This window comes from Lepidochelys olivacea, assembly GCF_965140295.1.
Source record: "Lepidochelys olivacea isolate rLepOli2 genome assembly, chromosome: 8".
In the NCBI taxonomy this organism is placed as follows: Eukaryota; Metazoa; Chordata; order Testudines; family Cheloniidae; genus Lepidochelys; species Lepidochelys olivacea.
The window spans coordinates 101161140-101737855 of NC_140418.1; the positions used below are offsets into that span (position 1 = coordinate 101161140).

General features: G+C 43.9%; 1 protein-coding gene, 1 long non-coding RNA gene and 1 pseudogene across 5 annotated transcripts; 2 read left to right on the forward strand and 1 right to left on the reverse strand.

Moving 5' to 3' along the window:
• Nucleotides 1-25459: 25459 nt before the first annotated feature.
• On the reverse strand, nucleotides 25460-58853 carry LOC311525321. Its single transcript, XR_014712756.1, has 4 exons — nucleotides 58764-58853; nucleotides 45751-45793; nucleotides 42186-42264; nucleotides 25460-25530 (listed from the first exon to the last, which is right to left on the reverse strand). It is a non-coding gene; the product is annotated as an uncharacterized lncRNA (long non-coding RNA).
• Nucleotides 58854-59195: 342 nt separating this feature from the next.
• Nucleotides 59196-480109, forward strand: TRABD2B (TraB domain containing 2B). 3 transcript variants are annotated; one of them, XM_084637375.1, is made up of 7 exons: nucleotides 59196-59652; nucleotides 61467-62024; nucleotides 301770-301916; nucleotides 320058-320232; nucleotides 424539-424629; nucleotides 455435-455704; nucleotides 479634-480107. In XM_084637375.1, exons 1-7 carry the CDS (start codon nucleotides 59545-59547, stop codon nucleotides 479854-479856), a joined length of 1572 nt encoding a protein of 523 aa, XP_084493501.1. In that variant the 5' UTR covers nucleotides 59196-59544; the 3' UTR covers nucleotides 479857-480107. The 3 variants fall into 3 exon arrangements, with proteins under 3 accessions (XP_084493501.1, XP_084493500.1, XP_084493502.1); XM_084637374.1 differs by having other exon boundaries at nucleotides 61464-62024; nucleotides 479634-480106; XM_084637376.1 differs by lacking the exon at nucleotides 301770-301916 and having other exon boundaries at nucleotides 61464-62024; nucleotides 479634-480109.
• Nucleotides 130876-164077, forward strand: LOC311525654 (diablo IAP-binding mitochondrial protein-like; annotated as a pseudogene). The gene is made up of 5 exons: nucleotides 130876-130959; nucleotides 151156-151305; nucleotides 162483-162659; nucleotides 162750-162881; nucleotides 163700-164077. The product of its transcript is annotated as a diablo IAP-binding mitochondrial protein-like (transcript).
• Nucleotides 480110-576716: the final 96607 nt, after the last annotated feature.

Here is a 576716-nt window from a genome sequence, read left to right on the forward strand (position 1 = left end):
TGACTAGGATCAGAGATCTGGTGTGTGTGGGGGGTGGAGAAGGTATGCAGGTGCAGAGACCACTCGTGTTTGAGAGGTAGGACTCTCCGGTCGTCATCAAAGGGCTAAATAAAGACTGACATCCAGGGGTATGTTTCCAAACCTAGGAGACTAACAGACAAAAAGACATTAAGCTGATAAGTTTTATGCAAACATCTCTTGTGAACATGTCAACTTTAAAGCATTTAGGCTTTTCCTGCCCTTAATGAGGTTTCCATTCTAGGCCAAGGTAGCCTGTGGAGCATCTCACATATTAATGTGTTCAGGATAATGGGCCTTTAAATCAGCAGCCAGCACTGGACAAGCACGGTATGAGGTCTGCCTCAAAACCATAAAATACATTCAGCTGTGTCTGAACTGGTGTCAGCCAGGGACCCATTTTTCACCAGGAACAAAGCTGGTTTCTTTGAAAGAGCAGAAGGAAGATGCTTATGTAAGTCACTATGTGAACCTGGGTAAGGAATATAGGCTCCCTGTCTGTAAAATGGGTCTAACGAACATGTAAGTATCTTGTGAGACTTGCCTTGGCCATGAGTCAGCAAGGTACTTCAGCATAAGCCTAACATTAAGTTCACCATCTCGCTGAAGTCCCCATTATTGTAGTAGATGAGTGACTCAATCTATTTAATGGACTTACCAGGAGAGTTTTTTCTGACTTAATTGACACTACCCACATGCTTAAAGTTAGGCATATGCTTAAGTACCTTGGTGACAAAATACTAATGAAGTGTTGTGAAATTCTCAAAGAGAAGGTGCTCTATTAGTATAATTAATAGAATCTTTTCCATTAGACTGAGTACAGAAATAAGGGCATGCAAAAGAATTTCATTCAATGGAAAGTGAACAGTTTGCAAAACAGTAAGAATAATCAATGAACATGCACACTGGGTGAACTTTGACAAGATGGAGGTTGAAGTTCAGATCACCAGCCAAACATTGAGATGCTTACATTATTTCTACTGAAGTGTAACTTAAGAGCCCCAGTGTACTAGATGCTGTAGACACAACAAAAAGGAATCTCTGCCTCAAAGAGTTTACAGTCTGGTCTGTAATATTGGACTGAACATCTCCTCAGGACAGGGCTTTCTGAAAATGTCTGCCCTTGGTGGTCCAGAAACTAAAGAACAAGATTTTTTTGGGGGGAAGGGGGTATTTATCTTCTCGATTCCTCGCCTACCCAGCATAATCTGAGACAACAAATAATCAGGAGTGTTTTCCAGCTTGCCACTATAAGGGAAAAAAAGTTTGAATTTGATTGAATCTGAGTTTTAGACAGATGTGTGGGTGACTTATAATTTTATTTAAATTGGTATGCTGATTCCTAGAATACACCTTCTAAAAACCTTCTCCACCAAATGTTATAGTCAGGAGTTAATTTGAAATGCTGATGTGAGATCTGATCAACCCTAATCTCAGTTGCATTGCACAAACTGCTGTAATGGATAGATTTCTCATGGTGAGCTGCGATGAATGTCATGCACCTCAGGTTTGAATCCAACCACAAAATGACTCAGTTCTCAAAGAGACTAAACAACATCTCTATATTGCACAACTGATTGACTGGAGTCAGGGGTAAAATTTGGGGCGAGGGGATGACACAGTGGAAAAGAGAATCAACTTTGTGGAGTTCAGTCCAGAAATCTTAAACCCAAATCCAAGAAGATTTTCATCAGCATTTCCAAAGCCTTTGGGAAGAGTACAGGAGGTGAGCAACTTGTGGGCTGAAATGTGAAGTCACTAAACCTAAATGCTAAACCATGAAATGAGTAACTTCCATAGTGAATTCCCTGGAGGGGATGATACAATTTTATGACGTGCTGTGTCTATCATGCAAACTGTCTGACCACTTTGCAGAGTTATGAGATAACAGCTGGGGGAGAAAGCTATTCAGAGGCATAGACAAAGGAGAAAAGATGAAGACTTCAGATGAAGCTGGAAAGAGATGGAGTCAATGAGGCAGACAGCAGCTGGGAGGCTGTTCCAGATGATAGACACTGCAGAGGGGAAGGTTCTTGGGAAAAAATAAATGAATAAAACACCACCAGTGATCTTATTATGAGAAAGAAGAGTGGAGGTTCAAATAGAGAGAGAGAGATGAACTTGGGGAGGTCCATGCAGGGTCGCCCATAGGTGACAGGTACTTCAAAGAAAGGAGTGTTACACTGGATCCCAAAAGGACTGCAAAACCAGTAGAGTCGTTTGAGGCTGAAGATGGGGTGATGTATTTTCCTTTTAATTGTCAGAAGGTGGGCAGCACCATGATACACGTCAGACTCTGGACTGGAAAGGCCAACAGAACAGCAATAGTCAAGGAAAGCAGGAATGGAGTAATTGATGGGGTGTTCAGCAACAAGTAGAATCAAGGCCGAAGAACATACAAACAAAGTTGGAGAGGTGCTGATGCATTTTTCAGACATTAAAGATGTGGGAGTAGGTGGAAAGTTCAGCATGACACCAAGTTTATATATACAGTAGCAGCCTGAGTGGAGGAGGGGGAAGGAGGTTTGCTTCAGGAGCTCCCCTCAAAGGGAAACATTCCATTGTTGAAATATTTCGCTGAGCATAGGTGGAGATGAAGACAGGTTTATATTATAAGGGCAGGGTCACAGGATTCCCTCAGCTCTAGCACCATCTCCTGCTGGCCATCCTGGGAATTAGCTCTGCCAAGCATCATGCTCTCCCTCTGGCTGTCTTTCCCCCCCACCCCCATGTGGTCTTGCCCTGCAGCCCCCTCTCACTCCAGGGATTGCACTCTCCTCTTCATAGTTTGGCCCTCTGGCCAGGTCACTACCATCCTTCTGCTTCCAGGGAATTCAAAGTCCTTCCAGACCCATTGTCTGGCTGGTATCTCCAATGGCCTTGCAACTTCTCAGTGGCTGGTACGGAAACCCAGGTCCACCCTCTATACTGGGTTCCAGCCCAATGACCCTATAACAAGCAACCAAGGTCTCTGCACTGTCTTACGCTTTGCTGCTGTTTCCCTCAGCTTCTTCCTACTTTCTTCCCACTTATCTGGCTTCCCCTCTCTCTGGGTTTGCCAGCCTCCCAACTCCCTCCACTCAGGGAGTGGCTGCAGCTGACTTCCCTGCCTTTCTGCAGCCCCCACATCTGTAGCCAGCTTCCTGGTTTTCTAGGTCTCACCTGAACCTGCACAGATGAGCCTGTCTGCAATCCATTTTAGTTCCCTGCTCCTCCTCCAGTTGCTGTCTGGGAAATTAATTGGCCAGCCTAACCATCTTAACCCCTTCCAGATCCTGTGTGGGGCGGACACCCATCACAGACAGCAAGAGGGCATGAATGCCTCAGACACCAGCTGAGCAAGAGCCTGGATGGCTTCAGGATCGTGGTGAAACAATGAAGTGAACTGCAGCTCACGAAAGCTTATGCTCAAATAAATTTGTTAATCTCTAAGGTGCCACAAGTCCTTCTTTTCTTAATTCAGAAGAATGCATCTCTTGGGCCTGAGATACCAATGTATTAAGGTACCCAACCCTTATCTCTACCTCCAACCACCCCAGTATTTGCCATCAGCAAGTCATGTCCCAGGGCTTAAAGAACAAAATTCCCCACCCTGAGTCTCCACATGCAGACTACAAGGCGGCTCTTTCCTTTCAGCCTTGGAAAGGGTATCAGATTGCCCTTAGTGTTACATCTATCAATGGTGGGCCACAAAAAAAAAAAGTTCACTTCGGCAAACAGAAAAATCCCCTTGTGGGGAGTGATATTATCCCTCTATGTCTTGTCTTAAGAAAAACAGATGTGATCTTGGATAGAAACCTATTTCAGTTACATTTTTGACTTGACAGAAAGTTCCCCTCCAAACAGATCTACACGAACACACACTTAAAAGCACTTAAAAAAAGTGACGGAATGGGGAAAAGTTTTGCTGCAATTCCAGCTCAGGAGATATCTCTGGAATGAAGGGTAATTACAAGAAGGACGGCAATGTTGGCTCTGGCAGCTGCCATCAGTGGCCCTGGCCTGTAAAGCTTCAGCCTTCACATTGGATTCTCCTCTCCTGGACACAGAGAGAGGTCTCCTGGAGCACACTGGGATTTCACTTAGTCAATGATACATATATGGATTATAAGAAACAGATTTAAGAAAGTTTAGGATACCTTATGGGCCTTGCTAGTTGGACAGCTACTATTTTGGCTCATCCAGACATAGCAGAATATCCCTGCTACCAGAATTTTACTGCTCTCTAGGAAAAAACTGAGGTTATTTCCTTTCTGGAATCATTTCACAAGCAGCGATTGCATGTTGAAGGTAAACTTTTGGGGTAATGAATGTGTCTCCTTCTGTCTAGGAGCCATGGCCTTCTGTTGTTGACACTACCAGAATGGAAATGGTTGGTTTTGGGGTGAAGGCACTGGAGTAGGCCTTGGGTAAAATAGATTCAACTCCTGGCTCGGTCACGGATGTCTTTTGTGATCTTGGGTACATTGCTTCGGGTGAGAGTGTCACAACTGACTTATTACTGTTTGCTTTACCATAGCACCTAGGAGCCATAGTCATGGTCCAAAACCCCATTGTGCTAGGCACCGTACCAACACGGAACAAAAGACAGCCTGTGCCCCTAGGAGCTTACAGTCTCAGGATAAGACAGAAGGATACAGGAGTGCAAGGGAACAATGAGACAATAACCAACGTCAAATGGTAGCAGAGCTAGGCCAGTGTGAGATTGCTGGTATTGTATTCCCAGCCCAGCAAGAAGCAGGAAGGACTGGAAATATCACAAGAAAGAGTCTAGGCCAACACTGAGTGCTTCAGAGAACTGCACCTTCGATGTCTAAGTTCCCGCACCTTCTCCTGTGAAAGGGGGATGTTAGGATATAGATGTTCAGGCCTGTCTGCAAAGGCCTAGACTCTAAGAATTTAGGTGCATTCTCATCACTTGGCTAGTTCTAGAGGTATAAAAGAAAGAATCAAAATCACTGTCTGCCGGTGTAAGGGCCTTCTCTTACTGTGACAGTCTGAGGCCCTGTGCTTAGGCTCAGGCCTTTGGCTAAGCAGCAGAGGCAGCCATAAGCTGGGAAGCGACCGGTCCCCTCCTCACATTCCAAACTAGTCACATTGAAAGAAGGTGCTATTGGGCTGTTAGGATACAATCCTGTCCTGATAGTGCCTATCGCCTCCAGAGAAAGGGAAGTGCCTAGAAAATGTACAAGGAAACTTAGTTTGATAGCATCCTGTCTGGCAAGAACTCACTTATCAATAGCTGGGATGTGAAATCCTCACTTCTGTATTGTTTTGTCATTATAGTTCCCACTTTGCTATGGTTTGTCTGTATAATCTCTGTCTGGTTCTGTGATTGTTCCTGTCTGCTGTATAATTAATTTTGCTGGGTGTAAACTAATTGAGGTGGTGGGATATAATTGGTTACATAATCATGTTACAATATGTTAGGATTGGTTAGTTAAATTTCAGGAAAATGATTGGTTAAGGTATAGCTAAGCAGAACTCAAGTTTTACTATATAATCTGTAGTCAGTGAGGGGGCGTGGGCGTGGGTGTGTGAGATGGGAACAGGGAATGGGGGTAAGAAAATTGGAATCATGTTTTGCTAAAGGGGGAAATGGGAACAGGGAATGGGAGTAAGGAAGTTGGAATCATGTTTGGCTAAGGGTAGGAATGGGAACAGGGACACAGGTGTAAGGCTCTGTGGTGTCAGAGCTGGGAAGGAGGACACTAAGGAAGGAAACTGGAATTATGCTTGCTGGAAGTTCACCCCAATAAACATCGAATTGTTTGCACCTTTGGACTTCGGGTATTGTTGCTCTGTGTTCATACGAGAAGGACCAGAGAAGTAAGTGGGTGAAGGAATAAGCCCCCTAACAGGGGATAACACTGTCCCCTCCTCATTGTTTCTCTATTTAAATTGTAAGATCTTCAGGCACTGTCTCTTGTTCTCTGCCTGGTGCAATGGTGGCCCAGTCTTGGTTAGGGCTCTTCGGTGCTACAAATGATAGAGACATCATGGGTGTCAGCTGAGACCGAACTAGCATCGCCCACCTCTAGCCGCTGGGCTCTAAGGAGAAGCCTGGTCTAAGCACCAGGCTCCTGTATTCTCTGAGGTCACCACTGAAGGGAGACATGATCCCGCACAGAGAATGAGTGGCAGTGAGGCTCTTGCACCATTCTAACGTCATTACTACAACATAGCTTTCCCATAGGACTACTGCAGATTCTTTGTGGCACTGCTTAGAGACTGAGTGAAAGAGAAAAATACCACATACTGGTCACATGCTGTGGGCACAGTAGACAAACCTTTAAAGCCACATTCGATACCATATGACCTTCAACTCTCTTTCCTCTCCCACATTTGGTCGGTCTTGCTTATTTAGAGTGTAAGCTCTTTAGGGCAGAGACTATCGCTCACAATGTGTTTGTACAGGGCCTAGCACAATGGGGCCCAGATCTCGGTTGTGGTTTCTAGGCACTGCCCTAAAACAAACCAATTAAATTGTAATAAATCCAGCAGCATAACTTCATACATGTAGTCAAGATTAAACTCCCCCAAAAGATTAAAAACCTCAAAATACCAGCTCTGAGCAATCTCCCACCTTCTCCCAATGCTGAGGTAGTCCAAATCACAGCATCTCTTGGAGGTCAGCAGATTTGGGATTGTTTCAGACCTGGGGGAGGGGGTGTAGGGTTTCCAAAATGAAGGCCCCTCACAGAAAACACCCTGCCAGCAGCCCTCTCCCAAGGGCTAAAGTTTGCCTAAAGCTCTGGGATGAAGAATGATCAACATCATCGCTCCTCTGGCACTAAGGAAGTTTTTTTTTTTTTTTTTGTTTAATATACAAACATAACAAAATGACAAACGATCAAGGGCTCAGTTTTATGCCTTAGATGGCCCCTCCAGCAAAAACAGACCCATCCCTTAAATACCAATCTGGCATTATTGGCTCACTACTGTTGGAAAAAGAGAGACCCCGATAACAGCACTACTTCTTGTAACCCTGTCAAGGGGTGATCCACTCACCGCCTCGCTGGTGCCTCCTCCTGGTCACTCAGGGGATTAGCTCACAAGGCCAACACCCCACATCTGCAGTTTGCACGCTGTCACTCCGACTCTGATCTCCAGCTCCTTTTGCTCAGTGTCTCTTTCGGGACTTAGCCCGCTACCTAGGTCACTCAGTGTTCCCCCTTCCAGGGTTCAGTCCACCAACAGTCCTAAAAAGAACAGGAGGACTCGTGGCACCTTAGAGACTAACCAATTTATTTGAGCATAAGCTTTCGTGAGCTACAGCTCACTTCGTCGGATGCATACCGTGGAAAGTACAGAAGATGTTTTTATACACACAAACCATGAAAAAAAATGGGTGATCATCACTACAAAAGGTTTTCTCTCCCCCCCACCCCACTCTCCTGCTGGTAATAGCTTATGTAAAGTGACTCTCCTTACAATGTGTATGATAATCAAGGTGGGCCATTTCCAGCACAAATCCAGGACCTTGATTATCATACACATTGTAAGGAGAGTGATCGTTACATAAGCTATTACCAGCAGGAGAGTGGGGTAGGGGGAGAGAAAACCTTTTGTAGTGATAAACACCCATTTTTTCATGGTTTGTGTGTATAAAAACATCTTCTGTACTTTCCACGGTACGCATCCGACAAAGTGAGCTGTAGCTCACGAAAGCTTATGCTCAAATAAATTGGTTAGTCTCTAAGGTGCCACAAGTCCTCCTTTTCTTTTTGCAAATACAGACTAACACGGCTGTTACTCTGAAACAACAGTCCTAGGCAGTCTTCTGATTTACTGCCCCAGGGCCACTCCTTTGGTGGCTGGTAAGGGAACCTGAGCCCACCCTCTACTCCAGGTTCCAGTCCAGGGACCCCACAGCTCAGCAGCTCTAAGCCTTCCTCTCTCAGCCCTCACTGCTCCTTCCTACTCTCTAGTTCCCTTATCTCTCTGGGTGTACCAACTCCAAACCCACCTCCCTCTTCCCAGAAAATAACCATCCTTTCTCAGTGTCCTATCAGCCATCTTCCGCTACCTAGCTTTATAAGCCCTGCCTGTTCCTGCACAGGTGCGCCTGTTCCCTAATTAGCTGCCTCCAGCCAAAGCTCCCCTATTTGCAGCCTGATTAGCTGATTGGGCCCACCTAGCCCAATTCAGCTCTTGCAGGGCTAGCGTGGGGGCTCGCACCCCATCACAAACATCTACCTTTTTCTGGAGTTCTCCCATCCAAATACTGACCTGGCACACTGCTGCTGAGCTTCTGAGATGTGATGGGATCACCAATAGCAGATAAACCCCACAAATCATATCCATTTTAATATGCTTGCTATCCACTGTAGGGCGTTCAAATCAACAAGGAAGACATTTGATGGGAGAGATTATAGGATTTTCTTGGTTTTATGGCCCAGTGAATGAATAGACTTCAGTACAGCTGACAGCACTTCACATCCAGCAAGCCTGGCAGTTCGGCCACATGTTACCAGCACTGTATCATTCAGAGATGAATTGGATTAAGGCTAATCTGTGATGTGAAATCCTGTTAGAATTGCCTTTGGATCTCTGCAACTTCCAGGATATAACTCTTCTGCATTGAAACAGATGATGTTTGTTTGGACAGGTGTTGGACATGAGGTATGGGGGGGGGGGCAGAGAGAATAGATGTGTTTGCCATGTGATGTGACCCAAGGAAAAGATGAAAGAAAAATGTTGAATATCTCCAGCACTGTATCTCCTATTCCACTATAACCAATCATCTGGCGTGACAAAAGCCAGCTAACTCCCTTCTCCAAATTGATTTAAGAGACAAAACGCTGCACTCGGTCACCTGCACTGTGTGATTTAGACTTTGTCTTAAATCCTTGGGACAACAAATACAAAAAACCTGCAGGTTGCTAAATCAGATCTCTGCTTTTCCTACTTCAGTTTACTTCAATCTCAGAAGGGTTTTTTGCTTGTTTGTTTTTTAAGTGCTGGCTTGACAGCTCTGGAAATTGAAAAGTTTTCTGTTTGTCCACAGACCAGCTAAAGCATGGACAGAAGCCATGCAAGTTTATCAGCAACAAAGTGGGGCAATTTTTTTTTTTTTTTGGTACACGGTTTTGGGTTTCTTTTATAAAAAAAAAATGCAGATTTGCATGGCACAAAACAATTTGCAAACTGGGGTTGATTTCAAATCGTTTCAACAAATTTTTTTTTTGCAAACCTCAAAATGGTTCGTTTTGGCATTTCAAAAACAAAATGTGTTTTTCCTTTTGGAATTCCCCTCGGTTGTATTTTTTTTTATTTAAAATGTTTAATAACCCCTCAAAATAAAAACAAAAGATTTCAGTTTGAGTTGACTGAAATGTTTCAGTTGACACTAAACTAAACTTTTTTCAATATTTTGTTTTACTGAAAATTTCAAAACATTTTCATTTCAGGTTGACCCAAAATGACTCCTGCCCCAGTTTTTCAGACCTGAACTATTTGCACAGCCCTACTAAGCACCACTTGCCACACAGGAATAACCAGATTGGATTAGAACTGTGGTCCATCGATTTAGTATCCTGTCTCCAACAGTAGCCAGTAGTGGATACTTCAGATGAAGTCATTTAAACACCCATAATGGACAACTATGTACTAATGTGCCCATAGGGTGAAAGTTTCTTCCTGACCAGTATCAGTCTGTGGTTGCCTTATGTCCTGAAGCATGAGGGTTTATATCCCTTACACATTTTTATCCTATCTTAATTTTTACATGCCTCAAACCTGACTACATGGAGTCTCATTTTGTTCATTCCTTACTGCCCACAAGGCTGTGTATTAGTTAATACTAGCTGGAAATGAGAGCAGCCTGTTCTAGGGTTTAGGGCCCTGAACTGGGCATTAAAAGACATCAGTTCTATTCTTGCCTATACAATTGGGCTGCTGTGACGTGTTGGACAAATCAGTTCCCCTCCCTTTATCCCCTCCCACCTTTGTCTGTCTGGTTTACCCAGATACATATATGCACTGCAGTATCTGAGCTCCTGTTGTAAGATGTTCAGGGGCCGTCTCTCACTATGTGTTTGTACAGTGCCTAGCACAATAGAGCCCTAATGTTGACTGGGACTTCTAGGTCCTGCAGTTAATATAGCTATTTATATATGTACTAGTTATGTGGAAACTAGACGAACAACACAAGTTCACTTCAGCTGGGTTTGCAAAACTGGCCTGGACTCTTTCTTGTGATATTTCCAGTCCTTCCTGCTTCTTGCTGGGCTGGGAATACAATACCAGCAATCTCATACTGGTGAATCCAATCCCAGCCAGAACCCGTCAGTCTGCGGATGCACACAAATTAAAAATAGTGAACAGTGAACAAAAATGTTGGAAACTTTAGACCATATTTGAATGATTTTTTTTTTTTTTTAGTTTGTGTTGTGATCTTCTAATTCAGTGATTCTCAAACTGTGGGGTGGGACCCCAAAGTGGGTTTGGACCCCATTCTAATGGGGTCACCAGGGCTGGCATTAGACTTACTGGGGCCTGGGGCTGAAGCCCTTGGGCTTTGGCATTGGCCCCCGCCCAGGGCAGCGGGGCTTGGACTTTGGCTCCCCTCTCCCTCCCCCCGGCGTGGTGGGGCTCAGGCTTCAGTCCCCCCTCCTGGGGTCGTGTAGTAATTTTTGTTGTCAGAAGGGTGTTGCAGTGCAATCAAGTTTGAGAACCCCTGGTCTAATTGTAAAAAGTGTGAATGCACCAGTGCCCTCAGGTGGGCAGAATTCAAACTATTCAGCTGTGTGTCATTGGCCCTAGTTGCTAACAGCTAACTGAGATTTTCCTTTAGCTCTTGTCATAAGACCCTGAGGTTTTGAAGCAGGAGAGTTTGGATTCCACATGGGCTCTTACCATGGAGTTCCATAGTGACCGAATCTCTTCTCACTTCCACTAGTGTAATCCAGGAGTAACTTCCCTGAGGCCAATGGATTTACACTGGTGTCAGAGAGGGCAGGGGGACCTGACCCCAACTGTGAGGTTCACTAGTCAGTGAAGTGGAGATGATGCAGTTGTGGAACAAGCAGCTCAGCTTAGTAGATCCACAGTCAGTCTCCACTTGAGTTTCAAACACACACACACACACACAGGTAAACAACCCAGGGGAGATTCCTAGGCTTACTTTTCATTAGAAAAAGTTTGCCAGTACTGTATATCTATACTAGCAAACCCTCCTAGTGTAGATGACAGAGCTTACATAGGCAAAGGAACTTACATAGGCATGCCTTTATAGTTTGTACTTTTCCCCTGAACAAAACAAGCTGTACCAGTAAGTGTACTTTGCTTTTTTGGCAAATATATCTGTATCTAGACTAAGGCTTTTGCCAATATAAATTTATCATTTTAAAAAAAATCATCCCCCCTAACTCACATTGCTACAAGGGCAAAAGAGCCTAGTGTAGACCTGGCCTAAATAAGAAGCAGGACTTGAGCTAAATTGACATACCCCAGGTTTCTATAGATTGAAGAGTCCACACCGCCTTTTAATTAAATCCATTTTAAGTCACACCTTTAGTTCAATCAGTGCACCACTGCATGTGGACCAGCCCACAGATTTACCACACTTAAGTAGCTGCAAATTGGTTACATGGTTTTGATAAAACAATCTTGCCCATCAGGGCAGCAAATATCCCTAGAAAACTAAAAGGACTTTGCTCTGAAAGCTTAAGCAAGAATAAAACATAAGGAAGATGGTAGGAAATCCCCAACTTTCTCCTGGGCTGTTTTCATCCAGCTAAGAGGCCCTGCTACAAGGGTTTGGAGAATTCAACATTAATGAGAACTGCCAAAGAAATAAAGAATATTCTTGACAGTTAAGGGGGGGAGGGAATGTATGCCTCAAATATTTCCATCTCAGAATTAATTAGATTTTAAATGTGTCCATTTCCTACCCATCAGACTCTGTGCACTATGGATTCAGTGCCAGAATTATGACAAATGACATTTATTCGGCTCGCTGGAACTTTTATCTGAATTATCTACCAAGTTAGAGGTCACGGGCATAACACTTCATTTTTCTCCAGGCCGCAGATACACTGAACAGGAATGCCAGATTGTAAGCCATTTCACAGGCCTGCTGTCATGAAATCATGCTAAAAAATGTTACTCACAATTAGCTTCCAGGGTTTCTGAGGATGAGTTTTCCTCCACACTGATTTATCTGATCTTTTTGGAAAGCCAACACTCGGACAATGTGTGGTCAGATATTCACATGACTAGCACAGAATAAGTGCAGGGTGATAGATTGCTCAGGAGACAATAGTTTCTGTGGAGTTGATTCTCAGATACTTCAAATATTTCATTATTCATTTGGTAGCTTCTGAACCTTTTTCTGGTTGAAATATAACTCTGAAATGGGTTGTCTTGTTTTAAGCGATGAGTGGGTATGCCTTAACCCTAAACTTTGCTGGCCAACTGATTTGCATAATGAGGGACTTGTGCCACACCTCTAGAGAACCTTAAATACAATGATTTTTTTCTACACCCACTCTAATGTCAGAATCTTAGAAAACCTTGTAAAGACTAAGCTGGTGTAAAGACTAATGTCTTCCTCTCAATTAAAGTGGCACGTTCTTGTCAAACCTTGAGAACTCCAGAACATTAGGAAAACAAAACAAGAACTTGTGAAAAGTGGAATTATCCCAGATGGTCCACTTTAAATGGAGCTGGCAAAACTAGGACCCGAGTCATGCTGTTAAATGGATTGCTGTGCAACTGGGTGTATATTATCCGTATTATTGGCCTAATATTTCAAGCTGAGCTTCTGCTTACAATGCATGTCAGCACATAGATTGGCTTATTCAACTTCCTGAAAATATCTTGTGGAGATAAAACATGTGTATATGTTGTAATCCCTGGTAAGTCAATGTCATCTTTTGCAAAATGGTGACATTTACAGGGCACTGATCATTCTCAGATGTTTTTATTTAATTCAGCTGAACGGCGAGTGAGACATGAACGCACACACGCTGTGTTGAGCTTTTCACAGCAGGAAACTGTGTATCTCTGGACAACTTCCATGGTTGTTTACAGTGATGTTGTAGCCTTATTGGTCCCAGGATATTGGAGAGACAAGGTGGGTGAGGTAATATCTTCTGCTGGACCAACTTCTGTTGGTGAAAGAGACAACAGATGTTGGTCCAATAAAATATATTATCTCATTCCCCTTGTCTCTCTCTAATATCCCTAGAAAAGTCACCTCCCCAAAGCGCATGTGGATTTCTCCCTGTCCCCACTGCTTCTACATGTAGTGAATTGAACAGTTGACACATCACCAATTTTGGAGCCTTCTGCCACACTCCAGGGAAGGCAGACCATTGTCCTCCCATCCCCATGGCTCTAATGATAATACTTTACCTTTAGAGTTTCAGAATAACAGCCGTGTTAGTCTGTATTCGCAAAAAGAAAAGGAGTACTTGTGGCACCTTAGAGACTAACCAATTTATTTGAGCATGAGCTTTCGTGAGCTACAGCTCACTTCATCAGATGCATCCGATGAAGTAAGCTGTAGCTCACGAAAGCTCATGCTCAAATAAATTGGTTAGTCTCTAAGGTGCCACAAGTCCTCCTTTTCTTTTTACCTTTAGAGTGATGCTTTCCTCTGAGGATTTCAAGTCACTCCTTTTACAGATGAATTAATTCAACCCTTAGGTTCTGGTAGGCAGGGATTATTATTCCCATTTTACAGATGGGGAAACTGAGGCAAGGGTGGCATAGCAATTTGGAGAGCAGGAAAATCAAGGGTGAGAGTAAATAGAACATAGATTAGTTACGTATGTAGCCAGAAGAACATAAGGCATGTCTGCCCAAGCACCCTCCCTTCATCTGTAGTTCCCTCCACTTCTTCTATTAAGGCACAGTACATCAAAACCACCATTTGACAGCCCATGTACAGCAGCAGCTGGCATCCTCTTTTGCATATGGGTAACACTGACAGACCCCGGTCGTCAGCGGGCAGGATCAAACCGAGGACCTCTGGAGCTTAGCGCATGAGCCTCTACTGTGTGAACTAAAAGCCAACTGCCTGTTAGCTAAGGCTGTAGAGCAGACTCATTTATCTCTCTCTCTCTCTAAGTGGTCTCAATGCCACTAGATGGGACAGAACACCACACCCAGAAGGTGTGTGAGTTACACATGCTCTTAGGGATTGGGTAGCAGAAAGCAAGGGAGAAGTTAGTGCCCCGAAATATGAAGCAACCAGGGCAGCGGAATGACCCCACTCTGTAAGAGGAGATTGCTTGTTAAATTTTAAAGAGAGGATCTATCCATCCAAGCTACTGAACTGCCAGGATGTCACCTGAGAAAGAAGGTTCCAGCCCATTGGAGCAGTGGTTGCTGCTTATTAAATATGTGAGCGGCTCCTGGAACAAGAGATGTCTCTGCGGAGTCACGCTGGCAGGCAGGAGCCATGAAGTTAGAGATGATTGTCCCTGCACTCTGCTCACCGGAACTTGACAGCCCATTTACTCACCTTGCCTTTCTCCCATCCGTTTGGGATGATCACTTAGGAGGTCAGTGCTAATGGGGTATCTTTAAGACAGGCGCTGAGTCTCATCCATACCCCTTGCCCGTGCAAGTTCAGCCCACTTGGAGTAAGTCCCAGAAGAGACATCACTGCAGCAAATATAGAACAGGAGATCGGAGGAGGGGAAAGAGAGAGAGCACTTTACTCAGGGACTGTATGGATTAGATCATCAGCTGGTGCAGAGAGGCATGGTTCCATTGAGCTCATCAATTCCAGAAGGGAGCTGTGCTGCTCATGCTGAGGACAGAGGGGTAGATTTTCAAAGGCAAGTGGCATTCAGGCACCTAACTCCCATGGACTTTCCATCTAGCCAGGCTCTTCTATGGAGCGCTAGACCCAGGGCCAGATCCTAGCTGTCCCTTGACTGAGTGAGGAAGGGGACTCAGGGAGCCTTTCCAACCATCCCCTTCTTCCCCAGTTATACAGGAGCAACCCGAATCCCTGTGCTCGGGCTCTTTGAGTGAAGTGATAGCAATATCTGCTGCACTAGACACCCCATAACGGGCGTGGCTGGGCAGGCTAGGGGCAAGGGGTGGAAGAGCTGCTTCTAAGGCGATTCCCCTGGGTCCTCGGGAGCTCACTCATCTACCGACTGCATGCAGGCCTGACAACAGTGGAGATATTATTTTGCTGGCCTGGTTTCTGCCCAGATTTCCCCTCCCTGCTGCCATTCAGAGCTGGCCCAAGAGCAGCTGAGGTAGAGCTTGGCTGATCTCGGCGTTACCTGGCCCCTGATCTCCAGCCAAGCCCCCAGAGCAGCAAAGATTCTTAGAGAAAACTTCATTTGCACACCCTTTTTTTTCAGTAGAGAAAAGGCAGTCTCCCATGGAGATCCACCTGAGAGACAGAGAAGAGATTGAAATTGCTGTTCCCCAGCCACTAGCTATGAAAAGGCCACCCGCGCCCGCATCTTGTAGCTTCTTTCCTAGGGACTGCTCTGAAATCTGACATGCAAAGCACAGAGAAAGGGACATTAGCGAAATGATACAAAGCAGAGCTAACCCTCACCCCCAAGTAAATCCATTTACCACCACATGCTGCTCCAGACCCCCCTGGTCACCCTCCATCCTTTCAGCCCTAAGCCTTGTGGCCCCGACTGCAATTAGGACCCCAATACAGCAAAGCATTTAAGCATGTGCTTTACTTTCAACAACACTTTGCCAGTTCCGAGCCTAATTTGGGGAGGTGAAAAAGAGGGAACTTTGTACTGGCCCAAGCTAAGTGTAGGGAAAATGCATGGTATCCTGTTTAGACACTGAGGTGATAGGTTGCCAAGGACAAACAGACTGGAAATAACCAAATGGTAACTGTTGGCATGTGCTGACTTTTCAGTGGCAACTCCGGCATCAGCTTTCAACTGTTACAGCCTCTTAACTGAAGGTCTAGTCTACACTAGAAATGGTTTGCTGACATACCTAACTATAACTATACTGGAAAAGGTTCAGAGTAGCAGCCGTGTTAGTCTGTATTTTCCACTGAATGCATCCGATTAAGTGAGCTGTAGCTCACGAAAGCTTATGCTCAAATAAATTTGTTAGTCTCTAAGGTGCCACAAGTCCTCCTTTTCTTTTTGCGGATACTGGAAAACTCTCCTAGGCTGGATGCAGCTTTTAGCAGTATAGCTTAGATCAGTTCCCTGAACAAAATAAGCTGCATCAGCAAAAGCACCTTGTTGCTGGCAGAATTGTGTCTACACTATGGTTTTTGCCAGTATAGAAATGCCATAAAAAAACCCAGTCACACCCCTAACTGGCCTTACGATGCTGGCTGGCAAAAAGTGCTTGTGTAGCCTGAGGGTGCCAATGGGGTATCACAGCAAGTATAATTGTTTTGGTAAATTTTGTTTCTTAAAAATGGATTGCAATCCACTTGAGTCATGGTTCTGCCAAGTTCCAATGTAATGTAAAGTCTGTGCCATCATAGATAGGATCATGACATCCACTGGGCAACACACAAAACCAGCCAGCTGAGTTCACTAGCTATCCTGCCTCTTCTTCCAGGACAGCCACAAAAAGCAACAAGAAAGTGACGTGACTATCAAGTGTGTGAGTAGCTGAACAGAGCAAAGGAAATACTGAGCTTCCAAATATGGCAACAGACACAGTGCTCAAGCAGAGTTGAATTTCCTATGATGGTTTACACCACTCCTATTTTTCCTGAGCAATTTTGCCCAACACAGCACGAGCTTCTGAATTTGGATCCTGACATTGTGTGTGTGAATTTTCAAGTGAGTTTTACTGTCTCCTTCCAGAGGGAACATGTACAAAGATAGACAACTCATTAACATACACACACGCACAAGGGTCCTGTAGACCAAATGTTGATGTAAACCATAATGGAAAACAAGCTTTGGTTTGAGGAGTATTCTCTGGAGACTTGTGAGAAACTTTCCCTTCACTCTTCTTAATTATAGGTTTCAAATTGCAACTCAAGGTCCCCTAAGATCTTAAGGCAATTTCAGCAGACTTGTCATTTACGGACATGAACAAACAAACAATGTATGTTGCAGCAATAAAATATCAGTGTTTCATTGGCATGTCCTCCAATGTGTCAAATGCTGCATGTGTGAAAGCATGGGGGTCTTTACTGTACAAGCAGCTGGCTGGATAGTCTTCAGATTTTGAAGGCCCATTGCTCTGGGTTTCCTTAATTCATCCACCTGACGACAGAAGATGTCAATGACCCACAAAGACTTTTTGTAAAAATGTAACATCCCACTGGGAATATATGCATGGAAAAAAAATCTAGCCGCTCATGATTTGATATAAAGATACAAGTGATATTGGGCAACAAAATAGGTCTGACTAAAGCCTGCTTTTAAAGAGTCCATTTAATAAAGGAACGGCTCACCTATTTTGCCTTTGTCTGGGCTTGTTAACCTTCAAGCCAAGAAAACCATGGCTGTAGTTAGGCAACCAGTTCCCACTGAATTTCGCCCTAATGTCCTTAGGCCTCTTTAGAAAACCCAGCCTGTGTATTTAAAGCATTTCCTTGCCTCTGTCACTGCTAACACACTAGGTTGGATGACAGTGATTATCTCTATATAACATGCTTGGTGCTTTGTAGACTCCTGCTTAATTGGGAAGGGAAGTCATTTATATTCAGACTGTTTCAAATTTGTTTGGTTTGCTGAATATTTGGTCATTTGAGCTCAGGCAGGTTTGGGATAAAAGACGTCTCTGATAAAGAGCCATCAACCTCAGAGAATACTCACAGTTCACATTCTAAGCCTTCCAAAAAGTGCTTCAGTGAAGCCCAGGAAGATCTGTTTAGGCTCAGCCAGTGTGCCTAGCCCTCAGCCATACTTCTCAGACCAGATTTGGTATTCCTTTTATTTCTAAAGGTAGATCCCCCCGCCCCACAAAATTTTTTTTTAGATTTAAAAAAAACCCACAGACTCAACTTTGAGGCCTTCTCGTGAAGAAGCATAGAAGATCACCTTATTTGTCTGTGATTTATTGCTATTGCATTTAAGCAATTAATAGTTACATTATTTAAAGTGAAAACATTGAAGTCCCTGAGTCTTTGGGAATTCTTCATCTTCAGAAAGGCAGGGCTAAGTGCATTTCACAATTCACATACCAATGCCCCAGTTCTGCCCTGAGCTAAATTCCATGGGAGTTGCGCATGTTCTGAGGGAAGCCAGAACTGCACCCCAATGTCTCACTTGGAAAAGGATCAGTTGAATGTTCTGAATTCAGAACAAGACCGACAGCCAAATGCCACCCTCTTTGAACGCTAAATAATTTAGCTATTACCATGTACGTCTGCAAAAACATTGGCACCATCCCCAAAATGAGGGCTTAGCGTTGTTCATCTTCATTTAAAAATAGAGATCCTTCTTCATTTGAGCCTCACAAAAGATGGATCTGTTTAAAATCTTCAGGTCTGACTTTTAAAATAACAATCCTTCAACATTTTTAATCTTCCTCCTGTAGGTGGAGATAGATGTGTGTTGGATTTCCTCAGGGAATACAAATGAGTGATGCCACTCATAAAATAACCCCATAGGCATCTAACATTTCTAAATGACATACCTGCAATATTTTCAATAGGACCTTTGTGTTTTGCTCCATTTACCACTCTCTTTTCTCACACATGCAGAGCATGCAGGGGGAAGGAGAAGAGAAATTTGCCAAGGATCCTGGTGAGACAAGCCATTTACAGCTTTGGTTTTGAGGTTTATGATGTCCTAAACCCACCTAGATGGATCCATGGGAATCAAAATCAGAAGTGACCAGAAGGTCCTATAACTTCTCATTGGTTTTTTTTTTTTTTTCCATTTTCACACTCCTCTCCACTGCCTCCATTTCAAAGTAGGAGCTCAGACTTACCATGGGAAGGGCTGTTCTCCAGCAGACTTCCTGCTCAGAGCAGTGGCCAAAACATCAGTCAACAAAACAATGACAGTTTACAGTATGGATCCAGCTCTAAATATGCCTTTAGGTGCCTATCCAAACTGTTCCAAAATATTCAAACCTTCTGAGCTTCTTCCACCACTATCAGCAAATACTTTAGGGAGCTGTTTTCTTATACAGTATTTCACACCAGCTCATCCATTCTCCTAAGCTCTTCTCCCTGGTTGACTTGCTACTGTGGAGAAATCCACAGAGGAAGTCTCCATGAGGTTTCCCCCAGAAAGCTTCCTCCTGAGTTGTCCCATTGGTAGAGCTGGTGGCCAGAGTTTGACACCCTGCAGAAGAGAGGCCACAGACCTTACAGATCCTGGAAGATCTGACAAAATCCAAGGCCATCAGCACAGAGACCATGTGCTTTGGTCCGAACCATGAGTCCCTTCCCCATTCCCTAGCAATGCAGGACCTTTGGAGCCCCACTACTAAGTTTTCTCCTGGCTGGTGGCTGCCCTGGGGGCACATTAAAAGGGGATTCCTAGCATGAGGCTGCAGAAAAATAACAGACCCTCAGGCAATCATCAAGTGATCCATCCCCTGTTGCCCATTCCCAGCTTCTGGGGAGAGCCTTCTGAAATGTCCAGGGAGTGTTGGAATGCTGATGCATTAGGGCAGACCTGTGCATTACAAATTCCCATCTATGCATGGATCCCAAGGTACAACTGGGCCCAGAGACATTAACAGGTTAGGGATTGGACTATAAACATTCCTGTCGTGCATTGAACAGTTACTGTGCGAGAATTTAGATTTTTTTTTTAAAAAAAGAAACACCATTAGAATAACCATTAAACTAAAGAGCAACAGAAGATGAGGACTCAAATCCTCAAAGAATTTATAACCCAACCTGCAGCAATCCTTGGATTGACAAAGGATTAAATTGAGCCTAACAAGACTCATCCACATCTTCTTAAGGAAGTTATTAAAGTGCATTAAAGGGTGATGTGGATTTTCCCTTCAGGTTTCCTTTTCGGTTCCGTTTTGAGAAGGATTTTCTCTGGAGAACCTCAGTTGTCAATTTTAATGGTTTAATCGGCGTTGATAGATTCTGTTTATGCTGGGAGAGGACTCCGGTGGCTCAACCTAACGTAAGCTTTACATTGATTGTAAGCAGCAGCTTTCTATGTCTACGCTTCATTTGGGGCTTTGTCAAAGCATTAGTGGACCTATGCAAAGGAATAAACTTGGCTGATGGCAGGGGGTGGGCCAGCTGGTTAAACAACTCATTTCCATCTCAAATTCCTATGATGCTACAAATGAACTAGGGACTATTTCCTCTACTGTCAACCCCAGAACGGAAAGATTATAGGGGCCATATTGTGGCCTCCTTCTCCACTCTGGGAGCAGAGGGGAGTTGGCATGAGTGGAAGCATGGCCCAGTGGTTAAGGCATTTGCTTGGGACTCCTGGGTTTGAGGCCCTGCTTGGCCACAGACTGAGCATGATACGTTTATTCATGACATTATGACAGGATTGCCAGGGCACTACCCTTGATGACCCAAGCGGGCCCTATGTGCTCAATGAAACCCAACTGGGGAAAGAGGGATGCCTTGTCTCCTGTATCCCCCTAAACTTCCCAGAAGCAGCTCTGGGGCAGCTTCCAGCTTTTCCCACAGACTTCACTGGGACCAAGGCCTGCATTGAAGGGCTTTGCTGAAATGGGGCCTAGACCCCAACACTGTCGCTCGCTGTACGACACAAAAAGGGCTAGACTGCATGGCTCTTACTCATGTGAGTTATCCTATGAGCTTCCATGGGGTTTTTCTCAAGTGCATTGGAGCATAAGAACATAAGAACAGCCACAGAGGGCCAGACCAATGGTCCTTGTAGCCCACTGTCCTGTCTTCCAACAGAGGCCAGCGTGTCAGAGTTGCAGATTCTATCCCAAAACGGGCCAGCCCCAAAGAGTTTGCAATAAAATAAATAAATGAAAGGCCCAAGTTTTCAGAGCACTTTCCAACTTGCAGTCTCCATTACGGCAAGTGTGATCCCATTTTACACCTGAACACATTTATTTCTGCTTTTTATTTGTGTTTGCTACTTCTATGACACCTATTACCATAGTATCTGAGCACCTTGCAGTCTTTAATGCAAGGACCGTGCAGTTATACCCATTTTACAGAAGGAAAACTGAAGCGCAGAGTTTAAGTGACTTTCCCACAAGTCTGTGGCAAAGCAGGGAATTGAACTGGGCTGTTTTTAAGTCCCAGGCCCCAGCCACTGGCCCATTCTTCCTCAAACAGACCAGTGCTCTCAAGTGAAAATGAGGTCCCATTGTGCTAGATGCTGTAAATACACATAGCAAGAGACATTCCCCACCACAAAGAGTTTCTAATCTAAATAGTAAAAGCAGACAAAGGGTGGGAGCAGAAACAGATGATATGACTGCTTAAGGTCGCAAGGCAGGTGATGGACGGAGGTGGGAATAGAACCCATGTCTCCTGAATCCCACTCTAGAGCCCTCATGTGGCCCCTCCCTGAAATCTCACCTTCCTTTCTGTACTACCAAAGCCCCAATGTACAGCTGTTTCCTTCCGGGAACTGCTCCACCACACGTGGACCTTCAGTATAACGTGTAGTTTATCTTTACAACCGTTTATTAATGCTCTGGACTGATTAGCTGGCAGGGGCACAGAACGCTGGAGCAGAGAGGCTGGTAGAAAGCACCACAGTGGGCGTGCTCAAGCAGAGAGAAAAGAGCGGTCCTGTGATCGTGCCTATACAGGCTGACTTGGCTTTGGCAATGCTGACAGCCTCTTGGCTCAGGACTCCTGATTTGTAGATGGCAAACGATGGCTCCTCATGTTTTGCTATGGGAATAACCCTGCTCTCCCAGCATGGCATGGCAGAATTTCAAATAATGAGCAGCCCAAGGCAGCGTTCGATGGAGAAATCCCGTAAACCTCTTTAAAAGGGGTTTGCTATCATAGATCCAGCTGGGAATGGACGAAAGGATTCTATTCATAAATGGCTTAAGGGTCTGTTAGTATTTCTTATTTGATTGGGCAGGACAGAAACATGGTCCAGTGGGCTGAGTGGGTATTAAGGTTAAAATTCTATGCCAAGCTCTGCCACTGAATCACTGTATGACCTTAGGCAAGTCTCTTCACTTCTGTTTTCCCATCTGTAAAATGGGGATAATGATATTTACCTTTTTTCTGCATGGTGTTTGGCAGTGGCAGAGCCAGATTGTGCAATCAGGGGGGCGACGGATCATTGGTGGTGCCTCCATATTCAGTGGGTGCACACCTCTTCCTCCACCACCACCTTCTCCTCGTCCCCACCAAGGGGGCACAGACCACTCTCTGCAGAACCTCCGCCCTGGTACCCCAATCACCTCCTGGTGCAGAGAGGAAGGTTGGTGGGGGGAAGCTGGACAGCATGCCCACCTTGTACACACCTGATAGTGAGGGCTTCTGTCCTGCTAGGCTGGGCCCAGCTGCACCCTCCAGGCATTGCGACCTGGTCCACGGGGTCTCAGTGCCACTGAGTTCGGCTTGGTCATCACTCTCTCATGATAGATGAGTGGCTGGACAATACTTGAGTGAGTGACTTTGCAACATGGCACATGAGGTGTTAGTACCCCATCCCCCAGGTTGCAATGCTCAGAGCAGGGAGCCAGGCCCATCCCCGCAGGGTAGGAGACATCACTGCTGGGTGAGTGAGGAGTGTGCTTGCTCTCCAGCTGCATCTGACAAAGCATCATGCAGACAACTAAAGGCCACCAGGGTAGCGATCACGCCTCTTCCCCCCACCCCCACCCCTCTGCCCCACACGTTAACTCTGCTACTGGTGCTTGGACAATAAGCACGACACAAGGGCTCAGTATTATTACTGGATATGAGTCAGCAGTGTGCCCTTGTTGCCAAGAAGGCCAACGGCATTTTGGGATGTATAAGTAGGGGCATTGCCAGCAGGTCGAGGGACGTGATCGTTCCCCTCTATTCGGCATTGGTGAGGCCTCATCTGGAGTACTGTGTCCAGTTTTGGGCCCCACACTACAAGAAGGATATGGAAAAATTGGAAAGTGTCCAGCGGAGGGCAACAAAAATGATTAGGGGGCTGGAGCACATGATTTATGAGGAGAGGCTGAGGCAACTGGGATTGTTTAGTCTGCAGAAGAGAAGAGTAAGGGGGGATTCGATAGCTGCTTTCAACTACCTGAAAGGGGGTTCCAAAGAAGATGGATCTAGACTGTTCTCAGTGGTAGCAGATGACAAAATGAGGAGTAATGGTCTCAAGTTGCAGTGGGGGAGGTTTAGATTGGATATTAGGAAAAACTTTTTCACTAGAAGGGTGGTGAAGCACTGGAATGAGTTACCTAGGGAGGTGGTGGAATCTCCTTCCTTAGAGGTTTTTAAGGTCAGGCTTGACAAAGCCTAACTGGGATGATTTAGTTGGGGATTGGTCCTGCTTTGAGCAGGGGGTTGGACTAGATGACCTCCTGAGGTCCCTTCTAACCCTGATATTCTATGGTTCTATGATTTACTGAGGGCTGGGTGACACCTTCAGCAACCTACAGCATATACAAGAGACACAGGGACTAATCCACACTTGGAAAGATGACGCTGTTTTCGAATATGACATTGCTTGAGAAAAATCTGAGTGGTTCTGAAGAGGATTTATTACTTCACTCTATTGCTCCTGAACCCATGAAATTTTAAAACAAAATACACAAGGGCTGTGGCTAACCTGCCTTTGATCGTAAAAAATGCATCTGCGAGCAAACGGTATCTATGATAACTGATGGGAACTAGTGGTGTTTTTTGTGGGTCTTCCCTTAAATTGCCTGAGGTGTGTCAAAAACTTCACTTGACACATATTGACTTTCTCTCTCTTTTCTCGGGCCAGGTTCTGATACCATTACTGCAGTACCTTAGGCTTCCAGGAGTCCTATTGAACCCAATGAGAGTGCTTGTGGAGTAAGGTGCTACTCATTTGGCCAGCCTGAATCCTGGGCGACTAGTTCCTCCCACAAGTACTCTTGTGGAAGTCAATAGTGAGAGTAACTGCTCCCCAGCATGTAAGTAAAGGAGTCAGTGTGATAAAAGGTATTAGAATCTGGCTTGTTTCCTCCCCCCTGCCTCCCGCCCCTCTCCGTTTTGCTAGTTCATACACATTGAAGCTTACATGTGCAAATATAAATACAGTTGTACGAGGTGGATAATAGCAGTGCCTGAACTCACAGAGTTCACAGAGGTATTAGGAAAATCTTTTAAAGATTGTGAGCTGCTCAGATACTATTAATAATCATCATCATCATCATATGTATTATTGTAATACTTATTAGCCCCAGCTGTGTTCCAGGACCTCAATGCACTACACATTGTACAAACCGTCTCTGACCCCAAGCCTTATAAGTACCTAGAATAGATAAAAAAGTGCTACAGGGTTATTTATTTCTCTTCTTCCATCATCATTTCTTGTTAAGGAACCATGGGTAAGAGATTTGCTGTTTTTCAGAGCTCATCAGCTCCTGTCACTTGTTAGGGACCCAGAAGTGGGCCATCCAGCCTGGTGGACAGAGCAGGCATCAAGAGCGAGGAAACGGAACTGAGGGTCAGAACCAGAGTCAGAGGCCAGATGCCAGAGCTGAGGGTCAAGCCGGAGTCAGAACCAGGAATTGGAACCGAGAGTCAGAACCAGGTTACCTGTAGTCAGGGAAAGCAGGAGCAGGGCTGGGTCTAAGGCAGGAGCAGAAGCTAATGGAGCTGAGGGTGAATGCTTTGAGCAGCCATTGCGTGGCTGCTGGTGGTTTTAAGAGTAGGGTTTGCTGGTCCCGTCAGCCAGTCAGGCAGTTTGGCCAATCAGACAGCTCAACCGGTACCCTGCTGTGCTCATTAGACCACCAGGGGGGTTAAGCTAACAGCTCCTAGCAGGCTAGCTGCAGGTCCTTCCTCCTGAAACTTGTCCTCTGTTAACAATGTCCTCCTGCATTTGTGATATCACATTGCAAATCTTCATCCAGAGCTCCATCCACTAGTGATGCTTCCCACCACATGCCTTTGAGCAATTTGTCGTGAGATTACGCAATGGTTGTTGGTAGCGCAAGATGATATTTCCATCGGAATAACTGGGTTGAAGTCACAGTAAACTCTGGTAACACACGATGTTCCCATTACAAAATCTGGGACGGGAATACAATTAGCTCATGCTACTGTCCCATTAGATGAATGGCCTGCAAATGAACATGAGAATGCATAAAACTGAAGAGGATTCTGGGGAATAGTGTAAAGGGACCTTTGGCTGACTGCCACAGGCTTTAATAGGAGCAGAAGCAGACACACTTTCAAGATAAATCATGGCCCTGCTGTTTTCAGGTAGGTGCTTAAATGCTTGCAGTACTGGGGCCATAGACTGTAAGATCTCCCAGAAGCTGGACTGGATGACTCACTGGACACACAAGACTTCCCTTGGCTCCCAAACTTTTCTGAGGGCAATGGAATGAAATGGGGGAAAAATGAGCTTTTTCCAATTAAAAAACAATTCATTGGAACATTCCTGCCCACCTCCAGTTGCTGCTTTGCAGAGATATCCGGCAGGAGGCCAGGTGCAAGGTTCTTGTTCTCAAACCCTAAAACAGTCAAACACAAGGGAGAACAAGAGAGAAACACAAATCGTTACTGGACATATTCCGTGTTCTTAACATTTGCAATTTTTCCCAAGGCTGCTTCATGGGGACCAGAAGGGAGAGATCATAGAGATTGTTTTCACCTGAGGAGCTTGCATTTCACAGTTCCCGTTTTGCTAATTACTGACTTCACATCTGTGACACACTGTACCTCAAAGTAGCACCCTGTAACCTCCATATTCATCATTCGTATATGGTTGTGATATTTCATACAAAGCATGCCATGTAAGATACCATTTGAAAGGTCATGACCCGCTGAAACCCATTGTTCTGTCAAAATACGTATATTGTTAGTGGGTAGGAAGTTATGAAATTTTGCTCTATGGTTATTATTGAAATATGTTGTGAGTCACCCACTGCTAGCTTTCAAATGACAACAAAGGAGGTGACCCCCCACCGAGGTGGACATTAAACAACTATTGATCAGCACGGGAATTGTAAACAAAAGATCAACAATTCAATGGTGATTGGTCAACTCTGTGACTCTACAGGGCCCACTAGGACATGTCTGGGCCAGTATCTTTCCAGGGACACGGATTGAGAGTATAAAATAAGGTTCCGTAGCATCATGAGACCACTTCTCTCCTCCCCCACCTGTTCTGAAGGCAACAAAAATGCTGGGAAGACAAAGACTTTGAATGAGGAGACTGGTCCCAGGCTGAGAAGGAAAGTGAGCCTGTGTGTTAAGAACTGTAACCTGCCTGCAACATCCAGTGGGGTGAGAAAAGCTGTTTGATTAAAATCTTGCTTAGTCTGAAAGTTTAAGGTTTCGAATGCGTGTTTACCTTTTGTTTTCTTAAGTAACTATCTCTGACTTTTATGCCTACCACTTCTAATCACTTAAAATCTATCTTTCTATCTTTAATAAACTTATTTTAATGTTTAATCTTAACCAGTGAATTTGTCTAAAGTGCTTGGGGAATCTGCTCAGGATACAAAGGCTGGTGCATGTCCACTTTCCTTTGACAAAGTGGCAAACTAATGAATGAACCTGCATTGTTCAAGAGAAGGTCTTGAGCAGTGTAAGACAGTATATTCCTGGGGTACAAGGTTGGGGGCTTGGGAGACTTGCTGGTGTTTCCCTGTGCATAGTTCATCAGTAGCTTGCAGAGCATTCATGCTGCTTAGCTGGGTATGCCTCTGCAGGCTGGTGGCTGAGTGAGAACAGCATCTGGTGGGATTTACTGCTTGTCACTGGCAAAGCATTGAGAGACAGCCCAGGCTGGAGAGTTAGGGGGGCACAGTAGTCCCACAATTCCAGGTTGTACCCCAGGGATCCCATCACAACATCCAATTGAAACACCATTCTGACTTTGAAGGTTAAATGGCAACATTTAGGATTTGTTTCCACAATTATCAGTGCACATCGCTGGCAGGCTGTAGTTCAATCAGTTATTGGGTCTGAATCACTGGGAAAATTCTCTGGCCTTTGTTAGGCAGAAGGTCAGACTAGATGATCGTAATGGTCCCTTCTGCCCTTGGACTCAGTGGGTAAAAGCCTGGCTCATGGAAGTCTGGGAGTTTTGCCATTGATTTCAATGAGGCCAGGATTTCACACTATAAGTCTTAAAGAACCCTACTGTCCTGAGGGTGAAATGCCTCAATGTTTGCAGCTTGCATTCCAGTGCCTCGTGTTTTGCAGCGTGCGTTTCAAAAACCGTTTGGGCACATGCACACACAATGAGACCTTCTGAACACAACTCCTTCGAGGCTGGGAAACATTGCGCCAGGATTTTTAAACAATGAGTAGCAGCGGTACCGCTGAGGGGAAACCAAAGTGCAGCATCTGCAAAACGGTTTTTGCAAATAGGATTAAAAGGAAAACAGAGGCCAAGTGTTTACACTGGTGGAGAAGTTCATTTAGGAAAGCACTGGCACAGCAGGGCATGGAGCATGTGCTAGAAGAGAGCCACACCGCAGACACAGTGTGAAAACACACAGTGGAATGGATTAAAGCAGCTTTGGGCAACTCGCCTTATACTGAATATATTCAGAACTATGAAGGGCAGCTGTGTGCTTGCCTGGTTGTTCTTAGGAACCATCTCACCTAGTGCAGATGCTCTAAGCCAACTGGAGAGAGCACTCCCGTCGACTTAATTAATCCACCCCGAATGAGCGGCAGCAGCTAAGTCGGCAGAAGCAGCTCTCTGGCCAACATAACGCTGTCCACACCAGAACTTAGGTCAGTGCAACTTACATCGCTCGAAGGGGGGTGGCTTATTCACACCCCTGAGCAACATAAGTTATATCGACCTAAGCTGTAGTGTTGCCATAGCCTAAGATAAGGGGGTCAGCTGCATGAAAATAACTGAATCCAGCCCAGTTTCTGCTTCAACTGGGCCAGGTCCGCTTCCAGCCACTGCAGCTAGAATGGTGCCTTGGTAGGGCAGCTGGGGATTTCCTTTGCATGGTGGTATCCCTGAGGGGTGAAAAGCTAACCCTGTGCCACTAGTCCCCAGCATGTGCTCCAGTGATCCTCAGTGCATAGCATGGCCCCTCAGATTGCTCTGTTATACCAGAGGCCAAAGCAGTCCTTGGCTCTCTGAAGGACTACAGGGTGAGTGTACAGGTATCTTAAAGCCAGTCTTCTCCCACAACATTGGGACTTTATGCTAACCACAGCTTAGCTGCACTTGGGGATCTGACCCACTAATTATACTTTTGTCAGCATTAAATCTAGGACTCCCGTTCATCTCCATCATATACTCAAATCCAGAGAGGAAAGAATGCTTAAATTTGTCCACAACTGTTCCTTCTAATTTTAGTTTTGCTTCTTTCTGCATTGGTGGCGTTTACTTTCTCGGTGAAATTCACAATGTGCAGAAGGCCATGGAGGAAGAAGAAAAGGCCAAATTTGGATTGTATCAAATGGGGTTCACTAGCTTTTTTCTCATAAAGATTCACCCTTGTGTGGTAACATAAAGTCGATGCAGTGCAAGGTCCATGCACCACTTGGGTATTAAGCAGGATATAAGGGGGTGCATAGATCTCAGGCTGACTCTCCGCACAGTGGTCAGCTTTAGCCCCACTTCCTCCCCCTTCTCTCCCCTGGAGTATTCCTCCATCTCTGCATGATTCCCCTAGGAGCAGGAAATGTGCTTGAACTACACAACACCTCCTGAGCCCTTTCCAGAAGAGATCGACGCACAGTAAACCATGAACACTTGCACAATTAGCAGGAACAAAGCTAGCTACAATTATCCGTGTGTACGGCAATTAGATTTGATTACAGAGCACACTTTCTGCAAGATGCTTTGTGCCATGTGCCATTCATCTATTCCCTGTACAGCTGTTTTCACCTGCCTCCCCATGTGAAGTCTGTCTGACCTCATGCACATTTCTCCCGCCCCAATCACAAGACAGCGTGCACCGAATTCACAACTGGTGCATGTCGGTGACTTCAATGGAGTTAGACCCGCGCACGCCAGGTCTGAATTTAGCCCAGTTCAGTTTTTGTTATAAAATGCCCTTCTTCGACCTAATGAATTTGGATGATTAAATCATGAAGATTTCCACACCTTTGCTAGAAAGCCCTGTTTATGAAGATAAAGTAGACACAGGCTGCTGCCATGCAAATGTCACGCTTTACGATTAAAACAATCATAGTCAATGGGTTTTTTTTACACTGGATCGGCCCATTCCCTGGGTCTCTGTACCTGTCCCCTGTGTGACACATAAATGGACACCACAAGTCTCTGTCTGGGCCAGTTTTGGCAATGGTGCCAACAAGAAGAGAAACAGCCTGTGCTCTAATAAAAGAAATATTTATGGCTTGTCCTGGCCAACATGCCCTCTCTTTATAAAAATATATTTTGCTTGAGGATGTTGTCTATGATCTCCCTGACTGGTTCTCATCTCTCCCCTGAAAGGCCTAGTGTCAGGGACTCCTGTTCTTCTGGAGCCTGCTGATACTACCCATGAGTTCATTAACTGTTAGAATCATTAATACTTGATTAGTGCCCTGGCTGAGCGTGGCATCCCATTGTGGAAAACAACACACATATGCATAGCAAGATTCAGGGACATGAACATGGTTCCATCCATTTTTGTCAGTTTCACCAAATCATTTCAGTGGAAAAAAACTCAATCCAAACAAACAAATTCAGAGAAAATCAAAATGTTTCATTTCAAGCATTTTTTAAAAAACACATCATTTTGATTTTCCAGTTCAAACTGGCTTTGTTTCAAAATGTCCTTTAATACATTTTTTACATGGAAAAATGTTTAAAAATGGTCAACACTGAAACCAAAAAAGGGTTTCAATTTCATTGAAATTAGTTTGTTCAGCCTGAAATGAATTGGTTTCTCACTTCCAATTTGCCAAAAAAGTCCAACTTCCTCCCCCCCCAAACCAAAAAAACCCAACAACCCAGTTTGACCAGAAACAGTTTTAATTTCTTTTTGGTTTTTGCAGAATTGCCTGAGAACCAAAAAAACAACAACCAACAAACAAAAAACAAACCAGTTTCTCACCCAGCTTTAATGACTAGCCCCATACCCATTTACAGATGGGGAATGGAAACACACAGCCATCTTGCCCAGGGTCACCCAAGAAGTCTATAGCGGAGCTGGGAATTGGAGTCAGATCTCACGCTCTAGGCTGGTGCCTTTAACCAGCATACCAACCTTTCCTTCACTGGAGAAATAACTATCTTGTCATATGAAGAGCTCACTCTCCTCTGGGACCTTAGTACACTGAGGAAGGGAGGAAAGTTTCAGACTCAATCAGAACGCCTTTTTAACAAGCTCCCTAAAACACAACAGCCAATCACAGGAGTTTTGTGCTGTGCTTTGACTGGAAGGGTACGAACAACCACCGCGATTAAACTGGCATCTGTACTTAAAAAATACTCACAAGTCAGAACAATGCCATCTTCTTGCATTTTCCCTTTAGTACCCTTCTCCAAACCTCCCCATGCAGCTCTCAAGCATGTATTAGGTTTACCCACTACTACTCTATGCAATTATCATAATGTACAGCACCTTGCACCCAGTCCTGTTCCACCGATTTCCAACTACTGTCGTACTCACAAAACAACTTTTGTGGGCAACATGTCTCAGTCACCTTAGGAACCCTGAGCCTGCATCCCTTGAAGTCCATGGCAAAATTCCCATTAATGCCAATGGAGCAGGGGCTTGGAAAGCTGGCTACACATCAGTTGTGTCTCTGATGCTAATAAAGCTCACTCAGCTGCCCACACCAAATAGCAAGGCCTCTAAAACAAAAGAAGCATATTGCTTATAGTCCAAGAGTTTGTCCCTGGGGATTGCTTTGCTGGATGATAAACTCAGTGGCATAAAGGCAATGGGAGAGAGCAGTTACTTGGTGGAGATAAAGATTTCTGTGCTGAGTTAGCAGTGAAGCTTGTCCTCTGTCTACATGCTCTCCTGTTTGAGACTGGAAGCTTGGATGTCCCCAGCACAATGGAGTTCCCAAAGGGCATTTCAGGTTGTTAACAAGGAGGCACCGAGAAGTCCTACTCCCAAGGACACATCTTCCCGATTGCGGACCAAGAACTTGGAACAGTCAAGATGTCCAGTCACGGATAACACATTGTATTCATCTGGCCCTCATTGTATCTGAGTCTGTCACAACACACCTGAGAGATACCAAAATCCAGGTGGATGGTAAATAACCTGGGGCCCGAATGAAAAAAGGGGTAACAAGCTTTCAGTCCATCACTTTACATGATCCAAGCCCACGCTACTAGGATAAAGGAGGGAGAATCTTTCACATTTCTAAATTCACCGAAATAGGCAGGATCTGCTGCTACAGACTCCCTGGGTTCCAAAGGCTGGCTCTGGGTACCAGCATGGGCTGAGGGCATTCGAGTTTTCTCTACATAGCCTCAGCCAATTTACCTCAGCTTACTCCCAAGGGGCCTACAGCTAGGGAGGTAAGGGTAGGTCAGGTACCAGGGCCCATACAATCCTGGGACTCCCCATTTAGACCATCAAACAAAAGAGCCAGACCTGAAGAACAGCTTGGTGCAGTTTGAAAACTTGTCTCTTCCACCAACACAACTTGGTCTGTGACACGACCTCATCCTCCTTGTCTCTAACAAGGGAACTAGGTAATCTCAGGAGTGTTGGTAGTTCTTTCTGAGTTGGACACAAACTCCCTGGGAGTGGGATAGTCACCCAATGACCCTAGTCATTGGCCCAGCCCCAGGGTTAGAGTTCCTATCTGGAGGGCATTTCTGGCTAGGGTTATGGTCCCTATGGGTAATGGTCCACACCATAAGGTTAAGGCTATTATTGGAAGGTCTCATCTAGTTGGGATTGGGGTTCTTCTGGGTAACAGTCCCCGCCATACGTTTAGGATTGCTATGGCGAGGGCTCTTCTTGCTAGGATTAGGGTTAAGGTCCCCTTTCTAGCTCACCCAGCTCTTTTTTTTTTTTAAGGCCGCTGTGGATACTAGCTTTTTAGCTTGTAGAATTTTTTTTTGAATTTTTAAAGCTTTTTTAAAATGTATTTTAAATTAATTTGTTATAGTTTTTTTATTAAGCATATAATTTATAATGGCTTTTAATAGGCTAACAATTTTAATAAGTCTAGCAACAGTGAATAATTTATTATTTTATTTATTAGCAAAGCAATTTTAGCAAATGACTTACAGACACAGGCACTTCTATACATATACAGCTAACCTTAATCTATGAATCTGTCCTTTCACTTTATTCATTTTAGTTAGTAACACTGCAATTATGCAGATATTTTTGTTCTGTTTGCCTAAGGCCAGATTTTCCTGACTCTGTGATGTCCTCACTTCCAGCTTATGGGGCCTAAGTGTACAAGATGGCTGCGGGTTATGTCAAATCTAGTTGTCTCATAACACTCCCCTCCTTGAGGGTTTTATAATATGAAGACCTTCACTTATAATGAGTTCAGTAGGTTACTAGTGAGGCAGTCCAGAATAGGCTCAAGACTCTTAATTGAGACCAAGCAAAGATCTTTTTGCCAGCACCCTTAACTTTTGCCACTGATTTTGCTTTATTAGTGACTTTATAGTCGTTCTGGGGAAAGGTCCATGGTCTGTAAAAGCAGCAGCTTTGTAGCAGGTTGATTTTTGTTACTATCCAGCATGTTAGGGCCAGGAATAAAACCACCACCACCACCTGGAACATTAGAATTACTGTAATTGGATGCAAGGCCAAATTTAAGATTTCTGTTGCCGTGGGAGACCAATTTAACAAAGACTTTCATCATTTATGTTTTACATTTTTGTTAAGTTTTTAAATTATTTAATTTTGTGGGTGGAGTAATGGACAGTGACCATGATTTTGTGTGCTTTTTGTTTAGCAGCAAGTAAATAAGTTTTAAACGGGGGTGGCTAAGCAATTATTTTTAGAACAATTGCATTTATTTTAATGGATACAGGTATTATATTTGAATACCATTTGTATTTTATTTTTAATTTTAATTGGCTATATTTTAATTGTGATATTTAAAATTTAAAATTACATTTTTAATAGCTACATTGTGCCAAAAAATATTTGTTTTTATATGGATTGTAGGTTATATTATGCACATAATTAATTATGAGCATCAGGCTACAGCTTTTAAAACATACAAAATTTTTATTTACATATATAATTATAAATGTATTTGCAAATGGGTTAATAGTATAATGGCATTTTTTGTTATTTTTAAATATATATTTTGTGACTGTAAGGCATTTTTATTCAATTTTAGGTTTTTTTAAGCAGGCTTTTAATAGTATTTTTTATTTTGGGGCATTTTTGTTGTTTATATTTTATGTGTTTTATTATTGTGCAGGTTTTTTTTTAGTTTGGTGGAATGGTTTTTAATGACAACTTTTACGTTAGTATTTTGGCTTTGTGCTGGGGGTGGAAGTGGCTGGCTGGAGGCAGTATTGTTGTGTGGCAGGCATTCGAATTGGTATTTTTATTTCATTTTCCTGTTGGCTCACCGTATGACACACACAGTTTTTTCAGAGATTTTTTGAAGTGTCACAGTGATGTTTATGTGGAGCCATTTATTTTACATAGTTACTGTTATTTACGGGAAGTTTTTTTCAAGCCTCAAGTTCCGAATTTACATGATTAGAGGAGTAGACCTACAATTCAGATACCAGCAAAAGCACCACACAGGAATGCATTATATTTAATATTTACATTATTTGTCATTTGAAATACAAAGCAAACTTTTTTTAATATAGCAGGAGGCACTATTCTATATTTAAATAGCATGTACTTAGACTTATTTGGGCCCAAGTCAGTATTTGCCAAGCTGTGGGCTTTTGTACTTCCAACTGTGCTTTCGAGCGTTCAGTTGGGGCTCAGCAAATTTATTAGCCCTGATTTACTACGGATGGCTGGAGTGATACCCTTAAAAGGTAAAAGCAAACTTATAACAACTGGCCCAATGTAAAGGGATAGCAAAGAAAGCATTGGCCAAATTTAAACCTTTTTACAGGGGAGGCCATTACCTTCTGATACTTAACCACTACAGAGGTCATCAGTGGGGTCACCCGATTACCGGGGCGAAAATGTAGCCTACACCTCTTGGTGCTTTTTTAAAGCATTCGTTTTTAGGATTTTACCTTTTAAATTTAGTAAGCCCTCTAATAGTTGTAATAAGGAGGATAAAAATCAGGGCCTCCCTTTAGCCCCCCTCGCCCCCGCTTTCCCCCTCCTGCCCCACACCCGACCCCGAGCACAAGCCCTTTTGATCACAGCCACTATTTCCCTTTTCTCTCCCAACTCCGCTTGGAGAGCAAAGATCTGCATTTTACATTCCTCACGGTCTGCCTCAGTCTTATTCTGGGAAGTTTTTAGTGAGCCTTTAACCACCGCCTCGCTTTTTTTTGTTTTGTTTGCTTTTTTAAAAAAACATTTTGACCTTTTGTTTTAGCTTTTTTATTTACTTTGTTATTGTTACACACTTGCTTTTGCATGCCACTATTTGTGCTGCCTGAGTCAGAGCTGTAGCCCTTCAGGTATTTTATATTTCCTTCAGGCTACTGCTCTTTTTTAATCTTGTTTTTTATTTTTGCTTTTAACTGATTAATTTTTTTTATTTACTATTATTTGCTTACAGGACGGCAGAAACACCCTAGGGCCAGTGAAGGTTCCAGGCTTTCAGGGTTTATTACCATATTTATACAAAATCAGTCAAGCTGTTATTTAAAACCATTTTAAGGTTTATTTATTTTTAATATTTGTTTTTACTTGACCAGGCTACCAGCCTGAGTCCCAGTAACAGAATGTACCCATAAATTGACTCGCAGACTATGACACAGGTTGCAACTACTGGTTGCAACCCTGCCCTGCCATCCTCTATTGCAAATAAACTGTGTGTGTGTGCACCAATCATCTCCTTCCTCTCCAAAAACTTCTGGCTGGCTCACTAAATCTGTTACCCGAGGTTATTTGAACCCAAAGCCATGGTAACTAGTCTCTGTTTTCCAGGCAGTGTTAGGAAATAAATCAGTGTGGGATACAGCACATCCATCTGATAAAATGATTGGTACACGCAAGAGTGCTTCCACACCAAAATCCTTGGGTTATTGAGTACAAAGCACACATCAAAATTAGCAATAGTCTAGGGCACCCAGATAGATATAAAAAGAAAAGGAGTATTTGTGGCACCTTAGAGACTAACCAATTTATTTGAGCATAAGCTTTCGTGACCTACAGCTCACTTCATCAGATGCATATAGATATATATGCAGATAGATATAATTATGCAAAGTCTGAGGTGGTGTTGTGTGATTCAGCAGCAGGGTTCCGGTGGCCAGCCTTTCTCTGAGCCACTAGGGAGTTTGATGCCAGCCTCTTAGCTTGTAGAAATGGCATCATGTGACCTCCAGAAGAAGAAAGGGGAACGTCCATGTACCAGCAACGCAGATACAGGTAAGTAACCGTTTTCATGTTCTCTCCACAGGTACCAATGCGGAGAATGGACCAGATGATACATCTGAGGGAAGGGAGCAGAAGGAGACTCCGCCAGTTGGAAGGCATGAGATGCACTGTCCTAGGGTTGGGGGTTCCACGACCACCGCTCCCAAGAGAAGGAGGCGGGTGGTGGTGGTCGGGGGATTCTCTCCTCAGGGGGACTGAGTCATCTATCTGCCGCCCTGACCAGGAAAACAGAGAAGTCTGCTGCTTGCCAGGAGCTAAGATTCGCGATGTGACGGAGAGACTGCCGAGACTCATCAAGCCCTCGGATCGCTACCCCTTCCTGCTTCTCCACGTGGGCACCAATGATACTGCCAAGAATGACCTTGAGCGGATCACTGCAGATTATGTGACTCTGGGAAGAAGGATAAATGAGTTTGAGGCGCATGTGGTATTCTCGTCCATCCTCCCTGTGGAAGGAAAAGGCCAGGGTAGAGACCGTCGAATCGTGGAAGTCAACGAATGGCTACGCAGGTAGTGTCGGAGAGAAGGCTTTGGATTCTTTGACCACGGGATGGTGTTCCAAGAAGGAGGAGTGCTAGGCAGAGACGAGCTCCACCTAATGAAGAGAGAGAAGAGCATCTTTGCGAGCAGGCTGGCTAACCTAGTGAGGAGGGCTTTAAACTAGGTTCACCGGGGGAAGGAGACCAAAGCCCTGAGGTAAGTGGGGAAGTGGGATACCAGGAGGAGGCACGAGCAGGAGCATGTGAGAGGGGAGGGCTCCTGGCTCATACTGAGAAAGAGGGGCGATCAGCGGATTATCTCAAGTGCCTATACACAAATGCACAAAGCCTGGGAAACAAGCAGGGAGAACTGGAAGTCCTGGCAAAGTCAAGGAATTATGATGTGACTGGAATAACAGAGACTTGGTGGGATAACTCACATGACTGGAGTACTGTCACGGACGGATATAAGCTGTTCAGGAAGGACAGGCAGGGCAGAAAAGGTGGGGGAGTTGCACTGTATGTAAGAGAGCAGTATGACTGCTCAGAGCTCTGGTATGAAACTGCAGAAAAACCCGAGAGTCTCTGGATTAAGTTTAGAAGCGTGAGCACCAAGGATGATGTCGTGGTGGGAGTCTGCTATAGACCACTGGACCAGGGGGATGAGGTGGACGAGGCTTTCTTCCGGCAACTCGCAGAAGCTACTAGATCGCACACCCTGGTTCTCATGGGAGACTTCAATCACACTGATATCTGCTGGGAGAGCAATACAGCGGTGCACAGACAATCCAGGAAGTTTTTGGAAAATGTAGGAGACAATTTCCTGATGCAAGTGCTGGAGGAACCAACTAGGGGCAGAGCTCTTCTTGACCTGCTGCTCACAAACTGGGAAGAATTAGTAGGGGAAGCAAAAGTGGATGGGAACCTGGGAGGCAGTGACCTTGAGATGGTCAAGTTCAGGATCCTGACACAAGGAGGAAAGGAAAGCAGCAGAATACGGACCCTGGACTTCAGAAAAGCAGACTTTGACTCCCTCAGGGAACTGACAGGCAAGATACCCTGGGAGAATAACATGAGGGGGAAAGGAGTCCAGGAGAGCTGGCTTTATTTTAAAGAATCCTTATTGAGGTTACAGGGACAAACCATCCCAATGTGTAGAAAGAATAGTAAATATGGCAGGCGACCAGCTTGGCTTAACAATGAAATCCTTGCTGATCTTAAACACAAAAAAGAAGCTTACAAGAAGTGGAAGATTGGACAAATGACCAGGGATGAGTATAAAAATATTGCTCGGGCATGCAGGAGTGAAATCAGGAAGGCCAAATCACATCTGGAGTTGCAGCTAACAAGAGATGTTAAGAGTAACAAGAAGGGTTTCTTCAGGTATGTTAGCAACAAGAAGAAAGTCAAGGAAAGTGTGGGCCCCTTACTGAATGATGGAGGCAACCTAGTGACAGAGGATGTGGAAAAAGCTAATGTACTCAATACTTTTTTTGCCTCTGTCTTCATGAACAAGGTCAGCTCCCAGACTACTGCACTGGGCAGCACAGCATGGGGAGGAGGTGACCAGCCCTCTGTAGAGAAAGAAGTGGCTCGGGACTATTTAGAAAAGCTGGACGTGCACAAGTCCACGGGGCCAGATGCGTTGCATCCGAGAGTGCTAAAGGAGTTGGCGGATGTGATTGTGGAGCCATTGTCCATTATCTTTGAAAACTCATGGCGATCCGGGGAAGTCCCGGACGACTGGAAAAAGGCTAATGTAGTGCCCATCTTTAAAAAAGGGAAGAAGGAGGATCCTGGGAACTACAGGCCAGTCAGCCTCACCTCAGTCCCCGGAAAAATCATGGAGCAGGTCCTCAAGGAATCAATTCTGAAGTACTTAGATGAGAGGAAAGTGATCAGGAACAGTCAGCATGGATTCACCAAGGGCAAGTCATGCCTGACTAATCTAATTGCCTTCTATGACGAGATAACTGGTTCTGTGGATGAAGGGAAAGCAGTGGACGTGTTGTTCCTTGACTTTAGCAAAGCTTTTGACACTGTCTCCCACAGTATTCTTGTCAGCAAGTTAAAGAAGTATGGGCTGGATGAATGGACTATAAGGTGGGTAGAAAGTTGGCTAGATTGTCGGGCTCAACGGGTAGTGATCAATGGCTCCATGTCCAGTTGACAGCCAGTATCAAGCGGAGTGCACCAAGGGTCGGTCCTGGGGCTGGTTTTGTTCAATATCTTCATAAATGATCTGGAGGATGGTGTGGATTGCACCCTCAGCAAGTTTGCAGACGACACTAAACTTGGAGGAGAGGTAGATACGCTGGAGGGTAGGGATAGGATACAGAGGGCCCTAGACAAATTGGAGGATTGGGCCAAAAGAAATCTGATGAGGTTCAACAAGGACAAGCGCAGAGTCCTGCACTTAGGAAGGAAGAATCCCATGCACTGCTACAGACTAGTGACCGAATGGCTAGGCAGCAGTTCTGCAGAAAAGGACCTAGAGGGTTACAGCGGACGAGAAGCTGGATATGAGTCAACAGTGTGCCGTTGTTGCCAAGAAGGCCAATGGCATTTTGGGATGTATAAGTAGGGGCATTGCCAGCAGATCGAGGGATGTGATAATTTCCCTCTATTCGACATTGGTGAGGCCTCATCTGGAGTACTGTGTCCAGTTTTGGGCCCCACACTACAAGAAGGATGTGGAAAAATTGGAGAGAGTCCAGCGGACGGCAACAAAAATGATTAGGGGACTGGAACACATGACTTATGAGGAGAGGCTGAGGGAACTGGGATTGTTTAGTCTACAGAAGAGAAGAATGAGGGGGGATTTGATAGCTGCTTTCAACTACCTGAAAGGGGGTTCCAAAGAGGATGGATCTAGACTATTCTCAGAGGTAGCGGATGACAGGACAAGGAGTAATGGTCTCAAGTTGCAGTGTGGGAGATGTAGGTTGGATATTAGGAATAACTTTTTCACTAGGAGGGTGGTGAAACACTGGAATGCGTTACCTAGTGAGGTGGTGGAATCTCCTTCCTTAGAAGTTTTTAAGGTCAGGCTTGACAAAGCCCTGGCTGGGATAATTTAATTGGGGATCGGTCCTGCTTTGAGCAGGGGGTTGGACTAGATGACCTCCTGAGGTCCCTTCCAACTCTGATATTCTATGATTCTATGATTAAATACTCTCAGACTTCTTTCCCAAGCCTTTTCAAAGAACAAACTACACTTTTTAACTAAACTTTTTATAGGCTTTTTTTGACCAACCACATAACTTATAATGGCCCCTAATACGCTAACAATCTTTCTAAAAAAAGATCTAGCAAGAGCAAATAATAATTTATTCTTCTACTTATTAGCAAAGCAACTTCTGTAAGAAACTTACAAACAAAGGCACTGAAATCAAGGTCAGCTATTTACTCTCCCCCGCCCACCCGCATCATGAATCTGTCCTTTCGCTTTATTTGTTTTAGTTATTAACACAGCAATTGTGCCAATGTCTTTGTTCTGTTTGCCTAAGCCTCCAAGGCCAGATTTTTCTGACTGTGTGGTGTCCTCACTTCCAGCTTATGGGGGTTAAGTGAACAAGATGCCTGTGGGTTATGTCAAATCCAGTTCTCTCCCCAGAGCTATGGTTAGGATTCCCATGTGCAGGGATCTTGTGTACTTGGGGCTAGGTTTAGGGTTCCTATGAGTATGGCTCTCCTCCCTAGGTTAAGGGTCCTACAGGTAAGGTACTTGGAGCTAGGGTTCGGGTTCCTATGGGTAGAGCTCCCTCCCCTAAAGTTAATGTTCCTCTGGGTAGGGATCCCCTCCCTAGGGTTAGGGTTCTTATGTGCATGCTTCTGGCTCGGATTTGTTTTCCTATTGATAGGGTCCCCGCTCTACAGTTACGATTCCCTTGGGCAGGTTTCTTGCGTTAGGGATAGGTTTCCTCTGTGTATGACTGGTTCTCAGATGGGAAGAGACTGTGTTACCACTGACCCCAGCTTGAGTTAAAATAGACTGCCTTTGAAGTAAATGGCTTCACACCCTATGAACAATGCACTGAGTCACTCAATCGCCCCCTCTCATGTTCTCACCTCCCAGGAGAAACCTACAAGAGGAAAAAAAATTCACAAGCTTCTTTACTTCATATGGAGCTACAAGAGGAAAACACACTGGGGTACAACTATGAGAAGGGGACATGCAAAGTAAAAGCGACAAAATCACTGCTTGTATTTTAAACAAAGGGAACTGAATGCACACAATTCACTCTGATACATTTTGGCAAAGGAGACTGGGGCAGAACATTTTCTAACTTCAATGTACTGCACTCCTAGGAGGTGTTAACAGCTCGGCGATCCTATATTATTTCACATAAACAGAGGAGGCAGAGCAGAACAGCAGGGATTCCCAGCATACTGACCAAGATGGAAAGGCTGTAGAGTTATGTAGGATTATCACTAGGAAGTGGAAAACGAGGGTGAAAGCACATTAACTTTCCTCTTGATCCAGTAGCTTGGCAGAATTCATTTTTTAAAATAATTTTGATGGATAATTTTGATGTTTATTTTTAAACATTTTTTAAATTTTTAAAAGTTAACTTTTCTCAGTTGTGGGAAGCTCCAGGGAGGGTCAGATGATAATTATTGATTGACACTATATGCTGAGATTTGAAAAATTAAAGCATTATAACTGTTAAAACACAAGTTGTCAACATCACATGTCAAAATATACAAAGCAAATATTCTTAAATCAAACTCTGAAGTTCTCAAGCATCATTTTTCTTACTTTGCCTATCTGTAAATTTCTATTAACAATGGAAACACGTTTTTCATTGGTTTTCATGGATACAGTGAAGTTGGCATTTACCAGCAATTACCAATATCAATCTAATTCTTCCAAGCCTACAGGAGTGGCTCATAACCCTCTGTGATAGGATCTGCCTCTGGGGTGCCCCCTTGTAGCCCAATAGGGCACTGCTCACCCTATCCCAGGGTCTCTGATGGTCAGTTGCTGCTTTGGTATGTTTACACTGCTATGGAAGGCTAGGGTTAGTGGAACTTGAGTAGGCAGACACAGGGTTAGAAAACCCAGGGCTTGAGCATCTACAGTGATTATCAACCCTCGGTTAAGAGTTTTCTAACCTGGGCCCGAACCCAGGGCTCCAATGTCCACACTGCAGTATATAGATCCAACCAACCATATTCCAGACTTTCTAGTGTCATTCCAAATTGTGGCTGCTCTGGCCTTTTGTTCGTGGTGCAGCATGGGAAAACTTGACTGTTCACCAAACTTGACTGTCCAGAGGACAAAAAACCTCAGCCTGTGGGATTGTGCGATACTTTTGGTGGATTCCCAGAGCATGAGTCCAGTGGGGGCCGCACCTACACTACAAGGCATAGGGCTTGAACCCTGGATCCTGGCTTGACTCAGGCTCAGACCCTCCACCCCTGTGAGGTCCTGGGAGGTACGAGCTCTGGTTTAGCATGATTTTTGTGTTTAGACTGAAGGGGTGTGTGACAGGGTGCTCTACTCACCACAGGATGGCGCCTCCTCCTGACCGTTCTGGGGATTCACTCTGCAAGGCCAACACCCCTTCCTGCCTTTGCACCTTGTCTCTCTGTTGCTCTCGTGGTGTGCAGCCCCTCTCTCATTCCATGAGTTGCTGCTGCCTCTTTATGACTCGGTCCTCTGGCCAGGTCACTATACACGTGTTCCCCAGTCAAGATGGTATATCCAAGTCCCTTCTCACCAGCAGTCTCAGGCAGTCTTCCCTTTCACTGCCCCCTGAAGCCACTCCCTTGGTAGCTGGTAAGGGAACCCAGGTCCACCCTCTACTCCGGGTTCTGACTCAAGGACCTCTAATTAGAAGTCTATCCCCTCTTAGACCTTGTTACTTTTCCATGAGACCCTGCCTACATTCCTGGTGCCCACCTGTCTGGGTTTGCCAACCTCCCAGCTTCCTCCTCCCAGGGAGGAACCGTAGGCTATGTGTCTCTGACGCCTTGAAACATATTTCCCTTCTCCCAAGGAGCGACTGCAGACTTTCTCAGCTGCCCCTTTCTAGTCTCAGCTCCTGGGCTTTATATAGGTCCTTCCTCTTCCTTCACAGGTGAGCTTCCTCCCAATTGGCTGAGTGGGCCCACCTGGCCTAATTCAGCCCTATCAGAACCAGTTTGGGGAGGACACTCCATCACGGGGGGGTTAGGCTTGAGCCTGAGTTCAAACCCTGGGCTTATACGGTTATGTAGACATACCTTCATAGTATGTTGTTGTGGTCCTTTAGCCCTCTGGCTGAGGCACACTTGAGTCCCACCTCTTGGCATGCATGAACGTCTAAAAATAAAGGAATGTTATGAAGTCAAGAACAGAACCATCCTTTCAGTTTTCAGCAGAACCCAGCCTTCTCCTCAGGGGTTGTCTTCATGCAACCAGCCCTTTTAGTCCGTCTTGCTAGGCCTATCCACCAGCAGGTTTATCCAGGCAGCAAGCTGTTTCTGACTCTTGGGTGAAACCAGGCTACCCTTCTTGGTCAACCCTACACTGAGCTGGGCCTTCTCCTTTTAACTTTCCTTTCCAATTTTTTTAATCATGTGATTATTTTTTTTAATCACTTGACAGCCCTAATGTAAAGGCATTGCATGAGTGGTTCCTATATGAGCCTTAATCCATTGCAATTCAGAATTAATTAATGCTGCTATGGAAGCATAAATAATGGGCCAAATTTCGAAAAAGAGACTTCCAGTTTTGCAGGCATGAGTCATTGGGGGAACAAATACCATCACCCATTTCACTACCTGGTTTGTAGGCACAAGAAACTGTGCCAAAGTCTGGAAGCCATTTTGAAATATCAGGTGCATGTGTGAATATCCACATTTCCACCTTAAGTACCAGCTCACACTGTATTAATGACCTGCCAGTGATAATGAAATTAGTGCTGTTGAACCCTGGCAGCATTTTTACTGTGCTCAGTCAAAATCTCAATGTAAGGAATACTACCACGTGCCTGATCCTGCTGTCACTTACACCAGGGGTTATCAACTGATTTCTTTCTGAGCACTCCACCCTCCCATCCCCAAACATGCTATAAAAATTTCACGGCCCATCCTTGCCACAACAACTGCTTTTAATGCATATTCAGTAGATTAAAAGCTGTATTAAATTTATAGTTTTACAGTTGAACACACAAACACACACACATACATATATATTGAAATGTATTAAATATTTTTGGATGTTTTTCTACATTTTCAATATTGATTTCAATTACAACACAGAATACAAAGTGCACAGCGCTCACTTTATATTATTATTTTTGATTACAAATATTTGCACTGTAAAAATGATAAACGAAAGAAATTGTATTTTTCAATTCATCTCATACAAGTACTGAAGTGCGATCTCTTTATCGTGAAAGTTTAACTTACAAATGCAGATTTATTTTGGGTTACATAACTGCACTCAAAAACAAAACAACGTAAAACTTTAGAGCCTAAAAGTCCACTCAGTCCTACCTCTTATTCTGCCAATCACTAAGACAAACAAGTTTGTTTACATTGATGGGAGATACCACTGCCTGATTATTTACAATGTCACCTGAAAGTGAGAACAAGCGTTCGCGTGGTACGTTTGTAGCCTGCATTGCAAGGTATTTACGTGTCAGATATGCTAAACATTTGTATGCCCCTTCATGCTTCAGCCACCTTTCCAGAGGACATGCTTCCATGCTGATGATGCTCGTTAAAAAAATAATGCGTCAATTAAATTTGTGACTGTTCTCCTTGTGGGGAGAAATGTATGTCTCCTGCTCTGTTTTACCTGCATTCTGCCGTATGTTTCATGAGCAGTCTTGGATGATGACCCAGCACATGTTCCTTTTAAGAACACTTTCACAGCAGATTTGGTTGAAGCATGAAGGGACATATGAACGTTTAGCCTGTCTGGAATGTAAATACCTTGCAACATCGGCTACAAAAGTGCCATGCGAATGCTTGTTCTCACTTTCAGGTGACATTATAAATAAGAAGCAGGCAGCATTATTTCCTGCAAATTGTAACCAACCTTGTCTGTCTGAGTGATTGGCTGACCAAGAAGTAGGACTGAGTGGACTTGTAGGCTCTAAAGTTTTACATTGTTTTGTTTTTGAGTGCAGTTTTGTTTTTACATAATTCTACATTTGTAAGTTCAACTTTCATGATAAAGTGATTGCACCACATTACTTGTATGAGGTGAACTGAAAAATACAATTTTTTTGTTTTTTACAATGCAAATATTTGTAATAAAAAATAAATATAAAGTGAGCACTGTACACTTTGTATTCTGTGTTGTAATTGAAATTAATATGTTTGAAAATGTAGTAAACATCCAAAAATATTTAAAATAAACGGTATTCTATTGTTTAACAGTGCGATTAATCGCGTGATTAATTTTTATAATCGCTTGACAGCCCTAATATATATATGAAGAAAAGGATAATATAGGTACAAAAATAAAAAAACCTGAATATTATGTTCAAATGTTAATATGTTCAAGCCCCGCCGCCCAGGGCTGAAGAGAAGCCGGAGGCATGCAGGGCCCCTGTCGTGTGGGGCCCCAGGAAATTACCCTGCTTGCTACCTAGCTACCCCCTAATGCTGGCCCTGCTAAAGCCAATAGGTTTTAGCATATCATGCAGGAAAATTAACACACACTCTCCTAAAAATAAATAAAATAAATAACTATATAAAAGTACACTGTGTCCATATAGTGCAAGGTGAAATGGCTTTTATTTTTGCATGCTCTCTGGTTTATTTTGGCAAACCCCCTAAAACCTGCATGTTCCCCCGCCCCGAGGCTGCGGACCCTCATTAAGAACTGCAGACTTACACAGCCTTTACACGCATGTCATTGACTTCAGCTGATTTACACAAGTGTGAGTGCAGAAGCAAGAACACCATGTAAGTCTTAAACATATTAGTTCACAGTTGGTTAGTGCATTCACCTTTCACCTCTGGAGACCTCCTATGTGCAAATCATAATTATATCATAAGGGGGAAGGAGGTTGAGGTTTCACCTGAGTCTGTTGGGTTTTTGTCCATATCCCAGAATCACCCCCAAATCTGGAATATGTTGGAATATGGATTAGTTCCAACTATGTAGGAGAGACCCAGGAAAAGAGTGCATGATGTGGAATTAAAACTTCAGTGCATCAGCAGAGTTGTTGTGAAGATCAGGGATTGAAATTGGAATAGCTGAGGGAGCTGTGCAGTGTTGCCAACTTTCACAGTAGCAAGTCTCATATGACATTTGGTATTTCTAAAGCCCCAGCTCTTGGAGTCATGTGACTCAGCTTTCTTTCTTGTCTATTTTTTTTTTTTTTTTTTAGTGGTGTGGGGTGGAGGGTAACTTTCTAGCCCTTATGGTGGCAGAGAGAAGCTTGAAAATGTGAACAAGGTGCACCCTGAACACCACAAGAACTCAGAATATATTTAAAAACTAATGATTTGGGGCCCCCTAACTCATGGTTTTTTAACTTTGGGGTTGGCAATACTGGAGGTGTATCCACAGTCTGTGGAAACCGAATTAGACCAAGAGGGAGGGTTGGCGGTCAGGCCTAAGAAGAAGAAATAGAGGTGACTTGCCTAAAATCACACAGCGGGCTCGTGGCAACTTGGGGACCAGAACACAGATCTTCCAATTCCCAGTCCAGCATTCTAGCCAGTCGACCCAACCATCTCCCCCTGAGAAATGCTTGTACGTTGCCTGTCTTCAGTGTGCCTGGATCTCGTCATATGCAGTACAGTACTGTTGTAGCCCTGTCGGTCCCAACTTGGTCTCACTCACCTTGGCTCTAGCCGGTGCATTTAACGCCTCACTTTCAGCAGCACTGTATTTAATTTTAAATTAAAGAAAATAAAATTAGGCAGGTTTTGTCAGGTCTAATGAAATCACATGCAATTTTTTTTTAATAGCCTGAAAGGAAAGGAAATGAACTGAAATACGTCTGAAGGAATGATTTCGGAACACTTAATAAAAAGGCCCAAATGGAGACAGATGGAAACGAGAGACTGGCGCAATAGCTCTTCAAGCTGGGTTTTACTGCCCTAACAAAAGTGCATATTTAAAAGCTGCCGCACGGGGCATCCATTCAGACACAAGCCTGAGGTCAGGGAATTAAAAGGAGGATAGTGTTTTGAATTAATCTAGAACATTTTTGCAGATTAGTTTACAAGCACAGAATGCCCCCAGGGGCTGCAGAGAGAGGAGAGCATTGAAGGCAGAAGTCTCTGCCTTTTTCCTTTGGCTGGTGATTAGTTCATATCTCTTTGACAGCCATGTTTACAAGTCCCTAATTGCTTCATTAATACCTCATTATTACTTAGCAAGTGAAGAAGCTTTTTGCTTTGAAGCTGCTTTGCTGCACTTAAAGGCAAATCCAGGGTGAATGTTGAATGTGTTAGTACTAATTAAAAGTGAAGTCTCTTTCCTGTTGCTTGTGGGTGGTGTTAATAGCTTCAAAGAAAAAAAAAAAAACAGGCCTCAATTTATATTATACTCTCTTTCTCACTGTCACACCCACACCATTAAACAGCGTAAGGACTGATTACACACATGCACATGCACAAAGAAATGAATGCAAGGTCCATGCTCATATACAGGATCATCCCCACATTTCTTTCTTTTTTTTTTTTTACAAGTGCTTCTGGATTCCAAACCCTGAGATTCAGGGAAATCCATCCATTATTCTTTAATGGCTATACAGTCTACAAATACTAATGACCATTTGACAAAGAGGGTAACTGTCTAGCTTGGCTGGGACAGGTGCATTGGGTGGATAAAAGCACACAAGAATCTTCTTTAATGCTCCATGCGGGACAAAAGCAGGATCTCGGCTTGAACTAGAGCTGGATGAAAAATACCAATTATTTGTCCACAGGGAAATTTTGAAAAGAAGATTGTTCTTGCTGAAGTTTCTCATAAAATTTTCTTTTCATTTAAAAAAAAACCCTAAAGACAACTTTTCAGATTGGTGAAAAAAAAAAATCTGCTTTTGAAAACCCATTAGTGATTACAAATCAGTTTTTGGGAAAAACAAAAATGCTGAAAATGTTTAATGTTAAAAAAACCCAAAACCCTATAATATTTGATTGAAAATTAAAGTTTTTCTACTGGGGGGGGACCTGTTTAGACAAAAAGTTATTTTTCATCAAAACTACTTTTCAGTGAAAAAAATCCAAACAACTCTAGGTTTAACTTACCCTTGAGCAGCATGCAGTGAGCTTAGCTAACTCATCCAGCACCGCGTCATGGCCCCACTGGACTTTGGGCAGCCTGCTCAGTAGCATAAACTCTTCAGGGACAGGTAGCATCTTTCTGTTCTGCGTTGGTACAGCACGAGCACAATGGAGTCCTAGTCGAGTAATAAATAGCCATTCCCCCATCTCTAACTACTCCCTTCATTATATTCCCCTTCTGCGTCACGTGCCTTCTGTAGGCGAGGGTCAAGTTTTGTCTTTCATCTATTTCTGTATTACTAATCAGAGATAGCCACAGTTTAAATAAAAACACTCCACACTGGATTTTTATCTTGACAGTGTCCCTTTAAATATGGGACTGTAAAAAATAATAATGCAAATACAAAGCAACAAATTCACCTACTAGCCTGGTCAAAAATCTCATCTACTGATGGGTGGGGTTAGAAAAATGTTCCGTTTATTTACATTATCTTTGAGTTATACCAAACAGAAAAAAAAAACCCAAACAAAACTCATTAAGGCAAGCCAAGATCCCGCTCTTGTCAGCATGTGAAGTTTGTCCAATTGGACATATTTAGAATATCAGTCCATTCTGTGTATTTATAACCTAAAGCTGTGACAGCTTAGAATGACTCAAACACACTACAGCCACTCTGGTCACTTGGCACAAACAAACCCAGAGTATGAAAGGCGTCCTGTGTGCTCACTTTGGACAATGTGTCCTTGTCTGAAGATCCGTGGTGAGATGCTGGGATGGGAGCATCATTACTTAAACATCATGTGAAGATTCACCATTGGGGAATAGCCCCCCAAAACTCTAACGTTCTTGCATTCCTTCCTAGGGCAGATCTCAGGCTTTTCACAACACTTTTCAGGGTAAGACTTGTCAGCAAACCCTGAAAACCTCTCACAGCTTGTAATTTAATTGTGTTGATTGAAAACACGGTTAGCATCCTGCTGGAGACATGTCTGAAGACTTGCACGTGCCTAGCCAGACAAGGACTGGTGAGAACATGGGGACACTTGCCAAAAATGTTAATCTAGGTCAGCAGAAGATGAGCTATAGCTAGGCACTTGCACAAAAAGTGTCCTGGGAAAAGAGCATATAGAAATGCACTGGATTTCCTCCAGCCACTGACCTATGGAGATTTGGCTTGCCTGAGAAGCAAGAGGGAATAACACTTTGAACTGCACTGGTGCAGTAAAGCAAGTGAAACAGCATCTTCAGGCTTCTTTTGAGGGCAGGATGCAAATCAGTGGAAGTATTTCCATTGTCTTCAATGGGCTTTGGATTGGGTCCTCAATCGACATCTCATTTACCCCTCTGTACAGAGGCCAAGACATAATGGTAGAAGCCAAGAAAAATGGAAGAGTGAAAGATCATCCAAAAAAAATCAAATGGATTGATGGGTCAACATGCTAGGACTAACCAATAAACTCATAGCCTGCTGGGAGTAGAACATACTTCCTTTCCGGAGAGCAACCGTTGAGCTGATGGGTCTTGATATGTAAAAGATAACGAGATCCTTGCCTGCTGGGAAGACAAGGCCGCTGTAAGCCAAGGAACCCATTGAGGAGGAGCTGGACATAAATAATGATACCTAGTTCTTATCTAGCACTGCTCAGCAGTAGACATCAACACATTTTTCAAAGGAGATTACTATGATTATCCCCATTTCCAGATGGGGAAACAGATTGCTTTGGGTTTTGGCACTAAAGGGATCCAGTAGGAAAAAGGGCTTATTCACCATGCTGGCTCTCCAATTCCTCTAGGGCAGATAGCGGGAGGACTTGTCTCCAGTTTCCCCAGCATAGGGCCAGATCCTGAGCTAATATAAATCCTTATCACTCCTATGATGTCAAAGGACTTCACTCCTATGCCAGTTTACACCAGCTGGAGATCTGGATCATTTGTTCAGGGCATAATCTATTCTCCATTAGCCCATGCAGCCTCTTCTACATATGTATATTAGCAAACGGCAGAGACACCCTTTTGTGGCCTGTGTCTTTCAAACGCTCTTAGGAAAAGAGAACAGGTACTTTCATGTGATTCAGATGGAATGTACCATTATGGTAGGGGTGTATCTGTGTTTTCCTCCTTTTAATTAAAAGTGCACGCTTCAAAGGTCCCTAAACACTGGAATAGATATGTATTTATTTTTTATAGAGTGGATTCAAGTGCTTGGTTTATCTGGCAAAATGCCATTTGAGTTTTCAGGGATCTGTTACTGTTCCCTGTAGATTTACTGCTTGAGGAATAATATTTCATTTGCTTTATGGTTGGTGCCTTACAGAAGGGTGAAAATATATTGAAGCCATCCACAGGTCATCTCCATGAGCGCACGGAAAGGCAATAAAAATAACTCACAATATAGCATGTTACAGTTCAATTGATCAAATCAAGCATTTACACAATGAAGTGAGAATTAAATGCCAATATATTTGTACCGTAGGACAGTTTAAGAATTTGGCAAAGCAGTTTCTGAAGAGGAAAGTAAACTCTAGTTTAAATGGAGTCATTATAAAACTATGCACTTTTCCCCTAAGTCTGCAAAGAGCTCCACATAACATGAATTGACCCTCAACATCCCAGTGAGGTGGAGAAGTGATATTGTCCTTATTTTACAGATGGGGAACTGAGGCACCGAGAGATTAATTCTGTGGGAGAGCTGGGACTAGAACACAAGACTCGTAATCCTGTGTCTGATGCTGTCTAGGTGGTTAGATGGCCCATATTGCTGCAGGAAAACAGCACCTCATAAACATGCTTTAATTTATTCCTCCCCAATAACCCCTTGAGGAAAGAGACTATCATTATGCATGGGCTACTGAGGCACAGAGAGATAAAGTGATTTGTCCAAGGTAACCCAGGGACTCTGTGGCAGAGCTGGAAATTCAACCCACATGACCTGATTCCCAGACCAATGTCTTACTGGCAAGACCAACAACTGAAAAGTCATTGAAGGATTATTGCCAGTTTTCATAGAATCATAGAATATCACGGTTGGAAGGGACCTCAGGAGGTCATCTAGTCCAACCCCCTGCTCAAAGCAGGACCAACCCCAACTAAATTGTCCCAGCCAGGGCTTTGTCAAGCCTGAGCGTAAAAACCTCTAAGAAAGGAGATTCCACACACATACACCCCCCAAGTAACCCTTCCAGTGCTTCACCATCCTCCTAGTGATTTTTCCCCCCTAATATCCAACCTAAACCTCCCCCACTGCAACTTGAGACCATTACTCCTTGTTCTGTCATCTGCTACCACTGAGAACAGTCTAGATCCATCTTCTTTGGAACCCCCTTTCAGGTAGTTGAAAGCAGCTATCAAATCCCCCCTCATTCTTCTCTTCTGCAAACTAAATAATCCCAGTTGCCTCAGCCTCTCCCCATAAGTCATGTGCTCCAGGCCCCTAATCATTTTTGTTGCCCTCCATTGGACTCTTTCCAATTTTTCCACATCCTTCTTGTAATGTGGGGCCCAAAACTGGACACAATACTCCAGATGAGGCCTCACCAATGCCAAATAGAGGAGAATGATCACATCCCTTGATCTGCTGGCAATGCTTCTATTTATACAGCCCAAAATGCCGTTAGCCTTCACTGTTGACTCATATCCAGCTTCTCGTCCACTGTAACCCCTAGGTCCTTTTCTGCAGAACTGCTCCCTAGCCACTTACTCCCTAATCTGTAGCGGTGCATGAGATTCTTCCGTTCTAAGTGCAGGACTCTGCACTTGTCCTTGTTGAACCTCATCAGATTTCTTTTGGCCCAATCCTCTAATTTGTCTAGGGCCCTCTGTATCCTATCCCTACCCTCCAGACTATCTACCTCTCCTCCCAGTTTAGTGTCATCTGCAAACTTGCTGAGGGTGCAATCCACACCATCCTCCAGATCATTAATGAAGATATTGAACAAAACCAGCCTCCGGACCAACCCTTGGGGCACTCCACTTGATACCAGCTGCCAACTAGACATGGAGCCATTGATCACTACCCGTTGAGCCCGGCGATCTAACCAGCTTTCTATCCACCTTATAGTCCATTCATCCAGCCCATACTTTTAAACGTATTCATTTACAAAATGTCTAAGAATATGGAATTTGATTGTTCAAACTTTGACTTATGAAAGAGCTTGGCACTGGACATAAAAAAGAAAATATCACAGTCAGAAAATCCTACATAATAATAATAACATTTATTTCCACAGGGTTTGCAAATAAACAAAACATTTTTTGTCCGGAAAAGACAGTTTCTATGCACACACGCCAATTTGCAATGCAAAACAATTCTTCCAGACAAAGATTTCCTCAGTGAAATTCACAACCTCTGCAAAGAAGCGTTTCGTTGATTTCATTACACACCCTCACAAATCTATATTTACTGTCAAAAATGATCCCATTTCTCTGAATTTCACGAAACTATAAGTCTCTTTGTTCTGTGTTTGTACAGCTCCTAGCACAGAGGGGTCCTGGTCCCTGACTGGGGCTCCAACAAATAAAATAAAAATTTATAACACAGCTCTGCAAAGCTCACTCTCCAGTTGAATCTAATTGGGTTTTTAAAAATATGTGAAAAGCCATTTCCAGTACTGAATGCTCAAGCCATTACATGTAGTTTTCTCATTTTTCTCTTTTCTGTTTCTGTGTGAAAGACCCACACAAACATCAGAAGAAACTCACTTACTACATAGGGGACATATTGAAAGTGACTAGGCACAAAATGCTATCAAATGCACAGAGTAATCACTGATAAAAATATATTCTCTTTAATCTCTGTTATAGAAATTTAAGCTATTTTAGAAAGTTGTAGGTTAAAAACAGTGTACAGAAACATGTTATTTTTAAGCTTGACTCCAGGGATAAGTTGGGTTCCTATCACCAGAGAACTAATCAAAGAGAACGCATTGTTGAAACTAATGTTCTAGCTTGTTCCTGTGTTTTAATAGTCTGAGGACAGAGCTGGGCAGAAGAAGAGTTTGAGAGCTTTGTAATGGTGGGTGCTGTTTGCTTTCTGAAACTCAGCTGTTCTTTCTTTCTGGGTTTAGTATTAATTTGTCTTGCTAAGACAATTCAAATGGGAGTTTTATGGTTCTATAATAAACAGAAAGCGGACAACTGAAGGGCATGCAAGAAAAGACAGAAGCCATATATACCATAAGCACTGCATTATGTATTTCATATCACCTACCTTTCTGACATCTTTTCCTATTAACTTTCAGTATGTATCAACAAAGTTGCCACTCTGTACTGAGCCGTCTTAAATCACTTTAGTCAATCGATGTTTGACACTTTGTACCCTTTGAATTAAGGTTATAAATATATGAAAGCCATTTGGAAAGATCTGACCTGAGAGGAGTGAAAGGTAAAGATTACTATGGCTGAAATGCCACAGCTTCACTCCGATGATTAAGAACGGACTATTCTACACATACACTCCGAAAACAGAAGAGGTGTTAACTCCAGAAGAAATAAACAAGTAGCTGAAGGAAACTAGACCATATTTTTATAACTCGTGGGGAGAGGTGTGTGGAAAGAGTCTAGGAATCTCCAAATTATTATGTTTGAGAGTCTGAATGGAGAAAAAACTAAAATGTTATCATGCAAATCTGAGTGGTGGGAAGAATTTCCCCAGTAACTTCAACTGTACACATATGTATTTGGCTTTATTTTCAGTTGTGCTTGTCTCATCTCTACCCACATTCCATACATTTTAAAGCACTATTTTTCTAAACCAGACCACTCTGGAACCTTGCAAAAGAGACTTCCTCAAGGAGAGTCTGAGCTCATCTGAAATCAATGCGAGTCCTTCCACTGCTTTACCAGGCAATGAATCAGGCCTTAAAAAAGCAATCTTCCCAGTCATCAGTGGAGTCTTCATTACAGCTTCTATTGTCACCTCCACCACGTTATCTTCCCTTCCACATCTTATTCCATTTCCCCAGAGGAAAAACTGGGAGCCTGGGTGAGTCTTGCCGTGTTTTCTATAGGTCAACAATTCTGGACTCTTTGTGAGCTTACAATCTATACCACCCGGCCTCCAAAGATTTACATATGTGCTTCATTTTAAGCATGAGTAGCCCTGTTGGCATCAACTATTCATTCAGCAGCACCCTGAGTACTTTGGCATGCAGTGAGGGGCACTTGATCAACCAGATATCACGTGTGTGACACGAATAATAATAGCAATCGACTGGCAACTAGAGGGTAAAATTCCGTAGGCTCCAGAGCATGCCCATCCACTCCCAGAAGAAGAGATTCCCCATGTTATCAGGGGAGCGGCCAGCTAGCTTTACAAAAGCTTTCCACATATCCAGAGGGGCTTCACATTTCAGTACAGCACAGTTTGCATTAGTATACTGCATTTGTAGAGTGCCTAGCACAAACACATCTCACCCCTCACCCCCCAATCAACTGCGGCCTGCAACACAAATAAATAATATGAGCCCATGACAATGTTATATGTGCTGTATCCTGAATTATTAATTAACAATGAAACCAAATCCTCCCAACCCAAACACCTCTTTGATCTTTGGGAAAGTTCAGATCTTAGGCCCAGGTCCATTGCTAAAGAAACAGCATCAAGAGAAATGCTGGGAAGACAGAGTTTTGTCATGTGATGTTAGAAAACATTTCACGGTGGAATTTATTAACATACAAGGACCTTGCGAGACACAATGACCTACTAAACTTATAACTAACTAGGCTTTTGTTTATCTGATCAACAGATGGTGTTTTTCTAATCTCACAGCTATTCCGCATCACAGCACTGAAGTGGCTGCTGGAAAAGGAAATTCATCTTGGAATCAAAAGACCCACCAGTCTAAAAATGAACAGGCCCACACATGGAAATACAAATGCAACAAACGCGAGCCATATTTCACAGGCTGTAAAATAAAATAAGCGGTGGTGTTTTTTAAAAGCAGAGCTGCTAAATAGGTGAATTTCATATGTGTATGGTTTTGTATACAAAAGGTAGCACTGAAAGTCCACTGATGATTCTTGCAAGAATAGAGATGTTTTTAAAACCCTGAGTCATAGCCAGATTCCATGATGGGCATTATACTCTGCCTATCTACGTTCCTTCTTCATTGGATGTGGCACTTTTCATTTTCTGTCTTAAACTGCTGAGTACTGTACGCTGTTAAACAGCTTCCTCGCCCCACCCCAGAAGTGGTTGCATTTCAGTAGTATTTCAAGTGATTCCCAATAATTAGCAAAACAATTTGGGAGCATTCAGGATGAGACACATGTTATAAATATACACTGATACTATTCCATATTATACCCAAAAAAGTAAAATGCCACATTAAAAATGAAAGATTCTAGATTTTTTTCAAAAGCATGATTATTTTAACTGGAATTCTTGAAATTCAAAAAGAAAGTCCCTGTTCCAAAATAATTCATTTACTTTTACAGTTTGTTCCTCTGGGCAATTTTTATAGCTAGCCTTTTCTACCAGCTAACTGCTAACCATCAAACCATTAAGCTTCTTTAACAGGCTTTGGGGTTTATCACAGAGGCCCTGAACTGCTCCAGCTTGAAACCTACAGTAGCAGGTAGAGAGTTATACATGTTCAAAGATCAGAGCAATTATTTAATGATTTTGGTAAATATTTACATTAGAAGGGGGTTAACATTACTTCAGATTTGCCCTGAACGGCTGTGTTTAAATGAGAAGTGCAGGGACATATGGAACTGATCTTAAAAGAAAAATTACAAGTACACAAAAGAATTAATTTCCCTTGCTGCTGCAGAAGCGATGGCCTTGTAAAAGTCATCGGTCTGAGGCGTGCCTTTAAGTCCTAGGTGAGACGTCATGATGGATGGCATGCGATTTGCGGTCTGCCGTTTCTGCTCCCTGGACCGTTGACTGAAATTTCCACAACCCGACTCCGCCACTTTAATAGGACAGTTCGGCTTCTGTCTCATGCTGGGATGTACGTTCCTGTTCTTTTTATGGTTACTTTAGTCATCTCACCCGCAAGCAGCATAAATCAACAAGAGGCTGTGCTTTCCCAGCTAGACGGCGCTTGCATTAATGGATGGCTCAGGGATTTGCTATAAACCCGGGTATATATTGATCCCAGTGCACCTGCCTTTTACCTAGCAATGGCTACCTGCATTGCCCTTGTGCACAGATAGAGCTATTCGTGTTAGGAGCACTGCGGGCTGGGCCCATACACAACTAACTATCCTACAGGATGACAGGTTTCAGTGGTAGCCGTGTTAGTCTGTATCAGCAAAAAAAAACCGAGGAGTTCTTGTGGCTAAGAGGCTGTGGGGGAGCCCAGGGGCGGGGGAGTGCTTGGGGGGAGCAGAGTATCACCCTGCCCTTGGATCTCCTGGCTGGCCCCAGAGCGAGATGTTGGGGGCTCATCAGAGGGTATGGCATGGCACCGTGTGGGAGCAGCTCCCCCACTGGCAGCCGCCTGTCCTACTGCCCTTCCAGCGGCCCACACCTCCGCGGGGATGCGGTTAAAGTGTCTCATCAGGGCTGAGCATTGATGCCCCACTGAGATTAATTGGGGAGACCCACCAGCCATCATTCCTGCAGACTCAGGCAGGTGGCATGCTGCTGGAAGGCTGGCTTCCCGCCCATGCCAGGGCTAGAAAGAGGCTGCCTCTTCTGGCTCCTTTGGGATTTCCCTTGGCAGCATGTCGGGGATAGATTGTCATCATGCAGCTCTTTAGATTTAAGCAACAGAGAAAAGAAAAGGGGCACTTGTGGCACCTTAGAGACTAACAAATTTATTTGAGCATAAGCTTTCGTGAGCTACAGCTCACTTCATCGGATGCATTCAGTGAAAAATACAGTATATCATGAAAGCTTATGCTTAAATAAATTTGTTAGTCTCTAAGGTGCCACAAGTCCTCCTTTTCTTTTTGCGAACACAGACTAACACGGCTGCTACTCTGAAACCAAGCAATGGAGAGACATCCAGATTAAAAGCTTCAAGTGTCCTAATTATCAATTCAATTTACACTTGCATAGTGGCAGCCACCCAGCAGCGGTAAATACTTATCTACAGGTAACGTTTACTCAGCCAGCCACCAGCATTAACTAATCCTATACAGGTTTCAGAGTAAGAGCCGTGTTAGTCTGTATTCGCAAAAAGAAAAGGAGGACTTGTGGCACCTTAGAGACTAACCAATTTATTTAAATAAATTGGTTAGTCTCTAAGGTGCCACAAGTCCTCCTTTTCTTTAATCCTATACAGATAACTCAGCCAGCCAGGAAGTCTCCCCAGGAACACACTCTTGGCTTTCCCCCGAGCCCTACCAGCTTTTGTGGCATGCCGTGAAGGTCACCAATGATGGGTTATTTTCGACCAAAGATGGAAGCACGTTCCAAAGTCCTCACCGAGGGGTGGCTTGTCAGGCCAGGCAAGTGAGGCGCAGCCTAACTGAGAATTCCCCCAAGCTACAAAGTACATTTTGCATAGTCTTGGTCACGTCATTGATAAATATCTCCAGCTTGGACAAAGGACAGACTGTGATTTGACGTAACGGTCCCAACCGACTCCCTCCCCGAGTGAAACGCAACGCCAGAAAGTTCAAAGTGAGACTCCAATCTTGGAATAGGTAATGGTGCCTCAAGAAGCGGCCTTGTTACCACAGCGATTTACCACACCTAGGAGTCACTTCATAAGGACATTGCTATGGTAGCCATGGCTGGGTGAGGCAGGAGAGCAGCAGTTAAGCCTGCCAGGCATTTACAGGGGGTAGGGATGGGCCCGGCACCCTGTGCTCCCCCGAATCCCTGTGTGTTTGCACAAAGGGGCAATATCGAAGCATCCAGGCCCTCCTGGCACGCCCTCCCACCCCTTGCACCAGTCTGGGTAACGGTGGCAGCAGCTCCAGCTTCTTCACTATAAATAAGGGTATGTTTCAGTAGCTATTACACCGTACATGGGCAGGGGTGGAAAGAGCTATAGAAAAAGGCTGAGGACTCCAGCTTAGAGCCTCTGGTGAGCGCAGCTGTGACAGCGTGCACCAAGGAGAAATGCAATCATCTTGCTGCACATGGGTATAGTAGATATGCATGTTTACAATTCCAGCCCCGCACCTGCAAAGAGCTCTGCATGGGAAACCCCTACAGCCCCCTTCCGCAATTTGCAAGGTTTCCAGAGTGCTTGTAACCAATGGTCCTGTACAGACTTACACACGTAAGTAACTTGACACACACGGGCAGCCCCATTGAAGTCAGTGTAATTCTTTATCAGATCATGGCCTTAGTTGGAAAAAATCTATCCTCCTTTATGCGTTTCCTATCTCCAGGATCTTGTCTGATAAATCCGTGGGTCTAATTTTCCTCTATAAAAATGTGCCACTGATATCAAAGCTATTGTTAGGAGAACACACTGTTTTCATGTCTGGAAGCCAGAAACGGAATCCAAGCAAAACAAATTTGATTTGCATTCAACGTCAAAGCTCCTTCAATCGTCTTGTGTAGTTACATTTGTTTAATAGTAACCACAGTGACTGATACACGTGACGTCATTTCAGGCTTTGCCCGGGTTTTAGAAGAATCTTATTTATAATTAATCAGAGGGACCCGATCCTGCCAGCTTTACCCTGGCAAATGCCCATTACCAAAAATGGGAGTTTTGATTAAGGACTCAGGAAGTTGTTAAAAAACCAGTCACCTTTAACTCTTTACAGCGCAGCGTGTATGTAATATACACACAGAGCGCTCAATGCCTACCCTAGGTAGATTTTATGTTTTAATATGTTAAAAGATGACCTGAGCATTGATGCTTAGATATAAACTTCCCCAAAGTTTGGGGAGTGTTTAGATCCAGGATTTGGATTACTGCAGATAGGGACCAGCTGTACAGTTCTGACCCAGAGCTCGTCTGTTGTGTTGCGTGGATGTGGGTGGTTCCAAGCCACTGTATATACAATTGATATACATTGTCCCTCCATTTTAGATATGGGGACGCTCATGCGCAGAGGGATTATGTTCAATTTGCCCACGCACATGCAGTAAGTAAATGGAAGAGCTGGGCATAGAATCTAAGTGTGAAATCTCGGCCATGCTGAAGTCAATGGCAAAACTTTCACGGACTTTAGTTGGGCCAGGATTTTGCCTGAAGCCAGCTACTGGCCAAAGCTGTCTCACATAGCCACTTCCAAGTGGTGACAAGCCACACATGTTTTGAGATTCTTATGAAGTGTCGGTATCAGAGCCTCTGAAGTTTGCAAAACAGGACCAGAGATCTCTTTAGAGAAGCTTACTTTCTCAGGAGGCTTTATATCCCGATTCCAACCCAGGGGTGCAAAGGCAGCTGCCAAGGGGAATGGATGTGGGAAAATACACATTCAACTGTTTCAAAAGCTTGAACACAAAGTTGTGGTTTGATTCTATAATGAAGGGCTGGAGGATTCAGGGGTGGGAAGGAGGGGCATATGGTCATTTTTTACAGTTGTTTGGAGAGAAGGACGGAAGGCAAACACACTCGGGGATAGTGAATGCTACAAACACCTGCATGTGACCCTGCCCAGATTAAGAAATAAAACTGAAAGGGGGGGGCATATTTCTTCTTCTATAGCAATGAGGAGAGGCCCTGGAAAGTTTGGCAATGATTTAAGAAGAAACTCACCTTTCAAAAGGAACCGCTAATTGAGGGGGTATCTTGGAGCTGCACGTTCAGAGAGTTTAACCCCCATTCCCGCCCCGTCCAGCTGCAGGTGGAAATCGGGACAACTGAGGCACTGAACCTAGGAAACCAGCGGGCTGATCAAACCGGTCCCTTTGCCGGCAGGGTAAAGCTGCCTATGGACTGAGCCTTCAGCGCCGGCTGGTGAGATGATTGAGAAACAGGCGCCCTCTAGTGGCGTCAGCGCCTCCCTGCGGCGCACCAAAAAAAAAAAAAAAAAAAAAGTTTGGGAAAGTTGGAAGTTGCTGTAAGTTTTTGCCTCCTCGCTGCGTGTGTGTGTGTGTCTGTGATATTGACATGCAGATCAGTACCCGCCTTCCTGTGCCTGTTCAAATAGCCGTCCCCAGCTCCATCCTCACCAGCGAGGCTCCAAGCCCCCCTCCTGGAAAGCTCCTTTTGCTCTCCCACCTCCTTTCCCCAGCGCCGAAAAACTGCTCCGGCCAGCTCAGAAGTGGCTCCTGCGGTCTGCAAACAGAGCATGGCGGAGGCTGGGGCTCCGCCGCAGAGCCGGGCGCATCCTCGGAGCAGCCTTTCCCCCTCTGACAGGCCCTGAGCAGAGAGGGGGGCTCCGGGCGCCGGCTCCTGCTCTGCACTTGTCGCCTGCGGACGGGACGGGCGAAGTTTGTCTGAATAACCAGACCGGGGCAAGGACGGGGCCGGGGGCGGGGAGGGCGCTTGAGACCCCGAAGAGCCACCAGGGAAGGCTCCGCTGGGGAGAGGCAGGATGCAACCCACCCTGGCGCTGCTCTACTTCATCTTCGGGGGGATCCTGCCAGGCGCGACATCCAGGAGGAAGCAGACGGAGCCCGGGCCATGTGAGCTGCCCCGATCGGTGAGCGGCTTCCCCTCGCCCCAGCCCGCGCCCTGCGCTCCGGCTTCACGCCCAAGCCCCAGGAACGACCAGACGACCCGCCGTGGGGGGGGGACTGGCCCTCTGCCTGCCATTCTCCTCCAGGTGCCGGCGGGGGGAGGGAGGGTAAGGGGTTAATTGCTGCTTTCTACCCTCCCCGCCCCAATCAGTTCCCCCTGCCAGGGCATGGAGACATTCCCATCCCAGCCCTGTTTGCCTCCCTCTCCTCTGATGGACCAGGGGGCGGCTGCGGGGCTTGGCTCAAGGGGGACAGGGGGGTTGCCCAGTTTGCCCAGGGCATGCCAGCTGCCAGGCGCTTTCTCCCCGAGGAGCCCTGCAGGGAGATGGGGCGGGACTGCGGCTGCTCCAGGGCAAAGCTATGGGGTGGGTCTGATCCCGCCAGCCCAAGGGGGTCACTTTCCCTCTGCCTGCCTGGCTGGATCCACACGTCCAGCGCTCCTGTGCAGAGAGCTCATCCGGCTGCCTCCCCACACGCACCGGGCAGTGCCTCTAGAAAGGCAGGGCTGCGTGTATGGGCTCATGGCTCTGAGCGTACCCCGCTGTGTGGGAGCATGCACGTCCCGTGGGGAGAGTTTATACCTGGGTGTAGACCCACGCACATTAAATACAGTTTCTGCACATGTCTTTCCATATCTACACACTGCCTCCCCTGAGCACTGTGTGTATATAGGGGCACATATAGATACTGTATATATTTTTCATCCAGCTGTACCTGTATGTGGGTCTAGCCATCACCACCTTTATCTGTGTGGTTACATGCTAATTGTGCAGGGGGGTGTATATATAGCTATAGAAACATAGCTAAGTCCAGTTACTGAAAAGGGATCCACTTTTATGAATTTGCCAAGGTGCCAGTTAGATTTTAAAGCGGAAATCCAACAAGCTGGGTTTGCTAATTGGATAAGCGTTGTTAGAGCCAACATAGGATGGACTCTAATAGCGTTAGCCTTCTTTCCACCTTCTCTGTATGTATCTATCTATCTTCTTACTATATGTTCCATTCTATGCATCCGATGAAGTGGGCTGCAGCCCACGAAAGCTTCTGCTCTAATAAATTGGTCAGTCTCTAAAGCGCCACAAGTCCTCCTGTTCTTTTGGCGGATACAGACTAACAGGCTGCTACTCTGAAACCTTCTTTTATTGGATGCGGGGAGTGTTCACTTACTAATTTTAAGGCTGGATTCAACTTTCAGGGCCACTTTGAACTTGAACTGTATTTCTCAAATCAGGGCACTTGCTTATTCGTAACTAGCCAACAAGTTATTAATTCGCCCAGAACCACATTAGTTACACAACCCACAGTTCATCACTCACATGGGAGACAGAACCAATGTTTTGGGTGTGCACGGCACACACACTACAGTCAATCACAGACTAGAGTTGAGTTATACCAAGGAACAATGCACATGACAAGATTTCTTATTCACGTAGGTACACGCACAGGGACTGTATTTTATCTGGCCCTGTGTATTATAGCGGCTCAGTGTGCATATGCCTGGAGTGTGTGTTTGTGTGCCCATACATACGGAGACAGTTTATGTGTGGTTTATTTGTGTTGCGTATGGATTTATGGAGATAGACCATTTCAGCGTATACCTCACAGACATCTCTACTGAGGCACAGGGTGCGTTGTAGGTATAGTGGGTGCAGCAGAGTTGCTGTATATAAAATTCTCTCTCTCTCTCTCTCACATGCTGTCCTGTTGTTTTGCTGGCCCTGAGCCTCGTCCCCAAAACGGGCTGGCTCTCTGACTGTCTCTCCCCCATCCCCAGCAGGGAGAGCTAAACTCCTTCTTGTGGACCATTCGCCGGGACCCCCCGGCCTACCTGTTTGGTACCATCCACGTGCCCTATACGCGGGTGTGGGACTTCATCCCTGAGAACTCCAAGGCAGCGTTCCAGGCCAGCTCCAGCGTTTACTTCGAACTGGACCTCACTGATCCCTACACCATCTCAGGCCTGGCCAGCTGCCAGCTGCTGCCCCACGGCGAGAACCTGCAGGACGTGCTGCCCCGGGAACTCTACCGCCGCCTCAAGCGGCACCTGGAGTACGTCAAGCTGATGCTGCCGCACTGGATGACCCCAGACCAGCGGGGCAAGGGGCTGTATGCCGACTACCTCTTCAACGCCATTGCTGGCAACTGGGAGCGCAAGAGGCCCGTCTGGGTGATGCTGATGGTCAACTCCCTGACTGAGACGGACATCCGCTCCCGAGGGGTGCCGGTACTAGACCTCTACCTGGCCCAGGAGGCTGAGCGGACGAAGAAGAGGACAGGAGCTGTGGAGAGGGTGGAAGAGCAGTGCCACCCACTGAATGGGCTCAACTTCTCCCAGGTAAGGGGGGCTTGGGCCCCTGGGCTTCTCTGCCCATCCCAGCGGGAGGGGGGGGGCGGGAGGAAGGGAAACTGACCAGCGCCAGGGTAAGGGAGCTCAGGAAGACAAAGCATGAGCCAAAGCCCATTGAGGCTGCGATGGCCTTTAGAGCAGGCCCTCAGCAACCCAACGCAGCGCTCAAGTGGCATAACACTGATGGTGCTGTGTATCTGCAGAGGTGACTCTTTCCCTCTGTGTGTGCACGGGATAGCCACCACAACACAAATGTGCACACACATACACTCTCGCTCTCTACTACATGTGATATTAGGGAGCCAGAGGCACCGAGATGTGGTGTCTACAAGTTTGTAATTTGCAAGGGAATGTGTCAAACCTAGTATGTAATTTCTCCAGCAACTTGGTAAAAAGTTTTTAACACCATCCTCTCATTCCCTGCAACTCAGAAGTAAAAACGTGGACTAACTGCATGAGGGGAGTTTTAATGCCATTTTCAGTGTGTTTAATGTTACGCAAACTGCTTGGGTGTTCTTACTTTATTATTCCATGTCTAAAGAAATGGACTTTCATATAAGCTGTTGTGTATTGAGATAAGTTGAATTTTCATTTCTTGAATTTGCAAGGGGGCGGGGGTGGGCTGTGAAGAGGAGGTAAAGCTTGGAAAGTGAAGGACAGATTAAGGAGCAAGTGTTGGTGCAGCTTGAATCCAGAATGTCTCTTTCTGTGCGTAGATTCAGCTTTCTAAACCAGATTTCAAGCCAGGATCTATTTCATTTTAGTGGACTAGCAGTAATACATTCACAGCTCTTGACGTTGTTTTGTGAAACTGTCAAATTAGACATACTGGAAATTCTGAAAATGAGCAAAAAGAGTGGGAGGGGGAAATATTCCAGAGCAGACCATAACTTACAATTGCAATGCATCATTTTTTTAACCGGCTTCTGTCATTACTGTTAGTGCAACTATTTCCTGTCCTACCCTGCTGTCCTTATTTGAACAAAAAAATCCTCAGTGACCCTTTAAGTGGAGAAATTGCCACCAAGTGATGCATTTTCCAGAGATCTAATGGGGGTTTTGCTTTACAGGGGAAAATCACTTTTTTTTTTCTTTTAGCAAAAATAAATTTCTTTAATGTTCCTAGTTGTAAGCGTGTACACAGAGTATATAGAGTCCCCACAGCAAATCTCTGAGAGCGTGGGGTCTGAGAGCATGGAAAGTATAGTTTGAGTTGTTAAAAAATTCTTATTTCTAAAACTACAGACATCTGTGTTTTTTGACAAGGAATTTGCTTCTCCCTTTCCCTCAAAGAGTTAACTGCCTTTTCTTTTTTGTTGACCACATACTTCTTTAAAACCAAAGTCTAAATAATTAACCACGGTATCCTCCCAATATTGATCCAATCCTAGTTGGCTGTAGTAAGTCAAATGGTACTTAAAATAAAACACATGAAAGACCTTAGTTAAAAACCTACACTTGGAAGCCTTTTAAATGTGAATCATATTACACATTTTTGTGTGTGTGCGGGAAAGAGAATTGCAAAGAAATGTTCTTACCATAGTACTCAGGGGATGAGAAATCAACTTATTTTCCTTTTGGTCATTAGTTTTTAATGTGTACATAGAATCCCCCTTCCTTTAAAAAAAAAAAAGAAATCAGGACTATTACCTATTTAGTAAAGGAGTTGTTTTATAGACAGTAAAGGGGAATTTTGTGGAAAATTCTGATTTTTATTAACAAAATGTTAGGTTTTGATTATTATGGATTGGTGACGTTACTATGAAAACAGGTCACCGTTCAAGAGTAACTTTAAAAATATTATTTTTCTTAGCTTGACGCCACTTCTGGAAAGGTGGCTGTCAAAACAACATGAGACAAAATTAAGTAAAACAAACCAGATAGCTCTTTACTTGCTTCCTTTAAGGTGAATACATTCTGGCACTTGGCAAATTGTTTGGCGGTAGTAATTTGTAATGTTATCACTCTGTCTAGCAGTCTCACTGCTTGGGGTATTACTGTGCTAATTGAGAGGAGCGGGTTCCTATAACTAGGTTTCTCCTCTTAATTCTAAATCTTGGAACCTTCTGTAAGACACACATAATTAAACGTACTAAAAATGGAAATCAGAAATTGACCAGTTCTTATATTCCACTCTGTGTGTGTGTGGTTTGAGAACATCTCCGCTAAATTACACTCCCATATCTGCTAAGGGCATCAGCACTTCTTACCTGCTTTCAGCATTACTCTAATATTGCATATAATATATAAGAATATTTGGAAATCAAGTCTTGTGATTGTGCCTCATTTAAACATCTCTATGCTTTTGTTTTCTAGGGAAAAATCCAGCATGTTTCCCTTAGTAAGTTTTAAAAAATAGTCATTTGCTTCCTCCCTGACGACATCCCCCTACCCCCCCCCCCCCGCTGCCATCCCCCCATATGAAAGGCAGCTTTGTGTTACTGAAAATTTTGTTTAGGACTTTGTACACCAAATCTGTTAATCTGATACCATGAGGAGGGGAAAATCAAGAAGTGATCACCCTGTTGTACTTGGTTTTTGATTGTTTCTTAAAGAAACGGGAGGATTTTGCATTGTTAACCAGGAATATTCCATGCCCAGAGTTCTTTCAATTTGTGAATTGTTTTATCAGATGAGAAAATTAAGGTGTACAATGTAACTCACTTCTTCTTTGAGAACGTGGTCTATCATTTTCCCATTAAGAAAAGGAGGACTTGTGGCACCTTAGAGACTAAGCTTTATTTGAGCATAAGCTTTCATGAGCTACAGCTCACTTCATCGGATGCCTTGGCAATATAACATTTGTAGTCTGAGCCTCCATTCTGCATGGAACTTCTGTACAGTATTCCCTGCTGATATATGGAGACCATGTGGCTGATATATGGCAGCTTTACCATTGATTTTAATTGCTTTCTAAGTGTTCTTGAGATTGAGAGGGACCCAATCTAGTGTTTACAAGCACCCACAACTCCTAGTGACTTCAGTGAGAGTTTTGGTTACCCAAGAAATGCAGGGTCGGGCCCTGGATATTAGTAAGTACCAGCACTAGCAAACAACACAGTGCATCACTTGGTAGTGAAGGTTTCTAAATCCACGTGTGATAAGTAAAGGTGGGTCAGAACCTCATATTCCAGCATTGGGAAAGTTTGGATTCTGATTCAGAACAGATCAGAACAATATGGATCCATCTTAGTAGCTTTGATGAAGAGTGAAGTTTATGGGAAATAGCTCAAAGGTTTGGTGCCTAAATCCCTTTGAGGATCTGGGCCTGAGTTCTTAACAGACACTGCCCTGAATCTCCAAGCTCAGGTCCTGCTTCACATCCATATTTTGAACTCACCCGTGTCTTGTGGAGTTGCGTGGAATCTGCAGTGCCAGTTCAGGCCCATCTCTAGTTTTTAGGCTCCTAGTCCCAAATTAGGATGTTCTGTGGGAAGGGAGGAGGAAAGGCAGCCACATGAATGCCAATGGGAGCAGAAGTGATTTGCCCACAAATGGTCCATGGAGTGAGAGAGAGGATAATGCTTCCTGGAGCTCTAGAAGGAGCAATATCTCCCGGTGCTCTTGGGACCCCACTATCTAAAAGCTCCAATATAGTTATAACAAGGGCTTTCCAGGAAGTGAAAGTACCTGTTTGATTTTGGGTAGATGTGGGCCGACCCCACACCTGATCACATTGAAATTTGGGGAACTTCACCTCCAGATTTGGATCTGAACTTTGCAGCCGGCTCCTAACTCTGTTAGGGGACCTGGGTGAAATCAGGTGTCCATTAAAACAAATGGGACTGTTGTCATTGACTTCAACAGAGGCAGGATTTCACCCCTGTATCTGAGCACCCCTGATTCCAAAGGAAGATTTGCAAATTCGCTGTTCAGTCCTGTTTGTAGACATGGAACCCAGCATGATTGCCAAGAAGGTATTTACTCCCCTCCCTCTAATTCGTTCCTATATATTATCCACTTCACTCTCTTTCATCTCCCATCACTAGTTCTTTGTCCACACAGTTAATCCACATTCAGTTGGTGGCAAAGCCTTTCATTACTATGCGTCCTGTTTGCAAAGTAGCCTTGCTAAACACCCAGTGTTGTCCTGATGATTTTAAACCTATCCATACATGGGAAATAACACTGATTGAACGAAGGCTGTGTTCATTATTCTCAAGATGTCTAGGTTTTCCTACTTAGTCCTGAATCTGATTATTATCTAGATTGTATCACTGTAAGATATGGTGGGATAAATTAAATGAGAGACGTAATATCAAACTGTAATTGATTGGCTCAGAGACAGCCTCGAAGAAAGGAGCTCCAGATAGTGTCAGATTAAACATCACACTTAGCTATTCTCTTCCTTTTATTTCTCTTCCGCCTTACTCTTTCCACAAATAAACATTGTTTTCCTATTTCCCACCAAGGAGAGTCAGAATGAAGTGGGAGAAATGACTTTGTTAACAAAGTCAGTCTTCATTTCCCAGGTCCTGCTGTTCCATCAAACTCTGGGACATGGCAGCTCTGATTACGCTATTGATAGGATTACAGAGAGTACAAGTGCTGTTTAATAAAAGGACTATGGGTGGTCCATCATGTTTGGCTGGTGACATCTATCTGCACTCTTTACGCTGGGCTCTGAATAGCAGAACCACATGAAATATTAATATACAGACAGGGCAATATTTTTGTACACCCGCATTCCTCCCCTGCCTTTTTAAAAATGATTAAATATTTTTGCATCTACAAGGACCATACTCTTCAGATGGTACAAATTGCTGTAGCTCTGATTTCAGTGGAGCGATGCCAGTTTACACCAACTGAGGACCTGGCCCAGTTTAAAAAAAAACAGATGAAAGTTAAAAATTTTAGAACCGGACAAAATTTTATTGATGAAAAAGCTTTTTACTTTTTTTGGGGGGAGTAGGGTTGTTGGGAAACTGGGATTTTGACAAACTATTTTTCTCTCTCAATTTTTTTTTCAACAACAATAAAGACAAAAGCCCTAAATATTTCAGATATTGGTGGCTGAATACCAGAAGATTTTTTGGTCTATCTTTGCCAAAGGTTCTTCCCCCCCAAATAAATGTTTTAGTCTGTTTTATTTTTTGAAGAAAACCTGAATTTCTCAGGTGTGTGTGTCTGTGTGTGTGTGTGTGGGTGTAATTTCCCAGCCAGCACTATAAAATTTATAATGATAAGGAACAAAGAAAAATTAAAATTATTCTGTATTGTCTGTATTCTGAAAAGAGCTCTTGAGATGGAGTCACTTTAAAACCTGTGCTGGGCAACTGTTTAAGATAAACATATGTATTGAAAAAGAAATCAATAGTTTGCTACAAATAGTTATACCCCAAGTTATCAAAACCTGAAAGATTTATAAAATCAAATTTACTTTTCATACGGATCTCTAGGGCCATGCTGTTTTCCTCCTTGAGATCTTTCTTTTGCGTCCAGCTCTGGCATCATGCCTATAAAAGAAAAAGTCAGCCAGTTAAAGACAGCTTGTGGAGCAATTGGCAATTAATCTGCAGTATTGCTATTCAATTGCAGATGTATATAACTAATTGTATATACTTGGTTGTACCACTTTACTAACCCCCACAAACCTTCACATATCGCTTGCGTTAGAATAGAATATTAGGGTTGGAAGAGGAGGTCATCTAGTCCAAACCCCTGCTCAAAGCAGGACCAACCCCAACTAAATCATCCCAGCCAAGGCTTTGTCAAGCCTGGCCTTAAAACCTCTAAGGATGGAGATTCCACCGCCTCCCTAGGGAACCCATTCCAGTGCTTCACCAGCCTCCTAGTGAAATAGTGTTTTCAAATATCCAACCTAGACCTCCCCCACTGCAACTTGAGACCATTGCTCCTTGTTCTGTCATCTGCCACCACTGAGAACAGCCAAGCTCCATCCTCTTTCGAACCCCCCTTCAGGTAGTTGAAGACTGCTATCAAATCCCCCCTCACTCTTCTCTTCTGCAGACTAAATAACCCCAGTTCTCTAAGCCTCTCCTCGTAAGTCATGTGCCCCAGCCCCCTAATCATTTTTGTTGCCCTCCGCTGGACTCTCTCCAATTTGTCCACATCCCTTCTGTAGTAGGGGGGACCAAAACTGGATGCAATACTCCAGGTGTGGCCTCACCAGTGCCGAATAGAGGGGGAAACAATCACTTCCCTCGATCTGCTGGCAATGCTCCTACTAATGCAGCTCAATATGCCACTGGCCTTCTTGGCAACAAGGGCACACTGTTTACTCATATCCAGTTTCTCATCCATAAGCCCCTGTCCTGCAGTCACATTTGCTGGGGTGGATCCCTTCATATCTGAGGGGTCTTGATTAGCGGATCCATTGGTAGGATCAGGGTCTCAGTTTGCCAACACTTCAGGGCAGGGATTGGTTCTGCATGTGTTTTCATGGCACCCAGTACAATGGTGCGCTGATCCTTGTGCTTAGGATGCACAAGGTTCTGATTGGTGTAGAAGTGCCTAGATAGATGGCGGGGGGAGGAGCCAGTTATATCTTCTGTGTGCCATGAAGTTTGGCTGCCCCAAGCCAGCATGGGGAAAAGGAGACCAGAAGAGTGACTGGAGGCACCATTATGCAGAGCCAGTGGCCCTAACATGTCACACAGCATGGCATGAAGAAGCTATGGCTTCTTCTTCAGGGCTAGCAGCTGCAGAGAGGTTAAGCTACAGACTCTTTCTCTGGTGTCAGATTGGGAAGGGGAACATAATGAGCCTCACATTCTCTTGTGCTTAGCCCCATTGGCAAATCTCTGGCCTAAAATAACTCATCAGCATCCCTCTGAAATAGTGCTCTCGATCAAGGGAGACTTTGCTGTAGCCAGACAGAACGGTCTCCCATTTGTGCAGTTGAGTACTGAAATGCATCAGACTGATCCATCAGCACTGGGTGATATGTTAGAGGCACAGTGGCGTGCCATGGAAACACAGTGTGCTCTGCAGAGACAGGCCACCTTGTTAGACGGCGCGTCGCTCTGTTGAATGGGAACTGAAAGGCTTTTTCTGACGATTCCACAGTCCACTTTCCTCTGTAACACTTGGAATTGCACTGCAATCCCTGATCTATTCTGGAGGCCAGCGATGCCACCGACTGTTGCAGGAGGCAACTCTTGTTTTTAAAACTGCACATCCAGGAAGGGGGGAAATGTATCCACCCTCTTATTTGGGAAGCATGCTCATTGGGGCAGGGACCGGCTTTTCATTCTGTTTGTGCAGTGCCTAGTGCGTTAGGGTCCTGTTCTGTGACTGGGACTGCTACTGCAATACAAATAATTAAAAATCCTCTGTGTCTGGAGAGGGCCCCTTGGGAGCAGAAATGGTATAATTCTGCTGTGTAACGGGGAGGCAGGCATGTCCTGCTGTACAACCCTGAGCCCTGTTTCCCAGAGCCTGACTGTGCAACAGTGCATGGGGATCAGGTGACAGGATTTTGCAAAGAGCGCTGCTTCACGCACTGGAGTAAAGGCACCTGGGGAAATGACCCCTCCCACCAGCTGCATGCCACACTGGGGATATGGGCGCAGATCCACAAAGGTACATCAGCTCCTAACTTCCACTGATTTCAAGGGAGGTTAGGACTCTAAACACAGTGTTGTGTTTAGACCTTAAGAACCTCAATTCAAGTACAGTTCAACCTCCAGCCCTCAGTGAAATCTTTAACCGTCTTCCCTCAGTCCCTGGTGCATAGCAGTCTACATTATAAAGCCAACCCACATCATTCCGGCTGGTCAGTGGTTCCTGTACTGAAATGATCTTAAGCAAGGGCACTAATTCACTTTGTGCTCCCGCTGGGACTGGGGTCTGCAGCAGAGCTCTTGGCAAGGCAGGGCTGGGAACTTCAGAGTGATATACTGTGCTGTAGACGGCAGAACAGGCTTCCCCTGTAATGCACTTCAGGTTCCAATCCCTCCATCATTAACCTCTTCGCTTTCTTTAACAACCACAGACAATGAGCCATGTGAAGGAGAAATATTGGTTAATCCACGCCCAGATTTAATAAATAGGTAGGATTTATCCTGTCTGTCTATTGGCTTTATTGCATGCTTTGACCAGGGCTGTCATGACATTTCTGATTTCTGTCTCACACACACTGTACATACACACAAACCCCGTGTTACAGTGTAAGGACTGATTATACATACACAGATGCCATTTGACAGCATGAGGATTGATTACACACACACACACACACACACCATTTAAGAAGAATTTCAAAGGTGACCAGTGATTTTGGGTGCTTCAGTTTCTGACTTCCCAACCCGAGAGACTTTAAAGGGACCTCCGTTTGAGCCAGCCCCCATCTGCTGAAAACCAGGCCCCTTGAACATGTGGCAAGTAGGGTATTCAGCATCATTAGTTACTTTTGAAAATCTTGGCCTAAAACGTTTGAAAAAAAGCCAAGCTCATCATAAGACTGAAATCAAAAGGGATGAATGAAAATACAGTATATTAGCTGTAGGGATGGATGGGCCATGCGACTGAGGTAAGATAAAACCTCCTGCACCTTGGTTTAAGTTTACAACAAACTTTGCTGAAGTTGAAGAAGTTGGCGGACCCTCTTTATTTTAATTTTTGTGAGCCTTTGTACTTCCAGGCTCCAGTCACGATAGCGCCTAAGCTGATACAACAGTAGAGAGGCAACCAGAAGGAGGAAGTATCAGAAATCTCACTTTTGAGCCCGTCCTCCGTGCTATTTATTTCCAGGCTAGGTTTTCAGACCTAAGAGTTATGGATAAGCTTTTGTAACCCCCATCCCAAATGTCGGGTGGCTTTCCTGAACCTCCAAACCTTCTAAGGATCACATTGTGAGAAGACATTTATTAAAGGATGGGAGCAACTGGTAGAGCTAAGGTTCTTTCTACAAGCGTGATGGCCACCACACTGGGGATTAAATTAGTGACTCCAGAGCTAAAGGCATGAGGTACTACAGCTTGAGCTAAAGAGACACAACTCTGTAAATGGGACTCAGATTTGGCGCAGAGGAGGACCCGTAACACATACTCATCAAGGGGTTACACAAACTCAACAAATACAGTTCTGCCTTCTTCTTCTTCTTTGGCTTTCCGTCCTCTGCTCCCTCTAGTGTTCAAGTATGTATTGCAGCTGCTTACTCCTGCTCTGCTCATTGAGGATCACATCTAACAATATTTTGAATCCTTACAAAGTTATAAACACCATTGCTGATGCCTCTGCAAACGGAACCTGGTCCAGAAGCTCAGATGTGAGTACGTGCAAATCAAAGGTTCATTTCAGTCATTTCAATTATTCTAACCATGTTCTTTAACATTTGCATTTCCACTCTTTAGAGCGTCTATGTTTCTATGAGGTCCTTGGAAAAAAGTTTCTGTTGCAAGTCATTTCATTATCATAACGTGATATAAATGGAAGCTGTTAACGTCTGTAAATTAAAACCGTATGTTTGGCACTTTGGGATGGCACCACTGCATGTTGTTTGAATTGCGTAAATCCATCAGCACAAATATTTTTTATATAAATGAATAGAAATCTTTTACATCTTCTTCAAATCTCCCATTATAAGACTGATTTAACATGGGCTTAAACACCCCATTCTCCAAGACATACATGCCCATTACCTGAGTTAATTTCTTTAAATACTCACATTCTGGGTAACTTTAGGGTAACTTTTAAAATATATTTGTTTATTGATTTCCTGTTAATGCATCCCTACAGACAACCTTCACCTGAACATCTGAAGGCAATGGGAGTTTTGCAATTGACTTCTTTGGACCCAGGAGAGCATCCTGTATGTGTAGGGAGTGAGCCAACCTTCCATTTATTATGGGCCAAATCCCACAGTTCTTACTCCCTCAAAAACCTCCTTTAGAGTCTGTGTGGAGGCAGGAGGGACAAGCTGGCAAGGCAAAGTTTGCCTGAGAAAAGCCAGATGGAAAACCCCAGGGAATATGCATGGTTGAACACAGAAGGGATTACATAAATGTCTATTTACCTACTTATCTGGCCCCTATTGCAATAGTATATGAATGCCTCAGTTTCAACAAAATGTTGTATCTTCACATCACCTTTGTGGGGCAGGGAAGTGTTATTATCCCCATTTTGCAGATGGAGAGCTGAGGCACAGAAATACTAAATCATAGAATCATAGAATATCAGGGTTGGAAGGTACCTCAGGAGGTCATCTAGTTCAACCCCCTGCTCAAAGCAGGACCAATCCCCAATTAAATCATCCCAGCCAGGGCTTTGTCAAGCCTGACCTTAAAAACTTCTAAGGAAGGAGATTCTACCACCTCACTAGGTAATGCGTTCCAGTGCTTCACCACCCTCCTAGTGAAGAAGTTTTTCCTAATATCCAACCTAAACCTCCCCCACTGCAACTTGAGACCATTACTCCTTGTCCTGTCCTCTTCTACCACTGAGAATAGTCTAGAACCATCCTCTCTGGAACCACCTCTCAGGTAGTTGAAAGCAGCTATCAAATCCCCCCTCATTCTTCTTTTCTGCAAACTAAACAATCCCAGTTCCCTCAGCCTCTCCTCATAAGTCATGTGTTCCAGACCCCTAATCATTTTTGTTGCCCTTCGCTGGACTCTCTCCAATTTATCCACATCCTTCTTGTAGTGTGGGGCCCAAAACTGGACACAGTACTCCAGATGAGGCCTCACCAATGTCGAATAGAGGGGGACGATCACGTCCCTCGATCTGCTCGCTATGCCCCTACTTATACATCCCAAAATGCCATTGGCCTTCTTGGCAACAAGGGCACACTGCTGACTCATATCCAGCTTCTCGTCCACTGTCACCCCTAGGTCCTTTTCCGCAGAACTGCTGCCTAGCCATTTGGTCCCTAGTCTGTAGCTGTGCATTGGGTTCTTCCGTCCTAAGTGCAGGACCCTGCACTTACCCTTATTGAACCTCATCAGATTTCTTTTGGCCCAATCCTCCAATTTGTCTAGGGCCCTCTGTATCCTATCCCTGCCCTCCAGCGTATCAACCACTCCTCCCAGTTTAGTATCCGCAAATTTGCTGGTGAGGAACTAGCAAGCAGACCTGATGATGCACGATTCAAAGACAAGGTGTTTCAGAAGAGTGATACTGGTGTAATAACAATAAGCCCTAGCTCTTTTCATCAGTAGATATCAAAGCACGTCAATATCACTATCCCCATTTTATAGATGGGGAAACTGAAGCTGAAAGCAGAAGTGACTCATCTAAGATCATTCAGAGGGCCAGCGACCAAGCCAGGAATAAAACCCGGAGCTCCTGAGTCCCAGTCCAATATCCTACTCACTAGGTCATGCTACCCTACCATAGAGCAGCCTTACAGTATGTCTCTATCTCAGACCTACGCAGGTTAATGATAACTAAAGAGGGGATAAGCCCCAAAATTCATAACTGGATCTGAACATTCCCAAACTCAGGGGCATTTTGATTGGGAAGGTGGGCTCAGATCCATTTGTAATGGTCACTGCAATTTGTTATTGTCGAACGCCTGATCAATGGCCTATTTGAATTGATGAGTTCTTAAAACCCCATGAGTGGCCAAAAACCCTCTATCACAGCTGGCACCCTTGATAACTGTCACAGCAGAGAGGCTGAAGACTGGCAGAGAGGGACACAAAGAGGTTTTTAAAGGCACAAGTGATAGTTAAGTACCTAGGCCCAGATCCTTAAAGGTATTTACCTGCATAATTCCCCTTGATTTCATAGAATCATAGAATATCAGGGTTGGAAGGGACCTCAGGAGGTCATCTAGTTCAACCCCCTGCTCAAAGCAGGACCAATCCCTAACTAAATCATCCCAGCCAGGGCTTTCTCAAGCCAGACCTTAAAAATATCTAAGGAAGGAGATTCTACCACCTCCCTACGTAACGCATTCCAGTGTTTCACCACCCTCCTAGTGAAAAAGTTTTTCCTAATATCCAACCTAAACCTCCCCCACTGCAACTTAAGACCATTACTCCTTGTTCTGTCATCTGCTACCACTGAGAACAGTCTAGATCCATCTTCTTTGGAACCCCCTTTCAGGTAGTTGAAAGCAGCTATCAAATCCCCCCTCATTCTTCTCTTCTGCAGACTAAACAATTCCAGTTCCCTCAGCCTCTCCTCATAAGTCATGTGTTCCAGTCCCCTAATCATTTTTGTTGCCGTCCGCTGGACTCTTTCCAAGTTTTCCATATCCTTCTTGTAGTGTGGGGCCCAAAACTGGACACAGTACTCCAGATGAGGCCTCACCAATGTCGAATAGAGGGGAATGATCACGTCCCTCAATCTGCTGGCAATGCCCCTACATATACATCCTAAAATGCCATTGGCCTTCTTGGCAACAACGGCACACTGTACACTCATATCCAGCTTCTCGTCCACTGTAACCCCTAGGTCCTTTTCTGCCGAACTGCTGTCTAGCCATTCGGTCCTTAGTCTGTAGCGGTGCATGGGATTCTTCCGTCCTAAGTGCAGGACTCTGCACTTGTCCTTGTTGAACCTCATCAGATTTCTTTTGGCCCAGTCCTCCAATTTGTCTAGGGCCCTCTGTATCCTATTGCCACCCTCCAGCATATCTGCCTCTCCTTCCAGTTTAGTGTCATCTGCAAACTTGCTGAGGGTGCGCTCCACACCATCCTCCAGATCATTTATGAAGATATTGAACAAAACCGGCGCCAGGACCGACCCCTGGGGCACTCCACTTGACACCGGCTGCCAACTAGACATGGAGCCATTGATCACTACCTGTTGAGCCCGACAATCTAGCCAGCTTTCTATCCACCTTATAGTGCATTCATCCAGCCCGTACTTCTTTAACTTGCTGACAAGAATACTGTAGGAGACCGTGTCAAAAGCTTTGCTGAAGTCAAGAAACAATACATCCACTGCTTTCCCTTCATCCACAGAACCATTAATCTCATCATAGAAGGCGATTAGATTAGTCAGGCGTGACCTTCCCTTGGTGAATCCATGCTGACTGTTCCTGATCACTTTCCTCTCATGTAAGTGCTTCAGGATTGATTCCTTGAGGACCTGCTCCATGATTTTTCCGGGGACTGAGGTGAGGCTGACTGGCCTGTAGTTCCCAGGATCCTCCTCCTTCCCTTTTTTAAAGATTGGCACTACATTAGCCTTTTTCCAGTCATCTGGGACTTCCCAGACTTTTTGATGTTTACCATGGAGTCCTAACTTCTTGAAGAGGAAACGTGTAACATAGGTCTCTGGAAAGGCCATCTTCTAATGAGGCTTTATTGAGCCAATCTTTAAATAAGGATAAACAAAGAAATGATTTGCCCAAGGTCACACAGGAAGTCTGTTGCAGAGTACAGAATTGAACCTGGTTTTCCCAGTTCTAGGAGTGGGCCCTAACTACTGGGCTAGCGTTCCCCTGAAGTGGAAATGAGGGAGAATTTTTTTATTTCTCTTTTTCTTTTCTATATTTTGTGAACAAAAATTTGGAAACAAAGGCTAGGATTTTCAAGAGACCAGTGAGCTCAGGTGACTTCATTTTGGCGGGCCCGTCTGGAGACTTGATCTTCAGAAAGTGCTGAGCCCCAAACTCTGAAAATCAGACCCCCTCCCAGGTGTCTCCACTTGAACACCCCAAAACTGAAGCACCTAAAATCATCAGTCACTTTTGAGTATCCTGGCCAAAATGTTTGCCATACCAACATAGATTCTAATTGTTATCTAGTTGTTTAATCTTTCTTCCAGTACCTCTCTATCCAGGTTCTTCTACTGTGCCCACTGCTGTTGTACTGGGGTTCCTGTAAGGGACAAAATTACCCATAGTTCATGAAAACTAGAAAAAGAAACTGTCTACAAACAAAGTGAAACTGACCAGGCTAGTTTCATGTGCAGTGAAGTGCAAAAAAGTAAACAAATAGTCAATAGGTTGATTTTTAAAGATCTTTCCATCTGCATAAGTTAGCTTGCTATTATTAGTAACAAAGGGGAGAATATTTCCTTATTTAAAGATTTTATATCTTGACTGCATATTGCCAATATTTTAGAAACTGCATTAATGCTTATAACCAGCCTAATGACTTACCACATTTGTTAGCAACCAGGGTTGCTAACTGATACTGATAACTTGCAGTATGCTTTCTGCAACTAAGACATTTTTGTTTCCTTTTTGATTTTTTTTCCATGGACATTTCCTATTACAGGTGACAATATAACAGCGATGAAGATATCTATTCAATATTAGGCCAATACAGCGCTCTCAGTATAAAGAAGACGCAAAGTCAGCAAGCAGAGTGAGAAAAATGAGACTCGAGGAACATAGCTGAGTTACTGACAGCCTCTGTATTTTCTGGTCTGTCGCTGCTTTACAATGTTAAAACAATCAAGATAGTGAATTTTATTCCACTAGTCAAATGTACTTGGAGTCACGGGGCCAGATTCCCATCCGATACATATCGGTATGGTTCTACTGATCTAAGTGGAGCTGTTTCAGTTTACAGGTGAGGATACAGTCCATGAATTGAGTTGCATGGCGTGGTCAGCAGGAATTATTGACTAAAGTGCAGTTGACTTCTGGTTCTAGTAGTCTTTTGTGTTTTCTGGGATACCACAAAAAGGACAAACGTTGACGAGATAACTATGCTAACTGCTTATTAGAACATTTAATCACTTAGCAGGGTTAAATATGAAAGAGCAGGGCTTGATTTCTCTTCCCCACCTTACTGAGTAGAATGGAAATCAGACTTAGAGAAGGACTTTTTCAAGAACAGTTTCAAGAAACGAGTAATAAAACAGCTTGTCTAGAAATAGGCCCAATGGAAAATCAGGCTACTAGTCCTGTGTTGTAGCCAGAATTATTTTGAAGTCACGTCTGCTTCATATGGTGTGTTCCAGAGAACTGTGATAGTTTGTTGTCACAAAGAACTATGAGTTTGAGGTTAGTTTTTTCTTTGCCAGTTTCACTGCTCAGTAATGAAAATCCCCTCCAGAGTTCTGATGTATGTCCAAGGGAATGGGGCACTCATCTGGCCCTATGGGAGGATGATTTTGAACACAAGTAGGCTGGCTTTGTCTCAAAGGAGTGGCTTTGGAGAATAGGTTGGTAATGGGATTTGAAGCTTCCCAATGCTAGATTTCTAGTATGACATCAGTTCAAGGGACAAAAACCTTGTTACCATTTGATGACTGCTTGGTCAGGTTGTCAGATGAATTGGTTGTCTCAGCTGAGTGCCCACTAAAATAGATCTTGACATCAACAAAAATGACAGGTGCTTATCAGTACCTATGCTGGCATTCTTGAGAGAGAGCGAGCAAGGATTCAGTGAGCCTTGGAGACTGAGCTACCGTCTTTGATGTGATGCCATCTCTCTAGATCCGGATTCAGTTATGTTGGTGGGACAGTGCCAATGGGTTTTGCATTGTTCTGACTCCTGCTGTGCCTGTTCTATGGCTAAGAGAAGGACTCGATCTGCGGGGTTGGCAGGCTGGCACCATTTGCCAAGATTATATTCTCTTACAGTGATTTAGGCTGGCGTTAAGCTGTGACTCTGGCGGTTCCTTCAGACATAGTCTAGATGAGATTAACCCCCTTTTGTGTCCTGTATGCCCACAGGCCACAACCAGATAGTGGCACCAATAACCCACCCATCCCAGCATGTTTTGTAGGTCTGACCTAATATTTACCAAAAGGACTTATATAAACCCCATTGCTGTAGTGCCTGAGCACCTCACCATCTTTGATGTATCCTCACAATGCTCCTGTGAGGTAGGGACATGCTATTAGCCTCATTGTCCAGATGGGGAACTGAGCCACAGAGAGACTAAGTGACTTGCCCAAGGTCACACAGGAAACCTGTGGAGGAGCAGGGACTTCAAAATCTAAGGTGCAGTGCCCTAGGCAAGGAGGTATCCCAAGTGGGCATAACCGGCTGGCGCTTAAGAGGTCAATTGCTAGTAACCAGTGTCTTCCTTGCCGCTCCAACCAATGTCCCATCTTAAATCTATATTAAGTGAGTTCCTCAAATGTTTTTTTAAATTCCAAATGTAGAGCACAATGTCACAGTTTGTTTGTTTAAGGCAGTTATGTAAGTACCAGGAAGTCAAATTAGGCAAGTTAAACCATCTTGGAATAATTCACCCTTTTTGTCTGAGAGGAGAATTGAAAGGCTCAGGGCAGGAGTATTCCTGGATTTGTGCTGTCGTCTGGCTGTGCGTTTGGTTTGTAGCAGTGACTTACTGCCTGCCTATGCTGACTGGCTCTTTACCCAGCTAATTGTATGAGGCCAAAGAGGTTTTTCATTATTAACTCAAGTGGCTTGGCTGTGAAACGAGACATACTGTACAGTACATAACTCAAACGTGCTTGTAAAGGCATTCATTTCATTCTCAGTGAAGCAGGGTGTCCAGAGAGATGTGAGCCTTTAATGTCTTTGCATCTGAAAGTCTTTCTCTCAAAATTGAATAATTTAGCTGCAGCATTCACACTGGTTCTTGTCCTGGTAATGGAATAGAGCTCTATATCTTAATATATAAGGGCCCTTCTGAAAAATAAACTGACTACTTGGAGCGCATACTGGGTGTTAATTATGATTGGACAAGCTCACGAGAAATTTAATGTACAAAGCCCTGAGCCATTTATTGCCATGAATTTGAGCGAAAGCAGAGACAGGCCCTGGCCACTCAATTCCGCCCTGATACTGGTTTTGAACATTTTAAGTTTCAGGTTATCCGGGATCAGGGGTTGGGTTTTGAGACGTGTAAGAGCTGAGCCACAGACGTCCTGTTCTGGCCATGCATAGGTGCTGTCTCTGAAGAGGAAAGATTCAAGTGTGATCTCTGGAAGAAGAATGCAAAAGAACCTCCAGAACTACTTGCAATTCCTGTCTGCCCTTGATCCAAGGCACAGGATCAAACCTGGCATAGGTTGATTTTTATTACACGGGAAATATTCTTTTATTAGGGGATTACAATGGCTTTTAATTGATAATTAATCATAATGGCTTTTAATTGCTGTGCAACACACCAAGCAGTGACGTCATAACCCATTGTAAATTGTGGTTTGCTCACTCCAGGATTCTAGATGAGTCAAGGCACCAGTCATGGCCACAGTTCATGCATGGCTCTGCAGTTCTCTTTGATACATCACTTGATGCGCACCAGCTTAAGCCCTTGGTATGCACAGTCAACATTGGTTAACAGGACAGTAAGTACAAATAGCAAAGACCTGGATGAAACAAAACTCTTGACAGATGATTCACAGAATCCATACTTAGCAGTTTTAGACTATCACAGAGCTTTGTAGCATCACCCAGTTCGGAGACTCATGGGCACATGGACAAAAAACCCCTCGCTATTAGCATCTAACAAGCTGCTTGTCCCTGGGCATTAATACATGCCTCTAACCAGCTGTTTTAACCCTTTGTAGCTCCAAAAGAGCTATATAGCACACAGTTAGACTGGAAGAAATACTCCAATAAATATTCAATAGAGTTATCCCCACTGCAAGTGAGAGTGTTACATTTGAAACAAAGTATCAGGCAACCTTCCAATATAACAGTTATGTCAATTGCATCAAGGTCATACAGCATCAACAGCCCCTCCCTCCACGATCCCTCCTAAAGGCAGCCCAAAGAAAATCAAGGTGGACACTGGTTCTCTGTTTCTTAGGGCTTTCCAGAATGGTATTTACACACTTTCCCCATTGCTTACCATGAAAAACACCAGAAGCCGCAAACCCAGGTGACAGATACTTCTCAGTGGCTGAACGGGTTTCTTTTCGGGAAAAATAAGTAATGGCCATGTGATCAGGAAATCACTGAGTTTCAGAGACAGTAGTTAGAATGAGTCTGTGGTTTATTATTGTGGGTTGGTGGTTTTTTGCTTTATTTTTCATTTTGGTTTCATTTGGAAAGTCATCTCTGGTGTGGAAGAATGCCGAGCCCTGTCATGCAATAGGGATATTGATATTTATTTCCAGGACCCAGTCATATGATTGGGATCATGGTGACAAAGTGTAGTGTTCTTACTAGCACTTCTGTGTATCATACCCTTATTGCCAGCTCTAAAAGAAGGAAGCAAGCTTGGTAGCTAAAAAGTGGTGGTGTGGTTATAAAGAGAACACGGATCAATTGTTTTCCGTTTCCTCTGAAGGTAGCACAAGAAATATTCAGCTTAATTTGCAGCAAGGGAGATTTAGGTTAGATATTAGTAAAAAACTTCCTAGCTATAAGGGTAGTTAAGCCCTGAAACAAATTACAGAGAGAGGTTGTAGAATCTGTCAATGGAGGTTTTTCAGAACAGGTTAGACAAACACCTATCAGGGACGGCCTAGATTTATTTAATCCTACCTCAGCACGTGGGGATAGACTAGATCAGGGTTTCTCAAATTGGGGTCCGCGGACTGCTGATCAACTCCTCCCCCTTCCTTCCCAATGCCTCCTGCATGCCACGGAACAGCTGTTCTGTGGTGTGCAGGAGACGCTGGGCGGGAAAGGAGGGGAAGGTGGCACGCTCTGAGGAGGGGGCAGAAAGAGGTGGGAAAGAGGAAGGGCAGGGATGGAGCGGGGGAGGGAAGAGATGGGGTGTGGGCGGGGTCTTGGGGGAAGGGGTGGAGTGGGGGCAGGGCCTGGGGCTGAGCAGGGGGCTTGGATGTCCGGAAGATTTTTTAAATCAAAATGGGGGTCCTCAGGTTGCTAAAGTTTGAGAGCTGGTGGACTAGATGGTCTCTTGAGGTCCCTTTCAGCTCTACAGTTCTATGATCCTGTGATATATATAATCTGGCTCACAACCAACGAGGTGAGAAAAGGGTGTATTTTGTTTTGAGCGACAAAACCATCAGCCTTGGGAGTATATTCACTTTGAACAGAGTAACGGGTATGTCCGACAGGATTTGCAGTGAGCGTTTTATGTAGCAAAGCCAGGAGAACCATGAGAATTCTTGTATTTCAGCTTCAGATCTAGATGGGTAACACAACAAGGGAGTGCCTCAATGGTGCCATTTTAGCACTTTCAAATTCTGACTAGAATGCAGAGCTGAAGAAATATGCGGAAAACAAAACCTAGTGGGAACACGAGGGGCAAGGGAATGACTCTGGTTATGATAGCAACAACACAGGTGGACTGGCCGGGTCAAAGGCCAGAGTGCTATTCCACAAGCATAGAACACAACAAATGTTCAAGAATATAATCTATTGCTTGTGTGTATCATGTCCTCCTGTAATAACTAGTTCTTAGAAGGTAACTGCCTGCTATTGTTACTAGCTGGAGAAGCTGCTTCTTTAGCTCTAGTTGTATTTGCTTATGCTTTAGGGATGAAACCCACAATGTTAATCCATGCTGGAAGGGAGTTACAGTTGTAATACAAGTAATGGAATGGTAAGGTCTAGCATCTCGAGGACTGCCAGGAATCTTGAGTAGGAGTAGAGAAGTTATTTTACCTCTGTATTTGGCACTGATGAAACCGTTGCTGGAATCCTATGTCCATTTCTGGTGTCCAAAATTCAAGAATGATGTTGATAAATTGGAGAGGGCTCACAAGAATGATTAAAGGATTAGAAAAATATGCCTTATAGTCATAGACTCCAAGAATTCAATCCATTTAGTTTAACAAAGAGAAGGTTAAGGGGTGACTTGATTACAGTCTAAAAGTACACAGATGGGGAACAAATATTTAACGATGGGATCATCAATCTAGCAGAGAAAGGTCTGACACGATCCAATGGCTGGAAGTTGAATTGAGACAAATTCAGACTAGAAATAAGTGGTACATTTTTAATAGGGGGAAAATTAACGATTGAAACAGTTTACTCAGGGTCATGGTGAATTTCCTATTACTGGCAATTTTTAAATCAAGATTAGATGCTTTTTCTCAAAAATCAGCTCTACGAATTATTTTTGGAGACATTTGATGGCCTATAAAGGAGTTAAGACTCAATGACCACAATGGTCCCTTCTGGCCTTGGAATCTATGAATACTTCATGAGTACAATATGAGCACTAGTTGTTCAGACCAGGCAAAACACAAGTTGTTCCAATTAGATTTTACTTTAGGTACTTGCTTAGGTAAGAACATAAGAACGGCCATACTAGGTCAGACCAAAGGCCCAGCTAGCCCAGTATCCTGTCTTCCGACAGTGGCCAATGCCAGGTGCCCCATAGGGAATGAGCAGAACAGGTAATCATCAAATGATCCATTCCCTGTTGCTCATTCCCAGCTACTGGCAAACAGAGGCTAGGGACACCATTCCTGCCCATCCTGGCTAATAGCCATTGATGGACCTATCCTCCATGAATTTATCTAGTTCTTTTTTGAACCCTGTTTTTGTCTTGGCCTTCAGAACATCCTCTGGCAAAGAGTTCCACAGGTTGACTGTGTGTTGTGTGAAGAAATATTTCCTTTTGTTTGTTTTAAACCTGCTGTCTATTAATTTCATTTAGTGAGCCTTAGTTCTTGTGTTATGAGAAGGAATAAATAACACTTCCTTATTTACTTTCTCCACACTAGTCATGATTTTATAGACCTCAATCATATCCTCCCTTAGTCGTCTCTTTTCCAAGCTGAAAAGTCCGAGTCTTATTAATCTCTCCTCATACGGAAGCCATTCCATACAAGGTAAAATGATACCATAGGTAGTATCTTAGCTCTATGACTGCAGGATGTGAGCACTTCATAATCTTTAATGTATATATCCTCCACATCCCTGTGAGGCAGGGCAGAACTATAATCCCCATTTTACCTATAGGGAACTGAGAGAGAGAGAAAGGGCTAGATTCTCAGAGGCCTTTAAGCACCTAACTCCTATTGAGGATCTGGATCTAAGTGACTTGTCCGAGATTACATGGGAAGGCTGTAGCAGAGGAGAGAATTGAACCTGGGTCTCTTGAGTCCTACGTTAGTACCTTCAGTGCCCGACAATCTTTCATACTAGCAACCTAAACACCCTGAGGCAGCTTATCTCTAGGAAAGAGTTTGAGATACACCATCATAATTCCTTCTCTTTGTTAATGTATTAGTTTTTATGATAAGAAAATGTACTATTTGTGGGACCTGATCCAGGGAATTGGTGAGGAAAGTTCAGCTGTGGAAAGCTTGACTGATTGCTAACTTCAGTGGGAATAAGCACTGCAAAATGGAGACCGAGGATGCTAAAAGGCTGGGGTTCATGACACATTCTTCTATCCCTTGGTGACTATTTTGTTTGTCTTAGTCCAACGCAGACTTGATTGCAATGAATTCTTTATTCCCCAGCGCCACTTCTCCACACACACACGCACAATTTCTGGCTGAATTTCATTCCAATTTGTAATGAAACAAATCCACAGTTAAGTTGCTTTCTCTGAATCATACTCTTTCTGAAAAAGAAAGTGCCCCAGGTTGTGTAACTCATAACCAACAGATTCCCCTTGTGTTATAACAGTATCTATCAAGGGGGATATTAATACAGGTTGATTTGATTTTCAACAGCTGATTTTTGGCATGGGCTGTGTAACCTGAATGGCCCCACTTTGCCTGTCTCGCTTTCATGCAATGAGCAACTCTGTTCCTACATGCTACAACATAGCATCCAGTAAGCTTCTTCCAATATCCTTGGGTTTCCAGATGTCATAACAAGAGAGTTAGCCATCTTCCATTTGTTTATGCTGGAGTTGCTATGTAGAAACCAAACTGTGGTGCTGCACAGATTTTCAAAAGGACTTAATCGGCCTCTCTGTAAACAGCTCCAAATATTTGCTCGAGTGACATTTATCGTATCACACATCTTGTGCTCGCATTTAGTTCTTGCTTTGCCTGTGTGTTTGCGTTCTCCTGTAAACATTAATGAAGTGCCTGAATACAAATGAATTATTTCACCTCAAAAGAAATTAAGAGAAATTCAGGGGACAAAAGGACCTTAAGTAATAATGGTTCAACCCGTAATCATTTCTTACATTTTGATCGTGACCCAAAATGCTTTATTTACTAGTTACATATGTACACATACAGGAAACTCTTCACTCCTGTCTGAAATGCAGCTATCTCTGGGGCAAGGCATGAGGCAGTTACTTCACTGATTAATAGATTTCAAAACCAGAAGGGACCAATGTGATCATGTAGTCTGACCTGCTGTGTATAACAGGCCATAGTACTTCCCCAAAATAATTCCTACAGCATATTTTAACAGTGTGCAACAACACTATACAGCAGTTTAACACTTGAAGGGAACGAGAATTCCACATCCAGTTGAAAGAGAAATGTACAGTGTAACCATCTAGCGCTCCGTTATGATTAGTGCTGGGTGGGAACTGGTGTTCCTGTCCCACAAGAATATTGGCGCTTTCAAAAAAAATTCCTCTCCTGAACCAGGATGAAAAGTTGAAATCTTGAAAATTTTCACAAAATGAAAATTCACCCTCCCACACACACACATTTCAGATTGGGTCAGTCGAACGATTTCAGTAATTTCAAAATGTTTAGTTTTGCTCTCAACCTCCTTAAATAGTTTACATTTTTTTAACCTGAAATTATGTGACATTTTGAACATGCAAAGTCCCATTGACCCAAAAACTGGAACTGTCTGGTTCAGAAAAATCTCAAAATGTCCCTTTTCTAGAACTTCAAAACACACTTTTTTCAAAGCAATTTCTGAATGAGAAATATGTCAAAACTGCCCCTTGCCCGCAAACCATTTTGGTTTTGATGAATCTGCATTTTCTGACCAAAAAAGAAAAAGTTGAAAAATTCCCAACCACTTCTCATTATGACTTGGACTATGTATGGTTGTGTCCAGGAGTAACCACTTTCATAGAACATAGGATCTGGGAGCATATGACTTAGCAGGACTCCCTCCTTGGAGCATGTTGGCAGAAAGTGGTTTGGGAATGGGCCTGGCCTCTACAGCCCCCTACTCCCTGGCCAGCATTGCCATAACATGCTTTTAATATATGCAAAAGGCTATTTAACTGCACCATGCCCACTGCTCCCCCAGAGCTAGCAGGGATGGAATTGTGTCTCAGTGGAACCAAAATGCTTCCTGGAGCAACTCCTGTGGTGAAGCATCTCATATTCTTCCCTTTGTGTAAAGGTGCAATCTAGTCCTAAGACTGCAACCCTATCTAGGGACTAGATGGGAAGAACATTGGGATAGCACCAGTCTTGGGTTGGCACTTCTCTTGTGAAAAGCACTACAAGACCTTCACCGATGAATGGCTCTCCGTTGTTTCCAGCTGGGAGTCATGCAGCTATTGCCCCTTCTGAGATGAGACTGCTTCTTTATTTAATGTTTCCAGCTTCACCAGCCAAGCTTGTAAGAGCAGCAGTCGGGCTTAATTAAGGCCATGGAGAAAAGAGATTCCATGGTAGTCAAGAAGGTCTCTACAGTAATTCCCCAAGCCTATGCAAATAAATATCCAATTCCTTGGGGCTGGGAGATGTGTGACAGCAAACCAGGCCTTGCATTTATGCTGTAAGGGGAACAATCTTAATCAAGGTCCGGAAGGAAATCAAAGCACTTTTTTAAAGATGATCTCTTCTTCGTATTAATAATAATAATAATTAATAATAAAAATCCCATGCATGACATCTGCAAACCACAAAGCCACAGAAGTCAGACACATAAGGTTTTATTTGTTTATTACTTAATAATTGGACTCTGCATAGCTCTCAATATAAGGAGTGGGACCGGGGGCAATCCCCCAGCCACCTTAATCTGACTGGGTAGGTCTAGAAGGGGTTAAGAAAATTAACATGCTGATCTAAAGATTGTTTCAGTTGGACTCAGCTGTTCCTATTTTTTAATGCAACAATAGTCATAAAATACCCTTTCATCTTTAATAATTACTGAATTGGCTTGTTAAATCTGTCCATTCCAAGAACCCCCTCCACACATAATCAGCATCAGAGTTCCCTCTTGTTAATGGGTTTGTTTGTACAAACCGGAACTCTTAATCTCAGAGTCAAAAAGTCTCTTGAAAGAATTCTCTTAATCTGTGCCTATGGGGACCCAGACTAATTGCTATTGATAGGATGCCCATTTTTATTTTTAGGTCTATCTGGAAAAGGGATTAGGTGGTAGCTTGTCACAGTTGTCCACCCAGGCTAATAAAACGAGAGATTAAAATTGTTGTGATTTGCAACGACTGTGTATGTAATGCACTGGAGGGGGGATGAGGGGAAGAAAGAGATATTTTTCTCATCCTGGTGTTCTGATGTGCTGATGAAGGACTCTGCATTAATTTATATACAATGCGCTCAAGGGTTCCTGTCTCTCCAGCGTGCTCTCCAAGGCCACCTCCTTTAGGTGAAACACAAAAATGAAAGTGTAGTTGGAACTCGCTGGAGTCTTCATTTTTTTCTTTTGAGTCTAACTGCCAGATCGGAATCTAATCCACAACATATGCTTACAGGGCAGTAGGCTGTCTCTGTGTTGAAATTAACAGCGATACAGTACGAACTAGAGTAAATACCTTCAGAGACCTTTTATCGTCCTTTGTGTTTATGCCAACAGCAAAAATACTCCCTTGTATCAGCAATGTGCCCTTTCCCTTGTTTATGGCCCTTTGAATTTCCTGCTGCGTTTGCGATGAAGCAGATTGCGTCTTTGCACTTGCTCCCACTGCTCTTGCTTTTAAAACAATCATCTTGACATCTGTAACGAAGTTCCGTGACAGGCCGGACACCCTTTCCTTACAAAGCTCTAATATGGGGAGGGATCACCCAAGGTTTTCAAATTTCTGGGGACTCACTATGGTGTTCAGTGGGGTAACCCTGGGGCCCATTTATAGGGCCCATTTATAGTTTGGAAAGCCTGGGGAAGCCCAGTAGCATTCGAGAAGCCGTTAATTGATATGGCACATAAATTAATACAACCACCCCGGGAAACAAAACTAATGACTTTTACGCAGCTCTAAATGAGACTCTTAAAACCAGCTGTTTGCTTCAAGACCCATCTCCTCTTTACTCTGTTTCCATGAGCAACTGCAGAAATGCTGTGCCGTGAAGAGACTAGAGTTTCGCGTGGCAGTTAGGACTCCTTGGTTCTATTCCTGACGCTGCCACTGATTTACTGTGTGATGTTGGGTTGGTTATTTTGCCCATCTGTGCCTCCATTTATTCCACTGTAAAATATGGATAATAATATGTATAAATTGCATATGAGTGCTGGGAGGCTAAGTGAATTAGTGTTTGTAAAGTGAGCTCTCTTTAGATCACCAGTGAAAGTTTGTATACAAGGGAAAATTAATGCCATTATTTAATAACATGTAATGCTTTACAGGCATGAATTCATCTGTGAAGAAGGCAGGAGAATGAATATCACTACATCCCCATTTTACAGATAGGGAAAATGAGGGAGAGTAACTTCATAGTAACTTGCCCTAGTCAGCAAAGGGAATGGGTGTCAGAGGGTCTGAGTTGCATCTCAGTTTAACTCTGTTTATTCAATAGCGTCATCACTGATGTATAAAGATGTGAGACCAGAATCAGGCCCAGAGTTCTCATTTTGCTGTATGAGTCAGTGTGTAAGAGATGGAATCATTTCTGCATAAAGGATACCTGCAGCAGGCTGCCAACAAAGCATGAAGAACTAGAGAAGGAAGGAAAGTCCAGTGGTTAGGGCACTAGCCTGGAACTTATGAGATCTTGGACTCAATTCCCTGCTCTGCCACAGACTTCTTGTGTGACCTTGGGGAAGTCACTTAGCTTCTCTGTGCCTCAGTTTCCACATCTGTAAAATGTGGATTATATAATTTCCCTACCTCACAGGGGTGTTAGGATAAATACATTAAAAACTTTGTGGTGCTCAGGCACTACAGCAATAGGGACCATATGAGAAACAAAGAGAGTAAAGCATTTAGGAATGGGATGGCCTATCCATCTATGGACCTGATTCACAACAGACGACAGTGGAGTTATGTCAATTTTTACCAGCTGATGATGTGGCTCTATATCTCCGACTCTCGGGAAAAGGAAGCATTTTGAGGTTGTTGGTTTTTTCAGTGTATTCTCATTAGATTGTGCTGTCCTTGCTCACATTAAATAGTACTGTGCACTGAGTAGTCTCATTGATGTCAAGGGAGCAGCAAATGAAGTAAGTTTCTATTCAATTGCAGTCTCACCCAGTGCTAGCTTACAGCCCACTGATAGTCCTCTTGGGGAAGTCTGTGCCAGACCTTAGCTACTCTGCATCCAGAGCTCTCCTTTCAAGAATAAAAACAGTCTGGGCTAGATTTTCACTTGCACACACACACAATGTCAGTTGGAGCCATATGTGTGCATGTGTAAGCCACTGGTGAGTGTGTGTTATAGGTCCCTCTCTGCCCTGACCCATAGAGAATATGGATTGTTACAGTCCCACGCTACTGAGATGTCGCTCTTTAGTTTAAGCAATAGCAGGTCATGCTTTCTGGAGGTTCCTGGTATAGTCCATGGTGTCGGCCCTCACACATGCCAGAGCAGAGTCTATACCTTGCCAGGCATCTCACTGCACCAATCCTTTGCCCCGGTAGCTTCCCGAATGTGAAAACCAATATAACAAAATTTTTCTTGGAATTTTGGAAGCCATGTTTTATCTTCCCAGGGAGATTTCTGGAGTCCATCTTTGTCCCTTAACATTCTCTATGTGTCTACTCTTTGGGTTCAGGTTTTCAGTTGGAATTTACACCTTTTTCCATGTGATATTTGTTTCCGTGATGTGCTGCTTGGGCAAGGACATTTCAAAGTAATTGACGAATCAGTAACCCATTGACTCAGCTATTTGTAGATTTATCTATACCACGATAAGTGAGAGTAAGATAAGTGAGAGCCAGCCGGTAAAATCTCAGGCTGACTAACACCCCAGATATGGGGAACTTGTTCACTCTGTCATCTGATCTATTGCAATAAAGCAATTTCCTCTGCCTCAGTGATGGTCTAGCTCTTAATTGCTTGCTTCTCAGGGAAATCTTTTATTTGTTCGTTAAGTAGCCGCTGAATGTATCTGAATGAATTCTTCTGAATGGTTAGGGTTAACAGAGATTTCAAATTCTGAGCAGCATTACAGGTTTTTGTTTTACTGGTGAAATTTACTAAATATTGCTAAATAGTGTACAAAATAAAATGGTATAGGGGAATCTCAGGTCTAGCTATCCAAATGTTTGTTCTGCATTCATCACCGGGGGTCTGATTGTGTATGGAAGCAGATATAAGCCAACACCAGAACCATCTGACTGTACTGCCTCTGACATGGATCTGAACCCATATCTCTAATGCCAGAATCACCACCTCTGGTCAGAAAGGACCTCTTGTATGATTCACTCCATACCTTTGTAAGAGTTCAGGATTGGCCACGATTCTAATCACTTAAATGTTTTATTATACAATTCTACACCTCTTTCTAGTGCTGCCTGAAGCATTCTCCATAGGCAACTTATTCCATTGTCTAAGTGGCTTCCCATATTTGGACTTTCCCCCCCTAACACATTTAAGATTTTCATTTACTAGTTCTGGATGTAATTCCTTGTTATACTCTCTTATTGACTTTACATATTGTCTTCTCTTTTGTATTAGTACTGCTCAGTAAGTTGTATATAGTTGTCATGATATACAGAATCATAGTCTCTCTTAAATAGGAGGCAGTTATTATTATTTAAAAAAAAACAGTTACGAACTAGACACAAACGAATCTTCTTCAGAGTTTGAGTTACAGTTTTGTCTTGTTTGTTAACCAAGAACCTTGCAGTCCCTGGAAATCTACAGCTCACAGAGACACCTAGTGGCTAACTGATCTACTATAAGTATACATATAATTAAATTAGAGACCCCACACCCTGGAATTTTTGAAATTCCCCTCCACCCAAACAAAAAGGGAGACAGAGATTCAATGTCAAGTCCATGTTGTCCGCCCGAGTGCAAGAACCGTTCTAATTACATTGACGCACTACAGCTGATTTTGCTGTTAGACCTGCCAGGGTTCTAGAGTGCATCTCTAGATTCCAGATTTCCATATCAGAATGGGGTGTAAGAGAGGGATGAGGGGATCAGTCAGAATGGACCTGCTACAAAAGAAGTGCTGAGTATCCAGACCTCCAGTTGAAGTCAGTGAGAGTTGTCAGTGCTCAGCTGACCCAGAGGGAATCTATCATCAGGTCTTATGTAAAACAAACCCAGGCCAATTGCTTTAAGTTTCAGTTCTTCCACCAATGTTCAAAATGTGACTCCTGGTAGCATTCATGGGGAAAAAACAGACCGATGAGCAACTGTAATTGAAAAAGGGAAACCCTGGAGTTTGAATTCTGGGCTGGCCGAGTTTGCAGCTTTCCCCCTATTTAGATAGAAGCATTTTTTTTTTTTTTTTAAAGAATTGAAAGCTATAGAGGCAAGTGTTCACCCCACCTGTAATCCTCATGCCCAGCCTGACTCAAAAAGAGTCTCCTGCGGCTTTGCTTTTTTTCTTGCTTTTTTGAGCCTTGTCACCCATATTCCCAAATCACATTATGCAAAGTATTTTCCCCTGCCCTTCTACTGTCAGATTTTTGAAAGCAGCAAAACCCCTTTTGCTGTCTGGGCAGCTTCCCCTTTTGCAGTTCAAAGGCCTTTCTCTTACAGTGGTGAGAGGGTGGGCTGTGTTGTGACTTTTCCTGCCTCCTGAACCCGTCTTCTTTGGGTAGGGTTCTTTACAAGTGATGGAACTAGGTACTCTAGACACCCCAATTTCTGATGCTTCTCCAACCTCTGGAGCATCTCACAGCTGTGAGGAAAGCGGGGGAGGAGTAGGGGGAGGAAGGAGACTGGAACTGGAAGTTTGGAGTTGGGGGTGGAGGATGAATTGTGTAAAGTGAGAATTTAGAGTGTTACACACACAAAAAAACAATGTCGTATCAGCCCAATACACGTGTAGCTAATCAGATGCATTTCTGTCATCATCCTCATTACTTTGGGCTCGATCATGCATTGGGATCTCTTTGGGGACAGTGGGTTTTCTGAACTGAAAGCAACTTCACACAGACATAAGTCTTTCCTTTTCCGAGTCAAGGGCTTTGCCTCCCCCCAGCCATCTTCTGTCTTTGTCTTTTAGACTCTGATCTCAAAGGCAGAGCCTGCCTCTTCCTCAGTGGTGGGCTTACCACACTGGGGGCACTACTGCAGTTTGCTTCACCAGTAACAATTACTGCTCTAACACACACAGGGCCAGATCCTGACATGGTGCGAATAACTGACTTCAATGGAGCTAGGGCAGTTTACAGCAGCTGAGGATCCAGCCCCATTTTATTCCGATGGATTTTCCAAGCCTATCTCTGATGTCAGCTCTTGTCCTCTCCAGGCATTGAACTGAAAGCCCACCCAGCACTGCCTTCTACCTTGTAAAGGGCACATTATGCGGGGTAGTGCTAAGGTTCTTCAAGCATTAAGGTTTCAAAACAGCCCCCGTGTTTATTTCAACTTTCCCTTTCGAAATTGCTTTGACAGCCCCGTGCTTTTCTAGCTCATTTTGTGGAATATCAAGTCCACCACTGGAGTTATTTGAATTGTGCTGAAAGAAAGAAGGGCCTGTTTCTCTTAAAATTCCATATATTGTGTCGCGGGGCTTTTCATGTTCCATAAACAATACCCTCTTTTTCTATCCCTTTGCCAGAGCCTTGCTTTCGCTAATTTTCTTGACACGGACAACTTAGTATTTATGTGGACAGCGAAGCCTGATTTTCTGCAGATTTACAAACAAGGAACCCCCAAAATGTACAGGTTTGGGATGCAAGTAGCTTGATAGAAATGAGACTGATTAGTGCCACTTGAACTTAAGGATGTTCTATCCGTGAATCCAGCCTAAACTGTTCTTTTCCAAACTTCCATAACTTTGTGTTATCAGGTCTCTTCAGTTACCATGAGAGGTAAGTGAAAAATTAACTTTAAAAAGTGTTGTCCTTATACATCTTTATGAGCGTACAAGGAAACTACTCATGATCATAGATGCTGGGGTTTTGCATTTTACTGATGTCCCCATGAAAGCTCTCTAGAGCAGGGGTCTCGAACTCAATTTACCTTAGGGCCAGTGCCAATTCTCAAGTACTCTCAGAGGGCCAATAACGTCACTCATGCCATCCAGAACCCGCCCCCCAAAACTCCACCCCCCATTGCCTAAGGCTCTGGGACGGAGTTTGGGTGCAGAAGGGGTGAGGGGTTGGGCTCTGGGAGGGAGTTCGGGGTGCAGGCTTGGGCTGGAGTTTGGGTGCTGGCTCTGGTCTGGGGCAGGGGGTGGGAGTGTAGGAGGAGGGGGTGGGGTTGCAGGCTCTGGGAGGGAGGAGTGCAGAGGAGGTGCAAGCTCAGGGAGGGAGTTTGGGGGCTGGGAGGGGTGGGAAGGGGGTGTAGGGTTTGGGGGTGGGAGGGGAGGAGGTGTGTGGGGACGGGGTGCAGGCTCTGGGAGGGAGTTTAGGGGCTGGGAGAGGTGGGGAGGGGGTGCAGGCTCTGGGAGGGAGTTTGGGGGTGGGAGGGGAGGAGGTGTGTGGGGAGGGGGTGCAGGCTCTGGGAGGGAGTTTGGGGGTGGGAAGGGGTGTAGGGTTTGGGGGTGGGAGGGGGTGCAAGCTCTGGGAGGGAGTTTGGGGGTGGAAAAGGGGAGGGGGTGTGTGGGGAGGGGGTGCAGGCTCTGGGAGGGAGTTTGGGGGCGGGGGGGCGGCGCTTACCTGGGTCTCCGAGGTGGGGCGGGCCGGGGGGCCTCCGCGCGCGGCTTCCCCCAGGCCCCGCCCCCCGCAGCTTCCCATTGGCCGCAGGGGCGCTTGGGGCGGGGGCAGCGCGCGGAGGCCCCGCCCCATGGCTGCAGGCAAGGCGGGGCCGGCAGGCACGTGGAGCGAGCTGGCAGACACCGCCCAGCTCCGCTGCGCGGCGGGGGCCTCGGGCCGTTGTCAATCGCCGGCGGGGGGCGGGGCCGAGGGAGAGCCCCGCCCCCAAACCTGCCCGGGCCCCGCGGGCCGCGAGTTTGAGACTCCTGCTCTAAAGTCTCCTCCTGGTCACAGCGGGTTCTGGGCCCAGCATTACCATTAACGTGCTGTGGGGCGTAACCACCTTGCACCTCAGTAAAATGATGTTGCTGGTATTTACCAGCACAGTTTAAGAGGGGGGCGTCCCTGGCTGGTGCCCAGCAAGGGTTTTGCGGTGCCCAAGAGAGAGTATGGTTGCATCTGGCCATGCATTTGGCCTCATTTCCCTGGCACACTCAGCAGCAGTGAAAGGGTTAACATGGCATCAAAGGGCACTTTTAAGAGGCGGTTTTCAGAAAGCCCATCCCTGGTAACCTGGAAGCTGCCGTGAGTATTTTTGCCCTGCCATAAAACTGCAAACGAGACACCCTAAATATTTCTAAATATTATAGCTGCTGGATGCTAATCCTTCTTTAATCTGCAGGCTGCTTTTTAAACTGCCTCTCTGCCTGGATACTTTGTGGTGGACCTGAGAGGTCCTGGGTTAATGCAATCTAATGCATCCTAATAGGGAGTATAATTGTAACTGCCGTACCAGCTGTCCCCAATGTATTTAACTCATTTATATGAAAAACACAGCATGGCAATTTTACTGTTCAACATGAAATACTATCATCTCCCTGAGTAATGCATTTTAATTGCAGAAGCAAGACATTGTCTATATAGAAATACCAGGGCTATTCAGTTGTTTTTTACATAGTATCAAACTGCCCTCTTTAAGCACAGAGAGCTGAATAAATAGAGACACACGGAACCTGGCAGAGCATAATTCAGAGAGGGGGGGAAAACCATGGAGATAGATGACAGGAATGCCAACAGGCCAGGCAATGAGCTGACGGGTGACAAGACAGCTAGACAGAGAGACGGTGACAAGCTTCCAGGCTGATGTGTAAGAGCCATTTTGACTGTCATGGGTGCAAATCTGGAGCGAAGCCATTAATTTACACGGGCATAGGAAAGCGATCAGAATCTGGATTGAAATGACTTGTATCTTAGATGACAAATTAGCTGATGCTTGGGGTCCTGCAAAGCCTGCCAAAGGAGCATTCCTGCCCTTGCTCGCCTAGTTTACGAACCTCTCCCTCATGCAGCTGACGGTGTGCTTCACAGACTGCGCAGCATAGTGCTCTATTCATAAGGGGCCAAATTCGGGAGCCTGGATGCGGCTTGAGTGCACAGACTATGTGCAGGGGGCTCTGCGCAAAAGTTGGGAGAGAAGAAATTCCCTCCACCCAAACCATATAGTATAGTTGAGCCCTTCTGGGAGAGAAAGGATGGCCCAGTGGGTAGGGTGCTAGCCTGAGCCTTAAGAGACCTGGGTTCAATTCCCTGCTCTCAGACTGCCTGTGTAAGTCAGTTAATTCTCTTTGGGCCTCAGTTTCCCCATCTCAAAATGGGGCCATTAGCATTTCCCTGTGTTTTGGGGATAAATGTAGTGAAGACTGTGAGGAGCTCAGATATCTGGGCTTCAATGACCGTTGTCAGTAAGTGGAGATGGAGAGATTCTGCAGGAGCAGCAGCGGCTGGGCCTGGTGTGTTTACCCAGGCCCCTCTCTGTGCGCTGAAGGCTGCTGAGCTCTGCACAGTGCCAATTCCCTTTGTGGGCTCCCCACATCCTGCCTTTCCCCATGCAGCAGCAGCAGCCGCACACAGATCAGCTGTGTTCTGCCCCTCCGTTGCCTGTTGGGTTGGCTAAGGAGAGGTGTCTAGGAGGCAGGGTGTTGAGGAGTATTTGTGCCTCAAGTATTAATTAGGAGACAACAGGCTTCAAAACACTGAGCTAGCAATAAACTAGTAAAGCTTAATACTCCACTGAAGTATTATTCTGTGAAGTCACTCAGGGAGAGAGAAGTATGCCTAGCTTGGAAAGACTAACACGCACTGGCATTTCATCACATACACCTGGGACGGGCTTCCAAGCCACACAGTCCTCCTTCATACCAAACACCTCGAAGCAGAGAAGAAACACATCTTTAAGGTATTTCCTTGCCGTGCATGGAGATCATTCAACTTTAGCTGAATGTAAAAATGCTGCAGGGTACAGGACCAGGTGGGAGAGTAAAATGTGGGCTGTGGTGTCTCCAAGCCAAACAATGCCATGTGAATGATATAGCCAATGGATGGAGTAATCTCTGTAATCTCTATCAGAGCCTCTGATGAGGTCAGTGGATACACTCCAGACTTGCCATTTCTACAGCCAGGTGTGCTGGCACTAGGCTGCATTTCATTCTTGTGAAGAATTTTTTCCCTTCCCTCCCAGTAAATAAAAAGGAGATTTGCGTGCCCTTCCATTTGAATGTCATAATTGTGAATCAGTCAATTTCTAGAGATTTCAGATATTCTGCAATGGGTGAAATTGAAGGAGGAAAGTTTACATAGTCTCATTCAGATTTAGGTGTCAATACATTTAACTGAAGGCTCTGTTCCCCACAGTGGTGACTGGATAAGCTGTAGGGGTTGGGTGAATTTATCCCCATTTTTAATGTAGTTTGCTATTTTGTAAAGCTCACTGAGGCTTGAGAAACGAGCTATGCAAGGAGCCAGAGCCCAGGATTTTGGCATTTTCTTGGTTAGTCCGAAAGAGAAGTTCTGAGTGCATGTGTGTCTAGAAGGAAGGATGATCTACTCCTTTCTTTGTCTCTCTCTTCACTCTTCTTTCAATGGGGGCATCAATCTGTATTTCTGACACTACAAAAACATTCCTGATGAAAAAGACTGATCTCACCAATGAAAAATTACGGCCTGATGCATTGTCATGGGAAGGGGAAAGGGGATAGAAAGTGTGAGAAGAAATCTGAGTCTACATAACAGAGGTCTGAGTCACTGCTTGTTACAAGGGAAAGGATATGAGGGTGAGGTAAAGAAGCCTGGGACGTTGTTTGCAGGATACCCTCCCAAATTCTTCTCCTCTAAATACCCGCAGCCACTCAGTGTGGAACTCTGTCCCCATCTAGCACTGGCTGGAGGTTCATGAGCCTTCTATAGAATTGGATAATAGGCATCTTTTAGCTCCAGTAATGGAAGCTCATGGTTTTAGATCCAGAAGTCCTAGCTTCTATTTCCCACTGCTGCCAACCCACCCCGGGGTGCAACATTATACTTACATCCTCTTAGAGTAATTTCTCCCTATGTTACTATGTGGAACCCTTTTCTCTTTCTTTGATGATGTCTGTTCTTCTCATGTTGAGTGAAATAATCCATCAGAACAACTGTACGACCACCAGGGAGCATAGCATAGTGTGCGCAGGGAATGGTTGTACTTACATCAACAATAACAATGTCTGAATGAAACATACTTGAGTTACAGTTGTATTTTATTACCATGGTTTTTTTGCAAATTGATTTAAGTTTACTGACCTTTTTGGAACATCCAAAAAGGTCTGGTCTGGGTTTCCTTTAAGTGCCGGGTTCAGATTTAGGTAAATTTGTATTTGATCTGAACTAGTTTGGATATATCCTTCATACTTTCAGTCAAGAGACAGACTTCCAGAGATGATAGAATTGCTCATTGCAAATAGTATTCATTGTGAATTTAGCTTCCTTGTTCTGTTCAAAAATCAAATGAGAAGCAGACCTGATTTCTGTGTATGTATTAGCTATTCATAACAATTTGCTGGACATTTTGGATGAATAATTTTCAGTCTGGGGTTTGTTCAGTCTCCATTATTGGTGGCATGTGATTGGTCACCTAAGTCGCATGGCAACATTTCTCAACTCTGATTGGGTGACAAATGTTCTGAAGGAAGAGACTAACCAATAGTGAATGACTATTTGGGTACATGCAAGAATAGCTTTGTTCGCAGGTAGATATAGACTTTGGTAAACAGAGACATTTCTCAGTAACCAGTTAACACACATGTTTGTGAATAGCAGTTAGTAAGGGACCATGAACGCGGCTGAATCAAACAGCAGTTTGGCAGTTGAACAAATGCTTCTGAAAATGTGATGTCGTGGTGATGGAACAGCACCAAAGTAGTCCCTTCTGTCGCATCACCTTCCTTGGTGCCGTGCTGATCTTTAATCTTCTCCGCCCCTCCCCCCCATCTTGGAACCCTTTCCTAGCATAGACTCAGAGACTTTAGGGCCAGACGGGACCATCACGTCTGACCTCTTGCACGTTGCCAGCCACAGAACCTCACCCACCCACCCACTCCTGCAATGGACGCATAACCTTTGGCCGAGTTACTGAAGCTCTCAACTCATGATTTTAAAACTTCATTTACAGAGAATCCACCAATTACTCTAGTTTAAACCTGCAACTGACCCAGGCTATAGGGGAAGGCAACCTCCTCTCCCCGCCCCCCGCAGCCTCTCTGACCTGGGGGGTGGGGAACTCCTTTCTGACGCCAAATAGGGCGATCAGTTAGACCCTGAGCATTTCAGCAAGACCCACCAGCCAGACACCTGGGAAATAATTCTCTGTAGTAATGCACAACCCTCCTCATTCGGTATCCCATCACCAGGGATACATTAGGGGTGCCTTTTCTGAGGATGATTCTTTGCCTTTGGGGGAACAGACCGTTGTGGCACTGAAGTGGCCATCTTGCAAATGGCAGCTGCTGGTTCTCTCTCTCTCTCACATTTTAATTATCTGTTATTCTTCTCCCTGATTATTGTTGACGAAATGGCATAGCCTCCCCAACGCTGTTTGTTAGTATTTCACCAGCTCTAGCTGCAGTATGAGGAGTGGGACTGAATAAGGAAGGTCAGGTTTCAGGAGGCACCTAGAATGGTGAGACACCACGGGTTCCAGAAGGCGAGCCAGGGCCAGGCTGTTTGACCAAACTCTAGAGTCAGCATGCTTAGTACAAATCTCTTCCCTGCCGCTCTGCCTGCTCTGACCTCCCCTTCCAAAGACAAATGTTTTTTTCCCTGAATTGTTTTGTTAAGTGAAGCAAGACTCTTAAAAAACATCTTGATCCGAATTACAAACACCCCTGGCTGAGAAATGTGAAAATACATTTACATTTTGAAAACAAGTGATTTTTTTTTCATAGCTGTAAAATAATAAACGTTAACTATGTTCATAGGCAAAATCCAAGTCCATTTCAGATCTAGGGAAAATTACTTCTCCACTGTTAGAGGTAGTCTGGTGTAGTGACTAGAGAACTGGACCAGGAAACCCGGGTTTGATTCCCTGCTGTGTGAGGTCGCACATCCCCTGTGTGCCTCTCTTTCCACTATTTGCCACCCTTTGTTGGTCGTGTCTGGTTAGACTGCAAGCTCTTTAGAGTAGAAGCTGCCTCTCCTCAGTTATTAATACAGCACCCAGCACAATGGGACCTTGATCTTAGTCAAGGCCTACAGGCAGTACTATAATATAAAAAGCAGAGCTGTCATATGGCATAGCATTCCACTCTTAACAGACGGAGCTCTGGCTGATACTTGAATGAAAAATAATCTTGGTTTGAGATTTGTACATATAAAGGGCGGAGTCTAGGATTAGAAAGAGCCCAGAGCACCAACCCCCCCAAAAGCTTATATCTCTATGTGAAGCAATAATTGTAAGAGAAATAGATGAGATGTTCCAAACAGGCAGGGATCTAAACAGCAGGATGTTGAAAGCAACCAACAGACTGCAAGGTTTGCCAGTTCTTAGTGTGTTGTGTTGTGAAATTCAAGAGGGCTGAAAACAAGTCCTACTGATGACACATTTGCACCCAAACAAACATACACTCAAGCAGTCTACAAACTGGCCGACCTAAAAAAGAACAGGCCATTTACTTCAGAATGAGGTTTCTGCTCTTCTCTTCCCTCTGAAACGAAGCACAGCTGGGAGCCTTGTTTAGCTTTGCTATGTATAAGGGGACTGTTGCCCCCTTACTAACATTCAATGCGGGTGTTTTGGTTGGCTAGCTCCCAGTACTAAAAGGGGAAGGGTCTATGGGAAACCAGGACCCTGAGACTGATTAGTCCCCAGGAACAATGGGGAGAGGCAAATGCTCCAGGTCAGCCTGAATGACAGGGCGGGCAGGCTAATCAGAGAGTCAGGAGGCCAGGGAGGTCCCATCCTGTCCTCTGTGTGAGCTGGATTTGCCTGGGTCAGACAGAGTGGGGCTGAGCTAAGGAGAAAGCAGGCGCCCAAGCTAGGCTGGGGAGCAGAGCTGTGCCAGGTCCAAAGGGACCAGAAAAGCAGTCCAGAGAGAGCAGACCCTGTCCTGGGAGCAGAGCTGCAGCCCCAAAGCCAGAGGCACAGCCCAGAGAGAGCAGACTTGCCCTGGGAGCAGAACTGCAGCAACCAGAGCCAGAGGGGCTAGAAAAGCAGCCCAGGAAGCAGGTCAGTGCTGGGAGCAGAGTCACAGAAGCAGCCTGCAGAGCAGACCTGTCCTGGGAGCAGAGTTGCAGCAACCAGAGGCAGAGGGGCCAAAGCAGCAGCCCAGAGAGCTGGAGGCAGAGCAGCAGTAGCAGGGCAGAGACCGAGTGGTGCGGCTGGGGCTGGAGCAGTCTGGAGCTGGGTGTGGTGAGCAACTGGGGAGAGCGAGGGGGACCCTGGGCAGCGGGCCCAGCACAGGGAGACGCCTCAGCCAAGATGCTCTGCAGGCCAGGCTTGGATCATAACCCCGACAGGGCGGGGGCGACACTGGGAAGAAGGGTCCTACCACTTAGAGCCTGAGAGTGTGTGGCCACCACCAGATCAAGTGTCCAACCCACAGCATCCCTGCAGCAAAGCCAGGGCCTGAGAAGGAGGCCTGGGACTTACAAGGAACAGACTGTGAACTGCCCGGACGTTCCAGAGACACTGTGAGGTTCTCTGCCACAGAACGGGGTGATGTGTTTCCTTTAACCTTTCCCATTTTTCCTTATTCTTTTTAAAATTAATTGTTGATTAAATAACTTGCATTTGCTTTAACTTGTATGTAATGGTCAGTGGGTCAGAGAAGTGCCCAGTGCAGAGAGAGTACCCTGGAGTGGGGACACCCTAGCCCCTGTCCTAGGTGACTGCAGCAAGGTTGGGGGTCAAGCCCCCCAGGAATCCTGGGCCCAGCCTTGTTGGGGTTACGAGGACTCTGCCAAACAGGAGAGTAGAAGGGGAGTCCTCAAGGGCAGGGAGGCCCCTGGGTAAAGGAAGTGAGAGTGAGGACTCAGATCCTTTCACTAGCCCACTTCATCGGGGTAGTGCAGAAGCCAGGAAAGTTCCCCACAATAGCGGAACCATTCCCCCCGCTTACATATGTACAGGGGGCCATATAGTTCATCCCAAAGTTATGCTGCACATGTTTGAAGAGAGCTGGAGTCAAGTTCAAGACTCCACCCCTGGAGGCAACGTAGCATGAGGAGTAACACTTAACTTTCCTTGCAACGGGAGAAAAATAGGACTCGGTGAGTGATTCTCCTAAGAAATGGCCAAGAGGCTGAGAAAAGTCTCCCAGTCTCTTCAAAGAGGGGAGAGATTCAGAGGCCTGTTTTCCCCAATTGTTTCAAGATTAACTACCATTCATGTTCCCTGTTATGTTTGCTCCAACCTTATTTGATCTGAAGCAACAGGTTTATTTGCTTAATTTATGGTTGCTCTTAGACTTTTACCTCCTCAAATATAAATTAAAGACTTTGCTGTGTGTGATATAAAGCAACAGTGTGCAGGAGGGTGAATCCAGCATTTGACTTGGCTTCATGTTTTTCTCCGGGCTATTGAAATGGCCATGTAGTTCTTTAATGTGTATCGTTAGAATGGTTCTCTTTTTAGAAAACAAATACTTAGATGCTTATTTTTTCTGAAATAAAAATCTGTGCCAGCTACCAACCACTAATGAATGAGAAGTGCTGTAACAATAAACCTGTTTGTGCTAATCTAGTGTTAATGAGCAACCTACAATAACAAATCAGTGTTACGAACAGCCCTGCCATAAACTATTGTACAAGTGCCAGGGAGAGAACATTTTGGCATGAAAAGAAAGTTTGCTTTTAAGCTTCCAAGGGGTCATAATGAACAAAACCCCAAAAGTTTATTAAAAATCTGAAGTTTTTCTAGATAGTATAAAATTAACCCACTCGATTGTCCAAAGTACTTTTTTTCAACGATGAATGGAGATTAATGAACAAATGGGGAATTGATGGAGATCTGTTGATTGCAAGGAGAGTGTTGCAAGATTAAATGAACTTCAGCATAAAGATTTAGTGTATGTCACGACAAGGGAGGAATTAGAAGGAGAAAAGTCGCTTTCAATGCCATAACAATTTGTTTCTGTATTTAGAGTGGGATTTTCCATGGAGGGTATGGCAGTTAGGTTCTCATCCTCTGTTGAAATTCAAGGGTATTTAGGTGTCTAAGAGTTAAGCGCTTTTGAAAATCCTAGTGTTACACAGATGTACAGCAGTTATTGTCCAATATTGTCAGAGGGAGGCAGAGTGGCCTAGTGGATAGAACACTAGACTAGGACCCAGGATACCTGGATTCTAGTCCTAGCCTGCCGAGTGACCTAAGGCAAGTCTCTTGCCCTTCTCCATGCCTCAGGTTCCCCACCTGTAAAATGGGGATAATGATACTGACCTTTGTGAAGTGCTATAGAAGAGCTCTGCAATATTAGTACAGCAGAAGCAGCAAGAGGCCGGGATTGAGAAGAAAGAAGTATGCAAGTGACAAGCATGATTTTTGATGAGCAGATCTTTTCATGGTCCCATTCTTCTCTCGCTCTCCTCTTAAAGCACCAGTAATTAAATTTGCCCATCCTTCCCCCAAAGGTAAATTCCAGATTGTCAGTAACTGGCACATTGGCTTGAAAACAATAAGCCAGTCTGACACAGCAGCTCTAGCGTAAATATAGGGATCAGCCCACAAAAAGCCAACAAAATCCCCCAGACCAAGTGATAACCACTGTTTCACTTGCTGAAATCTCCCAGTAATCTAGGGGAGGAACAGGCTTCATATCTGAGAATTGTTCATATATCCAATTTACGGGGGTTTGTTTTTTAGTATCCACTTTTATTACACGTTTAAAAAAAATCCTTGCATAAGATTTGCCAAAGAACATAAGGGTTTGTCATAATGGATCAGACTGCTGATCCGTCTAAGCCCTCTATCCCATCTTTGCCAGTGGCAAGCTAGTACAGCACTGGATGCTTTGGAAGAAAGCTGGAGTTTTCATGCTGGATGGTTGTGCAACAGTATAGGATGGCAGGAAGCAGATGGGGAGTTTGCTAACTCGTTGCTGTCTTACTAATGAGTGTAATTGTTAAATCTGTGGGAATGCATGTGTGGAGGTATCTGCAATCTCCGAGGCTCTCAAAGCGCCCACTGCTTTCAAATAGAGTGATTCATCTTTTCCCCTTTCCTCTGGAAAAGATAGGTAAGGGGACATGTATGTGACATATATTTTACGGGCATCTGGTTGCAAACCAAAATTCTCTCCTTGTGGTCAGGGGTCCAGCTGGGGGTGTGAAAAGGTGGTGGTGCTGTAAACTTCACCCACAAAATAAGCTCCATCCATGCGAGTTGCCAAAATGAGACTCAACTCACAGTAGATTGTGCAGATGTTCAAAATACGATTGATTGTGCATGTTCTCTGGCTACCCTCTTGGTGGGTGGATAGGTCCATGGGTTCTGCTAGGGCTTCTTCATGATTGGGGTGGGGAAAAAGAAACATATAAGTGGTGGTAACTCCCACATGCTACTTGTGGCATCAGTATGAGGCACCACACGTAGTAAACTATGCAGTTTGCTGCAGCCCCCACCTCCCTCTTTTCTTACAAGGGGCAATGAAATAGTTGATCATGTTGCCGAATAAATGATCATCACTGTGCATCAGAGTCAACCCTTTGCTGGGATGACTGGGGCAGTTCACATCTCTCCGAGCTATTGTTCCAGGCACTCTGCAGGCTCAGGCAGACATTTCTGTATCAGTTACACTCAGGTCACATTTCTGAGATTTTCTTCACAGCCATAACAGCTAGAGACTTATGTTTTCATTGAATGAAAGTTTAGATTCCTGAGACCATCACAGCAATTTGAGAGAGGTGCCAGTCAGCTGTAGCTCTGTGTACTGGCCCAGTGTGACCTGCCTGTTATACAGCCCAATCAAGGCAGTGTAGTGTAGTGAACAGAGCATTGTTCTGTGAGTCAGAAGACCTGTTCTCAACTCTGCCACTGGTGTGCTGTGTGACCTTGGACAAGTCACTTCCCCTCTGTGTGCCTCTGTTTCTCCTCCCACCATTTGTCTGTCTTGTCTGTTTAGACTGTAAATCGTCTCACAGTGACGACTAAGATTCTGGGCCCTCATCTCTTGGAAATGACTCAGAATATACTCTGTTTGTGAGAGACCAAAAACATCCTCACATTTTGTGTGGGGAAAAATCAATCCCAGTTGTGATCTACTGGTGGGCATTTAGGTCAGCAGAAGAAAGGTGATCCTGTGGTTAAGGAAGAGGATTGCATCAGGAGACAAAGTTTGGCTCCTGGCTCATCCACAGATTTCCCATAGTACCCAGATAATTCCTTGTGGCTTGGTTTACTCGTCTGTCCAGTGGGAATAATAATGCCTACATCAGAGTGGAGTTGTGCTGCTAATTCATGTGGGTGCATGCTGTGTCAGTTATGAACATTACTGCTTTGAGATCCTTGGGTGAAAAAAATGTAAAAGATTCTTTTGTAGTTTAGTTTTGTATACCATAGATTCATAGACTTCAAGGTCAGAAGGGACCATCATGATCATCTAGCCTGACCTCCTGCACATTGCAGGCCCAGGACTTCACCCACCCGCTCCTGTAATAGACCCCTAAAGGTATCTCATTTTATTCTATCCATTTCTAAGTACGTTTACAGTTATAAGGCACTGGATGAGTACAATGATATTTTATTGTAGATCTGCGCTCACTTCAAACAAACATTAAAGATACGCATTGAGCTTGGAAGCCCAATATAAAGGTTGTAAGCCCAACATCTACACATTCAGTGTGTTCTCACTCCTAATTGGTGGTTATTATCTAATTACTAGAATTACTGTCTTTCTTTGCTGGCTGAAAATTGGTTATGTCAGTCTGTTGATCTCCGATATTCACAGCACAGTGATGCTTACTGCCTGGACTGATACTTGAAGACATCAGAGCTTGTTTGGCTCTGGAGAACTGAAGTACTTTTGTGCTTATCACTCCGTGGAACTCTGGAATGGGATTTTGAGACTCAAATCTGTTTGTTTGTTTTTAAGCACTGTTTCTATTAAGAAAATTGCTTAGCTTAAGAACTAGAAGGAAAAACAACAAGCTAGAAGTATGGATTCATTAAACCTGGCCTGATCGGGAAAGAATATTTCAAATATAGCATTTTTTGGGTTCAGGAGGCAATGATCAGTACCCAGTTAGCTGAAGAGAGGGGAAGTTAGCAAGCTAATAAGATACATATCCAAAAACTCTGGATCCAAACACCTTTGGGCTTTAAGAGCCTCTAGATGATTATTTGTATTACAGGAGCTCACAGTCACAAGGGGCAGGGCCCTGAACTTTGGGGTATCCAGATCCTGATTTTGCAGCTAAGCCATCTTTCTACAATGGTTGAACCAGAAAAGCAGATTGCTCGACCCCCCCCACCCCCACTCTTTCTCTGCATCTGGATAGGAGGAAATTCAAAAGCCAGATCCCAGTGTGCGCCTTGTGGCTCAGGTCCATCTGACATCCAACTGCTTTCCTTTAAAGGATATATGTAGTGACTGTATTTGGCAAACAGGTGCTCGCTGTTCAGAACACGCGGGACAGGCTAGTACTCCAACATCAGGAGAATTATGGCGAGGAGGTCAACTCTGCCGGGAAACAGACACACAACAGACCTTATTAACCCCCAGGATTGTTGTGTCAAAATTGCAGTGAGTCGTTTATTTTCCTAAAAAAAACTGCTGCTGTTGAGATATTTGGATTTGGATCCAGGATCAGGGCAGAGAGCAGCTTTGAATAGTGTCCCTTCATTTGATTTTTCCTTCTCACTGGTCTGTATTGTTGAGCTTTCATAGCAACATCGGGGTTGTCATACAGGATCTGAGCAGTGGGCCATCGGCCCTATCTCTGATACGAGTCAATAGCAGCTGATTTGGAGGAATGGGCAAGAAATCAGCAATAGGCAGGTAGGGATAGACTGTCCCCAAGGAAAATTTCTTCCTGACCCTCATTAAACATAGAATCATAGTAATATAGGGCTGGAAGGGATCTTGAGAAGTTATCAAATCTAGCCTGCAGCTGGAGGCAGGAGTCAGTTAACCTAGATCATCCCTGTCAGGTGTTTGTCCAACCTGTTTTTAAAAGTCTCCAGTGATGGGGATTCCACAACTTCCCTTGGCAGCCTATTCCAGAGCTTAACTACCCTTATACATAGAAAGATTTTCCTAATATCTGATCTAACTCCCCCTTGCTGCAGATTAAGCCCATTGCTCTTTGTCCTACCTTCAGTGGATATGGAAAACAATTGATCACTGTCCTATTTGTAGCAGCCCTTCATGTATTTGAAGACTATAATCACGTCCCCCCTCAGTCTTCTTTCTCAAGACTAAATATGCCCAGGTTTGTTGGGTTTTTTTTAACCTTTCGTCGTGGGTCAGATTTTCTAAGCCTTTTATCCTTTTTGTTGCTTTCCTCTGGACTCTTTTCAGTTTGTCCACATCTTTCCTAAAGTGTGGCACCCAGAAGTGGATGCAGTACTCAGGACCAGCGGAAGCCTCCTAAAAGTGGGGGGGGCACTAGTGCCCGAACTGTGGCCCTGCCCCCTGCCCCGCCCCTTGCCCACGAGGCCCCTCCCCCATGCTGTCCCTTATCCCCAAGCTCCTGCCCTCCTGCTGCCGCTTGTCGCTTCTCTCCACCCCCCCCCCATCACCTTTACGGCTGGTAAAAAGTGGGAGGTCGTAGCCCTCCCACTTTTAAAAGTGATGGGGCCATGGCCCTCTGGTGCCCCCTGTGCTTCAGTTGAGGCCTCTCCAGTGCTGAGGAGAGGGGCACAATTACCCCTGACATATGACACTCCTATGTATGTTCATACACTCCTCAATATTAGCCTTTTTTGCAACTGCATCACATGGACTCATTCAATTTGTGATCCACTAGAACCCCCAGATTCTTTTCAGCAGTGCTACTACCATGCCAGTTATTCCCCCAATTTGTAGGTGTGCATTTCAGTTTTCCTTCCAAAGTGAAGTACTTGGCACTTGTCTTTACTGAGTTTCATCTTGTTGATTTCAGACCAGTTGTCTGATTAATATGGAGTGGCTTAAGCCCTCAAGCAACAAAGTTTATATGCCTTCCAAAATCTTAATTTAAAAAAAAAACCTACAGTAACTCTGGTTTTTCTTGTTATCCATGTCATTGACTGGCCTCAGTGCCATCTTAAGCATTTGACCGGCTGATTGCATGGAAAAAAGTATTTCTTTCGATCAGCTTTAAGTTTGCTCCCTGCAGCACTGCTGAACGTGTGATTTATTAAGATTAAAATGCTGGCCTAAAGGTAACGGAGGATATCTCCAATGCAATGAGTTGGAGTTGCAGATCCATAATGGATCATCTAAAGAGTTAAAAAGAAACCATACATAAAGGTGGGGTTCAAATACAAGAAGACAAAAGGTTGCTGCCAGCCAGAGTTCACAACAGAGAAACCTAAAGGGCCTCTTGTACCCAGCATCTTCCCCCATCTTCCCTCGCAGAGTGACTCTGGGTCTCAGGTCATCCCAAAGCTAAAGAGATTGCCAGCCATTCATCCTTCTTATCTTTCCACCTGATGGAGTCATTCACTCCAGCTGAGTCAAGACACTCTAAGCTTTATTGTGGCTGGGTTGCCTGGTAGGAGCATCAGTAATGAAGACAGGCACCTGTGTGAGCTGAAAGATGGCATTAACCCTCTCCCTGTCAAAATGGCAGGAGAAGTGAATGAGTTCCAGACGCCTTGCTCAAGATGTGGCCTCTTGTAGCTTGGCTTTGTGCCACAGGGACGTTAATCTGTATTAGTCATGTTGGGGAAAAAATAGAGATCTGTAATATTTGGATTTGGACCCAGATACTACCCCCCCATTCTTAACCCCCCCCCACACACACACATGTTTTGGCAACATTCAGATATGTGCTATTGGATCAGCCCATATAAAGATTGGGGTTGTCTGTGAAACATTGGCCTGGATCAAGGTTCAGATTTTGAGGGTACCTAGGTCCACCCCCTCCCCCAAATCTGAACACAGCTGAACTTTGGGGTATTTAAAATCTAGACAAGATATTTGTCTGCTTCTCATATCCTATACCCAGTATAAGATCCTAATTTTCATTCCCCCCATGCTATTATTGAGCTTAGCAATTGTTAAGTCTGGAAAGCTTTTGTAGGTAAGGGATCATGTCTTCTAGGCATATTCCAGTGTAACAATCTGCTTGCTAGGAGTTGAGATAGCTGAAATGCTGTGCACTCAGGCCCAACTCCAAAACAAGCCCTATGCTACGAGCTGTGTGCAGGGCTGCGACAGAGCCCTATCCAGTTACCGTTGTTAGTGGACCCCAGCTGGAATTCTCATGGTCACACATCTGGAAGCTCAGACCTCCAGTATCTGCAGCTCATCCAAAGTTAGCAGATCCCAGGTTAATGCAAATGAAACTACCAGTTGTATACAGAAGGCACTTCCTCAGGCACAGAGACAGGCTGTGGGGAATCTATCCCTGTGGAGTGCATGTCTGAATCCAGGGGAAAGAGACGAGTGATGAGGAGGAGGCATAGTTTATTGTATTAAAGGAAAACAGTGAGGACCTTCTAGCTGTGATTATTGACACAAGCAGCACCCGTCACTCTGGGCTTCCCCTCCACTTATGAGTGACAGACGAAACAAACCTCTGACCTGTTTAATCAGGGGCCTTGTGCAGACAGATTTCTTATGGAAAGATGGATTTACTAGGGGGATTTGACAGGGGGAAGGGACAGCTGATAGCTGCAGGGTCACTTTGCAAATATTCCAGAAGGGAAGAAAGAGAAGCTTAAGCAGCCTATGAGTGTGAATTTGTATGAGCATCATCCAGACAAAATCTGATTTGATTTCTCCATTTTGGATCATGGAACAAAGACTTTCTGATTCCAAAAATCAAGCATTATTCATATCCGATACAATTTCAATTTTATATAGTCTTTTTCATGCACACTGTACCCTCAAAACAGTGGGATAAAGGCTATAATGGTTAACTTATTGATTTAGTTATTATTTATGTATTTGTTTAGGTTTTAATAATAAAAAAAGTTAATGGAAGAGCTCTGGAAGGTAACGGAAGAGGTTTTGGGTTTTTTTAATTAATGTTAACGGTTTTGAGCAATAACCATCCAATTGTATATTTCAACTGTGAAGAATAATCTTACGCCAATGAATTAACAAAGCCAGCCAATGAACCAAAGTAGCAAAATGGCCCTTTTAATGAAGCCACACCCCTAGCAATAGGTCCTCAATCTTCTTCTAAAACCCTCTCAAATCAATGGCTTTTGCAGTGTGTCTGGTGGATCATCAAATCCAGGCTATTTTGGACCAATGCGGGGAGGAGGGGAAGGCATAATAGGAAGGAAAGAAAGGGAAGGGTGTAGATAAGGGAACAACGAGACAAGCTCAGGTGAGGTATGAAGAGAAATGGAAGGTTAATGGAAGACAAATAATGGAAAGGCTCTAGGAGGAGAACCTGTCAGGAGTTGCAGAAGGCTCCCACTCCAGCAGTCTCCAAGAACGTGCAGACGGGTAAGTGCTAGCTGAAGAAGGATTGTGGAGGGGGTTCAGAGAGACAAGGTCTGTTAATTTAGAAGGTCCATGGAGGGTTTTACAAACAAAGGAGGAAATTTTGACTAGAGGATGCAGTGGAGCTGTTTGAACATGGATGTGTGTGTTTGAGAAGGTGCGTAGCTTCATACAGTTTAAGGCCAGAAGGGGATATTAGACCATCTGCTCTGACCTGTATGTTACAGCTCATTAAATTTCGCCCAGTTGGCACTGTATTGAGCCCAATCATTTGTGTTCGAATCATAGAATATCAGGGTTGAAGGGACCTCAGGAGGTCATCTAGTTCAACCCCCTGCTCAAAGCAGGACCAATCCCCAACTAAATCATCCCAGCCAGGGCTTTGTCAAGCCTGACCTTAAAAACTTCAAAGGAAGGAGATTCCACCACCTCCCTAGGTAATGCATTCCAGTGTTTCACCACCCTCCTAGTGAAAAAGCTTTTTCTAATATCCAACCTAAATCTCCCCCACTGCAACTTGAGACCATTAGAATCATAGAATATCACAGTTGGAAGGGACCTCAGGAGGTCATCTAGTCCAACCCCCCGCTGAAAGCAGGACCAATTCCCAATTAAATCATCCCAGCCAGGGCTTTGTCAAGCCTGACCTTAAAAACTTCTAAGGAAGGAGATTCTACCACTCCTCGTTACTCCTCGTTCTGCCATCTGCTACCGCTGAGAACAGTCTAGATCCATCCTCTTTGGAAGAAGCTATCAAATCCCCTCTCATTCTTCTCTTCTGCAGACTAAAGAATCCCAGTTTCCTCAGCCTCTCCTCATAAGTCATGTGTTCCAATCCCCTAATCATTTTTGTTGCCCTCCGCTGGAATTTTTCCAATTTTTTCCACATCCTTCTTGTAGTGTGGGGTCCAAAACTGGACACAGTACTCCAGATGAGGCCTCACCAATGTCGAATAGAGGGGAACGATCACGTCCCTCGATCTGTTGGCAATGCCCCTACTTATAGATCCCAAAATGCCATTGGCCTTCTTGGCAACAACGGCACACTGCTGACTCATATCCAGCTTCTCGTCCACTGTAACCCCTAGGTCCTTTTCTGCAGAACAGTTGCCTAGCCATTCGGTCCCTAGTCTGTAGCGGTGCATGGGATTCTTCGTCCTAAGTGCACGACTCTGCACTTGTCCTTGTTGAACCTCATCAGATTTCTTTTGGCCCAATCCTCCAATTTGTCTAGGTCCCTGTGTATCCTATCCCTACCCTCCAGCATATCTACCTCTCCTCCCAGTTTAGTGTCATCTGGAAACTTGCTGAGCATGCAATCCACACCATTCTCCAGATCATTTATGAAGATATTGAACAAAACCGGCCCCAGGACCAACCCTTGGGGCACTCCACTTGATACCGGCTGCCAGCTAGACATGGAGCCATTGATCACTACCCGTTGAGCCCGGTGATCTAGCCAGCTTTCTATCCACCTGATAGTCATTCATTTGGTTTGGCTAAAGCATGTCTTCCTGAAAGGCACCCAGAGTGGATTTGAAGACATAAAGAGATAAGGAATCTACCACCTCCCTTGGCAGTGCGTTATAATGGTTAATCGTCCTCACTGTTACAGATGTGCCCAAGGTGGTACATCATTAGGTAGCAGCAGCAGCAGCAAACTGGAGAATTAGTTGTGATGGAGGCGACAGACAGGGAATGGGGGTGAGGTATAGTCAGAATGAGAAGAGTTGAAGGCATGGAAGATTTTACTAGGAGTGGAAATATATAGGCTACTGCCTTATGTTGCCATGAGTTCTGTGCAACATCAGCTATGCAAATGGGGCTTAGTAAATAAGTTCAGATCATCAAGGTTTTGACTAATTGAGGGACTGTCCACTGATAATTAATTAGCCACTGAGGGGACACCACCTCTTATGAATAATAGTGAGTTGCAGGTATTTGTGATTACCCAGTAACCAAAGCTAATGGTGACACTTCTACGTCGGAGTGCACTGGGTGTTTTAATGTGTCAGATTCAATGCACATACAACACGCTGAGAAAAAAGCCATTGTATCAAAGCCGCAGTTAAACAGGACAGTAAACCAAGGTCGGCAGAATACAAGCCCAGCACTGTGTAAAAGAGCAAAACATGTTTCCTTGGTGTGCTATTCCAAGAGCAAGAGACGCGGGGTGTTTGTTTACGAGTGTGAAGCATTAACAAACAGAGCATGGCTGCCAATCACAGATGAAAACCATGTGTGAAGCACAGCAGGTGCTCTTCAGACCTGAATGCAGAAAGAATCCACCAGGAAGGCGCATTTTTCTCTGAACTTTGTGAGCTAAAAGTCAATGAACAGTTTCTTGGCTGAATAGGGAATAGCAGGAAAATAGCAATTCCCACAGACTAACGGTCCATCCTGCCTGGGATCATGTATCTAACAATAGCCAAGGGTTAGGACTCTACCAAATTCACAGCGGTGAAAAACACGTGCCGGGCAGTGAAATCTGGTCTTTTGTGTACTTTTACTCTCTACTTACAGGGTAAAAGTATACAAAAGTACACAGTGTTTCTCAAACTGGGGGCCCTGACCCAAAAGGGGTTCACCAGGCTAGTGTAGGGGGATCGCAGTATCACCACCCTTATTTCTGTTCTGCTGCTTGAGGCAACACTGCCTTCAGGGCTGGGCAATCAGCCAGCAGCTGCTGCTGTCCAGCTACTCAGCTCTGAAGGCAGCGCAGAAGGAATGGTGGCAACACTGTGACACCCCTCCCACTCCCCCGCCCACAATAGATTTGTAACCCCCTTTTGGGTTGGAACCCCCAGTTTGAGAAACACTGAGTCTTAAGGGCTTTACATGTTTATATTTTGCCTTTTAAAAATATGTATTAATGTTTTGTTACAGCACCATGACATTTAAGATTTAACTATCTAAAGCCATGAAATTCAAGATTTTTAAAATGCTATGACTGTGACGTTTACGAAAATGGACCATGAATTTGGTAGGGCCCTACCAATGGCAGATGCTTCAGACAGAGCTGTTTAAAAAGTGGAATTTTCCTTTTGTGGGAAATAATGATATTTCAAAATTACTTTTTGTTTTGAATGGGAGTGAAAAGTCAAATACATATTGCTAAAAAAAAGTTCTAAAACGTTTTGAATGGGAAGAGTTGAAATAGGAAATATTGACATTTCTGACCAAAATGAAATGCTCAGACATATCAAAAATAAATGTTTTGTTTCAAATTGATACGTCACAACGAAAAGTGCAATTACAATTTGAAATGTCAGTTTGAAACTGCACTTTTTGTTTCAGTTCTCCTGATTGGAATTAAAAAATAATAATAATTGAAATTGACCTTTTCCTGTGGATTTCCACTAGCTGAGGGTTTGGACCATTTAACATAAGTTATCTCTAGTGTTCTGGGGGGCTTCAGGGCTGAGAGCCTAAGGAAGTTGGACTTATTTGAATCAATGCTGCTTGCAACATGCAGTGTGAATTCAGTAGTTCCTTGCAGCTGCAGATAAGAATGATGTCATGTAACAGAATGTATGCACCACAATGCATTATTACTGGGAGAATCACATCTGCAAGGAGAACAGTTAGCATCATGTATAATTGGATGAGATCAGGTGATTGTGTTTCTGAAAGGAGTCCAAGTTTGTATAATATGACTGTTAATAAGTATTCCAGTGTATAACAGTCAAGAGTCCATTTCTAGGAGTCCTGTGTTGTGACGGGGATAGGTGGTAGGTCATTTTGCACCTTCTGATTGACATGTGTGCCATTTGCAAGCAGTGGGCCATAAATCATGTTAAACGTATTGTGTCTCACTGACATCCCATTTTTGAAACCTTTCTGCCGGGAATGTTTTTCATGCTTTTTTTATTACCCTAAGTAGCAGCAACCCACTTACATTTCCAAGAACTTATGTTGCTGACTTTAAGGATCAAATACAATTACTTTCACTGGAACTACTCATCTCAGGCAAGCAGCACTCTGCCCTAAGGAAACTGTATTTCTTTAAAAGTTTCTGCTGCTTGGTATTGCAGTATTCAAATGATTCCCGTTTCCATATCCCTAAGGAGACCTGATTCGATAGAACACCACACTACACTCTGAAATCTAGAACTTGTTTTTATACCAGATGTGCACAGGGTGAAAAACAAGAGCCAAGAATTTCTAATATGGGTGCCTGCCATTGGGCAACGAAGGCCAAGATTTTCAAAAGCAACCAGTATTTAGGATACTTCAATTTTTTGGAAGCCCCACTTGAGTCACCTTTAAAGAGGCCTGATTTTCAGAGAGCGTATGTTCAGCACCTTCTGAAATTGGGCTCTTTTAAGGTATCTCAAGTTGGTCACTCAAAAATTAAGATATCCAAAATCACTGATCACTTCTGGAAAACTTAGTCCTAGATCCATATTTAGGGCCCTAAATAAATGGTGTGATTCTGACAGATTTTAAGGGCAAAAGAGTACATTGTGGTCATCTGGTTGACCTCCTACATAACACAAGCCAGAGAACCTCATCCACTAATTCTCATATCAAGGGTACAACTTCTGTCTGAGCTATAGCAGATCATTTACAAAGTCTTGACTTAAAGTCTTCAAATGGTGGAGAAACTACCACATCACTTGGAAAGTTGTTCCAATGGTTAATTAATTTCAAAAATATTGAGCATTCACTTGCTCCTCTTGCCTAGGGTGACCATAATTCCCAAGGGAAAATGGGACACTGTGTGGGGCTGGCCTGGGTGCCTCCCCCATGCAGGGCTGTCCGGAACCCTGTCCGCCCTCCTTGTGTGGGGCTGGCGTCGCTGCTCGTCTAAGCTCTGCCTCTCCCGTACGCAAGCTCTGCCTCCCCCGAGTGTGGGGCTGGCTCACCGTTCACCCCCCACAACGTTCCTGCACACTCCACTTTTTGACAAAGGTGGGCATTTGTCCCATTTGCTCTTGCCAACTGATCAAGTTGGCAAGAGCAAATGGGACAAATGCCCACCTTTGCCAAAAACATTGGAACGGCTTAAAAAAGGGACTGTCCCAGCCAAAAATGGACATATGGGCACCCTAACGCTTGCCCTTAATGGGTGCTGCTGGGTGCTCAGCGCTTTAGAAACTCTGGACAAAGCAACTTTTTTATTTCTAAATGATGGGAGTCAACAAACATACTAAAGTCACTTTCATATTATACATACAGGGATTCTCTAATAAACGTAAATTTCCTGTCTTTTAAACCCTAAGGAATTTAAGTTGCATAATCAACACCGCATTCGTCATCTGCGGGGACGAAAAAAACATGATACTTGTACTTTCTTTTTCTGATAACATGGCATAAGCCGCTCATGATTCGCACTGCTGACATATGGCAACAGTGTCCTGTTTATTGTAAACACGAGTCATAACCCACGGAGTATTTTATTGCTTGTGGTTTTTATTTTGTCATATGCAGCAATTACGTGCATGGCGCCATCTTTCCATGTCAATAAAAAATGTTTCATTTTCAGAGAGCAATGTAATAATAATCCTAGCATCTCTTAATGTGCCACTGTGCTAAGCTAAGCATTGTTCTAATAACCAAGATGAGCATTGTAGACACAGACTTGTTAAAAGAGTAGCATTTTTATGGAATTTCTTTTTATGCCAATGAAGAAAAAGGTTTTTCAGTTATTTTCAAAATGAACCATTTTGACATTTCCAAAATTTCTGTTTGCAAAGGGGTTTTTTTGTTTTTTGTTTTTTTTGGCTGAAGCTATTTGCCCAATTTGACCCAAGTCCATGAATAGTTCTGGTGCCCCCTAAAATGCACTTTTGAGCAAATTTACTATTTGCTGAACAAAAATTTGCCCAGTTCTACTATTGAGGTCACTATGTTGTTTTACAGCAGCATAGGATCTAGCTCAGTAAGTGTGAAATGGTGATCCTGTCATGAGGTTTGCAGGAGAAAGTGAGTTTACAGGAAAACTTTGAAAACCTGGAGAGAAACTGGAGGCATCCAGTGACTTTTCAAAGAGCAGGTAAAAGAGATTCTTCTGTGTTTTAGGTCTGGTACCTTCTGTGGATGAAATCATCTCAGAATGTGACACGGGGTCATGTGTGATGTGGGTTGGAAAAGTACCCCATACCTTTAGTGTCACCTGTGATGGCATCAACCAAGGTAATTTAAACACCATTGTAGAGATCACCTTGGTTTTTGCCATAATTTTAAAAATGTTTTCGTTCCTATGCAGAAGGTGGGAGTTGTACAAAGTAGTAATAGATAAATAAAATCCAGAATTCTGTATCTCAAATCTATATATAACTAGGAACACGCAAATCAATTAGATAAAACGTGACTATCTGAACCTCCTTCCCAGAGGTGAACTGAACCTTTCCCCCCAGGTTTGATGAAGTCACTTAACTTCATCTTCACTCATCCCTGACTTCTTGGTTCAGACAGGAACAGGGAGCAGGATCATTGAACCACCACGAGAAAGGCAGGGCTCCGGTATTCCTGACTTGACCAGAAATGGGAAGTGTAGTGCTGGGAATCTCCAGCTCTGGAATGATTTCTAGCTCAGTTTTGCTGATCCAAGAGCTTCAGATAAGCTAGCTAAGATGCATATAAACATCCCAACTTCCGGGTGCTTGTCCAAACCCAAACTTTCGACACTCATACACCTTGACTGTACATGAATTTGCCTTTAGCAATGGAGATTCCACCCACTTTCTCCGTCTTGCACTGTTGGCAGATGTGCAAGAATGTACACAACAGCCAATGAAACACCTAATCCTTTTTGGTTCTCACACCCACCTGCAGGCAGCCTTTTTCTCTTCCACAAACTAGTCTCTCTCTTTCTCCCTTTTTTTTTTGTTAAATCATGAGTGGAGACCCTGCAAATGCCAACCGTGTTAATCAGGTCGCAGAAGCAGACATCTGCTGAAGATGGGCGCTTCCTTAGCATGGCAGCTGATTTCCTTGTGTTTGTAGAAATGTAATGTGGTGCGATGGCCCTCATCTCGGAGGCCGCAGTCAGTATTCATCTATATATTTCTCATTGCACGTGCTCACTTTGCTGCATGGGTTCATTGGCTCTGCGATTCATTTCCTCACATATGAGCTAAACGTTACCATAAAAGGTATGTCTACACACCAGCCAGGTGTGATTGCAGCATGTGTAGGTAGACCTGAGCTAGCTTTGATCGACCTAGCTCACTAAAAATCGCAGTGGAGCCATGGTGGCCCAGGACCCTAAGTACGTACTCAGGCAGCTAGCCCATGCCGTGGGTAATTTTAGTGAGCTAACTGAGATGCTGCCCACCTGCCTCAATGGATCTGGCTTGATCTGGCTGGTGGTGAAAGGAAACAGTCCCAGCCGCAAGAGAAGGAGACACTCACTGTGGGAGACCAGGTAGCTCCTTCCCATCCTTGGAGGCTCGGGCACCCATTGGCCATCTGCAGGGGAGAGGGGCTGATTGGCCAACATTCCTCAGTTCCCAAGATTTAACCTGCAACTGGACCACATGGGCCCTCTTTTGGCTTCGTTCCAGCAGCCCTACCTGACTCACCCTGAACTAGGAATGGGAATCCAGCCTGACAGATGCTGCAGGTCTAGCCGATTGTCTGTTTGGGAGTTGGGAAGGAATTTTTTCTCCCATTTGCCAATTGGCAAAGGAGCAGGGAGTTGTTTTGCCTTCCTCACCGCACCTTCAAGTCCCAGTAGGTTAGCTAGGAATGCGGTACTTGGATCAAGTTGTTTGTCAATCACAACTCACCGCCAGTTCCCAGTGCAGTTAAAAGAATAACGTGAGCAGCTCCCAGAGGTAAAAGACCTGGGATTTTGGTGATGAGCCTTGGGCTCATGGGACAGGGTAAGATCTTGTGGCCTTTGCAAGCTGAGGTCAGAGCTTGTGGCCCGCAGAGGCCGAGGTCCCCACATTTCTTCACCCCCACCCTTCTGCTGAGGAGAGTTAACCCCGAGTTATGGGTTAAATGGTAAAAGTCCTGTAACCCCCAGACTGGAACCAATTAAATACATGGCATAGGAGAGTATGGGTGATGGGCAGGTAGCATTCCTCCCCTGCGTCTGTCCTCATTTCGCTGCTGTGTCTGCATCAATCAAAGCTAGCTCTGGTATGCCTACTGGTGCTGTTCTGATTGCAATGTAGATGTACCCAAAGACTGAGCCACACATTTGAGAATTCCTTCAAAAACCTGTTTAGAAACCTGTTAGAAACCTTAGGTTTCTAGATTGAAGTGGATTACAAACGGGCAAAAATGCTAACTTGACAGGCAGCCTTAGAGAATTAAATCCTCTGTTTTTTTTGTCATCAGTCAGAAGTGAAGCTGCCTTCCTTAATCCTTACCTGGGAGAGTCACCTCTTCAGAAGAGACTAGTTCAGTCTCCATGCCCCAGTCTCTAGCTATCTAGCCATCCATCCATCGCCTCTCCTTCACTAAACATTTCAACTTTTTGATTTTTTTTTTAACCGAAAACCAAAAATTTTTACAGTAAAATGTTCTGGTTCTTTACTGAAAAATCAGAAAATTTTCATTCAGATGAAATTTTTCTGTGAAAATGTTCATTTTGATCAAAAATATGTTTTGATTAAAACATTTCAACTACCTCATCTTTTAAGACTCCCAGCACAGATGCAAATTACTACAAACTGTGGCATGAACATATGTACATCGGTTTATTTCATGGAATCCTTTGAACCAGACGTCAGATGAAAAGAACTTTTGATCACTATCAGCCTGACTTGGATTAAACCAAGAGACAAACCAAAAGTTTCTATATCCCATGAACCATGCAGTTCCCTTTATTTTTACCTTTTTATCACAATGGACTGAGACAGTTTTGAGTAGCTTGCAGAATGTGCTGAAATATGTAAATAGTAATATTTTGGGGGCATTTTTCTGGGATTTTCAAAAATGACACTCTTCAAGTATAACTGTGTTATTTTTCAGGTATAAAACCATCTAGACTCAGGACTATTAGGGGAAAGCAATAGAAAATGTATTCAGGGGAGTTTTAAGAAAGGACAAGGAACATCCTAATGTCGAGAGGAAAATAATTCTGAGTCTCTGTTTTTCTCAGCTGGTTCATTCATCCGTAATTTTTCAGTGTTCTTCCTGACCACAATAATATTGTTAAAGGGCAGAAAAAGCTTATGACATAGGCTGATGGAAAAGTTTGCGGTGAAAAAAGATTTGATGGAAAATTGGATTTTTGACTAAATGAAAAAGATCATGAAAATGTCCTTATTTTTTGAGGGTGTCATCAAGTTTGAAAAAAATTATCTTCTTCTTGCCCTCATTTTCCATGTCCATGTCCTGGCTGTGGCTGGCAGCTGATGGAACAGAATACTGTGAGAACAGGACAGTGTTTGCCACATTCTGCTCTATCTGAACCTACAAAGTACCAAAAAACTCACTAGAAAGCCTGAGCTTGTGGGTTGGCTTGTAGTGCCTTAACTAGTACCATTTGAGTCCATGGGAGCTTGACCATTGACTTCCATGCCGGCAGAGGTAAGCCAACTCGGAGTCCTTTCAAACATCCCTCTCATCCGATGAAGTGAGCTGTAGCTCACGAAAGCTTATGCTCAAATAAATTGGTTAGTCTCTAAGGTGCCACAAGTCCTCCTGTTCTTTTTATCCCCAGTGTTGTTAGTGTACTTTCCAGACCAAAGAGGGTCTGATTCATTTGGTTAAGCATCCAAAATTTGGACACCCATCCTAACCAAACATAACCTGTAAACCTTTCAAGTTTTGCCATCGTCTCTAGGAGAAATATTTGCAAAGCAAAGCTGTCTGCTTGCAGATGTTAGGTAGTGATAAATAGTAGTGGTAAAGTGGCTGGCTGGATATTCTCCAGCCCTCTCCTGATTTAGGGTTATTTTAAAATCCTTCATACATACCCATAGATATATGTTTTCAATGACTCCTGGTTTGGGTTCCGTAAATCTGCTTGAATTATTGGCTCATGAGTGATAGTAAAACCAGAACACTCTGGGTTCAACAACCTGGCCCTTCTTTTAGGAACACATTTTCAGAAGGTAAAAGCCCAGGTATGAACATGGAAAATGTGTGTGCAAAATATGCCCCTTGTATTGAATGGGGCTAAGGTACTTAACCAGCTGTTGAGGGAGGGGGAGGGCAGATGTACTCAATTGGCACACGCAATGGCAGTAGCTGTTAACCATTTCAACTGCACTTTTGTGTACATGTTTTTTTATGCACGGGTTCCAGATGTCCGTTTTGAACACTCTCAGCTAGCATAAATTGCTGAGTCTCCATTGAGGTCAGGTGAGGATTTGCCCTCGTCATCCCATGTGGTGTTAACCGTTCTTTAAATGTGGAAGCTCAACAGTACTAATGACTTCCCAGGTGCTCATTCAGAATGGGTGAAAAAGACCTAATTAAACTGCCTCTTTGATGTTGCTGGCTGAAAGTCAGAAGGATCTATTTTTACCCACCTTGTGTTTGCACATAAGCATCCATGTGCAGCTTTCTGTTGTTCCTGGAGTCTTTCAAGCATATGGCGAATAGAGTTTCAATGGATTACAACCTATTGCTTTGGGAAATATTGTTACAAATTGTTTTTCCGCTACAGCACGTTGAGGATTTTCCATGCCACCTCCAGCGTATATTCTAAAATTCAAGTGACCATCAGAGAAAGGAGCAGCCAGAAAGGTTGTTGGCAATGTGAAACCCGTCAGCCTCTCGGAGAAAGTTGTAAAGGCATCACAAAAACATGTCAGAATTTAGAAAAACAATAACACTGCTCCTTTTCCAAAGCTATTACTCAGAATTCAGTGAAACCATGTTTCTCTAACTAACTAGATTAGCTTACATCTTGCAGCAGAGGGAAATAAAGCCAACCTAAAACAAGTCTGATATTTATTTTTGTGCCTTAGGCTGGTTGGGTTTCTTATGTCTGTGTTCATTAGCCATAGTAAAAGATTATCACTGTCTTCAGGGACCCTCCTCTCTGAGCCAAATCTAACCCCTCAGTTGCTTTTGCATAGAAATTGGATGGAAATGGCTATGGGCAGTATACAGCTCTTTGATTCCTGATCATCATCTGCCTCTTACCTCTGCTTGCCTTCTCACTTCCATCTCTCTGGAGCTGATGGGAGTTCTTCCATTGACTTCCAAGGATGTTGACCTTTATTGCCAAACCCTCTTTTCCTTTGTGCCAGATTCCTATTCCTTTCTTACACAGATCTTACCTTCTCTCAAGGCCTTTGTGTCTTTGGATCAGGAACCTTTCACAGAAAAGCTGCTTTTCCACATAAAGTCTTCATCCGATTTCTCCCACAAAATAATGGAACCAGATCCTGAGCTGGTATAAATGGACACTGCTCCATGATATCAGGTTTGGTGAAACTTGAACCCAGGCCTGCAGGGCAACCAGGTAACCAACATCCCCTCAGTGTCATCTGTAACCTGCCCATTCTCTGTGACCCACAATCCACAGAGATTCAATGCCACAGGAAGTTCCGCCTTGAGGATGTGACTGACAGTGGTCCTAGCCATCCCTGATTGGCTCCTTGTCCCTATATAAGCCCCTGGGGCATACCAGGTGTCCCAGCAACAATGTGGATCCCTAGCTAGCTGCCATAACCGCCTGCTTTTCTGCTCCTGAACTCCCAATATTGACATCAGCTCTAACTTACATTGTGACTCCCAGTTGACGCCTGGGACCCCATGAGGGGCCCTTATAACTGGTATTGACCCTTGCTCACACTCCGGCTAGACCCTCAGCTTGACTCTTGAGCCTGCTACTGGCTCTGCCCTCTGGCTTCCGTTCCGGAATCCCAGGCTCCTGCCACTAGTCCTGCCTCCCTTCCCCCAGGACCCTGACTTCAATGGAGCTTTCCCCATTTACACCAGTTGGAAGGTTTCACTCCATGGTTTTGAGACCTAAGAAATCAAACTCAATATCCAACACAACAGGCTGTCATATGTAGGAGTAATGTACAGATCGCAAGGAAATAAGGAACAGCTTTATTTCATACGGGAGTCATCCTTGTATGGAGCCTGGATAGAAAAAAAAGTTTAGTCTCATTGAAAAAGTTTTTGAATCCACAGTGCTGGGGTGAATTCAGATTTGTTCTAACTTTAGGCATCCAACTATGACTTTAAGAAAATGGAGGAGGGCTTATTTTATACGGTGAGTGTAATTCACTTTCCCGAGATTGCTCAACTGAGATATACTAATAGCTTTTGGTAAGGGCTTGCTTCCTTTTTTATCCTGGCTTGGCTAAAGGGTGAGGAGGTCAAAGGGCTTTCACAGGATTCATCAATGGCTCAGTTCAGAAACTATCCCTGAACAGCCTACTGCAGGGATCAGCTGACACTGATGAAAAAAGAAGCTTACAAGAAGTGGAAGGTTGGACATATGACCAGGGAAGAGTATAAAAATATTGCTCGGGCATGTAGGAATGTTATCAGGAGGGCCAAATCGCACCTGGAGCTGCAGCTAGCCAGAGATGTCAAGAGTAACAAGAAGGGTTTCTTCAGGTATGTTGGCAACAAGAAGAAAGCCAAGGAATGTGTGGGCCCCTTACTGAATGAGGGAGGCAACCTAGTGACAGAGGATGTGGAAAAAGCTAATGTACTCAATGCTTTTTTTGCCTCTGTTTTCACTAACAAGGTCAGCTCCCAGACTGCTGCGCTGGGCATCACAAAATGCGGAAGAGATGGCCAGCCCTCTGTGGAGATAGAGGCGGTTAGGGACTATTTAGAAAAGCTGGACGTGCACAAGTCCATGGGGCCGGACGAGTTGCATCCGAGAGTGCTGAAGGAATTGGCGGCTGTGATTGCAGAGCCACTGGCCATTATCTTTGAAAACTCGTGGCGAACCGGGGAAGTCCCGGATGACTGGAAAAAGGCTAATGTAGTGCCAATCTTTAAAAAAGGGAAGAAGGAAGATCCTGGGAACTACAGGCCAGTCAGCCTCACCTCAGTCCCTGGAAAAATCATGGAGCAGGTCCTCAAAGAATCAATCCTGAAGCACTTGCATGAGAGGAAAGTGATCAGGAACAGCCAGCATGGATTCACCAAGGGAAGGTCATGCCTGACTAATCTAATCGCCTTTTATGATGAGATTACTGGTTCTGTGGATGAAGGGAAAGCAGTGGATGTATTGTTTCTTGACTTTAGCAAAGCTTTTGACACGGTCTCCCATAGTATTCTTGTCAGCAAGTTAAGGAAGTATGGGCTGGATGAATGCACCATAAGGTGGGTAGAAAGCTGGCTAAATTGTCGGGCTCAACGGGTAGTGATCAATGGCTCCATGTCTAGTTGGCAGCCAGTATCAAGTGGAGTGCCCCAGGGGTCGGTCCTGGGGCCGGTTTTATTCAATATCTTCATAAATGATCTGGAGGATGGTGTGGATTGCACTCTCAGCAAATTTGCGGATGATACTAAACTGGGAGGAGTGGTAGATACGCTGGAGGGGAGGGATAGGATACAGAAGGACCTAGACAAATTGGAGGATTGGGCCAAAAGGAATCTGATGAGGTTCAATAAGGATAAGTGCAGGGTCCTGCACTTAGGACGGAAGAACCCAATGCACAGCTACAGACTAGGGACCGAATGGCTAGGCAGCAGTTCTGCAGAAAAGGACCTAGAGGGTTACAGTGGACGAGAAGCTGGATATGAGTCAGCAGTGTGCCCTTGTTGCCAAGAAGGCCAATGGCATTTTGGGATGTATAAGTAGGGGCATAGCGAGCAGATCGAGGGACGTGATCGTTCCCCTCTATTCGACATTGGTGAGGCCTCATCTGGAGTACTGTGTCCAGTTTTGGGCCCCACACTTCAAGAAGGATGTGGATAAATTGGAGAGAGTCCAGCGAAGGGCAACAAAAATGATTAGGGGACTGGAACACATGAGTTATGAGGAGAGGCTGAGGGAGCTGGGATTGTTTAGCCTGCAGAAGAGAAGAATGAGGGGGGATTTGATAGCTGCTTTCAACTACCTGAAAGGGGGTTCCAAAGAGGATGGCTCTAGACTGTTCTCAATGGTAGCAGATGACAGAACGAGGAGTAATGGTCTCAAGTTGCAGTGGGGGAGGTTTAGATTGGATATTAGGAAAAACTTTTTCACTAAGAGGGTGGTGAAACACTGGAATGCGTTACCTAGGGAGGTGGTAGAATCTCCTTCCTTAGAGGTTTTTAAGGTCAGGCTTGACAAAGCCCTGGCTGGGATGATTTAACTGGGAATTGGTCCTGCTTTGAGCAGGGGGTTGGACTAGATGACCTTCTGGGGTCCCTTCCAACCCTGATATTCTATGATTCTATGATTCTATGACTGGTAGGGACAGGATACTGGACTTAGATAGCCCATGGGTTGATTCACTTTGGTAAGTCCTATGTTCTTATGGATAAAAAGGGCTCATTTATCTCCTAAACATACGAAGTTCTTGAAAATCATTACCTCCTGGGCAAGAATAAGAGCACCTCTGAAATGTTCAGCACAGACTGCTGTAAGTACATCTTCCGGGGATTTGCCTCACATAGATGAGACATGTACTGCACATCAGTCGAGCCATCCAGACTGAGTTGTGCTGCCCAAACAATCCGGACTTGGGTAGGAACCAGTGGAGGAGCTTAGTCCTGAAAACCAGAAAAACCAAAATGTTCCGGAACAGAGGAACAACCTCAATAAACCTGGAGCAGAAAGAAGGCTCCCTGGGGATGAAATCAAAATTAAACAAATAGAAGAATACTTCTACCTTGAACGTCTGCTAGAATCAAATAAGAAGCAGATGGAAGACTTTTAGAAGAAATCCAAGCTGGCTGGATTGCATTCAGGCAGATAAAAGACATCGCTGAGAACAATCTTTCAATTAATGGGGAGAGGAAGTCCTACAATTCATGAAGGCTTCAAGTGATGACACGTGGTTCAAATAACACCGTGCTCATCTAAGAAAACAGTGCAAACCCTTGTCACCACCCCTAAAGAAACATGCAGATGGCAGTGACGCTGCTGACTCTATTCTGCAAGATGGAAAACACAGCCAATGTATCTGATGACAACAAATGAACCGATCATTTGTTATGGGAGGCAATTAGTAAGCAGTGGCCAGAACGTGTTGTCCCTAAAGAATTTATCCTGACATTGAGTAGACATGTGGGGCCAAAATTCATCCGCTATTTAGCTCCATTAAAGTCAGTTGACTTACCCAAAAAAGGAATTTGGCTTATGTGTCCTCAGAGCCTTGCTTTGTGTAAGACTGTCCACTTGGTAAAATTACACTGGTGCAGCAAAATAAAACCAAATTTATGAGCAGATTTCTCATTGTTTGCTTTTTTTTTTGATCAGTTCTACCACCAAGACTGCACAACTGTGTCTAGGAATATTTGTTAACATTTCAAACAGACCTCCTCTTGACTCTCTGAACCTATTTAGTGTTCACAGTCTAGTAATGTTCCAACAGACTGGCAGAAACTGTCACTGAAGTAGCAAAGTTTAAGAGGCTGTTGCAGAATGTTCATGGAAAAGCAAATTCTGAAAATGTAGATGCAAGTATTAGCATCAGAAATCAGATCCTAAAAGATATGCTCACCCAGTCAGGGAACAGAAGCTCAGCTTGGGAGCTGCTGTCTGTATCTAGTCAAAGCATCTTGAAGTTCAAATATTGAATAGTCACAACAAACTGCTTACAAACAAGCTGCATCCCTGTAATTGTTTGCATAAATTATTGAGCAAATCATTTTAAATAAATAAATGTAAGGCAGTATAGATCCAATTTGTGGACAATTCACAAAGAGGAAAAGAAATACATTTAATTGACAGCAAATTATTCACGATGAATTATTCCCCTAGCTCCATTCCAAATTCTGTGAGAAGGATTCAAAATATATAAGAAAAGCTCTTCTTTGAATATTTTCAGTCCTTCCAGAGGCAGTAAGTATTGGAATTCCTAGGAGAAAACTCGTTCTTGTGAGCTGCACAGTCAGATTGAGCCTATATTTTGGATAATTGTTTCAGATTTGGGGGTGCTTATGAAAAGCCAAACCTGAATTCTGAGCCTTTTAGGGGTCACCATTACAATTACTGGAGCAAATATCTCACCAAATTCATACCCCAGGCTGAGCACAATTGGTTAATAATAATGAATGTTGAGTGATGTATGGTAAGTGAAATATGAGAAAATGCAGCATCTCAGGCTAGAGCCCTAGAGAATTGCAAGCAGATAACTGCAACCTCACTTAACTCTTGGAGATCAGGAGAATGCTGATATTGATTTGACCTTTGGCTCTTTTAAAGGGCAGCAGCTTCTTCCGTTCCCAGTGGGCTTTTCCACAGTGGTAATAGGTTTCTTATCAACGCAGAACACTTCACATCATGTCTTTCCACTCTCTCATTATAAAACCCTGCTAAGCGTCAGGGGTCTATTAAGGTGCCATGTGTGTGTGTGTGTGAGAGTGTGTGTGAGAGAGACGTGTTTAATCCACATATTTTCTACTGGAGGGGATGTGAAAGTGTGAGTTTAGAATTTGAAACAGAGCAGTTTGGGATTATAAAAATTTAGCTTGGCTCACAAAGGCTGTGTGTAAGCAGAGGCTTAATTGAGTTCTGCTGCCTGTGATGGGCCTCTGCCAGCCATTCAGGCTGGATCGACTGGCTGTCACGTCATCTGTGCACTGGGGGAGTCGGACCAATAATTCCACAATTCAGGCCTTTATTTTAATCACCCCAGTGGGACCTTGGAGGGTTAGCCTTCAGATATGTAGGCCCACTTGCGAAGTTCTTTGTGAGCAACACCGTTCACCTGTGCTGCCTTCTTGACTCCACTGCTCCTGTTTAATCTGCAGCCCGTGCCTGGTTCTGACACCACATTCTTTCAGTATCATGTCATGTGAGCTCCTTTTTTCAAGCTGTTAAGTAAACTCTCCACTGCCACAATAGAGCTTCCTGAAGAGCAAAGCCTTTGGAGTGTCACGAAAGGAGAACTTTATAATGGAACTCAAAACAACTGTAGGTAGAAACTGGTGTCTGACAACCTCACATCCACTTAAGTAACAAAAGGAATACAGCCCCAAAGCCTCTGTCTGAATGAATGCTCGCGATTCCTATGCTGAGGGAGTTTCACTGTTTCCCAATATTGTTTATCAAAGTCCACTGAGAGACTTTTTCTCTTCATAACTGGCTTCATATTGTTGGGGTTCTCAGGCCCTTGACCCTGGACTGTCAGCAGCAAACTGTGAAACCACTCTACACGGGAAAAATGTAGAAAGAAATAACTTCAAGCAAAGTTTTATACCAAAATTCTAAATCTTAGCCGGACAGTTGTCTGAAGATGGACATCGCTTAGTTTCCTGGTTACACTGAAATATGGAGTTCCACCAAATGAGTTGAGGCCAAATTCTGCTCTCACACGTAGGAGTGAAGCCAGTGACTTGTCCCAGTAGCTGTTTATTGATATTGTGAAGCAATGTCTGTCCATTTGGCTCATCACTTGGCCAGGGAATGCTGAGTGTCTTCCAAGTATTTAGGGGTACATGCACAAACTGGATGCCCTTAGGCACTTTTGCAAATCTCACCCTGAAAGTAGCATAGCAATATCTTTGACTATGTCCTCACTGACAGAAAAGGTTTGGTTTTACTATGAGGTAATCAAAGTGCATTGGCTAGCCCATTTCAAAAACATAATGAAGAGAAGGCACTGTAGTTTTGAGCTTAAGGTATACCAGGTAAGGTAAATCATGGGCAGGGAGTATAGGGCTATCCTCCCTAGGCACCTCACAATAAACATGACAGGTACCTTGTCTCCATTTAGAATTTTACAGCAAGATGACTTGCCCACTAGTTACTATGCTGTAAAAAACCCACCCTTTTGTCAGTGAAAAGAAAGCCTTTATCTTCTTCATACTTCCCAATTTATAAGAGAAATACCTTAATAGAGTTTTAAATTTGTCCATTCAATTTGAGTGTGTATGTCTGTCTGTCTGTCTGTGAGCATGTATGTGTATGTGAAGAACTGATTGATGGAAAGCAATGTTGAAGAAATGAGTTTTTTGCATTTAGTTCTGCAAATTGTGAAGTCCATGGTCATTCTTATTTCATGTGAATATAGCTGATCAAAACATGCCAACTATATTTTGTGGGAAATTTAGGATTTTTTTTTTAATTTCCTGGGGGGGAAATGCCTCCACCCCCCGCCAGTCAAAAATACAAATACATACCTGCTTCTTTTTCTTTGGTTAAAATGTTTGGTTTCCAAAAACTAAAACCTGGAATTTTGTACAAAAAGCTTAAATTTTATTTGGTTTCTGGTTTTCATTGAAACCAAAAAGAAAATTTTCCATGGAAAATTTTGTCTATGTTGAAAAGCCACTTATCTTGATGAACTCTTGATGCTGACCAACTGCACTTGTGAGTTCCATAGTGTTCATGTGAAAAGTGATTTTTAATGTTGCTTTAGTGCTTAGAGCCTTACACTGTTACATATGGGATGATATTTCCAAAATGAGCCAGGGTGTTAGCCACACAATCCCCTTCGAAATTAATGGGATTTGTGTGGCTAAATCACCTACTAGGCTTTGAAAATCTTAACCAATGATTTGAAAGATTTCCCTACAGTTTAGTTTCCTATGTGGAAGGGGCATAGCATTGTTTTGCTTCGGTTGGGGAAGAATGTTGTTAGGCTATAAAGAAGATTATTGTATGCAAAATTAAACAAGAAGAGCTGGACTGAAGAATCAAAACAATGGGAAGAAAGTGAGGTCTGCAGAACAAGGGAGACGGGAAGAATTCTCTACTATGTATCATTGTTTCGGAATCACAGAATCATAATGTTAGGAGGTACCTCAAGAAGTCATCAAGGCCAGCCCCCTGCTCTGAGGCAGGACCAAGTAAACCTAAACCATCCCTGATAGGTGTTTGCCCAACCTGTTTTGTAAACCTCCAATGATGGTGATTCCACAATCTCCTTTGGAAGCCTGTTCCAGAGCTTAACTATTCTTATTGTTAGAAAGCTTTTCCTAATATCTAACCTAAATCTCCCTTGCTGTGGAATACGCCCATTATGTCCTGTCTGCCTGGTAAAGAATGATTTGTTAAACACAATGTACAGCACTGAGACAAGGGGCATAACATGGGCGCCTTCCCTTATAAATCTGAAATTTGGCCCAGGTTTATCAAGGTCCATTAACCTTTCTACACGCCTGAGCCAAATCTGCAGTATACTTGAGGTGACTTTTGAGTGAACTTGGGATGAGGTTAGCCTGGAATGAGTTATGGATCCATCTGGAGAGACTGTAAAACATGGTGGTTTTGTATGGTTAGGTAGAGGCCCATAGGGGCCTGAACCCCTAAGTGTGAGCACTTAGGCTGAGATAAGCAACTGAACATTTCACTGCTTGTCCAGATCTTCTGAGACTCATCCATCGCGACAAAGACATACTAGTAGTTAGAAGCTTTTCAGGTTGTTATTTGTATCATAGTAGCACCTAGAGCTCCCAACCCAAGATCAGGGCTCCACTGTTCTAGGTTCTGTACGTACCCATAGTAAGAGACAGTCCCTGGTCCAGAAATTACAATCCAAATAGAACAGACAAAGAGTTGGAGGGGAAGTGACTTATCTAAAGTCACACAGGTCAACAGCAAAGTTGGGAATTGAATCTGTGTCTTCCAAGTCCCAGGCCTTACCATTGGATCATGCTGCATCTTCAAAAGTTGCAAAAGGGTTACAAGTGGATTCTTCCTGCGGAGGGTTTTCTCCCTTCCCCATGAGTGAATATGCATGTGGCCTAGAAAGGAAGATGTAAACAAAATGACCAGTTAACATCTAAAATTGGAGGCAGAGCGAATAATAAGAATAGAAGAATGGCCATACTGGGTCAGTCCAATGGTCCATCTAACTCTGTATTCTGTCTTCCGACAGTGGCCAATGCCAGGTGCCCCAGAGGGAATGAACAGAACAGATCATCATCAAGTGATCCATCCCCCGTCACTGTAATGTGGAACAATGCAACTATATGCAAAACGTTATGGATCATTCAGGGGAATGGGAGTGTTGGTGGCAAATTCAGTTTAGTGAAGGTAAAAATAAAATTGTCTGGGAGCAGTGAGCCAACCTAGGGAACACGGGCGAAGTGAAACAGACATCAGGGAATGAACTGGGGAATTATTGTCAAAATATGGCTGAATCAAGCCAGGGCAGAGCAAAAACGACTGATGACACATTGCACTATGGTGTAATAGCAGAAAGAGTGAATAGGAAATAAAATGCAAAGAAAGGAGAAGGTAGATGAGGAGCTTCTGTTAGCTCTATCTCTTAATTCAATAACAAGAGGACATTCAATGAAAACTAAAGGGAGGCAAGCTCAAAACTGATAAAAGGAAATACATCTTCACACAGTGCACAATGAGTGTGTGGAACTCATTGCTCCCAGTGAATCATCGAGGCCAACAGCTTAAAAAAAGATTAGACATTTATATGAATAACAAGAATATCCAGTTATATAAACCCTCATATTTCAGGGCATAAGATGACCACTGACAGTTGAGGGTCAGAGGGAAATTTTCTCTGGGGCCAGGTTACTCCATACCTGTCTACAGCAAAGTTTCTTCACTGAAGGTTCTGGTACTGGCCATTGTCTGAGACAGGATAGTGGACAAGACAGACTATCGGTCTGATCCGCTATTGCAATTTCTATGTTCCTGGTGTTGCTATTAAGATGTCTGACACCTGATATACCCCAGTCTGGAGCAGAACGGAGTGGGAAATGGTTTTTCCATCTCACAAGAATTTTCTGAGATTTTTCCTGTCCTAAATTGAGACAAGATCTTGACGTTTATTTATGAACTGAACTCCACCCCCAAAAGTATATATATTTATGGTCAATTAAAATGTTTTGTTTCAATAATTTTGAGACCTTTTGATTTCAACCCTTTTAAAAACATTTTTTGCAAATTTTCAAAATAGGAAATTCATCAAAACCAACCCTTTCTTGCAAAAAAGTTTCAGTTTTAACAAATTGGCATTTTCTGATAAACAAACAAACAAACACTCCATTGAACAATTCCCACGCATCTCTAATCTGCAGTATTATGTGCCATAGAAAAATATCATCACCATTAGAAGATGCAGTCTTGGGTAATGGGGAGAAGAGGACTGGTGAAAAGACCAGGATTAAGGAAAGGGTAAAATTAAGAAGATTGCTGCGAAGTAGCAGATGGATTGAGCTTGATGCCCTTTTCCTGTTCCTAAAAGTTCCTCATGAGAGGAAGAGAAAATAAACCATGGAATGGTAGTGCACAAGGTTACGTAATCAGTGTTAAGGTCCACTGACCTCACTGCTAATGGTTTATGGGCAGCCACGGGCATCCTCAACTGAATAGCAGCCTGGTATTTTTATTATACCTTCTCTAACACTTGCCAAATGACTCTGACCCATTATGCAGAGACTTATTTGAGTGCTTTGTTTAACACAAGGAGCCGGGTGTGGAGTAGCCTTGATTTGGCTTACGACTGAGGAAAGATGAGTTAGTCTAAAGACAATAAGGGGTGTATAGAACTGCGTGAGACCTTTATAAGGCCCAGTCTTTTGACGTCACTGGATGTTTGACCCATAGCAAATTCCACATCTACTGAAGCAGCAGGAAACTGCTGTATTGTTTCACTGCATTGCAACACACGAATGGCACCACTGCACGTAGCCCCACGTCCTGTCTCCAGTGCTCAGTCTGAACATCTGGGCTGGGGAGCTCCTTAGGGAGTGGGAAAGCATTCTCGCTGCAGGCAAGGAACAACAGTTGAGTAGATTTGCACCTATCACTTCTCCCTCCAGGCTGGTATAGCCTCCAGGTCTCCTGTGCTGTCCCATGCATAAGGGACTGATGGATCAGTGTGGGTGTATGTGTGCTGGGGGAGATATACATTGAATCCAGCACTCCTCAAACTTGCCCTGGATCCCCACTATACAATGGTGCTGTGAAGCTGGGATGCGTGGCATGTAGGGAGATGCACCATCCAACTCTTCAAATCATTCTGTTGGGTTGGAGACAGGAAAATGATTTGACAACTGGGCCTGATGGAAAGGCCAGTGAAGTCTTGGATCAGGCGCTATAAGAGGATTTCAAAGTATCTCATACTCTGACACACAAACCCTCTCTGAAGGAACCATTCTGAAGTGTCCCCAAAAGTCTCCAGTGCAATTTTGTTTGGCCTTTCCTTAATGACCACGTATAGTAGGCAGTCAATTTTGCTGGTCCCTTGGGTAGTTGCTAAGATGCTGCAGCTGGAATTGAACAGGTTACCTGGAAGTATGCTCTAAGACTGAAATCACAAAGGTCCCAGTTCAGTAAAGCATATTAAATGTGTGCTGAATTCCGTCCATTGCAAGGAAAGATGGTCCAGTGGCTAGAGCACTTGCTTGGGACTCGGAAGAGTGGAATTCAGCTCCGTACAAATTTCTTCTGTAACCTTGGGCAAGTAAGTCTTGTCCTATCTGTGTCTGAGTTCCCCATGTGTCAAATAAGGATAATAGCACTCCTGTACTTCACAGTGATGTCATGAGGATAAATACCCTAAGTTTGTGAGATGCTCAGATGCCATGCAAATGGGATACTTGTCAGGGTCTGAGATCCCTATGTAGCAAACCATTGACGCCAATGCTTATGTCCCCTTGAAGTCAATATGGAAGCTTAAAGTGAAGCCTGTACTTAAGTGCTTTGCTGGATTAGGGCTGTAATACCTACTTTTGTTGTTTAACAAATTAATTGATAAAATTCTAAGTATATAAATAGTCTTAGCTATCATGTTGATGACATCTGGCCTTTCAAATGTACCTTCTGGGGAAAGAGTGGATCTAGTGTGTTCATTGAGTGCTCAATAGGTACATCTTTCTCTAAATGCTGCAATGCCACTTTGATGTCTGATGCTTCTGGGACATCTGTATGGACCTCTAGGTAGACTCAGGCCTCAGACGTTGCTCTACAGAGAGAGCCATCTTTTTGGCAGTGAAATGCCAGTGATTTCCCCATTTTCCACCACATCTCTACTGTATTTCTATTTCTCTCTAGTAGTGAAAATGAAATAGGCAGTGGCAGCATATTTATGGCTCAGATGTCTTTTTTTCAGTTCAATTGTTTATTGCCTTCTAACATTGATTTTAGAGAGGGAACTGGATAGTATGAAACATGGCTTGCTTATTTTTGTTTAAGCCAAGGATCTGTATATTAAAAACAGAGTGTCCTGGTTTGGATGGTTGCAAGACAGATAGATGATGCTGATGTGCTTAAGCATCATTCATCTGTCTTGGCTATTGTGACAAAGTTTTCCTCTACCTTGGTGGGTCTTGCGCTTATTGGCAGATTTGCTCGCCTTGGAGCTTCACGGCAGCCCTCAGTTTGGCTGTTTTCATTAACCCACAGTCCAGGTCAACTCCTCCTGTGTCTGACTAGGAGTTGGGAGGTTTGTGGGGAACCCGGGCCCGCCCTCTACTCCGGGTTCCAGCCCAGGGCCCTGTGGACTGCAGCTCTCTAGAGTGCCTCCTGGAACAGCTGTGTGACAGCTACAACTCCCTGGGCTACTTCCGCATGGCCTGCTCCCAACACCTTCTTTATCCTCACCATAGGACCTTCCTCCTGGTGTCTGATAGTGCTTGTACTCCTCAGTCCTCCAACAGTATGCGTTCTCACTCTCAGCTCCTAGTGCCTCTTGCTCCCAGCTCCTTACACGCGCACCACAAACTGAAGTGAGCTCCTTTTTAAACCCAGGTGCCCTGATTAGCCTGCCTTAATTGATTCCAGCAGCTTCTTGATTGGCTACAGGTGTTCTGATCAGCATGTCTGTCTTAATTGTCTCCAGAAGGTTCCTGATTGTTTTGGAACCTTCCCTGTTACCTTACCCAGGGAAAAAGGACCTACTTAACCTGGGGCTAATATATCTGCTTTCTTTCACTCTCCTGTAGCCAACTGGCCCGACCCTGTCACACTATATAGATTATAAACAGCAGGTCAGAACTCAGAATTTCCATTTAGCAGGAAATTCTGACATTTTCGAATGTCCTCCTGTCATGAATCGCAATGAAAAGTTGAAATTTCAAAATTTCTGAAATATCAAAATGACCTTATTAAAATATTTCATGGTGAGAAGGTCAAAGCACTTGTTTTGAATTTATCATTTTTACTTTTGTATTATAACTTATAATTTGAAAAAAATTGAAAAAAACACTTTGACCGTATCAGATTGAAAATGTTGTCAAAATTGATACTTTCCCAGGAAACATTTTGATTTAGTTGAACCAACATTTTCACATGGAAAAAACTTCCAAAAAGTTCATTCTAAAAAGAATGAATTAATAAGCTTCAGCTCAGCATCCACGTGTGTATCCCTGTTGACAGTCCTCTGACCCTTTTCTGGTTCTCTCATCCTTAGTTTTCATCACAGGCTACTTTTCAGTGCCTGCTTGTTGGGAGAGGCCTCCCAGCCATTCCTGAGACTCTCTGAACAAATCCTGAGCAGCAAAACACCCCAGTTTAATTAATAAGACAAGAAAAAAATGGAAGGACCCTTGTCTGCCTTTAATAGGTGACATGTTTCCTCAGGCATTATGGCAATGGTGCTTTTGCCGTTAGGATGGTTAGTGGCAATGGAGGAGGTAGTGGCATATTCCTTTATTGCACATTACAAACTACCAGCCGAGAGGCTTGTTCAAAGTGCAGGTCACTGGGCACCTATATTTTGTCTTTGACATTCCAGCCAAAGACCTTCCACTTCCTCATCTTCCCCTCCCACTCCCCCAATGCTGCTTTCTTTGTGCCAGGGGATCAAGGGCTGGTAGTGAAGATATTAGGTTTCCACTTCAGTCAATACTTTGATGTTCAAAGCTGTTTCATATTCATTAAAGATGCTCTTCAGATGTAATTGCAAGAATTACACTTCCCTTTTTTATGCTTATCTGTAAATGTTAGGGGACAGGCAGTTAAACCCATTGACGCCACTGAAGGGTTTTTTTGATGAGGGAGAGACATCAAACATATAGGACTTACTCAGAGTTAGCTCTCTCTTTCGCTATGGGATGATATCAGGCTTGAGGCCCTCCTTGCCCCTGCCCTCCAAACATTTACACTTAAAAAGGGTCAGAATGATAGAAATTGGATCTATTGGGTGGTCTTATCCATCTCCTGCCCCACTCTCTACTACTTCTGTAATGTTCCCTACAATATCTCTTCTATCAAAGAGACCTATATGGCTCCCCGTTTCCATAGTGTCTGAGCACCTCACAATGCACCTCTGAGGTAGGGCAGTGCTATTATTCCTGTTTTACGAATGGGCAATAGAGAGAGAGAAAGCAGGGAATTGAATCCATGTTTCACAAGTGCTAGTTTAGTATGCAAACCACTGGACCATCTTTACTCTTCCAGGTCAGGCTTTTTTGTAAGCTTTTCGGGACTATCTGGACAGAAATTCAGTGGGGATAACTTTTCTCAGGGTACTTTCTCACTTCCACTTCACTTCCCAGCTGTAATTGGGCAGTCCAGATAGGAGAATAATAATAAATGCAAAGCTAAAAAATATCAGGGAATGGGAAGGCAGTGGGCTGCAGAGTAAATGAACTTGTCAAAACTCAGAAGAGGTTCCAGTCAGGTTTGGGTTCCGTGCCGCATGTCTGCAGATGTAGCTATCAGCTGTGTTTCCCCTGACCCCCAAGAAACACAGCTGTTACGTGCTTTTCCACTCTGCCTGGTGAGCTAAAGGAATGGCTTCACTGCCTCAGCCAGCAGAGGGAACCTGTAAAACCCTGTAACCCGCCTGAAGTTCTGTAGGCAAAGGGCAAGTGTATTTGTGCTCACAGGGAAACTCATTGTAGATAAACACATCCACACCTAAGCCACCATACTTCTTGAATAATACAAGGATGTGCCTGTAATGTGCCATTGTCCTCAAGGTCCTGTTCTGATCATCCAGTCCTCTTTTTTGGAACCATCACGCATCAACCACTGCTTGCTAAAACTGCTAATGGCACAAGTGCTTGCTCACACCCCTCTTCTTCTCTCATGGTTTGGTCTCCTTCCTGCATCTGGTTGTCTGAATATGACTGGGGCGGAGTGCACTGTCAATAATTTTGGTTTGGTTGGGAAGTTTCCAAGCCATGTCATTAACAGGGGATTCCTTTGTCCCTTTTCCAGGCTAGGGGAGGCAATTGCAAACACCTGCATGCTCCTTGAAACATTTAGAACCTGTGCAGGTGGCAAGAATTTCTGGAGAAAGTTTTCCCCCTTTGATGTTGCAGTTTGTATTGGGATCTCGACATAACTCAACTCTATGCTATAAGGGCTGTTGCTCAGTTCAAGATGCCGTCCATCAACTACAAAAGAACCACTGTCCATGGCTTAATCAGTTGGATTGTATGTCCTTAGTGGAGTCTGGATGAAGTACAGTATATTCAGCCCTAATATAGGCAATTAATGTCACTCAAATATTACTCCCCTTCCATCTCCTTTTGAACAAAAACAACAAGCTTAATTGCAGAGGTTCCTTTGCATTCAAAAGTATGTTACACTTAATGGAAGTTTTGCTTACACTGAAAATCGGCTGCAGCAATCCTGTTCCTATTAAAAACCTATTTTCAGCAGCAATTCCCCTCCATTCTAGTCAAACTTTTGCTTCCTTCATCTCAAAACTATGTGCAGACCAGATGGCTTCAGCCAAAACTAATTTCCTTAGCTGTCTTAGTGAAGAGCTCATGTGAAATCTTTGACGTTCGACAAGGTGATATTGTTCCCTGTGTGTTAGCATAGCTTCTGAGCCATATGCTGGGGGTGAAAAAACCCTCTTGATGGATTGATGAGATGCCCATGCAAAGGAAAAGGTAGTTGGCACATGCGGGGGAGGTGCAATTACACAATGTTTACACGACAGAGCCTATGATGGTATAGCCATGTAGCATAGACACTGAGTATACCCACAGAAGGACTGCTGCTAATGGAGGAACTATGGGGTTTTTGTCGGCATAACTGTGTTTGTGTTTTTTTCACAGCCTGGACCATCAGAGCTCTGCCAATATAGATTTTAAGTATAGACCGGGCTTTCAAATTGAGACCAAATGTTTTTTGGTTTCTGGTTTTTTTAAAGGCATCTTTAAAACTGCCCTTAATTTAAAAACTCAGCCGCCTGAGTAATTCCCAGATTATTTTTCCTCAGTTCATTTGCTACAGTTGTGTTTTGTAACCAGCAACAAGGCATCTCACACTCTCGACTCAGCCACACAGGTGCGAAACAGTGATCCACTGGGTTCTGTAAATCTGAGGTTGGTCAGCTGACTTCAATTCCAGCTCCCAACAGTTAGTGACTTAGACGCAAGTTGGGCACCATACCCAACCTGCAGGCTGTTGCCTTTATCATCAGACCGTGAAGTATTAGTGAGCGCGGGCCAAAATATGCCTAGCCCTTGCCATCCCTCTTGAGACAGTCTAAAAATTGCTGCTCTCCTAGCAGAAACTGAAGCTTTGAAACCCACGACTACACTTGGGCAAAGGATTAGCAACCTGCTTTTCTCTGCCACCACTCCTGCCTTCCTTAGGATAGGCTAAGGATCCTGCAGTTTCTTCCACACTAGTGGGACCTACCTCCTCCTTGGGCTGAGACTCTCCCAGGCTGCCCCGCAGGCTGGATCCAATGGGAATCGTCCTGCTGATGTCAATCATAGAATCATAGAATATCAGAGTTGGAAGGGACCTCTGGAGGTCATCTAGTCCAACCCCCTGCCTGAGTAGGACCAATCCCCAACTAAATCATCCCAGCCAGGGCTTTGTCAAGCCTGACCTTAAAAACTTCTAAGGAAGGGGATTCCACCACCTCCTTAGGTAACGCATTCCAGTGTTTCACCACCCTCCTAGTGAAAAAGTTTTTCCTAATATCCAACCTAAATCTCCACCACTGAGCTATGGATCAAGCCCTGTGGCATCAGGGAAGCCACATTCTGATTCCCTTAATGTTATACTCCTCTGTATAGAAGTTGGAACTAAACAGTGAACATTTATCTAGCTTTTAGTAGTAGTCTTACGGTAGCACCTGGAGGCCAGGGCCGCATTGTGTCAGGCGCTGCACAAACCCATAACAAAAGACAGCCTCTGCCTCTTCTTTCTGAGCGATTCGGTGTTTAAAGGGGATTCAAACAGGCAGGGAGGAGCACTCAAGTCCAGGAGAATGGGGTGCTATGGGGGTTGCAGTAAGTCTGCTTTACACTGCTCTGACTGTGTAAATTACCTTTGCGCTCACTCTGGGGCCCCTTTCCTCTGCATGAGTGGTGTAAAAGGAGGCTTAGTGTAACAAAGAATCAGGCTTATTGGCTTAAACATCCTACACTGCAATGAATTTCCTGCAGCGAAATAATCAGGACCCAGTGACCTCGTCGTGCTAAAGTAAACGTTCGGCATCAGGCGCCGGAAGTACAAAGTGGTGCTGTTATTAATAATGAACTCAAAGCTAATAGGCATATCTGGGAATATACATGGATAAGGGGTCATGCATTCTGGAGCAGTGAGACACCGGACTTGCACAGTTGCCAGCAAATGAATGCTTGTATTTTAAAAGGTATGTTTTCCTTTAAGGAATTGGGCAGAGTTGTATATAATACTAAAGTAATCGTACCATGTTAATATACAGACAGTGTTTTATTACGAATAAGGCCGCTGTGCTCTTTCAGAGGGCTCTTCCCAAACGTGATTTACATCCTTAAAATATCCCGAGTACATTTGCACTAAAAACGGCTCCACCGGCTTGAATAAACTCAAAGAGCTGCATCCACAACTGGTGAACGTCAGAGTAGCTCCATCGATTCCAATGGACTACACCAGCTTACATTGCCTCAGGACATGGCCCAGATCCCCTTCTGTTCACCCAGAGCTGGGACCAGTACCCAGACCAAAGCTTTGATGTTCATGGACGTTTGATGTTGAGAAAACTTGGTTACCTTCCCCTGCCCCGCTATCTTATTTTTCATGTCTCTGTATTTCCTGGTCTTGGCCAGGCCTGGAAGTGCGAGTGTTGACGTACTTGAAACGGCTGTTCTCATGGCATTTCCGGACTGATCAAACGCAAAAATGACTAGAAATGTCATGAAAGGGCCTTTTTTTCTGGTGAATTCCTGCCTGCCTTTGTAAATCCAAGAGGCGTATATAGTTTACAGCCAAATGCTGAGTTCTAATGCTAACAGAACCCCAAACCTTAAGTTTTGCCATCACACTGCTCCCTGTGGATGCTCCCACTCATTCACTTTTTCATATCCTTAAAAAAAAAAAAGGAATACATTTCGGGGCCTGAATGTGATATCGCTACTGGATAGGATGTGATGCAGAACCACACCACCTAGATGGAGCTTGGGGATGCATGGCGCTTCTCAGAGCTCTTAGGAAGGAGAATTGTTCTACCAGTTGTCTGTCTGTCTATCATTTTAGGGTTTTACACTGCCACCCAACACCACAGTATTTCAGCTTCTTCCACATAAAATCAATGGCAATAGGAAAGTCTCTGGCAGACTCTGTGTGCAGGGATCATGACTCCTTCCCACCCCTTTATGAGAAGCTAGTGCCCACAGGAAGTCTTGGCCAGAGGTTCCTTTGCATTTTGAAGAGCACAAGAGCTGTATAGACTGGTCATAATCTATCTCTTGATCTCTGTCCCCTTCATAAAATTATCTTAGTGTCTTTGAAGAAGATTTTTTTCTTTTTCCTTTTTAGGCAGCTGAAGATGGAAACCCTTCTGAGATCAGAGATAAAATGTGGTGCAAACCAAGATCTTTTCAGAGAGATCATGCAATAATTTTACAGGTCATATCTATTGGAAAGATGGGTGGGGAACTTCCATGTGGTCTGGAGTGGAGTATTGCTTGGATTGCTCCTCTTGTGTGGAATCCATTCTGTGTACAGTGTGTGCACTGATGGAATGCACTCCTGAAATGATTTATACTCTGTCTCTCTTTGAAAGAAAGAGGTTTGCAATAAGGCAGAAATGCACATGTATTTTTTTCACATGTAGGTTTAGATCTCAGAGACAGAACATGCTTAAGAAGGCAGAAATGATGATGAGGGACTGCATGGTTCCTAGCTAGAGTATTCCCTTGAGAGTGTAGAATATGACGTTTACCTCGTAGGAAAACTCTCTGTTGTAATCAGAGCTGTTCAAACTCAGCAGTGAAAGGCTGCTTGGCTTTGGTTTAACTTTGTATGGGTTGGTGCTTTCTCAGTTTTGCTTTGAGTTTTGAATGAAACCTCAGTTTCACTTGGTACAATGAGTTCTGTATTGCTTTTGATATTGAACCATAAACCTGCCCAGAGTTCACTGGAAGTGGGCCAAAGCTCAGTTCAGACATTCATAAATGAGTATTACTTAGTTTCAGGGTTCCTTGCAAAACATTTTGCTCTTCCTTAGGCGCAAGTAGGGCCAGGAAAAAGAGATTTTACCTATCTAATAGTGAGAGATGGAATGAACCATAGGTGACAGATGTTACCCACTTAAAGAAGAGCTCTGTGTAGCTTGCAAGCTTGTTTCTCTCACCCAAAAAAGGTGGTCCAATAAAAGATATTACCTCACCCCCCTTGTCTCTCAGATGTTAGTCATGTCACTTAATGCACTACTAGAAATGGCTCAGATACCATGGTGACAAGGGTGGCGTAGTAGGGTCCTCAGTGGGCTTGGTGGCCTAGTGGATAGCATCCACTCAGCTGGGGGAAGGGAAATGGTAGGGGAGCCCAGGCTCATTCACTCCACTGGGCTCTGACCCAGGGTCCCAGGAGGGTCAGCAGCGTTGACCCCTGGGAAAGATTGTGGACTGTCTGCGTTACCCTTCCTGGGTCGCTTCTAAGGTTGCCAGGTGTCTGGTTTTTGATCAGAAAGTCTGGTTGAAAAGGCAGTGTCTGGTCAGATGTACTGACTGGACACCAAAAGTGGGTGGGGGTGGAGGTGCTGGACATCAACCCGCACCAGCCCCTGCTCAGCCAGGGCCACCTCCTACTTGCATCTCATCATGGGCAGGCAGGCAGCTGGCTCCACATCAGGCTGCAGATCCCAGAGCAGAGGGAGCCCAGCTGGGGTGCAGAAGGAGGTGGATAGGATCGTGCAACAAGGGATGGGGGAGAGCAGCAAATGGGGACTCAAGGGAAGAGGCGAAGCAGGGGCAGGTCCTTGGGGGAAGAGACAGGAAGGGGGCGGAGCCTCAGGGGAAGAGGCGGGGCAGGGAGGGTCTGGTTTTCATACATTATGAAGTTGGCAATCCTAGTAGCTTCCTACCACTGCTCTCTTTGCTTCCAGTCCAAGATAAGAAGAAAGAATATATAAAAGGGAAGCCAAACCGGCAGCCCCAACGGGGCTCAGCATACAGTCCTTGGTGTCTTAGGGAGGCATCTCTAACTCCTTTTGCAGGAGCCTGCAGAGTAAACCTGCACTCCCAGCCTTCCCCTTCCGTGCTAGGTTGCTCCCTCTTCAACCCTGTCTCCAGTTGGAGCTTGCTCTGCAGGGTTGGAGGGGCGGGGCTATCTGGACCCATTATAGTCTTTTAACCCCTTCCGTCCCAGTGTAGGGTTTGTATACCCCATCACAGGTACTATAAAAACCTCTATATCAGTGATCCTTAAACTGAGGCTTGTGAGTTGCCAGTGGCTCTTTTAATGTGTCTCCCGCAGCTCCTACCTAAGTCATCCCAGACAGGTGGCTTTCCAGCCTCTTTTTGAAACCTCCAGTGAAGGAGCTTCCACAACTTCCCTAGGTATCTGTTCCATTCTCCCTCTGTTCTTACAGTTAGGAAGGTTTCCATGAGATTTAGTCTAAATCTGCTGTGCTGTCGTTTGAACCCATTGCCCCTTGTCCTGTCCTCTCTGGCAAGAGAGAATAATTTTTCTCTATCTTTTTTTATGGCAGCCTTTCCAAGTATTTGAAGACCACTGTCATATCCCCGTTAACCTCCTCTTTTGCATATTAAACATACCCAGTTCCTTCCTTCAGCCTTTGCTCACACGGCTTGCATTCCATCCCTCTGATCATCTTTATCACTAACCTCTGGGTCCTTTCTAGTTTCTCTACATCCTTTCAGTACATTGGTGACCAAAATTGGGCACAGTACCCCAGCTGAGGCCTAACCAGTGCTGAGCAGAGCAGTACTATTGGCTCCCATGACTTGCATGCTACGCCTCTGTTAATGGAACCCAAAATTGCATTTGCTTTTTTTGCAACAGTATTGCATTGTTTACTCATGTTGAGGTTGTGATCCACCACAACTCCCAGATCCTTCTCAGCGGTGCTGCTGCCAAGATACTTATCTCCTGTTCTGAATTTGTGCATTTGGTTTTTCTTCCCTAAGTGTAGCACCTCACCTTTGTCATTGTTGAGTTTCATTTTGTTGTCTATAGCCCAGTTCTCCAATTTATTAAGATCCCTTTGAAGTGTTGGCAACCCCCAATAGCTTTTTGTCACCTGTAGGCTTGATCAATATGCTCTCTCTTCCTATATCCAGGTAATTAATAAAGATGTTAAACAACACCGGACCCAGAACAGATCCCTGTGGAACCCCTCTTGATACCTCCCTCCAATCCAGCATCATTCCATTAATAGTTGCTCTTTGTTTGCGGTTGTTTACCAATTATGTATCCATTTAATGGTAGCTCCACTGAGCTCATATTTCTTCAGCGTACTTCTCAGAATGTCATGTGGGACTGTGTCAGAAGCCTTGCTAAAGTCCAGGTATATTATGTCCAGTGCATTCACCAAATCCAGCAAACCAGTTACCCTGAAAAAGAAGGAAATCAAGCTGGTTTGGCATGATTTGTTCTTAGTAAATCCATGCTGGCTGCTACTGATCACCCCTTCATCCTCCAGATATTTGCAAATTGAATGTTTTCTACATTGATCGAGTAGCTTCTCAGGTATCAAAGTCAGGCTGACTGGTCTATATTTCTCCGGCTCCTCCTTTTTCCCTTTTAAAAAAATAGGCACCATGTTAGCCCTTCTCCAGTCTTCCGGGACCTCTCTGTCATCCATGAGTTTACAAATCTTATTGCCAGTGGCTCCAAAATTATTCTTTCAGCCCCCTGGGGTGAATAGCATCAGGGCCTGCTGACTTGAATTCGTTCAAATTAGTCAGATTGCTGACATGTTTACTTAGCCCAATCAGCATCTCTTCCCCTTTATCGTCTATGATCACTTCGCTCGTCACATTATTTTTTGTGTGAAGACTTAAGCGAAGTAGGCACTGAGAAGCTCCTTCTTATCATCTTCCGTTAACAGCTGACCTCCATTGAGCAGCGGACCCGCACGATCCCTGATCTTTCTTTTTTGTCTGACATATTTGTAGAACCCCTTCTTGTTGTCTCTAACATTTCTTGCCAGCTGTAACTGATTCCTTGCCTTGACTTTCCTAATTTTTCCCCTACACGCTCATGCTATTCCCATGTATACTTCCTTGGTGACATGCCCCTCCTTCCATTTCCTTTATTATAACCCTTTTGTTTTTTAGATAGCTAAAAAATCTCCTTGGAAAAACGCTCTATGAAACAGAATAAATTAGATTGACACTGGATAATCCCAGCTGCATATATCCTGGAGCTCTGTGTAACAACGAGACTTCCGCAGGTCCTTTCTGCAAACGGAGGACCAATGGGAGGACTAGAATAGACTTTACCACCTAGCAGAGTTCTCTGTCTAATGCCCGGGTTTGCTGTGTGTATATGTCTGTGTGTTAGATTCAATTCAGGCTTATCAGCTCATGCTTTTAGCTCTGGAGGTCCCTTGTTCAGGTCTGTCAGCCAAGATGGCGGCCATCACATTTGATTCAGTAGCACAGGGAGAGCTGAATCCATGACTCCATAGAGTCTGACAGAGCATCTTAAGTGGATTGGCTCAGCTGGAAATCACTTTTTTGCATATGTGCAGATTATTGGTGATGTATTGAAGAAGCCCAAAGATTTTTTTTTCTAGTTTCTAACATGTATACATTAATTATGTCTTAGAACGTGTGCACAACATTTAAAACTGTAATTAAGAAAAATATTTGCAGATTAGCAAAAGTTTATCCAAACTATCAAAGCCCCTTAGGTTGCCAAACGGGGTTGGAAAATTTGGAGAACCAGGCTTTTCTCATGGGCAAAAAATTTCAAAAGCAATTAGTGATATTCGTGCATGACTTGAGATATCTTAAAGAGGCTTGATTTTCAGAGGACTGGTTATCAGCAGGTTCTGAAAATCAGGCCCCTGTAAGTATCTTGGGTTGGGCACCTAAAGTCGCTAGTTGGTATTGAAAATCTTGTCCACGAGGTTTCCAGTCCTTGCTGCTTCCGATGAGACCCAAAGTATCACAGCAGTAACCTTTCTTGGGATGTTTTGGCAGTTTCACTCTTAATCCTGGTAGGCACCAGGAAGTGCAGAAGAGTGAAACTTCAGATACACATCTAAAACTTCCACGAACTTTGTGCCTCAGACCCATCTCCGTCTACTTATCTGGCCGTCATCTCTATAGTATGTAACCTCCTCACAAGCACTGATGGACTTATCCTCCACCCTACCCCTAAGAGGCAGAAATATATTATCCACAGTGCAAGATAAGATACAGGGTAGGCTTGCCCAAGCTCTTAGACAAAGCTTTTGGCCAAGACTGGAACTGAATCTAAGCCTCCCGCATCCTCATCCACCAAACTATTCTTCCATCCTCAGGTTTGCGCTGTGCTCTGAAAAAGGAAGGGGATTCAGAATGGGGGGCCGGCTGATCTAGCTAGCTGGTGGAGCAGTATAATAGAATCATACAACTGGAAGGGACCTCGAGAGTCCAGTCCCCTGCACTCAAGGCAGGACTAAGTATTATCTATCCCATCCCTGTCAGGTGTTTGTCCAACCATCATCAGGACTGACCTGTGACAGAGGGAATATGGAGTGACAGAAGACCAAGCAGATGTAGCAAGTGAGGGAAGGGGAACGTTAAGAGACAATATCCCATAAATACGTGGCTGTTTTCACCATGAATGGGCAGGGGGAGACCATGGATAACCAAATAGAGGGCTTTAAGGAGCGGCGACTAAATGCCAGTGGTTGTATCCAGTTGATTACCTCATGCCATGCTCCAAAGTGCAGGCGTTTTATTAGCTGAAACTGTTTTCTGCTTGTGTTCTCTGCAAACCTTGCCACAGGGACAAGAAGTACCTTGTTTGTGCGGGGCAAAGAATGGCACTTAAGCATGGTGTGTTGAAGTACCCCTCACATTTAAATTCTACTCTTCAAAGCCCTGCTTCCTGGATACAAAACTTGTTATGTTTCCAACAGAAGGTTTACATAGGTAAGCATCAGGTAAAGCACAAGGGTGTGAAGCCAGCCGTGTATATAAACCATTAAACAATTTCAATGCAAAGCTGCTCAAAATGTCTATTAAACTTAACAGTACTATTAAATGTTCACGTTTAAGGTTTCTTTGTTTCTAGCAAAGGCGCTTTGAAACATGAATAAGGCATAAAAAATTAGCCTTTTCTCAGTACCTACTTTTACACCAAAGACAAAATGTCCCGGTCCATCCCCCACAATTGGTCTTGGTCCAATTCTGTGCTTGCTTTTAAATTTTCTGAAGTGTAAATGTTCTCTTTATGAAATGGGCTACAGTCCTTGCCCATGCAACTCTCTCCTAAAGAGGTGTTATTTTTAATATCTGAAGGGCAGTCATTTCATTTCATAAAGATAGCTTGTTCAGAGGGGGAAATAAAAATCTCACTTGACGAATGCAGCGTCTCCCGGTAATCTTCAACTCCAGGGGCATAGGGGAACGGGACAGAGGGCAGGGGCCATAATACTCTTCTGTATTCCCTGTCCTACAGTACGTGTGGCTTTGGATATCATTCCCAAAAACTAATTCTGTGGTATAACTGTAGCCACATAATAATGTTTTTAATACATGCACCAGCACAAGAATGCAGCGTAAAGGATGATATATTAAAGGCTGCTGAGGCTCTGTTAAGAGAAGGCGATGGCCTTTAACAGACCCATTCCGTTCTGTATGTTCGGTGGTAAATGGTTTAATAGGAGCCTGTCTGATGGGAAGGGGAAAAAAACAAGCAGAAACCCAATACTTGGAATCAGCTAGTAAGACAAAACATCTCTGTTGGTGCAAATGGGCACACCTCCATTGCCTGCAGTCGAGTTTTTGATCATTCAGACCAGTAGTTGGCTCATCATCCTTCCAGCTTAAATGGGAATTTCTTACTGAAAACCTGTGTGTGGGCTCAAGGTGCAAAGCGTGGATTTGGCTCTATTTCCAGATTTTAGGGATGTAGGTCCCCTAGGTGTTAGCAGTATGTTCGACCCATTATAAAGGTTTGCAAAAAGTGGAGCCCAATCTGGATCTGTCATCTGAATACTTCCCAGTTAATATTCTTTATTTCTGGGGTTTTGGTTTGGACTAATTGTTAATCATTTCTGATTCTGGGTCTAGGGGACATATATCTGGTTTACCGTTTTGGGAAACAGCTTAGACTAGAGGAATGGGAAATCTTTAGCCTTACCTATTAAATCAACACAGGAGCCATTCTCCAGAAATTGTTGGGGACTGACTGCTGAGCGGAGGAGAAATTGTGCAAATTTATTCTGACCACATTTCTCAACATCATGTTTGTTGTGTTTGGAATGGACTGTATAGCTTTGCTCGCTCTCTCTCTCTCTCTCGGCACATAGTAACTACACTATATGCTTACCAGACTGATGAACCAAGGTTGTTTCATCTTTCCCGTCATTTGAAGAAAAGGGAAGGAGGGGAACACCCTAAGCAAAACAGTCAGTTGTTCAATAAGCAAAAATGCTTTCTCAAGAACAGCATATATCTTACGAAATGTAACCCTGGCTGTGAAAGAAAATAGCTGTGGATAGCTTGCCAGATTTATCTGGGTATATATATCACACTTCATCGATTCCCTGCCATTACAGAGGGCTTGTGGCATTGGTGCATCTCGGTCTCTTCTCTTCTCTGCCAGTGGCACACAATGTGTTAGTCTTCTGAGGGCTGTAATACTTTGATCTAAATTTGGTTGTTGGGTTTAGTGGGTGGGTGGGTGGGTGTTGTTGATGGCCTGTGATATATTGGAGGTCAGTCTAGATGATCTGGAGGTTCCGTCTGGCCTTAAATTCTATGGCTGTATGACTCTAGAAACAATACATACGATCTTTCTCTTCACCATTTACAGATTAGAGCATAATTGAGAGGAGATGATAATAGAAATGGCAGAGCCAAAGAGGGACCCACAGTCCAGAAGTCCTTTCACTGCATTATGCGGCCATCCATCATCACCAATGCTTCAAGCCCTGGTGGAAGAAGTAGTCTGATCTGATGCTTACAGAGATCCTTTGATTATCACCCATGTCTCAGGAGACTAGCATTTGACTCCCAATATGAACAGCCAAAATATAGAGGAATTTATTTTTTAGTGTTAATGTCATGGGACAAGGTAGGAACTTCTTTGGTAACAGAAAGAATAATTAGATGCCAAATGAATACTGTTTTTTTGGCACTAATATAGCAGTTCTGTGATAAAATGACTTGTTATTTCTTCCAGGTTTTTTATTATTTACATGTAAAATAGCTGTGTATGCAGCAGTATCCTGAAAGCAGAGACTGCGACAGAATGACCTTTCTCAACGGAGTTATGAAGTGTGACCTTCAGATGATTAGTTTCAGGGAATTTCTCCTGAACATTTGCTGGTTTTATTCTCAGGATTTATTGTACCCCAAATTTACCTTTGTGTGAAATTTCAATCAAATGGCTATTTTCACTTCAAAAGCACACGAAAAGTGCAACAGTTAAAGTTTCTTTTTTCTCATGCAAAGTTCACTTCCATCCAAGAAGCAGGCCAGATTTTTGCCTTAAAAAGAACCTCTGTTTTCTTCTAAAATTGGCAACGGGTTTGCTTGAAATACCTTTGCAACATTTTTTTTTTTTTGCCAAGATCAGCTCATTTTAGTTCATCACAAAGTGCAAAACCACATGAGTTTTTACACTGTTTTTCATTTTCTCATGGCTATTCCATGCACCTTTTACTCCTGCATAATTCAAATCTTTCTTCTTCCTTCTCAGTTTAGTTGAAGTAGAATTATCCAGATAATAGATAAAAAGCTTTTTTTTAAATGAACAATAGTTATATTAAAGGTTGAAATCTTACAGATACAGAAACAACAGCCGTGGTTATATATTAATGAAGGGGAGTGAGATGCACTATAAGAATATGTCATCTAGGAGAAAAAAAAGGAATGGAAGATGCTGCAAGTTTAAAATGCTTAGGAAGCTCATTTCGTTCACCAAACCAGTCTGATGGTTTGGAGAACTAGGTTCTGTTCCTAATTTTGCTACTGATTTGTTGCATGATCATGAGCAAACCACTGCACCTCAGTTTTCCCATCTGTAGAATAGGAATAATGAGCCTTACCCTCTGTTGCAAAATACTTTTGAGATTTCTGGCTAAAAAACCCCAGAAGGCTAAAATGAGAGATGACTATTTTAGTTAAAGGTTTCAGAGTAGCAGCCATGTTAGTCTGTATCCGCAAAAAGAAAAGGGGTACTTGTGGCAGCTTAGAGACTAACAAATTTATTTGAGCATAAGCTTTCATGAGCTACAGCTCATTTCATCGGATGCATTCAGTGGTTAAAGTGTCTCAGTTTAGAGGGAAATGCAGGCAGAGATATTTTATTCACTATATCTACATAGCAAGAAGAATGCTCAGCACTTCTAAAAAGTGAGACCAGGGTGTCCTGTATTTCAAAAGTTAGAGATAGTAGAAAAAGGCGAATAATGCTTGATGCTTTTCACAGAAATATTTAATCAACATTTCAAACGTTTGGAAAATGTTGACCACTCTAGTAGCTGATTGGAAAAGATCGAACCAAAAAAATGCGAAAAAATTCTGGACACATTTTTGGGGAAATTTTGAATATTCAAAATTGCATCCAGCTCTAGTGACAATGTAACAGGAAGTCTAATGACAGTGGTGACCCCCGTTTACCTGATTCCCTGTTCCATGCCTTAACTGAAACTATCCTTCCTCTCTGCAAGGGACTAAGAGGATTCTAGAATCCGCTGTATAACCACTTTGAAACTCTCTGTCATATCCATACATTCAAAGGATGAGATGAGCTGAATTCCCTAAACAGAGATTAACTAAAGTCAGTGGAGCTGCAAGGAGTTTCACTCACTGAGGATGTATTAGGGCCGGATCAGTGAGGTCTGATTCTCCATTGCCTTGCACCTTGTTTAGTCATTTACACCAATGCAAAGTAAGGGCAAGTTGTCCCTGGTATAAATGACAATATAAGGTAGAAGGTACAGTGAATTAGGGCCTGGGAGTTTTGCCATTGATGTTAACGGGTTCTGGGTTGGGCCTCTAATCTATTTCCAGCAAAGCCTGGAGGCTGATGATGCATCAGCAAAATGGCAGCCCAATTTGTGAGAGACACCAGGACCATACACATCTATAGAGACAGTGACACAGTATTTCTTAAGGTGGGGGAGGGGAAGGGACAACAACAAAAAATACCAATCTCGTTTTATAAACTCATTCCTTAATATATGCTCTTATATGGTAAATATGTACTTAGCCATGTAAGGTAAAATTAATTGCTTCAGTTTTCCTTTCACTCAAAGACTGGAGATTCCCTCTACCTTAAAAAATAAAAAAAGTCCAATTTTGTTTCTTTGCTCTGCAGGAATCAGTTGCGGGGCCGGGGGGCGTGTGTGTGTTTCAGCTGCCGCCTGGGTTTTTCCGGGTTAATTTTCACCATGTGAAATTATGAAGTATATACTCAAAGGTTCAAACAGAGGAAAATTGGTGATTGCTGCAGACTCCGTTGGGTGGGTAGCAAGCAGTCTCTTTTAAAAAAAAAGTTTTCTTTTTTCTTCTTCTTCCAAGAGACTCTTTGAGAATGAACTGGAAGAAGCATTTTTTTATTATATCCTGTAATCATATTTGAGTATCTTATTTTGGCTCTTTGCTGCAAGACCACCCTGAAGGTGGCCATCCTCCCACGCACACACATGCACAATTTTGCTATGTATAAAGCCATAAATTTATCACAAAAATATAGGAACTGAGGTTGCTGGAGGATTGCAAGGCAGTGTGCATCGAGATGGGAAGTCTGCATATGTTGGAAGGAATGCCATTGATTACATGCGTTTGCATTTTTATCACCTGCTTACCATTCCCACATAGGTAATAGAAATATACCCATTGCACAGAGCATGGCGGTGTAATGAAAAGGTTTTATTGGCACAAGCTGGGATGGCTTGAGTAGCAAAGACATGAGTGAGTTCTGAAGGCATTCCCAGATGTGTGCCAAGAAAACATTTACACCCTATTAGACAATGAAGAAGATTCACAGAGATAATACTTGGGATAAAAAAAAAATAGGGACATAAACCCTCATGTTTCAGGGCATCAGCCAACCCTAATTGTCTGGGTTTAGGGAGGAACATCTGCTATGGGCATACTGTTCCCTAGCTGTTCTTTGTGGTGCTTCTTGCACCATCCTCTGAAGTATCTGGCACTGATCTCTTCAGAGGCAGGATACCACACTAGATGGACCAACTGGTTTGACCTGGTCTGGCAAGTCTTATGTTCTTCTTATGAATTCTATATAGGTAATATATTATACATATTTTGTAAAAGATGTGATTGGGGCTCTTTCTCATATCAGTCTGCCTATAATTCTGGTTTCTTAGTGACTGTTCCAACTCCTATTGAAATCAGTGTGCATCTTTCCTTTGACTTTAGTAGGAATTGACTTTAGTAGGAATTGTCCCTTAGTTACTATGAGTCCAAAAAGAAGGGAAATTATAACTAATCCATTTTAGAAACCTCTAAAACTGATCTAAATTGGCTTTGTGATATCCTGGGCTGGAAACAAAAAGTCTTAACACATCAGAAAAGGAAGTTTCTGGGGTTTCTAATAGCATAAAGCTGCTGCTCCAAGCCTTAGGTTGTTCTGAGATATTAGACTTTAAACACGGCACTGGTCCAGAATTGAATCTACAGTTAACCTATAAATGTGCACCTAGGCTCTACAGTGGGATTCGTCCTGTTGAAAAACGTCATTTTGTTTCATAAACGCTGACTGAAGTTTGAAAATGTGCTTGTAAATGAGCCTCATTAGAGCTGGTAGAAAAATGCCGAACAATTGTGTGAGAATTTCAAAACATGCTTACAAACATTTTTAAATTTGTTCATGATTCTTTTTTTTTGTCAAAATCTTGAAAATTTGTTGTGTGAGCTACCAACACCATGGGTCCACAGAGCTACCATATTCCTCCTTCTATGTTGTGTGGGCAGGAGTGAAGCCCAGAAAATGGGCAGTCTTGGTTCCCCCCCCATTCCACTACATAGAGATCAGCATATCTATGCTGGTGCCCTGGGGGAGGTCCACCAAGTCAGGCATAAGTGGGGTGCAGTGTACTTCTCTCTCCCCTGGAGCAAGTGAGACACTGAGTGACCCCCTCCCAAACTATTTCAACTATTTCAGGATATCCCACCACATGGGAGCTATAGTTCCTCATGTCCCCATCCTTTTCTATGGGCTGAGCTTCCCAGCCAGACTACATATCCCATGATCCATCATGGCCAGAGACTCCCAGGATGCAACCACATCCCCTCACCAGTGAGGTGAGACCATGGTGCATTATGGGAGATGTAGTCTGACCAGAGAGTCCAACCTACAGAGGAGAATGGGATTATAAATGACTGGAAGTACAGCTCTGTTGAGGCACCATGACAGCATTTACAATTTGAAATATTTCAGTTATTTATGTATTTATTTTCTTTTTGCCAAAATGTTGATTTTTTTTCCCGCAGGAAAAGGACATTTTCTGACCATCTCTAACTGAAAGTCATGGTCTGCCTCTTAGTTTGCCCCTGGGGCAGCACAGTGTTTGCCCGTGCTCAAAGCTTGTGGCAAATACATGATTTACACCAATATAATTATGCTGGATTCTGGCAAGAGAAGGAGGACTGGAGAACACTCCACAATGTATGTGCCACATGCCAAAGTCAGTGTTAAACTAGGCCCAGTTCTGCAATGAGCTCTGTTTGCGTTGGGCCCTGCAGAGCCCCATGGTTGTAATAGGTGCCGTAGATTGTAAACTCTTTGGGGTGGGGATCTCTTTCTAAATGCTTGTCTGGAGCCCAGAAAGTAAGACACCCACAAGTGTGAATGGGGCCTAGTGTGTACTGCAATATAAATAACAGCAGGATCTTTCATTTTGCATTTTATGCTAACTGTGCAGTGCTGACATCCCAGTAACTTATGATCTGACCATGCAAAGTACCCTTGCCTTCAACAGGAATGGAGGGGGCTCCCCATAAGGGAATGCTGAGCGCCTTGAGAGATTGGTCCCATTGCTTTTTGCACCTGGGCTAACTTTGGTGGGACCAAGAGGTCAAACCACGCTCCTGCTCTCACTGAAATCAGTGGCAAACATTTCATTGACTTCAGTGGGGGCAGGCTAGGCCCTGATCCTTTTGAAGCATGAACTGTTGCATACTGGGGCATGAGAAGGCCAATCAGCAAGTGAGGGGAAGCGGGATAATCAGGCCATGCCTTTCTGAGCCTGTGTGCTGCTGGGAAATGCATTAAAAAGCCCCAAATGTGATCATTTATGGGTGTATAATTCTTATGGTTATAGTTTTATGGAGCTCCTGACATAAAGTCAAATGTAAAACATCCGGCTCTGGTGTCTGATGCCCCCAGCCAAATCAGTAAGAGTTTTGGTATAGATTTCAATAGGAATAGGATTGGGCCTTTAGAGAATACCTGTGAGAACACCATTCCTCAGGTGAGATTTTCCAAAGGGGCCTCACTGAGTTAGGCACCCAATTCATTCAATAGGCACTGGGTGTCAAAGGGCCAGATTTTCAATTACTGTGTATTTATGTGCCTAAAGATGCAGATAGTCACCTACTGGAATTTTCACAACCACTTAACCACAACCACTGGCACCTTAGAACACGTGGGTTTGATTCCCAGCTCTACCAATCCTTGTTAGGTGACTTTGGGCAAGTAACTTCACCCCAGTGCCTCAGTTTCCCCATACATAAGACAGAGATCCTGATACCAACCTCCTTTAGAAAGTGCTTTGATATCTACTGATGGAAAGTGCTATATAAGAGTTAGGTATTAATAATGAGAGTAATTAGCTTCAACTAGTGTGGATTTAGCTTGTGGCCAGCACTAAGGTGGTCTGGCGGTGAGTCAATAGGGAAGTGAATAACAACCTTTGACACCATTTGATCTGAATATGCTGGCCTGAAAATTCTCTAGTGATTAAGGAGTGGTATATCTTTTCAGCTCTTTTTTTCTTTCTGTGTGTCAGTGATCTGGAGCCTGCCGTAGAGTAACAGACTGTAGTAATCTCTTTCAGATGCTTCAGTGTCTGTCTGTCTATACCCTGGGCCAGATCACGAGTGAATAGGATCATGAAAACCAAAATAAAACAACACAGCAGCCATTCAGTATGAAATGATGGAAATTGGTGGGGGGAGAGAGGCTGTTTTCTTTAATTTGGAGAGTTCATCGCTGCTTCTCAGTTGTCATTTATTAGGCTTAAGTGTGCTGCAGCTCAAATAAACCATGACGTAAATAAAATGGGGAAATATTTTGTCAGTTTCAGAAACTAGCCATGTGTTGCAATCAGATGTGCATGAATAAAAAAAAATACCACCAAGAAAGGGCGGTGTATAATACCAATGGAGGACTTGGCTCATGCTTTGAAGAACAGAACTGTGGCCCTTATTACTGGCTGACTTTCTCCCAGCACCCCTGCTTAAGTGTTTGGTCTTAAACTAGGTTCAAAGGGGGCAGATGACAAAAGCACACAGGTAAGCATAAAAAAGGTGACCTTAACAGAGGTCTAGATGCTGGGGACGACATGGAAAATTATAGTAGGGCCTGAGGAGTGACAAGAGGGAAATCAGTGGGGGAATCTGCTCAACATCTTAAATTAGAGAGACAAGGTGGGTGAAATATTTGTCTTGGACCTACAGAAGATGGTCCAATAAAAGATATTACCTCACCCACCTTGTCACTCTAGTTTCCTGGGACGAACACAGCTACAACAACACTGCAAACATCGTAAATGCCTATGCACAAAAGCAAGTAACAATATTCCCTCTAATTTTTGACAGGCCGTGTGTGCAAAAAATTTCTTCTGTGCAAATTGTTGTGCTTCTGTACAAATTTGTGTGTGTGTGGTGTTTCACTGTGTGCGCGGGGTTTAGGATCTGTGTGCGTGCACACACGCGCACAGCTTAGAGGGAACAGTGGCAAGGAGTATGGGGAATAAACAGGAAGAACTGGAAGTATTAGTACATAAGTGAAATTGTGACTTAATTGATGTCAAAGAGAGTTGGTGGGCTAAGTCTCATGACTGGAACTTTGGTATAGAGGGGAACAGCTTAGTCAAGTATAAGCAGGATAAAAAGGGAGGAGGTGTTGCATCATACATCAAAAATATATACACTTGTTTTGAGGTCCAGAAGAAGGTGAGAGGCAGACCAGTTGAAAGTCTCTGGGTAAAAGTAAAGGGGTAAAAGATAGGGGTCATGTCATGATGGGGGTCTAATATAGACCAAATCAGGAAGAGAAGGTAGATGAGGCATTTCTGGAATAAATAACAGAAATATCCAAAACACAAGACCTGGTTGTAATGGGGGACTTTAACTATCCAGCCATCCATTGGAAATGTAATATGGCAAAACACAAAATTTCCGATAACTTCTTGGAATGTATTGGAGACAACTTTTTGTTTCACAACGTTGAGGAAGTAACCAGGGGGGCAGCCATTTTAGACTTGATTCTGACCAACAGGGAGGAATTGATAGCAAATCTGAAAGTGAAAGGAAATTTGGGTGAAAGTGATCATGAAATAATAGATTTCATGATTCTAAGAAAAAGAAGGAGTGAGAGGAGCAGAATAAGGAGAATGGACTTCAAAAAAAGCTGACTTCAACTCACTCAGACTTTAGCAGAACTGGTAGGTAAGGTACAGTTCTGTTCAAAATATTCATCAATGATTTAGATAATGGCATAGAGAGTACACTTATAAAGTTTATGGCTGATACCAAGTTGGAAGTGGTTGCAAGTGCTTTCGAGGATAAGATTAAAATTCTAAGTGATCTAGACAAATGGGAGAAATGGTCTGAAGTAAATAAAATGAAATTCAATAGGGACAAATGCACAGTACTTCACTTAGGGAGGAACAGTCAGTTGCACACATTCAAAATGGGAAGTGACTGCCTAGGAAGGAGTACTGCGGAAAGGGATCTGAGGGTCATAGTGGACTACAAGCTAAATATGAGTCAACAGTGGAACACTGTTGCAAAAAAGCAAACATCATTCTGGGATGTATTAGCAGGAGTGCTGCAAGCAAGACACAAGCAGTAATTCTTCTACTCTACTCCATGCTGATTAGGCCTCAGCTGGAGTATTGCGTCCAGTTCTGGGCTCTACATTTCAGGAAAGACGTGGACAAACTTGAGAAATCCCAGAGAAGATCAAGAAAAATGATTAAAACTCTAGAAAACATGACCTATGAGGGAAAATTGAAAAAATTGGGTTTGTTTAGTCTGGAGGAGAGAAGACTAAGAGGGGACATGATAATAGTTTTCAAGTACATAAAAGGTTGTTACAAGGAGGAGGGAGAAAAATATTCTCCTTAACCTCTGAGGATAGGACAAGAAACAACGGGCTTAAATTGCAGTAAGGGCGGTTTAGGTTGGACATTAGGAAAAACTTCTTAACTGTCAGGGTTCATTCCCTCTGAAGCACCTGGAATAAATTGCCCAGGGAGGTTGTGGAATCTCCATCATTGGAGATTTTTAAGAGCAAATTAGACAAACACCTGTCAGGGACACTTACTCCTGATTCAGCACAGGGGACTGGCCGATATGACCGCTCGAAGTCCCTTCCAGTTCTATGATTATATGTTAGTGAACATGTTGCTAAGGGCAAATCTGATCTTTCATGGGAGTGTTGAACTGAAGAGGCAGGAGAGCTGGCAGGGATGGATTACAGGGATATCCCTGATGGATTGATTGATGACATGATATCATGTATCTGCAAAGGGACTGCTAATCCCATGCATGCTGCAGAACTGTTCATGGGACAGGGGTATTCAGCAACCACAAAAGCTATTGCAAGTAGTGGGATTACTCATCTAAAGGATGACTATCCATATGAGCAAGAACTGGGCTTTTAGATTGTGGGCCGAACCCTTGTCTGCAATTTGTTCTGTACAGCACTGACCATGCTGTATGTTATATAATATACCAAACAAAACAAAAAGAAAACCTTGCATTAAAAGAATGTTAAGGTTGCAATGTCAAGCACTCAAAAGTTGGGAAATGCCAGATTTAAGATTGACCATGTTGACACACTCCATGGGAAATTTCAGTGTGAAGAGGTAACATTAGGTGATACCCATGTCATCAGTGGCGGAACTCTGCGATCAATTTTAGAGACATGCGGTAATTTATCATACACCTTTCACCCTCTGCCCTCTCATCCATCTCTTTGACAATTTCAAATAATCCCATTTTCCAAAAAAATTGCCCCCCACAAAAATATTTCTTCTTTGTTCCCCCAAATGTGGATTTCTTGATCCTAATCACAACTGCTGGAGGACCATGATGGTCAGGTTTCAGTTATAGATCAGTGCCAACTTTCCTAGACATACAAATGTCACCACATTCAATGGGAATTTGGCACCTACCTGCCCTTTGTGCATTAGAAAATCTCCTCCTTAATTATTTTCTTGATGAACAGGATCTTGACATCCCATTTTTTTATTAATTTTTTAAGTTTAGGAGCAACATTTTCAAAATCGGCTACTGACTTTGGGTGCCCAGTTTGAGACACGTTAAGTTTCTCAAGTTGACCACATCAACCCAAAGGTAGTGACCACTTTTGAAAACATTAACATATCCTATTTTCTGAGTGATACAATAAGGGAAGTTCATTCCCTCTGAAGCACCTGGCATTGGCCATTGTCAGAAGACAGGATACTGGGCTAGATGGACCATTGATCTGACCCAGTATGACTGTTCTTATACTCTAAGTGGGGGATGGGAGGGAAGAGACTTTTTAGTCATTATTTGTAAAGAACTAATAAAGACTGGGAGATGTTACAAGAAGTCTAGCTAATAAAAGCAGCGTCAGTAAATAGGTAGATAGCATAAGGCCATCGATTGGTGCATAAGTATAGGGTCTGTTGATTCAGTAGAGGAGTTGTTATGCACTGCAAATAGCTCTCTTTGGGCAGCTCTTAACAGGAGAGTCTTTGCAGATGTATCAATAGGGATTTTGCCTGAGAATGGACTTCAGGATTTGACTTAGCAATGTGAGACCTTGCTACAGCTGTCTGCAATTGAATCTTTGCTGGGAAGCGGAGAAAAATCACTGCTTTGTATTTTGTGAGAGGAGATGCTCAGGTTTGTGGATTAGCAATGTGTGAATTAGCAAGGTTTGGCTGCATTTAAATGTCTGCCCCCATGCATGACACAGTGTGTCTGTTTTAAATGGGAATATCGCACTCTGCCAGATGATGTAAATTTGCCAAGCACTATTGACTTCAGTTGAGCGATGCCGATTTACACCCACCGATGTTCTTGCCCCTTTGCGTTTAGACTGGGCCTTAGCAGAAATTTAATACTGCTCTAAAGTTTTTTAATTATGACCCTACCACGGTTTCTGCATGATTTCCTGGAATTCATTGTACGTTCCGTAGGGCGTGTAAATCAGAAAGCACAGCACATGGCAGAGGGGGCTGAGCAGGAGGAGTTCCTGGATGCCCTCGTAAAACTTTAAAAGGTTTGAATGTCAAATTGAAACCCTTGGGGCCCTAAAACTTGAGTCTCAGGGCACTTCTACCTGCTGTTTCATCACATAAGCCTTTCACTGTTCATGAGCTGCAAACCCAAGATGATTATGACTTCCATTTCCCTGCAGTGTATTTAATTTCCCTTTACTGTTGTCATCATGCCCATGTCTGAACCACCTTTCATCTCCTCCTACCACTCATCATCCTTTCAGTTGCAGCCAGTGATGCATAGTCTTTTTAAATAGAGTGTTCCTTGTAGGCTCTTATATCAAAATCTGTTTAACCTCTTGTGCTTTCAAGCTTAAGGAGAAATCAGTGTGCATTAGCAGCTTCATGTGTAACTGCACTCTGTATGAAGAGTCAGGGAATATACAAAGGGATACTGGAGTGTACAGGGATAAATGCCATCAGGGCTAGCTGGCTGGCTTGCTCTCTCACTTCAGTGGATTAAATGTTTGCACGCTGACTTTGACCCATTCCGACAGAAAATATCCCTGCTGGGCCAGATGTAGAAGGCTGTGGACGCTTGCTGTGTGCTGACCTGTAGAGGTTCTTGGAGGAGGACAAGCCAATGCAAATGCGTCCAGCACACCACCCACCACGCCCTAGACTTGGTCCATTTGATCATTCTCCACTGGGACTGTGGGGGATTATTCCAGATAGGGCTGTGGGCATGAAAGATGGCTGCAGTCTGACTGCATGGCTGCGATTGCTTCAAAGCATGATATAAAAATACCTGGTAGAGTTAGGAAGACTCTGATCCCCTCTCCCATCACACCAAAAGCAGTTCTCCAGGGGCCCCTTCATTCCTGATCGCCATGGTTTTGTTTAAGGAGGAGAGTGCCTCATCCTCAGTGCTGCGGGGAGTCTTCCTCCTTCCTCTCTACTCCCCATTCATCTATCTATTTATGTGGCTACTACAAAATGGGGATGGACCTCATCCACTGTGGCTTCTGCTATGGTGTAATATAGCAGAATGACCCCATGGGGACACAGATGCTTCAGAGATGATTTATCTGATTGCAGGGCACCACTGGGGCTCACTCCTGGGTCAGTGAAGCAGCCGCAAAATAGCTGAACTAACTTCCTATCAACACTCCGGGTTTCTGCTAGAAGTAGCTTTGGGTCGCTGCTCTCAGGTTATATGAAGTAGAATGTCCTTGTCCCACTGCAGGACGGAGGTGTTACCAGAGCAGTATGAAACTGTTAGTTTTCGCTTGGCCACCTGCAAATGTTTTCAGGGAAAATATACGAGGTGAAAACAAGTCAACCCCAACCCCAAATTAGCTTTTTGCTTAGTCAGGAAATGGAGCTCTTTGGGGGGCATTTTCAGGGACAGCTTGAATTTCTTCACATGGGTGAGCTTCCTTCAGTGCCTCTTACTGGACCAATCCTCGTCCAAACCACTTGGAAGCCCGCAGCAAGCTCTCACGGGGCAGTTTGTACAATCGGAAGAGGGGGTTCTGAATTCAGCTGTAATATCAAAGTTGGGAACTCCCTTATAAACTCTGAAATTCACATCACCTGAAAACAATAAAAGAGAGAACTCTTTTTGACCATTCTCCCTTTTTTTTCTAAAATGTTCTGCAAATAACCTACTTAGCAAAACACATTTTAAGTAGAAGTTAGTGAACGTCAGTTTCCAAACTGGATCCTATCATTTGACGACAAACCTGCAAGCGAGATGGAAAATATGTGATAAACTAATCTCCCTAAACCACGTATTTCCTAACACCAATGAGGCTCCTATCAAATTAGGGCTTCTTGTACATTTCCGGCCCACCCATTTATTTTACCAGCCAAGTTTTATAATATTATAAAATAAATAATTGAGTAGGTTTTCGTTATGAGGTTCAGAAAGCCATCAGTATGTATTGGCTTGTCGTGTTTCAAAGCACTTTGTTAATGAGGGATGGTTAGAGAAAATAATTCCACCTCTCTTAATGTTTCCTCATATTTGGACCCATTTTTGACAATTTTGAAATATTTGATTAATTTTTGTTTTCACCAATGAGTTTTTACTTCCCCCTCACCTCTGACCTCCGCTTCTGGGTTTGGACATGGATAAGAGCAGCAGCGCTGAAATATCCTGGAGTGGGCTGATCCCTGATGTCTGTGGTCCAACCAGAAGCTGGGAGTACTGGAAATCCTGTAAGAGAATCTGTCTCAGAAAAATTAGTTGTTGGGGCTTGAATTTGCAAACCGCAAGAGGGGTGGCTTCAGTCTGGGTTCCATTATATTCAAACCACCACTGTTTGTGGGAAAGAGATACTCCGCTCAAAATGTCCTGCTTTATCCTACCTTTAATTCTGATCCAACCCAAAGCTAAAATGTGAATCCTTCAAGATGTCTCTATCACTGACATTAATACGGTACATAAAATGTAGCAGTGCATTGCCGCGGGTTTAGTAGACAAACTAGCAGACAAACATTGAAGATGTTCATCATATGGTGTATGATTTCCAGGTTCTCTTTCATTTGACCAGTGTGGTTTTCCTTTTAGCCGCAGAAATCCCCCCCACACATTGGCCAACTTCTATTCCCATTTATGCTGTGAGCAGAGCCTGGCCTCTCTGTTCCACATATTGTTTTACTAATAGCCAAGTGAGTGATTCCTCTTGACTGAGCTCAGTGTACCTTCTCAGTCCTTAGAAATCCCACTGAGCTGCAGCTTAGAATCATAGAATCCTAGAATATCAGGGTTGGAAGGGACCCCAGAAGGTCATCTAGTCCAACCCCCTGCTCAAAGCAGGACCAATTCCCAGTTAAATCATCCCAGCCAGGGCTTTGTCAAGCCTGACCTTAAAAACCTCTAAGGAAGGAGATTCTACCACCTCCCTAGGTAACGCATTCCAGTGTTTCACCACCCTCTTAGTGAAAAAGTTTTTCCTAATATCCAACCTAAACCTCCCCCACTGCAACTTGAGACCATTACTCCTCGTTCTGTCATCTGCTACCATTGAGAACAGTCTAGAGCCATCCTCTTTGGAACCCCCTTTCAGGTAGTTGAAAGCAGCTATCAAATCCCCCCTCATTCTTCTCTTCTGCAGGCTAAACAATCCCAGCTCCCTCAGCCTCTCCTCATAACTCATGTGTTCCAGTCCCCTAATCATTTTTGTTGCCCTTCGCTGGACTCTCTCCAATTTATCCACATCCTTCTTGTAGTGTGGGGCCCAAAACTGGACACAGTACTCCAGATGAGGCCTCACCAATGTCGAATAGAGGGGAACGATCACGTCCCTCGATCTGCTCGCTATGCCCCTACTTATACATCCCAAAATGCCATTGGCCTTCTTGGCAACAAGGGCACACTGCTGACTCATATCCAGCTTCTCGTCCACTGTCACCCCTAGGTCCTTTTCTGCAGAACTGCTGCCTGCCTAGCTTAGTAATGGACTGGTGAGCCCAAGGTGGTGGCGTTGGTTATATACTGGATGTGAACCACATTGAGCATCTAAAGAAAATCCCATATAACTTCACTTCCAATTTGCGCACATCAACAAGTTAATAGCAAGCAGGAACCTTTTATAAGTCACTTTACTTTAATTGACATATCATTTTAATTGGCAATTATCTTAATTGATACACAGGGCATAAATATTGTGCTCTGGAAAGCTTCCAGGCCTCCTTTATTAGAGTATTAAGCCACAACATATGCAGATTATATTGAAATACCACTGTAGCATTTGTTGCAAGAAATCTCTCTCTCTCTCTCCCTCTCTCTCTCTTTCTTTCTAATATTGGAGACAGATGTAAAATATAAGACTATATTATATATATTAGCAGAAAAATGATCATAAAGACATATTGAATATAATTGTCAACATAGTCTCTTAAATAATTTCAAATGATCCGTTCTAAGGGGTTTCTACAAGTTTTAACACTCTACTTTTGTGGAAATCGGCTTTCAAGTCAGTCAGTGTGGAGATTAGATCCAAAGATTTAAAACCCCCAGAGATCAAAAGCAGATGCTCTTAGAAGACATTTCAGCCGAGACAGGCCGTCTGGGGACATTGTTTCAGCGGGAAAAGACAATTTATCATTAAAACATGAAAGCCTCAGTTCAATAATAACCAGATGTATATGAAAAAAAGATGGGTGTCAGGGTCTTGATTCATTTGTCTCCCCTTAGAAATCATCTTTATCCAGTACTTAGGACCCGAGTGCAGATTCTTTGATGACATAATATAAGGAAAACTGAAACATTTCACGTTGTAAATCCTCAGCAATTGTCAAAGAAATTTTAATCATATAAAAATCCGGGCTGCCCTAGGTAAAGATAAGCAGCAATCAACTTGAGGAACAGAGTCTGTGGGTTAGAATAAAGAGAGAGATGGTCTGGCAAGTGTATTCCAATGTTTTTTCCTTTTTTCCATCAACTGTTCTTTCACATTCACAAAATTAAATTCAGCAACAATGCATTGCCTTGACATATAGGACCTTTTTTCTAAATACTTTGCAAGCATTAGCTAATCCTTTCTCTATGTAAAATAGGTATTGTTGTACCCATTCACATGTAGGGAAACTGAGGCACTGAGGGAACAAGTGACTTGTCCACTGTCAGTATGAGAGTCAGGTAGCAGAACCCAGCAATCCCAATTTCCCAATCCCCTGCTCTAACCACTAGAGAGCATTCACTCCACAGTAAAGTATATAGTACTGTCACACAGGAAATCCAGCTGTAGTTCCCTATGTGTGGCAAGTAGATTGTCCTCTTCATTCTGCATTTTAGTTTTGGCTTACCTGCCTTGCTATGGGATAGCAGGTGTAATTAATGACAATATTTGTTATTAAGTGTTCGAAATGCATTGGAGCAATCCTAATTCAGTGGGCTTAAGATGCAGTTTAATAGTGTTTTGGGAAGGAGTGCAGCTAAGCAGTTAGAGCAGGCAACTCTTGCTTTTTAGTCTTGGATCTGCTACTGAATAGGTCTCAGATCACTCTATGTGAGTCTCCGCTAACCCATCTGTGAAATGAATAAAAAAAAATCTTGCCTATCTCATAGGAGCACTATAAGGTTTTGTGGATGAAAAGTGCAACATACATATTCTACTTACTGCCTCAAGAACTCTGATTTCTTATTGGGCTGGACAGAGCTGGTCTGGACTTCTCCAACTAAACATTTTTTACTTTAGAAAATACCGATCAATTGAAACACAAACTGTTTATGGGAAAAGATCTGCTTGGATGCATCGCCTGATTTGAAAAAAAATGGACAACAATGGTTACAAAGTGTCAAAATGTTCCATTTTGACATTTTCAAAATGAAAAGGTTTGTTTTCTGGTTCAAAACACCCTTTTTCCAGTTTGAAATTTTAGTTTATTTCTACTAACAGCAACAACAAAGGTTAGAAAAAAAGAAGTCAAAATGAAAATGAAATATCTTCAAAATTATCAAAACAAAATGTTTTGACAAACCAGATCTGATTATTATTTTATTTTTGATTCATGAAAATTTGGGATATTTCAAATGTTTGTTCCAGTTTGGGACAGGAAAAACTAAAAATCTCAAACACTTGAAGGATGGGAAAACCACTTTCTTTCCAGCTATAGCAAAGGGCTGAGCAATGTGCCAAATTGATTTTGCATACAGATGTGTGATCAAGAACCTACAAGGTATGTTTGTGGGGCAGGTGCTGGGCCAACTGTTCCAACTAGGCAGGCAGGGCTGTATCCTGTACATTTTAATATTCAAGGAAGGATCTTGTATCCACTTCCCATCCTAGGGCACTCACATACTCTTCCCCCACCACTCCCAACCAACCTGCTCTCACAGAGTCCAGGCAACCTTTATTGTTTCTAAGGGTTTGGGGGTGGTTGCTTCATTTTCTAGTCTCATCCCCATTTTGGTGTCTGGAGGTTCCTGCCCCAGGATTATCAGAATGTGCTATTGGCTAATCTTGCTGGGAACTCAGCTGCCTCTGGGCATGGTTGCCTAGCAACCCAATGACGTGGGCTGGGCCCAATATACCTGACTAAGTGACTGTGCTCCCTGATTGGTCAGAAGAGCTGACAGATCACCATTTAAGCCCTGGAGCCACAGCAGCACGGTGGCCTCTCAATGCATTCCACGTGTGCAGCTGCCCCAGACCTGCATCTTGTCCAGGCCTTGCTCCCCCCCGCCTGCTTCACTCCAGCACTGGTTCCAAGGAGATGGCGGCTGCTGTGCATGTGTATGGTGGCTCCGGGGCTTCTGCGGACAAGAGTTCCCTGTTCTAGCTAATGCTAGGAGATGCTATTTTTCGGGACTGAGTGGCCCATGGAATAAAGTGGTGGGAGTGGGTTTTGAAGCAGCCCTATGTGCAGTCCCTATTGTACAGGAAAAGATGTTTTGGTGAACTACTTCCTGAAATGTCGGCCCTTCAGAGAAGCCATTACAGGATTTATTAGAAGAGAATGGAATGATTGGAAAACATGAGCCCACTTCTCTCAGTCATGAAGCCTTGATTAGAAGGGCAGTTTTGCTGGTAACACACGGTACTTGTACTCTTCTCTCTCAAAAAAACATATGCATTAATTGAAGCATTAACAGAGTTGTCAAGGTTCCTTCCTCACTCTGAACGCTAGGGTACAGATGTGGGGACCTGCATGAAAAACCTCCTAAGCTTATCTTTACCAGCTTAGGTCAAAACTTCCCCAAGGTACAAAATATTCCACCCTTTGTCCTTGGATTGGCCACTACCACCACCAAACAAATACTGGTTACTGGGGAAGAGCTGTTTGGACGCGTCTTTCCCCCCAAAATACTTCCCAAAACCTTGCACCCCGCTTTCCTGGGAAATGTTGGATAAAAAGCCTCACCAATTTGCATAGGTGACCACAGACCCAAACCCTTGGATCTGAGAACAATGAAAAAACATTCAGTTTTCTTACAAGAAGACTTTTAATAGAAATAGAAGTAAATAGAAGTAAAGAAATCACCTCTGTAAAATCAGGATGGTAGATACCTTACAGGGTAATTAGATTCAAAACATAGAGAACCCCTCTAGGCAAAACCTTAAGTTACAAAAAAGATACACAGACAGAAATAGTTATTCTATTTAGCACAAGTCTTTTCTCAGCCATTTAAAGAAATCATAATCTAACACGTACCTAGCTAGATTACTTACTAAAAGTTCTAAGACTCCATTCCTGGTCTATCCCCGGCAAAGACAGCATATAGACAGACAGAAACCCTTTGTTTCTCTCCCTCCTCCCAGCTTTTGAAAGTATCTTGTCTCCTCATTGGTCATTTTGGTCAGGTGCCAGCGAGGTTACCTTTAGCTTCTTAACCCTTTACAGGTGAGAGGAGCTTTCCCCTGGCCAAGAGGGATTTCAAAGGGGTTTACCCTTCCCTTTATATTTATGACAACAGTATACAAAGGTGGGTCACACACCGTCAATATACAGATCTTCTTACGAAAATGAATTCCAAAGAGATGAATGCAGTATGGCAGGTGATCATAGGAGCAAGAGCTGTGAAGACAACAAAGCAGCAAGAATTCCTGAAATTAGAATCCAGTTGGATGACTGCTTTACGTCTTTCTGAGATGGCAACGGAAGCTGCGTATCAGTCAGGTCACATCAAGCTTCAGTGACCACTCGCAATCACATCCAGCTGGTGAAAACACAGGTACAAGAGGTATGACAGCTATCACGGAAAGCAGAGACCACGTTAGCGGAAGCTCAGACAGAAGAGCTCACTGACACAAAAGTTGAGGAATCATCACAGCCGGGCAGTATCCAGCCCTAATTCCTGCCTGCCTCTGAACTCCTGATTCCAAACTCCTGGCTTCAACCACTGGCTTGTCTCCTGACCACTCCTCTGGTTCCACTCTTCAATTTTTGCTTTGACCACTAGGTCAGACTCCTGCTCCAACCCCTAGGTGGTATTGCTTACACCTTGGGGTGTGTGACAAATCTTGTCTTGTGGCTTTGGGGTGGGTGAGTCACCAGCTGAGAGCCCATGTTTGATGTGGGAGCAGAAAGGAGTGATACACTCCCTTTCTACACTTATCAGCTCAGTCTTTGGCTGTACTGTGCAAACAGCATATAGCATCCCATAATCCCTAGTGTGCCATACTGACTGTCTAGGTAGATACTTACTTATCCAAGGCCAGTGTAACTATAATACCCAAGCACATGTTTAGCAGTAGTTCATGAGGAGCTTTACTAGGGATTATGAGACAAATACCTAGTAGAGCTAGGGTTTAGGGAGAGTGTTTCCCTGGCCTGCTGCCCCACATGCATTCTGCCCCCATGAAGGCCTTAAATGGATTGAGGGTGCTGGAAATGATGGGCCATAAAACATACAGTACAAGGTATTCCATGGGGTAAAGGGAGAAGAGCCATCTGGACAGAGGAGGAAGGCCTGTATCTCCAATAACCAGAGCTAAGTAGCAGGGTGAGAGGAGGTAGCTGGGTAAGATAAAGGGGGTGGAAGGGAGGATGGGCAGTGTGATTAGAAACTGCCCAGCCACGCTGAACATTGTAGACCTGAACCAATGTTTAGGATCACAGTAGAAACCAATATCTGCCCTGTGTCCGTTGGCTGCAAAGTTTGCTCTATTTCAATTTCTTGTAAAGCATATTAGGCCACACTCAGCCAAAAAAGCTTCAGCTACAATGAGAGAAGATGTCTGGTGGTTAGAAAAATTATCCAGTGAAAACAGATACCGCCGTTGCCAAGGCTGCGGTAAGACTTCTTGAAGCTCGTCAGCTTAGGAAGGATCTAGAGTTGCCAGTTAACTAGAAATTGTGGAAGCTTCCAACAAGACAGTGCTGTCCATTATGCCAGTGTGTGGGGGCAGGGTGGGAAGGGCAGGGGGGAGAAGCATATTCTAGGCTAACAAGAACTATTATGTTAGGAAACTGACAGCTTTCCAGAGAATGGTTTCAGCTGAATGAAGAATTTCCATCCTGGAAAAATGCAGTGATTTATATTTTTGCTTTCCCATCTGGGTTCCTAGTGCTCCATGTTTTGTGAGACGCTATCAGTCAAAATATTGAGTTAATTGTAATAACATAGGTGCAAATGATTTGGGGAAGCATGGGAGGGACATCTCTCTCAATATTTTACAAGCTGGTTCCTGTCCCTCCTCTATGCAGTTGCGGAATCTAAGTGTTCTCTCTCCTGGTTCCCCATACCCTGATTTTTGTAAGTGGTTGCCCCCGCGATAGCTTTGCAAAATGCTACATGCAAGTATTGATGGGTAGAAATACGTTTTATTGTCCTGGAGCTTTGCTGTTGGAGGAGGAGGAGTTCTGTGGCAAGTTCTGTGCCTCCATCAGAAATATTTATAAACAGAGCTGGGCTTGAACAGTAAAAGCTGGATCCAGATCTAGAACCCCACTCCCACCACAAAGCAGGGGTGCCAATGGAGAGTTTTCTTGGGGGAGAGGAGGGAGGCAAATTCTGCTCCTTGCCTCCACTCCCACTGGCAGGGACCACGTTCTGATCCCTGCTCCCCCCTCCTCCTGCAGGGACTCCAAGCCTCCCCTCTTTCATACTCACACGGTGCATGATCTGATGCCTCCAGCAGTTGAGTTCTCAGTGGAGTCTCCTGCCCACTGGCGTACAGGAATAGACTCCCTCCGTTTCCGTTGGTAACACCATTTGGCCCAGCTGCTCCTCCATCTAAACAGACGAGTGGTCGGGCCAAATTTGAGTGGCATTGCAGCCCCGTGACAAAAACCTCTGACTGAAATTTGGCCTGGCCACCCACCCGTCTGAATAGAGAAGCAACCGGGTCCAATGTCAGTGGCATTGTGACTAGCTGGAGCGATGTTCCGCACTGTTCTGGCAGCAGCCATACTGATTTGGTACGGGACCACTGCTTTAAAATGGTCGGGCCATGGCCCCCTCGGCTCCGCAGCCTATGAAATTTTGAGTAAGTGCACAAACTTGGACCCTTACCCTCAAGCCCCCTCCAATTGGGAAAATGTGCATGGATAGCCACTGCCTCAAAAGGCAGGGTGTATTGGCTCTTCCTACTTCCAGCAATCGAATGAAAAATTGAGGGGGGGGTACACATGTCTGGAAAACCAGGGGTCAGAAGATGGATGTCAAGTAGAAACTTGAGCCCCACATGGGCAGTTTTGGTTGCACACATGCTTTTGGTTCACGTCTACGTTTGCTTATAATTAGAGCAGGTCAGGAACTGGTTGATGAAATGCTTTTCCACCAGAAAATGTCAATTTGCTGACATCAAAACTGTTTGCTGAAGAGGATCGGTTTAAATTAATTTCCACTTTCAAAAGATTTTTTTGGGGGGAAAAAATGTTTTGAAATTGTCAGAATGTGCTGTTTTGACAATTTCAAAACAAAAGAGGTCAGTTTTCTTGTTCTAAACAAACTTTTGGTTAAAACTTTGTTCATGTAAGATTAAGAAAAAAACTATAACAAAATACAGAAGGTTAATCTTCAAATGAAACATTTCAAAATGATGGGAAACAATATGCTTTGATCAACCCAATCTGATTTATTTGTTTATTTGCATTTTCAGTTTGTGAAAATTTTCAAGGTTTCGAATCTTTGGCCTGATTCAGGACAGGAAAATATCCTGAAAATTCCCATGGAATGGGAAAACTGTTTCCTGACCAGTCCTACCTCTAATGCTAAACTCCTATTGATCCATGTAGGTATGCCTTCTGAGCCTAAATGTTAGTGCACAAGTGTGTATACAAAAATTCACATGGATATCATGCCTCTGTTTTTAACAATCAGCACATAAAGCATATAAAATAAGCATATTTTTACAGGCTGTTCAACCAAGGTTTCAGTTTGGCAGACAAAAACACACAATATACTGGAAACATGAGACTTCATTCATATCTGGAATATAAAATACTCTAGAGTCTTCTGAGTCTGTGCTTAAATTTAGGTTTTTATTTAATTTTAGACACCCTCTAGCCTTGATTCATCCTTCTGCAGAAGGTGCCTTTAATATTCAGACTTCCACTGACAAATATGTTCCAGGCGGGTTTTTCTCAGTGAAACAGATCTTGTAACCAAGAATTTTCCCCCTTTCAATGTAAATGAATAGTGTAATCTGATCCAAAATGTCTCATTTCTGACACGCATTACGTAGTTTTGGTGTGTGGTCACCAAAGTTTGTTGTTTCAAAACACAAATTTGCCAGTTCAGAACTTTTGTGTCTTTGTGATAGTATATTGGGTTTAGATGCACGTTTACTGTACCTCTCTTTCATGAAAGATTCCCAGCATGCTTTAATATATGTATTAATACATAAATACATACATTAATATATGAGAGTAATGTAAATCTCACAGCACTCCTTGGAGATAGGTAAGTATTTTCATGCCCGTTTTACACCAGGTACACTAAGGGGATGCATCCGATGAAGTGAGCTGTAGCTCACGAAAGCTTATGCTCTAATAAATTTGTTAGTCTCTAAGGTGCCACAAGTCCTCCTGTTCTTTTTACTAAGGGGATGATTACACTATAGCCGTTACAGAACTGCACATGGACTGCTGTAGCACCATGGTGTAGACTTTTCCCACATCAGTGAAAGGGGATTTTTCCATAATGTAGGTCATCCATCTACATGAGAGACAGTAGCGAGGTTGATGGAATAATTCTGTTGTGGACCTTGCTGCATCTACACTGGGGGCTAGGTGGACCTAACTGTGGAGTCAGGGCACAACATTTTTCACAACCCTGAGCAACGTTGCTAGGTAGATCTAATATTTCAGTGTAGACGAGCCCTAAGGCTCATCCAAGTCACAACCAATATTTTCCACAGTGTTCTCTAATTTAAACATGTCTCAGTGTTTGATCCCTCAGCTTGATACTTCGGGCCGATTTTCAGCAGCGCTCGACAGCAACAGCTTCCACTGACTTGCAGCGAGCGTTTTAAACCAAAAATGTCTCAAGTTGGGCCTCAAAATTTATGGACGCGTTTGAAAATGTGCATGGATAGCAAGCCCAAAGCCTGGAGTCAGAATGAGAATGCAGGAATGTGAAGGATAGTCTTGTTAGGGCTCTAGAGTAGAACTCAGGGTTCAGTTCATGGCTTTGCCACAGACTCCCTGTGTGACCTTGGCCACGTCACGTAGTTCCTCTTTGTCTCAAATCCCATCTGTAAATTGAGGATAATAATACTTCCTTTCTTTCTCTTGTATATTTAGACTGTAAGCTTATCAGTGCTGGGACCATTTCTTACAACACTGAGCACAGTGGGGCCTTGATCTTTGTCAGGGTACTTAGGCATTACTACAATACAAATTAATAATAATAATAACAACCCTAGAAAATGCTCATTCTCTTTCTCCTGCTGCTCCTTTTCCATCCCTACAAATCCTTTTAAAAGTCACTGGGACTACCCCCATATTTGTTGTATTCATTCTAGATGAGACCCTTATTTTTCAGAATCTTCCTTCGCCCACTTGCTTGACTGTAAAGGCCTGGGTTACTGCAGTGGTGACATAAAATAAATGTGTTTTGCTGATAAATGTGCATAATGGTTCAAGACTACTCCAGTGAATAAACATGATTTCCCAAAGCCAACTGATGCATGAGAGTGGCCTTTGATTAAACAGGCTAAGTGCTGTATGCTGCTGGTGCATGAAGCTGTTATTTATCAGCCAAAAACTTATGCTGGAAATGAACATAATTCATTGAGCCTTAACTGGAGACCACTTAAGCTTTCCTCTCATCGTACCACTTTGTGGAAAGAAGTGTAATGGAACTTAGAGTAAAGCCAGACAGAGCAGGGGATTGTTAGTTGGGGAGATCTGGGGAAAATTTCATCTGAAACATTTTTCTGTGGAAAATGGAGATTCGGAAACACCCAAACGTGTTTGCAAATTTGGGTCAGTTTCATGAATTGTTCATTTTGGGAAAAAAGCTAAACCGAATCAAACAAAAAAAATGTTTTGTTTCAAAATGAAACATTTCAATATTTTGGTCTGAAATGACGTTTCATTCCAAAATTGTCTTTAATTTGACTTTAGTAAAATCGAAAACATTTTAAAATGATCAAAATTAAAATGAAACATTTCAGTTTTGTCAAAGCAAAATGTTTTTTTTTACCTGAAATGAATTTTTTTGACTTTTTTCAAAATGGCCAGTGACCTGAAAAATTTGTTATTCGCCGAACTGTAATGCTGGATTCTGCTCCCAGCTCTGTCCCTGCGGGTATGTTTACACTGCAAAGAGAACCCCACAGTGCCAAGTCTCAGAGCCCAGTTCAATTGACTTGGGCACCTGAGGCTCAGGCTGTGGGGCTGAAAACAGCAGTATAGATGTTCCCGTGTGTGCTGGAGCCTGGGCTTTGAAATCCAGCAAAGGGGTAAGGTCTCAGAGCCCTGGCTCCAGCCCAAGGGGGAATGTCTACACTGCTATGTTTTAGCCCCAAAGTCCTAGCCCCATGAGCCTCAGTCAACTGACCTGGGGTCTGAGACTTGGCACCGCGGGTTTCTCTTTGCAGTGTAGACATACCCCGAGTCTGTAATTTTCCCGAACGGCCGAGTGTTCAAAAGTAGCAATGGGATGAGCTGCTTCTAAGAACATCATTTGCCTTCAAATATCAATGTGCTGTGACCTGGGGTTGGTTCTTTGTACACCCACGTCTAGTCCTGGTGGCTTGAGTTATGTGATCTAGTTTCTGAACATATGGAAAGGTCCACTGAAGTGAACAGCTGGAATCAGGGCTGGAGCCTCACCCATGGCAGAGCACACGTAGCACACTTTAGGGACTAACTCTGCACAGCTGTGATCCTTTCTCAGCTTCAGTGCAGGACTGGTCCCTCTCCATGGAGCTAAAGCAGCAAAGAGAAGAGCTGTTTTCACTTATACTGGCTCGAAAAAGGGAGTCAAAACGGCAGCAGGGGATCAGTATGACATCATCACTCCTCCTTTCTTCTGACCACTCCCTTTTTCTCTACTATGCAACAGGAGGGTGATAGGAGCCATGTCAGGCACCCGGTCCCTATGCCACTGTTTTATCTGAACTGAGTTCTCATACTGTTTCATCATTCTGCCAGAAGCTGGGAGCGGACAACAGGGGGTGGCTCACTGGCAATCACCTTGTTCTGTTCATTCCCTCGGAAGTATCTGGCACTTTCCACTGTCAGAGGCTAGATGGACCATTGGTCTAACCCAGTGTGGCCATTCTTCCATTCCGCTCCAGTAAATGAGAATGAGATCAAATTACTGGCTCCAACCAATTTATTTGTAGTTACTGCTGGTGTGAGCTGGGGTTTTAGATTGAGCAAAGCGATTGCATGCTGTTGGTTTCACCAGGGAAGGTGCATTTCACAGTGCTAGAAAGGACGCTTAGGGAGTGGTATTGCTAACGAGATCTTTTTTATCAGTCTGTTTCAATAAAATTCTCTAAGGAGTTTCACTGTGATAACCGGAGGCTCTGTTTACTAAAAGTGATGCCGCTACCCGTACCATGACTTCCCTAGTAAAATGGTAAGGAAGGATAGGCGAAATCCATCCCTGATGTAACCCAGATGAAAGTTAATGGGGTTACACCAGCAAGGAGTTTGGTCCCACCTTATTCACGTCTCAATATAAATCAGGGTCAGGAAGCAGTTTACTCTTTTCCCAATAGTCTCAAAACCACTGTGAGTAAGTTCCTTCTCAGCCACTTTGCATATCCAGCTGAACACCAAGAACACAAACCAAAAGAATTTCCTGTCTTTCACATCACTTTATTTCTGTGTTCATGCACACACACATACACACACAAAAGAGAAATAAGAAAATTATCTAAAGGTCAAACAAAACTAACTGGTCAAAACCAACTGGTTTTAAAGGGGAATAGGAGCAAAGGCAGATATTTTTGGCAAGAGAGGCCTATATGGGAGTGTGGAATTTGTAGCCAGGCATAGATGCAATTGTGGGGATTTCTAGCCACTGGAATAACTAGCTATGCAGATCACAAGCTATGCCATGACAGCAGTCTGTTTGCCCCGGGATCACTGTATAGCCTTGGAATCATAAAAACGTAAGACTGGAGGGGACATCAATACGTCATCTAGTCCAGTCCCCTGTGCTGAAGCATGACGAAGTATCATCTAGACCATCCCTGACAGGTGTTCCTCTAACCTGTTCTTAAAAACCTCCAATGACAGAGATGCCACAGCCTCTCTAGGGGATTTGTTCCAGCGATTAACCACCTTAGAGTTTGGAAGCTTTTTCCTAATGTCTAACCTAACTCTTCCTTGCTGCAATTTAAGCCCATTACATCTTGTCCTGTCCACAGTGGATAAGGAGAACAATTTATCACCCTCTTTTTTATAACAACCTTTTGCATACTTGAAGACTGTTATCGTGTCCCATCTCAGTTTTCTCTTCTCCAGACTAAACAAACCAAATGTTTTCAATCTTTCCTTGTAGGTCATGTTTTCTAGCCCTTTAATCATTTTTGTTGCTCTTCTCTGAACTTTCTCCAATTTATCCACATCTTTCCCAAACTGTGGTGCCCAGAACTGGACACAGTACTCCAGCGGAGGCCTTATCTGTGCTGAGTAGAGTGGAAGAATTATTTCTCATGTCTTGCTTACAACCCTCCTGCTAATACATGGCATAATGATGTCTGGGTTTTTTGCAACGGTATTACAGTATTGACTCATATTTAGTTTGTGATTCACTATAATACCCAGATCCTTTTCTGCAGTAGGCATCTGTCTGCGTTCCTGATAGGGCAGTGGATCTAGGAATGATTCAAAATATTGTGGGGATGGATGGGTGAATGAATGCCTACCACAACTCATGAAGAACTCTCATACTTCCCAGAGTGGACAGCTGATGCGCCATTGCAGTATCACCCTCATACTACTAGGGGGGGACTCTGCTGTCCTGGAAAGGGAAAGGAAGGAAAGTCATTTCATCCATTCTGTTGTGCAATTTTAGTGTGTTGGGCTCTGATTATGGGGGAAAGGGGGGTGTGATTGTTAGGGCACAACTGACCTTTTGGCTTTGACTACTCTGTTACCATGGTACAGCTAAGTGTTGTCAAAAAGAGCCTGAGCGGTTATTCTGGATGAGGGAAGGGAGAGCAGGTTGGATGAGGTGAGGAAAGCTCTTTGTGGCAGGGAGGTTAGCTGTGGTGAGTTGCAAGGGATTGTATGTAGCTGGAATGGGGCCAGAGTTGAGGATATCCTGGCATGTCCGTGAGTTTTCCTATGCTAGGTGATGAGAGGCCCATGGCACCATAAACTGAGTGAGGACAGGGAATGGGACCAGGGGTCTGTCCACTGTGTGGAAATGTACATCCTGATAGATCTACACCGGCATGGCCTTACGTGTTCTTGTTTCAGTGCATAAAAACCCTCTTCTAAGCCACACAGGCCAGTTTGGATCAGTCCCTGCAAGAGGGCTATACCAGTGCAGGATGTGTCGGTTGGCCTTAGGGACAAGTTCTGTTCTAACGTAAATAGGCATGGTCCTGTATACCATGACTGCACTAATACAGGAAGAAGGATGACCCATTGGGTGAGGCCCTTGACTGGGACTCAGGAGCTTCAGGTTCCATTCCCAGCTCTGCCACAGACTCCCAGTGGGCAAATCACTCACTGGGTGTCCGTTCTGTAAAGTGGGGCTAATAGAAATGCTTCCTTTCTCCCACTCTCTATATTTAAATTATACTTTCTTCAGGACAGACACTGTCTATATCTAGGGGTTTCTACAGTGTCTATAGAGCAATGGTGTCTCACTCTAGGTTGGGATCTATGGCATTACCGTAATACAAATCACTAACAACATTGCCACATGCCAGACCTTTGCAAGAGATAAATAGTAAAATAGTTGCATCTATACTCCATAATGCCACCAAAGAAGCCATGCAAAGGGTTTCTAGTCCCTCAATATTTCTGTCTGATTGGGGAGTAAAAAAATTATAAACCTGAGCTTCTTTTGAAATATCCATTAAATTTTTTCCAGTGTAGTTTACAGTCACTGTCGCTAACATTAACAAAACATTCATGTTAGCGGCATTTCCCTGCTGAGCCCCAAAGGAAACATTATTGGAAGGGCCAGAGACTGCTGTTTTATTTTATGTTGCCAATTAGCATGTTTGCATAACTTAATGGACACCGTGTCAGGCACAAATTCCAGAATGGATCAGTCTTTGAATCCGCGTTTGACTTCATGGGCAAGCAGCCGTGGTTCCATGAGGCAGCAACAGCTTATACTGAAATGGCCTTCAGGGTTGGGGCTATCCATCAATGTCTTTGGGACTGTTTTCTGTAAGGGAACCACGGTGAATGAAAATATAGAAAACTGTCTACTGAAAAGCTGACTGATCGCTGTTTGGAATGGAAGCTAGGCGATACATCCTGTTGGGAAAAATAACTCCACCCCGTGAGGAATGGCATCAAATACTTGAATATGTACATACCTCAAAAGACCATCCTTTACCGGGATCCAAACCCAGCCCCACTGCTGTGGGAATCCTTTTTGTGAAACTCCAACTTAGGTCTTTGCACTGTGTTGTCTCAGCTGCAGTGTATAAACTTCTGGTGAGGAGGAAACCACCCATGAGTGTGCTATTTCCTGCCCCGTGCACTGCAATTTTTCCTTTTAAGAAAACAAGCTGGGTTCTTCCAAAACTTATTTTCTGTGCTCAAAATTTCTCTGCCAAGTTTACCTGATCCAGCTCTCAGTAAGGTCAGTGCAAGAACGTCCATTGCTTTCAAGAGGGGTTGAGGCCTCAGGAATATTTTCTTGAGAATAAAGGACAAGACATTGGTAAAAGTTGCCTTCAGGGGCAATTCTGGCCGCCATTTTAGTGATAATTTCACTCTGTATTTAGTTGCCTTCCCAAACTTGCTAAAAGCTAATTACACGCAGGTGTTTGCATTATTACTGAATATTTGATGCTAGTTATTTCTTCTTTGCATGATGGTAGCATCTTGCACAGCCCCCGTTATGGATGAGGTCATCATTGTGCTAGGTGCTGTACAAACACAGAACAAAAAGACAGACCCTCCTCAAAAAAGCTTGCAATTATAGGAACCAGATTATGACACCTTTGTTCACCTTGAGTACTACCTGACTCCACATGTAATCCCAGGGAAGTCAATGGGAGAAAGGATGGTCTTCTGGTTAAGGCTTTGGACTGAGACTCAGGACTCAGTTTCTCTTAAGAGTCTGTGGCAAGCTAGGAATCACTTGGAATGTTTCCTTGACAAACTGGTAGACTTTAATGTTCAACATTGTCCCTCTACCTTCCTTGCAGAGTTTCATCAAATATTTTGTTACTTTTTACTAGAGCTGGTAAAAAAAAAATCTGTTTCTGTCCCCAAAATATTTTCTTGTTTTCCCCACAGAATTGGAATGTCTGGAATGTCAACATTTTTAAATTCAAAATTTCCTCTAGATGTTGAGATCTGAAATATTTTGACCAGTTCTGCTGCTTGCAGAGTTTCTCTGTCCTGAAGCTGACTGCCTACATATTGGGCCCCACAACCTTTCCGTTGCCATTCTCTTCTTTCTTTCTGCCCAGGTCCTGCCTACTTCTTTATATATATAGTCAGCCTCTCTCCTCAGCCAATCAAATTCCCTTACCCGCTGTTTATCACTCTGTTAGTGTTTTGCTACTACATTTTGTTTCACTTCAGTTTGCTCCTTAAAAGGCTAATGGGAGGCATCTTAACCAGGCAATGATTTGAATAATGAAAGGTCACCATCATGACATGGTAAATCCTAAAGCATAGGTGCTGGAATTAGGGGTGCTGCCACACCCCCTGGCTTGAAGTGGATTCTATTATATACAAGATGTAAAGTTTGATTCAATGGCTCCCAACACCCCCACTATAGAAATTGTTCCAGCACCCCTGTCCTAAAGATAATTTTTTGTGCCTTGACACATAATTGCAGAATGTTTTGAAAATTACTGATAGGCAATTGTTCTACAATGCTTGTCTTGTCCCTAATTGGTAGTTAGACTTGATGATTTAAGTTTAACAAAATCCTCAAATATCTGAGGATGTGCCTGTAAAAAGGAAATACTTCATTTGTACATTTACTCCATAGAACTGGGGGTGGGTTTTATTTTATTTTATTTTATTTGATCATATTTTACATGTATATGTGTAGGAAATATGTAACTAATATAAATTATCTACAAATAGCATCTATCCAAATTCTGGTTTTTAATAAATACCATTTCTGGTACAAGAAAGTGTTTTATTTGGACCAACTCCTTTCTGCTGTATTGCAAATTATGAAGTGGCTTTTGATGTCTGCTTTCTAAATGGCTGTATGCGATGAAATATCCATGCTTATACTGCCTCGTGTAAGTACAGATTTAAATGTTTTCTTGATCTGGTTGTATTATTCATTACAAAATTATTTAAGACCTTTAGACTGTTTTTCCTATTCACAAATGCACAAGAATATTTGCTATTTGTAACCATTTCCTCACCAACTTATGTGAACTCATTCTAACCTATAGGTTCTTCATAAACTGTTATTGATGATTTTTCCCTGTATATTGATTTGTGATTGGTGATCTAAATCACATGATGTTGACTTTGCTCCCTGATTGGGTGATTTTGGTCATATATGCAGATAGGTGTTGGGAAGAAGAACGGCTATTCTGCAAACATTGCTGGGAACAAAAGCCCTTTCACATGAATGTTCACCAATAGTGAACAGAATGGAGTGTGAATACGTTTGTGGCCATTTGTGTCTGTAATCATTGACCAGCTCTACCCTTTTGCATATTTTTTTCACACAGTGGGTCCAATCCTTAGCTGGTGTAAATCATCATCACTCTTAAGTCAATGGAGCTTCACACATGTAAACCACACCTGTATCTTGTCCACTTTATATTTTCCCATTGCACAAAAGCAAAAACCCTTGGGTAGTTCATTTAAGGGTTACAGTTCCACTTCTTTGGTAGCAGACATCACTCAGTCTTCAGCCTCATGCCTGCACCCTTCAAATATGTGCTAAAAAGGCCTGATCCAATGTCCATCGGAGTCAATGGAAGTCTTTTTATTGTCTTAAATGTCTGCTGGCTCATACTCTAATTGCCTATATAGGCACTTAGTGACATCTTATTGATTTATGGGAGAACTGAGTTCTGGTCATGAAATTGGCGAGAACTGGGCCTGTGAAATCTATTTCACTCAAAGATTTGGCAGATTAAGTGGGGCACCCCATTCACTCCCCCAAATACTACTTGATCCATATAAGTCCAAATCCAGTAGCTTCCTTCACCAGCCCACTTCCAATGGCTCCCCCTCTGCAAAAGTTTATTTTGAGGCTGGTATGGAGCACCTGTATGGTATGCCAGGGTATGAAGACTTCTTATGTGGTCCCTGTGTCTGAGAGCCATGGAAGAACAATACAAAGCTTCAGTGATGTGGAAAACCTTCCTTAGGCCTTCTGCCCCTGGGTAAATTTCACCCTAAATACACCCCTTGCAGCACACACATTGAAAATATAAATAGCAACTCTATTATCTGACCAAAGCAGAGTAGAAAGTAAAACGTTCATAGTGTCTGCTAGTTGGCCAACTATGGAGGTGAAGGTCCGAGCCATTCAGCAATCTCTGTCGTGAAACTGCCATTGATACATCTTTGCTATATCAAAGTTGTATGTGATTTTGCTACTCTATTAATGTGCTGTTCTGACAAAGTTCTTCCAGTCTGAAGGATGGGGGAGTGGGAGATGGGGAGAGAAAACGTGGCTCTTTTTTTAATTTAATTTAATTTATTTTTTTTTAGTGGCTGGGAATCAAGTTGCTCTTTCTGTAGCTGGCAAGTAACCGGGCTAAGAAATGCTTCGAAAAACCTATATCCCTTGGAATGCTTGTCTTTCTTTCCAAAACTGTGGCAGGACATCCTGATGCTATGAAATTACATGGAAAACAAAATCGCTAGCAAAAAAGGGTCTCCTCTCAGTCAGGATTAGGAGCTTTACTACTGAAATGTATTTGATAAGTTAATACATTGCTAGAAATTTTTTTATGGTGAAAACTAACAACATCTTTTTAGGGCTCTGTGGGATTTTGATATGAAAAATGCCAAGCTCTGGAAAGTTTTAAATAATAGGCAATTTACATTTAATAACTCACCACCCATGACCCACAGGTACTGTGTTTGCCCTTACAACAGAAACATCTGGCTCTTCTGCTGTCCTTATTAAATAATCCCAGGGATACAGGGAGAAAAAAGACAGGGGGGATTGAGCGGGGGGGAGGAGCAAAAATAGATGAATTTGCAGCAATAGGCAGTGAATAATTCATGGACTCTCATCCAAATTACACTCTAAAAAATCTTTTAATGAGAGTGAGAGCATGTGGACCAGCTGTTTTGCAGATGACCAGAAATTTGGGACACGCTACTTAGACAAAGATTTAATTAAGATTTAATTTTGTTAATGCTCTCCTCTTTTCTTATTGTTTTAGCACACATGGCATGCGTAGGGACCAATAATCATCATCATTAATAACAAGAACAACTGCAATAGACTATGTATGTATGGGGGTGGGGGGGATGTGAGAAAACCTGGATTTGTGCAGGAAATAGCCCAACTTGATTGTCATGCACATTGTGTAAAGAGTTGTCACTTTGGATGGGCTATCACCAGCAGGAGAGTGAATTTGTGTGGGGGGGTGGAGGGTGAGAAAACCTGGATTTGTGCTGGAAATGGCCCACCTGATGATCACTTTAGATAAGCTATTACCAGCAGGACAGTGGGGTGGGAGGCGGTATTGGTTCATATTCTCTGTGTATATATAAAGTCTGCTGCAGTTTCCACGATATGCATCTGATGAAGTGAGCTGTAGCTCACGAAAGCTTATGCTCTAATAAATTGGTTAGTCTCTAAGGTGCCACAAGTACTCCGTTTCTTTTTGCGAATACAGACTAACACGGCTGTTACTCTGAAATCAGAATCCCATTCAACGCTCACTGAAGTATGGGAGGCTTTCTGGTGATTTCATTGGGCATTGAAGCAGGCCCATCGAGAGACCTTTTGATCAAACAATAATATCAGTAAATTTTTACCACATTCCTGTTTGTGGGATTGTAACAATTGTATGGGCATCTCTACACTGCCTGAAAGTTTGGATTACAGAGATGTGAAAAGTGCTGCACTATAATTCCCCTGTGTGGACGCTGTGGGCTTGAACTGAAGAGTTCCGACTTGGCATTAATGTAGTCCTGTTTGAAGAGGACTATGTGAATGCCAACTGGGAACCTTTTCTTCGTGCCTGCAGCATCCCTATGGGTGAGTTACAGCACAGCATTTTGGTGCGTACTGCTATTTACACCCCAGAATGTTGGGCAGTGTAGGACGGGTAAGACATGCCAAATCTTACCCGTCCTACAGCTGGGTGAAGTGAGGAAGAGAGAGGTCCAGTGATTGGCTGACAAAGTTAGGGTCAGAACCTAGAAACTCAGAATTTCCATCACCTCTTCTAACCACTAAACTCTGCCTCTTCTGTACAGCCTCTTGTGTGCAGCGTGCTTTTGAAGTTAAATTTTAAATAGACTTGAAAAGACTCCAGAAAAAGTTTCCTGGTGATCTCCTAACAGATTACCTTGATGAGTTTGCTGGGTTCATTAGCCTCATGAATGCCAAGGAAGACTTTTAAAAGGGGTGTGGGTGTGTGTATGATAATTAGGGCATATTAGACATGAGAGAGATTGGATCTTTTCTATAACTTTATTATTAATTAACATTTATATTCTTATAGGACCTACAGGCCAACTGGACAAGGCTCCATTGTCCTAAGGGCTGTGAAAACACACAGTAAGAGACATTTCTGGGCCCCCACATCTTACAACACGTAACGGGTGAATAAAACAAACAAGTTGGTTAGGGTAGGGACAGTGGAGGTAGTGTAGAAAATAAAATAGGATAAGCACGATTTTTAGCCAGTCCACTCACCGCTTGCCTAACTATAACTTCCATAACTCATTGCTTCAGCTGCTGTCTTCTCCATAATAAGAACTATTTTCTATATGTAAACAAAGCAAAAAGAATCTATGGCTTGAGGGGGGGAAAATCAGTTTTACTGCATGTTGAACCACAATGTATTATCCTTTGGTGAAAAGAAAAAAATTACCCTAAAGGAAAGGTACTATTATATCAACACATGAATAAGACTGACAATTTTGCATTTTCCCAATGACAAAATGGAACTTACTTCAGATTCTTGGTTTCTCAAGATCTTCCCATGGTTATTGAAATCCAAACTACCCATCCTTGATTATTTTTTCAAGGACTTGCATTTATGATTAAAGAGACCCTTGGAATAGATTTTGTAATTTCGAGTAACTGAGTCCAGAATAAATTTCATCCCACAAATCTGGTATCATTTTATTTGGTAATAACTGTGTCTGTTAAACTTCTAAAACATTTTCTAAAGGGCAAAGTGGTTATTTTATTTCTGTTCTTCAGTATATCTTGAGCCTGGAACAAACAAATCCAGACATGCACAGTATAAACATTATTATGCTAATGGACTCTTGGTATATTAACAGCGTGAGAGATCCAATGCATAGTGAAGTCAATGGGAATCTTTCTGTTGACTTTACTGGGCTTTGGATCAACCGCAAAGGCAGATTCATGCATTAGATCAAAGTCATGCTGTATAGTCTCATCTGACTCCCAGAGGAGTCAATGGATATCTTTCCATTTATTTCACTGGCCTTTGGATTAGGTCTTTAGCGTTGATCATATAGATCACTATGGGTATTACAACTCAAACTGGAACTACTTAGGAAATGAATGTCATACTAGATTTCATTGGGAAAACAAGTTTCCTTTGATTTGCCATAAAAACTCAACTTTGACTAATCACAATAATACTTTTAAAAAAATTAATGATGTGTTTTCCATTTCCATCCAAGAACGGAATACTTAGAAACATGGACCTAACTTATGTATTTACCAAATGCTGCAGGCTCTACACAGGCAAAACTCCCACTGACTCCATTAGCAGTTTTATATCACAGCAGCACATGGGGACTGCCACAGAACTCAGGGCCCCATTGTGCTAGGCACTGTACAAATGTAATGCCGACAGACCCCAGTTGTCAGCGGGTGGGATCAAACCGGGGACCTCTAGAGCTTAGTGCATGAGCCAAAAACCAACTAGCTATTAGCTATCTCTCTCTTTCAGTGGGCTCACTCTTTAAGTGGTCTCAGTGCCACTAGATGGGACAGAACACCACACCCAGAAGGTGTATGGGTTACACAAACACCTACCAAGAAATGGTCCTTGCTCTAAAGAGCTTTATTAGACCAGGAGTAGTAGAGGAAGCAGAGTCACGGGGAAGTGGAGTGACTTTCCTGGGGTCAAACAACAGGTCAGTGGTGGAGCTAGGAATAAAACCCAGGTCTCTTCTCTCTCAGTTCAGTGCTGTATCCACAGGCCAAGGAAAGTATATAAGGTGGTGTGCCCTTTACTTTTTGTTACTTAGCACTGAATTGTTATATGAGTGCCACTTGACCAGCTTTAAAAAATCACTTTGATGTCAGTTAGGGATAGACACTTATCTAGTTTTATCCTTACAGCATTGCACATTCTGTTACATTTTTTAGTGGCCGGGCTGTTTTTCTAAGCAAATGCATCTCTTAACTGGCCTGCAGCCATATCTCCTTGGCCTGTATTTGCATCGTATCTTGCAGGCTAATCAAGTTCAGGCATGTAGTGTGGTCCACTCCTGCCTTCTAGCCCCACAGAAACCAGCTCAGACTCCACTGACTACATATCCACTGTGTTGTTCATTTGCATTCCCTCCATCAACACTTTCACAGTCCAGTGGGACAGAATTATTTACGATATCCTCTGTATTTTCAGCCCTCTCCTCAGGACCTCAGTGGAGGAGAAGTTTCCCTTCCCTGAGGCTTCTGTGAAACTGGCTCAGCTAACTTGGCATGTCCATCCTATAACCCTTTCTTGGTCTTGAGCCAATCGGCTAGGCTTGTTAGCTCACCCAGCCCACCCGCCTAATCAGCTTTCTCTAGGATGGGTGGGGCGGGGCGGGGAACTGATGGGTGTCAGAGTGATGAGAGTGCATGATCACCTGTAAACTCCCTGCACTCTGTCTCAAGGTGTGATCAGTCTGTGGAGGGGAGGGTATCTAGGAGAATCCAAGTTGCTCTAGGAAATGCTGAAGAGGATTTAATAAGCAGTATTTTTCCCTGTGAGTCAGCAGTGAGCCAATGACTTAGCACGGTTTTAGGAAGTGCTGCCTTACAGATGAGATGAAAATCTGAGGTGCTTTCCCGTTGTGATCATTAATAATCTCTTGGCTCTTTAAGAAAGAGAATGCCATACATTTAACAAGAAATCAGAGTGCTACAGAGGTTTAATGATGAAGAGGAGTGAACATGATAAAAGTCTGTAAATAATTGATGGGATGGAGAAGGTAGAGCGGGAATGTCTGTTCTCCCTGGCGCCTAGCACAAGAGCATGGGGACATTCAATTAATTTAAATGGTGGGAAATTCAAAAGTGGTAAAAGGAAATACCTTGACGAGTCATTGAGGCCAAGAACTTAACAAAACTCAAAAAGGAGTTCGATGTTATATGGATGTCATCTTTAAGGATTACAAACATTCAGAAGAGATATTAAACCTTGTGCCTGTGTAACTATTGGAGACCAGGAGGACATCTACTGTGGGGGTTATATTATCTCACAGCTGCTCCTGCAGGGTTCTTACACCTTCCTTTGAAACATCTGGAACTGACCACTGTTGGTGATAGGAGACCGGACTACAGAAGTGGCTGCTCTGAGCCAGTCTGCAAATCCTTCTGTTCCTATGCCAGTGTTCCTGACTCCCCGTCCTAGCCCATAGTGTCCATTACACCACAATATCATCTCATGTCTTTTAGGCAATACACCTTAATGAAATGCATTTGGAAAATAAAAGGTTTTGTTGCCCAGAGATCACTTTCTAGAGTGGAATAATGTGGGACTTGTTCCTACGTCCATATGTTCTGGTGAAAGCATGCATATATTTTTTCCAGTGCTCTGCTGGTGTCCATTTGACACGACTGCCTTCCTTGGCTGCTGTCTCATTGCTACCATTGTGAAAACTACTTTGAGAGACAGCAATGGTGAAAGCAGACCCAGCGTCAAAGTAGCTGACAGCCTATGGAACAACATTCAACAATAAAGAGATAACAGGAGATGTTAAGGTAGAAAAGAAAATCAAACTAACATCTGTTCCCTTTATCAGCCTGGTATATTTTGTCAGTGGTTATTTGCTTTCTGGGCCTCAATAATTTATTGTCCATTTTCTGTCCAATAGGAGAGATGAATGAGACTAAATTCTTCGATGAACTGAACATACATTTGGAAACATCATTTTAGTATCAAAATGACATTTCCATATGACATTTCTGAATGAAGCTGTAACTATATGTCTTGATCACTCGCTAGGCAAGGAAAATGCAGCCAGGCTATTTCAGAATTTTCAGGGCTAAATCTTTGTGTCGTTCAACTTTTTCTTTAATATTTATTTTAAAACAAAACAAAATTTATTGCTTGTGGAAGAATGTTTCATTGGCCTGGAAACGAAAAGCCCTCTGTTTATCCACTGTGCAGATGTGGTACAATCAGATCAGTGCAAGCAAACCCCCTATGCTGCCCTTTGATGTGCTTCAACTGTGTTGTGAAGCAGAGGGGCGGTTAGTTGCCACATTGAGCCACATATTGAGATTTTCACAGGCACAGGTGACAGCTGGGTGCCTCAGTGCTGCTGAAAGTCTGTGGGAACTAGGGCCGAGCCCCTCAAAGTTGTATAGGAATGTATGTCCCAGTGTAGGCTCCTTACTGAATGAGGGAGGCAACCTAATGACAGAGGATGTGGAAAAATCTAATGTACTCAATACTTTTTTTGCCTCTGTCTTCACGAACAAGGTCAGCTCCCAGACTACTGCACTGGGCAGCACAGCATGGGGAGGAGGTGACCAGCCCTCTGTGGAGAAAGAAGTGATTCGGGACTATTTAGAAAAGCTGGATGAGTACAAGTCCATGGGGCGGATACGCTGCATCCGAGAGTGCTAAAGGAGTTGACGGATGTGATTGCAAAGCCATTGGCCATTATCTTTGAAAACTCATGGCGATCTGGGGAAGTCCCGGACAACTGGAAAAAGGCTAATGTAGTGCCCATCTTTAAAAAAGGGAAGAAGGAGGATCCTGGGAACTACAGGCCAGTCAACCTCACCTCAGTCCCTGGAAAAATCATGGAGTAGGTCCTCAAGGAATCAATTCTGAAGCACTTAGATGAGAGGAAAGTGATCAGGAACAGTCAGCATGGATTCACCAAGGGCAAGTCATGCCTGACTAATCTAATTGCCTTCTATGACGAGATAACTGGCTCTGTGGATGAGGGGAAAGCGGCAGACGTGTTGCTCCTTGACTTTAGCAAAGCTTTTGACACGGTCTCCCACAGTATTCTTGCCAGCAAGTTAAAGAAGTATGGGCTGGATGAATGCACTATAAGGTGGATAGACAGTTGGCTAGATTGTCGGGCTCAACGGGTAGTGATCAATGGCTCCATGTCTAGTTGGCAGCTGGTATCAAGTGGAGTGCCCCAAGGGTTGGTCCTCAGGCCAGTTTTGTTCAATATCTTCATAAATGATCTGGAGGATGATGTGGAGCGCACCCTCAGCAAGTTTGCAGATGACACTAAACTGGAAGGAGAGGCAGATATGCTGGAGGGTGGCGATAGGATACAGAGGGCCCTAGACAAATTGGAGGACTGGGCCAAAAGAAATCTGATGAGGTTCAACAAGGACAAGTGCAGAGTCCTGCACTTAGGATGGAAGAATCCCATGCACCGCTACAGACTAAGGACCGAATGGTTAGACAGCAGTTCGGCAGAAAAGGACCTAGGGGTTACAGTGGACGAGAAGCTGGATATGAGTGTACAGTGTGCCGTTGTTGCCAAGAAGGCCAATGGCATTTTGGGATGTATATGTAGGGGCATTGCCAGCAGATTGAGGGACGTGATCATTCCCCTCTATTCGACATTGGTGAGGCCTCATCTGGAGTACTGTGTCCAGTTTTGGACCCCACACTACAAGAAGGATATGGAAAACTTGGAAAGAGTCCAGCGGACGGCAACAAAAATGATTAGGGGACTGGAACACATGACTTATGAGGAGAGGCTGAGGGAACTGGGATTGTTTAGTCTGCAGAAGAGAAGAATGAGGGGGGATTTGATAGCTGCTTTCAACTACCTGAAAGGGGGTTCCAAAGAAGATGGATCTAGACTGTTCTCAGTGGTAGCAGATGACAGAACAAGGAGTAATGGTCTTAAGTTGCAGTGGGGGAGGTTTAGATTGGATATTAGGAAAAACTTTTTCACTAGGAGGGTGGTGAAACACTGGAATGCGTTACGTAGGGAGGTGGTAGAATCTCCTTCCTTAGATATTTTTAAGGTCTGGCTTGAGAAAGCCCTGGCTGGGATGATTTAGTTGGGGATTGGTCCTGCTTTGAGCAGGGGGTTGAACTAGATGACCTCCTGAGGTCCCTTCCAACCCTGAGATTCTATGATTCTATGAAATCAAGGGGAATTATGCAGGTAAATACCTTTAAGGATCTGGGCCTAGGTACTTAACTATCACTTGTGCCTTTAAAAACCTCTTTGTGTCCCTCTCTGCCAGTCTTCAGCCTCTCTGCTGTGACAGTTATCAAGGGTGCCAGCTGTGATAGAGGGTTTTTGGCCACTCATGGGGTTTTAAGAACTCATCAATTCAAATAGGCCATTGATCAGGCGTTCGACAATAACAAATTGCAGTGACCATTACAAATGGATCTGAGCCCACCTTCCCAATCAAAATGCCCCTGAGTTTGGGAATGTTCAGATCCAGTTATGAATTTTGGGGCTTATCCCCTCTTTAGTTATCATTAACCTGCGTAGGTCTGAGATAGAGACATACTGTAAGGCTGCTCTATGGTAGGGTAGCATGACCTAGTGAGTAGGATATTGGACTGGGACTCAGGAGCTCCAGGTTTTATTCCTGGCTTGGTCGCTGGCCCCCTGAATGATCTTAGATGAGTCACTTCTGCTTTCAGCTTCAGTTTCCCCATCTATAAAATGGGGCTAGTGATATTGACGTGCTTTGATATCTACTGATGAAAAGAGCTAGGGCTTATTGTTATTACACCAGTATCACTCTTCTGAAACACCTTGTCTTTGAATCGTGCATCATCAGGTCTGCTTGCTAGTTCCTCACCAGTGTTTGAGGTTCAGTGGTGCTGTGCAGTCATCCAACAAGAAAAACTAATTGTTCTGAAATATTTTGCGATAATATATATTTCAGTATACATAGGCACTGATCCAGCAAAGCACCGAAGTGAGTGTATAACTTTAAGCATGAGTAGTTCCATTTTCTTCAAAGGTACTATGCTGTTCTTAAAGTTACACATGTGCTTATGTACCCATGCCTGCTTGGTATGGCATTCTGTCCCCTGCTAGAGGCACCTAGCCCAGCCAGCGATTGATGGCTTTTAGCTTATGCAGTAGGGGCCCATACCCTAAGTTTCAGAGGTCCAAGGTTCGAGCCCACCTACTGCCAAGCAGGGGCTGTTGGTGTTACACTTAAGTGTTCTACAGGGTCAAGGCCGTAGTGAACTAGTGTATGTGTACACATGTGCACGACTTCTCCTTACTGACTGAAATCAAAACTGCTTGACTGCAAGTCATAGGTGCTCTACTTCAAGTAACACTTTCACAGCAGAAAGATCTGAGCTGTCTTTTCCTACTAATTCTGTCCTAGCCATCCCCTGGTAGTTTGGAGGAGCCATGGTCTGCAGTGTGGAGAAAATTCTAGGTGGTTACAGGATATTCTTTCCATATTTTGTATACTTCAAGGGCACAATACTAAGCGTTTCAAAGTGTATCATTTTTTCATCAAGGGTGAAAATCAAACAGCCATTTCAGACTCACTAGAAATTATGAGGCTTCTGGAATCTATTAAAGCATAAATGTCAAAGTAAAATTAATGCTGAGTATTTTCTGAACCTTCTTGTTTTACTCCCCAATGTCTGTCTCCCTTGTTTTGTTATCTGCGCTTTTGCACAGAGGTTGCAGAGACAGAAATCTATCCTGAAAGAGACAACAAAATTATTAACTATTTTCCATGTCTCCGCAATGAACACATCGTATTTTTTCCATCAAGATAACCCTGCTTAGAAGAATGTTGTGGTATCTCAAAGAGAGAGAGAGAGAGAGAGAGGGAGAGAAAAGAAAAAGAAATCGGGATACCAGAAAACCAGAACTAAATTGCTTTCCCTTCCTCCCCCATGAATATTTTTGAATTATTCTAGTAATGCACCATAACAACAAACAACGTGTTTTCTTAAGTGTAAGTAGATTTTCTGTTCAGGAAATCCATGCCAAAACTATTTTTGAACAAGCAGATGCCAGATGCCTAAACAGATCCTCAAGTGCATTAGCCATTACACATTTCACTTCCATTCGAAGGCCGGGTCTGAAGACAGAAGGCTTATTAAGTTTTACTAGGTTGTCTGAGGAGAGCTTCCTTTTAGACCACCACTCTGTGGGAAATTGATTATGGCAATGCATACGAGGCCTTTCCAAAGCTCAGCATGTAATAACTGATTTTCCTTTTAAAGCTCTTCATATTTCCTGGCTACAGCTACAACAAAGTTCCCTCAGAGGGTATAAATCCGAGTAGCTCCATTGGCTTCCTTGCTGCTAGCCCAGTTTATATCAGCTCAGGATCTGACCTGCGGAATTTGTCTATTGCACTATTTGTAATGGCTGCCTCAGTCACAGTAAAATAGAGAGATGAAAGAAACCAGCAGGATCTACAGAACAAATCATACCCCTTGCACTGAAAAGGTTAAAAATAAATTTCAATTTTGTTTGTAACAACCAGCAGGATCCCAGCGATTCTGGGAATATTTACGAGGATGAATAGATTTTAGAGGTTGAATAAATTATAAACTTTCTTTTCTCCAGTTTCTTTCTGGACAGATGAGTTACATTTACACTGGTACCAGGGAGAGCAGAATTTTGTTCTAAATTCAATCCGTCAGAATATTGGGCCTGATTCTCATTTATGCCACGACTCCTTCACACCACGGTGGCAGTGTAATTTATGGCTGGAACAGTGCAAAAAGGCCTTAGTGTAAACAAGACTCTGGCCTGTTTTATACCAAACACACTGAAGATTGGCGGGCTACTTATTTTCTGTGTTTGCATAATACATATGATCTGAAATTCACAGAAGTGATGGTTCTGGATCAGGGCTACGGAGAGATTCTATCAGTGTCCATTGGTTTCCAGATTGTACTGATGCGTTAATCTATTCAAATACCCAGAAACAGTATGCTTATCAAAGATCCAAACTTCCTGGATACATACAGCACTGAGCTGCAAGAGATGAAATCATCTACCAAGATAGAAATGTATTGAGTCCAATATGATCAGTGTAAGTCAAAACCAAGGATCACTAAAACCCAATAAAATAACATTGTGGTACTTAGAAAATGAGCTTGGTGAGACCGCAGTTGTACCACATCCCGGCGATCAATTCAACCATCCTTAGGTTATAAAAACGTACAGTGTCATTAGAATAGGTTCCAATTTGTATGAAACCTTGTCCAGATATTGTCACATATGCTGTTATTACCTCATTAGTTATATTATAGTATAAGCTTATTAAAATGCTGCAGGGAAATGGATTTAACAATTTTAATAGATGGGGCAACATCTTAATTTTATTATGTTCCTTCCTCTTTTGTGGCCTACAGTTTCCTGGTACAGATACTACAGTATTAGTGATAGAAATGTGCATATACACTGAAATGATACCAGAACCTCACAATACATGTACAGCTGCACAGATGTGCAGTGAGACTTTAAAAAAAATGCACTAACTTTTTAGGAGTAGAGAGACAAGGTGTGAGAGGTAATATCTTTTATTGGACCAATTTCTGGTGGTGAGAGAGAAGCTTTCAAACATACACAGAGCTCTTCTTCAGGTCTGGGAAATGTACTGAGCATGTCACAGCTAAATACAAGGTGGATCAGGTTATGCAGCATAAGTAGTTAACACATAGTTTGAGATACCATTCAAGGTGAAGTGACCCTTTAACACCCCTCCAGTCATAGGGGGAAAAGGAAGGAGGGAAGGAAGATGGGATGGGGGTTGATAGTTGGTTACAGATTGTTGTAATAAACCATAAATCTGGTGTCTCTATTCAGTCCATGATTTTTAGGGTCCAGCAAAGTTATGAATTTAAGCTCCTAGGCTCATCTTTTGAAAGTGTTGTGCAGGTTTCCTTTGAGGATGAGGACTGAGGGGTCAGATACAGAGTAGTCACGTTGTGAAGTGTTTTCCCACAGGTGATCATGGTGTTTTTGTCTTTTATCATTCTCCTGTCCCAGAGCGTAGTGATTGTCTAGTTTCATCTACATAGTTGTTATTGGGGCATTTAGTGCACTGGAGGAGGTACGCCACATGTTGGGATAGGTATGTGTAGGACCCATGGATCTTGACAGGAGTTTTGGGGTGGGAGTTGATCATTGTAGCGGTGGAGACATGTCTTCAGATTTTTCATCTGTTGTTCTGGCAGGGTCTATTCCACTTTGATTTGGTGTGCCCTGGTCTGCAGGAAACTTGCTTCTGATGATGATCTTGGAGAGGTTGGGGGCGTTGTTTGAAGGCCAGAAGAGGGGGTTCAGGATGGCTTTCTTTCAGAACGTGATCCCCATCAAGTATGGGTTGTAGCTGTTTTATTATATCCCGCATGGATTCCAACATGGGGTGGTAGGTGACAACAAAGGGTGTGTGGTCAGAGAGGAGTTTATTTCTTTATTGAAGCAGGTTCTCTTGGGGTATTTAGGTGGCCCTTTCCATGTTGTGAACTACTTCTCTGGTGGCATGTCATTGTTTGGTGAAGGCTGCTCAGGGAGAGTTTCACTGCACCCAGCGGGACAGTGTAAGCCCGATGTTCTGTAGAGATGTGACACAAATCCATGCAAGCCAGAGGATAGTGGATGGAAGCTCCCAGCTCTGCCCCTCTGCCTGATCCCCAGGAAAGGAAGATAAAGGAACAACACTGGACAGCACAAAAGAGCACTAAGGAAGGAAGAAAGGTAACACGAGGGTCTGACTGGAGATGCTATGCAGTGCTCATCTTATTGTCACCTTTTGCCTGGTCTCAGGTCTGTGCTACAGGCTTATAACAGATCACATGCTAGGGCTTACCTCATCTTTACTCCCCTAGCTTAGACCTGTACATCCACCTCACATCTTCTGCTTAACCCATCTCACCTCCCTGTGCCCCAGCTCCAACCTGGCTTGCCGCTCCCCTGGACTTCCATCTCCCTTTGTGCTCTGCTTCCTGGCCTAGACGTCTGCTGCAGCATTACGGGAACAGTGAGTTGAGCTGCCAATACCAGCAACAAGGAGCTCATATAAAACTTTCCCTCTTGGCCAGTGATAATACCCCAGGACCAGATGTGCGGGGGTTGCAGATGGGCAGAATGGGGACGCTACTCACTTGTTTCCCCAGTTAAATGAAACCACGTTCTCATAACCATATCCAAGGAAGGAGGCAGCACCACTTGGCAAAGAGATGCCTATTAAGTGCCTTTGCTGGAAGCGTTAAGACAGGGGTGGCCAACCTGCGGCTCCGGAGCCACACGCGGCTCTTCAGAGGTTAGAGGCGGCTCCTTGCCTAGGCACCAACTCCGGGGCTGGAGCTACCGGTGCCAACTTCCCAATGTGCTACTGGGTGCTCACTGCTCAACCCCTGGCTCTACCCCAGGCCCTAGCCCCACTCCACTCCTTCCCCCAAGGCCCCCACCCCTTCCCCTGAGTCTACCACACCCTAGGTCCTCCCCCCGCCCCCGAGCCTCCTGCACACCACAAAACTGCTGATTGCGGCAGGCAGGAGGCGCCGGGATGGAGGGTTAGGTGCTGCTGGCAGGTGGGAGGCCCTGGGGGTGAGGGGGGAGCTTACGGCGGGGGCAGCTGATGTGTTACTGGGGCTCTTTGGCAATGCACATTGGTAAATTCTGGCTCCTTCTCAGGCTCAGGTTGGCCACCCCTTGTCCCTGGAACTCACTGAGTATGGAGGGGAACAAAGTGTCCAAGTGGGGAGCAGGTCTTCTCTTGGAATTATTCTAAAGACACCTAACATCTAGCACAATTTGGGGTCCTCCCCTTCCGTTTGCTCTTTAGAAGCGTTGTCATGAGTGCCAAGGAGAAGACATTGTTGCAAAAATATTGGTATGGTGGCAAATCTTTGTTTCTAGTATGGTGTCCATGCCTGAGCAGCTAATGTTTTCCAAGCCCCACTTTACTTACATGAGTAGACCCCCACGGACCTCACAGCAGTTACTCACATGAGTACAGTGTGAAGAATTACGATCTTCAGGGAAATCAACCCCCACCTTTCCCTTCTGTTTGGCGGTAACATTTACAAGGGGCACCAGGGAGCCCCATCCAGCACAGGAACACCCCCACATTTCCATCTGCCGTTCACTGTTCTCAGAAGTGAGTTCTTCCCAACCTCCCATCTGGAGCATGGTGAAGGCTTAAATCCAGCTGCAACAATGCAAATCCAAGTTCCATGGTTTTTTAACCAGCAGGAAGCCATTTCCAACACAGCTTAGGGCTTTTTCTTAGTCATTACAAAAGTGTGAATATTACCACCCAGGAGCTCTTAGTTCCATTTTTGCTGCTAGACTTTTGCTCGGGTTTTCCCTTTTCTCCTTGGGAAAGCAATGGCTTCACATTAGACCTGCAGCCGGCTACCCAATTAAATCCAAGTTCCTTGCATCCTCTCCCCAGAGGAGGGGATACATGGGATAGAGGTCTTTTTCAGGCAGCATAGAGTATCAACAAATGATTGTTTCATGGTGGTCAAGAAAGCAGGAGACCTGCAAAATCGTTACAATTCCACTGAGAGAGGCACAAGGAAACATTTGCAAAGAACTTCTATTTTTTTATATACAAACCAAACTCTCAGGCTTCCAAGTCTTCTGGCTTTTCTGAAAAAAAGCTTTGTTACATCCCAAAAATTCTCTGTTTGCTTTCCGGGCAGCAATGTAGGTTGCCAAATTCTTTTTTTAGGATTGATGAGAGCGAAACGTCCAGCGGCGTGAGGGACTCCTTTTGCCTTTGTGCTGAAGAGCAGTCATTAGAGATAAGTTGAAGCTCACACATAGAGAGTTGGTCTGGTTTAGAGAAGCACCTATTTAATAATGCTTTGCACTTTTCATCCACTGGTCTCAACTCATTTAATAAATTAAGGTAAGTATAATGGTTCCTGCTTTAGAGGGGGATAAATGACCGTAAAGAGTTAAAGTGTGTTGCCCAGAGCTTCATAGCAGAGTCAGGAATAGAAACCACCTCTTCTGTCTCATATTCCATGAACCATCCACTGGACCATCCACAGCTCCCCTTTCACCTGCTCATCTGAAACGTACACAGACCTCTACAAGGTTGCAAAAAAAATCACTCAGAAGATGGCAGGCTGGGCATAGCATTTCTGCACAAGACTTGGTGTCAAGTGATTAGCATTTTATTCCTGGCTGTATCACAGACTTTCTATATCGCCTTCTCTAGTTGAAATTGCTGATTCAGCAAAGACAGAAAACTAGCCCAATGCCAGTTGTGTAGGCTTAGTTTGGTCAGAGAAGAAAATGAAGCATTAAAAGTAACAGTGTAGGCCCATAAGAATGCAAGAATTGTTGTATGAGGACTTGGTCCATCCAGCCCCGTATCTTGCTTCCAGCAGTTGCCAATTCTGGATGCTTCAGAGGAAGGTGTAAAAAGCCCCAATACACTATAGGGGAAATTTCTTCCTGACCTGAGCTGGTGATCAGCTTATGCCCTGAGGCATAAGAATTGATATTCTTTGTGATTTTATCCTAGCTTATGTCATTGCAGATGCAGTCTCCATCACGGCAAGCAAATACTGTAAGGTAATTGGCCACAGTGTGAGAGATGTGTTGAAAGCCAAAGGTGATTGTGGGTAAAACAAATCAAGTTCAATTATCAGTGACAGAGGACTCTGTTATAATGGGAAGACAAGGTTTGTTGTTCATGAAAGCTGTAGAGGTTGGTCTTCTGCCATTTCCGTCTCCTCCATTTCTGCTATCGCCGCTTTCTGTCATTGCAATTTCACTAGCTATAGCAGCTGCTCTGAAGCCAGAACCTGGTTATTCAGAGACATTTTGGAGTAGGGCAGTATAAACTATTTTAACTTAAGGAGGGATGTGGCTCAGTGGCCAAAGGCTAGTGCTCCTCTCCCATGCTTGCCTTCCAGTCTCAGTCACTTCATGGACTAGCAACCCTGCAGAGGCAACATATCCAGTTCCTGAGTGGTCGTTATTGGGCTTGATAATGTTCACTCACATATAAAGGAAAAAGTATTCTTTTCATTGCAGGAATCCCTGGATGAAATTCCTTGGCCTGAGCTGTGCAGAAGTTCAGTCTAGATCTTGACGGCACCCTTCTGGTTTTAAAAACTATGAACTTCTCACTAGGCAAATAAGTTTTGGAAACCAAACAGTATAGTCTATTGTTCTTTAGGCTCTGTGGACTACTGGCTTATCAACTGATACCAGTAAAAAGTGAGAAGATCAGTAGGAACCAACCAATACAGGGTCTGGAAGGAGGGCCTTCCATTTCTCCTTAGAGGACAAAATGGCAGCTCCCATGTAGTTTGTCTTCGAGGATGTCAAGGAAGGGAAAATGGAGATACCGAGAATGCCTACAGGGTAATGGAGGATTTAATCAGGGGGAAAACCTGAGATGGGAAAACTTACTCAGTGCAAACTCAGATGATTATATAATATGCTATATAAGCCAAACTCATTCTGAGCTGGTTCCCTGCAGGCAAGGATTCATACAGCTCAATGCGAGCATCTGTAATCAATCCATCTTGCCAGAAAATTCATCCCAAATGGTGCAAAATACCTTGTGTCACTCCTTTGAGTTCTCTTATCTGTCACTTTATCATTCCCCCTGCTCACACAAGAATATAGTTCCCATTCATATCCATTAGCCATGTGGTTAAGATGCCAGCACTGTATGTGTTCTGTGGCATGTTGTATGTATTGGCCGAGATAGGGAAACTGTATTTCTGTTTCTCCAGCTCTACAAACCATACCCAGAATCAAATGCTCCATCAAACCCCTAAATTCACTTTGCCCATTAGGAAATTTCCTTCCCCGCCAAATACCTTGTTAGTGGTGGCCTCCATTCAACCCAAAAGCAGTTTTTGATTGAACAAAGACGGCACTTATGCAGCTTCAGCATTGTGGTGAAAATTCCTAAGCAAATACCAGCCTCCGTTTTGTTTTGTTTTTATTTTAAACATTTCTTCCTTATTACTCCCTGCTCCGCATGTGAGAGGCCTGTAGCATCATGGGGATTTATGGCATTTCAAAATGTTGTGGCCCTCGTGGTTAGCAAAAAAAAAAAATCCCCCTGGAATGGATGTGGCTAACCATCTGTTGAAACCAGGGTCTGTGCTAGCCTGAGCAATGACAGGGAAAACCATCTAACAAGCACACTAAACGACTCTGTACAGATCTTGCATCTCTCCCGCATCCGCTTCCATCCCCACCCCACCCACGCACACCACCTACGTGCTACTTCCGAACGGAGGATCATTAGCCCAGCGGCTGTTTGCTTTCATTGGGTTTGTGCTTGTAAAACTCTAGCCCACAGTGTTAAGAGGTTCATTTCAGTGGTGTGGTTGCTTCCCTCCTGGCGGTCCATGAACTAAGCAATGCATTCCCAAGCACACACAAACGTTATATAATATAGCCATAGAATGGTGCTTTTCTTTCCGCCAGTTCCCAAGAGCAGGGAGGGCTCATGACTATTGTTATTTACCAGATGCTTTAGGTGGGTGCAAGGCGCTGTATAGATAAATAGTGCCAAATCCCAGAAAGTGCCTGCAAGTATCTTCTTGTTCCATTTACACCACCCCTTGGAGAATTAAGTCCATTGAAGACAACATTGTTCAGAGGATCTATGGGCCTGACCCTGCAGGGTTCTGAGCACCTCCTACAAAGTGCAGAGCATCCTCCACTCTCATTAATTTGGAAACGAATTGATTGGCAAATAGGGAGAGTTGAGGGCATTCACCGTCTAGTGTGAGGTGCTGAGCACCCGGAATTCCAGTCTTTGCTTCTCACAGACTCACTCTGTGCATGAATAGTATCATGAGTAAAAGCCTGACAAACTGGACCCAGGGCAGGTGTAGGAATGACAACAGAGGATGCATGAGCAGAGATTAGTAGTGGAAAGCTAACTAAAAGGAGTATTGGGCCAAATTCTCTTCCCTTCAATTAAGCAGCAGTAGAAACAGAAAATGACTAGGGAGTTCATTAGTCTTGTTGGTGTTCATCAGAGTAGGAAGTATGCCTTTCTACCCCCACACATCCCACTATCAAGAGTGAACCAGAATGGAATAAGGTAGCATCCTGCTGCCTCCCCCCCCGCCCTAGTTTTATTGTTTAATGTTTAGTGTTGATTTTGTGAGTGATTTTGTGGCCAATTCCATAGAGATGGTGAGCATCTGCAATTTCCATGGGAGTCTAGTGGAAGGTGTGTGGATGGTCTGGCCTCTCTCTTGATTTAACCCTTAGTGTAAGAAAAGTAAGGGACTAAGAATCTGATCCTGCCGAGGTGGTGAGTTTATGATCGCCCCAACTCCTACCGAAGGCAAGTGAACTGCCCAAAAATTTGCAGTTCAGGGCCTGATACTGTAGTGCTGTCTACAGCCATGCTTACTGCCAGCAGGCACGTGTGATGTGCCTACTTCCACATGAGGTCAAACCTAATAGCAATTCCCATGGTGAATCGCTCTTGAGCACAGATGTGCCGTCATGCCCAATCCTGCCAACAGACCTTTGCAGACAGGGATAATAAGATCGCTGAAATATTTTTCCTTTTCCTTAACCAAGATGGCTGCCGTTAGAGCTCTTCCATTGGATAAGCAGCTCATATGCCCCTGTGAGTTTAAAAAATCAAAAACAAAAAAAGAGATCCATCAGCTGACAGTAAGTGAAACTGAAGCACATTTGGAGAGGAACACACATTTTTAAACGGCATAATAAAACATATATTGAGTAGGGTTTTTAGTTTATAAGGTATCCCATTGTCCCTTGGGTTGAAAAACTTGAAAGCAGTTACTTTTTCAACCTGGAAGACATTACTTTTCTACCATAAACCTCAACTCTTATTAATGAACAGTGTGTATGTGTGTAAGCAGATAAATAATTGCATGTATGATTGCATACAGAATGTAGGGTTGAGACCTAAACTTAGTCTTAGAAGTACTTAGAACAATAGTGTGAACCAGATGGCGGTATAATCCCACAGGAGAAGATAATGCAATAATGCAGAACTTCTGGCATGAGGAGGAGCGCAGTTCTAAGAGGAGGCTAAATCTCATATTTAGGCATGATGCCTAGGCATTAACTTTCCTTTTTTAAGTGAATAGTTTAAGTGATATTTATTTTGTGAGGTAATCTTATTTCCTCTCAAAAACCTAGCGCTCGGTGTAGCGCTGCTGTGATCATTACATTCTCCTGGTTTGCCTTCTCCAGCGTATTGTCTTCTGATCATTCAGAGGCCCTGAACATGGCAGTGGCCTGCTCCAGACATCAAAGTCAGCATGAGTACCCATCATCTTCTCGCATCATCTTTTGCTGATTCTCTCCATATTTTCCCTCCATGTTTTATTTTGACAAGACTGAAGCCACTGGGCTTTAATGAGCCTCTGTATCCAATTCATGTGGTGTGTAGCATCTGCTTACTAAAGTTGGCAACATTTTTAAAAAAAGTATGTGAGAAAGGGACAGTCTGACATTTCACATTTACTGTGTGTTGTGTAAATAGTTGATGCTTCTGATTTTCCCTCTCAAGGATTTAATATATACAATCTATAGGCCATCTCTTCTACTGGTGTAAACTGAAATAGCTCCACTACTGTTAATAGAGCCAGCCAGATTTACACCAGCTGAGAATCTGGCCGTGTGTGTGTGTGTGTCTAAGTGTCCATATACTTTCCACTATGAATAAAATTCATGGGAATGATTTTCCTGCATAGTCTCCCGGTAACCACCCGGCATTAAAAGTACTGCCAACAGAGGCATTAAAATATCAGTTGTTTAACACTCAAGCCTCTGTGTTATATCTACGGGAAGGATACCTGTGTTCCCAAACGTCTGTTTATCAGAGAGGTTTGCCCAGGATTAGGCTTGTGAGCTTGTGTGGGTTTCATGGTAATTAATTTTAATAGAGGCATCTGTGTGTATTTGCAAAGCTGTAAGAAACTGATTATATCAAAGCACCAAATCCCGCCTTTAGCTGCATGCACCCTGTACCCGCTGAAGTCAGTGCTTTCTGAAAAATGTTACATCCACTCTGACAAATATTTGTCTAGCTGTATGTACAGGATGAATATTCAGTAGCAAGGGAAATGCATCTCTTGTTTGAATATTTAACTTTTGCTCATATGCGAGGGTGCAAACACAAGCCGGGTGTAATATCAACCAGGGAGGGATTGCACCCAGGCAATTGGAAGTCACTGGGGATATTGCCATTGACTACTGTGGGAGAAGGACAATAGTGGCCTGAATAGGTCCACTCACATGAGTAAGGATGACTCACATGAGTAAAGAATCAGGCCCTTAAGTACGGTGACCAGATGTCCCAATTTTATAAGGACAGTCCCAATTTTGGGGGCTTGTTCTTACATAGGCGCCTATTAACCCCCCACACTCTGTCCTGATTTTTCGTACTTGCTATCTGGTCACCCTACCCTTAAGACTCCCTTCTGCACTGATGCCGACAGAAGATGGCGACCCGAAAACAGCTAAGCAGGTGATGAGCTGATCCTGCCACCCATTGTGCAAAACCACTGTCACCTCATCCTCCCTCTCTCCAGTTCTTTGTTTCACCCGACCCTTGTGTCTTGTCACTACCAAGTTGAGGCAACTGGCTTTGTACCACCTGTCCGGACAGTGCCCAGCGCACTGCCTCTCCCTCCCCCCAGCTAGGCGATACTGTAATACAAATGTTACATCATCATCGAATCATCGGGTTAGAAGGGACAGCTTCCACGACCTCCCTAGGCAGTCTGTTCCATTGTCCTACTCTTCTTACAAGCATGACAGTTGCTCTAAAATAACTTGTGTGTGGGCCTAACTCTTTAAGGTGTTGAGTGCTGACAGCTTGCTGCCATGAACTGTCCTGTTTCCACTGTCGCCAGAGGGGAGTGGAATGCATTCGGCTCCTTGCAGGATTAAGCCCATTGTTTGCGGTCAGCTTCTCTATCTCAGTGAACGCCAGGTGCTCAAATTGACTAAGGTTTCCTGTGGGTTATAATCTATTGGCTTCACTCATGCAAGCTGGTTTCAATGAGGCTACCCCTGTGAGCAAGGTGTACAGGATTTTGTCTTGTGTGTTTCTGTCTCTCCAACTAGGCCCAATCCTATAGACCCTTCTGATCAGAGAAAGGACTGAGGGAATGGATTCCCCTTTCATCTGTGAACTTCTCTGTTGCACACACCTCAGGCTGAGCTTGGATTTTCCACTCCAAATCCCATCAAGTCCTTCTTCCCTCTTCAGGCCTACCAGGGAACACAGATGGCACCGTATGTCAGGGAAGTCTGGGAGCAGTGCCTGTTTCAGGCCTGGTGGAAAAAATCAGCCTGGCTGCTTTTAGCTAATCCAAATGGGCAGCATTCCCTTTTGTTCATAATCATGCTCGCCAGGCCAAACTTTCAATTATTTTACTAGATTGGAAGTTGAAAAAATAAAGTAATATTAATAATCCATATGGAAGGCATGTCATAAATTAACACTCCAAAGGTTCTGTTTTTTGCAAGGGTGTTTTGAGGTCTTTTGAGCTGGGGTCTTGCCCATGTGAAAGTTTCCCTGTTGCATTTCTTCTGGATCCCCTACTGAAAAAGTTAAAAGGTTTCCTAATAGTCGAGGGAAGACACAAAAGCTCCAAGAATTCAGGCTATTTTCTTCTTTTCTCTTTTGCTGTGATGGTTGCCTGCTAAACCCCAAAATCTGGCTGTCAGCTAGGAGCAAGTGGGAAGAAGCAACATCCATGCAGCTCATTAGGCCAGTGGTTCCCAAACTTGTTCCCCTGCTTGTGCAGGGAAAGCCCCTGGCGGGCCGGGCTGGTTTGTTTACCTGCTGTGTCCACAGGTTCGGTCGATTGCAGCTCCCAGGGGCCGCGGTTTGCTGCTCTAGGCAAATTGGAGCTGCTGGAAGTGGCGTGGGCCAAGGGATGTACTGGCCGCCACTTCCAGCAGCTCCCATTGGCCTGGAGCGGCGAACCGTGGCCACTGGGAGCCGCAATCAGCCGAACCTGCAAACATGGCAGGTAAACAAACCGGCCCAGCCTGCCCGGGGCTTTCCCTGCACAAGCGGCGGAACAAGTTTGGGAACCACTGCATTAGGCTATTGTAGGGTGTTTCCAAATTAAGGCACAAATCCTGCTTTCCTAGAACTCCCAGTGAAATCAGTGGGCTTTTTGCCTGACTGGCGTCCTTGGTCCTAAGTGAAATTATTCATCGCATCCCTGGTATTGCACTCCTTTCTCAAGCAAGACTCCCATCAGGAGTTTCAGACCACATGTATTAAATTGCATCAAAGTCAGTTCAAAAGGATGAAGAACACTGAGCTGATCCTATTAGGACTTAAACCGATGGCTCAAGGGAGTGTAATAATACCAAATCTGATGCTTAGACTACTAACCCATCCCTGTCCTAGGGAGGGGGTCATATTCTGGATCTCAGACAAAGAGCAGGAATGAGGATTGACTCCAGGGATTAGACTGTGGTAGATACAGGCCTGTCTTAACTAGAAAGAAAAGGCTTCAGTGAAGATATATTTTATGTGGATTCCCAACTTCAAATGAAAATGTATTTTAAAAATAATCTACCCACGGAAGCATGAACTCTTTGACTGTGTTATTTAGCTTTTTGAGGTCTGTTAGCATTCAATGTTGTGTACGGATATCTGTTGTAATTTGCTTTCTTTGCATGAAGCTATAGTATGCAGCCTTTAGTTGGTATTGGTCCTGCTTTGAGCAGGGGGTTGGACTAGATGACCTCCTGAGGTCTCTTCCAACCCTAATATTCTATGATTCTATGACTCTTTGAGTGAGGGAATTGAAATCACTCAACCTAAACCAGGGCAGGCAGCAAAGCTCCCCAGCAACTGCTAGTCTGATGGCTCCGTTTCCCCTTCACACCTCTGTATCTGCACAATAGCGGCTCCTGGGACTGGGCCGGCATCACCCCCAGCCCATCCCCAATGCCACCTTTGCTCAGGTCTACACTAAGCAGCTCTGGAGACCCCCTCCACAGCACACAGCTCTTTGTGGTGCAGAAGGCCTTGTGTTGGCTCTCCGCTCCAGGGTGATTTCACCCACTGAACTAGAAGGTAATGGCTAGTGCCCATAAGCAGAGAGGAAGATGACATTGGTTGTGTCCATTATCTTCCTTTGCTTTTTTCTTCCTTCCTTCTTTAAAGATGCTACTCAGAGATTTCAGAATGTTTTTCATTGCTATGACTTTGAAAAGGTCAACTATTGTTAATATTAGAGGGCCCAACTGAGACTTGGGCTGGGGGGGGGGGGGGGGAGAGGGGCAGATTTTTTCAGTCACTCTGGAAACACATAGTAAGAGGCAATCCCTGCCCTGAAGGGCCTGCAGCATAAAAAATCAAGACAGACAAAAGGTGGGAGAGGAAGACGGAGGCAAAGCAGCTTCCCCAACATCAGAGGGAGAGCTCAGACTAGAACCCAGGGTTCCTGAGTCCATGGGGTGCATGAGCCCTAGCCACTAGACCATACTGCCCCCTTTATGCTATGCATTCTAAACCAGGCTAGTTTAAAAATAAAATACATATTCCAATGTCTGGACTTCCTTTGCCAAGTTTCACTTCAAAACGCAGTTTTATGGCTTCAATAAATGACCTTGAAAATCAAATCAAATCAAATCAAATAAATAGAAGTTTCTGGTAGAAAAATCCCTTCCTACATTTACGATCCTTTTTTATTAGACTAACTAAAATACGATTTTAAAAAGGCAAACAGTCCGGGATCATTCTATGAGGCAGGGTCTGAGTCTTCGTATGTGTTTTCCAGAGTCAGGCACAACGGGGCTGCAATCTTGATCAGAGGCCTCTGAGCTTGACTGCAATACAAATATTAGATCACCATCTTCATTGGCAATGGGCAACAGAAGCAAGAAGAGAAGCTTTTAAGGCTGGGTGTTGATTCACACTTTCTAATTCAGTTCTGAGATAGTGATTTGAAGGGAAACAATGTAACAGTGCAGCTAGGTAAGGGTGTAGACTGGTGTTTCCCTCCTTAATTACTTGCTCTGTCTGGATTACAAAGAGGCTTTGTCAATTAGAACAAAAAGAGAGGGAGGAGTGGATGTAACAAGAGGCTGAACAATGTGCATTCAATGAAAAAGAAAGAAACCCTTGAATGAATTAGTAAACAGAGCAATTTCCCCTGTAGCTGATTTATAGTAATTAGGAAACTTCACTACGCATGGCTAGTATTGCCAACCTTAAATGTTCAAAAAACTTGGGTCAGGCCCCCCAAAACTCAAGAGATTAGTATATTCATCATGAGATCGACCACACTATCTGGGATACCACAGTTATTTCCTCTTCTAAGCACAGGGGCTCTGTGTTGTAAATATTGGGCTCTGTCAGAAACCACAATGTGGCCTGTCCTTGTTGGCAAATGTTGACTTTTTAATGGCAACCACAGCTGAACCACCTCAAAAGCTTCAAAGACACCTGTTTGTGTTTACTGGGCACCTGTTGCATATTAGCCGTGCCCTTGGAGGCAGTTAACACCCAGATTCAAAGCAGGTGGGCAAATGACAGCCTTTCTGAGTTTCTCTCTGTATGTGGTTTCTCTTTAGATTAGGAGAGGGTCAGGAGCCTCTTGAGCAGTTTAGCAAGAGTCTCCCACTCTCCACCTTTTGTCCAATTGAAATGGTTCACACTCTTCACTGTCAGCACAGTCCAGATGAAGTTCACAAAGTGGCCTTCAAGCTGTTTGCCTCTTTACTGGGGGAAGTATGGCTTTGGAGTGTGATGGGCTTCTTATTTGATGGCCTGTGAGAGAGTCCCTAGAAACGGAAACTTTTTGCCCAGATGAGGTAGTTTGGTGTGTTCAGCAGAACTCAGTTTACGATCACATTGAGGGCTGGTCAACTTGGGGAACTTACATCAGCATCGCTATGTCTCTCAGGGGCATGATAAATCCACACCCCAGAGAGACATGGCTATGCTGACCTAACCTCCGCCGGAGTAGACAGTGCTAGGTTGATGGAAGAATTCCATCACATGATCCTTAGCTCTTAAAGGTGCTTCCTCCTCTCCATTTTAACTATCAAACCTTTTACACCGATTTCTCATCCATTCCTTTGTAACCTAGTCTATAAGAACAATGTCATATGGGATCAAACCAAGGGTCCATCTAGTCCAGTAGCCTCCTCCTCACATTGGTAAACACCAAATGCTTCAAAAGAAGATGCAAAATCCATATAAACGGCAATTATATATTAACATAATTATTCTAATTCCGTTGGTCTTCCCAGTGGACAAGTTCCTTGTCACGTGGAGAGAACCATTTATGTTTGACCTTATAACTGCTTCAGAGTTTCCTTTCTTCATCCTCACCGTTCATTTTTTATTGTCTTTAAAGTTGAGGGTGTGTCAGTGTGCTGTTAGCTACCACCCTGCAGAATCAAAGCCAAAAGCCGTAGCATCCCCTGTGAAATCTGATTGCATGCTGTCAGACTCATTTATATTAACCCTGGCTCTTAGATATTTTGGCATGTTATCAAAGGACTGGAAACATCAGAAAGATTTAATTTACAGCAACTAAGGCCTAGTAACGTGTGTCTCTTCTCTCTCTAACCACGTACTGTTCTTATAAATGTGTATTTCATCATGAAACCAATAAGCATCCTTTATTTAGGGCCCAGCCATATCCTTTATAGTAACTATGGTATGGTATGAACATTCCACTAAATAAACACAGAAATAACTACACTGCTAGGTGACCCTGGTTCTGTTTTGACCTGTCAAACTCAAGATCTGTTTGGTGAAAGTCTGCTCTGTGTTAGCAAGTAGCTGTTCAAACACAGATGCTGCCTGTGTCAAGGAGTCTTTTTTACCTAGAAAGTACAGACAAATATTGATCCTCTATTGAGCTTGGAGAGAAGGGCTTGAACAGCACAATGACATGAGATGGAGACTGAAAGGGTCTCACAGCTGAGGAATTTAGGTTACTAAAGGGCATCTTATTTGCTGATCAGGCAAAGCTTGACATGCATTTAATCCCTCTGGCCGATGTGGTCATGGAGGTTAAGCTTTAACCGATTTCTAATTAAAAGTGTTTACAGATGAGCGCTTTGTTTAGCCAACATTCATTATAAAGGACTTTACCCCGATGAGGAGCAAGAAGCCTGCTTTAACAAAACTCTCACTGCGACCCAGCTTCCTTCAGAAGAGGCCATAATAAAGTTATTATAATGACACCTTTTGTGATGTTATCCCAGGTTGATGTGGACTGAGGTTCGGGGGCGGGGGCAGCATTTCCACTGTGTATGCTCTGATTTTCATAGGTTTATTTCTAACTCCTATCCAACAATTCTCTCTGGCTGGGAGCTTGCCAATTGCCATCTAAGGTCTGGGCCCAGAAGTCATTAGTTTAAATCCCAGTATAATCACGCTTAGATTATACAAGGGAAAAAGGAAAGCAAAGGGCTATTGGCTGATTTAAGATGTTTTCTGAGATTTGTGTGACTTCAAAAGGGCTCCGGTTCAACAGATGAAACGTGGTGTGTTGCAGGGGATGACGGCTCTACCATTGTCAAAAGTTTGCCCCTAACAGATGCATGCAGCATTGTGAAGTCCAGAGCGCTAAATATAATTGCAAGTACAATTGCAGATGGAATGTTTGGAAACAGCTGATGGCACGGGTATTGGGGTAACATTAGCTTGAATGTTGATTGTTTTCTACATGAGTACCTCCTGGTTGTGCAGCAATCCATCACATATGGCAACTTTTGACAGTTTGTCACAACGTTAGGTGTTCTTTGAAATTATTTTCTTCATTTTTTAGAGGAAGGTTTCCCTTAAAATTTGAAATAAAAATCCCCAGGTCGCTATCTTATTTGAAAATTGGAGCATAGTGTCCCCTGTTATACACATTGCGTGTGCATTTCCATTTGAGTTCTGTCTCTCTGAAAGAGTTGCCGTGATGTGATGCCAAGATATTACAATAGCTACAGTCTGTCATGAGACTAGAGCATTGGGTGGGAGCATTCTGAGGTGGACAGGTTTACATTCGTGAACTCAGGAGGTTATTGTAAAGCAAGAGATATGTTTGCAAAGATGCTTTTTCTAATTCCGGGGATGGCATGTGTTACCCAGGACTGAGTGTGTGTTACAGTCTTCCTCTGCATGAATCCACATGGAAAATTGCTGTTACAGAGCTTTAGCTCAAGCTGCAGTCACTCGTGTGCTTTTAGCTGTGGAGGTCCCCGGTTCAAGCCTCAGTTTGTCAGGCAAGAGGGTGGCCATCACACATGTATTATGGGAAGAGTGTATTAACTGACCCCATGCTCCTTCTCTCATTTATGCTGGATTTCCTACCCAGTGTAATGAGTATTCTGAGCCTGATGAGTCATCGGATGTAATTACCTGTGAGTCTTAAGGGTCTGGCCAATCCACAAGCAAGGGTCTAACCGGGTGACCCCAAGGCAGGTATACAAGTTCCTACGGAAAGGAGCCACTCCAGTCTGCTCAACATCATTACCTTGTTGTGGATACTCCCAGCAGTTGTGACAGACAGACACAGCAGTTGTGACGGTTGTGACAGGCTGCTCCTGTTCCAGTCCTTGCTCCAACCATATACGGTTGCCTGGATTGTCCTGACACCCAGCTAGCAGGGAATTTCTAAAGGAACATACCCAAAGAGGGTTCTATTGCAGAGCTCTTCCAAACCATCTCACTGCGCTCTTGATTTATTGCAGTACCCCTCTCAGGTTTGTGGCTGCTTCTTGCTTTCCAATAACTACACTGCTCTCTTAGACCCTGATCCCCCAAGGAACTTTGCACCAGAGTCCACAGCATAGCTGTCTGGAGGCTCAGAAATTTGCCAGCACAGAGCTCCATGCAGGATCAGGGTCTTTTCCTCACTGCTTTCTGCCTTCTCCATCCCCTTGATCCTTTACTTATTTGTTTCAGGGAGAGCTGTGGGGCTCCGTAGCTCACTTTCCCACTCAGCACCTATCTATCTCAGAGACTCAAAATAACTTCCCCACCTGGTCAAAGGGAGTGGTCATTGCTCTTAAAAAGGAGCTGGGATTTAAAGGGACAGGTCACGGCTGTTGGCAGTTTTATCATTACAAATCTAAGACAGCTTGTATCACTTTAATTCATTTGAATGCCTACAAAACAGGGATTCTGTCTTGCACAAATGATTTATAAATACAGGATTAGCCTGTGATATAACAGGCATCATCTCACTGATAAGGTTCAAGTAATTATGGCTAACTAGCAACTGTCAATACCATACAGACCCATTGATACAAGACCATCTGGTATTTCTTCTTCCCATTGCAGACTGAGTTCATTGGTCCAGAAGCTAAAAGAGCTGTAAATATGGAACTTGTTATATAAATGCTTCAGAAAATCATCTGGCAATTTAAACAAAAATGACATGATTACATTTGTTAAGTATGGTAATGAAATATGTACAAGACTCAGCTCAGAGAACTAAGTATGCTGGTGTGGACTGAGCACAGATCAGGAAGCTACATATGAAAAGGAGTATAAAAGAGAGAACATGTTTAAAAAATTCTGGGAGGAAAGATGACATTGTGGTTAAAGAGCTAGTGAGCTGGGGAATTCCCGGCTCTGACTCCCTGTCTGATCTTGGAAAGTCAAATACGCTGTGTCTGAGTTTGCTATCTGTAAAATGGAGAAGAACACTTTTTTTTCTCCCTCCTTTTAACTCAGAGCTGGGCAAACTGTGGGCCACATCCGGCCCGCGGAACCGTTCTGCCCGGCCCCTGAGCTCCTGGCCCGGGAGGCTACTCCCCGGCCCCTCCCCTGCTGTTTCCCCTCCCCCGCAGCCTCACTGCGCCGCACCGCCAGCGCAATGCTCTGGGCAGTGGGGCGGAGCAGCTGCAGAGTCCGGCCTAACCCGGTGCTCGGTGCTGCACGGTGTGTGGCTGGCTCCAGCCGGGCGGCACGGCTGCCTGACCTGGTGCAGCCACCGCCAGCCACCAGTGCTCCAGGCCGCATGGTAAGGGGGAGGGGGGTTGTATAGAGGGTAGGGGAGTTTGGGGGGTGGTCAGGGGCTGGGGGTGTGGATAGGGGGTCGGGGCTAGGGTGACCAGACAGCAAATGTGAAAAATCGGGACGGGGGTGTGGGGGAGTAATAGCAGCCTATATAAGAAAAAGACCCCAAAATCAGGACTGTCCCTATAAAATTGGGACATCTGGTCACCCTAGTCGGGTGGTCAGAGGGCGGGGAACAGGGGGGTTGAATGGGGGCAGAGGTTCCGGGGGCAATCAGGGAGAAGGGGTGGTTGGATGGGGCAGGGGTCCCGGGGGGGGCAGTCAGGACAGAGAGGAGGGGTTGGATGGGGCAGCAGGGGGCAGTCAGGGGTGGGGGTTCCGGGGGCGGTCAGGGGACAGAGAGAAGGGGTGGTTGGATGTGGCAGGGGTCCGTGGGGGGGCAGTCCGGAAGGAGAGGGGGGTTGGATGGGGTGGCAGGGGGCAGTTAGGGGCAGGGGGGTCCAGGGGTGGTCAGGGACAGAGAGCGGGGGGTTGGATGGGGCAGGAGTCCCAGGGGGGAGGCCCTCAGGGGGCGAGAAGCAGGGTGGGGTCAGATACGGGGTGGGGGCCGGGCCATGCCTGGCTGTTTGGGGTGGCACAACCTCCCCTAACCGGCCTTTCATACAATTTCTGAAACCCGATGCAGCCCTCAGGCCAAAAAGTTTGTCCGCCCCTGTTTTAATTGTGCTGTAATCTCTTTGGCACAGATGCTGATCTTGGGTAGGGCCTTTAAGCAAGAGTGGAGTGAATAATTGATTTTTCAGTTCAGGGGCTGAATCAAAACAGCTGGAAAAAAATGGTTTGGGTCAAACAGAAATTGATTTTTTTTTATTTGTTTTGGGTCATTTGGGGAAAGGTTTTAACCCTTTTTGTGTTTATTTTTTTAAAGAACCGAATTTCAAAAGGAAATGATATTTTAAAGCGAAAAGATCGATTCAAAAGGTTTGATGGTTTTAAATTCCTTTTTCCTGTTTTTCAGTGGAAAAGAGCTGCTAAATGTGACCCACATTTATGAATAGTTTCAGAGCCCCAAAAATTCATTTTGCGGCTAATGTACTATTTTTATCAATGACAAGGGAATGGATCCTTTCATTTAGAGATTGCATTTTATTAGGCAGTGACTCATTTCCTTACCTTTCAATTTGTATCTCTTTAACAGCAACAACACTTTATTTAGTGTTGGATGCTAAGTGTGTTTTTTCTCTGTCTTTAATATACCTGTAATCATTGGTGAACAGGTGAGCACAAACTGGGAGAGAACTTGCTACGGCTCTGTGGCTGAAGTTTGATGTGTCTCAGATCTGGTGTTTTTCTCAGCCTCTACCTGGCAATGAATTTGCATAAGGCTTTACTATTCAGTTTTGCAATTCCCTAGTGACCTTTAGGGTGAAGTTGTGTTCCACACTGGTGCCCCGTCGGCAAAGAATATGCCTGCGGAAGCCTGCTTAATGCCAAATGACACTTAAGGGAAATCTTCACTTTCAGCTACGATATTGCAAATTACTGAATGCCGCAGATAAAATTACCACACGGTTCTTCTAAAAATACCTACCTCTGTCATAGTCGTAGGAAGCTTCAAAGGTTTGCATCGAGGGGATCTGGGAGATTAATTTCCGTTCAAGATGCAATTTCCTTATTTAAAAGAATAATTTAAACGCTGCTGTAAAAGCTAAGTTTTTTTCGAAAAGGAGGGTCATATGAACTAAGGGCCATGTGCTGCTGAGAAATTTTCAGACTTTAATATTCTAATATAAACAAGGACGACTGGATGGATCAGGGATTGGTAACTGTATACTCGTGCTTTTTTCCTCAACATCGCTGGTTCCAAGGAATGGAATGTCCATTGAAGTCAATGGACGACAGGCAGAATCAAGTTACAGATCAGTAATGGTTGAAAGTCAAGATCACCTGGTTGTTTGGTGGCCTGTCATTATGTGTAATAATGATTTAGTGCAGTGGTACCTAGAGGCCCCAACCACCGGGAAAATTACCTACCACTGACAACATGTGCTAGCAAAATTTGCCACTGTACTGGCTCTGGGAGCAGTTGAACGGTGTGTGTAAACCAGGTCAGACTGTTCAGCACCAACCAGAACCACAAGGGAGCTCCAGGATCCTACAGGATCACCTTGCGGAGTTAGGGTCTATGTAAGTACCAACCACCATGACAATCAAAGGTCATACATTTCACGCCAGCTGAGAATGTGGCCCCGAAGTGAAACTGACCAGACTAGACCCAGTGCCCACACTGAGCATAGTGCAAATAATAGACAAACAGCAGAAGTGATGAAAAGTACATTAAATTTGGACATTTCCTTCAGTGTCATTTTATTAACACAGGAAAACAGAACCAGTAGCCAAGATCCAGAAGGCATTTCCAATAAAACTAGGGCCTCAAAGCTTCTTGTGACCAAAACCCCCTAATCCCAGATATCTTCAGCTTCCTTTTTGATCTGGTTGAGTGGCCTCCATAATCTGTCTGAGACTGGAGCGTCTCGAACATTTTTCCACACCATTTTACAGACCAAGAGTAAAGGTTTTGCCAAACCTTCATTGCAAGACCCACATGACTTAATGGAAATCATTTCATATACAACTCCATTGTGTATTGCTTGTTTGAGCCCAAGGTTCATGGTATTGCCTAGATCCTTGCTTTGTTTCTCCCCTTGCCTCATGCTATTTCATTTTAAATGATGGCGAAAGATGTGACAGAAGATATGAACAGTATAATATAAAGATCTCCAGTCTCTTAGGGCATGTCCTGGAGTTTGGACCCCCCCCGCCCTCCCCCCCCCCGTTTAAGGGGACTACATTAGTGAGGACTAGGGACCTTTAAGTTTGCACCCGCAGTATCCACACGGGGGAGTTACAGAGTAGCATTTCGGTTCATGCTGCAGTTCACACCCCCAGTAGTCCGAATTGCTGGGCAGTGTAGAAATGCTTTTAGAATACATTGTAGAGACAATCTCAGGCAAGAGACCAGATGAACAGCTCTGAAATTCAGTGGTGTGGAATGTGTCTTAACCTGTGAGTGTCAGTAGCTTCAAAATCTGAGGTCGGTTTGGATAAGCAACCAAAAGTTTGGATGTTTATCCATGCTACACAAGCTAGAGATGGGCCCAAGCTAAAACTTGGATCTCAACACCCTCAAATTTTGTGAATGTTTTGCCTCCTTGGCCCAAGTGCTCATTCACACTCTTCGGTCCTGCAAAACTGAGATGGCAACCTTGAGGGGATAAAAATATTTAGCATTTTTCCAGCGCTTTATATGCTCAACTCTGTATAGACTGTAACAAATGTTTCCTTATGAAACTCCTGTAGGGTATGTTCCTATGCAGATGCATGCACGGTGCATACCAAGAAGTTTTATTGGATCTCCAAAACCTAGGAGCAAGTGCTACATATTCATGAGTGCCATCTACTGGGTACCTTTATATATTAGCCGACTGTTTCCATATAAAGACATTTTTTCATTTAGAGAGCCCTCCTGCAACATTTTTTTCCTCTAAAAGAAGCTGGCTGATTTCAATAAACTCGGCAGCTTATTTGCCCTTCCACTTTGTGTGATTCCATCCTTCGTTCCTTCCTTCCTTCTGCCGTTTGCCCTCTGGAGATTTTTTTTGAGTTACTAGATTTTGTGGTACCACTGTTGCCAGCCCCTAAGCGTTACCAGTATTTGAGTCTGCTCATAGTCATTGCCAGTTTCCTATGCCAAGAGCACTCCTGTAATGGTAGGTATGGATCATTGTTCCCATTTTACAGATGAGGAAACTGAGTCAGAGGGCAATATCTTGCCCAAGATCAGACACTGAATAAGTGACAGAAGTGGAGTTAGAACTCAGATGGGGATATCATGGATTTTTTTTGGTTCACTTGTAATTTTTTTTTTGGCGGGGGGAGGAAAGTTTGGGATTGAACTGAAAACCAATTATTTAAAAAAAATAGTGAATCAAAAAGTCAAAAAATCATTTTGGACTGAACATTTAATTTCATTTTTGAGCATTTTAAAAATAAAAGGGAAGAAAATTCTGAAATGAAAAGTTGTTTAGAATTGGAAAAAATCAAAACATTTCGTTTCAAAAGTGTCTAAAGGAACCATTTAGATTCTCTTGGATTTTTCTTTTTAACAAAACAATGTGGTGACATTGACATGAATTCAGGAAATATTTCAGTGTTGCTGAATCTGCATTTTCTACAACAACAAAATGTGGCCAGAAATCTTTGTCCAGCTCTACTCAGACCTCCTGACTCCCAACTCTGTGGTTTTTTTTGCGGGGGGGAGGGAGAAGACAAATCCATAACTGTACAATGCATCAGGTCTGAGGAAAATACTTTTCTCTCGGCTCATTGCTGCTACATGTGAACAAAGAAATCACACGGGTAGATCAAATTTATGAAGTTGCCCGGTGATGTGTCTGGGTGGTTAATAAAAGAAAATTAGCCTGCAGTGTGTTAGCACATATTTCATTTTTGTCACGGTGCAATAATGAACCTTGTATCAAAGTCTGCGATGCCTTGTGAGTTTTATATGCTCCATTTCCTACACGTTTAGAACAGTGGAACCAATTTATAATGTAATGATTTTTCCATGTATAATTTCTTTCTGATTAATTCCATAATGTGGCGTTTTTACTGTGTCCAGGGCCAAAGGCAGCCTCATAAAGGATATGAAAAGGGGGCGGGTTAAAATGTCTTGTTTAAAAAAAAGAGTTTGAGCAATTTGCTAGGTGCTCTTTACAGGCTAGATTACACCTCGGATTTCGCAATGTGTTGCAAGGGACAGCAAAGAGATTCCCCCTCTTTACATCCCCTGCATGGGCTACAAGGACTTTCATCGACACATGCAGGGTTATGAGGGGCTATTTGCCTGTTTACTCATTCCTGGGAGCAGGTGGGTGGAGAGTGGATAGCAATGGGTGGTGGGAAAAGGCAGAGCCTGGGGTTCACCCATTCACTCGCTGGCCAGTCCCTCAATGGGAGGGGGTCGTAACTTATTCCTGGGGTAGGCCAGCAGGGATTTCCTACCTCCTGGGGTGCAAGGAGGAAGCAGGGGAGGAAGTACGACTCAGAGGGGTGTCTCCGAGTCACACTGCCTCCTAGTGTTTTTCCTGGGGAGGTGAAACTTATACTCCATCCTTTGTCCAGGGCTGTGTTTCAAGACACATCCTAGCCCTATCTATTCTAATTATCCGAAGCTTTGCAAGCAGGCTTATTTGTCCTATCCCTGTCCTTCCCGGCTGCCTAATTCATTGTGTGATGCAACAAAACCATTGGAATAAAGCCCTGAATCCAAGCCAGTCAGAAATCGCCATTTTGCTTGAGAAGCCTGATTCTGTCTCCATTGAAGTCCGTGGCAAACAGATGCTTTACAGGTGATGCATTTCTTTTGCCTGGACCTCTATCAGCTTTTGCAGAGGAGGGGGCTGAGGGATATGGTGGAAGGTGGAGAGAGAAGAGGCACAGGGAGCACCCGGCCTTAGAAAGACCAGATTCATACATCTGTGGCCCCCTCTCTATTGATCCTTGCGCTACACAGGATCATTTCCCACCATGGATCTGAGGGTGGGTATTGAATCCTGAGGTCCCAGCCTGCTGAAGCTTAATTAATTTTTTTTTAATAACCTTGCCTGTATTTTGTTAAACTGGAAAGAATTTAAAAGGCACTGATTGTCTCCCAGCCGAGGGCCTCAAGCTTAGATGGCTGTATATCAAAAGCCATTTAAGACGCAATGTATCCTGCCAATAGAGTAATCTAAGAAGCTTAGCCTCAGGAGAAAGCTGAGAAACTGTCCATTTCACAGATTTGATGAGCCAGATTCGGCCCACTTTCATAACTCCATGGGAAAAACAAGGTGGGGAAAAGGAATAGATCTGTTTTAGCTCCCTCTGACGCTCCCCATTCTGATTTATGCAGATTTACCTTGGGGTAGACGGTGGGGAGAATAAACCTACCCACTTTCCTTTTATGACGTTTTCTAATTCGATGAAGGGGAAATGATTCTGGCAATAGAAGCTGCATTTCACACATGTGTATATAGACTGTCAACTTTATTCTATTGCACTGACTACAAACTGCTTTAGATGCCATTAAACTTTCTTTTCTGCAGAACTAGGTTGAAAGTCAACTTTAAAGAACCATTGAAATTTCTCTGCGAAGTGTAAGGAAAGGCAGAATTATTTTGAAAAATATAAAACAATCTCTTCCATCAGACTCGAGGGCAGATGTGGTCACCGCGACTTTATAAAATCAACACCTTCTAAATCAATGTATCTACTGTCTGGTAATATTATTAGATTTCCGGAAGAGGTGTTTTTTTTTTCTGAGAAGTCTTTCCTGCTGATTAGCACTGTGTAGGTTTGAGGCGAACTCTAATTTTTACTGAGTGGGGTAAGTTACACAAGTCAATTTTCCCCTTTCACAGCCAGTCAGTTCAAAATGCCTGCTTCATTTGTCTTTATGAGTCGGTAAGTTAGATACCTTCTGCCTGCCAGCCAGTTCCAGACACTACAGCAGACCAGATTATGGGCTGCCTTGCCCATCGTCCCCGTCTGGGTTTGCTTCCCCCACGTTTCTGCAGCCAGTTGTTCTTTGGAAGCAGTGTGGGTCTCCCATGTGGAGGCTTCCCTTGACCCAAGCCAGCCGGATCTGTATTAGGCTGGCCTTGCCTAGAAATTGTTTGTTCCCTAGAGCAGTGTTTCTCAACCCTTTTGATAACAGGAACCGGCTTCCTTCCTAAACTACATCAGGGAGATCTCAGGGACCAGTGCTGGTCCATGGACCAATCTTTGAGAAACACTGCCCTAGAGTATGCTTGTCAGCCTGCACAGGGAGGCTGATCCTGGTCTCATTAGTATCAGCTGCATCTTACTTAGACACATGAAACACGTTGGGGATGCAGTGAGTTTCACTGAAGACTGCACTAGGCTGAGAACATGAAGACTTCAGGTTTTTACTTCCAGCTCCATCACTGACCTTCTGCATGACCTTGGGCAAGTCATTTCATCTCGTTGAGCCTCTTTCCCCTCCCACCCTTTGTCTGTCTTGTCTATTCAGACAGTAAGCTCTTTGGGACAAGGACCATCTCTTACTGTGTCTTTGTGAAGCAGTGACCGGGTTGTGGGGGGTGTTGGGGGTCTTAATGTGCTAACATAGTATACATAGTTGGTAATCATTTGCAAACTGTTGACTCACTGCTAGTGAGGACTTTCCCAATCCTGGATAAATAGGGATTCTCTGTGTGCAGGGAAACTGCTCATCTCCATTCTGGCTGTGTCGGGTATGCATCCGATGAAGTGAGCTGTAGCTCACGAAAGCTCATGCTCAGATAAATTGGTTAGTCTCTAAGGTGCCACAAGTCCTCCTTTTCTTTTTGGTCAGACCTGTGTTAACCATGGCTAAACTGAGAATGGCTGTTTGCAATATCTTGTGTGACACATAGCAACAATTTAATGCATTGTGCTGCCATCTTTGGCCTTGGTTTTTAAAAGGGCATTGACTCGGCCTCTGATTTTGATTTTGTGCCTTCAGCTACAGTGATTGTGGCGAGGTTTATCACTCCGGGTATGGCTACACTAGAGCTGGAAAGCGTCAATTCCAGCTTGAGGAGACATACCCGCACTAGCTGTGACCGAGCTAACGTGCTAAAAACAGAAGCGTAGCTGTGGCAGTGGGAGTGGTGGGAGGGGCTAGTCACCCCAAATACAATCCCATGTGTGACTGTAAGTACATTCTTGGGGTGGCTAGCTCCTCCCACTGCTAGCACCGCCCACCCATAGCTATATGTCTATTTTTAGCATGCTACCTCTGATTGAGCAAGCACAGGTATATCTCCTGAACCTGGAACTTACACCTTCCAGCTCTGGTGTAGACATACCCTGAGCCATCAATAGCCTGATTCTCAGAGATGCTGAGCACCCAGGTCCAGATCCTCAAAGGTATTTAGGTGCCTAACTCCCACTGGAATCACTGGAATCAATCACTGGAATCACCTCTAGTTCCCACCCAAGTCTACTAGTCGCACTGCATGTGCTATAAAATGTGCCCATGTTAATTTGCACCTCCACAATTGTGCCCACAATTACTTCCAGGTCCAAAGTTTGCAGGCATAAAATTAGAGGCCACTTTTCAAAATCAGGCCCTTTCCCTTTAAATCATCCCCCCTCCGTGTGCTTTCAGTTTGCGGCATGCTGAGGTTGATGCCCAGGAAATGGAGACTATGACATCGTGTTTGTGTGGGTGTATGTGTGTAATATCTTTAATATGAAACTAGTTGCCACTTAATTATAAAGGCTAAAGACCTCCATTCAGTGTGCTGCCTACAATTTATGAGTCTCCGCTCCCCCAGACACACATTACAGCTATGCTGCAACACCCGGGTGACTAACATTCCTCTTTAATTTAATTTCCTTATATAAATAGCTTCATTAAGGATCTGTTATACAGGCTGAGAAAATAGTATTTGAATGGGTAAGACTAAGTCATTGAGTTCTGTACTCTGCTACTGTTACAATCACGAGCCTGTCTCCTGCAGAGGCAGAGACCAGTGATAACCTCTCCCTCTGCTCTCGCCGTGTAAATCAGGGGTCACTCCACAGAAGTCCAAGGAGTTGCACCTGAGTTAAAGTCAGAATCCACCCCCTCTTTGCTCTCCCCATGAACCTTGTCCAGAATAATAGCCTAAGAGGAAGGCTTGTCCAGTGGTTAGAGTCCTAACCTGAGCTGTGTGCGACCTGGGTTTAATTCCTGCTCTGCCACAAACATCCTGAATGACCCTGGGAGAGTCACTTAGTTTCTCTCTCTGCCTCAGTTCCCCATCTGTACATAGGGGATGATAATGCCCTACCTCACAGGTGTCTCATGGGAGTCAATACATTTAAAGACTGGGAGATGCTGAGATATACGTACTTAAGAAAGAATGGTGCCACCACAGGTATGACTTCGATCTCACAGTGGTTTAGACTGAGCCTTTTGCAGTTACTGTCTTCTCCCTCTGGTTTGTTCATTGTATCTCCTTGTTCTCTCTCATCATGGGCTAAGGGGACAAGTCCTTTAGGGTTGGATCTGTCTTTTTTTCATGATGTGGATGCATGCAGCACCTAACACAATTAGGCCCTCATCCCAGTTTTACACCCTAAAATGACAGTGGATGCATTTTATAGCATGGAGACATCAGTGGCCTGATTCTCAGGCGAACACCCAGTTCCCACAGAAGTCGCCGATGGTCGCCTTTAGCCACTATCGTATTACCTCAAGTGTTGGGTTCAAGCATCCATTTTTCTCTCCTATGGCAGATCAGACCAGCACGGCAAAATTAGCAAAGCAACATGAATAATGAATTACAGCCTCCTACCCCGTGCTGCTGATGGCACGAGGCATAAATGAAATGGATGCATGTAATTACACAAGGACCAACATATTGGTCTGGCATTAGGCGGAGTTCTTTCTTTTCAAAGTCCCTTTTGAAAGACTTACACTCCTGCCAAAATAACAGATAGAAGCATTGTCCGGGAGATGGATACTGCTGATGGCTTTGACACTTCTAAACCTTCTCTCCCAAGATCATTCTGCTCCAAGTATATTTCAAGGATTTAGTAGGACTTAAGGAGGATTAGACATTTATATGGATACCACAGTTATAATTGTTTTATCCTATTTAATGTAAGGGATATAAACTCTCGTGCTCCAGGATAAGAGCCAACTGCTAACTGTCTGGGGTTAGGAAGGAGCATTCCTTGTGGGCATGTTCTTGCATAATTATCCATTACTAGGGATTTAGACCTTCCTGTGAAGCATCCAGTCGTGGTGACACTCAGAAACAGGATACTGAACTGTATGGCCCCTAGGTCTCATCTGGTGTGGTGATTTCTATGCCCTCTAAATTAGTCCAAGAGCATGTCTCACACTTTTTGCTTGGAGATAGGACTGCATTGCTGTCGGGGCATATTGCTTTGCCTTACAGCCATGAAAGGGACTGAGTGATGATTTAGGCCTCTTCTTTACTTTCTCTCATTCCTTTCCTTGGTGACTAGAATGAGACTCGTTTTCATCCGTGGGCGAGTTGGGAGCCAGACCCTGGCTCAGCTTTGCTGTTCTCTATTGGGGCACTTCAGAAGTGCTGGGAAATATTGCCCTTTCTCACAGAAGATATGTAACAAACGGGCAGTGTTTTTCTCAACCCCCCCCCCCGCCGCCCCATCCTATCAGCAAGAGTTGATCCCGCTGGGACAGAAATACGGGGGCTCTGCTGACACAGTGAGGCAGGGTACTTCTTACCCCACCTGGATAGAATGGAGTGGTTCTCTTGTGGGAAAGAGGATCTAGGCTACAGGTTAAGGAGTCTTGAGGGAGGAACCCTGGGAACAGCCAAGCATGCAGAGAAGTACTTGAGTTGCTCTTTGTTATCTTAGTGTTGTTTCCTTTGCTGATAAACCCAAAGCCCAGGATGATGAATTTGGGCTTGATACATGAATTGGTTTTGTGGAGCATGTTGGGAAAGTCATCTGCTCCCAAGGTAGAGATGTATAAGCTCGACTCTACCCTCTCTTCAGCGCAGGATTGCCCCCTTACACTGTAATACTTTCCAGGGCTTTGTCCAGGTAAATGATCCAAGCAATGGTGCTTCCATCACTTCCCCTGGAAGCCTGTTAGGATGTTTTTCCCTAACATCCAGCTTACATTTCCCTTTTCGTTCTTTCATCTCATTACTCCCTTTTTGCATGGCCCAAAGCATCAATTATTTCCTAGCAAGTACATTTCCCCACTAAGCAGCCCACAGAAATCACGACTTCAGTCATGCATGTTTAATCTCCGTGGCATGGTGTTATTGTTCTCTCTGTTTCATGCTCCAGGAGGAAGTGAGTGATTGACGATGGGCATAAATGCTTAGGGGGTTAAGTCTTTAATGTGTCACCAGTTTTAATTTGTCCCATTTGGGCCTGGAGGGATATGCCAGATAATTGACAAGAATAGTGCCCCATGGCCAGTGCTAATCACTGCTGGAAATCTGCTACCACTGCATCTGCTTGCATAGCCCCCAGGCATGGAACACCAACAAAGTATTTTCTCCATACAAATGTGGGCATGCATCTCTGGTGGTCAAGGAGAGTGAGCTTTCTATTGGAATTGGCAGTATTAAGTATTCACCCCCTTTCCAATGCCCTCTCATGTCATATCTTCTCTCTTACTAAACAGTGCTATTTTTAGGAGATCTTTAGCAAAGAGCATGCAGTGGTACCCAGCTTATTTCATTGGGGCCCTGATCCAGCAGAACACTTCAGCAAGTGCTCAATTTTAAGCGCTTGAGTAGTCCCAAAGACTTTCCTGGGATGGTTCACATGCCTGATATTGCTTTGCTGGATCATGGTCTAAATTCGCTCCCTCAAAATGAAATAAGCAATTAATGAAAACCCAATTTCTGGTTCATGTGTGCATCCCTGAACTGTCAGTACACATTGTCTGAATTACGCAGCTCAGTCTGGGGCCCAGTTGTGGATTCTGAAGCTACATAGGTCAGGAGTGTTCAGGCCCTGTCTTTTTAGTTCTTTTCTAATTGAGAGTGAATGAATACATGAAATTTTGTGACAGAATTGTGCAGTTTTGTGACTCAGAAGTTACATTTTGCAGGGGCACATGTGAACATACTTCAGCTGATTTATTTTGGTACTCTCCAGCGTTTGAGATGGGGATTTTAACAAAGCTCCAAACTCAAAATGAAACTCAGGCAAAACCACTAGATTTTGCCAGATTTTAGGTAGAAACCACTCAAATTCACTCAGTTTTCATCCCAAACCATAACTTGGCCCATTTTTACCTGCCAGCTAGAGCAACCTTGGCTATAACTCAGCGGAAAGGTTTAGGAATGTTGCTGGATTGGCCTCAGTTTCAGGTTGGAACCAAACCTCTTCCTTTTGCAGAGATCATACTGTGATCATATTTGTAGAGATCATAATGGACTGTTTCAGGCATAGAAAGTTGGGCAATTAAATCCCTTCTTTGGGTTTCAATGTACACAACTCATAGATTGCCTTTGTATTTTCTAAACAATCATATTGTTAACCTAATTGAAGACTATAAATCATACCCGATGTAAGCAGTGTCAGGATGAGCTCCACCCTGACATCTGGTGGTGAGGTGTGGCAAGTTGTGGAAAAGAACTTCAGGGGCCGATCTCATTTGCATAGGCACACCCACCACGCCTAGAATGAGACCATAGCTGCCCAAATGGTCACTTTGGCTGCTGTGGGATCCCCAGTGTCTCTGTTATTGGGGCAGGAAGAATAAATTGCTATTACCCTGATTATGGGAACTGTGCTTGGAACTGTACGTGGCCTTTTGTTATGATGGAGGGATTCACCATCAACTAAGTAGCACTCGCTAGGCAAGGGTCATGGGTTCCAAAACTGTGTGAATGGAGAGAGGCTGGGGACAAGTATTAATACTTGGTGGCATGGGCCCCTTGGTGAGGGCCTTACATGCTGATTGCACTTCCTCCTCTCTCCACTGTGGAATATCAGAGCTAATTTTGATTTCATTAGAAGTCTAGTTATAGGCTGCTGAGCTCACTTTGGGCTGACAGTGCACCAGCACTGGGGCTCCCCTACTATAAGCTGAATTCACCTAAGAGCTGAAATCACTGAGTGTTGTGTTAAGTAGTGGGGGAGCCTGAAGATATATTGTGGAGCAATTTGCGGGACGGCTGGTGAAGCAGTTCGACGCGGAGCAGTGTGTGGATGGCAGGAGCTGCTTGTGGGCCGTGGAGCTGAGTGAAGGAGTTCGTGGGGCGGCTGGCAGAGCGGAGCGCAGCTGAGTGAAGGAGTTTGTGGGGCGGCTGGCGGAGCGGAGCGCAGCTGAGCGAAGGAGTTCGTGGGGCGGCTGGCGGAGCGGAGCGCCGCTATGGAGCTATGGGGCGGTCAGCTTCAGATCACGTAAGGTGCCTCTTATCCCTGTCCCATTTCCACCCAGATTGGGAGGTAAAGCTCCGCCGATAAACTTTCGAACTCTGGGGCTGCCCTGACCAGGGACAGAGACTTTTGGGGCATTGGACTTTTGGGACTTTGGGTGATTTGGGGTTGCTGGACTCAAGAACCAAAGGGAAAAAGGCATGCCCCAATTTGCCTGGGGTGGGGTTGTTTTTGCTCATGGGTTGTGTTATGAATCCTGTTGGTGGTGTTTCCCCAACATAATGCCACATTGTTTCTCTCTGTTATTAAAAGACTTTTGCTACACTCAGACTATGTGCTTGCGAGAGGGGAAGTATTGCCTCTTGGAGGCGCCCAGCGGGGGTGGTATATATTGGTCCCAGGTCACTGGGTGGGGGCTCGAGCCGGTTTGCATTGTGTTATTGGAATGGAACCCCTAGATATTGAACCCGGCCCTTGTTGCTGCCAACTCTGACGGGCAGAAGGGTTACATTTTTGGGGGCTCGTCCGGGATCGCCTGGGTCAGTACCCCTCGCAAGCACCTGTTGAGTGATCCACTACATTGGGAAACAATTTATATTTTTTTTTGTTTGTGCTTATATTTTGAGGAAATTACTGTTTGTATAATGGCTAATATGTCAGGTTTGTTGGGCCCTGGCTCAGCAGCTTCTAGCTCAGAGGCTGCAGCCTCGGCTGATGATTGGACAAAAGCTCTGGGGCAAATATTGGAAAAGGTTGTGCTTCCCCATGCTGAGTCAGACTCTTGTCGTAAGTTAAGATTATTTGCTGGGGAGGAGGAGTTTGAACCCTGGTTAGAGCATACCACTGAAATGCTGCAAGAGTGGGCCGTACCAGATGCAGAAAAGCGAAGATGCCTTATAGAGAGCCTTGGCGGCCCAGCATTAGATGTGATTCGCACCCTGAAGCTCATTGACCCTGGGGTCAGTGTGAAGGACTGCCTAGAGGCCCTTGAACACAACTTTGGGAGCGTAGAGGGCCCTGAAGACAGCTACTGTAAGTTCCTTAATTCCCGACAACAAAAGGGCGAGAAGGCTTCAGCCTACATACAGAGACTGGAGAGACTGCTTCAGAGAGCTGTCATGAGGGGAGCAGTGACTGCTGAGCAGATGGATCAGACCAGACTGGCTCAAATTGTAAGAGGAACTCAGTATCAGAACCCGATTCTACTTCATCTCCGGCTAAGAGAACGATGGGAACATCCCCCAAGTTACTCCCAGCTGATAAAAGAGGTCCGAGAGGAGGAAGAAAGGCAGGCTGCCAGTGAGTTTTGGGAAGCCCAAACATCGGAGCCAGCCAGCACAACAACACTGCAAATGGCCAGTGTACTGATGGTGAGCACCAGAGAGGAACTTGCCCAACAAATGCAGGTCCTGACGGAACGGATAGCTGAGCTGCAAAGTACCGTTGACCGAGTTAAGACTTCTAGGAATAAGAAGCCTCAAACTGTGGCGATTGAGAAGCCCGCACTTAGAGCCACCATCCCCCCCAGGCGAAGGGGGAAAGGTCAATTCTTCTGCTACCGATGTGGTCAGGATGGACACAGTGCTGCCAAGTGCCGTAATGAAGAAAACCCCTCCTTAGTGTATGGAAAGCTGAGGATCAGTTGGGAGAGATCCGGTAGCTGCCAGAGAGTCTGGGGACGGGGACCCCCCAGGTCTGCAGGATTTGAAGATTCCCCCAGAAAAGACTGTCCAGCTGGGATCCCTGCAGGACTGATAGGGCCTCGAGCAGAGGTCATGGTGAGGATCGAAGGGGTGGAGTGTAAAGCAGTGCTTGACACTGGATCTCAAGTGACTATTATATTTCAGTCATTCTACCAACAGATGCTTAGGCACCTGCCTATACAGCCACTGACTGGCCTTGGCCTATGTGGCCTCAGCATGGATGAATACCCCTATCAAGGGTATGTCATAGTGCACCTGGAATTCCCAGAGGAGGTTGCTGGGGTAAGAGAAGAGGTAGACACAGCTGCCTTAATATGCCCTGACCCTAAAGGGACTTCTGATGTGTCTGTGCTGATAGGGACCAACTCCAGTCTCTTCAAGGTACTCGCGGATTACTGCAGAAGGCGGGCTGGGGACCAGTACCTGAATACCCTGATGATCCATACGCTTTGTGCTGAAGCCTATAGGAAAATTGAGAGCGCTAAAAGGGACACATCTGAGCTACCGCTTGGGGCACTGAAGTACGCGGGCACAACCCCCTTAGTAGTGCCTGCAAGGACGGAGCAAGAAGTGCTTGTCATGAGTACCTGTCTGAAAGGCAGTAAAGGGACGTTAGCAATGATAGAGCAGCCGATGGGAGGAGAGCTCCCTGAAGGAGTGCTGGTCCCTAGTGGAGTCATAACCCTACCTGCTGAAGCCCAGGAAAGGGTGACTATATTGATTGCTAATGAAACGAGTCGTGATATTTTTGTGAAGCAAGGACAAAAGATAGCAGACCTCTTTGAGCCTGAGTCGATTGTAAAACCCCAGTATGAAACTCCAGTTTCGGCAATAGACCCAGCAAAGTTTGACTTTGGAGATTCACCAGTGTCCGAGGACTGGAAAGATCGCCTGAGGAAGAAACTTTGTGAAAGATCCAAGGTGTTCTCACTGCATGAGTGGGATGTGGGATGTGCAAAAGGAGTAGAGCACAATATCAGACTACATGACTCTCGACCTTTCAGGGAGAGATCTAGGAAGATTGCTCTCTCTGAGATGGAAGATGTGCGACATCATCTTCAGGAGCTGGCTGCGAATGGCATCATTACAGAGTCCCGCAGCCCATACGCCTCACCCATTGTGGTAGTCCGCAAAAAGAATGGGAAAATCCGGATGTGTATTGACTACCGCACCCTAAACAGCCGTACTGTGGTCGACCAGTACACTATGCCTCGAGTGCAAGACGCCTTAGACTGTTTGCTGGGAAGCCAGTGGTTCTCTGTGTTGGATCTTCGAAGTGGATACTACCAGATCCCTCTGGGAGAAGAAGATAAGGAGAAGACAGCCTTCATCTGCCCATTAGGGTTTTATGAGTTTGAACGCATGCCCCAAGGGATTTCTGGAGCACCTGCCACCTTTCAACGTCTCATGGAGAAAGTTGTGGGAGACATGAATTTACTGCAAGTGTTAGTTTATTTGGATGACCTGATTGTGTTTGGAAGAACCTTAGAGGAGCATGAAGAAAGACTTCTTAAAGTGCTTGATAGGTTGGAGGATTATGGTCTGAAGCTTTCAATTGACAAATGCCAGTTCTGCAGAACCTCAGTGAAGTATGTGGGTCACATTGTGTCCCAAGAAGGTGTGAGTACTGATCCTGATAAAATAGAAGCACTCACTACATGGCCACGTCCAAGTAACTACAGAGAACTCAAGACCTTCCTTGGATTTAGTGGCTACTACCGCAGATTTGTGAAAAACTATGCTACGATTGTAAAGCCTCTGAATGATCTTACCAGGGGACATCAGTTCAGCAAGAACAAATCTAAGTCCAAGAATAAGGGGAGGTCCCCAAAGCCTCCTGTGCAGAGACACAATGGCCCCTTTGCACCATTTGGGCCACGGTGGGATGAGAGATGTGAAAGGGCTTTTCAAGAAATCATTACTTGCCTAACTCATGCTCCAGTCCTAGTTTTTGCTGACCCAAGCAAACCATTTATCCTGCATACTGATGCCAGTTTGGAGGGTCTGGGAGCAGTCCTGTACCAGGAAGTGGAAGGCAAATGTAAACCTGTAGCCTTTGCCAGCCGAGGATTGTCTGATAGTGAAACTCGCTATCCCACCCACAAGCTGGAGTTTTTGGCCTTGAAATGGGCCATCACTGAGAAATTTCGAGACTACTTGTATGGTGCTCAGTTCCAGGTGTGGACAGATAACAATCCACTGACTTATGTGTTAACAAGTGCTAAGCTGGATGCTACAGGGCAGAGATGGGTGGCCGCCTTGGCTAGCTATGAGTTCAGCATTCAGTACCGATCAGGGAGAAGCAATGTAGATGCAGATGCATTGTCCAGGCGTCCGCAGGCTCCAGAAGTTGCTGTGATACCCACAGATGGAGTGAGAGCTATTTGCAGTGTGAGTCGCCGAGAGCCAGAGGCCCGTGAAGACTTTCAGGGATGTGTTGCAGAAGCTTTGGGCCTGCCCCCTGAATGCATGCCTTCTGCTTCGGTGAACTATATTGCATTAGACCAATCTCCTTTGCCCATGCTCAATGCGGCTGACTGGCAAGAAGCCCAGCGGCAAGATATTGACATTCGTGATACACTACTTGCCAAAAGGGAGGGGCGAAGCCCAACTGCGGTTGTCCCACCTAACCCGGAGGGTAAACTACTATTGAGAGAATGGACCAAACTAAAACTGATTCAGGGAGTGCTACACCGAATGACCACTGACCCTTTACAAAAACAACGAGCACAACTAGTACTGCCAAAAAAGTACAGAGCCCTGGCCATGAGGGCCCTGCATGATGACTTTGGGCATTTAGGGATGGAGAGGACCCTGGAACTTATTCGTAGTAGGTTCTATTGGCCCCGAATGGCTGAAGATGTTCGCAGGAAATGTGAGACTTGCGCTCGATGTGTTCAAAGGAAAACTCTGCCCACGAGGGCTGCATATCTCAAGAACATCACCAGCAACAAACCTTTGGAGTTGGTATGCATTGATTTCTTGTCTGTAGAGGTAGACAAGAGGAATGTTGGAAACATTCTAGTAGTGACTGACCATTTTACACGGTATGCACAAGCATATCCCACACGTGATCAGAGGGCCACCACCGTTGCTCGAGTATTGTGGGACAAATATTTCTCAGTCTATGGATTCCCGGCTCGGATACACTCTGATCAGGGGCGGGATTTTGAGAGTCACCTTCTGAAGGAGGTGCTGAAGATAGCAGGAATTAAAAAGTCTAGGACAACGCCTTATCACCCCCAAGGTGATCCTCAGCCAGAGAGGTTCAATCGAACCCTATTAGATATGTTGGGAACTTTGCGACCAGAGCAGAAGGCAACCTGGAGCCAGCATGTCGCATTTCTGGTGCATGCCTACAATGCCACAAAGAACGATGCTACGGGAGTCACCCCATATCTCTTGATGTTTGGGCGAGAACCAAGATTACCCATAGACTTGTGCTTTGGTGTATCAGAGGATGGAGATAGCTATGAAACTCATCAGCAATATGTATCCCGACTAAGAGAAAAGCTGCGGGATGCTTATCGCTTAGCTACCGCTGCGGCTCGGAAGAACGCAGACCGCAACAAACATCGATATGATGCTAGAGTGCGTTCGCAGGAGCTCCAGCCAGGGGACAGAGTCCTGCTGCGAAATTTGGGTATTGCTGGCAAACACAAGATAGCTGACAGATGGAAGGCAATACCTTACCTGGTGATGGAAAAGCTGGGAGATCTGCCGGTCTACAAGATCAAACCTGAAGACGGTCCAGGGCAAATAAAGACGGTGCATAGAAACCTTTTGCTCCCTGTGGGGGAATTGGTAAGCACCCCTTGTGAGATGGGCCACGGCAGGGCCGCCGGGCAGAACAGAGGTGCTAGACCAAAGCCGCCATCCAACACAGACAGTGGGCCCCCTGCAGCTAACTTACCCCTATTCTGCACATCTGAGAGTGAGTCTGAGGAGGAAGACACAACCCTGGTGTATCCTGGGATGGAGACAAGATTTCAGTCTCGATCAGCTGAACCAAACGAGAGTTCTCCCTTTTCCGCCCTAAACCCATTGGCGGAACTATTTAGGCCCCTTTCTGATACCCCGGTGCTGCTGATGAGACCCCCCTGTGATGACAAACACAGGTTATTGGACAATGGGGACAGACAGGTAGAGGATGTCCTGGGCACCTTGGACCCTCCAGCGTTAGAACTAGGAGTGCAGGGGCCTACGCCAGTAGCCGAGGGACCCTCCAGGGAAGCCTCTCCATCCGTCACTCAAGAGGATGTTCCCCTTACTTCGGCAACAGAGATTCTCAATAGACGAGACAGGGTGATAAGACCAGTGAAACGGTTAACTTATGATGCACCTGGGGTGACTAGTGAGGAGCCAATACATTTAGCACACAGGCTTGTGGAAGCTAAAGTGGGCTTCCTGAGGCCCTTTGGAGGAAACCAATGAGTTGGTATAAAGGGAGTGTGATTTGTCGGGACGACAAAGTCTCGGCTGGGGGGAGGATGTAAGCAGTGTCAGGATGAGCTCCACCCTGACATCTGGTGGTGAGGTGTGGCAAGTTGTGGAAAAGAACTTCAGGGGCCGATCTCATTTGCATAGGCACACCCACCACGCCTAGAATGAGACCATAGCTGCCCAAATGGTCACTTTGGCTGCTGTGGGATCCCCAGTGTCTCTGTTATTGGGGCAGGAAGAATAAATTGCTATTACCCTGATTATGGGAACTGTGCTTGGAACTGTACGTGGCCTTTTGTTATGATGGAGGGATTCACCATCAACTAAGTAGCACTCGCTAGGCAAGGGTCATGGGTTCCAAAACTGTGTGAATGGAGAGAGGCTGGGGACAAGTATTAATACTTGGTGGCATGGGCCCCTTGGTGAGGGCCTTACATGCTGATTGCACTTCCTCCTCTCTCCACTGTGGAATATCAGAGCTAATTTTGATTTCATTAGAAGTCTAGTTATAGGCTGCTGAGCTCACTTTGGGCTGACAGTGCACCAGCACTGGGGCTCCCCTACTATAAGCTGAATTCACCTAAGAGCTGAAATCACTGAGTGTTGTGTTAAGTAGTGGGGGAGCCTGAAGATATATTGTGGAGCAATTTGCGGGACGGCTGGTGAAGCAGTTCGACGCGGAGCAGTGTGTGGATGGCAGGAGCTGCTTGTGGGCCGTGGAGCTGAGTGAAGGAGTTCGTGGGGCGGCTGGCGGAGCGGAGCGCAGCTGAGTGAAGGAGTTCGTGGGGCGGCTGGCGGAGCGGAGCGCAGCTGAGCGAAGGAGTTCGTGGGGCGGCTGGCGGAGCGGAGCGCCGCTATGGAGCTATGGGGCGGTCAGCTTCAGATCACGTAAGGTGCCTCTTACCCCTGTCCCATTTCCACCCAGATTGGGAGGTAAAGCTCCGCCGATAAACTTTCGAACTCTGGGGCTGCCCTGACCAGGGACAGAGACTTTTGGGGCATTGGACTTTTGGGACTTTGGGTGATTTGGGGTTGCTGGACTCAAGAACCAAAGGGAAAAGGGCATGCCCCAATTTGCCTGGGGTGGGGTTGTTTTTGCTCATGGGTTGTGTTATGAATCCTGTTGGTGGTGTTTCCCCAACATAATGCCACATTGTTTCTCTCTGTTATTAAAAGACTTTTGCTACACTCAGACTATGTGCTTGCGAGAGGGGAAGTATTGCCTCTTGGAGGCGCCCAGCGGGGGTGGTATATATTGGTCCCAGGTCACTGGGTGGGGGCTCGAGCCGGTTTGCATTGTGTTATTGGAATGGAACCCCTAGATATTGAACCCGGCCCTTGTTGCTGCCAACTCTGACGGGCAGAAGGGTTACACCTAAACTAAACAAGAACAGCTGACTCTAGGCAACTACAAGGCAGCAGATGTGATAGCAAACTGGCTTTTCTAGCCACACCTTTACATTTAAGCAAATGTGGAAAGTGCTGGGATACAATTATAGATGAATTCTTCAGGTCATCCTTTGCTATCCTGTGTGAGCTGGGTGATATTTTTTTGCTAGCTAGAGGCCCAGAACAACAGTACTTTGCCCATATAAAAACTGATCAATAAATAAGAGAAGAACCCATCACATGTTGACACCTTTAGCTCTAGAATGTTTATGGTGTTGTGATATTGGCAGAGATTATTATGTAGCTGCTTGCATCATGGTGCTCATTACATCCCTGCTGCTCAAAAAGGCATTGGAACCCCATGGAAGTGTAAAGCCCACGTGGAAGTAAATTGTGTCTAGTAAAAGACATTTTAATGCTCTGGGAGTGGCAGTGTTTATACCATGGAGACTAGGCAGGGAAACATTGAAGTGGCGTTCATTGTTCAGATGTGGTGAATTCTCACCAAAAAGGAATTAGATCCTATCTAATGTGTCTTAGAGAAAAGGAAGGAAAGGGGAAGTGTCGCTAAGAGATCTGGGGAGATTTAGCTCGTTAGATGGCTTGTTCAAACCCAGCCCATATTAGCAGTAATCAGAAGTTGCTACTAAGTGTATTGGGCCTTGCTGTATATAAGATCACAGAAACAACTGGTGCATTTGCACTTCCTGGAACCTTTCTTGTCACTCTCAGTAATAAGGGATCTACTGAAAGTGAACGTGATCACTGCCTAGAGATCACAGAATCCTAGGGTTAGAAGGGACCATAAGGGTCATCTGGTCTAACCCCCCACCGAGCTGGGCATTCCCAATTGGGACTGAGGTATAGAATCATAGAATATCAGGGTTGGAAGGGACCTCAGGAGGTCATCTAGTCCAACCCCCTGCTCAAAAGCAGGACCCATACCCAATTAAATCATCCCAGCCAGGGCTTTGTCAAGCCTGACCTTAAAAACTTCTAAGGAAGGAGATTCCACCACCTCCCTAGGCAATGCATTCCAGTGTTTCACCACCCTCCTAGTGAAAAAGTTTTTCCTAATATCCAACCTAAGCCTCCCCCACTGCAACTTGAATGGGAAGCAGCGGTCAGGAAGCAGGGCCTTGCAGCAAAGCCAGTCTTCGGGCAACCTAACTCAGCTGGCCTATAGTAGGCTGCTTAATTGGCTACATTGCAGCTGGTTGCTTGGAAAAAGCCAGCAGACGGGCTCTTAGCCCCAGCAGCAGCAGCTTGGCAGCTGTTCAGAGCATTCACCCATGGCTGCCATATGTTGCCTGCTTGTTCCCGGCCCTACTCCCGCCTGGGACCCAGTCGTGCTCCCAGCTTGCTTCATACTGACTCCAGCTGTGACCCGTGGCTCTGGCACCTGCCCTGACTCCAGCTCTGACCTTGGGCGTTGATTCCTACCCACTCCTGCCCTGACCATTGGGCCTGACTCCTGATCCAGCCACTAGTTATGACCGCCCACGTTCTGGGCACATGACAAAAGGACATGAGGGCAGTTTGCAATGTAGTTCTAAAACAGCATTATTAACTTTATACCATCACTCAGAGGGCCCAGCTGAGACACATCATTCTAAACATTGTACATTCACAGAGCAAGACACAATCTCTGCCCTGGCAAAGGAGAGGCTAGAACTGTTACATCGTCTCCATTTACCAGTTTAGACTCAGCGCCCCAGATTGTTAAAGGTATTCAGGCACTGCTCAGCTCCTAACTGATTTAGATCTCATTTTCAAAAGGGATCTAAGCACGTACGAGTCTAAATCCCATCAACTGTCAATAATCCAAGGATTTCAACCTGGCACCTCTCACCATCATTAAATCTACCTTAAAAAGCAGGAAAAAAAGAGAAACAATCTTCTGGATATTGTTTTTAGGTTTTGCTTGATATCTTGCAAATAAATAATTCTAAAATAACTATTACTTGCCTTTTAAAGAAAAATCATTAGACCCTTGGAAAGAGGCTTTTATCCTGAGCCATATTAAAATATATCAAAATGTTTGTGGTTATGTTTTTCTCAAATGTATCTGTTGTTTTTCTGTGAAACTGGGAAGCACAGCTTGCCAACTGCTCTCTGTATATTAGGACAATGACATAAAAGAGCATGCTAGAAAGTGAGATCACTCGTGACCTGACTTTAACAGGAATGAAATGGCCAATTTCATGTCAGGTTGATGCTAATAAAAGACAGCCCTCCTTTCCCTTTTTATTGCCCCTTGGACGCTTGGCGCACAAAGAGTCTGGTGCTGCTTCCAAGTCACAATGTGACGGAAAATGGAAGATATTTTAACCACTTGAAGCAACATTTCCCTCTCCATTCTGTAGTCTGTGGACCACTCCTGTATGTTCTGCCCTTCTTCCAGGCTTAGAATGGCTGGTATAGAGTGCCCTTTCTCCCCTTCCACCTTAGCTAAGAAAGAATCATAGAACAGAATCATAGAATATCAGGATTGGAAGGGACCTCAGGTCATCTAGTCCAACCCCCTGCTCAAAGGAGAAGCAATCCCCAACTAAATCATCCCAGCCAGGGCTTTGTCAAGCCTGACCTTAAAAACCTCTAAGGAAGGAGATTCTACCATCTCCCTAGGTAACCCATTCCAGTGCTTCACCACCCTCCTAGGGAAAAAGTTTTTCCTAATATCCAAAGAGAGGATATCTCCATTAGATTCCCCCACCTTTCTAGTTCTAGTCCCCACAAACAATCAAACCACACACATGCCTGTCCTTACCCAGACCTCTTCTTGTATGTTTCCTCCTACTCCTTCCTCTTTTTTTAGGTCAGATCCGCAATCGGTCTTCAGTTGAATTGAAGTCAATGGAGTAAGAAGTCAAGGGAGCTATTCTTTTTATGTCCCTTTGTCAATCCATTCTTTTTTTTTAATTGTAAACTCTTTGGGACCAAGTCCATCTCTCAGAGCCTACCACCACGTGGCCCTGATCCTCTTGGTGCTACCGTCATAACAATACTCTTAATTTCACCTTGTGTCATCCTATCGAGGGCCCGATCCTTTGTATTTTGCTTCACTGGGACTTTACCCTGAATGAGGGCAGAGAGATCAGTACAATTTTGCTTACTCGAAATGTGAGATTGAGGCATCATGATGACAAATGCACTGGCAAATAGGGTGACTGCATCTTGTGTCGCAGAGACAAAGCGCTGGTTAAAGAGTTACAGCAGCTGAGATTTGCTGTTCAACTCTCATGCTTCTAGCTTCTGCATCACTGAAGGTCAGGCTGGGTCAGTGTTTCCTTTATAAACTTGGTTGTTTTTTTTTTTTCTTTTCGGGGGTTTCTAGCTCAGCTATAAAAATTCCCTCTGAAACTCCATTCAGCCTGAATTTGATTTGGGGCATCAGGAAGTTAGTGTTGTTGTTGTTGTTTTATTTTATTGTTTGTTTGTAGCTTCAACTTACTTCAGGTGAAACAAGTTTAAAATACCGGCATTTGTGATGTCAGACCTTCTGTTATTGGTATAACTAGACACAGGGTGGATTTAAGCAATGCAGGACCCCATCCTGTACTCCTTACTCAGGCAGAACTTCCACTGACTTCTAGTGAAGAGTTTAAGGTAGGTCCCTATGCCTGGCAAAGGATTAGTCTGAACAGGCAGGGTATTATATGTCCCATTACACATGCAGTGACCACCTTTCATTGTAGCTCTGGTGGTGCACGCTCTCTTTATGCAATGCTATCTCGGGCCAAAGCTTGAAGCATAAACTTGATCCTGCAAACCTGTCTCATGTTCCTAGTCTTTGCTCATACAAGTAAGATCAGGACTTCACACTTGACCTAGAAGCACCACCTCTATGGGCTGAGAGTGATTTAGCTTCCAGACCCATTCAGTGCTGAGTCTGTGGGTCAGTTCTCCAAGTAAGCATCATCTGATAGGTGCTAGTTTGACATGCCAGAGTCTCCGAGACTTTAAGGCCAGAAGGGACCATTGTGATCATCTAGTCTGATCTGCACATCGCACGCCACAGAACCTCACCCACCCACTCTTGTAATAGGCCTCTAACCTCTGACCATGTTACCAAAATCCTCAAATCACAATTTAATGACTTCAAGTTACAGAGACGCCAGCTTTCACTCTAGTTTAAACCAGCAAGTGACCAGTACCCCATGCTGCAGAGGATGGTGAAAAACCCACAGGGTCTCTGGCAACTTGACTTGGGGAACTCCAGATACTTGCAAATATAGTGATCAGTTAGACCCTGCGCATGTCAGCAAGACCCACCAGCCAGACACTTGGGACATAATTCTCTGCAGTAACTCAGAGCCCTCCACATCTAGTATCCCATCAACAGCAGCTGGGGATATTTGTTTCCAGCAGTCACAGACGGGCCACATGCCATTGCAGGCAATCTCATCACACCATCCCTTCCATCAAATTATCAAGCTTAGTTTTGAAACCAGTTAGGTTTTTTGCTCTCACCATTGCCCATGGAATGCTGTTCCAGAACTTCACTCCTCTGATGGTTAGCAACCTTTGCCTAATTTCAAGCCTAAGCATATTAATTCACAGTTCACATCCATTTCTTCTTGTGCCAGCATTGGCACGTAACTCCAGATACTGCCATTTGTCATTCTCTTTCTAATCCCCAGGAGACTTGAAAGCACTGAGAATATGCTTCCGTCTTCTTGTCATGGACTGCTTTCAATTCACAGGTTTGAAAGACCTGAACGACAAAATTCAGACATGCTCTAAAATATTAGGGTTAGAATTAGTCAGGAAATGTGGGGATTTTTCCCCTTGTTTGTTTTTTTGTTTTGTGTTTTGTTTCTGTGAACAAATTTTCATGAGAACAAAAGAGCTTTCATTTTTATCAAAAATTTAAAAACCAGAAACTCCAAAGCTGTCAAATTTCAGTTTTTTGCAACCTAAAACTGAAAAACTTTGAGCAGATTTAAAAAAAAACAAAATCAATCAGGTTTTTGCAGAAAACGTTGAGTTTTTCTGCGAAACCCAGGACAAAATTTGCTGGAGTTGGACATTTTCCATGGACATTTCTATTTTGATGGAAAAATAATTTTACACTGGAAAAAGTGTTTTGAATGAAACTTTTCAACCAGCTGCAGTCAGGGTGTTTGGGTCAGGCCCATATCTACTTGTGACTGACCAGGAATGTTATCAGGGAAGACAATTGTATTTTAATTCAGGGAGTGTTCGTGGCCTTTCCAGATGAGGTATAGCCTTAAACACTGGTTGCTCTGGCTTCAGATATGGGGATTTCCTTACCAACCTCTCCATTTTCAGCCATAGAGCTTTTGAGAAGCACTCCTAGTGACCACTGATTTTCTTTCTCCCTGAAAGTATTCTTTCATTCACATCCCTGTCACCCGTGTTAACGTCTTTCCTGTGTTTTCTTGGAGACCAAGACTGGCAGCTAAATTTCCAATCTCACCTGCCTTGTTTCTCCATAAGTTTCTTGTACATTGTTGCTCATCACTGGCAAAATCAAAAGCTGACGTCACCAGTCTATCATATACGTGCCTGGGGTCTATTTATTGAATTTTTCATCACCTAGTAAATATCTAGCACAAACAATATCAAACTGAAATATATGTATGTATCTTTACAAACTTTCTTCATTTTGTCTAAAATTCCCTAGTCCTGACTTAGGCCATATTCCACAGGCAATCGCTGGGAAATCACTTAATAGCTCAGATCTTTACGTGTTGTAAGTCCAGGTAACTCTTTTGAAATCAATGAACTCTATAGTGATTTGACAGCTCTACATCTGGCCCAATGACTTTTGTAGAACCTGAAGAGAGCTTACATAGACCACAAGCATTCCAATAGTTAATTACGCCAAGGAAAATGTAGGTTGTATCCCAGGAAAATGTGCATATCCCCAAGAGTCAGAAGAAATGGAAGGGATACAGCCTTTGAGAATGCACTATAAGGAACTAATTAATTATATTAATTACTCTATTAAACAGATGCTGCACGTTCCAGGGTGAAGAGCACAGTAGATAGCTAAATCGCTATGCTCATGCAATGCTAATGCTCATGTTGAAAGCTGGCCAGTTCATGGGATTTCTAGCTCCAATTCTAGTTTGGCTAGTCTGGTATCCTGTCCTCCTCTGCTCTACTTCATCTGTGTGAACAAGTCACAAATAAATTGGTTAGTCTCTAAGGTGCCACTAGTACTCCTTTTCTTTTTGTGGATACAGACTAACACGGCTGCCCCTCTGAAACAAGTCACAATGAGTAACTGATGAGTTTACCTCCTTTTTTTCAGCTCATGAAATATCCATCCACAAACTGTGATTTCCTTAAATTTATTCATTCTTTTAAAGAAGCGATTCAATGGATATGAACAACAGTTCTCTGGTGTTTATTTGCTATTATCCTTTTGAGCTGTGATTGGTCAGATAAGTCACATGACTTTATTTCTCTTCCCTGATCCGACAATCGGGCAAACACTTCTGCAGATACTTACATGTGGGAACATAGAATGTGTTTTCCACTGGTATTTGTGTATGCAACTTTGTAATTCACTTTCCTTGATCCCATAAAACTGGATGACCTAAATGGGTTCAGGAAATGAACCCAAAAAGGGGGAGAATATGACTGCAGCAAATTTGTATGAAAATAGAAAGTGAAGTTCACCCCTCTCCAGAGGGCCAGCCCAGGGCCATTGCACTTTTGCTGGTCATTCCCTAGGGGGAATTTCACACAGAATGAATATTCAGGGGAAAAGTGTTGTAGTGTTGATTCGGGTACATGCAGTACCCTGGCTAACAATCCAGTTCATGCCAGACAGCTGTTATTTCCACAAGGTTCTCACCACAGTGCTACCCAGCCACGGGTCGGAGCACTGTTCTGTCTGTCTGTTGTTCAATGGATCATTTGTCTACTCTTCAGTGGTTTCATGTCATCAAAATGTAGCAGTTCAGCATGCCACAAGCCAAGTTTCCATCCATGTCTCAGCTTTAGACTTAGCAACTAGTCCTTCCAGGTGCAGCTTTGGCTGGTATAGCCTGGGCTTCCAAATAGCCCTTCAGCTAGAGCAGTTTCCTCTGCACTGGATGTTCACGGCTGGGCTCTTTGCTTCTCTTCCAACTATTCTTGCCTCCTCTGTGCTTGCCATATGTTGAGTGCCAGGGTCACCTCTCTTCTCATGAGTCCTAGTTTCCCTCTGTGCTTAAATGGAAAGCCTTTTCTTGTGCCAGTCATTTTGTGCATCTGCTCTTTGAGTCAGGGCTCTGTCACTCTGCTTCGTCTGCATCCCATGGCTTCTTTCCTAGTCTTTGTGGATGTCCATTCTAAACCGCACTCAATCACGCTCTGTCTCTGATGCCAGCACTTTTAGCACAATGGATCACATCCTGCACCAGACAAAATCCATTGAAGTCAATGGGCTTGCATCAGAATAAATGAGGGACAATGTGTTTGTTCTTGAAGTTAAACACAACAGCGTTTGTAATGAATGGGACACTCAGCGTTGTTCATTCTATTATAGTGGAACATGTAGGAATAGGGCCATATCCCTTTAAATAGCTTGTGAGCCCTTTTGGGCACTCACCATGTTGTATGTTTTTAGAAGCTGCCAGAAACCCATCAGCGCAGCGGTATGTAAATAGCTAGATCTAGCATATTTGTGAATAGTTACATAGTAAATACTGTGGTAGTAAACAAGAGTATCTCAGACCCAGCTGTGCCCAGGTGGTTTCTTCACATTCTTTTTATACAAAGAGCAAAAGACCCAACACTTGCCAGGTTCTCAAAATAAGGATAGTAGACATCACAAGTCTGTCCCTTGGCTTCCGATTGCACATGCCATCTGATCAGCACAAAACTTTTCGTGCTTTCCCTCCGCCAGGTATGTAATCATGTTCGGTAGTAACAAACAGTGAGAAGGGTTGGACTGTCTAAGTTTGAGGAATTAAGGAAGAATGTAAAACATGGCACATTGACTAAAGGTACTTGGAAGGTATGCAAATAGCTCCTAAACCAGCCATCTAGGACATGAGCATTTTTTCCATACTGTTTTCATTATGAATTATTTTTGACTGCATATAATAACTACCAGGAAAGTATGTGTTAGTTATCCACACTGACCTTTTAAACTTCCAGGAGAACTCCGTATTTTCTGAGGCCCCTTGTATGGCCTATTAATAATTATACTCCCCCCGCCACCCCGAGCATCATTGATTAGTTCTGGTTCTGTTTCACGCTGCTTTGTATGGTGGTTGGTTTGTTTGTTTGTTTGTTTTTGTTTTAAAAAAGGTCTCTAGAGTTTCTGTACACTTTTTTTTCTTCTTATGTTGAACTCTCCTTGACTATAGATCACACCATTTTCTTAGCATAGAGTTTGGGTCATGTTGACTTGTCACTGAGCAGTGGCTCTGAAAGCTAACAGAGCGACGAGTTGAATATATAAATTTGGGTGGAAGCAAAAACCGGGGATCAGATATTGCAACTGGATTTAAACTGGAATGGTGAGGGGTAAAGCAAGAGGTATGGCTGTACATTAGTACTCCGCAACACAACCCAAGCCTACATTTTCATTTCTGTTAGCAAACATTTCTTTGTGAATAAATCTACTTTCCTGGCTGTGCTGTGTTAGTACTTTAGTTTCATTAAAGAGCCTGGAAACACCCTAGTGGCTCAGCCTGAGATATATAATACTGCTAACACAGGTTTGTTTCATAACCCACAAACTATTAAAAAATATTAGTGTCCCCCTGGGAGTTCCTCTTAAAGATTCCCTTTCTCTTTCTCTCACTTTCAGATCGGATCTCAGAGAGCCAGCAATAATGCAAGGCAAGCTGGATTTATCCAGTTAAAAAAATTAGATCCCAGAATATTTTAAGACTTCTGAAAACTTTCACAGGCTGAATGTTGCTTTGTGTTCCAGTTTTTGTCCAATGCAAATAGCCATTATGGAGAACTACTGAAGGAATGTGTGGTCACTTTGAATGGTGGGTTTTACCTTTTATAGTGAGATTATATTTTGTTGGAAGTGAATTCAGTCTACGACGTAGTAACTAGATATACTAGCCCTTTAAGATGGAGCAGGGAACACTCCAGGGATACAGTTCCAGGTATCCAGTTCGGTGACAAAGGAAACAGCCGCTGAAAAAGAAGTAATATTCCCAGGACAGCAGTTTGTAGAATGGGGGAAAAAATCGAGGCTTCTGATGGTGTCTAGGGATTAACATGCAAGCTTTGAAGAGTGGGCAGGTCAATTCTCTCTCTCTCTCTCTCTCTCTCTCAGCCTGAAGGACTTCTGGGAAATGTAGTCCAAGGAGCTGTTTGGATTTGTAGGTCTCCAATGCAAGGCATGCCAGAAAGCAAGGCAAGATGTAATAAGCTTCCTCTCTCTCTTAATAGGAGAGACTGCAGATGAAGGTGTTGGCAATCCCTCCTTGACAGGGCGAGATCTACCAGCTGATGTTTTCCTTTAAGTGCCAGAACTCTGTGGGGGAGAATCTGGAAGCTGGCAGGACTGTCTGGGAGGACAGAATTTTGGGGGGAGGAGGAGAGAGAGAGTGGTGTTTGAGCTTCAGTAACAAGACTTTTTTCAGGTTATTTGTTTGGACTTTGCCACCAGATGCCAGAGGAGGAATCCAGACCTCTGGGTCAAGGAAACAACCCTTGGGTCTCCAGAAATGGGAAGCCCCCAACCAGGAGCCATATTGTTTATTTGTTTTTAAAACAGGTGCAATGGGTATGGCATTAGGTGACCGTTGGCTTGGTACTGATCCTTATCAGTGGTGCCCTCCCTGAGGGTGCTCTCCAGAGTTTGGCTGTGATTGTCCCTTGGGCTCAATGCCTTCATATTCTGGTCAGCCTGGGCTTGACCTAAGGGTTGCCAATTCCCAGTGCCTTATAATCTAAATAGATCATAGAATCATAGAATATCAGGGTTGGAAGGGACCTCAGGAGGTCATCTAGTCCAACCCCCTGCTCAAAGCAGGACCAATCCCCAATTAAATCATCCCAGCCAAGGCTTTGTCAAGACTGACCTTAAAAACTTCTAAGGAAGGAGATTCTACCACCTCCCTAGGTAACGCATTCCAGTGTTTCACCACCCTCCTAGTGAAAAAGTTTTTCCTAATATCCAACCTAAATCTCCCCCACTGCAACTTGAGACCATTACTCCTTGTTCTGTCATCTGCTACCACTGAGAACAGTCTAGAGCCATCCTCTTTGGAACCCCCTTTCAGGTAGTTGAAAGCAGCTATCAAATCCCCCCTCATTCTTCTCTTCCGCAGACTAAACATCCTCATGTGTTCCAGTCCCCTAATCATTTTTGTTGCCCTCCGCCGGATTCTTTCCAATTTTTCCACATCCTTCTTGTAGTGTGGGGCCCAAAACTGGACACAGTACTCCAGATGAGGCCTCACTAGTGTCGAATAGAGGGGAACGATCACATCCCTCGATCTGCTGGCAATGCCCCTACATATACATCCCAAAATGCCATTGGCCTTCTTGGCAACAATGGCACACCGTACACTCATATCCAGCTTCTCATCCACTGTAACCCCTACGTCCTTTTCTGCAGAACTGCTGCCGAGCCATTTGGTCCCTAGTCTGTAGCGGTGCATGGGATTCTTCCATCCTAAGTGCAGGACTCTGCACTTGTCCTTGTTGAACCTCATCAGATTTCTTTTGGCCCAATCCTCCAATTTGTCTAGGGCCCTCTGTATCCTATCACTACCATCCAGCGTATTTACCTCTCCTCCCAGTTTAGTGTCATCCGCAAACTTGCTGAGAGTGCAATCCACACCATCCTCCAGATCATTAATGAAGATATTGAACAAAACCGGCCCCAGGACCGACCCTTGGGGCACTCCACTTGATACCAGCTGCCAACTAGACATGGAGCCATTGATCACTACCCATTGAGCCCGACAATCTAGCCAACTTTCTATCCACCTTATAGTCCATTCATCCAGCCCATACTTCTTTAACTTGCTGGCAAGAATACTGTGGGAGACTGTGTCAAAAGCTTTGCTAAAGTCAAGGGACAACACGTCCACCGCTTTCCCCTCATCCAGAGAGCCAGTTATCTCGTCATAGAAGGCAATTAGATTAGTCAGGCATGACTTTCCCTTGGTGAATCCATGCTGACTGTTCCTGATCACTTTCCTCTCCTCTAAGTGCTTCAGAATTGATTCCATGAGGACCTGCTCATTGATGTATTATCCCTATTTAACAGAAGGGAAACTGAGGCACATAGAAATTAAGTGATTTGCTCAAGGTCATGAAGGGAGCCTGTGGCAGAGACAGGAGTTGAATCCAGAGCTCCTGAGTCCCAATCCAGTATCATATCCACAAAGTCATCCTTTCTGGAAGCAGGAGGTCTAGAAATCCCTGCCTGAATCCTGGTCATTTTGCCCAACGTTCTCGTTGATTTCAGTGAGAGTTTTGCATAAGACTGGCAATATTGGACTCCACAGGAGAAATCATATTGTGAGATTTTTTTCAGAACAAGAATCAAGAGGTCTGGGGAAATGCTTGAAGAAACACCTGAACTTCAGAATCCAAATATGAACCAGACTTTTCCACCTTTCTGAGCATCCCTCATTGCAAACTGTGGTAACATTCCTCCGCATTTCATCTATTATCCTTGTATATGAAGGAGATACAGTAGCACTGTTTGACACAGAAGAAATTAAATTTAGGTGAAATTCCCTTTCCCTGAATCTCTCGCTTTATTTCCACCAGACCTGCAGTTAACAACTGGTAATGTTCCATTTTCAGACTCTGTGGCTCTTATTACAGAGGCCATGGGAGTTAAAAACAGTTTCTGCACATGCAGGATACGCAGCTACTTAACTCATTTCTCTTTGATTTCCCTCTGCAGTGCTGGCATTGCAGATGCTGGACAGAATGTGTTAGATGACACTGGTTTTATTTGTCTTCCGTACAAGTAAGAAACACATCTACTGACATCTGCTTGGAGCCTTTGGTTTCAGATAAATGTAACACATCTTTGATGAGGAGCTGGCCTCTGCGTAAGGCTATGTCAAAATCTGGCAGCAATGAACTAAGGGAATGTGATATCACAAAGCAACTCCACTTTAATCAGCCGGTGTGGACAACACACCTTTACCATTAGGTGGAATTCAAACCCCTCCCTCTGTCAAGGCATCCTTTCCCCAATTACAAATCCAGCTCTTTTTAGGATTCAAATGAGGTCAACTTTGCACAGCTTGGCACTAGAAAAGAGCAACTCAAACCTCTGTAGTGATTCCATATGTTAAAGTTTCAATCTAAAGCCTGCAGTGTAGCAGTATGTGTTCCCTTCACAGCACTTTGATCGTTAGGGTACTCTTGGTTTCTTTTTTTCCAGGCTCAGTCCATGGAACTCAGAAATTATTAGAAAGTGAAACATGTATTTCCTAAGAATTACGGTACCTTAGCAGGTTTCAGAGTAGCAGCTGAGTTAGTCTGTATCCGCAAAAAGAAAAGGAGGACTTGTGGCACCTTAGAGACTAACAAGTCCTTCTTTTCTTTTTGCGGTACCTTAGCAATGTTACTGAAATATAACTGGATGGGTTTTGTGTGTCTAAATAAATGTCTAACCCCCACTTTAAAGCCAACACTTTGAATTTCAAGGGGCAGTGGTGGTTTTGGCATCGGCTTGCTGGATCTGAACCTGTCCTATAGTTTTTGGTTCTAGGTCAGGTTCAAAGTTGGAACGAGCTAGCTTTTTAATTCCAGTTTGCATGTGGCTCCGAAATGGCTGATTACACGAGATTATGAAAACCTCTCCAGAATGGCTCACTTGAAACTTCTAAGACCCTGAAGGCAAACCTTGTCCTGATTCAGTTTCTGCACACCTGCTCCTCAGCCTATCCCTCTTTACTGTCCTCTATGTTAATGAAAATATATAAGATTTCCATTATCTAATTCCTTATAAATGCCATCTAGGAAACCTTTTTTCCAAGAGTTCTATAATGTATCCCCTGAAGGAAGTGACATCTTAAGGATCAGTGGTTTGAGCATTGGCCTGCTAACCCCAGGGTTGTGAGTTCAATCCTTGAGGGGGCCATCTGGGGGTTGGTCCTGCTTTGAGCAGGGGGTTGGACTAGATGACCTCCTGAGGTCCCTTCCAACCCTGAGATTCTATGATTCTATGGTTCTATGATTCTATGATTCTATGGTTCTATGATTCTATGACTTTGTCCCTCCAATACGGCCCAACGTAAACATAATCAGCAACATATAAACAGAGCTATTGATACTAATGCTGTAAACTCTCAGCCTTTGGCAGGTGGTGTGATCACGTGACAGGTGGATTAGTCTGCATCCTTGCGGGTTGTGGCGTAACATATTAACTTCTTATGGTGTGGAGCAATCATAGCAGCTAGACACGTAGGACCCCGATTCTGAGCTCACTTACACTGGTGTAAATCAGGAGAGCTCCAATAAGGTAAAGGCATCTGTATTTGGTGCGAGTAGAGAATCAGGCTCGAGGTTTTAAAAAATGGTTAGAAACATGCTTAATTGTTTTGGAAAATAATAACAACTTGGAGCACAAGGAATTGGCTTCCAAAGGCTGTACAAATCCAGGGTATCATCTCCAATGAATTTTAATGGCCTGATGCAGGGAATAGTGGACGCTCAAGATTTTAGACGTTCCAGCAGAGCAGAGATGGGGGCACTACTCATAAAGCATGTAAAAAAGCCCCAGAGTACTAGCCCCAAAGTCCCATAAATCCTCCCTTCCAAGAGCAAGGAAATCCACAGCTGGAAGTGAGCTGTAGCTCACGAAAGCTTATGCTCTAATAAATTGGTTAGTCTCTAAGGTGCCACAAGTCCTCCTGTTCTTTTTGCGAATACAGACTAACACGGCTGTTGCTCTGAAACCTGTCATGAAACCACCTGTAAGGCACTTTGAAAACAAAACAAAACAGAGAAAGTCAAGCGTTTTAGAACATATCAAAGAGAACATTTTGGAAAAGAGGAAAAAAACCACTCTGTTATCAGAAGGGCCTAAAGTTTCCACTGCAGATTCCTCATTCCCAGAATATGAGGCTAAACTGTAGACTGGAAAACTTCCCCAGTGTTCTCTGTGCTAATTGGAAGGTCTACATGCCAAGATGGGCTTATTGACTCATTTCAGAGTAACAGCCGTGTTCGTCCGTATTCGCAAAAAGAAAAGGAGGACTTGTGGGACCTTAGAGATTAACCAATTTATTTGAGCATAAGCTTTCGTGAGCTACAGCTCACTTCATATAGTCTCTAAGATGCCACAGGTACTCCTTTTTATTGACTCATGTCACCATTGACACTATTGTCACAAAAGCTGATTAACCCCCCACCACCACCACTGTCTTTTAAATGGAAAATTGGGGGTTTGAACACGCATGTTTTCACAAAGCCTGTCTGCTTTCTGAGGAAAATGTTGAGTTTATGGCAAAATTTTCAGCACAAAAGGTGGTGTTTGTGTGTGTCTGTGTTTGGCTGACAAGCTTTCCTTTATTTTCAACGAAAATTTGAAACTCACCCTGGGAACCATCCACCCCCACACACCATTTGCCAACCAGCTCTAGTGTTCAGCTCCCTGGGCAATCTTGTCATTGTCAGAAACTAACGGGCATTTTTGGTTATGCATTTTTAGAAAAGGGGGTTTAAACTAGCCATACTGCAAGAAAACCGATGCAGGCAAAGGGGCTGGCATTCTTCATGGGGCAAAATCCTGATGTTCTTACTCCCAAGCGGAGTGTTGCCTGAATAAGAACTGATTTCTGCCAACCTTACTAACCAAGTAGTACTAATTAATGACACTACACCCATTTAACTCTACTCCTCGATATCCCATCTAGGGTGACCAGAGAGCAAGTGCAAAAAATTGGGACATGCGGTGGGGGGTGATAGGAGCCTGTATAAGAAAAAAACCCAAAAATCGGGACTGTCCCTATAAAATCGGACATCTGGTCACCCTACTGAACCCATTGGAACTACTTGCCAGTGAAAGTCACCCCAAGGCAGAGGGGTGAAACAAAGCAAAAACATCACTTATTTCCTCCTTCAGCCCTCAAACAGAGGGTAAGTGGTGTGTGTGGGTCTTGTGTTGGCCCTCTGCCGAGGTGTGAGCTTCACCCACATGTGAGTGCCCTGGCTCTTCGGACATGGTGGCCAACGTCTTGGCCAAGACAGGAAGAACTGAACCAGGGATCTCCAGAGCTAGAAGAATGGGCTTATACAGCTGGAGCTAAAGAACTGTGGACCCCTAGCAGGTGCTATAATGCTCATATCCTCTGTGGATTTGGCACAGAAAGGGACCTATAACAAACACTTGCAGTGGGTTACAAAAGCACTACTCAATGGGCGAAATTCACCCAAACGTAGATCATAAGGTCTATATACCCCATAAGCTCCCTGGGCTTGTGCATGGATTTGAATTGCATTCAGTACCAGTAAGGGGTCGCAGACTCAAACCCTGGGTAAGAGTTTCAAGATGTGGTCCAATAACTGGGCCTTCAGCCCATGCCCTTACTCTTTGTACTTGAGTTTAACACCACGTACATCTGGTTCTTCATAGTCTTCCCTTTCATGTGGCGGGAAGCGTGTTTCGATTTTGCAGAAGGCGTTAACAATCCTGACTTTGTTAGAATGTTTATTGATATCCTTTCTGTATTTCTTTCCTTTAAAAAAACATTAATGCATTTTAAAGATGTATTAATTACTTTGCTTCTGTTTAAATTTAACAGCGTTTCCAATCCACCAGACTTGTGGCTTTTTCAACGCCTTCAATAAGTTTTGTTGGTTAAAAGAGGGGAAAACGTCTGCTTGACCGACTGTTTTAATTCCCTTCTCAATTTGCCCTTTCTTTTGAGCAAATCATGATGTAAGGAGACTTGGCCAGATCACCAGCCAAAAAAATAAAATATGGAAAGGGAGCTTGTGAAACCAGGAAAGAAAAATACCTCTCAGACTTTTTGCCTATTCAGAGGCTCTTTTGAAATTGTCTTCCCATCTAACATGTCATATTTCCAAGCAATTAATGTTCTTAACCACAGCCGGTATCATTAAGAGAGGCTGAGGAGGGTGCCATGGTTTGGTTTGTATTAAAAATAATCCCTCTTCCTTTTTGCCCTTTTCAAAGGTCTCTCTTTAGGCTGGGTGCTGCAGCTATGAATACATGATGGCTTGATTTATTTAATGTGAGGGGGCATCTTGCAGTTATACAGGGCATCTGATTGTAAGGATCCCAAAGTGCTTTCCAGCCAATGACCTCGATCTAGTGCTCCATGTGAGTGACGGAGTTTTTGCTAGTGGGCCAGATTGCAGGATTGAGGTCACTGAGTGCGGGAAAAAAAAATTGCACACATAAGGCTTGCTATTGTGCATTTTAAAGTCAATGATAAAAATCCCTTCAGCTTTACTGGTGCAGGACCTTAGCCTAGTAGACAGTCTTGGGCACTTCTTTGCTCTCATTGACTTTTGGCAAAACTGAGCATGGAATTTGGTCCTCTTTCAAGATAGGGGGAGCATGCGGTACAAGCTCCTCTTCTTTAGGGCTTGTCTCCACTTACTGGTGGATCGATGCTGCGATCGCTTTCCCGTCAACTCTGGTACTCCACCGGAACAAGAAGCATAAGGCAAATCGACAGGAGAATTTCTCCTGTCGATCCAGCACAGTGTAGACATCACAATAAGTCAACCTAAGGTACGTTGACTCCAGCTACTTGTATAATAATAATTAAGATAATTAATAAACTGATATGAGTGCTCAGGTACCAGAGTGATGGCTACAGTATGGTAGGTGGTGTTGCTTTGTACTGTTATACACCTGTCATGTTCCAGCCCAAGCGTGGCTGCATTTCAGTTGTGGATTAAGGGATTCCAATCTACATGATCTTGAAAGCCCTGTGGGACTGTAGAAGATTGCAGGTTCTAGACACATATAAGAAATTGTTAGTGTTATTAAAATACAATGCAAGTAGATCCACCCACTCAAAACTTATCAATAATTAAAGCTGAACAAAAAAATTCAATGGAACAGTTTTCTGTTGGAAAATGCAGTTGTCAAAATCAAAACATTTCTCAGGAATCTGTCAGTTTCGATGACATTTTCAACAGGGAATTAATCGCCTTGATTCTCTTCATTTTTAATAAATGTCAATGTTTCGTTTTCATCAGGTGAAAACGTTTTGGTTCAACTTTATTGTTTTAATTCATTTCATTTTGACTATATTAATTATTATTTTCCAACACTGAGAAACATACCTTATCAAAACAGAAGATTCAACAGTGTTGAAGCAAAATGTTTTGATGGTCCCAAATTCAATTTGTTCAGAATTTTTGATCCATGGGAAATCTCAAAATTTTGGCTTTTTTGTTCCAACTTGGAACAAAAACACGTCTCAAAATGTTGGCATTTCCCACAGAATGGAAATTCCAGTTTCCAACCAGTTCTATAATTAATGTTCTTCCACCCACAAGCAGAACAGTGGAACGTTATGTGCTCGTTGCTGGAATAACAGTCAGCTTCAGTCCATCTCTAGTTACAAGAAGTCCAACATTTTGAAGCAGTGGGGTAGGTTCTGTTCCCCAGCTTTGCCATTTTGCTGTGCTCTAACAGTGCAAAGGTAATGGAGAAGGGTAGATGGGAATTCCCCTGATGTAAGGGAATCTCCATGATGTGTAAAGTTGACATAGTTCACTCTATACCATCTAGTCAGAGGTGGACTACAATGTGCTCTTGCCAGGCCCCTCCTGTTCCGGTGCCCCTGGCTCTTGCAATGCCTGACCAGAGAGACTCCTAGGGAACTGCTTTAGCTGGAAGAACTTAGATCTATCCTTAGTTATGGCCAGAGGGGGACAAAAATCATGGGAGTAGAAAGGTGACATAGAATGAAGCTTGGTTGAAACCAGAGATCTATATGCCTATTTTATCTTCCTTTGTCCACTGATGATACAATAATGCTTTCTTTGGACATAGGAATCTACTTCTGTGCTCCCTCAATTCAAAATCTAGCCATTCCAGGCAAAGCAGAGGAGACTATAAGTTCCTCTCCTAAGACTTCCCTTCTTTTTGACTGATATATAACTGCAAGAGACGTCAACTTCTGAATCCTGTTGCATTGGGTAGGCAGGGGTGGGGAAGAGGCAGAGAATGTTGGTGCAGAATGATTTCTGCCCGCAGTGAAGACTGTGCGCTTAAGTGTAAATTGTAAGAGGAATTAGAAGGACGGCTCCCAACTTGCCCATAGGGAGAAAGGGGTAGACAATTGTAGTTGTCAATCAATTAGGGGTGGAAACAGCCGGCAGAAATGAGTGCCCTTTTAAAGTCAATTTCCTCTAGCAAAGCCTACCCTCAGCTCCTTAGAACAACCCACAACTCCTAGTACATGAAATTTTATAGCTCCTAGACTACAGGTAGAGAGTTAGAGAGGAATGTGCAAGAAATAGTTTGTCAAAGGGAGATCTGATTCCTCTTTCAGTGCAGGGTTATGTTTTTCTCTCCTTGTGGTTATGAAGCATCTAATATAACCAGCATATGTGGCTGGTTATATTATATGGTACATGCAAACCATTAATTAAAACCAGCATCCTGGTAACTGGCATCTTGGCCTACGGCACTAGAAGCTGCCATATTAATCAAGTGCATCCGTTGCTGAAAAGAAGTTTAAATCTAAAGAGCCTGATTCTCCTTTTGCTTGCACTGGTGTAACTCTATTGAATGTAATATTCCTGAATTATGCAGGTGGAGGTCAGAGGAAAATCAAGTCCAACATGAAATTTAGAACTAGTTTCTAGTCTGTTGGCAACAGGAAGGGCACTTGCTCTAGTGTTTATAGAAGGCACCTGTCTCCGTTTGTCGTTTAAGAGCTGCTGTCAGCTTCTGATCCTATCTGCTAGGAAGGCCGTTCATGATGGTTACTTAATAAACAGAGAGCATGTATATAACCCCCTCGCATCTGAGGAATCTCAAAATAGTTTGCAAAATTTAATGAGGTCACCCTCACAATGGTGAGGTAGCTCATTGTGATCATCATCCTCACTCATTAGCTGAGTTTCAGAGGTGCTGAGCACCCAGTTTCCCTTGAAGTCATGAGGGCCACTCGTGCTTGAAGTCACTGGGAAGTGGGGTTGCACCACACCTCTGAAATCAAGCCACAAGTGAATCGCCCAAGGAGATACATGAGGGCAGGGACTGAGGGAGATTGACTCCCTGAAATGTCAAACTGTTCTGTTTTCCCCTCTAGTTTGGACCCTAGTTCTGCCAAACTGCCATGGTATGCTCCACGAGAATTCACATCCCTCGTCTCAAGATGTTTGCACGCAGTTGCGTCAGCTCCCAGAAGGAGATCCCGCACGACGACAGGCAGGGTCAGCCTGACAATGTGTGAGAACTCCACAGCGAAACTGGGCCCCAAGTGACTGGACAGAGGGAGCTATCAGGTCGTGAGGGAGATATCTTCCCCTTTCCATCTTGCTGCCTCAAATCTGGTGAAAGGTAGATCTTGTGAAAAGCTTGCACTGCCTGACTGCTCCCTCCAACATCCTCATTGGAGCTGCGGATGTTGGAGGGAAACATAGAAGCAACCTTTATAACTAGAGCCAGCCCCTACTTGTGACATTTTGGATTTATTCACAGTTCATAGAATACTGTGCTCCTGGTTGGGTCATCATCAAGGAGGATCAAACGTGGATTTCTGGATCTTAATGCACAGGCCTGTGCCTGACTGACAAGACCCACCTCTGTTCTCCAAAGCTGTAACAGGCTCATCAGCCTTTAGGGGTGTAGCATTACCTCCTAGAACTCTGATCCAGGGTTCTGACTCAGTTCATTGTACAGAGAGGTCCAGATCCAAACTTCTCCAGGATATGGGGTGGAATAGGAGGGTTCAGCTTGTGTTACGAGGGGACAATGTGACACTACCCATTGGCCGTGCACTCTGTACCAGTCTCAGGGAGGCGGGGTTGCACAGGAGCTTCTACCCTGGCGCTACATCATTAGATTTCCTACACTAGTGATGCTCCGGTGGCATGCCATGCCAGCCCCAGTGAGCCTTTATGTGGATGGTGTGGCCAGAGCCCAGCCCAGGATCTTTTCCGAAGCATCTTGAGAGAAAGGAAAACAGAAGAATACATCCATACAAGCTGCTCTATGAGGGCATATTAAGACCTGGCTAAGCAGCACTGTCCTAGGGAGGTCATGGAGTCCCCCTCACTTATAGCAGACTTGCATTTGGCCCATGGCATTTAGCTGTGCTGTGCCTTACCAAACCAACAATGGATTTTTGATGCAGCTTCATTTGCTTAGTTACATTCCTGACGTCATTCAGGAAAATTAATGTTGACCTTTTTTGACCCAGATTATGAAAGAAAAGCTAAGATTCTTTTTTCCCTGCTGCTGGTATTCGCTTCCTCCTTATTGTGAAGGGAAGGATGCCGGGGAACTTGCCACTTGGCGTGAACTGAGAGCACTTAGACTTTTATTGACTGTTTATGATGTGACATAGTGATAATGGTACATTATTAGTCACTCAAGTGGGCAGCCCCAGAGCTTTCTGAACAATAAAAATATATATATGAAGAGAGAGGAAACCCATAAAGTCACCAAAGTCTTGAAAGTCACCCTTAATCATTCATCTCTGCATCCCATTCACCCATCACCCTCCCACCCACTGACACTCCAGGCCTGCATTCACAAGGAACTGCACACCTGATTATGCTATTAGCTACACCGGTGTAAATGAGTAATGACCCCTTGAAATCGCTGGCATAAAGGAGAACGGAATCCGGTTCTGTTCCATTCAGATTCACTTAGAGCTGGATCCAAAACCAGTTGAAGACTTCACTGGGCTTTGGGTCAAGCTCTGAGAGTGGTATTTCCTTTTCTCCTTTGTTTTTTTTAACATTGAGCCGAAGTCTTCATCAGGAGTTGCAGCCTATAAGTCATGGCAAAATTCAACCTGTTGCACAGGATCCTCACTTGGGACAAATTGACTTACGTCCAGATTGACATAATTGGGGCTGTGCTGATCACCAGCTGATCCTCTGAGTTATTCCATTTGTCTATAAAATAAACACAGAGGCTCAGAACTCAACAAAGCTTAGAGGCAGGATGTGGAGATGAGGGATGTCCTTATGCCACCTTTTGGCTCCATGATCCTGGAGCTGGCTGGGGACAGGATTGATCCCCAGTGTAAGTTAACGTAGTCTCTATGGCTGCTCTAATGTACACCTAGCTTCCCGTGGTCCCAGGGCTCCGTTCTGGTATCCAGGGATCACAAGAGAGGGATGCTCTGGACAAAATCATCCAATTTGGCTGGTATTATAGCAGAACAGCCTAAGCAGAGGATGACATCCAGTACCTCTAGCCAGTGCGCCAGCAAAATTGTGCTTTAAATATCTTGTTTATTACACCTCATGAGACTGGACATTGTATGTGTCAGGTAACTGTGGTCTACCTGGATTGTGTTTGTGGTTGGGCACCTGGAATTCCTGGCTCTGCTACTTGCCTGTTATTTGGCCTTGGACAAATCACTCATGTGATAAATAGGGAAACAATCCCAACCTCACAGCAAGGCCAGATCCTCAGCTGGTGTAAACAGGACTATCTCCTTCATAGCTTCAATGGAGCTACAGCGATTTACACCAAGTGAGGATCTGGCTCACAGCAAAACAGTCTAAGTATTTATACTTTCACTCCCAGGTTTTGCAGCATTGAGCTCAGGTGTCTGACACACAGTTCCAGGCAAGGAAGGATTATGACAAAATACCCCTCGAAGAGCACCAAAGTTGCACAGCTCCATACATTTATGGCAACAGGGAGACAGTTAAAATTAGCATCAGACGCAGCAGTCACAGAGGAACCTGTGAAGATATCTCTTTGCATCACAGTTGGTCCTATTCACAATTCATCCACAATCCACTCTGTCCTAGAGCTCTGAAGCAGACCTGTGCTCTGAGTCCATTCTCCCCTTAACCACAGCTTTGAAAATTGACCTCCTAATGTTTAAACAAGACCGCTGCACAGGAATTGTGCACATGTGCACAGTGCTGTGGGAGAGGGCCAGCGAGGAATCTCAATTACATAAATGGAAGGTTTTCAATTCAAGGGCTTTCTGGTACTTCCTGATTCTGACAGGGTCAGAAAATCTTGCACAAATAGTCGTTTTTGTAATATTTTGGTGTGTTTGATCTTGGACAGGACCAGGAACGGTTGAGAAATTATCTTTTTTTTTATTTCAGTCCTAAAAGAGATTTTGATTGTATTTTGGGTACAAATTGAGATTGATTCTTCCTTTATCTGAGCACATTCCTGTACTCTTAATTCTTCATAGAAGTATCTCTAACTGTAGGTCATGTACTTTACAAGGGTTTCATGTTCCTTCACTTGGAGCCAGATTATGGTCAATGGGCCCGCTTGTATTTAATAATTTTCTCTAAGGTAAGTAAGTTAAAGGATTCACCATCGAGTTTTTGGTAAATTAGGTAGGAATCAGAATCTCTGTGTTACGAGTTCATCTGATCCTATTACTCGGGGACAACATAACTGAGTTGTTAAAACATAAGGCAGGAGATGCTTCACGGCTCTGTGCCTCAGTTTCCCCCTCTGTAAAATGGGGATAATTCTCCCTCTATCTATAAAGGGAGGGCATGAGTCTTGTGAAACACTTTGGGACAGACCCTCAGCTGGCATGAACCTGTGTAGTCCCATTGGTGCAACTGAGTGTGGCTCCATTGACTTCAGTGTGGCTATGACTGTTTATACCACTTGAGGATTTTAAACCCCTGTAAGATTCACCTGACGTCAGACTTCTAAGTCCTCTTTTCTGTAGCATCACAATCATCTGAATAGCAAACCATTATGATGTCACAACAGGGATTATGGTTTCAATTGAGGAACAAAATGAGTGCTGGGTAATAATAAAACGACTTTGCATTTGCTTCTAAGCTTTACATACTCAAATGTTGCACAAGGAACAAACCTGCTTTCAGTGCCTATAACCCTATTAAATAAGTGATGCGACGGCATCGCAGGGGCACAACTGTTTCTCAAGGGAAAGCTTTTTCCATGAGGTGTCAGCAACACGTTAGATATAGTGTCATGCACTGATGCCTCTAATAATATCTTCTGTGTTTCCAAGGGAAATGGACTTAACATTATTGGTGAGATACGGCCAGCTTCACAGCCCCTAGCGATGATACAGAGCTCCGATGACGCTTTGTTGAAGTCAGTGGAGCTAGGTGGAGTTACATGAGCTGAGGAAGTTGCCCGCCATCTGTGACTTCCAAGCTAGATATGGCCTTTTGGGCCTGGTTCGGCTCTCCCTGTCACGGTGCTTATGAGTCTATGGAGTTACAGAAATGTAAGCGAGAGAAGAATCAGGCCCCCCTAACTGGAGCTGGTTGGAAACTTTCCAAGGAGAAAGTTTTCTGATGAAAAACGCCAATTTGCTGAAATCAAAGTGTTTTGCTGGAAAGTTGTCAAATCTCCCGACAGAACACAGGGCAGGTTTTGAAACTTTCCCATATCTCTGCCCAGAAGCCAGCCCAAGGCCAGGGACTCCAGGGCTTTCAGGCTCCCTGCTACAGAACCAGGAACCTGGAAGCCCTAGGAGCCATGCCTGAGCTGGGCACCTGGGAGCTTGGGCTTCCAGACAGAATTTCATATGGACATTTTCCAAGCAGAATGTATTGATTATTTTGGGATGATCCCCCCCCCCCCAGAATTTCCCTTCCTTGTCAAACTTTGGAATTTCTACTTTTCATTTTAAGACAGAATATGGGGGGTTTTTCTTCAAAATTTCCCATGGAAGGGAAATTCCAACTTTCACTCAACTCTACTCCTAACTGAACAAGGCAGTACCCTCATCCCCTGGACTTCCCCAATAGTCTTTCATGAAAGGAATACGTACATCTTAAAGGCCTGATTTCCCCACTCTGCAGCACCAGTTTTATGCTGATTTAACTCCATTGGTTTCACTGGCAGGAAACTAAGATAACGGAGCGCAGAAGGTTTCAGAGTGGTGGTAGACGTGTTAGTCTGTATCAGCAAAAACAACGAGGAGTCCTTGTGGCACCTTAGAGACTAACAAATTTATTTGGGCATAAGCTTTTGTGGGCTAGAACCCACTTCATCAGATGCATGGAGTGGAAAATACAGTAGACAGGTATATATACACAGTACATGAAAAGATGGGAGATGCCTTACCAAGTGGGAGGTCAGTGCTAACAAGACAATTCAGTTAAGGTGGAAGTGGGCTATTCTCAACAGAAGAATATGACGGGAGGAAGAATCACTTTTGTAGTGGTGATGAGGCTAATGTAATCAGGGTGGCCCATTTCAAACAATTGACAAGAAAGTGTGAGTAACAGTAGGGGGAAATTAGTATAGGGAAATTAGTTTTTGTAATGACACATCCTCTCCCAGTCTTTATGCAGGCCTAATTTGATGGTGTCCAGTTTGCAAATTAATTCCAGTTCTGCAGTTTCTCACTGGAGTCTGTTTTTGAAGTTTTTTTTGTTGAAGAATTGCCACTTTTAAGTCTGTTATTGAATGTCCAGGGAGGTTGAAGTGCTCTCCAACTGGTTTTTGAATAATTCTTGATGTCTGATTTGAGTCCATTTATTCTTTTGCATAGAGACTGTCCGGTTTGGCCAATGTACATGGCAGAGGGGCATTGCTGGCACATGATGACATATATCACATTGGTAGATGTTCAGGTGAAAGAGCCCTGATGGTGTGTCTGATGTGGTTAGGTCCTATGATGGTGTCCCTTGAATAGATATGCGGACAGAGTTGGCACCGGGGTTTGTTGCAGGGTTTGGTTCCTGGGTTAGTGTTTTTGTTGTGTGGTGTGTAGTTGCTGGTGAGTATTTGTTTCAGGTTGGGGGCGCAGAAGCTTCCTCTCACAAGGCTGGTTCTCTACTGTCCAGCCCTTTCTGTTGCTATTTACATCTGCGCCTACACAATACGAGCATGAGTTTTGATGGGAATATCTAGTTTGTGTGAAGAAAAGCATCTTTAAATGTCTCTAGCAGAGCCTGGCTTTGGAAGGGGGGATAGCTTAGTGTCCTGAACATGAGGCTAATGGTACATAGGGTATGCCTATGCTTTGAGCTAAGAGTGTAATTCTCAATTCAAGAGGCATCCCCGTGCTAGCTGTGATTGAGTTAATGTGCTTAAAAAGGAGAGGAGGGGAAAGTATAGTGGCCGGGCAAGCCGTGGGAATGGCTAGCTGCTCCGAGTATGAGCCCAGCATCAAGCTAGTGTGGGGATGTCTCCTCGAGCTAGGAATTACAGCCCCAGCTCAAAGTGTACGCACACCCTTTGTCTTTCTACAATCAGAGGTTCTATTCCCACAGCCTGTCACCTTTCTAAAGCAGATAAATTGTGTTCCATGCCGCGTGGTCCCTTTGGACAAGGCCTTAGATATCAAACCTCTAGGTGGATGTTTATGATCCTAGGGTATTTTTCGTAAGACTGGGGGTTCGCCTTCATGTTCGTCAAAATCTGACAGTGTACAGGTTGGTTGACACCCCTCATCCCCTGAGATGGCTCCATTTCTGAGGAACTGCTTATAAAAGAACAGAGGAACTGTTCATTGGTTCAGACTAATATTCCAATACATTACTGGATTCTCCCCCATATGAGCTGAAGCACAGTTCATTCCTGCAGATAGCGCATATAGTTGATATTGCAGATGTTGTTTCTGCCTATGCAGTTTGGGAATTCCTCTTTATTGGGAGGAAGGGGGGTTCCAGGGCTACCCATGTTGAGTAGAGCTTCTGTAGCATGGCAAATTAGAATCATGGGGCTGTGCTGAAGGCCAGGTAGCAATGTGGAGATAGCTGTGTAAGGTGAGGTTGAGCCATTGGCTTCTTCCGTGGGGAGACAACCCCATCTTCCTGATGGGAGAATTTAAGAAACTCGGAGTTTCCCCTTCCTTATCGTGGATGGGAGAATCTGGCCCTAAAAGAGGGAAAGAAAATAAAATCTCAGTGGCCTTCTGCATTCACCAAAAATAACCAACCACTCGATCAACAGACACGCTGCATTTATTTTCAAGGATCTCTAATAGCAATGGCTGCTCATCCATGCGTAAGAGTGCAAACCTCTCAGTCCAGCCTGGTGTGTCTGGGCTCCCCTTCTAAATGAGATTACTTGACCCCTGGCTTTTTCTGCTCTCTGAAGTCATCTTCCCCCACCCTTCTATTTCTATTCCCCAGGCAAAAATCCAGACTCAAAACCTTGCCCCCAGGCAGGCTTCCTGCCCCAACCATCATCTGGGGGCACTTGAAGGACCTGATCCGAAGCCCATTGAAGTCAGTGAGAATTGGATGAAGCAAAAGTGCTCACATCACATCTCTGGCTGACAATCCCAGTGCTCTAAAGACGCATTCTCTGGAGAGGCAGGAAGGGGGCAAGGAAACAAGATGCTCATTCTAGCTGGCTCCCAGGGGGTGTATGGCCCTATTGTGATAGTAGCAGGGAGCAGCTGCTGTCACAGTAGATCTTTGTGAGGTGTGAAGGCATCAAGCTTTGAAGAAGTGCTTGGTGAAAGGATGCCGCATGTTGAAAGCATGCTGGGAATAAGGCTATTTTGGCACATACTGTGAAATGATATTCCTTTTAATTCCGGTGACATCATATCCCCGGTCTTGAAAAACCGATAGCAACATTTTCTACACCATAAATAAATCCACGCGGGGGCTAATAAATGAAACTGTTACTAATTTGTAACATGCCATTTTTGCAGTGATGTCCAAGATTCTTATGCTCAAAGATTCCAGAGCTGGAAAGAATGAAGCAGCTTGTCCCTAACTGCTGGTTAACTTTTAAGTTAAACTGGCAAATTGGGTGCAGTTCAGCTTTTCACAAGCCTCCTGGGGAGCTAGGCCATCATAGGCTTCAGTCTTAAGAGGACGATAAAAGTAAAATAAGTAAAATCAAATTGGGGGAAGTGATGATTTCACTGATTCAAGCCCACTGGCAGCTTGCCTCTCCCACTGAAGGATGCCAGGGTGTCTTTCTGCATCCCGAGTTATATGAAACAAGTTCTTTCTTCTTTAGCTGTAAACAAGGTCCTTCCCCCACTGTTCACCTCTTCTTTTAATTTTCTCTTCTTGAAGTCCACACCGTCTGTCTCTTCATTAGCATTTCTCTCAGTATGCAAATTGATTTTCCTTTTAAGATACACAATGTCTTAGCACTAGGGAGCTAACTGTTTTCCACCTCCTGCCTGGGGGAAGTGGTCCTAAGGCATGCTACCTTACTCCACTCTACTAAATGCTGATAAGGCCTCAACTGGAGTATTGTGTCCAGTTCTCGGTGACACATTTCGGGAAAAATGTGGACAAACTGGAGAAAGTCCAGAGGAGAGCAACAAAAATGTTTAAAGGTCTAGAAAACATGAGCTATGAGGAAATATTAAAAAAAAGTGGATTTGTTTAATCTTGAGAAAAGAAGACTGAGAGGGGACATGATAAGTCTTCAAGTACATAAAAAGTTGTTACAAGGAGGAGGAAGAAAAATTATTCTCGTTAACCTCTGAGGATAGGACAAGAAGCAATGGGCTTAAATTGCAGCAAGGGAGTTTTAGGTTGGACAAAAACTTCCTAACTGTCAGGGTAGTTAAGCACTGGAACAAATCGCCTAGGAAGGTTCTGGAATATCTGTCACTGGAGGTTTTGAAGGACAGGTTAGACAAACATCTGTCAGGATGGTCTAGTTATTACATAGCCCTGCCTGGAGTGCAGGGGACTGGACTAGATAACCTATTGAGGTCCCTTCCAGTCCTACACTTCTGTGATTCTACCTCTGGGTGACCTGCCTTTAACTGCAGGGCCTTCAGAACATAATTTTCAATGTATGTACATAGCTCCTTACATATTATTTGCATGTGCATTTCCCCAAGATTATGATGGCCAGTGTGACACAAGCTTTCAGTATAAACCTTACCTGGCTCTCTTGGGGAACTAGAACCGTGAATGTTGGAACCAGGGGATCCCTGAAATCCTTAGGCACCCCTGTGCCCTCTGCTAGTTGGCATCAAAGAGTTGTTGTGTCACAATGGGACCTGTGTATGTGGAACCCCTAGGGCCATGAAACCTTGGTTGGAACTATTGCGTGATTCATGAATGCATTCTGCTTCAGAGCTCTAGGACAGATTGGGTTGTGGATGAATTGTGAATAGGACCAACTGTGATGCAAAGAGATATCTTCACAGGTTCCTATGTGACCGCTGCTTCTGATGCTAATTTTAACTGTCTCCCTGATACCATTTTCTCACATTGTCCATCTGTCATATCCACCTGTTGTTGCTCATCATTAGAGCTGGTTGAAATGTTTCAACAGAAAAGCTTTCCCCCAAAATATAGGGTTTCATCGGAATATGAAATTTTTCATAGGCAAATGTAGATTGACTAAGGTTTTGGATTTCCTGATGGGGAAACATGAAACAAAATGTTTCATTTCAATCAAAAATGGTGACTCTTTCATGTTAACCCTTCTGAATAGAAGGTATTTGGGGATCCTCTGAAAAGTTTTTGACTCCTCGCTCATTTTAGGCTGACAACAAATGTCAAAATATTGGAATCTCCCACAGGAGGGAAATATTGCTTTCTGAACAGCTGCACTCATCATACTTGGGCTAGTTTTTGATGGAGCCTAAGGGAGTTAGGAACCCAGCTACTGAACCTTAGCCCTGTGCAAATCCTCCTCTTCGACTGTAAGCTCATTGGGACAGGGACTGTCTTTGTTACAGATGTGTGTACTGGAATGGGGCGCCACTCTCTGGCTGAGGCCTTTGTTGCGACCACTCTACACATATTAGAGAATAATAAGCAGATATAACATGTGTGTAGGTTGCTATACTCTGAGAGAAAGGTTGTTCAGGTGGTGAGGGCACTATCCTGGAACTCAGGAGAACTAGATTTAATTCCCTGTTTTGCCACTGACTCCCTGTATGACCTTGACCAATCCACTTAGTGTCTCTGCACCTCACTTCCCGCCTCTTCCCCCACCTGGTGAAATGGGGGTAAAAAACATTTTGTTACCTCACAGGGCTATGTGAGAATAAATTAATTAAACAATGTGAATTGCTCGAATATTCTGTTAATGGGGGCCTATGAAGGGGATCACTCACCACCAGTGCTGCCTGGTGGTCAGGCAGGTTGTCTTCTCCCTGGGCATTCTTCTTTCTTATTATTGCCCTGTCCTGTGGTCGTCTGTCCTTTCAGTGACTCAGCCCTCCAGCCAGGTCATGGTTTTCAAGTCTGGCCCTTCCAGGGTGTATATATAGAGAGTCCAAAACCAGCAAAGTCTTCAGGATTAAGCAAGGGATTCAGTGTTTTCCCCCTTGGGTCAAGATCTCCTGGTCTTTATTCGTGTATCTTCAGGATCTTTCCCCAACTAGATTCCCCACAGAGGGGATAGATTTCCATAGCTGTCCCTATTTAGGGGTTAGTTGGGGAACCCAAGCCCACCCTTTCCACCAGACACCAATCCAGGGCCCACTGGTAAGTTCTGCACCCTGGGGTGCTATGCGGCTGCCTCCCTGGATCACTTCCTACCCATGCCCTCTCTTCCCACCACATAAAATAAAGAATTAAACGAAAATGTACAGTCTTTGACCTTCAGAGAATCCCAGGTCTCTCCTTTATTGGCTGCATGCTACTGAGACACTCAGCTCCCCTTTTTAGGCTCCTCCAAGTCTGGTGGATTGGGGCTGCTTGGGCCCAGAGTAGCTCTCTAACCCCTTCCTTTCTAGTGTGGGGTTTGTATACCCCATCACAGGGCCATTATAACTGCCCTAAATAGTACCTTCGTCTGCATGGTGCTGTGATGCACTGACATTGGAAACAATGTTTAATTTAATAAATAATATTTTGTTTCCCTTTAAAACTTTCCTGCCATTATCGGGGAAGGGTGTGAATTGGTTCCAGTAGGTTCACATATAAATGGAGCAACTCACCATCAACGTGTGACAGATTCTCGGGCTTGAAAAGTCTGGGCACAACAGCAGTTGCTCTGGTTCATCTTACGTGAGTAATTTAGAATAATTTGTACCAGGCTGGGAAATGTTCTCTGGATCTCAACTTTATCTTTGCATCGAAAGGGGATACTGCCAAGTCGGTTAGGCCACAAATTTTGGTTCTCTAAACAAAACAACTTAGGTGTTGCAAGGTCATCTATGAACAGCAATGTGAGCATGACTTTTGAAAAAATGTTAGTTGCCCACTTCTTATTAAAGATAAGCAGAATGGTTTTCAAAAGCCATGCTAACCTTACTCCCCTGAGTAGGGCTTGCAGGACTGGGCCAAAGTGCGAATAGTTTCAAAAGCAAGGACATTTTTGCTAAATGTGGGGGGCCAAATGCTTAGTTGGTGTAAACTGGCATGCCTCCATTGAAATCAATGGCTCTAGGCCGCCTTATACCAGCTGGAGGATCTGGCTCCATAATGGGTTTGTTATTTCTTAACTGTCCCTTTTGTATAAAAAACAGAGCTCTATCTATCTCCTGTAAAGGTCACTGCCAATCCAGGGGATTATTCTCTACACCTAGTGAAGCTTTGCGGTTCTTTTAAAATCCTCCTAATGGATGAAGGTTCCTATGTGATTCACTAATGGGATCAGTGAGGCTGAGGGGAGATTGCTTTCCCCCACTGTTCAACATAATAAATGGCACCATTTTTTTTCCAGCCCAGCCGTCTGATCCTTGCTGGGCTAGAAAGTCCCAGAAGCTGTTTTCTGTCAATTTGTTGATGTCTTCTTCCTCTGCTCTCGCCTGCCACAGAATCTCCTTTTGTTAGTTTTCTTTTCAGTAATACATGTGCACTTCAGCATGAGGTCTGGCCACCTTTACCCTCCAGGCATGACTAATTCCCATTTACAAGACCACTACAAACTCCATCAGATCAAAAACATCAAGCAGCCAGGAAAACCCCTGCCTGTAAGGCTGGCTAGAGCTGCTTTCTCTGTGCAACATGACAGAGTGCTCTCTGTTGGCCGTGCTTTGTTATGATAGGGTCAAGTAAAAATGGCACTTTGAAAGAATGGGGAGGTGGGAGGGTTTGTACTGTGCGTTTTCATACCCAGCCACTGTGGCTCTAATAGTAGCCAGCGTTAAGGCAGCGATAAAGATTGAAACTAAGGACTTGGGAGAAGTCTTGCAGCACAAAAGATTGGTGATGGTTTCTAAGATTTTAATGGGAGTTGTATTTGAAAGTAGGAAACCATCAGAAGAAAGCAACTAGCAAGTGCATCGGAAGCTGGCTGAAGCCATCTTCTGTTCGTGGTATTCAATAGACATGGCAATGGAAGTACAGCTTGATTTTATTTTTTTTTTTAGTGGCTTTCCTATGAAGGGTATCACAAAAGGCTTTAGGCTGTTAGCTACAGCATGGGTCGAGAAACACTCAGCATTCAAACTCCCATTGACTTCACTGGGAGCAGAGTCTGACCAATTCTGACTGTTTATGAAAATCCCACCCTATGTCTGACATAAATTACTGAGAACAGTGGTGCGTGGATGCTGTGTGGTGAATACAGACACATATTCAATCTGACTCTCAAGGCTAGTCACAGGAGGAGAGAGGTATTAGCAGGCCTTGAGGTATTGAACTGGAGGGCTACAAGAAGTCTATCTCAGATGGCAGAAAATGCAGAGGAGAACACACTGGCTGTGTGGGAGGCCCATGCCACACGCACAAAGGAAATGGGAAGAGGAGTAGAGGGAGACAAAGTCCATGAGACGGGTTGGAGTGAGTCGGTGGCGGAACAAAGAATCAAATCTGTCTCTCCTAAATCTCAGGCTAGTGCTGGACTACTGGTCCAGGTGTGTTATAGGTAAGTACCGAGATACATTGGCAGAACTCAGGGATGAGGATGGGGGCACGAAGACCAGGACTGGAATAGCAGGAACATTGTAGATCCGGGTTGCAATTTATAGACGAAATTCTCAGTTGGTGTAAATCTACACCATCTGAGGATTTGGCCCATAGAGCTTAACCCAGACCTACAACACCCCTGTTACTTATTAGGGATTTATTATGGCCTTCATCACCATACTATCTGAGCACATCTTCCAGGCCTGTGCCCTCACAAAGCTGTATAGAGCTTGGCTGATTTGCACCACTCAGGACCTGCCTTTATTGGTAGATACAGAAAGCAAATTTACACAGCTCCAGTTTACATCATGTTACACATAGGTATAGTCATTCTGATAAACATCAAATTCAATCCTAAATTCAAAGGGACAAAAAACGAAGAGCAGAAAGCATTTTGTTCTGCCCATTACAGCGTCAGGAAATGTGCAGTGAATCAGCTGCTGAGCTGAGGTAAGGGAAGACAGGAGGGTACATCACAGTCTCTAATGTCCTGTTTTCTACAAAGCTGTTTTTCTCAGGTGTGCTTGTAATTCACATCACATTTCCAACAGAACTTCTGCTAACCATGTTGCCCTGCGCGCAGCCTCTGTCCATGAAAAGTGAACTCCAGGAAAAATTGTGCCAAGACTTTATTTCACATTGGGGGTGCTTTTTTGGTGTACTCAGAACAATGAAATACAGCAAAAGTGTCATAAAAGAGAGAGAGAGAGAGAGAGAGAGAGAGTCATCTGAGTTTGGGATTAGGGATTAACTGTACAGAGTGCTAATCCTGGTTTTCTCTCTTTCCCCACTATATATATGTCCCCATGTAAACTAGTGGGCAGGTACACCAGCCAGGGAGCTCAGGTAAAGCACCAGGGCTAGCTCAATTAACATAAAGAGGAGTCCAATACAGGATCAAACTCACACAGAACTAGGGTGATCAGATACCAAGTGTGAAATATTGGGATGCAGAGGGGGAGTGTAATAGGGCACATCTTTCCTGAAATGTGGCACCCAGAACTGGACACAATACTCCAGCTGACGCCTCATCAGCGCAGAGTAGAGCAGAAGAATTGCTTCTCGTGTCTTGCTTACAGCAATCCTGCTAATACATCCCAGAATGATCTTTGCTTTTTTTTTTTTGCAAACTGTTGACTCATATTTAGCTTGTGATCCACTATGACCCCCAAATCCCTTTCCGCAGTACTCCTTCCTAGGCAGTCATTTCCCATTTTCTATGTGTGCAACTGATTGTTCCTTCCTAAGTGGAGTACTTTGCATGTGTCCTTATTGAATTTCATCCTATTTACTTTAAACCATTTCCCCAGTTTGTCCAGATCATTTTGAATTTTAATCCTATTCTCCAAAGCACTTGCAACCCCTCCCAGCTTTGTATTGTCCGCATACTTTGTAAGTGTACTCTCTGTGATATTACTGATGAAGATATTGAACAGAACCAGATCAAGAACTGATTCCTGCGGGACCCCACTTGATATGTCCTTCCAGCTTGACTTTCAAACACTGATTACTAACTAGTCTTAGGGAATGGTTTTCCAACTAGTTATGTCCCCCCTTATAATAGCTCCATCTAGGTTGTATTTCCCTCTTTTTTTTTATGAGACGGTCCTGTGAGATAGTATCAAAAGCCTTACAAAAGTCAAGATATAGCACATGTACCGCTTCTCCCTATCCACAATGCTTGTTACCCTGCCAAAGAAAGCTATCAGGTTGGCTTGACACAATTCGTTCTTGACAGATCCATGTGGACTGTTACTTATCACCTTATTATCTTCTAAGTATGTGCAAATCGATTGCTTGATTATTTGCTCCATTATCTTTTCAGGTACAGAAGTTAAGCTGACTGGTCTGTAATTCCTTGGGTTGTCCTTATTTCCCTTTTTATAGATTGGCACCATATTTGTCCTTTTCTGGGCCTCTGGAATCTCTCCCTTCTTCCATGACTTTTCAAAGATAATTGCAAATTGCTCAGATATCTCCTCCGTCAGCTCCTTGAGTATTCTAGGACATATTTCATCAGGCCCTGGTGACTTGAAGACATCTAACTTGTCTAAGTAATTTTTAACTTGTTCTTTCCCTATTTTAGCCTCTGATCCTATCTTATTTTCACTGGCATTCACTATATTGGACGTCCAATCGCTACTAAACTTTTTGGTGAAAACTAAAACAAAAAAGTCATTTAGCATTTCTGCCATTTCCACATTTTCTGTTATTTCCTCCCCCCTCTCTTGAGTAACAGGCCTACCCTGTCCTTGGTCTTCCTCTTGCTTCTAATGTATTTGTAGAATGTTTTCTTGTTACCCTTTATGTCTCTAGCTAGTCTAATCTCATATTTTGCCTTGGCCTTTCTAATTTTGTCCCTACATACATGTGTTATTTTTTTATATTCATCCTTTGTCATTTGACCTAGTTTCCACTTCTTGTAGGACTCTTTTTTGAGTTTCAGATAATTGAATATCTTCTGGTTAGGCCAGGGTGGTCTCTTGCCATACTTCCTATCTTTCCGATGCACTGGGATAGTTTGCTCTTGTTCCCTTAATAATGTCTCTTTGAAAAACTGCACTCTCTTGAATTGTTTTTCCCCTTACACTTGCTTCCCATGGGATCTTACCTACCAACTCCCTGAGTTTGCTAAAGTCTGCCTTCTTGAAATCCATTATCTTTATTGTGCTGTTTTCCCTCTTACCGTTTCTCAGAATTGTGAACTCTACTATTTCATAATCACTTTCACCTAAGCTTCCTTCTGTTTTCAAATTCTCAAACCAGTTACTCCCTATTTGTAAGAGTCAAATCTAGAACAGCCTCTCCCTACATACATGTGTACATGTAGGAACAGCCTCTCCCTACATACATGTGTTATTTGTTTATATTCAAACAAATATTTGTCAAAGTCAAATCTAGAACAAATCTAGAAGAAATATTTGTCAAAGTCAAGTCTAGAACAGCCTCTCCCTACATACATGTGTACATGTAGGAACAGCCTCTCCCTACATACATGTGTTATTTGTTTATATTCAAACAAATATTTGTCAAAGTCAAATCTAGAACAGCCTCTCCCTACATACATGTGTACATGTAGGAACAGCCTCTCCCTACATACACCTAAGCTTCCTTCTGTTTTCAAATTCTCAAACCAGTTACTCCCTCTTTGTCAAAGTCAGATCTAGAACAGCCTCTCCCCCTAGTACCTTTCTCTACCTTCTGGAAAAAAAAAAAAGATCTCCAATACATTCCAAGAACTTGTTGGATAATCTGTGCCCTGCTATATTACTTTCCTACAGATGTCTGGGTAGTTGAAATCCATCATCACCGCCAAATCCTGTGCTGTGGATGATTTTGTTAGTTTAAAAAAAGCCTCATCCACCTCTTCTTCCTGGTTGGGTGGTCTGTGGTAGACCCCCTACCATGACATCACCCTTGGTTTTTACCTTTATCATCCTTACCCAGAGACTTTCAAGACATCTAGTCACTACACAGAACACTGGGTTCCAGGCAGCAGAGCCTTTCCAGCTTCTAGCAAGCTATACAGGGAAAGGAGTCTTGCCTCTCCCTTGGTGGAGCTTCCCCTTTACTTTTATACATCACCCATGGGATGGACAGGGAACAGAGGTCCTACTTGTACCTCCTTCATGCGCTTTTATACCTTGTCACTCTCCCATGCTAGTAGTGACCCAGTGCATCGCAATTACTGATGAATTTATCCTTGCTTGCATGACCCCTCTGAGGTAGAATAATTGTATTAACCACATTTTACAAATCGGGAATTGAGGTTCCAGAGATTAAGGGTTTAATCCAATATCCACCATAGTCAACAGAAAGACTTCAGTGAGCTTTGGATCAGTCCCTGCGTGACTTCCCCCAGGTAATGCAGGAGGTCTGTGACAGAGGAACAGGGTGCAGTTCCCAGCTCCGAGTTCCACTCAGGTGCCTTTTCGACAAGGCCCTCTTCTTCCTAAGCCTGGGAACCTTTAGAGTTGCTAGGCAAGGCTGACAAAACGTATGGACCGATTCTTCTCCTGCAAAGCTCCATAAACCAGTTGTGGATCTGGGCCTATAGGTTTTAACAGAACCTGTTAATTTAACTAGAAAGAGCATGAGTCAGCTCCTCAGCTTATGAGAACTGCTATGGGCCTGTTGATTTCAACAGAGCAATGCTGATTTACCCCATCTCAGAATCTGGCCCCCATTTTTGTTTTACTCTGTCCTGAGGTACCTCCATTTATTCATCCATCGTTACCAAGAGTCCAGCAGCCAATGCCCGAAGAGTGAAATTCATCGTAGTGCAGAGGACCTGCTCTTGTTGCTCTCATAAGCCCTTTACTGGGATGTACATGGTGTGGGGATAGGGTGACCAGATGTCCCGATTTTATAGGGACAGTCCTGATTTTTAGGTCTTTTTCTTATATAGGCTCCTATTACCCCCCCCCCCACCCCCATCCCGATTTTTCACACTTGCTGTCTGGTCACCCTATGTGGGGAGTCAGCTGTGGGACATCTACATGAGGGTGAATAGAGGCACAGGATATATTGACTCCAATGAAGCTATGCTGATTTAAACCAGTTTAGGATCTGGCCCCTCATACTTAGCAGCCACGTTAGTGTCTGTCCCTGTTATAGTTAATATTAATTTCACTTTGTGGGGTTATTTTAGAAGCAATACATACTGTGGAACAAAGTTGCCGGGATCCATTTAGGGTTTGTTCTGACCATAAGCATGTGATGAATGGGCTTTAATTTAAATGCCAGTGGTTGGGTCAGTGGCTGGCGACGCCTAGGCATAAGAATGCCTACAACCTCTATCCACAACAGCCACATTGCGGGGGATTTAAGGAGGCAAATTTAGCAGGGAAATCCCACACTGCTGGGATTTCTGAGGTTGCATTTAAGTCAAGGGACCCTGATTAAAAAAGCAAAGATGCTCTTGAAGAAGCTTGTTTCAGTGAGAAAAAAAATATCCATTGTCAACACTATGTTATCTTCGGGTGCCTCCTTCTGGCTTTATCCACTAAGCATTTTTCATAGAATCATAAAACCAAAAAGTTAGAAGGGACCACAAGAGTCATCTAGTCTAACTCCCGGCCAAGATGCAGGGGGATTGACCTTATTGATGTAAAAGATTTGGCTCTCCTCTCATTTACACCAGTTTTACACTGAGGTAACCCCATTGATTTAAAAGGAGTTACTCCTGACTTAGACCCGTGTAAGCTAGAGGAGATCCAGTCCTAAATATTAAACAATTGACTTTAGGGCAGCCACTCGAATGTCTAGAAGATGTCATTAGTTTGAGTCAGTGCCATTAGTTTGAGTCACTGTTGAGTTACTCCAGTTTTGCATCAGTGTAACTTTTACTGGTGTAAATGTGGGGGCAATGTAGGGGTAAATCAGGCCATGTTTCTTTGACTTGATGATCTAGACAGGATATCTTTCTAAAAGATAGACTCCAGTAGTTTAATTACAAGTTACTGACTTTACTGCTAAAACCCCTGGGTGTCATTGTATAGCATGGATGGTACAGGGCAGACTAGAGGATCAAAAAGGTCTCTTCTGTCCTTAAAGCCTGCACTAATTTGCACTAATGCACCATTTAGTGACTGCAATGGTTCAGGATCAGGCTATAGCTGAGGATCTGGCCCAGAATGTTTATTACTGAATCTATTATTATTTGTCTTCTTAGTTTCTATTTAGGATCTAATACTATCATTAGGCTATTAGATTGTAATTTCAGGGAGAATAGTGTCTGTCATGAAAGTAAGTGTTTGAGAGGTTTTCAAAATGTCTACTGACCTCAAGACACAAGTTCATATTTAGTAGGAAGGTTTTCCTCTATCTAGGTTCTGAGTGGTTTTGTAAGGAGTCTATGACTAAGGTTTTGCTAAATTGAAATTGCCCATAGCCTGTGATGATAATCAAAAGGGATGTGTGTTGTTATAAACACTCTGTCGTTTTTCTTCATTCTTGCAGAGTTGTTGTTCAGCCTAGAGGTTCAGAAGTTCAGGAATATAAAGGGATAATTTGTACAAGAAGAGAAAGGCGTTTATTTCACAAGCCCCTGATGCTTCCCCGGGGAATTATCCCTAGCTGCTGGAGTAGCTAGGGTCACACAGAGAAATCATGTATTCTGCTCCCACTTAGGAAGCTCCTAATTTTTAACTTTTTAACAGCCCCGGGCTTAAATTTCTAGCAATGAAATGTGGAGGGAATGTTTGAGGAGTTCCTATTAAAAAGAAAAATAACAAACTTCAAATGATGATTGACTGTCTTTTATGTCTCTAGAATGGGGCCCATAAATCTCGACAGTTTTCTCGTCAATGGCTACTTGTTCATTTTGCTTGGTGACAACTCTTATTTTAACTGAGCACGATTCTTAAATTAACCTGTGTTTCGACTCAAGTCTCCTTGCTTATCTTTGCTAGGCCTCCCATTGATGTATTAAAACCTAGTGTATTGTAACAAATCTGTTCCCACTTTATGGTTGTCATTAGACTGTATGTCATTAGGCCACTTGGAACTTCATGGGTGTAGCAAGGAGAGACCCTTGATCCTCCTACTTCAGAAAGCACAGCCCCGTGTTACTTGAGTTAAGGGGAATCCTTCTTGGATGTTAGTTATATAGGACCTCGGGAGCATGGTTGAGCAGGTCTGATTCCATCCACTAGAGGTCAGTGATGCTAGGTCACAGGAGACATTTCATTACCATGTGGAAGGATTGCAATGATTCCTCATTTTCAAATGATAACTGTTAGGGATGGAGCCAATTCATGGGAAACAAGCACCTCTAATCCCTGATCCTTTACCATTTTTAGAACTGAACCTGAGCTGACCATTCAAATGTTATAAAGTCTTTTATCTTTGTCTTATAATTGTGCCTTTCCACACTTCCAGCTTCTGAAAGTTGCTAATAGGAAATACCACCTAGCAGTCCCCCACAAAAGTCCCAAACAAGATCAGCCACTTAATCCCACATGTTTCTGTCAGGCACTTTTGGCTTGCTACGCCGGTGTGTGCAGTGGGCTCTCTTAGGTACCATGTAGTCATACAGGTATGCACCTTTCCAAGAGCCAGTTATAAGCATATTCTAGTGACTGCCTGTGTGTGGCCAGTGATATTTACAATCTCTATCTTATACCCTTCTGTCAGTGACCTGTTATTCAGTCCTGGGCCGTAATTCTTAAATCAACATCAGCATGGAACCCTGAATGAAGCAGGAATGCTCAGGTCTTTATTTGTCTGCCAGAGAGAGGGAGAGAAACATTCATATGGATAATGCCATACGCTACTAAGCATCTGTGGTCTCTTAACAGGTAGTGAATGAAATCAGGGGACTGAATGGAACACTAAAGCAAAAACTCATTGCCCTGTTTAGATCTCTATCAGCAATGATTAATTTACTGTTGTATGCAGGAGGATCAGTGCAACTCCCAGCGATTTCAATTGCTTCCACCCGGCATTTGAATGCATGCATTCCTCTGGTAGAGCTTACTTGCTAATACTGAGGACCCAATCCTGCCAAGGCTTGTGTTGCTGCCAGTGATTCTGCTCACACTTGCGCTGGTGTAAATCAGGAATCACCCCACTGATATCAGTGCAGTTACACCAGTGTAGGTGAGATCAGAATCAGTCCCAGTGGAGTTGCATGGGACATTAAATGGAATAGATTTGGACCCATCAAAATGCACACTGGCTGGGACTTTGGATGGAGCCTACGGAATTTGGGTGTTAGACTGTAAACTCTTTGAGGCAGGGACCATCTTTCTGTTTGTACAATGCCTAGCACAATTGGGTCATGATCCACGACAGGTGCTTATAGGTATTTCTGCAATACAAATAATAGCAATAATACTAATTTAATAGGTGTCCAGTCCAATAGGGGCTTGGTGCATAACTCCCTTAGATTTATTTGAAAATCCCAATCTAAATTATGAAATCAAACAGCTTGAGAGAGTCCTCTGTTTTTTTACCAACCACCATGCACTCATACAAATTGCATGTGGACTAATTTTTAATCGTATCCATTCATTTCAGTGATTTTGTTTGAGATAAACTGAATTGTGAAATGCCCTTTCCGTTTTCTATTGCATAGCATTGTAATAAAGGAAAGGAAAGATCCCTCCACCCCAGATTTACCCCAAAACTTGAGCCACAGCTGGGAGAAGATTTTGGAAAATGTTGGTTAGCTAATTTTTTTTTTTGGTTAAGTTCTCATTTATGCTCAGAGAAAGGACAAAATTATTCATGGCTCTTCTTGTGATATTTCTGTCTTGACCAGAAGCAACCAGTGTAGTGTATTCAGCTATGTATGAGTTGTACCAGGCATTGTACCTTGACATCTCCCAAAACTCTTCTGTCTAAAGAGAAAGGCAGTCAGTTTGTGGTCATTTCAGCTCAGACATTCACAAAGAACACAAACGCGCTCTGTCTCTCTCAGGGAGATTTAAATTTTATTCTTTCTCGTTTGTTGGTTTTCACTCATCTCAAATAAAAGTTATTTAAATTGAGAAGATTGGGTGTGGAAAAAATATAATAGCCAAGGTCTGTTCTTGTCTGGTTTTGCACAATTTGCGGTACAGTTTTTGGAAGTTCAATCCAAGAAGTTCAGTGAACTTTGTATAAGCATCCAGATTTCTGGGTCCTTATCGAAACCAAATCTCTGAACCTTCTGAGGTTCTCCAGTCAACACTAGCTGTTGTGCTGGGTAAATAAAGTGACCCTTTGCCCTACAGTAAGTAAACTGTCTGTCTACTGACATATCCAAGAGTAAAAATGTATTACAGGGGTTTCTTGAGTTATTGCAGCCACCATTGCTAATGACCTATATTTCCTAGACTCCTATGCTCTTAACTTAACACTGAAAACCATGTCTCTATAGAAACAGTAGTGCATTTTCCTGCAGGATATATAGCATATCTTTTAGTGGTCTAGACCTGTAATATTTACTGGTGCAAGTATCTCTGTCTCATACGAATAATCCCTTTGACTTCACATCTTTGCATTGGCCTTGTCTTAACTTCATTATTTTCAAGTACAAAGCTCTCCCATGAAAAGTAGCTTGAAAATAATTCCGTGCTCATTTTTGTCGCTTTTCAACTTTTACACTTTACCCTCTGGTAAATGCTGGAAAGGACAAGTGTCTTGGTCTATTCTTCTGGGGAAGCTTAAAAACAAATACATCGTTGGCAAAACCAGCCAACCAGTGATGGACAGATTTGTTGGTTTTTTTGTCATTTGACAATTGTGCATAGATCTGATCTTGCAAAGTTCTAACTCAGTGTACACCAACTTTAAAAAGAAAATTCAGTGTTAAAAGGGCCAGTAGGTTAATGGGGGTACAGTTTATTTTCTGTCATTGATCCCTTTTCAGTATCTCTCCACCTGGAAAGATCAGAGCTCTGCCAAAGCACTCGTGCTCAGAGCAAAGAGATGTGATTATCGGAAAACAGGCAGACAGGAATGTAAATTAGCTCAATGAAAGCGAACACGGGGTCAGGAAAGATCACATAAACAGAATAGAGAAGTCAAAGCCTCCGGTGTAACGAGGGCAGCATTAAATGTTGGTCTCAGCAATGTTGGTGCTGTGGCACTTAGAATCCAGTAGCATTTAGTTAGCAGAGATGAGCAAATAATTGGTACCAGATAACTTATCCTGAAAACGTTCTGACTCTTTTTGTATGCACATTTGTTGTTTGGATTTTTTTCTCCCGTGTATCCATCGTTTGAAATCATTTGATGAATAATTCTAGGCCTGTAGATTGAAGTTAGCAGTTACAAGTATTTGATATTCAAAATTGAAACTGCATTGCTTTAAGTGTGATCATTATATCTCTTGAATAAAATCTTGGGGCAAATGAAATGACAGACAGCTACTCCTCTGTAAAATGTAAATGTAGGGCAACATTCTCTACCGATGCAAATCAGCACTGCTGTACTGAACTAAATGGGCTCACGCCAAATTCCATCAGCAGAAAATATATCTCATAAAGAATGGCTAGTTACAATCTAGTTCAGGGTTCTTTACAGGGTCATCATGACTTTCTTTTGTGGACTCTTCCTGACATGATAAAGCAAAGGCCCAGATAGTTTTTCCCTAGAAAAGAGACTATGTCCTCTAAATTCTTCTGTTGAAAGTTAGGGTTCCCCTATTTAAGGAGGTTAACATCAGCAGTGAGGAGGTAGGTAACTGATTTGGTGTTAATTTTTGAGTAAGATGATTCCCTAAAATCATGGTGGAGTGGATGATATGCATTTCCCAGCTCTCCTCTCTCCTCCCACTGCACCCACAGATCCACCAGTCGAACTGGGTGAAAAAAAAATGACTATTTTGACACCCAAAAATGCAGATTTAGGTCAACTGATATATTTTGTGCATGTGTGTCAAATTCACTTATTTGGCTAGGTCAAGGGGAAAATTCTCTGAAAAAATCGAAATGTTTCATTTCAGCATTTTCCAAATGAAACATTTTGATTTTTCAGTTTGAAATGACTTTTTGGTTTGATATTTTCCTTCAATTTTATTAAAAATAAAAACCTTTTTAAAAGGTTCATTTGGCTCAAGACATTTTATTTTATTTTATTGATATTTTGATCGGGTAAAAAGTTAAAAAAATTAATTTGGGGTCAATCAGAAATGATTTTTTTTCTCGATTTTTCAGCATTGCCAGCAAACCAAAAAATCAGTTATTTGCACAGCTTTGCCCATGAACCTGAGGAAGACTGGAACCCAAGACCCATAGGTGAAAGGCATTATTCTGTAATATCAATCTCCCGAGCCATCCAGTTCTCCCTCCCCCATAACAATACGGGCCAGACCTTAGCAGGTGCATTGAAGGTGACTATTGAAGTCAGTGGAACTTTCGGATTTACACCAGCTGGGAATCTGGCCCTGTATCTCCTGTGTTTTTATGATGAATGGTATGCAGCCTGACATAAAGTCGAGATGCAAAAGCAGTTTGGCTGCAGAGGTTTCAATCAAATATAAAGAGGACATCTGTAATCTGCATGGCGCATCCCATATCTGCACACACGGATCCCCATTACACATTCTGTACCCATTCCGCAATGGAATTCCCATTGACGTCAGTGGAAGTTCCGTTCAGGGAATGAATGCAGAATTTCTAATAGTAATTCTTGGTGCAGAGCAGACAGGAGAATTTAGCTTGATGTTTGGATGCAGGGGGGTAAATATATGGCCCATAGTGAATGGGGAGACTCAGCTTAATAAGCAGATCACAGACCAGAAGACAGGGAGAGAACTCCCTGTCTATAGCATTTGTGTACAGACACTTGCCTTCATGCAATAACAATCTATGACCTTGCTTTGTTCTGGGGCTCTCTTAACATCTCTAGCATGCTTCCCCAAACACAAAGCAGGCTGTAGCTTTAGGGTTTGCTGGAGTATTTCCTGTAAGACACAGCTGTAGAAGCAGCAGCTTGGTAAGAATTTATGAAGTGTTTTGGGGAATGGCAGCATGTGCCAATTTGCTGCCACATATGTGCCTGTTTACAGAACATCAATATTAATCAGGCAAGGAATTGGAGAGGAGAGGGATTGGCCTTTTCAACACTCAACACTGGGAATACTTCCTGTTCCTTGGGAGGGCGCGGGGAGTGTAAGACACAGCTGCGAAGGCAGAAGATGAACCTAAACTGCTGTCCCCTACTGCTTTCCAACCCGCTCCGAATTTCTGAGCATAGTCTTTGCCATCAGGGTGTAGGGACCAGATCGGTACATGAAAAGCGGTCAATTCTCTCTTAACTAGTAGTCACATAATGAACGCCTCAACTTTCAGGAGTATTCCTACCTCTTTAACAAGCCGTTCACCCACCTACCTCAAAAGTAGAACTGGTTGGAAAAATTCCAACAAACATTTTTTAACCGGAATTTACCTATTAGCTGAAATTAAATGTTTTGTGGAGATGGTTCAATTTTGATGCAGTTCCAACGGAATTGCCAGGCAGGTTTCGAAACCCTGCCTGTCCAGCCAGTTTCCATTAGAACCTTCCTGGTTTCTTGCCAGCTTGCCCTCCCAGCACTGTTGGGCTACTTGGGTCTGCAGCTGGGGGACATCTCACTGCCTCTTAGCTGGGGACTCCAGGGCTCCTACGTTCTGGGGCAGCCAGCCAGGCAGACTGCCTTGTAGCCAGGACACCATTCCCTTTCATGGAGAATTTTGAAATTTGTGCATTTTGTTCTGAATGGGAAGAACATTTGGAAACATCCAAATCCTCCTGAATCTGATTGATCTTTTTCCATGCAAAACTCCTCACTTTGAAGTATGCAAGTGTTGTTGGGTTTTTTCGAGTTCAAGTGACTCACCCAAATTTACACAGTAACTACAAAGGGAACAGAACCCAGGGGTCCTGACTCTCAGTCCCCTAATACTGCATCCTCCTGCATAGCTGTTCCCACAACCCAGTGTGGCGTTGTTTATTCATGGTTTAAATTGCCAGTGAAGGCGCTCTGTCGGTGTGGGTTTCTTTTTGTCTCTCCAAGCACAATGAAAATACAGCAGCTTCCTTGAAGGTGGATCATTGCACGTTATAATTAGTTTCTGCATAGTGAGGGAGTCTAAAGTATGAGGTGAAATCAAGCGTCTAATCTTGTCGCTATGAGCTGAAGAGCTGAGAGAATAATTTATCACAACTTAATTGTATGATTTCTCCTCATTTCCTCTTTGTAGCTTGTCTATAAATAGATCACAATTTCCCTGAATTTATTCACAGAAAAAGTGATGTCAATATTTTTTTGGTCTGCACTTCACCGGCAAAGAGTTCATGATGAGCAGTCAGTCTGATAAATTGCAGCTGTTGTGCTTTGATGCATAGGTCACAATGTTTTTTGAATACTGAATAATTTTACAGGGCCTGGTTCCTTCAGGAAAAACTCCCACACACGGAGCATCGGTCCCTCAGTTTGCAAAATGAATAGGACTCTTGACACTGAGAGTATCAGATCTGGGCAGCTCCTCTCACCTTCTATGCTATGTGCAGAGAATGTTGGAACAATGGAAACGGGGGATGTTAAGGTTCACAAGTCACAACTCAACGTTAAATTGCCATTCGTCAGTATTGAGTTGCGTGTGCACTTGGGAGCATTTTGAAGAATACATGTTCCAGGGGCAGAATCCATTCTCCATAGCTTTCTAGACTCAACAGTTGCTCCACAGTCGATCCCCAAAGGTTTCCCTTAGACAGTCTAATGGTGTAACTTTATCTTTCCACACTGAACTCTCCTGAAAAGGGCTGTACGTCTGGTTGTCTTTTGTATGAATTATGATTGATCACCTTAGTTGTCCTTTCCCAGCCTTTCATAATGTAAGTGTTCAAGCAGTTATCCTTAGGATTTCTGCACTCAGCTACTGTTACTGAGGGCTGCAATGTCACTGCCTAATTGATTTCCTGACAGCCTTCTTTACTCTGACTTATTGCTGCAGAGTGAGATGGCTTTGAGGGCAGCAGCCGGGACTCAGATGGTCTGCTTGCTAAGAGTCTGATCCTGCACCATCAAACATCGGCTGTTGACTTCTTTTGGAGCAAGATGAGGCCTTCAGACTCCTATACAAAAATATTTGGGGCCTATCCTACATCCTCACATGGCTAGTCTTTATTACACAGAAGATGGTGTGTCTGCACAGTATCAGGACCTTTATCTGAGAGTTTTTAATGAAACAAACCTTTTTACACAAGCACCCTTTAGAAGCAGTACACTCCATTCCTCTTATGTGAACTGAATCTGTTTCAAGTGGCCTCCCTACAATCGGAGTTACCTAATGCTTAACTTCTTTTTTGCTCAGACACTGTGATTTCCTTCCCCAGACCTGAAGAGCTCTGTGTAACTCAAAAGCTTTGCCTTCCACCAACAGCTGCCGTCTCTGTCTTGTCTCGCTGCACTATCATGTTAATCAATGAATCTGGCTGACCTTGTGATGTGGATAGCTCAGTGGTTTGAGCATTGGCCTGCTAAATCCAGGGTTGTGAGTTCAATCCCTGAGGGGACCATTTAGGGATCTGGGGCAAAAATTGGGGGTTGGTCCTGCTTTGAGCAGAGGGTTGGACTAGATGACCTCCTGACGTCCCTTCCAGTCCTGATATTCTATGAACCTCACTGAACAGTTTGCATACCCCATGGTAGTTTCATAGGGCTGGGAGACAATTTTCCACCAAAACTCTTTTTTTTTTTTTTTGGCAAAAAACAGCAACACAGAAATGTTTTTGTGAATTCATGTTGATTTTGCCAAATTGTTTCAGCCAGAACAAAAGCAAAACAAAACCAATCAGGAAAAAAAACGTTCAAATGTTTCATTTTGACATTTTTTTAATTGACATGTTTAGATTTTTCTTTTTGAAACAACTTTTCATTTCAAAATTTCCTTTAATTTTGTGATAAAAAAAGATGAAAATGTAAAAATATTTGAAATCTGCCTGCATCTCTTGCTTTACATTGAATAAAACATTTTGCTTGCCCTGAAATGATTTCTTTTCAATTTTGAATTTTTGATTTGCCGCAAATTAAAAAAAAAAAGAAGAAGAAGGTCTCAGTTTGACCCAAAACAATTTTTTTAAAAATGTTTTTGGAGTTACCAGTGAACCAAAAAATCCATTATTTGCCCATGTCTGGACTTCAACCTTAAACTCAAGCCTAAGTAAGGGGCAGTGAACATTCACTGTATATTTCCAGAAGGAGGCAGAAACCAGATTGTGACTCTAAAGCTGTGTGGTCCTTGCTTCCCTCTTGCTCCAGGGAAGAAGTAATTTGCATGAGCCCTTTTCTTGGCTCCTCCACACCAACTCATTAGGGGTGGGAGAGGCAAGACTCCACCCACTCGTGAGGCTCCACCCACTCCCCAATCATTTGCATAAGAAAGGGACTAGAACACGCCCCCAGATGGCTGCTTTCCCCATCATTCAGATTCTGGCAATGTTTCTTGCCCAGGCAAGGCAGTAAAGTGGATCCTTCTGCTTTCCCCATGCAAGGCTGGTGACTGAGATTCAAGGTGGTGGAAAGAGCTGAACATTGGCAGGGTTGGAAAGGAGAGTTTTCTTTATGGAGGTTAATCCAGATGTGTATGTGTTTTAATTGGAGCTGGAACATTTTTCATTTTAAACTTTTTCCCCTACTTAATGGAAAAAGGGAGAAAACAAATGAAAAACCTGGATTTTTGAGGGTGGGGGTCATTATATTAGAAAAACAGACATTGCGTCGAATAAATAAATACATAAAATAAGGAAACAAAAAATGTTTTCAGCCAGTTCTTGTTTTAATGTGTGGCCGGAGCTGAGAGCACAGAGTGTTCATTAAATCTAAAAAAAATAAAGACATTGAAATGTCTGGGCCGATGTTTCAATGTTGGGCTTTTAGCTGGTGTCATCTTTTATGACTGTAGGTCTCCTTTACAGCCACTGTCATTTAGGGCCTGCTTTTGCAAGGCTTTAGGTTTATAACCTGATTTTGATGAATGAGAAAAAAAAATTGCCTCATAGTCCTTTAAGGATGATGACATGACAACCTTCTATAGCTGATGATGCAAAAAGAGCTCACAATTGCTCAGAAGAAATGCTGGAGATTGTGTTGGTTTTAATATAATGGATCTGTTTCCTTTAAGTTTGTCTCCAGTTTAAACAGAGAATTAAATTAACCAGTGACTGACACAATGCCTACCACTTAATTTAAGCCCCTGATCTTTGAACCCTTATTTCCATCGGTAGTCGTTACTGGCATATGCAACCCCATTGACAGCCCCCAGTGCTGATGAACGCCGCCTGAGATAAACTGTGAAGCTAGTTTATCTAGAAGCTTCAAATTCATTGTATAAAGTCAAATCCAGAGGGGATTAGCATACCATACCTACTAATGTTCCCCCAAAACAACGAGGAGTCCTTGTGGCACTTTAGAGACTAACAAATTTATTTGGGCATAAGCTTTTGTGGGCTAGAACCCACTTCATCTGGTGCATGGAGTGGAAAATACAGGAGCAGGTATAAATACCTGAAAAGATGGGAGTTGCCTTACCAAGCGTGAGGTCAGTCTAATGAGACAATTCAATTAACAGCAGGATACCAAGGGAGGAAAAATAACTTTTGTAGTGGTAATGAGAGTGGCCCATTTCAAACAGTTGACAAGAAGGTGTGAGTAACAGTAGGGGGAAATTAGGTTTAGGTTTTGTAATGACCCAACCATTCCCAGTCTTTATTCAGGCCTAATTTGATGGTGTCCAGTTTGCAAATTAATTCCAGTTCTGCAGTTTCACATTGGAGTCTGTTTTTGAAGTTTTTTTTGTTCAAGAATTGCCACTTTTAGGTCTGTTACTGAGTGACCAGAGAGGTTGAAGTGTTCTCCTACTGGTTTTTGAATGTTATGATTCCTGATGTCAGATTTGTGTCCATTTATTCTTTTGCATAGAGACTGTCCAGTTTGGCCAATGTACATGGCAGAGGGGCATTGCTGGCACACGATGGCATATATCACATTGGTAGATGTGCAGGTGAACAAGCCTCTGATGGTGTGTCTGATGTGGTTAGGTCCTATGATGGTGTCCCTTGAATAGATATGCGGACAGAGTTGGCACCGGGGTTTGTTGCAGGGTTTGGTTCCTGGGTTAGTGTTTTTGTTGTGTGGTGTGTAGTTCCTGGTGAGTATTTGCTTCAGGTTGGGGGGCTGTCTGTAAGCGAGGACTGGCCTGCCTCCCAAGGTCTGTGAGAGTGAGGGATCGTCCTTCAGGATAGGTTGTAGATCCTTGATGATGCGCTGGAGAGACTTTAGTTGTGGGCTGTAGATGACGGCTAGTGGTGTTCTGTTACTTTCTTTGTTGGGCCTGTCCTGTAGTAGGTGAGTTTTGGGTACCCTTCTGACTCTGTCAATCTGTTTCGTCACTTCACCTGGTGGGTATTGTAGTTTTAAGAACGCTTGATAGAGATCCTCTAGGTGTTTGTCTCTTTCTGAGGGATCGGAGCAAATTAAGAAACCTCAAAGCACCTGATTTCCAATGGGTGGGTGCTTAGCAAAATCTTCAAACCAGCCTCTTTAGAGCATCTCAGGTTGGATGCCCCCCAACTCACTAGTTACTTTGGGTGGGATCCATGAAAGTACTTAGGTGCCTAAACCCCAGCCGTAAGCACCTAAGTCCCTGTTTTAGATGCCCAAGTCCCAGTTTTGGCTCCGCAAAACTCCTGCTGAACCCTATAGGTGCCTAATTTCACTTGGCACCTATGTTTTTCAGAGTAAAAGTTCCTAGGAGCCTGTTCCTGCTTCTGGCTTTACACACTCCTGCAGCCCCCCCCCCCCCCCCGGGTGTCCAGATTCCTCTCTCTCCACCAAAGCCCCACAGCGATTCCCAATTCAGGGAAAGACAGGCATTCAGCCACCTAACTCACAGGCAGGGCCTGATCCAGTAGGTGTGACCAGCCATGGATCAGGAGGAGGAGGTGGTGCTCACCTTCTAACTTTAAGTCCAGTGGTTAGAGCACTCACCGGGGATGTGGGAGACCAGGTTCCGATCCCCGCTCTATGCCAGAGGGAGAGGATTTGAAGAGGGGTCTCCTCCTGTGTAAGAGAATTCCCTACCCACTGAGCTATGGAATATTTGGCTGTAAGGTTCCCTCAGTCTTTCCTGTGGAAACTGCTTCACTGTGGATAAATAATGGAAAAATGATTGGCGCACGGGACGGGACCCTGGATCTCCCATCTCAGTGTCTTAACCTCTGGCCTGCAGAGTTGGTCTATTTCTCTGTCCCAATGACTCTTTCATTGTTTAGTCACAGTTATAAGATGGACAGCCCCACCCTCATCACCTTCCCATCCTCTGGCCATCTTGTGTGGAGTAACTCACTCCCTCAAGTAACACCTAAGCCGTCTGACTTCAGGTGATGGGTTCCCACTTGTGGATTGCTAAACAGAGATAGACACCCCCTGGTAGCCTGGATTGAGGTGCCCACCTCTGAGAGAAGGCTTAGTCCATGTCCCTCTGGTCGGCATCTCCCATTGGCTATCTTTGTGGCTCATATTCTTAGGAGCCTCTCTCCCCATTCATCGTGGAGGGAGCTTAGGTGCCTAACTCAGCTTTGGAAATTGCAGCGACGTTCCTGTGATTTTTCTGCTTTCCAATGGGTGGGTTAGGCAGTGTGACACTCAGCATTGCAACGTCCAAGTCCCTTCATGGATCCCATCCTTTGATCTTTTTCTGTAAGTGCAGATCATGTGTGGCTCTGACAGGAGCTGATTCGTACACTCCGAATCCAGAGTCCAGCTCATTCCCAGATTTCTTCTGTTACATTTGTGACAAAGGAACAACAAAACCCCAGGAAGAGCTTTGCTTGTTGTAATCTGCAAGCACAAACAAGGTTTCAGGTTCTTGGGAAGGTTTTAATGTTCCCCCTTTGAAATGAACAATTGTGAAAATGTGACAATGTGTCCATTTAAGATGAAGGAACCTGATCGTTGGCACTGCCCTCTCGGTCGCAGGCAGACTGCCAGGCAGTGCTTTTGGAAATGCAATTGCTGAACAAAGTAACAGACTCAACTGACTAATTGGTTTGTCTGGTGTGACTTTCAGTAAAGTCTGCATTGCATAGATTCGTCAGCTGGGTATTGATAAACTAACTGGCACAAGCATGCATTGTTTGTGGTTTAAAGATAGTCCAATATAAGTGATATTTCAGTGATATGAGTGGAACCTTGGGTCATAAATCCCATGGCACATATTCACGGGAACTCGAATCTGTTCCAAAGACCTTTGGGCTAACTTCTCTTCTCAATAACCCTGGTGTGATTGCATTGAAGTTACAAAAGTTGAACCTGTGTGTATAAGGAGGGACACTGGCCCTCTGAAGGTAAGGTTTTGACAGTGACCAACAAAGAGACAAAATATCCATGAAGCAGCAAATGGCACTGAGTCAAATTCTGCCTTCGTTTGCAGCCATGATAGTCTCATGATAGTCTCATGATAGACTCAGATAGTCCCCAGGAGTGTTGCCTCTGCAATTTTAAACGTTGTGCCACCTCCTGAGAGGGTGTAAATTAGATTGACTTTAATGGAGCTGTGTCTACTTACACCCGCTGATGGCCTCATCATGTATTCTTTTAATGGCTGTTTTGATATTTTAAACTGAAAAATAGCATAGAGGTGAATTTGATTAAAATCTAATTCAGTTTCCTGAGCATTGCCAGCTCACTAGCTCATTAGGAATGTTTCTTTTTCTCTCTCTCTCTCTCATATAAACATGGAACATGCAAGGGAATATGTAAAGGACCCAATTTACACAATCCAGATTGACTTAATTAAAAGCTGATTTCTGGTTTTAGATTTATTTTTCCTCTAGTAGTTTTTGGGTGCTCTGCTGTATGGCCTCTGAGATTACAAAGTAGTAAAACAGTGTTATTGTTATTTGCATAGTACCAAAAACAATGGCTTAAAAGTCTTCCAGTGAGTTTGCTGCTCCCGGGCCAAATTCATCCCTGGCATAAAAAGAAAAAAACTATTAACTTTTGAGAGGAGGTGTACCAGGTGCCCCCTGCTGGAAGCCCCACTGCATTCAGCATAACCTACTTGAAGAAGAGAAGGAGTACTTGTGTTATTGTTAGTCTCTAAGGTGCCACAAGTCCTCCTTTTCTTTTTGCGAATACAGACTAACACGGCTGCTACTCTGATACTTGAAGAAGGTGTCCTTTTGTGGCAGGGAGGAGACCACCTACTTTAGATCTGCAGAAGGTGCCTAGAAAGGCCACGCAGGATCAGCTGCAGGTGAAGCCAATAAGAATCAGTCCTCCAGTGGCTAGAAAGGCTGGAATAAGCAGAAACCAGTCAGGGCCCACCAGGCAGGATAAAAAGGGCTGGCTGCTTCATCTGAGAGTCTACTTCTGGGTAAAGATAGGATAAGAAGGGTCTCCTCTTGTCTTACCCTCAAGAAGTCTGGCCTAACTCTGATGGAGCCTTTTTGTTTGAGTCAATAAAAGGCTCTTTTGTTTACACTGTGGAGTATAAGACCCAGGTGGGCCATTCTGAACTGAATATTAATTTGACTGCTATAGGACTAGGTGAGCCTGTGACAACATCATTGGAGAGACAGCCACTTACAACCCAAGTGAATTTGTTGTGTTGTTTCTCTTCCTGTTTATCGAGAACTCACTGTGATATCAAACCACTGTAGAATTACAAACTGCGAATAGTTTGTCCTTGCAAATACTTACTACTGAGCACAGTGCTGGTTACCAGTTACCGCTGAAGGCAGGTAAGTGTTTGCTGAATCAGGCTTTTATATGCAGAATATGGCTCCTATACTGCAAACAATTAGGTGTGAGAGTAACTTTACTCATATCAGGAGAACTATTGAATTCACAGCAACTGTAGTGAATAAAGTTTCCCACATTTCACAGGAGTGGGTTCTTCGGTCCTTATTCAGCAAAGTATTTAAGCAACGTGCTTAAAGCATCACCACCACTTTAATCATGTGCTTAACTACTTAGCTGAAGAGGGATGGATTTAAGAATTGGGGCCTGTGCAAGTTACTAGGTGCAATTAAATCCTACAGGCAAAATCCACCGAATACGTATTTAGATAATATTTATGATATACATTATCTCAGGGAAGTTTTATGGCCTATGTTATGCAGAAGATCTCAATGGCCTTGTGGCCTTAGAATCTGTGAAATCTAATGGAGATTATTTCTATCACTTTTTCCATTTTGGTTAAAGTGTGAACTCCAACTCCCATCACTTATTTATTTACAAAACTTAAATTTGAGCCTTCACTGAACCTGAGACTATTCCTTTAGAATTAGATTTTTTTGTTGTCATTGACAGAAAAGGAGAAATGTCAGTGTGTTGTATGTTTCTGCCAGTAATAAAAGGTTTATGAAGCACAAACAGGAGGTATCCCTAATACAAAATAAGGAGAGCATGTTACCCTCTGTAAATTATCTACACTAACTATTCATTTTCTTCTGCACTGAACATGTGCACTCAAGGGTCACAGGCACCTAGACATTCTTGATTAATAGCTTTATTTTTTACAGAGCAGAAAAAAGTTGGACGATATCCATAGGATTTATTTGCTGGATACTTATCATAAACTAAACTCTACATGGAGTTAATTTTTTTCTAGTTAAAGTGACGCTGGGAAGAAAAACGAGTCTTTTAAAACTTGGCCTTCCCTGTGTAATTGACAACACTACAAGTTATTGCAACTGTGGGGGAAAATATGATTATTTATATTTCAGTAGCCCCTAGAGCCCTCAGCCCCATCATGATAGGTTATGTGCAATCAGATAACAAAAAGACAGTCCCTGCCCCACAGAGCTTACAATCTAAGGGTAAGATGAGCGACACCATGTTGCCATCTCTTATGGTGAATCTTGTGATGTTTGTTTGTTTTTTTTTCCTGAAAGCCTCACCTCCTTGAGTCATGTTATTCTGTGAGAATCTCACCTTTTATTTGGAAGAAAAAAAAAGTTTGAGAAGTTACTGACTCTCAGAACTGAAGAGAAAAGCTTGGAAATGTGACCCCTAAGGGCTCAAAAACCAACCAACCCAAAAAACCAGCTATTTCAGTGTACTCAGTTGGGACAGTGAATCTACGCTGGTCATTTCCACTTTCTGTTTATAATCAGTTTTACTTTCTCAAGCATTGGGTACAAAGCATCATGCCGTACTGACGATTTCAAGTGTATCAGGGAGTGGTTAATTTAAACATATACTTTCATTGAAATCTGTTTGTGGGGCAGGAAAAGAGGGATGAAAAATACAGAATCAAATTATACTTTTTAGTAAAACGGTTATTTTAAAAATTTAAATCTGAATTTGGGCTTTAACTAGCTTAAAAACACCAGATCAGTAGGTTTGAAATTAGAGATTATGGGCCTGCTGCTGATCACAAGGTCAATACCTTATCTATGCTCCATTAGTAGAACTCGCAGTGCTTTACAAAGGAGGTCAGTATCATTGTATTACCATTTTAAAGGTGGGGAAACTGAGGCACAGGGCGGGGACGTGACTTGCCCAAAGTCACCCAGGAGGCTAGTGGCAGAGCTGGATAGAGAACTCCTTAGTTCCAGTCCAGTGCTTTATCCACTAGGCTGGACTCCCTCCGCACTGCATTTCATGGGTACCAGTAGCAAAGCTGCCATTGACCTCAAGAGAGATGGATGATTAGATATTGTAGCAGCTGTGGAGTCTGATCATGGCGTGATTGTGCTAACAACTGTACAAACACATAATACAAAGGCCCAGGCCCAGACTGGTTCTTATTCTACAAGATTCTGGGCACTTCCCTCAATCATCAAAGCCACTTACTATTTCTCTCGATCAGGGTCTGGTGCCTCCTATTGCCTGCCATGGATTTTGCATTAGCTCATTATGGGCCCAATTCCTGGTGCCTTTATAGTTAGCGGAAGTTTTGCCATTGACTTTGCTAGGAACAGGATCAGTCAGACGCGAGGCAGGGGAAGTCAGTGGAGAAAACATGCTGGCTGCAAAGCTTCCTGTTGCTGTTGTGTGGACATGCAAGAGTGCTTTGTGGTCTGAGATCCTTGTTGTTTAGCGCCCCCCCCCCCCAATATTTATTCAAGCCCTTTAGCAAAATCAGTATGACATTTCTAATGGAAACAAGGAAAGATCTGACCTGGTGGCTATTGGTGGGCTGGGGTTTCTCAACAGATTACCTGTCAAGATTGTGCAATGCACAGAAAGGAGGAAAGTCTGTGCTCTTCCCCCACTGCTGGAAGTTCTCTTATGGGAGAGTCCATTGTTCGATCCTCCCAGCCCACCTGCTTCCATTCTGCTGCATAGTCTGGGGACAGTACAAATCAAAGGGGAAGGAGCAAATAGAATAACAGGGGGAGCTTTTCACCAGTGTCCATCTTTGGAGATGACCTTCTGTATGAGGACCTTCCCCCATCTCATGCAGAAGGGGAATCAGCCAGCTCTGTAGCACCATTCCACCATTTCTGCGTGAAACCTGCTGCAGTTCCAAAGATGGGTTGGGGGGCGGGATCTGAGTTCATGTTTTGTCCCCATGGCAACTACCAATTAATCTGCCAGAGAGCCAATGCTGCCTCAGTCACTATATATTTCAATCTGTTCCTCTAGGGATCCCCTTATTTTGAACCGCTTATTGATGATGATGACGGTAAAGAATGCATTACTTAGCACTTATACAGAGGTTTATATCTTCAAAGTGCTGTACAAAGGCCTTGTTTCAGGGACACTTTGTCCTTCTCCCCAGGTGGGCCAGAAGTATTTGCTTGGCAATGATATAATGTACCACCAAAGTGCATTCAAAATGGAACTCAAGTGGGTTTAGGTCTTAAGTGGGTCTTCATTGGTGCACGGGTTTTATGCAGGGGGTGAATTACACCCAAAGGGCATGATGGGAGACTGGCTGCCGCTCATAAGCTTGGCAAAATGCCCCACAAAATCTGATTGCAAAGAAAATGGATGAGAAAAAGTGCTCCCAAAGAAGCAGAATGTCTAAACAAATCCATGCAAATTCCACTGAGAGAACAATGCTCCCATTGCAATGGGGACTCAGACTTTGGCCCCAAACCTCAATTCAACCTAATTTTAGTCAGAGTTAGGTGCCCAAATGCCTTTGAGGATTTAGGTCAGTGGTTTTCAACCTGTGGTCTGCAGACCCCTTAGGGCCAACAGACTATGTCTAAGATTTCCAAAGGGGTGTGCACCTCCATTTGATATTTTTTAGGGGTCCACAAATGAGAAAAGGTTGAAAACCACCGATCTACTCCTTTGGGCACATGTGATGTGGCCTCCTAGTGGTCTCCTGGTAGAATGGATGAGACCAGTACTGCTATCACGTAAGGTGGCTCTCTGGCTCAAGAGGTGGAATGCTCTGTGGCTTTGAAGCAAAGAGACCAGGGTGTTAGTCCCATGTGGGTGAGTGATTTTCACTTAGGGATTGCTTGCAGTACATGGATTCATTACACTGCAAAGTGAGATGGTTTTGTATGGTCCTCTTGGCACAGGATCTGTGGATTGTGAGGGAGATCAGGGGCCCGACTCTGACTTCTTTGTCATGTTAAAAGCTTTCATTGGCATTAATGGGAGCTTTGAGCGTGCAATGTGGGATCACGCCCTAGCTCCTTGTAACTTCCCAGCCTCTCGAAAGCTCAGCGAGATCCTGTGGCTGTGTGTTATTGACACTGATGCATCATGCCACATCAACCCCAAGTTTCTTAGCAAATAACACTGTAGGATATGTAGTGGTTACCGTGAGTTTTCAGAGCTCTGCTGTCAGATTTGAGCCATGTTTATTAAACTGGTTAATTAGCAATCTGAAAGGGAAAAATCAAGGTCCTAAGGTCTCCTGGGTCAGTGGCAAGCCACAGCGTGTTAACTACTCTTGCCTTTCAGAAGCAGTAAGTGTGGGTTTGGGAAACATATGGAACCAACTAGCCAAAAGGCTTTTATGAGCAAATTTTAATAGGGGGCACAGTTTTGTGAGCAGAAATTCCAGTGGATGAGTTAATAGTTTCACTTTTTCTTGGCCGCCCCTTTTATAGAAACAAAAGAAAAGTCACACTCACTCCTATTGAGTGTCCTTGCTGCCTGATATTCAGAGGCATCCAACGTTCCTTCTGGACTCTGGGGGCATCATTTTAGTAGCTCCCACTGGAACCATTTTTCAGAGCCATTTCCTGATGCTGACCTCATTAGGTGGGTTTCACAGCTCGCTAATTCCTTGCAATAACACATGTGAGTTAGGAACAGTGAGGGGATTACCTGTCTTCTGGAAGTAGATGGAATCGTAGGGATTGGGGAAAACGCTTTACTCCCTTTTGTTAATCTGGAATATCAGCATTTCTTTCCCCTTTAGGCCACTTATTTGCCCTAAAAGTATATATTTCAATTCCTGTTCAGATCCAGAGAACCAAAAACCCAACAGCGGTAAATTACAGTCTATCCTCATAGGGCAAGGTGTAGTGGATTTGCTGAAGGACTAGGAGTTCCTGCATTCTGATCCCAATCTGGACACTGTAGTGATAGGTTTACTAGACAGTTGCCTCCTATCATGGATTATTTGTATTGAGGCGCCCCAAACACAGAACAAGATGCCATTGTGGTAGGCACAGAACAACAAGATGTTCTCTTTCCTAAAGAGCTTACCATCTAATTTTGTACTCTCTCAATCTTATTACAAATCTTATTGTGATCTATTTTTTCATAAATCACCAGCTCCAGGAGTCATGTGAACACATTGTCCGTATATCTATCTATCTAAAGTGCCTCTATGGCTCCCATTACTGTAGTATGTGAGTGCCTCACGATTTTTAATGTATTTCTCTTCACAACACTCCTGTGAGGTAGGGGAGTGTGATTGTCCCCATTGTACAGATGGGGAACTGAGGCACAGAGAGACTGAGGGTATGTCAACACTGCAGCTAGGAGCGTGCTTCCCAGTGTGGCTAGACAGACATGTGCTTCAGCTAGCACACTAAAGTAGCAACGTAGTCAGGGACAAGTCAGTCTAGCCACCATAGTGTGTACCCAGGGAATCTGAGAGGGTTTGTGCTCAGACATCTAGCCCGAGCTGCTACCCCCTGGTGACGCTGCTGTTTTTAGCATGCTAACTTGAGCAGAGCAAGTGCACCTGTCTACCCAAGCTGGGAAGCGCTCTCCAAGTTGCAGTGTAGACACACCCTAAGAGTCCTGCCTGAGACCATTCAGGAAGTCCATGGTGGAACGGAGAATTGAATGCAGGGTGGACCACGTCCTAGGTGAAGCACACTAACCCCTGGGCCATATGGCCTTGGTGGAAGCTGCAGGGAAAAGAAAGAAAGGTTATAAAGAGGGCAGAGGTTCCCAAACTTTTTTACTGAACTCTCTTCTCCGTGGGAGTCACATAATAGCCCCTCTCCCACCCCCGCTCCCACCATCTGGGGCACAAAATGACTCGCCTCAGAGAAGCTCATTGGCAATGCAGTGCAGAGTGGACCGGGGCTCCTCGCTCTTCCCTCCCACCTCCCCATCCCAAGCCTTTTGCTCCCACTGGTTCCAGATGGTTTAAAATAACTGGGGTTGTGGCCAACTGGATAGCCAGAGCAGGGCAAGGCATGCAGGGAATACTCTAAGGGGGGTGGGGAGGGGAGGGAAGAGAGAGAGGCTGCTGCCAAACTGTGACAGGGTCCCTATGCACTCCCCACCCAACTGCTGGGGACTCCCTGCATGCTCTCCCTGGGCTTGGACACCCAGCTGGCAACAGCCCTGCATCCCACCCCTCACACCCTGATAATCTGGAGCGGGGGGAGGTTGCCCCACAGTTTGAAAACCAGTCGCATAGAGGACCCTGGTTCTGGGCAGGCAGGGAGAACCTGTGGGGGAGTACAGAGAGTCTGGGGTAAGTCCATGGGAGATTTCAAGGACTGGAAGCATTTTTTGATGGAAGAAAAAGCTTTGGGGACTCCTTAAATGTGACCTGGAAATGGGGCACGGGAAGGGATAGGTTTATGCCCTTCCTTTGCTACTTTATATTGGATAAAGAAGGCCTGGATTTCCCCCTCCCCCCAAAAAAAGTTTTTTTGTTTTTTTCTTGCCCATTTTTTACCTTCGAAAGATCAATAGCATCCAGTCTGATTTCCCCTGGTGTTGCCTGATCTCTTGATTGTATTTTAATTATATTAATTACTTAAGAATTCCCAGTTAGCACTGTGTGGTCTGGCAGGGTCTTGTCCCAAGGTCAGACCCAGTGTTGTTAGAATTACTATTAATCTGGGAAGCCCAATGTGCATGGAAGCAACTCTGACACTAAGGGGAAAAAACCTTCTGAATTTGCAATTGTTTTATTAACACAGTGAGCAAAGTCACCAACACTCCGTCCCAGCAAGAGAATCTGCAATAAGAGTTGGGACAGATACTCCCATCATCCTTTGGAGAAACCCCCTGAAGTGCTGCTACTCCTCCTCCTCATCGCCAGTGGTCAACATCCTGGCATCTTTCAAGGCACACAGGCCAGGATGCAGCTCTTATAATGCGTTACGCTAAGGTCACTCTGCCTAATGCATATTCAGTAGGGGGTTCAGCCCTTTTCCCTTATTTGGACTTCCACGCCCCACCAGCTAACTCCAATAGGTTGCCAGGCCATTTCCCTCACGCTGATTAGCATATACGTCAGTTGGCTCCCATGGCATTCTTGTGGTTAGAAATGCCATTGGTGTTCCTAACGTCAAATATCTCAAGCTGATATCAGCTGGCAAATTGCGGTTCCCTGTCAGCAGCTGAGTCATACCTGCTTGTGGCCTTATTCTATCTTATGAGCTAGGGTTACTCTTGATTAGCTGCTTATGGTAATGCTTTTTTAGGCCTTGATAAGTTTAGCTACACTCTTCTTGTACAGGTCTTCAGGCAGTACCACAAAGAGCCTGCAAGCCTCAACTTATACCTAGGCCTTACCTAGCAAATACTTATTCCTAGAGGCTGCACTGGTTTTGCAGGAAGTCTCATCTGAGGCCTCAGATTTGGGCTGTGAGTTTTCTCATTGCTTCATTTCGGACCTTCCTTCGAGAGAGCCAGAAAGGGCACGGGGCAGAGTGCTGTTAGCAGCTACAGTTTTGCCCGTTGGAAACCAACACCCTGATCACTTAAATCCCCAGGGCACTGGCTTTAGTTAGAACAGGAGGGGCTTCAGCCGTTTGGGTTCGGGAAGGGATCATGGGAGCCTGATGAGCTCCCAAGCTCGCCGGCTGGAGAGCGCTGAGAAGAAAGCAAGCCATATAAAAGGCTGAGTGAGGGAGCAGGAAAGGGGGTGCTATATAATTGCTGTTAGGTTGTGATGTACCTGGAGCATGCAGCAGAAAGAACTGGTGGAGGTACTCTGGTGGACTGTATATACCAGTTAATTCAGCCAGAGGGCTTACTAGCCAGGGTTTCCAAGAGCTGAAGGGGTACCCATTCTCACACCCAAGCCCATCTCTTGCAGGTACCTTTAACTCTCTGTCTGGTCCTTCTGTGTAAACCATGAACTGAATTTCTGTCTATCATTCTAGCAAACGGGTTTGGCCAGTGTTAGCAAGGCCTTGGGAATCTTATCTGGCCATCAAACTCCCATGTCTTATTTCTAAAAGATCTCCAGTTTGCAGTCACAAGTAAACAGGTGTTTTAGCATTGTGATGCTAAGTTGTATTTCAGCAAGACAAATTTTAAAAGATAGTGCAGAGAAGCCTAGCTAAAGGCTTGAAGATAGTGGTGTTGTCTTGGAAAAAAACAAAAAGGTTATGGACATGGAGCCAAGCTGTCACCAACGTTCAGTGGGTTCCAAGGACTATAATAAAAGGAACCATGGTCTTCTGCAAAAGCATCCATATTTCATAGAGTCATGGATTTTAATGCCAGAAGGGACCATTATTATTAGCTGGTCTGCATAGCAGAGGCTAGAGAATCTCCCTCAGGCTGGATACTGCAAGTACAATCACTTCTGTTTGTGCTGTAACATCTCTTTTTAGAAAGAGATCCCGTCTTGATTCAAAGCTGTCAAGATAGAGCTGGTTGGAAAACAGAATTTTCTTCCCAGAGGAAACGCCAAGATTTTGCAATTTGTTTGTCCCAAATTAGGATAAAAAAGGCGAAATTTTCCATCAAACAGAAGTCCTGGGGGAAAAATGATTCAGAAACATCAAAATGAACTTATCAACATGTTTTGTTTTGATAAAATCAAAATGTTCTAGTATAATACCCCATTTTGAATGTGAAACAAGGCCACCACGTAAGGTCAATTTATTCTCCTAGGTTCCATTATTATATATAGTTTACAGTTGAAAAAACTACAGAGGCTTTTACGTCCTCAAACTAGGAGCAAGAAGTAATGGTCTCAAATTGCAGTGTGGGAGGTCTAGGTTGGATATTAGGAAACACTATTTAACTAGGAGGGTGGTGAAACACTGGAATGGGTTACCTAGGGAGGTGGTGGTATGTCCATCCTAAGAGGTTTTTAAGGCCCGGCTTGACAAAGCCCTAGCTGGGATGATTTAGTTGGGGTTGGTCCTGCTTTGGGCAGGGGGTTGGACTAGATGACCTCCTGAGGTCTCTTCCAACCCTAATCTTCTATTATTCTATTTGGTGGTCGGTGAACATCACAGGAAATAAACCCTAAATAGAACAGAATCTGTCACAAAAGTGGAGTGGAAAACTATCTTCTGTGTGATGTGAAAAGGAAAATAATTGGACACAGTGAAGAATGGTGACCATCGTGTAAATGTTGTATGTGATCAGTATCCAGGCGTGCAAACGTTTCAGATAGGCTCAAAACAAGAGGAGCTGTGATTTCGTCTCTTAAGCTATAGCAGACAGGTCGCTGCTTTCAGTAATGTCCTTGAAACTCTCGATCTGGAGCTGCGGGTTTGTGGCACAATAAAATGTGATTTATTGAAGCTTCAGAAGGTTCTTTAGAACAGGTGGAGTTTCAGCTCGCCATATGCTGGCGAATGAAGTAAATCCCCTGCAGAATAGGCTTTTATTGAAAAGCCCCAGATTTTCTGAGCGTAGCCCATATACATGTGCAGGCCCTTCACCTCCTAATTGGAGAAGGTGGGAAGGCTTTTTTAGAGCTATTTTCTTTAAATGGAGGTGCTTGATCAAAACCATCATCTCATTAAAACCTCAGGCCCCTCCTTCTGCCTGCTGGTGACAATGAAGTTCAAACTTCCAGTGTGATTTTCACAGATGCTGCTCCTGGTATATCCATGCCCATCGTTTTTATAGAATGCCAGCCCCCTTGGAGACAAGCAGTCCAGTTCAGCTTTTCTATATCCATTTTTATTCCAGGGTGTTTTTTTCATTTAGTCTTTTGAAGCTGGAAATAAATGTCTTAACCATTCAAGTGGATTGGTGCAGGCATGTGTGTGTTAGATTTTGTAATCCTTGTTTTTCATTTATATCTGAATCCTTCTAGTGAGATTTTTTCCAGAGGAAAAATATTTCCTCGGTGTCAGGGTAACAGGTTGAGTTACTCACTATGGTCCCAACCTTGCATTTGGGCTTCTGTAGAACCCGGGGAATGCAATGGGACTGCACATAGGCATAAGTAGCCTGCCTACATGTATCTAATTGTGGGATCAGAGCCCTTGATCCCGCAGGAAAGACAGCAAGAAAAAAAAGCAACCATCTATCAGCACAGACATTGTTTGTGGTTGAGGGCAAGAATGATTGGCACTGAATAGAAGAAATGTCCTGATCCTGTTCTTCTTGAGATTCATGTCAAAGCTCCTATTGACTTCAATCTTAGCAGAATCCTCCCCAACTGCCCATTCTTAAGGATCTTACAACCTAAGCTGACCAATACAATTAATAATATATACAGACAGCCCCCCAGGGGATCAGAGGCTGGAAGTGTTGTAAGGGTAGTGCTGATCAGGGCCTTGTGGTTCACTGGCTACATGGAAGGAGTGGTTTTTTAAATTGGGATTAAGAAGGAGAACATGGACAAAGCAGGTCAAGGAATTGTGTTCCAAGCACAGATGTAGCCCATTTTCAGCAGATTGATGTCAGGTTGATTGCAAGCTCTTTGGGACACAGACTGTGTGTTGTGTGTTGTGTGTTGTGTGTGTACTGGGACTAGAACAAATGGATCCTCATCCCTATTGTGAGATCTGGGATTGACAAACGCAAGAGAGCCTCCGTCTGAGAGAAGTTTGTCCAAAGAGTTTATATAGGGGTCAAAAACAGTACAGAGCAAGGTCTGAATTGTCCCCATTACCTTAAATACACATTCATGCTGCTATTAACAATGACTGGAAGTCATCCATTAGCACCCTCCCTTAAGTATCTGGATGGTCTCATTCTGGTCCAGTTGAAATCAGATAGTACAGAAATGAAAGGGAAAAAATTATAAGCCAAATGAAATTTCAAACCTTTGTTTGGATTCAGTTCATGTTTGGAGTATGGGGGCTTCTTATTTCAAAGGAACTAGTTTGTCCATCCTTAATTGATGCAACTGTTTCCTGATAGGCACAAGTTTGTTAGTTTCTTTGCCTTTGTGGTTGTGATTATCTGGTATGAGCTCTTTCTAGAATTAATTATGAGCCAGACTGTAACCTCCCTAGGCTCACTGGTGTATTGCTTTTGTTTGGTTGAAGTCTATCCTAATTAGTTACATGGCCTCAATCACTGTATCTTTAATGCACATGAGGTTAGGAAGTGCTATTATATCCATTTTACAGATGGAGGAAACTGAGACACAAAGATTAAGGGTATGTCTATACTGCATTTTATGGCCTGTAGCGGCAAGTGTCTGAGGCTGGGTCTACAGACTCAGGCTCATACTATGGCAGTAAAACATCTATGTAGACGTACAGGCTCGGGTGGGAGCTTGGATTCACTAACGTAGGTTTTTAAATAGTGTAGACGTGCCCCAAATGAATTTGTTCAAGGACAGCCAGGAAGTCTGTGGGAGGGTGCAGAATTGAGCTCATGTCTTCTAAATCCTGGCTAGCATCTTAAACTCTGGACTAATGAGACTTTTGGTGTAGGAAGGTGCTCTGCCTTTGGAGTAGGAAGTCCGCAGTCTGGCAGCGTATGGCCCACCTAATGTTTTCTGAGCTTGTTCAGTTAAAGGCCTCTTTAAAAAACTGGAAACTGCTTCCCAAGTACTGTTCTGGTGAAACTGCTTCCCAAGTGCATGCATATATGGCTCATAAATCGCATGAATAAAAATGCTCTTTCCCAAAGACCAAATCATAATTTTCCATCTCTTCCCAGAACAAATACTGTCTGCTGTATTTATGAGGTGGGACCGTCTATGGGCAGTCAGCTCTAAGTATGTTTATTTTTAAGTCAGTTCTTCGGTAATCTTAAGCACCTCTGGGAGACTTAACTGAGATAGAGATTTAGGCTAGAGGTCACTGGGGTTGAGATGGAGCAAAAAAAGAGAAATGACACTGTTTTTGTGACATCAGCCAAGCAGTGTAAAAAAATAAATCTAGGCTTTAAAATGGCTTTAACCTGACCCTGAAGGAAATGGCCCATAGAATCCACTCCAAAGAGTGTGCTAAGAATTGGAGAAAGACTCCAGCACGATTGTCAGGTTTGAACTATGGGACTGTGTGTGTCAAGTTTATGGCTCTTGAAAAATATACGTGTAGGGGAGTCCTACCATTGGTTGGCTTGTGTATGTGCGTGTCAGCCTGGCTTTATTAACCCACTTTCCATCCTACAATAGACCCTCTTGGGTAGCTCTATGGGTGCTGCTCTCAACCCAGAGAAAGCTGAGGAACGTGTCTCAGATCTAAACCTCATCTTTTCAACAGCTCCTATCCCTTCGTTTTTTGTCTGAAAGTTCATGCTTCACTCAAAAGTAACTTTGTCCATGACATGTGTGGAAGATCAGTGCGGTTGAATGAATAGGCAAAAATAACGTCTAAAATACTTCTTTCGCTTTGAAAAAAATAAAATAGTACCTTTTTAAAAAATCCAATAATTCAGAAAGAACTGATGTTTAAAGCCCAAAGTCAAATTTTCATACGTTGGTCACCTAAATAACTTCCCTGATTTTTTTTTCAAAGGTTCTGAATTCCTTTAAAACAAAATGGGAACCTATGGGTCTTGAGCACCATTGAAAAGCCAGGGCCCTGAGGCCCTGATTCAGCAAAACCACATGTGCTTAAAATTGAGCATGTATTTAAGTGTTTTACTTAATTAAGACCTCAGTTGTTGAGGGGCTGCTTGGTCTACTGCTTAAAGCACAGGAGAAGACACTCTGAAGTTCCAGGTTCATGGTGGTTCCTGATTCCCTCTGTGACTTTAAGTGAGTGACTTAACTTTTCAGTCCCAGTTTTCCCATTTGCGAAATGGAAAAATAGTACAAGACCTTATGAGCCATGGGGCAGTTAGTTCATTGTCTGGAAAGCACTTTGAGATCCTTGGTACCATGGCAGTGTCAAGTATTTTATTGCATTATGTTTATCTGCGTCCTACTAGCTGGACTTCAATGTCAGCAGAGAATTCTACTGTTAAAGGGATGAGCACTGCTTCTGGTTTCGAGTTATGATTAAATGAATTTCTGTGTAGTTTCAAGGATCATAACTACATAACAAAGAACAAAAGCAAAATGTAGAATGCACTGAAGGGTCATTAAAAAAAATAAAGTTCCATTATATTTTATGATAAAAACAATACAGTGTTTAAAAAAAAATTGTAAGTGTATAAAAATAACTAGGCTTGGCAGAATTAAACCTTATTTTTTGTAATTTTTGACAGATATCAATGTTTATTTTTAAGCTTTTTTTCATTTACAATTTTGGAAAAATTATGGGTTTTAAGCATTTTTATTTTTATCAATGTAAATTTACACTGTTGTGGGAAATTACAGGTGGATCAGACAATGGGAGGGGAGATCAGACACTAATTTCAAGATTGCCGACTCAAAATTAAAGATTTATCATTAAAAAACCAAATTTCAACATCCCACTTCAAAATATACAAAGCAAGTGTCCTGAAATCAAACTCTAATAAGTTCTCAAGCAGGATTTTTCCTGCTTTCGGCCTATTTGTAAATTTCCATTATTATTGATGGAAATATTTTTTGGTTGGTTTCTGTGTGTATGATGAAATCAACATTTACCGACATCACAGATAAAAATCTAATCCTTCTAAGCTAGAGGTCCCCAAAGAGAGGGACGTGCACCCCTAGGGGGTAGGGTTGCCAGGCGTTCGGTTTTTGACCAGAAAGCCCAGTTGAAAAGGGACGCTGGCTGCTCTGGTCAGCAGCGCCGACCAGGCCGTTAAGGTCAGTAGCACAGTGGGGCTAAGGCAGGCGCCCTGGCTCCGTAGAGCTCCTGGAAGTGGCCAGCATGTCCCTGCAGCCCCCAGGCAGAAGGGCAATCAGGGAAGCTCCGCGTGCCACCCCCACCCCCAGTGCTGGCTCTGCAGCTCCCACTGGCCAGGAACAGCGCCTGTGGGCATGGGCAGTGCGCACAGCACAGAGCCACCTAGCTGCACCTCAGCCTAGGAGCTGGGCACACCGGCCGCTTCCGGGAGCAGAGTGGAGCCAGGGCAGGCAGGGAGCCTGCCTTAGCCCCACTGCACCACTGACCGGGAGCCGCCTGAGGTAAGGGCTGGCTGGCTGGAGCCCGTACCTGTTCCCACACCCCAACCCCTTATCCCAGCCCTGAGCCCCCTCCTGCACCCAAACTCCCTCCCAGAGCCTGCATCCCCAATTCCTCCCACACCCTAACCCCTCGCCCCAGCCCAGAGTCCCCTCCCGCACCCTGAACCCCTCATTTCTGGCCCCACTCTGGAGCCCACACCACCAGCTGGAGCCCTCACCCCCTCCCACACTCCAACCCCCTACCCCAGCCCAGTGAAAGTGAGTGAGGGTCAGGGAGAGCGAGCGACTGAGGGAGGAGGGCTGGAGTGAGTGGGGACAGGGCCTCAGAGAATGGGCAGGGCTGAGGTAGGGGCAGGGCAAGGGTGTTTGGTTTTGTGCAATTAGAAAGTTGACAACCCTACTAGCGGGGTGTGGAGGAACATCTGGGGTGCTGGGGGGACCACCCACGCATCCTCCCTTCCCCCAGCTCTGCTCCAGTCCCACCCCCAGACATGTCCCCAGCTTCCAGCCCCGTGCCTGGCCTGTCCCCATCCTGACTCTGAGCATGTCTCCTCTCGCAGCCCCGCACCAGCCACTGGCCATGACTCTGCTCCCAGCCATAGGCCCAGGTCCCGGCCTTCACCGCAGTACGGCTGCATCTCCACCCCACCCTCGGCCCCCTTACCCCGTCCCCGTCCCCCTCCAGAGTTGCAGCCCTGCTCCAGGTGGGGTGGACAGGGGCAAGGGGGAACGCAACACTCAAAAGTTTGGGGACCACTGTTCTAAGCCTCCTTAGATGTTAACGACATCCTAACACAAAATAGCCAATGCATCAGAAAAATGTAAGAATTTTGGAGCTTTTTACTTGCTTATATTTGTTTTTATTTTGCAACTGTATATGTATCTAGTGAAGCTGCTGGGGCTGTATCCTGTTGTCGGTCCTCTTGCAGAACCAGGGCCTAATATCCCATTATAGCTTCCCACACAGCTTTCGACTGCTCTGCCGGCTTTTCTACAAAAAGTCCAATCCTTCCCCCACCCGCAGTCTAAATGTCACCATCTTTCATGCCCCATAAAATCCAAGCTGAGCATATTCGTAATTTGAAAAAGCTGTGAAAAGCATGGTTTAAAGGATTTTTAACCTTTGAAAGGCTCTGCGCTTTCCCCCAAGGGCTATAGCCAAAGGAGGAAATGGCTCATCCTAGGATTTCCTGTGGATTCTAAACATTTGACTAATAAAAATGAAAGCTTTAGAAAAATGTTAATGGGGAAGTGAGAGCAGAGGGTTTCCCCACATGCTTTCGCTGAAAACCTTCCTGCAGGCTGATGATTTTTAACAACGCTGCTCAGGTGTGGACTAGAGTGTTTCCCACATGGGGATGGGTACCCTAGTCCTCTAACTTTATTTTCATATGTTATTATATTTAGGCTTGGCAGGATTAGATTTTTATTGGTAAAGGTGTGTAAACTTCTATTTCACCGAACACGCAAACAGAATGTTTCTACTGATGATGATAGAAATTTACAGATTGGCACGAGTAAGACAAATGTTCCTTGAAAACTCCTTAGAGTTTGATTTAAGGATATCTGCTTTGTATATTTTGACATGTGATGACAATTTGGTTTTTAACAGTCATATAAAGCATTAGCATATGGAATCTCAGCATCTACTATCATGAAATATTTGCCTGACCTCCCTTCCCGTTGTCTGAACCACCGGTAACCTATCACAACTGTGGAAATTTAAATGGATAAAAATTAAAAAAAATGCTCAAACCCCCTAATTTTGCCAACTATTTACATTGAAAAAGCTTAAAAATAAGCATTGATATCTGTCAATTTTATATTTAAAAACCCACATTCTGCTAAGGCTACATATAAGTTGTATTTTTTTATTATTTAAAAGGATCACATTTTATACCCAACTTATATTGTGTAGAGAGATAAAAGAATGTTTCCATTAATTAAAGCACCCACCCACTGGCAACAGGTTTTTAAACAAATAAAAAACTCAGTTGTGTCAATGTTTACACACATTTGGTTTTAAGCAGGTGAGCACACCTGTTGTGTTCCCTGGGATGGACTTCCATGTCTTAAACATGTGAATAAAGCTGGGTCAATAAACGCAACCCTGCAACCCTTAGGCCTACTCATGCTTGAGTAATTCCTTTCAAATCAATGGGTTTATTTGGGGGAGTGGGTCAGGATTTGTAGGGTCAGGTCCAAACACCGTTCTGCAGTTTCTCGGCGAGTTCAGGAGAACCAGAAAATGAAGCTGACCTGAAATTGATGGTGTGCTTGGCGGGCTGGGGGCTGAGCCTAGGGTCTGTTAGGCAAGGCTGAGTGCTTCCGAACAAGGCTGCAGCCTGCCATCCTTTGATCCCTCATCCCTTTAAGATTCCTTGAGCAGGGGGCAGGGCTAACTCTGGGAGAACAGGGGTTTAAAAACCAGCCCCTAAGCGACTAGAAGAGCTAGCAACCAGAGGAGTTTGGCAAGGCAGTATAGAAAGGGAGTGTGAGAGCCAGATACACCTAATAAACATATTCTAAACTTAGCCCAGTAATCCTACCCCCACCCCAGAAAGAACACACACAAAAATCCTGCAAGAGTAAAAGTAATGCAGGCAGAAGCCTGGCAGCGGAGGTTATTCAGTTTATTGCACTGCATGCAGCGTGTATGATTGCCTGCCTTGTGGACAAGTGGCATATGTGTGCATTTAGCGCCGGCAACTCATGATCCTCAGAGACAGAGTACGGGTTCTTGAGACCAGAGTGGCTGAACTGGAGGAGCAAAAAGAGAGAGGTGCATAGTCTGGGGGTGGGACTGCTCTGCTCTGTCCTGGAAAGTCTCATCTAACACCCTGTGCGCTGTTGATGAGGATGAAAGTCTCGGGGAAGGAGAATATCAAGTTGGAGTGGAGGGAAATGATCCCATAGTTTGGACCCTCCTTCTAAATAATGTCATGGTGTCCTCTTGCACTCAGGATATGACTCCTGGGGAAGGGAACCCTGTTATTAGGTAGAGACAGAGGGATTCAATTATTAGAAATAGTGGATGTGTGATGATCAGGAGAACTTCATGGTGAATCGTCTGCCAGCTGCAAAGGTTTCAGACTTCTCAAGACATGTAGATAGACTTTTGGGCAGTGCTGGAGAGGAGTTGGTACTCATGGTTGCTAAAGGAACTGGCGGCTGTGATTGCAGAGCCATTGGCCATTATCTTTGAAAACTCGTGGCGAACGGGGGAAGTCCCGGATGACTGGAAAAAGGCTAATGTAGTGCCAATCTTTAAAAAAGGGAAGAAGGAGGACCCTGGGAACTACAGGCCAGTGAGCCTCACTTCAGTCCCCGGAAAAATCATGGAGCAGGTCCTCAAAGAATCAATCCTGAAGCACTTACATGAGAGGAAAGTGATCAGGAACAGTCAGCATGGATTCACCAAGGGAAGGTCATGCCTGACTAATCTAATCGCCTTCTATGATGAGATTACTGGTTCTGTGGATGAAGGGAAAGCAGTGGATGTATTGTATCTTGACTTTAGCAAAGCTTTTGACACGGTCTCCCACAGTATTCTTATCAGCAAGTTAAAGAAGTGTGGGCTGGATGAATGCACTATAAGGTGGGTAGAAAGTTGGCTAGATTGTCGGGCTCAACGGGTAGTGATCAATGGCTCCATGTCTAGTTGGCAGCCGGTGTCAAGTGGAGTGCCCCAGGGGTCGGTCCTGGGGCCGATTTTGTTCAATATCTTCATAAATGATCTGGAGGATGGTGTGGATTGCACTCTCAGCAAATTTGCGGATGATACTAAACTGGGAGGAGTGGTAGATACGCTGGAGGGCAGGGATAGGATACAGAGGACCCTAGACAAATTGGAGGATTGGGCCAAAAGAAATCTGATGAGGTTCAATAAGGATAAGTGCAGGGTCCTGCACATAGGATGGAAGAACCCAATGCACAGTTACAGACTAGGGACTGAATGGCTAGACAGCAGTTCTGCGGAAAAGGACCTAGGGGTGACAGTGGACGAGAAGCTGGATATGAGTCAGCAGTGTGCCCTTGTTGCCAAGAAGGCCAATGGCATTTTGGGATGTATAAGTAGGGGCATAGCGAGCGGATCGAGGGATGTGATAATTCCCCTCTATTCGACATTGGTGAGGCCTCATCTGGAGTACTGTGTCCAGTTTTGGGCCCCACACTACAAGAAGGATGTGGAAAAATTGGAGAGAGTCCAGCGAAGGGCAACAAAAATGATTAGTGGTCTGGAACACATGACTTATGAGAAGAGGCTGAGGGAACTGGGATTGTTTAGTCTGCGGAAGAGAAGAATGAGGGGGGATTTGATAGCTGCTTTCAACTACCTGAGAGATAGTTCCAGAGAGGATGGTTCTAGACTATTCTCAGTGGTGGAAGAGGACAGGACAAGGAGTAATGGTCTCAAGTTGCAGTGGGGGAGGTTTAGGTTGGATATTAGGAAAAACTTTTTCACTAGGGGGGTGGTGAAACACTGGAATGCGTTACCTAGGGAGGTGGTGGAATCTCCTTCCTTGGAAGTTTTTAAGGTCAGGCTTGACAAAGCCCTGGCTGGGATGATTTAATTGGGGATAGGTCCTGCTTTTGAGCAAGGGGTTGGACTAGATGACCTCCTGAGGTCCCTTCCAACCCTGATATTCTATGGCATGTATAGGTGCCAGTGACATAGAGTACGGTAGGAGAGAGGTCCTGGAGGCCAAATTTAGGCTGCTAGGCAAGAGATTGAAGTCCAGGATTTACATGGTTGCACTCTCTAAAGTGCTTCCAGGCCCACACGCAGGTCCAGTTAGACAGGCAGCACTGCAGGGTCTGAGTGCATGGCTGAGATGATGGTGTTCGGAGGAGGGATTCAGGTTTATTAGGAACTGGGGAACCTTTTGAAAAAGGATGAACCTATATAGCCTAGGTGGCATGTGAAGCTTCTTCTGGGGTATGCTAGCTCCCCATCCCGCCTCTTCCACCCACGGCCCTGCCCACGCTCAGCCCCCCACTGCTACTCACTGCGTGCGTCCCTCCTCTCCTTCAGCCCCCTCGCTGTGTGCGTCCCGCCTCTCTTCTTGTTCTGGTGACAGCAAGGGTCTCACTTTCCAACTGGGCAGTCGGGGTCTGGGCACTGAGGCTGGATTTCTGAGGTCCTGGGCGTTGGGGCAGGGGGCTTGTTGCCCAGCTCTGCAAGCCAGGGCCATTGGCTGGTGCCTCTCTCTGGGAGCAGGAGCCTGGCTTATACCTAACGTTTGGACCCAGTGGTGGAGAAAGTGGAGCTGCTGAGCCCTGCTGTGAGTCTGGGTTGAGGTTAAAACTGGCAGGATTCACTCCAGATCCACCAGAGCTGTGACTTCCCGAATGCCCTCTGATGCGCTACCAGGGCATCTCCCTGGCTGGCCAGCACAGGGAACCTCCTGCCCCAGAGCCCCATCACTCAGAAATGCAGTTCCTGAACAGCTTTGGGCAAGACCTGTCACCGCCATGTTCTCCAGGCCCATAGCTGGCACCACGAGCTGCCATTGCGGGATGCATGTGGTGAGTGGTGGTGGGCCAGGGGAGCCAACCGGGAAGGGGGGAAGGGGAGGGCCACATGCCCTATTATACCCATTGCCCGTTCTATACAGGAAAGATGGGCTCCACCTAAATCAAAATGGAACCAGAAAGGTCATAGAGGAGTTCTTAAACTAAGTACTGGAGGAAAGCTGAACAGGTGAGGAGGAGCACATGGCTTGGACAGAGACATCCGTTAGGGGATGATTTATTAAAGGGAATATTCTATCTCCTAGTAAAATAGAGAGGATAGAAGTTGATAAAGTACAGGTAGGAACTGAAGAGAAACTGTCAAACAAAAAAAAAAAGTCCCATTCAATTACGTCACTTGAAGGCAGACAGCTAAAACCTTGACAAATTTTGTAAGTCCTTGTATACAAATGTTCGAAGTCTAAATACTAAGATGTGTGAACTTGAGTGCCAGATATTGAAGGAGGATATTGATATAATACACAACACAGAAACTTGAGGAAATGATGATAATCAAAGGGACATGGTAATACCAGGGTATAAAATATATAAGAATGACAGAGTAGGTCATGCTGGTGAGGAAGTGACACTCTGTGAAAGAGTCAAATATAGGAAAAATCTTAAATGACTCAAACTGTACTATAGAATAACTAAGGATAGAAATTTCATACTTGAATAGTAAGAGTATAAGCATAGGAATATGCTACCAACCACCAGACCAGGATGGTGATCGTGACTGTGAAATGCTTAGGGATTGGAGAAGCTACAAAACCAGAAAATGCAGTAATAATGGGGGATTTCAACTATTCCCATAATGACTGGGTACATGTCACCTCAGGACGGGATGCAGAGATGAAAATTTCTAGCCACCATTAATGACTGCTTCTTGGAGCAGCTAGGCCTGGAACCTACAAGGGGAGAAGCAATGCTTCATTTAGTTCTAAGTGGTTCACCGGATCTGGTCCAAGCAGAGAATATAGCTGTACCTATCCGTAATAGCGACCATAATGGAACTAAACTTAACATCCTTTTGCGGGGGGGGAGTAAGGAGGGGGAGTAGGGAGAGTATACTAAAGAAGCCCACCGCAGTAACATTTAACTTCAAAAAAGAGAACTACCCCAAAATGAGGTGGCAAGTTCAATGGAAATTAAAAGGAACAGTCATAAGAGGGAAATGCCTGCAAGTTGCATGGAAATAGTTTTTAAAAACACCAGAAAGGTTTAAACTACATGTATACCTCCAAATAAAATAATGATTAAAAAAAAAAAAACAGAGACCCAAAAAAATCCCACCATGGCTAAACAAAAGAGTAAAAGAGGCACTTAGAGACAAAAATACATCTTTTAAGAATTGGAAGTCCAATCCTTCTGAGGAAAATAGAAAGGAGCATAAACTCTGTCAAGCCAAATGTAAAAGTATAGTTAGGTAGGCCAAAAATAATTTGAAGGGCAACTAGCAAAAGATACAAACAAACAAAAATTGCTGTAAAAGTGCATGAGAAGAAGGAAGCCGACCAAACAATCAGCGCGGCCACTGGGCCATCGAGGTGCTAAAGAAGCACTCAAGGAAGACAAGGCCAGTGCAGAGAAGCTAAATGAATTATTTGCATCAGTTTTCACTGAAGAGAATGTGAGGGAGATTCCCACACCAAACCTGTTCTATTTCGGTGGCAAACCTGGAGAACTGACCCACAATGAGGTGGTTTTGGAGCAAATTGATAAATTAAAGAGTAATAAATCACCAGGACTAGATGATATTCACTCAACAGTTCTGAAGGCACTCAGGCTTGAAATGGCAGAACTAACTGTGGAATGTAACCTACCACTTAAATCAGACTCTAGCTACCCTCCAGTCATCTGGTACAATGTAATGCCGGTTTTTGAAAATAAGATTCCAGAGGTGATCCTGGCAATTACAGGCTGGTAAGCCTAACTTCAGTTCCAGGTGAATTGGTTGAAACTGTAGTAAGGAACAGAATTATCAGACACACACATGAACACAATTTGTTGGGGAAGAGTCAACACGGCTTTTGTAAAGGGAAATCATGCCTCCTCAATCTACTAGAATTCTTTGGGAGGGTCAAGAAACATGTGGAGCAGGGTGATCCAGTCAGTGGATATAGTGTACTTGGACTTTCAGAAAGCCTTTAACAAGGTCCTTCACCAAAGGCTCTTTAGCAAAGTAAAGGGTCATGGGATAAGAGGGGAAGGTCCTCTCATGGATTGGTAACTGGTTAAAAGACAGGAAACAAAGGGTAGGAATAAATGGTCAGTTTTCACAGTGGAGAGAGGTAAATAGTGGTGTCCCCCAGGGATCTGTACTGGGGCCAGTGCTGTTCAACATATTCATAAATGATCTAGAAAAAGGGATAAACAGTGAGGTGGCAAAGTTTGCAGACTCTATAAAATTTCTCAAGATAGGAAAGTTCCAAGCTGGCTGCAAAAAATTAAAGGGATTTCCTCTCTATTGGCTATAGAACAATCTGACTGTGAACTAGGTGGCCCATTTTTGGGCTCAGAACTATCCTTCATCAGCCACCTTGTTGAATTATGTAGCATAAATTATCAAAGCATAATCTGAAAATGTGATGCTGCTTATGACTTGATAAAAACGATGTCCTGGTAATCAAAGAAAAACAGGGAGAAGATCCCAGTGAACCAACCTAAGTGGTGGTGTGTACCATTAAGAATACTCTTGATGCTAAAAATGAGAGAAGATGAAACTGCAGGAAAACACAGGGCTGAAGGGTCTGTGACTTTTAATAAAATAACCACCAGGGTTATAAAGCCAAATTATTCCTAGGAATGGGAATTCCTCCTATAAAATCACCCTAGATTAGGGTCTTGATCCATGACGGGGATGCCTAAGAACTATGATAATGCAAATAAATAATAAAGGTTCTATTAGTCCCACCTACTCAAATGTTGTCATTCTTCCAACCATTCATAGACCTTCTCAAAAACAGGCTTCCCTGTAAGGATCTTTGAAAACTGAGCTTATGCTCAGTGGTTCTGTAATCAGCATAAATCACCACCAAGACTATCACTAACGAGCATAGGTACATGATCACTCATTTAAACTTGACTGCCTTTTATGAGAGATAGAAAAGTATACAATTACTTTTTTTTTTTAAGGAAGTGTTTTATTTCATGGCAGCTTGGATACTTGTGCATTTAAAGATCAAAAGCAATGAATGCTCCTGGTTGCTTAGATTTCTCTGCTAATGCATTCCTGTTGGATTTCCAGATCTGGGATGAGAAAGCTCAATTAGCCCTCTGGGACAGTGTAACAATTTGACACGACCATTTATTTTGCCAGAGGGAGAAGCTGAAAGGTGGCGGGGGACGGGGAGAGAGAGCACGATTGTATATTCTGCCAGGTTTCAGAGTAGCAGCCGTGTTAGTCTGTATTCGCAAAAAGAAAAGGAGGACTTGTGGCACCTTAGAGACTAACCAATTTATTTGAGCATAAGCTTTCGTGATGCATCCGATGAAGTGAGCTGTAGCTCACGAAAGCTTATGCTCAAATAAATTGGTTAGTCTCTAAGGTGCCACAAGTCCTCCTTTTCTTTTTGTGTATATTCTGCCTGTTTCACAAGTGCCAGTTCCCGAGGGATGCTCAAGGTCCTTGCAGGTTACTTATTAAATGACAGGCAGAGGTGCCTGAATACACCAGTGTTTTACTGCTAAAGATGTTGAGAAGCTTCTGAACTGCATCTACCAAGAAGTTTCCCATTTCACTTGGGCTTTGGATTTTAAACAGCTGGTGGGGAAGATGTAGCTCCTCCCAGCTCAGGCTGGTTCGTTGGCAGAGATGATGGAACTGCCCTTATTTTCAGGCTGTCACTTTTGCAGTAAAGTGAACTCCACATGCAGTCTAAAACTCTCTGGCTCACCTTGATTTTTCACGTGCCCCACAGCCCCACTGAAATCGTGTCTGTAGGCAGGCCTATAGTTTATTACCTTGATGAGGAGGGTGGCATATCCCAAACCCTTCCCAGTTTCCTTTTCTAGTCTAAGCTCTGCATCCATGTGCATCTCCTTCGGTTTGGGGAGGGATAAACGTAGCTCCTTCCTGAGCCACTCCCTTGGTTGGCCAGAGGGGGTCGACAAAGAGAAGCAAGAAGTACAAGCCTCATCTGGGGCTCATAAGGGTTCCTCTGCCGTGCTCCTGCATTCTGCTGATCATTCATGCTCTTGTGACCTCAGTCAACCAATATATATCTATTGTGTGTGTTTGTGCAGGTGCTGTTTGCTTTGAACCAAACCTTGCTACAACATGAAAGTCTACGAGCAGGCAGCTTGCAGGCCCCATACACTACTGAAGATCTCATCAAGCATTATAACTGTGGAGACCTGAATGCTGTCATATTCAATCATGATACTTCCCAGGTAAGGCCATTTCACAGCTGCCCCTGAAGGCTAGGGATGGGCAAACTGGCTAAGAGGTATCAGTAACGACGATGATGTCGATGCCCGTGTCATAGAATGCCCGGCCTTAAGATTTTAAGTAGAGGTGCTACCCTACGAGAACCCTTGGTCCAAACACTCCCTATACTGTGGCGTGTTTGAAATCAAATCCCAGATTAGTATCTAATTTCTGAAATCGTCCCTGTCTCTATAACGGGACAGGTTGAACATTCCCGGGACTTAAAAATCTGTATCTAGTTTTCAACCTCGCATCCTCTGCAAAATCGAAGGGTTAAAGTATGCCAGCTGTGTTCAGGAAAGGGCTTTGCACCCTATCAGGGTAGTTATGGGCCCATCCTCACCACCCCTCTGTAAGGTAGAGACGGAGTCCATTGTACAGAGAGGAAAACAGAGGCACCCAGCAGTACTTGCCCGAGGCCACATAGGGAGCCTGTAGCAGAGCAAGGAAAATAATCCTGATTTTGTGAGTCCCGCTCCAGCCCCTTGACCATAACCTTCATCTTTCCTCACCCCACCCTTCTCGTTTTTCCTGTTCCTTTTGCTCCTTTTTAGTTCTCCACATGTCTCTCATTTGTCCGGGGAGAGAATGGGTTTTACCTTTGAGTTGCTTTATGCATGCTTGGCGGAGGCGGGGATGACAACTGAAAAGCTTTGCTAGGAATGTGTCCAAACAAAAGATGGAGTGAACCTTATGTAAATAGGCTACAAGGCTAAATAACTTCTCAAACATGCCATAATCCAAACATATTATATGTGTCTGTTGCAGCCCTCCAGTCTGTGCTGATCTTAGTTATCTGGTGCTAATAAAGACTTTCAGTGTAGCTGGATCCTCCTTTGCAGACCAGCTGATGGCTGGTGGCAAACTCTGAGAGAGTGTGCTGGTTTTATATGTGTATGTTAATTTCTTTCTCTCTGTTAACTGTGTGGAGACAGGATATTTCTTAGGACATCATCTACTGCTGCTCTGATGCAGGGCGGCTTAGAAAATCAGGCACTGGACTGGGACTGAAGAGGACCTTTTAGTCCTGGCTCTGCCACTGGCTGGGTGAACTTGGGCAAGTCACTGCCCCTCTTTGTGCCTCAGTTTCCCCATCTACACAATGGGGATAATGAGACGGCCTTCCTTGGTGAAGTGTTTTGAGATCTATGGATAAAAGCACCGTATAAGAGCTGTGTATTATCATTGTAACTCCAACAGTGTGTGACCCCCATATCTTGGCTGGGTCTTACCTGCACCTGGGAGATAGCTGAAGGGTCTGTCTGTTTCTTACACCTTGGCAACACTTGTATAGCTTATCATGCCGTTTGAGTCCCACGGTGATGCAATTCAGTCATCTCCATGGCAACCATATATGATGTCAAAGTCAGCATGCCTTCAAGGGAGGACCATACATTGGTAAAATGAACTAAGAAACACAGATCCTTTTGTCAGTCTAAGTAGAGGCATCAGGGAACCTGTCATCATTTCAGGGCCTGATTCTGACACCTTTACTCCTCGTGAGTAGCGCCATACTGTGTGAGGAGTCACTGTTTCTCAGTGGAACTCTGGGCACTGGAAGGTGCTACTCAGCATGCAGAAATGTGGCAGAATTGGGGCATTAATGCAGCAGTTCTAAGACTGTGTTCTGTGGACTACCAGGAGCCCCTAGTGGAGAGCCATGCAGTGGGAGGTTGGAAAAGAAGTGGTCCAGATGGGAACATTTCTCTAATGATGTGGTATGCGGAATGAAGGAGCTGGAGAACCAAAGAGGATGTGTACCATTGAGAAGACAACCAGAGGTGCCGTCTTTCTAAGTTGCTGGGAGGTGCTCAACCCCCACTTGGCACCAGACCCCGCCCCCACTCCACCCCTTCCTCCAGCCCCAGAGCACCCACAGAGTTGGCGCCTATGAAGACAGCCATAACTAGTTATTGTTGTTTGTTTGTATTATCATAGCGCCTAGGGGTCTCAGTCCAGGACCAGGATACCTCTGTGCGAGGCTCTGTACAAACACAGAACAAAGATGGTCCCTGCCCCAAAGAGCTGGCAATCTAAACAGAAGACAAGAGATGATGGAGGATACAGACAGCTATATGGGGGAGTTAAAAGAAACAATGAGGCAATTTAAGTGAGCATGGTAGGATGAGGTACCAGCACACTGGCTGCCTAGTTATCTAGTGTTTCTGGAGGCATCATGGCAAAGGGATTTGAAAGAGTACAATGAAGTGACTTTCCGCATGTTAATGGGGAGCTCCTCCAAAGCATGAGGGACAACACAGAAGAAAGCATGAAGGTCGTGTTTAGCCTTCCATCACCCACTTGATACATTTTCAATCAGAGGTGGGAGTCGACCCTTTGATACTGAATGAGAGATGATAGGCCATGAAGGGCCTTGAAAGAGAAGACAAGTAGCTTATGTTTAGAACTGTCGGGTTAGAAGGGACCACAAGGGTCCCTTTGTGTGTTGCTGTGTTAGAGAAAAGGGTACCAGTGGAGAGTTGCAAAGAGAGGCTCTCAAAGGTATTTGAGGTAAATACATAACCATTTTACAGATGGGGACCTTAGAGGCTCAGAGATAAGTTGGTCAAGGTCAAAAAGCAAGTGGCAGAATCAGGCATTGAACCTAGGTGTCCGGCTGTCCCGTCTTATCTTTTAACCACTGTAAAACAATACAGTCTCTCCAGCAATATATCCATGTTCCCTAGAACAATTTGCAGCTGTTCCCACTGATTGCAGTGACACATAGGAACTCTGTGTCAATAAATCACAGATGCCTGTAAAAGACCTGCATTTTAGACTAGCGAGGAAGAGAATGTTTGTTTTTTTAAAAGCTCTTCTCCCTGCAAATTCTAGGAGCAAATACTGCATTAAAAACATGCCATTCAGGGGAAATAAAAAAAGTTCCAGGCAACATCTCTAGCCAGAGTCCCACAGAGCAGACAGTTAGAAAGATTAGACCACTTACAAGCCAGGGAAAATTAAAATACCATAGAATACTCCGGGCCATGTAGCAAAATGTTGTCAGTGGCAAAAGTCTTGTTGGCTTAACTGGGGACAGAATTGGGCCCAATACTACTTTCTTGTGTGGTTTTTTTTTTTTAAGGCAGCTTTAGATTTCAAAAAAGAAAAGGAGTACTTGTGGCACCTTAGAGACTAACCAATTTATTTGAGCAATTTCTTTTTTGCGAATACAGACTAACACGGCTGTTACTCTGAAACCTGTCTTTAGATTTCAAGTGTTTCATAAATGACAAAAGGATGCACTTTGAACTACTCAGGGTAGCTCCAAAGCTTATGTTCTAGTTGGGTGCTTTTTTCAAGTATGCATGCATGGAGATGCCATGTGATTTGGATACCTAATTAGATTAGCCTTTGTGAAGTATGTATAAAACATATCCTTTTACTGGAGAACACAGGATTCTTGGCTTGAATTTAAGCAGTGTGGTTTCTGATGGCCTGATAAGTTTGCAACCCTCCCCAGGATGTTATGTACAGAAGATGTTAGGCCTGCAAATAGAAAAAAAAAAAAACTATACATTCCAAAAGCACAAATATCATTACTTAAATTTCTGGGTAAATGCAATATTTGCTAATCCTGGTGGTAGAATTGTCAGCATTTTTGGAAGACGGTACTATTCTTCTGTAACATCTGACATCGGAAACATTTGCTAGAAACCATATAGTGTTCTAATATTCTGGCAATTATTGAAGCATAAGTAGATGATAGACAAACAACCTGTCTCCTTTGGAACCCTGGCTTCAAATGTGAATTACTGTGCAGGGTCTGGAATAAAATGAGGTATCTACATCACAAAAGCATCCTGCGGCTTGTCAGTGCTGATGGATACTGCTGTGCTCAGGAATGGAAAAAGCAGAGGGTACTCCATGTCGATATTGAGGTGCACTGGCCAGGCGGTATGAGACCTGCTATGCTAGAATGTTAGATCAAGCTGCAGTTGGGGGTCAGGTTGCTTTGACAGAGCTGGGTGAGAGAACATATATCAAATACTCCTCATTGCTATGCCATATCCCAGCGAATTCAGATGAGATCCTTGCATTCCCAAGCCCTAAATAAATCCACCATAATTTTTTTTTAAACTATTTTACAAAAGGGGAGAACCCCAAAGCCAGCCCTCCTTGACGCTGCTCTCTGTATGGGCGAGCACCATTTCTCCAAGTTCATCAATCCTTAGTTAAACTAGATAAAACGTAACGGGACCAAGCTTACTCAGGCTATGTCACAGAAGTGGAGAAGGAAACGTATCTCCTGCTTGTACCCCCTTCTTCTGACACTTGATCCTTCTGTGGCTCTTTCAGTTAAAAGATTTATGCTGGACTTTCTGGGCAGAGAGTCAAAATGATACTGACATGAAAATACTATAAAAACAGAGATGGGGTAGGAATGTTCTGCTTCTATGCTAGACTTAAAAAAAAAAGAAGAAGAAAGGTTCCCTCTCCCTTTATGGAAGAGTACTGTAGGATTTAAGGGGGGTAGTCCTACCAGGCTGGATCAACGAAAAGAAGGTACAAGAAAACTTCTAGTGTAAAATTGAGATCAGCCTCTAGAGGACATTTATTCCCAACCTTTAAGATCTGAAGCCTCTGGGGTTTTATCCTTTGTTATTTTCCTCCCAAACTGATGTAAGTGTGGATTTTCTCCCTGTTCATATAAATGGAATAACACAGGTTTTTAAAATACCAATAAACTCTTTGGCAACCGTGGTATCTTGTGGCAGGGAATTCCACCAGTGAATTATGTATGAATTTAATTATGTGTTAATGGCCAATGTGTTGACTTATTATATATGAATTTGTGTATCAAAGGATTCCTTTTGTCTGTTTGAAATGTATTGCCTCTCAGTGTAATTGGATTTCTCTTTGCTCTTGTATTGAGAGAGGCTAAATAGGAGGGTCTACTTTTCTTTCTGTCTGCCTTTCCATCCTACCTCCGTCATTACTGGCTTCCTATTTGCCCCGACTCCATTTCAACACCACATAGTCTCTCCTCACACATCTGCTGTCCTGCTATCTTCCTCCATTCTCAGCCTTCTCTTGTGTCGTCCCCTGTGGAGCGCAGTGCTGGTCTGGCACCTTTGTAAATCCCCACTTCTACACTGCATTTTGGAGCCAATTTCGGTTGAACTAGATCCCACTGAATAAACTGCCTGGGCTGTTTTTATTATGATGGCAATGCAATGATCATAATTTTATGTTTATGTAGCACCTTTCCCGCAGATGTGCCTTTACAAACAGCAAGCCTTATTGGGCTTCGTCCAAAGCCCATTGAACTCAGTGGGGCGTCTTTCCATTGACTTGAGTGGGTTTAGGATTCGGCCTGCATTGTGCAGCCATTCAGTGGGAGAAGTCTCCCCCTTGTGTAGTGACTGGGCACAATTTCAGTCTCTGCACTCTCTTGAACAATAATAATTCACATTGTATACAGCGCTTTCATCAGCAGATCTCCAAGTGCTTTACGAAAGAGGTTGGTATCATTATTCCCATTTCACAGATGGGGAGACTGAAACACGGAGACATGACGTGACTTGCCCAGTGTTGCCCCGCAGGCCAGTGACAGGAATAGATGTCCTGAGCCCCGAGCTGTATCCACTAAGTCACACAGCCCTCCCATTAGATTTCCCTCCAACCTGGCCCAGCAAATTGTGCATCTGGCACTAAGTGCTGGGGCAGCATGCAATACGCACCATGCTTCTGATCATATGAAATTTAAGAAGTATAAATGTATGTCACATCAAAGGAGCCTACCCTCGCTCCCCGCAAAGAGAAGTTGCTGTGTGTCACACGCTTACAACACGCTTTGTGGTCTATAAATCACTTGGCTGTGTTACATATGCCTTGGAAAATGTTATCAGCGCATCCTGTGCTTAGACCTGTCCTTGAAGATGTCAAGGTCCTGATCATTCGAATCACATCATTAATTTGCCTCCCTTCTAGTGCTGGATAAATACAACTGAGTATCTGGCTCGCTTCCAAAGCTAGTCAATGAAAACTATCTGCGGAATGCCCCGGTTACAATAAATACAAACGGTACAGCTGAAACCATTAGGTGCAGTGTTGACTGATAAGCAGGCCCCTGATTTGTCTGAGGAATGGAGTTTTATCAAGGTAAAAGAAAATAAACCTGCACACCAAATGTGCAGCCATTGAAACGGGACCGTTTGGAAACATCTTATCACCTTCAGACATAAGCAGCTTAAATGAGCTGGCACAGCATCTTGTCTTTCCTTCGAAAGAGATTACTCTTTCCAATGAAGCTCTGTACAGAGCACTGGGGGTCGCGAGCGTTGACCCAAAGGAGCTCTGGTTCAGGTTCTAGACAAAGAATCAGTCTTGCATTCCTTGCATACGCATTCGCTCCTATTAAAGCCAGTAGATCTCCCATGATTGGGCCATTATGTCTGGTGACCAGAAAAGCTGAACCAAATTGTGACATAATTGTCCAGGGCAGCTCATGCTCCTGAGGCCAGCTATCTGCTTCTCTCTGGGGCAGGACATTTCTGGGCAAATACACTGCTGCAGAGCCAGTTCGGAAGCACCCGTGCTCTTGTGAGATCATAAGTTCTGCTCCACTTTGTTCCTGAATCAAAACTTTGGATCCTCAGATCCTCCAGCTTTGTAGGCTTTTGGACCAAGAACCCAGATCCAGAGCCAAAATGTGCAAAAGGCCTCTATTTTTTGCAATGGGTCAAACCAAAATACCAGATCTGAACAATCTCAAGCTCTGGGGCAGGACCATGCATGTGTTTTTTGGACATATGGATCCATATCCAAAATTTGCAGCTTGGGGTTCATTTCTTTTTAATAGCACTGGTCAAAAATAAATAACTAAATAATAAGTCACGATTTTTCATGGGGAAAAAAATAAGATGTCAAAATTTTCATCCCACAACTTTTGAAAAATCAATTCTTTTGTTTATTTTAAGCTTTTCAAAGTTCAGAATGTATGTGTTCATTCAGTATTTATTTGGTTTGAGACATTTTGACCAGGTCTACTTAGTAATATGGGACCAAACTTTAAAGAGGTCTCTAAAGAGAGAGAGAGAGGGCTTGCCTATACTGCAATGGGTTTGTCAATATATCTATACTGACATAACTAGTGGAAGTGGCAAAGAATCCTGTGTCACCTTATAGACTAACCTTAGACTAACCTTAGTCTGTAAGGTGCCACAGGATTCTTTGCTGCTTTTACAGATCCAGACTAACATGGCTAACCCTCTGATACATAACTAGTGGAGTTCTTCTGCTGGTACAGTTACACCATCTCCTCGAATGACGAGCTATCGCAGCAAAATGAGTCTTTTGCCAGTAAAAGCTGCATCCACATGGGGTTTTTGCCAGCGTAACTCTCTTGGTTGGGGCACATGTGTGGTATGTGGGGGCATGTGTTGTTGTTGTTTTTCCACACTCCAAGCCAACACAGCCATGCTGGCAAAACTTTTTAGAGTAGACCGAGATTTAGTGTAAGAAGTCTTTGGAGTCCAAAAGTATCTGTCAGCCCTCTATAAATTGCTGTAAAGCATTTGAACAGTTCCTTGTTTTTAAGGAGCTGGTTTTATGAAGTTGGCCTTGGAAGGACTTATTTAATCCTACTTGTTCAAGTGAAGTGGGAAGGACTTATTTGTTTTTTAACTATATTGTGGCTTGACTATGGGAGATGCTGTTTCTCTTTTGTATTGTAGCCAGAGGACATTTTTGTCACCTCATTATAAAAAAAAAAAAAAAAGCATTTCACTGCCCTGACTTGGCAGGATTAGAATTCAAGCATTCCACAAGAATGACCACAATTCCACATGTTCCTTGAACACCGCAGGCCAGATTCTCAGCTGGTGTAAATCATTGTAGCTCTGTTGTATTCAATGAAGCTATGCTGACTTACATCATCTGAGAATCTGGTGCCTGGATTTTAATCACCTTGGGGACAGTTGTTTCTAGACTAAGGTCAAATCCTGCGTTGATTTATACCCTATGCAACTCTGTCTGGCCAGAAACTGGTCACTTTGATCTACCCTGGAGTAATACCATTGATTTCAGTTGTTTCTTCTGATTTCCACCTGTAGAATTGGAGGAGGATCAGGCCGTTTTGGCTTTTGGGGGACCATTTCGAGCATTTCTCTTTGGGGAAAATTTTTGTGACTCTTTCCTTCCTTCATTCCCCATCCTGAAATTCTAGGGCAAAATCCTGGCCTGAAAGAGGATTTGCCAGTCTTATATCTTCCAAGAGGTATCTTCCAGGTTGTGGCAGATGTTTGCTTGGCTGCCTGGCTGATTCTAGTTGAATTGGTGCAAAGTCCTGGGTTTCTTTAGAACAATTCAGGATACCAAAACTCTCAAAACTTTATCAAGCTGCAGAGGCTCCTGGAAGTGAGCAAAAGAGGTGAGTTATCTTGTCCTTGCTGTACTCTAGGACTGGACACTTCTGGGCAGCTGCCATCCTATTGCAGAGTCAATTCAGATCCCATGCTCTGGTGGGGTCATAAATTCTACTCTTCCTGGACCTGAATCAAAACTTCAAGTCCATAAATCCTCCAGCTTTGTCGGAGTTTGGAACAAAAACCCAGATCAGTAACTGAAATTTGCAAAAGGCCTGTAACTTTCATAATGGATCAAACCAATGTACCAGATCTGAATAATCTCATTTTCGCTGGGTGATGTCCGTGCGTGTGTGTTTTCAGCTCTGCCATTGCCCTAATCTATAATTCCTCCTAGACTGCATTTTGATCTTTGCTTTTTGTGGAATTTGACAGGCCTCTTACAAACTGGATCTTTTGGATTACACTTTTTTGTTTTTTTTTTTGTTTAAAACCATGTTGCAAACTTTATATAAACATCCAGTCTGGCCACAAACATTGTAATATAAGAATGGCCATACTGGGTCAGACTAATGGCCCATGGAGCCAGTATCCTGTCTCTGGCCAAATCCAAATGCTTCAGAAGGAATGAACAGAACAGGGCAATTTCAAGTGTTATCCTGTCATCCAATCCCAGCTTCCAGCAGCTGGAGATTTAGGGACATCCAGAGCATGGGGCTGTGTCCCTGACCATCTTGGCTAAACGCTGTTGATGGACCAATCCTTCATTAATTTACCTAATCCTTTTTTGAACCATTATACTTTTGGCCTTCACAACATCACCAGGCAATGAGTTCCACAGGTTGACTGAGCATTGTGTGAAGAAATATTTCCTTTTGTTTATAAACTGGCTGCCTGTACAAAACAGATATGAAAAAAACCACACGGCCATTTTCCCTCGAGCCTAGACAACACCTACTCATGAAAAACCATCATCGCCTGAGCCTTTGCCTGTATCCTCTATCGACCAGCTGTTCTCCCAGTTTGTAGCAGAGGGTGATATGAAAAATACCTTTGGAAAAAAGAATGAAATGTTTTAATACACCACACACACAAAAAATCCTGGCCACAGGTTCCTTGCTTTATTGCCACACTCTTTCCTTTGATCAGGATCCTCACTTGGGAGTCTTGGCAGCTCAGAGGCGATGGTTTTAGTGTCGGAATAGCAGAAACTTTTTGTCAAAGGAAACAAAAGGTTTAGAAGAAAAATAGAAAAACATGAACTTTTCCATATGTTTGCAGCTTGCGAGGGTTTGCCTCAAGAGTCCCAGCTTTGGGGGTTCTGAGGGGATATTAGTAAGCATTGGGGGTTACCCTCAAAACTGAAACCTAACCCTCTATTTGCATATGCTGGAGGCTTGTCATCCTTATTCAATTAATACACGAATCCCAGTAATCCAGCCCTAAGTATACACTGCATACTTGGGTGAAGCTTGCAGAAAGGGGCTACGCTCGTTGTTCTGACTGTGTTTTGTTAAGACTTCTTTAATCAAAACACTCATTCAGATAGGGAGGCCCGGCTGCATATTTTGGCATCGCTACCAAAAGGGGGCGGGGGCTGATCTTGATTTCTTTTTCCTTTAAGTGCTTGGAAAGTGACTATTTAACTGGTGTGGAAAAATAAATAGAAAACATACACGGAGGTCATGACTTCTCCGGGATTCATTGAAAGTCTTTTAACAGGGGTAAACATCTCCCCCCTCAAGGTGTTTATGAGATGCATGGCCAGTGTTTGCAGCCATTTCCCCCCCCCCCCCGTTGAGCTTAAATTCATGACAGTGGGGGAGAAGGAGGTTGGTTCCAGTGCCCAGTATGAGCAGAAATGGCATTAGACTTTCTGCAGTCCCTATAAGGTCACAACTCCAACACAGAACAAGCCAACTGCTCCACTCTGGGTACTTCTGCTGGGATGGAGAACCATTGATGTCTCTGGTGCTTGGTGGAGGGTGCTTGGGCTCTATCCATACAGGGCTCCTCCTAGGACCAGAGCCTGCTGGGGACGTGGGATCAGGCCAAGAACTGCCCTTCTTCTCCCTGGACCCACCGGCAGAGGGGCAAATTGGTCTGTGAGATCTGTCACATTCTGGTCCTGGAGAAGGAGCAATTGAGCCTTGAGTTCCCTCCCCAACTTTTGCTGCTATCAGCATTCTGAAATATATTAGAGATTTATACATCTAGATGTTTCAGTGCCACTAAGAGGCCAAATGAGATGAGAGAGGTCTGGGCTAGTGGCTGGCATACAGGCCTGGGAGTCACTCCTGAGCTCCGAGCCTCCCATGGACACAGATTACTGTAGTCCTAGGGTTCCTCTTTCCCCACAGCAGCTGCTGCTCCCTTCCTCTCTCATTCCTTTCCCCGCTTTCTCTTGTCTTTCTCTCTCCCTCCTTCCACCTCTGTATCCTCCCGCCCATAGGGTTCCTGGTGCTGCTGCTGAGCCCTGCAACACCAGGGTCATCGGGCAGGGCCTTCTCCTCCTCTTCCTCCTCCTCCTCCTCCCTTGTGTTTTTCCTGCTATTGCTGTCTCCAGGATAAAGGGACACAGACTTACTACGGCTGCCATCGGTCCCACTACCAGCCAGCTTGGCCTCTGGCTGCTTTTCAGCTGCAGGGGTGGGGGAAGATGAGCTGACTTTGCCGAAGAGGCAGAGAAGACTGAAAATATGCCTCTTGCTAGTGGAATTTCTTCCCCCAGCCCCATGAAAATGGATGTCGGCCTGCACCGCACAATGGATTTCAAGTTGCAGTGGGGGAGGTTTAGATTGGATATTAGGAAAAACTTTTTCACTAAGAGGATGGTGAAGCACTGGAATGCGTTACCTAGGGAGGTGGTGGAATCTCCTTCCTTAGAGGTTTTTAAGGTCAGGCTTGACAAAGCCCTGGCTGGGATGATTTAACTGGGAATTGGTCCTGCTTTGAGCAGGGGGTTGGACTAGATGACCTTCTGGGGTCCCTTCCAACCCTGAGATTCTATGATTCTATGAAACACCTGGTCTCAGTAGCGGCACTGAGAGATGGGAGCTGCCCAAGGTCCCAGGAGCAGAACTAGGAACGGAACCCAGTCTGTATGACTCCCCCTGCTCTTCCCGACTGACTAGGCCATTTTGCAGTACTGCCGTGTCGCTTCCTGCCCTCGAAGGGCAGACTCTTACTGAGCTTCCGCAAAGGGCAGAATGGAAAAGCCATCGCGGGGCTGGAAACAGTGACTTAGTCAAAACTGTAATGCCGCTTCCCTCTGTGCTTCCTGGAGCGAGGCAAGGGGCCGCACGGCAGCTTGGCTGGGGAGTGGGTAGACACCCCAGGGTAGGTGTGCCAGGGAGAGATTGTACTGGTTTTATTGACACGTCTCCAGCTGAAAGTTGCAGCTTTCTGACTGAACGGAATGAAGGGTCTGCCCTCAGACATTGTTCTGTGCTGGGTGGGTGTGTGGGAATGAAAGCTGATTAGCAGAATCATAAATGTGTTGAGATTTCTGGTCAATGCAAGTACCGGGCTAGATGTATGTGTCATGTTAAGGCTCCTATAAACCTCTCTAGCAACCTGTATGTCAGAAGATCCCCCTGGTGGGATCAAGCTGCTCTACCTGTTCTGGCTATGCCCTCTTCCACATCCAGCATGTCCTGAATATGCCCTAGACACCTCACCCGCTGCTTCCTCAGGCCTTTCCCCAGTCCTACACAGCCTTGCACCTGCCTTACCCACTTACAGCTGTGCAAAGTGGGTGTGAAAAGCCACCTCCAATGGAAATAGATGCATAGGATGGTACCTAGTCCAGTATCTAAATGGTAGCCAGTACCAGATGCATGAGAGGTAAGAACCCTATGCCAGACAGATGTGGGATAATGTCCCCATCCTGCTTAAGGGAGAGCAGATTTTGCCCTGAATGAGATGAAGGGGTAACGGAGTTGATTTCTCTCACTTTGCATAGAAAATCCATTCACACCCCCATTAGGCTTCTGGTATTTTATTTTTCCTGTTAAAAGTCACTAATAAATGGTTTCAGAGTAACAGCCATGTTAGTCTGTATTCGCAAAAATAAAAGGAGTACTTGTGGCACCTTAGAGACTAACCAATTTATTTGAGCATGAGCTTTCGTGAGCTACAGCTCACTTCATCGGATGCATACTGTGGAAAATACAGAAGATGTTTTTATACACAAACCATGAAAAAATGGGTGTTTATCACTACAAAAGGTTTTCTCTCCCCCCACTCTACTCTCCTGCTGGTAATAGCTTATCTAAAGTGATCAATTACCAGCAGGAGAGTAGGGTGGGGGGAGAGAAAACCTTTTGTAGTGATAAACACCCATTTTTTCATGGTTTGTGTGTATAAAAACATCTTCTGTATTTTCCACAATATGCATCCGATGAAGTGAGTTGTAGCTCACGAAAGCTCATGCTCAAATAAATTGGTTAGTCTCTAAGGTGCCACAAGTCCTCCTTTTCTTTTTACTAATAAATGGAGGATTTATTTGGCTGGTGGTAGGGTGTTAATCTGCATCAGTGCCCTGGGCAGCACACCACCGTGCGTAGCTCCTTTACGCTTTCCTTTTTCTCCATTTTGCATAATGACCCAGGAGTTGATCTGTTTGGAAGCTGCCAACTTTGGGCCATACCAAATTAATTAGCTGCCTCTTTTCTTGGCTATTGATGGCCCTTTCGGAAGGAAACTCATGGCTCCTGGAGCAGAAACGGTTGAGTCAGCAGCAGTCGTCATTTCAGCAACCACAATCCCATGTCGGCTTTATCCTTCTCTTGGCTACTCTTCGGCTCACAGTCCATTCTGCATGCGCTATTGGAATTCTTCACATTACAGGCTAAAGTAACCATAGATTGTTCGGCCAGATGTTAGAAATGTCCATAAATCAGAGGAGAACAGGTGTCTTCCAAGTCCAAGTAGTACATTTTGTAGCACTGGAATAAAAATGCAATACCCCGTTGACCTTTGTTAGCAGTGGAGTCCCTTCTCTGTATAGGCCATGATAACCATTACTTAAATGTCCGCCTCTTGCTGAAAAACACTGGTATAAATTGAGAGCAGCTCAGCTGGGCTCAATTTGAATCTTACATACTATGACAGGTTGGCAGCCTTTAGAACTCTCCTTAGGGTCTTTAGAATCCTGTTTGAGCAGCGTTGTCAATTCTTGTGATTTTAATCGAAAGCCTTAGTGTTTTGCTTAAGGCCCTGGATTTCAATATAGCAAGGTTCTAGCCTTATGGATGCAGAGAAAAACTAGAAAATGTGAAGTCTAAAGGCTCAAAACCTAGAAGGCCAATAAAAAGTGATGATCTTTAAAATAAATAAATAAAAATAAAAAACTCATGCTCTTTAAGCCAATCTATATGATTTTGGAGAGCTTGATTCATAATTTTTTATCTTGCTGGCTTGGCAATACTGCTTATGGACGATGGGCTCCTCTGACATGTCCTGTTAATTGAGGAAAGATGATCCTGTGGTTTAGACTGTGGACTGGGAGTCAGGAGATCCATGATCTATTCCGTGTTCTGCCTCTGACTTTGGGCATGTCACCTAATCTCTCTCTCTGCCTCAGTTCTATGACTGGTTTCAGAGTAGCAGCCATGTTAGTCTATATCTGCAAAAAGAAAAGGAGGACTTGTGGCACCCTAGAGACTAATAAATTTATTTGAGCATAAGCTTTCGTGAGCTACAGCTCACTTCATCGGACTGTAAAATGGGGATACCACATGAGTTCTCTGTTTCGATTGTGAAACGTTTGGGGCAGGTACTGTACCTTACTCTGTGTGTGCGTGCGTGGTGCCCAAACGGTAGGAATCAGGAGTTTGAACCCCACATACAGGTGAAGTGGAATTACTGCTGAGCCATAGTATAGGTGAATTCAGTTAGCTTTCAAGAGATAAAGGGGGTTGGAGGAACCTTTCTGAGGCAGAGAGAGGGAACTAAAGTCTGGGACAGATCTTCAGTGAAAACCCTAAGGACCACCTGGCCTGGGGAAAATGCTTAGTCTGAGGTCTGTGTTTGACGGTTGTACCGATAATGCCCACCTCAGGAAAGGGAATGTATGGTCTCTACGGTGCATACATTGGCAGCAATGACACTTGCGTAGACACTGGGATGTCTTCAGTAGGGTTTCTCTGTTTTGACGTGGGGGTAACTGAGAAGAATTTTTCTGTCCCTGTCCCATTTTCATATCTGGGGCTCATCCTCTTGAGTCACAGATGGAATAAAGCTTGAAGGGCAATAACACTGACTCACTCTTCCTCTTCACCCCGCCAGTCTCACCCACAGATCAACCCAGGTCAGAGATATTCCTGCTTTAACATCTAACGGGAGCCTGCACTCTTTGCACTTGACTGATATACGGAGGCCCAATTCCCGTGAAAGCCTTTGGGCCAAAGTCATCTGTGAATTTAAAAAGGCCTGATTCTGATTTCATTCGTACTGCTGCAAGGCTACTGACCTGAATGGAGTTAGTCCACATAGAGTAAGTAGTCTGGGAAATAAAGCTATGCGTAGCTTGTCTCAGGAGTGAAAATTGCACCATGCTGGTGTTTGCTGGGCCTGATTCAAGAAATGCTCCATTGGGGTCAGTGGTGTTCTACAGGGGTAGATGGGATCAGGAGCAGTTATTTCTATTGCGGCAGGAAAAAGCAACTGGAGACTGTAAAAGGTCTATCAGTATAGGTTGGGCCTGCTTTGTTTTATTCACCAATGAATTTAGCTTGAAGTGTCTGCACTTACACGTGTCTGAGGTAATTGTTTTCAGGCAGATTTGGTAAATCTCTGATTCTTTGCGTCAGTCCCCAAACTCCTCTGAGCATTAAAAAAAATAAAAACAAAACACCCCTGTGGAAAAAATGTACTTTAGTGTTTATAACATCTCCGTTCCATCAGGGCACGAGCTAGGCCATTGTTTCTCTCTGTGTTTTGCTTCCCGTTAACGATACTGCAGGACGTTGTGCTAAGGTAACATATTTTCTCTCTCTCCGTAGACAGAGCTGATTGCACAGTACAGCTGTGGAGACCAAGCTGGCATGATTTGCTAAGCTGTGGCATTCTGAAGCTTTACACGAAGGCTTTTATGCTGACCGCTGTGGTAGAACCCAGCACCATTTCCAGATAATATTTATTGTCGCTCGGGCCTGTAACCTGGGCATCTTCTTTGACTCTGACCTCTCTCTAGTTCCTCACATCCAGGCTCTGGCTAAATCTTGCTGCATAACATTTATTCTCACAACACCTCTGGGAGGCAGGCCAGCTCTGTTGTTCCCATTATACAGATGGGTAACTGAGGCACAGAGAGACCAAGTGACTTGTCCAAAATCACACAGGAAGTCTGTGGTGGAGCAGGAACTTGAGCGCAGGTCGTCTAAGGGGGAGGGGGGGAAATACACCCCCCCCCAGAGTGACACAAATTCTGCTGGCATAATCGCTCATGTGCATAGTGCTACGTTGGTGAGAGACGCTCTCCCATCGGCATAACGCTGCTACATGAGCTCTCATACAGCAGCACAGCCATAATGCCTCTGTAAGCTTGTGCGTGGAGACTGCCAGGAGGCTGAATGCTTTTCAAAGACTTCACACTCAGTTCCCACCTGTCTCCTGCAAGGAGCGCTCTCTCCGCATATTGCTTGGCAATGGGTTTCCTGAATATCTAAATTCTGCTTGTGTAGATCAACAGCAGGATTCGAACCCAGGACTCTCAACAGCAGTCACTACTGTTTAAAGCTACAGAAGCAACTTGCTCAGCTAGTAGCATTAGTAGGCTGTTCCCTTTTAGCAGCTCAGCCAGTTGAGGGGTTAGCAGCATAGTACACATGTATGCACCACTAGGGGGAGCTATATATACTTTATCTTGAATCCAAACAAAAAGTCTCCATGGGGTGGGGAGAGAGAATAAAAACATGGGGCCTTCCAGGGAACACTTAACAGGGGGGCATCCAATTCCCTTGCTGAATTCTTGAGGTTGAGCTTTTACAATAACAATTTGATAAAAAATTAACTCCCGACAACGGTTAACAGCTTGCTAATTGCATGCAACTGTTTCTTGAGTTGCTGATCCCTGTCTGGTGGTTAAGGAGGCAAAAGGCTCCATAAATCAGCAGGAGCAGCTGCCTCCTTCGAGCCAGGCATGGCGTATGTCACAAACTGTAGAAAGGCCCTGAGATATTGGAAGAAGTGGAGATGATTAATGGAGCAGACGTTGAGGCTCGGCGAGTGCTTGCACTACTGTGTATAGCTATGCGTACTTCAATCATTTATCTTCTCTCCTCGCCCTCCCCCTTCTCTTTCCCAAGCGAGGGGGCAGTCATGTTAAGTGTGGTGGCCATTAAAAATAGAATAATTTACAATGTGTTTACAGAGCTGGCATGGTGTTGCCAGTGATGAGGCTTAAATGTGTCCCTTCCTCTTGTTCTTTGGGAGGAGAATGGAAAAGGAATAGGAAACCCAATGCCTGATTTTAAAGGACTGCTCTGGCTTCCAGTGTAGGAGGAGAAAATCTGGGTCCTTTTGGAATACGCTGTTTGATCTGTTCATTGTTATGCCAAGTGGGCATCTTGGGTGAGATGAGCAAAGGATAGTTTAATGACAAGCCAAGAGCAAAAAATTAAATACAATTAACAAGGCAATGTGTATCTTGATTATACTTTGCTGGATTATAGCTCAGTCTATGCAGGTGGGGTGGAAATATGATGCACCTAACTTTCTGCTTGGGCCAGAGCTTCATATAATCACGTATAACCCTAACCCTAAGTCCTTGTATTTCCTGGACAGGTGGAGAAGGTTAGCTTCAGCATCAATGCTAGGCTTGCTAATGGGGTGGAGTGAGGCAGGTCCACCATCCGACATAGCCAATCTTGCATCGGTATTTTGCATATGGCACTGATGGTCCTGCTCTGGAGGCATTTTAGCTAATTCCAGATCAGGATCTGTATGCTTATATATGGCCTTCATTTCCTTTGGGCAATGGGTGGAGAAGAGAGATTTTTCCACTTCTAGGTACTGTGCCTTTAGACAGTCTTAGAATTGCTGAGTTATAATTTCATCGTCCAATTCAACTTCTAAAAGCTCCCGCACCGCTGGCTAAGATCCATTGTTCTGATACCCATTAAATATGGAATCTTGGTATACAAGGAAATAGAAAGGCTTGTAGTATTTATGTAGAACCAATTGATTTATGGCTTTTCTTTACAGCGGATATTGCACAAAGAGCCAAGTGTGGAATGGCCATTATTTACTCAAACCCAGTCCAGGGGATAGGAATCTTTGACTGCCTTGCCCCTTCCTTGAGATCTGAAGCTGCTGTGCCTTTCGCTCTTGTAGCCAGTAACTTTTTTTTTTTGCCTCTCCAACATCCTCAGATAGTTACTCAAAACAAACACAACATGAAACACAACATGGTTTTGAAATCCAGTGGACTTCTGTTCATTTTTCTTGTCCTTCTCGTTATTTTCCGGTTTCATGTTCTCCTTGGCACTTCCCGGTTCAGTCCCAGACAAGTAAAAATGCCAATATTAAAAAAAAATAAAATAAAAGCATGCTCTTGTGGAATTTCCTGCAATTTGACATGATTTGCACACCTTGTTTACAGTGCCAGGAAGTTTGGGTGTCTTAGATAAACTTGGGTTAATGTTAATTCCAGTTAATCTCGAATAACGTAGGGTGTTGGATGCTTGGCTGAATGAACCCAACCTTTATTTCATGTTCTCCTTCCCCAAGCCCACTGGTTTCTCTCTGTCTGCCTTTGTATCTGAACTGCAGAATTTCTTTCCATTGCAGCTCCCTAACTTCATCAACACAACGCTCCCTCCACATGAGCAAGTGACGGCTCAGGAGATAGACAGCTACTTCCGACAGGAGCTCATTTACAAGAGGAATGAGAGGATGGGGAAAAGAGTGATGGCCCTTTTAAAGCAGAACACAGACAAGAGCTTCTTCTTTGCCTTTGGAGCAGGTATGGAACAAAATACCCTTGTTTGTTTACTTATGTGGACAATGTAATTGAAATCAATGGGGTGGGGGTGCAGTTCGTCACTGTAAAACTTGGCCTTCAGTATGGAAATCTTCCTCTTGGGAATCTCCTTTGAGGCAGAAGGTCCTTGCTCCCTGACCTATTTCAGGACCTGGCAGTGATGTGGATTGAAACATAAACTCTTTGCACTTACACAATTTATTTTAAATGCCAACATATGTTCACTTATTTTTCCCCCCTTATTGTAAATCTGCTCATTTCTTAGAGACTAAGTCAGAACATTCCTGGACTTTACTAGTAGATTTGATACATGCCAGGCTACTTAGCAGCCTTTCATATAATCACAGAATATCTTCAGTGTTCCTTAGAGTGCTCCGGTTTGCTCCCGAAAGGGACTCTATGCAGTAAAGATGCCTCCAATAGATCAATACAATATACACCACTGCCCCCTTTCTTTTCTGAACATAATAGAAACTTTTCTAAGGTGAAGGCATTTATCTTTCTAGCTTCTGAGGCCCCAAATAAGCATGTATTTAAAGTTAAGCCAGTGCTTAAATCCATTGATTTCAAGGCAGTTAGCAATTGCCATATTGAAAACCAATAATTGATTCCTACTCTTTGTTTTCTTACCCTTAGTCAATTTGTAATCCATGACAGAACTTGGCCTTCCACCCCATGACTCTTGCAAAGGATGCTGGCAAAGGCCACTCTTGCAATCCTTCCTCAGGCAAAGCTTCCATTAACATCAATGGAAATTTTGCTTGAGAAAGGCATCAAGATTTGGTCCAGACCTTCCATTATATCTTGTTAACGCATGGACACGTTTTGATTTCTTTTCTCAGTGCATCTAGACCAGTGGTTCTCAAAGCCGGTCCGCTGCTTGTTCAGCGAAAGCCCCTGGCGGGCTGGGCTGGTTTGTTTACCTGCCGCGTCCACAGGTTCAGCTGGTTGTGGCTCCCACTGGCTGTGGTTCGCCGCTCCAGGCCAATGGGGGCTGTGGGAAGGGAGGCCAGCACATCCCTCGGCCTGCGCTGCTTCCCTCAGCCCTCACTGGCCTGCAGTGGCGAACCGCGGCCAGTGGGAGCCGCGACCAGCCGAACCTGCGGATGCGGCAGGTAAACAAACTGGCCTGGCCCGCCAGAGGCTTTCCCTGAACAAGCAGCAGACCGGCTTTGAGAACCACTGCTCTAGACTGGATTTTCTCTGGCATTTTTACTCTCTCATTCCTTGATATTTCCATGTCTTTAGAAATCAGGAGTTTTGCCTAGCTCTTCTTGCAGAAGGAAAATGCATTTTTTAGGGAGAGAGCGAGAGAAAAAAAAGGGATGTGTTAGATGTTTAACAGAGCGAAAGTGGAAGAAGTAAAACTACACAAACAGGTACTTGCCACACATCTCTTCCTAACAGTCATGGCTGAACTGTGGAAGTTCAGGGCTTTTGTTTAACATCCAAAATTGACAAAATGTTTCTTGAACAGCATCTTTTGAATAGTGTGACCAATGAACTGGCCTCCAAGGAGTTTGTTGTAGATAATCTAAGATATGGCAAAGAGAAGATAAAAGACATTACTATTGTCTCTTGTTACAAAGATGTTGCAGGCCTGGCAGCGAAGACGACTCAAATATGGTAGAAGTGGTATGGAGGCATTCAGTGGTTAATGGCAAAGAGATGTCACTTCCTGCTCATCATCATTAGGCCAATAATACATGGAAATGCCACCGTCCTACTTGTGAGATTGCTAAAGTTTAATTATCCTGTAAAGACGAAATGAGCAGTTGTGAGGACAAACATTTTAAATAGAGACAGCCCTTGGGGCGGGTCTTAGATTGGAATCTGGAACCAGATTAAGTGAATTAGATTATTCATTATTCATTATGTTATGCAATTAGATTATATTAATTAGATATGATCATATCAGACATGGGGTAGAACACAGACAAGAGTCCGTAACTGAGATTCAGATTCAGTGGTAGTGACATCTTGAGAACTGTTCTCTTGAGCTTTTGGCCCCAAATGATGGAAAACTCATGAGATCAGATCTTCTCAGGAGACTTCCACCAAATTATTCTAGAATTCTTCTCGTGAGATTTCATCCATTTCTGCACCCAAATGGGTAAGCAGTCCCCTTTCAGTTTTGGATACCATCTGGAAATAAAACACTACAGGTGAGTTCAGATCCATGAGTTGGGTCTAAATCATCACGCGTCCTTCCTGAAATTCCTGGAGGGCTGTATTTAAGGTTCTGTTTTTGGCTGATCTTGAGTTTTTAAAATGAAACAAACACTGACCATATCCTGCACACATTGGGCAACATTGTGGTGCCCAGCCTACGTGTCTTTCTGAATTTCTTGCCCATGAAATGAATTCACTTTCTTCATGTCTAGTTGAAGGTAGGCATGGAGGGAATCTGAATGGATTATCAGGACACTCAAACTTTTCTGGCACCAGATTATTTCCCAACCACTATTTACCTGCCCGAAAAATGCATAGTCAGCTCTTACTTTTGTGACGGAGTGGTGATACCATGTGGCCAGTTCAAAAGTCTGATAATCTCAGAACGGGTTCCCAGGTGGCTATGGTGCACCCCATCCCAGCTTCTACTCGTATACCATTGAATTGTAGAAAACAAAATTGTAAGAGACCTACTTTATTCAGCTGTTTTGTCCTTCCGTCCTTGGTAAGCCACTGCAGCTTGTCATCCCTTCATCTTCTGTCCAGTCTAGTTTTCAGTGATTCAAGCTTCTGCTGTTTCCCTCAGAGAGACTATTTTGCAATCCAGTAGGCATCACTGTGAACGTTTTTTCTCTTATATTCAGCCTGCATTTTTCTTTTGATCATTTTCACCCTCTTGCACTTAAAAATTTCAGTGCCAAACTGAATATTAAATATTCTCTGATGTTCCTGAGATCTCTGTTTTTAAAGATAGCCCAGAGTCTTCCACTATTGCCGGGTCTATTCCATCTTTATGCTGTAAGTGGTCAGGAGATGATTGATTCTTCCATGTCAGAATATTGCTGTGGTTTTGACACGTGTATGTTCATTTTCCTTTATGATTCAAGTACAGTTGTGTTTGCAATATTGCCAACTCCCCAGAAATCATGAGCTTGGCTTAAAAATCATGGTTTGTTTTCCTAAATACATCTTGAGTTCTTTTTATTTGCCTTCTGATTCCTGAGCTTTAGGGTGCATACAGGTCATGTTTTCAATCTTTTCTCTCCAACCATGAAAGCTAGAAATGTATCTTTTAAAAAAAAAGAGAGTTGAATTTCTCACATTTTCCCATGACTCCAGGAGCTCAGGCTTAAAGAAACATGCCGTATAACTTGAGAAGCATGATAAAATTGTGAGGACTGCATTTGGTTTGTTTTAGCAATGTTGCACAAAGTTAACTGTTGCCTTTTTGCTTAGGGACCCAGTGAGTTTTGCTAAATGTAGTTACTGAAGTTCCAGCAGCCTGTCAGTTGCATGCCCATTCCTGAGCCTAATTTAGGATCTTGATTGAGTGGAAGGATAGTTTCTCTTGCAGAGCAGTAGATTTGCATAATGTGCATGACTATACCAGCATAGTATGCAAATGTCCTCATAAACTACAATCTGGTTGAGTTCTATGTACCCCTTTCTGTGATTATGGCAGCAGGATTTTTGTAGACCCCTGTAAGCAAAGATATCCTTGTTTAGAAAAAAATATGATGGGGGAAGGGTCATGGTGACCATAAATGTGGAGTTGACAGGCTGAGGGCCATGTTGACTGTAGCTATCACACAAGGAGACATTATGCTGGCTAACCACTAATGCAGAATCCCAGCATGACTGAGCTAGCGGTTAGTGCTGGAAAATCCCAACTGCTGGCAGCAAAGGGTTTGATTAGTGAATGTTGTGGGTTTGAACTGGCTGAAATTCCTACTGGGATAAAACCTCATGGCAGTGTAGGGCCCAATCTTCTTAATATGGAATTTCCCTGATCACTAAAAAAACATAGTCCACAAACTGTGGCATAAAGTTACTATCGGCCAGATTGTGACTAGTACTTGCTTGGGTGTGCAGGTGCGGGAAGGCACAAAGAAGCCTTTCTCTCCATCAACCTTTCATCCCTTGTGCACGGGCTCAGCCCCGTTTCATTCCCTACTCCCTCCTTCGTGCAGGGGTTGCTGACTACTATTGGGTTGTGTCTACATTGGAGCTGGAAGGTGTAATTACCAGTGTTAACAATAGCGGTATAGCCCCAGAGGTGCGGGTGGGGGCACGAGTTAACCATCCCAAGTACATACCGAGGGTTTCAGGTGGGACTGAACTCTGGGCAGTTAGCCCATCTGGCTCGTCCATGCAATTCTTCCTATGCTGCTATTTTTAGCACTCTGGTTCAATCCAAGCTAGCGCTGGGCTGTCTACCAGAGCTGGAAATTACACCCCAGCTCCAGAGTACACTTAGCACTGCTTGAGGTGCAAACCATCCCACATGAGGTTGAGACGGCCACTGTCCTCATTAGCCCATGAAATGGCAGGTACAGCTGGCCAGCCATAGTGAGATGTGTACACTACCCCTTCCTAAAGGGTGGTGTAGCACCCCTACAACTTGGTTAGCTCATGTGAGAGGAATTGTAGCTGTGTGTTACTGTCAATACAGAACAGTAATTAACTACTTCGACCTGGCCCTACATGCATATGTCAACCACTCTTTGTGGGGAGGGTAGCTCAGTGGTTTGAGCATTGGCCTGCTAAACCCAAGGTTGTGAGTTCAATCCTTGAGGGGGCCGTTTAGGGATCTGGGGCAAAAATTGGGGATTTGTCCTGTTTTGAGCAGGGGGTTAGACTAGATTGACCTCCTGAGGTCCCTTCCAACCCTGGTATTCTATGATTATGGAGTTGCACTGTTACAACCTCCTTTTAGCCTTTATACGATTTCATTCATTCTCAACCCATCCGCCGGCTGATAACCTTCCCCACAATAGAATGCACTGCATTTTCCCATGATGCTCCACAGCCTAAAAGTAAAATTCTGTTGAGGGCAGCTCGAACAAAAATCCATTGGGGGAAAATGTTCTAAATTCAGACTCCCTGATAAAGACTCAGGTTGGGGTGATGAAAGTGCCCAGACACACAGTGGTGAAAGCAGGAAAATCTCTGGTGAATAGAACTTGACAAGCACGGATGACTGAGAATTAGGAATCCTGCTGGGGTTTCTTCCCAACTTTGCCACTGACTTGAGGCATGACCTTGAGTTTGCAGAAGCGGTCTCAATTTGTCCGACAATGCTGTGCAAACATTGTGTGTCGATAAGAAATGTTGAAATGACATGTTTTGGCTTGTCTGAATTGACATTTTCGGTAAGTTGCCAACGTATTTGGGGGGTGGAGTGGGAATTGACTATTTTCCCTGGAAAAAATAAAATTTCCAACCTACTCTGTATGCAGTTCTCACGTTTGCAATACCCTGGAACAGGTCAGGAGTTTCATTCTCCATCTTTATAAAACACACCTGCTGCAACTGAACATTTATGCAACCCTCCCCTTCTTATTTCTATTCCTTGCCCTCCCCAAGAGAAAGATAGTCCTATGGATTTGGAGAAAATGGGACCCGGTTTTGAAATAGGCTAAATTCTGCAAAATCGAAACCCGTCCTTCCAGGGCTTAATCTCCCCAATGAGTCTTGCTGTATCTACGTTCATTGTAAGTGTGCTCCAGCATATGATACAGTATTCATTGTTCCAGGTCACAGCTTTAATCACTTGCTTTTGTGGTGAAATCAATGGGATTAAAGGAAGAACGCTGAAGCCAAGCTGGTCATTGCTTGAAAGGCCCATCCTCAGGAGCCCGAGATGACTGATGTAGTGCAACACAAAGCACCTAAGAGCTAAAATACATAGGGAATTTTTGAAGGGCCTTTTACAGCCAAGAAACAGAGAAGCAGCCAAGAGCACATGGGCTGTTAAAAAGAGTTAATATTTTGGCAACTAGAAATATACACATAAAATCAATGTTTAAGAAAAAATCACTTCTGGTTTATTTCATTTTTATGGACAAGTAATTTTCAAGTAACACTTATGATAACACATGGATAAATTTATGTCTGCAGTTAACTTGAATGATATTTTCCTTAGGATGTTTTACTTTCTCATGTTCATTTCTGTCTCTCTTTATTTAAATGGAGCTGTGTCGGTTTTGGGGGGTTGAGAGCTGTATTTATCACCTCTGACGTTCCGATGCAGTTCCAGTTCACAGTGTTTAATAACAGCCGTATCCTCAGAGTACAAGACAGGATTTTGCTGCCTACAAGAAGGATGTTCTGCTGAAGCCAGTGGCTGACCTCAAGTCAGAGGGAAGCATCCACAACTAGGCAGCTATGTAAGTGGCTTGTTTTTCAGACTGAGCAACCACAACTCCTCCTGAAGTATGTGGATGGTGCAAGTGCCGAAAATCAGGCCACTTTGAATTAGCTGCTTCACTATAGGTTTAGGTGGCTAACCATAGGCACCTGAGTTTGAGACTTTGGCCTGCATGTCTGTTAAATAAGACAAAAGAGCCCAGCTTTACTCTAGATATGTGTGCCCAAATGATTGCAGGGAGTTTCAGCACATGGTAAGGGTATTGTTAATATATTTTGTACTTTCTATAGGTCCACAAAATTGAAATCCTACTATCATCATCCACCCACTCTACTGAAATTGTTCCAGCATGAATTTCGTCATTAATAACAATGGTCATCATAACTTTTACAATCGCTTTAATAAAATTTATCGGTTGTCATTTTCAAAGTCATTTGCAAACAGTAGCTGATTCATCCTTACGGCAGCCGTAAAAGGTAGATAAATATGATCGTCTCTGTTTTACTGATGGGGAGAGTGAGACCTAGATTTTAAAAGCTTGTCTAGGAGGAGAAATCAATATCAGAGTTGGGATTAGAATGTGGAACATTCTTATTCCTCGTCCTATACTCATCCTGCACATCTCTGACATACCCTTTCATCATAATGATAGCACCTGGCACTTCGGTGCTTTTCATAAGTAGATCTCTAATTACTTTACAAGGAGGTCAATATCATTAACCCCATTGTACAGAGTGGAGAAGTGATTTACTTAAATTCAGCTAGCCATCCAGAGACAGAGCAAGGAATAGAATCCAGTCCCCTGAGTCCGAGTCCAGTGCTCTACCCACTAGTTCACCCTGCCTCCTTCAGTTCACAGGATCTCAGAGTGCCTTACAAACCTCATATAGAAAGCATTTCCCCCACTGCTAAAGAAACAGTCATCTCTGAGGTCAAACATGGCAGCTATTTTTCAGCAAACGGTGGCAATAGTCAATAGTTTGGGAAAGAAATGAAGGATGATGTACCCAACTGAAAAAAAAACAAAAAAAGGGAGAATTTTAGGAAGTTATTAGCACCTGGCACCAATATGGAATCTGGCAATGGAGTTAAAAATAGGTTTATTTTGGGGCTGATTTTGCAAAAGGGGCACATCCAAATATACATGCAATATTGTGGGTTTACAACCATTGTACATACAAATAACCAGACGGGTGATTGGCAGTCACAACTGATGTAAGTGTGTATGCAAATTAGGAATAACATTGCATTCACGTTTGTGTGCAGGAGGAATCAGACTTGCTGGAAATCTAGGCCTTTTCCTCTAGAGCTCCATGCTTCTTTCCAGTTTTCATTATCCTGTTTTTATCCACTGCAGAATATTTAAAAAAAAAATGAAGAAGAAGAACAAGTAGTAAGAAAAATATATAGAGAAAACCACCAAATACCAGGAAATAAAGAGACTCTATCCCTGGAGTACAGCTTCCTGCTCCAATGCTGATTAGTGGTACTACTGACATCACCAAGTCAGCTCATTGCAGAGTTGTCTCTACAGAGCAAGAAATTGGCGACCATGGGTCTGAGCTTGGCAAACCTACAAAAGAGAAGAAAAGGGTGAATTAACGGTTTGCAGATGCTGGAATCCCCTGTGTGTGTGTTTATTTGGGCATGCAGATGCTTGTAGTAAAGTTGAGCTGTTGTTTTTTTAAAGGCAAAATGTCATTTACCTTTAAAAAAACAAATGCTAATTTTGACTGAAATCTTGTAAGTTACATTTAAAGGTCTTCATTAAAAATGCAGGGTCTGATTCGTGTCTCAGATATTCTGCTGCAAATCAGATATAACTCATCTTATGTGTAAATCCAGCCTTTTAAAAATACAAGGAACTTTTATTATACATTGATCTTATATCATAGGGACATTTGGAAGCCTCTGAAAAAATATATATATTCCCCTGAAGCTGCATCTGCACAAAGAGCAAGCCTGAGCCAGAGAGGCTAAATAGTAGAAGAAACCCAGCTACAGTACCTCATTTGTTAAAGGAAAACTGAAATGATTAATTACATCTAGGATGTTTCCTGCAGTGCTCCTTCCCCACAACGTGCCACTTACACCGGGATTGGTTGGGAAAAAACTGGCACAAGAATTGGGTTTGCCGGTTTTATGCCAGTTGAGAATTTCTGTCCATCCAGAGAATTCTTTGCTGGCCAACTATGGCCAGATGCTGGCTCCTTTGTGCTACCTAAGCAGCCTTGTTAGTCACATTCCTAGATTCCTTGGAATTAGAAGTATTGACCTGAATAACTTCTACGTTGCATTGCAGTTTTGCTTTAAGAAATCCCTTACAAACCACACCGCACATACTTTGCACGACACAGTTTAATGTTCTGCATGATGAATGAGAGAGTCTGTCTGTTTTCAAGAGAATCTTTGGTTTTAAAAACTCATATGTTAATGTCAGCTCCTTGAGATCCCTGACAAAATCATCTTGCATCAAATTTATTATTACATCTGTGCTGAGTTCTATTGCACAACCCTAATTCTGACTACTACCTGTTCTGAAGGAAGCAAAATCTACATTATCCGGCCCTGTCGTACAATATACAGACTTTGGCTGTAGGGATCTCAAAGCACTTTACGAGTGTTAAATGAAGAGTCTCACAGACCTGTAAAATAGGTAATACTATTAGACCCATTGACTCACAGACGGGAAAATTGAGGCACAGAGATGTTAAGGGATAGATTGTGGCCCCTTTATTGGCTCCTATGAGAGTTCCATTGGAGTCAGTGGACGTACACTTGGGCGAATGGGTGCTCACTGGTGTAAAGAAGGAGGGGGTCTATATCGGCGGCCTTATTGACTTGACCAATATTAAGGTACTGCTGGTTGGAGGCTGGATTCTGCCCTCCACTGTGGTCCTTACGGGCTTTTGAGGTGTCATAAAAGGCCAGTAGCGGCTCCAGAGCTGAGGTGTTGAGAGCAATGCTGCAAGCTCCAGGGTAGGGGGCATGGCTGCGGGCATTTTGGGTGGTGCCGCTGCCCAGAGGCAGCTAGTGACGGGCTGCTGGAAGTTAGGCAGCCTGCCCGAAGTGTCAGTTATGCTGGACACCTCACCAAGCTCCCACAGCAGCTGAGAATCCGAAGTCTGCAATGGAGACTTGCTGCCCTCCTCTGGACTGTGAGGTTTGTGCGGCACCGCTAAGATGTGCAGGGCAGAACCACACCTTACGTGAGTGAGAGTGGCAGAATGCAACTCATTTACTTCAGCAGCAGATGTCGTCGTTCAGGACCATAGGCGTAGTTTGACGTCTGTAGTTGGGCTGCTCACCTCCTTCCCGTACTGTGCTGCCCAGCACAGCAGTCTGGGAATTGACCTTGTCTGTGAAGACTGAGGCAAAAAAAGCATTGAGTACTTCAGCTTTTTCCACATCCTCTGTCACTAGGTGGCCTCCCCTGTTCAGTAAAGATCCCACACTTTCTCTGACCACCTTCTTGTTGCTAACATACCTGTAGAAACCCTTCTTGTTACCCTTCACTTCCCTTGCTAGCTGCAACTCCAGCTGTGTTTTGGCCTTCCTGATTACACTCCTGCATGCTCGAGCAATATTCTGATACTCCTCCCTAGTCATCTGTCCATGTTTCCACTTCTTGTAAACTTCCTTTTTGTGTTTAAGCTCACCGAAGATTTCTCTGTTAAGCCAAGTTGATCGCCTGCCATATTTTTATTCAACATCCTCATTAATGATCTGGACGATGGGATGGATTGCACCCTCAGCAAGTTTGCAAATGGCACTAAGCTGGGAGGAGAGGTAGATATGCTGGAGGGTAGGGATAGGGTCCAGAGGGACCTAGAAAAATTGGAGGATTGGGCCAAAAGAAATCTGAGGTTCAACAAGGACAAGTGCACTTAGGATGGAAGAATCCCATGCACTGTACAAGCTGGGGACCGACTGGCTAAATGGCAGTTCTGCAGTAAAGGACCTGGGGATTACAGTGGATGAGAAGCTGGATAGGAGTCAGCAGTGTGCCCTTGTTGCCAAGAAGGCTAATTGCATATTGGGCTACATTAGTAGGAGCATTGCCAGCAGATCGAGGGACGTGATTATTCCCCTCTATTCAGCACTAGCGAGGCCACATCTGGAGTATTGCGTCCAGTTTTGGCGGCCCCCCACTTTGATGTGGACAAATTGGAGAGAGTCCAGTGGAGGCAACAAAAATGATTAGGGGGCTGGGGCACATGACTTATGAGGGGAGGCTGAGGAAATGGGGCATATTTAGTCTGCAGAAGAGAAAAGTGAGGGGGGATTTGACAGCAGCCTCCAACTACCCGAAGCGGGGGTCCAAAGAGGATGGTGCTCGGCTGTTCTCAGTGGTGACAGATGACAGAACAGGGAGCGACAGTTTCAAGTTGCAGTGGGGGAGGTTTAGGTTGGATATTAGGAAAAGCTTTTTCACCAGAAGGGTGATGAAGCACTGGAATGGGTTACCTAGGGAGGTGGTGGAATCTCCATCCTTAGAGGTTTTTAAGGCCTGGCTTGACAAAGCCCTGGCTGGGATGATTTAGTTGGGGTTGGCCCTGCTTTGAGCAGGGGGTTGGACTAGATGACCTCCTGAGGTCTCTTCCAACCTTAATCTTCTATGATTCTATGGATATAGAAACGAGGGTTGATAATTCTCAAATATATGAAATAGAAAAATGTCCCGTGAGATAGAAAATGTTGATGCTCTGTCTTCAGCAGGAAGCCGTTCTGACTTGAAACACCTATTATCCCTTTAACTTTACCGCTTTGTGCCTACCTATAGCAGAGCCTATGGTCTCCTTTCAGAAAATCTCATAAGATTTATACTCACTCCCATAGGTTCTTTTCAATATTAGTCTTCAAGGCATGTATAATGTATTCATTTTAGTGGGTTTAATAATACAGATAAGTAGTTGGTTTGCAACATTTTTCCAGTAATTTTTGAATAAATTCTTCATGATCAACGATCTTTTTCCCTTATTTGAGAAGCTGCAACGCTAACAGATCTCTGAATCACAGAAGAAGTGAGATCAGACTAGGGGAGGGTGTGTGTCTCAGGACTCTTGTTGTTTTACAAAGATCTGTAGCTGACTAGTGCTGTCTGAGTAAAGTGACTGTGGTTAAGAACTTCCTTTGCTAGAAGCCATGTTGTCCACAACTATGTGGAATTGGGGAGGAGTGTGTGACAGCAACTAGGGGGCTTGGGAGGTTTGAGGCACCATAGGTGCTGACTCCATGGGTGCTCCGGGACTCAAGCATCAAGAAATTGTGGGTGCTCAGCACCCAGGAGTCAGAGCTTGAGTGTGGAATGTGATGAGTTCTGTGCTCATCACATAACTTCTGCCCTTGGGGCAGGGAGTTTTTTTGTAAACAGAGGCGGGGTGATTCAGAGAACAAAAGGCTTGTCATTAAATTAAATTAAGGATCCATGATCCTGAAAGCATTCCCATGCACTCCAGTTAAAAGCTAGGAAACAAAGGGAAGGAGTAAATGGCCCGTTTTCAGAATGGAGAGAAGTAAATAGTGGTGTCCTGAGGGGTAGTACTGGAACTAGTGCTGTTCAGCATATCCATCGGTGCTCTGCAAAAAGGGGTGAAAGTGAGGTGGCAAAGTTTGCAGATGATACAAAATTACTTGGGATAGTTAAGTGCAAAACAGACTGCAAAGAGCTACAAAGGGATCTCACAAAACTCCGTGACTTGGCAACAAAATGGCAGATGAAATTCAATGTTAAATGCAAAGTAGTGCACATGGAAAAATATAATCCCAATTATACATAAAAAGGATGGTGCCTAAATTAGCTGTTACCCATCAAGAAAGAGATCTTGGATTCGGTGATTGCAATGATTTTAATAGACTGTAATTCATGATAATGTAATTATGTAGTTCATAACCATTTAATCATTATTAAAATAGTAAAGATTCCAATGATAGACACATTCAGTAACTAGAATGTGAAAGAAATGTATAAATATGCTGAAAATAGCCTCCCCAAACGCACACACATCTCTTCAAAAGCACCCACCGGCAAAAGTAAAAGTCAGTGCCTACGTGAGGCACTGGTTTGGGGGACTATGGTAGCTGCACTGTGGAGACCCATACTCTAAGGAAGGGCTCAAACAACAGGACTGAGCCTTGGAGTTCACCCTAGAGGCCCAGTCTAGAAACAGTGACTAGACTCAGCACAGACCCAGTTGGCTTAAAGCATGTTGGACTCAGTGGTTGGGTCCACTTAAAACCTGGGCCAGTCCCCCCATGGATGGTCACCAGTCTGTCGTAACACAGGGGGCCACATAGCATTTTTCATCATTAGATCGGAGAATGCTTTAAAAAGGAGGTCAATGTCATTAGCCCCATTTTACGATGGGGAAATTGAGCACAGAGAGGTGAAGTGACTTGCTCAAAGTCACAGAGCAGGCCAAAGCTGGGAATACAACTGAGGGCTCCTTATCTGTCGTCTAGTGTGTGTGATCCACTGGGCCACACTGCAACAATAAATAACTTTTCCCCACTTCAACAGGAAAATTATTCATGAATATTATTTTCATCCATCTCCAATATTTATATTTGACAATCTACACGACTAAGCTTGGCTTCCTGAGATGTTAAGCCAAGGGCCAGAGAAGTTGTGGGCAATAAACAGCCACTGGGACATTTCACAAGAGAAGGGGTTAGCCCCAGTCTCCTGAATACATTCTACACAATGAGAAAGGGAGGACTTGTGGCACCTTAGAGACTAACAAATTTATCAGTGGAAAATACTGAATGCATCCGATGAAGTGAGCTGTAGCTCATAAAAGCTTATGCTCAAATAAATTTGTTAGTCTCTAAGGTGCCACAAGTCCTCCTTTTCTGTTTGCGGATACAGACTAACACAGCTGCTACTCTGAAACCTATTGTTCTACACAATGAAATTCCCCCTTTTAATTTCAACTGGATGCAGCATTCTTCATTTCCAGTCCTAAATTGTTGTGTACTGTTGCTGTGTGACTTTAAGGCTCCATCTGGTTCAGAATCAAGCCCTAGCTTTGCTGTATGAGCCATGGAGATGCACTAAAGGCCTCCTTGATCACTTAGTTGGGACACATTGGTTATTGGAGAGGGGTGATGTGTGAACCTGGGTAGCAGTAGGAGAACCTCAAGAAGTTTGCTTGTAAGTTGGATGGATTCTTAGGGAAACATTGTTGGTCCATAAATTTCAGCTGTAAATCTCATTAAAACTGGAATTCTTGTGAGAGTTCCAGTATTTCCTGGCTATGACTGGGCCAGAAATAACATGAGAGAAACCTTGTTGAAAAGTGCTTATAGATATGGGACCAAATCTTCTTCCCATTGAAATCAAGGGTAGTTTTACTATTAACTTCAATTCTGACTTGTGGATAAGATTCCCTGATCTAGATCATTTCTCTGACATTGCTGGAAAGCAACACCACCCTCCTTCTCTTTATAAGTCTGTTGAATCTGCCCTCCGGTATTATTTCCTCTATGAAATGAGAAGAGAATTGTCACGAATTTTTAAAAAGAAGGAAAAGAAAATGTGTATATAATACACCACTGCCCCCCTCCTCGTAAATATTTAAATGTCAGAAATATAAAGCAAGGGTAGAATTACTTGAAGAGTCAGCAGGGAAATAATTAGAACATCAGCCAGCTGTAGCAAGAAGACATGTCAGAAACACTAGCTCCTAATCTCCTGTAGATATTAAAAAAGTGAACTTCTGCCACTGTTCACCAGTTATGCTGAGGCCTGTGCAAAAGTGCTAAGGCATGTTGTATGAAATCCTCGTGGTGAAAGCTAAAGATGCAAATCCCCTATCCAAACTTGGGAGAAGTTCAGGTCCACCTCTGACTCTCAGCTCTGCCTCCTCTGGATATGATGGACCTACTGCAGAACTAGAGCTGGATGGAGACAGGTTATTCCATTTCGTAGAGGAATTAGGTGCCTAATTCCCATTGAATTTCAACCTCCTTTTGCTGCTACTCAGATCCTATTGTATTCTATTCTGTAGAGGTTCATACACCACCCTCATCATTGCATTATCTGAGCTCCTTCTCGTAGTGCATTAGGCAATGTGACTTGCATCTGTTGTGTGTTCTCCATTCTGTCTCTCATTGATTAGCTGTTGTGACTGAGCTCTTTTTCTTCCCTTCACTCCCTTCCTTATTTTGAAGAATAAAGCAAGCCTGGCATTAGTCCACCCAGAACCTTAAAGCTACAGTCCAGGGTCCTGATTTTGAAAGGAGTTTTGTACCCACAGCCCATTGTAGTCAATAGGTGCTCTAGGTGCTCAAACCTCCTGGCATCTCAATGGGAATAAGGCACCTAATTCCTCTGGCTTGGATTTTCAAAGGCACCTGAGTCCTTTTTGGAATTTATTTCCACCCCATAAAATTTCCTGAAACAGTGTATCTGACATCTAGAGACCATGATAACTGGTCAGAGAGAGGAGATGATTGGGAATCAAGAATCCAGGGTTCTGGTCTCATCCTTGCCACTGTGATACCATGGACCCGTTGTTTAGCATACCAAGAGCTACTCAAACCATGCTGCCCCTGGGAAAGCCTCCACAGCTATGCTGCCTTCATATTAGTAGGTTGTGAGAAAGATATTAGGCAAAAGCAAGATCAAAGACCATTCCTTTATTGGGCCTTGGAGAACAGCAAACTTGGCCATTGGAAGAGACCGAGATCCAAAGGCAAGGACCTTCCTCCAGTATAGTGTAACACTGACCGACCCCGGTTGTCGGTGGGCAGGATCGAGCCTGGTGGCTCTGGAGCTTAGTGCATGAGCCTTTACCGCATGAACTAAAAGCCAACTGGCTGTTAGCTACGGCTGAAGAGCAGACTCATTAATCTCTCTCTAAGTGGTCTCGATGCCACTAGATAGGACAGAACACCAAATGCAGAAGGTGTGTGGGTTACAATAGCACCCTGCCACCAGTCCTGGAAAGTTCAGTCTGAGCTCTCTGGATAAAATCTTTCCAGCTGATCTGAACTGCTGTGCCATGATCTGTCTCAGACCATTCATGATTTTTTGGCCTGTATTTATTTTGAGATGGAAGAGTTGTGATAATCAAAATGTAAAGAGTAACAGCGCAAGGAGTTAAATTCTTTCCATCTTTACGACCGCTCAGAAGAGATGGACATGGAGTTGCAGAAGTGTAAAGCTTTTCTATTTTTCCTCACTTGTCATCTGCAGGGTGGGAGAACTACCTTTGGAGAGTGGGCAGTGACTCAGTCCCAAGCCTGGTCTTCCAAACTGTATAAGTAAAATAGACTCCTTTCACACTGAAGTGAGAGTGGTATCGGGTTTCTTTTCACTGCGGATGGTTATGTGTTTAGTTCATCTGGGAGCAGGGAGGAAGAGGTCGAAAACAAAAATTTCTTGGCGCCTGGAATACTCAATTCTCTCCAACGTACGTTGGTGTAAATCAGGAGTGACTCCATTGGATCCAGCAGTGTAAGTGAGAAGAGAATCAGGCCCACAGTTTCTTTGCAGTTTTTGGAGGCAACTTGTTTTATTGTACATAAGGCTTGGGGGGGAGAAGGGGGAATAGGGTTAAAAACAGTCGCAGAGAAAAGGCGCTCCTAATGGAACCACTCGACAGGATCCCACTTCACAGACCATGCTAAGCCTGTAGCATTTCTGTGCATCTTACACAACATCTTCCTGAACGTACGTTTTCAGAGGCCTTTCAGCCTGCACAAGAAAAGACTGAGTATTGCCCTGCATTTTATTCCTACAGCTTGCATGTCAAATGGGAGCCCTTCCTTGGAACAGTTTTGTTTTTCTTTAAACCTGCCAATCATGCTGTTCGCCTTCGCCCAGAGTTTGTTGTCTTTGCAGTTGGTCACAGCATGAGCTACCAAAGAGCTCACTGAGCTTGACAGGAGATTCTGTTAACCTAACCCTAACATGTGAGCTGGCACCTCACCAGAGCACAAAGGGGCTTTTCAGAAGCCCACCAGAGCTCGAATATTTCATTTCATGGGTTCCAATTAATCTGTATTTATTACCACTTATCTTAAATGGCTACAATATCAAGAGCTTAAAAAGTGCTTTTAATGTCAAACTGGGTCAATTAAAAGTCTACTTAAAATATTTGTAAAACTTCGAGCCTGAACATTGCCCCCTCCCTCTGCTGCTAACCAAAATGTCTTAAACAAATACACTTCGCTTACGGAGAAGGGCGTTTCGTCAATTTCCCCTTTATATCTAAACAGATTCCAGGATCAATTTCCCTTACTTTTGCACTTTTATGCTTACTGGATTCTAGCTATATGTCATAGTAATAATCATTAATAATACTTCAGATGGTTATAAACATTTGACAAAAGATTCTTTCAGTCCGTTAAAAAGCAGGAGCCCATTTCATAGATTCATAGTTTTTAAGGCCAGAAGGGATCATTAGATCATCTAGAATGACCTGCTGTATATCACAGGCCATAGAATTTCATACAAGTACTGTATTGAGCGAAAGGACTTGTTTAGCTAATGCACATCTTCCACAAAGGCATTAAGTCTTAATCTGAAGATTTCATCCGGAGCTCACTTTTCAGGGACGTCTTGCTGAATTCTGCAAAAACATGATGGTGAATGTTTGTAGGAATTCTGTTCAGTTCAGCCGTATTTGCATTCTGTCATCATTAGAGCTGAGCAAAGAATTGAGTTTTTCATTTGGGGCTAAACCGAAGAATCTGGGGGAGGGGAGGAATTGATTTGGTTTGAATGAAATATTGTGTTGGACCCAAAACAATTATTTTTCCAATTTATTTTGGGTTATTTTTGAGCGTGTTACCCATTTTTTTGTTTGATTTTTTTTAATAGCTAAATTTCTAAACAAAATACCATTTTGAAATGAAAAGTCAAAGCGTTTATTTTTCAAAAGGCTCAAAATGCAACATTTTGGAACAAAAAGTTGAAACAAATGTTTTTGGAAATAACCATTTCAACTTTTTTTGCCAACGGAAACTATTTGCTGAATTTGACTCAAATTCACAAATGGTATTGGTGCCCTATGGCAGGGCCCACTCGATCCTGCCTCTGCTCAAGTCCACCAACAGCTCAGAAACCTTTTCACCTGGCGTGGTATATTTACAAGGGTGATTCCCATCACCCTTGTATATCGTACAGTAAATCTTACTCATTCAGTCTTAGGGATTCTTCAGCTCCTCAGGCAAACAGGGAAGAGAAATCTCTCTGTCTGCTTCCCTCTTCTACTTCCTTCCTGTGCCTTTTTGTATCTTCTGTCTAATGGCTTAACTAGCATTCCAGCTCTCCTCCACCCACCAATTAGGTAGAGCTCTTCTTAACTAGGTCTGTGCTGCAGTGTTGAATTGGAACTGCAGTGACCAGAGTCCTGGCTCAGCTGCTGTTGCCCAGCACTCTGTCACATGCCCCGAAAAATGCATTTTTAATTGAATTTATTATTTACTGAAAATACCTTGCATGGCTCTAGTTAGCTAGAGGATCAGACTTCGGGATTGTCGCTCTGTGTTTCACTCTGAAGTCTGGAATGACTGCTGAGTCAGGATGAAGCTACAAGCATGGCTGAGAGCTCCCTTTTTTTCAGAATATCACCAGGTTCAGCCATCATTGTATTCACATGCAAACAGACCCTTCAGTTTACGATTGGGTGCTAATTTGAGACAAGACAGAGGAAGACAGTGTGATATACAGTAGCTGGGGCAGGAGAGAGAGGAACAGGGCACCAAAACCAAGATTACGTGGTTCTGTAGTTCAGCTAATGCCAAGATGGAAGGTTCCAAGTGCCTGGGATTATTTGTTTTATTTTTTAATTTTAAATAAATTGTTATTCCAGGCTGAACCCGCTTCATTGTTTCGCTGGTTTTCTGTAAGTGATGGATGGAAATGAATCCTGTAAAAAGATCTTGAGAAGGAGACAGTGGGTGACAGATTAATTCTGGGAGGATGGTCCATGCATAAGAATCACATGGGCAAAATTCCTTATTACTTGCTCTTTGTGAATATTTGTGCACAGACTTAGAGGAATGGCCATGCGTATTCTCATGTGAACAAAGATTCTAGTGTATGAGCAAGAGTTTTCACTCACCAGTTACTGTTCTCCTATTGAAAAAAAAAAGTTTCCATCTTCCAATCAGGAACCCGAAACAATACCATGTGACAGATCATCAATCACACATCAAGAATAACAAATAGCATAAAGTTGGTGTGAAGCACTTGCAGAAAACCCGTAGGCTGAAATTTGCTTGCATAAACTATTTGGCAAATGATTTCAAACAATGAATCAGGATCATTTCTACCAATGTCCAAAATCTTCAGAGTTGACCACCGTCCGTCTGGTTTTAGATCTGTGTGTGGCATAGAGACTATTCTGACCTGGTTCATTGATGTTCTCCTGCTGGGGATGGGCAAAGATCGAGTGTCAATGCTGATTCTTTTAGATTCTTCAGCTGCCTTTGATAATGTTAACCAAGAGGTGCTGCTGATACGGCTACAGACATCAGCAGGGATAAAGATCGCTGCTTTGGATTGTCTTAAGTCACTTCTCTCAGCAAGGAACCCTGTGTGTGATTGCTCTTCAGCAGCAAGAGTTCTCTTACATGGGGTACCAGAGTGTTCTGATCTGTCCCTCCACCTGTCTAACGTGAGGCAGATAGAGGAGATGATGAGCCATCTGGAGAACACAGCGACAATCAGTGGAGCTAGGTGAAAAGTCTGAAATTTTGGGGGTGGGCGGGAGGGGAATGAAATGTAATGTGAATTTTCATGATTTTTTTTAAAAAAAACATCATGTCACCAGCTTTGGCCATCAGTCCACTGCAAACATTCAGCTCTGCTGTTGCACCCCAGCAGACCCATGTGTTTGATCACTTGTGGCTTTTGCCAGAGTCTAGCCAAGCCTGGCGCTTGGAGAAGAATTAATTGGATGAAACTCACCTGGATAAGACAGATGTGATGATGGCGGGTTGGGAGAAACGACCTCTGGTGAGAGAAACTATTTTAGTGTTGGTGGATCTTACATCACTGAAAATTTAAACTCTGTTTTACCGTCTCTTCCTAGCAGGTGACAAAGGCAAGTGAAAACCAGGAAAGTGAAACTTGGGGCTTAAAAATGGGTGTGAGGGGGGTGAGGCATTTTAAGTGCTATCTAGGTCTAGGCTTGCATCATTTTAACTATGGGGGAATACGATGAGACAGTGTAACCAAGCACATCTGCTTTTTCTGTGTTAATTCTGCTCAGTCGTGCTTAAACAGACAATGATGGATTGTCCCTGGGTTTTACTGGTAATATCTAAAAGACCTGGATTTAATTGTCCTGTGTTTATTGCACAAAAGGAGCAAATTATGAGCCACGATGCAGCATCTTCAGTGAAAGTGATTATTAGCATTGCAGAAAGCTGCTCCTCACCAGGGATATGACTTTGTCAGTTGGACTCCCTCCCCCGCCGGGACTCTACTTGTGAATTCGCTCCCTCCTGCCAGTTAAAGATCATGGTGAAATGCAAAACTGAAAGCGGCCAATGGCTCTATATTTGATTCAGATGTTGTTGGGGTTTTGTTGTTGTTTTCTTTTTCCCTTGAGTATGAGATCAGTCAGGAACAGGAGAAGAATTTAGAAACCCAGAAGAGAAATAGCACAATCAAGCGTTTTTCTGGTTGTTGCTGTTTTGTGTAGGGAGTTGGCTGGTGTGTGTCTGAGGGGATGTGGGGAGAATTCTTGATCTGACTTTATTAATCTTAACCTAGGCTTGTGAGCTATTAAAGCAAACAGCAATTATTATAATCATTTATTGTTTGTATTACCATAGCGCCTAGGAGCCCTCGCCGTGGACTCCATTGTGCTAGGCGCTGTATAAACACAGAACAAAAAGACAGTCCCTGGCCTGAAAGAGTTTACAGTCTAAGTCTAAGACAAGATTGATTGAACTCAGTTTAAATCAATGGAGTTACAGTAGTGCAAGTAGGGGGAGAATACGGACTATTTTGTTCAGTCAACAGTTGATTTTTTTTTTATGATGCATGGATCCATTGATTTAAACTGGGTTACTCCTGAATGACACTGCTGTAGGGAAGAGGAACATGGGGCCCAACAGTGAGAAGGTCTGGCAAGGAGGGATTTGGAAGACGGCTTTATGCTTTTTGGGCTCAAGGGGTCTAGTGGGACAAAAGTCCCACGGGACTGCGACTGGTTTCTCATCTAGTGCCCAAAAGTAGGCTAGGTGACTCTCAAATGTATAATAAAGCAGGGCCCTTTCATACAACCATAGAGTTAGAAGGGACTGCAAGGGTCATCTAGTCTAACCCCCACCCACCCACCCCACCAAGATGCAAGATTTGTGTCTAAACCATACAAGACAGATGACTTGGCCATGAAGATCTTGTAATCTGAATAGATGTTAGGCATCAAGAGGGGATGTTGGGTGCACACGCTACCCTTCCTTAGACCTTGTCTACACGGGGAAATTGACCAGAATAGCTATTGTGAGATAAACTATTCCACAATAGCTAGTCTAAATAGCCCCCCCACACACATTCTATTCTGGAATAAAAGTGATTTGATTAAATCAAATAAAGATTTGATTAAAAGTGATTCGATCTGGAATAAAAGTGATTGTGTGTGTATGGGGGTGGGGGGGTGAGAAAACCTGGATTTGTGCTGGAAATGGCCCACCTTGATTATGATGCACATTGTAGGGAGAGTGGTCGCTTTGGATAAGCTATTACCAGCAGGAGAGTGAGTTTGTGTGTGTGGTTTTTGGAAAGGGGTGTGTGTGTGAGAAAACCTGGATTTGTGCTGGAAATGGCCCATCTTGATTATCATACACATTGTAAAGAGAGTGGTCACTTTGGATGGGCTATTACCAGCAGGAGAGTGAGTTTGTGTGAGTGGGGGGCGGAGGGTGAGAAAACCTGGATTTGTGCTGGAAATGGCCCAACTTGATTATCATACACATTGTAAAGAGAGTGATCACTTTAGATAAGCTATTACCAGCAGGAGAGTGGGGTGCGGGGAGGTATTGTTTCTTGGTCTCTGTGTATATAATGTCTTCTGCAGTTTCCACGGTATGCATCCGATGAAGTGAGCTGTAGCTCACGAAAGCTCATGCTCAAATAAATTGGTTAGTCTCTAAGGTGCCACAAGTACTCCTTTTCTTTTTTTCTCTAACAAAGTCACTTTTATTCTTGAATAATGTTCACGCAGGGAGCTATTCCAGGGTAGTTACGGTGGAATAACTTTGACCAGCATGGCTTTTTGGTATATTTCCCCAGTGTAGACAAGCAGATATTATGCTATTTTGCCCCTGCTCGGTCCCCTCACACTGTGATCCCAGAGCCAGATTTTCAGGGGCTCAATCTCAACAACTGGGGCCTTATTCTCTAAAATGCTCAACTCCATTCAGCACCTAATTAAGAACCAGATTTTCCAAAATGCTCAGAACCCACTGTGACATAACTGGATTTCCAAAAGAATTAAGCACCCAATTTGCCCAGCTCTGAAAATATGACCGCTTATTTTGGTGCATAAATGGGAGCAAAACCTGGCCCTCAGTTAATGTAGAGTTACAAATGCTTTGTAACCCTTTTTATGGTCATTTAGCACAACAGGACAGACTGTCTTATGTGCACAAGTCTTCAAAGGACCTCATGCCGAGAGGCACTGACTCCCAGACTTCAGCAGGAGCTGTCATGGGGTCAGGCCTCTGACTGTGTGTCCTGTTAGCACCAGGCTTAAATCATCACTGTGGCGAGGATTCAAAAGCCGTAGTAGTAAAATGACGAACCATGAGGCAGGGTGCCATGGGAGCATCTTCATTATTAGGGGGCTCTCCATAATAGAACAAAAACCCACTTGATGAGTCAAGTGGCTTGATTTATAAGTGAACTTTCACTAAAGTAAACACAAGACGGTATGTATCTAATTTGCCAATGAGATCATCTGTTTCTTTGTTAGGAAAGAAAAATGTGTTTCCTTTCCAATGAAAGGGTCACTCAGACAATTTGCATGAGCAAATAAAGATGAGGGTTAGCATCACTAAATAAATAAAGTACACGCAAGTGTAAGTGGCCACCAAAGAGCAGAGCTGCTCAGCCAGAATAGCACTGGGACCAGCGCCAGAGGGCTGCTGTTTGCCATGCCTCCCAATCTAAGCATCTCCTGGGTTGGGTGTCGATGGAGTCAGTGACTTATGGCTTAAGTAAAGCGTCTGTTTGGAGTAAGTCAATTTAAGCTAGAGGTGAGCAACAGAGCAGAAACAGGGAAGCAGATTTGTTGGTTTAGTTATCGTCTTTGTGAAAAGCAACTGGGCAGCACAATTCTGATGGCTGGAATAATTGTCTATTTTCCGCCTCCTACTAAAAGAGGTGGAAGGCCTGATTCTGATCTTTGCCACCTAATCTTTTCCGGTGCAATTTAGCAAAGTTACTCCTGATTACCCCGTTTGAGATCGGAATCAGACCCGGAGGGTTCCTAATACAGTGTGAGATTTGCCAGGCTGACCTGTGGAGCAGCTGCCAGCCGCATACAATACCCCACTTACAGCCGGCATGGCAGAATTCCACCGACAAGGTTGCCATTCAAAGCAATAGTGAAAGCGACTTGGTCATAATCAATCCCAGTTCTCACTGTGGATTGAGCTAACCCTGAATGGCTCAAAATGCTGTTCTTTCGCGCCTAACCCTCCGAATAAATCCACAACAGTGTAAAGATCGTTTGGACAAGATTCTGTTTCTGAGGATAAAGCTATTGCTAGAAACTATCACTTCTCTATCGTGGACAGATTGTCTTTAGATCGCATGTTTCGTATATATTATATCCCATGTAAGGGTGACAACTGTAGCGCTAGATCCATTAATATTTGCCAAAGCAAATTTCAATTGGTATTGTAACTGTGGACCCATTCCTCTCCCCCCGACCCCATCCTGCACATACACATGGGCACACATACACTCTCTTGGTTTCAAAACAAATGATTCACATTTACACAGTGACATTCAGCAAGTGGGCACTGTGGACAAAGAACCAAAAGGAAAGATCTTGAAAATATAAAGTGGACGTTAAATATTTTTTTTTAAATCCCCACTTATACTGCAACTCATCCATATCCAGGAATGAAACCCACATACCACCAACAAAGTACCAGTTGGCACAAAAACATGGCTGTCCTTCTGCTTAGCAACCAAGATTTCTGTGTACACACAGCCTCAAGGCTCCGCTGGACGGGATCCCCATGCAGTTCTAGAATCCAGTTCAAGGCTTCTGTCCTGATAGACAAAGCCTTCCATGGGACTGGCCTGAGATACCTGACGACTGACCTCTCCTGTTATCATCATGACCTGCCACACCAGCTACCTTCTGAATGGTCACTGCTGACCATTGAGGGAGGCTGGTGAGTATAGGAGACAGTATGCTCACAGGATCAGACCCTAGGTCTTGCACTGCGGTTGGTAGCCATTCAGGTAGCTACACAAGTGCAAACCCATAGTGTAGGGGAGTTTCACTTTTTCGGACCTGGGGAAAGTGCTTCGCTACTGTAAGGTTTACACTAGTAGAGCACATGTGCACTAGGGATTTGGACCAGTGTATCTAAATCAACCTAGCTAACTCCATGGCTACACTTCCACAACTATGGAACCTGTTCCTCACAAGAAATAAGAATCTCATAGGCCCCTCCTGCATTCAGAACTAAATGCAAATACTTAACTCTCTGACTTGACTTTCCCACAATGAGCTTTTCAGACACACATGTGAACACTAACAACTGATCAAACTATTTCTCCATCAGCCTGGGAAGGTACGACAAGGGCAAGAGAGAGATTTGTTAATGTTATAAATACATACAAAGCTCTGCTGTTAGGGGAGGTGTGGGGGTGGGCCAAGAGATAGGATGAAACAAACTAGACTGGAAGAGACTGACGGTCCAACTAGACAGTTATCCTATCTGTGCAAGTGACCACTCTACTCTGACAGACATCCTACACTGTCTGAGTTTTAGCCAAAGGCAGTGGGCCAAATTCCACTCTGTGGCATGAACCAAGTCCCAGTGAGTTGGCCCAGTATCTGTTATAGTGTGGTGTTGCCACTGTGACCTGGATTGGAAAAGAAATGTTGTCAAGGCAGAATTTTGGATTTGGATTATTTTTTGCTGAAGAGGAAATCTGATTTCAATCCTACTAATGATCTATTACATTTCATGGAGGATGTTAAAATAAATAGCCAATGGGCCCTATCAAACTCTCTCTCACACACACAAGGGTCCCCAAAGTTCGATTTAAATGGTTGGAAATAAAAGAAACGTCAAACGCATAAGTATGGTAAATTACTGTGTATGTAAGATGAAAGGAATCAAAGCTATGCCAAAGTTTATAACAATAAGTAATAGAAAACTGATGAAATTTTTAAAAGCTTAGATCAAATAAAATGGATGATGTTACTTTTAAAGTTATATTCTTTGGGCCAAATATACAAGGTTATGTCCTCACTAGCCCTTATGTTGGTATAACTTACGTTGCTCAGGGGTGTAAATAAGCCACTCCCTGAGCGACATAAGTTACACCGACCTAAGCACCACTGTGGACAGTGCTATGCTGGCAGGAGAACTTCTCCCAATGACATGGCTACCACCACTTGTTGGGGGTGGATTAATTAAGTCAATGGGAGAGCTCTCTCCTGTAGGCTTAGAGCAGCTCCCCTAGAGAGCTTACAGCAGCCCAGCTGCATCAGCAGCTATAGCTTAAGGAGTGAAAACTGGACATAAACATCAATGCAAACAGACAAAGTGGTTAAATAGGTCGTTAATTTAACTTTAGGGGTCAGTATATGTACACTAAGGATGCATTTGACTCATTGTGTTATGTGTGGTATTTGTAGCGTACCAATTAACACAGTTCCTGAGAACCTCATATCTTTAATGCTTTCACACTCCCAGCACCCTTCTGAGGTAGGGCAAGGCTATTACCCCCGTTGGGCAGATGGGGAACTGAGGCACACAGAGGCTAAGTGGCTTGCCCAAGGTCACGCAGGAAGTTTGCGGTGGAGCAGAGAATTGAACCCATAGCTCCCACGTCTTAGGCTTGTGCCCTAACTGCTGAACCAACCCTTTTTGGATGACCCTTGAGAGTGCACAAGGTCGTGCAGGGACAGCTGGAGCAAAGTTAGGGATTGAGCCCAAATCTCCTGGATCCCAGCCCAGACTTTAACCATAAGACCATCCTTCCTCTCATGAGAGAGTGGATAATTGCACCTGAAAGACAAATATTGCATTTGATTATTAAAACAAAGAATCAAACAAACAGCCCATTTAGTTTAGACAGACTATGTACCCATCACCTTGATACCTAGGTACCAGTGGTGCTGGCAATTCAGTATCCAGATCCACAATGTGTCCCCCTCCTAGCACTACTTAATCACCTGCTAGTAACTTCTCAGTTAGCCTCTTAGACACATAGCAGTAAATTAGCTTAGTTCTAATTCATGGAACACCGGTGCCACAATGTATCCACTCTCAATGTGACTACATGGCTGCAACATTGTGTCCAATTCAAACTCTTCTCCCAGGATGGAGCCCCACTGTCCAGGACAGAGCCCCTCTAAGCGCCCAGTGGGCAGGCATCTCACCAACATCACAGTTGTCATTGTGGGGCTGTGTCGAGTCACAGCTTGGGTGCTAGGACAGCCATAAGTCAGACAGGGAACACAGGGGAGGGGCTGACATGCGAAGCACCACCATTCATTGACTCATAGCCCACGACGAGAACCCAGCTCAAAACATGACTTCCATTTACCCCAAAGCCTGGTTACCTGAACGTTTTGGATGTGCCCCAGGCCATTTGGGTCAACAGGAGTGTACTTTATTGGGTTATAGAGCTTTAAATCTGTAGGCCCCCAAATTTAAATCCAACGTAGGTTGGTAGTGTCTGCAAATAGGTATTGTTTGGTGGTCTCAAGCCAGGACCCAGGAGACAGCTGTCTGCATCCCAAACAAGCAATTCGGTCTACATGGCACCCTTGTTGGGAATCTGCAGAGCAACCAATGGGTGAGAGCTGGGGCCGGGAGCCATTGAAGTAAATGGCAAAACTCCCATTGACATCAGCGGCACAAGATTAAGCCTTGAGTTGGCAATGGAGAATGAATTCACCTCTTCATGTGGCCCTGGCAGATAATGGTTCAGAGATGTTGATAGGACAGTTTGGGGGTATCTTGCACAATAGCTGCCTGTGTTGTATTTGGTTTGTGGACAGAGCAGGGCTGTCGAGCGATCTTTTTCCAGGGGTACATTAACACTGAAGCTTTAAAAAACAGAAAGAAAATTGCAGACAAACTTCCAGTGCAACTAGAAAGGTGTGGCACTAAAACTAGTCTTTGTTTCAACCTTTGAATGACCGAGGCACTATGAATGCAGCTGAAATGTCCCCCTGTTTGCAACCTCCTGGATACTGTTATGCTGTTAAAATTAAAAGTCTACGTTATTTTTAGTAGGAAGCCATCAGAGCCCCACAAATCATACGCTGCTGCCCGGTTCTGATTACAGCCTTGTAACACATTTCTTGTGAATAAAAACCAGTTATGAGTGTCAGACAGTCCGGGTAATGCAGCATTTGTATATTTGGGTAATAGATGCAGCTGTTGGAAAACAAACTCTTTTAAACAGTTTTATTTTATGAGTAGTTATTCATTTATGAACTGTAGCAGAGGACTAAGTAAAAATCCATCTATCAAAGGCTAGAACGTCCAATATGGGCCTTTGCTGGGATTCTCAAAGACTAAACGTATTTCTCCAGACTCTGAGACAGCAGACAACCCCTATTCAGCATAACGCCTAAGCACCTGCTTAATTTGAGGCCTTGAGGCCTGGGCTTGAGTCCCATAAATGAGACCTATGACCTTAAATGTGCTTAAAGTTAAACATGTGATAAAGTACTTAGTCCTGGAACTAGTTCAGGCTGCATAAGGGCCTGCTCTTATGGTCTGAGTGACTCCTGGTGTGTGTTGAGAGTCCTTGGCACATGTTATGGGAATTAAGGACACTAAACACCTCATAAGATTGTGCCCATATTGAATATTTTACACGTGTGACAACTAATTCCAGGGATCCAGTTTCTTAGCTAGTGGTTGTGGATTCTCACTTTTTACCTGAGCAGGTTTCATTATGTGGTAAGACCTTGTGGGCATGGATGACTATAAGCACCCACAACACCTGAAGCTGTTGGAGGGCCCTCAATAGTCAGGTCAGGATAGTCACTAGGGAGGGGTGAGTCAAAGGGTTTGGAGTTTGGGTTACATTTGGAGAAACACCCAGAGGTTTGGTTATTTAGCCAAACAATGATCCAAATCTCTGCTGGGTCTGCAGAATTCAGAAGGCAATCTCTAGAGAACAGGTGCTCTTCTTGACCCTTCCTGCTTCAGACTGGGTCTGAAATGCCACAAGAAAAGCCTTTCCTGGTGATATGTTGGTGCTTTTATTCCAGTCCCGGGGCGGGGGGGGGGGAAGGGGGAAGAAAAGAGAAAGAAAAACTTAGAAGTTTGTTGAACTTACAGACATCAAGAAAGGTTCAATTTCAGCTTTGGGAGAAAGTTTAAGGAGGTCCTGATTTGATCCAAACCAAGTCACCCATTCCTAGTTGTTCTGAGATATTCCTGATTTCCATATGGCTATGTCCTGATTCTTGCAAGAGCATCTTGCAGGACGATTACTCTGCAATTAATTTCAGGAATCAAAATTAGAACTGGTTTGGAAATGGTGACTTTTTTCTCACAAAAAATGTTTTCCTTTTTGTGAATAAATTGAACAACTGTCTTGTCAAGCTTGAACGAAATTAAAAAATTGCAATTGTTAGGCCTCAAACTTCCGTATTACGCAAGCCTTGCAAAAATAAAGCTTACAGTTGTGACTTGTGGTCAGGACACACTGCTACCAGATAGCAATATCTGCGGACTCCTGTGTACTTATCAACCCCAAATTACCCACAATCAAGGTCTAATTGGCTACAGAAAATAAATAGGCCCTCAATTATACGAACAACGAACAATTGGACATAAAAATTAAATACGCGTCAATTATACAATTAGGGCAACCACATAAACAATAAAAAGAAAAGGAGTACTTCTGGCACCTTTAGAGCCTAACCAATTTATTTGAGCATAAGCTTTCGCGAGCTACAGCTCACTTCATCGGATGCATACTGTGGAAAGTGTAGAAGATCTTTTTATACACACAAAGCATGAAAAAATACCTCCCCCCACCCCACTCTCCTGCTGGTAATAGCTTATCTAAAGTGATCACTCTCCTTACAATGTGTATGATAATCAAGTTGGGCCATTTCCTTTTCCTTTTCTTTTTGTGAATACAGACTAACACGGCTGTTACTCTGTAACCTGTCACATAAACAATGTGGCCCATCCTGATTGGTTGGTCTGTTCTAAAACACGGCTGTCAGACCAGATAAAAAGGACAAAGGCACGGGACTCTGTGTGTGTGCATGTGTGTTTTCCGTCATACCTGACCCACACCCCCTGAACCAAAGGGACATGCACTTCTCGACTGTCTGTACCTGGCCAGTGCAGAAAGCGGCCGACTGAAGGGTAACGTATTTTCCGGACGAATGCAGGGTAAGTCTATGGATTAAAGAAGTCTGGTCGCTCGAGCCAAATTGATCATAGTCGTATCGATACCATAGTACAAAATCAATAGTAGATGGCTGATGCATAATAGCTTTGCATGTATTTGTGCTTGTCTTTTAAGTAGTCCGAGCGGATGCATGTGGTGTGGTCGTTCATCAGCTTTATGTTGCCTTTAAAAACACCAGGAATATAGGGCTGGTGAACAATAGTTTTACCTATGCTTGTCTTCGGGGCTTTTGTTATAACCTGCCAGGACCAGCATATGTAGAGTCCCTGTTCAGGAACTCACAAATGGTCCACAATATTACTTGTACTTGCGCTGGTCTTCAATATAATCTGCCTTTTGTATTAATTCTTATTCAGGGTTGGTCTTTGGTTTTCCTTTTTCTGTTTTGTTTATGCTGTTCAAAAATCATTAAAAGCCTTTCTTGAGGAATAATTAGTAGCTCTTACTTATTTTATATGAACACCACTTAACCTCGTTATATCTGTGTTTGGGTGGTGGGAACTAGCGATCACCCTGGGGTGAATTAGGGCCTCGAGGCGTGCCTCCTTCTTCCTTCATCTCCGCACTTTTCACTGGAAAACCAAAACCCTCCAAACCAAGAGCTGGTTAAAAATTTCTGCTGGAACGTTTTCTATCCGAAAATGCCATTTTCATTCAAACTGAAACTTTTCCCCTGCAAGTGTCAACAAGGTGATGCAGCTGAAAAAAAAGTCTAATATTCTGGAGTGTGTTAACAAGAGTGTCGTATGTAAGAAACTCTGCCATGACATAGGGCTGTGCACACCAGCACTTAGGTTGGTGTAATTTATGTCGCTCAGGGGGGTGGCTTGTTCATGTCCCTGAGCAACATAAATTATACCAGGTTTCAGAGTAACAGCCGTGTTAGTCTGTATTCGCAAAAAGAAAAGGAGTACTTGTGGCACCTTAGAGACTAACCAATTTATTTGAGCATGAGCTTTCGTGAGCTACAGCTCACTTCATCGGATGCATGCCGTGGAAACTGCAGCAGACTTTATTTATAAATAACTAACCAATTTATTTGAGCATGAGCTTTCGTGAGCTACAGCTCACTTCATCGGATGCATGCCGTGGAAACTGCAGCAGACTTTATTTATAAATAACTAACCAATTTATTTGAGCATGAGCTTTCGTGAGCTACAGCTCACTTCATCGGATGCATGCCGTGGAAACTGCAGCAGACTTTATTTATAAATGATATAAATAAAGTCTGCTGCAGTTTCCACGGCATGCATCCGATGAAGTGAGCTGTAGCTCACGAAAGCTCATGCTCAAATAAATTGGTTAGTCTCTAAGGTGCCACAAGTACTCCTTTTCTTTTTATAAATTATACCAACATAAGTGGTAGTGTAGACATAGCCTGAGTGGGGACCAAGAGCCGTTTTCAAATGTATTAAGGGCTGTTATAAAGAGAACAGTGATCAATTGTTCTCCCAAGTCAACCAAAAGTAGGACAAGAAGTAACAGGCTTCATTTGCAGCAAGGGAGATTGAGGTTCGATATTAAGACAAACTTTCTAATGATAAGGGTAGTTAAGCTGTGAAACAGCCTTCAAAGGAAGGTTGTGGAATGCCCGTCACTGGAGATTTTTAAGAACAGGTTGGACAAACACCTCTCAAGGATGGTCTAAGTTTACTTAGTCCTGCCTTAGTGCAGGAGGCTGGACTAGGTGACCTCTTGAGTTCCCTGCCAACCCTCCGTTTCTATGATTATATTTTTTAGATGTGGCTTGCTCCTCCACTGTGCTTGGGAGGTGGAGTCATTGCCTTGCCCCGCCCCAAGCCATTTGGGGGAGCTAGACACCCCTGGAAGAAGCCCTTGCAAAACTGAAAGGACACTGCAATGGTCTTTATGTATCCTCCTTTCACCCCAGCTTCTCATAAAGACTAGGTGCAACCTGGCCTTTTGGTGGAATCTTCTACATCCCACTTCCAGGGTCTTGTTTTCATGTGTGGTTGGGGGTGGGATGGGGTGGATATTTAGCTTTGGGTTTCTTTGTCACAGATAGCCCCAAACCACCACCCCAAATCTGTGCCCTCCCCCCCCCCCCCCCCGCAAACTGGGAGATGTTTAGAATCACAATCTGGAGCCAGAACTTAACTTGGCAGTTGAACTCTATCTCCATTTTGGGCCAAACCAGAACTCCAGGTCTAAACACCATCAATTTTATTTTCAATGGTGATGTCTGAAATCGAGACGGAGGTGTGAATTTTGGGACTCAGGCCTGACTGGACATACTAGCCCTTGTGCTTTCTGTGTGATATAAGTGGCTGTTGTTGACTTCAGAGGCCTATTACTTGTTTGCTTTCTCACTCCAGGAAACATACTGTAGTCTCTGATCACACAGCTCACTCCACGTGGCTACCCAGCATGTGCTTTGCTGGAGAGGGGCGCAAAGAGCATTTAAAATCCCTTCCATGTAGAGCTAAGGTAAGAAGGCAGGTAGCAATGTATCTGTAACCTCTGCAACATAGACTAGATCCAGTAAACCAACCTGACCTGTGTTAGAGGTAGTCAATAGGCCCTAGAATAGACCTTCCATAAAGGTACAGGTGATGGGATACAGAGCAGAAGGAGACAAATGTCAATGGACGGACAGACAGGCAGCCATGGAATGACAGTATGGTTCTAAGATTGCTTGTTACATCCACTGGGTCCGAGCCAGCAACCTGTGGCATCACAGGAACCAACTTCTCCTGGCACCAGTGGGTGCTCGACCCCTGCCCCTGGCCCGCTCCGACTCCACCCCTGCCCCGCCCCTCCCGTCCCTGCCCCGCCCCTATTCCAACCCCTTCCCCAAAGTCCCCGCCCCAACTCCGCCCCCTCCCTGCCCCTATTGGACCCCTTCCCCAAATCCCTGCCCTGGCCCCGCCTCCTCCCCTGAGCGCACTGCATTCCTGTTCCTCCCCCATCCCTCCCACAGCTTGTTATGCCGCAAAACAGCTATTTTGCGGCAGCAAGCGGGGACATGGCATGCTCAGGGGAGGAGGCGGGGGTGAGCTGGGATTGGGGGGGTGGGGCAAGGAGCTGCTCGTGGGTGCAGAGCACCCACCAATTTTTCCCTGTGGTTGCTCCAGCCCCGGAGCACCCACGGAGTCGGCGCCTATGCGTGGCATCGTGCCAATGACAGATTGTCTAGGACCCAAAGACTCACATCTGCTGAGACAGAACATGACAATCCCCACTGGACGCAGCTCCCCACCCCCACCCCCATTTCTTCTTCTTCTTCCAAAAAGTGGTTAATGTAAATAAATTGTCTGTTCACAAGGGTTTTGGCATCTGAATGGAAACACTTGTCTGAGCGCTTCCCCACCCCCAAGCTTTTGCTAAATGAGCTTTTCTTACTGGGAGGCATTCCAGTGGCCATTCCCTCTTTGACCGATAATAAGTTAAATGAATAGGCTGTAAAGCTGGTGACATAGGCAGGTCCTAAGAATGCTGCAAAGCTAAAAAGTCCCTGCGCTCCGGTTCACACAGCAGTTTAATCTTCTGAGTGGGAATCCACCCTCAGCCCCCATGCCAGAATGACAGTCTCTGTCCTGCACTAACTGCTGTTCTCCTAGGAAGCTCAGAGCTTGTCTATATTTAAAAGTTACCAGTATAGTTAAATTGCTTTCCCCACCCTCCAGTGTAGGCACAGTTGTACTGATATAAAATTCCTTATACCGGTATAACTTTTTCTGAGTTGGGAACTGAAATAAGCTGTACCATATAAGGTATCTGTATAGCTTCACGCATGCATACGCATGCCCACAAACACACACACAACTTTATAACTGCATCTGCATCTAGAGTGTTTTACCACTACAACAAACAAAATCACACCCTTAAGCAACATAGTGATACCAGTAAAGGTTTTTAAGTGTAGACTAGCTGTCAACCATCAGAGATTCATAGATTTTAAGGCCAGAAGAGACCATGATGACCGTCTAATCCAGGGGTGGCCAACCTGAGCCTGAGAAGGAGCCAGAATTTGCCAATGTCCATTGCCAAAGAGCCACAGTAATATGTCAGCAGCCCCCCATCTGCTCTCCCACCCTGCTCCCAGCGCCTCCCACCCACCGGCAGGCCCACCAATCAGCACCTCCCCCTCCCTCCCCGCACCTCCCCATCAGCTGTTTCGTGGCATGCAGGAGACTCTGGAGGGAGGGGGGAGGAGCAAGGGCATGGCAGGCTCAGGAGAGAGGGCAGGAAGGGGTGGAATGGGGGCAGGGCCTGTGGCAGAGCCAGGGGTTGAGCAGTGAGTGCCCCCCGGCCCATTGGAAAGTTGGCGCCTGTAACTCCAGCCCCAGAGTCGGTGCCTAGACAAGGAGCCGCATCTTAACTTGTGAAGAGCCGCATGGGGCTCCGGAGCACAGGTTGGCCACCCCTGGTCTAATCCGACCACCTGCAGAACACAGGATGGTTTTGTATTTTTTCTTCCTCCAAAGATTTTCACGTGGTGCCATCCAGCTGGAAAAAAGCAAGGAAGGTAGACATAACATGAAAGCTAATTTTTCCCTTCCCTGTGTTATTGCTTTAGATTATTGGGGCTGAAACAATGTAAAGGATCTAACATACTTTTTGTCCTTTATAGTCTTTGTTTACTTTTTTGCACTTCGCTGGTTTTTAGATAGGGCAACTAGTTTGGTCAGTTTCACTCTCTCTTTAAAATTAACTTTGCCTGCTGATTTTCATGCTCCAGCACAGTGTTGCTTTGTTGGGGTTGCCAACATTGCCAAAGAATGAGCCAGGCCGAGTACGAACCCACCAGTTCCAGGTGGGTTTGTGCCTCCTCGTAATGAGATACTGGAGGAGAGCTCACCCAGGGATGTCTGCACAAGGTAGGGAATTACATGCCTAGCTCGTAGTGTAGATGTAGCCTTAGAGCAGAGATCTACTCAACTGCAGCATCTCCGCACCACCTGGGACTTCTCACCCCACCCTGATGTTGATTTCTAAGCATAGAATCATAGAATCATAGAATATCAGGGTCGGAAGGGACCCCAGAAGGTCATCTAGTCCAACCCCCTGCTCAAAGCAGGACCAATTCCCAGTTAAATCATCCCAGCCAGGGCTTTGTCAAGCCTGACCTTAAAAACCTCTAAGGAAGGAGATTCTACCACCTCCCTAGGTAACGCATTCCAGTGTTTCACCACCCTCTTAGTGAAAAAGTTCTTCCTAATATCCAATCTAAACCTCCCCCACTGCAACTTGAGACCATTACTCCTCGTTCTGTCATCTGCTACCATTGAGAACAGTCTAGAGCCATCCTCTTTGGAACCCCCTTTCAGGTAGTTGAAAGCAGCTATCAAATCCCCCCTCATTCTTCTCTTCTGCAGGCTAAACAATCCCAGCTCCCTCAGCCTCTCCTCATAACTCATGTGTTCCAGTCCCCTAATCATTTTTGTTGCCCTTCGCTGGACTCTCTCCAATTTATCCACATCCTTCTTGTAGTGTGGGGCCCAAAACTGGACACAGTACTCCAGATGAGGCCTCACCAATGTCGAATAGAGGGGAACGATCACGTCCCTCGATCTGCTCGCTATGCCCCTACTTATACATCCCAAAATGCCATTGGCCTTCTTGGCAACAAGGGCACACTGCTGACTCATATCCAGCTTCTCGTCCACTGTCACCCCTAGGTCCTTTTCCGCAGAACTGCTGCCTAGCCATTCGGTCCCTAGTCTGTAGCTGTGCATTGGGTTCTTCCGTCCTAAGTGCAGGACCCTGCACTTATCCTTATTGAACCTCATCAGATTCCTTTTGGCCCAATCTTCCAATTGGTCTAGGTCCTTCTGTATCCTATCCCTCCCCTCCAGCGTATCTACCACTCCTCCCAGTTTAGTATCATCCGCAAATTTGCTGAGAGTGCAATCCACACCATCCTCCAGATCATTTATGAAGATATTGAATAAAACCGGCCCCAGGACCGACCCTTGGGGCACTCCACTTGATACCGGCTGCCAACTAGACATGGAGCCATTGATCACCACCCGTTGAGCCCGACAATCTAGCCAGCTTTCTACCCACCTTATAGTGCATTCATCCAGCCCATACTTCCTTAACTTGCTGACAAGAATACTATGGGAGACCGTGTCAAAAGCTTTGCTAAAGTCAAGAAGCAATACATCCACTGCTTTCCCTTCATCCACAGAACCAGTAATCTCATCATAAAAGGCGATTAGATTAGTCAGGCATGACCTTCCCTTGGTGAATCCATGCTGGCTGTTCCTGATCACTTTCCTCTCATGCAAGTGCTTCAGGATTGATTCTTTGAGGACCTGCTCCATGATTTTTCCAGGGACTGAGGTGAGGCTGACTGGCCTGTAGTTCCCAGGATCTTCCTTCTTCCCTTTTTTAAAGATTGCCCCAACACTGCTCTTAACCCTCCCACCCCCGCACACCCAGGCAGGGGAGCTGGAACAGTCTTTATAGTGTGGGTGCTGAGAGCCATTGAACCAAACTGTAAACCCTGGATATGATAGAAACCACTTCAAGCCAGGGATGCAGCCCCAGCACCCCTTGTTCCAGCACCTATGCACCCACGCTGTTCTAACCTGGTCCCCAACCCTGCCCTAGCCTCCCCCACATGCATGCTGTAGCAAGTGGGCACAGTGGTATCATGGAGCCAGAATGCTTTTCCAGCATCTTCCAGCTCCACTACACCACCGCCTTAGAGAGACAGTGGGCACCAGTAGCTAGGCTAGTGGCTGGGGGGTTAGAAGCCCTGGGATCTATTCCCTGCTGCTGGGGGATCTCAAGCATGTCATTTTGCCTCTATTCCCGTTTGTCTTCTCATCTACTGAGATTGCAAACTGTTCAGAGTGGTGATGGTCTTTTACTACATTTCCGAATACAGCAGGGCCTTCATCTTGGTTGGAGCCTCTTGATGTTACTGTAACTCAAATAACAATAGGTGTGGGGGCTTTTTTTCCTCTGGGAAGTGGGAAATAAATAATAAAAAAGTAACTTTTGTATCCAAACTATTTGACCGTGTCACTTCCACTTGGGAGTGAAGAGAAGTGACGGATTGCGGGCTGCAAAAGGTTTCAAGTGCTCCCAATTGGAAAAACAAATATTCAGACAATTAAAATGACTCTTGTTAAAAGACCAGATGGAAACAAACTGCCACCCTTATCAGGCTGTGCATTTCCAGGGCTACGAGATAATCAGCCGCTGCGGGCATCCTAAGCGTGTTAGATTATTTGTCTCTCCACCCGCCTGAACTCTCTCAGCTGATTAGCATTTGATTAGTCCACTTTTAAAATACCATCGGAGCCGCAGCACTGGGAACACTTTCAAAGAGTGTTTTCCTCTTCACGCTGATTGCATCTGCATTAATTATGCTAAGTGCTGAAACAGGAACAATATTGATGTAACAGAACTTTATTAGGTTGATATGGTCATTCAGCCAAGAGGGCTTTGGGGGCAGCCTGCCCTTTGGATCTGGCCTCCAATATAGGAAATGTCAATCTCATTAATATTCACATTGATCTGATTTGGGTAATTTCTGTCTGGGAGAGAGGTAGTTTTGGAATGTAATTAGCTTACAGACATTTGCATGTTAATAAAATTCTTGATTATTTTTTACCGTTCTTCACTTTATGGAACAGGAGTGGGCAAAACTTGAGGAATTGAAGGATTTGAAAACCTCGCAAGCTACATTTAGGGGTTGCTAAAGTATTTTTGAATTTGTCGTGCTCTTTTTCCCACCCCCGTAAATGTCAAGCTGTTTTTCTCAAAAGGATGATGACTATCTAGCTAATATATAGATTCATAGATCACAAGGCTTGAAGGAACCACTGCAATCACGCAATCTGACCTCCTGCATAACACAGAAGTTTTATCCTCATTTAACAGATGGGGAACTAAGGCACAGGGAAAAAATGGGCAAGTACAAATATCTGTGGTCACCGTGATACGGGAACATACTTTCCATCCTGCTGCAGTGGGATGTGATGGCCAAAAAGCCTAGTGCTCTGTTCTGCCTCCTTGGCGAACGAGAAAGGCGTGGCTCTTTGCACAGCTTCTGTATGTGTGACTTTGAACCCTGTGCAGTTTCGGACACACCTCTGTAGAAAAGTAGGCTTTACAGTAATACTTTACGCACAGAGAGCTCAGTGATCTGCACTTTATAAACATTAAAGATGAGGCTGGTGTCTTGCAATCTGTCTCCAACAAGGGACAGCACGTAGTTATGCAGTGCCAGGAGCAGAGCAAGCACTAAATTGTGATTCAAAGAGTAGCTGTTTCATAGGGGATGTAGGGTTCACTAGCCCTTTTCTGGGCACAAATTATTTCTCCCTTTGTGCTAGCTGCTGCTTTTGCCCGGGCAAAGTCAAGGGTCCCCCAACTCCTCCTGTCTGCCTGCCCACCCACGAAGGAGGGAGACCAGCAATCTGTTGATGATTTATCTGTTTTGAGATCCAGATGCAGATATTCTGTGCAGGGGAGCAGTGTCCAGCTCACAGTTGATCCCTAATTGATTTTAAAAAATATAATAAAACCTCCTATTTCCATAGACACTTTCACCAGAGACTCCAATGGATTTTACAAACATTAAAGAAGTCACACGAGGTCCCTTTGAGACAGGCAGATGTTCTCTGTACAGCTTGCAAATGAGTAAACTGAGGCACAGAGACTAAAGGTGAACTTCACCCTAGCTCAGCAAGCATACACAAGGTGAGGTTTCAGTGGTACATGGAATTCATACAAGCTCCATGCTCAAGGTTAATTTGCACAAAGTCTTATGGAAAGTCAGTGACAGAGTTTGGAATGGGACCCAGGAGCCCAGGCCCTGAACTAACCACTAAACAGCACTGTCCGTGGTGTCTCCAGCGTTAGTACAAATGATCACGGAGTTGTTCCCTGTTCCCTTCTGTCGAACATCTTTTACTGTGTGTCTCAATCATACTGTCTAACCACAAGATCTTAGGCCTTTTTCAGCCTCTAGTCCAAATTCATCACTGGTCTGTCTTGATTGCCTTCACTGGATGACTTTGACCCTCCACCATCTTATGTCAACTGTCAAGTAGAAAAGAGCTGGGAAATTTGGGGGTAGGGAGGAGGAGAGAAGGGAAAACAGGTCTTGGGTATTATGGGATCTTGTGATTTTTCTTAGCCTATGGAACATCTGCTTACAGAGATTTCAGCAACAGGTGTCTTTGCATACATTGTTATCCAACAAACAACTCGTCTGCCAGTCAGTGCATTATGGGAATTTCTACATCTTCTCGTGTTCTGTGTACACTTGTTCTGTGTTCCTCCATTCCTCTATCCTTTGGATTCTCTGTCCATGGGTAGAGAACCATATGTGGCTCTACAAATCCTCATGAAATGCACAGGTCTTAGCCATGATTCAAAGTACTCCACTTACTCACAAAATCACAGAATCATAAGACTGGAATGGACCCTAAGAGGTCATCTAGTCCAGTCCCCTGCACGCAAGGCAGGACTATGTAATAACTAGACCATTCCTGACAGGTGTTTGTCTGATCTATTCTTAAAAACCTCCAATGACAGAGATTCCACAACCTCCCTAGGCAATTTATTCAAGGGCTTAATCACACTGACAGGAAGTTTTTCCTAAAGTCCAACCTAAACCTCCTTTGCTGCAATTTAAGCCCATTGCTTCTTGTCCTATCCTCAGAGGTTAACGAGAACAATTTTTCTCCCTCCTCCTTGTAACAACCTTTTATGTACTTGAAAACTGTTATCATGTCTCCTCTCAGTCTTCTCTTCTCCAGACTGAACAAACCCAATTTTTTTTTCAATCTTTCCTCATAGGTCATGTTTTCTCAACCTTTAATCATTTTTGTTGCTCTTCTCTGGACTTTCTTCAGTTTGTCCACCTCTTTCCCGATATTTGGCACCCAGAACAGGACACAATACTCCAGCTGAGGCCTAATCAATGCTGAGTAGAGCAGAAGAATTACTTCTCATGTCTTGCTTACAACACTCCTGCTAATACACCAAGAATGATGTTCACTTTTTTTGGAAACAGTGTTACATTGTTGACTCATATTTAGCTTGTGATCCGCTATGACCCACAGATCCCTTTCCGCAGTACTCTTTCCTGGGCAGTCATTTCCCATTTTGTATGTGTGCAACTGGTTTTTCCTTCCTAAGTGGAGTACTTTGCATGTGTCCTTATTGAATTTCATCCTATTTACTTCTCTAGTTTGTCCAGATCATTTTGAATTTTCATCCTATCCTCCAGCGTTGTGCCTGAGACAACAGCTGACAAAACTTGTCATTTTCATGGAAAATTTGGAAAAAAAAAATGTAGGTTTTTGTTAATGTTTTCCACACAAAAAATTCCCCAAAACTTTTTTTGTATTTTTACCCCCTCTCTTTTTGGTTGCCTAAAATTAATTTTTCTTTCATTTTTTAATGAAAACCTGGAAAATTAATGTTAAGATAATTTTGAAAATAAGTGCTGTCTTTGCACTGCTTTGATGTTTGCCATAGAATTGTTTGATTCTGTCTAGTTGCCTCTGCCTCATTCTCTGATGCCTTACCACCCTAACCAGTATCCTGCATTCCCATAGCCTTTATTCAGCCAACACTCTCATTTGGGGCCATGTCTACATTACACACTTCTGCTGGCATCATTATATTGGTCACGTATATGAAGGGGTGTGTTTTGTGATCAATAGCTGCACCAGCCGAAGCACCTAGTGTCGACACTGTTGGCAAACCTACACTTTGGCTGATGTTACCCCTTTTGATCTAAGTGGCGAGCCACAATTTGGGTCTTGTAGGTTTTTCCACCTGGGAGGAGAAATTGGTGATGGAATCTGGTACCTTTAATGCAGTCTTCTTTATTTGCAAGAAAGGTACAAAGTCCTGTTTCCCAGCTGAAACCAAAATAATAGAAGATAGTTTGTTCACAACCTCAAGCCTCATTTAGCCAGGATGTCCAGCATGGGTGGCGGGTATAATAGGCCACGGGAGGCTAAGCCTCCCCAAACAGACGTCCCACCCCCTCTGGAGTGCGCCACTGTCCTGCCCTGAGGCTCCGCCGTCCCTCCGCCTCTCCCCCTCCCTGCTCCACCCACGTGGGGGCCTTCAGGGAGATGGTGAAGAGATGCCCATGAGCGACGTAAGTTACATCAACTTAAGAAGGGTGTAGAACAGCACTACGTCTCTCAGGGATATGAATTTTTCACACCACTGAGCACCATTGCTAGGTCGACCTGACTTTGTTGTGCAGACGAGCCCATGTTCCACTCAGGGGGTGTGGAATAGGCTATACTAGTAAAAACTCAGCTTTGCCAGTACAAGCTGTATCCACGCCAGGAGCACGTTGCCAGGGTGATATACCTGTATGCTGGTACCAGTCAAGCTCTCCTAGAATAGGCCTGGCCTAAGTCAGTGGGAATTTTGCCTGAGTGACGACGTGATGAACAATCCCTACCGCACTCTTTGCCTCCTTGCAGTTCTCTCCAGCAATTGTACAAGAAGCCAGGAGTTTTCCTTTCTTCTTTGTATTGGTTCGGTGAGCCTGCTGCACTGGTCTGTGACTTCGGGGGGATTCTTTAGCCTAAGCCTCTTTTGTGGCTACTGGGGTCTGAATGGGTGAACAGAAAGATCTGGGTAAAAAAAAACAACAACAACAACCAAAAACAACTACAACGAAGAACCCGAGGGTACCTTGTTTTCTGGAATTTGAATCTCTGACAACTAGCTCAAATCAGCTCCATTAAATTACCCACTACAACACTCCCTGGTCTTCATTTCTAACTCACCCCCTAATTTGCTCCCTACTGACTCTGCATCCAGTTTGCCCTGCCATTCCCATTTTGAAGGCAAGACCTCTTACAAAGCTTTATCTTGTGATGACCAAGGACCCTAGCTTTCCGTGCCTGGTGCTGTATGAAAAGGAAGATGACCATGTATATCCTTGTTGTTACTCCTATTATACAATTGCAACAAATCTTGTACAATGTATGTCATGTAAGGTATCATTTGAGACTTCTACTCTGCTAACAGTGATTATCATGTTTATATGCATGTATCCTCTTTGCACATGAAGTTATGAAACTTTGCTACGTGTCTGTATCTCAGACATGTTTTGTTCCTTGGGTGACACCCATATGGAAATTTTACATCCAGACTAGCCATCCCTGTGTTTGGGCCATCCATTCCTTGATGGACCCACCATCCATGTGATGATGGGCCATTAAGGGGAATCCGCTCTTAAGTGAGCCCTTCTTAAGCATATGTCAGGGTTCCTTCCGCACTCTGAACTCTAGGGTACAGATGTGGGGACCCTCATGAAAGACCCCCTAAGCTTATTCTTACCAGCTTAGGTTAAAAACTTCCCCAAGGTACAAACTTTGCCTTGTCCTTGAACAGTATGCTGCCACCACCAAGAACAGGGAAAGAACCCACTTGGAGATGTCTTCCCCCAAAATATCCCCCCAAGCCCTACAGCCCCTTTCCTGGGGAAGGCTTGATAATAATCCTCACCAATTTGTACAGGTGAACACAGACCCAAACCCTTGGATCTTAAGAACAATGAAAAATCAATCAGGTTCTTAAAAGAAGAATTTTAATTAAAGAAAAGGTAAAAGAATCACCTCTGTAAAATCAGGATGGAAAATACTTTACAGGGTATTCAGATTCAAAACACAGAGGATCCCCCTCTGGGCAAAACCTTAAAGTTACAGAAAACAGGAATAAACCTTCCTCTTAACACAGGGAAAATTCACATAAAACAAAAGATAAACTAATCCGCCTTGCCTGGTTTACCTCTACTGGTTGCAATATTGGAGACTTGGATTAGGATGGGTTGGAGAAGATGGATTTCTCTCTGGCCTCTCTCAGTCCCAAGAGAGAACAACCAGGTAAACAAAGAGCACAAACAAAACCCTTCCCCCCCCCCCCGCCCCAAGATTGGAAGGTATCTTGTCTCCTTATTGGTCCTTTGGGTCAGGTGCCAGCCAGGTTAGCTGAGCTTCTTAACTCTTTACAGGTAACAGGATGTTGCCCCTGGCCAGAAGGGATTTTATAGCACTGTATACAGAAAGGTGGTTACCCTTCCCTTTATATTTATGACAGCATACCTCAGACAGTGTGGAGCAAATGGCTATCCCTGTGATTCAAGAAAGCATGTAAGAACAGGTGATTAGGACATGTGATCTAAGACTCCATCTTTTGCCAGTGACTTTGCATGCCTGTGAGCTGAGCTATAAATTGCAAACTGTGACATCACTGCTTTGTCTTCATTCCTGCTTCTCATCTCTGGGCTGTGATTTTCTAAGAAAGCTTTGAACATAGGACTGAATGACTCCCAATCTGCTTGGGTGAACTAGAGAGACTAATTACAAGCTAAAAGATAACATCACTGTTATCCTGACCTGCAAACTGTGAAAATCAAGAGTAATATATACTTATAATACATAACCTCTGAGGATAAGACAAAAAACAATGGACTTAAATTGCAGCAAGGGAGGTTTAGGTTGGACATTAGGAAAAAATTCCTAACTGTCAGGGTGTTTAAGCACTGGAATAAATTGCCTAGGGAGGTTGTGGAATCTCCATCACTGGGGATTTTTAAGAGCAGGTTAGACAAACACCTGTCAGGGATGGTCTAGATAATATTTAGTCCTGCCACGAGTGCAGGGGACTCACTAGATGACCTCTTGAAGTCCCTTCCAGTCCTATGACTCCTTAACTATTTACAGGTTTCAGAGTAGCAGCTGTGTTAGTCTGTGTCCGCAAAAAGAAAAGGAGGACTTTTGGCACCTTAGAGACTAACCAATTTATTTGAGCATAAGCTTTTGAGCTACAGCTCACTTCATCAGATGCATTCAGTGGAAAATACAGTGGGGAGATTTATATACATAGAGAACATGAAACAATGGGTGTTACCATACACACTGTAATGAGAGTGATCATTTAAGGTGAGATATTACCAGCAGGGGGAGGGGGGGAGCTTTTGTAGTGATAATCAAAGTGGGCCATTTCCAGCAGTTGACAAGAACGTCTGAGGAACAGTAGGGGGTGGAATAAACATGGGGAAATAGTTTTACTTTGTGTAATGACCCATCCACTCCCAGTCTCTATTCAAGCCTAAGTGAATTGTATCCAGTTTGAAAATTAATTCCAATTCAGCAGTCTCTCGTTCGAGTCTGTTTTTGAAGTTTTTTTGTTGAAGTATTGCCACTTTTAGGTCTGTAATCGAGTGACCAGAGAGATTGAAGTGTTCTCCAACTGGTTTTTGAATGTTGTAATTCTTGACGTCTGATTTGTGTCCATTTATTCTTTTACGTAGAGACTGTCCAGTTTGACCAATGTACATGGCAGAGGGGCATTGCTGGCACATGGTGGCATATATCACATTGGTAGATGTGCAGGTGAACAAGCCTCTGATAGTGTGGCTGATGTGATTAGGCCTATGATGGTGTCCCCCGAATAGATATGTGGACACAGTTGGCAACGGGCTTTGTTGCAAGGATAGGGTCCTGGGTTAGTGTTTTCGTTGTGTAGTGTGTGGTTGCTGGTGAGTATTTGCTTCAGGTTGGGGGGCTGTCTGTAAGCAACGACTGGCCTGTCTCCCAAGATTTGTGAGAGTGATGCATCGTCCTTCAGGATAGATTGTAGATCCTTGATGATGCGTTGGAGAGGTTTTAGTTGGGGGCTGAAGGTGATGGCTAGTGGCGTTCTGTTATTTTCTTTGTTGGGCCTGTCCTGTAGTAGGTGACTTCTGGGTACTCTTCTGGCTCTGTCAATCTGTTTCTTCACTTCAGCAGGTGGGTATTGTAGTTGTAAGAATGCTTGATAGAGATCTTGTAGGTGTTTGTCTTTGTCTGAGGGGTTGGAGCAAATGCGGTTGTATCGTAGAGCTTGGTTGTAGACAATGGATTGTGTGGTGTGGTCTGGATGAAAGCTGGAGGCATGTGGGTAGGAATAGTGGTCAGTATGTTTCCGGAATAGGGTGGTGTTTATGTGACCATCGCTTATTAGCACTGTAGTGTCCAGGAAGTGGATCTCTTGTGTGGACTGGTCCAGGCTGAGGTTGATGGTGGGATGGAAATTGTTGAAATCATGGTGGAATTCCTCAAGGGCTTCTTTTCCATGGGTCCAGATGATGAAGATGTCATCAATATAGCGCAAGTAGAGTAGGGGCATTAGGGGACAAGAGCTGAGGAAGCGTTGTTCTAAGTCAGCCATAAAAATGTTGGCATCCTGTGGGGCCATGCGGGTACCCATAGCAGTGCCGCTGATTTGAAGGTATACATTGTCCCCAAATGTAAAATAGTTATGGGTGAGGACAAAGTCACAAGGTTCAGCCACCAGGTTTGCCGTGACATTATCGGGGATACTGTTCCTGACGGCTTGTAGTCCATCTTTGTGTCTTTTTTACTATTAATAAAACCTTTGGTTTACTAAGGATTGGCTGATAGCATGGTTTTTTATCTGAATTATATATTGACCTGGGAAAGTAGCTGATCCTTTGGGACTGGAAGAACTTTATATATGCTGAATCTGGTTTTCAGTAACCTCTCATCATAAAGACCAGATGTCTGGGTGGTGATAAGGGCTGGATTGCCTAAGGGGACTCTGTTTTGGCTTCTTGTTAACCAGTGCTACAGAAGCTCATTTTCTTACTGGTTAGGTGAATCTAATTATAGAATAATCCACCAGTTGTTGGGGTGTGTTGGCCCTGTTTCCCACGGTCAGTGCTGGATGTGCCATTTTCAGTGGTGATCCATACATTCAGGGTCTAGACCATGATAAAAAAAATAAATTCTCTGATAAAAAAGAACCCATAAAAATCCAGCTTCTGTATGAGGAGAGATTAATAAAATGGGGACTTTTCAGCTTGAAAAAGAGACGACTAAGGGGGGATATGATAGAGGTCTATAAAATCATGACTGGTGTGGAGAAAGTAAATAAGGAAGAGTTATTTACTCCTTCTCATAACACAAGAACTAGGGGTCAGCAAATGAAATTAATAGGCAGCAGGTTTAAAACAAACAAAAGGAAATATTTCTTCACACAATGCACAGTCAACCTGTGGAACTCTTTGCCAGAGGATGTTGTGAAGGCCAACACTATAACAGGGTTCAAAAAAGAACTAGATAAGTTCACAGAGTGTAGGTCCATCAGTGGCTATTAGCCAGGATGGACAGGGATGGTGTCTCTAGCCTCTGTTTGCCAGAAGCTGGGAATGAGCGACAGGGGATGGATCACTTGATGATTACCTGTTCTGTTCATTCCCTATGGGGCACCTGGCATTGGCCACTGTCGGAGGACAGGATACTGGGCTAGCTGGACCTTTGGTCTGACTCAGTATAGCCGTTCTTGTGTTCTTATACACCACTGGGTAATCTCTATACACCGGAAGCAGTTTATTGGAGTGTGTTTAGCTATGTAAATTTAAAGTGCATTCAAATTTCAACCACAAGAGGGGGAGGTTGTGTGCATTGAAGAAGTGACACTGGTACTTTCAGAAAAATTTAGTTAAAAGATAATGTATGTTTTTATGTTTTCACAAAGTGTAAAAACGAAAGATTCCCACGTTTTCCCATGGCAAACGGATTTCTAGGATTCCTGGTGATGACTTGGCTGGTAATAAACCTTGCCAGTGCTTTACCTCCCGTCTGAGCATTTTCCCTACACTGGTTTGTTCATTGGGGTGTTTCCCTTCTGTATTTTCATTAAGTATATTTTAAAGTGGGTTAGGAGGGCTGTGGTTTACAGATGATCTAGATCTAATGACAGGTTTCAGAGTAGCAGCCATGTTAGTCTGTATCCGCAAAAAGAACAGGAGTTCTTGTGCCACCTTAGAGACTAACAAATTTATTAGATCATAAGCTTTCGTGGGCTACAGCCCACTTCATCGGATGCATAGAATGGAACATATAGTAAGAAGATATATATACATACATACAGAGAACATGAAAAGGTGGAAGTAGCCATACCAACTGTAAGAGGCTAGTTAATTAAGATGAGCTATTATCAGCAGGAGAAAAAAACTTTTGTAGTGATAATCAAGATGGCCCATTTAGATAGTTGGCAATTGGATCTATTTCCCCATGTTAAGTATCCTCACACCTTCTTGTCAACTGTCTAAATGGGCCATCTTGATTATCACTACAAAAGTTTTTTTCTCCTGCTAATAGCTCATCTTAATTAATTAGCCTCTTACAGTTTGTATGGCAACTTCCACCTTCTCTGTATGTATATATATATATATCTATATCTTCTTAGTCTATGTTCCAGTCTATGCATCTGATGAAGTGGGTTTTAGCCCACGAAAGCTTATGCTCTAATAAATGTGTTAGTCTCTAACATGCCACAAGTACTCCTGTTCTTTTTGCTAGATCTAATGGGAAAATAAGTGATATAACAACCAGGGCTGTAGAGTGAAAGTCACATGCAGAAACATTGTTGTTGCTTATTATTGTACAGCACCCAAAGTGTGTGAAAGCAACGGCTGACGTGAAAACAGTGACAGGACACACAGATCACAACTGCTTCCGCAGGTTGCTGATTGGCAGACTCTGCTAGTACCAGCTTTCATTCTCTGCTAGGGATCCTAGCACTGCATCCAAGACATATGATAGGCAAGAAATATACTCTTAGTTTTCATAGAATCATAGCAGATCAGGGTTGGCAGGGACCTCAGGAGGTCATCTAGTCCAACCCCCTGCTCAAAGCAGAACCAATCCCCAACTAAATCAGACAAGCACTATAATTTCCTCAGCCTTGAAGCATTCTACTCAGTTACACCATGTGTGTAGCTCATAGAGGAAATATTATGCTTTGCTCTCAATGACGTATCGAGGGAGTTTGTCTCTGAGAGGGAGAGACACAGTGTGGAGGTGCAGAGGTGTAGCACACCAGTGGCGTTTGCTTGGTGTATGTGGAAGTCCGAGGAAGGCATAATAGCTCTGGGAGCGTGCCCAGAAGTAGGTGATACCAGATTAGAACTCAAGAGATACGGGTTCAATTCCTGCCTCTGCCATAGACCTTGGGCAAGTCATTTAATGTTTCTGTGTCTTGATTTCCTCTCTGTTAAACTGGGATAACAATGTTTCCATTCTGCCTTGTCTATGTAGATTGTAAGCCCTTTGGGGCAGGGACAGTCTCTCAGGATGTGTTTGTGCAGCACTGCACATCATGGTGCCCGGATATCAGTTTGGGCTTCCAGACACAACTGTAATACACATGATTAGTAATAACCCTTAAAAGGCTGCAGTGTCCTTGCCCTGCATGTGACTGGGCTATGGCCTGCAGACCTGTAAATATGAGCTGCTCTTCTGAGCCAGCTTCATTAGCTGGCGTGGCTTAAATCCGAGCCTCAGGAGTCCATTTGCTTTGGAGAAGGAGGGGAGATCTGGAATCAGGTAACTTTCTCCAGCTGCACTGTTCTTCTCCACCATTGCCTCCACCCTGGACGAGTCTGGCAGCTGCCAAGGCTGGGAAGGTCTCTCCTAAAGTACTTCCAAACATTTTCCAAGAAGGTGCTGTAGACATTTACACTCTGGGGAAACACCAACGTTTTGAACCTTGTTTTCATTCCAAATTGGAGTGAAAAGCCCACGCTTCAAAATCTCTCGTGGAACAGGATTTCCAAAAATCAGTAAATAAAATTCTCCATTTGGAAACATTGAAATATTTCATTTTGAACACACCAATGCATTATAATAGAAAATGCTGTATGTAATGAGTACATAATATTAAACACAATATACTAAAAATCATCTTTCAGTATAACCTAAAAGTTGAAACAAAATGAATTGAATGGATGTTATTGAAATTAAATGTTTTTTCATGATCAGGGTGAAGAGAGAAAGTGGAAACAATTCATTCGGACATTTCCTTTTCCAAAAAAATCAACGTGTTCACATGAAACATTTCAGTTTCAATGCAGCTGCGTGTTCTGATGGAAAACAGTTCTGTGGCAAAAATTTTTGACCAGCGCCATGGCACATAAGGCCATCAATCAAGTTGTTTTAATTCATGTATTCATTTATAAGAGTAAAGTAATTTATAATTTAGTAGCAGGATGTTTTAATGATGTTCATCCTTTAACCAAGCAATGATTATGGGCCTAATTCCCTCCAGGGGCTTCCACTTTGTCCAGTAATTGAGTGCAAGCTGGGTATAAAATGTTCCCATTCATCTGTGGGAATGGAGAATTCTAATCTGGTAGCATTTATACCCTCTTTGCACCCACCTTCATCTTCACGCTCATCTTCATCACATGGACTCCTGCTACAGGCCTCCCTCTAGCTGCTAGGAAAAGAAACATCTCATGAATATGCTCTGGATTTATGATGTTGACTAGCTATTGGCCTTGTTTTTATTACTAACATCCTGCTGCAGTAAAAGATCAAATTTAATACATATGGCGATCGTCTATTATTTAATCCAATATGTGGCTTCTAATTTAGCTTCACTACATCTCATTATTTTAAATGAAGGCTGCAGATAGACGTTTGGCACAGCCCTGCCATCGTTATGTGAAATATCATTATTAATAGTCTTTACTGGCAGTGCCTTCTGCAGCATCACCTCATTAGACAGTAATCTCACCATCGGCGCTTGCAAGCCAAGAGGCCAGTTCTCGTCTGGTGTAAAATGGCATAGCTCCACTGAGGGGGAGGGATAGCTCAGTGGTTTGAGCATTGGCCTGCTAAACCCAGGGTTGTGAGTTCAATCCCTGAGGGGGCCATTTAGGGATCTGGGGCAAAAATTGGGGATCGGTCCTGCTTTGAGCAGGGGGTTGGACTAGATACCTCCTGAGGTCCCGCCCAACCTGGATATTCTAAGTGTTGTGGTGCTGGTTTGCTAGTGCTGTATGCACCAAATTGTTCCTCAGTGCTCCAGGGAGTTCTTGGAAGTGGGCCTGGCTACTGGGTCATTCCATACCTCATCCCCAAGAGGACATGTCTACCCTGGTAGCAAGTCTTTTTCTTGGCAGCAGCTGGGGTGCTAGCTGCTCTCAGTCAGGGTGCATCAAAGCATACCATAGCTGTGCATCCTCCAGACCCTTGTGGAAACCCTTTGCCTGCCAAGCAGGGTTCCCTAGAAAAAAGGAATATGTTATTCAGTGATCACACAGTGCTTAGGGTAACAGGGGCTTGCCAAGGACTCTGCTTTATTCTGAGTTCTATTCCAACGGGCTGTGTGTAACAGGGCATGCTGGCCCCTTTAAAATCAGTTGGGCCCAGCTCTCCTGTACTAGTCCAGGTGCATTCTAGCTTGGTGGTGCGATGAGAAGGGTGGGACTGCCCCTGGGAGTTATACATGAGAGAGAGCACAAAGGGAAGGGAGAATCCAGAGTGGGAGAGAAGAGCTGAAGGTGTTCAGAGAAGCAAAGACTGATCAGAAGAACAGCAGAGCTGGGCAGAGAATTTCAGGGAAGGGATGCCCCTGAAGGAGAGAATGGTGAAAGCTCCCTAGTTGAGCAGGGGAGCCAGATCAGGCTGGTGAAAGCAGAAGGCATTCAGAAGGGCTCCCCGACAAACTTTCCCAGGCCAGGGAGCCATGGCCAGAGAGGGCTGGATGGGACTGAAGGCCAAGAGCAGCAGAGGGAGGTGCCTGCTGGTTCTCTGAGCTGGAGATCTGTAGCCAGAAGGCCAGCGAGGGCTGAAGGCTGGGAGTGACGGAGACCTGAGCAGGTGAGAGCTGAGAACAAAACCTGAGCATGAAAGAGTGTGGAGAAGCACCCCCAGCTAGAGAGGCTGCAGTGATGAGTGGTGAGAGATGTCAGAGCTGTACTGGGTGTGTTGATGGACGATTGGGACTTCAAAGAGAGAAGGAAGTGTTCGGACTGTGCTACGAATTCTGGATTAGGGCTGTGGGGCTTTTGTAACAAATTAACCCTGCAAAGAGCTGTTTATCCCGCCATGGGCAGCTGCCTCCGGGGTGCCTCCTCTTTTACACGGTGCATAACAAGAGCTTCCCTGTGCTCCTGGCAGACTCTCTGTCTGGGAAGCTGAGCCCTTAAAGGCCCAGACGCCCTAACACTACAGAGGACTTATCTGTTAGTGTCATTGCTAGCACTGACCAGGACAAAATTTAGTCTTAAGGTCAAGCCCCTGGTCAGTCCAGGCGTGAGAATCCTCTGTGCAAAATCCAAGGCACTGCAGCAAGCAGTGTTGGTGGACCTTGAGTTAGTACTGAATAAATGCCCCCAGGTGGTTTTAAACGACACTCTGTGGTTGGTTTGGTTGAAGCTGAGCTCATGATGACTAACGTTGGTCATCATCCTCAAACCCATTGCATTTTTCACAGGACATGGGGTTTTGGGTCCTGTCATCTGCCCTGATTCTAGTTAGGGTGAGTACATTCTGCGTCTGAATCCCCCCATCCTTTTATCTGGATGCAGCAGGGTTTTGCTAAAGAGCTGCTGAGCTCCTCCACAACAGCGACTGCATTTCAGTGGTGAGAAAAATGTGATTCCAACCAGTACCTGGGGTGCCTCCAGGAAGAAAGATGCTCTGCAGGCATTAAGATGATGTTGTTATGATCATTGTCATTATTTTAACACTAAACAGGGAAGGAGAGATGCTATTGTGTGGCCCCCATCTGCCACACATGTGCTAGATTTAGCCAGGCATGTGGGTGGTGAGGCTGATGTTTCTTGTGATATGTGGAATTTTAAGTCACAAAAATGCAACCACAAAATCAGCAGATTACAATTCCCATTTGCAGGGAATAAATAATAATTATGGAGAGATGGCCCCTGGGGAATTACGGCTGCTTCCAATTCTGATGTTCAATCTGCTGCTATGTAGATGATTCACAACTCTGTGTGTTTGTGTGCACATGCACAGATATCTTATGCACCTGTTGCTGACCATCAGGGCAACTGCATACCCAGAATTGATATGCCTGTTCCATTCTGTTTCTGGGCGGATTTACAGGGTTTGCTAATTGTACCTGCTAGATCAGTTCTGGCTTATTGCCAGTGGGATGCCTGGCAACATAAATCATTCTTGCACCTCAGAGGAGGGCACTATATCTATTTCAAATTCCCAAGCAGCAGAGCCTCATAAATCTAAAAAAACGTTTAAAGAAAAGAATTAGATTCTTTAAAATGATATAATACAATGAAGCTTTAGCAAGTCCTGAATGGAATCTCTGAGAGAGTCAGTCACCCCAGTGTAGGGTTAGGTTAGCCCTTACAGTGTCCACTCTGGCAACATACCGAGGGTCCTCCATTCCCATTGAGGTACATTGCAGGAGTGGGACACAAAATGTGGGTAGGGCCAGAAAAATTGCTCAGTAAACATTGTTGCCCCTTTGGTCCAATAACTGGGAACTTGCACGGTTGTTTTTGTTAAGTTGGGAAATGGATGATAGGAGTCAGGTATATTCTTTGGAGCAATCTTGCACCTCAGAGGAGATCAGGTTTTTTTTATTGACAAATACACACACACACACACAAAGTAGAAACAAACAACACCAGGCAGTTCTTTGCTCTAAATCCCCACGTCCGTCACTCCAGCAAGCTCTGTGCCCAAAAGCTCTATCTCTCTAATTCCTCTCAGGGTCACTGATCACAACTTCCCCTCTGGCTTCCAGTATGTAATTAATACAGGCTGCAAAAGAACTATCTTAGCCCCTGTTTTTACAGTCAGGGAAAAACTTCAGCCCACACACTTTAGCGTTAACCTGCCCTGTGCCTTGGGCAGTGTCTCTGTTGTCTGTAACTGTCTCTAATACTCAAGGAAGCTTATTTTTTCTTTCTATTGATTCTGAAAATCCAAAGACTCACTTGGTTCTTAGATTCCAAGGTCAGAAGAGTCCACTGTGATCATCTAGTCTGACCTCCTGCTTAACACAGGCCATGGGACTTCCCCCAAATAATTCCTAGAGCAGATCTTTTGGAAAAGCCTGCAGTCTTGATTTAAATTTGTCAGTGATGGAGAATCCACCACAACCTTGGTAAGCTGTTCCAATGGTTAAAAACTCTCCCAGTTAAAAATGTACGTCTTATTTCCAGTCTGAATTTGTCTAGATTCAATTTCCATTAGACCGTCTTTTACCTTTCTCTGCTAGATTGAAGAGCCCATTATTAAATATTTGTTCCCCATGTAGGACATTCTAGACTGTGATCAACTCCGTAACTTTCTCTTTGGTAAGCTAAAGAGACAAATTCAAGGAGCGTATTCACTATAAGTCATGTTTTTGAATCCGTTAAATGGTGGGATGCTCTCTGTTTACTCAACGTGTTGGCTCATTTTACTGAAATAAAGAAGCTTGTCTCCTTTTCATAGTGCCCAGGAAGCTGTTGGAGGGCAAGGGGAATTCTGTTCTGCTTCATTTAATATCAAGAAAATTGACAGCCATGTTGTAATTGCAGCATCTTTATTGCTGGGGATGAGGGAGGAAACATGAAGAAAATCGCTTGATTACCAGCTGGAGTTTGCAGTTGGCATGCCATCATTCGACTGTTAATCTGAGCGGGTGTGAAGTGGAATCAAAGCAGGAAAAAAAATTCTAAGCGGTAAATTTTCAAAAGAGCCCGGTCCAAAATTTTCAGCTGCAAACAATTCAACTATTAGAATTTGTGCCCGGTGCCTTTTGGAGGTGCTGAGTCTAACGCCCTGGCATGCTCGTGTGACACTGAAACTGCATATTTAGGGGTTTGCAATGCAGGTAGTCGCAAGCAGGGTCTGAACGTGGAGCTCCTAAATATGGAGCTCTTTGAGAGTCACTTTTCTGAATAGATCCATGGTTGAAAAAGCCATAATAGTGCATTTCATAGAGTGCTAGTGTTTTATATATAAACAGTGCAACGATCAGCAATATAATATCACAAGGTGCTGCTGGAAATCCAGTAAAAATGATGAGAGCTTTTCCTATATTCCTTTATTTCTATTTCTTCTGTGCTTTCCACTAGCCATTAGCCATCAGCAAAACACTTAATCACATGCCAAACTCTAAGCATATGAGTAATCCCATTGACTTCAATGGAATGGTATTTGACACCGTACTTTTTATTGAAGACTTGGTCCGCGTTAGCAGATCCAGTCTTGCCGAATACAAAGCCTTTCCTAAAGGTGGGTCCCCATGATTAAATTGGGGGCCCAGGCATTTAAAATGGGTTTGAAATGATCTCACTTGGGTTAATGGGTCCTGCTCAGGAGCGTGCATTTATAGTGCTTGCTTGGGGTGCTAACTGAGGGACTAGGAGTAATGAAATTAAATTTAAAATATCAGAAACTTAGCCTGAATGTCATGAAGCTGTTCATCACAGTGTGGCCTGCTAGGCCGGATCCTGTGCGGTTCTGAGCATCCTAAAGCACCAAGAGCTTCATCTGTGGAGTAATCTCCCAAGGAAAGTGGTGGAAGGGCCATCCCATGAGATCACCTTAAGCAGGACTTCACAAAGCACTGAAACATACAGTTGGAAAACAAAACCCCATTGGGATGGCAGCATGATCTAGTGGGCAAGGCACTGGATTGGGACTTGGGAGACTTGCGTTCTGTTCACTGTTATGCTGTGTGATCTTGAACAAGTCCCTTCCCCTCTTGGTTCTCCTTCCGCTTCTTGTCTTTCTGGCCTATTTCAACTGCAAGTTCTCCAGGGCAGGGATTGACTCTTTCCCTGAGTTTGTACAGCATTTACCACAATGGGGTCCTGAGCACAATTGAGTCCTATTCTTAGTCGAGGCCTCTGGGTGCTACACTTCCTGTTGTTTAAATTATTATTAATTAGCTGAGTCAGGGGAGAAAATGGCTTAGTAGATCTAATAAGGTTTTAATGTGACTTTTGTTCGTATTCTGGAAATGTAATAAAATAGCAGCTACTTGCCACATCCTATGTAAAGTCCAGCTGTCACTATGTTTCTATATTGTAGCTCCCCATGTCCTCAGACAGATAGGTTTCCCACTGCTTTCATTCAGTTTTTTGCAGTCCTCTCTACAGCTGATCAAAACCACACCCCGGTCTGCTAGGAGTGCCAGTTTTAAAACTAGCCTCATAAAAGTCAGCCAAGTTCCCATGGCAAATGCACCCCAGAAAACTTTCAGAATGCTCATGTAACTGATTTGGGGAGCAGCTCTGGGGACCGGCCCACACATTTGGGGGTCTGATAAATCTGATTTACTTGTGTGTTTGGGACTCTTACCTCTTGATTCAGCTGTTGCCCTGTGAATGAAGTTGTGATTAGGTCTCTGAGGCCAGTTTTCAGTTTCTGTAGTAAAATACTTCATTACTTAAGTATGCGTTCCCTTTGGGGATAGTTCACCTATATAGTTCATTGTAAGCATCTGCAAAAAATATAGAAATAAATAAAATTAATTCAGGTTCCCGACTTAAAGAAAAAAAATTAATTAAATGGAAGGTGGGTCCCTATGGAATGCAAAGAGGCAACTTTAAAGACACGTTAAGTATTGGTTTTCAGGGTTTCCCTTCCCCCTTTTTACTTAATAGACTCCAACCGTAGGATTGTGTTTCTCTGTTCAGATGCTAAAACACTTTTTAAAAGACACATATGCAAAGGCATAAAGGCTTAACCCAGACATTTTATGGGATGTCATACTTTTTCAGCTGTTCGGAACATAAACATAAAATAACTAAATAAAATACTGCACGTTCCTTTATCAAAAGGAAAGTTGATTTGTAATTCCCAGGGTAGAATCATGAAAATACCACAAGAGCCATAGGGTAAAGGACATTTATGTACAGTAATAAAATTAGCTGACTGTAGAACAAATTTGCTGAAGGCTTTTGGAGTAGAAAACACCTGCCCTTGCCCACCACAAGGCAAATCAAACATAAATATTCATGTTATAGATCAGAGAAATGCCTCTTCTGACAAATCGAAGCCATTCTTTAGTGAAACAGTGCTACTCTGTGAGAGCTTTAAGGGTCTGATCACTGATGTCATTGGTAAACTGACTGGTATCAGTGGCAGTTTACCAATTCAGATGGCATATGGGAATGGCGCCCAATTCTGTCCTGCCACTTCCCTTACTGAGTTCTCAGGGGACCTCAGGGGCCTGACCCTGCATGGTGCTCAGGCCCTCTCCTGAATGGTGGTGTGTATCCTCAAGTCCTTTGGAAGCCAGCGGGAACTGAGGGTGCTCAGCGCCTCACCAAACCAGATTCTCTGTTCAGAGAGAAATAACACGGCTTAGCTCTCTTTTCAATGTTCAAAGCCAAATTCCACTCCCAGCACATGTGTGGAACTCAAACTGAAGTCGAGGAGAGGCCCATGTGGACTTGTATCCAAGGTGAGTCAAAACATGATCCACTGATTCATAGAATCAAGGCCAGAGGGACCATTAGATCATTTAGTCTGACCTGTATATCACAGGCCATTAAATTGCCCCCTGTTTCCCCTGTACTGAGCCCAATAACTTGCATTTGGCTAATGCAGAAAGGCATCTAGTCTTGCTCTGAAGACATCAAGAGATGGAGAATCAACCACTTCCCTTGGTAGTTTGTTCTGTTGGTTAATCACTGTCACTGTTAAAAATATGTGCCTGTTTCTAATTTGAATTTGTCTGCCTTCAGCTTCCAGCTATTGGTTCTTGTTATGCCTTTCTCCGCTCGATTAAAGAACTTTTTAGTACCGGGTATTTTCTCTTTCTCCGCATGAAAGTACTTATACATTGTAATCAAGTCACCTCCCATTGATAAGCTAAACAGATTGAGGTCTTTAAATCTCTCACTGTAGGGCATTGTCTCCACCCCTCAAATAATTTTTATAGCTCTTTTCTGTCACCTCTCCAAATTTTCAGTAGCCTTTTTAAAATGTGGACACCAGAGCTGGACCCACTATTCCAGTAGGCAGTGTTGTTGTAGCTTTATTGGTCCCAGGATATTAGAGACAAGGTGGGTAACGTAACCTCTTTTATTGGACCAACTTCTGTTTATTGGCCAAAAGTTGGTCCAATAAAAGATATTACCTCACCCACCTTGTCTCTCCAGTATTCCAGTATCAGTCTCACTATGCCATATGCAGAGGTAAAAACACCTCCCCGCTGCTACTCGTTAGCCCCCTGTTTATACACCCACGGGTTTATGGGATGGGTTTATACACCCACGGGGTTTATACACCCACGGGTTGCATTAGCACTTTTTTGCCAGAGAATCACACTGGGAGATCATTGTTGAGTTGCATGTCCACTGTGACCCCTAAATCCAGAGTCTCTGCTTTCCAGGATTAATTCCCCATCCAGTAGGTGGGCCTGTATTACTTGTTCCGAGATATATAACTTGGCATTTGGCTGTATTAAAACACATTTTCCAGCTTACCAAGCAATCCAGGTCACTCTGTGTAACGCCCCTCTCTTCATTGTCCTTTACCACTCTGCCAATTTTTGTATCGTGCACCAATTTTATGAGCAGTGATTTTATATTTACTTCCAGATCACTGATGAAAATGTTGAATCGCATCAGGCTTAGTACCAGTCCATGTGGAACCCCACTAGAAACACCCCCATTTAATGATGACTCACCGGCGGCAATTGCTGTTGGAGATCTGTTGGTTAGCCAGTTGTTAATCCATTTAACGTGCTTTATTGGACAGTGGTGAATTTTTAAAAATGTCAGCATTTTGCGCAGTACTAAATCAAATGCCCTACAAAAGTCTAAGGGCTTATCCACACTACAAAATTAAGTCGACCAATGTTAGGCTGACTTACGGCCACCGCAGTAATTACTGGGGCTTTTCATGTCCACACTGCCCTCCTTCTGTCGGTGGTGCATGTCCTCACCAGGAGCGCTTCCACTGAGTTAAGCCTGGCTACTGCCAGGGTTCTTAGCCCCATGTGAAGCTCCCTGCTGGGAACCCCGCTGGGCTCTCGACTCCCCGCTCCCTCGCGGGAGCCCGGCAGCAGCCCAGGCTCTGGGTGTGGAGCTCCCTTCAGGAACCCTGGGCACTACCTCCAGCTGGTTAGCTCCATGGGGAGTGGGGAGCTGAGAGCCCAGGGCTAGAGCCTCCCACCCACTCTGGGGTGACGGCCCCAGCCATGAGCCCAGTAGGGGGTTCACAGCAGGGAACCTACCAGCCTTTCTTGTCAATTTCACAGCTCCTGCCCAGTGCTTTGAAATTCACAAGAATGACAGCCAATATAAGCAACAGGGTGTCTAAACAGACTTTGCGTCACCCTAACTACACGGACATAAGCCCTAGGCCTCTTGTGAAGGTGGAGTTATTATGTCGGTGTAGTAGGACCTTGCTCACATCAGGGAGCAAGGCTGTAGTGAGTACACTGACATAAGTAGGTCAAAATATGCTGCTTTATGTCGACCTAGCTCTGTCGTGTAGATTAGGTCTCAGTATACCATATATGCACACAGTTACCTTTGTCAACCAAACTTGCAATTTCATCAAAATAATTAAATCACGTTTGTCTGACAAGACTTAATTTCCATAAAACCATCCTGACTGGCATTAATTCTATTCCTATCCTTTGAGGCCTTATTAATTGAATCCCATATAATCTTTTTTCCATTATTTTGCCTGGAACTGGTGTCAGGCTTACCAGCTAAACTGGTTCAGAATGCAAACGTAGCTGAATTGTTACAATTGGTTGTGCTGGGTTTTTAGTTTCCCTTGTCATCGTATCCTATCTGCTTGTCTGCACTGTGTAATGCAGCAGATGCCATTGAAAATGAGAGGATTTTTTGACACCAAATACTTATACAGAGCAGGAAAACAGATACGTAATGCATTTCCTCATTTCAGATCAGGGTTTAATCTCCATCTCAGATCCTGAGCCTGAATTACTGCAGAATCTCTCTTCCATTCAATTAAAGTGCAAGTGTTTGGTAGATTCACTTAAGCGAGAGAACATATGCTTTCAGGCTACTTACATGTTCCAGAGCTATATGCTGATTTCCCTTTTATTTTCAATTGATTAGTCATTCAGGTTTCCCCCCAAATCTAGTTAATGAGCCAACTTTCTTTAATCTCATGTGAAATTTACTATATGTTCTGATAAAAGAAAAGGAGTACTTGTGGCACCTTAGAGACTAACCAATTTATTAGAGCATAAGCTTTCGTGAGCTACCTCATTATTTATAAATCTTCAGTGCCTTCTCTTCTTCAGTTAAGAAACAAAGTATCAGGTCTTCAGCTGCTGTGGGCCGGTCAAACTCTCCGGGAGTCATAGAATCATAGAATATCAGGGTTGGAAGGGACCTCAGGAGGTCATCTAGTCCAACCCCCTGCTCAAAGCAGGACCAATCCCCAACTAAATCATCCCAGCCAGGGCTTTGTCAAGTCAGTGGAGGGATAATGATTTGTATCAGCTGAGGATAAGGCCCAAAATGATAATGTAGCAAGTTATAAATGGCTGAAGGTAGAGAAGCAGAAGGACTTAGAGCCATTCTCACTGTTCATCTCAGACCCTTAGGAAAGTAAATTGGGATTCGTTTTGGCTAGTGAACATGGAGAGCATGGATTTTTGTGATGGGTTTGTTTTTCTAGTTCTAAAAGAAGCTTGTATCCTTGGAAAGATTTCCTTCTGCAGACGTGTATCTGTAAACCAGTATCACATGCCTGAACGTCTTCTGTTCTGATGAAAATAATAACGCATTTTATTTGCACATGCCCACTTACAAAAGCATCCTCTGCACTTTGCAATGATACAAATGAAAAGACACAGGGTACATCTACACTGGTTTTTAAAACCTGTGGCAGCGAGTTTCAAACCCCAGCCTATAGACTCGGGCTTTCATTGCAGCGCTGAAAACAGCTGGGCAGATGTTGCGGCTCAGGCAGCAACTCAGGCTCTGAAGCCTATCCTCTCCCCGGGCTTCAGAGCCCTAGCCCAAACATCTGCACAGCTGTTTTCAGCACTGTAGTGTGAGCCCTGCAAGCTGAAGTCTGTAGTCCCAGGCTGTGAGATTTGCTGCCATGGGTGTTAAAACACCCTGTAAACATGCCCTAAGAACTGGAAAAGTTAAAACATAGTTCAAATAAAACCATTAATAATCTCCCTGTGTTGGCAACAGAAATAAAATGGTGTGAAAAATCTACTGTAATCTCTGCTTTCCTGGACTGAGATTTTTAGGCATAAAGAGGGACAGGGAAATAAACAGTGACAGCTAGGAGAAGGGTGTGTGTGTGTGAGAGAGAGAGAGAGAGAGAGAGAGTGTTCTGGTGCACTGGAAGAAGAGGTGACAATGCACAAGTGTAGAAGGTGGGCAGACAGGTGGTCCAGGGGATCCAGATGAACTACGGACATGTTGTCAGCACTTGCATCTGCACTGCCCGGCCAAGAGCTAGAGCTTCATTGGTGCCTGCCAGCAGGAACATGGCAGGAGGCAGTTCTGTGCTGCCAACAGGGATGCTGGTGGAAGAGGTGGTGGGCAAGTTGCACAACTCGCCAGATGTGATCTTTGTGCTCAAAGAACTCCAGGGGAAATTCCGTTTGAACTATTTTCGTCTGGTTCCATTTGACAGACAGATTTGGAACAGATCAATGGGTCAGTTGCTGTACTGATTCCTGGAGCTACTGACAGTGACCAGTAGAAAGCAACGGAGACCAGATGAAAGATTCTGATGAAATCTGCTGGAATTTCCACTACACTTTGATCCTTTACCAGATCTTGACCCACCTCTGAATGAAATGCCTTGGAAGGCTAATTCTGTGATCCTTTTCAGGCCAAGAGGAAAGAGATACTATAGTTTCAGTGAACTGGATAGTTCCCTTCTTATCCTGCAAATCCCAGGCATCAACAATCATGTCCTCATGGACCGTTAATTCGGAAAGTTGTTTGACAGCAAATGTATTATATTATGAATTCTCATATAGTGATGGGTTATTGTCAGAAAGGTTTTACTGTTCACACACAGGCCCCTGTGCATGATTCCGTGACCTTTCATTCACCACTAGTGTCTACTTTTCTCGTTCCTTCTCCAACTTCCTGCCCTTCTCCCTCTGATGCCTGGTTGTGTAGGAAGTGAAGAAACACAAGGGAGATGATTTAGGGTGTCCATTCCCTCAATGTAAACTTCCTCAGGAATTGAAGGTATTTGAAAAACAGCTGCTTGAAGGATGTTAGAATTCAAATCTGCACTGTTCACATCCTGATGGACCAAAAAAACAAAAAGCCCAAGACTGCACCACATAAAAAACCAAGTGTAAACCATAACAATTGACTGTCCCTCTATTTTTTTGCCTTTATCAATATTCCCAAAGCAAACAAACGTGCAGTTCATACTTCCTGCACATGTTGCTTCTTTGCAAAAACATTAGCATTTGAAAGTCTTTGCTGCATTAATCTCAGACTGAATGCAAATACAGTGCCTGACTCCCAAATGAGCAAAACCTAACCCCCAAATTTTCAGCATAAGAAGACTTTTGTGGCTTGTCGTGGAATCACATATTTTTCCAAGCATTGTCTTCCAATCATTAACATTCCAAAGTAGCTCTGAAGAACAGTACTATACTCTTGATTCGGGTATATTAAGCAACTTGTACTGTTGATGTTCTTAAACTTAAAAGAGTCACTTAAACTCTTTCCAGTGACTTTACTGGAAAGATACTAGGGATACAACTAGACAGGAAATGGTTTTCCCATCCCGTGAAAATTTTCAAGATCTCAAAACATCTCCCCATCCTGAACTGGGACAAAAAGGTGATTTCTGAGGTAATCAAAAATGTGAACACAGTTTTAATTTGGGTCAATTGAAATGGTTCATTTCGATAATTTGAAATATCTTGTTCTGATTTTGGAACCCCCTGCCTTTTCTTTTTACACTAACAAAGGTTAAATTTTGAAAATGAAAAGTCTTTTCAAAATGAAAATATGAAACTTTTTGTTTCAAAAAAAATTTGAGTCGAGAGAGTCAATTAAACTGACCCTGTTTCACAAACATTTTTTGTTTCAATGAACTGGCATTTTTTTGGTGAAAAAACGATTTGGCAAAAATTCCTGACCAGTTCTATCAGGGATATAAAGTCTTTAAACCACGATTTGAGGACTTCAATAGCACAGACATAGGTGAGAGGTTTTTTGCAGGAGTGGTGGGTGAAATTCTGTGGCCTGCGTTGTGCAGGAGGTCAGACTAGATGATTGTAATGGTCCCTTCTGACCTAAATATCTATGAATCTATGAATATAGGTTGTCTGGATCTATCCCCAGACAGAAATTGGGTAGACAGCAATAATACAAACTCAGGGGGTGGTTTTCATTTATTGTTGTTGGTTTTAGTTATTATTACCAGGGTAGAGACTAGAGGTCCCAGCCAAGATCAAGACCCTGTTATGCTAGGCACTGTAGATTCACATAGTAAGATATAGTCCGAAAGAATTTTTGGAAGGTTTGACCATATATTTCAGAAATTTATTCATGAATTGTTCTATAGGTATGTGGAAGGCAATTTAGGATTTGCTGATATTTGTACATACCTCTTGATCCAAATGCTGGAGTAATGGAATTTTAATGAATGTTTATCACCTAGGGTGACATTAGAATCATAGGACTGAAAACAGTGGTTTAGGTTACAGCATTCTGATGATGCCTGGAGGAGAAAGTACCACAGCATGGAGATCAACTGATGTGAGAATTCTCCAATGGATTCAAACTGAATTCCTTGTCAATTGAGAAATGAGAGTTAGGACCTTTCATCAACTGAGTGATGTATGTCTTATTAGTTTCAGATTAATTTAAGGACTGCAAAATGTGGAAGCATTTCATATTGTGCGTGCATTTTTGGATGCCATGGTCCAGAAAAACAAAATCCTTTATTCTATTTATAACCTGAGTTTGGGATATCAGCACAGCTAGGAGCTAAGTAGTTTTTTAGAAGCAAACAGGAAGTCTTCAGATTGCATTATAAATTTTAAAATGCCATTCCTTTTTCTCTGTCTCCTCCTGAATGCCATTGCTCTCTGGATGGAAAGTCTGAATAACTGGTAGAAATCTGTGACAACTGTATAATCTATACAAACATAAGGAAGCTAGTTAAACAGAAATTAAAAGGAACAGTCACAAGAGTGAAATGCCTGAGAGCGGCATGGAAACTTTAAAAAAATACCATAATAGAGGCTCAAATTAAATAAAAAGAAATTGAAAAAAAAAACAAAAAACAGCAAGAGGACCAAAAAAATTCCACAGTGGTTAAACAACAGAGTAAAAGAGATATTTAGAGACAAAAAGACATCTTTTAAAAATTAGAAGTTTAATCCTTCTGAGGAAAATAGAAAGGAGCATAAGCTCTAGCAAGTCAAGTATAAAGTATAATTAGGCCAAAAGAGAATTTAAAGAGCAACTAGCAAAAGACACACAAACTAACAGCAAAAAAAAATTTAAGTACATCAGAAGCAGGAAGCCGGTCAAGCAATCAGTGGGGTCACTGGACAATCGAGGTGTTGAGGGAGCACACCAGGAAGACGAGGCCATTGCAGAGAAGCCAAATCCATCTTCACTGCAGAGGATGTGAGGGAGATTCCCATACCTGAGCTGTTCTGTTTAGGTGGCAAATCTGAAGAACTGTACAGATTGAGGTGTCAGTAGAGGAGGTTTTGGAACAAATTGATAAATTAAACAGTAATAAGTCACCAGGACCAGATGGTATTCACCCAAGAGTTCTGAAGGAACTCAGATGTGAAATAGCAGAACTAACAACTGTGGAATGCAACCTATCACTTAAATCAGTCTCTGTACCAGATGACTGGAGGGTAGCTAATGTAATGCCAATTTTTTTAAACAGGCTTCAGAGATGATCCTGTCAATTACAGGCCAGTAAATCTAACTTCAGTTCCAAGCAAATTGGTTGAAACTATAGTAAAGAACAGAATTATCAGACACATCCATGAACACAATATGTTGGGGAAGAGTCAACACAGCTTTTGTAAAGGGAAATCATGACTCACCAACCTATTAAAATTCTTAGAGGGTGTCAAAAAGCATGTGGACAAAGGTGATCGAGGTGAGAGAGTGTACTTGAACTTTCAGAAAGCCTTTGACAAGGTTCCTCACAAAAGGCTTTTAAGCAAAGTAAGCAGTTGTGGGATAAAAGGGGAAGTCCTCTCATGGATCAGTAGCTGGTTAAAAGATCGGAAACAAAGAGTAGGAATAAATAATCAGTTTGTACAATGGAGAGAAGTAAATAGTGGGGTCCCACAAGGGTGTGTATTGGGACCAGTGCTGTTTTAACATATTAATCAATGACCTGGAGAACAGGATGAACAACGAGGTGGCAAAATTTGCAGATGATACAGAATAACCCAGGATAGTTAAGTCTAAAGCTGACTGTGAAGAGTGACGAGTTAAAAAGAGATCTCACCAAACTGGGTGACTGGGCAACAAAATGGCCGATGAAATTCAGTATTGAAAAATGCAAAGTAATGCACATTAGAGGACATAATCCCAACGATACATACAAAAGGATGGGGTCTAAATTAGCTGTTACCGCTCAAGAAAGAGATCTTGGAGTCACTGTGGATGGTTCTCTGAAAACATCTGCTCCAAAAAGCTAATGACATTGGGAGCCATTCAGAAAGGGGTAGAAAATCAGGCAGAAAATATCATAATGCCCCTGTCTAAATCCATGGGACGCCCACACCTGGAATGCAGCGTGCAGTTCTGGTCACCCTATTTCAGAAAAAAAGAAGAAGATATATTAGAATTGGAAAAAGGACAGAGAAGAGCGACAAAAATGATTAGGAGTATGGATCAGCTTCCATATAAAGGGAGATTAAAAAGAGTGGGACTATTCAGCTTTGAAAAGAGCCAAGTAAGGGGGGATATGATGGAGGTCTATCAAATCACAACTGAGGTGGAGAAAGTGAATAAGGAAAAGTTATTTACCCCTTCACATGACACAAGAACCAGGGGTCACCCAAAAAAATTAACAGGCAGCAGGTTTAAAACAAACACAAGAAACTACTTCACACAATGCAGTCAACCTGTGGAACTCATTGCCGGGAGATTTTGTGAAGGCCAAAAGTATAACTGGGTTGAAAAAAGAATCGGTTCCTGGAGGTTAGGTCCATCAATGGCTATTAGGCCAAGATAGTCAGGGATGCAACCCCCATGCTCTGGTTTCAGAGTGGTAACCGTGTTAGTCTGTATCAGCAAAAACAATGAGGAGTCCTTGTGGCACCTTAGAGACTAACAAATTTATTTGGGCATAAGCTTTCGTGGGCTAAAACCCACTTCATCAGAAGCCTGGAGTGAAAAATACAGTAAGCAATATATATATATATATATATATATATATATATATATATATATATATCACAGCACATGAAAAGATGGGAGTTGCGTTACCAAGTGAGGGGTCAGTGCTAACAAGGCCAATTCAATGAAGGTAGAAGTGGCCTATTCTCAACAGTTGACAGGAAGGGGTGAATATCAAGAGAGGGAAAATTACTTTTGTGGTGCTAAAGTGGCCAATGCAATCAAGGTGGACGTCGCCCATTTCCAGCAGTTGACAAGAAGATACCCATGCTCTAGGTATCCCTAACCCTCTGACTGCCAGAAGCTGGGACTGGATGACAGGGGAGGAATCACTCAATAGTTTCCCTGTTCTGTTCATTCCCTCTGAAGCATTTGACACCAGCCACTGTTGGAAGACAGGTTAGTGAGCTAGATGGACCATTGGTCTGATTAAGTGTGGTCATTCTTATATTCTTATCGGGGCTAGCTCAGCCTGTCGTATATCCATAAAGAAAGCTGTCAGAAAGGTGGTGAAGATGTTTGACATCTTATTTGAGATAGGGTTGAAGGCACAAGATTTGGATTGGTATTTGGAATGCTTCAACGTTCAGGGGGGTTTAATGTAATGAACCATGGCCAGATACATGTGCACACCACAGTCTTCACTGGTGACTGAATGCTGGACCTTCCGGACCAAATCACAAGCTCTACCACTTGAGCTAAAGGAGTAACTCTGTTAGTAAGTAGCACGCTCTTACATACATTTGAATGAGCTTCTAGAAGGCAACATGGTCACAAACACTTAGCCAATCTATTACATACTCTGTCCTGGGCAAGCTAGTCCCATGTGTCTGAGATCCATAGGTTTTCAAGGCCCATCTGGGATTCTGTTTTTAATAAACCAAGTTAGTGTACTTACGCAGGCATCAAGTTGATGAGTGTCAAAGCCAAAATGTTTTGAACCCAAATGACAAGCACTTGCCACTTGAGATGAAGTAATAACTCCTTTAGCTGCTGTTGAATTAGCCAGCTAATAATGGCTCTGGATTGGATAGCTGATAATGCTGATATTAACTATGGGACAGCACTTTTAGATCATATGTTTTATCCCTCATTCTTTACATGTTGCTTGTCTTTAGATTGTAACCTACTTCAGGCATAGACTGTGTTTTCCTATAGAGATGGAGAGAACAGTTAGGAGTAGAGCTGCTGAAGTGCAAATAATAATCATATGCAACATAATCTTTATCAGTGTGGGGGAGCCAACAGCGAGAGAAATGATGGGTTCAGCCCATTGTAAAGTTAAGGGTGCAGGTGAGGTTGTGACTGACTTATTTGCAATCTTCAGTGCTGGATCTGGTTCTGCTTTTGAAGCCCGCAAGGGTTTGGTGTAGGCCCATCACTGCAATTTACTGTATACCTAAGGCCCCCCCACCCTCCAAAAGCCAAGCTCCCCAGTTTGTGGCCTCTTAGCGAAATTACTGTTGGATTTGGTAGTGCCTTCTTTCTCAACGGGTTTCTGCCTGTGTTCGAGGTAAGCCAGAACATTCAAATATTTACAGACGTGCTACATTCCAGACTTCCTTTCCAAAGCTACTTGAGGCCACTTGAAGAAGTGAATCTGTTGTGGTGACAGAGAAGAGCTTCAGTTGCATGCTTCCTTTCATCTGTGTCCAAACAAATGATTCATTCTCACATGCTAGGTCAGTGGGCGCAAGGATGCCTTGTTTCTCTGTGGATTAAGCAAGACTGATAGCAAGCCTTTTCCCTGGAGCTGGGCTGCTTGATAAAAAGAGATTGGCATTAGCCTGACAATGGTATCAACGTGTGTAGGGAGACACACATGGTATGTGTACTTTGCATCCCTCTTCTTTTAATGCTCTGGGTATGTGCTGGTATGGAAATGGATGCCCCTCTGTATACTCAGGGAGTGCTGAGCAGTGTCAGCACCTTCAAAGTCCCATGCCAATGTGGGACCTTATCCATTAGGAATTGGTCTGGTGGGTCTTGCCCACATGCTCAGGGTCTAACTGGTCACCACATCTGGAATTAGGAAGGAATTTTTCCCCAGGTCACGTTGACAGAAATCCTGCAGGGCTTTCACCTTCCTCTGCAGCGTGGGACATGGGTCACTTGTTGATCTGAGCTACAGTAAGTGGTGGATTTTCTGTAACTTGAAGTCTTCAGATCAAGGGTTGAGGACTTCAGTAACTCAGCCAGAGGTTATGGGTCTATTACTGGAGTGAGTGGGTGAGGTTCTGTGGCCTGCGATGTGCACAAGGTCAGACTAGATGGTCCCTTTAGGCCATGCAGAGCTCTTTTGGCCATGCTGCACTAGGCCAGATTTGAACCTGTGACTTAGAGGTGAAAGCCTTCATCTCTTAGTATAGTATCTATCCCATCCCATCCCTTTCCCCCTGCCCCAATTCCTTTCATCCTTATGTTCAATGTATTCTCTGTTCCTAGATGCAGTGGCAAGTCTAAGATTTTTTTCTCTTGACCTCCCCGCAGTTGCTGTTAGGTTCAGGGTGTTTTCATTGCAGCATTGATTACCTGCACTTCTGTGGCTGGTTAAGCCCTTTTTAGGACACCAGCCCTAAAATCCTCTCCCCGGGCCCCAGCCAGAGAAACGTGGGTGGGTGGTGTGAAACTCTGCCATAACAGGGCTGGATGGAAAGTCTCCTCTTCCAACTTTGTGGAGTGAGAACAGAGGTGCTACTCAAGCCCATGAGTCCCACATTCCACCTGCCGAGGTTGTGCTGAAAGTCCCTGTGGGGCTGGACTGCTCGGCACACTGGGGATGCAGACCCTGCTGTGCCATCTGCTGGCATCATCCCCACCCTGCCATTCTGCTGGGATGGGGAAAATCCTGGAGGAGGCAACAACATGATGGGGTGTGTGGATGACAGTAAGTGACAGCAGAGGTGATGCGTAGTGAGAGGGGCACATGGGGTCAGATTCCCTCCCCCCCCCCAGGTTTCTGCCAGGGTGGGAGTCGGGCTGAGTGCGGCTAAGGGGGACATGCCAGGGAAAGGCACCACCACTGAGCACTACTGCTGAGCCCCACTAGGAAGCTCCCGGAGCAGGAAAGAGAGATGGGGCTGGCAGCACAGCTCCGCCAGAGGGGGCGTGGGGAAGCCCTCTGCATCCTGTCCCTTCCTCACCTGCAGCCACAGTTACCTGCCCGGCAGTAGGTGTCCAGATCCCGCTCCAGCCCACGCCTGCAGCGGGGAGGTGATGGGAGAAGTAAGTGGGGAAGGAGCTGTGAGAAGAGTGGGGGCAAGGTGTGTCAGTTTGGAGCAGGTATGAGTGGGGCGGGGGGAATGGGAAGGGGGCCAAAGGCGACGCATGGGGCGGTTACGTCCCCCTCCCCTGAACTTTTAAATTGTGCCCCCCCCACCCCACATCCAGGGTTATGAGTTGTCTATGAGGCACAGAGAGCAGGTGATCATGATGAACTCTTGGAAATTTATTTGAATTCATTGGGAAAGCTCCCGATGACTTCAGCTGTGCAGGCCTCGTCAGATATTTTTCCCTTGGTTGAAGACAGCCGTTTGGGTGTCCAGTCCGTTTCAGCAGAAGAGTAGGAAATGAGGCATAATCTGGGAGGGACTCTGCAAATTCACCTATCTGACCTACACCACCTGAATTATCCCATTACAAGCATTTGAATCACCTCTCACGTGGCATACCTGATGGATCTCACAATAGTAACACAGTCTAGTAATAAATAAGGCAACTGGCTTTGGTGATCATTCTATTCTCTACCTGAGACACAGAATAAACTCTGTCTCAGGTAGGGAATAGGATGAGGTGGCAAAGTACACCAGAGCTGCATTGCTCTGAAGTCTAACTTTTACCCTTTACTATATTCCCTTGATTTTAAAAAGTCGGGCTCATATTTAATAGGGCATTAGAGTCTTGCTTGGTATTCTCCATCTTTTGCCATCAATTACCTGGGTTATTAATGTGCTTATGCACTCAACTATGGTCATTGCTGTGTCTCAACATACCAACAGCATGGAAGAGCTAAAATGGGAATTTATGGCAACAGGAGTTTTCCCCCCCCTTATTTAATGGCATGCAGGCTTTGACCTAAAGTGTAATTTTCTGCACATTTAAGGCAGATAAAGTGTCTTTAGCAGCCAAAGGAAAGCTCAAAGGTAACATTATCTAACTAGCAAACAGATGGAGGATTTAACATTCTTGGTAGCTGAAATGTTGGATTGTAGCCAAAGCATGTTAATGGATTTTTGAGAAGTCATTCTTTTTCTATAAGAGTGCTGGAGACAGATGAATATATATATATATATATATATATATATATATATATATAAACAGAGAAAACCTCTATCTATATAGACAAGAGCAAGTAAGGATGTTGAACTGCTAGTGTAAGACATGGGGAAAGGGCTTGTTTTGAAACTCAGGGGTATGGTGGATAGACTAGAAGGGACTATGGCAACCCAACTATATGGGCCTGTATCTTTGGCTTAATGGCATAAACTATCCTGTTCATTATTGGGGAAGGTTGCGACTCAGTAACACTGCACCTGAATATCAGCAGCTCTTCTGCTTTGTGTGAGAATTGTTATATCACTGCGCTGGAAGTAGTAATATAAAAACAAAAACAAAGCCCGATTCATGAATATTACTCCTGGGGGAATTCTGCGCCACTGCGCAGTGCAGAATTTTGTAGAAATTAATGTTGTGCATGGAGAATTTCCTTTCAGCCCACAGAAATGGGCTGTAGTGCTGCTAGCCACCACTAGGGGCCACTGGACTCAGCAGAGCCCAGCTTGCACATAGAAGACATTGCTTGGGGGAAGGAGAGGGAGCTAGAGCAGTGGCTCTCAATCAGAGGTCTGGGGCCCCCTAGGGGGCCTCGAGCATGTTTGAGGGGGGCCTCTAAGCAGGGACAGCATTTGGCTTGCTGGGGCCCAGGGCAGAAAGCCGAAGCCACACCGCATGGGGCTGAAGCCCAGATCCCTGAGCCCCATCACCTGGGGCTGAAGTTGAAGTCTGAGCAATGTAGCTTCGTGGGGGCCCCTGTGGAATAGAGCCCCAGGCAATTGCCCTGCTTGCTACCCCCTAATGCCAGACCTGGGTTTTATAGGCAGAAAACCAGTTATTGTGTCACAGGTGGGCCGTGGAGTTTTTATAGCATGTTGGGAAGGCCTCCGAAAGAAAAAGCTTGAGAACCTCTGAGGTAGAGGGTTCCTGGCAGCTGCAGTTCCCAGCGTGCCCTGAGGGAAGGAGAGGGTGGCAGGCAGGAAACTCTTTGCAAGCCTGGGACCAAGCATCAGGCTGTTTCTCCCTCTGGATCCCTGGTCTCTGGGGTGGGGAGGCGGGGGAAGGGGGTTCAGGTATCTGGGCCGGGGAGGCCCCGCCACTGGGCTCTGGGTGGGGGAGGGGAATGGGGTGTGGGTATCTGGGTTGGGGGGGCCTGGGGCTTTGGGGAGGGTGTTGTGGGTGTCTGGCCCCCCAGCTAGGCTCTGGGGTGGCAGGGGAAGGTGATAGAGAAATAGGAACTGGGTTGTCATAGGGGTTTCTTTAACTCTTTACTCCCAGGGGAATTTTTATGTGTATCTGTATTGTTACAGACATACTTGTGACAGGTATTTAGAAATAAATTGCCAAAATAATTGAAACTGGCATGATTATGTAGTGTTATTTTGACAAATAAAATTTTGCAGAATTTTAAAATATAGTGTGTAGGATTTTCTATTTTTTTGGTGTAGAATTTTTAATTTTTTGGTGCAGAATGCCCCCAGGAACAGACTATGATCATGAATGAAAGCTCAAGTTCTGGTCACTGTGATTCCCAGAATCATATCATTTGCTATTTATGAGTATTCAGATGGCTGTCCAGACTTTGTGTAAATGTTTCATGAATTTTAGCATGAATGAATATTTGTCTGAAAACTCATTATGCAAGTGCAGTTGTTATCCTGTTTGGAAGGTTTCAGCCTTCAATCGGGGAACGTAAACAATATCATCATGTGACTAAACTGACCAGTTGCACAACATTATTTATGAGTGGTCAAAGAAATCAATTTGAGAGTAAAGTGAATGGTTTCAAACAACTCAGTGAAAATGTGCGTGTTACAGACACATCTGCAGATCAGTTCACAAACTGGCTTTGCAAAGAAAGTGCTAAAGTTGCAATGAAATGTTTGTATACACTTAGTCCGACCAGCTCGCCTCTTTTCTAAACAGAGATTTGGGCAAGCACACGTGACATTAATACTCTTAGAGACAAGGTGGGTGAGGTAATATCTTTTAATATCCTGGGACCGACACTTAATACTATGCACCAACTACAAACACGGAACAAACCACACGGGACCAATGCCACCAATCCTGATCACCCCATGAATTGGGGTAAATTCGAATTAGGGGTTGGACTGTGTAGCTTTCTCATCTCTAATGGACTGAGTCAGCACCCCAGATCCAAACATCCCAGAACGTTGTGAATGTTGGATATTGGTCAGGTTCTGAGCACTGGTGCTCAGGGGCATCTGTAGAGAGAGCCCACCGAACCTTAATTATGACCAAAAAAAAAAAAAAAGAGCACAGGAGACATTTCAGCTGGGACTTGGAGCCTGATCCCCCATTGCAGCCAGTAGAAAGGATCCCTTTGACTTGACCTTTGTGTCAGACTCTTTCCGATCAAGGTCACCAGCTGTGGTCTCGAACTTGGCCTCTTGCTCCCCCTGCTGTTGGAAGGGCTGGAGTTATGGCTGCACGCTGTGGTGAAGCTCTGAAGCCTTGCTGGGAAAGCAGGGTGTGAGAATGTGTCAAATTCAGTTAAATCTGACAATTTTGTGCATGGCAGGGAATCGTGCCAAATGTGCTATATCTTGGGAAACGGTTTTGAGCTTCACCACAAAGCAGTTGTGGAGAGAACACGAGACGTCTCACCAAGCGCCACTTTAAATAGAACACTTCAGCCTTTTTTTTTTTTAATCACTCCGGTAATAAATTATCTGCCCAGTCCAAGGTTAAATACCAGACAGTGAGAACCATGAGGCCTCCCTGGATGTAAAACACCAATGTTACTCGGCAAATAATAATATGTAATAGGTAATGCAATCATATCACTTTTCACCTGAAGGCCACAACATGCTGTACAAAGGTGGTGGGAGCGCTCACCTGGGAGATGTAGGGTCAAGTCCATGCTCTGCCACAGACTTCCTGTGTGACTTTGGGCAAGTCATCGTGCCTTTCTGTGCCTCAGTTTCCCATATCTAAAATGGGAATCGCATCAGTGCCCGACCTTACAGGGGTGTTGTGATGTCAGACTCTATGGTACTGGGGACCATATTATGTACCTCATACAGATAGAAAGGTAAATAGGTAATGTCATCCTTAACTACCCAGACTGTACGTTCTTCAGGGCTGGTCCCTTGTCCCTAGTCTGTCTATAGATAACCATCTCCAACCGTGGCACTATAGACAAATATCAAATAACTAGTGTTCCCACTGGGGAAAATGAGGCACAGAAAAGTTAAATGGCTTCCCCAGGGTCTCACATCAAACCAGTGGTGGAGTCAGAGCTAGAACCAAGGTCTCCTGCCATGCTCTCACCAAAAGACAACACTGCCTTCCTACAGAAGCAGGCAAATGATGGGTGGTGATGCAGAGTTAGTTCACCCAGCAATTCTTTGCTCAAGACCCAAGTTCAAATCCTGCCACATGTCAAAATGAGCTAAGCTAAGATTTTCTCCTATATGAATATGATAAAATCCCCCGTGAAGTTAAGTTAGTTGTAGCTGTCTGCACCCATGGGACCTGCTCCGGGAGTCTATCCATTGTCTTCATAGGACGGTTATTCAGGCCTAAAGAGTCCAGGGCTGGCAAACGTTACACGTCAGGGTTTTGGTGAATTGAAAGTGGTGCTAAGTGAAGCATCATTTAAAGGAGTGTCATGGATCAAGCATAATAGGACAGGCAGCCTCAACTTAGCTTTACGTCTTCCGGTGCAATGTGGGGCAGTTTTATCACAGTGTTTAGAGATAAGGATGAGATCAACAAACCGTTTTCAATTGTTACATATGGGATATGAAGGTTTTAAAGTCTCTGCCGGTGAAAGGCTAGTGCATCCAGGAACACTCTGCTCCACACAGCTCCAGGAACCTGAAATCATAAAAAAGGGAAAAGAAAGAAAAAGAAATACACTGGGCTAGAAATGACCTTTGGATTTGGTTAATAGAGAAAACTAAAGCTGCAGTATGGTCCAGTGATTAGGTCACTGGACTCAAGGTATATCTACCCTTCAGGTCTGATTGCAGCTCCAGTAGCTACCTTGTGGGCTAGCAAAATGAGCATGTACCGAGAGACATCTGGCTGGTTTCCATTCAGGTCTTCTGACTCTGAGTCAGTGATATTTTAAAGCTTTTCTCTGCAACCATGAGGGCTAGAAACTTACTTTAAAAAAAAATACAAGCTAAGATTCTCATTCAGCCTCTTGATTGCAGCACCTGGGGTTGTAAAAGCCATGAAGCACTGCGAGACTCAAATACTCTCTCTGCCTCTGTTTGCCCTCTAACCCTTCATCTGTCTTGTCTATTTAGGTTCTCAGCTCTTTGATGTGGGGACTGTCTCATACTAGGCGTCTGTAGAACACCAGCACTGGGGGGTCCTGATCTCAGTGAGGCCCTTGGTGCACCCCTAATGCTAATAATAAATTTTGCAAACCTTGGCATCTGTTTCATGCACGCAGTTTGCAGGGAGAAATAACTGCAGTTGCAATTTATGTCCATTTCCAAGTACCCAATTTGACTGGGAGCAAAGTCAGACATCAACAATCCTCTCAATTCTTCATGAGCACAGGTGCCAAAAAGGGGGCTTTGTTAATGCCTGGCTGGTATTCAGGAATATTTTCATGAAGGAGAACAGCAAAGTGAACCTTTTACAATAGTGATGCTAACACCTGTGGAGGTTCCTCGACTTAGGTGTTTTCTAACATGATTTGGGTTAGATATAGGTTTATTATTCTTGCAATTGTATGATCTCTACATTGCCTCCAAGCATATATGTCCATATATCTTTTTTCAGATATCACCACCCTCCACTGGTTATTGTGGAATCTACCCTCCCCTCTTAGGTAGCTATAGACTGCTCAGGAATGCTTTGGTTCTCCTGTTTTTCCTGCTCACCTGTTTCCATAAGCACAGATAAAGCTACTTGATCAGAGGCAGCGCGCTGGCTCACACAGAAGAAACAGTGCTTGAATACTTTCAAACCGTATTTCATATGCATCAGGGAGCAGGTGTTTTGAAAAGATATCTGAGCTCCCAAAGCAAAAAGAGTAGGAGGGGGATGAGCAGCAGCCAGCAGACGAGTTCCTTGATTCCTCAATAATTAGAAGCAGATTCTGACATTTCGGGGGTTGCGGGGGAACAAGTTGAGTAACTATGAATCTGCCTCCATGTACAGACACTTTACCCTATTGTTCACCCCCTGTCTTGCACACCACGGGTCTTGTCCAGCCCAGAATCTAGTCTCTTGTGGGTAGACATCAGTTGTAAACAGATGAGAAAACTTAGACACTCTTTTCTTGGAAGGAAGCATGGATTTTTTAAAAAAATGTAAGCACACTGCTGATTTCAAAGCCATGGGGTTTGGGTGGTGGCCCAGACTTCTTGGCTTGCCATTCTCCTTGCTCATCTTGTGAAGTAAAAATCTCATTTTTCCTTTACAGCTGAATGCATACATACATATGCAGATATATATAATATGTATGTACATCAGTGAACTTTCAGTAACCAGACATTGGATATTGCAAGTTCATCATCATCATGGCAAATCCCAAAGGAACATAGTCTCCTTGCAAAGTGGTCACTACCCATGTTGACCTCTCACTAGGTCCTTCAGACTGTCTGATTGGATATTCAGTTTATGTCCATGATTGGCAATCTTATTGTGCCACTGAAGCTTTTGGTGACCACCTGATGACTTGCCCGGATGGGCTATCACGCAAGTGGCAACTGTCAGACACTTAGGAAGCATCATAGACAGTGCTGGAGGATGCTGGGAAGATGTGGACACTTGCATAGCAGCAAGGTGACACTGTAGAAAAGTAAAAACAACGAGGAGTCCTTGTGGCACCTTAGAGACTAATAAATTTATTTGGGCATAAGCTTTCATGGGCTAGAACCCACTTCATCAGATGCATGCAGTGGAAAATACAGGAGCAGGTATAAATACATGAAAAGATGGGAGTTGCCTCACCAAGTGTAGAAAAGTGATTAACTGATGTAAGCAAGCATGAGCTCTACTGGTGCCGATCTGTCCTCAGAGTTCATATCTGTTCACTGAATGCAGCCATGCTACCATAAGCTGTGATCTCGTGTCTGATCTACCAGCTGATCAGTGTCAGAATAATAACACTGTCCATAATAAAGAAAAAAGAAACATGTACTGGAAGAAGTTGCATTAGTGATTCTATAGAACACAATCTTCCTTCTGAGTCAGTGCTGATGAATACCACAGCCTGGTGTCAGGGGAAACTGAGGCAATGTTTGACATGTCAAACTCAGGCACCACTTGTGGTCAGTAAAGATTCCGTGGCATATTTCACAAAACTGGATTTTTTTGCTATGATGTCCTGGCCAAATCCATTGAAGAAAAGTTCATTCTGTTTCTGCATAAATTCCCCCTGCAGTTTCAAATGAATGCAGTATGCCCCTTTGCTTCCCCCCCTTAACCTGTCACATAGCCTTGCTTTGCTGTGGTTTTCAATGGTAGGTGAAGCGATTCCCCAGATATGATATTATTAATAGGTATGATTTTTTAAAATTGAGGCGGAAAAGGAAACTGGCTTTCATTGCATAGTGGCTGTTTGTTCAGTGATCCAGGTATCTCTTGGATATGCAAAAAACTCAGCTTTTTTTAGTAACCTGGGGGATAATCCCAAATCCATCTCTTCTCACTATACATCTACAGAAAGGCATGCTGCAGAAGACACATCCCAGCTCTTCCTGGTAAATGAAAGGCATGTGATCCAGTAGACCCTCCTTGAATGGGGTAATTGCAGAGAAGTTTTTTCTTTCAAGAAATAATAGTAATGATAAATGATTATACATAATTCACTGGGAACCCTGTTCATCCTTTGACATTACCTTCAGGACAATTTCCTGCCATGAATTCTCCAAGGGGACCTCAGCTGTCTTTAACACAGATGTTGTATGCAGGGCTATAGCTGTGCTGGTCTCAGGATATTAGAGAGATGAGGTGGGTGAGGTAATATCTCTTTTTTGGACCAACTTCTGTTGGTGAGAGAGATGAGCTTTTGAGCTACACAGAGCTCGGCAGAAGTGAGCTGTGTGAATTTGTCAGTCACTTTACCTCTCTAAGAATATGTCTCTGTTTTGTTTTCTATAAAGTGGGCACAACAGTTACGTCCTGGTTCCTCCAAGGTAGCTGAATTACCAGTCTGAGACTGTGAGTTCTCTGGGGTCGGGGCACAAGATGTATGAGGTAATATCTTCTATTGGACCAACTTCTGTTGGTGAGAGGGACAAGCTTTTGAGCTTAAACAGAGTTTTCTTCAGAGCTGGGAAACATGCTCAGAATGTCACAGCTAAATACAAGGTGGAACAGATTGTTTAGCATAATTATTTTACACAAATTTCAAGGGACCATTCAAGGTGAAGTGGCATGTTCACACCCCTCCTGTCATAGGGAGGAAAGGAAAGGAGGGAAACACTTGGGGGCGGGAGGTTAGTGGCGTATAGATTCTTGTAATAAGCCATCAATCCAATGGGGTAGGGACTTTTCCGTGTTTGTATGACACCTAATGCAATGAGGCCCGAACCTCTGATTGGTGCCTCTAGTTGCTACCATAATATAAACCGTAAATAAATAATATTGATTCTGCAATTAGACGCGTGCTCATGTTGTTATGCTCATGATGAATAGCATTTCCACAAGTAGCCCTATTAATTTCAATGGGGCTCCTTGCATAAATAACTATTACTCATTGTACATGCAAATTACAGGATTAGGCCCTAATTAGTGATTGTAAAGTGCTTAGAGATCCTCAGATGAGAGGTAGGAAGTGTAAAGCATTGTTATTATTAGTGCTAATTTTTAGTATTGACGGTTGTTTATTGCTCATTAAAGTTAGCATGGTGCTCTCACCTTAAATCTCAATCTCTGCACATCATAAATCAAGCATGGTTCAATGCATCTGAGAGCTGGCTCAAGATAGCTCCAGGAGAGGTGTAACTGCAGTATATTGGCAAAGCTGTGAAGAGATGCCTGAAGGTTTGCTGGATGCCAGGGTCAGGACTGTGCTTTGGGTCAAATATTCTCCTAAACAGTAATTCTCAGATTTTGAAAGTCGCTTAAAGGATTTAGACGCCCCGGTCCCATTAATTGTAATGGGAACTATTCATAAAAATCCTTTAGGTTTGACAATATCGGCCTAAATTCCATCTGTCACAGTTACAGGGCTAGCTGTCTCCTTTCAGATGTCTCTAAGTGCACACAGCTCAGGTCTTCAGCATAGAATCAAAGAAGATTAGGGTTGGAAGCGACCTCAGGAGCATCTTGTTAGCTCTCTGACACAATTTAAGAAAGCACCTTTTCTCCTCCTAGTGAAGACCCCCCCACCCCCCATTCAATCTCAGTGGGTCATAATTGCTGGCCTGATTGATGGCTGTGTCTCCCCTTACGTAAGAGTGTTTGAAACTGCCCAATCCCCTTTGTCAGTCTAACATGCAATCCTAGCAGTCGAGCACAAAGATTGCATTTTGGGTACAGACTGAAATATATGATTAATGATGATTCTTATGGTTTTATCTCATCACACAGTCACCAGTAGTAATTAAAATGGAGTGAGAGCACAAGGCTGAAGTAAGAGACAGAAAAGATGGGTGGGCTAGGAGGGACCTCAAGAGGTCATCTAATCCATCCCCCATGCTAAGGCAGGATTAATTATACCTGGACTATCCCTGACAGTTTTATCTAATTCTTAAACACCTCCAATAAGGGGGATTCCACAACCTCTCTAAGTAACCTATTCCAGTGTTTAACTAGCTTTATAGTTAGAGAATTTTTTTCTCTAATATCCAGCCTAAGTCTTAGGACTCGGTTTATTTATGGTTTGTATTCTGTGGGACAAAAATGGCAGCTCGCTGGTACAAAATCGTGGGACAAAGACCAAATTCATATATACCCCTGTACAGAAAGAAGTATTTTTTCCTGTGAAAATTTTCAGTAAAAATGTTTTTTTTCTGTTTTTGTCACAATTTTCTTCCACATTTTTGTGGTTTTCATCAAATATTTTTCTTTGGTGTTTGGGTTTTCATCAACCCTAACTGACCACAGCCAACCCAAAACCAAAGTCTTTTCAGTTGTCAAAAACAAAAATTAATTCTGAACCCAAAAAAAAGGGAAATTTCTCACAAATTTCAATTTGCTAATTTTTTCGAAAAATATTTTGACTGAAAATCTTTGACCACCTGTACTCATTTGTCTACTGGTTAGAGTGAGAACAGAAAGTGAAGAGAGGGCTATATTCCTTGGAGAAAGATAAGTACTCTCCTGCACTGTGCTAATGCTGTGGGTATTGCTTGTTAATACAGTGCTGAAGGCAGTAAGAGAGGGAGGATGGGATCATGTTTCATGGGCCATAAACCAGGGCACACAAAAAATTAATCCACTCAGATATGGTCAACTGCATATGAATCCCTGTAATCTTGAGCACACTCTACATGAACTCGCAATTAATCATCAGGAAAAACGAACCCACAAATACAGAGCTATATGTCAGGAAGAATATTTAACTTTCACAGTGAAATGTTCAAGATCGACGTATGGTGTTGTCCAACTAAGACTGTCATAAAAGTTAATACATATAATGTCACTATGAGTTATTAGCTTGGAGCTTGACTGTTCCTGTTCAGTATGTTATGATGCCGTGTGGCAATTATTTTCCAGAGAGATTGGAAACTGTAGAGTCCCTCATTAAACAGATCTCTGCTGCTGCTTTGTGGGATGGTTCCATAGCTGCCTGGGGTCTTTTTAAGATGACATTTGTAATCCGTGGAATTCATGTTGCGGAAGGTTTGGAATGTGAGACTGGGTTCGGACAAACAGCCAAAGTGTTTTGAAGTCCACAAAATTAGGAGAAAATAGGGCTCTCACCAGAGGTTTATTCTTTGGTTGCTGGAACCTGAAAGTGCAAATGTGCAAAAATGGGGGAATAAACCCCATTATTTGTTTGTTTTTACATTAGCATCTTGATGGCCCAATTTAGATCAGGAACCTGTTGTGCGAGGTGCTATACAGACACATAGTGAGATACAGTCCCTCCTCCAAAGAGCTTACAAACTAAAGAGACAAGACAGAGAGAAGGCGGAAGAAAGGAAGAATCATTATCCCCATTTAACAGACAGGCAACCAAGGCACACAGAAATTTAAGTGATTTGCCCAGTCATATGGGAACTCTTCTGCAGTGCGGGGGCTTAAAACCAGCTCTCCTGAGAAGCAGTCCCCTGGGGCAATGCGGGATAGTTCTGAGCATTGTGTGTAGGGAAGTGCAGTATGTTTTCCAAACCAGTTTGTCCAGCGACATTTTGAATGGCCAAGTCTGTTGTAAGGAGAAAAGGAGTACTAGTGGCACCTTACAGACTAACCAATTTATTTGAGCATAAGCTTTTGTGAGCTACAGCTCACTTCATCGGACACATTCAGTGGAAAAAATATTCCACTGAATGCGTCCGATGAAGTGAGCTGTAGTTCATGAAAGCTTATGCTCAAATAAATTGGTTAGTCTCTAAGGTGTGACTAGTACTCCTTTTCTTTTTGTGAATACAGACTAACACGGCTGCTACTTTGAAACAAGTCTGTTGTAACACTCTCTTGCTCCCTCAGTTCATCATCCTCATGTAGACACCCCAGGAACAGACCTGAAAAGACTCTTCGGAGGGTAGGTAGAATGAGACAGAAAGAGAGAGTAGATGTGACTTCTTGATTGGTCTTGGAAAGTCACAGGGCATCTTGAATCCCTCCAGGAACGTTTTTCTTGTCTCACTCCCTAAGGCATCGGCTCTGGCATGGAAAAAAACATTTTCAGAACAAGCTCTTTTCATTTTTGTGGGCTCTGTATTGCTCTTGTCACTAACCCAAAGCTTTCATGATTTTTTGTTGTTGACATTCTTGAGTTAATTGGCCACAATGAAAAGCGTTTTGTTTCCTGCAGAAACTTGGATGTGAGGGAAAAAGCATGGAGGCTGGGAGAAATCTACCAGGCTGCTGCCAAAGGGCTTATATAATAGAAAAAAATGGCCAGCCGAAATATAGTGCATGTAGAGTTGGGGGCTGGGTGGGGAAAGAATCTGCTTTGGGGATAGGGCATAGAAACTGGTGTAAGGTGGGCAGTGAATTGTTTTTCTTCAATCCAGGGTGATCTGAGTTTCATCACTGAAGGCAGCAAGCTTTTTCAAAGGACAAAAGAAACTGTTCATCCAAATGACTGTAGAAACATGTATCCCCATTTTACTTTTGGGCCCCAGTGCAGGAAATCCTCCTTGTCAACTGTAAGCATGCCCTGAGGCTCCGGTCTTGTGGTCTTGCACCATTAAGGGCAGTGGAAACCATTGCCTTCATTCATAGATTTTTAGGGACAGATGGGAGCATTCGGACCATCTGTTCAGACATCCTGCTTTCCTCAGTTGGGGTCTTAATGCATGAAAACCACGCAAACCAGCGAGGATACAGAATCTGCTCCCCCAAAGCTGCATGCAGGCTCAAAGGCTCCAGTACACAGTCCAATTTACGCCCAGTGAAGACTAAGCACATATGCTGCACAGTGACTGTCTCATGCCATTGAAGTTAACGGAAATTTTTCTTCTGACACTAGTGGACTTTGGATCTGACCCCATGTTCAGAGTGTGACACGAGAGGCTCCTTGGCAAAGGGTCCCCTGTTCTTTGCAAACAACTCTCACCTTGGATTTGACAAACTCATTACACCAAACACATGTTGCAGGATATCTCTTCATAAAGAGTAACATGTTAAGGTATCTATAGGAAGCTCATAACTTACCAAGGCTCACAATCACTATGAGATGTAAGTTCGGGTAATATTTAATGAACAATGCAACTATATTGAAAGCATCCTTTATGAACTTGGAGTAAAAGTTAGTCACCAGGGGATAATGTGTCTTGGTGGTGGCCCATTCAATCAGGAGGGAGATGTCATCCCGCCCTGATCAGCTGGTGACGTAATGCAGGTCTCAGTTGTCCAGCCTTGTTCCATCCCAATAGAAAACCATCTGTGGCAACTGCAAACAATCAAAACCACTTGGAGGTAAAAAGGAACATTGTAACAGATGGGAAATCATCTTGCCTATGACTAAAGACAAAAGACTGTTTCAGTATAACGCAGAGTGAGAAAGGCACTCTGTATCCATTCACTAAGGAGACATCTTAGGGAGGGTGGGTATTCTGATGAAAAACAGGATACTAGTTCCTATGAAGCCAGCTAGCTCTGTACCAGACTGAAGCTTGAGGGTGGGGGAAGGATCTGCTTTATTAGACGGAAAAGGTAACAATAAATACTTGTAGTCCCAGATTCACATTTTATGGTTCTGTTTTGTACTGTAATCATTTGTGTCCATCACGCTCACTTGTTTCTTGTAGAATCTCTGTCCTTTCTTAAATAAACCTTCTTTTGTTTATTACAAGAGCTGTGCGCTAGACCGGAGTGGAAGGATTAAGGTAAAACTGGGGCATGCTGCTCCTTCGGAGGCAGAGGATCTGGGATTTCTGTGAGTAGCCAGTGTCAGGGGCTGGATATCAGATGAGACTCCTTCAAAGGGACTCAGGGACTGGGATGATGATGATGATGATTTAGTTTGTGTTGGTCCTGCTTTGAGCAGAGGGTTGGACTAGATGACCTCCTGAGGTCTCTTCCAACCCTAATATTCTATGGTTTTATGATTCTGTGTACCTATTGTTATCCTGCAAGGCAAAGTCAGGGCTGGTATAGCCCAGAGGAGACTGTTTGAGTGGCTGACAGGCTGGTGGTGTTCGGGCACTAACACTGATCCACTGTGGGCAAGGCTACTTCTCACTAGTGGCTGTGGATAACAAGATGAGTCAGAGTCCTGGGTACCCTGAGTACCATCAGACAGGGATCTGGGGCCTTTGAATAGAGGGCCAGGCCAGAACTGTGTGGCTTACTGAAAATGAAGAGGAGCAGTTTGAATCCAGCCTGGAAGGAAATGTTATTTTCTTAAATACTTAGCTGTAGATTATTCCCTGGATTTGTTCCTTTGAAGCCAGAAGGACTTTATAAGGATTTTGGTTCCATTTCCCATGTCTGCAGGTCATCTCGACAGTGGCCAAGGACTGAATGGGCCCGAGGAATGAAAAAGGTCACCCTTAAAGGTCGCTCTTAACGGTGGCCACTTAACCCATAGCGGGAGGAAATCTCACATTGCCCTGACCATGCATCTACTAGAATTCTTACTGCTTCACTGCTTTAGCAGGAGAGGAAGGATGGTTCAGTGGTACTAAGGTTCTAACTTGAGACTTCGGTTTAATTCCCTGATCCACCACAGAATTCCTTTGTCACCTTGGACAAGTCATTTAGGGCCAGTTTTTAAAAGGTATTTAGGTACCTAACATCACAGATTGGCACTCTAGTGGGATTTTTAGAAGTGGGTGTTTGGCACTAAGCACTTCAGAAAGATCCCATTAGGTGCCTATCTGCATCTTTAGGTGCCTAAATACCATTAAAAATCTGGTCCTTCATCTCTTTGTGCTTCAGTTCCCCATTTGTGAAATGGGAATGATAGAGCATCCCTACTTCATAGGGGTGCTGTGAGGCTAAACACATTAAGAATTGTGTGGGGCTCAGATATTACAGTAATTGGGATCATATCACTATAATAGATAGAAATGGGAAATATTTAACTGTAGCAATTCCATTTTTCTTTTGGCCCCTACACTTCGGCCCTGGTTCAAGAGCCCAGATTTATGGACCTTTATGGTATGCTGCTGCATTGGCCATCTTTATGGGGGAGCATTTGGGGATGGGCCGGGGTCCTGGGTTGTTTGGGAAGAATGGAATGGGGGATGTATTCGTTAGTAAACCTTTCTGTGTTATGCGGTAGGGTGATGTCATCTGAAGAGGGGTGAAAGTAAGTTAGAGGATTTACCAGTACGCCAGAGTCCTGAGCAGGGGGCGTGGCCTCAACTGGAAGAGGTGTGGCCTTAACCGGAAGAGGCATGGCCTTAAATCCCAGGGCCCTTTAAATCTTGATTTAAAGGGCCAGGGCTCCAGCTGTGGTAGCGGCTGGCGGAGCCCCGAGCCCTTTAAATCCCCGCCTGAGCCCTGATGCTCAAGCCCTGGGGTAGCAGTGGCCGGGCTCTGTCGGGGAGTTAAAGGGCCCTGGGTCTCCAGCCGCAGCTACCGCAGGGCTTCGGCAGCAGGGCTCCAGCAGAGATTTAAAGGTCTGGGGCGGTAGCGGCAGCTGGAGCTCAGGGGCCCTTTAAATCCCCGCCAGAGCCCCACTTCCGCTACCCCAGGGCTTGGGCAGCAGGGCTCAGGTGGGGATTTAAAGGGTCCAGGCAGGGTAGCGGCAGCTGGAGCACCGGGGCCCTTTAAATGCCCACTGCAGCCCCACCGCCGCTACCCCAGGGCTTTAAATTGCCATCTGGGAAAGCCGGTCCCGGTATGGTGCACCAGCTCTTACCGGTACGCCGTATCGGGGCGTACCGGCTTACTTCCACCTCTGCATCTGAATATGAATTTTGTTGTCGGCTCAGCTTGAACTTGGGTGTTGACTAGAGCTGGGCAGGAAATGGTTTCCCATCCTGCAAGAATTTTTGAAATTTCACAATTTTTCCCAAATGGGATAAAAAGTCAGAATCCTGAAAATGGTCACGAGCTGAAAATACAGGAAAAAACTCAGAATGGGTCAATTGCAATGTTTCATTCTGATTTTGACCTTCTACGTGTTTTGTTGTTGTTGTTTTTTGTTTGTTTGTTTTTTTTAAACTATCAATGAACTTAAAGTTTGAAAGGAAAAGTCATTTCAACCTGAAAAATGAACATGGTCATTTAGAAAATGGTGAAATTGGTTATTTTGACAATTTCCAAACATTTTTTTCCTGACGTCGTGTAAACCGGAATTTGGTTGAAACTGACCCTTCACTGCAAACCAGTTTGGTTCTGACGAATTGGCGCTTTTCAATGAAAAAATGTTTTGTCCAAAAATTCCCCACTGGCTCTAGCTTTTGGTGTCTTTTGTATTGTTAAATCCGGCTAAATAATAAACACACCTGTATATGTGGGCCACTCTTCTTTAATGTGGTGCCATCCATTTGCTAGAATGGGAGGATCCATAACTTCATAGGGATGGTACAGGTGTAGTACTTTGTACTTGATTGCTGTTATTGTTTATTCATAGGAGACTGAAGTAGAGAATTTAAGGCCGGAAGGGCCTAGCAGATGATCTAGTCCCACCTATATATCACAGGCCACGGACACCACCCAGCGCCTTCACACTAAACCCAACAGATGAAATTAAACCAAGGGCATTATAGCCCTCAGGAGACTAACCATGTATGTGCCAAAGGCTAGAAGGGACTGAGGTGCACCAATGCTGGAGGCCCCTGCAGTGGCAAGGAATTGATTGAGATATACCCAGGTAATCCAGGCAAGTGGAAGGTGAGAACCCCCTGCAGTCAATGCCAACTTGACAGGGATGGGGCAATTTCTTCCTGACCCCACACAAGTGATCAGTTAGATTCTGAGCAAGAAGCAGCCAGTCAAGTCCCTGAGAGAGAGAGAGAATGCTCAGTGCTACCTCAGAGCATTGTCCCTCCCTGTCCAGTGTCCCATCTCCAGCTGTGGCCATCTCTGATGCTTCAGAGGTAGGAGACAAAAGCAAAAACTAACCCGCGCCACAAATCTAGAATATACTGGGGCGGGGGAGGAGGGAAAGGGAATCCCTTCCTGACCCCTGCAGATGACCCGAAGCATTAGCTCTTAGGAACATAAGACATAAACCACAAGGCACCCTCAGGGTTTTCGAACTTCTGAATTAAACTTATTTTCCAGTGAAATTCTTTGCTGCCTCCCTATTAATGTGCGATGTCCATTAATACTTTTCAAATCTATCTTTTTTTTATTGGCAGACGATATTTCCGGTTACAAATGTTGTGCATGCATCTGAAAGGCCTGGATAATTATTTAAATGCCCATATGGCTATCAGCTTCTAAGCCGAATGGGAGAAAACTCTCAAGATCAATCTAAATTACAATGTCACAGAAACTTTGCAACCCACCCCTAATATTGCTGAGGTGGCTTCTGATTTCTTCCCGTGCTGAAACTGTTCTCGCCACGAGTACAATTTTAAGGGTAAAGATCTACTATAGCCACATGATGAATAGCTGTGGATTGTGTTTCATGGCTAGATGGGGAGGAAAAAAAAACCCTAGTCTGCGCTCTAATTCCATTAGGATATTACTGTAAATGCATAAATGCCAGATGAGTTATTTATGGCAGGAATTAATAGTTAATATTTAGCAAAAAGTAGACTTTCAATCCTTAAGTCAACTGTATGAGACAAGAAACCAGTTTCAATTTCTTGTGTGAGCATTATGAAGCTTGGGGTGGGGCGCTGGAGAGAGGGTCTGTAGGTTCTCTTTTCCCTCTACTCACACCCCTCTTTATATGCATGTCCTTCAATATTTTGCAAAGCCCCCCCCCACCCCAACTGTGACATAATAAAATGGAAAACAGGGCTTTATTGGGGGGGAGGAGAGTGTTTGTTTCCAGCTTTTTCATATTAATAAATCCAAATTTGATCAAAGGGATTGTTTTGCCCACAAATCGCCCCCTATCAGTGCTGGGAAATCACATGAAGACAAGGACCAGCAGTCCAATCTGTTGTAGATTTTGCAAGACCCGACTCCCCTTCTTCTGCAATAAATATGTATTTAATGCTCTGCTGGAACTTCCATTTGGAGTGGAGGCTGCTTGTACAGAAGGGGTGTCAAACCCACTGGGAGCAGGGGGCTGGACTCCATGTTAAATGTTGCTGTGTGGGCTGGGATATAAATTCCAGACTTGGTATTCCAGCCTATCCCCGGTGCCAGTAGGAGGTTTGCACAGAGATCAAGGGGAGAACACAGCTTCTGGGCAATAATTAAACTTGCATTCGTTATTTATTCAGCACCTTATTGTCGCATTTCATCTCTGCACTGGAAAATCTGCTCCCCTTTAGATCAAAGCTGTTTCTGCTCTTTGCTTTTCTTCCTTCCCCACCTCCCATAAGCTGTGTCTTTCTGTCTTCTCTGCCTTTGTATAGCATCTGCTTTTCTTTCCCAGTAGCAACCCCAGGAGCTTCATGGCCACCCTGTACCCATCTTCCACCTGCTAAATTGATCAGCAATGGAATAGTTAACACTGACAATGAAATGTCCTCATAGGGCTTTAGAGTTGACTCTTGAATCAGATTAATAGGGGACAAGGGAGCTTGCACCTCTGAGTCCCTAATTCAGGCTATCTGCAGACTCAGGCAGACGGCATCAGTTTACCTTCAGTTCACTTTTGGAAGATTATCTCTGCCCAACAAGAAGGCTAGAAACTTATCTATTTTTTACAAAAAATGAAAGCTTCAGTTCTGCATAAACTGAATATGTCACATAGGCTACATAAATATATCTTGAGGGCCATCCTGCAGGCTGTATGTTTGGCACCTCCCTCCGGAGTGGTGTTCTGACACTTGCTGGGATCCAGCCTGAGTTCTTCAGATTCCTGTCCAATGCTTCAAAGTTCCTTACTGCCTGAGTACGGCCTTGCAAGCCTGGAGACCCAAACCAGTGTTTAAAGCAAGTTGTTTAAGGCTGAACAGATCAGGGTTGGCCGCTGATCCGTTATTGTGGGGGTATTCTATGGGATGGATGGACATTTTGATGGTGATTTAGGACTAGAAAAGTTCTGACTTGGTACTCAAGCCTCCAAAACTCAAGCTAAACAGAACCCGTTCTGAGGTTCTAAAAGCTTGGCTGGCATTTATGTATTCACTTTTGCCTACTACGGCATTCCTCAGTATGATCCAATAGCATGAATACAGAAATCCTCTGAGAGAAGCCAATCTGACAGGCCTGATTAAATGTACATGCACTTAGCCTATCACAATGGGGCCTTGATCCCTGGTAGAGTCCCCTAGACACTACTGCAATGCAAACAAATAATAACAATAAGGAAGCCTGACCTTGAAGATTTCCAGCAAGAATTCTAGACTTTGGGGTGTTTGTCTAAAGGGTATTCAACCTCTGCTGAGTCTGTCCCATCTCTGCTGCAAACACCATGTAGCAATGTAGGACCCTGGAGGTGTTGTGACCTGGGGTGCTGTGACTGTCTCTCCTGCCTATGCAAATTCCCATTTCAAGGGGTTTTGTTGGCTGGCTGGCTGGCTGGTTGGTTGGTTGGTTTGTGGAGGGTTGTGGGATGGGATCCCACTAGGTCATCAATTTAGGAGGGACGAAAGAGTTTCTGGATGTCAAGTAAGAGTTGGGCTTGACATGAAGTGATATCTTCGAGGCGAGTGGGCAAGCTTGGAAGGCCAGCATGGAATAAGCATCATGAGCTGATAGGGGTGAGCCAGAAGTTTCCTCCATGGGCAGGTTATTCCATAATTGTCAGCTTTGGGGGTGGGATGGGGTTACTTGGACCTTCCTGTGGATCTGGTACTAACCAGTGTCAGACACAGGATACTAGACTAGATGGATCCTGGGTGATCTGGTATGGCAATCCAGAGGTGCCTGTGTTTTTCAGGGTGGAGGAGCAATCCCTCATTACTGGTCCCATCCCCAACATGTTCTTGCCGTCCCCCTTCCACAATGTCATGGAGACAGCTTAGTGGAAACTGAAGATCAGGGATTGGAGGGTCTTCTACACTCACAGATATTCTGGAGGGATGATCCCCCAAATCAAACACCCAACATGACATTTTCTGGAGCTTGTGAGGGAGTAGAATCAGAAATGTCAGTGCTGGGCATAGAGAAACAAACTTCTGCTGAAATAAGGGGGGGTTCCTTTGAATTGAAATGAAATATTTTGAAGATGGCAAGTGAATATGTGTGTGTGTGAGAGAGAGAGAGAAAACATTGTTGTACCTTTACAAATATGAAACACAGAGAACAGTCAAAGGGCATTTGGAGGGACCCCATTTATCCTAAAGAAACTTTTCTCGTGTGTGTGTGTGTGTGTGTGTGTGTGTGTGTGTTTGTGCACATGGCAAGTTTTCAATTTTTCAGAGGAAAAATTAAACATTAAATCTTCCCCTGTGTCCTTGGTTATTTCTTCCTTTCTTTATCTTGAAAGTCCCTGGGCCTGTTCTCTAGATGGTGTATGCTGATATAGCTTGATTTACATCAGTTGTGGCTGTCTGCTGTTAGGCCATGATTCTGTAAAGCACGTAATTAATTTTAAATGAAAGAGAAGTCAATGAGACAGCTCGTGTGCTTTTAAAGTTAAGCACGTGCTTAAGTGCTTTGCTGAATTGGGGCATTAAACACTATGGCGATGACAACTCCTTTGGTTTTCTTATCTCTTGGATTCATTTTCCTTTCTTTTGGTATGTGTGTTTTAAATACAGTCCATACCACCAGACACCATATAAACTGTGGCTTGCTCAATTTGTGCAATTCATTTTTAAGAAAATCATTCTTCACATTCCCTCCAGTTCTAACCTTGACCAAGCTAATAATAGATATTTAAAATGATATATACATAAACATTCATTATATCTGTCCTGGGAGGCTGGGACAAGCAGAAATGCTGGCAGGGCCGAGTTTTGTTCAGCAGTGTGGGTTTCCAGCTGTGCCAGACTCAGGGTTCTGTTAACATACTGTTAAAACAAAATCCAGGCTTTGCTTGAATGTTGTCCAGCTTTGCTAAAAGAAATATCAAGCATAATCTTTTTAATGCTGTCACTCAGAAACCATAAGGCTGCAGCGGTGCTGTATCTCTTTGGTCCTCATGTGTGAACAATTTTGCTCAGTGATATTTGTTCAGTGATATTTAAACAGGGGCTGTTATTCTGTAATGAATAGTATGAATAAGTAGAGCTCAAAACTGGAATGCAGACTTAGTTGTGTGATTTAAAGGGGACTGAGCAACAAGATTTTGCTTGCTTGTTTGAATTTTAACATATGGCTCAAGTACCCTTGGGTCCACACAACCACAAGACTTTTTGAAACATGTTGTGTATATTTTGAGGTTTCCAAACTTCTGTAATAACTTACCCAAACCACTAAACTATTGCAACTGACCAAGTATCATAGCGGACAGCCATTTCTTGGGAAAATGACAAAATCTCTAGGTGAATCTCTTGGTTCACTGGCTACCTAGTGGGGCAAATTCATAAAAGGGGTAATGAGGAAATATACGTATTTGAGTTTTCAAATAAATGGTGCCATTCTTCGTTATTAATTTTTCTACTTTCATGCCTTGGCAACAAAAGGTAATTGTGAAAACCAACAGAGTTTATGCCAGTGGAAAGCAGCATAATACACTGGTGAATCAGGTCAAGTTTCTCCCCTCCCTCAATTTATACATGTATGGAAAACCAGTATATCTATACATTTATACACAAAAAACACTGGGACTGCAGTGGAATTCCTCTAGATTTATAGTCATATAACTGAGAACAGAATTTGTTCCAGGGGTACACTATAAGAACATGAACAGAATAAAATGTAGGTAGACATTTGATGGTCTAATTAGCAATAAATGAGTAGTAAAAAATACAAAGGCCCAATTTGTGTAAATTAATAGTACTCTGAGAAACATAACTTTCCATTGCCTGACTTTTCTACATTTACATTTGTAACCCAAAAAGTAAATTAATATAGGCCCAATCCTGCAAATATGTATGCGCATGAGTTAATTTTACACACAATATTCCCACTGAGTTCTCAACAAGACTGTTTACAGGTGTAAATGAATGCATGCAAGTAAGTGAATGCAGGATCATGCTCATAGCTTTTATATTATATTTAGAATGAGTAGGACATGTATATAGTTTTTGCACTTAATAATTATAAGGATTTGTGATTATATTGGGCCCTCTATCCAGGGATCTCAAATCATCTTAGGAACACTACACACCCTTCCTGCGAGGTACTATATTACTATCCCCATTTTACAGACAGGAAGACAGACATTCTGAGAGGTTAACTGGCCAAGATCAGAGAGGAAATCTGTACCACAGGTGGGATGAGAACCTAACTTTGTTGACTCTCAAGTACGACCCTTAATCACATGACCCTCCTTCCCTCCAATCTAATTTCCTTCTTTTGTTTTCCATTGAAAGAAAAAGAAAATAAAGAGTAAAAATATTTGCTGATGGTTTCTAACATTCCCATGTCAATGGTCCCTGTAGGCTCTGAAGGCTACGTCTCACTGAGATTTAACTGGAGGGGCAGAAGGAGAAAGGAGAGAACCATTCATCCAAACAGACAGGGTGATTTGGTGGTGCATACACTGTGCAGAAAGTCCTATGCATTTGCTTGCAGAGTCTGGTGGAATGCTGAATGATACTCGTTGTACGTTGCCACCAGATTCTGTACATTTATGCTCTGACACCAAATGACCCCAGTCATAGGCAGAAATAAGTGGTATTGGCAACCTAAGATAAATGGTCATTTTCAGACGTGGGTGACATCACCTCTCCTTATTTGCAGCCTGGTTTGTGAACTTCCTTCTGTAGTCTTCTGCAACAATGACACCCAGCGGCCAGCTAAGTTATTCAAGGAAAAAGCACGAAGCATCTGTAGCCTAGGTGATGGAACCCATGGTTACTGAAGTGTCAGTAACTAGGGATTGCAGTGTTTTAATAACCAGAGTGTTCTTTTTTTCAAAAGAGCCTGGTAAAATGGAACATGGCACTGTTCTTTTTAAAAGGAATTTTAATGGAGGTTTACTTCCTACCAGCTGATGTCCACATGAAGAATGCTGACCTAGAAAGAATTCAACATGTTCCATGTCAATGTGGAGGTATGTCCTGTATCTCCAAAACTACAAATTGGTCAACATCTGAGTGAATGGGTGCCCGTGTTGTTGTTTAAACACACATTTTGTCTCTTATGAAACACCCTGTTTCAGTTTAAAGTTTTGCCGTCACAATCCAAATGAACCCATAGAAACTGATTCCTCAAAGAGGTGAAGGGCATCAATTTCACCACTCAAGATCAGCTGAAAAATACAAATCAGAATCTGGGAGACCTATCCTGTGCATTGCAAGGTTTCATTTATGGTTTTCAGTCCAGACTTTTAGAAAAATTTAGAATTTAATAGAAAATGATAACCTTTCTATATGCAGAGTGGTGGTAACTCTGTCAGTTCTTGATTTATTGTTGGTCTAATAAAAGATATTACCTCATCCACCTTGTCTCTCTAACCTTTCTATCGGTTTTTTTTTAAACTATCCTGTAGAATTTAATAGAGAATTATAGCTACACCAGAGCATTCTACTGGATGATTCAAAACCCCTTATAGAAAGATTATCATTTTTATATTCAATTCGTTAGATCTTTAGAGTAATATCTATACAACCCTATTGATTTTCTGTAAAAGCCTATTGATTGCATCCTTATTAAATTCCAAAAGGCTTTTCTGTAAGGAAAGTGATCAGGAACAGTCAGCATGGATTCACCAAGGGAAGGTCATGCCTGACTAATCTAATCGCCTTTTATGATGAGATTACTGGTTCTGTGGATGAAGGGAAAGCAGTGGATGTATTGTTTCTTGACTTTAGCAAAGCTTTTGACACGGTCTCCCACAGTATTCTTGTCAGCAAGTTAAGGAAGTATAGGCTGGATGAATGCACTATAAGGTGGGTAGAAAGCTGGCTAGATTGTCGGGCTCAACGGGTAGTGATCAATGGCTCCATGTCTAGTTGGCAGCCGGTATCAAGTGGAGTGCCCCAAGGGTCGGTCCTGGGGCCGGTTTTGTTCAATATCTTCATAAATGATCTGGAGGATGGTGTGGATTGCACTCTCAGCAAATTTGCGGATGATACTAAACTGGGAGGAGTGGTAGATACGCTGGAGGGGAGGGATAGGATACAGAAGGACCTAGACAAATTGGAGGATTGGGCCAAAAGAAATCTGATGAGGTTCAATAAGGATAAGTGCAGGGTCCGGAAGAACCCAATGCACCGCTTCAGACTAGGGACCGAATGGCTAGGCAGCAGTTCTGCGGAAAAGGACCTAGGGGTGACAGTGGACGAGAAGCTGGATATGAGTCAGCAGTGTGCCCTTGTTGCCAAGAAGGCCAATGGCATTTTGGGATGTATAAGTAGGGGCATAGCGAGCAGATCGAGGGACGTGATCGTTCCCCTCTATTCGACATTGGTGAGGCCTCATCTGGAGTACTGTGTCCAGTTTTGGGCCCCACACTACAAGAAGGATGTGGATAAATTGGAGAGAGTCCAGCGAAGGGCAACAAAAATGATTAGGGGACTGGAACACATGAGTTATGAGGAGAGGCTGAGGGAGCTGGGATTGTTTAGCCTGCAGAAGAGAAGAATGAGGGGGGATTTGATTGCTGCTTTCAACTACCTGAAAGGGGGTTCCAAAGAGGATGGCTCTAGACTGTTCTCAATGGTAGCAGATGACAGAACGAGGAGTAATGGTCTCAAGTTGCAGTGGGGGAGGTTTAGATTGGATATTAGGAAAAACTTTTTCACTAAGAGGGTGGTGAAACACTGGAATGCGTTACCTAGGGAGGTGGTAGAATCTCCTTCCTTAGAGGTTTTTAAGGTCAGGCTTGACAAAGCCCTGGCTGGGATGATTTAACTGGGAATTGGTCCTGCTTCGAGCAGGGGGTTGGACTAGATGACCTTCTGGGGTCCCTTCCAACCCTGATATTCTATGATTCTATGATTCTATGATAAGGCCATACACATTGTGCTTTTCAGCATGGGCCATACCCAGAATCAGATCCCCATCCTGTAGGATTGGGTCCTAGCTGAGGGAGAGACAAAAATATTTTAGAAAACTGGCTGAAATGTTCAGAGAGCAAGAACAGTTTTCCCTGACTGTCAGGAGCTTTCCTCAGCCTTGCACTCTGCTGAGGTCAGGCTCGGGTTTATCGTTGTGTTTGTTTTAGTAACCTGTTCACATCGCTTTAGTTATCTCCTTCGCAGAAAATGGAGCCAGAGTTGTGAGCTCTGGAAACAGTTCCCACCCCCTGCTTTTGGCAAGCAAGACCTTATACATTCCAAAATGGCTTGGAGGATTTGCAATGGGATATGAAACACTTCACTCATAGGTTACCTGTCTGAATCCAGCTGTCGTGACTGAAGCATAGTTCCTCGTCAGTAGTGTATGTGAAATGAGTTGGTGATCTGAGTCACATAGTAAGAGACTGCCTACTTTACCAAAGCCACAATCCCAGTCATTGACACCCCTGGGAGAGAGGTTGCATCCTCTTCCAGACTGTGAACACTGCCCAACCTGTTGATGGCGCTCAGTAAATACTAACGTGAATCATGGTGATTGCATTTCTTACCGTGCTATCTGAGCAGCCTATAAATAGTGGTGAAAAGCATCTGTTTCCATCAAAAGGACAAAACCTTTCCTTTCTTTCATGTTACAACCGTCTTTTGTAAAAGGGATAAACACTGATTCCCCTAGTCTCCGCTGAGGCTCAAGACAGAATGGGTCACAGACAGTGAGCTGCTCTCACACCCCTGGAAAAGGCAGGGCAGTGTGACACTGCTGCCCGCACTGTACTTTCCCCATGGGTTTCATTTCCTGGTGATATCATTCCAGCTCCTATCACAAGTAAAGCTGATTGAATGTTTTCCAACAAAACGTGTTTTCATCAGAAAATGCTGCTTTGTTTCAATCGAACCTTTCCATGGAAACGTCAATTGCAACTAACTTTTGTTTGGGAATAAATATTAAAAATATCTGAGCAGGGTGAAACGTTCTGTTTTGACACTTCCAGAACAGAAGGTATCAATTTCCCATTTGGAAATGATTTTTCGTTTCAACATTCATTTTATTTCATATTATAAACATGGGAAAAGGCAAAAAAGGAGCTTTTTTCATCTAACCCGAAATGATTTTTTTTTATTTTGTTTTGTGGGGAATTTCTATAGTCTTTGTTTTCATTACAGTGTGGAACAAATTTTGAAATCACAGAATTTCTCACAAAATGGAAATGCCAGTTCCCACACAAGCAAAAAATCACAAGCAAAAAAATACATATTAAAAAATCATGTCTCTTTAAGTTCCCCTGCAAAAAGACCCTGTTCGCATTTTAAATGCATTCTTTGCAGGTTCATCTAGCATCAGAACGAGAAGTAAGCTGAGATCCCAAAGAAACAGGACTATGATAATATGAATGGTACTTATGTAAAAGGTGGACATCTTCCTATATTGTCTTCCTCTTCTCTTTAGAATCAAACCCCAATGCCCAATCAATAGTGAACGTATTTAATATATTTACAGTAAAATGTACAGTGGTCATCCTTTGACAAAATAAAACAAAGTATTTCTTCACATAAAACACAGTCAACCTGTGGAACTCCTTGCCAGAGGATGTTGTGAAGGCCAAGACCATAACAAGATTCAAAAATGAACTAGATAAATTCATGGAGGATAGGTTGATCAATGGCTATTAGCTAGGATGGGCAGGAATCGTGTCTCTAGCCTCTGTTTGCCAGAAGCTGGGAATGGACGACAGGGGATGGATCACATGATTACCTGTTCTGTTCATTCCCTCTGGGCGCCTGGCACTGGCCACTGTCATAAGGCAGGATACTGGGCTAGATGGACCTTTGGTCTGACCCAGTAGGGCCATTCTTATGTGCTTGCTCTCAGTGGGAAAATTCCACTGTGTGATATATGTGCATGAAACTGGGATACCTTTGTTTTCTGCACCCTCTTGCTGAGTTGCTGTGATGCATTCTGGGAGTCCTTGACCATGGTGCATAATGGGAAATGACATCCAGCTGGGGAACCCAGCCCATAGAGGAGAATGGGGGTATAACACAGCCAAATTATAATTCACATGAGGAACTGTGATGGCATTTTTAATTGAATTGCAGGGGGAGCTGATTGGCCAAAAATGAAAGCTTTTTATTGTTGAATTTTCTTTTTTTGTTGAAAAATCATTTTTTTCCTCAGATATCAGACACTTTCTGCCAAAAATAGTTTTTCTCGAAAACCCATTTTCTGTAGAAAAACAGTTAGCAAAACACAGAGGTGACAGCATGGAAGAAGAGACGAAGATGACCCAATGGGAGAAAGACACAGACGCATAGTCAACAGAACTAAGCGCAATGAAAGAGCTGTGAAGGAAAGACATGAGAGCAGAGATGTGCTGAAAGAATGAGTTTTCACTACCTCTAGGGACAGCAAGAAACAGTATCTTGGACGGAGTCTCTGTGGTCTGTGCAGCTTTTGGGGGTTTGATTCTCTATGAACAGCACAACACTGCAGCTCTAAATGAGATATGGGGGACCAAAAGCTGCTCAAAGTTACACGGGCATCCGCCTGGAGTAACCTCATTGACTTTGGGCTTTAAGTCGCTCTCCAATAATCTACAGGATGGCCCTGGTCCAAAATGTATTTTGCAAGAACTGAACAATTGTAGCGGGAGAGGTGATTACACGTCAGGAAGGAATGGAGTGGCAGGTGGGGCCCACGTGGGGTTCAAAGTGCTGCCCTTTTTGCCCTTTTATGTTTTATTTCTTAATTCCAATGACGGTGTCCGAAAGCAGCTGTGAGTCAGTGCTTTGCACGGTCGAGAAGAACCACATCAAATAGGATGGGAAAAAGATTTCTTCAGCTGTGTCTAAAATAAGGCTGCAAAAGCATTGCACGTCTTTTGCACAGAAGTGCTATAACGCGCACTTTGGTCTCAATTCCCCCCACCCAAGATAAGGAATCAGAAACCCCCACCCCACCCACCCATTCATATAATACTTTTAAGTGCAAAATATTGTTGTGACTCTCATTCCCCTACCCCTACGATCAGCTTTTCTGAAAAGGGCAGGCACCGCGGGTGCAATTTTGTGTTGCCCGTTTAAGAGGGCTATTGTGGCTTTACATGAAGTTTGCTCCCTCCTGATCTTGGCCTCTTCCAGGGGCTGGGGCAGCCTCCAGCATAGCTAAGGTATCCATGTAGGGGCCTCTCTAAATTGCAGCAGCCTCTTCAGGCTGCCTGGTACCTCCGCAGTGCTCCTTCCCACCCCCGACCTGCCTCCGTCAAGCCCTCTGTGCCATGTGTAGGGCCCTGCCAAATTCATGGTCCATTTTGGTCCATTTCACGGTCTTTGGATTTTAAAAATCATCAGTTTCATGATTTCAGCTATTTAAATCTGAAATGACGCGGCGTTGTCATGGTAGGGCTCCTGACCCGCAGAGGAGTTGCGAGGGGGTCACGAGGTTATTGTAGGCGGGGTTGTGGTTCTGCGACCCTTACTTCTGCGCTGCTGCTGCCGGCGGCGCTGCCTTCAGAGCTGGGTGGCTGCAGAGCGGCGGCTGCTGGCCGGGAGCCCGGCTCTGAAGGCAAAGCCGCCGCCAGCAGCAGCGCAGAAGTCAGGATGGCCTGGTATGGTGCTGCCTTCAGAACTGGGCACCCGGCTAACAGCCACCACTCTCCGGCCGCCCAGCTCCAAAGCCGGCGCAGAAGTAAGAGTGACAGTACAGTGACCCTCCCCAAAAACAACCTTGGGATGCCCTTGCAACTCCCTTTTGGGTCAGGACCCCCAATTTGAGAAACACTGGTCTCTCCCATGAAGTCTGGATAGTGTAGGGTAAAAGCACACAAAAGACCAGATTTCACTGGGGGAGACCAGACTTCATAGTCCGTGACGTGTTTTTCATGGCCGTGAATTTGGTAGGGCCCTAGCCACATGCTATGGTTTATTGGGGTGGGGGGGCGGGAGGTGCAGAAGGCAGCCTTCAGATTGTCTTCCACAGTGTGTGTGTTGGGAGAGTCTTCCCCTGGTGTGAACTGAGCCTTTTAGGGCCAATTTATGCCACTCCAGCCCTGTTACCTACCATAAAGGAGCAAAAGAGAATTTAGGACTGAGGTTCATTAAACAGATTCATGGGGGAAGGGTGCATGTGTGGATGCAGGCTCCATCTGGGAAAGAGGCAGGGCTAGACCAGCAAGGGATGGTGAAGGTCAAGATTGGGTGTATTAAGTAGATGTGTCTGTCTTGGGGTGGATGAATGTGCCCATGGAGAAAAAGGAAGACTGGAATGGCAGAGGTGCTGAAAATCAGCAGTAAGGTACTGTGGTAAAGAAACTCATACTGCATTTGCCCCTATTAATCTTGTTGCTACTTGATGTCTTTCTTCTTAAATGTTCCTATTATGATCGTGCCCAGTAGCCCCCAGTCAGGATCAATGCCCACCACAGAAGGTGACCGTTTGGAGAAGCATAGTGTGAGTTAATTCAGCGTTCACGACAATATTGTCATGGACACTATTATTGTCACAAACACTGAATTAACTCACAATATGAATGAAAAGAGAAAAGAAAAGAAAACGTGATGAACATCGCTTACGATTATTTGGAGCGTGTCGAAAATTTTAGAATTTTCAATGTTTCGGGGGGAGCTGGTCTTGCAAACACTTTTGAGAATTTATTTTTAATGTTTTTTCACTATTTTTCCCAACATTTGACATTTTGAACAAAGAAGTGATTGTGCAAAATTTTGAAAATGTATTACCAAAATGTTTCTGCCTTTTCCCACCCTCTCTATTTGTGTTGGATTGGACTTAACACAACTGAATGTAAGAGGCAGCTGTATTAGAAAAAGGAATGTCTGCTCGGGGTAGTGCTGTCATGAGACTTCTGCTTCAGGGAACAGGTTTTGAGGTGCTTCATACTCCCTGAATTTGAAACGCAGAATCCCAGAGCAAAAGGAGAGATGCAGCATTTCACATTGGAACCATATGGAATCACAAACATTGCAAGGTTTTGACATTAAACCATAAATCCATAAGAACCTAGGATATAGGACTTGGGACTGGAAGGGACATCTTGAGCCCTCAAGTCCAATCTCCTGCTATTGTGACAATTCCATCATATAAACCCATTCATAAACTTACCGAACTCCACCTTCAAAGTAAGTAGGTTGTTTGCTGCTGCTGCTACTCCTATTAGAAGGCTGTTCTAGAACCTCACTCTGATAGATAGAGCCATTCTTCCAATTTCCATTCTTCCAATTATGCTCCATAATGATGAAATGATAGGACACAACATGTTAAGGAATGGAGTTTGCTGGCAGAAGAGTGTGCATGAGGTCACTGAGGGAGAGTGGATTGACACAATGGAGAGGTTAAAAAATCCAGAGGGCAATACGTGTTGACTGCTTACTAAAATAGCATGGTATCTTTCTAATGCACGAATCACTCAGCCTTGCAAATGTTAAGTTAGAGCTGTCTGAAAAAATACACAGTTTGGAGAAGCAGTGAAGAAGCCAGTAAATATTTGCTGCAACGGTGAATATACAGCACTTGATTTTGTATCTCAGCTGATTGCTTAATTCTTGTGAAGTTTAACTACAATAAACACTCGGGGTCGTGCCAAATGCATTGAAAATCAGCGTCAGAGAAAGCGAGGAATAGAGACTGCTGGCTGCTCTTTGCAAAGCAGCCTGAGGGCAACCTAACATTATACATAACATCTGATTCATGGCATGGAGAATGTAAAGAATTGAGACCTCCCGACACAGTTTACACTGGCCCTTTTTATGACTAATTGTGCGGAAAATAGCTCGGCTTGTTGTGCGCATGGAAACAGTTCAGGTTTCTGCTGTGTGTCAGCTAATGGCCTAGCAAGCCTTTCTTAGCGTGACTTCAAAGGGTCTGCCATGGAGGCCTTTTGTGCGGGAATTATCTCTTGCTCCTTTGTACCACTTTATCCCTCTAAGCCCCAGAACAACGAATCCTGAAGCGAACAGACAAAGTAATTTGTAGTAGATCTTCAAATCCAGATAAAGCACATAACATTTGCTTAGAAGCATTCTTCTTGCTCCTGTCACCAAAACAAGATAATATTTTTGCCTGTAAGAACCCGTGGGCTTATTTAACTTCTTAGGGCTGTGGCTTGATTCTGATGCTTAGAAACAATGTTGATGGTATTTCATGTCTAAGATGGCAAGGTAGATTTTTAATATCTAGGACTACATGGTTCTCCCTCTCAGAGGTGTTTGAAAAACATCCCTTCAAGTCCCACCCAGAATATTTTGCCCCAAATGAAAACGAAAATAATTTTCATTGTCATTTTCAGTGGAAAAATTGGACTTCTGGCAAAAAATTAAGAACAAAGGTTATTTTGTCTTTTAGTTTAAAAACTGCCAATTCCTCTCTACCCTGCCACATACACTCCCCCTCCCCTCCCCGCGCCCCCCCCAATCCCTGCACTGATTTTCAGTTTTGAGTCAATGAGTCAATTTTCAGTCAAAGAAAAATCCCAATTTTTTTGTTAGGAAAGCACACACGTGCCCTGAAAATTGCCATTTAGTCAAAACAGCAGTTTTCTATCAGAAAAACAAGGTGAAGTGGGAGGATTTTGACCAGCCCTAGGCACTGTGAAAACACATTCACTGAGAAATTCAGATCGTCCAACCCCAAAACACAGGCTCGTACCACTTGAGCTAAAGGGGTGAAATTCTGGCCCCAATGAAGTCAATGTTAAAACTCCTATTGACTTCATTTGGGAGTTACACAAAGAGATCCTTCTTACAAAGTAGTGAGTTTATTAAAGTAAACTGTGGCCAAACTTTGAGTTCACTGTATGTTTAGCATTAAAAATTAACCTCTAGCAGAAGTCATTGGTATCAAGTCTTCTTTAGGAAGCAGATGGACTGCCTTTACTCCCCATTCCTGTCCTGGATCTTGTCCTAATCTTCTACTGGTGAATCGAGTTCAGTAAAAAAGGGCAGAAGGTGACTCTAAATATGCATCAATCCAGGACCTGTTAGAAATGTAGAGTGGCAGAGTTTTTTAAGAGATGGCTCAAATTTTAATTTTATACAATACCTGTGACAGTACCCATTTATCATTTGAACAGTCTTGCCCTGTATTGTCATGAGCACCATACATACAGATATATTTATAGGCTTGGGAGAATTTTCTTTTCTTTTTTTTTTCTGTTTGTAATTTTGACAGAATATTGGGGTTTTTTTGTATTTTTTATTTACTTAAAACTTCACAGTTGTGCAAAATTATGGGCTTTAAGTATTTTTTGAATATTTATCTATTTTAAATTTTTACAGTTTCAGGAAATTATGGGAGTGTCAGATAATAATTATTTAATGACAGTAGGCGTTGAGATTAAAAAATGTTAAAGCTTTATAACCATTAAAACACAAGTTGTCAACATTGCATGTCAAAATATGCAAAGTAAATATCCTTATATCAAACTCTGATAAACTCTTAGGCTGTATTTTTCTTACTTTCCCTGTCTGTAGATTTTGATTATTATAGAGGGAAATATTTCTGTCAGTCTGTGTGTATACGGTGAAATTAACAGTTACTAACATTTATTGATAAAAATCAAATCCTTCCAAACCTAGAAATATAATACCCAGTGTTTTATGACCATGGTTTATTTGCAACAATGAAACTTATTTTAACTTAAATTGTTAGTGGAGATTTTGCAGTATTCATCTTTGTGCCTGATATTGGGATTACTGCATAAACCTCTATGTACCAGGTCTTTTATTTCTCCTTTTACCTGCTTTTCTCTGCATATTTACTAGGCATTCCCAGGGCAGTAGATATTCTGACCTTTTTAGCCCTAGCACTCATCAACTGTCACAATAAATCAGGATAATACTAAAGGGATTTTTCATCCAGGTTCAGGATAAATAGTGAGTAGCAGGTCAGAAGACCTGACATCCATCCGTCCATCTATCGAATCTATCTATCTAAACTATCTATCTATCAAATCTATCTATCTATTTCCACATGCACAAAGTTTTCAATAATTATAACTTCCTAAAGTTTTTACCTTTTAGGGAGATATTTTCCAGGCTTCTTCTCTAACACAAAGGGAATTAATTTGGAAAGCGTTAGCAAAAATGGTATTGCTATTTTTCAGTAGGTGGAGAGAGAATGAAATATACCCAAGCCATTATAAAAATGAAAATAATTTTACAAAATCTTTATTCTTTTCTTTTTAAACAGTTGTAGTGATAAAGTGGCAGGAAGTACAGGGAATTAGTTCACAATGCACTGAAATGCCTTTGAGTGTGCTGGTAAAATTGGCATTCATTTGGCCGACTGATCCATTGAAAATCATACACTGCTGTAAATAGTTAACAAAGAGAACACTAAGGTGTTAACAAAGATGTGCCACCAAGGAAGGTCACAGTGTGTGTGCAATTTTCATAGATTTTAAGGCCAGGAGGAACCATTGTGATCATCTAGTCTGACCTGCCTAACACAGGCCATAGAATTTCATTCAGTGCTTCCTGAATCAACCCTATGAATTCAGGTTGAGCTAGAACATGTCTTCAGATCCTCTGATTTATTCATGGAGAGATAATAAATTGGGCACAGCAGCTTGTATTCCAAAAAGGGGGGGAGGAATGAATGAATATTGCGAAGAGGAGAAGTAAAGTGAGCAGCAAGGCAAAACTGGTCAACATTCAAGTATCATTGCAAACAAGACACAGCAAAGTGGGAAGGATGCATTCATGGGAGAAGTTAAGGGGTTTCAGATTCTGCCATTTAGGCTAAATCAAATACGCAAATATTTAAGGTTAGATTGAAGAGGACTTGTATACTAGACTCCTCACTATGTTGCTTATTACAGTGTTTCACTGATAAAAGATTCAGTTTAGTTATAAATTAGGGCATGGTCCAAAAACACACTGATGTCAATGTAAAGACTCCAACTGATTTTAGTGGGCTTAGGGCTATGACCGAAGAGATGAGATGTCTGGCCTATTGCTTGTCTGTATATGCTGGTATTATTGATTGAATCTCTCTAGACTTTGCTCATCCAGGCAGGTACTTTTTGAAAATACCTGGGTACCCCAAGAGAGACAAACTTCTGACCCTACACAGTCTGCGTTAATAGGGTGTTTGTAGTTAGATTCTTATGCTGTCTGGCCAGTTTCTCACTTCAAAACCAGCTCTGCTGTTTCCACAGTGATCTTTCAGGGAAGGATTAGTTCCTTCAAGAGATAGACTGTTGGACATTGGAGTAAGTGGGCACCAACTCTTGTCTAGTGCAAACTATCTGCTTTGAAAAATATTGATCTCAAGAACAATCTTTGGCTCTGACACTAAGCAGGAACTTCTCTTATCCCCTCCAATTTCTGGGCAAATCTTAAGCACCCCTCCGATACCATTGGGATGTTTTCCTAATGAATAATTAAGGCAGAAGACTGGAGGGCTCAAGGCACAGTGATGGATTGCAGATCTTTTCACATTTACATGTCTGGTTTGACTCCTTCCAGACAAATAATGAATAGAATCCAAAAACTGTTGGGTGAAATGATTAATGGTCTCTGTCCACATCCTGGTCGACAGGTGTCTGCATGACAAAAATTGTTAATTAATACAAGTTATCCCCAACACTGTAGTATTTCAGTCCACGACAAATGCCGGAAGGCAGAAAACAAATGTGTCCAAATTTGGAATGCAGTGAGACCAAAACTGCCACCATCCCATACTTTCCTCAATCTAAATAACGTAAGTACTCAACAAAAGCCAACCAGATCCACAGGTGGCATCTTTGTTGGCAGTCTTAACAGAGAAGCCAAAGGATCAGAAGGCCAAAATATCTCTCACCCCTGAATGTATTGACAGGGCGTTGTTGGGAAGCTGGTAACGCTGCTGCCTGGTCATGATGAGGATAGATGTGGATTTAGGGTTGTTATTATGCTATTTTTTGCCAGGACTAAATTAATTAAGAGCTTTGAAGAATTATAATTGGGTTTCTTTTGGTATTATGATATAAAGGTCAAAGGTTAATAAGATTCAGGACACTTGTTCCTACAAATACAATTGTTGGCAACTTGTATTCCATGTCGAGAAAAACTAGGACATTGGAGTATGGACACGGAGACGTCTTTGTTCCCGATTCCACTTTCAGCCCTCTGTTCAACCAGTTGCAGGATCGGGCCTTTGTTTGCTCTGGCATTGTTTTAAAAAAATCCAGTTATGATCAAATCAAATCAATCGCTCACAAATGTCACATTGCTCTCCTCTCTGAGGGCGTGGAACACATTTTTGGGACTGCTTCTTTGGCTTTAGTTATAAGCAAGTTAGTCAGGGGGAAAATCAATTTTTTATGTTTCTGAAAAGGAGGCAGTGGAATCCTGGAACAAGTTAGGGCCTGCAAATGTGATTTGAATCTTTTAAAGAAAAGTCTTTTGGCTAAAAACTGTTTATGATGCTTGCGGGTTGCACTAAAGCCCTATAACCACATCACACTCACAACTGATACTAATTAGCATCCTTGTCGGCAGTTTAGGCAGGGAGACCGAGGCTTAAAAGAGACTGGAGACTGAATTACCCTTGAATCCTTAGGGTGCGTCTACACGCAAGTGGTTGCCCGCAGCAGCAAGTCTCAGAGCCTGGGTTAGAATCACAGAAGATTAGGGTTGGACGAGACCTCAGGAGGTCATCTAGTCCAACCCCCTGCTCAAAGCAGGCCCAACCCCAACTAAATCATCCCAGCCAAGGCTTTGTCAGGCCTGGCCTTAAAATCCTCTAAGGATGGAGATTCTACCACCTCCCTAGGTAACCCATTCCAGTGCTTCACCACCCTCCTAGTGAAATAGTGTTTTCCTAATATCCAACCTAGACCTCCCCCACTGCAACTGGAGACCATTGCTTCTTGTTCTGTCATTTGCCACCACTGAGAACAGCCTAACTCCATCCTCTTTGGAACCCCCCTCCAGGTAGTTGAAGGCTGCTATCAAATCCTCCCTCCTTCGTCTCTTCTGCAGACTAAATAACCCAAGTTCCCTCAGCCTCTTTGACAGACTGGGGCTTGCATTATGGTACTAAAAATAGATTAGGCAGCAGCTCAGGCTCTGAAGCCAGGGAGGGGGTGGGGCTTCAGAAAGAGGCTGCGAACAAGGCCCCGCGAGTGGGCTGAAGAGAAGGCCTGAAGGGTAGAAGAACATTTTTGTTTGCTTGGAACTTTTCAGTTTGGACTCTTGGTACCCCAAAAGGGATTACATGGGTTGTGACTTGGCTGGAGAGCTAAGCCACATCTCCCACACAGACCTGTATCTGGGAAGCTGAGAAGACCAACCTCAGAAAGGGAAACTAAGGCTGGGGTTGCCAGCCATAGTACACTCAGCCAATGGGGCAGTATGGGGTAAAGGCACCTTATGACAAATCCCAAAGGCTCGAAACCCCACGGACCAATGAAAAGAATCCAAAATTCATTCTCATGAATCTCTTGATTTTTAGCTGATCTCATGTTTTTTTTAAATACTTGAGGTTAGCAACCAATGCTGAAATTCACCGATGTGCAGAGAACCAGCATAAGATCCATCTATCCACTCTGAGTCCCACTTCAGCCAATTCTCCTAGAGAAAATACTATGCCCTAAACAATCACACAAGCCTAACCTATTCGCACAGACGTTAGGAACACTAGGTAACAAGGGATATAAACGTGGCCTGACTGCACTGTGGTATTTAGTAGAGTATTTGTGTCATAGCATCATAGAAGATTAGGGTTGGAAGAGACCTGAGGAGGTCATCTAGTCCTGCATTCCCCCCAGTCTTACTCCTGAATAGATGCTTAGTCTGAATACAGTTAGGATGACTAATAATACTTCTCTCACCGTTTGCAGGAACAATTGTAAAACCCGGGTGAGGGGATGATTTAGCGGGCGTGCATGAACCCGTGTTTAAAACGGCAGCTGTACAGAGCTAACACAACAAGCTGCAGGCTCCAAGTTGCCGTGGAAGAATTGGCCCTTGAGTTGCCGACCCATTTGATCAATCCCTGGCCCGCAGGGGGCAGCGTGTCAGGCTGTGAGTTGGCTCGTCTCCTTGCTACTGCCCAAAGTGGAGTAGTGGACCAGGCTGTGAGCAGCTGAGTCTCGTTCAGGATTCTGGGGCCCCAACCAGTTGCTTGCCATGACTTGTTGTCCTTGGAGCCAGCCCAGTCTTTGGTAACCTACTCCTCCAAGCTTGGGTCGAACGGAGGGAGTACCCTCAAGGAGCAGTTTGAGTGACGTGGCTATTTTTCTGTCCATGTTTTAGGTCACTTCCTGGGTAACAATACTGTGATTGATGTGCTGAGACAAGCAGGCTTTGAAGTGGAGCATACACCTGCTGGACAACCAATTGGAAAGTAAGCAGCTGCCTGCAGATCCTTTAACCTCTATCTCTCTCTCTCTCTTTCTGCGAGTGAGCAAGATTATTTTGGTGAGCGAAGAGGGTGAGTTATAAGTTCCCTATAAGTTACAGCTACCCGTTTCAAAGGAAGGCATCTGAAGCGTCAGCTAAGGGATATCAAAGGTGTGATACAGTGGCAGCAGGTAGCTCCCTGTCGGGGTAGATGATATAGATACTGCTTATTCACAACAGAGATGCTAGAACAGTTTGCAAAGTGGGGGTGCTGAGAGCCATTGAACTAACCTGTAAACTCTGTGTACCCTGAAAACGACTTCAAACCAGGGGGTGCGGCAGCATCACCAGCAACCCTGGTTCCAGCACCTAATGATTCAGACCAGATCAGATGCACCATGGTGAAGACCAGAGCAAGTCAATGTACTGAGAGGTGGTACCATTCTGCTGAGTTATTTTACTCATTAAGAAACGCCATTGTCCTTGTCAGCTTCTCCCCGGCAGCTTTCCCGCTGCCTCTTCCCCTCTCCCTGGGGGCAGTAGTCACCTCAACACTGCAGGGCTATGGTGCATTGTTGGAAAAGGAGCTGCCACTTTAGCTCCTGTTGATGCTTCTTTGTGCCAGGCCCCTTTTTCCTCCACAGGGATATCGATCTGCCCTTTCGTGCATCTGTGTCCCAGACAAAGCACACATCCTGAGAGGAGTGCTTTGGAGCAATCTTCTCCTCTCTGGTAGTATCCAAGGAAATGCATTATCTTTGCACTGCCATCCTCCCCTGTGCACCCTGGAGATAACATTGGCTGACATTGTTTCTTCCTAAGATTGTTAGCAATCCTGTGCTCAGAATAACTGCTAGTACCACAGTTCTGAGCAATCGCACGTGTGTTCCCCTCTATGGCACCCACGCTAGGCTCCTGGCTCCTCAGCCATCACCTCTCTTGGACAGAGACCCACATCTCACTCCCTTCTGACTAGGGTTTTTCCTGGCAGCGCAGTTCTCTGCCTACACCGTGCTATTCCCAGCAAGCTAGATGGCCTAAACTGGCCAGAGTCTGTGTTTTGCTTTCTCTCCAGCATAGGCAGGGTGACCACATGTCCCCATTTTATAGGGACAGTCCCAGTTTTGGGGTCTTTTTCTTATATAGGCTCCTATTACCCCCCACCCCCTGTCCCGATTTTTCACATTTGCTGTCTGGTCACCCTAAGCGTAGGTGCTGGAACTAGGGATGTGGGGGTGGGGGGGTGCTGCTGCATCCCCTGGCTTGAAGTGGTTTCCATCATATACAGGGTTTACAGTTTGATTCAATGTCCCTCAGCATCCCTACTATACAGATTGTTCCACCACCCCTGCTCTCCAGAGGCTGTGAACAACATCTTGGCCCACATCTATAAGTTTGTACACCACTCTGTATAAGCAAGAACATTTATTGTTAAGGTAAAAAATAATCAGAGGGAAAACATATTAAAAACAATAAAAGAACCTATGTGCATGCTAAAAGGCTTACCCGAAATCACCCCAACTCCAACCTCAGGCTCTGGTAGGTGTCAGTCCTTCAAAATCCACTGCTGGGTTTTCCCCGTGGGTTACAAGTTCATAACTGTCTCAGAACCAGCACCACCAGGGATAGTTCAGTCTTTACTTTATACAGCTTGGCCCTTTGATCTTGGCCTCTTGTAAGAGGTGACCAGCAGAAAATGGCCTGCTCCTCAGGGCATAGTTTCAATTTTGGATTTTTGCATACCCAGAGGTGCGGAATTTGCATTCACTTCTCTGGAGAAATTCCCAGGAAAACAACTTAATATCTTTTGTTCCAAAAGCCCATTCTTGCCTGGCACATAGTTCTATATAGTCCCTTGAGCTCCCAGCTCTCGCACTTATCACATCCGCCCCCCACACCCCAGAGGTTACATACAATCCCAGCCCACAAGAATACATAAACAATTCATTTAATACAATGGGCTCCAAAGATACTTAAACATAATTTAATAAGGTCTCCCAAGGATATTGCAGGAAATTGCCAGATCTGCCACATTTTCCTGTCCCTGGTGGAACTAACAGTGCCCAATGCAAATATGAGGTGAGTTTCAGTAACAGGATTAATTGCAGGACTAATGAATCTTGTCTGGTTGTGTTCTCTGTACAAAGACACTATCTAGATTGATATAGTCTTAATGTTTGAATCTTGTTTGCAAAACTCCTGCAGTCCTTCATATAGAATATGATAAAGCTTAATGGTGCATAAGTATCTCTGACACAAAGTTTATCCTAAATGCTTCACAGAGTTTATTCAGCCATAAAACTCCAGAGTTAAATAATATCAGACGGAGAAAGAAATTAAAAGGTACAAGAGGGAAGGAAGGGCATATGTTCAGATATAATTTGGAAATTCATTGGGGTAGAAAGATAGGAATCACTTGTAAATGAGAAGAGCTTGTGGAGTTAAGCTGAAAATAGAGCTAGTCAGAAAATGTTGATGAAAACTCAAACCACTAAAAGAGTTGGTTTTCATCAAAATGTTAATGGATAATTCTGACAGTTCATAAAAACAAAATTAAAACAAAAAGGCCCAACATTTTCAGGTTTGGGGCTTTCTGTTTGCCAACAAAAAAATCAAAGACCTTTTCTGCCAAAAAAAAAGAAGAAGTCATTTATTCGAAAACCAACTTTTCTGTTGAAAAATGTTTCGGTTGAAGATTTTTGAGCAGCTCTAGTTAAAACCATAACGTTCTTGGTCCTCCAGGTCCAGGTTGAGTTTTTTATGGGAGACTGAGTAAAATGTTATATTCTGTCTCCTAGAATCATGATGCCTGTGTTTCTCTGTTCCCATAAAAAAGAGTTGTAGAAAACTTGCATTCTATAGCGTAGCAAGCATGTGAAGGGAGAGATGGGAGTTCAGTGCTAGATATTTATATGTACATTACACAAACACCTGTCAGGAAGCATACTTAATCTTGCCTCTGCATGGGCAGATGGATTGCATGACATATTGAGATCCCTTCCAGCCCTCCATTTCTATGATTCTATGTGAGATGGATCGAGTTGGGAGGAGGGGTCTAGTAGTATACTACATTGAGGAACATGGCATAAATGCCTAGATGGACAGATCAGTCAGCCATGGGAGAGATCTTACTCCATGTCTTCACTCATGGTTTAAAAGAGGGCGTAAATGGCATGTTAATGAAATTTACAGATGATACTAATTTGCAAACATCACTCAGAACAGAGGAAATGTTAAAAAAACAACTTAGCAAGTTCAGAGACAGACAGAAAACAGCAAAGTGAGATTGGGTTTGGAGACATGGAACCTAATACACTGAAAGGAAAATAATTGAAACCACATGTACTGTCTACCTACAGGATTGCCTCTCTCCCCCTGCCATACTCCCACTGGTTCCCCTTTGTAAAAGCAAGGACGCTGCTGACAAGTGGGGACCACGGAGGGTGCTTCCCCCCTGGGTCTGGAATAGTCTGTATTTGGCTACCTCTGGGCACGCTGCAAAAGACAGGGGTTTTGGAGAGGGTTGAGGGTATGCTCCCAGAATGATGAAGGAGCAGAAAGGACTTATTTTTGGAGACAACCAAGAGGCTGAGTTCCTGTCTGATCGACTGTTTAATGGTGCTGAGTTTATGTTGTAATATTAATAGAGTGATAGGCGATCTAGAGCCTAGTATAGATGTCTTTATATTTTTTAACCATTTAAATCAAAATAAGTACCAATACACAGAAAGGGAGGGGAAGACCTGGAAAGCCCTGCTGATGAAAGAGGTACCTTGCAGTGGTAAGGGACAGCAAATTAAACATGAGTTTGGCTAGAATAAAAAGGTCCATACAGTTTTGAGTCTCATGCAGGGAGACATCACTTTCTGGAGCTTTCTTCATGATCTTTGTAGGACTGCGCATGAAATAATGGGTCTGAGTCTCCTCTCACTTATGCCAGCGTAGACCCGAAGTAACTTGCTGAGGTTAATGGCATTACAGGGGCATAAAAGAGAAGGGAACCAAGTCCACTGTGTTCTACTCTGGGTCACCACATTGGCAAAAGGCAGTTGAGAAACTGAAAGAAGCTCAGAGAAGATTGACTGGATTGTTTGGTTGTGGGCATGGGCAGAATGGATGTATTGATTTGCAAGAAAAAATTAAAAAGGCTAAATGTTTATAGCTTGACCAACTGTGGTCTTATAGATCTTATAGATCTGCTAACTGTGAGGGGGCATAATATTTGAATGGTGGGAACACTGATGGAGAGGCATAATTTAGGGTAGAACATGGGGGCTTACGTAGGTGTAAAGGGTTGAAATTAAGGAAAGGAAGGTTAGGCTAGACATTAAGAGAAGTTTCCTGACAGTGGGATATATTAGGCTGCAGGACAGTCTTTTTAGACAAAAGTCAGAAGACCCATCATTTGGAACTAGCTTTGACAAAACACTGGATGCTGTTCCATGGTATAGGGAACAATCCTACCTTGGCAGGGAGATGGACCAATAGGCCACGTTTGTCTATCTATTTGAGTTTCAGAAAGCATAAGAATATATTCAGATTCTCTCCAGAAATACCTACAGGATTTCATCATGTGTGTTAGAAGAAGTGCGAGACTCAAACAGCACAAAAGCAGAATCCAAAGAATAAAATCTGAAGTGTTCTACCTTGAAAGCTTAATTCTATACATTTGACCAAAAATAAAACCTAGCTAAGAAGAGCAGAGATGATCACCTTCCTGAATCCATGAAAGTGAAGGGCCAGGCTTTTGCATGGATCCATGGAGGAGGACCTGAGTAGACTTCTGACTTTGTGTGCTCTTGTGATAGGGACAACTGTGGTACCCAAGCTCTCCTGTGCATAAGGACTGTAGGACAAGCCATCCCAAAGGCCATGCTCCTCACCTGCTGGCAAGTCATGGAGGAGAGAGAATGCTGTACCTTTCTTTGGTTTGGCACAGTATCCAGGTATCAGCTGTGGCTTGCCTCTTGCTGCTTCCACTGGGATGAGAAGCCTATATAGAAAGATGCTGATTAATTTCTGCTGTATAGTCCCATGAGGTTAAGGACGGAAATAAAAGCACAGCTTATATTCTTCCATTCAGCAAGAACATATCATTAAATATAGCACCCAACAGAGTGGTTTGATGGAAAGGAGTACTACCGTGCATTTTGTTGGCCTATGAGACTGTATCCAGTACATAAAGCTTTGGCGCGCGGCTGAAGGATGGGGTAGAGTCTGAGAATTCTTGAACAATAGAGAATCATCATTGGCCGCAGGTGCTTCCTGAATTGATCTTTTAGTTCTGCTGTTTCAAATTAAATTTGCAGCAGCTGCGGCAACAGATCTGCTCAAGCCATTGGAATCTGTATGAGGCAAAATTTCCCCCCTCCCTGCTTTCTAAAGGAGTAGAGAGAGAGAGGGAAGATTGATTTGCTGTGGAATGTGCTCCCTTCCTCAATGAAAGAGGCACAAGACAAGAATGTTTGCTGTTATCTTGGGGCAAGGCTATGAGACCTATGTTTAGCCATTCATTGTCTGAAACCTCTATTTAGGGGCCATGATGAGATCCACAAGAGAAAAACAAAATCCAAACATTGTTCCAGCTCACCCAGCAAATATATTTTGAGGACATATGAGGACATTTTTTCGGGTTGAAAAAAATGGATCCAATTTCAAAAATATTTATTTCATCACAATCCACTCAAAGCACATTTTGATCTTGTTGATGGAGAGGACTAGTACTTAAGGGGAATGTTTTCAAATGTGCCTAACTCTCAGCTTGACCAAGGTAATTAGGCACATAAAGATATAGATAGGTACCTCATGGAATTTGCAAAATCCCTTGGCAGGCGAGGCATCTAACCTGCTTCATCACTTTTGTATATTCACTAGACACATATCTGCATTGTTAGCTGCCCAAATACCTTCGTAAATCTGGCCCTTAAGCACTTTTGGGTATGACACCCTAAACCAAAATGCAATGGCCTCCACTTTATTACTTCCTTAAGGGTTGTATTATATCAATCATGATGAAACCCATGGGATTCCTGCTGTCAATTTACCTTATTAAAAATCCCCTTCACTGCTGTGGTATGTCCCAGGTATGTTCCAGAATGCATGTGATTGGCATATAAGAGTAATAGGCATAATGCAGGCAAACACAGTTTGCCCCTGAATATACCTGCTGCAGGCTGAGCTGCTGAATGTACAGGGTAGAGCAAGCAGTCCACACCTGGGATGCATCTGAATGTCCCAAATCCAATTGATTTTAAAGAAATATGAATGGTGCACTGACTACAGAGAAGGTAACCTGGAGGTGCAGCAGCAAACAAATTAGCTCGATGGTTATTTTTATATGCTGCTGTTTTAGCTGTGAGCATGGGATCTGCTGCATCTAAGAATTGCTGTGTCAACAAGAAGAATAGATGCTGGGCATGAGAGAAAAAAATCTATGACCCTGAAGCTGCATAGAATATAGGCATTGCTCTTATTTCTAGGTATCTGCGTGGGTGTGAGCAGGAACGTTGCTAAGCATTCTGCTGCCCAGGGTGGAAAATGTTTTCCGTGCCACCCCCTCCCCCATCTCCTGAGAACTAAGCCAAAAAGAAATGAACAAAGAAAAATGGAGCCAGCCAATCAGTGAAGAAAAAAAAAATGGCTAAGCAGTACAGTGCACCCTGGAAGTTGACACCTAAGACAACCACTCTGTGCCCCAGCTCCTAAAACTGGCCCTGGGTGTCAAAGATCAGGCCCAGAGTTGGTATGGATAGCACTTTTCACATAGCTTAATTCTCTCTAATCAACAGTAGGCTTAAGGCCCAGATCCTCAAAGGGATTTAGATGCCTATCTCCCATTGAGGATCTGGGTCTAAGTCTTAGAAGAAACAATATGTTTAATTAATTGCAGAAATAAAGCCGTGTTTGTACTATACCACAGTCTGGTATTACAGATGAGAAGGATCAGCTTCAAAAAGATGAATAATGCTGGACACCTTCCCACTGGTTGGAAATCTCCCTTCTCACATGCCAATAGCCATCATTCTTCCCTGTGCTCTGAGCTATACGGATCCATCACACCCATCATTCAAAGTTCTTATCACACTTCCCAGAACAGCAAACTGCCAATTAACTGGCCATGATCCCAAACCAAAATTCCAGAAATGAACCCACCCACAAATTGGAGCCGTTCAGGTCTGAATGTGGCTATCAGCTTTGCAGCGAGCTTCAGTCCTTCTGGATCTGAACAGCTGCAAATGTTGGCGAAGCTTGGATCCACATCCAGATGTCAACTTTGCATCTCTGACCTGTCTCTGAAATGAACTTTGAAATGGCTTCTTTTGGCAGGTGGAAAAGAACAGGATGAGTTGGAAGGGATGGTCTATCAACAAAGAAGGCAAATTATGCAGAGGTCGATGTTTAAAGAAGATAGGGTAAGACAAAGAACATTGTGAAAGTAGATTGAGAGAAAGGGGGGAAAGGGAGATCTATAGAGTGAAATCTTGACTTCAGTTGGGGCCAGGATTTCACTCTCAGAGTGGAATGGTTGAAGTCAAATGAGGTAAAGTTTTGCTAGAAAAGAGAAGGATAGAGAAATAGCATGTAATGTAAAATGACACCTTTGTCTGGAGATGGGTGAACTGGTTCAGATCAAGTAAGAACTGGCATGAATCTTCACCTGAAACTTTAACCTACCCTGAACCAAATCTCTTCTGAGATGGGAAAAAAATTGGATATCTTTCCCCCACCCTGAATGGTTTCCAGGTGGCAGCCCTGGAACAGTCCCTGATTTCTACTGTGAACTTTTGGGATTTAATCCAAGCCTCTAGATCATCCTCCCTTCACTAGCTCCATCACAGCCTGGACAGAAGGGAATCAAAGCCATAATTCATTGTTTTTCACATGACAATATAATTTGCAATGGTTCCAAAGAGGAGGGGATGGGGATTAAATAGGGATCATGTCCATGTGTATGTGAATGTATTGCCTAACCTAAAGTTGGGGAATAGGATTGTTCAATGCTTCTGAAATGCAGTCATGGAAATATGGAGGAATTCCTACATGGCCCTAAAATATCATCCTTCGTGATTTTAACTCCCCTGTTTCCACAATTAGCTCGGGGGGCAGAGTCACTCAAGGTAAATATTTGGGGGGAGGAGGGTGAAATAGGGAAAGGTTTCAAAATCAGGGGTAGGGAAGCAGAGTTAACTTGTCAATGAAAACTTAAAGACCCTTTCACTTCATAGCAAGGCTTTAGTTATGGCCAGTGTCTATGTATGTTGTTTATGCCACCTGTCAGGTATCGGGCACCTTCTGAAAGAAAATATTAGTTTTGCCAGAAAAAAATTGAAATTATTCCCAGTTCTGCAGCTACCTCTGCTGCGGAGCCCGAGCTACCAGGCTCCCCCACTCCTAGGCTGTCTGTTGCATGGACTGCCTCAGAGCAGGGGCTCCTAGAGCTTCCAGGCTCCTAGTTCCTTGGCCAAGGGAGCCACGGCTCAGTTCCACAGAGCCACAGATTCAAAGTCCATTGAAGGCAGTAGAAAGACTCTGCTGAACTTCCATGTTCTTTGGATCTGGCCCATTATGGTTGTTTGGTGACCTACAGGAAATGGGTTGCTTTTCCTGGCATATCTCCCATGGGACCAGTCTCAACAGGACAGGAACCAGTGCCAGAACTGGCAATAATATGGTAGCTTTTTGTTGACGTCCTCATCAGAGAGGCTACAGAATGGATCAGAAAGGAGACAGAATGACCCTCTAGCCCTGGAGATATTGGACCAAATTTAGATGATGTAGCTGTGCCAGTTTACACCAGCAGAGAAATTGGCCCATTCTCACTCAAACAGGATTAGAAAGAAGATTGCCCTGTCAGTGATCATGTTGCACTTGTCCTTTGGACTGATTCATTCCCCGGTGATATCAATCTGGACTAAAGTGATGCTCCACTTTGTACCAGCTCAAGAGGTACAACGGTATAAAGTGGCATCATGTGGCTTGAAGGACTGTCCATTTATCTAGGGAAGCCTGCAGTCTGTCTGCAGTCACTCAGTCTACCCAGTGTCAATTTTCCCTACCTTCGTTATCACACTGTCGTGCAAAGAGGCCTCACACATTTGACCTGATAGCTTTTCTACTTCCAGAGCCATCTCTTTTAACAGTGGAGTTTGTGGGATGTGTTGTAATCATTAGAATGACTCGCTTGGTTGTCAGCAGAACTGTAGGTAATTCTGCATGATATGAAGAAGCAAGTATTTAATATGGATGATTTCCTTCAAACAAGGTGTAAGAAATAAGTTCCAAGGTCTTTTCTCCATATTATCCTTTTGGCCAACATTTCTGCAAGTAAAATTCGGTTCACAAGAATAGTTGCTGAAAAGGAAAATGCTGAGAATATTCACGTTTCCACACCTGACTACACTTACAAACACATTTTCACACCTATAGTAGTGCTGAGGTGTTCACATGGCCATCTTGAAAGTCCCAGGTGATTTGGAAGTCATCCAGAAACCAAACCATGTGATTTAGGTGACCAGTTGCACAGGGCTAGATTGTGAAGTACTTATGTTGTTGAGTACATTCACTTCAGTGGATCTACTTTTGGGAGTAAGTGCTCACCGGTACAAGTAAGCACTCCTCAAACTTGCCTGTAGCAGAACTAACAAATGACGAATAGCAACTACTTGAGGAACCAGTCAGCAAGTAATTTACAATATGTTTGCATATAGTACCCATTGAATGATTTTGATTAACAATGTTCATTCCTGATCATCTGAGAAGAGCTAAATTCATCCAGTAAATGGTTTGCTGCAACTAGGTTACCCAGCTCCACTCCTGATCTGTGTTAGAGAAGCATCCAGACTTGTTCATCCCTCTGTAAGCCAAACTAAGCTTCGTGGTTCACCCTTCACTACAGTTCATGCTACTTACAAGTGAGGATCACACCAATCTGTTTTCCATTTCCTGGAGATTAAATTCCTGTGTTTGACATCATTTTAGCTTAGTCAGAGCTTCCCAGGAAAACAACTCCTCCACTTTCTGTGTGTCAGGGCAGCCTCCTGTGTATCGATGCACATGGCAATACTTCATGTTTGCTGAACTACAGAGAGCACAAGTTCAGGTCTTTTCTTTCCCCCTGCAAACTTAATTAACATTAATCCATTTTGAAAGACACTGACTTTTTCCCCTTGCACTCCCTGATGTGCTACGTTGCAAGGAGAATGAGGAATGAGGATGTCTATAAGAAAAAAGTTGGCAAAAGCAATCAGGTAGATATGTCTGCGAAACACATGACTAACAGCCATCGATGGATCCAATATGGAGAGGTTCTTTCCAAGAGAGAGATTTTCCAGTGCAGTGTCCCAGTACAAAAATCCAACTTTAGGATTGGCACGTGCACATTTTCAGGGAAGGGACAGAGCAACAGATCAGGAAATCCTGATGAAAACTGAATTGTTCAGTTTAGGCCTTGTCCTGGAATGCTCATTGTTCATAATCCCACTGACTTCAGTTGCTCCGCTTGTGAGAGATGGACTACTCCTGAGGGAGTTCTGCACCAAAAAATTAAAAATTCTGCACCAAAAAACTAAAAATTCTGTGCACAATATTTTAAAGTTCTGTACAATTCTGCAAATTTTATTTGTCAATAAATAAATGTGGAGGCTCCAGCATGGGAGGGGGAAGCACAGGCCACTGGCTGCACAGAGGTGAGAGATCACCCTGAAGCCCGTACTCCCCCAGGACATGGGTTCGGCAGTGAAGCTGCACCTGACCTTTATGCAGTGCAAGGGCTGGGCCTGCCCCAGAAACACCCTGGTGCCCTGCCCCTCCACATCAGGAGCAGCAGGTGTGTGCAGGCAGGCTCAGCCCTGCAGGATCCAAGTGTGGGGAGATCCAGGTGTGGGTTGAGAGGACTCCATGTGGGGAAATCTGGGTGCAGGCAGCTCAGTGGGGGATTCAGGTGCATGGGGGATCTGGATGCACAAGGGCTCATTGGGAGGGTTCCAGGTGCAGGGGCAACAGGATTCTGCAGGGGGGTCCAGGTAAAGGTGATTGGGGCTCAGCAGGCGAGTCTGGGTGCAGAGGGTCTGGATGCAGGGAGTGAGGCTCGGTGAGTGGAGGTTCAGGTGTGGGGAGCTCAGGATTGGGGGGTTCTGGGTGTGGGAGGTGCGGCTCGGTAGGGGTGAGGATGCAGGGGGGTAGGACTTGGTAGCAGGGTATGAGGGGTTATCCAGATGCATGGGGGTGAGGCTCAGCAGGGTGGGCATTCGGATGTGGGGGGCTTGGTGTGGGGGTTCTGGGTGTGGTGGGGTGAGGCTCGGCAGAGGGGTCTGTCTGAGTATGGTGGGTCCAGATGCACAGGGGTTGGGCAGACAGGGTAGCAGATCCTCCAGAACCCCTGCACCCGCGGCTGAGGAGCGATAGGGTCAGGAAACGGGAGAGGTGGGGGGCGGAGCTTCCTGCAGCTGGGGGAGGTTTCTGGGGGTGGGTCTTACCTGTTCCTGTCCCTGCCCCCATCTGCTCCTTGCAGGGAAAGAGGATGTCCCATCCTTTCCTGCCCCCAACCCAGCCAGGACTAGCAGCTGAGCCCAACGCAGGGTAGGAGCCACACGCTGAGGCATCCCCAGTTTCCTTCCCCACACCCCCACACCCCCCCGGTGGTGATTTACCTCTCCACCGGCTGCTCCGGGCACCTGAAACAATACACCCATGCTGCTGGGAGGGGCAGGTAACTTCTTTTTCAGCTTCCCTTTGCTTCCCCGTGAGAAAGTCATTTTTCTGTGGGGAAGCAAAGAAATCTGTGGGGGACATGAATTCTGCATGTGTGCAGTGACACAGAATTCCCCCAAGAGTAAGACCCTTAGCCTGTATGACGGACACTGTAAAGCAGATCCTCAGCTGCTGTAAATTGTCACAGCTTCTTTGACTTCCTCTGTCCATCATTTGTAAAGCACCCCATCTCTGTAGGGTGTCATTTTCTAAAGCAGTGGCCCAACTTTGCTCCCATTGGAGTCAAAAGTAAAACTTCCATTGACTTTAGTGGGAAAAGAGTTAAGTTAATGCTGGATCCTTTTGAAGGTCCCAAACTAGCATATTTACACATAATTATGTATCAACTGTTTTACAGCCTCACCTCCATGCTGACCTACTGGGCCATAGTCTACAGTGATATCTATGTTCCCTCGCCCGTGCCAAATTAAAGAAAAAATATTAGGAAATCCTGCAGTTGACACACGTGTTGGAAAGTACTGAAGTTGCTTAACAGTCTTGCTACATTTAGGCTCCTCATTTTTGCATGTATTTGCAATCCCAGGACTGCATTGTTTTCACTCTGTATTTCCAAACCATTCTTCATTAGTTTAAATAGTAATAGGTAACTCTTGGCACTTCTAGGGCACTTTGTCCTAGAATCTGAAAGAGCTTTACAATTATTCATTAACAATGCCTCACTACATCCCCTCCCGCCCCCAGAGTAGGCAAACAAGTAGTATTATCCCCACTTTACAGGTGGGAAAACTGAGCATCTATGTGGCTTTTTAGCCTGAGATATTTAGTCACTTAAGGAGGCTTTGCAAATCTGAGCATTAATGTACTGCTAGAGCATATGGATCAGCCTTGCCCTCTGCTGTATGGAATTTCAGGCCTGCTCAAGTGGGTGTGTACTCGTCACCTTCTAGAGGCCACTAAGGAATATAGCTCTAGTTCATTGAAAGCTATTGTTTTCTGGAGCAGAAAATCCTGAATTCTCTCCCTATTGGCCCCTGTGAAGTTTATAGAACCACAGAAGCATTATGACTTGCATGTGATCATGCAGTTGCTCAGTGACAAAGTTACGGGTAGGGCCCAGGAGTCCTGCAGGCACTGGCCTGTTCTAACAACTATATGACATTTCTCATCGGTTTCAGCCCCAACTTTATATTTCAGAATTATTTATGCAAAGATAAAGCCAGTCACAAAAATACCTTTGTAGAGACAACCCATCTCCATTTAATTTGGAACTGCTGATACAAGTCTGGAGTCCGTTGTCCTCAGAGAGCATATTCCCAGCGATGGGCCCTGTTGCATTTGAAGTGAGTGCAGTACTTTGAAACGAAGATGAACAGTGAATCAAATCAGGCTGAAAGATTCAGGGTATTGACTACTTTCCATGGAACCCCACTGCAAAGACATGTTTATGTTCTGAAGTATTCCTGACGGACAGCTTGGAAGTCATGCACTAGCCTAGTTGTGGAAATCTAAATAGTTTCCTATTGTGCTTGACGTGAAATGCTTCCCAGATAAACAGTCTCCCCTTTCACCGAGGAAAAATGATACTTCTGTATATTCAGGATTGTAATCACAAGGGACTAAGTGGGGCTGCCACTTAGCCTCCATGAAGATGCTGGTTTCTGTGGGCATTGGGATATATTTAACCCTAGAGTATGTGTGTGTGCCAACAGCATTCAGAATGAGTTAGTTTTATTCAGTGAAACTGAAATATCTTTCTAAAGTGTAATCATTTTCTATATCCACATCTTTGTGCCTCTGTTTTTGTTACACACTTGGAATATAATGCACAATCCAGCTGGCTGAGTATTGTCCTCCTGGCTGAGTTCTGGAGGCAGAAAGCATCACTGACTGGCTTCATCCCTACTTGAGATATGGTCACTCTCTTCTGTGAAGCAGAAGCCTGCAGCATAGTGGTGGATTAGCCACTGGGCCAGAGGCCCATGCCCAGGGACCCCAGCCAACTGGGGGCTCCCGGAAGAATGGGCACCCCCCGCACCCTAACCCGCTCTGCCCGCCTGAGTTCAACACTGATGAGAGTTGAGGGCATCTAGTACCTCCCGTGATGGGGAACTCACCTCTGATCTGATGGTCAAACTCTGCTCATTTACATATATCAAAGGAAGAAGGCCATGTGGTCAGTCTAGCCCTTTACATTTCCATAGGCCATTTTTGCCCACACAACCCTTTGCTTATTCCTGTCCCAACACCTACACATCCGAATTGGGTAGTGAGACCTACAGTCTCCTCTCCACCAATGCATGATACTTTTCATAAATGTTAAATAAGAATTTTACATGTGCATCAAGGGATGATTATAATTCTGTGCTAGGGCACAATGATTTTACAAACCATGTGCATGTCCAGGTATTTAGGAAAGGATTCAGCATAAGGTGACAGTGACATGTATTGTTTGGAATAAATGCAGTTAGAAGAGTCAGAAAATCGCCTAGTGTTTACTTTGCTCTTCTTATCCTGGGAAAGCTGGGGAAAAGCTCAATGACACAAATCTTAGTGCAGTTTTCTCAACTATAGTTCTATGGTTCTGTAACTGAGGTGGCTCGCCCGGTGGGCTGGAGACCCTGGGGCTAAGCCAACCTGATTATAAAAAGAGCTCCACCTGGGGGGAATCAGGGATTCAGGCGCCTGGCTGGTGGGTCTTGTCCACATGCTCAGGGTCCACCTGATTGCTGCACTTGTGGTTGGGAAGGAATTTTCCCCCAGGTCAGATTGGCAGAGACCCTGGGGGCTTTCGCCTTCCTCTGCAGCATGGGGCCCGGGTCACTTGCTGGTTTAAATTAGAGTAAGTGCTGGATTCTTTGTAACTTGAAGTCTTTAAATCATGAGTTGAGGAGTTCAGTAGCTCAGCCAGAGGTTAGGGGTCTATTTCAGGAGTGGTCGGGCAAGGTTCTGTTGCCTGCAATGTGCAGGAGGTCAGACACTAGAGGATCATGATGGTCCCTTCTGGCCTTAAAGCCTCTGAGTCTAATGTCCCATAAAGAGCTGCTGTACAAAGAGGGAGGGCCAGGTTAAAGTGGTGACAATGCCCAGCTAGGGAAAGAGCTGGAGTAAGTGCCAGGGAGGACGCTCAGAGGAGGTAGGGGAAAGCTCTGGGAGAGACCCTGATTAAGCAGGGAAGAGACCGAGAGAGACCCAGAGGGGAACTTAAGAGGCTGGGTAGGAAGGGAAAACTCCAAGACAGCTAAAGGAGTAGAGCTAACTGTTCAATTCGGGGCCCTGGGCCAGAACCCAGAGTGGGACTGGGTTCCGTTCCCCGACTGGCCCCAAAGAAGGGGGAGTACAAGCCCGCTGCAAAGCTTATCAAGCCCAGCAGGGGGCTCCAGGCTAAGCCCTAAGACAAGCTGAGGAATAGCTCCAGAGATGGTGGAAGGATTTTGTCTGAGTTAGGGTCATTTGGGGACTTTCAGTTTGGATGGTTGTGACCCCAGAAGGGGTGGACTTAAAATGGTAACCTGGCCAGAGGGCTGAGTCACTGAAAGAGAAACCTGAGCAACCATTGGCAGGGGAGCAAGCGATCTGCTATGCCAGGCCTGGCCACAAGGGGACACCTAGTGGAGAGTGGATTCGTTTACAGGTTCGCAAAAGCTTTTTCTGGAGGAGAGTTTTCAAAATCACCTCAGAGATTTAAGAGCATAAGTCCCATTGCCTTTTAGTGAGATTTGGGCTCCTAAATCCCTAAGTATCTTGAAAATCTCCTTGTGTGGAAAGGTTTCAGATTAGCAGCCCTGTTAGTCTGTATTCGCAAAAAGAAAAGGAGTACGAGTAGCACCTTAGAGACTAACCAATTTATTTGAGCATAAGCTTTTGTGAGCTACAGCTCACTTCATCAGATGCATTCAGTGGAAAATACAGTGAGGAGATTTATATACACAGAGAACACGAAAAAATGAGTGTTATCATACACATTGTAAGGAGAGTGATCACTTAAGATGAGCTATTACCAGCAGGAGAGCAGGGGCGGGGCTGGGGGAAGAAAACCTTTTGTAGTGATAATCAAGGTGGGCCATTGCCAGCAGTTAACAGGAACGTCTAAGGAGCGGTGGGCGGGGGGGAGAATAAACATGGGGAAATAGTTTTACTTTGTGTAATGACACATCCACTCCCAGTCTCTATTCAAGCCTAAATTAATTGTATCCAGTTTTCAGAGTAACAGCCGTGTTAGTCTGTATTCGCAAAAAGAAAAGTCAAATAAATTGGTTAGTCTCTAAGGTGCCACAAGTACTCCTTTTCTTTTTGTATCCAGTTTGCAAATTAATTCCAATTCAGCAGTTTCTCGCTGGAGTCTGTTTCTGAAGTCTTTTTGTTGTAATATTGCGACCTTTAGGTCTGTAATCGAGTGACCAGAGAGATTGAAGTGTTCTCCGACTGGTTTATGAATGTTATAATTCTTGACGTCTGATTTGTGTCCATTTATTCTTTTACGTAGAGACTGTCCAGTTTGACCAATGTACATGGCAGAGGGGCATTGCTGGCACATGATGGCATATATCACATTGGTAGATGTGCAGGTGAACAAGCCTCTGATAGTGTGGCTGATGTGATTAGGCCCTGTGATGGTGTCCTCTGAATAGATATGCGGACACAGTTGGCAACGGGCTTTGTTGCAAGGGCAAGATTTTCGAAAACAAGATTCTTAAGTTAGATTCCATGATTCATATAAGGAAGCCCTTCTAGCAAAGGTGGGAGATTTCTGGCTGCTCTCTTGTTTGAGTTCTCAGCGTTGCCTATCAAATATACCAGCTGCCTGTCAAGATGGCAGTTGTTATACGAAGCACACTTCCACTAGCACTGTGGAATTGATTTTAGCTGACAGCTCTGTCAAGGGTTAGGGGCTGGAGCTTTGTGTATCTGAAACCTGAGTGGTCTTGCCTCTACCTCCTGGACAGCAGTGGAGGAACTGGAGAAACCTTGGGGTCCTAGTGTCCCCTCTCAGCCCAATGGGGTCAACACCCAGGATGGAAGGAGCGGCTCAAGTAGAGGGAAGGGGCCCATTGTTGGCTTCTACATCTTGAGTTAAAGGACTAAGGGCCAGATTTTTAAAATTATTTAGGCTCTGGGAGTTAGACATCTAAGTGCCTTTAAAAATCGGGACTTAAGTCCCCGAGCTGACAGATGTTGCCGAATCATGTCCTGTGTGGACTGAGAAAGTGTAGCAACCATTAAACAGTGGTAAATGTTGAGTTCAGATCCCGCATGCTACTATCGCTTGAGCTACAAGAGAATCTCCCTCATTGGGTAACAGTATAGGGCCTGGGACACTGAGTTAATTCCGTCCAACCGTGACAGTGATGCCAGTTTATTGCAACAATTTACTTTAAGAGAACCCTGTGAAACATAGAGGTCTGACTGGAAATCAGAGAGAAAATTTCACCTGAAAAGCCCTTCACCACCAAACAAACGTTGTTTTCGGGGTTACGTAAACAGATTAGCAGAGGCAATGCTGTGCACTGTTGAAAGGGAAATCTGAGCTAAGAGGCTTCCAGACTGTCCTGGCTTTGTACTACAGTACGACAGCTCAGCAGGGTGACTGCTAGAAACTAAGCCGAACGCCAGCCATACTTTCAGCGCTCGGCCGTGGTATTCGGGAGTGACGTCATACAGATTTTCAGCAGCTAAGTAGTGCCATGAATGAGATGCCAAGACACCTGCTCACACAACTGGCGCTTGGATAAAGCATTTTCAACCAAACGTCTGCTAAAAAACACACGCACTACAAGGAGGATGCTTCCGAAATGACATCATCGGCTCCGGGGAAGGACACCACAAGTGGTTTTCATTTGCCCAATGTTTCGTTTATTGCGGTATGGGGAAGAAAGCTGAACTTGCTTGCTTCCATCTCCGAGCAGAGATAATGAGATGTTGTTTTGGTTCAAAAACACATCACGAGCCGCGTGTCTTTTGTTCTCGTCAAACAGCTTCGGTGAAGTTTCCACCGTCCCCTCTCATCTCCTGTCTGATTACATTTTTTTCCTCAGCGAATGCAAGCTTCAGAGTGCACACAGGTCCCTCAATGATGATGGTGTGAACCCAGAGTAGGATGACCAGATAGCAAGTGTGAAAAATTGGGACAGAGGTGGGGGGGTAATAGGCACCCATATAAGAAAAAGCCCCAAATATCGGGACTGTCCCTATAAAATCAGGACATCTGGTCACCCTAACCCAGAGTGGCAACAGTGACTGCTCCTGATCCTCCCCTGAATCTTGGCAGCTTTGCGCTGCTTTACCAGCACAAAGCTGCCCCATGGCAGGCCCATCCAGTACAAGAATATTATCTCATGACGCAGCCATCATAGGGCTCCAACCACCCTCTTCCACCCAGCAGTCTGCAGCTGAGGGTGTGAGCAGGGGAAATAGGATAGGACTCCAGTGATCCCTGGCTGCTGTTGCTGACCAGCTCGAGTTACAGCAGCTCTGTGGTGGTCAGCCTGACACTCAGCTGGTCCTAGAATCAGGGGATTGGCTTAGAGCCACCTTTGCACTGCCTCCCTTCACCTGGCTCTGAGCTGTTCTTGGCGCCCCTTGGCAGGAGTGATGTGGATGTAAAACTGGTCGGAGTGAGAAGAGGATCCGTGCCAATGACGAGGAAAAGCATTTTTTGCTTGCAAAAAAGTGAAGCAGAGCCCGGTGAGTTGCTAAAATATGGTGCAACACTAAGCTACGAGCACCGATGTTAACCAGCACCTCAGAGGTGTCTCAAAAATACCCGCTTCTTGAAAGCGTCTGACCTGCTTCTGGTGAAAAGCCAAACAGCATATGTAAGGGACTAATCCTTTTAGGTTCTGAGTCCCTCTGGCAAGGTGCTGGGCACTCTCAACTCCCAGTCAGGTCACTGAAGTCAATGGGAGTTGAGAGAGCTCCTGAAAGCCACCTTAGGACCTTACAGCATCAGGCCTTCAGTCAAAAGCACCATGACAGAGTGCTATCCTCTACCAATCTTAGTCAAGATAGAGCTTTGCCATTAACATCAATGGAAGCAAGATCAGGGCCATTTACCAGAGCTTGGTTAATGGTGTATGTTGTAAGCAAGTGTGAAGCAGTGTACTACCCCTTTAAGGGCCAGGCGGTGGTTGGCAACCCGGGGATAATCAAGGAAGACCTGCCCTGCCCTGGGACTGGGCTATTTAAACAGGAACAGGCAGCTGAGTAGGAGGAGCGGGGCATAGAAGCTGTGAAGGCTTCAGAGGGTGGTGTTTTTTCTCTTTGGCTCCAGGAGACTAGTGTGACCTGACTTCGCGACTTTGTTTAGTGGAGCTGAAGTTTGGGAATTCTGCACCAGGGTCCTAATTAGCTGCTTATTGTAATTGCTTCTGTCCTGAAACCTTATTAGAAGAGGATGTGCTATTTTGTTAGTGTGTGTTGGCTCCTCCTTGTCCCAGGCTGTTAAAGCAAACCCAAAACTACCCCAATTCTGGGAAATTAAAGGAGGACCACACCAGGTTGCAAAGGGGCACATGGGGACGCCACATGACTTTACAGAAGGGGTTCCCAAACTTTTTGCTGGCACTACCCAATTTGAATGAAGTATTTCCTGCCAGGACCCCAGACAATAAAGAGCAAAATTGCATCCTCCGCACAGCGTGACCGTACATGCACTGTGTGTGCAATGTCATGCTGCATGGTGCATTTGCTCTACAAAATGGCCTCCTCTCCACAGTGTGACCTTAGATGTACAGTGCATGCGAGGTCATGCTCTGCGGAGGAGGTCATTTTGTAGAGCAAAAGGGCGTCCGCCGTGCATTGTGACCTCACAGGCACATTACATGCGAGGTCACACTGTGCAGAGTAAAATCCTCCATACACAAGGGATCGCCTCAGTCCCCTCTGTTGATGGTATGACTCCATTTGGGATGGCGACCCCCCCCCCACACACACACACAAGTTTGGGAGCCTCTGCTTCGCAGCAAAGTTATAAAATCTGATTTAATCACGACGGTTAAAAATTAGTCTTCCATTGCCAATAGCTCTGACCATGACCTAAAATGTTTGCCAGCCACTCAAGTTGTGTATTAAGCTCTATTCAGGTAGATTTGTATTTCTAATTAAAGAGGAGAATAAAGCAGGTATTTTTTTTTCTCAAGGACCTGGCAAAAATGAATATGCTTTCTCTTCCAGGAATTTTAATGAAGAATGGATTATTTTCTTTCAGAAAGATGTTTGTGTGTTGTCTGACTGCACTGTGCAATTTAGGGAGTTTGTGTTGACACAGAAAGGGAGCCTGTACAGTATATAGTATTTAAAATCAGTAAGCTTTAGGTTTGATAAAATAGCCTTGGCCCTTAAGGCCAAGGGAGTTTAGAGCAGGGGTTCCCAACCTGTGATATCTGCGCTACTGTTGGTCCATGAGCTTGAAGTTCACCCGTTCACCTGCAACAGTTTTTAAAGATGGTGATAGGTGAACGAATGGCGTTTGACAGCTGCTGGCTTAGACAACGTACTGCTGGGCTGCGCGCTGTGATTTAAAGTGGAGTTGCCTGCGGACGGTTTGAAGGGTCATCTTCTTACACTTGTCTAGGATGTTTGATAACTGTCTTGTTCTTTTCTGAGTCTCTCAGGTCCAGCGATAAAAAGATGTAGATGGGTTTCAGCAACATTTCTGAAGGGAGTCACTTAATCCCTATTTTTAGCTCAGCAGATAGGCTGTTTCACTGTGTAAGTCTTTCCCCCTATGGGCTGGAAAAGTGGATTTAGCGTAACTCAGATGTCAGGATCTTCTGACAGGGATCTGATTCCACCCTGCTGCCTACCATGTAATCTTAGTGGTCCCTGTCTCTCTTCTTCCGGAACTGAAAGCTGCTCATCTTTCATCCCATGTGTTTGAAGAGCTGGGTTCAGCAAGGTACTTAAACGGAAATTGCTACATTGGATCAGATTTGCGATCCATCTAGCACAGTGATACTCAGATCTCAATGGTTCAGGAGCCAAATTAGTGCTCAACATAACCCAGAAGAGCCTCAGGAGTGTGAATTAAACAGTATGACGGGGAAATATTTAGGTATAGAGAAAAGGAGTACTAGTGACACCTTAGAGACTAACCATTTTATTTGAGCATAAGCTTTCGTGAGCTAACGAAATACTAACCTAGTATCAAAATGCCATGAAATTAGAGATGGAACAGAACCAAACTCACAACCCAGAACTTTAACTCTGGATCTGGGGGACCTCAGTTTGGCAGATTGGGCCACTGTGAGTGTGAGTTATATGACTTTTAAAACATAGTGAACTATGTGCTATGAATGGTATTGTCCAGCATCAGAAAAATTCTGCTATCTAATATGACATCATCCTCACTAATACTGAAAGTTAGTGCTCCGAGAGCTCATAGGGGGAGGAAGTAGTGATTGCTTAACCCGACAATAAATTCATCATTCTTCTTTATTAAAGTAATACATGTGAGTATTCAAAACTCATGTTAAAAGGAAAGAAGTTGTATATTCTCTGTTGCTACTAATCTTTTTCAAGCCATAGCAGAGCAAAATGGATGGGATAAAGTTTGAGAGGAATGTTCTTGTTTAATAAAATGTAAAACTAGAATCTTCAACTTTAAACAACAATGTTCTCCAATCCTCCACATTCATAGAGAGCTCTGAGTGAAATAAATTTCCATCCCATGGGAAATTCTGATATTTCAGCATTTGGTTTTGTATTAAATCAGGACAAAAACCTGGAATATCACCATTGTTCATGGAATAAAATGTTCTGAAATTGTTTTAGAAATGATGAAATATTTCAGTTTGTCAGCTCAACTTTGAACTGTTTTCCCATATGGTGGTGCATTGCCTCATGGGAGCTGTAGTTTGGGTCCGATGCTGCCAAGCTCCCACTATGGACTAGGCTCCCTGGCCGGATTATATCTCCCAAAATGCACATGCAGTCGTGTGACTCCAATGATCCATCACACCACTCAGAGAAACTTTGTGGCATTGTCGATGTTCTCTAGCCAGGGAACCCAGCCCAGAGAAGAGAATGGGGGCATCAGACCTTTGAACTATAACTCCCATGAGGTGATATGACACTACAGGGGGATGCAGTTTAATGTTCAAGAACTGACTTGAAACCAAACAGTTCAAGTCAGTTCAACAAACCAAAATATTTCAATTCAGGTCAGATTGGAGAAATATTTCTTGTTGGTTTTCCCCCCAGAAAATGAAAACAATTTCGCAAAGTTGGTATTTTCCGGCAGAAAATCTTGATGTTGTGGAAACTTGCATTTTCTGTCAGAGTGACACAGGTGGGAGAACTCCAGGACAGCTGTAACAGTCAAAGCGGTGTGCTTGTCCTGCATGGATGTTGGGGGTAGGATTTGGAGAGCCTGCGACGGGGTTCCGTACCCCCTTTGCATGCTCTGGTATGGCCTCTTGTTCTCAACAAGGTTTTGGGGGTGGGAACAGGACATTGGAAAAGCAGGACAACCATGTGGCTCCAACACCTCCATCACTTATCACACAGAGCTGATATCCTGAGGCAGTAGTATCGGGCGTGCTCAGTCTCCACTACAATTCAAAATTATACTAGGAGCCAGATCTTCATTTGCACTGAGGTCACAGCTCTGCACAGGCACGGACCTTCCCTTTTCAGGGTGGGTGCTCCACCCTCGCTCCGTCCCGAACCCCCCCTCTCCGCCTCTTCCCCCCAGCACCTCCTGCCTGCCGCCAAACAGCTGGTAGGTGGAGCCCGCTGAGCAGCTGATTGGCTGGGTCGGCCAAGCGGCTGATTGGCAGGTGGATGGTGGGTGCTGAGCACCCACTTTTTTTTTTCCATAGGTGCTCCATCCCCGGAGTCACCCATGGAGTATGCAGCTCTGACAGTGTAAGAGGGCCTTAAGAGAGGTGTGTATTTCAATAACAACTTCCAGAGCAGTGTAAAGGGTCCTTATGTGAAAATTCAGACCTAGCAGTACAAAAGTCCTAGGAAATCACTAAATACTATGTAGGCCTTATTCTCATTTACACCACAACTAGAGGTGGGGGGAAATTTTATGACCAAAACTTTTTTCAGCAAAAAATGCAATTTGAGTAATTCACAAGTTCATGTTGGTTTTTGCCAGAGTGTTTGTTTTTGGTGGGGGGGGAGAGGAAATCCAACAATCTCAGAATGTTTTGATTTGACATTCTTGTGCCCATCTACTTGTCCTGATGCTTCTTTAACACAATTGTCAGCTAATTTTTAATCGCAGAATCTTTATGGTGGCCACAGAGTAGAGCAGGAGGAAAAACTGGGAAAATCCCAATGCCTCTGTCGCATGCAGGCAGAAGATGAAGGACACGTGTAAGTGAGCAAAGAATTCTTGACTTGACAAACATTCCCAAACTGGAATTTATGAGAATCCAGATACAATAAAATGATATTAGCTAGAATTTGGCTGTACTCTGCGCAGCAGTGGAATGATGGCATGGAGACAAAGCTGCCACATCACACATTCCTTGTTTTTACCACAGCTTCCCTATGGAGGAAATGAAATCTTTCATCTTGTTGGTTAATCTGTAATATAAAGAAACTGAGAGAAAATCACTAGATTTGGAAAGACTAGGGAGCATATGACAGCTTTGCAAATCAGGAGTTTCCTTCACCCAAGCTAAAAAGAAGAGATGCATATAGCAAATTGGCAAGCTGTGTTTTAAAAGGTTCTCTGTGCATCTTCGGGAATATAAATACTTCAGTAAAATAAGGGAAAACTGGCCTTAGATTTTGGTTGTGTTGAAGCTTAAAGTGTGTTTGTGTCCAGAACAATGTGTAAAAGTGTCATCTGGCTGAACATACCTGCTTCCATTCTTAAATCAATAGCAATTGCATAGGCCAGGATGAATTTTCCTGTCTGCGTCTCTGAGTCCTATTTTCTGACTTACAAGCAAAACCAGCACAAAACTCCTGGCTCCATTGAAATCAATGGAGGTTTTGCCATTGTCTTTAACAGGGCTAGGATGTCACCTGTGGTTTCTATTACTGTTAACACTGAGGAATTCAAAGCAGCGCTGGGACAGTGAGGGTAGTCTACTCTGCCTTGATACTTCCTTAACACAATTGTTGGCTGATTTCTAACTGCAGAATCTTTTCTGGTGCTGGCAATGTGGCAGGCAGAAAGAAACCAACTGGATTTTCAGGCCTCGGGTTGAGTTAGTAGCACCATCAGTTAGAAAAGAAGCAAAGCAAACAAATCAGATCTGGAATCATTGAGAACGGTTGTATGTGGAACACCAGGATGTTACTTGTACAGACCCACTTTTCTGTCTACAGCTGTGCTAGGTGTTTAGTACGGCCTGATAATGATTTAAAAATCAAAGGTGAATAGCAACAAGCAAAGAGCCCAGAGAATAGGAGTGAGAACTGCAGAAGCACAGCAATGAAGCAGATTAATCTCACCCGAAATATCAGCATGGCAATTTTTGATCAACCCTTGTACAAAATTGAGAGCAGTAAAGCTACCAGGAACAAAGTGTGACACTGGGACCTCTGTCTTTGCCTAGTTTTACAGAACGAAAAAGACTAATTCTTCCCAGAAGAATCAAGCACAGAAGAATCAATCTTTCTCATATCCTGGGAGCTAAACTACAAAGAGAATGTAATCATATGTTTCCACCTTCTATCACCTTGATTTCATGATTCCTCAGGCCTTGGTTTACAGAATCATTGTATAAGGTCAGGTCATGCTCTTGGTGTGGAAAACTCATCCATGGTCCAAGAAAATCCATGAGTTTCAATTTTCAGAAATTCCTGCAGATCATCCCACAGGGAGAAGCAGGTTTGGGAAAGGTGGGCGCTTCCAACCTGGAGGTGTGTCAAGAGCCTCATGGAAATCCCATGAGACATGTGCGGAACATTTGTGTGTAGGTGTGGAATTTTTTGACTGTTCTTAGGGAAAATACCTCATGGTCTCAGAAAATGAAAACTTATCCTTGTTTTCTTCTCTGTCTCTAAAAATAACCTTGAAAAATTGCCTGGTTAATAATGGTGAAAGAAAGAAAAAAATCTACAAGGGGGGGTTACTTATTACATAGATGGCTCTGCTAATGCTAGTGAAGGAAGCTAAGAACTGAGAGAAAGCAGAATAATAGGAAAAGAACCCATCCAACAGTCAGTGAATCTAATGGTAGACTCACTCCACTTGTAATCTAATTGCAGCCCAGTTCTTTTTAAAAATAAATTGTTTATAAAATCAGAAAATAAAGAAATGTGCAAACCCTTCATGCAGGGCCAAAGCCTATTGAAATCAGCAGGACGACTCCCATTGATTGACATGAGTGTTACCATGGTTTGACAAAATAGCTTACAAATGTTCATATAATATAGTTGGATTAATTTTCCGTATTCTGTTAGACTACATTTTTTGTTTACATTTCTGGTTAAATATGTTTGGGATAGTAACCAGATCTGGAAAAAAAAACCCCATGATCTCTAGAATTTATTACATCAATTTCAAAATAGTTTCATTCTTATGCTATTAAAACATGCTGAACTAGCTTGTTGTTGTTGTATCTAATTTTTAAGGATTTTGTTTTTGCTTGAATGGTCTCCTGATTATATTTCCACTTCTAAGTGAGAGCCGTGACAAATACTTGAGTTTATGGCCATTTTTCCACGAGATGTATTTCCACCTCAGATTCCCGGTATTTTATTTTCTAGCTTTGTCATTCCTGGAGCCATTTTCCACTGGTCTTTGAAGGGGCACATGTCACAGATCTAACTCTGCAAAGCACACACTGATCTACTAGGTCTTAGTGAGACGATTACTGATACAACAGTAATGGAACAAATATTAACCAAATGTAATATACAGCTCTCACAACTCAGCTGGTCCCAGTACACCAGACACTAAAAATGAGAGTGGTTAGGTTTATGACCCTCTTTAGGTTACAAAATTTTGTAATTGCTCCACTATTTATTTATCCTCTTGTTGAAGAATGTTCCAGAATATCGAGTTTACAACCCATGGGTTGTGTAACAGTGGTGGAAGGAATTACGATTGAGAGTTTCAAAACTACCAAAGGGATTTGGTTGCCCCATTAATTTTAATAGGGATAGGTCATCCAACTCTCTGAAAAGCGTTTCCAGAATTTCAGCCTACAAAGTTTCCTCTCTACCAGCTCCAATCTTCTAGGAATTCAGAACATTATGAGCTCTAGAAACAAGGGAGAAGGTGACACAATCTGGAAATGCTGGGTTCTGATGCTTCAATGCACCTTCAAGAAACCATTCATAGATTTCAAGGTGAAAAGGGACCATTATGATCATCTAGTTTGACCTCCTGCATAACACAGGCCAGAGAACTTCCCCATGCATGATCTGCACTTTCAGATCTTCTCCTTGTAGAAATGAACATATATGGTAGTTTGTTTGGTGTGTACAGGTCAGGCATCAGATGAAGAGATTATTGTGGTGACCTTTTTGCAGATTGTTCAGAATACTGGAAACATTTTGGGAGATGTGGAAATAACCATCAATAGAAAAGTTCCACAGAAATGTCATGTAACTCTGCTATAGGGCAATGCTCAGTTTTAATGTATATGCATACGCTATCTCTCTTAGGTACTTAGTTGCATGGTACACTGTCTTATAGTAAGTGAGCTCCTCACAACGTTTAATGTATTCATCCTCACAACAGCCCTGGGAGGTAGAGCAATGCTATTATCCCCATTTCACAGATGGGGACCTGAGGCACAAGAGGGACTAAGTGACTTGCCCAAGATTCCACAGGAAGTCTGTGGTGCAGCAGGAAACTGAATCCAGGTCTCTCTCTAGTCTTAGGCTAGTGTCCTCACCACTGTATTTAATAACTTCATGCCTCATTAGGTACATTTGTGTCACTTCTTGGCATCCTGCCTTCACCCTGCTTGAGTCCATCTTCTCTGTCTAGACCTTTGCATCATACTTATCTCTGTGGTATCTCTTAATATAACTGTGCTTACCATGCTTAGTGGCTATATAAACAAACTGGTATGTTACTATTTTTATCCCTGTTACTATCACAGTAAGATGAGCATAAATACTCAGGTTTCAGAGTAACAGCCGTGTTAGTCTGTATTCGCAAAAAGAAAAGGAGGACTTGTGGCACCTTAGAGACTAACCAATTTATTTGAGCATAAGCTTTCGTGAGCTACAGCTCACTTCATCGGATGCATACCATGGAAACTGCAGCAGACTTTATATACACACAGAGAATATGAAACAATACCTCCTCCCACCCCACTGCCCTGCTGGTAATAGCTTATCTAAAGTGATCATCAAGTTGGGCCATTTCCAGCACAAATCCAGGTTTTCTCACCCTCCACTCACCAGCAGGAGAGTGAATTTGTGTAGGGGGGTGGAGGGTGAGAAAACCTGGATTTGTGCTGGAAATGGCCCAACTTGATGATCACTTTAGCTAAGCTATTACCAGCAGGACAGTGGGGTGGGAGGAGGTATTGTTTCATATTCTCTGTGTGTATATAAAGTCTGCTGCAGTTTCCACTGTATGCATCCGATGAAGTGAGCTGTAGCTCACGAAAGCTTATGCTCAAATAAATTGGTTAGTCTCTAAGGTGCCACAAGCACTCCTTTTCTTTTTTCATAAATACTCAGAGTAGCACACTGAGGATTTTGGGACTGATCCATAGCCCATTAGAGAGAAAAGGCTGGTGTGGTCATATCTTTTATTGGACCAACTTTGTAACTCTTCTCAGTCTACTTTGGAGCATTTTTGTATCTTTTGCAAGCTTTGTCAGCTCCCTTTTTCCAGATCATTTATGAATATGTTAAATAGCACTGGTCCTAGGGTGACCAGATAGCAAGTGTGAAAAATCGGGACAGGGAGTGGGGCGTAATAGGCATCTGTATAAGAAAAAGACCCAAATAGTGGGACTATCCCTATAAAATCGGGACATCTGGTCACCCTAACTGGTCCCAGTACAGATCCTTGGGGGATACCACTATTTACCTCTATCCATTGTGAAGACTGACCATTTATTCCTCCCCTTGGTTTCCTATCTTTTGACCAGTTACTGATCCATGAGAGGACCTTCCCTCTTATCCCATGACTGCTTACTTTGCTTAAGAGCCTTTGTCGAGGGTGCTTGATGAAGGCTGTCTGAACTTCCAAGTACACTGAATCAACTGGATCACCCTTGTCCACATGCTTGTAGACATCCTCAAAGAATTCTTATATATTAGTTAGGCATGATTTCCCTTTACAAAAGCTGTGTTGACTCTTCCCTAACATATTGTGTTCATCTATGTGTCTGACAATTCTGTTCTTTACTACAGTTTCAACCAGTTTTCCTAATAATGAATTTAGGCTTATCGTCCTGTAATTGCCAGGATCACCTCTGGAATCTTTTCTAAAAATTGGAGTTATATTAGCTATCCTCCCGTCATCCGGTACCGTATTTAATAGTTCTGCCATTTCATATTTGAAATGTTGTTAGACACTTACAATACCTCCTACCCTTCTGGGGGTAGCTTTGCTTTAACAGTGAGTACAGGGATCCCTATCTATCTCTTACAATCTTGCATGGGTTTGGGGAACGTAATAAATGTTTTTGAAGATTTTGAGATTCTTCAATGAAAGACCCCACAGAGGTGCAAAATGTTTTTATTAATGTTCTCAACATGAGTCATGAAGCAGAATCTCATTGGGACAAGTTCTGATGCCCATATACTGAGTAATAGTTCACTCCGTGGAGTAAAGTGCTACTCGGCATGAGTAAAGGTGTCAGAATTTGGCTCATTGACATTTTGAAATGTCAAGAAATATCAGCTGTTTTTAGAATTCATAACAAGCCTAGAGAATTTAGTGAGAAGCCTCTTGGTTAGGTGTAAGAGCATTATTGAGCTTTGAAGAGTCTCATTATTGTTGCCTTTGAATGTCAAAGTTACTGTGTCTTTATTAATAAGTCTTCTGTAAGCAACAATGAATGCCTAGTAGCAGTGAGGATCCAGATGAGTGACATTGGAAAGACTTTTAGGGGCAATATGAGATAGTGGAAAGTGACTTTGACTGTTCAGAGTGCTGTCTTAATGGATTTAAGAACAAATTAGCTACTAATAGTAGTAGATATGAATCTTTTTTTGGACTAGAACAAAATGTTCCATAATGAAACATGTGGTTTCACTTTGAAGCACATTTTGTAAATTGTCACCAGTGAAGTTAAGAATTTTTTGTTACTCACTGGTTTCACTCAGGAGGCAAAACTTTTAACTGGGCTTTAACTGTTTCTGTCAGAAAAGGCACAGCTTCAGTGTAATACAAATAGTTTTGCAGGCCACATTGACTATGCGTTTCATGCCACTTTTTTCTCGCTGTACCCTTTGGACCACTCTTGGGATAGATGAAGATTCGATCTCGCCCCAATTGAACCTTCGCTCAAATCTCAAATCTAACGTGAACTTTTCTTTAAGTTAGGAAAAGTTTCCCTTTGGTTTTGTATTATTTGTGTGCCTTTGTTTTGGGTACCTTAGCATTTCCATGAGAGAGAGGCTGTTGTATTGTGTTTCTAACCTGACCATAAGCAAGAATTATTAAAACTCTAGCAAAACACAAAACAAAAACACACACAACAACAACTGACATTTCTCATAGCTGTTCCAGCCAAAGTGTACAGCTGCAAGAGGTGGAAGTAGTTCAGATGGCCATGGTGAAGGGACTCAGTTGACCTGGGTTCAAATCCCAGCACTAGGATAGACTTCTTATATGACCTTGGGCAAGTCACCTAACCTCTCTATGCCCTATGCATAAAATGGGGATAATAATAATTAATAATACTTGAACCTGGGTCTTCCACATCCCAGCCTGCAGTCCTAACTACTGGATCATCCTTCCTCAAACATAATAAGGTTCTCCCATTGCTAGTCCAAATTTGGCTGCCCAAATATAATTACTGTAAGAGTCAAGAAAATGGTTGTTTGCTACAAAATGCATTTTCTTCTAAAAGTGAAAGAAAGAAGGGAAATATCTTTCCACCCTGTATGCACCTTGACCTCAACAAAGGTAACCGCTTGTTAACAATAGTGTGATTTCCCACAGTGACGGAGAATCCGCCACAGCCTTTGGTAAGCTGTTCCAATGGTTAATTACTCGCACTGTTAAAAATTTGCACATTATTTCCAGTCTGAATTTAGGGTTCAAAAAAGAACTAGATAAATTCATAGAGGACAGGTCCGTCAATGGCTATTGACAATGGGCAGGAATGGTGTCCCTAGCCCCGGTTTACCAGAAGCTGGGAATGGGTGACAGGGGATGGATCACTTGATGATTACCTATTCTGTTCATTCCCTCTGGGGAACCTGGCATTGGCCACTGTCAGAAGACAGGATATTGGGCTAGATGGACCTTTCGTCTGAGCCAGTTTGGCCATTTTTATGGTCTTATGTCTAGCTTCAACTTCCAGTCATTGGATCATGTTATACCTTTTTCTGCTAGATTGAAGAGCTTATTATTAAAGGTATCTTATATCATCAGGTATGGGAAGTACCACACTTGTGCCTGGCCACTGCATAGAGGTAAAAGTTAGACCTGTGAGGAAAAAGGTTTTTCCATCCCTTGAACATTTTTGAGATTTCAATTTTTTTCCTGTCCCAAACAGGAATGAAAAGTCAAAGTCTTGACTTTTTCTGTAAAATGAAAACCTGAGAGGTGGAGGGAAAGTTTGCAGGTCAGTTGAACTATTTCATTTAGATGATTTCAAAATCTTTTGTTTTGATTTTGACCTTTTTAATTTAATTTTGTACTCCAATCGTCTTTAAGGTTTTTAACCAAAAAGATGTTTTGAGCCAGAAATCTTTTCCTTTCTAAAATATTGAAATGAAATGCTTAGACGATTTCAAAACTTCTTTCCAAAAATTCTTCAAGTTGAAAACTGTGTTGAAACGGACACTTTCCCATGGAAAGTTTTTGTTTTGACAAATTGATGTTGTCTGAGGGGGAAAAAAACGTTTAATCAAAAAATTCCCAACCCGCTGTAGGAAAAGCCCTTCGCATCCTCATGTGCCTTCACAGTGGCTGGTATAGTTCTTTCTATCAGGCTTTTGTTAGGATGGTCACCCATTAACATATTACATTTATATGTGTTTTGCAGCTCAAGGACAAAGAACACAAGCCCTTCTTCGGGAGGGTCCTCAGGAACAGCTGCATCTGCTGTCCATATTTTTGAGCCTGTACCAGTGTCTTCTCCCTCTTCGATTCCTCTTCAGTCAGATGAAGAAGACAGCCTTCCACCTCACCTCCTGCTACCAGATAGCATCAGCCAGCTGGAAGAGTTTGGCCGTCAGAAGAAATGGCATAAGAAGCAGCACAAACACCATCGCCAAAGGCAGTTCAATGACCTGTGGGTTCGAATAGAAGACAGGTGAGTCATTGCTATTACCCCAGCAACTTTTTCCTTCTCATTGTCTCAAGACTTGACTGTTGACCCCCACTGATTGGCTGATGTAACAAAGTCATGAGTCATGAGGGGACTCTGGGGGTAAGGAGTTGGGGCTGGAATGTGTGAGGATATATTTCAGGCATAGAGGGGGGAATATGGGAGTTGGGATGAAGGCTAAGCTGTTATAGATACATTGGATCCAAACTGGAAAGGAAAAGAGAGAGGTCGGCATGATGAGGTTTAAAATACAGGTATATAAAGGCCAGCTAACAAACCAAAGGAAATGAAACAAACATTATTTGGAAGTGGCTACCTATCTATCAATATAGCTGTTCATCTTAGGGTTACATACTGGTGCCCATCACAGAAGTATCTGACCGCCTTCCATCTAAAATTGATAGCAAAAGCATGGAGTCTCTGGTACTTCTCCCATGTTGGGGTGAAAACTGTGCTTTTCATTTGTGTATTTTGTAGGTTTTTTCGAACTATTTTATGTTGTGATTGGTTGATTTATCCATGTTACATGTTTTATTTCCTATTTTGGGTGGGTGCATGGACAGGTGAGGGTGTCACTGTTCTGAGTGTGACCTATGCTGTGGTGGAAAGGCTCTTTGGAAGAGGGAGGTTTTGCAGTGTCTCTTAAAGATGGTCAGAGTCTGGATTCTCCTGGTCTTATCTGGAAGTTTGTTCCACAGATGGAGCCGCTTTGTCCCCAGCTCTCATGCACTCAGTCCTGGCTTTTGTGATCTGAGTTATCCCAGAGAAGGGCAACCTCCTTGTTTTCCATTTGAAGGGTTCCAAGTCCTCCAGTGTCCCAGCATTCCATAGGACCGCCTGTCCCAGCTCAACATCATGTGGGACAAAAGGGTGTGTTAAACGCTCAGATCTGGTTGGGGTATGGGTGTTAGCCACACTCCCTGAATTATCTATAAATTCAGGCTAACGGACAGGATACCTACTATGCTATGTAGCTATGAGTTCAAACAGCTGGATGGAATTGGCTATTCTTTTTTTTTTTTATTTATAACTACCATTGCTTCCAAAAATGATTTTGAAAAGGATGGTTCCCCAGCTTAGTGTTGCACTGATACTTTTACTACCCCTGCAGGATCTCATCTGAATCTGAACCTTTTATTCCTTTCCCTTCGATGAGAACTGAGGAGATGATAAAATGTCCGTTTTCTGGCTCACAGAGGCTATGATGAGCAAGACTTTGCATGACATTTGCTTTGCAGCAGTGTTTCTAAGGAGGCATATGGGGGGTTGGGTGGGAGACCAAAGATCTAAAATGAAGAAGGGGGAAAATAAATCTGCTTTAGTGCTTTCAAATGATTTTTTGTCTGGGGGTTTGTTTGTTTTTTTGGTGCTGTTACAATTCTAAAGCAACTTCCATTTTAAAAAAAAATTACAAACTGTTAATCCAAAATCAGAGGCTCATGGGAAGCTTTGGTTTCCCAATAAAATGGATGTGGTATTGAACTTTACAAACCAGCTGCTGCATATTGTGCTTTTGGCAGTTCTGTTTCATCGGCATCAACTGCACGCTGGGCCTAGTGCGATGCATTGCACAGGGTGTTATTTTTTAAATGGTTCCATTCCCATTGGCCATAGTAGAACATAAGACTGTGTAAGTTATTAGAGTTTGTAGTCTGATTATTCCCTGAACGGGTGCGATAGAATAATTCTGTGGCCAGCTTGGCTCCTGGGCATTTCTTAAGAGAAGATAAATTCAATGGGTTAGATCCACAGCTGAGCTATGCTGATTTTACACCATCTTGGGCTCTGGCCCAGTATACCAAGAATGTTCTCCCAGTTCATGGCTGTTTCCTAGCTTCTCTATTATTGGGTTAAATTATACACTGGAAACTTGGTAAGAGGGAAAGGTGCACAAACCTGGGGTAAGTTGGGGAGGGAGGGGAACCTGTGTCATTTTTATTTCAGGTGAAAACCATGTAAAACTCAGTCGGCTTCCATCCAAAGCCTTCAAACTTCAATATTTTCAGTTGAGTTTCAAAGCCAAATGTGTGAGTGGCGGAGCACACATGCAAATTTAAACCAGATTAAAGGTTCTTGTCTGAACCCCACTGAACTATGAAATCACTGTTTCAGAGCTCTTTTCCAAAGCTTTATTGACCATGGATTAGAGGACTTTATGAGCCATGAATTGCAGGGCTTTTATGGACTGTGGATTAAAAGTCCATCTCCTACACATCCTTGGAAATTTTAGGGTGTTTTTTTAAGCTTCCAATACAGAAACAAAGGAAATGAACAAATGAGAACAATGTTAAAGGAACATCAAAGGTCTGAATTCAACCTATAAAAGCCAGGAAATCCATAATTAATGGTTCCACTCAGGCCTTAACTCATACAGTATTTCTAGTCTGCTCTGGGGTTATAGCCACCATCTGAAATAGTCTAACAAAGACGAGTCATCATTTAACATCATACATTATTATTATTTTATTTTAGACATTGTCTCTCTCCTTTTATTCTATCCTGAGAGCTGGGACTAGCTGTCACACACAAACTGATATTCTCTAGATTTGTATAACATCAGGGTGTTCTGGTAGAAGGCAGGGGTGAAAGTAACTGAAAGGACTTACCGGTACTCTGGAGTCCTGAGCAGGGGGTGGCCTCAACCGCAAGAGGCATTGCCTGAACCAGAGGAGGCGAAGCCTTTCAAGATTTAAAGGCTCCAGCTGGGAGCCCCAGGGCTTTTAAATCACCCCAGAGCTACCAGCTGCAGAGGTGGCTGGGAGCCCCCGGGTGCAGGGGCAAATTAAAGGGGGGAGGGATAGCTCAGTGGTCTGAGCATTGGCCTGCTAAACCCAGGGTTGTGAGTTCAATCCTTGAGGGGGCCATTTGGGATCTGGGGCAAAAATTGGGGATTGGTCCTGCTTTGAGCAGGGGGTTGGACTAGATGACCTCCTGAGGTCCCCTCCAACCCTGATATTCTGTGATTCTGTGAAAGGGCACAGGGCTCCAGCCGCCGCAGAGCTCCAGGCTCTTCAAATCACCGCAGATGCCCTGCCGCTGCTACCCCGGGGCGGCAGGACTCTGGTGGTGATGTAAAGGGCCCGGAGCTCCGGCCGCTGCACCCGAGCCCTGCTGCCGGAGCTCCGGTGGCGTTTCAGGGCTTGGACGGCACTTTAAAGGGCCTGAGACTCCCCGCAGCAGCTGGCACTCCGGGCCCTTTAAATCTCTGCCCAAGCCCGGCTGCCGGAGCTCCGGCGGGGAGTCTTTAAAGCACTTTAAAGCCTCAGGCCCTTTAAAGCACTGCCCAAGCCCCGCAGCTGGAGCTCCAGGGGTGATTTAAAGGGCCAGGGGCTCCCCGCAGCGGTTGGAGCCCTGGGCCCTTTAAATCATCCCCGGGGAAGCCGGTCCAGTCTGGCACGGCATACTGGCTCTTGCCGGTACGCCGTACCTGACCGTACCGGCTTACTTTCACCTCCGGTAGAAGGTTTCTAGATCTGGAATTCACCTCCCCCTGTTGCTCTGACAAAGCCAAGATTCGTTACAAAGCTGAACTATGTCATATGTGGGGGTTGAAAAATACAATTTTATTTCAACAATTTTTTTTTCAAATGTAACAATTTCATTCAAAAATGTGCCATGGCCAATTTTGATTATTTTTTTAAACAAAAAAAAAATTTAAACAATATTAAAATGTCCCTTTCTCATGGCAATGTTGGTTGTCAAAAATGAAACGAGAATTGTAATTAGAAATGAAACCAAATGATTTCATTTCCATTTTCAGAAATCTTCATTTTGTTTCAAATTTGTTTCTTTGCACGAAACATTTTGATTTCCACAAAACTAAATGTTGAGCAGTTCAGCTAGCTTAGCTGGGATTTTGGGGGGAAGGTGGGAGAGTCGGGGGATGGGGGGCATGGATGGATTGCACTGAGAGGGTAGGGTGACCTGACAGCAAGTGTGAAAAATCGGGATGAGGTGCAGGGGTGGGGGGGAGTAATAGGAGCCTATATAAGAAAAAGACTCAATAATCAGGACTGTCCCTAGAAATTCGGACATCCGGTCACCCTATGAGAGGGTCACTGCTTCAATTGGATGGGGAAAGTTTTACTGTTTCCATTGAAACCATCAACTCAGTTTCCTCTTCTAATATGAATAGTTAATTACTGATTATATGCTTGGGGCAATTAAAATACCGTAGGCATTTGAATGCAAACAGACAAGGTCCTTGCCCTTAAGGGTTTAGACTTTAAAACCATAAGCAAAAAATACTACAAGACCTAGAGAATATATACACCATCGGTTGTTGACATTGTCATTTGAGCACTTCATAGAATAGAAGGGTCTTTAGAAAAGTTCCTTACAGGTAGAGAGGCCGGGAGGTTGGTGAATGGAGGACTATTTCAGGAGCTGAGATAATTTGGAATAAGGCAGAGAGTCTGGAGGAAGTGAAAGGGACAAATGAAATGGTGAGAAGGAAGGACTGGGTAGAGCAGAATGAGAGTGAGGGGCAAATCAGGGATTAACAGCCTTGCTGAGCCTTGAGCAAGAGCTGTTAATGGGGTGGAGTTATGGAGTGCATTGAAGGTGAGTAGAAGGTTCAGATTCATGCAGAATGAAAAATGGGAGCAAATGTAGAAAATTTCAAGGAGCGGGGAGGAGACTTGGTCAGAGAAAGGAAAGGACTAAGAGTGTCTAATGTAGCCATGGAACTGCAGGTCTGTTATTGCCTGAAAATGAAATAAAATCCCACTGTGAATGGGAATGGCATTTCCTTGATAGCCCATTGGTGAATGTTCAACCCCAGATGAATGCAGTAACATTACAAACATCCATTTCTTTTCAAAGTGACAGCTATTTCAGACTAAAAACTTTAAGCCAGTGATGAATGAAGAGTGACAATGTGCAATAAACTCCCCTAATCATGCCCATATATAGTGAACCTTATCAGTTGGGCTGGAATTTAAGACAGTTAGTCTGTTATCCTTTCCTTGAAGACAATGTAGTGATGGAAAACAGAATGCTGTCAATTTGTACAAATTTTTAATTCTGCTTAATTGCACCTGAAAGGTAAATTTCAGTAAATGAATCCAAATTGTTTCCCTTTCACAACACACAGTGCTGAAATATAGTACTTAGTTTCATTAAAGAGAAGGCTGCTTTTCTTTTTAGGAGACCAAGACACTTTTGAAGTCTAACAGGTAAATTGTGGTCAGATGACTTTCTTTCATATGGTGGCTTTGAGATTGAAATTTCCATCAGTGGGGTTGTGTTTGTTTAAAATATTCCATCAGTCTCTCTGTTTAGTGTAGTAGATGCTAAAGGGATACATAGCCACTGATGGACACTATGGGCTCCATTCTCTGTTCCAGCCAATCTATGCTCAATATAGGAAATGGGGAAGGGGTAATGGTGGCTCTGTGGTTTGTGTTTCCCCTGTTGTCAGATTGGCTGGAGCCCTGTCTAGACCCCAGCATTAGTTAGAGAGTAGCCTTGGGGCTTCTCTAACTTGTGACCAGTTACCTATGACTCCAACGAGCTGTTCCAGCAGTCAGGAACAGAGAGGCTTAAGCCAGGCCTGTTGGGAACCCCACACAGGCAGTCAGGACAAGGGTCAGAACAGGGACCAACCTGAGGCAGGGAGTAGCAGAGGAGTGCATAATCAGGTTCCAGCCAGGACTGATACCAAGGGTCAGATTTCAGGATCTGAGTCACAAGGTGAAGTCCAAATCAAGCCGAAGTCAAAGCCAGGAGTTCAGGAGCAAGGAATGGCTGTGGCAGCTACAGGGAATCCACACCGTTGCCGAGACACTTCCTGGAATACCCCTTAGGTTTATATAGGGTGGGGAGCCAACCAGAGCCCCTGAGGCGGGACTTCCCAGGATCTGTGTCCACAGAGGGTCATGGGCAGTGGAGTACAAGCTGGTTATAGCCTGGAGATGGCCGCTTCCAGGTGCTAGACCCACAGGGCCCTATAATGCCTGCCTTTCCGGTCCATGCCTCCTTCAGGCCCCCTACACTAAGGAACTGCAAGGTGGGGATATAGAGCTGCTACCCTGACCCTACACCACCTGGAAATTCCCTCTCTACTGAGGGAATTCTCTGGTGGCCATGTCCACCTAGTTGATATCCCCTTTGCACCTCCAGAGCATCATAAAGGGGCAACAAAGCTATCTGATCCTATATCTCACTGCAGTATGTAACCTAAGTAAGTTACTGCAACTTGTGTCCACTTCCTGATTAATTATTAAATACTACCCCATCCACCATTTCCTTCTTCCTTCTTCTCAGCAATCTTTGATATCACCGTGATGCCTCCATGAGTGCCCTCAAACAAGAAGGGATATTGGCTTGATTTCCTTCTGACTTGTTAGATAACATGCTCCAATTATTGCTCTTCAACAAATATTCAAGTGACTACAAAATGCAGCCGGTTATTAACCAGTTCAGTGTAAACATCAGCTTCCAAATGTCTTCTGAGTGACTTGGAGATTCTTACGCTCGTTCTTAAGGAGTACTTTTTTTTATGAAATGAAATATGAAGTTCCTGGCCAAATCTTGCTCGCTGTTCTCTTGTGAGTAGTCCCATTGAAAAAGCTATGTGGCATTATGATCGGATGGTGTTGCTTTCGTGATTTTAAAAGTAAGGAAGTGAGACTTTAAGCATGTGCATACCTCCATTGTGCATAGTTCCAAGCGCACATGTGCTTAAAGCTGTCCATGTGCTTTACTGGATCGGGCCCTGATTTAACTGTGCAAAACACAGCCTGCTAGGAATCATGTTTACTCTGAGTAGTCCCATTGACTTCATCAGGAGGACTTGCAATTAGATCTGGTCGGGAATTTTCCAGTGAATTGTTTTATTGTTGAAAAATGCTGATTGGTCTAAACTGAAATTCACGAAACAGAATCAGGTTTGATGAAATGCCCAAGTCAAGGGGAAAACCCAACGTCAGGGAAAACTGTTTCAGAACTTTTAAAATGAAAAGTGTTCCTTTCCCAGTTCAAAGTGACTTTTGGATTAGAAATTTAAGCAAATTAGACTGAAAAGGGTTAAAACAAAAGAAACAAAAAGAAAGAAATTAATAGTCAGAGAGTCATAGTGTTAAAGGCCAGAAGGGACCACCAGAGCATGTAGTCTAACCTCCAGCACCCTCACACTAAACCCAACAACCAAAATTGGACCAAAGTATTACAGTCCCAGAGGAGACTAAACTATCAAGTGTCACAAGCAGAGAATAGGAGAGACTGATAAACACCAGTGCCCAAGGCCCCACTGTGACCTAATTGATTGAGTGAGATATACCCAGATGATCCTGGCAAGTGAGCCATACCCCACACTGCAGAAAAAGGTAAACAAAAAAAAAAAACCCAAAAAAAAACCAAACCAAAAAAAACTGCCAGTCTGACCTGGGGGAAAATTCTTTCCCAACTCCACATATGGTGATCAGTTAGACCCTGAGCATGTGAACAAGAAGTGGCCAGTCAAGCACCCGAGAGAGAGAATACTCTGTGCCACCTCAGAACACTGGCCATCCCCCTCCAATGTCCCATCTCCCCCCATGGCCATTCCTGAAGCTACTCATGTAAGAGACCAAAAAGAGAGAGAGAGAGAGAGAGAGAGAAGAAGAAGACAACTTGGGGGGATCCCTTCCTGACCCTTACAGGAAACTGGGTGAAGCCCTGAAGCATGAGATTTTTAGGTACATAAGACATAAACTAGAAGGGACCCCCGGGGCTGCCTCCTCCCATCACAAACAACCCCACCATACAATACCACTCATAAATTTGTCCAGCTCTCTCTAAAAACTAACTAACTTGTTTGCCCCCACAACTTGTATTGGATAAAGGAAAAAAACAGAAACAAAACATCTTGAAATGATCTAAACAAAACATTACAGTTGATCCAAACTAAAAAAATAAATCAGTTTTTCAGTTCATGAATAAGGCTAAGATTCAGTCACGGGTATTTTTAGTAAAAGTAATGGACAGGTCACAGGCAGTAAACAAAAGTTCATAGCCAGTGACCTGTCCATGACTTATAGTATATACCTCTGACTAAATCTTGGGTGCTCTGGAGTGGGAGCTTTGGGGCGCCATGGGTGCTCTGGAGGGGGGGCTCCGGGGGCACCGCAGATGCTCTGGAGGGGGCAGCCTGGGATCACTGCTGGTGCTGGGGGGGGGGCCAGTAGCACACATCCCAGGACTACCACTAGTGCTCCAGGGGGCAGGGGTGGCCATGCGCAGCCTAGGACCGTTGCTGCTGCTGAGGGGGGAAGTGGCGCATGTCCCGGGACCACCGCTGGTGCTCCAGGAGGTGGGGAAGTGGCAGAATGTGGCCCAGGACCATCACTGCTGCTGAGGGAGGGGTGGCACGTGGTGACCCGAGACTGCCCTAGCAGCAGCCTGTGTGGCTGGCCCGGAGGCTAGCTGAGATGGTTAGGTGGCCCTGGGATCTGTCGAACCTGCCGCTGCAGAAGTCACGGAGGTCCCGGAAAGTCCCAGAATCCATGACCTCCATGACAGACTCACAGCCTTATTCATGAATCATTTTCAGCTTTTGACTTTTTGTCCCGAGTCAAGAAGGGAAAACGATTTTGAACTCTCCAAAATATTGGTGGAACAGGAAAACCATTTCCCACCTTGCTCTACTCACCGGAGTGACATTATCCTGCTGCTTCTGAGCCACACAGCAGACATCAAGCCCTTTAATGGCCCTTTAATGTTTGTTAGTCATTTGAGGTTTTTCAAGTGAAAGGTGTTATGTAAAAGCAATAATTTTTATTAGTTATTATAATATTTTATTTATCAATCCCCAATCGGGACCCGGAATCAATCATCTATTCTTTTTTCTGAGAAACTAATTAGTCATGTGTACCAAGTTCCTTTGTAGATACAGTAATTCATAATTATACCTGATAAAATCAAAATATTTGTACTTTGAAAGTGTCTGGGGGGATTTTCCAAAGCATTGGCCTGACAACTCCTTTCACTGAAGTTGGTGGTAAAACTCCTTTACTTCAGTGGCAACACTGTTAGGCCAACAATGAGTATGTTTGAAAATCCCTCCTGTATTCCACATTCTGTGCTTATGGCCATTCCCCGAATGTTCAAAGAGTTGTGAAATTTGCTTAAGTTCTTTTTTTTTAATAGTTAATGTGGGATTCTTTTTATTGCCCTTCTGGTTTCTGAGCCATCAGAGTGCATTTCGGCCATGTTTTCAAGCTGGTCTCGGCAGCTATGGAAACTTACTGTATTTAAATGTAATCTGAGAGAAAATATGGTTCATTGGTCATGGCAGTAGCCTAGGACTTGAGCAGACCTAGGTTCAGTTCCCTGCTCGGCTGCAGACTTCCTGCGTGACTTGCAGGTGTCACTTAGCCTCTGTTTCCCAGTTCCCTAGCTGCCAAACATGAGACGACCACTGCCCCGCCTCACAGGGGTGTTGGGTGGATAAATGCATTAAAGACCATGAGGTACCAAGCGACAATAGTGAACGCACTGTGATGCAAGTGCTTCGGATAGATAAATTCTCATGTGATCACCGGACTTCTAGGCACTGAGGCTTTACATCAAATATCAGGAGACTCGCCCTAAAATCCTGAGAGTTGGCGACCTGCATGCAAGAGCCTTTTAACACAGATGAATAGAAATGTAGGGGTGGAAGGGGCTTCAAGAAGTCATTAAATCCAGCCTCTTGTGATGAGGCAGAACTAAGTAAACCTAAACCATCTCTGACTGGTGTTTGTCCAACTTGTTCCTAAAAACCTCCAGCGATGGTGATCCCAACCTCCCTTGGAAGCCTGTTCCACAGCTTGACTCCCCTTAGCGTTAAAATGTTTTTCCTAATATTTAACCTAAATCTCCCTTGCTCCAGATTAAGCCTGTTACTTCTTGTCCTTCCTTCGGTAGACAAAGAGAAGAAATTATCACAGTCCACTTTGTAACAGCACATTTGAAGACTGTTATCAGTTCCCTCCTCAGTCTTCTTTTCTCAAGACTAAACATGCCCCGTTTTATTAACCATTCCTCAGAGGTTAGGTTTTCTAAACATTTTATCAGTTGTTGTTTTTTTCTCTCCAATTTGTCCTCATCTTTCCTAAAGTGTGGTGCCCAGAACTGGACACAACACTCCAGCTGAGGCCACCGCAGTGCCGAGTAGAGCAGGACAACGACCTCCCACGTCTTGCATACAATGCTTCTGTTAATACACCCCAGATTGATATTAGTCTTTTTCTCAGCTGCATCACATTATTGATCATATTCAGTCTGTGATCCACTATAACCCCGAATCCTTTTCAGCAGTACTGTCACCTAGCCAGTTATTCCCCTTTGTGTAGCTGTGCATTTGAGTTTTCCTTAAGTACTTTGCACTTGTCTTTACTGCATTTCATCATGTAGACTGTTGTCAGAGGAACACATTCTTGTCTCAATTACCAGGATTCAATCCCACTATTATTATTATTATTATTATTATTATTATTATCATCAGAGTGCCTAGGAGCCCTAGTCATGGATCTAGACCCCCAATGTGCTAAATGCTGTACAAACAGAGAACAAAAAGACAATCTATGCCACAGGGAGACTACCATTTAAGTATAAAATGAGACAAGTCAATGAAGTTGCATGGGAATAATTGAAAGCAGGACTGGGCCCAATATCTGTGCTTGATATTTACTGTATCCTGGTAAAAGTGATGGGTGTATAAAATCTTTGCAAAAGTTGAATAATGGCAAAGGATAACTCAGCACAATATGAATAAGAGGCCAATCTTTTTACTGTAGCCTGTGATACGGCTTTGATATAGTTTCTTTTCTGGTTTTTATTAGTGCTTCTTGGATTAGCAGGTTGGTCAAAGTGCACACAATGTATTAATTAAGATGGTGATATGTGTTCAGTTTAGAATTTTGTCATGCATCACAACAAGAAATGGAAAACTCTGACACGTGTCTTAAACTCTAGTATGATCACGCTAATACTCCAAATTTGGCAGCCTGCTAGGGGTGATAACGTCTTTCACCTTATAAAACTACAAGGTTCATTTGCTATTCTCCAGACCTATCTAAAGAGATGCACAGCCATGATTTCATATGATAAACAGACTATGGGTCCAAAGCTACTTTTTGTTCATTCTGTTAGTTTCACTAGGCTTAAGTTTCCTAATGTTCTTGAGAAACTTGCATTGCTGAAATGTGATCAAAGGAATACGCCAAGCTATCAACTTTTTATTTTCCAAAAAAATCTAAAGAAAAGTCTCATTGTTTTTTATTGCCATCATTTAAGAGATTTACACCACTTTGGTAATCATTGAGTATAATGTGCAGTGTCTATACTTAGAGACAAAGTTTCTTTCTTTCTTTCTTTCTTTCTTTCTTTCTTTCTTTCTTTCTTTCTTTCTTTCTTTCTTTCTTTCTGATAGTGCGCACATCTGCCCAAAGAATCAGGGGCATGACCTCATGTCCCCCACCCCACATCAACCAGCTGAGTGTTGCGGGTGAGGGAGGGACAGGCTGTACCGCCCTCAGGCAGAGCTGTTCCTTGAAGGCACAATATGGTCCTAAGTAACTTGCCCAAGGTTAAAAGGTGCATGAATCAGAGGCAGGAATAGAACCCAGAAGTTCCAACTCCCAGTCTCCCATTCTAACCACTAGACATCACTTCTGTGTACAGTGGGCTCTTATAAGAGACAATACCAAGCAGATTTTATAAAATGTACCTTCAATTAGGGTGACCAGATGTCCCATTTTTAAAGGGAGAGTCCCGTTTTTTGGGACTTTTTCTTATATAGGTGCCTAATACCCCTCATCCCCATCCCGTTTTTTCACAGTTGCTGTCTGGTCACCCTACCTTCAGTCAAAAAGGGCATTTTATGGTTCTCCAGAAGGAAATAGGGCAGGCTAGAGAAGTAAAAAAGTAATTCTCCAAAAGTCCAGGGATGATTTTACTATTCATGTTCACACTCTAAAACACTGCAACTTTGTATTTGATATTGGCCAAGTGCACACAAATTGTGCTTTCAGATCTGTCTACAGAACTGTCACTGACTTGACTGGCCTTTCTGCATGTCTCTCTGAGAGCAGAAATTAGCCTATACAACTGTCTGCTTTCAGGAGCATGAAGAAACAGGCAACACGTTTTGTATTCTCTTCGCTACTTTCAGCAATAAACTACCTTAAGCAAAGCTTTTTTCCTGCAAAATGAGGCAAATAAACATGTAGAATAGAACATTTGTATCTTGCTGGTAGAGGATTTTAAGCAGTCTTTGAATCTAAATTCTGCATTTGTTACTGGTTAAATATTTCCAATTGGGTGGATGAGTGAAACTAACCAAACTAGAGGCCAGATCTGCAAAGATTTTTGTACATATAGTTACTCTCTATTCAGGAATCCAAGAACATTTTCCCTTCCTTTCTTCTCAGTCTGCTAATAGGAATGTAAATGCAGACGCAAGATTTGGTATGGATCCTATACAGGAATATCTCTTTCATTTCTGTTTTCTAGTACTGCATGGCATCTAGCGTTTAAGAAGATGCATGATACGTATACATAATGTTGGGGGTTACTTTGCTTGAAAAAGTATAACCCTGCTTTGGGCATTGGACTGACAGCTGGGCTCAGGTCCTGACTCTGCTGGATTTATTCCGTGTCCTTGAGCAAAACGTTTAATTTCTCTGTGCCTCCGTTCCCCAACTTTTGTTTGTATTTTGTATCGCTTTCTCCCACCCTTTTTCTGTCTTGCCTGTTCGGGCCCTGATCCTGCAAAGACTTACACAGGGGCTTAACTTTATCCAAGTCCCGTTGACTTCAGTACAAAAAGGGTAAGCACTTGTATAAGCTTTTGAAGGATCAGGGCTTTGGGACAGCGAACTGTTTGGGGAAGGGACTATTTCTGACTATGTGTATGTACAGCGCCTAACACAGTGGGGCCCCGCAGTGGCCTCTTGGCATTACTGTAATACAAACAATAATTATACTGGCATCAGGTATGCAACAACTTTCTTTTTGAATAGAGAGCACCACTTTCCTCCGTCTTATTTCTTCTTTTTTCCCCCCTTTCCTTGACTACTTTTTATATGTGGAGCCAGTATTAATGCTAACTGATTAGGCTGTTGGGCCCAGCTCCTCAAAGGTATTTTAATGGGAGTGAGATGCATAAATAGATCTGAGTGTATCTCTACACCGCAGGCTGGAGGCGTGATTGCAGCATGTGTTCTCCTACCTGAGCTAACTTTGATCTAGACAGGTCAAAGCCATCTTGAATAACAATAGCTGTATAATTGCAGCAACAGAGGCAGTGGGACAGTCTAGCTTCCTGCCTATGACCCCTCCCAATCATGCCTCCAGCCTGCAGTGTAGAGATACTCTAAGGATCTGGGCCTTGATGTCTGGGAACAGGATCCTACAGGCACCTAGATCAGAGGACCAATTAGCAAAATCCTCTGTCACTATTATGATTATTATTATGATTGCTATCTGTTGTGTTACTTTTTTTCAGGGGCTTGTAAGGTACTTCTTGCTGGCACCTGTTGGAGGAAAGATGCCTGCACTATAAATGGAAAAGAAATTTGATTTTACGTACATACTTTTTAATGTTTGATCTGTTGGTCACAATTGTGCTAACTGGGGATCTGTTCCAGACACGGAATACACACCCCAAACTCCATTGGAGGTCATAGGAGTTTGGGGCTCAGGACTGGACCCTTGCACAAAAAAAGTCTGGAGAAAAATGTGGGATTTTCCATTGTACAGGTTGCTACTAAGTGGGCTTGACTCTCTTTGTGTAAATGCAAGGATTTTTTGCAGGCTACTTTTAGCCCATTCCAGGAACAGATCCCTATGAGGTCTGGTATACACGAACTTTGCTGTGAGGTTTGCGAACACTTGTGTTTCTGTGTTGTGAGAGCAGAGCATTTATGTTTAACCAGAGCATATGTTCCTTCAGCTACTCAAAGGAACGGCAGGCCATGCACATGATCCATGCTCATGTTTATTGTTGCCGGTGAACAACCGTGCGCAGCAAACAGACTCTGGAGGAAAGCTTGTTAGCAGATGTCCTGATGGCCCTTCCAATTTATAAATATGAGCCTCTACATTTCTGTTTTCCATATCCAGAGCTTTCACTTGCCAGATGATCCCACGGCTGGGTCCTTGAAGTCTTTAACTATGAGGATGCGTGGCATATCATCTATTTCATAGAAAAGAAAAGAAATCAGATTGCTATCTCCTATCAAAAAGGTGGGGGGGGAGAGAAATCCACTCTTTACACTAAAGTGGCTTTTCATATCCTGAATCTGAGATGCACTTTTATACAGCTTTGTAAAATTCTGTGGATCCTGCAAAGATGAATAAAAGTGCATTTCAGATTTAGGTGCATCTCAGATAAATACACTCACCTGGGCATTTTTTTTTTGACAGGCTATTAAAATACAAGTAAACAATAGTGTTTTCACCCTGATGGGGATGCTAACTTTACAAGGCTGATTTAAGTTTGCATTTCATTTAGATTGAGCACGTGCTTTATTATTTTCAGGTGCATTTATTAAGATAAATAGCGGTAAATGGCGTTAAACCAGGGATGAATTCAACCCAATATTTATCAATTAAATATGAAATGGATAATAGGACCGGAATCAGCTTGGAATTCAAGCATCCCAAACTCCAAGTCCCCATGTAAAAAAAAGTTTTGTCACCTCCACCATAGAATTCCCCCTTCTCCAAACATTAGAGATCTCTCTGTGGGTTATGCACTTGGGAACATTTTCACTGTCCAGGGTAGCAAAGGGCAGAACTGGACCACAGAGAATTATACCCATGATGTTCACCCATGAAATGGGCAATTTTAGAAAACTGGGAGCAAAGACTGTTTCTCTGGGAGCAGCTCAATATCTATGAGGCCAAGTCCAGTGCTGCCACTGGGAAGTGTTGCAAACGTGTGCAAACTGTCTGAATGGGTTCACAGAAAGCTTAGATATGGTTCCATGGAGACTCTTAAGTCATTTCCAGATAGGGTCCTAATTAATGTGTATCACAGGGAAACCCTGATTAGCTAGCAGGATTTTAAGCATTGCAGGCGGTCAAAGATTTTTGTACAAGTAATTACTGGCATCTCCAGGACTTCCGAGGGGACTTTACTTTGCTCTGGAAATGTTTTGAGATGGGGACTATGTGTGGTGCCTGGTTCCACTCTTGCCTTGTAAGACATAGGAAGTAGCTCGTGTCTTGTGGGCAACCAAAGGCGTAATGACCTTCACATTTTAAATTGGCAAATATACAACCTGAAACTTTTTCCCCCACACCTCAGACCCTCGAATTCAGGGAAAGACAAAAGAGCTTGCACTTTTTTCCCAGCTTATAATTTGCCTAAATTCAGCACTGCTCAGACATAGTAGGTTCAAGGATCTGACCTGAACTTGAAGTTATTCGCCTAATGTTCTGTTTGAGAACAGCGTCGGGAAGAGAGACAGAGGACAGAGTCCAACGAATAACAGAGAGCAAGATGGGGCTGAGACCAAGCAGAAAAAAAAAGCTACACAGAGATGGAATAAGGTGCAGAGAGGAGGGAAAAAAAGAAGAAAAAACCTTGCGAAGTGTTTAACACTAGAGACAAATATATATGTCTTTTCCTCACGCATATCTAAACATGCATGGTTAATCCTGTGCATCTGCAAAGAATAGAATAGAATAGAATATTCCAAACAAACACATGAATAAGCACAGGAGAGCGTAGGGCTAGCCATTCTGTTTCTGATTTAACAATAAGCTGAGCCCAAGAGACACAAATCTGGATCCCAACATGGATCACCGCAAGATTGGGGTGTTTGGATGTGGGCGTTCTGGCTCGGACCATTTTAACAATGGGGGCCATGTGCAGAAAGTGGATAAAAGAGATGGATTCAGATTTCAAGCAACACAACATTTGGGGAGGAGGGTTTGACACGACCTGATTTACAGCTTCATCACATGAAAACCTGTTTCTTTTAATGGTCACATGTTGCGGACCATCCAATTGCTGGTAGCCTTGAATGAGCACAATACGGACCAGATTTTTCCTAATTTTCTGGGCATCTTTGCCTGCATAGCTTGTGTGCTGACTTCCCACGATTGTGCTGATTATCACAGGAAGTGTGGGCAAGGTTGACCAGTTAGACAAGCATGTGGTCATTTGCATGCACAGTTACCATGATTATGCATGCAGCTGCAGAAACTGCATGTACAATTCAGAGAAGCATTTTTGTACATCCACATGTGTGCACAGAATGAGCCTATGGACCCTTATGAGCCAATATTATCAACCAGCAACTTTACTGAGCACATTTTGGCTTGGCTGTCTCCATAGACCTGGCCAAACAAACAGTTCCAAAGTATTCGATCTCAGCAAGAGCTGGGTTTCATGTAAAAACTGGGATAGATTTTCTAGGTTCTGTGGCCACGAAGGCCCTGCTCTTCACCGATTTCAATGGAAATTAGGAGCCGAACTATTTTTGAGGATCTGGCAGAGTCCTAATATGAAATCACAAGGGATCTTCTGAGGATCTTAGAGAACCATCCAAGCATTTCTAAGGAGGGCAAAGGGAAGAACTAAAGTTGTCATCTCCTGTATCTGGACCACCCAAACACTAGCCAACAAATCATGGTATTTTTCAGCTATGGTATCTTGACTTATTGTTCACAGGGATTTTAAAGAATTTCATTTCATTTCTTTCTTAGTTTTTTTTTTCCCTAGGGATGACATGTCGTTTCCTGACAGGCTGGTTTTAATAAGGTTGAAATCTTTGTTGTTGCCAAATCCAAGAGGAATAGAACATCTTTAAGTCATTAGATGGGAATGGGGTAATCACTCAGAGGGTGAGCTTCAAAGGTTATTAGTTTTTACAGTATGTTCACTATTCTGCAGTTGTCTGAAAAATAACCTAGGTACCAATTCTGCCTCTGCTCCATTCATGGTACAGTGGGAACAGTATTTGTTTGCAAACTAATTGAAGGATTTTCCTGAAGGATTTTGGCACTTGAAGTTAAATAGGAACCTGTATGGTATTAGTTAGGGATGGAAATACATGTTAGCAAGAAATAAGAGTGCTCCCACTCCTGAACTTTCACCCAAAAAAACAATAAAGACAAAATCGAACCCCTTCTCAGGCTTGGAGGATGGGCCAGTTCCGCCCTTTGGGAATTACCTGAAACAAAGGGCATAATTCCACCCTCGTTCGAGTGAGTGCAACTCTGCTTTCTTCTGTGATTTGCTCCAGAACTAAATGTGGCCACAGAAGTAACAAAATACATCAAGAAAGACTGTTCAGAAGGAATTTTCCATATAACCTTGGCAGCTGGATAGTCCAAATCTGAGAGAGATGGTGAAATGTTTGTGCTAGAATATTATTATTATTATTAAGATCGCAATGAAGATCAGATTGTGCTAGGGATTGTACACATATAGATAATCCCTGCCCTAAAAAGTTAACAATCTCATTAAGAAAAGTGGAAACAGAAGCAAAATGATTTGGCCAAGGTCACTGTAAATCAGTGGCAGAGGCAATCATAGACCCAGGTCTCCTCACTCCCAGTCCTTTTCCCTAGCCGCTGAACTATAAGGGGCTGAGTTAAGCATTTGAAATGTTGACATCTGATTGGTCTGTCCACCAGCTGCACACCAGCATCACTTCTTTGGAATGACTCCTGCTTACTCAGCCACCGGGGAGAGGAGACTCAAGTCTCAGCCAGTAGGGATTCACACATCAGATGACACAGCCACATGTGTGAAGAGGATCAAGCCTAAACTCCTAGAAGTTCACATAGCAATAGTTTTTGTCAGACCTGGGCAATCTCCTTTGTTGTTAATAATTATCATTATAGTTATTTCTGATCCCCAATAAATGCAGTCTGAATAATGCTTCTTCCAGGAATAAACATTTGTTGTCATAAATTTAGTACAATTCTTTATCTTGTAGAGGATCTTTCATACCAACATTATTCCCCCAAACCCTTGATATGCTGCAGCACAAAGCTCAAGTTAAAAAGCGAAAGGAGAAGGAAATGAAGAGGTTAAAAACAAGGCAGAAAGGAAAGGGTGTAGAAAGGAAAGGTGGCAGGATTTGCAAAGGAGAAGTCTCTTGCGCCAACTTTAAATTTTCCACAACAGAAGAAGGGGGCTCCAAATGTTTATCCAAACCGCTCGGGTCTGCAAAGTTGGACTGGAAACCTTTCACTACTTCCGACATCTGTTTGGGGCAGGAATACCCCAAGGCCAGCCTTTCTGGTGGTATTTTCACGTCTGGTCCTGGCTGGAACCTGGAAGTGCAAAAGCAGCACAAACTAGAGGAAAAGTGCTTAATTTTAAGTGTGTAAATATTGGCTTCAAGGGACCTACTCATGTACTTAAAATTAAGGACATATTTAGAGTGCTCAGCACCTTGAAGGATTGGACCTTTGGGCTGACAGTAAGGAGACTGCAATTCAGCGTCTCAAGAGAAGACACGTAAAGTATGGAAAACAGTGGGGTAGATCTTTGGTCTCCAACAAAGGTGGCCTACTGCTCCCCACCAAGCAAAATAAAAAAATCTCGTTATATTTTGACCTATTCTATTTTTTCCAGAACTCAATCCTTCAAGGACTAATACACATTCTTTAGCTTAAACACATTTGTGTGTCTTTGTGAGTTATAGATTCATCGATTTTAAGGCCAAAAGGGAACATTAGATTGTCTGACTCCCTGTATAACACAGGCCATGGATCTTCACCCAGCTACTCCTCCCTTGAGCCCAATAACTTGTGTTTGATGAAAGCCTATCTCCCAGAAAGGCATCCAAGTCTTGACTTCAAGAGACAGAGAATCCATCACTGCTCTCGGTACTTTTTTCCAATGGCTAATCACCTTCACTGTTAAAGAAATTGTGCCTTATTTCTAATTTGAATTTGTCTGGCTTTAACTTCCAGCCATTGCTTCTCATTATGCCTTTTTCCACTAGATTAAACAGCCCTTTAGTACCCAATATATTCTCCCCGTGAAGTTATAAAACTTCTAACAAGCCTAACAGTCATCATACTGCATGTGGCTGGTCCTAGGGACCTGTGAATCTTATTTACTAATCTGTAGTGACATGCATAATGGTCTGATTAGATTCCACAGAAACAGCCTTTTTTAAAAAAGGGAGGACGTTATTACTGATCTCAGATCTGAAAAAGCCACCAGGAAAATAATCTGATTGACTCTTCCCACATCTGTGGATTAAAAAAAACAAAACAAAAGCTCAATAATGGTTAAATTTGTTTTGAAAATAAATAGGAAGCACATGCTGAAAATCATTTCAATTTAAAAAAAAACAAAACCAACCTCAAATCACAAATTTGAACCAGGCATTATTTTATGGAGAATTTTGACAGAAACAGCATTGCAACTTACCAGCGATTTGGTCTTTTAGTTGCAAACTCCATTTTTTTAAGTCTGAGTCTCTGTTGACATGTCATCCGTATGACCTCTTTTCACCCAATATTATAAAGAAAACCAAATGCTGGGCTTGTACACATTATTGTTTAGGGTGATTAACAATATCATCATGTATTTACATAGCCCCTTTCATCCAGACAGGTCCCAAAGTATTTTGTAAACTGTGTCTAAAAGAATCACTCACCCACCACTGAACTTCAGCCATCTTTGAGGGGAAACATGGCAGCTGTTTAACAGGGCACAGCAACCCCTGCATAGAAGCATTGGGCACCCCCTCCCACAACCATTCCATGCATGGAATTCCCATGGATCTCAAAGGGGGCCCTGTGACTGGAAAGCTTGCTGGATGGAAATCTCGGGCAGGAAGTGATAATACCATTGCCATCTGAAACTGCAGAGGTAACCGAGGTAGGCAGGTACATTTGTTCAATTTGGAGTGAGATCTTTTCACGTCCTTCTATTTGCTAAAAAGGTTAGGCAGTGACAAAGAACTGGACTGGGACTCAGGACACCTGGTTCTGTTCCAGGGTCTGCCTCTGGTCTGCTAAAAAGTCATTTAAGCCCAAGGTTTTCAAAGTATATAGGCACCTAAAAATGTAGATTTATGCCTAGCAAGATTTTCAAAAGTACCTTAGGCAGTGTTGGCATTCCATGCCTCAGTTTCTCCTTCTGTAAAATGGGAATAATGATACTGACCTCCTTTGTGAAGCACTTGGAGATCTAGGGATGAAAAGCACTGAATAAGAGAAGGTATTATCAACAGGCTTTCAACTGTATACACCATCTGAAAGACAATACCTCCAGGAAAGAGCTCCCGCTTGGTGTAGAGGATATTTGAAATTCACTAGCTGTGCTAAGAACAAAGGTTTTGCTTACAACTTGTTACTTCTATGGATTCTACTATTGCAATACCAATACCTATTGCCAAATATGTGACTAGATTTGTAAGGACAAGCTGAACCACAAAAAATAAAATTGCAGTTTTACTACTCCTCAAGTGCTAAACCAGAATCGATCCCCAAACCAATGTATAATAGCGTTGTGTGTGTGTGTTTATTTTCATTTTGGTGTACTCCCAATTCAGCAAGTACTTAAACATATGCCTTGTTTTAAGCACGTGACGTCAATGGGCCTGTTTACATATTTGAAGTCAGGCATGTGCATAAGGAACCTGCTGAATCAGGGCCTGGGTTTGCTGCTTTTTGAGAAAGGGTTACCAGTGTTAATGCTGGGAGGGCAATGAATGGCTGCTGTATCGTCTGCTGCATCATCTGATCAAAAGTACGAGCTTGCAAATGTGATACCATAGCAGGTTATTTGGCTCGGGGAGACTGGGAGCTTTCCAGATTCATATAATGATTCTGTAAATGGAAGGGGGAAACAGAAGGTCAATCACTGCTGAACCAAGTTGCCCATTTATTACATGCTTTGCTGTACATTTTACTGAAGACATTTTATCACAGCCAAAAAACTCCAATATGCAACAATTCTGCATTGGCCAGAGGATGGACTAGGTGCTCTAAGAGGTATTTTCCGGCTCTAATATCTGTGGTTTATTATATATTGTTAAATTAATTAATGGGACTATATAACATGGTTGGTTGAAATAGCAGACAACTGGATTTGATGACCCAAGAGATCCCTTCCAGTCTTATGTTCCTGGTTAGCTGCTGACCCTTTTGTCTGTGATTTTATGCAGACACAGCCAGTGCAAATCATTATAGCTCTCACACCAATTTATACCAGCGGTGACTCTGGCCACAGATTGTTATGTTGACTGTGCTTGGTGGGGGGGGGGGATATTTTTTATTAGAATTTATTAAAATGTTTTTCTTTTACATCCCTATTTTTGTTCAACATCTTCATTAATGATCTGGATGATGGGATGAATTGCACCCGCAGCAAGTTTGCGGGTGACACTAAGCTGGGGGGAGAGGTAGATATGCTAGAGGGTAGGGATAGGGTCCAGAGAGACCTAGACAAATTGGAGGATTGGGCCAAAAGAACTCTGATGAGGTTCAACAAGGACAAGTGCAGAGTCCTGCACTTAGGACGGAAGAACTCCATGCCCTGCTACTGGCTGGGGACTGACTGGCTAAGCAGCAGTTCTGCAGAAAAGGACCCGGGGATTACAGTGGACGAGAAGTTGGATCTGAGTCAGCAGTGTGCCCTCGTTGCCAAGAAGGCCAATGGCATATTGGGCTGCATTAATAGGAGCATTGCCAGCAGATCAAGGGAAGTGATTGTTCCCCTGTATTCGGCACTGGCGAGACCACACCGGGAGTTTTGTGTCCAGTTTTGGGCCCCCCACTATAGAAACGATGTGGACAATTGGCAAGAGTCCAGCGGAGGGCAATGAAAATGATTAGGGGGCTGGGGCAGATGACTTATGAGGAAAGGCCGAGGGAACTTGGTTTATTTAGTCTGCAGAAGAGAAGAGTGAGGGGGGATTTGATAACAGCTTTCAACTACCTGAAGGGAGGTTCCAAAGAGAATGGAGTTCGGCTGTTCTCAGTGGTGGCAGATGACAGAACAAGGAGCAATGGTCTCAAGTTGCAGTGGGGGAGGTCTAGGTTGGATATTAGGAAACACTATTTCTCTAGGAAGATGGTGAAGCACTGGAATGGGTTACCTAGGGAGGTGGTAGAATCTCCATCCTTAGAGGTTTTCAAGGCCCAGTTTGACAAAGCCCTGGCTGGGATGATTTAGTTGGGGCTAGTCCTGCTTTGAGCAGGGGGTTGGACTAGGTGACCTCCTGAGGTCTCTTCCAACCCTAATCTTCTATATACTTTCAGACTGCCCCATGAGAAATGTGGCTACATGGGCTGTTTACTGCCTCGAAGTCCTGTTTCACTGGTGATTAAGAAAACTGCAGAGAGAATCTGTGGATACCAGCATGCACATTAGATTGTCACAGGCGTTTCTATCATTTTTCACCTTGTTTGCCAGGAGAATGCACTGCTTCTTTGAGGATAATCTACTAGAGGTGCTCCAAGATTTGCTATACTCGACTAATGCTGTCACACTGGTGCACATGATTGCTTATTAATTACTGAATGCTGGTAGTGAGTTTGATGCTGTTCATTACATAGAAGCAGACTCTGTCTGACATGGGGCTTGCAGTTTAAGAGCAAAAGCATGGGCATAGATGGGACTTTTTACTTTGGATTTCACTGGGACCAGAATTTGGTCCTTGTGACATATAGGGTAATTTCCTGCAATATCTTTGGGAGATCTGACTGTATTAAGTTTATGTATCATTGTAGACCACCCAGGGACCATATGTAATTCCATGGGGGATGGTAACCACAGCCCCTCCAGGAACTAAGAACAGTGAGGTGGTGATTAGGCAAATTCACTTTAGGGAGGCTTGCCTATACTAGTTCAGACCGGATTCTCCAGAGGCCAACAGACACAAAAAGGACTTTTCAATACTTAGTCTGAGTTTAACCTGATGTAAGGCCATCTTTCTGGTCCAGTCAACAGACAGGACCTACTGTCCAAGGGACACCCCAGTCCTTAGGGAAGGGTTGGAAGGACTAACACTGACCGGAGTTCTTGTGGAGTTGTGGGGCTGGTCTTTGGTAAACTTATCAGCAAACGGGTAGATTCTTTTATTGTTTTAATATGTTTTTTCTGTAACGCTTTTACCTTACAAATAAACATGCTTGCTTAAACAGAGATGCGTGGTAACTTAAAACCGTGAGCAATTATGCTAATGATAGCATCTGAGATGAAAAGCAAAGCAGGCCTATCTAGGCAGTCTGACTTGCTGGGGGAATTCAGAGTGTAGGCAGGGAACTGGGCCTGAAAATACCCCAGTCAAGGGGGAGTGAGATGCATGTCTCTGCCCAAGAGAGGTGATGGCTGGGGAGCCAAGAGGCCTACATGTCAGAGCCTTTGGTGGACCATAGAGGGGGGAAAAGGTGGAGTTGCCCTGAACTGTGACCATCCTAACAGCATGCATAGCCACACTAAATGCCAGTCCAGTGGGAAGAAGCTTGGGTTTTTTGTTTATTTCAAAAACTCAGTGAATCATCAGTCATGTAGTTATTAGACCAGACCCTCATCTGGTATAAACAGACATAGCTCCACTGAGTCCATTTCAAGTGTGTTGTTTTGACAGACAATTCCTTGTAGCCAGGGAAGAACTGAAGCTCACATCTCTAAGTTTGCACACATAGGCGTGGCCACGTGACTAGAGTCAGGACTCTGGGGTTCTATTATTGATTTTTTCACTAGGTTACGTTAGGTAAGTCACTTCCCTGTGCTTCAGTTTCATACACGCACACACCCGCCCCCAGTAAAACAGATGAATAACACCTCTCATGCAGGGATGTGATGAAATAATTAGCACAGTGAACTCTTCCATGGAAAGGAACTCTATCTGTTCAAACTATTGTTCTTATTACTGATTAGGAAGATGTAGACTCAGCAACCACTTGCATACTGAAAAAATAATCCTGTTTAATTTTGTCCTCTTGTCTTTTCTCCTAGCACGACCACGCTACCTTCCCACATCAGGATAACCAATGGCTACATCACAGTCAATCCTCCCGTTTGGTTTTCAAACCAACTGGATCAGAGACCACGTTCAGCTCTCCCGTTCCACCGTCAGCCAAAGAGCTCAGCTGCTGGCCGGGTATTGGCGCCATCCATAACTGCTTCTTTCTATGTGTCAATAGTGTCTTTTGTCCTGAGTCTATTGAGGTCTTCCTGACCAACCTAGGATTACGTGCAATACCTAAAATGGAGAACAGAGATAATTTATGAATGAGTGTGTGGTTTTCTCCATGACGGTTTCAACCTGGACGTTCTCACCAAGGAGAAATCGTAGTGTCTCTAGCTGGTTTTGTCTCTTAGCCCAGATATATTTTGAAACTCTAAAGCTTTATTGTAACACTGACTTACATCTTCTTTTTTGTAGAAGGATCTTTATTTCCCATAGTGCTATGGGGCTTTGTAAAATATATGTGTTCATATATATATATAAAAAAAAGAAAAAGTGTATTTATTCAACTGGTAAACTTATTTTTCTTGGTATTGGATATGTTAATAACATCCCCATTAAACAGTAGTGACGATGAAACAGATAAATTAATATTTTCTAGATTTGTTTTTTTTAACCAGTGAATCTGAAATGACACCCAAAGATGCTGTTTTGGTCATTAAAATGTTACACTAACCCTCCCATAGGCAAATCTATGCTGATGGCTGAGATTAGTGGGGGGGAATGGGGGGGTATATCCGTTTAGCATAATTTAGACATATTTTAGACAATTCATGCTGTCTGTGGCCTTGGTGTCACTAGGGAAAAAGGCATGTTCTTAACTCAAGTTAGGGAACCCAAGGTAAAATCCTCTTGAAGAAAAGACCATTTGTGGTTTTCATATGAGTTGGCAAGTCAAGATAAACCCTGAGCTTCCCCCACTGCCTTCAACTCAACCTGTAAGAAAAGTGGAGACTGTGTTGTCTTCTCTAGGATTAACAAACTAATACATTATGATAGCTAACTTCAGTCAAGAACTCACCTTTTTCCTAGTGAAAATGCATGGCATCAGTCTGGAGTAATTCTGCGGAGTTGGTTTTTCCTCTCACACCCTTTTTGCATGAGTGTGACTCCTCACTGGATTTACTCAGATTTACACAAGTGCTAATGAGAGCAGAATTTGCCCTACTTACAGGATTTAAATGTTTAATAGCATGCTAGTCTATAAAGCTTCTCAGCTGTGGCCACGCTTCACCTTGAGTAAGTTGGGGATGCAGAAGCATCGTAAAGTTTGCTTTTGTAGCCACGATCCTGCTGCTGTGATATGCGTGGCTGCTTTCTCTGTAATGTTCTGGCCTGATCCAAAACCTATTCAAATCAATGAAAAGACCCCCCCTGATCTCAGTGCGTCTTGGATTTGGTTCTTTCAATGGGTTTTGGATTAGGTTCTTAGAAGAGCATGAAGACAAAGGGCCAGATTCACAGCTAGTCTAGATCATGGCAGCTCCACTGACTTAAACAGAGCTGTGCCCATTCACACCAGTTGTAATTTTGGATCATTATCTATGTAGCTAGTTTTGAGCTTGGCAGTGGTGGAAAAAGTACATCTCTTGTTCATAATTCCAATCACACTTTGAAAGACAGCGCTAGAGAAAAAAAGAGATGAAACATATGAAACTTTGCCCAGGCTTCGTCCTCAAAGAGAACGAGTCTTGCCAGAAGATAGCTGGGTTAATAGACCTGGTCGAAATGTTTTCATCAAAACAGTTTTTAATGAAAAAACAAAATGACCAAAATGAAATGCGTTTGCAGAAAATTAGATTATGTTTTAGAAGAATGGTGCAAACCTAGGTAGGTCCGCTGTTTGCGGAACTAGCCCTGTTTTTCCAGGGGCACGCACATAAGGCTTCAAGTGAAATGGAAGCCATCAAGCTTTGCCCCCAGTGACAGCTACAAGGACATCTCATGCATACTATTCCATTGTATATTTTGGTGTGTGGACGATTAGAGATGTTGGTTTTGGAAGGAAGCCATTCCCCTTCCATGATATTTATTGCACTGGGCCATGTATTGCAAGCATGTTTTAGGAACTTCTGTTACAGCTTTATTTGAGCGGTTGCACTGTTGAGGACTTCATTTGAATATAATGTCTTAAAAGGCCTTCAAATTCAACTTTAATGCACCTAAACCAGGGATGCTGTATGGCTGTATTCTAGACAATGAACGGACCATCTGAACTGAGAATTGTGAACTCATTTAAGAATAAACTATCCCACAGTAAATGGACCTGTAGGTAATGCAGGTTTTCTTGGTGTGATGCTACAGTACAGAGGAAGATTATTATTACTTGAATATGCTAGCATAGCATCCAGAGACTCCAGATGAGATGGTGGCCCCATTATTCTAGGCGCTGTACAAACACACAGTGAGTGACAATTCCTGCCCCCAAAAATGTACAGTCTAAATCAGGGGTGGGCAAACTATGGCCCGGGGGCCTCATCCAGCCCTTCAGATGTTTTATTCCGGCCGTCGAGCTCCTGCTGGGGAGCAGGGTCCATAAGCGCAACCTGGAGCTTGCACCCCTGACCCACTCCAGCGCCCCAACCCCCTGTCCCAGCCCTGATCCCCTTCCCACTCTCCAAACCCCTCGGTCGCAGCCCAGAGCACCCTTCTACACCCCGGACTCCTCATCACCAGCCTCACCCAGAGTCCACACTCCCAACCGGAGCCGCCCCCCCACCCGAACCCCAACCTCCTGCCCCAGCCCAGAGCCTCCTCCCCCACCCTGAACTCCTCATTTCTGGCCCCCACCCCAGAACCCACACTCCCAGCCGGAGCCCTCACCCCCTCCCAACCCCCAATTTCGTGAGCATTCATGGCCCGCCATATGATTTCCATACCCAGATGTGGCCCTCGAGTCAAAAAGTTTGCCCACCCTTGATCTAAATAGGCAAGACAGAGAAAAGGTGGGAGGGGAACAAGAGATCCACAGCGCTGAAGTGAGTGCCCCAGGTCACTGGGAATGTCGGCGGCAGAGCTAGGAGTGACACCCACGTCTTGTGACTCTCAGGCCTCTGTCCTATCCATTAGACCAGACTGATTTTTTGTGGGGGACGGAGGGGTTGCATCGTTTTAAGTCTATGGACATCTAGGAATTTCAGGGTTGTTATTAGGCTGCACACCATAGTCAGTCAGAACTTCACCCTAGCAGCAGGGATAGAACTCAGACCCTCCTGCTCCAAAAGCATGGGTTCCTACCGCCTGAGCTAAAGGAGAATCTCCGTTAGCATGATAAGACCTATGACATGCGGCTGAGTAGTCCTGAGTCTCTCTCATATAGGAGAATGGTACACATACCCTTTAGCCCAATATACTACGATACTTATTCTACATGTATTCTAGTTATAGCTGTCACGTCCCAAGATTGCATCTGTATTTCAGGGGAAACAGGCATTGCCACCATTTATTTGAATGACTCTGTACACGGATGTTCAAACTTCATAGTGTGGTCCATGTTTTATATAGAGACTTCCTCCTGGAGACCTCCCCTGGCATTCAATATTAGGCCACTTTCCTTCCAATTCAAAATCCTAGAACATCTCTGTAGCAACTTCCTCATGTGGAAAAGTAATATCAGCTAAGTATTGAATTGATAGTTAGCTGTTTTGAAGGCTATTTTGAAGCTGGAGCTAAGGAGAAGGACCTGTACTGGATGATCTAGCTTTCCACAGACTTTAGAGAACTGTGTTGAAGTCATTATCATAGAGGTTCCCTAACTAATTTGATAATATTCCCTGTGTGCTTTAGTGTACAGATATCTGTCCAGTTAACTGGTTCCAATCAACTGTTTTTAAATCATACCAGTAAATATGTAAGGGACTGCAAAATGAGTATAGCATAGACAAAATGGAATATTTAGTAATTAATTATGCTAACCCAGTACTAATAAAAATACGCTAATGCTAGATAGCACAGAGCTATGTTTCTGAAAGAGCCTTTATTCAAATGGGCCATGTTAATGTCATGACTGTTTTCCACATGAGTTTGGAGAGTGTCTATATAATTCAGAGGGGAAACATGTTGTGTACATAATAGTAATAACCACACACTACTAGCTTCATTGGGATTTTATTTTCCTTCTCTTTTTTGAGCCTTTAGGTTTCATATTTTCCAGCTTTTTTCAGCAACCAAGAGGGATAGAAGCTGATTTTTTCCCTGATGAAAACCGAGATCCTCATGGATCATCACCTGAATCCAGGAGCTGGGGATTTTAGAAAAACACCAAATACCACAAAACTCACAATACAATTGTGAGAGTTTGGCATCATTGTTGTGGGACTTACACGTAATCAACAGATTTCATGAGATTTCTGCTACTCAGGGCCAAGATTTTGGCATTATTGAATCTGAACCTGAACACTCATCTGATTCAGGGTATGTCTACACTTACCATGGATCAATGCTGCGGTGCTTGATCAACTAGGGGTCAATTTAGCAGGTCTAGTGAAGACCCGCTAAATCAACCACAGATTGCTCTCCCATAGACTCTGGTACTCCACCGGAACCAGAAGCATAAGGTAAGTCAACGAGAGAGTTTCTCCCGTTGACCCAGCACAGTGTAGACACCGCAATAAATAGATCTAAGCTACGTCGACTCTAGCTATGTTTTTCACGTAGCAGGAGTTGGTTAACTTAAGTTGATTTAACCCCGTAGTGTAGACCTGCTCTCGGTGTCACAGCAATCAATCGTAATACATCCTGCCCTATGTCCGACTGTGATACTGCAACTAATGCCAGTTAACGATCCAGCTGCTATCCCTGCCGAAAGGAATGTACAATACCACAATCGAAAGAGCAAAGGGACTCTATTTTACTTCTTTCATCGTTTCCCTTGCCAAAATGCATTGCCATTTGAAGAGCATGTATGGGGAGAGTGGGAGAGAAGATACATTGCATTTTGTGAATGGCATATTTTTGGTTCAAGCACTCACGCCGTTGAATAATGCTATCGTCTTCCTAGAACTCTATTGGCAATGACTGCTGAGCATGATTAATGATAATTATGCTCTGCACAGGTGTCAAACTCCCCCCTTCCTTGAACCTCCCTGCTCAGTTCTGCAAACTCAGTTGTAGTTTAGGAACACTCAGTATGCAGTGCTGTGTGTTTATCTAACCTCTTTGCTATTGAGCTGGCAAGAGAGGCAGTAATCCAAGCCATCCTTAAGGCAGTGCTCAGTCTATTGGTATGAAGAGGTATTTCATTACAAAGCATCATCTATTTAGGACGTCAGTTTTCCACAGCATGTTACAGTTATGTCAGAGAAACCGCAGTGCTAAGGTTTAGCTTTTTAAAATCAATCAGCCCAGCATAAATGTCATTGTTCCAAATTGTCATTAAGTAACCTAAGGTATTTCTACACGTCATTTGGCCAAAATAACCTTGAGCCACCTCTCTTAAGTGATCTATATTACATAGAGTGCTCTGGATTTCAACTTCAATTTTGAACCTGCTCTACCTGAGCAGAAGAAAACTCCAGCTGCCTGATTTTGATCTCAGTTCACCACTTTTTGCACCAGCATGATTCAGTAAATATAATCCAGATTACACGGGTGCAAAAAAGAAGAGTAAGGGGTGACTTGATTATAGTCTGTAAGTATCTACATGGGGAACAAATATTTGGTAATGTGCACCTCAATCTAGCAGAGAAAGGTCTAACACAACACAGTAACTGAAAGTTGAAGCTAGACAAATTCAGACTGGAAATAAGATGTAAATTTTTTTAACAGTGAGAGTAATTAACCATTGGAACATTTTAACAAGGGTCATGGAGGGTTCTCCAAGACCGGCAATTTTTAAATCAATAGTGGATGTTTTTCTAAAAGATCTGTTCTAGGAATTATTTTGAGGAAGTTACGCAGAAGGTCAGACTAAATGATCACAGTGGTCCGAGCTAGCCTTGGAATCTATGAAGCAGAGATAGCTCAGGACTGTCTACCCATGCTGGGAAGTACCGGCCCAGCTGCTGTGTAGACATACCCCTCGTGGCTAGCTTTTAAACTGGTGCCTTAAGCTAGGGAAACTCCATGAGAACTTCCCAACTGTTAACTCTGCTGCTTCTTGTGGAGGGGTGATGAGTCTTCATTTGAAGTTCAAGATGCATATTAGTCAGCGTCCACTTCAAATGTGTGTCAAATATTTCTAGGATTTCTTTGTTCCTCTTCCTCCTCCCACTTTTGTGACCTGTTTTGAAGAGTTCTTTAAGAGTGTAATTAAAAAGATGCTTTCTAATGTTATTTTTTTCAAAATATTTTTGTAGCATAATATATGAATAAAAGTTATTATAAATCCACAGCACACCAGTCTTGTATGTCTAGGTTCTTCCCCCCATGAACTAGGTGTTCATTGAAAACACGTGACAATTCAAATCTCAACTTTGAAGTGCAGAATTTGAAAGCTGCCTTTTGCACAGGATGGGCTCATTTTCCCTGGAAATGAGGGCCATTTCAGAGTGGGAAATGCCTGAGATGGGGCAATCTTTGCAGTAAAATGGAGCCCTCCTTAGAGGTCATCGTGAACAGTGGGAATAGCTCCAATAAAGCTATGCCACATTGCACCAGGCGAAGATCTGGCCCCGGGAGCCAATGGAGTTACCTCAATGTCAGTGAGATTCGAATCAAGCTCTTGTGTATTGCAGGAACCATGTCGGTAGCCCTAATTCTCCTTTTGCACTAGTGATCTAACATCATTGGGCCAGATCCTCAGCTGTTGGAAGGAGTGGCTTCTCTGAAGTCAATGGAGCTCTAGCACTTTACACCAGCTAAGGAGCTGCCCCTTTAACTTCAATGGTGTTACTCTTGATTTACACCATTGTGAGCCTAGAATCGGGTTGTGTGTAGGTCTGGAGGCAGGATTTATTACTTAACTCCATGATGTGAGGGCTGCTACAGCGATAACTCACACGTCTGTATATCCCAGTAAAAACCTTGTGTAAATGGACAAGACAGAGGGCCTGCGCTCAGTCCCGGTGGGAAAAGAAGGTGTTTTATTTGAATGAAAACAGTTGGTGTCTTTTGAGCCTTGAGCACACCCTTTTGCAGCTGGCTGTAATCTTTGAATTGTGTATCCCTTGGAGATAAAGCGGAGGTTAGCTGCGTGGATGAAGATAAAGAGGGCTTTGGGAATTTGCTCATTTTTTGGCACATTCCACATTGTTACAATGAAAGCCTGCAGCAAATCATATGCATTATAACCGCTAGCGCATACCTTTCCCTGAATACGTTGCCCTTAATCGCACCTTAATTAGGTGTGAAAGCCTTTGCAATTTAAAGCAATATTTCGAGGTGTCTGGGTCATAGATGTTTCTTTGACAGACAGCCACTCAGTGTGGCGCTCTGTCCCCCTCTAGTGGTCATTGGGTTTGCTACCACCACAGCTAATAGAGTGTGATTTTCTAGCCCAGACGTTAAGGTGCAGATTCTCAAAGGTATTTAGCCACTGATTTCAGTAGGAATCAGACACCATAATAGCTTTGAGGATCTGAGCCTAAACACTGGGGATTTAAGATCCAGGTTCAACCCCTAATGCCAATGACCCATCCAAGAGCATAACATCACAGCCTAATAGTTATTGCTGCTGAGAAGTTGTAGATTTCCCATCATCCCATTGAGAACTGGTCAAAACATGCAGGAAAATGTTCAACATTTTTGGAGAATAGTTTTCATCAGTACTTCAAATTTAAAATATGTTCAGCACTCGAACAGGTCAGAAACCAGCAATAGATATTCTTGGGAAATGTTCACAGCAAATTTTCATTCACATTTTGAAAATCTGAATATTTTCAGACCACTCTAATGTCAACGTTTCATGCTCAATGGGGTTGGCCCAGCTTCTGATCATCTTTCAGACTTTTGAGTGCTGCCCCTTAAGCTTTTCCATCCAAACCTAATGAAATCAGGTGGCTTCAATCAGATGGGTTGCCATTTAAGCAGAGCTGGCTGGAAATTTTTGAAAAAAAAATTCCCTCCACCCACCCCTCCCCCAACACAAATTACTGTGCACTCAATGATGCTGAGGTCCTGTGGGGGAAAAATGGTTAGGCATCATATAATTAAAGCCTTATCATCATGCATATTCATAAGGGGATAGAATTAAGGGTTACCTGGTCAACCTTAATTCTGGCATTTCCGATCTCTTGCAATATTGATAACATTCTTTAAGTGTAGTTGGTTTTTGTATGTAATAAATGATATGTTGGTAAGGAAGTGTGAGTTTAAATAAGTAAATCTAATGTCTAAATTGGACTTGTGTAATATACACATTGATGGCACCAGAAGAGGGTGTAAGTTGCCCCAAATAGACTTCCTCTGCACTTACTTCAGCTCATCTTTGAATCTGGCCCTCACCCATTGTAGCATCCTGCATGGAACCTGGAAGGAGGAGTACTGGTTGCAGGGGGAAGAGTTTGGAGGAGGCCCCAAGGAGTCAGTCTGTGTGCACATGGCTAGACTGCTAGCTGCCGTTGCAGCAGCTGTGTAAGTTGTTCTCTTAATAAAGAGCCGGTTTAGTTTTACAAGCATGGAGTACTTCCATGTTATCACCCAGCACATGGATCATGGTGGCAGTGGTCAGTTTAATGAGACCCACAGTAAGGAAAAGAATGTGATTAGCAGGAAAAGAAAGCAGAACTTAGAAACAGCTCAAACATTGCGGGACTCAGAGCACTGGGAATGCAGGAATTTCAGATTAAAAAAACCTTGCACAAGAATGGAAGTAACGGAAGCAACAATTTCATCTGTAGACAAAGCTGATCATGGGGGATAAAGATGACAAATGCAGGTAACGCTTTTTTTTAAACTATCTCTTGGGGGAGGGAGGGAGGACAAGAAGTGAGTAAGGATGTGTCTACACGTTGATCAAGAGCTGTGATTGCAAACCCCAGTTACTAACTCAAGTAACAGTAGCAGTGTAGCCATGGCAGCATGGGCAACGGCATGTGTTAGCCACTCAAGTGTGTACCCAGCGTAGGGGAGTCATTTTCTATGGGGCAAAGGTGTGAGTTGCCCCCCAGCGTTGCTGTGACTCCTCCCCGGACTTATCATAGGGCTATACGCTCCACTCCCTGCCTCCCTGACATCACAGGATATAATATAATCACATATAATATAATGTTCTGTGTGCTGTGTCCCCTGCCCCCACCCAGAATTTTTCGGAACTGGTGCCCCTAACCCAGGGAGCTGGAGGAGGTTGTGCTCAGGAGGTTTGCCTGTGCCACCCCTACACTGCCATTGTTACTCCAGCTAGCCCTGATCCAAGCTAGTTTAGATAAACCAACATGGGCTCCAATCATGCCTGTTGATTGCAGTGTAGACATACCCTAGGACACTGCAACCAAGAATAATGCCCAAAACACTGGAACAGCTGATAACTGTGTTTGATGAGAGCTGTGACCCCAGACAGAATGGGACTGTAGAGAGATCCTGCTTTTTTCACTCAAAATCAAGAAACAGAAGAGAGAGGAGATACTTAGCTGAGAAATCTGGCATCCACATGTAGCTTTGGAGATATAAAAGATTTACCAGCTAGAAAGAGGATTGTTTGTGGGACACATGAGCCCAGCTTCCAGGAGAGATTGAGAGAAAGAGCTCTAGCTGTAGAGAAATGCCTCCAAGTAGCAAGTAGGCAGTGTTGTTGTAGCCGAGTTGGTCCCAGGTTATTAGAGAGACAAGGTGGGTGAGGTAATATATTTTATGGGACCAACTTCTTACACAGGGGTCTTCTTCAGAAGAGCTTCTTTAGTTGGTCCAATAAAAGCTATTACCTCACCCACCTTGTCTCTCTAATAACCTGGGACCAACTCGGCTACAACACCGCGTACTTGAAGCCATTTCACAGGTCATCTGAAGAAGAGCTCTGTGTTGCTTGAAAGCTTGTCTCCCTCACCAACAGAAGTTGATCCATTAAGCTATTACCTCATGCACCTTTCGCTCCAAGTTGCAAGGGCAGTTGTACAGTCCAGGGAAAGGATCAAAACCATGCCAGCCACTAGCAGAGAACAAGGTCACGCTAAAGGACCGCAAGAGGCAGGCCAGAGACAGACCAACTGAGACTGCAGACATCATGGTGTCATTTACATGCTGAGGGACCAGAAGCAAAGAGGTGAGGCAGCAAAGTGAATAAAAGGCAGGTGTGGAAAGGGCTCAGTTAAATATCACCCTGCCTTACTTTAATGGACACATTTTCCACCTTCTTCCAGCTGTTCAGCATGTAATCTAAACCATTTGAGGCTATGTCTACACTTCCCCTTATGTGAATAAACCACCTCCCTGAGCGACATAAGCTACACCAACAGAAGAGCCGGTGTGGCCAGCGCTATGTTAATGGGAGAGCTTTTCCCGCCGTCACAGCTACTGCTGCTCATGGGGGCTGGAGTAAAGCTGATGGGAGAGTTCGCTCCCGTTGACTTAGAGTAGCTACACTAGAGAACTCACAGTGGAGCAGCTACATCAGTGCAACTGCATGGCTGTAAACTCTGTAGTGTAGCTGTGCCCTTAGATTCCCTTACACACCAGACCATGGGTGTAAATCAGTCTAGGTACTCCAGCTGAGTCTAAAGGCGTTTAACTTATACTACATTACCCATTCCCTCTGAAACTGGTGAAGGGTTTTTAGATTTTCAAAAGCACCCACATGACTTAAAAGCCTATGGTCAACTTTCAGAAATGTCTTAAGCACTTAGGAGCCTAAATCCCGTTGCCTTTAAATGAGACTTAGCCTCCTACCCACATCCCTTTTGAAAAATGGCTCTTAGGCTCCTAAGTCACTTAGCTGCTTTTGAAAATTTTACCCATCCTAATTACTTTGTGAGCAATGTTTAGCTAGATTAAGCCTAACGATGCCCTTCTCTATATTTTTCCACCCAGGCAGAATTGCAGATGGCTGTGTAATTTGTATTAAATGCCATTTGAGATCTAGGATGCTTACACACAATCATACAAGCGTTGTGGCCCAGTATAGTATAAGATCAGCTTCCACAGATCAGAAGCTGAGAGATGAGTGCCCATGTCTCTAGCCATTTTCTGCTCTCTTGAAACCAGAGACACAATTTTCTTACTGACCGATACTCTTTAATTGTTCCGTGCAGTGCTGTTTTTGCCATGTTGGTTCCAGGATATTAGAGACACAAGGTGGGTGATGTAATATCTTTTATTGGACCAATTTCTGTTGGTGAAAGAGGCAAAAAAAGGGGGATTAGTGGGTTTCAGACTGTAAGCCGTACATTCTGTGTCTTTATTAAGACCATGAATTTTAGTGTCTAGCAAAGTCATGAACTTAAGCTCCCAGGCTCATCTTAGGAAGGTGTTGTGCAGGTGTCCTTTGAGGCTGAGTACTAAGAAGTCTACTATGGAGTGATTGGTTTGTGAAAATTGTTAACCTGGGGTGGTACAGTCTTTGCCTTTTATTATTTTTCTGTGTGAGTTCATTTGAGAGCGTAGTGATTGTCTGGTTTCACCCACATACTTATTGGGGCGTTTAGTGCACTGGACATGTTGTGATAGGCATGTGTAGGACCCATGGATCCTGGAAGGTGGGAGGTATTGATCATCGTAGCAGTGGAGAAATGTCTGCAGGTTTTGCATCTGCTGTTATAGCACATATGATATAAGATATACTAACGCTCAACAATCTGTTCCACCTTATATTTAGCTGTGACACTCTGAGTATCTTTCCTACACCCGAAGAACAGCTCTGTGTAAGCTTGAAAGCTTGTCTCTCTCACTGACAGAAATTGGTCCAATAAAAGATATTACCTCACCCACTTGGTCGCTCTTTGATTGTGTGGACTTAAGTTAAACTCATAGAGTTCTTAGGGCTCCATTTCTTAGGACCAGGACATGCTGCATGGGGCAGGCAGTATTCACTAAAGTAAGGTACTTCCAGTTAAGAGCTCATCCTTTCTCTGTCTGCTGAAGACCTGGTGTTCATATCTGTTCTTTCTCGATTGCCACAACAAACTGGTTAAAAAAGTCTCCTAGGACAAGGGTTTTAGATGTTGCAGACTTATGAAAAACATGCCTTTGTTTGCACATGTACCCTACTGCTCAGTGTATTTTACAGCCTGGGTCCCCCTCTGGCCACAGAGGATATGAACATTACAGGCCTAGGTGGAGAACCTCAGCTCAGCCTCCAGTAGCTTTTAGCTCTGGAGGTCCATGGTTCAAAGTCCGAGGTACCAGCTAAGAAAGTGGCTGTCACACACATGAATAAGTACTTGATGTACAAATACTCAACAGCATGTCCAGTTTTGTGCATACATGTGCATATTTTACAGAAACAGCTTTGGTGCTGCTGTTTTAAAATGTATCCCTTTAAATCCGTGTGTCCAACTGGAAGTGAAAGTAAAACCAGAGGAACTCCAGCCATCAGAGGAGGACACCCAACCAACAAAAATAACCAGAGACCCATAGTTCTGCTGCCAGTAATAACTGCAGTAATAGGAAAATGAGTATGTACACAGTTTACTAAACATTTGGATGGTGAGAATGTAATTATCTAATTTCAATAGGGTAGATGAAAAACACCAAAAAGTTTTACTGAAAGTTACAAATTTCATGCTGCTTTCTTTGACTGATGATTTCCTTTGCTGTGAATGAAGGGCTCAGATGATTTACTTGTGCAGCTCTTGGGTGAGTGTCAGCTCCTGGCTCTTTGATGGGTGGCATGCAAATGTGATGGAAATGTAACGAGCTCCGACATTTTAAAGTTTAAAGTTGGACTGGACAGATTACCCAAGAATATACTGTAGGGAACAGTCCTGTGCTCGATATGCTAAATAGAGGACTGGCTAATGATTTGATGCAAACCTCAATGGAATCAATGGAAATGGAATGGAGGCAATGGGAAAAAACTTTGGATTGGGTTCTGGATGATTGGCTTTTCTAGACCAGTGGTTCTCAACCAGGGGTACATATACAGTCTTCTAGGGGGTCCATCAACTCATCTAGATATTTTCCTAGTTTTACAACAGGCTGCATAAAAACACTACAGCACAAACTAAAATTTCATATGGACAATGACTTGTTTATACTGCTCTATATACTGTACATTGAAATGTAAGTATACTATTTATATTCCAATTGATTAATATTGTTAATTATATGGTAAAAATGAGAAAGTTAGCAATTCTTCAGTAACAGCATGCTATGACATTTTTGTATGTTTATGTCTGATTGTTTCAGCAAGTAGCTTTTAAATGAGGTGAAACTTAGGGGTACACAAGACAAATCAGACTCTTGAAGGGGGTACAGTAGTCTGGAAGGGTTGAGAGCCACTGTTTTAGATAGTAGGCCCCAATCTTGCAAAAACTTGAGATCATGCTTTCCGTTGAGCACATAAGTAGCCCCATGGACTTCACTGGATGGGTGTGTTTGTGTGCAAGCAGATTTCTAAAGCCATTCACTTTATTCCATTGAGAGCGAGACGAGATTAAAATATCAACAAATTACATGAAGTCAAAACGGCATCGTGTTGATTTTCAGAGGAATAGAGGAATGATAATAACAGCCAGACACAATGTATGAATGCTAATAAAGATCATTCACACCCGGGGTCCCTTGGTTCTTCCAGTGAAGCACAGTGGGAAGAAAATGACCAGTATAATGTGAGAAAACATCAACAGCCAGCAGACAGAGGTGAATCAAATGAAAGACAGATGGAGGTGGAAAATGGGAGATTCCTGCTCTGTTTTACAGAGAAGCTCAATGAAGTGCAATGGCCGTATTATTCTTGAGAATTATGACATCAGTTTTAGAATGCGTTGGCTCCAGATGAGGCGAGATTAATAAGACTGGGAAGACTTAATTAATAAGACTTAATTCATAATTAATAAGACTTTTCAGCTTGGAAAAGAGACGACTAAGGGGGGATATGATAGAGGTCTATAAAATCATGACTGGTGTGGAGAAAGTAAATTAGGAAGTGTTATTTACTCCTTCTCATAACACAAGAACTAGGGGTCACATAATGAAATTAATAGGCAGCAGATTTAAAACAAACTAAAGGAAGTATTTTTTCACACAATGCACAGTCAACCTGTGGAACTTCTTGCCAGGGGATATTGTGAAGGCCAACACTATAACAGGATTCAAAAAAGAACTAGATACGTTCATGGAGGATAGGTTCATCAATGGCTATTAGCCAGGATGGGCAGGAATGGTGTCCCTAGCCTCTTGTTTGCCAGAAGCTGGGAATGGGCGACAAGGGATGGATCACTTGATGATTACCTGTTCTGTTCATTCCCTCTGGGGCACCTGGCATTGGCCACTGTCGGAAAACAGGACACTGGGCTAGATGGATCTTCGATCTGACCCAGTATGTCTGTTCTTATGTTCTTATCAATATTTTGCTGTTCTCAGTTTTGCATCTTCCAGGAAATAGGGTTTTTCATGTATATACTTAATACTGATTGGTTGGTGAATCAGTTAGCTGGCTAGCCAGTGGAGTGATTCCACAGTCCCTCAGAGGAGGGGACAGAGTCTGCCCGGGTTCCAAATGGAGATTTCTGCAGGCAAGCAGAGGGATGAAATTATTGCCGTACTTCTGACTCAGCAGGCTGCACGGAGTTGAAGAACAAAGACACTAGCTGAGGATCGGCTGAATTCAACCTCAGGGTTTGGAACTCTGAGCTACTTCTCACTGTGTGTTTCTGTAGGGACTGACCTGTTTAAATTTAATTTTGGTTTAGATTTAAGTATAACTGTGAAGATAATATATGTGGATTATGCAGTAGCCTTGTTTTGTAGTAGAAATTAAGCTCTTGTAATTATGTTTCTTCATCATTATAAAACTATATAAAGCTGGTACTTAAGAATTAAGTGCATTTTGTTTAGACTTGATTGTGGGGAGGCTGCCCTGTGCAATCCTTGCTGAAAACCCTCACATGACTGAATTCTGGGTCCCTGTGTGCTTTTTGCTGGGAATTGTTGTGATGCACTAGGGGAGGGGCAGTAAAGTAAAGTGCAGCCCACCCAAAGGTTATACAGTTGCCCTGGGATTGTTCTTCTTGCCACTGGTTAATAAAGTGATTCTCTACTACCACACCTTTGTGGAGTCAATTTCACCCCTTCAAAGAGAGTGCTGAGTGACTGCTAAAGAACTCGCTACTCATTTGCAGTGATAATGCTGTATTATCTCCACTCTGCACTGGTGTAAATGACTTGCCACAGGCAAGGCCTCTTTCCTCTCAGTAGGAGGCCCTACGGTTCTAGAACCCAAGCCCGTAGAGCTACCAGACAGTTAACCGCTCCAGGCTGCCACCTAGCAGCTGCTATTAACCCCCCCCCCCCCGCGCGCCCACCCCGCACTCCACTTCCCATGACCCACTGTGGACACAGACCGTGGGAAGTTCCTCCCCAAGAGTTTGACAGACAGCAGGCCTGATTGGCTCCCTGCCCTATATAAAGCCAAGGGGCATTCCAGGAAGTGTTTGGGTAACAGTGTGGATTCTCTGTAGTTGCCATGGCTGTTCCTGTTCTAGGCTTTTGAACTCCTGGCTCAACCTCTCCTTGTTTTGGACTTTGTCTCCTGACTTGAACCCGGAAACTTGACTCGGACTCTGATTCTGCCCTGGAACTGACTATGAACTCCGTGGCTACTGCTAGCTTCAGGTTTGCCCCTGCTTTGACCCTTTGTCCTGACTGCCTTTGTTGCGATCCTGACAGTAAATTAGCAGTCTTAATCCAGGTCCCAGAAGGTGTCTACATCACAGAAACTGCGGACAATTGTTTGTCTCTAATTTTTGCCAGAAACCACAGCAGGGAAGGCATAGTGAGTGTAGAGGTGGCTAGAGGTGGTCTCTTCAGGACAAGGTTGAAACATAGTGGTAGGGCATGGAACAAGCTGCTACCGCCCATGGTGTGTCTGTCCTTTCAGTAACCGAAGCAACTACATGCTACTTCGTTCGTGGTGTTTGCGGCAAAGTCACAGTGTAGCCCTCCGTTAGCAGTACCCTGGATTTCCAAGGGACTCCTCAAGTACCTGAGTACGGGTGGCAGAGTCTTAGAGTAGGTCCACACTGCAACTGGGAGGTGTGAGTGCAGCACGTGTGGACATACCTGAGCTAGTTTTGATGTAGCTCAAAACTAGCTTGAGTAACAACAACAGTGAAGCAGCGACAGCATGGGCTAACCCTTCCGACCCTGGCCACTGCCCATGCTGCCACGGCGTCCCTGCTGTTGTTACTCAAGGTAACTTTGATCTAGCTACATTAAAGCTAGCTCAGGTATGTCTACACATGCTGCAATCACACACCACTGATTGCAGGCTAGCCATACTCTTAGAAGGTAATGGCCATGAGGTAGGAACTCTAACTTTCTGTGGCATAAAGTGCTGGACACACGGGTGGTGCTTGGCCAATAATTAATACTAATAATAAGGGAGGAGCAACAAGTTCATGATTGTGCATGAGAAAGAAGTCCAAGAACTGCTCTGTGCCCTTCCAAAATGTGCACATCCCTATGGAGGTGAAGGGCCTCCTTTAACGTCTCAAACTTCCTAGGCCATGACTTTCCAAAACTCAAACCGCTTTTGGAAAAATAAGCAATAATTTGTGTAAATGAGAGATTTACACATTAGGATAAAATTTATGAGGTTTGGAATTCCTGTAGCAAGCAGCCAGCAATGAGCTGTGATGAAAAGAAAGCACCTTGCCCAGCATGCAGTCAAGAGGTACAATAAAATCAAGTCATTTTCAGGGGAAGAGGGAGAAACACTCGTAAATGTGCTGGTTTAGGTTTGTCCTGGCCTCCCAAAATTACTTTCCTTCCTGTCCTGAGATTAGTCACAGAAATGAATTCTAAAATACCCAGGAAGAAGAGGAAGGCGAATGGAAAAACTCTTTAATGGGTCTGCCCCAGACTTCCCCATCTGTTTTTCTCGGTCACTCTGAGCTCAGACACCCAAACGAAAGGGATGGGAAGACCGGTCTAAAATTATGACATAGAGAGTGATCCAAAGCCAGTGGAAGTCTTTCAATTGCATCCAATGGGTCTCTGGGCCAGGCCCCATAATTTGGAAAGTGACTTCATAGTTCCAGCATCTCCCATGGCTCGTGCTCTGGGAGAAGTTTGATTTTTCCCAGAGGTTCTGCAGAGTGATTTTTTTTCCATCATATTTTTTCAGGTTCCTAATAAATGGCGAAAAGGTAATGGTCTAATGAAAATGTGCTCATAAACGACAGTCCCTGAGAATGCTGTAGCTTGCTACAGCTTTAACAATAATACTGCACTTGCCCAAGTCATTTACAAACATTGACTTAATTTCCATGACGTTGAGGGGTGCTAGGTGAGGAAATGGTGTTGTATCATATTACTGAGGGGGTGGGGGAAGTGGGGCGCAGATGCTTTCAGTGACTTGCCTTAAGTCACAGAGGAAGTCTGTGGTACTGGTGGGCGTGGATCTGGTTCCTGGTTTATAGTCCTCAGATCCATGGTATATAGGCTTCAGAATCAAGCCTGGCTTGCTTACATTCCTATAGCCACTTAAGGACTCCCCTGCCTGTTTTTTCACTGGCTTTCATGAGCTTTTGGGATGGTACCAATCATTGCTAAGACAATGAGTGAAAGCATGGAGGTTGCTGTTTTTACAGTGTTTAGAGCAGGGCTCAGGATGTCAGGAGACCTGAGATCTCTTCATAATTATGTCTGTGCCTCTCTATGTGACTTTGGTCAACTCACTTAACCTGGTTGCCTCAGTTTCCCCATATATAAAATAGACATGGTGAGACAGATTCTGTGTTTATCCTTCAGGAAGAGGATAAAGGTGAGGAGGAATGGTGGGGAAAAGAGACTATTAATAAACAAGGCCTCAGTTCTGGAGATAAGCAGCTCCATTGATTTCACTGGGACTACTCAAATGATTAAAGGTTAAGCATGTGTTTGCAGGATTGGGGTCTACATTGTTAAGTATTGGAAGTCCTACATAGATGTAATTTGAAAGTAAGTGTATTTTCCCTGATGGGACTGAAGGAACAAGTTCCAATGGAAGCAGGATGTGTGGAATTTAGCAAAAATGGCAGATAAATTATAAATGGTCCAAATGAACAGAGACAAAACTCCCCCAAACTTCAGGGCTGCTTGGATCCAGAATTTGGATTTGGCTCATTCATTAGAGAACCAGCCTCACAGTTCTGATCTGGCTCAGTCTTTCTCAGTAATAATAGTCCTGGAGGTTCAAGGAGGGACCTGGGAAGGAAGAGATGATTATTCTTTTCCTGACTATCGTTGATATGCTATGTGATCTTATGCAATTCACTTGACCGCTCTGTCTCAATTTTCTCAGCTACGGAATGGGATTAATAAGTTTATAAAGTGCTTTGAAAAGTATGATGCAAAACCATTCCCCTCCCTGGTTCCCCCATTTCCACCACTTCAAACACAAACTACTCATCTGCACTTAAGACCCTTCATGTCCTGTCCCCACCCAACCTATCATCTCTCATATGTTATCAAGCTGTTGACACCCCCACCTCAAATCGGCGCAGGGTGCTGGTCTCTGTTGTTCACTTGTTACATTTTTAAACAAGCACCATTGTACCTTCTCCCATGCTGCTCCTCGCACTTGGCATAAACTCCCTGTAAATATCTGTAAAGCTACTTGATCGTCATCTTTCAAATCCCTCCTTAAACATCTTCTCTGCTGTGATGCCTACAAGAAACTCAATAAGTATTCAGCACCTGGTACGCTGAAACCACTGCGGATCAAGCTGACCAGGTCTGTCTTATTGGGTATGTCTACACTGCAATAAGACACCCATGGCTGGCCCATGTCAGCCTACTCTGGCTGTGGGGCTGTAAAATAGCATTGTAGACATTCAAGAGCCTGGGCTCTGTGATCCCATGAGGGGGGAAGGTCCCAGAACCTGGGCTCGAGCCTGCACCCGAACATCTACACTGCAATTTTGCAGCCCCACATCCCGAGCACAAGTCAGCTGACGCAGGCCAGCTGTGAGTGGTTGATTGTAGTGTAGACCTCCTCATTGTCACCTTGTATCTCCTCTGTCAATTTGTAGTATCCATCTGTCTCTTGTCTTACACTTAGGGGCAGGAACTGTCTTTTCTTCTGTGTTTGTACAGCCCCTATCACAATGGGATCATGATCTATAATTGGGCACCCTAGGCAAGTGTCTCAATACTGTTAATAATCATTGTTAATTGTGTGTGTATGGGGGTGGGGGGGATGTGAGAGAACCTGGATTTGTGCAGGAAATGGCCCAACTTTATTATCATGCACATTGTGTAAAGAGTTGTCACTTTGGATGGGCTATCACCAGCAGGAGAGTGAATTTGTGTGGGGGGGTGGAGGGTGAGAAAACCTGGATTTGTGCTGGAAATGGCCCACCTGATGATCACTTTAGATAAGCTATTACCAGCAGGACAGTGGGGTGGGAGGAGGTATTGGTTCATATTCTCTGTGTATAAATAAAGTCTGCTGCAGTTTCCACGGCATGCATCCGATGAAGTGAGCTGTAGCTCACGAAAGCTCATGCTCAAATAAATTGGTTAGTCTCTAAGGTGCCACAAGTCCTCCTTTTCTTTTTGCGAATACAGACTAACACGGCTGTTACTCTGAAACCTGTCATTGTTAATACTGCACATACCAGCTCTGTGAAAAGAAATCGTAGGATGGTAACAGCAGTTCTGAACAACATTTGTTTGAGATTCTTTTTGAAGCTTTCAATCCATTTCTTTCCCTTCAACTGGTGCTTTCTTTGGCTGTAATCACCGTGCAGAGCAATGTGTCATTGCAACGTGATAATTTGATGATGATGCAGAAGTGCCCTGGTGCACAAGCACTAATCTTCGGCTAAACCATAATGACAGAATTGGAAGCCATTAGTTAATTGCGGGAACTTCACATGCCATGTGGCCTGCTGTATTGTTCCAAGCTATTACGAGAATTGGCTGTAAGGAGGTTAACTGGAATTTATCTATGGTGTTGCTCACAACTTGTGGTGCAAGCACCATATGCCAGAGGAAAATGCTGGTCACTGAGCTATACTTGTTTTAACAATCTCAGTGCTTGATCTTGTGAGTTACAAAGCCTGTGTGCTTGCTCTATTGGAAAGAAGGGGAAAACCCAGTTCTGCCTAGCTTCATTTGCATGAATTACCCACAATTCCGCCTACTGAGTTTTGGGTTTTTTTTGGTTGGAAATTGTTTATATTTTGGTGCGTAAATGTGAGGGTAGGTTACTGTCGTTACTTTGTTCACAACAGGTCATAGGAATTGTGCAGGATATGCCCTGCCGGAAGGGGTCACCCTAACTTCGTAAGTAATGGTCTTTGGATAAAAAGCTTAGGCTCAGTAGAGGGGGTGGGGAGAAGCTGCTATCTGGCGAGGAGAAGGTTTATTCCAGGGAGCAGAGGCTCTATCTAAGGGATCTGTAGATCTCTGTCTGTCTAGTGTTTGTGTTCTATGCAAAGGAATCTCTGGGTCTTGACCGGACAGATCAATGGAAGCAGAAGCACGGCTGAGCTGACTCCCCAGCAAGGCCTGATTGAACTGGTGATGGTGATACAGAGATTTCCATATGCCTGATTCAGTGAAAATAGAGGTGAAATCACAGTACTGAACAAGTAGCTGTACTTCAAGGTGAGACCAACAGAGAAGACCAATGGCAGACAGCCACCTTTGGACTCCCCTTCACTGTTAGTGAAACTAACTTGACCTGTGAGTGGGGTTCTAGGTGTGTCAGGTTTGTGGAGAAACAGAGTTCTGGGCATCCCCAATGCAGTCACTTACTGCCTGGGGCTAAGGGATTGGCCAGATCCCCGATGTGTTGATTTGGGTTGCTTGGTTTCTCATATGCCAATATTTATACTGGGTTTTCATGTTTCTTTTGTCTGTTTCCTCCCTTTTCTCCCCCCAAATAAAAAGTTCCTTGTGGTTCAATGTTCCCAAAGGTCTCTGGGTATGTACAAGTTTTGTGGGGGGAAACACCTGCAAAGGTGACTGGGGTGTTAAGTGCTGAGGAATATTGTTGCTGTGACAACGCTGTCAAGGCTGATAAGCTGTTACAGCTGCTTAGGGCTTCTGTTCTTGGAACTCCAGCGTTAGTTGCACGAGCAGAGAGCGCAGCCTGCTATTTCAGCAGACCTCTATCTTACTCATAAAGAATGACCACAGGCATAGTTCAGTGACAAAGGCACTTGGCTAGGTTTATCACCCTCAAGGCATAGTCCTAATGACTTGCACAACTTACACAAGAGAGCGAAGGAGCGGCTCAGTCAGCACTAGGAATCTCTGCTGTTCCCTTGGCCACACAAAGAGTTAAGGCAAGGTACCCTGCCATTTTTAGACTGGGATAAACCACTTACATGCCACCTTACATGTTTCATGACATCTGTTTGTTACCTCCCCTTGTACATTGCTCCGGATGTCTAAGACAAAATGTCCCTATTCATTATTCGATCAAACCATCTTATCTTAGGAGGGGTGAGTGTGTTCCTGTATCATCTCTTAGGAATGTGTTTACGTAGTTACTTGAGACCTCCCAGTGTTCTTGTACCATCCTCTCCAGTCAGGAATATGCTTACTTGGTTAGCCAATACCTAGTGTGGTGTTCTACCAAGACCAGGCTTACTCTGGTTCACAGCCTTTGGTTTGCACTGTTAATCCAGCAAGGCCTACACAGGGAGGTTTTAATTGACTTTCCCAGTGGCTTGGTGGGTTGTGTGTGTTGGGGCTGGAGTATTAATTATTTTAAAGAAAGGCTCCTAGACAGATTTAGCCCAGATCATGGTGCTGGCATTGGCACCTGGTGGACAGGTCACATGTGTATGTGATGCTGAGCACCTTCAACTCAGGATGCATCAGCAATTTTTCCTAAAGGAGAGTATTCTCGGACAGCTGGGTCACCTCTGCAAGACCAGAGCAGCAAAAGTCTCTGAAATGGTGAACAAAGCATGGAGGGAAATACGAATGTTTAGCACATCTGGCATGTAAATGTCTTGCAAACGCCGGCTGCAACAGTGCCTTGCGAACGCCTGTTCTCACTTTCAGGTGACATTGTAAACAAGAAGTGGGCAGCAGTATCTCCTGCAAATGTAAACAAACTTGCTTGTCTTGTTTGGCTGAACAAGAAGTAGGACTGAGTGGACTTGTAGGCTTTAAAGTTTTACATTGTTTTATTTTTGAATGCAGTTATTTTTTGTACATAATTCTACATTTGTAAGTTCAACTTTCACGATAAAGAGATCGCACTACAGTACTTGTTTAAGGTGAATTGAAAAATACACTTTTTTTCTTTTTTACAGTGCAAATATTTATAATCCGAAATAAATATGAAGTGAGCACTGCGCACTTTGTATTCTGTGTTGTAATTGAAATCAATATATTTGAAAATGTAGAAAACATCCACAAATATTTAAATAAATGGTATGCTATTGTTTAACAGAGCAACTAATCATGACTGATTATTTTTTTAATCACTTGACAGCCCTAGTATTTAGATATTGTTGCACTCAGGCCTAGTATTCTCTTGCTCTGTAGCGCTTCAGTGTAGCCACTCAGTACAGTCGCAGGAAGGGTTCTCCGACTGCGGTAGTTAATCCACCTCCTGGAGAAGCAGTAGCTAGGTTAACAGAAGAACACTTCTATCAACCTAGCATTATCTATACCAGGGTTTAGCTCAGCTTCACTACATCGCTCAGGGGTATGGATTTTGCACGCCCCTGAGCAATGTAGCTGGGTCATCTTAACTTTTGAGTTAACTCTGGCCTCAGTGTTGCAAAGCCAAACTGATTTAGGATCCTACATCTCATTTTCAAAAGGAATTTTGGCTCCTACGTGCCTAAATCCATGTGGCAGGTGAGTCTTAGGATTCTAAATCAGTTAGGCATTGCAACACTGACTGAAGAAACACCTAAATACTGTTAAAAACTTGGGCCTATGAGAATAGTGCAGAATTCGTTTGAAGCCAGACTAAAGCCTCTTTCCACAAAATGTTACCCTTGTTCAGGAATCAAAGACCATATACATTAGTGAATTAAAGAGGCCCCTGGGCCAGCACTTTCACTAGTTACTCTTAAGCATCTTGTGTGAAATTCACCTCAGCACAGAAGGCCTGATGCATGACTTACATCCTTCTCAGCTCCCCAGCTGATCGTAATAACAGGTCCATTAATGACCCTGTGCATCAGCCACCTGAGGGCATAACTACAGAAACCTAGTACACTGCAGACCAGGCTTAAGCAGGACTTCTGTAGTTGGAAGGCTTAGTGCTTGTCATTTGCACAGGGATGCTTGGCATCCCTTCTGCACATCACAGCCATTATTTCCTAGTCTTTAGGTGCATGTCACACGTTGATGACAGCAATGTCTTGAACATACTGTGCATAAACCTGTTACTGCCTTTCTTAGCTCTTGACCAGCTGTTTCCACTATGACATAACTGTTCCCCTTCAGCTTTTAAACTTCAAAAGAAACCTAAAGTCCCAGCTGCAAACAGCTGGATGGTGTAATAATAAAAAAAAAGTTAGGAGTGACTTGGCCATATAACAGGTAGGAAGCAGGGTAGATTTACTATCAGCTCATTCTTCAGCTCAGATTTCATTGCATACATGATTCAGGGACCAATCCTGCAGCTTGTGCTCATGCAAGCAGACCCATTAATTTCAGAGACAAGGTGGGTGAGGTAATAACTTTTGCTGGACCATATTCTGGCTGGTGAATGAGACAAGCTGTCAAGGTTATGAAAGCTCTTCTTCAGGTCTGCAAAAAGTACTCAAAATGTCACAGCTAAATACTTATTTAGGTATTTAGTGTAATAGGTATTTAATGGTTAAATTTAAGTACTTAGAGTCACATTTTAAGTACCTGAAGACTAGCTCAGAAGCTTGTCTCTTTCACCAACAGAAGTTGGTCCAATGAAAGAGATTATCTCACCAACCTTGTCTCTCTAGTATCCTAAGTCCATGCCATCCACAACAACACTACAAACACCATATGGTTCTACCAGACAGCTTCCCTGGTAATGTAGCTGCTTTGTGTGTGACTATTAGAGCTAGTCAGAAAATGTGTCTACCTTTTTTTGATGAAAAATGCTGGTTTTGTTGAAATGAAAACATTTAGAAAATGTCAATTTTGACAAACATTTCTGCAGGAAAAAATTGAAAATGGAGAAAAATTTCATTTAGGAATTCTTTTTGTTTGGGAAATTAAGAAATTTTGTTTTGGAATTCTGAAATTTTCATTTTTGAATTTTAAAATTTTTGGTTTGGAATGCATTTTTTAAAATTTCATACCATGTCAGTAATAGTGCATGATATGATATGGTATATAGTTGAAATATTCAATTTTATTTTTTTAAACCATTAATGACAGTTGCTAGTTAGTACTGATTGAAACATCTTATCTTCTCTAGAGCTGTGTCTGTGTTGCAGTGAAACAATTTAGTGCTTTGTACTAAGTAACAGCAGCCCTTAATGATTTTGAAAATAAATTTTCAACTATTATTTTATGTCACTTTATACCATGATGATGGTGGTTTTAGATATTATGAATATGGACATGTTATGAAATAATGTAAACATAAAATGAAACAAAATTTAAATTTTTTGGAATTCTGAAACCAACATTTCCTAAAACCCAACTTCTTTTTATTTTTTATTTATTCTTTTCGTATTCTTTTTGTATTCAACAGCAATGCAAGGAACCTACAGGCCTGTATCCTGTAAGACGTTAACATAGTTAGCATAAGGCTTGAGGCCTATGAACTTTGAATGGATGAATGGCCCAATGGAAAACCCCAAGTATTGGGGAGCTGAAAAAAGTGTGTTTAAGGGGAATTTCTGACAATGGAAACATGAGTCCAACCACAAGAGTGTCATGGCAACGAATTGACATACCTAACAGGTACATGGGTCACAGCTGCAGATACCTAACCACAAGAGGGCCATAGCAACAAATTGAGGTATATGATAATAAAATGAGATCATTGATATACCCTATAGAAGAAATGCTCAAATAAATTGGTTAGTCTCTAAGGTGCCACAAGTACTCCTTTTCTTTTTGCGAATACAGACTAACACGGCTGTTACTCTGAAACCTATAGAAGAAGGACACTCCAATATTGGGAAGGTGAGGAAATATAAATAAGGAAGAGGGGGAAAACCCCCTACGAATATGCATCATAGCGGCGTTAACATACCATATTATAATAAGTTGCATCCCAGCCCAGAGGCAGTGGGAGAAAGAGATGTAGTCCTTGGGGAGGTGCCTGAATGATGGCCACTGGTGATGAGGGTGAAGGTGATGGTGATAAAAAAGATGATGGCTAACATTTCAGGTTGTTCTGCAAGGGATGGTGTGAGTATATGGATGTGCAGATGTACATTCTGTAGTATTTTTATCTACCTTACTGAGTTGGGATGTCTGTGACTGTACTAAATGTATTAATAAATTATTTGTAAATATAGAAGTGTTCCTTTAGTGCAAGGGTTACAGCTGTGCACATCGGGGATCCCAACGATATAATAACGTGAATAATACTGGGCCTGATCTTGGGACAAGAACCTGTCAATCCTCAGTAATAATTGGGATTTCGTAAGTAAACAATCGATAATCAATAGAACAGGCTACAATTTGGAATTTCCATTTCATGGCATAGGCATGACTTGACATAAGTAAGTTGCCTCATTTCTTAGTGGGCATAATTGGGAAAGTGAATGGAAGGTTAAGGTGTAAATAGGGGCTTGACAAACAATATGATGGAGTCAGGATGTCTGTGCTAGCTAAGATAAGCAGCAACACCTTGATGCTAGACCCAGGACTATGGAAGAGAGAAACTTGGAGTGTAAAGATCAGGTTCCACATGGACAGAGCATGCTGTACAGTGATTGGTTCCTGCAAAGTAACCAATCCAATCCAAAAATGTGTGGTGTAATGTATAGCAAATGCAATGTAATGTGTAAATGTCTATAAAGGAAGAGGTTGGCTGTGTAACTTTGAATGTGTGGTGTGCCCAAGTCAGCATAGCTTTGCTGTATGCCAAATAAAGGAAACTGAGTGACGAAATCCAGAGCTGACCTGAGTATTTTGGATCCCAGAGAACTGGATGAAGTGTTCTCCCAGAACTGGACAAGGTGTTCTGGATCAGCCGAATGGAAAAGGTCTCAGAGGGAATCCCAACACATGGGAAATTTTGAAGCTATTTCTTTTCATTCCTGTTTGGAACAAAATCAAATTTCAGAATTTCCCACAAAATGGAAATTCTGAGTTTTTTATCAGCTCTAGGGATTATGCCCTCTAGTGGCTGACCCAGAGTGGATCATGGACCCATGTAGAGAAATGAGGTGATAGAGGCCTTTGTTTTGGAATTAAAGAACTGTCCTGAAGTTTTCTCAAACTCAAATGAAACCCAAGCCCATATGTGCTGGAACAAGGGGTGCTGGGGGTGCTGCCGCACCACTTGGCTTGAAGTAGGAATAACAACCCAAATACTTGATTTCCGCCTTTGGCACCCTCACTATAAAAATTGTTCCAGCACTACTGCCCAAGCCATGAACTTATGTACCCTTGTTGCTTTCTGGTTCCAAATGGGACAGGATACAGAAATGCCAAAAACATGGGGCTGTTCTTGGGGCCTGACTGAATCAGGAAATTCTGGAAATCTCGTAAGGATGTCTGTTCTTTTGAGATTTCCATAGTCTTTTGGACCTGAGGTTTGGATAACCATCCACACTATTGGATCTGTAACCGAAACTCTGAATAATTAATCCGAATGGGAAGGCTTTGCTGAAAAATCTGGTTAGTGTCTTGTCAACGTTTTCTGAGGGGATTTTTACAGTAACAAATTCCTGTTTAGGCCAAATTATCCCATGTGTGTGGAAACAAAAGTTTCTCCAAACTTGTGCTTGACTTACATGGCAACATTTGCCCTTCATATGAATAAGGAAAGGAGGCTTCTTTTCAAAACAGTCCTCTCTGAATTAGACAGCTCCGAAGGGAGCTCTGTTATGCTGGTAGCTGGCATGCAAAAATGAAAGAGTAACAACAGGCCCAGCCTCACAACAAATAAGAACCCTCCCAAACCACAGTTAGTGGAGGGATGTGGCAGTGGTTTTAGACTACGGAAATAGAGTCCAATGACTACTTAAGCATATTCCAGGAAGGAACACACACCCCAGCAGCATCATTATCCCATTAGACTTGGTGATGTTGCAATCCCAGAGGATCCCTCTTGCCTGCTCTATAGATAGGTTGAGCCCGCGACATGACTAAATAAAATGTCAGGCTGGAAACATTTAACTGATAATCACTGAAGAGATCTCAGGTGCTTGGAGATTGGTGTGTAAGAGGCAGGCTGACTTGCAAACTCATGTTTCCATTGAGGGCCAGATTCTACCCTAGTTTAAATGGGGGTGGCTCTATTGCAGGCAATTGAGCTTCTTTAGCCCTCCTCTATTTTTGGGTGCCTTATTCTTTGAGAGCTGAATTTGAGATGCCTAATATTCAGAACATTGTGAATACCTACACTCTGAAAATCTAGTCCCTTTAAAATGTCTCTAGATGGGCATCCCAAAAACTGAAGAACCTCACCTCACTGACTCCTGCATTATAGTCCATGATGAAGGTAGCCCATACAGGAAAGTCAAGGTGTGCCACAAACTGAAGCACCCAAATTTACTAACCACTCTTTGGAAATCTTGGCCTCAGAGTGTTATCAAGGGAGTATGGGCTAATGGCCAGTATGAGATGAGTAGTCAGGACAATGACTTCAACTGAGGGCTGGTCTTCACTACGGGGAGATCAAAGCTGCTGCAATGGATGCAGCAGGGTCGATTTAGCGGGTCTAGTGAAGACCCACTAAATCAACTGCAGAGCGCTCTCCAGTTGACCCCGATACCCCACCTCTCCGAGAAGAGTATGGTAATTCGACAGGAGAGCATCTCCCATCAATGCAGCGCAGTGAAGACACTGGGGTAAGTCAACCTAGGCTACGTCAACTCCCGATAACATAGCTGGAGTCGACAAAGCCTAGGTCGACTTATCCCGGTATTGAAGACAAGTCCTGAGCCAGAATTTCACCTCTAGATTCTGCTCCTGGCTTGTTGGGTGACCTTGAATAAAAGTCACTGTATAATAAATGATGACTTTATGTACAAAGTGTTCTTTCCCAACCCATTCCCCTGCCACCAAAGAGAATAGGATTCTATACAAAAGAATAAAGACAAATGCAAATATATATTTGTCAATAGAATCATAGAATATCAGGGTTGGAAGGGACCTCAGGAGATCTTCTAGTCCAACCTCCTGCTCAAAGCAGGACCGATCCCCGACGAAATCATCCCAGCCAGGGCTTTGTCAAGCTTGACCTTAAAAACTTCTAAGGAAGGAGATTCCACCACCTCCCTAGATAACGCATTCCAGTGTTTCACCACCCTCCTAGTGAAAAAGTTTTTCCTAATATCCAACCTAAATCTCCCCCACTGCAACTTGAGACCATTACTCCTTGTCCTGTCCTCTTCCACCACTGAGAATAGTCTAGAACCGTCCACTCTGGAACCGCCTCTCAGGTAGTTGAAAGCAGCTATCAAATCCCCCCTCATTCTTCTCTTCCGCAGTCTAAACAATCCCAGTTCCCTCAGCCTCTCCTCATAAGTCATGTGTTCCAGACCCCTAATCATTTTTGTTGCCCTTCGCTGGACTCTTTCCAATTTGTCCACATCCTTCTTGTAGTGTGGGGCCCAAAACTGGACACAGTACTCCAGATGAGGCCTCACCAATGTCGAATAGAGGGGAACGATCACATCCCTTGATCTGCTGGCAGTGCCCCTTCTTATACATCCCAAAATGCCATTGGCCTTCTTGGCAACAAGGGCACACTGTTGACTCAACAAGGGCACATTGAGTTACACCAGTGTGTAAATGGTGTGAGTGGAGAGTCAGGCCTCTAAATATAAATTATTACTCTCATGAAAAAAGTTGTTTTTGTTGTTTGATATGTTTAGTGTAGTTTCAAGCCAAGATGAAATACACTTATGATGGAGAATGTGATAATAGAAAAGACAGTGAGGTGATTATCCAAACGAGCACTGGTTGGAAATCTTTCTTGACAAAACATTTTTCCTTTGAAAAGTGTTGAGGTGTCAAAACCAAATCTTTTCACAGAACAGGGTCAATTTCAACAAATTTCCTATGTTGGAAAAAAGTTTTGATTTTTTTCTACACAAAAAAGTTATGTGTTGTGGTTTGAAATGACTTTTTGTTTCAAAATTTAATTTAGTTTATAGTGAAGGATTAATTAATTAAAAAATAAAAAGGTGAAAATCAAAATCAACTGTTTCATTTGACTTCAAGTTTTATTTATTTTGGCTTGTGAAAACTTTTGAGATTTTTGACATTTCAGTTTGATTTGGGACAAGAAAACATTTTGAACTGTCAAATTTTCCCAGGATTACAGAGCCATTTACCACACGGCTCTAATCCAAGCTTCTATGGAAGTTTGCATAACAGCACTGACAAGCTCGCAGGTCAAGATTCATGACCCAGGAATCATGTGCTTTAGTAGCTAGAGATGGATAAATGAAGAAAACAAATGCAACAACCCCAACCCAATGTGATTTCAAATGTGCACCAAGACATATGATACCCAAACATGCTGAAAAGCATTTACAAGGGAGACTTATCACTTGGCTAAAATAGCTTTAAAGCCTTGCACACCCCACGATCAATGTATTTTAAAATCTGATTAGTTCTTGGTTTAAAATTGGATACTCTCGCCTGTAGAATTAGTGAGCTTTAGTAATTCCTTTTTGGCATTCAAGATCTGTGTTGAGTGGCTTTAACAGGAACGCATATAAAATCCAAAGCAGAAGGCTGAGTATGAAGGACTGTCCCACTTTAATAATAAATATTAAGGGCCTGGTTCTCTACCCTATTATATCAGTTTTATGCCAACCTAGCTCCACTGTACTGCAATGGAGCGATCGAGCCCCATTCATTTATATCAATGAGCCTGAATCGCCATTGGGCCTTACCTTGTGTAGCCTTTTACCAACTGATTTTCATAGCATTTTGCATTGACTTTGTACTGGTGCAAATGACTATGCAAGCTGCAGTTAAATGGTGAATCAGGCCCAGTATCTTCAAGCTAACCTTACTGTTCGTACAATGAATGATGCATAACATGGGGGGGCGGGTACACAAAACCCCCCCCAGCATTTGGAGCTTGATCAAGTCAATGAGAATCTTTCTATTGACTTCAGTGAGTATTGGATCAGGCCCGTGGCAGGTATCATTTTTCGTTCTGTGGGACAACGTTGTGCTATGAAAAGTCAGGTCTGATTTTTGAAAAGGCGTTTGTATCCTGAGAGGGAGCAGGGGAAGGGAAGGATTCAAGTGGGAGCCTCTCTTTCGTTTGCATGAGGAGCTGAAGCTGACAGTGCTTCTAAGCAAGGATTGGTTTCAGAGTAGCAGCCGTCTTAGTCTGTATTCGCAAAAAGAAAAGGAGGACTTGTGGCACCTTAGAGACGAACCAATTTATCTGAGCATAAGCTTTCGTGAGCTATAGCTCACTTCATCGGATGCATAGATAAGCTATTACCAGCAGGAGAGTGGGATGGGGGGAGAGAAAACCTTCTGAAGTGATAAACACCCATTTTTTCATGGTCTGTGTGTATAAAACATCCTCACTGCATTTTTCCACTTTATGCATCCGATGAAGTGAGCTGTAGCTCACGAAAGCTTATGCTCAAATAAATTGGTTAGTCTCTAAGGTGCCACAAGTACTTCTTTTCTTTAAGCAAGGATTGAATTTAAAAGCCATGATTCCAGAGGGGCACTTAACACTGTGCATTTCATTATGAAGTCCACATGGTGCCCCCAGAACTGTAGATGTGGATCTTTGGATGAGCCCTAAATGATCTGAAATTGAACTGTATGTGGGGTTCCCAGGATGCTTTTTAAGCAAATGAAATAAATCCTCCTCCTGTAAAGAAAACAGAGGGATGGTGGGGGGTGTATTTTTTTTGCAGTGAATTATGTGGAACTTTGTAAGTGAAATGCAGGCAACCTCCCAAGAGGTTCATCAGGCTTGATGAGAGTGTTCCATACAAAGGGCTTGGGTTCCAAATTGGAGCCCTGTGTGGGACTGTTTTTTTAATCCCACTGTGCAATTCCCACCCCAACCCCCGCATTATTTCTCGCATTTTTATCCCGCTCCCATCCACAAAAACCATAGCTCCTGCAGGAGAGACAGATTCCCTCATACCACTTCTTTAACCAACTGCTTTTTTTAATCTATAATATGGAATTCCGACACAATTTTTACCACTAAGCAGGATAAAACCAATCCCACTTAAACCATTTAAAAATACCTTAACTCCTGTTATAATAGAAATCAAATCTCTTGTTATCCCTCACGTCAATTTAAGTATGAACAATTTTAAAGTGTTTTTCCACCAATTGCTGCAGTTGGGGATTTTTGCCCACTGTCATAAATATAAAGGGAAGGGTAACCACCTTTAAATCCCTCCTGGCCAGAGGAAAAACCCTTTCACCTGTAAAGGGTTAAGAAGCTAAGACAACCTCGCTGGCACCTGACCAAAATGACCAATGAGGAGACAAGATACTTTCAAAGCTGGAGGGGGGAAACAAAGGGTTCTCTCTGTCTGTGTGTTGCCTTTGCCGGGACCAGAGCAGGAATGCAGGTCAGAACTCCTGTAAAAAGTCAGTAAACAATCTAGTTAGATATGCATTAGATTCTGTTTTGTTTAAATGGCTGATAAAATAAGTTGTGCTGAATGGAATGGATATTCCTGTTTTGTGCCTTTTTGTAACTTAAGGTTTTGCCTAGAGGGATTCTCCATGTTTTGAATCTGATTACCCTGTAAGGTATTTACCATCCTGATTTTACAGAGGTGATTCTTTTACTTTTTCTTTAATTAAAATTCTTCTTTTAAGAACCTGATTGCTTTTTCATTGTTCTTAAGATCCAAGGGTTTGGGTCTGTGTTCATCTATGCAAATTGGTGAGGATTTTTATCAAGCCTTTCCCAGGAAAGGGGGTGTAGGGCTTGGGGGGATTTTGAGGGGAAAGACGTTTCCAAGCGGGCTCTTTCCCTGTTATATTTGTTAGACGGTTGGTGGTGGCAGCAATAAAGTCCAGGGACAAAAGGTAAAATAGTTTGTGCCTTGGGGAAGTTTTAACCTAAGCTGGTAAAAATAAGCTTAGGGGGTTTTTCATGCAGGTCCCCACATCTGTACCCTAGAGTTCAGAGTGGGGAAGGAACCTTGACACCCACCCAATCCTGCCCGCAACAAAGTACATTTTACCCATCCTACTATTGTGGCAGCAGATGCTGTGGGACCCACACGATTCCAATTCCACTGCCAGGTTCTGTTCCAAATCCACCCCCCTCTTTCTTGAGTAAAGGTATGAGAGTGCCTGCATTTCCCCCACCCCCTCCAGCTGCAGCACCTGGGGTGGAACCTCTGCAGGGACGATATCCTCTAATCTCAGAAGATGGAATGCGGGTGTTGTGGTTAGGCCTTGATATTCCAGGGAGCTGACTTTCCCACAAACTACCTGTGTGACCTGAAGTGCGTCACTCTATGCCCAAACTGTAAAGCGAGGTAACCTTTTGTCTGCCTTGGTGTGGTGGGTTTGGAGCTGCCTGTAATGATTAATACCAGGTCATTGTGGCATTGACTGCCTGTAGATATTGTGTTAATTGATCAGTATGCTTGTCAGGAAATGCACCCAGGATTAGAGGGTGGTTCCTGACATTCAGATCTCCTGGAAGACACTTCATGGGATAAGAAACAATGCAGAACTATTCACTTGCTGCCCTGGGTCTACCACCCTGCTGGGCCTGACAGCCACATTTTCACCAGGAGGGACTCAGCCCCTGTGAGGGGGCAAAAAGGATCAAAAGCCTCAAGGGGTTTAAAGACAGGGTTAAAGGGGAGACTAAGACAGAGACTGGTGGGGATTCTCAGGTCAGGAAGTTTGGGTAAGATAGGCCTACCTAAGCTGCTCTTATATGCTTTACCTTGGTCCTGTTATTCAGATTAAACAATACTTTGTTTTAAGAAGGCTGGTTTGGGTTGCTGTATTCACCACTGGTCACAGCTCCTGAAGGGAAGAACCACAGGTGCTGAACTCAGTTGGACCTGCTGGGTGATTACGGTTGATATGCAGGGCGCTGTAGCCAGGGTTGTGGTTTGAGAGTGGAGGAATTGCAGGGAGGTTAAAGGATGAGGCATAAGACCAGGAGAGAGTGCACTCAGACCATAGAAGGGGTCAGAGGTGCAACAAGCCATGAACTGTGACTCTTGGCTATTTAGATTGTAATCTCTTTGGGGCAGGGACTGCCTCTCACTATGTGTATGTACAGCACCTTGCACAAAGGTGCCCCAATCTCAGTGGAGGTCCCAACACGCTGTTGTATTATACGAACAAAATGGCCTGGAAGCTGTGCGTATTCTTATTTATAAGTCCAGAGCCAGTTGCCTCATCTTCAACTGTCCACTCTGTGCAGGTACAGAGTCTACCATACTGGTGATGGAGAATGCAAAGGTGTGACTGCATTCTGGCATCCTCCCATCCACAGGCTTTTCCGCAAAGTAGTAAGCTGGATCCTGCATGACAACATAATTGGTATAGGGGTTAGAGGAGGGGACTTGGAATCAGGACCGCCACTGATTTGCAGTGTGGCCTTTGACAAATCACTTAACCTCTTGGCTTATTAGCTTGTGTGCTGAGTATAATACTTACATTCCCCACTGGACTATGCTGAGACTAAATGAACATTTGATGGGTGAAATAGGTCTACGTAACAGCAAAAGTGAACGATATTGGACTCTCCAAAGTAATGTTAGATGAATCATGTTTGGGTGCAACCTGATGCTACAATGCTTTATTAATGCAACAGTTACTCATATTTGCTTTTCACTTTTTAGTAGTTTTTTTTTGAGAAGGGTAACAAAAATAAATGCAGATGCAAAATCAGCACATGGCCGTGATCAGACAAGCTTGCTTGATCCTAGGAAAAGAGGTCATTCAGATGTAAACGAGAGCCTCCCGTTGTCTTTCCATTGGCATTTTCTGCCTGGCTGAAAGCTGAAATAACCCTCCTTGCTATGTACTCTATAGTGTGGTATAATGGCTAAATGGATCTTTACTACAAAGTATAATTTTCTACTTTGCTTTCAATCATCACTTAATGAAAATGACTCCTAATGTCTTGCTCACCATAACATTCTTCCTTGGCCTCAAATAGTAGCTTTTCTCAATGTAAGTGAAGAGCAAATTGTCTTATAAAGCTACAGTTATCTAATAATAATAATAATAAAAGAGTTCTTTTGTAGCCTGCTGCCCAGAGCCATTGAATTCTCACAGCACGTTATTAACTTCAAAAGGGCCGAGGCAGTGAAGGTGCCATTAACTTTTGCACAATATTCCATTCACGAATCTTTGTATTTTGATAAAAGGAAGGCATGGCTTCATTTTTCTCCAGAGATTAGTTAAAGAACTGAAAGTCTATTGCAATTTCAAAAGCATTGATGCATTTGAGCTGTATCCTTAGATTGCTCTGCATGAAAGCCCTTTAGGAGACTTGCATTTTCTTCTTGCATAAGGCATTTGCACAGCCTGAGACACAGTTGATGGCCCCTGAAATACAAAAATGACAAAGGATTAAAGCATTCACTGGAAGTATCAGGGCATACAGATGAAGGGGCTGATTCTGCAAAGACACCTGAGTGGGCCGGCTGACGCCAATGAAACTATCTGCATGTATAAAGTTTAAAAGGATTGGGGCGCCCCTGAATGGAATTTAAGACTAATATCTGGATGTCACCAGGAAATGGTAATGGGGCACGGAGACTTTCACTTCTTGACTTTCAGTGAAATACTCTCCGTGAAATTCAATAACCTCAAAAGCTGAAGTTTTTCACATTTCATGTTAATTTTGTGAAATTGGCCGAGTTTCTGAGACATTTTTTCAGTTTTCCATTCAAAGCTTCGACTATTTTTGAGTAAAAATAAATGTCAAAAGTTCAGCACTTCTGAAATGTTGAAACACACTTCTTTTCAATGAAAAATTAAGTTCCACATCAATACACCTGAAACTGCAGATGCTTCACTGCAAAAATTGTCCTTTTTTTCATTGAAAAGCAAGATCTTTGGGTTGAGAAATTGCCCAGAACTGAATTGTGACCATTCATAGAATCATAGAATCATAGAATATCAGGGTTGGAAGGGACCCCAGAAGGTCATCTAGTCCAACCCCCTGCTCAAAAGCAGGACCAATTCCCAGTTAAATCATCCCAGCCAGGGCTTTGTCAAGCCTGACCTTAAAAACCTCTAAGGAAGGAGATTCTACCACCTCCCTAGGTAACGCATTCCAGTGTTTCACCACCCTCTTAGTGAAAAAGTTCTTCCTAATATCCAATCTAAACCTCCCCCACTGCAACTTGAGACCATTACTCCTCGTTCTGTCATCTGCTACCATTGAGAACAGTCTAGAGCCATCCTCTTTGGAACCCCCTTTCAGGTAGTTGAAAGCAGCTATCAAATCCCCCCTCATTCTTCTCTTCTGCAGGCTAAACAATCCCAGCTCCCTCAGCCTCTCCTCATAACTCATGTGTTCCAGTCCCCTAATCATTTTTGTTGCCCTTCGCTGGACTCTCTCCAATTTATCCACATCCTTCTTGTAGTGTGGGGCCCAAAACTGGACACAGTACTCCAGATGAGGCCTCACCAATGTCGAATTCATGAACGTTCAGTGAAAAATGCTTGTTTCTGTGCTCCCCTAGGTGTTGGTTTCAATCCAACCAAGGTGGGTAGTGACTGGAAGTTGTTGACATCTGACAAGTGCTTGGTGGCCTCTGTGAAATTATCACAGTAGTCATAGCCCACCTCCTAGCATATGTTTGCACAGCATTTTGGAATAAGCCTCCGAGCCTGGATTGCACTGTTGCTCTAAATATACAGCTATTTTTAGAGAACTAATGCGAGTCCCGCTACCCTGAGTGTGTCGACCCAAGCTGGGAGGTTCTTTTTATAATGCTGCGTAGACAAACCCCTGATGGCCAAGTGTCTACATGTCAATGTCCACCACATTGGTGTGACTGGCAACCCAGTTGGAAGACTCTGAAGAGAAGCTAAGAACTGAATGGACCACGGAGACTGATCTCACCTCTACTAGACTTTCTCCATAGATTCATAGATTCACAGATATGTAGGTCAGAAGGGACCATTGTGATCATCTAGTCTGACCTCTTGCACAATGCAGGCCACAGAATTTCACCCACCCACTCCTGCGAAAAACCTCTCACCTATGTCTGAGCTATTGAAGTCCTCAAATTGTGGTTTAAAGACTTCAAGGAGCAGAGAATCCTCCACCAAGTGACCCATGCCCCATGCTACAGAGGAAGGCAAAAAACCTCCATGTGTTGGAGGTCTGAGGGAACTTGAGTTGCTACCGTTGTTAAGCCAACAGCTGTTGTGCATAGAAAGGTCCTGCTCCAGCAAATTGACTGACTATAATCGGACTTTTTATGTGATTAAAATTAGGCCCGGGCATCCGCGCTTTGCTGGATTGAGCACTAAAATTCACACAACAAAAATTACTTATTTTTTTTTATAGACTATCATAGAATATCAAGGTTGGAAGGGACCTCAGCAGGTCATCTAGTCCAATCCCCTGCTCAAACCTAATCCCTAACTAAATCATCCCAGCCAGGGCTTTATCAAGCCTGACCTTAAAAACCTCTAAGGAAGGAGATTCCACCACCTCCCTGAGTAACCCATTCCAGTGCTTCACCACCCTCCTAGTGAAAAAGTTTTTCCTAATATCCAACCTAAACCACCCCCACTGCAACTTATAATAAGGAAGGAAAGAAAAATATCTGACAAAATATACTTTCAGCCTAACTATGGAAAATCAAATCGGATTTGTGAAGTGAGCCAATGAAACATCATGCTATTTATAGTTGACAGTATGGTTTCAACATGGCATTCAACACTGTGTTACCACTACTGTAGCATACCACCAGTTCATGTGACATAGGCAATAACAGTGTTGTAATTACATAAGACAGTATATAATCTGAAAAGCTAATACCATTCCTCAGCTGTTGCTTGTATCCTGTTACATATGCATACGCTGACGTTCTGTCTTTATAGTATAACCCCTCTGACTCTTCTAAATACTCGATGGACCTGATTCTGCCACCCTTTCTTGCATTAAGAATTTTATTCCACAAGTAGTCCCAATGCAATCAACCATGAGCAATAGAAGGATCAGGCTTAGATGATATCTGTTATACCCAGCTGATTTAAGTATACTGCTCACAGAGTATGCTTTTGCAAAAGAAAACATCAAACACTATATGATATAGGAAGCAAAAATAAATTAATCCATCGTGGGGGAGGAGGGGCGAGTGACCAGAAAATCAATACAAGATCATAGTACTGTACCAACATTATGTGAAATTGATCAGGAGCTGTGTGACAAGCCTGCATATTCAAACCAAACTTAGCCCTATTAAAAACACTATAAACCAAAGTTAAAAACTTCCTGTTTAATAGCAACTCACCCTTTCTGATCAAAAAGTATCATTAAGTATTGAGAAAGGAGTCCTTACACTGGTTGGATTGATCTCTTCCCTACCTCCAAAAAATAACCTTTCTTATCTTCCAGTTAGCATCTCCCCAAGAACGCCGAACAGTGACATTATGTGAAATTGATCAGGAGCTGTGTGACAAGCCTGCATATTCAAACCAAACTTAGCCCTATTAAAAACACTATAAACCAAAGTTAAAAACTTCCTGTTTAATAGCAACTCACTCTTTCTGATCAAAAAGTATCATTAAGTATTGAGAAAGGAGTCCTTACACTGGTTGGATTGATCTCTTCCCTACCTCCAAAAAATAACCTTTCTTATCTTCCAGTTAGCATCTCCCCAAGAACGCCGAACAGTGTGCAAGCAACATATCTCTGTGACATAAGGGCTTTCAAGGCGGCTTTGCAAAATGTCTAAACCTAAAACTTTTATTGCCATAGTGCCATCTACAGGCAGTTAAAGAAATTAAAGCCACTTCATTGAATGATGGATTTTTAGAAAAGTGTTTGGGTTTGTATATTGCATAGACCACCTTTAATGGTATTGTTGACTAGTATGATTGTTTTTAATATGCCTGTAACACTCCAAAGGTTGAATCTAAAGCCGACTGATGTCAGTGGAAAGACATCCATGGAGTTCAATGGGGTTTGGATCAGACCCTGTGTGCTTTGCTGTGGTGAGCATTATAAATCATTATGATCATTATTAACTCATGATTGTAAAGGTACAGATAAAGGCCTCACTTCAGAAAGACATTCAAGCATGTGTTTCAGTGCTTTGCTCAATAGGGATTGACTTTTGAATCGGGTCCAATGAATACAATGAAATGATGTCAGTTCTTCTTAATCTTATCACAGTGCAAACCGTTCTGCTACTGCTGATCCCTGTAAAGCAGTGAAAATAACATTTCACAAGAATCCATTTTTTTCCTGTGTATTTTTAAAGCCATGGAAAACATATCTAGGTGAAACTCCTCAGTGTATTAATAGGCTGATGGATGGTAAGCCTTCGCAAGTAGTTTCTAAAGGATTCTGAGTGATTTGTGTTCCATGTGACCATGCTTTGCATTTCTCTGTCACAGAGTGATAAAACCCTTTCACCTGAAGAAATCCAGTACAACTCCCTGGTACTTTTTGCCTGTTGTGGGTTATGCTGCTTTCTTTGCATTTCTGATGGACTACATACATAGGTGCTTTAAATACCATCCCGTCACAGTATCAACCTTGTGAGCAGGGGCGTGCTCAGGGATTTAAATGTGACTGTTTTTGGAGGGGCATTTTAAACACCAGCTCCCCACCCCTGGGGCCCACTGCCTCCCCCATCCCTCTGTCTCTTGCTGCCTCCCCTACCCACCAGGCCCTTGCTTTCTCTCCAGGCTCCCCACCCATCCCCATAGAATCATAGAATATCAGGGTTGGAAGGGACCTCAGGAGGTCATCTAGTCCAACCCCCTGCTCAAAGCAGGACCAATCCCCAATTAAATCATCCCAGCCAGGGCTTTGTCAAGCCTGACCTTAAAAACTTCTAAGGAAGGAGATTCTACCACCTCCCTAGGTAACGCATTCCAGTGTTTCACCACCCTCCTAGTGAAAAAGTTTTTCCTAATATCCAACCTAAACCTCCCCCACTGCAACTTGAGACCATTACTCCTTGTCCTGTCCTCTTCTACCACTGAGAATAGTCTAGAACCATCCTCTCTGGAACCACCTCTCAGGTAGTTGAAAGCAGCTATCAAATCCCCCCTCATTCTTCTCTTCTGCAAAATAAACAATCCCAGTTCCCTCAGCCTCTCCTCATAAGTCATGTGTTCCAGACCCCTAATCATTTTTGTTGCCCTTCGCTGAACTCTCTCCAATTTATCCCCATCCTCCTTGTAGTGTGGGGGCCAAAACTGGACACAGTACTCCAGATGAGGCCTCACCAATGTCGAATAGAGGGGAACAATCACGTCCCTAGATCTGCTCGTTATGCCCCTACTTATACATCCCAAAATGCCATTGGCCTTCTTGGCAACAAGGGCACACTGCTGACTCATATCCAGCTTCTTGTCCACTGTCACCCCTAGGTACTTTTCCGCAGAACTGCTGCTGAGCCATTCAGTCTGTAGCTGTGCATTGGGTTCTTCCGTCCTAAGTGCAGGACCCTGCACTTATCCTTATTGAACCTCATCAGATTTCTTTTGGCCCAATCCCGCAATTTGTCTAGGTCCCTCTGTATCCTATCCCTGCCCTCCAGCGTATCTACCACTCCTCCCAGTTTAGTATCATCCACAAATTTGCTGAGAGTGCAATCCACACCATCCTCCAGATCATTTTTGAAGATATTGAACAAAACCGGCCCCAGGACCGACCCCTGGGGCACTCCACTTGACACCGGCTGCCAACTAGACATGGAGCCATTGATCACTACCCGTTGAGCCCGACAATCTAGCCAGCTTTCTACCCACCTTATAGTGCATTCATCCAGCCCATCCTTCTTTAACTTGCTGACAAGAATACTGTGGGAGACCGTGTCAAAAGCTTTGCTAAAGTCAAGAAACAATACATCCACTGCTTTCCCTTCATCCACAGAACCAGTAATCTCATCATAGAAGGCGATTAGCACGCCCCCGGACCCCATTGCCTCACACACTGCCCACATTGTCCCGAGCTCTCTTCTGCGCACTCCAGGCGGGTCCCTAACACTTTCTCGAGCCTGCGGGCGAGGAAGGGATGGGATTCCGCAGGCTTCCCGGCGCCCCCTCTGGCAGAGCTGTGCTGCCAGCCTGGCTTCCCTGTTCTGGGCACCACCTAGTGGAGCTCATCAGAAGTGCTCGCTGTAGTGCCTTTCCCTTCAGCGGCGGTCAGCCTGACTCCCACCCTGGCAGTAAGGGGTGAGGACAGGCTTGAGGGAGGGAATCCCAGGGCTGGGGCAGAAGCTGGGCGTGGTGGCAGAGATGATTACTGGGGGGCTGTGCCCCTGCTTGTCCCCCTCTTGTGCACACCCCTGCCTGTGAGTAGCAAATGCCAGGACAACTGGATTTCGATTTAAAATATACAGAAAAGGGTTCTCTAAAGTCACCCTGTATTAAAAGTACAGTCATGAGGAAAAAGGGAAGGAAGTATGATCCTGTTTTAAATCATTGGGCTGGCACTCTGGCTCTGTGGGTTTGGTTCCCAGCTCTCTATGACCTTGGATAAGCCATTTAATTTCTCAGTACCTCAGTTGACCTCAAATGAGGATGATCATCCTTCCTGTCTTGCCCTTTGTCTTGTCTATTTATACTGTAAGTGCTTCAAGGCCTGGAGTGCCTTTTACTGTGTCTCTGTACAGCACCTAACACAATGGGGCCCTGATCTCAGTTAGTACTGAAAGAAAAAAAAGGAATGATAAAAGATTGAGCCAACAGCTACCCTTCACCCCCAAACTAGAAAACAGTGATATGTAGAAGACATTTATTATGCTCCTAGGAGAACCGGTTTATAGACACAGCTGAGCCACTAATGCAAAAGGCTAAGCATATTATGGAAACATACTGTAAAGTTAAATTATGATGAATCACATGGGATAAAATATGGAGTGTGATTTATCTTTCCAGTAAAGGGCTCCCTCTGTTTAACTAGAAGGCCAATAAATGACAGTGGATGGAATGACAGAGTAACTAGGGTTAAATATGGGCACGTGTCCCAAGCAACAAGAGGAATTAAATAGATCTACAGATGTGTGACAACAGAATGCTAATATTTTGCACACATGCAGCGCCTACACGAACAATTAGACTAGGTCACAAATTTTCTCCTTAAACATATTTTGCACAGAAAATGACTTTTCAACGAAATTAAAATTTTTGAAAATAAAATTTTTGGTTTTGTTGAAAACATTCCAGTCTTTTTGACAAAATAAAAAATAAATACATTTGTGGGGAGGAAGAATCCTCTTAAATATACAGTGTACATGTTCATCTAGGTAAGTGACAATATATTCAGATTCATTATTCTTAAATAAGTAAATGCTGCAATTACCAAATATGAATCTCTATGGCCATTCTGAAGAGTCCGTCTGTTGTTGTCACCAAAAGATTGAACGCTTCAATCTCTCTGGTCACTTAATTACAGACCTAAAAGTGGCAATTCTTCAACAAAAAAACTTCAGAAACAGACTCCAACCAGAGACTGCTGAATTGGAATTAATTTGCAAACTAGACACCATTAAATTAGGCTTGAATAAAGACTGGGAGTGGATGTGTCATTACACAAAATAAAACTATTTCCCCATGTTTATTCCCCCCCCCCACACACACACACTGTTCCTCATACGTTCTTGTCAACTGCTGGAAATGGCCCACCTTGATTATCACTACAAAAGGTTTTTTTTCCTCTCCTGCCGGTAATAGCTCACTTTACCTGATCACGCTCGTTACAGTGTGTATGGTAACACCCATTGTTTCATGTTCTCTGTGTATATAAAATCTCCCCACTGTATTTTCCACTGCATGCATCCAATGAAGTGAGCTGTAGCTCACGAAAGCTGATGCTCAAATAAATTTGTTAGTCTCTAAGGTGCCACAAGTACTCCTGTTCTTTTTGCGGATACAGACTAACACGGCTGCTACTCTGAAACCTGTCACATATTTATGAATAGTATATCTGCTTGGTGAACTCAAAAATAAAAGAGGACTTTTCCTACAAATAAAGTTTGGGTAGCCAATTCAGAGAATGGAAACAATCCCATGTGGTGTCATGTGACCAATCTGACAGTGCAAATAGAGTTGGTTGAAATTTTTCAAAACTTAGAACAAATAATTTCATGGATGTTTCAAAATTTTGCATTTAAAAAAAAAAAGCAGGGGGAATTTTCATTGGCTTTCCCCCACTCTTTTTAAAACAACCCCTGCAAGTAATAATGAGCAAATACTCATAGCAAGTATTGTGCATATGGTAAAATTACAAATAACAAAGAGGTGAGTGTAAATCATGATTTAGTTACAGATAGCTCATGATGTATAAACTGGGCTAAAGTCATCACATAAACTGGATTGGCTGAAAAAACTGATAAACTAATAGCTTCAATAAAATTAACTATCTACATTATACAGAGAAAAGTCCACTGAGAACTTGTGAACACACAAAGAGCAGTTCCAGCGATGGTCATGGGTGGTAAGAAGGAACTAAAGGGACATGGGGTCAGCAGAGCATTTCATACTGGTGTGCATTTTATACTGCATTTGGCATCAGAGGGCACTCGAGGGGGAAATTTCCCTCGCTTCTGAAGGGGAAATTTCCAGCAAGTGTGCAAGGGGTGTATAAACACCAAGAATAGAATGGGCATGTGCAACACACCTCAAAGAACAACAGTTGTGTGACCTGTTTCAGAGTAGCAGCCGTGTTAGTTTGTATTTGCAAAAAGAAAAGGAGGACTTGTGGCACCTTAGAGACTAACCAATTTATTTGAGCATGTGTACAAAGGGCAGGGACTTAATCAATGCGAGCTTATGACCCGCACTTACTGGGAATTCCTCGTTCATGGGGAATAATTGCAATCTCCGATCCCCATCACGAATGGGGTTCAGTGGGTTACCCGCACCTGTCGGCGTAGGGTAGACACACACTGAGCCAGTCAGTGTAGCATACATGCAGCCCCGGACATCTAAGGGCATTACAGACATGTTATTGCTCAATCTCGGGTGGCTGAACGCCACTTGTCCCTCTAAGAAGTTGGACGCCGACCGCTCGGGGGTCGCAAATAAATTTGTTAGTCTCTAAGGTGCCACAAGTACTCCTGTTCTAGTTATGTAACCATCTTTTCTAGGACAGAAGTAACCTGTCCATAAAGGGAATCACTAACATTCTATTGTGTATTTACTGGTTTTTTGAACTTTCCATAGTAAACGATGACAAAATAAGAAATTGACCGATCTAGTAGTTCCCATGTCCAAGCTGAGTGATGCACAAAACACTCAACAAATAATATGAAGGGCAACAAGTAAAGTCTGGCTAAGATTTTCAAACCTAGGGTCCAGAGTCATTATTTCTTATTTGGCATTTGCAATCTGGTCAAGCCAAACCACAGCATTCTCATCAACAATGTTCAAGGCACGAAGACCTCCAGGAAGTTGTGTCATTTTGCCGTCCTCAACAAGGTGTGTCGTGGTTTGTGGCTACCCACACTGACATGGTTGACAGTCTCTAAACCTCTACCGAAATTCTGCTGCAGCCTAAATTCTATGTCCAGTACGAAATCAGTTGAAAGGATTCCATTGCCTTTAAGGTAAATCAAACCCCGGTTGATGTTAAGCGGGTGTGAGACAAGATAATTATTTGTCACTTTCTCTACGGACCATGAAACTCGCTACGCATCCTCTACCGTAAATTCCTCACCAGGTAAACTTAGCCACAATGGGTGCCGTGAGGGCAGAGGACCATATGGTGGATTAAACAAGTCTTCAGTTAATGGTAGATGTGGCAGATCACACAATTTCATCACAAACTTCGTTACGCTTTCCTGGAAACACTGGGTGGAGCAGTATTGCAGAGAACCGGTAACTGTGGTGGAGGAGTAGATCTGGGTGTGCCTGAAATGATACGCATGGTGGAATTAAGTTGTATGTCGATCATCCTTGCATGAGATGAGTGAGCCCCTACTGCAGTGCTGAATAACAGAGTGCCAAGGCTGAAGTGCGTAACGTTTGGGTATTGGCACCCCCTGTCATTCCAGCCAGTTTTCTGAGCAGGTCGTTGCGCGTTTTGACCTTAGTTGTTGTCTTTGTAAGATGATCACCATATGTGAGAGTTCTATCCAACATGACGCCTAGATAGACCAGGTGTGAATCGTGCTTTATTCGCTGACCATTGAGAACTATATTCAGCTCTCTGCCTGCTTGTGCATGACGTAAGTGGAAGACACCCCTTACTTCCCCTTGGTATCAGGCACTACCGACAACAATAATCAGCCACAGTCACCATATCTGCATTCAGAACACACTCAAATATATCAACAGAGTGGACTGAGCGCCGGGCATATGTTATCTGCATAAACTAACTTGCAAGACCTAGTGTATGGTAGGTCATTTGAATATAAGTTGAATAATGTTGGAGATAATACTGATCCTTGAGAGAGGCTGTTCTTCTGGTGCCCCCAAGCACTTGTTCTATCCCCAATATGCACACGGAAATGGGGATTTCTCAAAAACAGAGCCATTGCGCACACAAACCAACTTGGCATAGTTCTACACAATTTCACCAAAAGGCCTGTGTGTCACACTGTATTGTATTCTGCGGTCAGGTCGAGAGAAACTGAACTAGTCTTCAGCTTAGGTTGGAATCCATTTTCGATGAAAGTTGTAAGTGCCAGCACTTGATTACAGGTACGACGATTGCAGCAAAACCCAGCTTGCTCTGCTGCCAGTCTGCCTCCCACAGACGGCGAAATTCTTTGCAAAATCAGATGCGTAAGCACCTTAAAGCAGATGCTTAGTGAATTTGGTCCATAGCTCAAAGACAAGTGTGGATCTTTCCCGGGTTTCAGCAAGACAATGACCTTCCCTTGGCATCAGATTCTAGGCAAGCTGGATTCCCGCAGAACTCTGTTTGAAAAGCAAACAAGCCATTCCCGAGCGCAAGGACCAAGACATTTCATGAATTCAGACGCAATTCTGTCATATCCGGGAGCTGTGCCAGTTTTTAAATCCTTCAGCACTTTATCCAATTCCAGACTAGTGAATGGCTCCATCTTGCTATCAGCTGGATCACTCTGTGCGAAACGCCACCACTTGTCATGGGCCTGTCGTTTGACAACTCTGTCAACAGGAGGTTTGGCAACCTTCAACAGATGACTGGCAATCTGATTTGGAGTAACTGCTGGTCTGCTTTGTGCACGTGAATGCTGAGCCACCCCTAGTCAACAAGTTAAACTCCAGCTCTTCCGGCTTGACCATGCAAAGTCAAATGCCACTGTTGCTTCTTCCCATCAAGCCCGGTGCGCGGCATCCAATGATTCTATAAGATGGTCTGCAATCTCTGGATCACCTGACTGCTCATACTGCCTCAGCAAGTCTGCACAATCTTCAATCAAATATGTACTCTGTCAGAAGCCACGTGGAATTGCTGAAGTTTTAAAAGTGGCACAATGGAAATAATGACTGTCCAGTCTAGTGGATAGAGCACTGGGCTGGGAGACCTGGGTTCTTCTACTCCTGCTGGGTGATCCTGGGCAAGTCACTGCCCTGCCTTGTGCTTCAGTTTCCCTGCGTGTAAATTGGGATGATACTGACCTCCTTTGTAAAGCGATTTGAGGTCTACTACTGAAAAGAACTAAGTATTATTATTAGAGTTAGGCTTCAAAGCCATGCTTAGGCACCAGCTTGATTTTCAGAGATGCCAAGCAACTCACAGTGAAGTCAATGGAAGGTCTTTCCGTGACTGCCACTGGAATTGGATCCCTTCAGTCCCACTGCGACTATTTGTTCAGATGTGGTTTTTCCATGGGCATTCAGATCGGCAAAGACAAATGTACAGGTGGGGAATCCATTCCACCCACGTACTCCACCACTCAGAATGAAATAATGTGGTGCGTGAACCTGTCGTTCCGCCCCCTCGGGCCCAAGGGGCAGGAAGAGGGCTCTGCTGTAACATCAGCATCCAAGTATAATTTCTTGTAATTGTAAAGTGCTTTAAAGGTACTTGTGAACTTGGCTGAGTAGCTCCTAAGCTAATAAATAGCCCAGTTCTGACTCATCTTCTAAACAGACAGCCCTGAATGAGGCAGACTTAGGAAAGGTGCTGCCTTACATTAGCTGTGCTATCCAAACACCTGAACCCTGACAGATTAGTTCACAGCAGGTGAGCTATAATCTGCCCCAAATGATAGTCATGCAATGTGATCATTCAGGCTACGTTACAGTGAGTTTTCTCCCCCCAACCTCCCCTATATTGTGAGCTTTCAGCAACAGGATCCAGCCATCAGATCAAGCAAACATTTTGCCGGTTATTTCCAGGAAGCGTTCAAGTCCCAAGCTGGGATGGCTACTGTGGAGAGTTTTTCAGTTATCACTTTTATTCTATAAAGGGTCATTGATGAAAAGAGTATTAAATGAGTTTCTGATCAGATTGTTCCTTGCGTTATATTCTGTGAAGCTATCGCTAACTGTACCACAGGAAATTTGATCGTTATTATTTTCATGTTACCCAGACTTACAATTCACCTTATTAAAGAACTTACAGCTTCTATGCACAAACAAACAAATAAACGAACTGGCAACCCTGGAAAGATCGAGTCCACAAGCCCAGATATCCCCAGTGTACTGCTTCCTGGAGGTATGTAGGATTATGAGGCACTTAGTTACCATCGGCCCTTAGCATGAGGAAGCCATTTCTGTGACTGCCGGGGCTCAGAGCCCCACGTCCACCAGCCCCAAGAACACATAAACACTCCCCTCTAGGCCTTGAATGCCCCACTGTCACTTTACAGGTCAGCAACTGGCACACTCTAACCCTTGAGCTCTCCAAGTGTTTCCCTGGAGTATCCAGCTCCGATCCACTGGACATCCCTTGCCCTATGCACAGATTTGCACCCCAGTGCACCCCAGCTTTGCAGCTCCCCCTCAGACCACTGAGCCATTTAACACACAGCACTCAGGTGTGTTTATAGTGAAATCAAGTATAAATGTACTTAACCAAGCATAGAGATTCAGAGTAGCAAGTAGAAATATTGGGAAGAAATGGTTACATATGTAATCATAACATGCATCCTTGAGCCTGGACTTAATTAACACGACTCTCTCATGTCTTGTTGAGTATGCTCACTGAAAATCTTTGCAGTGCATTACAGCCAAGGCTGGCTGTAACCCTCCTTTCGTGAAACACGCCCCCTGGCCGTTTGCCTCCTTAGTGAAGGATTCGGAGTGTTCCTTTGCACTCCAAGATAGGTCAATCCTTGCTCTTTATTCATAAACAGAACACCCTCCTTCCTCCTCCCGCCAGCTGGGTGGTTCTTCCTGTACATTTTTTTCTCTTGTAGATTTCACAATTGTTTAATTTACAACAGGCTCAGTATGCAAACTGGCCTACAGTGTGAGGCATACAATACACAAATAGCAAGACAGGGAGTTAAGTGTTGTTTACGTCCTGGTAACCAGCTTTAACTGCAAGACCTTAAGAACATAATTTTTAGCATAGATACAAAACTCCTTGAATGTTATTGGTACATACATTTCACAGTGATTATGATGACCTGTGGGCTACTGGCTCTTGATAGAGAACTCCCATGCCACCCTTTGGTGAACTATTATGCAGATATCTGACCGAGGGTATCCATGCAAAACCCGATGTACTGCCTATGCCCTCTGCCAGTTGGCATCAAAGAGTCGCTGGATCACACCTCGGCTCAGTGTGCAATAAAGACATAATCTTAGTGTCTTGGATACGTGTGTCATAGTGCAAGGTCCATGTTATTTTCGACTGCTGGGAGTTTTACACGGCTGTTATTCACCTCTGCAATTTACTATTAGGTGAATGATGCCTGGGGGAATATTTTGAACACATGCGTTTTTCTTAAATCCTTCACTATGATTGGTTTAATCTAGATCACAAGTTGATGAGGATAATTAGCATTCGTGCACAGTTGGGGATGTCTTTTATGTGTAAATAACTTCACAACAATTTGTGGGCTAAACCCCACTTCATCGGATGCATGCAGTGGAAAATGCAGTAGAAAGATAATAGCTCACCTTAACTGATCACGCTCGTTATAGTGGGTATGGCAACACCCATTGTCTCATGTTCTCTGTGTTTATATCTCTTCCTACTGTATTTTCCACTGCATGCATCCGATGAAGTGGGGTGTAGCCATGAAAGCTTATGCCCAAATAAAAGTGTTGGTCTCGAAGGTGCCACAAGGACTCCTCGTTCTTTTTGCAGATGCAGACTAGCCCGGCTGCCCCTCTGAAACCTTTAGAACAATTGTGAGTGAAAACATCAATGAAGCCCCAAACAGCTTTTTTCTTTAAAAAAGATACAATCATGATTTTTTTCCTGGGCATTGGTAGAACTAGAGAAAGTCAGTTGAGTTGCACCAAAGTCCTCTTAGTCTTTTTCCTGATGCTATAATAAATACAGAATCATATACTACACCACTCGAATATTGTATTTGTGTCATCCTCATTATATCCCACAGGATTTGGGAAACGGAGCGATTTTGATTTGAAATAGGAATCCATGCAAATGATCATTCAGTAACATGGCTCAAATTCAGATGTAGTTAAGAAGCCATTAAAAAATCATTTTTTCCTAGCCACCGCCACACGGTTACTAAGCAAAGGGAGAATCACTGGTAATATTGTCTATTCAGGAGACAGAGCTTTCTAAGGGCTGGTCCCAGACTGTGAACGCTCCCAGGAACTCAAGACCATCCCAAGCCTCATCACTTTCCATTCCAAGTGCAAGGGGCATTTCTCCAACCTGCCTTCTCTAATATAAATGCAAAGGAGCATGAACGTGGACAAAAATAAAGCCCTACCAAAACAAAACTCTCTACTGCACATACATTTCTCCTCTGGGGAGAGGATGAGAGAAAGAATGAACCGAGTGTTGCCAACTTTCACCATTTTTATCATGTCGCTCACAATACTTGTTTTATTTCTTAAAGGCCCAGCTCCTGCAGTCATGTTACTACGTGAGCCTCTCAACTTTCATTTTGTTAATAAGTTTCTAGCTTGCAGTTGTGACGTGAGCACAGCCTAAAGGCTCAGCCACCAGAAGGCAAAGACAGGGAATCCAAATGTATTTCTTTTTTGAAATCACATGGTTTTTTAAGCCAATCTCATGACGCTGGGGGCCTGACGCATGAGTTTTAGACACTGGGGATTGGCAATACTGCAAACCGCACGTGAAAGATGTCGGTGCTTAGTTCTTTCATGGAAGGCATGCAATCATGACAAGGGCCATGTGAGAACCTGAATGCAATAGAAACCAGTTGCACTGCCAGCCCTGCACTTGTGACCCTCCCCACAAAAAACCCATCCTCTGACGGCAATGCCCCCTGGACATTGCAACCCCACAGGTTGAGAAACACTGATCTAGATGAGCTGACATACCCCCTGGAAGACCTTTGTGTACCCCTAGGGGTATGTGTACCCCTGTTTGAGAACAACTGGAGTATAGAACCTGTCCATAAATTGCCTCTTGTCATTCCCATTCCACTTTCTTCTCACGTCTGTCTCATTGGGTCTTATTGGAGCAAGGAGGAGCTTCCTTCTGTGCTTCAAAACTGCCCAGCACATAGTGGGCGTGATTGTATATGAATACTAATAGAACTAGGTGTTGCATAAACCAGTGAGAAGATATTCCCTGCCCCAGCACACTCACAATCCCAGCTAACATCAAGACACAGGAGTGGAAAAACTAGCTAAAAGTAGAGGGTTGAGAGCCTGAGAGGATGAGGTAATCTAATCGCCTTTTATGATGAGATTACTGGTTCTGTGGATGAAGGGAAAGCAGTGGATGTATTGTTTCTTGACTTTAGCAAAGCTTTTGACACGGTCTCCCACAGTATTCTTGTCAGAAAGTTAAGGAAGTATGGGCTGGATGAATGCGCTATAAGGTGGGTAGAAAGCTGGCTAGATTGTCGGGCTCAACGGGTAGTGATCAATGGCTCCATGTCTAGTTGGCAGCCAGTATCAAGTGGAGTGCCCCAAGGGTCGGTCCTGGGGCCGGTTTTGTTCAATATCTTCATAAATGATCTGGAGGATGGTGTGGATTGCACTCTCAGCAAATTTGCGGATGATACTAAACTGGGAGGAGTGGTAGATACGCTGGAGGGGAGGGATAGGATACAGAAGGACCTAGACAAATTGGAGGATTGGGCCAAAAGAAATCTGATGAGGTTCAATAAGGATAAGTGCAGGGTCCTGCACTTAGGACGGAAGAACCCAATGCACAGCTACAGACTAGGGACCGAATGGCTAGGCAGCAGTTCTGCGGAAAAGTACCTAGGGGTGACAGTGGATGAGAAGCTGGATATGAGTCAGCAGTGTGCCCTTGTTGCCAAAAAGGCCAATGGCATTTTGGGATGTATAAGTAGGGGCATAGCGAGCAGATCGAGGGACGTGATCGTTCCCCTCTATTTGACATTGGTGAGGCCTCATCTGGAGTACTGTGTCCAGTTTTGGGCCCCACACTACAAGAAGGATGTGGATAAATTGGAGAGAGTCCAGCGAAGGGCAACAAAAATGATTAGGGGTCTGGAACACATGAGTTATGAGGAGAGGCTGAGGGAGCTGGGATTGTTTAGCCTGCAGAAGAGAAGAATGAGGGGGGATTTGATAGCTGCTTTCAACTACCTGAAAGGGGGTTCCAAAGAGGATGGCTCTAGACTGTTCTCAATGGTAGCAGATGACAGAACGAGGAGTAATGGTCTCAAGTTGCAGTGGGGGAGGTTTAGATTGGATATTAGGAAAAACTTTTTCACTAAGAGGGTGGTGAAACACTGGAATGCGTTACCTAGGGAGGTGGTAGAATCTCCTTCCTTAGAAGTTTTTAAGGTCAGGCTTGACAAAGCCCTGGCTGGGATGATTTAACTGGGAATTGGTCCTGCTTCGAGCAGGGGGTTGGACTAGATGACCTTCTGGGGTCCCTTCCAACCCTGATATTCTATGATTCTATGATTCTATGAGGTACCAGTGAAGCAACAGAAATCATCTTAGACATCTACAGAATGTACTAGAGGATTGTATACTTTCTATAGGGTTTTCTCTGCTCTCCTATAGAAGGGATATTAAATTTGTATATTAATTTCCCCAAGGGCTCTCGGCCTATGGGCTGTCCTATAAAACAGGACTTTAAAACAGCCTCCTTGAGCCTTAGGTCAATGTTCTTCCACTTTCCTTCCTTGATTTTAGGTGTTACAGTGTTGGCTAATGGATAGAGCACTGGCCTTGCACTCAAAAGACACAGGTGGTAGGCCTCGCTCAACTGGTCTGCTGGGTGACAGCTGTAAAAGATCCAGATCCTGACCTCCTTTGGGAGCTGCTTTGAGATCTCTGGTGAGATAAGCTATGAATGGTTATCTTTGACAGCACTGTTCACCTGCATCTTAGTCCTGTCATTAGCTATTCTGTTGGCACCTGCTCTTGATGCCGTTGGAGTTTGCTCTTCGCAGTGACATGTTTGAAAAGCCACCTTGTACAGTGGCTTTGGAGGGCCACTGGTGGGGCTGCAGCAAACAATTTGCTTCCTCTGGACCAGATCTAGCAATGAGATCAGGGAGGTGGCCCTGATAGATAATGGGCCCAAGATAGTTAAGTCCCAGGCAGACTGCGAAGAGCTACAAAAGGATCTCACAAAACTGGGTGACTGGGCAACAAAATGGCAGATGAAATTTAATGTTGATAAATGCAAAGTCATGTACATTGGAAAACATAATCCTAACTATACATATACAATGATGAGGTCTAAATTAGCTGTTACCACTCAAGAAAGAGATCTTGGAGTCATTGCGGATAGTGCTCTAAAATCATCCACTCAGTGTGCAGCGGCAGTCAAAAAAGCTAACAAAATGTTGGGAATCATCAAGAAAGGGATAGATAATAAGATAGAAAATATATTGCCTCTATATAAATCCATGATACGCCCATATCTTGAATACTGTGTGCAGATGTGGTTGCCCCATCTCAAAAAAGATATATTAGAATTGGAAAAGATTCAGAAAAGGGCAACAAAAATGATTAGGGGTTTAGAACGGCTTCCGTATGAGGAGAGATTAATAAGGCTGGGACTTTTCAGCTTGGAAAAGAGACGACTAAGGGGGGATATGAAAGAGGTCTATAAAATCATGAGTGCTATAGAGAAAGTAAATAAGGAAGTGTTATTTACTCCTCAAAATACAAGAACAAGGGGCCACCAAATTTAATTAGCAGGTTTAGAACAAACACAAGAAAGTATTTTTTCACGCAACGCACTGTCAACCTCTGAAACTCCTTGCCAGAGGGTGTTGTGAAGGCCAATACTGTAACGGGGTTCAAAAGGGAGATAGATTCATGGAAGATAGGTCCATCAATGGCTATTAGCCAGGAGGGGTAGGTAAGGTGTCCCTAGTCTCTGTTTGCCAGAAGATGGGATTGGGTGACAATGCATGGATCACTTGATGATAACCTGTCTGTTCATTCCCTTTGGGGCACCCTTTGGGGCACCATGTCAGCAGACAGGACACTGGGCTTGATGGACCTTTGATCTGACCCATTATGGCTGTTCTTATGTTCTTATGTGGCAGTTTCTGCGTCCGCAGGGTTTTGCACTCAGACAAGGAAGAAACTCTTCCTGGGGCTTCGTTTGCCACCTTCTCTGTTTCCAATCTATTACCGGTTCTTTCTTTGCATAGAATCATTTCCCTCAAGGCACTGGCAGTTCTATTAAACTACCTATGAACACTTAGGGTGCATCTACACTGCAGTAAAAAGCCCAAGCACTGTGTCCCAGAACCCAGTTCAGCTGACTCGGACTTGTGTGGCCTGGGCTGCGGGGCTATAAAATTGCAGTGTAGACACTCAGGCTGGCGCCCCAGCTCTGCGCTCCTCCCGCCTCGCAGGGGTAGCAGAGCCTGGGCTCCAGTCCAAGCCTGAATATCAACAATGCAATTTTATAACCCCACAGCCTGAGCCCCCTGAGCCCGGCCAGCTGTGGCCATGCCCCGGATCTTTTACCGCAGTGTAGCCGTCTCCTCAGAGACCAGGATGAGAGGTAATGTGAGGAGCAGATTACTCCACATCTGCCTACGCTGGAATTCTTCACCTCCTCCTGAAGCATCTGGTTCTGCCCACTGTCGGAGACAGGTTACTGGACGAGATGGATCTCAGGTCTGATCCAATCCGGCAGTTGGTCCCTTCCTGTGCTTTAGTTTATCCCTCATTATAGTCATGCAACCAAGGCTAGGCCGCCAGGAGGAAGGGTGTCCATGAGTTGACATCGTTCAGCAGAGTTACCTGGATCCAGGAGACATCCAGCCAGCCTCCTCAGCAGAACTACCTCCATGGCATGGTCCCCCCAACAGATTTCAGCTCAGTCACTGATCATCCTTCAGCTTCCCAGAGTGGTGGCAGTAATATTTTGTACATACATAGCAACATTTCAAATGAGGGTCTTTGCCACAATTAACTCCTCCCCATCAGCCCCTGGGAGGAAGGTTTGTATTATAATATCCAGTTTCCATATGAGCAACCCGAGGCACAGGGGTGTTAAGTGGCTTGAAGGCCACACGACAAATCAGTGTCAGGATTAGAACCCAGGAGCCCTGCGTTTTAGTGATCAGGACACACGTCCTCACTGATGGTCAGACATGAATTCTGCTCTCTGCTAACTTCCAGGCCCCTGAAGTTGAATATGGACATATCTGCACTGGAAGGAGTAATTTCCAGCTTGGGTCAACATACCCGTGCTAGCTCTGATCAAGCAAGCATGCTAAAAATAGAAGTTGACTATGGACATGTATTCATCTGCTCCACTTCGGGTATGGGTAAGCCTGGGCATAGATAAAACTATTACTGAGCATGGGAATTAGTCCACGTTTGCTGTGCCAAGAAAGGATGCATTTATTGGAAATGGAGATGTGTTGGAAAAAGGATGTGTTGGAAATGGAGATGCTTTGGTTGAAAACGACACATTTAACACGGAGCGTGGAGTGCACATTTCTGCTTCCCAGTGGCCTTGGGTCAGACCCACGCGTCCTCATGAAGCGTAAGAAGTGCTGAGTGCCTGCCTTCCCTCTGAATGGATCTCACAACTTCCCCACGGACAGCACGTAGTCCAGCCTGGCTGCCAGTTGAGAAGAAGGAGCCCCCAAAAGACGTATACCGTGTAATGATGAACGGAAGAAGCCCTTCCGTCTAGGCAGGATTGCTATTTCCATCTTTCTTCCCAAAGCCAGCATGGCTCATGAATGTGGGGGCATGTATCATTTACACCATTCTGATGAATTAATACAGGAACTTTGCAGGTGGGCGGGTTGGAACAAAAGGCTTATTCTGTAACATGCATTAGCAGTTCCTCTGTGACCCCAATGATTCCGTTCATAGGAGCAAACAGCCAGGAGGCTGCAATGGAGAAAGCCAGGCAAACGACTCATTTCAAACGGAAGCAACACAAACACAGGGCCTGCTTCTCCATTCTCCGGTGCGATGTGGAAGCATTTTACACCCACGTTGCATTGGAGGAAGTGACAACACAAGGGGCAGGCCAATGGCGAATTAGGGCTCGTCTGAATGGAGGAAATTGACCAGAATATCTTTTCTGGAATAGGTTTCAGAGTAACAGCCGTGTTAGTCTGTATTCGCAAAAAGAAAAGGAGTACTTGTGGCACCTTAGAGACTAACCAATTTATTTGGAATAGTTCCCTGTGCTCTGTAAATGCACTAATTATTCTGGAATAGTGTCCATCTGGACAGCCATTCCGCAGTAGCTTTTCTCATCAGTTTCCCCAAGTAGACACGTCCTTAGGTGCACAAACATCCCATCCTACCTTCAAAGCCCTGACCTACCTATCTGTCCTTCATTCTTAGGACATGTCTCCACTGGAAGGAGTAATTTCCAGCTTGGGTCAACATACCGGTGCTAGCTCTGATCAAGCGAGCATGCTAAAAATAGAAGTGTAGGCATAGCTGTGCAAGAGGCTAGCTGCCCTGACTACATTCCTAGGGTCTCAGACAGGATCGTCCTCTGGGTGAGGCTGCTCCCTGCCGCTCGCAGTGCTGCGATTTTTATAGCTCAATCACAGGTATGTCTCCTCGAGCTAGAAATTGCACATTCCAGCTCTAAGTGTAGACATACACTTGTTGAGAAATTGACTTCCACTTGTTAGACCAGCGATGGCAACCTCCATCACCCACCTCTCTCTGTGCTCTCACCCATGCCCATCTTTAAAAGCTCAGAATCAGAAGTCATAAACACACTTTATCCTTCCGTAAGTCCCAACTCAAACCTCACCTCTGCCCTCGCACATGCAGGAAACTACCATCTGAGGACTAAGCAGGTGTCTAGTTGAGAACTGCTCGTGATTGGCTATGAACAGTGCAGTGCAGCTAGACAGTGCCAAAATCCCCCCAGCCCTGTGCCTGCCTGCTGTCCACTCCATCTGCAATGTCTTGTCGTTTAGATCATAACCTCTCTGAGAACAGGGGACTGTCAACTACAATTTGCTTGTACAATGTTTAGCTCTAGAACTGGGCGAAACAAGGTAAGTCCATTTCAAAAAAGTATTAGAAAGAAATTTTTTTCCCCTCATTTCAAAATTTTTCAGTGAAAATTTTCAAACAACAGTGCTGAAAGATTTTGTTGGAGGGGAAAAATAAATCCCACTTTTTCCTACTTTATTCCAGTCACGGGAGGAAAAAGCAGAAGGGAGGTAAGTGAAGTGGGTTGGTTTTTCAGATGGGGAGTTGGTTTTTTGTTTTGTTTCAAATCTTTAAACTTGTTTACCAAAAAAAAAAAATCATTTTGACAAAAAATGGACGTTTTTCTTGCCCAAATATCTGTTCCATGGAAAGGCTATTTTTGATGAAAAATTATTTTTAAAAATTGATGCAAAAATTTGGACCTTCTTCACTTAGCACTATAGCACCCTGACCTCATCAAGGCTATAACTGCTACTACAATATAAATGATAGAATCATTGTGACGGACGGGACAGATTGTGGCAAGCCTTTCGGCAGGTGTGAGCAAAGGACGTGCCAGGCAGAATTGCATTCCCTGCTCTGGCAACCTGTCCCCTTAGGGGCAGGGCAGGAGGGGCAGAGAGAAAGTGGAAGCGTAGAAGGGGAAATACACCTGATTTATAGCAGTATAAATATCTCTAAAGTATCTTTGGCCCATCTGCCTTTCTCTAAGCACATTTCAGCCTCATAGATTCCAGCTCAGCAGTGGAGCGAATAGAAGGGTAAGGGGGGTGACTGCCCCCCAGTGGCCTTTAGCTGTGTGTACGGTGCCTTTTCACATGGTGCTAAAACAGTGGTTCTCAAACTTTATTTCAAGGACCCCTTGAAAATTGCTGAGGGTCTCGGCGGCCCACTTAATGATCTTTCCAAATGTTGTTCGTACCGTTAGCTAACTATTGTAAAGTGCTTTGGATATATAGAAAACAAAAACCCTTAATAATAATTAACTTATTTTTGTTCTACAAATAAAAGCCCACAATTCGTATTTTAATACCAGTAGTCTGACCTTTCTAATGCGATGGACGTGCCCTCTCTCCCCTGCCGCGGGAACCCCCGAGCTGAGGCTGGGAAGGAGGGGGGGGTCTCTCCCTCTCTCCCCCACCGCAGCAGCCCCTGAGATGGGGCTGGGAAGGAAGGCCATCCCCCTCCCATAGCCGCAGCCCTGGAGCGGGGGAAAGTCACCTCTTTCTCTGGCTGCCGCAGCCCTGCACATCCCAAATTCCCCCGACCCCCTCTTCTCACCCCACTGCTCCCTCCCACCTTCCCCCGATTCCTCCCAAGGCCACCACCTCACTGTACATGGTGCGTCCTCTCCAGGGTCCAGACACCTCATTACTGGAGCCACGCCCGCGCGACTCCACTAATTAGGTGGGTGGCCCTTCATTCTCTCGTGTGCGGTCGCCCAGGTGCACACCTTAGAGAGAACTATCCGTGGACCACCTGAATGGAGCTCGCGGACCAGCGGTGGTCCACGGACCACAGTTTGAGAACCTCTCTGCTAGAGAACAAGCCTGCCCCTCCCTTACCCAGCAGTGGTGGCTCCTGTCCCACAGTGCCAGCTCCCTGCTCTGGGCATTGTGACATAGCACAAGGAGTCACATGGCACCACAATCTCCTGCACCGGATGGCGCCGCTCCTCACTCAGATTCGGCCCCTCTGCCGTGACGGAGGGGGCGGCAGGGCCAAACCTGAATGGCGCTGTCATCTTGTGCTCCAGGTCATGACATCCAGAGAGGGGAGCTGGGCCCAGCCTCACGGGAAGGAGCCACCGGTGCTTGATGGGTGTGGGGGAGGCTCACTCTACAGCCCCTTCAGCCAGGACATCCCCTTTGCCTTGGGGCCAAGATTAGGGCTGCAAGGGCAGGGTGGATGGTGCTGCTGCAGGCAATGGATGCCCCTTGGTGGGATGAGGAGGGGGAAGAGTGCACCCGCTGAACAGGGAGGTACCACCAAGGACCCATCACCTCCCTGGTTGTTATAACCTGGCTCTGCCCCTGTTTGAGACATTCCAGGGTCTTGTTCCCAGCTTAGAAAAGCTGGACGAGCACAAGTCCATGGGGCCAGTTGCGCTGCATTAGAGAGTGCTAAAGGAGTTGGCGGATGTGATTGCAGAGCCATTGGCCATTATCTTTGAAAACTCATGGCGATCGGGGGAAGTCCTGGACGACTGGAAAAAGGCTAATGTAGTGCCCATCTTTAAAAAAGGGAAGAAGGAGGATCCTGGGAACTACAGGCCAGTCAGCCTCACCTCAGTCCCTGGAAAAATCATGGAGCAGGTACTCAAGGAATCAATTCTGAAGGACTTAGAGGAGAGGAAAGTGATCAGGAACAGTCAGCATGGATTCACCAAGGGCAAGTCATGCCTGACTAATCTAATTGCCTTCTATGACGAGATAACTGGCTCTGTGGATGAGGGAAAAGCAGTGGATGTGTTGTTCCTTGACTTTAGAAAACTTTTGACATGGTCTCCCACAGTATTCTTGCCAGCAAGTTAAAGAAGTATGGGCTGGATGAATGGACTATAAGGTGGATAGAAAGCTGGCTAGATTGTCGGGCTCAACGGGTAGTGATCAATGGCTCCATGTCTAGTTGGCAGCCGGTATCAAGTGGAGTACCCCAAGGGTCGGTCCTCAGGCCAGTTTTGTTCAATATATTCATAAATGATCTGGAGGATGGTGTGGATTGCACCCTCAGCAAGCTTGCAGATGGCACTAAACTGGGAGGAGAGGTAGATATGCTGGAGGGTAGGGATAGGATACAGAGGGACCTAGACAAATTAGAGAATTGGGCCAAAAGAAATCTGATGAGGTTCAATAAGGACAAGTGCAGAGTCCTGCACTTAGGATGGAAGAATCCCATGGACCGCTACAGACAAGGGACCAAATGGCTCGGCAGCAGTTCTACAGAAAAGGACCTAGGGGTTACAGTGGACGAGAAGCTGGATATGAGTCAACAGTGTGCCGTTGTTGCCAAGAAGGCCAATGGCATTTTGGGATGTATAAGTAGGGGCATTGCCAGCAAATCGAGGGACGTGATTGTTCCCCTCTATTCGACATTGGTGAGGCCTCATCTGGAGTACTGTGTCCAGTTTTGGGCCTCACACTATGAGAAGGATGTGGAAAAATTGGAAAACGTCCAGCAACAAAAATGATTAGGGGTCTGGAACACATGACTTATGAGGAGAAGCTGAGGGAACTGGGATTGTTTAGTCTATGGAAGAGAAGAATGAGGGGGGATTTGATAGCTGTTTCCACTACCTGAAAGGTGGTTCCAAAGAGGATCGATCTAGACTATTCTCAGTGGTAACGGATGACAGGACAAGGAGTAATGGTCTCAAGTTGCAGTGGGGGAGGTTTAGGTTGGATATTGGGAAAAACTTCTTCACTAGGAGGGTGGGGAAACACTGGAATGCGTTATCTAGGGAGGTGGTGGAATCTCCTTCCTTAGAAGTTTTTAAGATCAGGCTTGACAAAGCCCTGGCTGGGATGATTTAGTTGGGGATTGGTCCTGATTTGAGCAGGGGGTTGGAGTAGATGACCTTCTGAGGTCCATTCCAACCCTGATATTCTATGATTCTATGACAGAGCTGTTTTGCCTTTGATTTCAGCAGTAACCGAATCAGGCCCACAGCTCCTTGACAAACCGCTTGCAATTGGCTTTGCTGGGTGTTGCTGAATGTTCCATCTGTGATTAGCACCTTAGGTGAATTTGATGGCAGGTTTCATTGTCCAAATAGCTTATAAAACCGTTCAATAAAACTGTGTAAATCTCATGGTGATCTTTCTTTTTAACAAGGTGACTTAGTACTCTATAGTCCAATTCCATTTACAAGGTCATTGCAGGTGTGAGACCAGCCTTAGAAACATAGCTACTACTTCAACTACGTATTTTATGAGTCTAGGGAAACATCCGTTTGGACTGTAAAAGGGGCCTTACAGCTTGCTTGTTTCTTTGCTCAGCGATTAGGCCCTTCCCTTCTGCACACAAGTACCCCTTGAAATGCAGCCAAATTAGGCAAGGACTGAATTCCTCTGTGGATGGAATTTAGTAAGCTTTCCATTACATTGAACTTTGGCTCGGATAGGCTCTGTGCTGCGTAAAGCCCCGAATGAATTTAGTAAACCAAGTACCCTGAAATAACTCCGGAGTCATTAGCAAACAGTGGGTGTTTGGAAATCGCCTGCAGCCAGCTCTATGGCTGAGCAAAGCGTCTCCGTCACCACTCTCTGTAACACGACGGAACGGTTTGAGGGTGTGACGAATCCAATAATCTCATGGGAGCTAAAGAGGGCCTTGCCGAAGGCAAACCGCAATTACTCTTAATCGGGCTCTGGCTCACACGCAAGGGGAGAACTCATGGATGTATAAAGTCAATGGGAGTTTCACCGGAGGCTTCAATCAGGCCAGGATTTCACCCCACGGCTATCGTCCTGCATCTGGCCAAGGATACCATAGTGTCTTTCGTGCCTCCAGATCTGTGGCTCATTTGAAAGAGGACAGTATTGAGATACCTGGCCATTACTGAAGCAAGAGGAAGGATGCTCTTTGTGGCATTACCAGCTCCGTTTCTTACAGCACTCTGGGTTTCCCGAGGGCAGTGTTTCTCAATCTTTTTCATGCCAGGGACCGGCTTGCTGCCTCCCTAAACCATGTCAGGGAGATCTCAGGGACCGGCACCCGTCCACCGACCGGTCATTGAGAAACACTGCCCTAGATTTCCCAGTGCAATCTGGCCCGATGCTGCCTCTAATGTCCTGGCCAACTTCTACCATAGTCTATATAGTGAGTTTTCAAACACTAACAAGAGCCCCGCAAACTCAGATCTGGCCACCCAGGCTGGGTGGCTCGCTGCCTGGGCTGCACAGACGTTCCTACAACGTCCTGCGCTCTTGTATATGGTTGCTGAGTGCTATTAGACAGCTGCCAAGCTCAGCCCCAGAGGGAGTCGCCTTAAAGTGCTGAATGGATTGATTCCTTGTTTGTAAGCTGTGGCCGGGCTAGTGGACTGAGCATGGGGGCTGCAGGTCAGGCACCCTCGGTGCTGCACCGGACTCACTCGTTGACCTTGGCCAACTCACTCATCCTCTCTGTGCTTCTTCTACCCCTTCTTTGCAGGGTAACAATGCTGATCCAGTTTGGATCACGCGGTGATCTGTGGATGAAAAGTGCTCCTGTAACACAAAGTATCCGTTTGTAAAATAGCGTATGATAAAAGTTGCTCACGTTACACAGAATATAATGTTATTAGCACTGTAGCAGCTGAATGGGGTATTGGTGCATAGCACAATGTCAGTGGAACGGGTCTCAGAGACCCTTATCGCTCTGTCCTCCCTTCTGCATGTAAGAGTAAATGTTTACAAGACTCAGGAATGCCTTATGTCTGTGGGCATGTCACATCACCTTGGAGATAACCTCTGCCCTCTGAGATCACCAGTGCACCTGATAAATATGGGAAAGTGCCGTGGTGACCTGTTTAAAAGGGGTCTTACAATAGCTGGGGATTAAAAACACCACTTGACACTCATAGTCTCCAGAGCCTTTTACTGGAGAATCACAAAACCTTTTACAGAAGGACAGCAGGACCCCACTCTTTAAAAATAGGTTTCATCATACGATCACGTAGACTGTCAGCTCTTTGGGGCAGGGACTGTCTTTATGGTCTGTGTTTGTACAGCACCTAGCGCAGCAGGGTCCTGGTCCATGACTGGAGCACCTAGGTGCTGCTACCACAATGCAAATAATAATAATAATAATTAATAAAAATGCAGTACATGCACTCCAATGTCTTGCAGGAAATCAGGGAAGTTGCTAACAATAGAATACGGGCCACCGGTTTCTGAGTCATGGCATCATGTTGCCAAATTTTGAACGATCTTAGAAACCCTCTCAAATAAGTGTTTCTTTCCCAGCTATTACCTTCTCTTAGAGCAAACTGGGATGCCATGTATTTGGGGGGAGTGCCAGTTCCTGGTTAGATCCCATCTCTCTTTCTCTCTCTCGTGTATATAATATATGCAAAGATCACTTTTTGGGGCTTGGCTTCTGCTCTTAAATGGCCCCCTCACACATGTTTACTGCCTGGTTTATTTTTTCATATTCAGCCTTTATTGGGTAAAACAGGAAGCTTGATCCACCGTCACTTTGTGTTTCTGCTCCCCACTCCCTTTATACCTAGCTGTGCACAGTGCATTGTTTATTGTTAGCTTAACGGGTGCTGCCATTGTTTCTGATTTAAATACCTTTCTGACCGAGTTAAAAAAAATGTTTTAACACCACCTTGTTTGCTGGGAGACGAGAGGCTTTTTGCAATTAACCTTCCAAGCTTTTTATGCAGTCACCAGGGCAGAACTTTGGCTTGCATTGCAAGGCGTCCGTGTTCCAGATGTTCTGCTAAATCTAGCGCATGAGCTTCACGCTGGCATGTGTGCAAAAGTGGATGTGCTTTTGCTGTGTTCCTACAGATCCTCAGGTGTGTGGGGTGTTTTCTTGCCCCCCATTCTGTCGCACCATCGACTGGATATTAGGATTTGTCACTCCACACATGGGGATCAAGGTTGGTCAGGAAGTGGTCACTGACGACTTGGCCTTGCTCGTGAAGATGCCAGAGAATTTCAGCCCTGGGTTCCCAAGACATCACTCACACTATGGGATTGAATGTCTCATGGCAGAAGACCAAGGCCCAGAACCTTGGAACTGGGCCATCAGAACCTCCAGTGCAGGTGGGACAGAGCACTGTGGAAAGCACTGATGAGTTCATCTATCTAGACTAGTGTTGCCAACCCTCCAGGATTGTTGTGGAATCTCCAGGAATTAAAGATGAATCTTTAATTAAAGATTACGTCATGGGATGAAACCTCCAGGAATATGTCTAATCAAAATGTAAATGGCAAACTGAGTTGAAATAGTCACAGCAAACCAGACATCCTCCAATTATTAGGTCTGACAGGCTCCTTAATGAAGTTCATGTCTCACCTATCGATGCAAAAAATGTCTCTGAGCTGGGACAAAATTCAGGATCTATCAAACTGCTATACTACCTATATTGCTACATGGGTCAGAAACCTGGACCCTCTTAGGGCAGTCTTGGAGCAGCTAGAGGTAATCCATATGCACTGTCCGTCAGTGCCAAAACCTGAGCATAAAGTGGTTCGGCTATGGGCAAAATGCCATAATAATCTTGCACCGATCTGGCCTTCTCCCACTCACCTGCTACATTTGAAAGTGGTATTTCATGTTCTTTAGCCGTCACCAGGAAGAACAAAAATACCCCAGCTCACCGTGCTCTTAAACTGTCCATCAACGCACAAAGGGGTGCAAGCCTTGACCCTACCTGGCGTTGCCCGCAGGGCCGCCCCCAAGGTTAGTGGATTCTCAGGATGGAGCCAAATCTGGGAACTTCACTCTACGGTGCCTGGTGTGATGCCATCAACTATGGTCACTCCAGCTGGTGCAACGCTCCTCTGTAGACTATGTGCATTTGGTGATGATGGGGGTGACTTCCAAATAGGTTAAATTTGGAGCCTGAAAAACTTTGGCAGCAAGAAGTTTGTGAAACTGTAAGTCCAATGGTATTACTTGATATTTCTGCAGGTGAATGCAGAGCACAGCAAAGAGGTTGTCTATATAATGACGGCTTTGAACCTGGCAACTTGTTGATTCAGTCCTTTAGTAAAATTCCAGCTGCCTGTAATAATTACTTTGAGCACTAGATGGCGAAATCACGTTGTCTTCTCACAGGTCCCATTGTAAACCCTTGAAGAAGGAAAGCTGGGATTTCCAGAACAGAGATACAGCTGCGGGTTGAACAGAGGTTCTTTCCGGCTAGAGAGGAAAGATTTTGTGTGTGGGAAGCAGGCTGGGGCTGAAAATCTGGTAGGGGAATTGGAGGGGGTGGAGATCTCAAAGGTACTTCCTCAGTCATTCAATGGGGCAGCTGGGGCTGCCCTCTTCACATCACAATGAGGTTGATGCCCCACCCAGTGCGAGTCGCAAGGCTCCTGTCACCTCCCATGTGCCACTTGTACGGATTTTTAAAATACAGGTTTTAAAGGTATAACTAGGTCCATAAAGGAATTTAGAATTTAAAGTGGCTATTAGCCAAGATGGTCAGGGATGTAACCCCATGCTCCAGGTGTCCCTAAACCTCTAACTGCCAGAAACTGGGACTGGACGATACAGCACTCAGAATCGCCCTGTTCTGTTCATTCCCTCGGAAGCATCTGGCATTGGCCACTGTCAGAGGCAGGATACTGGGCTAGGTGGACCATTGGTCTGACCCAGTAGGGCCATTCTTATGTACAGATTCCCTCGTGCTGCCATTCCACCTCCAGGTTTTCACAGCCGTTGCCTGCCATTCAAGCCGTGTTGAGGTATGACAGCTGATGGTTTCCCCAGATAACCCCATCTATGGACATGAGGGGGCAGGAGATAGTCTAGACACAGGCTCTATTATCTTCCCACCTTGAGCACCACAAGGCTTCCCAAGGGGGGAACACTCTGCGTCAAAAAATAATAATAATCCAGTACAGATGGTCCAGAGGCACAACACTGCATCAGTCATGGCACATCTCGATGGGTTGCTACCACCCAGCTGTGGGCTGAATCCTGCCCAACTGAGTCTGTGCCACTTTCATAGCACCCTTCCCGCCTGCCCCTAGACTTATGGCGATCGCTCTGCAGGTCTGGGGGTCCATCTGAGTCAGGGATCAAGGTGTGGGAACACGCCACCTCTGGCAACCTGAACACAACGGGGCACGGATCAGCATTCACGTCACGCTCCCCGTCAGTACCCGGCCTGGGCCAGGGAACCTAATGATCCAACCAGTGGATCAAATTCGGTGATGAATCCTGGTTAGGTGCCACATGAGGCATGCTGCACATATGCTGAGAAGAACCTAAACACAGGCCCTGAACACGCACCTATTACAAGGTGTTGTTCTCATCCAGGCCCTGATTCAAAACCCACTGGAGTCAATGGGATTCTTTCCACTGCCTTTGGATCAGGCCCTAAAAGGGCAAAGGGAGCAGCAATGACCTTGTTGGCCTTTAGTATTGCTGAGGATGGCAGCAGCAGAAGAAAAGTGACTAGTCTATATTTAGTACCTATGTGAAACCACCCCCACCCCTACAGTCCTTGAGCATCTCACAGTCTTTAACGCATTTATTCTCATAACCCTATGAGGCAGGGCAAGGCAGTTATCCCCACTGTACAGATGGGAAACTGAGGCACAGAGAGGCTAAGGGCTAGAGTCACAAGGTGCCTAACTGCCTCTTTAGATCAAGGTGGGCCATTTCCAGCACAAATCCAGGTTTTCTCATTGTGTGTGGGGGGTGGGGGGGGTGAGAAAACCTGGATTTGTGCTGGAAATGGCCCACCTTGATTATCATGCACATTGTAAGGAGAGTGATCACTTTAGATAAGCTATTGCCAGCAGGAGAGTGGGGTGGGGGGAGGTATATTTTTTCATGCTTTGTGTGTATAAAAGATCTTCTACACTTTCCACAGGATGCATCCGATGAAGTGAGCTGTAGCTCACGAAAGCTTATGCTCAAATAAATTGGTTAGTCTCTAAGGTGCCACAAGTACTCCTTTTCTTTTCACTTGAGAAGGATGCCGCGCTCCTTTAGGCCACCAGGGACTGATTCTCAGGTCTCCGTTTGTCCATGGGACACTCCCGTGTCATTGGCAGCCGCTGCTCAAGAAAAACCCAGGGCGGTGGCAGCAAGGCTGGAGTTCAGAGCTGCACGGAGCTGGCCCAAGCCACTCACCCAGGGCTCTTCCCTCGTGCAGGGCTGGCCAGAACCCCATCACCCACCCCCTCCCGCCCCCAGCCCCTTTTGGGCAGAACTGGGCATTTGTCCCATTTACTCTTGCCAAGTGGTGATCAGTTGGCAAGAGCAAATGGGACAAATGCCCAGTTCCACCAAAAAACTCAGGATGTCTGGGGCCAAAACGGGATGTATGGTCACCCTAGGCCGGGGTCCTCAAACTTTTTCAGTTGTGCCCTCGCCTTACCCAGTCCACACCTGCCTTGGGAGCCAGGGACAGAGAAGGGAGCAGGAGTCAGGAGCTGTTGTGGGGCCGGGAGCCGTGGTCAGGAGCTAGGCCAGAGGTGTGGCTGGGCCTGCGGCCGGGAGTGGAGCCATGGCTGGGAGCAGAGCCGCAGCTGGGGTCGGGGGCATGGCTGTGGCGGGGCCAGAACAGAGCTGGGGCCACAGCAGGGCTGGGTGGCGCTCCCTGCCCACCCCCCATGGGTTGGTGCCCCAAGCCCTGCTGACCCAGGCCCTGCCACATACCTCCATGCCCCCTATGGTGGTGTGCCCCACAGTTTAGGGACCACTGCCCTACACTGTGATAAGAGCCACCCAGGAAGCCCGGGCAGTTGTGGGGAGCCCCAGACCCTGGGGTGGGGGGGCAGGGTGCCTGAAAGCAGCCCCTGGCCTGTGTCTGTGCCCCCAAGGGAGCACCACCCAGGGCAGGTGGAGGGTTCAGGGCTCCCCACAGCAGCCTGGGTTCCCTGGGCAGCCCTTACCAAAGCCTGGCTTCTGACCAGGCCGGGGGCATGGCCTTGGGGGAAGTGGGGGAGCAGGGGGCGAAGCCCCATGGCCGGAGGGGCACACAAATGATTAAGTCTTAATCCGCCTATGACTAATGATAGAAAAGTACATGGCACCCATTAAATGGATTAAAAACTGGCTGGTAGGACTGCTGCTAGAATTCTGTGTCCAGTTCTGGTGCCCACAATACAGGGGTGTTGATAAATCAGAGGGGGTTCAGAGAAGAGTCACAAGAATGAATAAAGGATTAGAAAACCTGTCTTATAGTGATAGACTCGAAGAGCTCTATCTATTGAGCTAAACAAAGAGAAGGTTAAGGAAGACTTGATTACCATCTAGAGGTACCTACATGGTAGAACAGATATTTAATAATGGGCTCTGCAATCTAGCAGAGAAAGATATAACATGATCCAGGGGCTGGAATCTGGATCTTGACAAATTCAGACTGGAAATAAGGTGTCAATTTTTAATGGTGAGAATAGGTAACTGCTGGAATAATTTACCAAGGGTGGCGGTAGATTCTCTATCACTGAGAGTTTTTAAAACAAGATTGCATGTGGTTTTCTTCTAACAGGTCTGCTCTAGGAATTATTTGGGGGAAGTTTTAGAGCCTGCATTATACAGGAGGTCAGACTAGATGGTCACAGTGGTCCCTGCTGGTCTTGGAAGCTCCAACTCTAGAATCTGTTTATAGGATTGGGACTTCAGTGCATCACCACGGCATATCCCCGCGGGATCTAGCACTACGTGGATCCATCTCTAGCTAGATCCTTAAGGCAGTCTGGCAGGCTTTTCAGTCTAGATCTGTCATGGGCCATCTTGTTGCACCACCAAAATGCTTGGCACCCACATGACTGCCAGCCATGTAGTGGCATTCCTTGGTAAACAATAATTCCTTGGTCTTCTGTCTCAATAATTTGCCTACGAGAGCTGCCGAAACCAAACCAGTTGTGATGGAGGCGGTTGCTGAGTTTGGCTACAAATATCCTCAGGTCCTGCCACTTAATATGGCGCTGACGAAGATGACAAGAACTGAAAACTTCAGTGCCAGAGCCTGCAAACACTTAGTATCAGGAGTGGTGCTCAGTGGAGTAACCTTTATGCCCAGTAATACAGGGTTTGGGGTTTTTTTGGCAGGATCAGGCCCACTCTTTTCACTAGTGCAAATATTTTCTCTTCCGCTCACAGACCTTTGGGCCAGATTTTTAAAGGTATTCAGGGACCTACTCTCACTGAAATCAGGAGGAGTTATATGCCTAAATACTTTTTAAAATCTGGCCCTTAGCATATTCCTACCTCATTCCCTGTAATGTAAAAATACCTGGAATGTGCTGGTGACATTTTTTCTTGGAGCTCTTTTCTGTTTAACTGCAGCTGAGTGTTGTTGCTGAGAGACTCCTTAGTAACAGGAAACAGTTGTCTAGTTTAAAGAACAAGCTATAAAGCAAACAGCTTTTCCTCCTTTTTAAAGCCCCACAGGACAATATTTACTTTTCTAAAATATCATTTTGCCATGGCTTTGGGACCTTGCTTGACAAACTTGGGGGTCTCGGAGCAGTTCAAAGTGGGCTTGACCTATAGCTGAGCATGGAAAAGAGGAGCTGCATATAAATAACTAAATTACAAAGGGATCAATTCTCAGTCAACTCATTAGCAATGCTTTGCTTCTTTAAGTGATAACTCCACTTGCTAAGACCCCGGTGTAATTACTTTGCACCAGTCACATTTTACCCTTTGGTTCACAAGTTTCATAAATGAAGGTTAAGTTTACTTAACCACCCAGGATTTACCAGCCATGTTAAAGCATAAAATGTGCACACTTCTGGGCACCTCTCCAGAAACGGCCTTGTTGATTTAGAGACTCCAAGGTTAAATGGTAGCTCCTGAGTCCAAGTTAGTTTCCCATTGGGGAGCCAGCAGATCTGTTTTGAAACATCATATCATTGTCCAGGCGCGGTTGACTTAACAGGCTTGGAGTTAAGATAGCAGTGATTGCTAAAACCAGAATGGAAATCTGGGGTTTGAAATAAATTACACCCATGAAAGGGATTTTAGAAGCATCTCATTAGATACTGTCTGCCACTGAAAGATGCTATAAATTTGATCTAGCTATATATGTGTGTATAAATAATTCTATCTAGCTGTGTGTGTGTATATATCTATATCTATCTATCTAGCTGTGTGTGTGTATATATATATACACACACACACACACATACCTAGATAGGTAGATACACACATTTATTTATATCATATATATGTTATAAATCAATGTATAGCATATATATGTCCGTGCAATTTTATACATATATTTCCACAGACATACATATCTAAGCTAATCTATCTATATAACATAATTTGCATGGATATATATATAAATTTACATATACACAGCTATTTATTTATCTGTTTAAAAACAGGGGCCCAGAACCTCAGCTAACATAACTCGGTATAGGTCTATTGACATCATGAGAGCTATGCTAGTTCAAACCAGCCACAGATTTAGCCCACTGTTTTCACTGAGATATCTATGCATCTTGATGCATTTGAAAGGCTCTCTCAGTTCCACATAATACTGCACTGCTATAGCACCTTCCATCCAAGAATATTGACGCATCTTGCAAATAGCAGTGCGTTAAACCCTGGGAAGTTCCCCTGTGTTTATTAATCCTGTTTTAATAAATGGGGAATCTGAGTCAGAGGGAGTTGAAGGGGCTTTCTCAAGGTCACACAGGAAGTCTGTGGCAGAACTGGGAATAGAGCCTCGATTTCCTGGCTCCTAGCCCTTTACCTTAAGATAAGGCCATAATTCATCTCCTTATCTGGAGCCATCTGCTGCTGCTTTACTGATGTTTTGTCATATATGTGCTCGTTTTGAAAGAAGGCATCCAATGGCTGGCTAGGATCCTAATCTGGTGTCGTGTTGCTTTATTAACCTCCCTCAAATCATGCTGCCTATGAAAGGGCAAGAAACAAATAGCACCATCACAAAATGGCAATTGTGCTTCTCCCTGTTAGAGTGTGACAGATTATAGGATCCTGTAGTCTATAGTCTTGTTGCGAAAATCACTCGCCCTGTCACCCAAAGCAATTTACGGCACTTCTGACAACTCCCTCACTGCTCTCTGTTCCCAGGGGAAAATACATAAAAGCATACGGTAATTTAAACTGCAGTTCCCTTTCCTTTTATGGAAAGAGTGACCTTCAAAGACTCAGAGGATGAAAGAGTCCAAAAGCTCTGGACCTCTTGAGTCAGCAAAACTTGGCCTGGTCTTGCAGTCCTTCTTCAGATAAAACATCCATTGACTTCACTTTTTCTAGAGGCAGAGGCCACCCGTAGGAGGCAGACTGTAGGTCAGCCAGGGCTGATTCCTACCTATCCAGTCCTTTGCTAAGATTGCCAAGAAGGCTGACCTTTACAACCCGGATGCTTGCCCGGTACTAACTGTTCTGTGATAATACTGTCCTCTTTCAAAGGTCAATAAACAGCTGTCGGGTGGCAACAACTTCCACTCACTCCTGCCTGCTGAATGTTGGGCCATTGCATTCATTTGGGCAGCCTAGAGGTAAAACGTTTCCTGATACATCCATTCTCCTCAATCAATCTTTAACGAAACAATGGTAACAATTAAAAGGCCTCATTTTTTCCTGAGATATAAACTCTTGTCGAAATCGAGGACAAATCAAACTTTGGTAAGGGTCTGATTCAGTGGACCCTCTATTGATGTGGTTACAACCATCAATGAAACATGTGACTCATGTCTGTAACATGCTTATAAAATCTATTGAGCATTTATAAATACTTTATTAATGAAACCTTAATATAAATTGTGACCAACTTCCTTGGGTGAAGTTCTGACCTCACTGAAGTCAATGGCAAATCTCCTAGTGTCTTTAATAGAGTCAGGATTTCACCCCTCTATATTTAGACAAGAGGTATGATAGCAGCTTGGGGAGGCATACCCATGCTAGCATTAATCTAGCTAGCATGCATAAAAATAGCAGTGAAGACATAGCAGCATGGACCCTGGTGTTGTCTAGCAATGTGAGTACATAGTCAGGGTCCTGCAAGGACTTGCACCACTTCATCTTCACTGCTAGTTTTAGCTGTGTGAACTAGTTTAAAGTTAGTGTGGGTCTGCCTTGCCCTCACACCTCCAGTTGCCATATAGACATATCCTAGGGCAGTGGTCCTCAAACAGGGATACGTGAGCCCCTGGGGGTACACAGAGGTCTTCCAGGGGGGGTACATCAACTCATCTAGATATTTGCCTAGTTTTACAACAGGCTACTCAAAAAGCACTAGAGAAGTCAGTACAAACTAAAATTTCATACAGACCATGATGTGTTTATACTGCTCTATATGATACACTGAAATGTAAGGACCATACTTATATTCCGATGGATTTATTTTATAATGATATGGTAAAAAGGAGAAAGTCGGCAATTGGTCAGTAACAGTGTGCTGTGACACTTTTGTATTTTATTTCTGATTTTGTAAGCAAGTCGTTTTTAAGTGAGATGAAACGTGAGAGTACACACGACAAATCAGACTCCTGACAGGGGTTCAGATAGGCTGGAAAGATTGAGAGCCACTGCCCTGAGGATATATCCATGCTGCAGCAGGGAGCGTGTGTCCCCACCTGATTAGACTGACACATGCTAATTTTGTTCATGCTAGCGTGCTAACGATCTCTATGTAGCCAGAGGTGGCATAGGCAGCAGCTTGGGCTAGCTTCCTGAGTACAAACCCACTCAGATCCCCGTGGTATGTACTCGGGTGTCAAGCCCAGCCACCACCCATGTTACCCCCCAGCTACACTGCTATTTTTAGCATGCTAGCTCAAACAGAACTAGCATGTGTCTGTCTACCTGTGCTGGGAAGCACACTCCCAGCTGCTGTGTAGATGTGCCCTGAGTGGGTGTGGGCGTGTATTTTTGGTTGCATCATTCCAAAATCAGCACAATTTCTAGTTGGGGATCAAAGTGGAGTTTTAAAGCACTGAGGTAGATACGGTGGTGGCAGCGTTTGCAATAGGTTTAACACAATAGACTGTCTGACTTTTTAATCAGCTAAGAGCTCAGTCTAATAGATCCGGCTCTGAATCACACTCCTTAAATCTTATTCAAATGAAAGGGAGCCTTTTCAAATTGCTAACACCTCTGGAACATTGGTTTATCAAATCTCCCCTGGTGAGCTGAAAACCTCACTGTTTTCCCTTGCACTTTAACCTTCCATTTCAAATGTCATTTTCCTTTGAACTGTCAGGAAAGCCAGGGAGAGAAGTAAATAGCTCACCATCAGAAGAAGGTGAGAACTAAAACTTTACTCCTCCTCCATGAGTATACCTATGTATCAATGGCAAACCAGAATGGTAGGTTTATTTTTATGACTAGTGCCTATCCCTTAACCTCTGGGATCCTAACATTCGCCTGCAATGTAAATACTGGTTTTGCATTCTCTTTATCCGCCACACATGCTCACACACATTCCCATACCTTCTTATCTATATTCATAGCCTCTATACCACTCTATATACTCTACAGGTAGAGTTGTGTCCATATATAAGGTAGAAGTACAGGGATGTGTGTTTGCATGTATGAAACTGCAGGCATATATGCAATATAGACAAAGGGGTATGGGTGGCATGTGAGAGAGACACATACATCTGTAACTACAGAGACACACAAATACATTGTATAAGGGTCATGTATAAATGCCCTAAGGTCAGGCCATTTGAGAGTTAAGTTTTAGCCCCTTAGCACTCACCTATGACGCTGTATGCTTTACTCATGCTCATTTCAGGGGATTGTATACAAGACCCCACCCGACTCTCAGTAAATGAGCTGCTTTGGGTTTGCTGAACCTCTGGCCCAGATGAGCGGCACTTGATGCAGGATTGGAGGGGAAGGTAGTTTTAAAGTGACCTTTACCCGTGCCTCCCACCACCTCCATTCCAGGCCCAAGCGGGAACAGGTTGAGCCCTGATATACTTTAGAGCTGCTCTCAATTGGGTCCTGTTGCCCACAGCCCCAGAGGGCTATTCCAAAATCTATAGATAACCAGGGTGTCCTTTTTCCCCTGATAGGCCCACTGAACAATGAGGGTGTTGCGGGGAGAGGGTGTAGGAACAGCTTTGGCAGCTCTATGCTAGTCAAGGCGTTCTTCACATTGGGGAACCTTCAGAAAGGCAGATCTATTGGGTTTACTTTGGCTTCATACTGCTGGCATGGTTATAAACCACTCGAATGGATGACATGATCTTACCTCTGAAATTCAGACATTTACGGCTCTAGTCACACCTTGGATGGTTCAGTAGGGTTTATGTGTGTTTAGTTTTTCTTTTCTTCTGGTGGCCTAAAACAAAAGCGAGAGAAGAAAAAGTAAAATCCTGGTTTTGAAACCCCCTTTCAAATCTGTCGTAGACTCAGTCCAGTTCTTCTGATGCAGTCAGAAGAGCTTGTCAATCCACAAGTTCTGGCCATGAAAAACTAGCAGAGCTGAACAGTGCAGGATGTCAGCAAATACTGCCCTTCATAGCTCACCAACACAACAAACTGCACTGGGCCTCTTTCACAGCCACAAGATCGTCCCAGGGCCATTCTTACCCTCAGCTTCAGTTTCTCGCACGCGGAGGAAGTATGTAGTAAGTGTGATTAACATTATCGATTATTAATTACTTTTTCATTTTATTTGTGAAAATTGTTTAGGAAATGTTTATGGGAAATAGTTACCTTTCCAAGTAAAATGATGAGGGACTTAAGTTTTACTTTAAAAAAGAAAAAAAAAACAGCGATTTAGTGGCTTGAAAATTTTCATACACAAAAAAATAGCTTTGTATTTTAGGTCATCATTTTGATCTGTTCAAAATGGGCTAGTTCCTCCATCCCACATGGACTCTTGTGGCACAAGGAGGACGGAGAACTGCCTTAGCAGGCAAGCTGAGGTTTCGGTGGTAGGTGGCATAAAGCCAGCCTTGCTGGCGTTACACCACGCTTTGGAGTAGCAGGCATGCCAGATGCACACCAAGGGTTGACCTGGATCTGAATGGAGTGCAGAGCACTCCAGCCATCCTGGGCTGGTGGAGTTCAGGGACACCAGAGGATCTAGCCCAGACACTTGTATAATGCTATCACCCGTGGGTTCTTTCTCCCCACTTTGCACAGGGATTCATCACAAGGTGCAAAGCAGTGGAAAATTGGGACAAAATGGATGTGTGGCTGATCCTGGAAGATTCTGAGTGTCACCAAGTCCTGCTGACACTCAGCGCCTTGCAGGATTAATCCCTAAATAATCAAATTCAAGGGACTATGTTGCAATGTAGGCGAGACTCTTTATTTCATCTAATGATCGCAAAGAGGAATGGACCTGAGTTACTACAGCTTTACATCAGTGACACTCTCTTGAAGCCAGGAGAGCCACATCAGCATAAATATGGAGCATCACAGAGGTGATTCAGTCACTAATTATGTAGGGCCAGAGCCGCTGCTGGGATAAATTAGCATAACACTGTTGATTTGAATGGGGCTAGGCCAATTTACATTAGTTGATGATCTGGCTCTTCATTGAGTTAATGTTGCTTACCATGGGCCAGATCCTCAGCTGGTGCAAATCAGTGTAGATTTACATCAACGGAGGATCAGTCTTCATGAATGAAATTTACCCCTGTCTAAATTTACCCCTGCAAGGCTTTTGCCCCACTTAAGTCATATTTAAGCCCTCAAAATGGGGGTTTAAGTGGGTCAAAGACCTTGTGCTGGTCCTCCACAGAGAGGTGAATTCTTCCCCATTTAATCGCTTAACCCAGTTCAAGAGAGAGATTCATTACAAATAGCTTATCGTCTCTATGGAAGGCTTCTAACTGAAACCATAAAATATTAGCGAGAATTGAAATATACAGTCAAATTCTCAGCTGGCATAACTCCAGCGAAGTCAAGCCATATGGAAATCAATATGATTCGAGGGCCAGAACAATGCCTTCTACTGAGAGACTTAAAGAGTTCAGTCTGTTTAGTTTATCAAAAAGAAGATCAAGAGGTGACTTGATTACAGTGTACAGTGAATAAGTATCTTTCTGGTGAGAAAATACAGAGAACTAAAGGGTTTTTGTTTTAATGGCATAACAAGAACCAATGGCTAGAAGTTAAAAGCCAGACAAATGCAAATTAGAAATAAGGGACACATTTTTAACGCTGGGGGTGATTATCCGTTAACCGACCACCAAGGGAAGCGATGGATTCTCCCGCTCCTGAAGTCTTCAGATCCAGACTGGATGGCTGTCTGAGAGAGATGCTTTAGTCAAACACAAGTCAGCAGAGCTCAATACAAGAGTAACTGGTTGACATTCTATATCCTGTGTTATACAGGAGGTCAGACTAGAAGATCTAATGTCCCTTTCAGACTTAAAATCTATCAGTCCATTTAAAAGTTTGGCTGATAGTGTCCTCCTTTCCTCTCAGTAACATCAATTCTATACTGTACTGGTGGAGGAACTGATGAAAATCCACTGATTTTGACTGAATTACTCCCAACTTATTCTAACATAAGGAAGAGGAGAATCAGGTCTTGAAATCTGAAAGGAGCAGTGTTGTTTATTATGCAGAAGCTAATTTGAATAATAAATCATGTTTTGTATCTTTGTGTTTTTCTAAAACTACATTCCTCTTAAGCAGAGCTGTTGATTTTCAGTGTATCCGAAATGATGAATGTTCTGATTACTCCAAATTCGAACATTTCCCCCAGAGGTTCCCAGGTGCCAAGTTCATTAACAAAATCTTAATAAAATCAAATGAAAAAAATGTCTTTGCACCATCTGTTCCATAGCAGCGATGCATGCCTCAAGCTGCAATGTCATCGTCTTTGCATTGTCATGCCTATCGTTTCTTCCAAGTCAAAGACAGATGGACTTCTTTGGGTTTTCAAGTTCTGTTTGCATGGCACATTCTGGAGAAGATGCCTCTGACAGGTTCACAAACAGCAGAGCTTGGATTCAGAACTCTTGGATTCAGAACTCTTGGATTGTTGAATCAAGTCAGAAAGAAGAAAACCAGGGGTAGAGTGGAACATGCTAGCTCGAGAGATAAGGTACAGAGATGTCCATGTTTCAGCCAGTGGTTCACATTCTGCATTTCTATAAAGCAGCCCTAAATGTTCTGGTTGCCAAAGACCCAGCCCACTTTCCATTAAAATCAATAGGATGCTTTCCATTGACATTGATAGGCATTGGATCAGGCTCTAAACAAAATAAATGAACCCCTCTTGCCAGAGAAATGGACTGTTCTTTGAAAGCAGCGAGACTCATAAAGCCATACTCACACAAGCATCACTCCTGGCTTCTTCAGTGGTGCTGCTCAAGTGGCTGCACTGTTTAAAGTAGTTATTGTTTTATTCTGCCTCACAGCACCACAGGAAAACAGGACTTAAAATAAATCCATCGGGGCTAGGGTTAAGCAGTTACGCGTGAGGTGCAGGGCATTTCCTAGGGATTAGCAACTGGTTAAGAGATTGCCCCAAGGTACATAATCCTCAGGAAATGCTCCATGCCAAGTATGTTATTGCATGCGTAGCTAAATTCCCAGCTGGTTAAGTGCTTTCCCCCCCATTAAAATTCCCCTGCAGTTCCAAATGGACATGGCATTTTCCTCCACTTACTGCCCTGTGCCACTGTAGAGTATTGCTGAATAGTGTTAAACACAGCCCTTGCACTCGGCCTGTCCGGGGGAAGGATTCCATGCCTGCTCCTTTTGTCAGTGCATCCATTCCACTGCATCGCCATGCTCAGCCACATTATGAATGGTAGCCTGATCCTGCTCCATTTGAAATTTATGAGGACTTTGCCATTGACTTCATTGGGAATGGGACTGGAAGCTTAATTCTCTGTTGTGGCAAGCCAGATTGTTTCAATCATGGCATCCCATTCAGTTTATGGACCAAACTCTGGTCTTGTTTCTCACCTGATTGTATTGACAAGTGTGTAGGTGAAGATGGAAGATATGGTGTTCCACCAGTTAAGAATCCAAAATTCATCCTGCAAAAATGGCCCAATGTTTGTGAAAGAGCATGGCGGGTCTCTGAGCTGGCTGAGTTATTCATTAACTCAAATTAAATTAGGCCACTAATTTGCTTCGTTCTTGAATCTTTGACTTTCTTCAGGTACTTTGTTATTCCCAAGTAGAGCTGGTCAAAAACACGAGGGGAACGAAACCATGAAAACAGGATTGACTCCCCCCCCCCCGCCCCTGTTTTTGTTGCTGAAATTTGAAAAGTCTATGTAAAAATTCAAAATTTGAAAAAAAAAAAGTTGATCAGCTGTACAACCAGTTGAAAAAACGTGGGCACCCATAGGTCCACCAGAGAAGCACCATTGGTGAGGTGGACCTATGGGTGCCCACATTTTTCCACAGAAACCTCAAAACTGTTAGCCCCAAAGAGCTCTGAGTCAGCACGAAGCAATGTTGATTCCACATCATATGGCAGGAGAACACAACCAGAAGACAGCACCCCTAGGGGGTAGAGCACTGGACTTAAACTCAGTAAAAACAGTGGGTTCTATTCCTGGCTCTGCTCCTGGTCCATGCTGAGCAAGTCACTTCTCCCTGTGACTCTGTAAAAGGGAGATAATGATACTCCTTTGTGAAGCACTTTGAGATCTACTGATGGACCGAGCAAGGGGGTATTAGTATTCACAATTCACTCGTCTCTTGATGAGAGGGAGCCCCCATAAGGCTGAAGCAGCATCTTAATTTCTTGGTGAGTGCAAGGGATGGGGGAGCAGTCCAGACGTCATGGTCCTCCTCTTTAGCCTAGAACTGTGCACATGTGCCCAGCTAGCCCATGTGATGGGCATATAATAATAAGTACAAGATGCCTTTTATAATCCCTTCCTTCACTGCACGAAAATACATGCCTGCCAAATAGGTAACTGCACAGTATCCCATATTCTGTAGCTAGACTATCAGCCTTGGCTCCTTGGGGGACGGCTAAATGTCAGAACGCAATTGACAAGGTCTGCTCTGTGAAAGGGCTGGACAGGGCGTAGCATGAAATGTTTTCTTTTCTTTTAAAAAATAAAAAGTCAACTCGATTAATAGGCCCAGCCAGATGAGTATGAGTCATTTTCGGTACAAACTAACCACAAAGGCTGGGAGTCTGGCTTTAAGTTCAGGACAGAAGGCAGGGAAGAGAAGACTATAAAATAATCCATGGATTTGTTTTTAAGGTGTGTAATATAAGAAGTCAGAAAAAAATTACCGGACAAGGTGCCCTCTCACAAATAACATACAAAAGAAGACAACAGTGGCTGGGACATGTGCTGAGAATGGAAAAAGAATGTTTACCAAATACCGCCCTTGAATGGAAAGCAGAAAACGCAAGAAGAAAGAGAGGAAGACCATGAATAACATGGAAATGAACACTTCTGAATGACATCAAACACCTCAACATGAAATGGGAAGATTTGGAGAGAAGGGCAGTTGACAGGCAAGGATGGCAAATGTGGGTAGCCCAATGTGCAGCAAAGTAAGGGATGGACTAAGGTCTAAGATAATATTATCAGTGATCAAAAGCAAAATCATGAGCTTTTCACACTGAAGTTGTAAAATGAATCCTAAGAGATTAGTCACCTGTAACTGGAGAGTGTGAAATCAAAAGATTTTATTGTAAAACTTATGCAGAGAATACACTCTGAATGTGCTTTTATGGCTTGATCATCCTTCTTTAAAGCTAATGAGGGTTTTTCTATTGACTGGAATGGGAACAGGATCAAGGCATTACTAAAGATCTCCACTATTGTCTTGCAAAATTCTTCTTTTCTTCAAAGTTCTCCAACTTGTTCATATATTTCTGTGCATGTGTATCTACCATCTATTTGTCTGTATTTCTCTCATCGGTAGATATACATATAAAACACACACAAACCCACACCGATTTTTCAGAGGGTGTGTGCAGGTTTTGTCCGTTCGCTTCTGAAGGTCCAGTGGGAGGGCGTTGAAGTTTGGCAAATTTATAAGTAATGAAAATGGGGTCTCAGACTGGGGAGAGCATGACAACCTCCATAATACCAAGCCTGCCTTTTGTACACACACAAGACATCTTGCTTATTCCTGTATGCATACATTATGGACATATAGGGCCACATTTTAAACCTTATTAAAGTCAATTAGAAAATGTTCATTAAAATCAGTGGGGCCAGAGTTTAATAACAATACTTATATTTTACTCCAAGATAAACCATAAAGGATGGGCCCCACCCTGCAATCTTTACTCTGGCCCTGGTTCTAAAATCATTCCAACGTTGTAAAGCACTTAAGCACATGGTAAAATGCGACTGCAATTAGTGGGACTTAAGTGCTTGCTGAAAGTTAAGCACTCATTTAAGTGCTTTTCTAAACAGGGATGTTTTCCTGCATTAGGGGCCATGGGCCAGATTTTTTAAAAGAACATATGTGTCTGAAGATACAAAAACTTGATTTTCAAAAGTACATAGGCACCTGATTCCCATTTCATTTTAACATGTGTGGAAGTTCTCTTCAGGATACATATAGACTGTAGAACTTCAGATACAAGAGTGGGCCACCAAACACACCCATTAATGTGTGTTTCTATAGCTATGTAGTAAACACATTGAAGAATTGCATCTCTGTGTTTACTGCCTGTCCCCAATCTTAAAATAGTATTCATTGTGAAGGCTCTGCAAGCTTTGGCATTCTATATAAAGCCATCTGCCACAAACCAAATAGAAAGCATCAGTTTCCTTTGATGCAGTTATTTTATAAAGTGCTGTTTTGTTAACAGAAATGAATCTCCAAATTGAGCTAAATAGGCAAATCACAGAAAAGGTAATAACAAAATGTTTTTTAAGTACATCAGAAGCAGGAAGTCTGCTAAACAACCAGTGGGGCCCCTGGACAATTGAGATACAAAAGGAGCCCTTAAAGACGAAACTAAATGAATTCTTTGCTTCAGTCTTCACGGCTGAGGACGTTAGGGAGATTCCCAAACCTGAGCCATCTTTTGTAGGTGACAAATCTGAGGAATTGTCACAGATTGAAGTGTCACTAGAGGAGGTTTTGGAATTAATTGAGAAACTTAACAGTAACAAGTCACTGGGACCAGATGGCATTCACCCAAGAGTTCTGAAAGAACTCAAATGTGAAATTGCAGAACTATTAACTATGGTTTGTAACTTGTCCTTTAAATCAGCTTCTGTACCCAATGACTGGAAGATAACTAATGTAATGGCAATATTTAAAAAGGGCTCTAGAGGTGATCCTGGCAATTACAGACCGGTAAGTCTAACGTCAGTACCGGGCAAATTAGTTGAAACAATAGTAAAGAATAAAATTGTCAGACACATAGAAGAATATAAATTGTTGAGCAAATGTCAGCATGGTTTCTTTGAAGGGAAATCATGTCTTACTAATCTATTAGAGTTCTTTGAAGGGGTCAACAAACATGTGGACAAGGGGGATCCAGTGGACGTAGTGTACTTAGATTTCCAGGAAGCCTTTGACAAGGTCCCTCACCAAAGGCTCTTATGTAAATTAAGTTGTCATGGGATAAGAGGGGAAGATCCTTTCATGGATTGAGAACTGGTTAAAAGACAGGGAACAAAGGGTAGAAATAAATGGTAAATGTTCAGAATGGAGAGAGGTAACTAGTGGTGTTCCCCAAGGGTCAGTCCTTGGGCCAATCCTATTCAATTTATTTATAAATGATCTGGAGAAAGGGGTAAACAGTGAGGTGGCAAAGTTTGCAGATGATACTAAACTGCTCAAGATAGTTAAGACCAAAGCAGACTGTGAAGAACTTCAAAAAGATCTCACCAAAGTAAGTGATTGGGCAACAAAATGGCAAATGAAATTTAATGTGGATAAATGTAAAGTAATGCACATTGGAAAAAATAAGCCTAACTAAACGTACAATATGATGGGGGCTAATTTAGCTACAACAAATTAGGAAAAAGATCTTCGAGTCATCGTGGATAGTTCTCTGAAGATGTCCACGCAGTGTGCAGTGGCAGTCAAAAAAGCAAATGGGATGTTAGGAATAATTAAAAAAGGATAGAAAATAAGACAGAGAATATCGTATTGCCCTTATATAAATCCATGGTATGCTCACATCTTGAACACTGCATACAGATGTGGTCCCCTCATCTCAAAAAAGACATACTGGCATTAGAAAAGGTTCAGAAAAGGGCAATTAAAATGATTAGAGGTTTGGAACGGGTCCCATATGAGGAGATATTAAAGAGGCTTGGACTTTTCAGCTTGGAAAAGAGGAGACTAAGGGGGGATACGATAGAGGTATATAAAATCATGAGTGGTGTGGAGCAAGTGAATAAGTGAATAAGGAAAAGTTATTTACTTGTTCCCATAATATAAGAACTAGGGGCCACCAAGTGAAATTAATGTGCAGCAGGTATAAAACAAATAAAAGGAAGTTGTTCTTCTCACAGTGCACAGTCAACCTGTGGAACTCCTTGCCGGAGGAGGTTGTGAAGGCTAGGGACTATAACAGAGTTTAAAAGAGAACTGGATAAATTCATGGAGGCTAAGTCCATTAATGGCTGTTAGCCCGGATGGGTAAGGAATGGTGTCTCTAGCCTCTGTTTGTCAGAGGGTGGAGATGGATGGCAGGAGAGAGATCACTGATCATTACCTGTTAGGCTCACTCCCTCTGGGGCACCCAGCATTGGCCACTGTCGGAGACAGGATACTGAGCTGGATGGACCTTCGGTCTAACTCAGTATGGCCATTCTTATGTTCTTAAAAATCTTTAAAAAATGTTTGTTTGTTTGTTTGTTTGTTTTTCCTAATTTTATTGCAGCTACTGTAATATCAATGCAATATTCAGAGGGGAAGAAAATTATGATCATTTGAATATATCTTTAAAGGCATGATTCAAATTGTTCTTTATTTAGAACTGGATTAAACATTGCAATCATCCTTTATTTGTCTTCATCCAACTTTTTTAAAAAAAATTTTTAAAGAAATGCAAAAAAGTCATTTTTCCCTTCCGGATGTAAATTACAATGTTATCTCAAAGTCCAAATGCATGCATTCATTTTTTTGCAATGGCAATTGTTTTAAATGGTGCATATTTCAGTTTTGCAGAGGACCACCTAAGGGGCAAACTGTGAATATTCTTTGTTTAAAAGTTCATAGCCAAAAGGAAGAGCGATTGGTTTTATTTTTTATTTAACCAGAATATACGTATCAACAATACATTCAGCAATGCAATTGAAAAACAAAACTGTAAGGCTACCATTGACTCATTTAAAGACTTTTAAATTGGTCACAGGCTTTCAACTGCCTGAGTAAATGGTTTCTAAGGAGAGCATGTTTGTAAACGTCTTGATACCAAATGGGCATCCCGGTTTATTCTAGTGCATCTCCGTGAAAATAATATCATCCACTGTCTCAGCTAGCGGTGGCCACACAATCGGTATGAGAAAGAAATTGACAAGCTTTAGCACACAGGGTTCAGAAATGTCATTGTCTTTCTTCTCAAGAGCCTCCTTTAAGCCCCCTGGCTTATAGATCTCTGCTGATCTTCCAAATTCCTCTTCCACACAGGATCTATTATGTAAGGCACTGCACGCCAAGCCTTGGATGGTTCTCTCTCCAGGCAAAAATAAAATGCCCCTGAGCTGAACTCGAACATAGCTGGTTTTCTGGAATTTCATACGCAGCTGGGAACTTTGGGGGAAAGATGCCGGTTGTTTTGGGAACAGGGGAAGAAGGTGGCAAAAAGGGGGCTGGCTGTGTGTGATGTTTCTGTCCCTTCCCCTATTACAGGGGCGTTTGCTGAGCCAAATTTCTCTGCCAGCACACCCGGGTGTTATTGTGCTTTGATTGTAACCCCCCCCCCCCGGGGTATCTTGATAACAGTGTAAAAATCATGGCCAGGGGGTTGAAATGTAACCTTGTCAGGCACATCAGAACCTCGCCCAGTGCCAGAACCTCTGGCCAGTCTTGGGAGGCAAAGGATTGTCACGTTTGTTGCTAGCATTTGAAATCTTTACATGATTGCTATGATTGAATGCCTTTTTTCTTTTTCATTGTCGGGACTGGAAAACAAGCTGTCAAAAAGCAAACCACAGGCAGGGAACCAGATGATGCAAGCTTTTAAAAAAAATGTAAATTTTAATCAATAGAAGGAGAAAAATGCTCCATAAAGATTCCTAACAAAACAGCATCGCCCTTCAAATAGGTTAAAGGCTGTTTTAAAGAGGATGGTGATTAATTGTTCTCCATGGTAGGACAAGAAGTGATGGGCTTAATCTACAGCAAGGAAAGATATTAGGAAACATTTCCTAACTCTAAGGACAATTAAGCACTGGAACAGGCTGCCCAGGGAAGCTGTGAAATCCCCATCATTGGAAGATTTTAGGAACAGGTTGGAAGACCTTGTCTGGGATGGTTTCTGGTCATCTGGCTCTGCCTCAGAGCAGGGGGCTGGACATGACTTCTCAAGTCCAGCCCTGGGAGTCTATGCTTCAGGTCTCTCTTGCCTAAGTATTTTATTCTGGCCTCTGGTTAAGGATAACAGGTGCCCCCCAGCTCTGACAGAAAACACAATCCACCACTTGTGTCCCCACTTTGGTTCATGGCCCCATTCCATGTTTTAGTGGGTGGGGGTGCAGATCCCTTCGTGCTTGCGGTTTATGGCCCGGTTCAGGTGCGGCTAGGCAAGGTCAAGGTCAGCCTGGGCTATTAAAATGCCACAGTGGAGGAAGAGGTAGGTGTGGGGCTATAAAAAAGGCTTTCTTTGAACAGGTTGTTTGCGCCCGGTGGCAGGAAGCTGGTATGTTTTCAGACAACTCGCCTAGAGGGTAAGCCCCCGGATCACAGGGAATCAGGAACCCAGAGCAGAGACAGCAAATGTCCAAGCCCTGCCTGGCCTCGGGGGCTTCCCTTTAAGGTTAACTAATGGGGGGTGGGGGCTAGGAGCACCCATCAGCCAGTGCCCTCCAGCCCCCCTCCCCAGGCTGCTCAAATGGTAATAAGGGAAGGGCAGGTGCTAACATTGAGCCTCACCTTGTGACCAGACAGCAAATGTGAAAAATCAGGGGAGCCTATATAAGAAAAAGACCCCAAAATCGGGACTGTCCCTATAAAATCGGGACATCTGATCACCGTGGTGGAGGGGGGCACCTGCTAATGGCCCACCCGCTCACCATTCAAAGGGAGCAGCTCTCCCCTTTCTCGGGGCCGCAGAAAGCAGCTCCTGTGTTTAGAGAGCGGTTTGGAAAGGCACGTAAGGACCCCCGGAGAGGCTGGAGGGGTGTGGGTGGGAACCGTCCCAGATTGCGCAGAGCCTCGCCCCTGCCCACGGGAGTCCACGAAGAGACTCCCCCTGGTTTCTGTGCCGCGGGGATCAGGCCCCAAATACATCTCTAGCTCTCTGGCTACCTGGCGTTTATACCGCGCCCATCCCCGTGGTATCTGAACACCAGGCAGACAGATAAGAAATCACCCTGCACGCGGATTCATTCACTCCCTCCTTCACCGCTATTCAAAACCAAACACCCCTCTCCCAAGTACCCGAAAGGAGACACGCCTCACAGGTAGATCCACAGTGGGTGTAAACCTCGCCTGTCAACGGGCTGGAAAAGTCCCAGGTGAAAAGACATTTAGACGAGGCCATTTTCTTCCCCCGTCGCCTGTTTCCCACCAGCTGGGAAGCGGGGCGGAGTTAGGGGTGCGCACCCCAGAGCGCTCGGGCCTGAAGCTCGTAGTTTTTGGCTGGGGATTAAAAGAGGCCGATCGTTTGCTTTGCCCAGGACCGGGTTTTTTCACACCTGAAGCCCACGCCAAGGCCGCAGACAGCCGTATCGCACCTCTGGCAGGGGTAACGATCGCCAGTATGGGGTTGGGCGTTTCTGTGGTCGTTGAAAAGCCTGAGCAGAAAATTGCCCGCCAGCTGCCACATCCCTTCCTAACCCCTCGGATGCGTGGGCTCGCAAGCCACTGGCTACCTGTTCCCAAACCGTACCGCTGCGTAACTAAAACCAGGGTTCCCATTTTCCTTCACGCCTAAGCCGGAATCGCGCTGGGTTTCCCTGTTTATTTGTCCCTGGATTTAGAGTAGGAAAAACCTCCATCCACTGAATACCTTTCCAGTGGCCAAAGCTCTACCCTGCGGCTTCCAAAAGTGGCACTTGGGAGCACCTACACGGGGTGTGAGTTTGTGTGTGTATGGGGGTGGGGGGGATGTGAGAAAACCTGGATTTGTGCTGGAAATGGCCCACCTTAATTAGGCACATTGTAGGGAGAATGGTCACTTTGGATAAGCTATTACCAGCAGGATAGTGAGTTTGTGTGTGTGGTTTTTGGGAGGGGGGTGAGGGGGTGAGAGAACCTGGATTTGTGCAGGAAATAGCCCAACTTTATTATCATGCACATTGTGTAAAGAGTTGTCACTTTGGATGGGCTATCACCAGCAGGAGAGTGAATTTGTGTGGGGGGGTGGAGGGTGAGAAAACCTGGATTTGTGCTGGAAATGGCCCACCTGATGATCACTTTAGATAAGCTATTACCAGCAGGACAGTGGGGTGGGAGGAGGTATTGGTTCATATTCTCTGTGTATATATAAAGTCTGCTGCAGTTTCCACGGCATGCATCCGATGAAGTGAGCTGTAGCTCACCAAAGCTCATGCTCAAATAAATTGGTTAGTCTCTAAGGTGCCACAAGTCCTCCTTTTCTACACGGGGTTGTGAACACGAACATGAGAATTTCCCCCCTCTCCAAAAAAAATCTCCCCTAGTTACCCCCAGGCGAACTGAATAGACAATGTAGCCCATCAAAATTACCCCCCGACCCCGCTGATTCATCGTTACTCATGCAAGCAGCGGCAAAGTCTTCTACTCAGGTGAGTAAGGTGTGTTTCCCCGATCGGGGCTAGAATTGCAGGCGTCTGATCGAGTCTTCTAAAGATGCCTCGTTCAACTATTCGGGTCAATTTCAGGGCTTTGTTGGGGAGACCGTCTGGATAAAGGGAGGTGGCCCCGAGAGAAAGTTAGTGAGCAGCCGGTAAAGTCGCTCCCCACCCTCGCAGCGCGGCACACAACAAAGCTCGTCGTGATCCAGGCTGTGAATACCAGAAGTCACTGAAGCTTATGGATTTTGCTGTAGCAAGTGGTATCTGACTTAGACCCTAAATTCTGGCACGGCAGTAAAGGCAGCTGTTTATTCCTCACGGACATCTCATCCAACACCGCTGGATTTTTGCGCACAAAACCGACACAATTAAAAGTCGCCAGATTCCCAGGTCTGTGACGCCAGCCCGTTTCCTAATGCTTTGGCTAGTGGCTGGTAATCCATGAGGCTTCCCCCTTTCTTTCCATGTGCTATATTAGATTATTTAGTGGGTCGCTTGTGTTCAGGGGTTAATCAACTAAGAACCTAGCCTCGTTTTCCAACAAGGCAAGAAGCCATGCGACTAAAATATCAAAAGCAACCACATTTTGAAGCCTATTTCGAGGGATGATCCTGGAGTCCTCAGTCAGCCCAAAACTCCAATTACTTGCGGGGTTTGCATGAGTACAATCGGTCCTTTTGAGTGACTGAAATGATTTCTTGTCTTGCTTTTCTGTCACTCGATCACTTTTCTTTTAACCCCCCCCCCACACACACACACCCCAATATTTAACGACAACTTCTTGGGCTCCACTTGGACACGTTACAATTTCTGCAAAGGACTGAGCAGAGTTTCTGCAAAATTAAAGCAAAATAGTAAGAAAAATTAGACCCTCGCTGCCTTTAACTCGAGTTTTAACAATCGCTCTTCCATTCTTGCAACCCGCGCTGCCTTGGAGAATCAACATATCTCGGTGGAGAGCGTTGTTGTGATAAAACACGATCAATAACAGCATTGGAAAGTAACCCCCTTTTAAAAGGACCGAGTAACACGCTCTTTCCTCTTCAGAGCACAGGGGGCGCAGTGGGATTGCGTCTGCGGTTGAATTCTGTTCTGTCCGGTCTGAGTGTTACACACGTTTGGAGGCTGGGGATGATACAGTGGAGATCTGGAAGTATTGGAATGCAAAAATACAACCAGTTCCCAAACAGGGTTGTTGGGTGAAGTGATCTTTCAGGGAAGAGCCTTCGCTTTGAAAAGGTAAAAGCGAAGTCGGGGTGGGGTTTTGTAATTCTATCTGCAGAGCCCAGATTTTAAAAAAACAAAAGCAAGCACCCCACACCCGCTATACAAATGTCCTCTTAAGAAAAACGGCAGGAAAAGAATCAGAAGAGTAGCCCTGTTAGTCTGTAGCCACAGAAACAAGGAGGAGTCCGGTGGCACTTTAAAGACTAACCGATTTATTTGGGCATAAGCTTTCCTGGGTAAAAAGCCCCACTTCTTCAGATGCATGGAGCCTATGCTCAAATAAATCGGTTAGTCTTTAAGGTGCCACCGGACTCCTCCTTGTTTTTGCAGGAAAAGGATCATTCCTTTTACTTTTCGAACTGATCGGACAGCTGACTGAACACCTGTGGTGGACAGAAGTGCCTCAGAGGTTTGATAAATGTCTCCAACCCGGTCGCAAAACTACAAATAGATAAATACGGATTCAGCTGCAGGGAATGTTTTGCCCTTGGGAAAAAAAAATTCCTTGGATCACATCCCTAATTGCAAAAAGAAAAGGAGGACTTGTGGCGCCTTGGAGACGAACCAATTTATTTGAGCATAAGCTTTCCTGAGCTACAGCTCACTTCATCGGATGCGTACCGTGTGCATCCGATGAAGTGAGCTGTAACTCACAAGAAAGCTTATGATCAAATAAATTGATTCGTCTCTAAGGCGCCACAAGTCCTCCTTTTCTTTTTACCCATAAGCTGTAGACTCATATTTGCATTGATCGAAGATATGGAGTACGCACTATATGTATTTTATGACTTTTTAAAACAAACTTTGTATTGTGGATAATCTAAGCACTATACCCAGATGTACAGACTCTTTTCTTAACCTGTGGACTCTATACATTTTTTAACATTCGCTTTAATAAAAATGGCAAATGAGGATTAATATACGATTAACCTAAGCCATATATTTAACTCAAGCTTTTCTAGTATTTCCTCGCATTCTCCTCCTCCAGTGGCTTTCATTTTCCTTTGCAAGCAGCTGAGATTATTTTAAGCAAACAGCCTTACCCAGGGCCCGATGAAATGACAGGACGAAAAGACAGATTTATTGTCCCTCATCAACAGATCGTTTAGGTCATTACAAGCCCATTACTGAGAGACAGGCTGGGCTCGCAGAAACCCTGACTCTATCTTATCATAGGACCCAGTGAGCTCTAAACACGGCGAACACGGCCCCCTGGCGCTGTGCCTTCAGCCTTGCCGAGCAGAGTGCCTTCAAAGACAGCTTCTCCCCCATCCTTCCCAGCTGCTGCTGAGCTCCCGCGAGTGGGGGGCTGTGACTTGCCCCCAGCCCCATGGATTCTGGCAGTGTGATGGGCTCATAACGTGCCTCTCTGGAGACTCAATTGTTAGAGGGAGCCTTTGTTACACCTTTTCTTGTCATGCCACCGACTGACACGTTTTAAGCCAACACGTCGGAAAATCAGCAGGCCCAGTGTGGACGAACCCAACGTCTCTCTTGACGCCAGTTAATATTTCGAATTGGGAGGGGGGCTGAAAACACCGTGGGTGGGTTTTATTGGATTGTACTTTATTTTTCCTTTCCTCCCCGGAACCCCCCTCTCCCGAGTGATTCGAATTTGTGACCCAAGGTCCCCAAGGGGGAGGGGATGGTACCCAGGACACTGCCAATGAGCCTCTCTTGGGGTGTTCAGAGTAACTCGACAAGATTGGGGCGAGTATCGGGGCGTCTCAGGTTATCCTAAATTCACACAAGAGCAACATATTTTGGGGGGTGGGGAGAAGTTGACCCAACTCCCACGGAAATGAGTGGAAAGATTCCCATTGACTTCAGTTCCCACTGGCTTTCAATCAGGTCCGAGATGCTTTCCCATCATTAGCGTCCATGATCCCCGCCCCCCCCCCTCCGGGTTAAACAGGACCCCCACACCCCATCCCCAGATGAGGTCGCTCATGCATAGAACTCCATGACGGTGGTGAGTATCCTCCGTCCTCTCTCTTTCCTCCCACCCCCTGGTAATTATGCAACCTCTTCTGACCCTTCTTTCTGTCCCTTTTATCCCGGCCTCTGCGCCTATTCGCCTGGGCGGACACGGCTGAGCCGCTGGAGAGGGCAAAGGGGGTCCCTCCATCTGGCACTTTCTATGTGCTCCCCCACTCCAGCGAGAAAACAAGGGTCACTTTTTCGGATCGCACACCAAGGCCCGGCACAAATGAGCCCGGGGGCTTTGATGCCTGTGTTTGGCCACAAGCAATTATCTCTAATGATTGTTTTGCTTTTCAGTTTGCCCAACTCGAGAGAGCCTTGAAAAGAAGCTTTAAAGAGTGGAGTGAATAACGCACTTCTCTAAGCAACCTCTCCCTCCCCCCTGGACTCTTCCCTTCCCCCAGCAACCTCTCCCTCTCCCCTGGCCTCTTCCCCCCTACCCCAAGCAACCTCTCCCCCCCCCCACCTCTCCGTCCTACCCGGCTTCTTCCCCCCTTCTCCCCGCGGCAATCTCTTCGTCCCCCCAACAACCTCTCCCTCTCCCCTGGCCTCTTCCCCCCCTACCCCAAGCAACCTCTCCTCCCCTCCCCCCCCGCCACCTCTCCGTCCCACCCCCCTTCTCCCCCCGGCAATCTTTTCGTCCCCCCAGCAACCTCTCCCTCCCCCCTGGTCTCTTCCCTCCCCCAGCAACCTCTCCCTCTCCCCTGGCCTCTTCCCCCCTACCCCAAGCAACCTCTCCCTCCCCCCCCCCGCCACCTCTCCGTCCTACCCGGCTTCTTCCCCCCTTCTCCCCCCGGCAATCTCTCCCTCCCCCAGGCCTCTTTCCTCCCCCAGCAACCTCTCCCTCCCCCCAGGCCTCTTCCCCCCCACCACAAGCAACCTCTCCCCCCCTCCCCGCCACCTCTCCGTCCCACCTGGCTTCTTCCCCCCTTCTCCCCCCGGCAACCTCTCCGTCCCCCCAGCAACCTCTCCCTCCCCCCGGCTCCTCTCCCCCCAGGTCTCTGGCTCGCTCGGCTCTTCCAAGTTGAGAGAAACAAAATCTCCCGGAAGGTTTAAGACGCAAGACGGGCTGGGCTGATTTCTGAAGGCACAGCCCCGATTGTACAAATAAGGCGCAGAGGGGAGGGGAAGGAGGTCGGAGCTGGATGTCTATCCGGGGAGGTGAAATGGTTTTCGGCTGGGGAGCTGGATGTCTATCCGGGGAGGTGAAATGGTTTTCGGCTGGGAAGGAAGCGGAGCCGCAAAGCCTCCCTCGGCTTCCCCACCACCCGTCAGGAAACCATGACGCTGCACTGGCAGCGGGCCGAGGCGTCCCCTGCTGCAGGCCCGACTCCGCGATGAGGGGCGGGTTGTGTGTGGAAGCTTTTTCGAAAAGGAGACGCTAAAAAAAAAAAAAGAAAAAAGAAAGAAAGAAAAAAAAATCATCTGGTACAGATGTAACACACCCAAGTGTAGACACACACACACACGTGCTGTGGCTATCTAGGGTGAATTCCTGGCCCCACTTCAATGGTCCAACTTCCATCGACTTCAGTGGGGTCAGGCTCGCACCCGTCTCTGCTTCTGCAACAAAACCGGCCCTGTGCCCTCTGCCATTACAAATCGCAAACCCACCTGCTTGAAACCGTTTATCTAGCAATCGCGGATTTAAAGCACCCTAAGGAGAAGTGCGGGGCGAGGTGAAAGATGGACGTGGCTGTAGGAAATCAACACGCCCTTGCCAGGCAATTCTGCATTCACAAAGCGGTCCGATTCCCCATCAGGTTTCTCCCCACCCCCACCCCCAAAAGGCACAGTGACAGTCCAGCCACATCCCCAAATCGCAGCGACTTTCTCGCCAGCCAGCTGTACCGCACCCCGTCGGGGTGTGAGTCCAAGTGTCCCGTTGTGTATTTTGTTTGACCGATTTCCTCCGATGAGCAAGTCTTCATTCGTTATTATTTGTCCTAATTTATTCTATTTATTGTTATTATTATTATTTCCTCCAGATCAGGACTAGGACCACCGGAGCCTCTAGGTATCTTTGTTTGAAAGACAAACCTGGCCGCGGGGCTCCGACTGGATCTGGCTGCAGTGACCCTGGCCTGTACTTGGTAATATCAGGATGAAGAAGATCGGGCAAGCCACTGTTCCTGTCCTTTCGATGGGAGGGACATGAGCTGGGCACAAGAGGGCTTGGGAAAGGTTTGACACACCAATCCCCCCCCCCCCTTTGCAGCGGTGCTTTCTGCAGCACAGAACAACCTCCCCCCCCCCCCCCCCACCTAAAAAACCTCAATTAAAAAAGAAACCGGGAAACACAGTGAATTAAAAATCATTAGCTTAAAAACGATCCATATGCTTGCAAAGGCTTTCCAAATGATCCCTTTAAACCCCATGTGTTCCGCAAGGGGGGAGGCAATCAACCAATCTCCAGATTGCAGGGCTGGGGTTTCCTGAGACTGGGGAGTCTGCCCTGCGACTAGGCCCTTCTGCCTGGGGTAGGGTGCGCTCGCCCCCGGGGGGGAGGCCTGTCCCCACCTTAGCCAACACGGGGGGTCGTGGAGCGAAAGCTGCTCGTTGACCCGGTTCACACACAGGTCCCGCAGCGCCTTCGCCGAAAATCAGCTTGTCGCCGCTCCAGCGCCCCTTGGGGACCACACACAAGCACCGCACAAAGCTTTTGTGTGTCAGCAAAGGGGACACATAATAGAAGGGGCGAAAGGGAAGGGGGGGAGATTCGGTGAAGACAGAGGGCAGGGTACCTATAGAGCCAGGGTGGGCAACCGGTTCCCAAGCCGAGATCAAAAGTTGGGCTGTTGGTAAAGCAGCCGAGCAAACTCAAGTGTAGGCCATAATGAGCTCCGAAAACCTACCAGGGAAAGCCCAAGGCCAACCTCGTGGCGCTGATTATAATACACTGACAGGTCACACATACAGTAGCCGTAGCAATAAAAGGGAATAAATCTCTCTGTGTGTGCTAAGTACAACACACACATTCCATACACACATGGACACTCACACCTTGAAAACACAACACCCCATACACATATATTCCTATCACCCATGCCTGTATTACACTCACACAGACATACAATACAAATATCCCATGCTGGTAGGTCCCCAGGCTCATATATATATTCCTGTAGCTACAGTACACACACACACAACCAAGGTGGGTGAGGTAGTATCTTTTATTGGACCAACTCTTGTGGATGAAAGAGACAAGCTCTGGGGGTCTGGGGAGCTGAGCTCGCTGGGCCGGGAAAGAGTGTCTCTTTCACCAGCAGAAGGTGGTCCAATGAAAGATATGACATCAGCCACTTTGTGTCTCTGATATCCTGGGACCAAAATGGCCACAACTCCACTGCAAATCAGAAGATATAACATGCAGGCAGACACACAAGTGAATGGTAGGCAGATGTATTTTATACAAACTGCACTCCAACCTACTTTACTCATTAATAAAAAGAGGGCCTGGGGTGGAATATAAGAGCAGAAAAGAGAATGAATTGGCTTTTCAAATTAGTGTAAAATTAAAGAAATCAGCGGAATGTCCATCCACCCTTGTCCATCTGTCTTGCAGCTATTTCTTATCGCATTTTTCATTAAAGACTGTAGGGAGCCGTTATCCAGGATGGGAAGTGTGGCCTGCATTCGCATAAAAAGGCTCCCCGGTCTCTATTATGTTTCTGTGCCTTTGCCATGCTCATGGATGAGCTGAATATGGATGTGAGAAGACAGATAGCTGGTGGAAGTGCAGAAGCATTGTAAGGTCCTAACAACACACCGACCACTCATCCTTTGCATGCCCCGACTGGATTGGCATTAGATTTTAGGTCAAAAATCATGACGGGGGAATTAGAATTCCGGCTACCTAATGATGTGATTGAGTAACATATGCCCAGGTTAAAACTTGGAAAAAAATACATACCAGACCTAGGCTGACATATAACAAGGGCAACCCCCCACTTGTTCAGTTAAAATACAGTCATAACAATTGGTCTCATTCAGCAAAATTGTTTCTTGGAGGAAAACTAATGGGTACATCAGGTGTTCCATAGCAATCCTGTGCTTTAGCAGATAGACACCTGACATGATGACCTATCTTATATTATTTCATCTTTTATCTACGGGTACCTCCATGATCAGCTTGATCTCAATCAACCCAACTGATTGATCCTACAGCAGAACTCACAATCAACAATTTTTGAACCTACTTCCATTAATCACTCTCTTGTCTCTCCTATGTATGTTATCTCTAGGGGCATATATATTTCAGAATAAAAGAAGAGCATACGGTACGATTTATGAAGACATATTCCAACCGGGGTAGCTGTTTGGGAGAGATGGGTGCAGAGGAAAGAAAAGAGGGTGATTAATGTATTATTTGCAATGATTTTGATTAGTTATATCACCGGCTGAAGATGGGACATTGCATTTGTGTGGGGATGGAGTTAAATCAGTGCTCCTGAAAGCAGCCAGGGTGAGAGACCTGGAGACTGAACTCCTGTCTTGTCCACAGAACAGATACTGGCTGGGCAGCTTTCCCTACCTTGCCTTAAAAAGTACTCCACCCCATATCCCATGCTGGTAGGTCCCCAGGCTCGTTCAGCCTCCTGGGCCTCTCTGATAAGACTACGAATAAGAGTGCCAATCAGTGCTGTTTTTTAAATGACATTTTTGGTGGCAAAAGGAAAATGTCTCGTCCAAATTGGTTCAGATATCGATACTCACTGTACAACCTGATCCAAGTTCATTGCAAGCTGTTCAATAAAAGGTGACTAGATCTATATGGTCCTTTGATTTATATGTATCTACTCTGCATAAAGGTGAGTTGATCTATATGTATCTACACTGACAACGATTTCTGAGAGTGGAAGGTTCTTTACTTTGTCAGTCAAAGGCATAATGAGGTCCCAAGGCTGGAAGTTAAAACTAAACTTCAAGCCAGAAACAAGATGCACATTTTTAACAGGGAGGTTAAGTCACCACTGAACAGCTTCCCAAAGAGTATGGTGCATGCTCCATCCCTTGGGATCTTTAAGTCAAGATTCAGGGCCTTTCTAAAAGATCTGATTTAGGTCAGCCAGAAGTTAGTGGACTTGATGCAGCAATCACTGGGTGAAATTCTATATGGCCTGTGTTATTGCAAGAGGTCAGATTAGATGATCACAATAGTCCTTTCTGGACTCATAAATTCAATAGAAAGAATCCCATTAGCTTCCGTGACCTTTGGATCAGTATTCCCGCAGTTCCCAAGTATCTACTTTATCTGAATGATACACCTGATCTGTCTCTCCATACAGTGCCATGCGCCATTGCTTGGGTTTTCTTTCTATGGAGATGGAGAGTTGAAGGGTCATAATGTTTCTGGGCTATACTGAATGTGACACACCAAAATTTCCTTGCCAAGAGCACTGATGGCTGTAGAGGCTTCCTGGAGGACAGGCCTCCCCTGCAGTGTTTTTGCACTCATCAGCAAGTTAAACAAGAATGTATTAGAACTTTCTTCTGGAGGAAGGGATGTCAGCTGCTGTGTTTGCTTAGACAGTTCAGTGGGCATTGGAAATTGCGTTGGTCATAGAATCATAGAACTGGAAGGGACCTCGAGAGGTCATCTAGTCTAGTCCCCGGCACTCGTGGCAGGACTAAATATCTAGCCCATCCCCGACAGGTGTCTGTCTGACCTGCTCTTAAAAATCCCCAGTGATGGAGATTCCACCACCTCCCTAGGAAATTTATTCCAGTGCTTAACCACCCTGACAGTTAGGAAGTTTTTCCTAATGTCCAACCTAAACTTCCCTTGCTGCAATTTAAGCCCATTGCTTCTTGTCCTATCCTCAGAGGTTAAGAAAAACCATTTTTCTTCCTCCTCCTTGTAACAACCTTTTACATACTTGAAAACTGTTATTATGTCCCCTCTCAGTTTTCTCTTTTCCTGACTAAACAAACCCAATTTTTTCAATCTTCCCTCATAGGTCATGTTTTCTAGACCTTTAATCATTTTTGTTGCTCTTCGCTGAACTCTCTCCAGTTTGTCCACATCTTTCCTGAAATGTGGCACCCAGAACTGGACACAATACTCCAGTTGAGGCCTAATCAGTGCAGCACAGAGCAGAAGAATTACTTCTTGTGTCTTGCTTACAACACTCCTGCTAATACAACTCTTGCTAATACATCCCAGAATGATGTTGACTTTTTTTTGCAACAGTGTTACACTGTTGACTCATATTTAGCTTGTAGTCCACTATGACCCCCAGATCCCTTTCCGCAGTACTCTTTCCTAGGCAGTCACTTCCCATTTTGTATGTGTGCAACTGATTGTTCCTCCCTAAGTGGAGTATTTTGCATTTGTCCTTATTGAATTTAATCCTATTTACTTCAGACCGTTTCTCTAGTTTGTCCAGATCATTTTGAATTTTAATCCTATCCTCCAGAGCACTTGCAATCCCTCCCAGCTTGGTATCGTCCGCAAACTTTATAAGTGTACTCTCTATGCCATTATCTAAATCACTGATGAAGATATTGAACAGAACCAGATCCAGAACTGATCCCTGTGGGACCCCACTCGTTATGCCTCTCCAGTATGACTATGAACCACTGATAACTACTCTCTGGGAATGGTTTTCCAACCAGTTTTGCACCCACTTTATAGTAGCTCCATCTCGGTTGCATTTCCCGAGTTTATTTATGAGAAAGTCATGAGGGACAGTATCAAAAGCTTTACTAAAGTCAAGATACACCACATCTACCGCTTCCCCCCATCCACAAGGCTTGTTACCCTGTCAAAGAAAGCTATCAGGTTGGTTTGACACAATTTGTTTTTGACAAATCCATGCTGACTATTACTTATCACCTTATTATCTTCTAGATGTTTGCAAATTGATTGCTTAATTATTTGCTCTGGGTACAGAAGTTAAGCTGACTGGCCTGTAATTCCCTGTGTTGCCCACATTTCCCTTTTTATAGATGGGCACCGTATTTGCCCTTTGCCAGTCTTCTGGAATCTCTCCCATTTTCCATGACTTCTCAAAGATAATCGCTAAGGGCTCAGATGTCTCCTCAGTCAGTTCCTTGAGCATTCTAGGATGCATTTGATTAGGTCCTGGTGACTTGAAGACATCTAATTTGTCCAAGTAATTTTTAACGTGTTCTTTCCCTATTTTAGTCTCTTCTGATCCTACCTCATTTTCACTGGCATTTGCTACATTAGACGTCCAATCACCACCAACCCTCTTGGTGAAAACCGAAACAAAGAGGTCATTAAGCACCTCTGCCATTTCTACATTTTCTGTTATTATTTCCCCCTCCCTCTTATTGAGTAACAGGCCTACCCTGTCCTTGGTCTTCCTCTTGCTTCTAGTGTATTTGTAGAATGTTTTCGTGTTACCCTTTATGTCTCTAGTTAGTTTGATCTTGTTTTGTGTCTTGGTCTTTCTAATTTTGTCCCTACATACTTGTGTTATTTGTTTATATTCATCCTTTGTAATTTGACCTTGTTTCCACTTTTTGTAGGACTCTTTTTTGATTTTTAGATCACTGAATATCTCCTGGTTAAGCCAGGGTGGTCTCTTGCCATACGTCCTCTTTTTCCTATGCAGTGGGAAAATTTCCTCTTGTGCCGTTAATAATGTCTCTTTAAAAAATGCCAACTGTCTTCTATTGTGTTTCCCCTTAGACTTGCTTCCCATGGGATCTTACCTACCAACTCCCTGAGTTTGCTAAAGTCTGCCTTCTTGAAATCCATTGTCTTTAATTTGCTGTTCTCCCTCCTCCCGTTCTTTAGAATCATGAACTCTTTCATTTTGTGATCACTTTTACCCAAACTGCCTTCCACTTTCAAATTCTCAACCAGTTCCTCCCTATTTGTCAAAATCAAATCTAGAACAGCCTCTCCCCTGGTAGCTGTCTCCACCTTCTGAAATAAAAAATTGTCTCCAATACATTCCAAGAACTTATTGGATAATATGTGCCCTGCGGTGTTATTTTCCCAACAGATATCTGGGTAGCTGAAGTCCCCCATCACCACCAGGTCCTGGGCTTTGGATGATTTTGTTACCTCTTCTTCCTGGTTAGGTGGTTTGTAGAAGACCCCTACCATGACATCACCCTTGTTTTTTTTTATCTCTTTTATCCTTACCCAGAGACTTTCAACAAGTCTGTCTCCTATTTCCATCTCAACCTCAGTCCAAGTGTGTACATTTTTAATATAGAAGGCAACACCTCCTCCCTTTTTTCCCTGCCGGTCCTTCCTGAGCAAGCTGTACCCTTCTATACCAATATTCCAGCCATGTGTATTATCCCACCAGGTCTCTGTGATGCCATAGCTATGTTTATTTACTAGCATTTCGAGTTCTTCCTGCTTATTTCCCATACTTCTTGCATTCGTATACAGACATCTAAGGTACTGATTTGATTCCCCCCCCCCACACACACACACCGTTCTTGGCTCTCCTTTATCCCTGCTATAACAGCCCATGCTCCCCCAAATTCCAAACATTCTCCCAGGGCTCCATGTTCTTGACTTACCTGTGGGCTTTGGTCACATTCCTCCTTTGAACCCAGTTTAAAGCCCTCCTCACTAGGTTAGCCAGTCTGTATCCAGATATGCTCTTCCCGTTCCTTGATAGGTGGACCCCATCTCTGCTTAGTAGTCCT

Coding starts and splice junctions, on each gene's coding strand:
- TRABD2B (XM_084637374.1), top strand. CDS start 59,545: ATGCAACCCACCCTGGCGCTGCTCTACTTCATCTTCGGGGGGATCCTG. Junction 59,653..61,463: donor CATGTGAGCTGCCCCGATCG/GTGAGCGGCTTC, acceptor CCCCATCCCCAG/CAGGGAGAGCTAAACTCCTT. Junction 301,917..320,057: donor TCAATCATGATACTTCCCAG/GTAAGGCCATTT, acceptor TTTCCATTGCAG/CTCCCTAACTTCATCAACAC.